Source organism: Podarcis tiliguerta (assembly GCF_965153285.1).
Source record: "Podarcis tiliguerta genome assembly, chromosome: 13".
Classification (NCBI taxonomy): Eukaryota; Metazoa; Chordata; class Lepidosauria; order Squamata; family Lacertidae; genus Podarcis; species Podarcis tiliguerta.
Window position 1 is genome coordinate 9,859,696 of NC_139546.1, and position 522,275 is coordinate 10,381,970.

Consider the following 522,275-nt stretch of genomic DNA (forward strand, 5'->3'; position numbering starts at 1 on the left):
CTCTGGTTCGCCAGAAGCGGCTTAGTCATGCTGGCCACATGACCTGGAAGCTGTACGCCGGCTCCCTCGGCCAGTAAAGCGAGATGAGCGCCGCAACCCCAGAGTCGGCCATGACTGGACCTAATCGTCAGGGGTCCCTTTACCTTTACCTTTAATGCGAAGGTTGGGTACCCGTGACTCTCTAGACATTGCTGGACTCCCAACTCCCATCATCCCAGCCAGCATGGCCAAGGGTCAGGGATGATGGGAGTTGTAGTAAATCAACATCTGGAGTGTTTACAGGTTCTCTGTCTCTAGGGCAGGCTTCCTCAACCTCGGCCCTCCAGATGTTTTGAGACAACAATTTCCATCATCCCTGACCACTGGTCCTGCTAGCTAGGGATCATGGGAGCTGTAGGCCAAAAAACCTGGAGGGCCAAGGTTGAGGAAGCCTGCTCTAGGGTTAAACTTAAAGCCTCCCTGTCCTAGCCGTGGTCCAGTCCACATCTCTTCCTCCACCAGCTGCTATTTACTACAATGCAATTTCTTGGGAGAAAAGCAATGACAAACCTAGACAGCATCTTAAAAAGTAGAGACATCACCTTGCCAACAAAGGTCCGTATAGTAAAAGCTATGATTTTCCCAGTAGTGATGTATGGAAGTGAGAGCTGGACCATAAAGAAGGCTGATCGCCAAAGAATTGGTGCTTTTGAATTGTGGAGCTGGAGGAGAGTCTTGAGAGTCCCATGGACTGCAAGAAGATCAAACCGATCCATTCTGAAGGAAATCAGCCCTGAGTGCTCACTGGAAGGACAGATCCTGAAGCTGAGGCTCCAGTACTTTCGCCACCTCATGAGAAGAGAAGACTCCCGGGAAAAGACCCTGGTGTTGGGAAAGATGGAGGGCACAAGGAGAAGGGGATGACAGAGGACGAGATGGTTGGACAGTGTTCTCGAAGCCACAAACATGAGTTTGACCAAACTGCGGGAGGCAGTGGAAGACAGGGGTGCCTGGTGTGCTCTGGTCCAGGGGATCACGAAGAGTCGGACACGACTAAACGACTAAACAACAACAAAGAGCCAGGAGATCTGATCATAGCTCTCCAGAATCCCGCTTAGGCCAGTCCCGATTGTGGAGGAATCTGTTGGTAGCAGAGATTTTCATACAATAGGATCATAGAATTGTAGAGTTGACAGGGATCCCCGAGGGATCTCTAGTCCAACCCCCTGCAATGCAGGGATCTCAACTAGATCATGCATGACAGGTGGCCATCCAAACTTTGCTTCGGGCTCCTCTTGATCAGGTGTGTACTCATTTGACACCTGTTGCCCTCTGTGAACGGAAAGCACTTCCTCGTCGCAACACTGCGGTGGTGACAGTAAACAAGGGGTGTCTTTCAGGGAAGTCTCTCTGCAGCTGCCGCCAGCGCTGATGTCCTTCAACAATCATCTATTCGTCAACTGGAAAAGTCTTTAATGGTTCAGGGTTCCCTAGAACAAAACGTGAAAAATGCCCGTTGGGCTCTGCCAATGTTAATGAGTTCTAAGCATGTGAGCTTTTGAAGCCCTCATCTGAAGCGTGAGCGTAGCTCGCTTTAAAGATAAATAACTAAATGTGTAGCTTCCAATGAATAGAAGCCTAGCTCCTGCAAACAGGCAGAATGTAAAGTTCAGCGGGGTGTTTTGTCCCTATTGTCATGCCCTAAGAAGCCGCAAAATCTCTGCTGGACCCATTGTCCATTGTCTTTTACAAAGCAGGCTTTCCAGAGGTATTGTCCTCACCTTTCTTTCTTTCTTTCTCCTTTTCAAAAGTGATCTCTGAGAGAAGAAAGGGCAAAAATGCTTGAGAAAGCTCCCTGCCTCAAAGCCACACTGTCTTACCTGGAGCCTCGCCTCCTAATCCAAGACACAAGGGGTGAAAGAGCACAGACATGAGTCCCACGTTGGGCAAAAACATTCCTCCATTGCAAGGGGCTGAGCTGGATGACCCTTGTGGTCCTTTCCAATTCTCTGATTCTAGGAATGAGCTGTGGTTATTTGGTAGTGCCAGACAGGGCGCTCTGCATGCACTCAGGAGATCTTCCTCCATTCTGCATATCTGTTACATAGGTAATTGGACTTGAAGTAGGCCCTGGCAGTGGTGTTGCGTGGGTTGTCAGCACCCGGGGCAAGGCAAGTAATTTGCGCCCCCCCCCCCGCTACACTGTCCCTCCCCCAGATAGTCCCTCGATCTCTCTCCGCACCACACCGCACGCCTGGCACCCTCCCCTCCACAGTGGGCGGCGACCCAGCGGCTCGGATCGGATTCGCACAGCCAGCACTGCAGTGAGAGAGAGTGAGTGAGCCAGGTAGGGGCAGAGAGTTGGGAGTGCGAGCGCCCCCCCCCCCAGATGTTGCGCCCGGTGCGGCCGGCCCCCCCTGCACCCCCCACGCTACGCCACTGGGGCCTGGAGAAATGCTCACCAACCAGTGATAAGCAGCTCATGTCCAGATCTTTATTTCAGTTTTGCCCATGCCATTTTTTTCTGCATTTGGTTTGATACCCATAATGTGAATCTATTCATTTTGGTAGTTGCTTTGAGTTTCTTTCTTTTTTTGGAATTATTATTATTACCACCCGTTTTCCTTTGTGTTCAGAGCTGGCTGCTGCCAGGACATAACAGAGCAACTGGATAGCTCAGTCTGTAGAGCATGAGGCTCTAAGGACTCAGCTACAAATAAAACGTTTTAAATGTGTATATTGTAAAGTGCAATATACACTTGTGACACTAGATGGTGAAAGTGAGCTATGCCAAATTCAACTTATTTTTCAAAACGGTTTTTTAACAAGCATTTTCACAGCGTTTTTAAAAAATATATATATGACCACCCACCAAGCTGAGCACACCCTCACCTGCTACATGTCACTGTGTGGCCTGGTATCCCATACTGGGAAACCAATATGGTTGTAAACTCAAGTACCACCAAAGATGGCGGATGGGTTGTGTTCAGTTTTGTGGTCCAAAACACATGCTTGCCCACCCTACTGTCTCAAAGCTGCACGTGACAGGCATTTTGTACATATTTCCTGAAAACAATGCTGTTGGTTTTCTTCTGTTTACTGCCGGAATACTTTCTCTCTGTTGCATATACCATTATCAAAAAATAGATACAAAATAAATGATAGTCTGCCAGGGCTGTCTCCATTAGGAGCACACATTCCCCCACCTGAGAGGGGCCTTTTCTTCCAGGAAATAAAGAGTATTTTTATTGTGAGACCTACACTGGCTCCCAGTATGTTTCCGAGCACAATTCAAAGTGCTGACCTTTAAAGCCCTAAACGGCCTCAGTCCAGTATACCTGAAGGAGCGTCTCCACCCCCATCGTTCTGCCCAGACACTTAGGTCCAGCTCCGAGGGCCTTCTGGCGGTTCCCTCACTGCGAGAAGCCAAGTTACAGGGAACCAGGCAGAGGGCCTTCTCGGTGGTGGCACCCGCCCTGTGGAACGCCCTCCCATCAGATGTCGAAGAGAACAACAACTACCAGACTTTTAGAAGACATCTGAAGGTAGCCCTGTTTAGGGAAGATTTTTATGCTTAATAGACTATTGTATTTTAATATTTTGTTGGAGCCGTGTGACCAGATCGGTGGGGTATGAAATTATTATTATTATTATTAGTTCCATTCAAAGTAAGAGAGCTTCTTTTTTGGAATATAGTCTCTGGTTTTTAAAATAATCAGTTGCTGACAGCGACAAATGTCCCCACCCCCTTCCCATCTAATTCCGCTCACTCAACATTTCCAGAGTGTTGTTTATTTTTAAAAAAGATTACTATCATCCTTATACTTCTTTTGGTTTCTGGCAGTTGGGGACCTCTTCTGAGCCGTACTAGACTGGGCATGTTTCTTAAACATGTACTTACCAGTTTATCTATAAATCTGGGGAGGTGGGGAGGGGGGTCTACTTTTTAGATAAACATGAGCCACATGGAGAAAGCAAAACCTGCCCTATTTCCCAGAAGTCATTGCTGCATTTGGCGTCTTTAATTTGCCTGCCCTGCCCAGCCAAGCTGTAGCATAGGAGATGGATTGCTAGAAAACTTAAGCCTCGTTCACCTGTATTTAAAAGCAATGCATCCATTTGAGGCAGCTTTCACGCATGCGCAGAAAAACGCACATGGGCAGACGGCAGCTTCATGGAGGTGTACAAAACTGTGCAAATGCGAGTTGAAAAGCAGTGGAGGAGGGAAATGGCCTCACTCTGCTTTGAGCCACTGCTGTGACAGACCCTCCAAGTGTCCCTATTTTCCAGGGACAACCCCAGATTTACAGAAGCCATCACAGTTTCTGATTTGATCCCGGAATGTCCCACTTTTCCTCAGGACATCCTTATTTTCATCAGAGAAATGTTGGAAGGCATGGAGTTTTGCAACCCTGTATAGGGATTTTTAAAAAATGTGTAATGTTTTATTATGTTTTTATATCTGTTGGAAGCTGCCTAGAGTAGCTGGGGCAGCCCAGTAAGGTCTGTGGGGTATAAATATTATTCATATTATTGAACAGGACATCCCTATTTTCATTGGAGAAATGTGGGAGGATATGTTGTGAACAGTGGCGTAGCGTGGGTTGTCAGCACCCGGGGCAAGGCAAGTAATTTGCACCCCCTAACCCGTGGATTTGCGCCCCCTAACCGTGGATTTGCGCCCCCTAACCCTAACCCCCAGATGTTGCGCCTGGTGCGGCCGGCCCCCCCTGCACCCCCCACGCTACGCCACTGGTTGTGAACATACCCTAAGTTAGGTCCATTATTTTCAGCAGGTCTCCTCTGAGAAAATACCACCCAAACTTTCACACACACACCTTATAGGCAAATGGGCAGCTGCATAATTGGCCTCACACTGTAACTTTAAAGCGCAAAGGTAAAAAGGTTGCTGGGAATTTTAAGACAATGAGGAGGTAATCTGCAATGACCCAGAATTCTTTGAGGGAATTAAAGTGTTTTGAATGTACTTTAAAGATATAGCATGTGCAATAACCTACGCTGGTTAAAGGGGGCAAACAGTAATGTAAAGTCTGTTTGAGGACAGCACTCAGAACAAATGAGAAAAGGCTTCTGATTATATATTTTTTAAGATGATCATATTCAAGTGAAACATATCCGATGCTCGCAATTCAGAGATTCTTAACTACACACAGGTTTGGATCAAGACTTGCCACGTCTGCTGAGAAGTCCAATTGACTTTGGTGGGGCTTGCACCCAGGTAAATGAGGTTAGGATTTCAGACCACACCATGCATAGGACAGACCCACTGAAATTATTCGAACTTTTGTCACAGTGGCTAACTTCAATCCCATTGATTCAAATGAGCCTGACTAAAAGGGCAATCCTAACCATGTCTACTCAGAAGTAAGTCCTACGGAGTTCAATGGGACTTACTCCCAAGTAAGTGGGACGAGGACCGTAGCCCTAGCCTCTGAATCCAATCGACTGACTTTTGAGCTTGGCAGAAGGGCAACAGACAATTATGGTTGGTTTATGAGGCTTCTGTATGAGGTTTATGAGGAAATTGCTGGTTTCCCCATTCCTTTTTCCAAATGCCCCACCTGGAAACTGGACAGCCGCACCTAGCAAGGGAGACAGGTACAGGTGAGAAGTTCTCTTTGCTGTTTCCCCCCACTCTTACAAGGCCTCCTTGTCTGTTTGTGTTGCAGATCTACAGCTCATAAATAGCCAGATCACCAGTATTTCTTGAAAGCTGTAGCTATGGACAAGCAATTACCGTATTTTTTGCTGTATAAGACTCACTTTTCCCCTCCTAAAAAGTAAAGGGAAATGTTTGTGCGTCTTATGGAGCGAATGCAGGCTGCGCAGCTATCCCAGAAGCCAGAACAGCAAGAGGGATTGCTGCTTTCACTGCATAGCGATCCCTCTTGCTGTTCTGGCTTCTGAGATTCAGAATATTTCTTTCCTTGTTTTCCTCCTCCAAAAACTAGGTGCGTCTTGTGGTCTGGTGCGTCTTATAGAGCAAAAAATACGGTGCTTGGAGAGGGAAATATTCTTCCTCTTCTGGTCTCCCTGGTGAGCCATAGAAAGGAAGGGAAGGAGAATCTGTGACAGAGAAAAAACAGCACTGACGGGACAGTTCATAGATCTTTAAAACACACTCCTTGGGAGTCCTAGAGGCGCCTGGTTTGGCCACTGTGAAATGTTGGCCTTTTTTCCAGACCAGGAAGGCTCTTCTTATGAAAGTATCAGAACGTCCAGTAGGTTAAAAGAGCTGAGAGCAGGAGCATGGTTGTGTATTGTGAAGCGCAGGAGCTCAACAAGAATGTCCCTTTAGCCAGGTGTCCAAGAAGAGGCCAAAAACGCAGGCAGTTGTGCGATCTTACACAAACACCCTCTCCAAAAGAGTGCCAGCACATAGCACAGCACCCAATTTACTGTGGTACCTCGGGTTACAGACTCTTCAGGTTACAGACGCTTCAGGTTACAGGCTCTGCTAACCCAGAAGTAGTACCTCGGGTTAAGAACTTTACCTCAGGACGAGAACAGAAATCTCATGGCAGCAGCGGGAGGCCCCATTAGCTAAAGTGGTACCTCAGGTTAAGAACAGTTTCAGGTTAAGAACGAATTAAGTTCTTAACCCGAGGTGCCACTGTATATGCATCCGGATAACTGCTATCTGGTGCCTCATTTCATGGAATAAAACTCCATTGAACCCAGTGTTGCTTCTTGATTTATTTTATTTCTTACACTTCTTGGTTTTTGGCATCTGTCTGTCTTGGATCGCTCTTTTGCGGGTGAAGTCAAACTGTTGCAGAATCGCAGCGCCTGCTGTGGTTGCAGAGGCCAGTACAGAAGAGATATGTTTTGTTGGTTCCCGCATTCTCCATTTTACCCTCCCAAGAACCCCGTGATGTAGTTTAGGCTGAGAGACAAAGACTGGCCCAGCGAGCTTCATGGCTGAGTTGAGATTCGAACCCTAGTCTCCTAGGTCTTGTTACGAAACACTGACTTTCCATCCCTGATTGTATAGGTTCAGCTTGGGAAAAACAGTGAGCACTTCTGCCAGCTGCAATGCAACCTTTCGTTTTCAATTAGAAGTGCAAACAATCTCGCAAAGAAGCAGCTGACGTGAAAGAGGAAACTCATAAAAGAAGAGCCCAGATTCTCTGCTCGATTCTCTCCCCGCATTCTCTGCTTTCCTTTGTGCCAGCTGCACGCAACTTAGTGCACACAAGATGTTTTGGAGTGCAACTCCTCTCATCTCTTAAGGTTGGCCATGCTGGCTGGAGCTGATGGGAGTTGTAGTCTAAACTATGTAGAGGGCACCAGGTTGCAGAGTCGATCTGTCACAAACAGACTTGAAAGACTCGTTATCACCTCATTGACTTGCCATAGCAAGGAGGATCTGTCAGTTATGGCTGAGTGTTTGTTCAAGTGACACCTAAGGGTACTGGGAACTGAAGCTCAGTGACGGATCAATCACAGTCCACAGGATTCTCATGTACATGTTTTAAATGTGCTTTAAATGTACAGTGTGCGCACAGTGTAACATACACTGAGGGCATAATCAGGGTGTTTTTTCGCTACAGCAGCTAACATGGCTGCTCTTCTGGAATTGCTGCAAGCTTCAAAGTCACACAGGACACTTCCTCAAAAGCTTGCACTGGCATTTCAAGGCTGGATGGTTCAATGAACTTAAAATGCAGAAATCCTGTTTGAGCTGAGAGCAAAGGGGCCTTTGAATATGTGTCACATATTTTTCAAATTTCAAAGGGATTCTTCTTCAAGGCTTAATTTGAGCCAGAGCACTGGTGCAGAAGCAGTTGTCAGTCTCAGGGCTCAGTCCTCAAGCATCCGAGTCAAGGCGAGTGTTCTTCTGAACATGAAAAGAGGGCACTTCCTTTTAAGCTACAAAACAGAGCCAGCCTCACATGCGTTTTGGGATTAAGGGACAGGTGAGTTGCGGACCTGAGTGCCAACACCTCTAAATTCCCTCCCCACCGCAATTAAACTCTTGTGTTACTTTGCAGCATCTTTCCTGCACGTGTGCGTCAGTGCCCAGGGGGAAATGTGAAATGAATTGCGCCTCCTGCTCGAGGAAACTTGGAGAGTCAGAAGAACAGAGCAAAGCCATCAGTCCTTCTCTCCTCTTTATCGTGGAATAGAAACAAGCTGACCTCAGGGAGAAGAAAGGGAATTATTCGCAGCCATAGCCGCCGTGTATTTTGTGTAAACAGTTCCACGGAGGAGTTTAAACAAACTGAGAAAAGCTACCCACGGTGACAAAAAAGCCTCTTGTTGCCTGTCTTCGGGCCAAAAGGGATTAGCGCCAGTCCTACGAGGTGGGCCCCTAACTTCTTTGTTTGAAACCAGCAAGGACTCGTAAGGTGCAAAGAGGGCTGGGTCAAGAACAGCACCTGCCACCTCGATGCTCTCTGGAAACCCGTGGTTGTGGTTAGACGGGGCACCTCTGTGTATTTTTGCCTTACGTGCGTCATTCCTTACCACGGCAAATGGAAATTAAAACAAGACCAGATAGCAGAGCTCGATAGAGATTGGCTTGATCTCCTGAACAGAGCACTTTCCTCTATCAGGAAAGGTCTGCAGGATTTGTGACTTTTTGTTTACATGATAGAAGTTTGTCAAAGTATGCCCGGCATGGGGAGGGTGGGTGGGGGAAAGTTTTTCCTTCCTCTCTCATAACCCTAAAACTCTGTTGGAAGATTTGGGGCGGATAAACTAGTTAAGCATGCTCTGGTTATGGGAGGAGGGGGCAGGGGGCAGGCAGGTGTGGGTGGAGGACTCCCTGGTCCTTAATGGAGTAACTGTTCCCCTGAAGGACCAGGTGCACAGCCTGGGGGTCATTTTGGACTCACAGCTGTCCGTGAAGGCATAGGTTAATCCTGTGTCCAGGGCAGCTCCATTTGGTATGGCGACTGAGACCCTACCTGTCTGAGCACTGTCTCACAAGGGTGGTACGTGCTCTGGTTATCTCTTGCTTGGACTACTGCAATGTGCTCGACATGGGGCTACCTTTGAAGGTGACTCGGAAACTACAACTAATCCAGAATACGGCTGCCAGACTAGTGACTGGGAGCGGCCGCAGGAACCATATAACACCAGCCCTAAAAGATCTACACTGGCTCCCAGTACATTTCCAAGCACAGTTCAAAGTGTTGGCGCTGACCATTATAAGCCCTAAATGGCCTTGGCCTGTATACTTGAAGGAGCGTCTCCACCCCCATTGTTCAGCCCAGACACTGGAGTAACTGTGCCACTGAAGGGCCAGGTGAACAACCTGAAGGTCATTATGGACTCACAGCTGTCCATGGAGGCACAGGTCAATTCTGTGTCCAGGGCAGCTGTCTACCAGCTCCATCTGGTACGCAGGCTGAGACCCTACCTGTCCGCAGACTGTTTCCCCAGAGTGGTGCATGCTCTGGTTATCTCCCGCTTGGACTACAGTGGTACCTTGGGTTACAGACGCTTCAGGTTACAGACTCCACTAACCCAGAAATAGTACCTCGGGTTAAGAACTTTACCTCAGGATAAGAACAGAAATCGCGTGGCCGCGGCGTGCCAGCAGCAGGAAGCCCCATTAGCTAAAGTGGTGCTTCAGGTTAAGAAAACGATAGTTTCAGGTTAAGAACGGACCTCCACAACGAATTAAGTTCTTAACCCGAGGTACCACTGTACCGCAATGCACTCTGCGTGGGGCTACCTTTGAAGTTGACTTGGAAACTACAACTAATCCAGAATGCGGCTGCCAGACTAGTAACTGGGAGCGGCCGCCGGAAGCATATAACACCGGCCCTAAAAGATCTACACTGGCTCCCAGTACATTTCCAAGCACAATTCAAAGTGTTGGCGCTGACCATTATAAGCCCTAAACGGCCTCAGCCCAGTATACCTGAAGGGGCGTCTCCACCCCCATCGTTGAGCCTGGACACTGAGGTCCAGCTCCAAGGGCTTTCTGGCAGTTCCCTCACTGTGAGAAGTGAGGTTACAGGGAACCAGGCAGAGGGCCTTCTCAGTAATAGCACATTCCCTGTGGAATGCCTTCCCATCAGATGTCAAGGAGTTTAAGAACTGCACAACATTTGGAAGACATATGAAGGCATTCCTGTATCGGGAAGATTTTAATGTTTGACCCCAAGAGTCCAGTCCTTTCACCCCTCAGTTGGTTTCTTCTAGCTTAAAGCTGGTGGCTCTAATAGATCTGCCTCTGTCGATCTCCAAAATGTGGAGGTTTCCACATTTTAAGTCTCTTGGGTCCACACTTCCAATCCCACCACCGAGACAGAAACACTGGTGTAGCATAGCAGCTAGACTAGAACCCGCGAGACCAGAGTTCAATTCTTCACTCAGCCATGAATGCGGCTCACTGGGTGACCTAGAACCAGCCACAGTCTCTCAGCATAAGCTACCTCGCAAGGATGTGGGGAGGATAAAATGGTGGGAGGGAGAAACCTTCAGAATGCCTTGAAGGTGAGATACAAACATAATAATAAATCAAATAGAGACCCCCATCAAATGTCTGTTTTTAGTATTTCTTCCTAGTGTTTCCACACAGGAAATCATCTGGCTTCTCATTTCAGAAAATATATACCGTATTTTTCGTTCTATAAGACGCACCAGACCACAAGACGCACCTAGGTTTTGGAGGAGGAAAACAAGGGAAAAAAATATTCTGAATCTCAGAAGTCAGAACAGCAATAGGGATCGCTACACAGTGAAAGCAGCAATCCCTCTTGCTGTTCTGGCTTCTGGGATAGCTGTGTAGCTTGTATTCGCTCCATAAGACGCACACACATTTTCCCTTACTTTTTAGGAAGGAAAAAGTGAGTCTTATAGAGCACAAAATACTGTATGTACAGTGGTACCTCTGGATGCGAATGGGATCCGTTCCGGAGCCCCGTTTGCATCCTTGAAATATACTCGGAGTCGAGAGTGGATTTCATGCTCTTTACTCAGCTCATAGTGGTGAGGAGGAATGGAAGTTCCCCCAGAATGTCTGCTTTATATACATTATTTACACAATGGGCCCCACGTGATTGGCTAATTCCGGGATTCTCCTGTAGGCCAATCAGGTTGCGGATTCCCTTCCACCTGGAGCTGGATTGGGTGGCTCCTGTGGACCAATCAGACTGCTGCATTCTGGATCCTATTGTTCTAGGACCAATCAGACTGCTGCATTCTGGATCCTATTGTTCTAGGACCAATCAGACTGCTCCTTTTGGATCCTATTCAACTCAGTACATAACAATCCTCTGCATGTCTGCATGTGTCACAATTAGCCGCTTCCGCGCATGACATCATTTTGAGCATCTGCGCATGCGCGAGCGGCAATACCCGGAAGTAACACACTCGGTTACTTCCAGTTCGCCGCGGAGTGCAACCCGAAAATGCTCAACCTGAAGCTACTTCAACCTGAGGTATGACTGTACAGTATACATTTCTCTCTTTCTCTGTGGCAGACATACTCTATTTTTTGCTCCTCCCTGTTCCGTTTGTGGACTTCTCCATGTCTTTGATGTTCTCCTGCCCAGCCAAATTCCTCTGCCTGCCCCTCCTGAGAGAGCAGCTCTGCAGCAGAGACCTGGCCACAGCCCAGAAGGAGGTGGACCGTTAAGCCCTCATGTCTTCTTAATGCTCCATAACTTTACCAAGGTCATTGGCTGGGTCAGGATAAGGTATCTGGATTTGACACCACCATCCACACAATTAACAATGGGCCATGGGTGGTTGTCTTGTGTGTGTGTGTGTGTGTGTGCTTGATGTAACTGGACCCAGACTGGGAGTGCTGGCAGGGAGCATTAACCCTTCGCCTCCCGCTGCAACCCCGGTCTAGATGGGAAGGTTTTTGCTTCTTTGCATTGGATGGAAAGCTCCCATTCTCACCTGGGATAGAGATTCCTTTCAAGTGTATTAAAGGACAGAATATAGTGAAAGATGGAAAGGATTTGCTGAGATAATTAATAATTAGAATACAAAAGAGGGAGGTGTGAGGAGGTCGAGGAAATAAGTTAATGAAGATAAGGCTATGGAAATATTGGATTTGTTTTTAAATTTATTCTTTTGTTCTTGTTTTTGATTTTGGTGTATTGTATGTTTGGTATTTTTTATTCTTTTTATTGTTTTGTATAGTTAATCCTGTTTTCTCGCTTTTATTTTTTATTTTTTCTTGTAACTTTAAATTTCCAATAAATATTATTTAAAAAAAAGAGAGATTCCTTTCAAATGTAGATCAAAAGCAGCCCTCCACCCCTTTCTGGATCTGGGGTGCAGAAGGTTCCCCCGAAAGGCTAAATCTCCTGCTCCCAGTGTCTCAACTCAATTAAGATGCCCTGCACCTATGATTTACTTTAAAAACAAACAAACAAACATTGTCGGTAAAGCATGAGGGTCATGTGTTCAAGCACCACTTTGGGCAAAAGGTTCCTGCATTGCAGGGGGTTGGACTAGATGACCCTTGGTGTTCCCTTCCAAATCTATAATTCTATGATTGAATTGCTGCTTGTGTGAATGGTGTCCTGTCTAGTCTGGCCTTTTAGCCCCTCCTTCCTGCTTTGTGTGAAGTTGGCATATATCTATCTATCTATCTAGATCTAGATCTAGATCTAGATCTAGATCTAGATCTAGATAGATGATAGATAGATGATAGATAGATGATAGATAGATAGATAGATAGATGATAGATATGGGACGTGGGTGGCGCTGTGGGTTAAACCACAGAGCCTAGGACTTGCCGATCAGAAGGTCGGCGGTTCGAATCTCCGTGACGGGGTGAGCTCCCGTTGCTTGGTCCCTGCTCCTGCCAACCTAGCAGTTCAAAAGCACGTCAAAGTGCAAGTAGATAAATAGGTACCGCTCCGGCGGGAAGGTAAACGGTGTTTCCGTGCACTGCTCTGGTTCGCCAGAAGCGGCTTCGTCATGCTGGCCACATGACCCGGAAGCTGTACGCCGGCTCCCTCGGCCAATAAAGCGAGATGAGCGCCGCAACCCCAGAGTTGGTCACGACTGGACCTAATGGTCAGGGGTCCCTTTACCTTTACCTTACATTCTGCATGTGCAAATGGCTTTAGATACCTATTAGGTCCATAAATTACCATATAGCATATATTCAGAAGAAAAACAGCGACAATTTGTTGTTGACAAAGGACAGCTGGACATATAAAGGGCCCCATTACCTTCAGGAGCTTAGGGTTTCATCACACCTAAATCTGGCCCTGCATTGCCCCCTAACCTCTGCCTGACAGCACTGCTTGCTCTGAAGCTATAAGGGTGCCAGAATGATCCAGAGCCCCAAGACTGGCAGCTAGACAGTGCCAGGCCCAGTCCAGAATCCAGAGAAGAGGACCTCTGCTGCAACCTCCACCCCTAATGCTGCCCCCCACCGGCCCTCAACCGTCTCTCCAATGCCTTATAAAACCAGAAATGAATGGTCATAAGAAGGAGCACACATCATTTCCCTGCAATAGGCACCTGTGGGTCTGAAGAGTCTTTGCGTGGGTTTGCTTTCCCCACAGAAAGAACCCTGAATTTTAATGGGGGGATTTTTGGTAAGCAGAGCAAGCACTTACCATACCCTCCAATATTTCTCCGGTGAAAAGAGACATCCTAAACAACAACAACAACAACGTTTTATGTGTTGGAAGCTACACAGAGTGGCGGCTTCCAACACATTATTTTATTATTTATTTTATTTTATTTATACTCCATCATCTGACTAGGTTGCCCCAGCCACTCTGGCCGGCTTCCAACACATATAAAAACATAATTAAACATTTAAAAACTTCCCCTATACAGGGCTGCCTTCAGGTGTCTTCTAAAGGCTGTCTTGTTACTTATCTCCTTGGCTCGGGGGGGGGGGGTCTCATACCTCCATGCCTGCCAACATTTCTCGAATAATAAAAATAGAGGTATCCTATGGAAAAATGGGACATTCGGGGATTTTTATTTTGGTTCCTTTTTTTGCGTGAGCGCAGCAAGCACTTTCCCTTGCCAGAAACAGCCCTCCCCCACGCGCCCGGCCCCCAAACTCGCGTGGAAACCTCGCCGCCAATTTACCGGTACTTTGTTTTTACTCTTTATTTTTGTTTATATTTGTGATCTTGTCTTTTTTCTTTTTTTCTGTTTTTCCTTTGTTGTGATATGTGTTATATCTGTAAGAAACTTAATTTAAAAAAAAATTTTTTTAAAGAAACCTCGCCGCCACTTTCCCGTCTAGGATGGGCGCGCAAAACCATCGGCGCGCCAGCTTGGAGAGGTGGCGGGTGGCGCGCGTGGGGAGTTGGACGGCGGCGCGTCCTGGGCAGCTTGGGGAGGGGCGCCGTCGGGCGAGTGTGGGGAGCTGCCTGCTGTCTACCTTGGAAGAGGGGCGGCGGTGGGCGGAGGAAGGCGCCGGAGGGCGGGCGGAGGAGAGGCGGGGAGGCGGCGGCGGCAGGACGGTGCCTGGAGGGGGCGGTGCCGCGGCTCCCGTCTCCGGAGCGCACGTAGCGGCCGCAGGGCGCACGGGCTCAGTCGGCAGGCGCTCCTTCTCCGTCCCGGGTGTTTCCGCTCGCCTCGCCGTCCGATGCTCATGCTGCGGGCTCCCGATCCCGGCTCGGGCGCCGGAGCGCTCGTGGCCCAGCCCGACGGGGCGGCGGACCCGGCCGGCTGCGGCGTGGACGACGAGGCTCTCCAAGCCGCGCGCCTTCGCGGCCGCAGGCTGTCCGGCCGCCGCGGCTCCAACTACAAGATCAGCCGCCGCAGCTCGGCCGAGCTGGCGGCGCTCAGGGGCTTCGACGGCGCCGACGCGCCCCGACGGGAGCTGCAGGCGGCGGTGGTAGCTCCGGCCGGCGCGGCGCCGCCGCCGCCGCTGCTGCCGCCGCCTCCCTCCTGCGCTCCTGCCGCGCCGGGATCCGCGGGCAGCGAGAGCCCCCGCGAGGCCGCGCCGTCGCAGCCGCCCACCGAGCGCGATCACTGGGAGCAGGAGGAGAACGAAGAGGCCGAGACGCGCGCCGTGGCCACGTCCCCCGACGGACGCTTCCTCAAGTTCGACATCGAGATCGGACGCGGCTCCTTCAAGACCGTCTACAAGGGGCTGGACACCGAGACCACCGTCGAGGTGGCCTGGTGCGAGCTGCAGGTTGGTCAACAGCCGGTGGGGGGGGTGGGGGTCCCGTTTTGCTGGGGGTCCCGCTTTGGTTTCGGCCGTCGCCTTTACCTTCGAGGCTCAGCCTCTGGGATTTGCTGGCAGCTCGGAGCAGGGGAAGAGGCTCGAAGGAAGAAGAGCGCCTCTGAGCGCGTGCAGAGTGAATTCCCGCCAGCTGCTGCCGCGACTTCGCCAGTTAGGGTTTTGTTTTTGTTTCTTAAAAAAAATTTTTATTGGTTTTCACAACATTATAAGACAAACAAACATAAATCATAGCCTTATTGAAAATAACACTTGTTAACATTGTTAAGGGACTTCCTCGCTTCCCCTGGGTTGAATTTCATTGCATGTCCTTTTAACGGTTTTCCAAATCACAGTTCTTATAAAATTTAACTTAAATATTAACATCCTTAGGGTTTTGAAGGGCTTTGAGGCTCAGGGAGTGTCTGAGACGCAGCCCCTCTCTTTTGGGGAGCTCAGGTGTGAGGTAAAGGGTAAAGGTACCCCTGACCATTAGGTCCCTTCGTGACCGACTCTGGGGTTGCGGCGCTCATCTCGCTTTATTGGCCGAGGGAGCCGGCGTACAGCTTCCGGGTCATGTGGCCAGCATGACTAAGCCGCTTCTGGCGAACCAGAGCAGCGTACAGAAACGCCGTTTACCTTCCCGCCAGAGCGGTACCTATTTATCTACTTGCACTTTCACGTGCTTTCAAACTGCTAGGTTGGCAGGAGCAGGGACCGAGCGACGGGAGCTCACCCCGTCGTGGGGATTCGAACCGCTGACCTTCTGATCGGCAGGTCCTAGGCTCTGTGGTTTAACCCACAGCAGCACCCGCGTCCCTAGCTCAGGTGTAGGGAGAGAAAATAGCGGTGCCACAAGAGCACAACCTCTGGGAACCGCAGTTTACCCTCCTCCAAGCTCCAATTCCCAGCACCCTTAACAAACGGCATTCCCCAGGATATTTTGGGGGAAAGAATGTGCTTTCAATGTGCAGTGTGAATGTGAAAGGTGTTGAATGTCAGGGTGTCTGAAGCTCTGAGACCCCTTGACCGGTGGCTTAAATTTTTCTCACTTAAATCTTCCTCGCTTTCTTAATGTCAGCTGGCACAGCTCTGTTTAGGACTTGCTCTATTGTTCCACCATTGTTTTCTTTCTTTATGCCCCTTCTCTGGAGTCTGGTACTTGTGGTTCGTCGATTTATACGGGCTTAGTTCATTCCTGTGATTTCAGAGCAGAAAATTCTGCTCAATGATGGAAAAAGAGCTCTAGCTGTTAGGTGTGAAAGTCGCCGAAATGAATCACTGCTTCAGTTGTTCATTCATTCCAGGAAACAGAATGCCAAGATTGGGTCGAAATTTTATATATAAATATATATATATACATAGAAAATGACAGGCACTGCATCCAGTAAGCGAATTTCTAAAAAGAGGAGTTCAATAAATTGGAAATTGGGGGGCGAGTGGTTGTAGGGAGAACCCTGTTAGAGACTTACATACTCTGTGGGACCAAGGTGAGAATTTCTGGCATCTTCTCATCTTGGTGGGGGTCTGGCAGTGGCGTAGCGTGGAGGGTGCAGGGGGGGCCAGCCGCACCGGGCGCAACATCGGGGGGGGGGGCTCGCACTCGCAGCTCTCTGCCCCTACCTGGCTCACTCACTCTCTCTCACTGCAGTGCTGGCTGTGCGAATCGGATCCGAGCCGCCGGGTCGCCGTGCATTGTGGAGGGGAGGGTGCCAGGCGTGCGGTGCGGTGCGGAGAGAGAGCGAGGGACTATCTGGGGGAGGGACAGTGCAGCGGGGGGGGGGGGCGCAAATTACTTGCCTTGCCCCAGGTTAGGGGGCGCAAATTACTTGCCTTGCCCCGGGTGCTGACAACCCACGCTACGCCACTGGGGGCTGGGAGAACCAGTGGAGCTCAGGTCCAGATGAGGTGATGGAGAGGAACAGGAGCACCCCCCCCCCTTGAAGAAAATCTGCCTGCTTGTCTGGTTATGAAAAAGGAGGGCAGGCGATATCGCAAAATAATAACATGTCTTCTGCACAGCAAATTGTTGTATGGGCTTCTGTTATGCATCTCAGAGGAGAATTGCAGGTTTCTTTACTGACTGCTATTGCTGGGTCACAGACCCATGGGATGTAGCTGTCTGCCTGCTTTCGTTCTCTTCGCTGCTATTCTGGAAGACGAGAAGCCAACTCTGCCCTCTCCCTCCAGATGTGATGGAGCGGGAGCGGGGGGGGTGTTGTCAGAGCCAAAGGGTCCAATATTTAGTTCTTGCCTTCTCTTCCTCCAGAGGTGTAGTTCTCAAATCTACATGATCATTGGAAATGTACTCTGCATATGCTCAGAGGCACACCTTTTTTTCAGAGCTGAGCCCAGGTTTGGACTCTGGCTTTAGAGCTGAGGCCGGATGCAAGGCGATCCCTCTTTGAGATTAAAGTTGTTGCCGTTCCGTAATGATTTTGAGTGAGGGTGTTGGCACAGCTTTCTTTGCTCAAGGACTGGCATGGGGAGACGGCAGCAGCAACCTGCGCTTTGCCACTGCATCAGGGCTGCAGGACTTGATGCTGGCATGGAGAGGAAGGCAAGGCAATGGAGCTGGCTGCCGCTTTTGTGCAAGCCGTGTTTGCCAGAGGGATTAATTTGGAAGAGTTCAATGTGACTTGCTTGGCACTGCGAAATCGATCATGTGCCATAAAGGTGTATGAGGCAGACAGAGTCTCCTGCCTCCCCCAGAGCTTTGGGAAATGTGTGTGTGTGTTTGTGTGTGTGTGTGTTTGTGTGTGGTTGGAACAGGTGCGAGGAAGGGCAGAATTTTTTATTGTGTTTCCAAAAATGGAAAAATTACACACCACCCCAGTTTCAAAAAAAAAAAAAAGTGTACAGACTGTTACGAAAGCTTTTCTCTAAGGATAGGTAGCAAACGAGACCCACTCAGAGCTAGGAAGTTGTCCAGGGACTAGAACTTTTTGCGTTGTGCCTAAGAAGTTCAAATATTTTTCTAATCCTAATTTGAAACTGCCTTCCGCTTGATTGAATTTTCTGGGAAATTCAAATGCCTATGTACCAACCTAAGTTATCTGAATAGAAGATTTTTAAAACTGTGCTCTGGCCAATATTAGCTCTACTCCCGAGTAGACCTTTTGAAATTAGAAGGCGCTGGTGCTATTTTTCTAGGAAAAAAGGCGCCAGAGCTTAGCATGAAAGCCTCCTTTGTTCTCTCCTTGTTCTCCTTGAGAGGTGGCCGGAACTGAGTTCCTGTGGGTTCTGGCTGAAAAAAATGCCCTGGAAGGCATAAATAACTTGGGAATGTTAAGTTCAACAGGTCCGCTCTTGAGTAGAACAACCCTATATATTCAGAGTTGCTCAGCTGGTAGAGCAGGGGTCAGCAAACTTTTTCAGCAGGGGGCCAGCACACTGTCCCTCAGACCTTGGGGGGGGGGGGGCGGACTATATTTGGGGGACGACGACGACGAATTCCTATGCCCCACAAATAACCCAGAGATGCATTCTAAATAAAAGCACACATTCTACTCATGTAAAAACACACTGATTCCCAGACCGTCCACGGGCTGGATTGAGAAGGCGATTGGGCCGGATCCGGGCCCCGGGCCTTAGTTTGCCTACCCATGTGGTAGAGCATGAGACTCGAGTTATGGGTTCGAGTCCCTTGTTGGGCAAAAGATTCCTGTATTGTAGGGGGCTGGACTAGATGGCTCTTGTGGTCCCTTCCAACTTTGCAGTTCTGTGATTCTGTCCTTAAGAGCCCAGTAGAACTGTCGCCCTCTGCTGAACATTGTTTCCATCCCTCGGCCTTTCAGTGAGAACAAAATGCTTTTTTAAAATGTAGGCTTTCTCTTGCATTTATTAAACAGTCTAATCAGTCCTGCAGCCAAAGATCAGGCTGGTTTGCACGAATCAGGATGTAACATGCAGCCCTCTCAGCAATTCCCCACAGTGGTGTAGCATGGGTTGTCAGCACCCGGGGCAAGGCAAGTAATTTGCGCCCCCTAACCCGTGGATTTGCGCCCCCTAACCTGTGGATTTGCGCCCCCTAACCCTAACCCCCAGATGTTGCGCCCGGTGCGGCCGGCCCCCCCTGCACCCCCCACGCTACGCCACTGATTCCCCATCCTCCCTCCTTGGTTCCCCCATTCATATTCTCCCACCCTCCAAAATTTTACCTGTCCAATTCCTGATTCCCCCCTTCAGCTCAGTATTCCCTCTTTCCTTCAGACCTCTGTCTCCGCCCATTCTTCCCCCAGGTTCCTGCTCTTCATCCTGTTTCTCCATTCTGGGCACCCTGCCCTTTTCCTCTATACCATCTAGGACTCCTTCCCACTCCACCGCTCGCCGTTCAGTCTTTCTGCCTGCTTGAGACCCTGCTCGGGTCTTGCAAAAGGGCAGAGGGTCTCCTGTTTCCAGGTTCTACGTGAGGTTTCTCCCAGCCAAAATGACTTTACCCCTTCCCTCACAGAAGCAGCAATATCTGCTTGCAGTGCTTCTACTGACACCCTTCCCTGACACCCCTATTTAATCTTTTTTTTATCTGACCTCCCATTATTTCTTCACAATGTAACCACTCATATCCCTTATTTAATATTTACTTTAATAGTGGCTGAATTTTTGAGTGCTGTCCATGTAGAAATACATTATAAAGAGATTTAAAGGTAAAGGGACCCCTAACCATTAGGTCCAGTCGTGACCGACTCTGGGGTTGCAGCACTCATCTAGCTTTACTGGCTGAGGGAGCCGGCGTTCAGCTTCCGGGTCATGTGGCCAGCATGACTAAGCCGCTTCTGGCGAACCAGAGCAGCGCACGGAAACGCCGTTTACCTTCCTGCCGGAGTGGTACCTATTTATCTACTTGCACTTTGACGTGCTTTCGAACTGCTAGGTTGGCAGGAGCAGGGACCGAGCAACGGGAGCTCACCCCGCCGCAGGGATTCGAACTGCTGACCTTCCAATCCGCAAGTCCTAGGCTCTGTGGTTAACCCACAGCGCCACCCGCTTCCCATAAAGAGATTTAGTGGTTCTTAATTGATCGGTGATGTGGTAGTGTTGTATTATATTATTTATGCAAATTGATTTTCTCTGGAGTTAAAGATCTGGTTGGAACAAACCCTGAATTGCTGAGCTCGTATTTTGCACAATTTGTGTATGTTTGATAATGTGTGGTTTGCTGTACCTAATACCTAATGCTGTGCTTAATAAAGGATATTTGATTAGAATGTTTGTGAACATTCCCTTCCAAACCAGTCCAAACCAGTAGCCAATGTGGGAAGAAGTAGGTGGGCAGTGAGCTTGGAGGTTGACAAGTGCCACATTTTAGCCTATAAAATATACAAATATGAAGGAGTTGGTTGCGTCTTACGCATGTCTTCGTTTGCTTAAGGTCATTATGAAAGGCCAAACATGATGTGTCATTCGTGCATTGAGTTAAAATAAAGGAAGGACAGCTGAGGCTGGCATTTTGGAAATTTATTAATGTTTAAGTTTCGCTCTTTTCGTTCCAAGAGTGGCTAGGGCTCGTTGCAGTTCACCGGGCCCTGACTACACTGATACGGTTCACGTGTATGTGGTAGGAGAATATGAGCTTTATTTTGCCCGAAGTTTTCTTTTCTACAGACGTTTGCATTTTGCAGCCAAAAAAAGGGAAAGAAATAGAACTTTTCTCTGCACGGTGGCAAGTTTCAGAGGTGTGGCTAGGTTGATTTATTACAAGTGCGCGCACACACACACGAACTTGCACGCTCAACTTGCGGCACCTTGAAAGGCAAACAGATTTATTGTGGCGTGCGCTTTCAGAGCCGTGCGCTAGATTGAGGGCTGGATAAATTCAATCAAACTTTCCTCGTGAATCCTCGTTCAGCCATTCCGTGCGGTCTCCCTTTGAAGAACGGCGACTTTCAGGTCAGCAAGCAGAGCACTCTGGAAGACTGGCTTCTGAATTTGATCGTTTTTTATCGATGTCCATTGATTGTTTTGCGAGGAAAAGATCAGCTTCCAGTGTTCAGCGTGCCAGCCATCACAACCTCTTGAGGCGGGTAGTTCCATAGTTTAACTACGTGTTGAATGAAGAAGGACTTTCTGAATATTCCAATGAATTCTAGACTTATGAGAGAGGGAGAAAAAAGCTTTCGATCCTGTTTCACCGTGGCATGTTGAAGCTTTCCCTCGGCAGGCAGGGGTGTTTTCCACCCCCCTGATGATGTTGGTTGCCCTTTCCCAAACCTGCAGTCTCCTTTTTGAGTCGAGGCGACCGGAACCATACATAGTATTCCGAATGCAGTCGCACCATAGATTTTTATAACAGCGTTATAATATCCGCAGTTTTATTTTCAGCTCTTTCCTCATGGTTCCCAACATGGAATTCACTCAATGCCAGTTCAGAATCCATTAGTGTATTTGTGAAATGAAGATATTTAATATTATGATGCTTGTTTTACTGAATTTGACTGCTCATCCGCTCAGTTTGGAAAGGTCTCTTTGAAGCTCCTCTTGGTCCCGTTTTTTTTATCCACCCCGAACAATTTCATATCCTCAGAAAACTTGGCTGCCTCACTGCTCACCCCGAACTCTAGGTCATGTGTGAACAAGTTTAAAAGAACAGGTTCCCAATACTGATCCTTCGAGGATTCTACTTTCTGCATTCTTCCGTCTGGAGAACTGCCAATTATTCCTGCCCCGTGTCTCTTACTGTCGCTCCGACGCCGACCTGAAAGGCACTGTTTTCCAGTGGGTGGGGGACTTCAAAGGCTGAAATAGATGAACTGGAATTTACCAGTAAATTTGATTTTATTTACTTAGGACTCAATCAGGTCCAAGGTTTTCTCTCCCGCTACAGCGTTAAGTAAGCACAGTAAAGCTAGGAAGATTGTGTTATCACCAAGTACTGTCGCCTTGAGTTGTCACTGCGCTTAACTTGTACACAGACTGTGCACCTGGCAATTTCTTCATTTTGTATAAGCGCGCACAGACACACCCAACTGAAGATGACACTCGAAGGTGCTATAGGACACTGTTGTTGTTTTTCTTTATTGTCACCGCAATGTCTCTGGGAACCTCCTAGCCCTCTAGCAGTCCAAATAAAGATGATACAGTGGTGCCTCGCAAGACGAAAAGAATCCGTTCCGCGAGTCTTTTCGTCTTGCGGTTTTTTCGTCTTGCGAAGCAAGCCCATTAGCGGATTAGCGCTGTTAGCGCTATTGACAGTTTAAGGGCTAAAAACGGCTTTTTAAGGCTTAAGGGATTAGCGGTTTTGCTGCTAAAATGCTTTTAGCAGCTTAGCGCTTCAGAAAAAGGGGTTTTGGAGCGGAAAAAAACCTCAAAAATTTTCGTCAATTTTCGTCTTGCGAATCAAGCCCATAGGGTAATTCGTCTTGCGAAGCGCCTCTGCAAACGGAAAACCCTTTCGTCTTGCGGGTTTTCCGTCTTGCGAGGCATTCGTCTTGCGGGGCACCACTGTACTTGAGGATTCTTAAGTCACTGGTGGCTGCTTAGACACGTTTCCTTCATCCTATCTGCTGTGGCTTCTTGGCCATGTCAGAAAAACCAAGAAAAAGTCACCCTCTATTCTTTTTGTCCTACTGACTGACGGGTGCGGCCACCTATCTTTTTGGCCTTTGCTCTCTGTTTATCCCCAAATTGCACAGAATAAGGTCTTGAGGCTACCTCTGGACTCATACATATGGGAAGTTTAACTCCTGAATAATCAGAATAATCCAAACAGGTGAAGGCAGCAGTCTTCAAAATTAGCCAGGCACATTTCGCACCTGGCTTTCAACCACTTGTGACCAAGTGAAGATGACTGGCCACCAGGATGTCTCCACCATCTGGAGATCATTGGATCGGGACTGTTTTCACACACTTAACACCCCACCCTATAGAATTCTATCAGTTATATTTTATCTATACAATCAGGATGAATTTCGGGAACCAAAATGCGTTTTCTGGGCAGCCTGAGCAGGAACAGTCACCACTAAGGAAAAGAGGACAGAATAGGCCTATATTTTTGTTGGCTGATCTGGATCAAGTGACTTTTCTTCTTTCAGTTCTCAAAACTCTTAAGCTAGCTCAAGTTAGTCCTCCGAACTAGCCAGACATTTAACTGAGAATCAGTCACAGTCAGTCCATTGTTTGAAAAATAAGGCTTTTGAGCCGTTTGGCTCCAAAACGGCAAGTAGACATTCTGTTTTGGCTGTTTTGGGACTACAGTTCCCATCATCCCTGACCACTGGTCCTGTTAGCTAGGGATGATGGGAGTTGTAGTCCCAAAACAGCTGGAGGGCCAAGTTTGGCCATGCCTGGTTTAAGGAGTCTTTCTGCACCCAGCTTATATATCTGAGTTTCTAACACAGGGAGGAACGCTACTTAAGGTCACCTTGAGGGGTGAGTGGTGCTAGCTTTGGATAGGTTTTTTAAAATGTTGAGGTTTGCTGTTGTAATATGGCTTCTCAGCACAGGCACCGAATTCATTTGGAATTATAACCAAAAGCCTCTGTAGACAAACGGGACTAAATTGACATAGTGGTCATTTCCACCAAGTATTTTACATTGGTTAACAAGTTAAAAGCATCATCATCAGCATGAGAAATAACCTGTTGTTCCCCCCCGAAAATGCAACGCCAAAAAGCTTTTGCCAGACTCTTGTTTTGAACAGATGGAATCAAAGGTTCAACTGGGGAGATCTGGGGGCATCCCAGTCCAAGAGGGATTATGTATCTGTGGGGCAGCAGATTTAGTGAGTAGGGTTGCCCCACTATATTCTTGAATGCCAGCTTTATTCTGATTTTAGAGAACTCTTTCCAAAGAGCAGTTCAGTATGAGGGAATGACAGAAAAAATTAACTTTATGTTACAAGGAACTGATCACAGCTTTTGCTGTATAGGCTTCCAGTCCTGGGAAAATATATTTGGAATCCATTTCAGTTCACTGCTATACAGATGCCACAGTTTCCCCTATCTGGTTTGTTTTTAACAAACACAGTGGTACCTCAGTTTACGAACTTAATCCGTTCCGGAAGCCCATTCTTAAACCAAAACTGTTCTTAAACCAGGGCGTGCTTTCCCTAATGAGGCCTTCCACCAACGGTGCCTTTCCACCATTCGGATTCCGTTCTTAGACCGAGGTAAAGTTCTCAAACCAAGACACTATTTCCATTTTTGTGGAGATTGTAAACCAAATCGTTCTTAAACCGGACTGTTCTTAAACCAAGGTACCACTGTACTACAAAACTCTGCCCGGGTATGCTTTCTGCATCGTGTCAGAAACGTGTGCCTTAAATATTCACCTTTCATCAGGTTAGTTTGTTTTGTCTTAGAATCATAGAATTGTAGAGTTGGGAGGGACCAACTAATTCAACACCCCCCCCCCCCCGTGTAAGGCAGAAATATTTTTACCCAATGTGGGCTCGAGCCTACAATCCTGAGATTAAGAGTCTGACGCTCTGCCAGCTTAAAAGGTAAAGGGTAAAGGGACCCCTGACCATTAGGTCCAGTTCTGGCTGACTCTGGGGTTGCAGCGCTCATCTCATTTTATTGGCCAAGGGAGCCGATGTACAGCTTCTGGGTCATGTGGTCAGCATGACTAAGCCGCTTCTGGCGAACCAGAGCAGCGCACGGAAACGCCGTTTACCTTCCTGCCGGAGCGGTACCTATTTATCTACTTGCACTTTGACGTGCTTTCGAACTGCTAGGTGGGCAGGAGCAGGGACCGAGCAACGGAAGCTCACCCTGTCGTGGGGATTTGAACTGCCGACCTTCTGATCAGCAAGTCCTAGGCTCTGCCAGCTTAGCTTCAGGCTAATTCAGCCAATTCTTTTCTGCTTTTGAAGACGAGAGTTGCAGCCTGGCTTTGGGGTCATACGGCCCTGAATCTTCCTGGTGGGTGTGATTTACTGCTGTCCAAAGTGCACCTCAGCCCCCCTGAGGCACGTGGTTCAACAGGGTCTCAAGTCCTTATTTGCCAGATTGAGGGCTGGAACTGAACAGTCATATGACAATTGCGGGTGGGTTGCCCTGTGCTGATGTTCTGGGGCAGCTTGCTTTCTCTTTTTAGGGATGCAGGTGGCACTGCGGTCTAAACCACTGAGCCTCTTGGGCTTGCCGATCGGAAGGTTGGCGGTTCGAATCCCCAAGACGGGGTGAGCTCCCGTTGCTCTGTCCCAGCCCCTGCCAACCTAGCAGTTTGAAAGCATGCCAGTGACAAACCTAGACAGCATTTTAAAAAGCAGAGACATCACCTTGCCAACAAAGGTCTGTATAGTTAAAGCTATGGTTTTCCCAGTAGTGATGTATGGAAGTGAGAGCTGGACCATAAAGAAGGCTGATCGCCAAAGAATTGATGCTTTTGAATTATGGTGCTGGAGGAGATTCTTGAGAGTCCCATGGACTGCAAGAAGATCAAACCTATCCATTCTTAAGGAAATCAGCCCTGAGTGCTCACGGGAAGGACAGATCCTGAAGCTGAGGCTCCATACTTTGGCCACCTCATGAGAAGAGAAGACTCCCTGGAAAAGACCCTGATGTTGGGAAAGATGGAGGGCACAAGGAGAAGGGGACGACAGAGGACGAGATGGTTGGACAGTGTTCTCGAAGCTACCAGCATGAGTTTGACCAAACTGTGGAAGGCAGGAGTGCCTGACATGCTCTGGTCCATGGGGTCACGAAGAGTCGGACACGACTAAACGACTAAACAACAAAAATGGCAGGAAAGTAAACGGCATTTCCATGCGCTCTGGTTTCTGTCACTGTGTCCCATTGCAGCAGAAGCGGTTTAGTCCTGCTGGCCGCATGACCTGGAAAGCTGTCTGTGGACAAACACCGGCTCCCTCGGCCTGAAAGTGAGATGAGCGCAACAACCCCATAGTCGCCTTTGACTGGACTTAACTGTCCAGGTGTATTTTACCTTTTTCTCTTTTTGTTGCCCTAGGCCTGTTAGCCATCACTCTGGGGCAAAGTCTGGAGTATTGAATGGAATACTGCCAATAAACTGCATTCCCATGGGGCTGGTTCAGATTTTTTGCTCACCTGGCTCCATCCATTCCTGGAGGGATAGTGCTGATCTGGGAGTGGACAGAAGCTTGGAAGACAGCATAAATGGGCTTAGTAACAGTCGGTGTTTTATTTACATATTTATTTAAAAGGTAGGTGCTGGGACCAGGCTCCGGCTAAACTCTGCACCCTATGGCCTGTGTTATAAATTTGCCAGGCACGTTTTGCTACTGGCATGGGTCCAATTGCGACTGCAAAGAGATTTCCGAGTTGGCGGCCTCAGTTTAAAAATCTCTGCCTTAATACTGTTTCTACTGTGTGTGTGTGTGTTTCTCCTTGCGTACAAATGAATTGTTGGAAGAGCAAGCTACCGTATTTTTCGCTCTATAAGACGCACCAGACCACAAGACGCACTTAGTTTTTGGAGGAGGAAAACAAGAAAAAAAATATTCTGAATCTCAGAATCCAGAACAGCAAGAGGGATCGCTGCGCAGTGAAAGCAGCAATCCCTCTTGCTGTTCTGGTTTCTGGGATAGCTGCGCAGCCTGCATTTGCTCCATAAGACACACACACATTTCCCCTTACTTTTTAGGAGGGAAAAAGTGAGTCTTATAGAGCAAAAAATACGGTACATCAAGTGACTCAGTTGAGATCATAGAATCGTAGAATTTTAGTTTTAAAAGGAACTAGTCCATTTGGCACCTAGCTTATATAGCTGAGTTTCTAACACTGCCTGTGACTTTGAAACCCTTCCTTTGTCCTCTAATCTCAGACATACAGCGAGAGGCTTTGGGGTAGATGGGAGGGGAGACACACACTCTGGATATAATGGACAATTATGACTTCCAGGGACTTAAGGCTAAGCCCCATCCAGCCACTTGTTTGTTATTAGGCAATACAGGAATATTGCAAGTAAATGAATATATAATCCTGCAGCGGCGTAGCATTTCTTCCTTCTCCAGTGACGCTCTTCGATTTGCAGATGTTTTTCAGGAGGCCAACTAAAAATAAGGACCATTTATCAAGCTTTTCCAAGTCTCTCTCTCTCTCTTTTTTTTAAGCAGTCCTTGTGCTGGGGATAAGCCTCTTTCACAAACACAGGATTTACTGTCACTTGTTCGCCTTTTAAAAAATAGCTCTGTCCTATTTTCTCTCGCAGTGGATCATTATGTTGCCTTTTAAAACATCTGCGGCCAGCAAACCACAAACCTGAGCTATTGGGACCCAGCCTCCCCATCCGAAAAGTTCTGCCCGGGTCTATTTCTGGTGTGCAGATGTAAATTTAAAGCATCGTTTTATGGCTGGCCTTCTTTTTTGGGGGGTGGGGTGGGGAACGAGGTAGAAAATACAGTCTGGAGCTGTCTAACCAATATTTGCTGAGAATGACTATTTTCTGCATGTATTAATGGGCACGGGAACCAGCGGACATTGGGTGCACCTCTGAGGGTCTCTAGAGAAAGGGGAACAGATTCGAGGCTCAGCGCTGGGGACCCGTAATCCAGAGGGCTGAACAAATATTTCAAATGCATAAATGCAAGCCTTAATACTTCCAGGTACCACTCCCTCCTCAGAAGGCCTGGAATTATTTCCAGGCACCTGCGTAAGGTGGGCAGGTCTTTTTAGGCCTCGGTGACGGGTGCTGTGGTGAGATGACAACGTCAGAGGGCGACTTGTCACCTGGCCCTGCAGCATAGGTAAAGGTAAAGGTACCCCTTCCCGTACGGGCCAGTCTTGCCAGACTCTAGGGTTGTGCGCTCATCTCACTCTATAGGCCGGGAGCCAGCGCTGTCCGCAGACACTTCCGGGTCACGTGGCCAGCGTGACAAGCTGCATCTGGCGAGCCAGTGCAGCACACGGAAACGCCGTTTACCTTCCCACCAGTAAGCTGTCCCTATTTATCTACTTGCACCCGAGGATGCTTTCGAACTGCTAGGTTGGCAGGCGCTGGGACCGAACGACGGGAGCGCACCCCGCCGCGGGGATTCGAACCGCCGACCTTTCGATCGGCAAGTCCTAGGCGCTGAGGCTTTAACCCACAACGCCACCCGCGTCCCTTACCCTGCAGCATAATTTCACCTAATTAATTTCATAATTATTTTACAGCATAATTAATTTCATAATTATTTTACAGCAGTGGTTTTCAAAGGGTGTGGCAGGAGAGTTTGGCAAACGCGACTGTGAGATTCGAGGGCAATCAATATTCTATTAAGGGAATTATTTGGGTTCATATGTAGCTACATTGTTTTAGTCTTTCTGGGTCTCCCATGATCATATTATAAAGTAGCTGCGTTCTGTGTTATAAATCAAGCACTGCCAGGAGTGGTTTCTTTTTTTTTTTGCTTTCCAATGTATTTCTTAGCAATAATAATAATAATAATAATAAAATTGGTGTGGCGCGAACCAGTTTTTGTTCTGGAAGTGTGTCCCTGAGGGAAAAGTTAGACAGCCACTGAGTTATAGGCTCTGTACCTCAGAGGCTTGGAATGGATAACAATGCTTTAATTTAAAATAAGACAGAAATAAATGCCACACTCTTCTTATATGATACCTCTCCCCTGCTACTTGAGCTCAGTCGCCAAATAGCTGCCCCGGTTGTGGGTGGCCTCCAAGGAAATGGGAATTGCTGGCAAGGGACTCTGTGTCTTAGTTTCAGGGCTGATATCGCTTCCACCGCGAGGCTCCCGGTCTCTGCAGATGGGGTGCAAGCAGTGGGGCTAAAACTAAAACTAAAAGAAGTTCCAGGCCTCAAGTTTGCTTTGAAGTTGGATCTTGGGGTCTGAAGACTCTCCTCTCCCCAATGAGTGTTTTCATGGGCTGGAAAGGGAGCGGCTGTAGGGCTCTTTCATTTCTTAAAAAAAATTAAATACAGCACATAAAAAGGGGTTTGAAAAAGAAAGAAGGAAGGAAGGAAGGAAAAAAACAAAAGGTATATATCACGAAAGCAATTGTTAACAGTTAACATTATGTCCAAAAGACTGATAACTGCTGCATTAGAAAGATAAATGTAAATGATTAGGAAATTGCATTAGAAGGGTTTCTGTAAAAGCGTTTGATCTATAACGCAGGAGGAAAAGGGTTTGAACAAAAACCCTGTGGAGATGAGGGCGGGAAGTCAGTTTGTGGAGCTATTCAATCAAATGGCGAAATTTTAGAAACGGAATTAAAAAATTATAGTACGACAACAGAGAAAGATAAATGTACAGCTCCGTTTAGCCAATGGATCGAGGACCTTACTACGCTTGCGAGTGGATTGCTCATACGTGTAGACTCTGCGTGGACAAGTGAAATGGAATTTGGAACCGGTTTATGGAAAAAGCAGTAGGTTGTAAGTTGCAGGTGTTTACTGGGCTCAAACCTAACCCACACGTGAATCCCAGTTAATCCCATTTATCTCCTCCTGAGTCTTTTTCATCCTTGTGAAAACTGCCGCGGCCTGCAAGAACCCAGCTAGGGGCAGTGTGTGTGTGTGTGTGTGTGTCTTGGGGTGTCATTGAAGGAAGGCGTCTTTCTAGGCTTGGCACTCTCCTTCTTGTCTAATCCTGATTTATCTTGCTCTCTCCCTTCCTCTTAGAGCTTCGTCTATATCACATTACCCAGGGTTGCAGCAAAGGCCTTGGAACCGCGTCAGCTAAGTGTCATTTCTCTGGGCAGCTGTTGTTTGCACCCAGTGCCCTAGCTGGACAGGGGGGGCTCTGGGTTCAAATATATAGGGGCAGGCTGTGGTCCTTAGCTCTAGAGAGGAGTATGCTTCCTGCCTTCTAGCACTCAGAAGGGCTTTTCAAGGAAGACAAGGAGAACAGGATGCTGCCTTATAGCAAGTCAGACCGGGACTCGAACCTGAGGCCTTCTGGATGCAAAACAGATGCTCTGCCCCTCCACTGTAGAGAGGCATGGAGTGAAGTGCCTGAAAAACAGAAATAACTGGATCCACTTTCTGACACAGGATATCTGTGAGAACGCTCTGCAAATTAAAAAAGTGCTGCTGTCCTCTAGGGCAGGGGTAGACAAACTAAGGCCTGGGGGCCGGTTGCGGCCCAATTGCCTTCTCAATCCGGCCCGCAGACAGTCCGAGAATCAGTGTGTTTTTACATGAGTAGAATGTGTCCTTTTATTTAAAATGCATCTCTGGGTTATTTGTGGGGCATAGGAATTCGTTCATTTTCCTCCAAAAAAGATAGTCCGGCCCACCACATGGTCTGAGGGACGGTGGACCGGCCCACGGCTGAAAAAGATTGCTGAATAATAATAATAATAATAATAATAATAATAATAATAATAATTTATTATTTATACCCCGCCCATCTGGCTGGGTTTCCCCAGCCACTCTGGGCGGCTTCCAACAAAATATTAAAATACAATAATGCCTCAAACATTAAAAACTTCCCTAAACAGGGCTGCCTTCAGATGTCGTCTATAAGTCTGGTAGTTGTTGTTCTCTTTGACCTCTGGTGGGAGGGCGTTCCACAGGGCGGGTGCCACTACCGAGAAGGCCCTCTGCCTGGTTCCCTGTAACCTCACTTCTCGTAGTGAAGGAACCGCCAGAAGGCCCTCAGAGCTGGACCTCAGTGTCTGGGCTGAACGATGGGGGTGGAGACGCTCCTTCAGATATACTGGACCGAGGCTGTTTAGGGCTTTAAAGGTCAGCACCAACACTGCTCTAGGGTGTAGGCTGGTTGTGGTCTAGTGGCCTGAATAGACCATTTTAGCCTAATGAACCCTACCTTGTCAAGGTGAGAGCTGGTGCAGTCTTACAGCTCCGTGTAAAGTCTGAACCATGGCTCAGGGCAACCCTGGTTTTGAATCTTGCATCTCCAGTAAGCGGTCTTGGGCAAGTCACTCGTATTCTCTCCCTCCGTCGGTTGGATTCAAACCTTGGCCTCTCAGGTCTTAGTCCAGCACTAACCACTGTACCACACTGTCTCCTCTTTCTCCAGGCGGGGACACTTTCAGTTTCCTCTGTCTCCCTATTGTCCCTGTAGCATTCAGCGTGGAGAAGGATGGGGACAAACTTAGACTCAGGTGTCTCTGGCGCCTGTTAGTCTCCCCAGCTTCCACCCTACTGTTCCCAATGGGCACCAGTGTACGGTCTATTTTGGGGAAGAAGAAGCAAGCTAATCCGATAGGGACAGGCGTATTATGTCAGGTTGGTTCCCTGAGCAAATAAAAGTTGGAAGGGCCTAGCTCAACCTTGTGTGAAATGAGCCTTGGCCACATTGGTTGTCACAGCAACTTTGGAGTCTAGCTGGGATTCAGATGGAACCAAGAGGCAAGCCCCCCTGTTTCGCGGCACAGAGGGTCCAATTTCAAGCAGCAGAGAGCTCAAGAGCCGAGCAAAATCCACGTCGTACTCCTGTGTGTGGCCTGGGCCACAAAACTCAGCAGGACTTGTAGAGAAGCCGTTGACGTCTTGACGGAAATACAGTGGAAATACAGAGGCACAAATACAAGATGGGTGACACCTGGCTTGAGAGCAGTACATGTGAAAAGGATCTAGGAGTCTTGGTTGACCACAAACTTGACATGAGCCAACAGTGTGACGCGGCAGCTAAAAAAGGCAATGCAATTCTGGGCTGCATCAATAGGAGTATAGCATCTCGATCAAGGGAAGTTATAGTGCCACTGTATTCTGCTCTGGTCAGACCTCACCTGGAGTACTGTGTCCAGTTCTGGGCACCACAGTTCAAGAAGGACACTGACAAACTGGAACGTGTCCAGAGGAGGGCAGCCAAAATGGTCAAAGGCCTGGAAACGATGCCTTATGAGGAACGGCTAAGGGAGCTGGGCATGTTTAGCCTGGAGAAGAGGAGGTTAAGGGGTGATATGATAGCCATGTTCAAATATATAAAAGGATGTCACATAGAGGAGGGAGAAAGGTTGTTTTCTGCTGCTCCAGAGAAGCGGACACGGAGCAATGGATCCAAACTACAAGAAAGAAGATTCCACCTAAACATTAGGAAGAACTTCCTGACAGTAAGAGCTGTTTGACAGTGGAATTTGCTGCCAAGGAGTGTGGTGGAGTCTCCTTCTTTGGAGGTCTTTAAGCAGAGGCTTGACAACCATATGTCAGGAGTGCTCTGATGGTGTTTCCTGCTTGGCAGGGGGTTGGACTCGATGGCCCTTGTGGTCTCTTCCAACTCTATGATTCTATGATTCTAGGTTACAGACTCCGCTAACCCAGAAATACTGTATTTTCTGGCGTATAAGACTACTTTTTAACCCAGGAAAATCTTCTCAAAAGTCGGGGGTCGTCTTATACACCGGCTACAGCAGCAGCCCCTGCAGCAACTCCCCACCAAAGGACAAAACGACAACAAATTAGAGGACACCAAGCTCTCTAGATGAAGCAGAAATACACTTGAAAATTGGCCCCAGAAGCCCCTGGCCACTGGGAAGTGGAGCGGATTTCCGAGCCAGACTGGAGACCGGTTTTTAAAATTTTTATTTGGTGTGCATTGGAAGAGGGGTAGTCTTATACGGCGGGTATATCCCAAACTTTGTATTTTAACTGGAAACGTTGGGGGTCGTCTTATACGCCCAGTCGTCTTATATGCCGGAAAATACTAGTACCTCGGGTTAAGAACTTTGCTTCAGGATGAGAACAGAAATTGTGCTCCGGGGGCACGGCAGCAGCGGGAGGCCCCATTAGCTAAAGTGGTACCTTGGGTTAAGAACAGTTTCAGGTTAAGAACGGACCTCCAGAATGAATTAAGTTCTTAACCCGAGGTACCACTGTATGGAGAATCTCCAGGGCAAGGCGGAGCCTTACACTGTCAGCCCCCCAGGATAGGAGCCGATCGGGAGTGAGTGTGGGGTAGGAGTCCGGACGGATCCACACCTTCCTTCCAAGGGGCAAACTGCCACTAAAAGTGGCTGTCTAGACTTGCGAACTGTAAATCCCAGGAATCTGAATGACTTCAGAAAGCAATTAAGTGTTCCCTTTTGCGAAGATGTCAGGCTCTAAACTAATAGCTTCTGGCAAGCGTGTCTGGCAGTGGGGTAGCAGCTGAAAAAGAGGAAGAAGCTTGTTCGATGCCGTGGCGATTAGGGGACGGGGCTTCCAGGGTAGAGGGTATCGCTTCTAGCATGGCTTCTGTCTTCGATGGCTTTCCTACAGCTTTTCTTTTGCTTTTTGTTTTGCATTCTTGATTATCTGTGCTCACGAAAGTGTCAGGGAGGTTCTGTGCAGATCCCGCTTTCAAAACTGCTCTTACGAATGTCTTGGGCCAGACATACTGTCTCAGTTCCATTCAGTGCATGTCCTATAACTTATGTGGGACCACATAACACCGGTCCTGAGAGATCTGCATTGGCTCCCAGTATGTTTCCGAGCACAATTCAGAGTGTTGGTGCTGATCTTTAAAGCCCTAAACAGCCTCGGTCCTGTATACCTGAAGGAGCATCTCCACTCTCATCGTCCAGCCAAGACACTGAGGTCCAGCGCCGAGGGCCTTCTGGCGGTTCCCTCATTGTGAGAAGTGGAGTTACAGGCAACCAGACAGAGGGCCTTCTCGGTAGTGGCACCCGCCCTGTGGAACGCCCTCCCCTCAGATGTGAAGGAAATAAGCAGCTATTTTATCTTTAAAAGACATCTGAAGGCAGCCCCATGGCCCAATAGCCTTCTAAATCTGGTCCACAGACGGTCTTGGAATCACCGTGTTTTTACATGAGTAGAATATGTCCTTTTATTTAAAATGCATCTCTGGGTTATTTGTGGGGCATAGGAATTCGTTCATTCCCCCCCCCCCACACACACAATATAGTCCGGCCCCCTACAAGGTCTAAGTAAGAAGTTTGCTGACCCCTGCTCTAACTAACTGAGCTATCCTATAGCTTTTTATACCATAAATGTTCCAGAGTCATTTGTTACCCTAGTTTTGTGGCACTATAGCGCAAGAGTGCCTCTCCAGAGGGCAATTGTATGGCAGCTTGGGGGAAGCATCACCAAGCCACCAATAAAAGCAAAATGGTGTGTTTACAGTCCGGTGTAAATCCACCACTAATACGCGGCCATTGCATCAATTGCATGTTGCAGAAAACACCAACAAAAACGCCAGTCTGGTGGGGACCTTGAGGTGTTCTTAATCCACATGGATTGTGTGGATGCAGATTCAAAGTTTGACATAGCAAACTCTGGCACTTTTGGAAACACATAGTTGCAAGCATTTACTTCTACCGTAAAAAGAGCCAGTTCACACATTCTGGTAGATACGGCACTGCTCTAAAGATGGAAAGGCAGTACATCCAATACTATCACTTTGATCAGAATATTGCAGCTTCTTTAAAGGTAAAGGGACCCCTGACCATTAGGTCCAGTCGTGGCCGACTCTGGGGTTGCGGCGGTCATCTCGCTCTATAGGCCAAGGGAGCCGGTGTACAGCTTCCGGGTCATCTGGCAGCAGAACTAAGCCGCTTCTGGCGAACCAGAGCAGCGCATGGGAATGCCGTCTACCTTCCCGCCGGAGCGGTACCTACTTATCTACTTGCACTTTGACGTGCTTTCAAACTGCTAGGTTGGCAGGAGCAGGGACCGAGCAACGGGAGCTCACCCCGTCGCAGGGATTTGAACCGGCGACCTTCTGATCGGCAAGTCCTAGGCTCTGTGGTTTAACCCACAGCGCCACCCGCGTCCCTTGCAGCTTCTTTAGCACATTGTAAAAGTATTTCACTCCACCTCCGTATATTCGCAGTTCGCCTTCTTATGCAGCTAGTTACTAAAATCCCATTTACCTAGCTGCTCCCGATAACGTTTCTCTATCCTTTAGTGTAGTTGTGAATTTAATCCAGTTGAGCTGCTCCTAGATTTTCCTGATCGTATCCAATTTATTTGGTTTGTGGGCATTAGCAAACTGTGGCTCTTTCTGTGGCGCACCAGGCCTAAGAGGGTCTGCTGGAGCGCATCCAGAAACCGAGGAGCTGAGGCCCCTACGGTTCATAGAGACTGTAGTCAGGCTCCCCTTTCCTATTGCACTGTTTCGCTCCTGAACAGCTACCACTCCTCATGCAAGCTGCAGGGGCTCCTCTCCCCCCTTGCTACAAATGTGCCTTCATTTATGAAGCCGTTCTGGCCCCGTGTTTCTTTCCCTTGCCTCTCCTGTGCTGCGGACAATGAAGCTTTCACAGGGGCTGATGGCACACAGCTGCATCTGTAGCAAAGCTTCATAAACACCCTGAGTGTAAAAATACGAACCGCCTCCAGCTCCACCACAGAGGCCCGGGCCAATGAGGCCGTGAGGCGGTTCCCGCCAGCACATGGCGGCAGTGCGGCCTAGCAGGTGGGCGCCGCGCCACCGGAAAGAGACGCAGCCGAATCCCTGGCAGAGCGGCCGCTTTTAAAACACGTTCCGTCTGTCGTTCCCCCCGCCGTTTCTCTTCCAACTGAGCTCCCTTGAGGCGCAGGGAAGGGGTGGACCTGGGCTGCCGTGTTTGCCTCGGCAATTTTCGCTCTTTTCGCAGCCAGCTCCTGTGAGCCAAATGGCCCCCCTCTGTTCCAGCTGCATCTGGACGGAGCGGAGAGCTTGGTGCCGGCAGCGGTTCTGGCCCTTGCCCAACTGGGGTCCGATTCTGGCTCTGCAGGAGAGAAGGCTGGATCCTTGCCAGTGCCCTTTTCTCGTTTCTGCAGCTCGTCTGCCTGTCTGCGCTGCCCCCCACTCTCAAATGTCCCCCCCACCCCCAACTTCAGGAGGAGGGCAGCCACGCCACATGAGGTAGCAATTAGAGGACATATTGTATGAGCAAAAAAGGGGGGGCTCCAGATGTTTGCCAAAAAAAAACCCTGTCCCAAACCTCACATCCTGCATGTGGACTGCCTAGCCAGAGTGGTGCATGCTCTAGTTATCTCCCGCATGGACTACTGCAGTGCGCTCTACGTGGGGCTACCTTTGAAGGTGACCCGGAAACTACAACTAATCCAGAATGAGGCAGCTAGACTGGTGACTGGGAGCGGCCGCCGAGACCATATAACACCGGTCTTGAAAGACTTACATTGGCTCCCAGTACGTTTCTGAGCACAATTCAGAGTGTTGGTTCTGACCTTTAAAGCCCTAAACGGCCTCGGCGCAGTATAACTGAAGGAGCGTCTCCACCCCCACCATTCTGCCCAGACACTGAGGTCCAGCTCCAAGGGCCTTCTGGCGGTTCCCTCATTGCAAGAAGCAAACCTACAGGGAACCAGGCAGAGGGCCTTCTCGGTAGTGGCGCCTGCCCTGTGGAACGCCCTCCCACCAGATGTCAAAGAGATAAACAACTACTTGACATTCAGAAGACATCTGAAGGCAGCCCTGTTCAGGGACGTTTTTAGTGACTGGGAGCGGCCGCCGAGACCATATCGCACCGGTCCTGAAAGACCTACATTGGCTCCCAGTACATTTCTGAGCACAATTCAAAGTGTTGGTGCTGACCGTTGAAGCCCTAAACGGCCTCGGTCCAGTATACCTGAAGGAGCGTCTCCACCCCCACCATTCAGCCCAGAATGGTTCCCTCCCTGCAAGAAGTGAAGTTACAGGGAACCAGGCAGAGGGCCTTCTCAGTGGTGGCACCCACCCTGTGGAATGCCCTCCCATCAGATTTCAAGGAAATAAACAATCATCTGACTTTTAGAAGACATCTGAAGGCAGCCCTGTTTAGGGAGGTTTTTAATGTTTGATGTTTTATCGTGTTGTTAATACAGTGGTGCCTCGCAAGATGAAAAGAATCCTTTCCGCGAGTCTCTTCGTCTTGCGGTTTTTTTGTCTTGCGAAGCAACCCTATTAGCGGATTAGCGCTATTAGCGGTTTAGCGGCTATTAAAGGCTTAAGGGATTAGCGGATTAGCTGCTAAAAGGCTATTAGTGGCTTAGTGCCTTAGAAAAAGGGGGTGGGGAGCGAAAAAAAATCGCAAGAATCGCAAGACATTTTCGTCTTGCGAAGCAAGCCCATGGAGAAATTCGTCCTGCGAAGCGCATTGAAAACTGAAAACCCTTTCGTCTAGCGGGTTTTCCGTCTTGCGAGGCATTCGTCTTGCGGGGCACCACTGTATTCTGTTGTGAGCCGCCCAGAGTGGGCACGGTATAAATAATATATTATTATTATTATTATTATTATTATTATTATTTGGCACAGCTGCTGGGGACCCCCCCTTCCGCAGCTGCAAAATGAACCCAGGAGACCTGGCCCTTGTACCTGTCTCACCCACCTTGGCCTTGGTTGTGCCATTGTAGATCAGGACGCAGAATGGCTACAGCTCAGTGGCGTAGTGTGGGGGGTGCAGGGGGGGCCGGCTGCACCGGACGCAACATCGGGGGGGCGCTCGCACTCGCAGCTCTCTGCCCCTACCTGGCTCTCTCACTCTCTCTCACGGCAGTGCTGGCTGTGCGAATCCGATCCAAGCCGCCGGGTCGCCGCCCACTGTGGAGGGGAGGGTGCCAGGCGTGCGGTGCAGTGCGGAGAGAGAGCGAGGGACTATCTGGGGGAGGGACAGTGCAGTGGGGGGGTGGGGCGCAAATTACTTGCCTTGCCCCGGGTACTGACAACCCACGCTACGCCACTGCTACAGCTCCTTTAGGAAGCTGGCTGCTTCTGGTGCCGTGTATGTTTGCAGTGGCGGTGATGGAAAGGTGGTTCTGGGAAGGACTTTTTTACGGTTCCGTTTGGCTCTCCGGCGTTGCAGAAAGGCTGCATTCATCCCGTTCGGCTGCTGACGTCCGTGGAGCAAAACGGTGATCAAAGAGATTAGGGCGATGTCTCCTTCCAGCTCCTCGGCCCAAAGCAGAAAACCTGGACGAACTGCAGCGGGGAGGGACTGAAATATCACGAGGTGATGAGATCTTCTAGACATCTCTCCCTGCTTTTTATGTTGGGAAATGCAAGTTTTCCCTCAGGGACCATCTACCTGGGACTTGCGAGAGGGACTAGTTCAAACCAGGCAGGATTGGTCTCGGCAGCGTACTTTGCAGGATTTTCTGTGTGTGTCAGACGCAGGGCTCTCTTGGACTGCTGTGAAATGAAACGAGAACAGACCCCCCCATCATTTTCTAGCTAGGCCAATATTACTCTGGGTCCACTTTTGCAGTAAAATGAGTTGGGAGAGTACCCTGCAAAAGAGAGGTACTGCTTTTGAATGCTCCCCTTCAGGAAAAAAAAATGTCCTCGCAAAAAGAAAAGTAGAGTGTCAAGGAAAAAGATTCTAACCTCTTTTGGCTGCTACTCTGGTTTATCTATTTCTTGGGAGTTTTTAACTTGAAGCCTGAAATGCTGCAATGCATTCTAGCAATTTAGCATGTTGTTGGCACCTATCAATTTGATTCCCTCCCTCTCTTTCTTTTTTCCTTTCTCCTCCTGTGGTGAGGCTGCATTTTAATGTTTTAATTGTTTTAACATTGCATTTTAATCTTGTTTTTTAAGTTGTATTTCAATCAACTTGTTTTTATTATTGGTTGTTAGCCGCCCTGAGCCCGGTCTTGGCTGGGGAGGGCGGGATATAAAGAAAATACCCCGCCCTCCCCAATTCTGCCAATTGAAGTGGTGTGTAAATATAGTGGTGGATATATGAAAACCATATACAGTGGTACCTTGGTTCTCGAACGTCATTCGTCCCGGATGGCCGTTCGACTTCTGAAACGTTCAAAAACCGAGGCGCAAAGGGTTCAATTGAGAAAACTGAAAAACACACAGCGGAAGCCATTTGACTTCTGAGGCGCATTTGAAAACGGAAGCATTTACTTTCAGGTTTTCGGCATTCAAAAACTGAAATGTTCGGCTTCTGAGACGCTCAAAAACCAAGGTACCACTGTAGATAGATTTAATTCTATCCATGCTGGTTTTGTTGTTGTTAGTGATCGTTTATGCTTTTAGCTGTTCTTATTTTATCTGTAAGCCACCCGGAGTCCCTGTCAGAGGAAAAGGTGGGGTATAAAAATTAATAACCATAATAGCATTTATCAAGAATTAAAAATGTTCCTCACTCACAGAGTGTAGGTTTAGAAAAGTGCAGTGGCGTAGCGTGGGTTGTCAGCACCCGGGGCAAGGCAAGTAATTTGCGCCCCCTAACCCGGGGCAAGGCAAGTAATTTGCGCCCCCCCCGCTGCACTGTCCCTCCCCCAGATAGTCCCTTGCTCTCTCTCCGCACCGCACCGCACGCCTGGCACCCTCCCCTCCACAGTGGGCGGCGACCCGGCGGCTCGGATCGGATTCGCACAGCCAGCACTGCAGTGAGAGAGAGTGAGTGAGCCAGGTAGGGGCAGAGAGCTGCGAGTGCGAGCGCGCCCCCCCCCCAGATGTTGCGGCCGGTGCGGCCGCCCCCCCCCCCCCCCCGCACCCCCCACGCTACGCCACTGGAAAAGTGCACAAAGGTGTATTCAGAGTGAAACTCTTCCATTCCCTGAGGGCTCCCCTCCTCTTTAGGAATTGCCACTCATTGCCTGCTTCCCTGATAAAAATCACTATTCCCAGGAGATTTAACTGAACATCCCATCTTTAAATTTCTATTCACTGGAGCCTGGTGCAGCCCCCTCTGTGAGTTAAACCACCCTCCTTTTTTAAATGAGATCCTCCTAATCGAATTAGCCGCAGTAGAAGTTGGGGGATGCCAGCATGGTACAATAAAAATCTGGCAAGCTTGTGAAGGAGCCCATGTCTGTGAGCTTACCAGCTTCTTGGCGACGAATTAAGTTGGCAGGCAAGTTGAACAGCCCAAGGCAGTCAAGAAAGTCACCTTGCCCCTTTTTTTGATCTTGCAAACCCCAACTTTTAACAGGAAGGGGTGGGAGCAGGCGGGGTTGGGGGAGTTTAGAAGACATTGGCACCTTAAATTGTATGTCACGTGTCGAAATTAAAACGAGAGTTTGAAATGCGCATGCTTACATTACAAAAACTCAGTTTGGCTTTTTTGTTTGTTTAGTTCAATTCAAAATCCTTTATTAGGCATAGCACACCGCACATTAACATACAAACATCATATATAGACTGTATAAAATACGGGCTCAGTGAACACAATTTATCCCAGTCCCAATCCCAACTCCAAAAAATAAATCAATGTACATAGATAGTATAATACAACACAGCAACAACACCTACCATTAAAAACCACTAAGTCTCTTTATCATGGGCCATTCTTTCTTCATGGACAGCACTTAAAAATTCAACCACTATTAAAGTGATTTGATCATCGCTGTCCGCCAGCAGGTCCTGAACAGTTGGTTGTGTAAAAATCTGCCTATTAAATTTTAGGGCCTCGAATAATTTGTTTGTTTAGTTTTTATTTATACTTTTCAAGTCTATACATTTCATTGATTGTACAATCAATCTAACATTTCAAAATTTGACTTCCCTCCCCCTCTTTCTGTGGTTCCTTAAATTTATTTTTTTTATATACCTTCTGCATATCCAAATTCATTTCACTTGCTCATTTAATTATCTACTGCAAATATATACAGTACTCTTGTGAAACTGCAGGTTATTACAGTAATCCTGCCAGTGCTTTCATCTGTTTACAATTTCTCTGTAAATATTCAATAAACCGTTTCCATTCTTTTATAAAAAAAGTTTGTTATCTTGATTTCTTATTATTCCAGTACATTTCACCATTTCTACATATTCCATAAGTTTTTGTATCAGTTCTTCTTTTGCTGGGACTTCTTCTTTCCATTTTGGGGCAATTAACATTCTTGCCAAGGGACGCGGGTGGCGCTGTGGGTTAAAGCCTCAGCGCCTAGGGCTTGCCGATCGAAAGGTCGGCGGTTCGAATCCCTGCGGCGGGGTGCGCTCCCGTTGTTCGGTCCCAGCGCCTGCCAACCTAGCAGTTCGAAAGCACTCCCAGGTGCAAGTAGATAAATAGGGACCACTTACTAGCGGGAAGGTAAACGGCATTTCCGTGTGCGGCTCTGGCTCGTCAGAGCAGCGATGTCATGCTGGCCACGTGACCCGGAAGTGTCTCTGGACAGCGCTGGCCCCCGGCCTCTTTGAGTGAGATGGGCGCACAACCCTAGAGTCTGTCAAGACTGGCCCGTACGGGCAGGGGTACCTTTACCTTTACCTTAACATTCTTGCCGCTGTAGTAGCATACATAAATAAATTTCTATACAAATTTTTTGTCAATACAATATTGTATTGGTTTTTTTCCATATTGCATCACAATATAAATAAACCAAAGCCATCACCATATCCTCCCCATCCCCCCATATATCCATCAATCAAACCTAACATTCTTTTCTCCCTCCCCCCGCTTCCCTCCGCCCCCACTCGATTTCCTCCACATTCCGAGATTACATTTATCTTTGCATTTTACAACCTTGCCAAATCTTCTGTATATTCTTATCTTTCCTTACTAATTTACCTTCCCTCAGATACTTTACATTTTAATCTAGGCATATTAGGATATCTTTTTTTGAGCAATATTTTACCATATATTCATCAAAACATTCCCACTCCTTTTTTAATTTTTGATTCGATTGGTTTCTTAAAATAGCCGTTAGTTTTGCCAGAGTTAAGTATTCATTCAGTTTACAAATCCATTCCTCCCTTAAGGTTAGAGTTTGTGACTTCCACTTAGCAGCAATCACTGCTGTACTTGCTTATAAGAAAATCCCCGCCCCTGTGGTATCCCTTCCCCTATCAATCCATTATTATTGTTATTTTCAACATCTTCTTTAATTTTTCATGTATTACTGTCCAAAATTTATTAATTTCCTCCTTCTTAATTTTTGTACAATTAAGGTAGTTCTGTCCCTATAATTCCCAAAAGAAAAGCTTCTGGGTTTGGGACAGGAAGAAGAGTTAAGAGCCTCGGACAGAAGATCACCAGGTTGATGGACTATATGGAACTGATAGAAAAGACTGACAGAATCCGAGACCAGGGAGAAGAGACAGTGGAAGAAGATTGGGAAAAATTTAAAAATCTATTTAGAGAAATATTGTAAAATTAAGGAATGTTAGGAAATGGTGGAATGAAATTACATGACTTTAGTAGAAATATGATAAGGATTTAAGTATAGATAAATTTTAAGATTTTGATGGTAAGATAAGGTTAAAATAAAAGTAAGACAACTAAATGATAGAAAGCAGTGAAAGACGGAAAGGATTTGCTGATTTAATTAAAAACTGGAATACAAAAATGGGAGGTGTGAGGAGGTCGAGGAAATAAGTTAATGAAAGATAAGGATAAAGTTTGGAGGTGTTTTTAATGGTTTTTGTGTTTTTTGTGTTTTGGTGTATTTGATGTATTGTGTTTTTGTTTTTGCTTTTTATTATGTAATTCTGTATTTTTCTTTTTCTTCTTCTTTTTTCTTTTCTCTTCTTTCTTCTCTTTTCTCTTTTTTGGTGTAATTTTTAAAACGTTTAATAAATATTATTTCAAAAAAAAAAAGCTTCTGGGTTTGTTTTTTTAAATAAAAGTTATTCTGAACATCCTTTTCGATTCATCGTATATCATTTCCCATTTCGTTTCCGTGACGTCGGCTGCCTCGGAGATGGCCGTGCAGCTCTTAACGCTTCTGCCTTCTCCTTTCTCAGACGCGGAAGCTGTCCAAGATGGAGCGTCAACGCTTCAGCGAGGAGGTGGAGATGCTGAAGGGGCTCCAGCACCCGAATATCGTCCGGTTCTACGACTCGTGGAAGTCTTCGGTGAAGGGGCAGGTCTGCATCGTCCTGGTCACGGAACTCATGACCTCAGGCACCCTCAAAACGTGAGCATGAAACTGGCTGGGGGGCCACCGTGGGAAGGCGGCAGTGGGGTCAATGGGGAGAGGGCCATGGGCCTCCAAGGCTGTTGTCCTGTGGTAGTGGGGACGCCCACCATTTCATTTCATGAGGCCTAGGACCCTCGTACCTACGGGACCACCTCTCCTGGTATGCCCCACGGAGGACCTTTGTTGTTGTTGTTTAGTTGTTTAGTCATGTCTAACTCTTCGTGACCCCATGGACCAGAGCACGCCAGGCACTCCTGTCTTCCTCTGCCTCCCGCAGTTTGATCAAACTCATGCTGGTAGCTTCGAGAACACTGTCCAACCATCTCATCCTCTGTCGTCCCCTTCTCCTTGTGCCCTCCATCTTTCCCAACATCAGCGTCTTTTCCAGGGAGTCTTCTCTTCTCATGAGGTGGCCAAAGTATTGGAGCCTCAACTTCAGGATCTGTCCTTCCAGTGAGCACTCAGGGCTGATTTCCTTAAGAATGGATAGGTTTGATCTTCTTGCAGTCCATGGGACTCTCAAGAGTCTCCTCCAGCACCGTAATTCAAAAGCATCAATTCTTCGGCGATCAGCCTTCTTTATGGTCCAGCTCTCACTTCCGCGGAGGACCTTACCTTAAGGTCCATAAATAGCAGAACAGTGGACGCTCGGGTTGCAAACATGATCTGTGCAGGATGCACGTTTGCAACCCACGTCTGCACATGCGCAGGTTGCAATTTGGCACTTCTGCGCATGCGCAACCGCCCAAACCCAGAAGTAACCCATTCCGGCACTTCCAGGTTTCGGCGGTCCGCAACCCGAAAAAAACACAACGTGAAGCGGCTGTAACCCAAGGTATGACTGTACTCTGGAGGTCCTGGGCACTAAGGAAGTTAGATTAGCCTCAACCAAGGCCAGGACTTTTCCAACACTGGCCCCGGCCTGGTGAAACGTTCTGTCCCATTAGACCAGGGCCCTGCGGGATCTGATTTCTTTCTGCAGGGCCTGTAAGAAAGAGCTGTTCCGCCTGGGCTTTGGCTTGGAATCAGCCTGATCCCCTCCCCCTCATTCCTTTTCCTTCTGTGATGGAACCCCTTTTTGGGGACTTCCCTGACTTTTTTCTGGCCCACGTAGGAGCAGTCTGGATAGTTTGCCTTGACTTTCCCTCCCCAAACAGATTTGACTTTCCCTCCCCAAACAGTTTTTGATCTGGGCTTCCACTGAAATGAGGCTGCGTTTTCAGTTGTATTTTAATCCTGTTTTTAAGTTGTATTTTAATCAGTTGTTTTTATACTTGACGTTAGCTGCTTTTTATAAAAGAATGGCGATGGTTTATTGAATATTTACAGATAGATTGCAAACAGATAAAAGCATTAGCAGGATTTTTGTAATAACCTGCAGTTTCACAAGAGTATATACCTGTCAGGGGTTCAGGAGAAGAGTCACAGGAGAGGCAGGAAACGGAGAGCGAGGGGGAGGAGTCGGAAGGAAATGTCAGCGACGACAGTAGTCCGAGGTCTCTGAGTCTCTCCAGTGACTCGGAGGATTCACAGAAAGGGGCCCCCATGGTCAGGGCAAGGGGGACACCTCGGGAAGAAGGGGCCAGAGGGGACTCAGAGAGTAACAGCTGGAAATCCGGACCAGCTTCCCCCCCAGAGTGCAGTAGGGGGGAGGAGTCCAAGGCATCGGGATCAGGGAGCGCGCAGGCAGAGGGAGAGCGTGAGGCAGGAGTGGCCACACCCTCGTCAGGGAGCGAGGAAACGGTCATCAGGAAAGTTAAACGCGCGCGCGCGCCAAGTTCAAATGTACAGGAGGGCGGCAAGGTGGGCAGCCCGGGTAGGGAGCCAGGTCCTAAAGCACGCCGAAGAGAGGGGGAGGAGTCAGAGGGGTCCAGCTCTGCGTCAGAAGAGTCCAGGAGGGAAGAGACCCCGGGGGGTAGTAAGACCCAGAGGAAGAGAGAGAGAAGGAGGAGGTGGAGTAAGATTAGAGTATTAAGCTGGTGCACAGGGGGCGGAGATCCAGATAGAGCTTCGCCGGTCTAAAGCTCAGACGTAGAGCTGGGACGCTGAGATTTGTAAATGGAGACTATTCTTCAATAAAGACTTTGATACTGTACTACCGGCTAGCGTTGGTCCTTGGTGAGCTGGGACCCGGAGCCAGCTCGGACAGTAAGCTCTATCTCAAATTTTAAAGTTTTGGCACCAAGAACCTCGCCACGTGAGTTGACGCAGCGAGGGCAGAGGAGGGGTGCTTCCAGAGCTCACAAAACTCAGGCAAGATGACGACGGAAGAGCAGATATCAGCCCTGCAAGAAGCTGTGACACGACTCAGCACGGAGGTAATTGCATCCAGAAAAAGAGAGGAGGAAATGAGTAGCGCCTATCGGGATCTCCAAGTAAGATTGGACGTGATTTCCAAACAGGGGCCACCTGGATCCAAAGCAGAGGGCATTGGATTGGGAAAGAGGGGAGGCAGCCTTGTATCCCATTTTGACGGGAGTTTACAGCAGTACCCCAACTTTAGAGCAGACCTGTTGTTTGCGCTGGATCTGCTTGACAAAGACTTTAGAGATGAAAGAGAGAAAGTGGGGTTTATTCTATCCCATTTGCATGGTGAAGCCAAAACGTGGCTGAGAAATTTATGGAGGGACAATGATCCGGCGCTCCAAGACGCGAAGGCTTTCATTAAAGCTATGGACTCGTGTTTTTTATCAAAGATAGACGTTGATATTGCCAGGAGAGACATACATGGACTTAAACAAGGCAAAGCCAGCGTGCGTCAGTACCATACGCGTTTCTTCGGACTGGTTCATGCACTGGGATGGGACAAAGCTTCTGCGCCAGTGAGAGATCTCTTTTGGGAGGGCTTGAATACAGAAGTAAAAGCCGAGATTGGAAGGGGGGAGAGGCCAAGGAGCACCCAGGAAGTGGTCCAGAGGGCTCTGGAGATCGGGGTGCATCTGGAGGAACGTCCTTGCAACAGAGAAGAAGGACGTTGGGGAAGGGCACCAGCCAGAGCACCTCCCTTCTATCCCAAAGAAGCAGCGCGTGCGCAGTCCACGCCCTCGCAAGGAGGGGGAGAGGAACCGATGGAGCTCGGAGGTGCCAGGGCTCAGTCAGCTACCAGAGCCCTGACGCCGGGAGCAGTCAAGACGAAGCCTCCTAGAGGGAACAGGAAGTGCTACATCTGCGACAGTGCTCAACACATGGCGAAAGAGTGTCCCCAGAGGCTCCACAAGCACACTGCAGCATCGGCAACAGTGACAGAAGCAACGCAGCAGGGAAACGACAGAGTCTGGCTGGAGGAAGAGGTACTGGGGTCCAGCCAGACAAATCAATGAAACAATCCCCAGAGATTTTGCAGCCCACAGACCCCCTCCCACCCAAACCAGTGGTGCAGCTTACAGCGTCTCTCCAACTGCCCAACGGAAGCACTCTGGAAGTGCCGATCACCATTGACTCCGGCAGCAACGCCGACTTTATAGGACTGGATTTTATTCAGCAGCACAATATACCACTGCTGCCAGCCACACTGCCCCTGAAGGTTGTCACAGTGGATGGCAGGGACTTGCTAGGGGGGCAGGTGGTGCAACAAACGCAACCAATGGTGATGCGGATTGGAAATCACCAAGAGGTCATCAGCTTCAACGTCACCAAACTGTCAGGCACGCCGGTAGTCTTGGGCATGAGTTGGCTGCACAGGCACAGTCCAGCATTGGCGTGGTACCAGCGCCAATTGACCTTCGGTTCCTCCTATTGCGCGGAACATTGCATTCTTCATAGCCAAGAAGAAGGAGGGGAAGACACGCAGCTACAATTGAGCACGCTGCAAGCAGTGCCACGCAAGTACGCAGCGTTTTTGGAGGTTTTCTGCGAGAAGGAAGCAGACAAGCTGCCTCCCCACAGGCCCTATGACTGCCAGATTGACCTCCTGCCAGGGGCGACGCTGCCAGCCGGGAAACTGTATTCCATGTCTGAAGACGAGCTGCAGGAGCTCAAGGAGTTCATAGACCTCAACTTAAAGCGCGGTTTCATCCGGGAGTCGAAAGCAGCGGGGGGCAGTCCTGTATTCTTTGTGAAGAAAAAGGACACGCCCCAAAAAAGACTTGTAGTGGATTTCAGGCTCTTAAATTCAAAGACCAAGCCCACAGCCTTTCCAATGCCCAAAATAGATGACCTGCTTGCAACGGTGAGGAAAGGACGCGTTTTTACAAAGTTGGATCTGAGAGGGGCGTACAACCTGATTCGCATACGGGAGGGGGACGAGTGGAAGACTGCCATGTTCACGCCCCTGGGCACATATGAATATAGAGTTATGCCCTTCGGTTTACAAAATGGCGCCCACTGTTTTCAAGCGTTCATGCATCACGTCCTGGCGGGTCTTCTCTACAAGAAATGCGTCTGCTTCTTAGACGACATCCTGATATTCTCAGAATCTGAGGAGACCCACGAGAGGGACGTCAAGGAGGTTCTGCAGCGACTGCAGGAGCATCGGCTATACGCAAAGCTGGAGAAGTGCCAGTTCGACAGGAAGGAGGTGGATTTCCTGGGCTACAAGCTGTCGGACAAGGGGCTCGCCATGGACAGCGCCAAGGTTCGAGCGGTGTTGGATTGGAAGAGCCCGCGCAATCGGAAGGAGGTCCAGAGGTTTGTGGGGTTTGCCAACTTTTACCGCAAGTTCATCAAGGGGTTCGCGATGCAGACAGCGGCCATTACCGACACGCTCAGCTCCAAGAAGAAGAAGTTCATCTGGACGGAGCAAGCGGAGCAGTCCTTCCAGAACCTCAAGCGTCTCTTCTCGTCCGAAGGGCAGCTACTGCATGTGAATCCCAGCAAACCGCTGAGGGTTGAGACGGACGCCTCAGACAGAGCCGTGGGCGCCGTACTGTTGCAGGAGGACCCGCATGGGGACTGGAGACCGTGTGCCTTCTACTCTAGGAAGCTCAGCAAGTCAGAGCAGAACTACACCATCTGGGACAGGGAGTTGCTGGCCATTCACGCAGCATTCAAGGCGTGGCGGCACTTCCTCATCGGGGCCAAACACACAGTGCAGGTTCGCACGGATCATAAGAACTTGGAGTACTGGCGCACGGCAAGGTTCCTGAACCAGCGGCACATCAGATGGGCGGAGTTCTTTGCGGATTTCGACTTCAGGATAGAATACATCCCAGGCGACAACAACATCATGGCAGATGCACTGTCCAGAAAGCCGCAATACCTCGAAGAAGCGGCGCCGGCAGCGGCCAAGCACATTTTCGCCCAGAAAGCGTGGGCGTGCGCTTCCGCAACCGTGGACCTGGAGGCGGTCCGTCGAGCACTGCAGGAGGACTCCTTCGCTCTAGCCAAGATGGAGGAGGTGCGCAAGGGCACGGTGAAAAACGACGAGTTCCAAATACGGGACGGATTGCTCATCCGCAGAGGAGCACTCTATGTACCGGGAGATGAGCTCCGTGCCAAAGTACTGCAGCAGTTGCACGACGCGCCAACCGCCGGGCACTTCGGCAAGGAGAAGACGGCGGAACTCGTTGCCAGAGATTTCTGGTGGCCCAAGATGAGGGGGGAAGTCGCGGAGTACGTCTCGAGGTGCGACACCTGCCAAAGGGCCAAGTCAGTGCACAAACCTCCGGCAGGACTGCTCGAACCGCTGCAGACCCCGAGCGAACCGTGGGAGAGGGTGGCACTGGACTTTGTCACGGATTTACCCAGCTCGAGGGGTAAAACGGCAGTGCTAGTGGTGGTGGACATGTTCACTAAAATGGCCCACTTCATTCCGTGCGCGAAGGTGGCCACAGCAGAACAGACCGCCAAACTGTTTATAGACCACGTCTTCAGGGTGCACGGACTGCCACGGTCTATCTTGTCCGACAGGGGGCGCCAGTTCATTTCGAGCTTCTGGCAGAAGCTGATGGGTTTCCTGAACGTCAAGATCAACCTAGCGTCGGCGAGACACCCGCAGACCAACGGACAAGCGGAGCGCGTCAACGCCATCATGCAGCAGTACCTGAGATGCTATGCAAATCAACAGCCGACGACATGGGTGGACTACCTGCCGCTCGCTGAGTTCGCTTACAACAACACGAAGCACGTGTCCACAGGGGTGACGCCGTTCTTCGCCAACAACGGGAGGCATCCCAGAACCTTCCCGGGATTAGAGAAACTGGGGGAGGGGGAGCCACAGGCAGCGGAAGTCTTGGCGGCGGAATTGCAGGAAGTTCAAGAGCAGCTTAGGAGGCAATTAGAGCTTGCAAAGCACGCATACAAACTGCAGGCTGACAAGCACAGGAGGGTTGGTGAAGACATACAGGTGGGAGACTGGGTGTGGTTAGCGGCCCACGCAGTGCCGACCAGATCCTTAGCTAAGAAGAAACTCGGACATAAGCAACTAGGACCTTACCGAGTTGAAGCACAGATCAATCCGGTGGCCTTCCGGTTGACACTTCCGGAAGGATCCAGAATGCACCCAGTATTCCATAGGTCGGTGCTCACGCCCTACAAAGCACCTCACCGATTTCAGGCGCAGGGCACGGCACCAGACCCGTATAGGGAGGCCCCCCCAAGGAGGGAGTCGCCAAGAAGGGAACCCATCAACCAGGTCACAGAGATTTTGGACTCGAGATGGGGGGAAGAGGGAGTAGAATATTTTCTCGCAAGGGAAGGTACCCCGGCCAGCGCCAACCGTTGGGTGCCGGACTATGCCCTGGACGACCCTCTCCTCAAAGAGGAGTTTCATGCCTTGTTCCCACACAGGCCCATGCCAGCCGAGTATTTCGACGACTGGCTTTTCACACCCACGCTTTCTACCAGCACGTTCCAGGGATTCACATCGGACGAAGAACCAGCATTAGAAACACGTTCACCGGAGGGCTCGCCCTCGGGGTTTGCCTCAGACCGCTCGTTTTGGTGGGACAATCGAGGAGAGGAGAGGTGGCTGAGGGGCCCTTGGCAGGCAACGGACCCAGAGGGGAACGAGGGTGAGAGGGACATGGACGTGATGGGGGAGGACGTGGGGTTCGAGCATGGCGGCACAGAGATGGAAGCAGAGGAGAACGAGGTTGGCGAAGACACGGAAGACGAGCCGGATTTATCTAACTGGATGCACGCCACGGGGGACGAACTGTATCCACCATTTACCCCCACAACGATGGAGCACCCGGCACCCCCGCCGGAGGAAGGGGAGGGGGGAAGGGGGGGCTTCGAGGGGGGGATGGATGTCAGGGGTTCAGGAGAAGAGTCACAGGAGAGGCAGGAAACGGAGAGCGAGGGGGAGGAGTCGGAAGGAAATGTCAGCGACGACAGTAGTCCGAGGTCTCTGAGTCTCTCCAGTGACTCGGAGGATTCACAGAAAGGGGCCCCCATGGTCAGGGCAAGGGGGACACCTCGGGAAGAAGGGGCCAGAGGGGACTCAGAGAGTAACAGCTGGAAATCCGGACCAGCTTCCCCCCCAGAGTGCAGTAGGGGGGAGGAGTCCAAGGCATCGGGATCAGGGAGCGCGCAGGCAGAGGGAGAGCGTGAGGCAGGAGTGGCCACACCCTCGTCAGGGAGCGAGGAAACGGTCATCAGGAAAGTTAAACGCGCGCGCGCGCCAAGTTCAAATGTACAGGAGGGCGGCAAGGTGGGCAGCCCGGGTAGGGAGCCAGGTCCTAAAGCACGCCGAAGAGAGGGGGAGGAGTCAGAGGGGTCCAGCTCTGCGTCAGAAGAGTCCAGGAGGGAAGAGACCCCGGGGGGTAGTAAGACCCAGAGGAAGAGAGAGAGAAGGAGGAGGTGGAGTAAGATTAGAGTATTAAGCTGGTGCACAGGGGGCGGAGATCCAGATAGAGCTTCGCCGGTCTAAAGCTCAGACGTAGAGCTGGGACGCTGAGATTTGTAAATGGAGACTATTCTTCAATAAAGACTTTGATACTGTACTACCGGCTAGCGTTGGTCCTTGGTGAGCTGGGACCCGGAGCCAGCTCTGACAATACCGTATTTTTCGTCCCATAGGACGCACCGGCCCATAGGATGCACCTAGTTTTTTGGGGGGGAAATAAAGGAAATTTTTTTCCCTTTATTTCCCCCCCCAAACCAGGTTGGGGAATCCAAACCAGGTCGGGGAACAGCGGGATGGCGGCGCTCTGCCTCCCCGCTGTCCCCTGAGCTTGTGGGGCTGGCGCTGGGGAGAAGCGCGCCCCGCGCTCCGTGCAGCAGGCTGCTTTCCGCAGCCTAGGGAGCCCTGCGGGAACTCCCACGGGCTTGCAAGACTTGCTGATAGCTTCCTGAAGCCTGGAGAGCGACAGGGATCGGTGCGCACCGACCCCTCTCGCTCTCCAAGCTTCAGCGAAAGCCTGCATTCGCCCCATAGGACACACACAGATTTCCCCTTCATTTTTGGAGGGGGAAAAGTGAGTCCTATAGGGCGAAAAATATGGTATTTAAAGTACATAAACAAGTGAGCAAATTAAGTGAATTTGGATACACGCACGCACGCACGCGCGCACACACACACACACACACATATATATACAGTGGTGCCTCGCAAGACAAAATTAATTCGTTCTGTGAGTCTCTTCATCTAGCGGTTTTTTCGTCTTGCGAAGCAACCCTCTTAGCGGATTAGCGGATTAGCGCTATTAGCGGTTTAGCGGCTATTAGGGGCTATTAAAGGCTTAAGGAATTAGCGGCTTAGCTGCTAAAAAGCTATTAGCGGTTTAGCGGCTTAGAAAAAGGGGGTGGGGAGCGAAAAAAAATCTCAAGACTCGCAAGACATTTTCGTCTTGCGAAGCAAGCCCATAGGGAAATTCGTCCTGCGAAGCGCATCGAAAAACGGAAAACCCTTTCGTCTAGTGGGTTTTCCGTCTTGTGAGGCATTCGTCTTGCGGGGCACCACTGTATATATTTCAGGAACTGCAGAAAGAGGGGGAAGGAAGTCAAGTTTTGAAATGTTAAAATGATAGCAAAATTATGGAAATCCATAAAACTGAAAAGTATAAATAAAATAAAATTTAAAAAAGATTGCAAGGTTTTGCTCAGACGGTCCAGTCTTACACTGTTCCTAAAAGGTGGAGTCCACAGCTGGTTCTTTACGCGAGGTGGCTCGGAGTCTAATGGAGCTTCCTTTTTGTAGGTATCTGAAGCGCTTCAAGGAGATGAAGCTGAAAGTCCTCCAGCGCTGGAGCAGACAGATCCTGCGGGGTCTCCATTTCCTCCACACTCGGTCGCCTCCGATCATCCACCGCGACCTGAAGTGCGACAACGTCTTCATCACGGGGCCCACGGGCTCCGTCAAAATCGGGGACCTTGGTCTGGCCACACTCAAGCGGGCGTCATTTGCCAAGAGTGTCATAGGTACCTGAATGTGTCTGTCTCTGGGGGCCAGGTTTGGATAACAGGTATTAGAGCAGGCATGTATACCGGTAAAGAGATCAAAGACTGAATGGGGGGAAAAGTTGGATGAACCAGCCAAAGACCATAAAGGTAGTGGCCGACTCTGGGTTTGCGGCGCTAATCTCACTTTGTTGGCCGAGGGAGCCGGCGTACAGCTTCTGGGTCATGTGGCCAGCATGACTAAGCCGCTTCCGGCGAACCAGAGCAGCGCACGGAAACACCGTTTACCTTCCTGCTGGAGCGATACCTATTTATCTACTTGCACTTTGATGTGCTTTTGAACTGCTAGGTTGGCAGGAGCAGGGACCAAGCAATGGGAGCGCACCCCGTCGCAGGGATTCGAACCACCGACCTTCTGATCGGCAAACCCTAGGCTCAGTGGTTTAACCCACAGCAGGGTCTCGAACACACAACCCTGAGATTGAGAGTCTCATGCTCTACCGACTGAGCTAGTGGCTGAAGGGAGCTGAGCCTCAGATAAAACCCCTTCCTTCCTCTTCTCCCAGGAACCCCAGAATTCATGGCACCAGAGATGTACGAGGAGAAATACGACGAAGCCGTGGATGTTTATGCCTTTGGCATGTGCATGCTGGAGATGGCCACCTCAGAATACCCCTACTCGGAGTGCCAGAATGCGGCTCAGATCTATCGCAAGGTCACCTCGGTGAGAGCGTAGCCTCTTGTTTGCTCGGGAAGCTAGGGCCGACCTCTCTCCCTTATGGGCTACACCCCTTGCTAGGTCCCCAGCCGTCTCCTCCCAGGGAGACACATCCAAGGAACCTGGAAAGTGTTTGATGCAACTTTGGGATTTAAGGAGGGAAGGTTGGGAATGGGTGGGCTTTTATGGCCAGGGAAAAGTGATCATAACGGAAGGCGGATCTCGTTTATGTTCTTAGCACAGAATCCTACCCACGTACAGCAGTTGGGACAGAGCAGCCCAGGTCAAATGTTTTCTCCACGTTTGCAAACTTTTCTGCAACTCCAGAAAACTGGGTCCTCCACCAACCCCTGTTCTGCTTTCCCCCCCCCTTTTCCTGGTATGTCCCACGGAGGACCTTACGGTCTTCAAACAAAAACATCTTGGAGGTCCCGGGCCACAGGGAGGTTAGGCTGGCCTCAACCAGAGCCAGGGCTTTTTTGGCTGTGGCTCTGATCTTGTGGAACGCTCTGTCACAAGAGACTAGGGCCCTGTGGGACTTGACATCTTTCCGCAGGGCCTGCAAGACAGAGCTGTTCCACCAGGCCTTTGGCCAGGGCACAGCCTGACCCCCTCCTTTGGTAATCCTCACAGAGCTCTAGCCCAATGGTTGCCACTAATTTGATTCTGAATTAATTTTAGAATGAATTGATTTTAGAATGCTGTGTTACTTTTATTGTTGTTAGCCGCTCTGAGCCCAGCTTCGGATGGGGAGGGCAGGATATAAATAAAAAATATATATTATTATTATTCCTTTTCATAAAATGTTGGAACATTTGATATGCCAAATGTTATGGTGGTCCAGTATGGGATAACAAGCGTCATTTTTGAAAACCTGTTTGGGGGCTTCTTGTGTTCTGGCTTTTCGACTCTCCGTAATTCATAAAAAAGGGAAGTTCTGGGAGAATCAAGCTTAACTAGAAGCCATGCCAACTGGATTGTCTTAACTGTAGTAGAAATCTGAAGGCTTGGGAAAAGCCCAGAAAAATTGGGCGAGGAATCCAGGCTCCCCTGCTGTCCTGGTCCCGTGGGTTAACCGTGAGGCAAGATCCGAGTCCAGTCTGAGGTCGAGGGTGAAGTATGAAGGCTGTCCGTCAAAGCTGAAGCGGGGTCCAAGGCAGGGAGTCGGGTGAGGTCAGGAGATCCGGCAGGACAGGCTGCAGGCAGGAACAGGCTACCAACAATGTTGCTCCTGCAACCTGGGACTGGGGCTGGTCGGCTTTTATCTGCCTTGAGGCATATGGCGGCCCCGGTCCACAGATGACTCGCCTCTCCTGGCCTGGAGGCGAGCACTCCTCCTGTGGGAACTTAGTTCCCTCCGCCTCTCTGCCCTGAGCCTCTGCAGCTCAGGAGAGGCTGGAGGGTTACTGGACCCAGAGGCAACCTCAGCTTCCTCTAACGGGGCTGAGAGTGGAGCACCTGCAGGCAACGGGTCCTCCATCACCTCAGGAGCCAGAGCAGACTCAGCTGATGCCTGCACCTGAGGATCCAGCACAGGTGAGGACCCTTCAGGCTCAAGCCCCAGCCCCGGCTCAGCTGGTTCTGGAGGCAGGGAATCCTGTGCAGACTGGGATTCCTCAGGTTCTGCCTCCGAGTCCGAATCCCAGGCCATTACACCCACCCATTTGTTTCTGAAAAATTGGGGTGGGGGGTGTCAGGGAACTGCCATCAGCTCAGACGCGAGAGGTGGAAGGGCAGTTGTGTTATAGGGAACCTCCGAAAGTCTTGCGAAGCAGTTCCTCCTCCGGCGAGGAGGAAAGCCCCACCTCCAGTGGGTGGGACCAGGGGATGCTAGGGAGAGCCTCAGCACCGACCCTGAGCAAGCCGGAGAAGAGGGAAGTACCCCTTTGCCAGCGCCCACTCTGAGCGGTAGGTTTCGGCGCAGGGAGAGAAGGAAAGGTGGGGGGTCAAGCTGGGGGAGGTACAAAGGCAGACCACTCCCAGATTCTGCTAGCGACTGAGCCAGACATGAACTTGCGACACTCTTCACTGTAAATACCGTATTTTTCGCTCTATAAGACGCACCAGACCACAAGACGCGCCTAGTTTTTGGAGGAGGAAAACAAGAAAAAAAATGTTCTGAATCTCAGAAGCCAGAACTGCAAGAGGGATTGCAGCGCAGTGAAAGCAGCAATCCCTCTTACTGTTCTGGCTTCTAAGAGAGCTGCACAGCCTGCATTCGCTCCATAAGACGCACACACATTTCCCCTTAGTTTTTAGGAGGGAAAAAGTGAGTCTTATGGAGCAAAAAATACAGTAGTTTGCACTAAGAATAAAGCCTGGAAAAGACTGGTCGGAGTCTTGCCTGTTTGCTCTCGAGGAACCAAACCAGCATCTGACGAGGGGAGGGGGGAGGCTGGTAAAATTGAGTGGGGGACTGATGTCCCACCCCTCGTCTTCTGGTTTCTTCCCCTCCCAGGTTTTCATATCCCTAACTTGCAAGCAAAATCTTTCTCCCACGGGAGAAGGGGCTTGGAAGCCTCATTAAGCCCTTACTTCTGTCCACTCACTAACCTCCCCCAAAACCTCTGGACTCCCTGGCCCCATCTGAACTGCCCTCCCTCCCTTTTATCACAGGGCATCAAGCCCAGCAGTTTTTACAACGTGAAGGTGCCTGAACTGAAGGAGATCATCGAGGGCTGCATCCGGATGAACAAGTATGAAAGGTAGGGGAGATCTCCGCCACTGGCCTGACTTCTGCTACCCTTGGTGGGTAAATGGAAATAGGGTCAGGGAAACTTGTTGCTTTCTGGGTTTGGTTGGGCTGCCTATCATCCCTGCCCAATGGTCAGGCTGGCCGAGGCTGATGGGAGTTGGAACCCAGCAACTATTCCCCGCCCCTGATACAGGTTACAACCCAAATAATGATTTTTCTTTAAAGAAGTGCCGTATTTTTCGCCCTATAGGATGCACTTTTTCCCCTCCAAAAATGAAGGGGAAATGTGTGTGCGTCCTATGGGGCGAATGCAGGCTTTCGCTGAAGCCTGGAGAACGAGAGGGGTCAGTGCGCACCGACCCCTCTTGCTCTCCAGGCTTCAGGAATCTCTGCGCAGCCCTCGGGAGCCCGGCGCGAAGTCGCGCCGGGCTCCCGACGGCTGCGCGGAGCTGCCTGCAGCCCCGGGCTTCGTGCAGCTCCGCGCAGCCATCCGGAGCCCGGCGCGAAGTACTGCCGGGCTCCCGACGGCTGCGCGGAGCTGCCTGCATTCCGAAGCCTGGGACGCGCTGAAGAGCACACCCGGGGTTCGCGCACCTCTCCGCAAGCCTGGGGAGACCAGCACGACTTCGCGCCGGGCTCCCTAGGCTTGCGGATAGCAGGCTGTTCTGGGGGCTGGGGTCAGGGAAGCTCGGGCTTCCCCCGCGCCAGCCCCACGCCTGGGGGGAGGATTTTTTTTTCTTTATTTCCCCCCCAAAAAACCTAGGTGCGTCCTATGGGGCGGTGCGCCCTATGGGGCGAAAAATACAGTAGTAGTAGTAGTAGTAGTAGTAGTAGTAGTAATAATTATTATTATTATTATTATTATTATTATTATTATTATTATTATTTATTTATACCCCACCCATCTGGCTGGGTTTCCCCAGCCACTCTGGTCAGCTCCCAACAGAACACTAAAATACAATAACCTATTAAACATTAAAAGCTTCCCTAAACAGGGCTGCCTTCAGATGTCTTCTAAAAGTCAGGTGGTTGTTTATTTCCTTGACATCTGATGGGAGGGCGTTCCACAGGGCGGGTGCCACCACTGAGAAGGCCTTCTGCCTGGTTCCATGTAACTTGGCTTCTTGTAGCGAGGGAACCACCAGAAGGCCCTCGGCACTGGATCTCAGTGTCTGGGCTGAACGATGGGGGTGGAGACGCTCCTTCAGGTATACAGGACTGAGGCTGTTTAGGGCTTTAAAGGTCAGCACCAACACTTTGAACTGTGCTCGGAAACGTGCTGTACAGGGCTCTTTGTTTGCGAAAACACCAGGACATTTGGGCAAAGAACAATGGTCCGGGTTGTTGTGGGGTAGAAACTTGGAGACACATGTGGAAATGCAGAACATGTTGGAAGCCTCATCTCCGAGTCAACCTGCAGAAAAGGGTGTGACACATATTTAAACATGTCACCTGTTATTTTAAACCTGCACATAAGAATGGCAGAAGTCTCTTGCTGGCTTGGACGAGTCTGTGGGTCATGTAAGCAGTGCTCTTTTTCCGAGGGGAAAATAAAGCTGCCTGTACCACTCAGCCGCAAGTGGGCCAAGGGCGGGTACTCTGCACGTGCTCAGAGGCATGCTACTCTTGCCCATCGTTGCTTAGGCGCCGACGGACAGGCCAACCGTAAGTGACCCGCAGGTTTTGGGAGCGACTTTGCAAAGAATGCTGATTACAGGAGGGCTGGAGGCTCTCATTCGTACGAGGGCCTGCCGTTTTTGTTCTCATCCAGCCTTTCATAGAATCATAGAATCATAGAGTTGGAAGAGACCACAAGGGCCATCGAGTCCAACCCCCTGCCAAGCAGGAAACACCATCAGAGCACTCCTGACATATGGTTGTCAAGCCTCTGCTTAAAGACCTCCAAAGAAGGAGACTCCACCACACTCCTTGGCAGCAAATTCCACTGTCGAACAGCTCTTACTGTCAGGAAGCTCTTCCTAATGTTTAGCTGGAATCTTCTTTCTTGTAGTTTGGATCCACTGCTCCGTGTCCGCTTCTCTGGAGCAGCAGAAAACAACCTTTCTCCCTCCTCTATGTGACATCCTTTTATATATTTGAACATGGCTATCATATCACCCCTTAACCTCCTCTTCTCCAGGCTAAACATGCCCAGCTCCCTTAGCCGTTCCTTCTAAGGCATCGTTTCCAGGCCTTTGACCATTTTGGTTGCCCTCCTCTGGACACGTTCCAGTTTGTCAGTGTCCTTCCTGAACTTTGGTTGGCCTCTGCTCACAGAGCAGCGTTTTCTGCTGCCTGCCTGCCCCTTCTCTGAGCGACATTTGCCGCTATGCTCTCCAGCGGGAAAAGGGGAGCCACTTTCACTTCCTTCTTGTTAGACAGCAACGTGAAGCACGTCCGGAAAAGCAGAGCGCTGAACGGCTCCTCTGGAGCGTGCTTGCTCTGCCCTTCGGCCATGCTCAGCAGCAGTGATTTATTTTTTAAATACAGTGGTACCTTGGTACTTGAACAGCTCGGCTCCCGAACAAATCGACTCTTGAACACTGCAAACCCAGAAGTGTTCCAGTTTGCGAAGGTTTTTTGGAAGCCGAAAGTCCAACGCGACTTCCGCTTGAGTGCTGGAAGCTCCTGCAGCCAATCGGAAGCTGTGCCTTTGTTTTCCAACGGTTTCGAGAGTCGAACAGACTCCCGGAACAGAATAAGTTCGACAACCAAGGTACCACTGTACCGCAGTATCACTGGAAATTCCATATATCAAATGCTAATGAGAACTTCAACATGCTGCTCAAGTCTTCAGAAGACTTGATAATTTTTTAAAGAACAAACACATAAAATGGGAACTGTGCTCATGGACTAATCTTGAGGTCCAGCTCCGAGGGCCTTCTGGCGGTTCCCTCCCTGCGAAAAGTGAGGTTACAGGGAACCAGGCAGAGGGCCTTCTCTGTAGTGGCGCCCACCCTGTGGAATGCCCTCCCATCAGATGTCAAGGAAATAAACAACTATCTGACTTCTAGAAGACATCTGAAGGCAGCCCTGTTTAGGGAAGCTTTTAATGTTTGATGTTGTATTGTGTTTTTAATATTCTGTTGGGAGCTGACCAGAGTGGCTGAAGAAACCCAGCCAGATGGGCAGGGTTTAAATATACAGTGGTGCCTCGCAAGACGAAAAGAATCCGTTCCGCAAGTCTCTTCGTCTTGCGGTTTTTTTCATCTTGCGAAGCAAGCCCATTAGCGGATTAGCACTATTAGCGGTTTAGCGGCTATTAGCGGCTATTAAAGGCTTAAGGGATTCGCAGATTAGCTGCTAAAAGGCTATTAGCGGCTTAGATCAGCTGATAAGCGGCTTAGATCAGCTGTTCAGCGGCTTAGCGAACAGCTGTTAAGCGGCTTAGGGGCTTGGGAAAAAGGCTGGGAGGGGGGAAAAAACCCCAGGAATCGCAATACATTTTCGTCTTGCGAAGCAAGCCCATAGCAAATTTTTTTTGCGAAGCACCTCCAAAACGGAAAACCCTTTCGTCTAGCGGGTTTTCCGTCTTGCGAGGCATTCGTCTTGCGGGGCACCACTGTAAATAAATTATTATGGGCCACCCAACCCTTCAGCCTCTGTAGGGCATACCTTTTCCCCTCGCACTCTCTAAGCGTTCCCTTTGCCACCACCCTAATTCTGCGCCCTGCTTTAAATCCGCCTCGCCTCCCTCCCTCTCTTGCAGATACACTATCAAATATCTCCTGGACCACTCCTTCTTCCAAGAGGACACGGGAGTCCACGTGGAGCTGGCTGAAGAGGACGATGGCGTGAAGTCCAACCTGAAGCTGTGGCTGAGGATGGATGACACAAAGAAGCTCCACGGGAAGTACAAGGACAACAACGCCCTGGAATTCCGATTTGAGCTCTACAAGGATGTGGCTGAGGAAGTGGCCCAAGAGATGGTACAAGTCGCTGTTCTTCTCAGGGGTCGGGGAGGCTGGTCTGGGGAGTCCAGGAGTTAGAAGGGGCTCATGGGCAGGGAAGACGGGAGAGGACTGGAAGCATTGGGCGGGTTGCAAAAAGGAGAGGTGCCCTGGCTTCGGCCTACCCAGAAGTCACTGGGAACCGTCTCCTCAGTCGCATTTTCTTCAGGATTCTACAGAGTTTGCCTCTCGGGCAATGGCTCCGTAGTTACCTTGTATAGTGGTACCTCGGGTTACATACGCTTCAGGTTACATACGCTTCAGGTTACATATGCCTCAGGTTACAGACTCCGCTAACCCAGAAATAGTACCTCGGGTTAAGAACGTTGCTTCAGGATGAGAACAGAAATCGTGTTCCGGCAGCGCGGCAGCAGAGGGAGGCCCCATTAGCTAAAGTGGTGCTTCAGGTTAAGAACAGTTTCAGGTTAAGAACAGACCTCCGGAACGAATTAAGTACTTATCCCGAGGTACCACTGTATAAGCGCACAACATCATTATGGAATCTTTCATTAGAGGAAAGTGAGTTCATACGCCATGGAGGTACAGTGGTACCTCGGTTTTTGAACGTAATCCATTCCGGAAGACTGTTTGACTTCTGAAACATTTAAAAACAGAAGCATGCATTTCTGGAAGCAGTTACGTCCGGAAAACTCAATACGGAACCTGCTTGGCATGTTCGGCTTCCGAAAAGCGTTCGAAAACCAAAGCAGTTACTTCTGGGCTTTTGACGTTCGAAAGCCGAAACGTTCTACTTCCGAGACGTTCGAAAACCGAGGTACCACTGTAAGTGTATTCCTGGGGCTCTAGGTTGATTAGGACAATGAAATATTAATACTGTGCAGTGGACACTCGGGTTGCGAACGTGATCCGTGTAGGATGCACGTTCGCAACCCGCAGCGGCGTGTCTGCATACTCGCGGGTTGCGATTCAGCGCTTCTGCGCAAAGCCTGATTTAGCGCTTCTGCGCATGCGCGACCGCTGAAACCCAGAAGTAACCCGTTCCGGTAGTTCCGGGTTTCGGCAGTCCGTAACCTGAAAAAATGCAACCCGAAGCATCTGTAACCCAAGGTATGATTGTATAGCATTACAGTGGTGCCCCGCAAGACGAATGCCTCGGAAGACGAAAAACTCGCAAGACGAAAGAGTTTTTCGTTTTCTGAGTTGCTTCGCAAGACGGATTTCCCTATGGGCTTGCTTCGCAAGACGAAAAAACTCGCAGAACGAATTAATTTCGTCTTGCGGGGCACCACTGTACTTAGTACTGCAGTTGTACTCGGGTTAAGTACTTAATTCATTCCGGAGGTCCGTACTTAACCTGAAACTGTTCTTAACCTGAAGCACCACTTTAGCTAATGGGGCCTCCTGCTGCTGTTGTGCCGCTGGAGCACGATTTCTGTTCTCATCCTGAAGCAAAGTTCTTAACCCGAAGCACTGTTTCTGGGTTAGCGGAGTCTGTAACCCGAAGTGTATGTAACCTGAAGCGTATATAACCCGAGGCACCACTGTACTAATAATTTAATATGGCTCTTCTTTAGGGAGTGGGAAGCACAGTTGTCTCACAGCTAGGGCATTAGAAAACGGAATCAAATGAGCTCCCAGATACATTGCATAAGTTCCTTTTGCAAGGGCCGTGGTCATTCTCCCACCGTAACTTTAAAACATATTCATACCACCTTGAACAGTCATGGCTTCGCCCACAAAGAATCCTGGAAACGGTCGTACATTGGGGAGGCAGAGATTTGTTCAGAGCAACAATCCCTAGCCCCTTCGCACAAATGACAGTTCCCAGAATTCTTTGGGGAAAGTGCGTTTGTGCCAGAATTCGAACTCTTGTTTCCTCCAGCTCCTTCACTTCTGTCCCTGCCTGCTCCCACTCCCCGCTCCCGCAGGTGGTCTTGGGCTTTGTGTGCGAGGCCGACTACAAGCTGGTGGCCAAAGCGGTGCGCGAGCGAGTCCTGGCCATCAAGCGCCAGCGCGAGAAGGCCAAGCGGGCCCAGGAGGAGCAGAGGCGGCACGAACAGGCACCTGACATCCTCCACCTGCTGGACCTAGACTCTCCGCCCCCTCTCAGCCCTGCCCAGCCCTCGGCACCCACCACGCCCGGATCCGGGGATTCTGCACTCGGCCCAACTTTCCCCCCTGAGCCGGAAGAACCAGAGGTTGACCAGCACCAGACTTTCCGATATCAGCATGGCTATTCCTCAGCCACATGTAAGCTCCCTCGCTCCGTCAGCCAAGGGACTCTGTAGGCGACTATTACATACGAGAGCATACACGGCGGGTGGCGCTGTGGTCTAAAGCACTGAGCCATTTGGGCTTGCTGATCGGAAGGTCGGTGGTTCGAATCCCTGTGATGGAATAATAATAATAATAATAATAATAATAATAATAATAATAATAATAATAATTTATTATTTATACCTCGCCCATCTGGCTGAGTTTCCCCAGCCACTCTGGGTGGCTTCCAACACAACATTAAGGTAAAGGTAAAGGGACCCCTGACCATTAGGTCCAGTCGTGACCGACTCTGGGGTTGCGGCGCTCATCTCGCTTTACTGGCCAAGGGAGCTGGTGTACAGCTTCCGGGTCATGTGGCCAGCAGGACTAAGCCGCTTCTGGCGAACCAGAGCAGTGCACGAAAACGGCGTTTACCTTCCCGCCAGAGCAGTACCTATTTATCTACTTGCACTTTGACGTGCTTTCGAACTGCTAGGTGGGCAGGAGCAGGGACTGAGCAACGGGAGCTCACTCCGTCGCGGGGATTTGAACCGCCGACCGTGTGATCGGCAAGTCCTAGGCTTTAAGAGGTTGGACAGGCAGCGGGGAAGAGAGAGAATTAGACCATCACAGATGTAACGATGGGAAGTCGCCAGCACAAATAAATAGATTTTGATGTAAATTGTGTGGTATATGATCTGAATGTAAATCAATGTAAAATATTAAACATATCTGGGACAAAGTTCCCAGTGAACTTGTAAGGCTCCCGAGTTAGAAGCCAGGCCTGGTCTTTCGTTTCGCAGTCACCCTTTGTCTTTCTGATTTCCACCCCCCCAGCTGATTGTGAGACAGACGGATACCTGAGCTCCTCTGGATTTGTGGATTTGTCCGACTTGCCACAGAGCTGCTCCAGCCCCCCAGTCGCCCCTCAGCATTCCTTCGCTTCGGTGAGTGGCAGTGCTGACCCCTGGCATGGGCGGCCATGGTGCCCCTGTGCGCTACGAACTAGGGAGGTGTCGAATTGTCACGGCAACCTGCCTTCAACGGTGGTTTTTATATCCCCAGACTATTGCTGTGAGCGTGAATTCCATCAGCGACTTCCCTTCCCCTGGGGACAGGTAAGGACATTCTGTGGGGAGATAATTTGCTGCAGGGTTTAGGTTGCTGGGAACGTGAGGAGATGCAGTGGTACCTCTGGTTATGAACTTAATAATAATAATAAGAAGAAGAATTTAATATTTATACCCCGCCCATCTGGCTGAGTTTCCCCAGCCACTCTGGGCGGCTTCCAATCGAGTGTTAAAAACAATACAGCATTAAATATTAAAAACTTCCCTAAACAAGGCTGCCTTCAGATGTCTTTTAAAGATAAGATAGCTACTTATTTCCTTCACATCTGAAGGGAGGGTGTTCCACAGGGCAGGTGCCACCACCAAGAAGGCCCTCTGCCTGGTTCCCTGTAACCTCACTTCTCGCAATGAGGGAACTGCCAGGAGGCCCTCGGCGCTGGACCTCAGTGTCCGGGCTGAACGATGGGGGTGGAGACGCTCCTTCAGGTATACAGGGCTAAGGCCATTTAGGGCTTTAAAGGTCAGCACCAACACTTTGAATTGTGCTCGGAAACGTACTGGGAGCCAATGCAGATCTCTCAGGACCGGTGTTATGTGGTCCCGGCGGCCACTCCCAGTAACCAGTCTAGCTGACACGTTCCGGATTGGTTGTAGTCTCCGGGTCACCTTCAAAGGTAGCCCCACGTAGAGCGCATTGCAGTAGTCCAAGTGGGAGATAACTGAACCTGAAACCGTTCTTAACCTGAAACCGTTCTTAACCCGAGGTACCACTTTAGCTAATAGGGCCTGCCGCTGCACCGCCAGCACACGATTTCTGTCCTCATCCTGAGGTACAGTTCTTAACCCGAGGTTCTCCTTCCAGGTTAGCGGAGTCTGTAACCCGAAGTGTTTGTAACCCGAGGTGTTTGTAACCCGAGGTGTTTGTAACCCAAGGTACCACTGTACCTGCTTCTCTCACATTCCTCATCCCAAGCCGTGCTGTTAAGCTTGTGGGGCTGTGTCAGAGGCATAGCATGGGGCGGGCAGAGGGGCCATGGGCCCGGGCACACGATTTTGAGGGAGTTGAATCTAGGTGGCTCCATCTCCGAGGCCACAGCCGCAGGGAAGCGAGCTGCGTCTGGACGCGCCTCCTTCTCATGACTGGTGAAGGATGCCCACAGGTGCCCTTGCCACAGATTCAGCCGTCCTGGCACAGCGAGATAAAAAGAGCAGAGAGGGATTCAGAGGGGCAGTGAGCCGAGGCGCATTTTGTCATGTGTGCCCAGATCAGTCACAATTGCTCACGTTTCACTTCTTGTTTTGGTCGCCCGCGACGCAGCTACACGTCCGACGTGGCGTCTGGCTTGAGCGATGGTTATGAGGGTATCTCTGCGAGCGAGCGCCGAGCGAAGCCCCTGGCCAAGAAGGGGTCTGGAAGACTGCTGCGCCGCCGTGCCCGATCTCGCCTACGCATCACAAACGTGAGCGCTGCCCGCATTGCGACAGGCTTGAGTGCTATGTGTCCTGATCGGTGGGATATTTGTGTGTGGTTTATGAACTCCCATCTCCATTGTGCTAATATATATCCTGTGGTTCTCAGCTGGTTAGGTTTCCCGACTGACTGACAGTGGGCTGGATCCAGACTTAGCTGTGCTTTGAGTAGACCCGCTGGAATTCAAGCCCCATGGATTGCAGTGGGCCTGCTCTTGACATGACTAAGCATGGATTCAACCCCGTATTTTCCCCCCCAGAGTGAGACAGCCGGAGCTCACATGAATTACTGGTGTTCGAAGGAAAGGCTACCATTAATGTTTTCATTTTGCAGAAAAAAGGAACCCTTTGAAAACCATATGAAAACACAAAGCGCCTTGTCCTCCCCTTTCCTTTCCGGCCGTTGTGAGGGAACCCCGCCAGATGGGCGGGGTATAAATAATAATAAATTATTATTATTATTATTATTATTATTATTATTATTTCCAAGCTTCAGAATTCAAATACCTTCCAAGAGCCAAACCCAGTCATTTCGGCAGCTGATTGATTGCAGCCCATTATCATATATCATAGAATCATAGAGTTGGAAGAGACCACAAGGGCCATCGAGTCCAACCCCCTGCCAAGCAGGAAACACCATCAGAGCACTCCTGACATATGGTTGTCCAGCCTCTGCTTAAAGACCTCCAAAGAAGGAGACTCCACCACACTCCTTGGCAGCAAATTCCACTGTCGAACAGCTCTTACTGTCAGGAAGTTTAGGTGGAATCTTCTTTCTTGTAGTTTGGATCCATTGCTCCGTGTCCGCTTCTCTGGAGCAGCAGAAAACAACCTTTTTCCCTCCTCTATATGACATCCTTTTATATATTTGAACATGGCTATCATATCACCCCTTAACCTCCTCTTCTCCAGGCTAAACATGCCCAGCTCCCTTAGCCGTTCTTCATATCATTTCAGGAGTGCCTCCTGATTAATGCCAATATTCCAAATTAATGAGGAACCAGTCACCAATCATGCCAGAGACAGAGGCCTGTCCATGGCAGAGACACATTCCCAGGTCGCACCCGCTCTTGTCTTTCAAGTTGGCAGACACGAGCTTAAGCGGCACAGCGGGATGCAGTGAGCTCCCCAGAACCCCCTGAGGAGCAATTGCCAGGAATTTTACCTCATAAATCCTGACTTTCCCCTGCCTAAACCTCCCCACTGCCCCAGAGGGCAGCGGAGAGCTACCGCCATTAATCGTGACGTCAGGAGGAAACCCTGTTCACCTTAATTTTAAACGAGCTGTGTCACTTGTGTGTGATTCTAATCGTTCAGTGAGTGCTGCGGTATCTTCAAGCCGAAAGGCAAATTATTGGGCTAGCTTTGAGTACAAACTGCTGTGTGGGCACCAGTTCATTGCTCTTCCAGTTTCCCAGCCAGGGGCGAACGAAGGCGTTGTGACACCCGGGGCGGGGTGTCGCTACATAGGGCGCATGTGTGGCGTTGCTATGTACGACGCATTTGCTGTATGACGTCGCACATGAGCTGTATATAGCGGTTTGCCGGCGCTCTAGCGCCATACGTACGGTGCCGGGATCCTCTGCTTGTGGCTGCAGCCGCGAACAGATGATCCTCTACATGCGGCTGTAGCCGCGACGGAGGGATTCCACTGCTGTTTGTACGATGCTCGAGTGGCTCCAGCGGCAAACCGCTATGTACAGCGCATGTGCGGCGGCATTACATACAGCGCATGTGTGTGACACCGCACATGCGCTGTACATAGTGGTTTGCCGCCGGCGCCCAGATCCTCTGCTCGCTGCTGCAGCCGCAAACGTAGGATTCTCCACATGCGGCTGCAGCAGCGCAATGGCGGCTTGCGCCGCCACTGTGGGGCGAGCCCCCACAGGACGCCTTCTTGTCACCCCCCCCCCAGACATGGCATAAACTTACATCATGCAAGAGAGTGTATTCAGAAAAGACTCATTCAGGTGTACTACATGCCAGGGAACGAAATTCCTGCAGATCTGTTGTCTAAGGTTGTAAACAGAGAACAACTTACGGTTTATGTACAGAGGTTGCAGTTGGGTTGAACCACAGGTACGACAGGTTACACGGAAAGTGGGAGGATGTTAGGATATAGTTCCGTTCCACCTTAAAAGGGAACAGGCATGGCTGTTGTGCGTCACATGCCTGTTTGCTTCCAGCACTTGCTGGGAACGTCCGTTTGTATATTGCTTTTGCATTGCTGCTGTTTTGCTGGACACGAAGGGAAGCAGACATGTGTCCTTTATTCCTGAACTATGCTGAATACAGTGGTGTCCCGCAAGACGAATGCCTCGCAAGACGGAAAACCCACTAGACGAAAGGGTTTTCCGTTTTTCAATGCGCTTCGCAGGACGAATTTCTATAGGGGCTTGCTTCGCAAGACGAAAATGTCTTGCGATTCTTGCGAATTTTTTTTGCTCCCCACCTCCTTTTTCTAAGCCGCTAAACCGCTAATAGCCTTTTAGCAGCTAATCCGCTAATCCCTTAAGCCTTTAATAGCCGCTAATAGCGCTAATCCGCTAATAGGGTTGCTTCGCAAGACGAAAAAACCGCTAGACGAAGAGACTCGCGGAACGGATTCTTTTTGTCTTGCGAGGCACCACTGTAGTTCTGTTCCACCTTAAAAGGGAACAGGCATGACTGTTGTGTGTCACATGCCTGTTTACTTCCAGCACTTGCTGGGAGCGTCCGTTTGTATATTGCTTTTGCATTGCTGCTGTTTTGCTGGACACGAAGGGAAGCAGACATGCTTCCTTTGTTCCTGAACTATGCTGAATAAATGCCTGTAATTAATGCTTACATCTGCCTCTGTCCGCCACTTCTGCTGTGAGAAGATTTATTCACTCTGCTGACAGAGCGTGCACGGGTCTCTAAACGTATCCGAGGCTCGTGTCACGGATTGATGCTGTTCCAAGGGAGACCCCCGTCTCCCCGGCAGTATCCCAACAGGCACTGGGGCGCACTGCCCCTCCCCCCCGTTGTGATGCCACTGTTTCCAGCGCCACCACTGTGGGAACAGGAAGCTGAATTAAATGGGCTATTGGCTGATCCAAGAAGACTTTTCTTACGTGGTTTCTTCAAATCAAGTGTATTTGTTTTTAGACTCTTAAAATCAAGTGGCAGTTCAGACAACTGTTTTCCTTCCTACATAAGGAGAGCCTGCTGGATCAGGCAAATGGCCCAACCAATTTGCATCCTGTACTCACAGTGGCCACCCAGAGGCTCATGGGAAAACCCTTACGCAGGACCTCAGCACAAGAGCACACGCCTTTCCTGTGGTTTTCAGCTACTGGGCTCCGGAAGTATTTGCTGCCTCCGAAACATAGCTGGCCACCCGGCAGGCATAATTCATCTGCAAACAGAAGCCAGAACTGGTCGGAAACGTTGTATTTCAGTCTGTTCATCCAGTGGACTTGGGTAAAGGGGCACACACCGTTTCGTCCTTTTCCCTGCAAGGTTCTAGGTCAGGGGTCCCCAAACTAAGGCCCACGGGCTGGATAAGGCCCAAGGGACTCGTTTATCTGGCCCACGGCGACGCCTGCCGCCTGCTGCTGCCGCCCGCTCTTACCGACGCTGCGCGGCTACCCACTTCCGGGTTGGAGGAGCACCGGAAATACCTTGTGTGCAAACATAAGCATTATTTGCGCATGCGCAGGCGTTATTTCCGGTGCACATCCAGGTTGGAGGAGGCCTGTCCACATGCACACGAGCTATTTCCGGTGCTCCTCCAACCCGGAAGTGTGCCGGAAATAGCCTGTGCACACACGTATGGGCACGCGCTCCCCTCCCTCTGGCCCGCCGCGCGATCGACGCTGGAGATACCGGCCCGAGGTGTGCTAAGTTTGCTGACCCCTGTTCTAGTTGCTTGCATAGTCTCAAGAGTTTCCATGTTGTTGTTTAATTTGCAACCTTCCATGTGTGCAGATGCCAGTCCAGAATGACCGGGTGGTTGAGTGCCAGCTGCAAACGTACAACAACAAGATGGTGACCTTCAAATTTGACTTGGATGGAGACAGCCCAGAGGAGATTGCAGCTGTCATGGTGAGGACGCAGGGTTTTCACGCTGCGGTAAGATTTTGACGTTCTCAATCCTGACTCTGACTCCTCTCTTCCTTTGTGTCTCCGTCTTCTTCAGGTTGCCAAGGAATTCATCCTGAAATCTGAGCAGGAGGGATTCATCCGGAGAATCCGTGATATTATCCAGCGTGTGGGGACCCTCCTGAGCAAAGACCTGGGGGCTCTGGGCAGCCCTGAAACAGGGAGCCTGTCCCCAATTTTGGCTGCTGATGGACTCTCGGTGAGTGCCAGACCTATGGAAGTCGGGGGAATTTAGGTAGCCTCCTGGATGTTTCAGCCCTGATCTCCCCCTCTGGTTTCATGAAGCCAGAATGAGGTCCAGCAAACCGTTTAGACGCACAGATGTGCTTTGTGAGTTGTTTAAAATGGACTTACAGGTGTCTTTCCCACTTCCCCATTTTGAAGTTTATTGTTATTCATGTTTTTATACTGTATTTTATGCTGCTTTTATAATTAAGTGCTTTAAATTTGTTGTTAGCCGCCCTGAGCCCGGTTTTTGAACCGGGAAGGGCAGGGTATAAATAAAAATTTATTATTATTATTTATTAGGTAAAGGTAAAGGGACCCCTGACCATTAGGTCCAGTCGTGGCCGACTCTGGGGTTGTGGCGCTCATCTTGCTTTATTGGCCGAGGGAGCCGGCGTACAGCTTCCGGGTCATGTGGCCAGCATGACTAAGCCGCTTCTGGCGAACCAGAGCAGCGCACGGAAATGCTGTTTACCTTCCCGCTGGAGCAGTACCTATTTATCTACTTGCACTTTGACGTGCTTTCGAACTGCTAGGTTGGCAGGAGCAGGGACCGAGCAACGGGAGCTCACCCCGTCACGTGGATTCGAACCGCTGACCTTCCGATCGGCAAGTCCTAGGCTCTGTGGTTTTAACCCACAGCGCCACCCGCGTCCCCCTATTATTATTATTTATTATTCCCTGTCAAATTGAATAAAGATCCCTTCCGACATCATCAACCTTCCCACAGCTTCTGGCGGCTTTTTCCTTGTTTCCTCCTCTCTCAGAATGTGAGGGCCTATTTTCCCAAGGTGGCTCTTTCCGCAGAGACAGGGCGGGTTGGACGAGGGTCCAAGCCCTCCTGAATGCCACACCCTGAGCAGAAATAGAGGAGGGAGAAAGGTTGTTTTCTGCTGCTCCAGAGAAGCGGACACGGAGCAATGGATCCAAACTACAAGAAAGAAGATTCCACCTAAACATTAGGAAGAACTTCCTGACAGTAAGAGCTGTTCGACAGTGGAATTTGCTGCCAAGGAGTGTGGTGGAGTCTCCTTCTTTGGAGGTCTTTAAGCAGAGGCTTGACAACCATATGTCAGGAGTGCTCTGATGGTGTTTCCTGCTTGGCAGGGGGTTGGACTCAATGGCCCTTGTGGTCTCTTCCACCTCTATGATTCTATGAATACCTTCCATTTAATCCCAAGTTTACGGTGGTTGGTTTGTGAAAAGGTGAAGGTGCTCTGCACATGATCCGAAATATGCTTGTTTTATTACTTTACACATTTCAGGCCTAATTTCAGAGTAATCCCTGCCGGCAAACTAGCCCTATGTGCCTTTTCTTTCATCCATATGATGTTTTGGATTTCTCCTGGGCCCAACGGAAACGTTTTATTTTTTAATTCTGTGTCGTTGTAGGGTGAGCTGCCTCCGCAAGGCCTCTCGCGCTCCATCTCTTCATCCTCATCTCTTAGCGGTATGTAACTCAATGCCTTCTGCACCCCAGATTAGCACACCTGTGCCCTTTTCTTAACCAGGGCTGATCTCTCAGGTTAACCATCAAAATGAATGGGAGAAAGAGAGAAAGGCAAGGGGTCCACACATTGATCTGGAACTGTAATCCAAGAGAATATTTCTCAAGGGAAGGCCTGTAGGGGTGCTGCCCCAAAGGATTCCACCGCCAGAGGCAGCTGCTTCAGTCTGCCTCATGCATGGGCCAGCCCTGATATTACTCCAATTGGTTCTTTGTGAGTTGTGAGAGCCAGTGTGGTGTAGTGGTTAAGAGCGGTAGTCTCGTAATCTGGGGAACCAGGTTCGGGTCTCCGCTCCTCCACATGCAGCTGCTGGGTGACCTTGGGCCAGTCACACTTCCTTGAAGTCTCTCAGTCCCACTCACCTCACAGAGTGTTTGTTGTGGGGGAGGAAGGGAAAGGAGAATGTTAGCCGCTTTGAGACTCCTTAAAGGGAGTGAAAGGCGGGATATCAAATCCAAACTCTTCTTCTTCTTCTTCTTCTTCTTCTGCTTCTTCTTCTGCTGCTTCTTCTTCTGCCATACGCACACTTGGAATAATAATAAGAATAAGAATAAGAATAATTTATTATTTGTACCCCGCCCATCTGGCTGGGTTTCCCCAGCCACTCTGGGCGGCTTCCAGCAAAGATGAAAAATACACTAAAATGTCACATATTAAAAACTTCCCGAACAGGGCTGCCTTCAGATGTCTTCTGAATGTCAGGTAGTTGTTTATCGCTTTGATATCTGATGGGAGGGCGTTCCACAGGGCAGGTGCCACTACCGAGAAGGCCCTCTGCCTGGTTCCCTGTAACTTGGCCTCTCACAGTGAGGGAACCGCCAGAAGGCCCTCAGAGCTGGACCTCAGTGTCCGGGCAGAACGATGGGGGTTACTATTTCAGGGGTTCTCATCTCTGCTCTATCTGATTTAAGTGTCACAATCTCTCCTGGGACCTTTGTCATTTAAGAAAACAGGTGTGCATGAGTACAGGGGATGGGTGGGGTGTCGCAGGACTGTATGCCCCTTTCCACAGCAACTAGTGAGTCAGAAAGAGAGCTAGGCTAAAAGCAGGGAGAGATAACAACAATAACTTATTTATATGCTGTCCATCTGACTGGTTCCTCAGCCACTCTGGGCAGCTGCCAACAAATTGAAGTCATTAAGCACAGTAAAATAATGAACATTGAAAACTTCCCTATACAGGGCTGCCTTGAGAAGCCTTCTAAAAGTCAAAGAAACTGTTTATTGACATTTGATGGGAGGGCGTTCCACAACTACTGAAAATGCCTTCTGTCTGGTTCCCAGTAACCTCACCTCGCAGTGAGGGAACTGCCAGAAGGCCCTCGGAGCTGGACCTCAGTGTCCGGGCTGAACGATGGGGGTGGAGACGCTCCTTCAGGTATACTGGGCTGAAGCATTTGAGGGCCTTAAAGGTCTGCGCCAGCACTTTGAGTTGTGCTCGGAAATGTACTGGGAGCCAGTGAAGATCTTTCAGGAACAGTGTGGGGAGTACATTAAGGAGAAAGGAAGCTGTAGGTGTGGTTATCAGACTGACCTTTGACCTTGTTTCAGATTTTGCATATCATTTTAAATTAAATTTTCTGCTTCATAATGTAAAGTACTCATTTTTACATCCTTACGGCATCAGTGACTTCTCTTCTTCTCTTTCCACGGTTCATTTTACATATCATAAATCCCTGCATATTTTACAAAAACTATACCATTCAGTATTCCATTATTACACCCCTCATAACTTATTTATACTGTTGAATTTATCTTAATGCTGCCAGCTTTTTCAGCTGTACGCAGTTATTTCCCATATATTCAATAAATGTTTTCCAATCTTCTCTAAACGTATGTTCTTCTTGTTCTCTTATTCTATATATTAAGTCTGCAAGCTGTGCATATTCTGTCTACTTGAGTTGCTATTCTTCTTTGGTTGGGACCTCGCTGGTTTTCAATTTTTGAGCTAACAAAACTCTGGCTGCAGTGGTAGCATACAAAAATAACCTTTTTTGACACCTGGGGATTTCAGTCTGAATTATCCCCAACCACTTTCAAACATTTTTTTAAAGCACTTTCAAACATTTTTAAAAAATTCATTATAGATCATTTCCCAATAGAGTGGTACCTCGGGTTACAGACGCTTCACGTTACAGACTCTGCTAACCCAGAAATAGTACCTCGGGTTAAGAACTTTGCTTCAGGATGAGAACAGAAATGGCGCAGAGGCAGCAGGAGGCCCCATTAGCTAAAGTGGTGCTTCAGGTTAAGAACCTCCAGAACGAATTAAGTTCTTAACCCGAGGTACCACTGTACCCTTTTATGAGTCCACCACATATGAAAGAACGTTCCCTCAACCTCTTTGCTCCTTGTTTCAGATTTTGGTTGCTCCAGCCCTGGGCAGTCGGTCACGTCCGCCGTCCAAGCTTCTCTGGTAGACCAGGTCTCTGAGAACGAGTCCTTCAGCTCCAGGGTTCCCCCTCCAAGTACCCAGAACTTTGGGATGCCTTTGCTTTCAACAGTACCCACAGGTAAAACCAATCTGTTTCCAGCTCCCTGCATTTGTAGAAATGCCCAGGCAAGTGTCAGCCTGGGAGCCTTATCGCTCCTGCTTTCCCATGGGACCAGTGGCGTAGCGTGGGGGGTGCAGGGGGGGCTGGCCGCACCGGGCGCAACATCTGGGGGGGGGGCGCTCGCACTCGCAGCTCTCTGCCCCTACCTGGCTCACTCACTCTCTCTCACTGCAGTGCTGGCTGTGCAAATCCGATCCGAGCCGCCGGGTCGCCGCCCACTGTGGAGGGGAGGGTGCCAGGCGTGTGGTGCAGTGTGGAGAGAGAATGAGGGACTATCTGGGGGAAGGACAGTGCAGCGGGGGGGGGGGCGCAAATTACTTGCCTTGCCCCGGGTTAGGGGGCGCAAATTACTTGCCTTGCCCCGGGTGCTGACAACCCACGCTACGCCACTGCATGGGACGTCAGTCCAGTTCCTTTGAACTGCGGAACACGGGTTGGATATCTAAGTATTTAGCAAGGAAATGGGATTGCCCGTTGCAGACAGAAGGTTTGGAGGCTAGATGGGTGTGGGTGCGAATCCTGAACAAATACACTTAATCGGGCACGCTTTCATATAGGAGTGCGTGGGTTTTTAAAAAGGTTTTCTGGGTTTGGAGAAACGTGTAGGCCGAATCTGGCGAAATATCCAATCTTCTGTAGGAGACAGCTGTATATCATCCATAATTTTATTAAGAGAATTTTAATAATTAAGCAGTCCATCCATCTCCTTTCTGTATATAGTTTTAGTTCCATTACTGTTTTAACTACAGTCGTACCTTGGAAGTCAAATGGAATCCGTTCCGGAAGTCCGTTCAACTCCCAAAATATTCGGAAACCAAAGCATGGCTTCTGATTGGCTGCAGGAAGCTCTTGCAGCCAATCAGAAGCTGTGGAAGCCTCGACGGACATTTGGCTACAGAAAATAGTTTGAAAGCTGGAACACTCACTTCCGGGTTTCGGTCATTCGGGAGCCGATTTTTTACGGGAGCCAAGGTGTTTGAGATCCAAGGTACGACTGTATTTCTTAATTATTGTTCTCCCCCCCCCCCCCATGCGTTTTTAGCTATTCTTGCTTTTATCCGTAAGCTGCCTTGAGTCCCACCGTCAGGGAAAAGGCGGGGTAGAAAGAAACATAATGGTGATGATTATTTATGAATACAGTGGTACCTCAGGTTACATATGCTTCAGGTTATATACACTTCAGCTTACAGACTCCGCTAACCCAGAAATAGTAACTCGGGTTAAGAACTTTGCTTCAGGATGAGAACAGAAATCGTGCTCTGGCGGCGCAGCGGCAGCAGGAGTCCCCATTAGCTAAAGTGGTGCTTCAGGTTAAGAACAGTTTCAGGTTAAGAACGGACCTCCAGAACGAATTAAGTTCTTAACCCAAGGTAAAGGGACCCCTGACCAATTAGGTCCAGTCGTGACCGACTCTGGGGTTGCGGCGCTCATCTCGCTTTATTGGCCGAGGGAGCCGGCGTACAGCTTCCGGGTCATGTGGCCAGCATGACTAAGCCGCTTCTGGCAAACCAGAGCAGCGCACGGAAACGCCGTTTACCTTCCCACCAGAGCAGTACCTATTTATCTACTTGCACTTTGATGTGCTTTCGAACTGCTAGGTTGGCAGGAAGTGGGACCGAACAACGGGAGCTCACCCCATCATGGGGATTCGAACCGCCGACATTCTGATTGGCAAATCCTCGGCTCTGTGATTTAACCCACAGCACCACCCGCGACCCTATAACCCGAGGTACCACTGTAACAAGCAATGTGTTCTGCAACAAGCAATGTGTTCTGCAATGATGCTCTTTCCTTGCATTTCCTGCTCACCTGCCAAATCTGCCTTCCTCCTTACAGGTGTCCCCTGTGTGCCGGCACAGACTTGGCCGCCGTACCACATGCTGCCGACAGCTCCTGCCACGCCTCCGTACCTCTTCCCTGTCCCCCAGCCCATCACCCCGCTGAGCCCACTCCTCCCCACGCTGTCCCTCCCCCCGCCGCCCGCTCCGCCAGTCGTTCCCGCCGTACAGCCTCCCGCCGCCCTGCTCTGGACCCCCTCCACGTCCCCGCTGCTCTCTCTCGCCAACGTCTTCTCCCTGGCGGTGATGAGCGTGGCTCAGTCCCTTTTTCCTGCCGTGACCGCGGCTTCCGCCCAGGCGGGACCTCTCTACACCTCGCCGGTCTCGCAGTCTCCGGTGCTATGCCCGCCTAGCCCAGCTCCCGCGCGATTCGTCTACCCTGAGGTCATGGTTCCTCCTGCCAAGCCGGCCCAGCTAGTCAATGGCGCATTGGGGATGCCAGCACCTCCAGGCTCTCTGCCGTCCCTGAGTACGCCAACCACCAGCAGGCCTGACGATGGCATGGTGAGTGTGCAGATGTGCGTGCATCCTCCCGCCCCCCACACTTGCGCATGACCGCGTGCGCATGCAGTGTTGGGAAATAAAGAAATGGAACTATCTCAGGAAGCAGCATGGTTTACAACACTGTAATATATCCCCCAGGGATGCGGGTGGCGCTGTGGGTTAAACCACAGAGACTTGGACTTGCCGATCAGAAGGTCGGTGGTTCGAATCCCCACGACGGGGTGAGCTCCCGTTGCTCGTCCCTGCTCTTGCCAACCTAGCAGTTTGAAAGCACGTCAAAGTGCAAGTAGATAAATAGGTACCACTCTGGCAGGAAGGTAAACGGCATTTCCGTGCGCTGCTCTGGTTCGCCAGAAGCGGCTTAGTCATGCTGGCCACATGACCCAGAAGCTGTACGCCGGCTCCCTCGGCCAATAAAGTGAGATGAGTGCCGCAACCCCAGAGTCGTTCACGACTGGACCTAATGGTCAGGGGTACCTTTAATGTAGCCCTCAGGCAGAAGATATAGAAGCATGATTAGTTGCACCAACAGGGTAAAGAACAGCTTCTATCTGTGGGCTGTTAGGCTGCTGAATGAAAAGATAACAACAGGGCAACTGACTTTCGGGTTGGGTGGGTGTGCGTCAGTAAATGAGGGGAATTAAGACTAAGAGAGCTGAGTGGGGGTGCTCGTGTAATCTCACTGTTTACAGGTTGTACAAGTGACAATAAAGTACTGTATTTTTTGCTCTATAAGACTCACTTTTTCCCTCCTAAAAAGTAAGGGGAAATGTGTGTGCGTCTTATGGAGCGAATGCAGGCTGTGCAGCTATCCCAGAAGCCAGAACAGCAAGAGGGATCGCTGCTTTCACTGCACAGCGATCCCTCTTGCTGTTCTGGCTTCTGAGATTCAGAATATATTTTTTCTTGTTTTCCTCCTCCAAAAACTAGGTGCGTCTTATGGTCTGGTGCGTCTTATGGAGCGAAAAATACAGTATTTCAAATATCAAATGTTCCGCCAGCTGAACATCGCAATACAGTGGTACCTTGGTTCTCAAACTTAATCCGTTCCAGAAGTCCGTTCCAAAACCAAAGCGTTCTAAAACCAAGGCACGCTTTCCCTTAGAAAGTAATGCAAAACGGGTTCATCCATTCTTGACCATTAACAGCAACCCCTCAAACAGCCATTTAACATGAATTTTACTATCTAACGAAACCACTGATCCATAAAATGAAAGCAATAAACAATGTACTGCAGTCACACAATCAATCAGTAGCTGAAGTGGGTTCCACACAGTCACAAAAAAGAGCCGCAAAAACGCAAAATAAGTAGCAAAATCGGACAGACCTCACCATAACACCCAAATCGGAAGTGTGGCGCTCAAAACGGAAGCGTAACACTCAAAACGGAGCACATTCGGCTTCTGAAAAAAGTTCACAAACTGGAACACGATGCCGGGGAAACTGTGAAGCCAGCTCTGCTGACATAGTTCCATTGTTATTTCAAACGTCGTGATATAGCAGTATATCACAATATTTAGCTGGTGATATATAGCTGGGTTGTGGGTGGCGCTGTGGGTTAAACCACAATGCCTTGGACTTGCCGATTAGAAGTTTGGCGGTTCGAATCCCCGCAACAGGGTGAGCTCCCGTTGCTCGGTCCCTGCTCCTGCCAATCTAGCAGTTCGAAAGCACGTCAAAGTGCAAGTAGATAAATAGGTACCGCTCTGGCGGGAAGGTAAACGGCGTTTCTGTGCACTGCTCTGCTTAGTCATGCTGGCCACATGACCCAGAAGCTGTATGCCGGCTCCCTTGGCCAGTAAAGCGAGATGAGTGCCGCAACCCCAGAGTCGGTCACGACTGGACCTAATGGTCAGGGGTCCCTTTACCTTTTAGTATATCATGAAATTGAAAACCAGCCATCACCCAGCTCCTTTATGTAGTTCCACTGTTATTTCAAACATTGTGATATAGCGGTATATCGCAATATTTAGCTGGCGATATATTGTGAAGTTGAAAACCAGCCATCACCCAGCCCTACTGTTCCCCTTTACATAGTACCATTGTTTTTTCAAACGTCGTGATATATCGATATATCACAATATTTAGCTGGCAATATATCGTGAAGTTGAAAACCAGGTATTACCCCAAGCAGATTAGGTGTCCCAGGGTGTGGGTGTTAAATGTGAGTGTCCAGGAGGCAGGGAACTATCATTAGGTCCAGCGAATGGGGTGGAAATGGGGAAGTCCGGTACTGACCCCTCACACACACAAAACTTTCTCTCTCTCTCTCTCAACAGGTGCCTCCTGCCTCCTCCTGGTCTGGGTCACTGCTCAGTGCGCCAGATTCTTCCACCTCCAAGCTGCCGCCACCTCGGCTCTCGCCCATCAATGAAGGTGTGGAGCGTTTTGGGGCCAGAGATAAATCTTTGCGGCTGTGGCAATAGGGTGCGCAACTGTTTGGGGCAGCGGCGGGGATTGAGAAAGCAGCTGCCTTCAGCGCAGAGTTCCACCTCCAGTCCTGGAAACGTATTCTCTGTGCTCAAGAATGGAATGGAGAGACCTCTCGCTGTGGGAGCCTTTTCACCTTTGCAAAGCTAAGCAGGGTCCGCCATGGTTTCAAACGGGATGGGGGACGGCGTGTTAGATCCCTGCATTGCAGGAGGGTTGGGCTGGATGACAAACAAAGTAAAATCAAGAAATAAAAGCACAAAATACATAATAAAAATAAAAACAACAAACCCAATAGTCACCCTCCCCCCCAAAACAACACATTTTAAAGGGCATAGGATGTCAAGCAGATCAACCAAAGGCCTGGTTAAAAAGGAATGTTTTTGCCTGGCGCCTAAAGGTGTATAATGAAGGTGCCAGGCGAACATCCTTGGGGAGTGCATTCCCCAGACAGGGAGCCACTGCAGAGAAGGCCCCGTTCTCGTGTTGCCGCCCTCTGCACCTCTCGAGGAGGAGACACAGAATTAGTACCAACATTATTAAAGAATTTAAGCACTGGTGGTTCTTTTTCGAAGAACCCCTTTATATTGGAGGACGCCTGAGGCTTCTCCCCATCCTCATTGTTAACCTAAGGTAAAGGTAAAGGGACCCCTGACCATTAGGCCCAGTCGTGGCCGATTCTGGGGTTGCGGCGCTCATCTCGCTTTATTGGCCAAGGGAGCCGGCGTACAACTTCCAGGTCATGTGGCCAGCATGACTACGCCGCTTCTGGCAAACCAGAGCAGCGCACAGAAACGCCGTTTACCTTCCCGCCAGAGTGGTACCTATTTATCTACTTGCACTTTGATGTGCTTTCAAAATGCAAGGTTGGCAGGAGCAGGGACCGAGCAACGGGAGCTCACCCTGTCGCGGGGATTCGAACTGCCGACCTTCTGATCGGCAGGTCCTAGGCTCTGTGGTTTAACCCACAGCGCCACCCACGTCCCTGAGCGGTACCCGCCGGAGTGGTACCTATTTATCTACTTGCACTTTCGAACTGCTAGATGGGCAGGAGCTGGGACCGAGCTAAGTCCTAAGCTCTGTGGTTTAACCCACAGCGCCACCCACGTCCCTTATTGTTATTGTTAACATGCCCGCCCACTTTTCCCCCGCCGACAGAGCCCAAGCCCCAGATCCTGGGCCGTTTCCAAGTGACCCCCACCCGGGATGTGCTCCCCGAGAACCCCCCAAGGGGCGACAGCACCAGCTCTTCCAGCACCACGGAGTCGGACAGCGGGTCTCCGGGCGGGACGCCGGTGCAGGACGCTGAGGAAGGCACCACCCCTGTGGCGGAAGCGGAAGGGGAAGGGGAGGCTCAGCCCAGCACCCCCGTCTGGATGAGCTGCTCTCACAGCCTCTCGTACCCGAGCAGCGACGACTCGGACAGCCCTGAGGACGACGAGGTCTGGGACGAGCTGCAGGCCTTGCGCCAGAAGTGAGTGTGGGGTTCGTTGGGGGGTGGAGGTCCCTTTCTCCCCGCCACCCCACCTCCCTGACCCAACGCTCGCTCTTTCCTTCTCAGGCACCTCTCTGAGGTCGAAGTTCTCCAGGCCCGGCAGAAGAAGGAGATTGAGGCGCTGTACGCACGCCTGGGCAAGCTGCCGCCCGCCGGGATCGTGTCCCCTGCCGACATGCTCTCCAGCCGCCAGCGCCGCTTCTCCAAGGGAAACCCCTTCGCACGCCGCAGCAGCCTGCAGCGGGTGGACTTGGCGCAACCTCAGGGTAAGCCGTGCCTCCGAAAGTGCCAAGTGGAGTAGGCGGCTATTTGGCTGTCGGTTCTGAAGCTGGTGTGTGCATTCATATAATAATAATAATAATAATAATAATAATAATACAGTGGTGCCTTGCAAGACGAAAAGAATCCGTTCCGCGAGTCTCTTCGTCTTGCGAAGCAAGCCCATTAGCGGATTAGCGCTATTAGCGCTATTAGCAGTTTAAGGGCTATTAACGGCTATTAAAGGCTTAAGGGATTAGCGGATTAGCTGCTAAAAGGCTATTAGCAGCTTAGCGCTTTAGAAAAAGGGGTTGGGGAGCGGAAAAAACCCTCAAGAATCGCAAGACATTTTCGTCTTGCGAAGCAAGCCCATAGAGAAATTCGTCCTGCGAAGCACCTCTGAAAACGGAAAACCCTTTCGTCCTGCGGGTTTTCCGTCTTGCAAGGCATTCGTCTTGCGGGGCACCACTGTAATTTATTTGTACCCCACCCATCTGGCTGGGTTTCCCCAGCCACTCTGGGCGGCTTCCACAAAGACCAAAAATACACTAAGATGTCACACATTAAAAACTTCCCTGAACAGGGCTGCCTTAAGATGTCTTCTGAATGTCAGGTAGTTGTTTATCTCTTTGACATCTGGTGGGAGGGCGTTCCACAGGGCAGGCGCCACTACAGAGAAGGCCCTCTGCCTGGTTCCCTGTAGGTTTGCTTCTTGCAATGAGGGAACCACCAGAAGGCCCTTGGAGCTGGACCTCAGTGTCTGGGCAAAACGGTGGGGGTGGAGACGCTCCTTCAGGTATACTGGATCAAGGCCGTTTAGGGCTTTAAAGGTCAGCACCAACACTCTGAATTGTGCTCAGAAACGTACTGGGAGCCAATGTAGGTCTTTCAAGACCGGTGTTATATGGTCTCGGCGGCCGCTCCCAGTCACCAGTCTAGCTGCTGCATTCTGGATTAGTTGTAGTTTCCGGGTCACCTTCAAAGGTAGCCCCACGTAGAGCACACTGCAGTAGTCTATGTGGGAGATAACTAGAGCATGCGCCACTCTGGCGAGACAGTCTGCGGGCAGGGAGGGTCTGAGACTGCGTACCAGGTGGAGCTGGTACACAGCTGCCCTGGATACAGAATTGACCTGCGCCTCCATGGACAGCTGTCAGTCCAAAATGACTCCCAGGCTGCGCACCTGGTCCTTCAGGGGCACAGTTACCCCATTCAGGACCAGGGAGTCCCTCACACCCAGTTTTCTTTGATTCATTAGTCCAGACTATTTTATTAAGGCAGCTTTCAGGGCCGGCCCAGCCAAGAGGCAATGTGAGGCAACCACCTCAGGCAACAGGATCCGCTAGGCAGCAAATCCGGCCTCTGAGGAACGCATTGCTCGCTTCCTCTGCTAGGTGCCTCTTAATAGCTGTCAACCTTCCCTTTTTTTGCGGGAAAATCCCTTATTCCAGCGCCGTTTCCCGCTGCTATCCCGGATTGTTAGATATCCTGTAGACTGTCCCTGGAACAGGTGAGGCTGCTGATCCCTTAGTTTCGAGGCTGCTGATCCCTTATTTTCAAATATGAAAGTTGACAGCTATGTGCCTCTTGAAGGCCAGATCTGCTGCCTCCGCAACAGCCTCTCAGCAAATAGGAGGCATTGCTGGTCTCCTCCCATTCCTGGGGAGGAAATGGCTGGGAAATGCCCTCTGGGGTCCCCTGGGCTCTGCACACAATTTGGCGCGATTCAGAGCAGGCCCCTTTCCCCCGCAACGGCCTTTGACGCCCATTTCAACCATCGGGTTAAGGATGATTCGGTACCCCACTTGTTCCCGGTGTAGATCTTCACCCACTGTCAGGGACTGGCTGGATTAGAAGACTGGTGCGAACCACACACCCAAGAGCCTCCACAGGAAGGGCACAGAAGACGATGACTTCGATCTCAGATCCCGGTGGTGGGACACTGAAGAGCAGTCAGGAGAAGGGACGAGCTGGGAGGTGCTAGAAACAAGGGGTTTGAGCAATCAAGGGGGGGTCGGGAGAAGCAGAGTTTTCCAGGACTAGGATTAGAGCAATTTCTTTCAGCAGGGGGCTGGTCCACTGTCCCTCAGACCTTGTGGGGGCCCTAACTATATTTTGGGGGGAAAATATGAACGAATTCCTATGCCCCACAAATAAGCCAGAGATGCATTTTAAATAAAAGGACACATTCTACTCATGTAAAAACACCAGGCGGGACCCACAAATAACCCAGAGATGCATTTTAAATAAAAGGACACATTCTACTCATGTAAAAACACCAGGCGGGACCCACAAATAACCCAGAGATGCATTTTAAATAAAAGGACACATTCTACTCATGTAAAAACACCAGGCAGGCCCCACAAATAACCCAGAGATGCATTTTAAATAAAAGGACACATTCTACTCATGTAAAAACACGCTGATTCCTGGACTGTCTGTGGGCCGGATTGAGAAGACCATTGGGCCGAATCCGGCCCCCAGGCCTTAGTTTGCCTACCCATGGGTTAGAGGCTGAGAGTCACAGTGGGAGCTCAGAAGAGTCTGAGGTTGGCCCTGCTACACAGCAGCAGACAGTCCCAGCCGCCTCTATGCTTGGTAGAAAGGCGTTTTGGCAATGCTGGTAATTGTGAACAATCTCTTGACAAGGGGGCTGAAATGTATGCCATTATTTATCAGTTCTTGCTTCCTACCTTTCCTCTCCACCGAACTGGGGGATTTGTCACTGGGCTTTTCACCACACTCCCCTGCGTTGTAACTTTGCTGAAATACAAGTAATTTAATTTCCCCCCCCTGCTTTTTACCCTATCCTCAGTTGTACCCGTGTTGAGAATGTAGGCTTCTTGGGGCAGGGACCTGCCAATCCCCTTCTCCACCAAGAACCATGTGCATAGATAGCCATTATAAATGTCGTTCGTGTTTAGCTCTGCGTTTTCCTTATCGCCCGTGCCCTCCCATACTAATGGTATCATGAATGAGCTCAAAACTCTTTGTGATAGTCCCTTTCCATCGCTCTTGTTGCCTCTGTAGGGATCATGAGGAGGAATTCTGTAAGCGGTGGGAGCACCAACACTGCCCAGGAGCAGCGACAGAGCAAAGGTGTGACCTTCGCCAGTGATATTGGATGCATGGTGAGTCGTGACCCTGGGGTGGAGGGTGAGAGAGTACTGGACCTTGGCCCATGCTCCAGAGGATTTAGTTAGACAGACAGGCACATGGGCGTGCACACACATCTTTAAATATTTATTCAAAAGTGAAGAGGGTTAAACAAACCCTCTGGAGGGAACAAGTCCCACATCAAGGGATGTTCTATGGCAAAGTTTCATTTTCTTCCTGTCTTAAGGCAGAAACCCCAAATGTGTGTGGTGGTGGTATCTCGGCACGAAATGAGATTCGAGCTTTATATAGTCTGAATGCCCATTGTTCAAGGACTTAAAAACTGTTGCTGTGTGTTTGTGCTCCTTTGTAACAGCAGCTTGGGGGCCGTATCTGTGTTCAGTTCCTAAACCTTGAAGTTAGAAGGATTATACACAGCAATGAAGGGACGCGGGTGGCGCTGTGGGTTAAACCACAGAGCCTAGGACTTGCCGATCAGAAGGTCGGCGGTTCAAATCCCTGCGACAGGGTGAGCTCCAGTTGCTCGGTCCCTGCTCCTGCCCACCTAGCAGTTCGAAAGTCAAAGTGCAAGTAGATAAATAGGTACCACTCCGGCGGGAAGGTAAACGGCGTTTCCGTGCGCTGCTCTGGTTCGCCAGATGCGGCTTAGTCATGCTGGCCACATGACCCGGAAGCTGTACGCCGGCTCCCTCGGCCAATAAAGCAAGATGAGCGCTGCAACCCCAGAGTCGGCCACGACTGCACCTAAAGGTCAAGGGTCCCTTTACCTTTACTAGGGAATGAAGCCAAGGCCTTGTACATTCCAAGGACATGTTTATCACTGAACTACACCTGTCTCTTTTTCACCTATTTCCTTTTGTTCCTACAGTAGCAGCCGTGGACACTTTCTGGACTACCTCAGCCTGCTGCCCACCATCGAAAGGACGGGAGCAGGCGGCGAAGGGTCCTACGCAGCCTTTGCCTTACACTCCAACGTCAAGGGCAGCAGCCATCGACGTAGGAAAGTTCCCCGGGCGGAACGAACAGACGAGCTGCCTCTGAGCAACGTATAGATGCCAAGTGAGCAGCCCAACACTACAGACTTTTCCTCCGCACAAGACTTTGTGTCTGCAGAGAGAAGCCAAGCCCCGGTTGTTTGGGGACGTGTTTTTGTGGGGAAGCCTGAGCTGGCATGCCTTTCCCGCTGCTTCTGCCTCGCAAAGGAGCGTCACTGTAAATGGAATCAGGATGTCGCCTGTTCCGTATGTGCTGTGGGATGGGGTCTGCACACATGGACGGTGTAGGGTGTGTGCGCCCAAGGCCGGGTCTAACTTAAGCAAGCGTCGGGTTTGATCCTCTGTGCCTTGCATGGCTCGATTCATAAAGCCACCCCAAGGCCAAAGCGCTTAGAAAACTTTAAGGAGCTGCCTTAGGAGAGGAAACTTGCAGAATTTGTGCCTCAGTGTTAAAGGGATTGGGGGGGGCGCCTCTCTTTCTTGCTTCCCTTAGCCTTAGCCCCCCGCTCAGCTCCTGCCTCCAACAGCAGTGGCACTACGTGTGGCCTCCTCTTTGCACTTTTTTACACACAAAAACCCAAACCAAAACCCTGACCACGATTGGGGCAATTAACTGCTTGGGCTCATCCTTTTACTTGCATGAGAACCTGCACTTTGGAATGAAACACTGATGCTTTCTGTTTTGTGTATGATTTTTTTTGTTATTACACACACACACACTTTCATTTTGGAAGCGAAACAGATAATGCATCTGCGTTTTTCGGGGATTAATAAATAAAAACAACTTCAAACTCCCACCAAGCAACACCCGGGACGTGAGGAAATTTTGCCTGTTATACTCAGCACTCAGGACCGCTCTCCCCTTGAAGGACAGACAACACACACCCTGCCAGGAAAGTAAACTCAAGTAGAACCAAAGTCACTAAGCCAATATGCCTGCAGCTGGGAGGTGTCCAAATTCCCTGATCCTTCCCACCCCCAATCACACTCGGAGCACACAATTGTGTTGTCAATACTGTACCGTCCTTCTAACTGAGAGGGGCATATTCTACAGATGTCATGCACCACCCCACAAATCAAAAATGAGTTCTGGAGACATCACATTCGGAATACATGAGGGGTGGCGGAGGTGGGAATGAGCTCCTGCAAACAAACCTCTCACAATCTGGGGTACAGAAAAATGTTAACAGATTCAGAACGGCAGAGATCACCATACTAGGCTGGTGGTCGACCTGCTAATTTCAACAGGTGTTCTCTGGGCGGCACATAAGTTGAACACTGCCCATAGCTGCCCCAGCAGGTTTTGCTGCTCTGGTGGTTGTGCACAAGTCTTTGGCTGCACACGGCGTACAGGGAATTGTAAAACTGTAGAGTTGGAAAGGACCACGACTGTCATCTAGGCCACCCCTGTGCAATGCAGGAATCTTTTGCCCAACAAAGAGCTTGAACCCATTACCCTGGGACTAAGAGTTGCATGCTCTACTGACTTGCGGGGGATGGGGACTGAAAGGGTGCTAATATAATGAGAAATTTAGTAGTCATCCTCAGCCTCACCGGACCCACAAATGCAAAATCTGTGGTGGGTTGGAACTCCCATCCAAGAAAACAAGGCATATACTGGAGATGTAAGGCTGTTGGCTGCTTTTTTTAAAGGAGCCACAGTAAGGGTTAATTCTCCAAGCTAAATGTTTTATATACAGTGGTGCCTCGCAAGACGAAATTAATTCGTTCTGCGAGTTTTTTCGTCTTGTGAATTTTTCGTCTTGTGAAGCACGGTTTCCCATAGGAAATGCATTGACGGTTTCCCATAGGAATGCATTGACGGTTTTAAGAAAAAGGCGCAAGACGTTTTCGTCTTGCGAAGCAAGCCCATAGGGAAATTCGTCTTGCGAAGCAACTCAAAAAACTCTTTCTTCTTGCGAGTTTTTCGTCTTGCGAGGCATTCGTCTTGCGAGGCATTCGTCTTGCGAGGTACCACTGTAATGGACACCGAGAAGAATGAGACATTTGTGTGGTTGAATACAAATCCCTCCACTTAAAATACAGATGGATTCTCTTTAAACATCTGCTTAACTCCACTGGAAGAAAAAGTAGGCATGTGAATCTGCAGTATTAATCCCATAAGCATGTAGGGTAGCTGCAACTTACGTTTACCCAAGACTTTTGGAATGAAGCTCGCAATTTTTCTTGGAAACATCTTTTGTTTTTTTGGCAGGTGGGGTTAGTTATTCATGCAAGTAAGCTTCAGCCATTAGGCAAGTTCAAAATGAGCCCAAGTTTAAATGGAGATTAGCTCAGTTTATGCTCTTAAAACAAAACACAGGTGTACCTTGAAGGACAGGTAATAAAGATCGCAAGAAAGAATTCTGCATCACCTCCAAAATAGAACCTTGGTACAGTGGTGCCTCGCAAGACGAAATTAATTCGTTCTGCGAGTTTTTTCGTCTTGTGAATTTTTTCGTCTTGCGAAGCACCACTGTGCACTGATGGTTTCCCATAGGAATGCATTGACGGTTTTAAGAAAAAGGCGCAAGACGTTTTCGTCTTGCAAAGCAAGCCCATAGGGAACTTCGTCTTGCGAAGCAACTCAAAAAACGAAAAACTCTTTCGTCTTGCGAGTTTTTCGTCTTGCGAGGCATTCGTCTTGCGAGGTACCACTGTATATCTTCATATCTCTACCAGACATCAACTGCAGAGCTGCTATCTTCAAGAATGCCTCGGGGTTTTTTTTGCAAAATCTCCAGAAAACAAGTAGTTTTAACCTATTTCTTAGGGAAATTGCCAAAAAAAACCCCATCACTTCCAATACGGGCTGCCCTATGCCCATGTTTCCCCGGACATTTCAGCCACTTTCAGAAAATTCTGCCCAAATACCATTTCAAAGGACATCCCGGCTATGACATACGGCAGCCCCGTGAACGGCCCCAAATTATTCAGGGTGGCGAAAAACGAAATGGATTGCAAGACACTCCAAAAGAAAATCTTCAAACTGAGTGAATGGGCAACAAATTGACAAACGAAGTCCAATATAAACTGCTGCACACCGCAGCAAAAAATAATTATCATATCATGATGTTTCTGCTGACAATGACTGACCAGGAAAGGAATCCTGGGGTCAGGGAGGTTAGCTCAATGAAAACAAAACCAGGGTGCAGCAGCTGTGAAAAAGGCAAATTCCATAGTGTGGATCACTAGGCAAAGACTCGAAAGCCAAAACTGTTAATTCCTTTATACAAACACAAGGTGCAGCCACATTTGCAATACCGTGTACCTTTCTGGTTGCCAGTGCAGAAAAGTGCAACCAAAATTACCAGGGAGCTGGAACACCTCTGCAAGGGAAGGTGACAAAATTCGAGTTTTAGTTCAGGAAATAAAGGCAGGTAAGGAGTCACAGTAGTTCATAAAATTATACGACTGGGAGAAAATGCAGAGGTTTCTCATAATCAAGGGTCAGCACACTTTTTTAGCAGGGGGCCAGTCCACTGTCCCTCAGACCTTGTGGGGGGCCGGACTATATTTTGAAAGAGCAACAAATTCCTATGCCCCACAAATAACCCAGAGATGCATTTTAAATAAAAGGGCACATTCTACTCATGTAAAAGCACGCTGATTCCCAGACTGTCCATGGGCCAGATTTAGAAGGCAATTGGGCCGAATCCGGCCCCCAGGCCTTAGTTTGCCTACCCATGCTCATAATGCTAAAACTGGTGGTCATCTGAAGAGCTGAATGGCGAGACATTAAGGACAGGCAAAAGGAAGGAATTCACATAGCACTGGTTTTTCTAATTTGCTGCCGCAAGTGGTGACGGACACTGGGCAGCTTAATTGACAACTTGGATGAAGGTATCAAGGGGATTACTTCTGAGTAGCCATGTATACCATTCTTCTGGGCAGAACATGCTTACAGCTTACATTTAAAGTTAAGGCAGGTGGCTTAATTTGCAGATGCCAGATTTGTTGGTGCACGGGTGAACTTTTAATTGCGCTGTTCTCTTAAACAAGGAATTTCTGATCCCTGAATTCCATTATGTGCATTTAATTGCATATCCCTGAATTCAATTATCTGTACAGTGGTACCTCGGGTTACATACGCTTCAGGTTACAGACTCCGCTAACCCAGAAATAGTACCTCAGGTTAAGAACTTTGCTTCAGGATGAGAACAGAAATCGTGCTCCAGCGGCACAGCAGCAGCAGGAGGCCCCATTAGCTAAAGTGGTGCTTCAGGTTAAGTACAGTTTCAGGTTAAGAACAGACCTCCGGAACGAATTAGGTACTTAACCCGAGGTACCACTGTATTTAAAAAAGAAGAAACCAAGAAATTAATGGAACTAGATGAGCTCCCTCCAAAGAGCAGTGGGAGAAATAAGCACTTAATTTCATGGCCACATTTTATTAATATTGTAGAGGCTTCCATTAACAAAACCAACAAGTGATAGGGAGAACAGACAGATTGAGCAGAGGTTAGTGGTGGGGGAACGAAGGTTTGGCACTTCATAAATGCACCCAGAAGACTGATACTCATTTTGTATCAATGAGTTCAGTTGTCTTGGGAAGCTAATATTCATAAGTTAACATAACAATGTTAGTAGGTTAAGATACCTTTGCTCTATCCTGTTCTATACTGTTCCAGTGCTGAAATTACTGTTGCATCTTTTGAGGGAGCAAGGCTCTTAAATCTTGCGTTGTGGAAGCCTGGACTGCAGACAATACAGTCCAGCTTCAGCTAAATGGAAAATTCCCTTCCCTCCCTTAAGCCTCTTAAAGAGAATTGTGCATCTGACAATTGCCTTGTCTGGCTCCAAGCCAGCCACTGCTTTAATGATTTACTAGCCCCAAATACTACTTAGGAGAGACAATAACAGCAACAACACAGCTGTGAAAGCAGCACACACAGAATACGATGCCCTGGAACAGAGCTGGTCAGAGTTCATAACAGTTGTTCTTGGTTGACAGGACAAGCCAAGCTGATTATTCTATTGGAAAACAAACTCTCAGCATACCTGCTGGAGGAGGTACAGAGATCTTTCCTGAGGACCATACTTTTTTAAATTTCATAAGCAGGAAAGGTTCACTTAACATCCATAAAATGCACCACTCTGTCAAGGTCACTTTTCCAAGTCTCTGGAACCCACCCCTGCAACCATGCTTTGAATAAGAGCCTGCAGGTCCTATTAAGACCTGAACCATTTTCACTTCTGAATGTCAGTGGCATTGCTATGGACCTACAAAACCAGCTGAAACCGACATGTGACCAGCACAATACAGTGGTACCTTGGGTTACATACACTTCAGGTTACATACACTTCAGGTTACAGACTCCGCTAACCCAGAAATAGAACCTCGGGTTAAGAACTTTGCTTCAGGATGAGAACAGAAATCGTGCTCTGGCGGACTGGCGGTAGCAGGAGGCCCCATTAGCTAAAGTGGTGCTTCAGGTTAAGAACAGTTTCAGGTTAAGAACGGACCTCCAGAACGGATTAAGTACTTAACCCAAGGTACCACTGTACTCACCTATCAAATCTTTTAAACTGCGTATTTCATCCTATGTAACAGTACATAGTCCTGTCTGTGCTACCCTGAAAAAAAGAAACAAGCAGCTGCTTATAAGCATAATCCACATAACAGATTTATTGTTCTTTCACATTAAATACAGTATCTGAAATTGTTAGGCTTTGACATATTACGCATGGCAAAGAGTTTATCAACAGATGAGGAAGCCAGTTCTCTATGAGCAGCAGGGGGGCTTCGATGCCCCAGCTCACTGTGCCAACGCATCCTCAGCTGGCGGCACAGATGGCATCCTGTCCCTGTGCTTCTTAAAGTGGAAGTACTCCGTCATCCTCATTCCGCTGAAGCCTTTGCTCTCCGGGCCTGCATGACCTCGGCATCCCGTTCTAGCTCATCCAAGAAGCGTTCCTGGGAGATGGAATGAATGGTGTAGGCATCTGTGCGCAGACAGCTCAGGAAAACAATTTACAAATACTGTTTGTGACAGCCCAGTAAGTCGCTGCGCACTGCCACCCTGCTCTTGGGAGGTCCCTTCCAGCCCTGAACCCGATACCAAGGGCGAGGAAGGAGAAACGGCATTTGCCTTTCAACTGAGCCAAACCTTAAAAGTCAGAAGACGTGCTTTCACAGCAGAGGGCGGCGCTGGTCTCAATGAGGCAAGAACGGATCCAAAATGGATGCAGCGAGTCACTTCCACTAGCACTAAAACTAGCCTCCTTCATACAAACATGCTGGCAGGGAAAATGGGTTTTTTGGGGGGGTCCCCCAAGATATTGAGGAAGAGAGGAGTTTTGCAATATGCAGCAAAATCTGCTTCTGCTACCAAGGTTGCCGGTGCATAAGGCAGCCTCGGCTGGCAGGAAAGCATCAAATCAATCTTTATTATGGTCCAGAGACCCAACAAATCGTTACAAAGCAATGCACAATTCATACAGCCTACCTCCAGGTTAAACAAGCATTTTGTTCAAAAGATAGGGATCATTGGTTCTTGCAACCACCGATAAAAACTTTGCCACTGCTAATGTTCTAGCGTTTGTCCAGTCTTCCAATAGGAATCTGACATAGTGAGCCTCTGATTTTCCCGGAAAGGTACCAGCAAGGGTAGTATCAGTTCAGCCCTGGCTTGCTCATATTTTGCACAGTGCAACAAAATATGTTCTATGGAATTGATGTCTTGAGCACGCCAGCAAAGTCTGTCGTGGTAGGGAACTACTCTCAACCTGCCAGAAGGAAAGCAAGCAACCTACACCTTGCTTGGGGGAGGTGGGAATTGGCCTACTAGGAGGAGGCATGGCCTTTCCAAAGTGCTCAGTCTCTTCCGCATCGGAAGCAATTGTGGAGGTTTGCACCAGGTTGGAAATTGGTGTCAGAAGTCAAGCCGCACACATGCACACCCCACACCGGAGGGTTCTCCAGGGCCAAATCATCCCGCCTTCCAAATTAGGCCCAAACACAGCCCCCTCAGATCTCAACCCTTCTCTACCCCAAATGGATGGGGCAGGGTGGTGAGAGCCACCCATATTTTGAGGAAAGACCCTCACCTGGACCCCAGGGCCAAATGTCTCTACCATGCCCTGTGTTCTCCTTTCCCCTCACTGCACTTTCTTCAAAGGTATGATTATTATCATTACTCCTTTGTGTGAGTTCTGCATTGAGCCCTGGGCGTACTGGTTTGTTTTATAGAATCACAGAATTTTAGAGTCAGAAGGAACTCTTCCTTGCTTTTATTTTGTATTTTTATCCCGTGAATCACCCCGACCTCTTCGGATGAAGGGCGATATACAAATTCAATACATAAATAGAGTAACTTGTGTGTTTTTTGTCTAAAAAGCCTTTTTAGGACATTTGCATGGCTAAGCAGGGTCCCGTATGGTTCCAAATTGGATAGGGGGTGGCTTGTTGAGATTCCTGCATCGCAGGGGCTTCGACTAAATGACCCTGGGGGGGGGGTCCCATTCCAACTTTTCATTTTTATGATTCTATAAAGCAAACTGATACACCCCCTATCAGGGACGTGGGTTAAACCACAGAGCCTAGGACCTGCCGATCAGAAGGTCGGCTGTTCGAATCCCCGCGACGGAGTGAGCTCCCGTTGCTCGGTCCCTGCTCCTGCCAACCTAGCATTTCGAAAGCACATCAAAGTGCAAGTAGATAAATAGGTACCACTCTGGCGGGGAAGGTAAACGGCGTTTCCGTGCACTGCTCTGGTTCGCCAGAAGCGGCTTAGTCATGCTGGCCACAGGACCCAGAAGCTGTACGCCGGCTCCCTCGGCCAATAAAGCGAGATGAGCACAGCTACCCCAGAGTCAGCCACAACTGGACCTAATGGTCAGGGGTCCCTTTACCTTTACCTTACACCCCCTATCATCACCCAAGGCTCAACGCAGAACCCACGCAAACTAACAGCAACTTCTCCTTCAGGTTTGGCTGGGATGCTCCAAGCCAGGGGTCAGCAATTTTTTCCAGCACGGGGCCAGTCCACTGTCCCTCAGACCTTGTGGGGGACCGGACTATATTTTGAAAAAAAGAACAAATTCCTATGCCCCACAAATAACTTCTGCTAACGCAACAATGGATTGATTTCTGGTGGCTCATAGTTGGGGATATACTCTAGTAACTACCAATAGAGCAGTAGATTGTGACATTCTGTGTCACTCAGCTGCTGAAGGCGATGAGAGACAGGGCTCTCCAAGTGGGTATTATTAAATGCTATTAAATGCAGAGCTGCAATTATTAAATGCAGAGCTGTATTATTAAATGCAGAGCTGCAAATGGAGAAGTCATGGGTTCCGGGGAAAAAAAATGTTTAGGGGTGTGCGCCCCCCCCCTAAAAAATGGACTGGCAATAAACACCCCCTTTCACAGACTTCATCTAAAAGATGCAATGAAGGCGCCAGGCGAGCGACTCCCCTTTTCTCTCTCTCCACAGGAACCCGTATCCAGACGGGCGGGATGAAAAGAGCGCACCTGAGCATGTGCAGAGTTGCTCCCTCCCGCCCACCCTCCCGCTCCCCTTCCGTCCAGAGAGGGATACAAATTCCTACGACCACCGCGCCGATGCCGAGCGCCGTGAGGGCGTTGCGGGCCCTCAGCCCGCGCCGGGCCGCGTCCACCGCGGGGCTCGAGGCCAACCCGCCAGGGGCCCCGGCGCGGTGCAACTCCCACTGCCGCCGGACGCTCGAGGTTGGGCCGCGCGGGGGTCCCGCTCCTCCAGGCCCCGACGGAGACGGCGACGACGACGACGACATCTTCCCCGCCAGCTCCGGATCAATGGGAAGGGCCTGCTGGGCGCGCCCTCACGGGGACGGCTGAGGCGGGGCGGCCATCTTTGTTGAGGGCCCACGGCGCGCTACGAGGAAAGCGGCGGCCATCTTAAGCGGGGAACTGAGCGGCGGTCCCGCTCCCGCCATCTTTGACGAGGGCGGGCGCGGGCTCTGGGCGGCTTTGGACACGCGTGTGCGCGCGCGTGTGTATTAGTGTGCGTGTCTGGGGACGGTTAATTTCGGAGGAGCAACTGTGTGGTGTTGCGGGGGGGGGGAAACCTATTCCTGAGAAACGAAATAGGAGAGATTATGTATATAATTACATTAGTACAGTACTATATTATTATGATTATTATGATTATGATTATTATTGCTATTATTTATTATTGCATTTATATGCCACCTTTATCTTCCTAGGAAGCTCAAGGTGGCGTACATGGTTTTCCTCCTCCCCGTTTCATCCTCACAACAACCTTGAGGAGGAGGAGAAAAGGGGGATTATTGGCTTTTTTTAAAAAAATATTCCTATATATAGTTAGTGTGTGTCTCTGTGTGTATGTGTATATATATGCATAGTGAATTTTATGTTGCAAACCACTCTGAGACTTCCGGGTATGGGGCAGTATACAAATTTAAGGAACAATAACATAATATTTATGTTATTTAATTTATTTATTTAATTTAAATTTAAGGAATAATAACATAATAGATTAGGGTAAGAGACGGTGACATGGGCATAGCCAGGGTTTTTGTTAGGGGTGGGGCATGCTTTTCTTGTGGGCCAGGCTTTTGTTAGAGGGGGCAGAACCTCAGGTTTTTATTGATTGGGGGCGACAGCTGCCCCTCTGTCCCCCCTGGTTACACCCATGAATGGTGACTGGCTCAAGGTCACCCAGCGAGTGTGGATTCGAACCCTTGTCTCCCAGGCCATAGTCCAACACTAACGCCTACGCCACATTGGGTCTCTGGAGATGGCAGCTGGGCGGCGCGTGGCGGCAACCCCAACCCGCCCCCCAGTCCTATATCTAGTCGTGTTCATCTGGAAGGGAGTCCCGGCCGGCCGGCCTTTGGGGTGGTGGCTCAGTTTACTTGTGTCAGTAGGATTAAAACAGATCCTCTAGAATTGGCGTTTTTTTTACATAAGCCACCTCTCTCGCCCTCACACACCATCCAATTCATTCATTGATTTTGTTAGTCGCTTTGTCTTGCCTGAGGCAACCCAAAGCCTGTTTTGCAAACAGACAAAAAAACAAAACAAAACCCTGCACGTAGATACATTAAAACCAAGAGGAAAACAAAATACATTACAAATGTCCCAATGTATTTTGTGGCTACAAATAGTTAAAGGCCTGGTTATAGAGGAATGTTTTCGCTTAATGCCTAAATGCAGTGCTTTTTTGGGGGGGGGATGCATACCCCTAAACATTTTGTGAATCTTTGTACTTTTGTCCATTTGCTGTATTTATTTTTCCCAATATGAACTATAAAATGGTGATTTTCTTGAGTCAAAATGAGAGTACCCCTAAACTTTTTTTTAAAGAAAAAAATCACTGCCTAAAAGTACCGTATTTTTCGCTCTATAAGACGCACCAGACCACAAGACGCACCTAGTTTTTGGAGGAGGAAAACAAGAAAAAAAATATTCTGAATCTCAGAAGCCAGAACAGCAAGAGGGATTGCTGCGCAGTGAAAGCAGCAATCCCTCTTGCTGTTCTGGCTTCTGTGATAGCTGCGCAGCCTGCATTCGCTCCATAATACGCACACACATTTCCCCTTACTTTTTAGGAGGGAAATAGTCTTATAGAGCAAAAAATATGGTATATAATACCTGAAGAGTATTCCACAAATTGGGGAGCCACCGCAAAAAGGCCCCGTTCTCATGCTGCCACCCTCCGGATCTTGTGCGGAGGGGTGGGCCATTAACCTGTTCAAGCAGGATATTCCTATGTTTGTGTCTTGGACCATGAGAGTGCTAGAAAGCAGTTTTTTATGGTTCAGTCAACAGAAACATGTATTTTATGGCTAGGTGGTGGTGAAACTCCCAGATCGTTCCCTTTCACCTCTTAGTTGCTTCACTTTCTGCTCTGCTACTCGGGTGCAGATCTGAGCACTGAAAACACATAGAGGAAGTGGGGAAAAGGCACTTCTCTTCCAACTTCTTCCTTCAACTTTCCAGAGGAGAAATGGTACCCACCAAAGTCAGCACCTGATGAAGGGAAACTGGGATGGGTGGGTCACAGGTTTTGTGGGCATCAGAGGGAAGGCCTTCTGGGTGCCATTGTGCCCATAAGCACCACATTGGCAAACTTCAGCCAACATGCGTATAGCATTGGGTCCCACTGAACAGTGGGCCGTAATATCTGAGTAAATATGCATAGGATTGTGTTTTTAGTGTGGAAGACAATTCAAGATTTCCTCTCCTGGTTTCATAGCAAAATGTAGCTGCTTGCCCTATATTGTTTTCAGTCCTAAGTATTTAACTAGTAGATTGCAACATGAAGTTCCAGAACCCTTCATTTCGAGAGAGGCAATAAAAAGGCATGGGAGAGGGGAAATACAACAATTCTAGAGAAAGTAAGGAAATTATACAAATTAAAATGGTGAGTGTTGAACTGCTCTTTCCTCCTTGACAGAACTCTTCCGATGGGCTCACCCACAAAGGTGGCATCCAGGTACCATTCTTCGGAGCCTGTCTTTGGAGCAGTGGCCGGCGGAGTTATCCAAGATGCTTTGCTCCACATGGCCAGGGAGAATGAGCGGTACCTGAGCGAGCTGTGCGAAGAGGCAGGTTGCTTTAAAGAGACACAGATCGTGGGTGAGAACTGAGCTTGGCAAATTCAGTAGGCTGACATGTCAAAAGACCCTGCAGCTATGATTCTGAGGATTCCCCACCTCTCACCCTTTATTTATTTATTTTTTTGACAGAATTTGTGTTTCTTCTATCCGAAAAATGGAGCCTGACTGAATCGGCAAGATACCAAGCCATAGAAATATTTGAAAGGTAGTGATTTGTTCTGCCCACCTTGAAAGAAGAGAACATTTTACATATTCTTCACCTTTGAGGTGTAGCTTTAGGACTACCATGTTATCATCTCCGAGTGATAACTTGACCTTTACATGCTCCCCTTATATTTTTTTTAAAAAAATGGCTACCACAGGTATTAATTTAGAGCAGGAGTGAGGAGCCTCAAGCCCAGGGACCAAATACTCCCCCTTTTTTCTCAGGACTCTGCCCAAGGCTTTACACCCCTGCCCAGCCACACTCCTTTTGCCCAGGCTCTGTCTTGCAGCACAACAAGGCCAAGCAGGCTGTACAGACTCTGCTTGCAAATACAGTGGTGCCTCGCAAGACGAAAAGAATCCGTTCCGCGAGTCTCTTCGTCTTGCGGTTTTTTTCGTCTTGCGAAGCAAGCCCATTAGCGGATTAGCGCTATTAGCGGTTTAGCAGCTATTAGCAGCTATTAAAGGCTTAAGGGATTAGCGGATTAGCTGCTAAAAGGCTATTAGCGGCTTAGATCAGCTGATAAGCGGCTTAGCGAACAGCTGATAAGCGGCTTAGCGAACAGCTGTTAAGCGGCTTAGATCAGCTGTTAAGCGGCTTAGGGGCTTGGGAAAAAGGCTGGGAGGGGGGGAAAAACCCAGGAATCGCAAGGCATTTTCGTCTTGCGAAGCAAGCCCATAGCTAATTCGTCCTGCGAAGCACCTCCAAAACGGAAAACCCTTTCGTCTAGCGGGTTTTCCGTCTTGCGAGGCATTCGTCTTGCGGGGCCACCACTGTAATAATGTAAGAAACACCTTCCATTAGTCATAAATGCAAGAGTTTAAGGGGAAGGCAATTGCAATATGTCACAACCTCCTTCCTCGGTGTGCTGCTGGCTAGTCACATCAGGCCCACCAAGCCTCTGCAGTGTTTTTTTCTGCTCGTAGTGACTGCCAAGGGGCCCATCCTGGCGGGCAAACACTTTCTGGATGTGTTTGTGGGGCAATTCACCGCTCCTGGGACAGTAGAGCAGTACCTCTGGTTATGTACTTAATTCATTCTGGAGGTCCGTTCTTAACCTGAAACTGTTCTTAACTTGAAGCACCACTTTAGCTAATGGGGCTTCTCACTGCCGCCGCGCCGCCTGAGCACGATTTCTGTTCTCATCCTGAAGCAAAGTTCTTAACCCAAGGTACTATTTCTGGGTTAGCGGAGTCTGTAACCTGAAGCGTATGTAACCCAAGGTACCACTGTAGATGGTTTTTCACGCTGTTTCACACATAGTCCATCACTGCCAGGTATCTGCGTCAAGCAAGCACATTGCAATCTCCCTTTCAGGACTCCTCAAGCTGCTTTAACTCTGTGACAGATCTAAGCAAGCACTTTTGATTCTAGGGTGTTGTAGAGAGCAAGGTTTACAGGTACTGCCAGCCTTGCTTCATCTTTGTATAACCATATTTTTTATCCTTGTACTTTCTTAGGTTCATGCTTACACTCATTAAAGAGGCTTCTCATCTCACGAGAGAGAAGGAGGAAGACAGCAAGTGGGTCTCAGTGAAACAGCAGATTGAGAGCACATATGTGCTGCGTCTGGTCTCTTGCATCCAGCTTGCCAGCAAGCTCTCCTTCCATTATAGTGTAAGAAGATTCAGGAAGTGCCCTTACATATTTTGACATAATCTTTGCTCTCTTTATGCACCATCCCAGAGCCATTATCTGTGGGAGGGAATGTTAAGACCAGTATTTTTTTTGTATTTTTTTTTTTGAGCAACGTTACAGTAATGTCTGCCCAATAAATGAAAATGGGAGCTATTGCTTGCAAAGCCAGATGTACTCTGCAAGTAAAGGTAAAGGTGGAGGGACCCTTGACCATTAGGTCCAGTCGTGACCGACTCTGGGGTTGCAGCGCTCATCTCACTTTATTGGCCGAGGGAGCCGGAGTACAGCTTCCAGGTCATGTGGCCAGCATGACTAAGCCGCTTCTGGCAAACCAGAGCAGCACGCGGAAACACCGTTTACCTTCCCGCCGGAGCGGTACCTATTTATCTACTTGCACTTTGACGTGCTTTCGAACTGCTAGGTGGGCAGGAGCAGGGACCGAGCAACTGGAGCTCACCCCGTCGTGGGGATTCGAACCGCCGACCTTCTGATTGGCAAGTCCTAGGCTTTGTGGTTTAACCCACAGCACCACCCGCGTCTGCAAGTAGCTATATTAAAAATGGCTAATAGCTATATAGCATTATGAGGCTTTCACAATTATCAACTTGTAGCTGAAGTGGGCGGGACACCTTTTTATATTATTGGGGAAAAACAATATGAACAGAGTTTGGGGAAGGTTTTCTTTACATGTTTATAGAGAGTTGCATGTATTTTTAAAACATGGGGTCTTGTTTTAAGAACTGCAACCAAAGTTCTGCTCATAGAACAAGCTCTCCTGCCTCCCCCGCCCCTCTGCAGCTTCCTTTGCAGCCCCCATAGCTTGAAATGTCAATTTAATGCAAAGTGTGTGTTGCAATAAATAGACAACAGAACTCCTTTAGCACCCGATCGTGGAAGACAGAAGCAAAACAAAGCTGGCATTTTGAGAGTAACTGTCACATTTCTGTCTTCATACAGATAGTGAATAACAACGTGGTTCTGAGGTTTCTGAAGTCTTTGGGCTTCTCCTATACCACAGAAGAACTACTGGAATCTGAACTGGCCATTTTGAAGGCTCTGCATTTCCAAATCAATTTTCCAGCCCCTTTTGCTTATGTTGAAATGCTGCTGGAGGTTTTAGGTAAGGGTCAAGAACAAGACATAACATTGGGCAAGCTTTAGCTAAGGAGGTAAAAATAAGTCACAGCCCCCACTCGTCTTCTTTGAGCAGCAAGCAGCTCTGGGGAACCCTTAACAGGGTATTTTTTTCCTGGTGTGCAGAGCAGTGGAAGAATAAGGGTATGTCTCAAAATCTATTCGCTTTAGCTTCTTCTGGCATATTGGGCTCCTTGTTTCAGGGAAACACTTGGATCAACTTGCCGTGTTCCCATTCTGCAGCAAGTCCCATTCTGAACATCTCTGCTTTAAAGGAGATGCTGTTAATCAGGAGGAGGGGAAAAGACAACTTTTTTGCTGCAACAGAATAACTGTACCTTGTGAATTTGTTGCTAGATCTAGCCTGAACACACATTCAGTTTGTTCCGCTTGCTCCTTTCTCTTGTAAGCTGTTCCAGAGAGCTTTTTGGCTTTAGGTTTTTGGGGAAAGTCTACAAAAATTAAGGCGCTGAAACCGAGGCAACAAATCCTACAATAGTTTGGCCACATAAGGAAGAAGGGTGTGGTGAACTACTAGAAGGCATCTCCCGTAGGTCCACGCATCTACCGTATTTTTCGCCCTATAAGACGCACCAGACCACAAGACGCACCTGATTTTTAGAGGAGGAAAACAAGAAAAAAAATATTCTGAATCTCAGAAGCCAGAACAACAAGAGGGATCGCTGTGCAGCGAAAGCAGCAATCCCTCTTGCTGTTCTGGCTTCTGGGATAGCTGTGCAGCCTGCATTTGCTCCATAAGACGCACACACATTTCCCCTTACTTTTCAGGAGGGAAAAAGTGAGTCTTATAGAGCAAAAAATACGGTACCCTAAATTGTCCAAAGGGGTAGTCAAGACATAGGTTTGTAGATTCTGGTTCCAGACAGAAACCTAACTGCGGCTTCTGCTGCCTTCTGTTATTCCTCATGATTAGGGTACAATGGCTACATGCTGCCCACAAAACAGCTGCTTGAAATGTGCAGACATTTGCTGGCTTTAACGTACCTCTTGCGGAGCAGCGTTTATGACACCTTGCTGAAGACTTCGATTAAAAACTCCTCTCCGAATGAGCTCCAGCTGTAAGTTCTGGGAAGTGACAAGTGAATTCATTCTGGTAAGGGGGGAGCTTTTGTGGGGGAGTGGGGCAGAACCTCAGATTTTTATTGATGGGGGGGGGGACAGCTGACCCCCTTGGCTACACCAGTGGCTGGCGACTGGCCCAAGGCACTTCCAGACTCCACTGTGTCTGTTGAAGCAGCACAAAGAGCAGAGAGCGCTTTAGAGACCAAGAAAGTCTGAGTCACTTTTCCAGGCAGCACACCTTAACAGAGGCCAGTTTGTAACCAATGCACATGGGATGGAGCCTGACTTCACAAAATTTGGCAACAGCACAGCATGCACAGCTCTCGATGTCTATTGTAAGGTATCCTTTAAATACAGTGTGGGAATTAGCAGGGATGGGAAGGCTGGTATTTTCTAACCCAGGCTAAAAATGTCCTATTTGGATACGTTGCTGAAAGGAGACATAGTTCAGCTGTAGACAGCGGATGAGCAATGTTCTATTCTTACAGCTCCAGAAGTAGAAAAAAGCCTTGTGAAAGTGCCACACACACGCACAAAGGTTAAAGGGAAACACAGAACACCACTCGGTACAGCTGTGGCTTAAAAAACAGGGGGGGTTCTGCATCACCATTAAGGGGGGCTTGCACAATAAAAAGTATCGACGTGGTTGAAATGGACCATCAGGCAATAGCCGCTAGAGCCCCAGCATTACACAAGTCCCTTAGAATGACCAGAGAATTGTATCATATTTTTTCACAGAAACCTTTCAAAAGAGTTATTCCAGAGCGAGTTTTAAACTACTTCATACAAGTAATTAGTCTGAAAACGGCATGTGATGGTCCTCTGTTGCAAGATGTACTCTGGATCTTTTATTGCCTCCCTTTATATAACAAAGATGCGTTTTTAGGGCCTTTTCTACATAATTGCTTCTAAAAATGTCTCATTGGATATAAGTGTTTTTCCTCCACAGAAACACTTTTGTTGCAAGGATAATGCATTTTCATAGCACCTGTAACACATTACATTGCGGCCGAGAAAATACACCCACTCTGCTGGTGTGGTTTATGGGATGTGGCTGCATAAGTGTTGTGGGCATCTACTGAATATTGCCTAGGACAGTGGTTTTCAATCTTTTTGAATCCACAGCTCCCTTGGCCAACTACATTCTTTCTGCGGCACCCCTGTGGGGCTCAGGAGCCCAGTTATGTCACTCCTTGCCTGCAGAGCTGCCACCCTCTCACCCTTTTTCGAACACCCTCCCTTGTGGAGTGTTCCCTTAGCCTCCTCTCCTCGGGAGTCCTCTGGGCAGACCCTGGGCTGCCACCCATGGTCTCTGAGCTGCCCCAAAGGGAGGTGCCTCCTCACACTGCCCCACAGGGGCCTGGGACTTCTCTGTCCATTCCCAATAGCAAGGGCTGGCAGACTCGCTGGCTGGGCTCCCTCACCCATTTGCTTGCTTACTCCGAGGCTGCCTCAGCTCCTGGCACCCAGCACCCCTTGACCAGCCCCAGAGGCACCATTCACCTGTGGATCTTGTAGCCAGGGTTGCTGCAAGAAACAACTGTGCAAGCCTTTTGGAAGCAGAGATGTGAGAGGGCATCAGAGGAGGGAGGGAAGGAAATGAGGACAGAGGCCAGTGTTGCCCGTGGCACCCTTGACCATCGTTCAAGGCACCCCAGGGTGCCACAGTGAAAACCACTGACCTAGGACATAAACGCTACATCCTTGTATACCGTTCCGTGACCTTTTGAAAAACTCCGTTTTAGACTTCTATAAGCACATCCCTGCTATACTACTCAAGCAAAAGACAGCTCATGTACTCAGTTAACAAAAAAATGTATGAAAAGCAATAGAAATTTGCCCTTTCTCTTCCCCCGGCCCTGCAGCATTGCCTACCATGTCCTGATCTATTTGCTTCTTAAAATCTAAAAAGAGATTCTCTCCTGCCCCCTCCAACACTGGTGCACTTATCTCCAGTGGCAGAGTGTCTGTGAATTTTTATATTTTTTTAGGAAGGAATGAAAACACCAGAGGTTTACTGTTCTCGCATTATGTGCAGACAGGATGTGGTAATATTGCCACTGGCTCAGTCACATGCATGGATACCATAAAGCGACTTCTTTGTGTGTGTTTTTAGCTTGTGGATAGACACACATTCTCCTTTTTAGATGGCGGTAGCTCCCCCCCAAGGGACATGGGTGGCGCTGTGGGCTAAACCACAGAGCCTAGGACTTGCCGATCAGAAGGTTAGCAGTTCGAATCCCCACAACGGGGTGAGCTCCCGTTGCTCGGTCCCTGCTCCTGCCAACCTAGCAGTTCAAAAGCACGTCAAAGTGCAAGTAGATAAATAGGTACCGCTCTGGCGGGAAGGTAAATGGCATTTCCGTGCGCTGCTCTGGTTTGCCAGAAGCGGGTTAGTCATGCTGGCCACATGACCCGGAAGCTGTACGCTGGCTCCCTTGGCCAATAAAGCGAGATGAGCGCTGCAACCCCAGAGTCGTCCGCAACTGGACCAAATGGTCAGGGGTCACTTTACTAGCTCCCCCCCCCCCACCTAAAAAAAAATATTCTGGTGCCATCTTTCTTTGTAAGGAAATAATTCCTCCTTTTGGACTTTGGTGTGGAATTCTGACATTCCCAATAACCTAGAACAGGGTGGTCTAACTTTTCATACCAAGTGGGCCACAAGAGTGCTTTGACAGGGAACCCATGTGCTACACACTGCCTTGTCACACAGGGTAGGAGAGTGAGGCCAAAATGTTATGCCCCTCACCAGCCCTCACGCTGCCTTCCCAAAGCCAGGCGAGATGCTGGGTTTGGGGAAGGAAGCAGGAGGACTCTAGGACTCTTGTCAAGAGCCCTCACACCTCCTTCCCAAAGCCCAGTGCCTCTGCGGGGAGGGACGTCAAATGTTGCCGAGGGCAGCCCCCAAAAATGTCTCAGGGCTGGGGCTGGTGGAGTGGCAGTACAACGCAGCTTCTCCAGCCCGACGAGTCTTGCTGCTATCAGTGGCGCGCAATGCCACACCTTGTCTTACCTTCTTGCTTCAACTGGATAGGGCGAAGTTTCTGCCAGTGAAAGAAGATCTCATGCTATTGGCTGTCGGAGTCATTGGGGCAAGCACTTTCCTCCTGAATCCCGAGGGCTTGAATCAGGTACTTGCACTTTTGTGGCTTAGCCACAAAACAACCACTGGGCTACAAGGTGTGGGAACCCAGGGGTGATGGAGCGGATTCTACTCTTTTCCATACACCCCCGACGCTTGCCAACTTCCTTGCCAGGTGTCAGGGAACTGCCATCGGCTCAGGGGGGAGGGGGGAGAGAGGAAACGCCGGATGGATTACAGAGAGCCCCCAAAGATCGTGGGAAGCAGCACTTCCTCAGCGGAGGAAGGAAGCCACGCCTCTAGTGAAGAGGAGGCGCAGGGCTCGGAGGAGGCGACGCGGTGCCAGGACACCTTGCCTGGGCAAAGCGGGGAGGAGAGGTCCCCCGTTACCCACGCCCTCCTTGCGCAGTAGGCCTCCGCACAGAGAGGGGAGGCGCAGACTGGGCGTCAAGAAACTACTCTGCTGGGGAAGGTTTAAGGACCGCCCACTCAGATTCTGCCAGTGAATGAGCCAGACACGGAATAGAGGCGCTCTGCATTCTAAAGGTTTTTATCACCGATAAGAAAGTTTTAAAACAGACTATTGAAGCATATGGGGACGCGGGTGGCGCTGTGGGTTAAAGCCTCAGCGCCTAGGGCTTGCCGATCGTAAGGTCGGCGGTTCGAATCCCCGCGGCGGGGTGCGCTCCCGCTGTTCGGTCCCAGCGCCTGCCAACCTAGCAGTTCCAAAGCACTCTCGGGTGCAAGTAGATAAATAGGGACCGCTTACTAGCGGGAAGGTAAACGGCGTTTCCGTGTGCGGCTCTGGCTCGCCAGAGCAGCGATGTCACACTGACCACGTGACCCAGAAGTGTCTTCGGACAGCGCTGGCCCCCGGCCTCTTTGAGTGAGATGGGCGCACAACCCTAGAGTCTGTCAAGACTGGCCCGTACGGGCAGGGGTACCTTTACCTTTACTGAAGCATATTGCCTGTTTGCTCTTGAGCAACCATCCGATACCTCTAACACCAGGTATCCATGCACTGTCTTAACCTCGCCCTATTTCTTTTGACAGGTTGCGGAATACCTCAGCGACACCACAGGCATCGGCCGGCAAGACATTATTGAGGCAGTCTACGCAATTCTGAAGCACAGCGTGGGCGACGACTAGTTTCTTCCACCTTCATGCCCTGCCCTCCAAACAGCATGCCTGCCACACTTCATTTGGGGCTCTCAAAGAGATGGTTGTGCTCCAAAGAAACAAGGCAACCAGTTATATTTAAATGTTAATGCTTACCTCACAGGCTTTTGTCCTGTTACCGTAACCTTTTGAGAAGGCCTGGGGCGGGCACTTAAAGAGGACACTTAAAAGGGGCCTCAGGCCTACAACCATTGATGCCTTGCACAGTTACAACACTGGTGAAGATGCATGACTCCTGAGGGCAGACACGGAGATGTGTGTGCTGCCGCAACAGGAGAAGAATGTTTCTTCTTCCAGGCCTCCCTGGAAGGCAGAAGTCTCAGTGTAAGTGGATGAACTCATTCACAAGAGAAGAAGAAACATTAAATGCGTCTATGGCAGCTCATGATAAATAAGGATGCTGTGTTCTTCCGGAATACAAACGGGTTTTATTTATTCTTGCATTTCCTAGGGCATCTTAGTGTAGCAACCAAACTGCAATTCTAATAATGTTTTAGCTTAGTACTCCTCCAGTCTGAAAGCTGTCAAGAGCTCTTCAAGCAGGTCTCTTTTTACTGCCGTACGTGGGTCCCCCCTAACTATCCAGGACCCGGTTCGCTTCTTTCCCCAAAAGCAGCAGCAGGCTGTGCCGCGACAGAAACCCAACCATGCTGTCGAGCCGTTTGGCTTCATATTACCCGACAATGACATTTTAAGACAAAAGTGCTTTGCAGTTTTTTGGTCTTGTAAGGTGATGATGTACTGATATCACAGGCCAAGTCCTGATTTTGGGTAGCTTTGAAACAAACTATCGACACATTACGGGATGGAGTCCTCCTCTTACAAGAGTCATTTGTTGTAGAACTGGGAAGAGACCCAGGCTAGACCCCACTTCAGGTTTGTCAGCATGAACTTGAGTGCTTTTGTCCACTGCTCCTCCGAGTTAAACTGAGTCTTTATGGAGTAGGACCCGCCGCTTCCACCGGTGTCTTCAATCTTGCCCTTCTCCACATCCATTCTGCAGTGGAGAAACACAGATTCTTGTCAGGCTCCAAAATTGAAACTCCTGGCAGCTGGCACCATCGCAAACCTCGAGTTTGTCAAGAGAGCAAGCCCCGCGCTTTTCTGCAATACAGTGGTGCCTCGCAAGACGAAAAGAATCCGTTCCGCGAGTCTCTTCGTCTTGCGGTTTTTTTTGTCTTGCGAAGCAAGCCCATTAGCGGATTAGCGCTATTAGCGGTTTAGCGGCTATTAGCGGCTATTAAAGCCTTAAGGAATTAGCGGATTAGCTGCTAAAAGGCTATTAGCGGCTTAGATCAGCTGATAAGCGGCTTAGATCAGCTGTTAATCGGCTTAGCAAACAGCTGTTAAGCGGCTTAGGGGCTTGGGGGAAAGGGGGGGAGGGGGGAAAAACCCCCAGGAATCGCAAGACATTTTCGTCTTGCGAAGCAAGCCCATAGCAAATTCGTTTTGCGAAGCACCTCCAAAACGGAAAACCCTTTCGTCTAGCGGGTTTTCCGTCTTGCGAGGCATTCATCTTGCGGGGCACCACTGTACTGTTAATTTACTAATTGTAAAATGCACGGGTGATGTCAAGGCTCCTGCTGAGACAACAGCCCTGTCCTCCCCTTTTTGACCACAGCACTTAAAACCTTCCTTTTTATTTCAAATAAAGGTCTTCCAAGGAGGCTTGGCTAGAATGAAAAAAGTGGGCGACGCAGCAGGATACCTGCCCTTGTCAATCTAAACAGAGCTGCATTTGGTTTTAGAGGATTCCCACAGCCTGGTAGACAATACTCTAAGGATGTTGCAGGTGGTGAAAGTGGCTATGAGAACAAAGAGGGGAGCTCTGAAGCAGGCTTAAGTAGGCAGAGTGGAGTATGGTTGCAGCATACAACAATGGTTAGAAGACATTGCCCCCGCCATAACGCCTCTTTTTAACAACACAGGAACCCAGCTTCACAGCTTGGAGGGGCCTTCATAAATGAACAGTCATTGCAAGTTGATGAGACAAGGCAAAAATGTTTTACTACTTCTATATTGCAAGTTGCTGCAGTCATAAATTGAGGCTGTGCAAAATTACTGGCCTGGCAAGACCCAGAAAGGTTGTGAACAAAACTAGCAGAAGCCAAACCTAATAGAGCAAAAAAATGCTGCTGCTAGACTTTGCCCAAATTGCCTTGCAAAATATAGAGTCAGCATCCTTTTAAGACCAAACAAATGATCACACTAGAGGACACTAAAGGACCATCTGCTCCAGCGCTGTTTCTAGCAATGGCTACATTGAATACTCAAGGCCCTGCATATATTTGTCGGACTACATTTCCCAGAATTCCTGACCATTGCCCATTACTGGCTGTGGAGCTGATGGGAGTTGGGAGCCCAGCAACACTGGGAGGTTCTCCATCCGCAAGCTAGAGCAACTCACAGCTCTGATGCCTCTAAACATGGTGGCTCTGTTGTCCACCAACACAATTGTTGCCACATTCCATTTTTAATGCCCTATGCCAAATGCTAATCACTAAACAGCCTGTGTCAGTGAAATCCTTAAGTTAATTGTGCTAGCATGAATGCATACATACATTCATTTTGTCCCAGATCTCTCACTAGTCAGTTTCAGTAGATAACTATTGTCAGAGAAACCCGTGTCTTTCTATCCATTTTTCTGATGCAGTGATTTTTTTTATTACCTGTAAGGCAAACAGAAGCGGGTCTCGCCCTTTTCCACTTCCTCTTTGAACTGTTGCACACAATCCAGGAATGCCACCATGGCATGGTCAAACTTGTTGTCCCAGAAAAACCGCAATCCTCCTGAACAGTAAAGGGGCAGCTCCTTGAAGACACAAAAGCTTGCACCAGAAACAAAGGGAATTACTCTGCAGCTGCCCCAAGACCTTTAGGGGGTGGCTTTGTTTTTCCAGGAAATTAGGGGCACACCATCCTTGGTTCAATTGCACCATATACCCCATGGGAGAGGGACGTGGGTGGCGCTGTGAGTTAAACCACAGAGCCTTGGACTTGCCGATCAGAAGGCCAGTGATTCGAATCCCCACGACGGGGTGAGCTCCCGTTGCTCGGTCCCTGCTCCTGCCAACCTAGCAGTTCGAAAGCACGTCAAAGTGCAAGTAGATAAATAGGTACCACTCTGGCGGGAAGGTAAATGGTGTTTCCGTGCGCTGCTCTGGTTCACCAGAAGCGGCTTAGTCATGCTGGCCACATGACCCGGAAGCTGTACGCCGGCTCCCTCAGCCAATAAAGCGAGATGAGCATCGCAACCCCAGAGTCGGTCACGACTGGACCTAATGGTCAGGGGTCCCTTTACCTTTACAAACACAATAAACCAAACTATTCAGTTACCTTTCCTCAAGCCCATTGAATCTTCTCCATGTGATTTTTTTTTAAAAAAAATAGAAAACAAACTGCACTCGGAAAACCTATCAACCAAGTAATTTTGTGTGAAAATAGAATTTTGGCCCAATTTTCAACATCCACCTCATTGCCACACGACCGCCGGCTAAACCATGGGATATAAAATTCGGAAACCTTGGTTTTCAAACTCAGCACCATTTCCCCCTGTTAACACCTCGTTTCCACCAATGCTCCCTGAATTGCTTTCGCTGGATTTCTAGAGGCCTCTGGGTTTCTGACCGGTGTATCCTTAGCCTTAACTGACGGGACACCCTAGAAGACCAAAACACTAATGTCTTTTAAGACTGAGATTGTATGGAGCCCAACCTCTTACCTTGGATTTGTCTGTGAGAGACTCTAAATAAGAGTGATTCCCATATGGGATGAGGCGGTACCTGCAAGGAAAAAGGGAAAGTTGCATTGAGAATCCTTTTGATTCCTTTTGATCTAAGTAATAGGTTTATTAGACTTATTGCTCCTATAGGCTCAATGGCCAAGAAGAGTTGGGGGACAGGGACGGGGAGGATGCCAGAATTTCTGCTCCCACCTTTGAAAGGTCAGGCCCATCTTGTTGGCAAGGGCATGGAGAAGCAGCACAGTCTGCCCCCAGGCTGCGTTGATCTCGTTCCACTCCACGGGGACACTCGGAAGCCGGCCGAGGCGGAAGTTATTTATGGTGCCAAACTGTCCACTGTGCCTACAGGCAAGAGGGAGAGTTCATCAGTCAACAAGCCCTTGGAGGGCCAAGAAAAGGCTTAGTGCAGTGAGGGCCAAACTTGGCCCTCCAGCTGTTTTGGGACTACAGTTCCCATCAACCCTGACCACTGGTCCTGTTAGCTAGGGATGATGGGAGTTGTAGTCCCAAAACAGCTTAGTGTGAGTGCTGTTATTTCCCAGGCAGCTTTTTAGGAGCACCCAGTTATCTAGGAACCCAGCAGAACCTGACGCCCCCCCCCCCCAAACCAGGACCCTTAACCTTTGTGGAACAGTCTATTCCACCTGCAGAAAACCATTTTTTTCGCACTACAAGACACATTTTCCCCCTCCTGAAAAGTACAGTGGTACCTTGGGTTACATACGCTTCAGGTTACATACACTTCAGGTTACAGACTCCGCTAACCCAGAAATAGTGCTTTAGGTTAAGAACTTTGCTTCAGGGTGAGAACAGAAATCGTGCTCTGGCGGCACAGCAGCAGCAGGAGGCCCCATTAGCTAAAGCGGTGCTTCAGGTTAAGAGCATTTTCAGGTTAAGAACAGACCTCCAGAACGAATTAAGTACTTAACCCGAGGTACCACTGTAAGGGGAAATATGTGTGCGTCTTACGGAGCGAATGCAGGCCGTGCAGCTATTCCAGAAGCCAGAAAAGCAAGAGGGATCGTTGCTTTCGCTGCGCAGCAATCCCTCTTGCTGTTCTGGCTTCTGGGATAGCTGTGCGAAGCCTCCTCAGGGCAGCTGGAGGAGGAACATTCCCCCCTACCTTGAAGAAGCTTTGCGTTGGATCGGCGATTGATAGCTATTGATATCGGCCAGCAGCAGCTACTCAGAAAGCAAAAAAACCCACCAAAACAGACAGCCTGGTTAACTGCGACCATGGATGGAAGCATATGGCCCGGCATCTGCAAGGAGTTTTATGACCTGTCGCTCTCTCTCTCTCTCTCTAACGCTAACCAGAAAACCTTCTGGATCCTGCATGGCGGCCAAATAAGGCCTTCTCTCCCCGCCCCAATTCTGCTACGGCTGCTCCATCGCATTCCCCCAGTCTAACCAGCCTCCTGGCCTTACCAGATATGGAAGGTGGCATTAAAGACATTGGTTTTCTTCAGCTTGTCCAACTGCATCTGGGCATAGCGCATTTGATTATCCACACTTTTCAGTTCGTCATCCAGCTCCAGCTGTTGACGCTTGAATTCGCTGTACTCTTTCTGGTACCTGCGGCGGGGGGGGGGGGGCATTAGGGAGACAAGGTTACACACACCTGTGAACCAGGACACAACGCCCCTCCCCTAAATAGGGTGCGGAATGAAATTGGACCAGCGGCATGCAGGAAAACAAGATCTCTGTTCTCAGGAGGGAGGGGAGAATAAGGTTTAATCGGAATGAGATGAGGTTAAAATAAGGTTACCAGATTTTTCCAAAGAATCCGGGGACACTTTTTTTTTTTTTTGAAATGAGAAAAAATATATATTTTAAAAAGTTTTTATTTTGTTTTTTAAAAAAAAGAAGTGCCATATTTTTCGCCCCATAAGACGCACCTAGTTTTTAGAGGGGGAATGCAAGGAAAAAAATATTCTTTAAAGGGAGCGCTGAGCAGAGCCTGTATGCATCCCTGGCTCTGCTCAGCGCTCCCTTTCACGAGCCGCGTGGAGCGTGTGTGCGGCGCTTGCAGGCTTTTCCCCGAGGAGGAAGAAGGGCAGCTGATCACTGACCAGGTGCTCTTCTCCCTCCTGTTTTTTTTTAAAAAAATAATATTTATTTCATTTTCCACAAACACAAAAAAAATTGAAAAAGACAAAATACAATGGAATAAGAGAGAAAAAAAGAAAAATTAAAATTAAAAAGACTACATAGAAAACCTCCCCCCCACCCCACCAACAAGAAAAAAAGCAAAAAAAACATTTAAAAAAGAAAACACTTCCATTTTTCAAAATTCCATCCTTCTGTAACTTATTTCCTCGACCTCCTCCCACCTCCCTTTTTGTATTCCAATTATTAATTAAATCAGCAAATTCTTTCCATCTTTCACTGTTTGCTCACTTATTTATCTTAATCCATGCTCTTCTCCCTCCTGGGGAAAATACCCCCAAGAGCTCCACACGTCTCTTTAAAGGGAGCGCGGCTCTTCGGGGCTTTTTCGGGAGGTGGAGGGACTGACGGGCTGCCCTCTGTCCCTTCCCCCACCTCCTGGAAAAGCCAGCAAGAGCCACGCTCCCTTTAAAGAGCCACACGGAAAGCCTCTTGGGGGCTTTTCCCCGAGGGAGAAGGGACTGATGGGCTGCCCTTCTCTCTCCTTGGGGAAAAGCCCCCAAGAGGCTCCACACGGATCTTTAAAGGGAGCGCTAAGCAGAGCCTCCCGTCTGCATCCGCTCCATAAAACACACACACACACCTTTCTCCTTACTTTTTAGGAGGGAAAAAGTGTGTCTTATGGAGCGAAAAAATACGGTAATATCTTCTCTTCTGTGGGCAGTTGGCCGGGTGGCTGGGCGCTCTTATTCCCAGCTCGATTTGGGTTGCGCGGGGTGTGTGTGTGTGTGTGTCAGCGGTTCCCCCAGTTGACGTGCCAGGTGCCCGCAGTTCCCCCTTGGCAGTGGGAGCCTCAGCAGCCCGGAGCCAGCCTGGTAGCGCAGTTGGCTCTGGCTGGCTTCAGGAGCTGCTTGCTGCCTGTGGCGCCCGCCATTTTGCCTCGCCGGAAGTCCCCATATGATGCGTCTTGTGCTGTTGAACCAATCACACAACATTCATTCCCTACTCATAAATCTACAAAACTTAAAATATAAATCCGGGGGCATTAAATTAAATCTGGGGACATTCCGGGGACGGATTTTGTCTGGGGACAGAGTTGTAAATCCGGGGACTGTCCCCGGGAAACAGGGACATCTGGTAACCATAGGTTAAAAGGCAGGGATCACATGTGGCTGGAGGGAGGGGATTTCTGGTCCAGTGCATTGCCAAACTCCTGCCCCCCCACCCCCCAAAAAACAACAAAGATTTTTGACAAACTGTTACAGTCAAATGAAAAGGTGGGCAGGGTTCGAATTATGAGCAGCAGAATGAAAAGAAGGATAAGTGAAGTAGTGCAGAATTGTGCTTCACGTTGAAAGAAAATCATGTGAAAATGATGTATTGACGGCAGGGTGAGCTCCCGTTGCTCGGTCCCTGCTCCTGCCCACCTAGCAGTTCAAAATCACATCAAAGTGCAAGTAATCTACTTCTGGAGAAACCAGAGCAGCGCACGGAAACACTGTTTACCTTCCCACTGGAGAGGTACCTATTTATCTACTTGCACTTTGACGTGCTTTCGAACTGCTAGGTTGGCAGGAGCAGGGACAGAGCAACGGGAGCTCACCCCGTCGGGGGGATTCAAACCGCCAACCTTCTGATCGGCAAGCCCAAGAGGCTCAGCGCTTTAGACCACAGCGCCACCCGCGACCCGAACCTTAGTATAGCAAAGCCTCAAAATGGAGTCGCCTGATGGGTAAGAGGCTAAAACTCATATGGAATGCAATAGAGCCAACATAAGGCCTGAAGTAAAGAGATAAGGAAGGGGGGAAAGAGGGAGTTTAGCAGAGATGCAGAGAAAGGGCTCCCACAAAAGATATTCAAGAAGAGGGGAGATACTTCTCGCATACGTGGTCTGGACGGAAGTGGGGATGGGAAGCCATGGAAAGAGGTGGACATAGATGTGGGGCTCAACAACCGGTTTAGCCAGGAAGAGGCAAGCCTTAACGGTTGCAAGAGCTGAATACTCACTCAGCTTCCTCGTGATCCAGCCTCTCCGCCTCAGCCCTGACCTTCTCAAAGTCTTCAGCCATTGTTTTCCGCTTTTGCTCCACCCCTTCCAGCTCCTCTATCAGCCTCTCCTCCTCAAGAGCAAACTCCTTCAGCTCCAGCTGCAACTTCTCCTTATCGTCTTCGTTCATCTGCTCCAGGATTTCCAGGCATCTCCTGCAGACAACCCCAAGGCAGAAGCGATTTAGGGGGAGGCAAGTAGAGACATCACCTTGCCAACAAAGGTCCGTATAGTAAAAGCTATGGTTTTCCCAGTAGTGATGTACGGAAGTGAAAGCTGGACCATAAAGAAGGCTGATCGCCAAAGAATTGATGCTTTTGAATTATGGTGCTGGAGGAGACTCTTGAGAGTCCCATGGACTGCAAGAAGATCAAACCTATCCATTCTTAAGGAAATCAGCCCTGAGTGCTCTCTGGAAGGACAGATCGTGAAGCTGAGGCTCCAATACTTTGGCCACTTCATGAGAAGAGAAGACTCCCTGGAAAAGACCCTGAAGTTGGGAAAGATGGAGGGCACAAGGAGAAGGGGACGACAGAGGACGAGATGGTTGGATAGTGTTCTCAAGGCTACCAGCATGAGTTTGAGCAGACTGCGGGAGGCAGTGGAAGACAGAAGTGCCTGGCGTGCTCTGGTCCATGGGGTCACGAAGAGTCGGACACGACTAAATGACTAAACAACAACAACAACAACAAGGAACTAGGCAAAGAACTGCAGCGGGGAGTTGAAGAAGGAAGTGGGAGGATAAGTCTGTGGGTTGGTCGAGTTGTGTGGTGAGAGAGTGAGAGGAATTGTTAGGTGGAGTCAGATAGAGAGTTGGAATAATCAGTTTAAAGTTGTTAGGAACGTATAGGACAGTTAAGGAACTAAGATTAAGAAACTGCCAAGAAAAATTAACTGAAACCATAAGCTTGTTCATGCTTATAAATAAACTTGATTATTTGTTAATGTTAACAACTGTCTGGGCTCCGTGTGTGCCCAAGGGAAACGGGTTGGTGGCAGCGAAGAAAGCAATCACAGTGGTGGCACAGGGTCAATAGACCGTCAAACGTCCGGGGACCCTGTGTGATCGCCACACTTTTGCGGACGTTTGATGGTCTATTGACCCTGTGCCGCCACTGTGATTGCTTTCTTCACTGCCACCAACCCGTTTCTCACGAGTCCACATGGAGTCCAGACAGTTGTTAACAGTAACAAATAATCAAATTTATTTTATAGGCATGTACAAGCTTATTTTCTTAGCAGTTTTATAGGCATGTACAAGCTAATTTTTCTTAGCAGTTTCTTAATCTTAGTTCCTTAACTGTCCTGTGCGTTCCTAACAACTCCAAACTGATTATTCCAACTATCTATCTGACTCCACCTAACAATTCCTCTCACTCCCTCACCCACAGACTTATCCTAAACTTATCCACCTAAACATTAGGAAGAACTTCCTGACAGTAAGAGCTGTTTGACAGTGGAATTTGCTGCCAAGGAGTGTGGTGGAGTCTCCTTCTTTGGAGGTCTTTAAGCAGAGGCTTGACAACCATATGTCAGGAGTGCTCTGATGGTGTTTCCTGCTTGGCAGGGGGTTGGACTCGATGGCCCTTGTGGCCTCTTCCAACTATATGATTCTATGATTCTATGATTATCCTCCCTCTTCCTTCTTCAACTCCCTTCTTCAACTCCCACAAAACCAAGGCAGAACCAGTTCCGTGTCGTTATCTCCACAGTCATCATGGATGTTTATCTGATTCCTTTTAAAAGGGAAGCCAAGACCCGCAAGACAGGGCTGTGAAATGCACATAGTGGTACCTTGGTTCTTGAACATCATCATCATCATCATCATCATAATTTATTTATACCCCACCCATCTGGCTGAGTTTCCCCAGCCACTCTGGGCAGCTCCCAATCGAGTGTTAAAAACAATACAGCATTAAATATTAAAAACTTCCCTAAACAGGGCTGCCTTCAGATATCTTTTAAAAATAGGATAGCTGCTTATTTCCTTGACATCTGATGGGAGGGCGTTCCACAGGGCGGGCGCCACTACCGAGAAGGCCCTCTGTCTGGTTCCCTGTGACCTCACTTCTCGCAATGAGGGAACCACCAGAAGGCCCTCAGCGCTGGATCTCAGTGTCCAGGCTGAACGATGGGGGTGGAGACGCTCCTTCAGGTCCGTTCTACTCCCAAAACGGTTCCAAAACCAAGGCACGGCTTCTGACTGGCTGTAGGAGCTTCCTGCACTCAATCGGAAGCCGCGTTGGACGTTCGGCTTCCAAAAAACGTTCGCAAACAAGAACGCTCAATTCCAGGTTTGTGGCGTTCAGGAGCCAAGCCGCTCAGGAACCAAGCTACCACTGTACTGTCTCCTTCAGTGGAAATGACTTGGGGGAACAGAAGCAAAGTTCCTCCGCTGCAAGGAACATTGTATAGAGTGGCTGTCTTGCAGCACCCCTGAACTTTCATTCTCACTCACTTGTAGTTCTGACATTCATTCTCTGTGATGTTGAGCTGCGTGTCCAACTGGTCCAGAAGGGTGTCAGTGCATTCTTCACAAAGAGGGTGATCCACATCTGTCTGACCAGACATGATGTCAAACAGGTCCCCTGTAACCTAGAAAAGAGGAGATCACTTTTAACAAGAAAATGTGGGAGGGAAACCCATCGAGCAAAGCTGGTATGTTGTGTTATATATACACACGAGGGCGGTTCATAAAAAACATTTTTTTAAAAAAGACATGCCTGCTCCAAAGGTCTTATTTTAATACACTAGGGATTATATAGCTATATCTGAAATTTCATGCATATCAGTTAATATCTTGACCCCGCTCCACTGAATTGAATTTCAGCTTCACAACATACAAAAACGGCCAAGTAAGCAGCTGTTTTTGTGGAGGAGGGTCAGACACACAAGTATTTGGGCTACATTTGATTACATTTAGACTATGGCATTATTGAGAGACAGAGAGAGAGAGAGAGAGAGAGAGAGAGAGAGAGAGAGAAGCTGGTCACAAGACCAGGAGTAATATAACCTGGAGAGACCTAAAGCTAGAAATTGATGAAAAGCCATTTTATACTTTTTGACAAAAGAAGACGGTTGGGTCATGTACTAAAAAATGGCATCTCAGTTGAAAGCAATTTGAAAGAGATGAGTCTTTGAAGCCCATCTGGAAGCCAGGACCAATGTGGAGAAGCCATATACAGTGGTACCTCAGTTTAAGAACAGCCCGGTTTAAGAACGATTTGGTTTACAAACTCTGCAAAACCGGAAATAGTGCCTTGGTTTGAGAACTTTGCCTCGGTTTAAGAACGGAATCTGAACGGTGGAAGGGCACCGGTGGCGGGAGGCCTCATTAGGGAAAGCGCGCCTCGGTTTAAGAACGGTTTTGGTTTAAGAACGGACTTCCGGAATGGATTAAGTTCGTAAACCGAGGTACCACAGTATCTCTTGGGAGGAAGATTCGCAGATGAGGATCCACCACAGCTTGGGCTTGGTAAAGAGAGCTGAATTAGCGGTAGCCGAATTATGTACTTCAATATGCCCAAATATCTCCAAGGTTTTCCTAAAGATGTATAGCACACACAAGGGTAATGGACAACTTGCCTTGAGCCTTCTGCTGAGGTTTTCCATTGTGCCTCCGTCAGAGGCCTCCCCAATGAGAGTGAAGCTGTTGGCACTTTCTGTTGACATCATCCTGGAAGAAACAGGGTGGTTTCGCTACGACGTGCATTCCCACAGATGTTTACCCAAAACCCAAGAGATGCTTAGTTACTGTAATTCACCCTTGAGCCCATGTTCCTCTGTAATTTTTAAACAAACAGGTCTTGCTTCTCTATTCAATGAGTGAGTGAATGCAGAGGAACTGTTTGCTCAACGTTTAAGCACATAACAATCTTTAGTTTGGGGCCTCAAGCTATTAGAGGGAAGACTGTCCAATATATATTTTATCCCCCACCTCTCAACCCTGCAAGTCTTTGGGTCTGCCCAACCCCCAGGAATGCCTTGGGATCAGTGTTTGAAACTCCCATTGTTCTGGACGCATTTTGCGACAGGAAATTTCATTAGCACGAGCAGTTTCTGAGCTCAGGGCGCAGTACCATGCTTAAGATTTCAGATTAAAACTGCAGAGTGGAAGGAAAGGAGGACCTTTTTCTGCCTCCCCACTTCCAGCTACTCTCTGAAGACTGGAGAAGGGACCCTCTTAAGATTATTAGGGGGGTGGGCAGGGGAAGGACTAGCCCATGTGGAAAATGAACATAATATTTTAGCTGCAGTTCATTCATTTTCAGCTTTGTATTCTTGTTATTAAAAAAGCATGCCTAGACATTCTGTTGTTGCGCCCATAATCTAGGTTTAAGCTGCTATTTTGCTCCTAGCTTTCATATCTCAGTTTCTAACACTGCTTGGGATCATCTTGAGGGAACTGCAGATTTCTGCCCCAAATCTGTCCATTAGGAGACTAGATTCAGGTAGGTAGCTGTGTTGGTCTGATGCAGTCAAAATAAATTAAAAAATTTTAAAAAAATGGTCCAGTAGCACCTTAGAGACCAACTAAGATTGTTCTTAAAAGGCAGAGACATCACCTTGCCAACAAAGGTCTGTATAGTTAAAGCCATGGTTTCCCCAGTAGCGATGTATGGAAGTGAAAGCTGGACCATCAAGAAGGCTGATCACCAAAGAATTGATGCTTTTGAATTCTGGGGCTGGAGGAGACTCTTGAGAGTCCCATGGACTGCAAGAAGATCAAACGCATCCATTCTGGAGGAAATCAGCCCCGAGTGCTCACTGGAAGGACAGATCCTGAAGCTGAGGCTCCAATACTTTGGCCACCTCATGAGAAGAGAAGACTCCCTGGAAAAGACCCTGATGTTGGGAAAGATGGAGGGCACAAGGAGAAGGGGACGACAGAGGACAAGATGGTGGGACAGTGTTCTCGAAGCTACCAGCATGAGTTTGACCAAACTGCGGGAGGCAGTAGAACCAGGAGGGCCTGGCGTGCTCTGGTCCATGGGGTCACGAAGAGTCGGACACGACTAAATGACTAAACAACAAGATTGTTCTAAGTATAAGCTTTCGTGTGCATGCCCACGTCTTCAGATGCATACTTCTTGCATGCACACGAAAGCTTATACCCAAAACAATCTTAGTTGGTCTCTAAGGTGCTACTGGACAATTTTTAAATTTATTTATTTCATAAGGAGACTGTTTTCCTTCTCTGTCAGTGTGCAGCTTGACCATTTTACACAAGCCCGGAGTAAATGCTTTGTAAGCAAGTTTGGCAGTGTACTTGCTCTCATCTTGTGGAAATCCACGGTCAGAACTTCATCCTTGGAAGGAGTTGATAGTAGGATGGAACTGGCTCACGGTATAAGCAGAGGGGGAAGCAACCAGAGGTCAACTTGCTCTTTGAATCCTTCCAACCATATAAGCTCAACTCAAGTTCCAGAGTTCCGTCTCAGCTTATAACAGGGCAATTTGAAGCTGGTAAAAGTATTGGAGCATATACAGAGATACAACTGAAAATGACGGCCAGGAAAGTGGGCCCTCTGGAAATGAATTTAATTTATTCTGGGGGTCTGTGCGCACCCTGAAAAATTTGTACCCGGAGACGCCCTTCTGCGCACGTGCACGGTGCGATTGAGCGCTTCTGCGCATGTGCGCACGGCGAAACCCGGAAGTATACACTTCCATGTTTGCCCTGTTCGCAACACAAGGTAATCGGAGGGTCCACTGTATTTAAGTGCAGGAGGGTAGCAGGGGCTGAAAAGCACTTTCAAGAAGTGTTCAAAATTCACCAGGCACATTTTGCACCTGGCTATCGGCCACTGTGGTGTGGAGCCAGTGTGGTGTAGTGGTTAAGAGTGGTAGTCTCATAATCTGGGGAACCGGGTTCGCCTCCCCGCTCCTCCACATGCAGCTGCTGGGTGACCTTGGGCCAGTCACACTTCTTTGAAATCTCTCAGCCCCACTCACCTCACAGAGTGTTTGTTGTGGGGGAGGAAGGGAAAGGAGAATGTTAGTGGCTTTGAGACTCCTTAAAGGGAGTGAAAGGCGGGATATCAAATCCAAACTCTTCTTCTTCATGACCAAGTGAAGATGCCTGAGCAGCAGGATGGTGCCTGAAATCTCCACCATCTGGGGATCATTAGATCTGGACTGTTTTCACACACTAATACCCCACCCTGCATAATTCTATCGGTTGTATTTTATCTGCACAATCAGAATGAATTTCTGGAACCAAAATGCGTTTTCTGTGCAGCCTGAGCAGGAGCAGTCACCATTAAGGAAAAGAGGTCAGAATAGGATCCACTGTCCCTGGATCAAGTGATTTTTCTTCTTTAAGTTCTCAAAGCTCTTAACCTAGCTCACGGTTGTCATCTGGACTAGCTGGGTGTTTAACTGAGGATCAATCAGAGTCAGTCCATCCCTTGAAAAATAAAGACTTTACCCCAAAATGGCAACTAGACATTTTTTTGGCGACTGCAAACCTTGGTTGAAGAAGCCATTTGGTGCCTAGCTTATATATCTGAGTTTCTAACCCTGCTTTTAAAGCCTACAAGCAGGGCACGGAATCCTGGGCCCTGCGGGACTTGACATCTTTCCGCAAGGGCCTGAAAGACAGAGCTGTTCCGCCTGGCCTTTGGTTTGGACTCAGTCTGACCCTTATGTTTCCCTCCCCTTATGGTTTTGATCTATAGGCTACTTTAAAAATGAGGCTGCATTTTAAATTGCATTTTAACCTGTATTTTAAATTGGTTCCCCCCCGCCCCATTATGTTTTTATTGTAATTTTACTGGTGTTAGCCACCCTGAGCCCGGCTCTGGTTGGGGAGGGCGGGGTATAATTAAATTTATTTTTATTTTTATTATCCTGCTTCAGAGCTGTATGTGTACACACCGTATTTTTCGCTCTATAAGACACACCAGACCACAAGACGCACCTAGTTTTTGGAGGAGGAAAACAAGAAAAAAAATATTCTCAATCTCAGAAGCCAGAACAGCAAGAGGGATTGCTGCTTTCACTGCGCAGCGATCCCTCTTGCTGTTCTGGCTTCTGGGATAGCTGCACAGCCTGCATTCGCTCCATAAGACGCACACACATTTCCCCTTACTTTTTAGGAGGGGAAAAGTGAGTCTTATAGAGCAAAAAATACGGTATACATATACACATGAGGACCCCAGAAGGTATGAAAATGCAGTAGTCCCAACAAGGCTAGGGTGCTGGGGCATTTGCAACCTCTGAAAGTGGGCATTTTCAGGGCGCGAACAGAACTCCTAGTCAATACCTGGCTGGGGGGATGAATCTTCGGGACACGCCATCCTGGCGGTTTTCGACAAATTCCTGAGAAAGAAAGCCAGCGTCAGTCCACACCCAACAGAGAGCATCATCCACACCCAAATGTGCCCACTAGAAAGCTAGTCAATATGCCCATGGCACAGTCTTCCAGCCACGGCCAGAAGCGCTGCAAGATGCCTGCATGAATCGCAGCAGCCCATCAACCATTTTACTGGCCTACCCACTTACATGATGTGGCTGCATCACAAGGCAAGCTAAGAAGCAGGTCTGATAAATAAACATTTGCAACTTTATTCACAGAGTTCCAGTCAGAATTTGCAACAAGTGTTTTCCCCTATTTTTCCTAACATAATGTCACAATGTATGGTTGCATAAATTTTGTTTAAACTAAAGCAAAAGCTCTGGAGAACTGATTTAAATGACTTGATATGTTCCCTAGTTCACCTTGCTTTCTTAATCTTGCAAAAAAAAAAACCCCCACAACCCTCCCGTGCAATCTTTCCCTTTAACTGCTGCACAGGTGTATTGAAGCTACTGCATGGAACTGTACTAAAAGCTGGTACCGTATTTTTCGCACCATAGGACGCACCGGACAATAGGACGCACCTTGTTTTAGAGGGGGGAGAACAAGAAAAAAAATTCTCCCCCTCTCTGCCCAGCGCCCCTTCAGCGAAGCGGCAGGAGGCGCTGCGCAGAGAGAGGGAGAATTTTCCCCTTCTTGTTTTCCCGCTCTAAAACAAGGTGCCGTTTAAGGTGCATTCAGGCGGCTACCTTGGAAGCCTGGAGAGCGAGAGCGGTTGGTGCACACCAACTCCTCTTGCTCTCCAGGCTTCAGGTTCCTTTCAACCTGGCGGGGGGAAGCCCACCACCAGCCCCAAAGAGCAGGTCAGGGAGCAGCGGAAAGGCGCAGCGGAGAGGCTGCTGCCATAGCCGCGCGTCACCTCTCCAGCCGGGAGAAGGTCGCGGGGCTAAGGCTTCTTCGCTCCATAGGACGCACACACATTTTCCCTTCATTTTTGAAGGGGAAAAAGTGCATCCTATAGAGCGAAAAATACGGTAGTCTTTTTAAATTAATAAAAATTGTGCTCTAATCATTGCAATGTGACTTTTGTGGTTATGTCAAATAAAGTTTGCCATGCCTGGTAAAACAAAAACAAAAACTTTATTTACAGGGAACAAGATATAATTAGCGATAACAGAACACTGTGTATAAACAGCAGAATGTAACATTTGGTGTAATAAACCAGAAATGGAAGCTGGGGGAAGTCAACAGGGAGGGGGAAGCTAGAAAACGGATGTTAAATGATGATATTGAATATTTGTTATGAGAAAAGAAAATCAATAAAAATTATTTTTTTTTAAAAAAAAAAGAAGCAGGTCTGATAAGGGATGTTTCCTTCTTGGCAGATAATTTATTAGGAGCTGGTGGCAAACTGCATAGCTGCCTTAGCTTCCTTATAAGGGAGTCAGACCCAAATTCCTTACCTCTGTAAGCGTAGTCTCTTCCTCCTGGGTGTCTCCAAGTTTCGCTGGCGCAGTAGTAAGTAGAGGAGCTAGACGGAAGACAAATGAAATAATAGCCAAGGGTAAACCTTTCCTAATGTGTGGGGCTCCTGTGTATGTGAGGTGTAATGAACCTCTGGCCCCCCCCCCAGATGTTACTAAACTACAACTCCCCTCATTCCTGGCCACTGACCAAACTTGCTTGGACTGATGGGAGTTGTAGTTCAGTAACACCTGGAGGGACAAAGGTTCCCCACGCCAGGTATATGGGAACAAGCTGTAAGGGTTTAGAAGCAACAGAAGCGTACACTATACTAGAGGCGGGGGGTGGGGTGGGGAAATGGGTTTTTTCCCATTTCCCCCCAAAGCCTTTTTTTCTGGAAAAATTGAAGAAAAAAAAGGTGTGTGGAATATTCAAACTATATCAAACTGTTTTTTTCCAATTTTTCCGGGGAAAACAGCTTTGGGGAGAAACGGGGGGTGGTGTCCCCCCCCCCAATTTTCAGGGCTTTTTCCAGGCCTTCCCATCTCTACACTACACATGCAGTTACTTCCAAATTCTTGACAATGATAACAATAATATATATTTATATTCCACTCTTCTACTAAAAATACCCAGAACAGCAAACAAACAGTCATAAGATGTGGAATAATAAATAAAAGTGCAGGTATTATATATATATATATATATATATATATATATATATATATATCCCAATAGCAGACAACCTTTAGAAGAAACAAACCACAAAGCTAGCAACAGCAAGAGTAAAAAAATGTTCTGAATTAAAATGAGGAGGAATAAACCTAGATACTATGTAAAAAGGTAAAGGTACCCCTGCCCGTACGGGCCAGTCTTGCCAGACTCTAGGGTTGTGCGCTCATCTCACTCTAAAGGCCGGGAGCCAGCGCTGTCCGCAGACACTTCCGGGTCACGTGGCCAGCGTGACAAGCTGCATCTGGCGAGCCAGAGCCGCACACGGAAACGCCGTTTACCTTCCCACTAGTAAGCGGTCCCCATTTATCTACTTGCACCCGAGGGTGCTTTCGAACTGCTAGGTTGGCAGGCTCTGGGATCGAACGACGGGAGCGCACCCCGCCGCGGGGATATGTAGTAGAAGCCTAATGAAACCAAAGCTTCTTCCATTTCTGGCAAAAGATTCACAAAGAGAAAGCCTGATGGACGCCAACTGGAAGGGTGATCCAGTAGTTGCAAGCCCCGAGTCCTGCATTCACCTGCCAAATCACCCAAGACAGAACTAATGATGACAGGTTCTGCAGTCAGTGATGGGGATTTTCCAGGGGGAAATCTTATGCAAAATAGCATTTGAAAAATCAGTTTGCATTAAAAAATTTTTTTGATGCCCTACAGAGTGATTCAGTTCAGCAGGTTTATTTTACTTGCGTTTAGTAAGCCTGCACTAAGCTCGCCTTATACTGTGGTGTCCGAAACAGAAAAATTTATGCAGACAAATAAAGCACTGGGATATCTTGCGTTCCACATCAGTGCCTGCAGCTCAGGCACAGAAAGCATGCCTTAAAACAGGGGTCAGCAAACTTTTTCAGCAGGGGGGTTGGTCCACTGTCCCTCAGACCTTGGTGGGGGGCCGGACTATATTTTGAAAAGAAAAAAAAATGAACGCATTCCTATGCCCCACAAATAACCCAGAGATGCCTTTTAAATAAAAGGACACATTCTACTCATGTTAAAACACGCTGATTCCTGGACCGTCCAGGGCCGGATTGAGAAGGCAAATGGGCCAGATCCGGCCACTGGGCCTTAGTTTGCCCACCCATGAACTAGAGCCAGGGGTCAGCAATTTTTTTCAGCAGGGGGCCGGTCCACTGTCCCTCAAACCTTGTGGGGGGCCAGACTATATTTTGGAGGGGGGGGGGAATGAACGAATTCCTAAGCCCCACACACAACCCAGAGATGCATTTTAAATAAAAGCACACATTCTACTCATGTAAAAACACGCTGATTCCCAGACCGTCCGCGGGCTGGATTGAGAAGGCAATTGGGCCGGATCCGGCCCCCGGGCCTTAGTTTGCCGACCCATGCCTTGAAATAAAGCTCAGCCTGGTTGGCATCTGTGGCCTGTACTCCCCGCTGTCTTTCCGCCCCATTTCTTTTCTTACCTGTCAGTTCTTGGATGGTGACTTTATCAAGGACCTTGAAAGACGTGTCCAGTTTAAGGGGCTGGCTGCAGCGCTGGCAAACAAAGCTGACCTGTGTGGTGCAGGCAGGTGACTTTGACGCATCCATTCCTGTGAGGAGAACAATGATCTCAGATTGTGCTTCCAGCACTGCCTAGGTGGGCACGCATTTATAAACGAATACCTTATAGTTCAGGTGAGACATTTCAGGTGTAACCAGCTGAGGCACCAGTTAGGACTCTGAATAAGGTAGAGGCTCCAATATTAATCACTTTAAGCAGGGCTGGATTTAGGTCTGATAAGGCCCTAAGCTACTGAAGGTAAAGGTAAAGGTAAAGGGACCCCTGATTGTTAAGTCCAGTCGCGGGCGACTCTGGGGTTGCGGAGCTCATCTCTTTTTATTGGCCGAGGGAGCCGGCGTACAGCTTCCGGGTCATGTGGCCAGCATGACTAAGCCGCTTCTGGCGAACCAGAGCAGCACACGGAAACACCATTTACCCTCCCACCAGACTGGTACCTATTCATCTACTTGCACGTCGACATGCTTTCGAACTGCTAGGTTGGCAGGAGCTGGGAGCGAGCAACGGGAGCTCACTCCGTCGCAGGGATTTGAACCGCCGACCTTCTGATCGGCAAGTCCTAGGCTCAGTGGTTTAGACCACAGCGCCACCTGTCTACTGAAGGTAATGGGGCCCTTTATATGTCCAGATTGTTGTTTTTGTCCATGGAATTTTCTTGGCAGGGATACTGGAGTGGCTTGCTCCCATGGACTGCAAGAAGATCAAACCTATCCATTCTTAAGGAAATCAGCCCTGAGTGCTCACTGGAAGGACAGATCATGAAGCTGAGGCTCCAATACTTTGGCCACCTCATGAGAAGAGAAGACTCCCTGGAAAAGACCTTGATGTTGGGAAAGATGGGAGGGCACAAGGAGAAGAGGACGCCAGAGGGCAAGATGGTTGGACAGTGTTCTCGAAGCTACCAACATGAGTTTGACCAAACTGTGGGAGGCAGTTGAAGACAGGAGTGCCTGGCGTGCTCTGGTCCATGGGGTCATAAAGAGTCGGACTCGACTAAACAACAACAACATGTCCAGCTGTCCTTTGTCAACAACAAATTGTCGCTGTTTTTTGTGTTGAATATATGCTATATGGTAATTTATGGACCTAACAGGTATCTAAAGCCATTTGCACATAACAAAATATGCATTTTATCAAAGTAATTGTTGAACTGAAATACAATTAAGAAGTAGTATCCAGGGGTTTTTTTCCCTTTAAATTTTTGGGGAGCCTCCAAGAGAGTGGGGCCCTAAGCTATAACTTGTTTAGCTTATACGTAAATCCGGCACTGACTTTAAGGAAACTAGAGTTGTCACCATTTTTGCAGTTAAAAACAAACTATGCCAGACCAGTAAAACTCCACTATTTACAGCCCAAAATGACAGGTTTACTACGCACTCCTAAACATATTTACTACTTATAAGTTCCACTCAGTTCAGGGGAATCTACTCCCTGAACTAATATGCAGAGGAACAGAGCAGCAGTAAGTTGTGTTTACTATTCTCTCACAGACCAGGTGTTGCTTAAGAGTGAAATATAGTGGAGTGGATAGGCTGTGGCCACAGTTCACAGAATCATAGAATTGTAAAGCTGAAAGGGACCCGAGGGTCATCTAGCCCAACCCCCTGCAATGCAGTTACTCAGGAGATAAGCCCTGTTGAATTCAATGGAGCGGTGCTGCCCTTATAATGCTACCAGCGGATCAGGAATTAATGCCCAGCCAGTTCCTAAATACCTGTGCTGGAATTAGGGCACTGAAGGCGATTCACCTGCATGGGGCGCTGAGCCAAATGGGGGCAAAATATAACAACAACAACAAAACAATACTAATACCTTCTATATTTACACAGGTACCTAATGAGATCCGGGAAATTCTGGATGTATGGCACTCCTATCGCTTGGGTTTGTTATAATTGATTTCAGTGCTTTTGTGCTGTTTTCGTAGGTCACTTTTGGTTGCCTTCGTGAGGAAAGCAACATAATAAATAATAAATATAATAATAATAATAATAATAATAATAATAATGTGCCTCCTATATTTACACAGGTACCTAATGAGATCCATTAAAAAAGCAACTGTGTCGAAAGGAATTATGTACTGTGAAACTGTGGGAACAATTTCAGGTGCCCCTCAAGCGTGTTTCATAGGATTTCCAAGGCGCACTTAATTGTATTTCATTTTAAGGCATTTTTACTTATTTTTTGCATTTCATTTTAAAGGAGCTCCCTTCCCCGGGCAGCCGGTTGGCGAGCGATACTCACTTCCCTCGAGCAACGAGAATTGCTGGACCAGCCCCGCTTTCCTTGGACCTGGAGTCCCTTCTTTCTTTCTTTCTTTCTTCCCTTCCCTCCTTCTTTCTTTCCTTCCTTCTTTTCTGGCGGGGCTCGTCTTCCCACCCGAATCCCTTCGGATCAGGTCTTTGCAAAAAGCTTTCTCTTCCGGGGAAGGCGGAGGCCCCGGACCGACGTCACGGGGCGGATTGCAGGGTCAAAAATAAATATATATATATATATAAACCAGTAATTAAAAACCGCAAGCGCCGCCCCCCCCCCCTGCGTCGTCTCCACGGCAACCCCGGGCTCCTCGTGCGCGCGCCTGCTGCGCTTGCAGCCCGGGATGCATTGCAGGAGGCCTTTGCGCGCGCCATGCGTCCCTCGCGCGCAATTTGAATTGCGCGTGGAGTTTGGTCCAAAAGGCCAAACGCGGCCCGCTAGTTATTACCCGCTTCCACCCCACGCATATTTATGTTGTGAACCGGCCTGTGTGGATTTAGGATGGGAAGGGCGGTATACAAATTTAATAGGGAATAATAATAATAATTGCAAATTGTGGGGGTGGGGGAAGAGAGCTGTGTTGCTGAGAAAGAATGGTGTCTTGCCACAACCCTTCACTGTGGGACAGTGTTGCTCTTCCCATGTTTTAAGGCTGTGAAGCAATAGCGAATAATGCAAATGATAATATAATAATAATTTATTATTTAAACCCCGCCCATCTGGCTGGGTTTCCCCAGCCACTCTGGGCGCCTCCCAACCAAACATTAAAAACACAGTACAGCATTAAACATTAAAAACTTCCCTAAACAGGGCTGCCATCAGATAATAATGTGATAATGATAATAATAATCTGATAATCTTAATAATCTTAATAATAATCTTATGGTAAAATAGAAGGCTCTGGGACCTAACTGACCAACCATGATGGGCAGATTTCAAAAAACTGGCTAGAGATGTCCACTTTTGAAGCTGCATTTAAGGAAGAGGGGTTCAGTCTTCCTCTAGCTGTCATTAAAAATATTTACCTGTTCTGGTTCATAGCAAACATGATCGGCACTTTTATGAACTTCATAGCTGTAGGAGGTGGTGCCTGTGTTATGTATTTTGTTTTTATACTGTAAACTACCCTGTGATCTTCAGATAACAGGTGGAATGTAAATTTAATTAATAATAATTTTGTGATCATTAGATATCATGGGAGGTTGAGCTACCTTATACTATAATGGGGCTTACTTCCAAGTAAACAAGCACAGGATTGAACTGTGAGACTGGCAAATCACTCTTTAATAAAGGCCACAAGTGTCATATTTTTAGTCTTTATTGGGGAAATACAGCATCAAATTCACATAAAAAATGCTCCAAGTAAATAAGTAAACAGCCCATTTCTCTCTTTTTCTAATGATTTCATCCTGGCAGAGTGTGTGTGTGTGTGTCCCCTTCGGGGTTTATGTGGGATTTTGCAGTCAAATTTGTGATTTTGCCCGCAACCCCTTATTCATACGCTTTTAACTTTTGTATGTTTTAAAGCAGGGCAGTAAATTTTTCTCCATTTTGCTGTTTTTATCTTTTTATAAACCAGTTTGAGGATTATTATTTTTTATTTTTACAATCAAGTGGTGTGCAATTTTTATGAAATAAATAAAATAGATTGTATGCCTTTGCATTACGATTCCTACCTAATGTCCCAACTCTGGGCAAATATATTTTAAGATCACTCAATGCAAGCTGTGGTTACATTTAGCAACCAGGGTAGCTGATCACATATCAATACAAAACACTGCGGTAGAAATTAACCACCCACACACTTTTTGCCGGTGGCCATTTGGGTTTCCTAACCAAGCCAGTACAAGTGCACAGGAGAACATGTGCAGAGCGCAACCAAGATGATCAAGGGTCTGGAAACCCAGCCTTAGGAGGAACAATTGAAGGAGGTGGGTATGTTTATCCTTAATAAGAGGAGACTGAGAGGAGATGGGATTTGTTGTCATTTAGTCGTGTCCGACTCTTCGTGACCCCATGGATCAGAGCACACCAGGCCCTCCTGTCTTCCACTGCCACCCGCAGTTTGGTCAAACTCATGCTGGTAGCTTCGAGAACACTGTCCAACCATCTTGTCCTCTGTCGTCCCCTTCTCCTTGTGCCCTCCATCTTTCCCAACATCAGGGTCTTTTCCAGGGAGTCTTCTCTTCTCATGAAGTGGCCAAAGCATTGGAGCCTCAGCTTCATGATCTGTCCTTCCAGTGAGCACTCAGGGCTGATTTCCTTCAGAATGGATAGGTTTGGTCTTCTTGCAGTCCATGGGACTCTCAAGAATCTCCTCCAGGACCATAATTCAAAGGGATATGGAGTAGCCCTCTCCAAATATCTCAAGGGCTGTCCCATGGAGGATGCAGAAAGCATGTTTTCTCCTCCTCTGGAGGGCAGGACTCGAATCAAGGGCTTCAAGCTCCAAGAAAGAAGATTCCGACTAAACATGAGGAAGAACTTTCTGGCAGTAAGAGAAGTTAAACAGTGGAAGACTCCCACAAGAGAAGGTGGACTCTCTTTCATTGGAGGTTTTTAAGCAGAGGTTAGGCGGCCATCTGTCATGGATGCTTTAGCTGAATTCCTGCATTGGGGAGCTGGACTAGATGGCCCTTCCAACTCTGCATTTCTAGGATTCTAAGCTGCCTAAAAATCAAGTGGGCGCATTTTTTTACTGCATTCATTACAGGGAACCAGGCAGAGGACCTTCTTGGTAGTGGCACCCGCCCTGTGGAACGCCCTCCCACCAGATGTCAAGGAAATAATCTGACTTTTAGAAGCCATCTGAAGGGAGCCATGTTTAGGGAAGGTTTTAATGTTTGAAGTTTTATTCTGTTTTCAGTGTTCTGTTGAAAGCCCCCCAGAGTGGCTGGAGAAACCCAGCAAGGGTAGGGTATAAATAATAAATTATTATTATTAAAATAAATAATTTATCACGTTGCAGTGGAGGGAGCAGTGACAGCCCTCCATCAGGCGACAGGTGCCAAAGCAGGCTAGGGAGTGTTCACACAAAGCTCTCCTGGTTCCAAGTACTCAGTACTACACCAGTGTGGTGTAGTGGTTGAGAGCAGTAGTCTTGTAATCTGGGGAACCGGGTTCGATTCCCCGCTCCTCCACATGCAGCTGCTGGGTGACCTTGGGCCAGTCACATTTCTCTGAAGTCTCTCAGCCCCACTCACCTCACAGAGTGTTTGTTGTGGGGGAGGAAGGGAAAGGAGAATGTGAGCCACTTTGAGACTCCTGAAGGGGAGTGAAAGGCGGGATATCAAATCCAAACTCCTCTTCTTCTTCTTCATGTTCAGCGGTGCTATTGGAGCAGGACTTCTGGGGCAGAAATCCAGGGTCCCCAAAGGACCATCCAACGATGATTATTATTATATTTTAATATTTTAATTTATTATGATGATTATAATATACGGATATATTACTATATTATTATTATTATTATTATTATTATTATTATTATTATTATTATTTACTGATATATTACTATATTATATTATTATTATTATTATTATTATTATTATTATTATTATTACAGTATTAGCTTTTAATCACGCCGGCACCATTTATCACGGGATCAGTTTCCCCGCGCGCTCATTCCCGTTTCTTCGTAACTCCTGTCAGGCTCCGCCCACGCCGCCCGGAAGCTGCTTGTCCAGCTCGTGCGTCAATTGCCCCGGATGAGGCGGGAGAGCGGAAGACAAAAGACACGAGCGGCGTGTTGGGGGGGGGGGAATCACGTGGGAAGCAGGAGGCGCGCGCGGCGGTTGGCTAAGCGGCGTCGGCGAGGCGTTATGCCGTCATTTCCGGCCGCGGCCAAGAAGCCGGTGGTGGTTTGCTCGGGTGGCGGCGGCGGCGGCGCGTTCGCGGAACGAAAACGAGACGGACCCGGCTAGAGGGATAGCGGTTCCCCCGCCCTGCCATGGCCTCCCTGCTCAAGGTGGATCCGGAAGTTAAGATCAAGGTACTGAGGGAAGCGGGGCCTGAGAGGGGCGGGAAGGAGACGAGAGCGGCTAAGTTGCTTCGCGGGGCGGGCGTGCCCCGGAGCATGTGCAGAGCGCCGGCCTCCGGAAGGAGGCGGGAGAGGTTTCCCCCGCGGCGCTTCAGCCGCGGCTCCTCTCCGCTGACGGGGCGAGCGGGCCGGTTGCCATGGAGGGCTGAGGCCCTGCTGGCCCAGCGCCCCGGGGGAGGGGGGGGGGCTTCTGCCCCGGGCCCGTCACACCCCGCTTAGCCAAGACACAACGGGCCTGGCTTACCACCTTGCCACTTAAAGAGGGAGGCGGTAGGAACCCTTAACCGCGTGCCTTAAGATTTCCGGATTGTATCCCTGCCTCTTGAGAAGTTGGCATGATCACACGGAGTCCTATTGCAAGGGACCCCGGGGGGGACGCGGGTGGCGCTGTGGGTCAAACCACAGAGCCTAGGACTTGCTGATCAGAAGGTTGGCGGTTCGAATCCCTGCAACAGGGTGAGCTCCCGTTGCTCAGTCCCAGCTCCTGCCAACCTAGCAGTTTGAAAGCACACCAGTGCAAGTAGATAAATAGGTACCACTCCGGCGGGAAGGTAAACGGCGTTTCTGTGTGCTGCTCTGGTTCGCCAGAAGCGGCTTAGTCCTGCTGGCCACATGACCCGGAAGCTGTACGCCGGCTCCCTCGGCCAATAAAGCGAGATGAACGCCGCAACCCCAGAGTTGGTCACGACTGGACCTAATGGTCAGGGGTCCCTTTACCTTTAAGGGACCTGGGGGGGTCATCTAGGCCAGCCCCCCTGCAATGCAGGGATATTTCGCCCAACGTGGCCCTCGAACCCACAACCTTGGGATTAAGAGTGGCTGGGGAAATCCTGACAGATGGACGGGTATAAATAAATTATTACTTGTTGGGTCTCTGGACCGTAATAAAGATTGATGATGAGATCAAATTATTATTACAGTGGTACCTCGGGTTAAGTAACCTGAAACTGTTCTGAACCTGAAGCACCACTTTAGCTAATGGGGCCTCCCGTTGCTGCGGTGCCGCCGGAGCACGATTTCTGTTCTCATCCTGAAGCAAGGTTCTTAACCCGAGGTACTACTTCTGGGTTAGCGGAGTCTGTAACCTGAAGCGTCTGTAACCCGAGGTACCACTGTATTATTATTAGAGTCGTGTTCTACCGATGGTGCATCTTTTCTGCCCAAGCTGCTGATCATTGGAACTGCACTGCCTCTGGCCACAGGGGATGCTCTCTGCTTGACTCTGACAGGCCAAGGGCACCTGCCGTTGCTGCATCCTGCAATGGTGGCTTCTTTAAGCTGCTTGGATGTTACTGTTTTTTTACCTGCCCTGCAGAGGGTGGGTTTATTCAGATCAAAGTGATTTGAGGAAAAAGTCTCCATTTAAGTCAAACTTCCAAGTTTATAGTAGCTCGTATATTTCCCAAACAAGCAATGCATTCTGGCTGGTAAAGCACACCTGTTTGCATCTAAATTTATTATATCGTCCAGGAACGTGCTATACACCTCAGATCATTCACCCAATATGACTTTTGCCCTGGCTAGATTTTATCAGCCTAGAATTGCCAAATTAAGGATTTCTGTGTGAAGTTAAGGAATGATAAGCAAGGCTATGTTTTGGAAGCTCAGTACTGTACTCAGAACTGTGAGTTGGCATGTAGCAGCTGGTCAGAATAGGTAGAAATTAGATGGCCGTGCCACTTGACAGCATGCTTATTCAACATTTGAACAATAATATATACAAATATATATATACAGTGCATGACCTATTGTGTAATATTTATAATGTTTGACTTAAGAGGTCACATAGTGTTCCTCAGGATTCATTTTTCATGTATAATAATAAAAAATCAGGCTTTAGCTCAAATCAGTTTGATAGAGCGTACTAGATCCAGTTTCATGGGTATTTTTAATGGTTATGTTCCACTTAGATTTCATTTGAACCCCAGCTATTTTAAACAGTTTTTTAAAAGAAAATATATTTTTTAAAAAAATTAAGAGCCATTTCTTGTCCTGAATTGAGAGCCTATCAGTTTTCTCTATTTTTTTTCTCTTTTACCCAGCCTTAAAGTTAAGTTTCAGACTGGTAGCATGTAGGAAATAGTTCAGGCTCCGTTGTATTACTATTCATCTGTCAATTTTCTGTTGCGGTAATGGGCCTTTTTTGCACAAACTTTCTTGTAGTTTAAAGTGCAGACTTTCTTATAATCGGTCTAGATAGAAGTCTTGCGTGGTCCTTTTTTGCTTCTTTGTGTTTGGGAGAGCTTCCCATTTTAAAAATTAGTTTGCCCATTCACCTATTTTTAGGTAGCTGTTAAATTGTCTACTGCTTATTTTATTTCATGTATTTATACCTTGGTCTTCAGCTGACAATAAATCTTTCAGAGTGACTTGCAAAGATCAGGGAGGGAAAACAGGCCTTGCCTGCAGGCTTTCAACTTAAACACAACACAAGATTGGGAGGGGTGAAGGTAAAGAAGCAAACTCATGGACTAGTTCTTAATTATAAAGCTCAACAGCTTTTAATTCAACAGGTCTTGGAGCTGGGTCTAAACATAATGCAGAAACTGCTGCTTCCTTCCCCTCTGACATCAGTAACAGAGGTTGGTAGTTAGAGCAGGATGGTGCTGAGGCAAAGCTGCTGCCAAGCATAATTTTTTTGGGGGGAGGGGAGGTATCAAGAGTGATGCCCCCTCTTCTTCTGGTGGCCTCAAGGATGGCAGCTGGCTATTCCAGGAAGAGGGCACCTGTACTGAGTATTTGGAGGTGTGTCTGTTTTGCTTTCTGATCCTGCAAGTGATCATCATGCTCTGATCTCCTACATTGGATTGTAATAAAAAGCCATCCACGCGAGGGGGCAGGGATGGGAAATCTGTCTTTCCCTGGACCCTCTTGAGTCCCTTTGCCCCCTCCCCCCCCCGTACACTCTTAATATTTGAAATCAAGATAGTGTTGTGTATTATTTTTTTAAAGCAGGAGATGAAACAGAAGAAAATGGAGAAGCAAAACTGTTTCTCCCCTACTCTTCACTTGATCTCTGTTATTACTAACAGATCATGGGCAAAAAAGAGTGTGGTAGAGTAGGAACATTTCTGCTAGACCCTATATTCTTGCACAAAAGTAGTTGGGGGATTTCTGCGGGCCGCCGCTACCATCCCAGCCTACCTGAGCCAAGGGTGGCACACTTCCCTCTGCTGCCAGGGAATATTTGCATCAGCAGAGGAAAGTGTGGTTGTCACATCCCTTGAGCTGTTTCAGAGGAAGGAGCCTCAAATCCTTTTCCTAAAGAGGATGAAGAGTGACAAGTATGAGGGGAAGAGTTGTCCTGCTTAAGCAGACTCCTGGGAAGTCATTAGTACAGTGGTACCTCGGGTTACATACGCTTCAGGTTACATACCCTTCAGGTTACAGGCTTCGCTAACCCAGAAATAGTGCTTCAGGTTAAGAACTTTGCTTTAGGATGAGAACAGAAATTGTGCTCCGGCGGCGCGGCAGCAGCAGGAGGCCCCATTAGCTAAAGTGGTGCTTCAGGTTAAGAACAGTTTCAGGTTAAGAATGGACCTCCGGAACAAATTAAGTACTTAACTCGAGGTACCACTGTAGGAGGGTTTTAGAATTGTGAGGAGGGAGAAAGGGGGAGCAACTCTTGCCCCATTTATCTCCTTCTAGCAAATAATCTGTCAGTTTCACAGATTTTTTAAATTTCTCTTTATCATGAAAACCCAAAGCTCTTCAACTACAGAACGGCAAAACATTAAAGCAATCGTGAAACTAGCAAGAGTCAGCAGTAAAATATTAAATAGTACAGTGTTAAAACAGGCCGGATGCCTAACTTGCCCCAAAGCCGCCTTGAGTAAAAACACGTTCTTAACTTGTCCACTGAAAGAACAGTGAGTGCCGCAAAATTGGTGGCTCCAAGTAATCCCGAGAGCGAGGGCTGCTTTCTGTCTAAGTAACAGACCGTGTGGAAATATGATGCAAGCCTTGCTATGCAAATATATGACTTTGCAACCCACATGTAGGAGGCAAAGTATTGCTTTTCGTGACGCTTTATGTGCTCTTCTTAAGTAAAGGGGATTTATATTCTTTGGAGAAAAAACAAAACTGTGCTACAGCCTTGAGGCTGAATCTATCCATTTCTGATAACATCCAGTGGGCAGAGGGACCACTTCTACTTTGAGGCAGTGGTGGTTGTTGTTTTTAATGCATATTTGCCGTAGGTGAGGCCTAGATCCAGGGGAAGCATGTGTGTGGAGGAAAAATAACATTGGCTGACCCATATGATAGCATGAAGAAGTAGAGTAGACTGCTATAATTTGGAGGCTGTTTTGAAGGGAACATAGGAGATGGCTCACCTCACCTGCTGTACCTTCTTATACTGACACATCAGCAGATCTTCTTGTTGATCAGAAGGAGGGCTGAGCATTTGACTGGTTTTCAGCATCGTGATATATCACCAGCTAAACATCACAATACGGTGGTACCTCAGTTCTCAGACGTCTCTGTTGATGAACATTTCAGAACTTGGAATGCCTAAAACCCAGAAGTAAATGCTTCCATTTTCGAACACGCCTCGGAAGCATAGCTGTCAACTTTTCCCTTTTCTTGCGAGGAATCCTATTCGGAATAAGGGAATTTCCCTTTAAAAAAGGGGAAAGTTGACAGCTATGCTCGGCTTCCACTGCGTGTTTCTCAATTTTCTCAATGAAATTTGCAGCCCGCCCGTTGCACCTCAGTTTTCGAATGTTTCGGAACTGTCTTCCGGAACAGATTACGTTCAAGAACCGAGGTACCACTGTGTACCGATATATCACAATGTCTGAAATAAGGATAGAACAATGTAGGGTAATGTCCTGGCAACTGCCACAATTAGGGTTGCAGAACTGACACATTTTTACTTGATTTTAACATATTGTTACACCTGTACAGAGCAACAGGGGTGGCAGGAAACATGAGAGAAGAAAACCTCACAGTTTTCCCCATGTCACAATTTTTTACATAGCTCACGGACCAAACGTGATATATCGCAGTGTCAGATGTTAAGAAACCATTCCCGCAATGTGGGCTTCAAACCGATTTTGGACGATTTATCGGCATCAGAGGGATATGTGTAGAAGAGAGCTCCAGTACTGGCATAGCTTAATGGAGCCATCTTTGCAAGAATTAGCTATGTCAGTTGCTCAGCTTTTCGGCTATATGGGACAATCCATTTGCTACAGGCTTGGACTTCCATACTGCTGCTCCCCAGGCATGAGACATATTCCATAGGCACTGTGTATGTACAACTCAGATAAAAACAAGGAATGATGGAGAAGGCAGGTACAGTGGTACCCCACAAGACGAATGCCTCAGAAGACGAAAAACTCGCTAGACGAAAGGGCTTTTCGTTTTCTGAGGTGCTTCGCAAGACGGATTTTCCAAAGGGCTTGCTTCACTAGACGAAACAGCCCTGACTCTCGTGTCATGGCGACGGTCACTGCACGCACGCACGCTTTCCCGCTCCTCCGGCTTCCTCCCACCTTCCGGCTGCCAACTCCTCCGGCTCCCTCCCACCTTCCGGCTGATGGCTGACCTTCCGGCTGCCTCGCGCCGCTGCCCACCGCCCTCGCGCGCTCCTCTGAGAGAGCCGTTGCAGCCAGAGTCGCGCTCCTGAGCCCCGCCGCCCTCCAGCAGCCGCATCGCGCGGTGGCCACAAGGCGCGGGTGAGTCCGAGGTACCGGCTGCGGCAGCTGCCCTGCTTCTCCCCGCCCCTCCCCGCCGTTGTTAGTGTTTAACTGCAGTGGTGCTTCGCAAGACGAAAAAACTCACTCAACAAAAAAACTCGCGGAACGAATTAATTTCGTCTTGCGAGGCACCACTGTAATTTTAGCCACTGGCTGGAGAGATGGCAAGGCTACATTCTCTTGTGGATAGTCTTGTGGGGGCTGCATGCCAAGCAGGGCGTGCTGAAAGAGGGGAGGACCGAAGGCATTAGGCATGTCCCGTTCAAACAAATCCAGGCACGCCATCTAGCTGTGACAAGGACCAATGATCTGACTTAGTATGGTCATTTTCATCTGTTTATATGCACATGGGCCAAAAACACTCACTCTGGGAACTTGTCGCTCTGGCCTTATGCGGTGACTGTTGGCAACAATACTGCGCTGAGTTTGAAAAAGGAGCTAAAGAATGGGTTGGCGCAGGATAGGAAAAGAGATTGTGGATTCTCTAGTCGCAGCACCAAACTTCTAGATGGCCAGGAAGTAAAGATTTTTCCAACCCCATAATCCCTCAACGGTTGTTAGCCAGAATCAGTGGGGTCTGTAAAAAAACTTGGAACACGGCTAAATAATTTCAGAAAGATGCTTTCAGGTGGTACATAACTTTTTGTGCCCTGGGTTGTTGATTCTAAGCAAATTGTGGAGTCCTGAGGCCCACAGTGGGTTTGATCCCCATAGGGCCCCCTGCATAATCCTGCATTGCAAGGGTTTGGACTAAATGATCCTCGGACATCATTTCCAACTCTACTGTTCTTTGATTCTATGAGAATATTGTGCTGCTGTACAGAACACAGCTCTGTGTATGTTTGGGTCACTCTGTTTGACCCAGTTTGGACTCTGTTCTAAACTGCTTCTCTTCTCTCCTGCAGGTAGACTCTTTCAGGGAGCGGATCACAGGTGAAGTAAGTGTCGTGATTCCTTCTCACCGCCTGCCCTTAATGCTTCAGGGTCTGGATGTTTCTGTTGCTGGAACATCTTGCTGGAGACCCTTTGATGACGCTTAAGAGAACTTCAGCTAGTCAGTTAGAGAGCTTGTCTGTAGCTCTGTTCTGGCCCCTGCAGTACCCAAGGCTCATGGCTTTTGCCTCTGGAAGTGGTTCTACTTTTTCATACAGAGGGTTAATTTGGGGTTACCGTATTTTTCGCTCTATAGGACCCACTTTTTCCCCTTCAAAAATGAAGGGGAAATGTGTGTGCGTCCTATGGAGCGAAGACGCTATAGCCCCGCGACCCTCTCCCGGCTGGAGAGGTGACACACGGCTATGGCAGGAGCCTCTGTAGCCGCGCATCACCTCTCCAGCCGGGAGAGCGTGCGCGGGGCTAAAGAAGCCATAGCCCCGCAACCCTCTTCCAGCTGGAGAAGTGACGCGCGACTATGGAAGGAGCCTCTCCGCTGCTCCCTGACCTGCTCTTTGGGGCTGGTGGTGGGCTTCCCCCCGCCAGCCCCAAAGAGCAGGTTGAAAGGAACCTGAAGCACCGACCCCTCTCGCTCTCCAGGCTTCCAAGGTAGCCGCCTGAACGCACCTTAAACGGCACCTTGTTTTAGAGCGGAAAAACAAGAGGGGGGAAATTCTCCCTCTCTCTGCGCAGCGCCTCCTGCCGCTTCGCTGAAGGGGCGCTGGGCAGAGAGGAGGAGAATATTTTTTTCTTGTTCTCCCCCCCTCTAAAACAAGGTGCGTCCTATTGTCCGGTGCCTCCTATGGTGCGAAAAATATGGTAATTTCTGATCTGTCCATTTGCAGATAATCTCAGTATTAATTCATGCATCACAGCTGGCTGTTCTTTGTCCTTCAGGCTGAGGATCTGGTGGCAAGTTTTTTCCCAAAGAAGCTTTTAGAACTCGATGCGTTCCTTAAGGTAAGAGTTGCAAGCCCAGTGCCGCTCACCTGGTTTTTCTTGTCCGGTGAGTGGCTTTTGACTATAGCAGACTGAATTATTATTATTATTATTATTATTATTATTATTATTATTATTATTATTATTATAATATACCGCCCTATACCTGGGGGGGTCTCAGGGCGGTTCACAGAATATGGGTTTGGTGTTGGATCCAAGTTTGGTTGGTTCTGTTTGGGAATGTGTTAAGCAATTTAACCTTATGCTTCGGCTGTTCTCCTTTCCTAGGATCCCATTCTGAACATTCACGATCTCACCCAAATCCACTCAGATATGAACCTTCCTGTTCCAGACCCAATCCTGCTCACAAACAGTCATGATGGACTGGATGGGGTAAGGTGGTTCACTTTACCTGGGTGTAATATTTGAGATGTTGATCGAAACTGCATAATGCTCACATTTGCTGACAAGGTCTGGACAGAGAGATAGTTGCTTGTGCCAGGACCCATATCTTCCTCTCCATATTCTGTGTATGCAGAATAGAATTTCCTACCCTTATGGCATGAGTTACCGTATTTTTCATCCCATAGGACGCACCTACTTTTTTGGGGGGGAAATAAAGGAAATTTCCCCCCCTTTATTTCCCCCCCAAAACCAGGTCGGGGAACAGTGGGATGGCGGCGCTGCGCCTCCCCGCTGTTCCCCGAGCTTGTGGGGCTGGCCGATGTCTGCCCTGCGCAAGGGGCGCTCTGCTTCAGGCTTCACGCCGGGCGCGCAAGGCTTGCGGACACCTGCATGAAGCACGAGGCGTCCTCCAGAGGGCGTCCCGTGCTCTGCGCTGCAGGCTGCCACCCGCAAGCCTTGCACTCCCGGGGGGAGTTCCCCCCGGTGTGCAAGGCTTGCCGACACCTGCGTGAAGCACAGGGCGTCCTCCGGAGGGCGCCCTGTGCTCCACGCTGCAGGCTGCCACCCGCAAGCCTTGCGCTCACAGGGGGAGTTCCCCCCGGTGCGTAAGGCTTGCTGACACCTGCGCGAAGCACAGAGCGTCCTCCGGAGGGCGCCCCGTGCTCCACGCTGCAGGCTGCCGCCAGCAAGCCTTGCGCGCCCGGTGGAACTCCCCCCGGGTGCGCAAGGCTTGCGGATAGCTTCCTGGAGAGCAAGAGGGGTCGGTGCGCACCAACGCCTCTCGCTCTCCAGGCTTCAGCGAAAGCCTGCATTCGCCCCATAGGACGCACACACATTTCCCCTTCATTTTTGGAGGGGGAAAAGTGCGTCCTGTAGGGCGAAAAATATGGTAATCTCCTATAGAAGAATCAAAGAAAGTCATGCAGCTGGCAAATTTCTCAAAAGTTGAAGTTTTATTTATAAATCATTGGGATTTCAAGGCAATGTAGGGACTTGTGTTTCATTTTCGCTTGTTTGACTGAGATGGCAAGTCAGGAACGTGATTCTTATACGTTCAATTAAACTCATATTTAATTAGTTAAGGATGCAAATGGTATATACTTACACCAAATAAACCTATTATTTTCTCTTCCTCTTTGCCTTCTTTGGGTCCTTTCTTTTTTCATACCCTCCTTTTGTAATTTCCTTTACCTATTTCTCTTTTTCTCCTACAGTTTTAGTTATTTGGATAAACACGCTTCTTTAGATTTTATGATTTGATAAAATACATTCCCCCCCCCCCCCCCGTAAATAATTTTGTACATATTTTGTTTCTTTCTGTAAAAAATAATCATGTCCTCTTTGTTTTTTCAGCCCAATATGAAGAAGAGAAAGCTGGAAGACTGTGATGAGACCTTCCAGGGTGAGTTCCTAAACTTCTGCAGTGGTACCTCGGGTTACATACACTTCAGGTTACATACACTTCAGGTTACAGACTCCGCTAACCCAGAAATAGTGCTTCAGGTTAAGAACTTTGCTTCAGAATAAGAACAGAAATCATGCTACGGCGGCAGCAGGAGGCCCCATTAGCTAAAGTGGTGCTTCAGGTTAAGAACAGTTTCAGGTTAAGAACGGACCTCTGGAACGAATTAAGTACTTAACCCGAGGTACCACTGTTCTGCTAAATTCATGGCATCTGATTGCTGTCAATGCTGGTTTGGGAGCTTGTGTTTGTCTTATGAAACTTGTCCGATTGAGTGAACGCTCTGAGCATACGGGGTTGGGAAAATCCAGAAACCTTAAACTTTTATATTGGTGCCAAGGAATTAAAGTATTAATTCACTGATGTAATTGTGGCCTGCACCTTGACCATAAATTTGTCCCTGATGCAGCTGCTTCGTACGCAATCGACTCCTAGGAATTTGAAATGATCCCTTGAAATACTCCAGCTTTTCACTACTTTACTGCAGGATGGCTGGATCCTTATGTGGTTTCAATATTACAGTGGTACCTTTGGTTCTCAAAATTAATCCGTTCCGGAAGTCCATTCCAAAACCAAAGTATTCCAAAACCGAAGTACACTTTCCCATAGAAAGTAATGCAAAACGCATTAATCGTTTCCAGACTTTAAAAAACAACCCCTAAAACAGCAATTTAACATGAATTTTACTATCTAATGAAACAATTGATCCATAAAATGAAAGGAGTAATCAATGTGCTGTACTATAAAATAAATAAGACAGTATTGTAGATGATAAAAATTAGAATTATTATTTTTTCTTACCTGCACTGATGATAGTCATTGCTTTTATCCATTTCCACAGTCAATCAGTCAATCAATCAATCAATCAATCAATCAGTAGCTGAACTGGGTTCCACACAGTCACAAAAACAAATTAACCGAAAAAGCCTCAAAAACAAAAACGCTAAATAAATAGCAAAAACAAAAATGCCAGACTTAATCTGTTTGACTTCTGAAATGCTTGAAATCCCAGGCGCAGCTTCTGATTGTTGCAGGTGCCCCAGAATTTTCAGCTTCTGAAAAACGTTCGAAAACTGGAACACTTACTTACAGGTTTTTGGCGTTTGAGAACCATGACATTTGAGAACCAAGGTACCACTGTACTGCCAAGATGTTGTGCATAGTGTTCCCTGTATGGTTGAAATTCATTTGCAGTTAATTGGGAAAGCCAAAATTGCATTATTTGTGGCCTGGCTTACGCTGTCAGTCTTCTAATTCACAACGTGAAGTTTCAAAGAACAGAAACGGAGCGTAGGGATCCCAGGTTTGAGAGCCCAAAGCCACTATTTTTGAAATTATCTAAAAAGAGAGTGTCCCCCCACCCCAAATAAATCAATTCCTGTGTCATTAAATGGTCGAAATCAATAATATCTATGCACCAGCTAATTTTAATAGCTTTGCGGAAGAGGACATTTGAGCAGGTGTAACTTTTCAGATACTGCAGTTCTGTGATGATAAATTCCGCCTGCTGAAATTCCCTACTGCACAACCTTTTAAAGATATATGGCTCCTGCAAAGGTTGTTACCTCCTATATTAATGTGTTGGTGGTGGTGTGTTTTGGGGGGTTTTTTTGAAATCATTTTTATTTGATTTTACAAATATAAATTTATAACATTCCAAATGCGTATCCGTATATAGAGATTACTCTGACTCTCGAGACTTCCCCCCCATGGGTCCTATTGTCAACATTTACAACTGCATATTATTCCATATTCTATATTTTAAATCAATCCATATTATCCATAGTATTTGTTACATTACAAGTGGATTTCAAATTCTGCCAATATTTCCATCTGCTTGCAGTGGTCCCTTAGATAAATTACAATTTCCCCCCATTCTTTTAAAAAGTTATTGTCCTCTTGGTTCCTGAGTTAATGTACCGTATTTTTCGCTCTGCGCACTGACCCCTCTTGCTCTCCTGGCTTCAGGGATAGCCGCCCAAAGCCTCCGGTGCACAGTGGGAGCGTTCCCACTTCGCTCTGGAGGCTTCGCATTGCTATCGCTGAAGCCAAGGAGCCTGCATTCACTCCATAAGACGCACACACATTTCCCCTTACTTTTTAGGAGGGGAAAAGTGCGTCTTATAGAGCGAAAAATACGGTATTTAAAACGGTTGCTTAGAAGTAGGAATAGACTGATCCAGAGTGGGTAAACACTCTGCCTGCTTAAAACCCCACGGGTATCCCAGAACATAGGAAGCTGCCTTACGCTGAGCCAGACCAATATTCCCTACACTGACTGGCAGCAGCTCTCCAGGGTTTCAGCCAGGCATCTCTCCCAGCCCTACCTGGAGATGCCAGGGGTTCAACCTGCAAAGGTGTTGCTCTGCCACCAAGCTTATGGCCCTTCCTGACCTGCTGAGTGGTAAGCACATTCACGCGCACCCATGCTCACACTCCTCCTCCATAGACTAAGTGGCAAATCTTTTCTCGTGGCACCAGGTACCAAAGTCTTTGTCATGCCTAATGGGATGCTGAAGAGCAACCAGCAGCTGGTGGACATCATTGAGAAGGTGAAACCCGAGATCCGGCTGCTAATTGAGAAATGCAACACGGTGAGTGCTGGGCTGCCTTTTCCTTCCTCTTTGGGCTCGGACGCTTTTCAGATCTGTTTCCAGTGGTGGTGCTCCGAACAGCAGGGATAAAATCAAACGTGCTTTTTTTTCAGTTAGCTCCTCAGAGAGAACGAGGTGGCTAATCATGCATATCAGCAAGGATGTGGGGTCGCAGATCTGGCCTCTGCTTGCATGTTACTGTGGCAAACCTGGTATGAAGTTTGCTTAGTCTTGCTGAGGTGCCTAGACTTCAGATGACAAAGTGGTGCCTTGTGTGACTGAATCCTTCTCTGAATCCCAGCATGGTGTGGTTAAGAGCGGTGGACTCGTAATCTGGTGAACCGGGTTCGATTCCCCACTCCTCCACATGCAGCTGCTGGGTGACCTTGGGCCAGTCACACTTCTCTGAAGTCTCTCAGCCTCACTCACCTCACAGAGTGTTTGTTGTGGGGTAGGAAGGGAAAGGAGATTGTTAGCCACTTTGAGACTCCTTAAGGCAGCGGTTCTCAACCTGTGGGTCCCCAGATGTTGTTGGACTACAACTCCCATCATCCCTGAACTCTGCCCTTTCTAGCTAGGGGTGGTGGGAGTTGTAGTTCAACAACATCTTGGGACCCACAGGTTGAGAAAGGCTGCCGTAAAGGAAGTGAAAGGCGGGATATCAAGTCCAAACTCTTCTTCTTCTTCATACCAGCATATATTTTTATTTTATGATTTAAAAGCATTTCATAGACCACTTTTTTCTTTCTTTAAAAAAAAACACCTAAATAGTATACAAAAACACTGTAAAAACAATGAACAGCATTATAACAAATGAAAAGCAGAAATAACAGGGTAAGATCTTATGGATCAAGGAAAGGCCAGGCAGAAAGATATATCTTTGCGTGGCCTGGATAGCTCAGTTGGTTAGAGATTGGGGCTGATAACGCCAAGGTTGCAGGTTCAGTCCTCATATGGCACAGCCTTGCTGGGGGTTCGAGTAGATGATCCTCAGGATCCCTTCCAACTCTACAGTTTTATGATTCTAAGACGTCTGAATCAATTCATAGACCATGCTTTACATATGCTAAAAGGAAGTGCATTCCACCGTGCAGGGGAAATGGCAGAAAATGCCCTTTTTCAGGTTGCTGTCCTGAGATAGTCTGCAGAATGTGATGCCACTTCAAATTCCCCCCAGAGCTAGGTGATCTAACAGGTCTATACAGGGGCAGGCGGTCTTTCCGGTAACCTGGTCCTAAGTTGTTTAGCGGTTCTATATGTTGGTAACAAGATTTTGGACATGGTCTGGTAGCCAACTGGAGCCAGTGCAGTTCCATCAGCCCAGGTGTAATATGTACACATGGAGGTGTTCCACTCAGCAACTTAGCCACAGCCTTCTTGGCCATGGAAATCTAGCAAGTTAGCTTAGAATTCTCTCTGTCTCTGGTTTTCTGTGCATGGGAATGTTTTGTTTGTATGGAGGAGCGTTCAGTCATGTGACAACACCCCCTTCTGTAGTCTGAAGAGGTGCCCCCTATGAGGCGTTCTCAAAGTAAAGGAAGGATTGAACTCTGATTAATAAGAATACACACAGAGGCTTGAACCAGCAAGACTCTGGGAAGGGTGCGTATAATAATCTCTGCCCGTCTCTCCACCCCTCGGCCCAGGTCGTTTTATTCACAAAAAAACTTTTACAGAGTGTTTGTAAGAACCAATCAGATTTCTTCTGAGCATTTCAACAAACCCCATGTGGGGACAAAGTTAAACTACAAACACTAGTTAAGCATGCATATTTTTGGTAAGCAATCAATACACATGATAAGAAGGATGGCCAGGAGGACAGCGAACATTATCACCTTATGAGAGACCTGTTTCCTAGTCCTGAGATTAACATATCAGAAAAGCTACATCAAAGAAACTTGCCCACTATCTTTATGGCCCAGGATGCATGCCTGGCAAAGCAACGGGGCTGTGTACGTGACTGGTCAAGAAAGAGAAATGGAACAGGGATGCAGAGGTGTGGATTGATCAAGAATCATTTCAAAATAGTTTAAACCCAGTCAACACAATGCTTTCATTGCTAACACAGATGGCTTACTCTATATTTGTTCTAATTCCTCATAGCAATCCCACCTGATCACTACACCCTAGGTTTGGGTGTACCATCTCAGTGAAAACTTGGACCAGTGTTGCCTTTGAATGCAGGAGACTAGATTTCAAATCCTTGTTTGGTTTTGGAGTTTTAATTGTTCTGCAGCAAGTCTCTCTGTCTCAGCCTGAACTGCCTGGCTCAGATACTGCATGTGGAACCGTAGAATCATAGAATCATAGAGTTGGAAGAGACCACAAGGGCCATCGAGTCCAACCCCCTGCCAAGCAGGAAACACCACCAGAGCACTCCTGACATATGGTTGTCAAGCCTCTGCTTAAAGACCTCCAAAGAAGGAGACTCCACCACACTCCTTGGCAGCAAATTCCACTGTCAAACAGCTCTTACTGTCAGGAAGGTCTTCCTAATGTTTAGGTGGAATCTTCTTTCTTGTAGTTGGGATCCATTGCTCCGTGTCCGCTTCTCTGGAGCCGCAGAAAACAACCTTTCTCTCTCCTCTATGTGACATCCTTTTATATATTTGAACATGGCTATCATATCCCCCCTTAACCTCCTCTTCTCCAGGCTAAACATGCCCAGCTCCCTTAGCCGTTCCTCATAAGGCATCGTTTCCATCGTCTGCCAGCTGTTTTCAAAGCAGTGGCACCTATTTAATATGACATATTCTGCCCTGCAGGTCAAAATGTGGGTGCAGCTGCTGATTCCCAGGATAGAGGACGGCAACAACTTTGGCGTTTCTATTCAGGTAGGTCAGCAGTTGGGGGGGCAGAATCCTGAGGAACTGTCCCTTTCTGGGGTGGTGAGAACAATCAGAATTTCAGGAACCAAAGTGCTTTTTCTGAGCAGGAGCAGTCACCATTAAGAAAAAGCGGTAGGAAAAGGGGAATATATATCTGGACTGCCTCTGGGTCAAGTCACTTTTCTTCTTTAAGTTCTCAGCATCCTTAACCTAGCTCAAGCTTGTCATCTGAACTAGCCATACGTTTAGCAGTCACAGTCAGTCCATCATTTGAAAAATAAGACTTTAGAGCCATCTTACCCAACTAGACCATGGGCAGGCAAACTAAGGCCTGGGGCCCGGATCTGGCCCAATCACCTTCTAAATCTGGCCTGCGGACGGTCCAGAAATCAGCGTGTTTTTACATGAGTAGAATGTGTCCTTTTATTTAAAATGCATCTGGGTTATTTGTGGGGCATAGGAATTCGTTCATTATTTTTTTCCTTTTCAAAATATAGTCCGGCCCCCCACAAGGTCCGCTGCTGGAAAGGTTTGCTGACCCCTGAACTAGACAATTCCATTTTGGTGGCTGTAACCTTGGTTTAAGGAGCCCTTTGGCACCTAGCTTATATAAATGAGTTTCTAACACTGCATTTTGGCCAAGGCTGATTGGGTGGCTTTTTCTGCCTTGCTGGGGCTCAGGCCTCCAGTTCATGGCAGAGACTCATCAGCGTGACCTGTTAAGATATAGGTTGGATACGTCCAGGTATAAGTGCACCTGAAAATTCTCTCAAATGTTTCTTTGCTGGCTCCTTCTTTTGCAGGAAGAGACTGTGGCAGAGCTCCGAACTGTGGAGAGTGAAGCAGCTTCATATTTGGACCAGATCTCTAGGTGGGTGCCTTTTCACGGCTTGGCGCATGGTGCCTTCAAAGGCTGGCTTTTGTTCCAGAGGGGTCTGTCCCTCTGTAGTGTATGCTGTTTGGGCACCCCCTTGCCAACCGTTGAACAACCTCTCTTGCTTCCATTTCAGATACTACATCACACGGGCAAAGCTGGTTTCTAAAATAGCTAAATATCCCCATGTGGTAAGTGCAGGTATTAAGGCGATAGCTGAGTTTCGCCTTACGAACTTTGAATAATAGCATTAGAGAAGTGGCTAAAAGGCTTCCTGACTGAAGCCTTGGGGAATATTGTTGTCATGAGGGTCTGCTTCGAATTAAATTCTGGAGCACGTCGGTCTCGGCTTCTGTTTCTGTGGGTTTTGCATAGGCCTGTTGTCTCTTCCGACCAGTTCTTGATTGTCAACATCCTTTTGGGTTGGGGTTGGAGTCTAGGTATACTGATGGTAGTGACTGAGAAGACCCCGAGACAATGGCAGCTTTGCAGGTGACTCTCGGCTGGGAGATGGAATGAGACAGCAAGTCCACTTAGTGCAAAGCAATTCTGGCTAAATAACTGTCTCTGTAGGAGGATTACCGTCGCACGGTGACTGAGATGGACGAAAAGGAATACATCAGCCTGCGGCTCATCATTTCGGAGCTCAGAAATCAATATGTAAGTCCAGCCTTGAAGACGATTCATAACACCTTCCTGTGCGCCCTAGTAAGGTGCTTGAGGGTGGGGGACAGGGGCCCGTAACAGTTGAGCCAGTTTTGCAGAGGGCTGGTCTCTCAACCAGTTCTTAATTGCTGAGGCCTCTTAGGGTAGATGGGACGCGGGTGGCGCTGTGGGTTAAACCACAGAGCCTAGGACTTGCCGATCAGAAGGTCGGCGGTTCAAATCCCCGCGACGGGGTGAGCTCCCATTGCTGGGTCCCTGCTCCTGCCAACCTAGCAGTTCGAAAGCACGTCAAAGTGCAAGTAGATAAATACCATACAGTGGTGCCTCGCAAGACGAAATTAATTCGTTCTGCGAGTTTTTTCGTCTTGTGAATTTTTTCGTCTTGCGAAGCACCGCTGTGTATTGACGGTTTCCCATAGGAATGCATTGGCGGTTTTTTAAAAAAAGGCGCAAGACGTTTTCGTCTTGCGAAGCAAGCCCATAGGGAAATCCGTCTTGCGAAGCAACTCAGAAAACGAAAAACTCTTTCGTCTTGCGAGTTTTTCGTCTTGAGAGGCATTCGTCTTGCGAGGTACCACTGTATTTTTCGCTCTATAGGATGAACCCGACCATAGGACACACCTAGTTTTTAGAGGAGGAAAACAAAAAAATATTTTGAGTCAAATGTTGTGTAAACTACTGTATTTAATAAACAACCGGTATATCAGAATCATATTACAACCATGTAAAGTGAACAGCAGTCAACAATGGCATTAAGAACCATCATCACTGTCAGTAACAAATGAAGAGAGACTTTAAGGTTTGAGTACTCTTCTAGTCTTCTGTGAACCCCAAGAACTCATCACTGCTAGAGTCAGAATTTATGAAGCTCAGTTGCTCACAATCACTGACATCACTTTCTTCGCTGTCTTCATGTAAAATACCATCTTCGTTGCCCGCTGCTCGCAAACATTCCCTTTACTTGAATTACAGTCAAGAAGCAGCTGAGCAGAGTCTCTCTATCTTTAAAGAGCCGCACTGAGCGAGCGTGTCTGTTGCTGGCTTTTCTTGTTTTCCTCCTCTAAAAACTAGGTGCGTCTTATGGTCGGGTGCGTCTTATAGAGCATTGCCGAGGCCTCTTAGGGTAGATGGGCCCCTTCTTCCTGGAGTATATGGTATGGTATCACTTGTCTAGGTAATAGCGAGCTCTGCCTTTTTTGCCTGGGGGGGGGGTGCAAAAAATTTGTTTGCAAGCCGGATCCTCCCTGAGCCAAGAAGAAACCAACCCCTGTCTCCTCTCCCGCCAGGTGACTCTCCACGACATGATCCTAAAGAATATTGAGAAGATCAAGCGACCCCGGAGCAGCAACGCCGAGACCCTTTACTGAGCTGTCGACAATCTGAACTCATGAACTGTTCAGTAGGCTCAAGGCAGCCCTTTTGCCTCAGTTTATGTGACTATCAAGATGGGGAATCTGGCTGGAAACAGTCCTCACCACACTTTTAGTTAAAAAAAAAAATCTCTCCTAGCTCTTTCTGGTTGGTTTTTATTTGGGTCTCGGGATTTGCCCCCCACCCACCCCCATCTCTTGACATCTCTTCCCGCGTGGGTGGGAACAGGATTAGCGGCCAACTTGCTCCAGGCAACCATCCCTGTGCCAGCAGTCCTGAATGACCCTGTTCTGTAGCAGCAGGGAGGAACTCTTCCCTTCTAGGTAGCGTATCTTTGAACTGGTCGAGAGCAGCCTCAAGTTCTGCTGGACCAGTTCAGTCTTCCCATAGAAAAATGCATTTGGGGGAATCGAGTGCCCTTTTCATCTCACATGGCTGTCCATGCCCACTGTCCAATCATGCAGATTCTGATGCCACTGTGTTAAGTTTTTTCCTTCCTCCCCCCCCCCCCCCGTTGATTCATTGTTCTGAATCTACACTAATCTATTCCAGATTACGTTCTGCACTTAAGCAGCTCTCCTCTCGACACAGCACTCCTTTTGCCTGGCAGGTAAACCCAGTGGAACCCTTGAGTGCAGTGGGTGTTCTCTGGATTTCGGGCTGGGGCAGCGCCGCATAGACAGACAGTCGGCCCTGCAGAATCGGCTTGCCTAATACTGGCACGGCCGAGCGAGTGCTGAAGGACTGGAGAATTTCCCCGTCTTCGTTCTTCTCTCCCACCCGAATATAACAAGCCTAGCGGTTGTTCCTGGAGGAGCCCTTTCTGACCTTCAAGAAACCCCAGGAAAGCGTGTCTAGGTTTAGGCCCTTTGCTGCGTGAACGGATCCCGCTGGGATTCTTTGGTTTTGCTCTTTTCTAGTCTTCAAGCGAGCAGGTAGGGGGCACCAACTAATAGGAGTGCTTCAGTTTCCCTTGAGATCTACTCTTAGTCTTTATATTCCTCTTGTGCCGTAGTATTGTGAGTGGTGTTAGATATGTAAAAACAGTGGCAGCGTGAATGCCGTTTATCGGCTCCTCTCCCTTCCCTTGGTTGCTGTTTTTATTTTTAAAGAAATCTCTGCCAGCCTCCTAAGAGCACAGGAAGCTCATCTTCCCTGTGCCCTTTGCAGATGCCTTTGTTATTGTCATTTGTAGCTGGGCAAACCTTAGTCTTCCCTGGAGGGCAGACTCTTGCGACAGCTGCCGTTGTGGCTGCGTCCCGAGAGTAGTCCTCTCCTGCGTTTCTTTGTATCGGCTGCTTTGTTGGATTGTTCATATTTCCTTGCCACATTGAACGTATGTACAACTTTTACTATGTTGACAAATTAAAAGTAATAGGTACTTTGAATTCATCCTCGGCAGTCACCGTGTGTACGAGCAACCAGGGTCTCTGCGTGATGCTCAGTTGGTCTTGCGCCCCATCTGGCCTCCGCCTGTTTGGACTTTGTTCGGTAGCAGCAATCTGTCATGATGTTGAGTTGAAACTGAATATTCACTCTCACGTTCTCCTCTAGAAATATGGGGAATTGGTGGCCTAAGGAGCCTTAAGGGGCATTGGTTAAGGCCCCAGCTTCTGCTCCTGTCAGTATTAATACTTAGTACTACATCACCAAGTTTATCTTTGTTGCTCTTGGCGCTGAAATCTGCTCATTGTGACGTTCTGCTTAGGGCACCTATTGTAGCACCAAGCCGTGGTCCAACGGGCTTCAAGGCTGAACTAACATTAACTAGCTCATTAACTAGCAAGACGAAAAAACCGCAAGACGAAAAGACTCGCGGAACGGATTCTTTTCGTCTTGCGAGGCACCACTGTATTCACCCCGATGTAACAACACAGCTTGCTAACTCTTAACCTTGTGGGAGAAATCGGGCTGAGTTCTTATTATGAAAGTTTTCCTTTGTGCTGAGAATTCTGCAGTACTTCTTACTCTGTATTAGCCCTCTGCCCAGACAAGCAAGAGAGTTTAGATAGAAGGTGTTTGCGCCTTGTGTGTGTCACGTAGACTGCCCTAGTGGATTCACTATTTTTGTGCAGTGTTGCAAATGTGTGTGCCTCCAAAACCCATTGGAAGTGCACCCTTCAGTGTATTTACTGCACTGTGAACTCTGGAGTTTGCATAACTAACTCTCTCTTTTTTAAAAACAAAATCACCACCTTATCTTGTGTCCACAGTTAACCATCTTCTTAGACCTCCCTGATCAATAAGACACCTGGCACAACATGACAAAATGAGTACCACGGCACATATTGCCATGAGATCCACATTCCATTGCGGCTACCCAAGGTTCCAGCTGGGATGAGGTGGTTTGAGTAAAGGGTAAGGATTGGTCAGGGGACTGTGTCAGTCCTGGCCCTCGGCTGCACAGGAACAATCTCAGTACAGTGGTACCTTGGGTTAAGAATTTAATTCGTTCCGGAGCTCCGATCTTAACCTGAAACTGTTCTTAACCTGAAGCGCCACTTTAGCTAATGGGGCCTCCCGCACCGCCGGAGCACGATTTCTGTTCTCATCCTGAAGCAAAGTTCTTAACCCGAGGTACTATTTCTAGGATAGCGGAGTCTGTAACCTGAAGCGTATGTAACCTGAAGTGTATGTAGCCCAAGGTACCACTGTACCTGTGCTTGAAGCTGCTGTTGTGTAACAGGAACATAACCTTGTGCTGCCCTGGAAGTGAAACTAATACCCAACTCACCCCTGAGAGTGCCTTCTACTTGTCAATGGACTTGCTGATGATGGTGATGATCGTTCCGCTATGTACGAGAGCGTGAAGCCCAAATTTTCCAGATCTATAAGAAGAGAGGTGGTCTGGATGGGGGGGGGGGCTCGTTAAACAAGTCAATATACTTGAAATAAAAAGGTAAAGGTACCCCTGCCCGTACGGGCCAGTCTTGACAGACTCTGGGGTTGTGCGCCCATCTCACTCAAAGAGGCCAAGGGCCAGCGCTGTCCGGAGACACTTCCGGGTCACGTGGCCAGCGTGACATCGCTGCTCTGGCGAGCCAGAGCCACACACGGAAACGCCGTTTACCTTCCCACTAGTAAGCGGTCCCTATTTATCTACTTGCACCCGAGAGTGCTTTCGAACTGCTAGGTTGGCAGGCGCTGGGACCGAACAACGGGAGCACACCCCGCCGCGGGGATTCGAACCGCCGACCTTTCGATCGGCAAGCCCTAGGCACTGAGGCTTTAACCCACAGCGCCACCTGCGTCCTATACTTGAAATAATGCCATATAAAAAAGCAAGCATAGTGGTGTCAGCAGCAATAACAAAATCTGCCTGAATCTGCTGCTGTGTGAAAACCACTCAGTACAAACATTCAGCTTTTCCATGGCCCTTTTGTCTTGGTCGGCCTCCGTTGCTTTTGAAAGGAGGATTCGCTGAAACTGAGAAGCATCATTCCGGCTTTGTTTCTTTGAACGCAATGAAGGGGAAGGGGAAGTAACAAAGAGTACTGGAGGCTGGGGTCTTGTCATGGAGGTGTGTTTAGTGAATGGCGCTCTCAACCAGGGATGGGAACCTCTGGTCTTCAGATGATGCTCGGTTCAGATTCCCCTCAGCCCCAGCCAGCATCGCCAGTGGTCAGAGATGGTGGGATCTGTAGTCCCCAGCAGCATGTGAAAAGTCACATGTTCCTTATCCCTGCTGCAAACCTTTCCTGGACCTAAGGAAGCTGGAGAGCTCTTTAACACTGACCTAGGTTTATCGTTCTAGGTAACTGGACTGATTGCGTGTGAGAGCAAAAACCAGTTTGGCTTTACTGATGACACCCAAAGTGATTGTGGCCAGTTTGCAGGTGGAAGAACGGCAGGTCATCAAAGACAACGAGGCCTTGTTCTAGACCATGGCAGCTTATGCTACAATGGATCTGTTAATCTTCAAGGTGCCGCAAAGTTCTGTTTTGCTGCAAGAGACTTAACACAGCTACAGATATACATATATGCTCATCCGTGATACATCAGCCGCCTTTGGTAAGAAAGTAACTTGCTTTCCTCTGTAAGCAAGTGTAAGGCATGGTTAATGTTCGCACTGATGGTTGCGATGGATGGAAACTCAAAACCTGGGCTTGAATTTGGATGGCTGCAAAACTAATGAGTGCATAATTCAGATTACCAACCCCTTGTTCCTTCAGATGGGGCCATCAAGTTGCATTTAGTTGACCTGTACAATGGCATTGGTTGTATTCTCCAAATCAGTGTTTTTACATTTGAGCCAGGGGCGAATCGAAACGTTCGGGTCTGCTGCGTAGAATCTTTGCTGAAAAACCACAGCGTTAAGTCCCTTTGTAACTTTTTGTTCGAAATTCCTGCCTGCAGTTCTCCTGGAATTCTTAGAACTGTAAAGTTGGTTTTCCAACTTTTTTGCTTTATTGTCAAAGGATCTACCAACAAGCTGCTGGTGAGATTACACATTAACAGGCACACAATGTGGTGACAGGCCTTTTCTCAGTACCATATCAAAAGGCAGGTTGAATTCCATCCTGGCACTTTTGCAGCAGAAAATAGTGCGGTTTGGCTTGGCTTTTTCAAGTATGTATTTCACAAACCAAGTGTTTTATTTTTAACATGGCCAACATTAAAGTCTGTTCGATTTAGGGTTAACCTAAGTTCGCGATCAATGCTCAGATAACTTGGGTACTGCTACCATAGTTTCCCAGTAATGTCCCGAAAAAAGAATTACAAGCAAGTAAACAATGCAATGCACTGTGGGTTAAACCACAGAGCCTAGGACTTGCTGATCAGAAGGTTGGTGGTTCAAATCCCCGCGATGGGGTGAGCTCCCGTTGCTTGGTCCCTGCTCCTGCCAACCTAGCAGTTCGAAAGCACATCAAAGTGCAAGTAGATAAATAGGTACCGCTCCGGCGGGAAGGTAAACGACGTTTCCGTGCGCTGCTCTGGTTCGCCAGAAGTGGCTTAGTCATGCTGGCCACATGACCAGGAAGCTGTACGCCGGCTCCCTCGGCCAATAAAGCGAGATGAGCGCCGCAACCCCAGAGTCGGCCACGACTGGACCTAATAGTCAGGGGTCCCTTTACCTTTACCTAAAACAATGCATTAATAAATCTTAGCTATCCTTGCTTGCTACTCCCTATTTCTCACCTAGTCTTCACTTCCTGAGAGCTTCTTTTCCTTAACATGCCAGGCTCTTCCTAAAGCTTTGCCTAGGTTACTATCTACTCCCTCTCTAACAAATTCATATTCTGCATAGCAGAAACTCAGTATTTTTACAGATGTCTGGTTTCACATAAACCTGGCACACAACAATGTCTCCAGTCCATTGATGGCATTCCTCCCTGGTGGGATGTTGTTATCTGTTTTGTTTTGCCTTCCCTGCCCATCTTCCCTGTCATTTGCTATATACGTAGTAATCTTCATTCTCCTTACCAAGAAATTCCTTGATGACCTTTTTGATATCAGGATTTGTGTTTAAAATTATAATAATAATAATTTATTATTTGTACCCCGCCCATCTGGCTGGGTTTCCCCAGCCACTCTGGGCGGCTTCCATAGAAACAAAAAATACAGTAAAATATCACAGATTAAAAACTTCCCTGAACAGCCTTAAGATGTCTTCTAAATGTCAGGTAGTTATTTATCGCTTTGACATCTGGTGGGAGGGCGTTCCACAGGGCGGGCGCCACTACCGAGAAGGCCCTCTGCCTGGTTCCCTATAGCTTTGCTTCTCGCAATGAGGGAACCGCCAGAAGGCCCTCAGAGCTGGACCTCAGCGTCTGGGCAGAACGATGGGGGTGGAGATGCTCCTTCAGGTATACTGGTCCGAGGCCGTTTAGGGCTTTAAAGGTCAACACCAGCACTTTGAATTGTGCTCAGAAACGTACTGGGAGCCAATGTAGGTCTTTCAAGACCGGTGTTATGTGGTCTCGGCAGCCGCCCCCAGTCACCAGTCTAGCTGCCGCATTCTGGATTAGTTGTAGTTTCCGGGTCACCTTCAAAGGTAGCCCCACGTAGAGCGCATTGCAGTAGTCCAAGCAGGAGATAACCAGAGCATGCACCGCTCTGGCGAGACAGTCCGCAGGCAGGTAGGGTCTCAGCCTGCATACCAGGTGGAGCTGGTAGACAGCCGCCCTGGACACAGAATTGATGGTTGACTGCTTGGGATCGGAGGACTTTGACCCGTAGGATTTAAATTACCTTGTTCACGAGCCGCCTTTTGGCAGACCTTTGTCGGCTTTGGAAAGAGGATTAGATGAGTTTGTGGAAGATCAGGCTATCAGTGACTTGGAGACAGAATGGCTGTGTTCTACCTTCACTACTGGAGGCAAGGCTGCCTTGGGGTAGTGGTTGCAGGGGAGCTTGAGTGCACTTGGGCCCTTTGGTCTGATCCATTGGGTCTGATCCATTGTCACCAGTTGGGCCCTTTGGTCTGATGCACCGGGAAAAGCAGTAGGCTGCTGCCATGGGGGAGCTGAGCCACCTTCAGCTGAGCCACCGCTGCACATGGCAACAGGAGAAGGGATGGAGGCAACGTAGGAGGGCTCTTGTTGTAAACAAAAATCGCCCTTTTCCCTTATGGTGTATCCAAGAGCCCATATAGAGTCCTTACATAGGTTCCCTATTGGTAGGAGAGAATAACAGAGGCCAACCAGAGAATATTGAGAAGCAAAGCAGCTAGTAAGCTTGATCTTTATTGATCTGTTGCAACAGCTCGGGGGACAGCGGGGAGGCGGAGCGCCGCCATACCGCTGTTCCCCGACCTGGTTTGGTTTCCCTGACCAGGTTTTGGGGGGGAAATAAAGGAAAAAAATTTTTCCTTTATTTCCCCCCCCAAAAAACTAGGTACGTCCTATGGGACGGAGCGTCCTATGGGACGAAAAATACGGTAATTTCCACAAAATTATAAACGAACAAAACACACAAGCAAACATAAATCATAACCTTATTAAAATTTCTTCAATTTTTAAAATTAATTCCCACAAAATTATAAACGAACAAAACACACAAACAAACATAAATCTTAACCTTATTAAAATTTCTTCAATTTTTTTTATTAATTTCCACAAAATTTTAAACGAACAAAACACACAAACATAAATCATAACCTTATTAAAATTACACTTATTAACATTGTTGTGACTTCCTTGCTTCCCCTTGGTTGAATTTCCATGCATATCCTTATAACTTTCCAAATCCTAATTCTTATATACTTAGTCCATTAACATCCTTATATCTTTTCAATTCAAAATGGTACATGTTAAACATCACTTAACTTATAAAAATTCCTAAGCCAATCCGTTACCTGCAAGCTGTTTCCAACTAGGTTAGCTAACAAATTTAGCTAAATAATCGTTGAATTTTGTCCATTCTTCCTGATACTCCTCCTCCTTCTGGTCACGGACTCTTCCGGTTAGATCAGCCAGTTCCAAAAAATCCATCATCTTCATCTGCCATTCTTCCAGTGTTGGTAATTCTTGGGGTTTCCACTTTTTAGCTAATAAAATTCAAGCAGCAGTTGTAGCATACAAAATTAATTTAACATCTTTCTTGGGCAATTCCAAACCTCTGGTTTCTTTATAAATTTATAAATGTATATTTCAACATTTTTTTCAGTTCATTATAAATCTTTCCCCAGAAGTTTTTCACCTTGGGGCAGGCCCACCACATGTGATAAGAAGTTCCTTCCTTTTCGTTACATCATTTTAGCTATTTCTTAACCAGTTTTCCCAGCATGTATGAGCCAGCGAATAAAGCTCACCAGACAAATTCCCCGTGCCAAATTTCAGACAGTTGGGGAGAATCATTTCTGATTTTCAAAAGAACATAATGTTCAAGATTTATAATAGGGCTCTTTTTACATACTCTACCTTAAGTATAGAGGCGTTCCCATGCCTGTATAATTTTAATTTGAAGAACCTAAGCCCTTAAGGCACTTACACTTTAAAGAAATTCAATCCATGGAAATACATGCAAAACTTTGAAATTTGTGTGCCTTATTTTTGATGTATAGGGCTTAGCATAGCTCGGTACATTTTGTATAATTCAAAGTGTTGGTGCTGACCTTTGAAGCCCTAATCGGCCTCGGCCCAGTATATCTGAAGGAGCGTCTCCACCCCCATCGTTCAGCCCAGACACAGAGGTGCAGCTCCGAGGGCCTTCTGGCGATTCCCTCGCTGCGAGAGGCCAAGTTACAGGGAACCAGGCAGAGGGCCTTCTCAGTAGTGGCACCTGGCCTGTGGAACGCCCTCCCATCAGATGTCAAGGAAATAAACAACTCCCTGACTTTTAGAAGACATCTGAAGGCAGCCCTGTTTAGGGAAGTTTTCAATGTTTGATGTTTTATCGTGTTTTTAATATTCTGTTGGGAGCTGCCCAGAGTGGCTGGGGAAACCCAGCCAGGTGGGCAGGGTACAAATAATAAATTATTATTATTATTAAAATAAATAATTTAGCATGTTGTAGTGGAGGGAGCAGTGACGGCCCTCCATCAGGCGACAGATGCCAAAGCAGGCTAGGGAGTGGTCACACAAAAGACTTCTGGGGCAGAAATCCCGGGTCCCCAAAGGACCATTCAAAGAGCACCTCCACTGCAGTAATATAAATTCTTAAGTCGTGAGTCTGCCGGATGAGTCTGAACAGGTGTGATTATATCGTAGGATTTGGCTGCAGAGAATGAATGTTCACGGTGTGTTCTGAGTAGAGGCTGGAAGCGTGTAAAATATGTCTAACAGCTGGTTTTCTATATAAGGTGGTGCTTATATGACCATTATGGAGTTGCATAGCAGTTTTCAGGGAAGTCTTTAAACTGTAATACCCACCCAGTGATGTGGGCAGAGAATATTGGTGGTATTGAGAATCTACTAGAGGTCAAAATCAGAAGACACAAAGATACGAAACAATCTGTTACTGCTTACTGTTCCTAGAGGAAACAGGGACACAGATGGCGCTGTGGTCTAAACCAATGAGCGTCTTGGGCTTGCCGATCGGAAGTTCGGCAGTTCGAATCCACACAATGGTGTGAGCTCCCATTGCTGTGTCCCAGCTTCTGCCAACCTAGCGGTTCGTAAGCACACCAGTGCAAGTAGATAAATAGGTACTGCTGTGGCAGGAAGGTAAACGGGGTTTCTGTGCGCTCTGGTTTCGGTCATGGTGTCCCATTGCATTAGAGGTGGTTTAGTCCTGCCGGCCACATGACCCGGAAACCTGTCTGTGGACAAACGCTGGCTCCCTGGGCCTGAAAGCAAAATGAGCTCCGCAACCCCACGGTTGCCTTTGACTGGACCTAACCATCCAGGGGTCCTTTACCTTTACCCTAGAAGAAACAGTTCAGATGTTTCATAAATGGATTTTACAACCCCTCTTAGGCAATGACACTCCTCTCTCAGAGATCTTAGGTAGTTGGCGTGCATTTGCTTGCAAACAGTCCCTCAACCTAAATTAGTTACTCACCAGCATCAACAGGCTATATAACCAGAGGTAATGGGCATTGGGACCGCATCAGCGGTTCATTCAGCTGCTCACAACTTCCAACATGATCAATACCTTCTGCCAGCAGTGCCCTCCTGCATTCTACATAGGGTAAACAGGCCAGTCTCTTTACAAGAGAGTAAAGGTAAAGGGACCCCTGACCACTAGGTCCAGTCGTGGCCAACTCTGGGGTTGCGGCGCTCATCTCGCTTTATTGGCCGAGGCAGCCAGCGTACAGCTTCCGGGTCATGTGGCCGGCATGACTAAGCCTCTTCTGGCGAACCAGAGCAGCGCACGGAAATGCTGTTTACCTTCCCGCCGGAGCGGTACCTATTTATCTACTTGCACTTGGTGCTTTTGAACTGCTAGGTTGGCAGGAGCTGGGACTGAGCAACGGGAGCTCACCCCGTCGCGGGGATTTGAACCACCAACCTTCTGATTGGCAAGCCCTAGGCTCTGTGGTTTAACTCACAGCGCCACCCACGTCCCTTTACAAGAGAGTAAATGGGCACAAATTGGACAGAAATTGTAATACAGTTATACCCTGTGTTAGACGCTTCAGGTTGTGTTTTTTTGGGTTGCGGACCGCCAAAACCCGGAAGTACCGGAACGGGTTACTTCCGGGTTTCTGCGGTCGCGCATGCGCTAAATCGCGCATTGCGCATGTGCAGACGCACCGAATTGCAACCTGCATGTGCACAGATGCGCTGCTGCAGGTTGTGGACACTGCAGGTTGCGAATGTGCATCCCACACGGATCATGCCCGCAACCCGAGTTTCCACTGTATTGGGCAGGCAGTGGGCGAACATTTAAACCTTCAAGGACACTTTGTATGTGATCTCAAGAGTGGCTGTCCCTGGAGCAAAGGATCTTCAGAGCGAGAGTGAAATATGAAACTGGTGAATGAAAAGGGTTCAATGCTAGCACCTTTGGATTGAATTAAGACAAGGATCCTGGCCAGGATGCCAGGATCCAAATTTAAAAATGGAAAGCGTAATGCCGGTTGTCAAGAAAAGAGGTTTAAAGACTCTCTCAAGGCAAATCGTAAAAAATGTAGTATAAACACCAACAACTGGGAAACACTGGCCTGCGAGCGCCCCAATTGGAGAACAGCCTTTGCCAAAGGTGTCATGGGGTTTGAAGACACTCAAACTTGAGATGAAAGGGAGAAACGTGCTAAGAGGAAGGCACATTTGGCAAACTCTCACCGTGATCAACCCGCCCAGAGATCTATGTCCCCACTGTGGAAGGATGTGTGGATCCAGAATTGGCCTCCACAGTCACTTACGGGACAGTGTTCATGAGTTAATCAAAAACTGTTTTATGAACCGCCACTGTTAATTATGTACAGTGGTACATCTGGTTAAGAACTTAATTCGTTCCGGAGGTCCGTTCTTAACCTGAAACTGTTCTTAACCTGAAGCACCTCTTTAGCTAATGGGGCCTCCTGCTGCCACTGCGCCACCGGAGCACAATTTCTGTTCTTATCCTGAAGCAAAGTTCTTAACTCAAGGTACTATTTCTGGGTTAGCGGAGTCTGTAACCTGAAGCGTATGTAACCTGAAGTGTATGTAACACAAGGTGCCACTGTAATTATCACAGTCTCCTTTCTGACCTCACTGTTTATAGCAACCACCATGCGTCACTCAGAATAACGCTTCATGTCTCTGTGATGAAGTGGGCAGTGGTCCCCAAACTCTTACGCCATCCTCAATGGGCTAGTCTTTCAGGTGCCACACGACTCCTGCTTGTTACAATTGCCTGACTGCACCACTTAACAGAATTTACTGGGAAGAGGAGTGGCAGCGGTCAAGGATGGAACAGGGGCACATGGGGCCATCTGGGGCGGATGACGGTCAGCCTTTGGAAGGAGACAGAAAGGGCACATTCACGGCAGGAGCAAGGCTTCAGGAAACCAACATTGGGAACAGGCTGGAAGCGGGCATGGAAATTCCCACAGAGCTTCTCCTGGCTGGCTGTGTTTATGTTTTCCTTTCCTCAGCCAGGCCAGGCACAGAGAGAGGCGCAAGCTGTTTGAAGCCTCTTCGCTGCTGCAGCTTCAAATTCCAGTTTAGGGGCACTTAGGGTTCCCTCTTTTTTTCCTAGAAATGCCGGTAAAAGAAGTGGGATGCTCCACACATGGGGAAAATTCTACCAAACAAAAGCCACTCCGATTCCTGTGGCTTTCATCCTGAGGAAAAGGGTGAAGCCCTGTGAAATATACTCGGAGTCGAGAGTGGATTTCATGCTCTTTATTCAGCTCATAGTGGTGAGGAGGAATGGAAGTTCCCCCAGAATGTCTGCTTTTTATACATTATTAACACAATGGGCCCCCCGTGATTGGCTAATTCTAGGATTCACCTGTAGGCTAATCAGGTTGCGGATTCCCTTCCACCTGGAGCTGGATTGGGTGGCTCCTGTGGACCAATCAGACTGCTGCATTATAGACCCTATTGTTCTAGGACCAATCAGACTGCTGCATTCTGAATCCTATTGTTCTAGGACCAATCAGACTGCTGCCTTTTGGATCCTATTCAACTCAGTACATAACACTATGGGAATGCAGGTGTGTGGCTATGTGTGCACACTTAGGCCTCAAGAAGGTCGAGAGAGGTCCCTCGCCATGATGATGCTTGCTGCTCACCCTTTTCTCCTTTTGTAAAGCAGGACACACCTTCTCCTCATGATCTGATATTCCTTGTGAAATGCAGAGAGGGAGAGGGACCTTGCATTCTTCACATGAGTGTCTGCTTGGCAGAAATGTACCCTTTTTTTTAAATGGATCAAGATGCATCGCTTTTTATTCAGGCCTGGTGTTTATTATAGCATCTTGCAAGGAAAGGCCCGATCAAGGGCATGCTTTATTATTGTGTTAGTGTTTGTGACGGTGTTTCTGTTTTTTAAACCTCAGTTTTATATTTGCATTAGCGGGGTTTTTAGGCTGCTGTCCTAAACCCACTCCCTTGGGGGAGTAAGGCCTGTTAAACGTTCTGGGACTCTTTCGTAAGCTTGCGCCCAGGTCGTGCCATTACCTGCCTTGGATCTCGTAAATGAGTGAGAGGCAGGATATCAGTGTTTTGATGAGCAAACACACTTGCACTTTGAGCATTAAGAGGCTACATTGGGAAGGAAGAGGGGGCCAGCTGCTTAGTGTACAAAACATGGCGAACCTGCCAGACCTGCAAGTATCTGATGACCCTGGCTTTGCAGACTCCCCAGGAAGCTGGCTGGACTCGACGAGCAGCCAGGAGTGAGTGGCGTGTGATTTGTCTAGTGAGTCACCGTCTGCTGTAAATCCCTGGGATACCTCTACCTCTGGATGAGCATCTCTGCAAGACAAGTTGAAACCCGGGGCCCTCTGCCTCTTGCTGACCCTCTGCAAGCCCCTCCCTCTGTCTCTGCCTCACCTCTGTCTCCACGCTCTGTTAATCCAGCTGGTCAGAGTTCAAAGGAGCTGCTTGGAGCTGCGACCGCCACTGCCGGGCTCCATCAATGCTTTGCAGCTTCCACGGCTGCTGCAGAGATGAACGGCAAAGCTCTTGTCTTCATGCTCCTCCTGGCTTTGGTTGTGATTTTTGCCTTGGTTTGCGTCTTGTTGACCAGAGGCGAAAATGCCACCTGGTGCGTTTACCAGTCGCAGAGCTTCCCGGAGCATCTTCGCAGCGACTGCAGCCAAGTGTTTGCAGATCTGTCGCAGGAGGAAATGGCCCGTGTGGCGCTGTACCTGAAGTCTAACCTTGGGGCAAGCTTGGAAGATGCTTCGCAGGCAAAACCCTCTGACAACTGCATTTATTCCATTGACGTGCAGTTGCCACCCAAAGCGGAGTCCCTCGCGTTCCTGGATCACGGAGGAATCCGTCCTCCTAGGCAGGCTGTGGCTGTGGTGTATTTTGGAAACCAGCCCGTTCCAAATGTGACCGAGTATGTGGTGGGGCCTCTCCCAGATCCGACCTACCACCAGGATGTGACGGTGCAGAAATATGGAGGGCTGCTGCCTTATTATCGCAGGCCCCCGCTGGATGCCGAATACAAGCAGATGGCCCGCTTTCTGCATGGGGTGGCTTTCCCCACAGCTCCGAGTTTCATGCAGCAGGTCTTGGACTACGACGGGACCAACCTCGCCGCCATGACAACCTCTCCGCGGGGACTGAAGTCCGGAGATCGCTCAACTTGGCTCGTCCTCTTCCAGAACGTCACTGGCTACTTCTTACACCCAGTTGGGTTGGAGGTGCTTCTGGATCACAGTAGCCCTGACCTCTCCCTCTGGGCCGTGAAGAAAGTGTTTTACGGCGGCCGGTATTTCCGGGACTTGGCAGAGCTGGAGAGAGAATTTGCTGAGGGACGTCTGCAAGTGGAGAAGGTGCAGAAGGTCCCGGCTGAAGGAGGTTTTGCTTCGTTGAAGCCTAAGGCTTCCCCCGCCGGGCCGGGCCCTGTGAATTACGAGCCTCAGGGGCCACGTTACAGCGTGAGGGGCAACCAAGTCCTTTCCTCCTTCTGGAGTTTCGCCTTCAGGATGGACGTGAGCAGGGGACCACGTCTCTTTGACATCCGGTTCAAAGGCCAAAGGGTCACCTACGAGCTCAGTGTGCAGGACACCATGTCGGTCTACGGGTCCAACAGCCCTGGGGGGATGTCGATCCGCTACATGGACGGGAGCTTTGGCATTGGGAGGCTCACCTTCCCCTTGGTTCGAGGTGTCGACTGTCCTTATTCTGCGACCTACCTTGACGTCCGCTCCCTAGCTCAAGCGGAAAAGCCCCTGGTCACCCGCGACGCCCTGTGTGTGTTTGAGCAGGACCTGGGCGCTCCGCTCCGGCGCCATTACTCCCACCTCCGTTCCGTCTTCTATGGGGGGCTGCCTGCCACCGCGCTGGTCTTCCGCTCGGTTTCGAGCATAGGCAACTATGACTACATCTGGGATTTCGTCTTCCACACCAACGGGGCCATTGAAAGCAAAGTCCGAGCCTCCGGTTATATCAGCTCATCTTTCCTCTACGGCGACGGGCTGGATTATGGGAACCGGGTTGGGGACCACACTCTGGGGAACATCCACACCCACTTTGTCGGCTACAAGGTGGACCTGGACGTTGGTGGTAAGTGTGTGCATTTTTTCACCTTCACACTCCTGGAGCAGTCTCTGTGTCTTGCTGCAATGTCCCGTTCTTGCTGTGGGGTAGTTCTTGGTCTATGATGGAGGCTCGAATGCATCACCCTGGGATAGCTCAGCCGGTAGAGCATCAGACTCTTAATCTCAGAGTCGTGGGTTCAAAGCCCACATCGGGCAAAAGATCCCTGCATTGAGGGGGTTGGACTAGATGTCCCTTGGGGTCCCTTCCAACTCCTACTGCCGTTTGCACCTAGTAGGAGAAGACCAAGACTGCTACTCAAAAGGAGAGCACTGACCAAGCAAGTCAGCCTTCCTCTCTTAATTTTAGTCTTAATACAGTGGTACCTCGGGTTACATACACTTCAGGTAACATACACTTCAGGTTACAGACTCCACTAACCTAGAAATAGTACCTCCGGTTAAAAACTTTGCTTCAGGATGAGAACAGAAATCGTGCTCCGGCGGCGCGGCAGCAGCAGGAGGCCCCATTAGCTAAAGTGGTGCTTCAGGTTAAGAACAGACCTCTGAAACGAATTAAGTACATAACCAGAGGTACCACTGTATTAGTTTTCCTTGTGCTTGCCTGTCAGCGGACTCTCTGTCCTTTCCGACAAATGCATCAATGGGTCCTCTGAACCACGGAGAACTCAATAATGTCTCTGTCCCTTGCACTGAATCTGCCAGGAGTGGGGATGCAGGGTGGAGGGGAGAGTCATTGGTATATTTTCCTGTTCTGCCAAGATACTGGCTCATGTATATACTAGAAAGATTGTCCAAAGTCCTCGCCCCACCCCAACTCTCAACTTCCAGAGGTGGCCTCTTGGTGTTTATTTTGCGAGGCTAAGATAATAGACCCGGTGGCCTGTGCTGTTGAACTATCAGCTGTGCTGCAGATCAGTTGCCCAGGGGCGCAGCCCTCCCATCTTCTGAAGCAGGCTTCCTTATCATCTCCTCCTTATGGATGAAGGATGGGAACACTGCAGCTTTTGTTGCTTTGTAGGCAGTGCCACCTAGTGGCTAGTGAGCAAGGCTTCCTGTTGCAGATTTACAAATGAATGGATTCCTTTTGAGGCAGGAGATACCCTTCCGAGTGGCCTTGCTGACCTGCTTCGGCCTCCTCAGAAGTAAGCCCTATTGAATGCAAAGGGATTGGGTCCCATACAAATGGGGTCCTCCCTGCCTGTGCCCCTTGCTCACTTGCCCCAAGGCCAGGCGCGGGCCTGGGGAGAGTCAGTGCTTAGAAATCCCTGGTAGTGATGGGGCAGGGAAAGGCCTCAGCCGAAAACCAGAAGGCAGGAATAGGATGGCAGTGGTGTTCTTCCGTGGTGGCTGCTTGCTGCTGTCTGGAGCGCCCTCTTTTCAGCTGCCCAGTTCCTTGCCCTGCTGGGCCACTGTCCTCGGCACCTCTGGGAATGAAGAGCACTGGGCTCTGGGCCATAAGCGCCACCAATGAGTGAGCTGGGGCTGGAAGTGGGCAACAGCAGAAAGAGGTTGAGGTGGAGAGGGATGGGGTTTGTGTTACGGGTACCTCTGAGGAGCTGGGGCATGAAAAGCAGAGAGGATCCAAGACAAATGAATAAATGTTTTATGCCAAACACACCTTACAGCGGAAAGCATCGTGGTATTGTATCAGAAAACCTTTTCGCGTTACTTCCGGTTAGGAGAAAAGCGATTTTTGCTCCGGGATATCTTATGTGATGGGACGCAGGTGGCGCTGTGGGTTAAACCACAGAGCCTAGGACTTGCCGATCAGAAGGTTGGCGGTTCAAATCCCAGCGACAGAGTGAGCGCCCGTTGCTCGGTCCCTGCTCCTGCCAACCTAGCAGTTCAAAAGCACCTCAAAGTGCAAGTAGATAAATAGGTACCGCTCCGGCGGGAAGGTAAACGGCGTTTCCGTGCGCTGCTCTGGTTTGCCAGAAGCGGCTTAGTCATGCTGGCCACATGACCCGGAAGCTGTATGCCCGCTCTTTTGGCCAATAAAGCGAGATGAGCACCGCAACCCCAGAGTCGGCCACGACTGAACATAATGGTCAGGGTCCCTTTACCTATCTTATATGAACACTGCAGCAGAGATGTCGATGTGGTTTGTACCTGGAAAAGGCAGGACAAAAGCTGATTTTTGAGGCGGTGAGGATAGGTCCTAGGTTTCCCTGGCAGCGTGTCTGCAAAGCAAAAGGCATGGGGACTTTGTGAAAAGTCAAGCAGAGCTCAGATGAAGGGTAAAGGTTTGTGGGGAACATGCAGTGATCGTTCCAAATGAATTCAGAATGAGCTATAGACTTGAGATAAAGACAGATCAGTATGGAGTCCAATGATGCTGTGAGCAGGACACCCTGTACTTAAAGGATAAACAGATTCCTTTCCAGCTTTGCCTGGGAAATTTCCAGCAATGGACATTCAACCATCTCCACAATCAACTTGTTTTCGGTGCAGAAGCGTTCGTAAGAATGAAGGTGAAATATACTCAGAGTTGCAAAATGATTTCATGCTCTTTATTCAGCTCATAGTGGTGAGGAGGAATGAATGAAAGTCCCCTCAAAGTATCTGCTTTATATACATTATTTACACAATGGGCTGCACATGATTGGCTAATTCTGGAATTCTACTGTAAGCCAATCAGGTTGTGGATTCACTTCTATCTGGAGCATGATTGGGTGGTTCCTGCCAACCAATCATACTGCTGCATTGTTCTAGGACCAATCAGACTGCTGCGGTTTGGATCCTATTCAACTCAGTACATAACAGAAGGTGTCCCCCCCCCCCCAAGTGTTCAACTTAAGCCTAATTTTCAATACTTCGTAACATTATATTTTAACTTGTCCATATAGTAGAAGGCAGATCAGTGGATCTGGTCCCCCTCCTTGCCCCCATTTTTCCTGTGATACTTTTGCAGAATGTGTGTGAAGCAGCCAGGATTTGCACTACAGTGATACCTCGGGTTAAGTACTTAATTCGTTTTGGAGGTCCGTTCTTAACCTGAAACTGTTCTTAACCTGAAGCACCACTTTAGCTAATGGGGCCTCCCGCTGCCCCCGCGCCGCCAGAGCCCGATTTCTGTTCTCATCCTGAAGCAAAGTTCTTAACCCCAGGTACTGTTTCTGGGTTGGCGGAGTCTGCAACCTGAAGCGTATGTAACCCGAGGTACCACTGTACTTGAAGCCTCTCTGCAAAGGTATCTAAGGATTTGGAATTTAGTCGTGCCAGTCAGATGTCGCCCAGCTCCATTTATCATTTCCATCCCAGTTAGGTGAGGCTCTGGAAGCGCAGAACCAGTATCTGGAATCAGTAATGGGCTGCTGGTCAAGGAACAAACGCAATCCTGATAGGTGCTGTAATTAGATACAGGCTCAGAGATAATAGTTTTCAGCCTGTTCTAGATGTGGTTGCCATCGCCCTCGAGCTGAGATCATACCCTCCAACATTTCTCTGATGAAAACAGGGCATTCTTTTCAGTGGCGTAGCGTGGGGGGTGCAGGGGGTGCCGGCCGCACCGGGCGCAACATCTGGGGGGGGCGCGCTCGCACTCGCAGCTCTCTGCCCCTACCTGGCTCACTCACTCTCTCTCACTGCAGTGCTGGCTGTGCGAATCTGATCCGGGTCGCCGCCCACTGTGGAGGGGAGGGTGCCAGGCGTGCGGTGCGGTGCGGAGAGAGAGCGAGGGACTATCTGGGGGAGGGACAGTGCAGCGGGGGGGGGGGGTGCAAATTACTTGCCTTGCCCCGGGTGCTGACAACCCACGCTACGCCACTGATTCTGTTCTACGTCAGGAAGCATCTCCCGCCTTTGATCCTGGTGCACACATGTGCGTCATATGCACACCTACATTGGTCGCTTTGAGCCTGTTACAACTTCTCCACCGAGCCTATCTCACAGGGTTGTTGTGAAGGAAAAAAAATGTGTGAGGGAAGGGAATATGTGCAGCACCTTCCACAGATGATTGGAATGGGGGAAAAGTTAACTGTACAATGCCTTGAGTTCCTGTCAGGGAAAAAGGCAGGAATAATAATAATAATTAAAAAAACAACTGGGAATGATCAGGAACATACCAGAGAGTAAATCCTATTGAACTTAGTGGGACTTAAAAGGTAAAGGTACCCCTGAGCATTAAGTCCAGACGCGGACAACTCTGGGGTTGCGCGTTCATCTTGCTCTACAGGCCAAGGGAGCCGGCGTTTGTCCGCAGACAGCTTCCGGGTCATGTGGCCAGCATGACCAAGCCACTTCTGGTGAACCAGAGCAGCGCACGGAAACACCATTTACCTTCCCGCCGGAGCGGTACCTATTTATCTACTTGCACTGGTGTGCTTTCGAACTGCTAGGTTAGCAGGAGCAGGGACCGAGAAATGGGAGCTCACTCCGTCGTGGGGATTCGAACCGCCGACCTTCTGATCGCCAAACCCTAGGCTCTGTGGTTTAGATCACAGCGCCACCTGCATCCCATTAGTTGGACTTAGTTCTGAGTAAAAATAATTAGGATTGCAGTGTAAGGCTGTAGTTTACACCTTACCTGGGAGTAAGCTCCACAGAATACAGTGAGGCTTACTCCTGAGCAGACAGTGTAGGGCTCCTTCTATAATAATGGAATAAAGACTCGCTGTGTTTCCCAAGAAATGACTGGCTGCTGAAACATTCCAATTGAAGAATTCAAAGTGGCTTGTTGATCTTTTCCTTCAGAATTATAGGAAGAATTATTAGCCTGGAGAAGAGGAGGTTAAGGGGTGATATGATAGCCATGTTCAAATATATAAAAGGATGTCACATAGAGGAGGGAGAAAGGTTGTTTTCTGCTGCTCCAGAGAAGCGGACACGGAGCAATGGATCCAAACTACAAGAAAGAAGATTCCACCTAAACATTAGGAAGAAATTCCTGACAGTAAGAGCTGTTCGACAGTGGAATTTGCTGCCAAGGAGTGTGGTGGAGTCTCCTTCTTTGGAGGTCTTTAAGCAGAGGCTTGACAACCGTATGTCAGAAGTGCTCTGATGGTGTTTCCTGCTTGGCAGGGGGTTGGACTCGATGGCCCTTGTGGTCTCTTCCAACTCTGTGATTCTACGATTTCGTATGTCACAGTTTCCTTCATTTGGGGCAGGGATTTTATTTTCAGTGCGAAGAGGATTTGCATTTTGCACCACTTTAAATTGCTCTCTGAAGGAAAAAAGGAAAACTAGGACATTCCGGGATCAAATAAAAAACCAGGGCGGCTTCTGTAATTCCGGGGCTGTCCCTGGAAAATCGGGGCGCTTGGAGGGTCTGCATTGGTGACCCCATATATGTGGTTCATGGATGAACATCGTTCAGCCACTAATATCTTGCACCACCAATATTTTCCAACCCGCAATTGCTGGAAATTGCAGATCAATGGGTAGGTCCACTCATAGACCTCAACCAGCTTGGGACAGGAGACTGTTTTTTACAATGTTTGAGTTCAAAAAAGGCCTCGCATTGCAGCTGGGAGCATCATGAGGCTCTTTGACTGCAGTCTCCCAGCCAGCCGCCCCTCCTCAAAGGCGACATGTTGACATCTAGGCCCCACCAAGTTGGGGGGGCTAGACTCTGGAGGATATATTGTTTTGTTCTTGTCCAGGGCAGGGGCGATTGGGAGGGGGGGGGGGACCTTGTACCATTGCTCTAGGAATGAGGTAAGGTTCCCAAATTGCAGCCTTCCTGCTGGTTGTTTCCTGGAAAGCTGCCCTAGGACAAAAGGCCCCGAGAGGTGCTAAGGGCCCCTTGCTCAGGAAATAACAGGATACGTCAGTTCTAAGGAGAAGCCTTTGAGCTTTCATTGGCTGAGTACACCCACACCAAACGCACGCCTGACGCATCCAGGAAACCAGGGCCGGCTCAGTCATTAGGCGGTGTGAGGAAACCGCCTCAGGTGGCAGAAGTCCCTGAGGCGGCTTCCTTGCATGCGCTGGAATCGGTGCTGATTTAGGGCGAGATCTCCCAAAAATCGGCTCCCGTGACGGCACCCTTTATCCAGTGGCGTAGCGTGGGTTGTCAGCACCCGGGGCAAGGCAAGTAATTTGCACCCCCTAACCTGTGGATTTGCGCCCCCTAACCCTAACCCACAGATGTTGCGCCCGGTGCGGCCGGCCCCCCCTGCACCCCCCACGCTACGCCACTGCCTTTATCCTTGTGCTGGCCTGGTGTTTTTCTAACTTTTCACCCTTTAAATAGTTGACCTCCGCTCAACCCACCAACGGCACGTTACAAACTCCTTTGAAATCTCCCTTTCCCAGTGTGAGGTGGGCCTGCTGGGCTTTGAGAAAAGGAAAGCCAAGAACCTCTTCAAAAAAAAACAAAGAAAAAACTAGTCCTGCAGTCTGTTGGATGCGTGCCTTAATTGTATTTCCATGTTTTGCAGTTCATTCCGCTTTTTCATCTAGAGCTGGCTTTAACTATGATCACAGATCTCTGAATCGTTTCCAGTTTTGTTCGCCGGCTCCTTACATTGTGGTGCCTCAAATCTGAACACAATAGCTATTGCTCAGCTGACGTGTTCAGAAACCGTGGGTAGCTTGTACCTCCCCATCCTCAAATTCCCAGTTTCTAACTGTCTTTTTTGTGTGTATGTATTTTTTTAAAAAAATATATATTAACTAATTTCCCCCCAGAGGTTCCTTTCTTGGACCCATTGTTAGACTTTGATGTATTTTGCTGTCTTGAACTGAATGAGGCCTGTCTTCTGTCTCAGGGCTGACAGCCAAATGTGGTTCTCAGGACCTCTTTATTCAGCGCTTACATACCCTCCAACATTTAAGGAAGGACTCCTGCTTTTTCCATTCAAACTGTTTCCTGCATCAACTTTAATTTATGCCTTGATCCAAGCTGCAAATCTAGGCCCCTGGACATGTTTTTAACTACAGTGGTGCCCCGCAAAACGAATGCCTCGCAAGACGGAAAACCCGCTAGACGAAAGGGTTTTCCGTTTTGGAGGTGCTTCGCAGGACGAATTTCTCTATGGGCTTGCTTCGCAAGACGAAAATGCCTTGCGATTCCTGGGGGGGTTTTTTTCCGCTCCCCACCCCCTTTTTCTAAGGCACTAAGCTGCTAATAGCATTTTAGCAGCTAATCCGCTAATCCCTTAAGCCTTTAATAGCCGCTAATAGCCGCTAAACCGCTAATAGCGCTAATCCGCTAATCCGCTAATGGGTTTGCTTCGCAAGACGAAAAAACCGCTAGACGAAGAGACTCACGGAACGGATTCTTTTCGTCTTGCAAGGCACCACTGTAATGATATGTTTAGACACTGAAGACCAGCATGGCTGACTCACTTAAACCAGCTGCCAGTAATTCAGGTTATCTCCTGGTCTGTGCACAGGTCCAGCTTTAACTCCTGCAGGTTTTCTTCCACTGGTCCCCAGAGTGTGAACAAGCCGAAAACGAACACCTCTACCTCTGAGTCTGGACTTCCAAAATAGACTGTGCTTTCCCAAGCTCCAACTGCTGCTGTGAATTCGCCTCCTGCCCAGTGGCATAATGTGGGTTGCCAGGGCTGCGGGAGGGAAACAGACAGAGTACACATGCTCATTCAACCGCCTAACAGCGTCCATGTTCACCCAGGAGAGATTGTAGCTGCAGAGATAAGAAAATAAGAGTCATTCCGTTGTCTGGAGAGATAGCTTCCTTCTTTTTTTGTTGGGACTTCTTGTGATTTCCAGTTCTTAGCTGACAAAATTTTTGCCGCAGTTGTGGCATACAAAAACAATTTAACATCTTTCTTGGGCAGTTCCAAACCTATTATTCCAAGAAGAAAGGCCTCTGGTTTCTTAATAAATGTATATTTCAACATTTTTTTTCAATTCATTATAAATCTTCTCCCAGAAGTCTTTCACCTTGGGTCATGCCCACCACATATGATAGAAAGTACCCTCCTTTTCTTTACATTTCCAACATAAATGATCACTGTTATGGTAAATCTTTGCTAATTTTACAGGAGTCAAATACCATCTATACATCATCTTCATAGTATTTTCTTTTAACACCGTACATGCAGTGAACTTGACCCTTTGGAGTGTTCACTTCCTGGCTCGCATGGAGAAAGCATTTTCAACAGAGGCAGCACCAGGTGTTGCGCCAATTTTGCACCCCTAACAATTTTGCACCCGGGGCAACTACCCCTATGCCCCACCACCACCACGCTACGTCACTGCCCCTGCCCCTTAACCTTTCCCATTTCATACTGCTGCCCCACACACCTAGACACATAAAGCATCACGACTCTGCAAGTAACTGCAAAATTCCTAGTGCTCCATTCAGGGCAGGGCCAGATTCCAACTCAACAGAATGAGCTTGGCTTACCACATTCTGAAGCCGTATGTATTACCATCTCAAGAGGAGGGTTCCATTGCATCCAGAACCTAAAATTGCCTGACTGCAACGCCAGAAACTTCCCAGTCCCAGCCTAAAAGCTGTTCATCCACCTTGTTGACCTCCCTAGGCACTTTGCAACTTGACTCCTGGGTTTACTTCTTCAACCCATAGCAGTTGCTGACCAGCACATCTGTCATCTACATCTCCCCCCAGGCTTATCTCAAGCTTTTCCGCAAAGGGCAGCTGCAGTTTGGTTGAACTTTCTTGGTGTTCTGCACGGCATGGCTTCCTGTCACCTGGAAATGTGTTGTTCTGATTTTGTTAGGAGGGCTACTGCTATTTTCGGGGGCTCTGTTCAGTCACATCAGCAAATCCATTTCACCCAAAGGGGAACAAAACTGGCAAGTTGTTCAAAGGAAGAAGAAGAAGAATTTGGATTTGATATCCCACTTTATCACTACCCTAAGTCTCAATAGGGATGCGGGTGGCGCTGTAGGTTAAACCACAGAGTCTAGGACTTGCCGATTAGAAGGTCAGCGGTTTGAATCCCCGTGACGGGGTGAGCTCCCGTTGCTCAGTCCCTGCTCCTGCCAACCTAGCAGTTCGAAAGCATGTCAAAGTGCAAGTAGATAAATAGGTACCACTCTGGCGGGAAGGTAAACGGCGTTTCTGTGTGCTGCTCTGGTTTGCCAGAAGCGGCTTAGTCATGCTGGCCACATGACCTGGAAGCTGTACGCTGGCTCCCTCGGCCAATAAAGTGAGATGAGCGCCGCAACCCCAGAGTCAGCCACGACTGGACCTAATGGTCTGGGGTCCCTTTACCTTTATCTTTACATTAACTTTACCCATTCCGTTGTCCATGTTCCTGCCATTCTCATTTCCCCCTCTTTATGAGCTACTTACGTTATGACACCATGCCAACATATTTTCATTTGTGTACTTTTGTTAACCCGCATGCTCATTTGCAGACAGACACCCCCCTCAGGAATAGCAGTATACAGCACCAACAGGAAATGTTGGGTTTGTAAAAAGGGACAAGCTTCTCCCCCTTCTTTTCCCCTAAGTGTAAGTTAGTTGTAAAGGACCCCTGTACAGTTCAGTCAAAGGCGACTATGGGGTTGCGGCGCTCATCTCGCTTTCAGGCCGAGGGAGCTGGCATTTGTCCACAGACAGCTTTCTGGGTCATTTGGCCAGCATGACTAAACCGCTTCTGGCGCAACGGAACACCATGATGGAAGCCAGAGCGCACTGAAATGCCGTTTACCTTCCCACCACAGTGGTACCTATTTATCTACTTGCACTGGCGTGCTTTCGACCTGCTAGGTTGGCAGGAGCTGGGACAGAGCAACCGGAGCTCACCCCGTCGTGGGATTCGAACTGCCGACCTTCTGATCGGCAAGCCCAAGAGGCTCAGTGGTTTAGACCACAATGCCACCCGCATCCTAGTTGTGTTGTGACACAATACCGCTATATTTTCATTTTTACACATATGTAAGTTTTGATGTTCAGGCTGAGATTGCTGGGCTAATCTATCCCTTATGTCCACACAAAACCCCACAGGAATGGCAGGGTCTTGACACCAGCAGGAAGAATGTGGAGGACACATTTCAGCGCATTGCCAAGGTGCTCTTGCACTAACCACCCCAAATTTTTAGCGGGCACAAATCATATTAAAAGTGCAATCATGTTTAACTGCCCCCAATAGCATCGGGCATGCAATTCATGACATCTGGAAGGAGCCTCGGGTTCAAATTCCAGGTGGGATTTCATTCTTCGCTGCTCTCCTCTCCTTTTTAATAACTGAACGAGACACACAAACACACATACACACCCTCCCTGCTGCTGAAGCGAAGGCTGGTTTCCAAGAGTATGAAAATCAAGCCCATTTATATGTCTGGGCGGGAAGAAATAAGGACCTCTGAACTAGAATAACCAACATAACAGTCAGTTCTGGGACCTTCCGATAATGGGAGTGACGAGGTGATCGGCCATGCTCTCTATGAAGGCACCCTCAGGCCAGTGGACCAGTGGCAGACTCACTGCCACAGAGAGTCCCCAGATGTCTCACTCTCTGGTGTTCACATCTCCGACTGCGTAATAGATCTACTCTGTGATGAACCAGCTGTTCTGATAGGGTGGTCCTTGTTTTGTTTGTTACTCACGTACTTCAGGCCTCTTCCTTTTGGCCTCTACCTAATCATCTAGCATTTCCTGGATTGAGTCATTTTCCCAGCTGCGTTGGCCCAGCAGCCAAATGAGCGGTCACTGGGACGGACTTGGTGAGAGCAACCGGACGGGGCTTTGAAGCATTCCTTTGCCGCGATGAGCCCGAAAGCCCTGCTCGTTCTCCTGCTGCTCGCTCTGGTTACCATTTTTGCCTTGGTGTGCGTGTTGCTGACCAGGAGGGAGACCCTTGTTCGCTGTCCTACAGGGTCTCAGGATTCCCTGAACGGAAAGCACGATGACCAGAGCCTGGTATTTGCTGACCTGTCCACAGAAGAGATGGCAGTGGTGCTGAAATACCTGCAGTCTCACCTGGGGCTACCCTTGGTGGATGCTTATCACGCCAACTCTTCTGATAATTGTGTTTACTACTTGGATGTGGAGGTGCCCAGAAAGGAGCAAGTGCTGAAATTCCTTGATCATGGAGGGCCGAAGCCTATTCGCCAGGCCCTGGCTGTGGTGTACTTTGGAAACCAGGCAGAACCAAACATCACAGAGTACGTGGTGGGCCCGCTCCCGGCGCCAATGTATCATCGGGATGTGACGGCGGAGAAATATAGAGCCAAGTTATCTTACCACGGGCGAACTGCGATGGGGAACGAATACGAACAAATTAGGGAATTTCTACTGGGAGGGAAGCTGCTCGAAGCTGCCACTTTCTTCGAACAGGTGTTTGGTCACAACGGGAGCGACTTTGCGGCCCTCACCTCAGCCCCCCGGGGGTTCCAGTCCGGAGATCGCGCCACCTGGTTTACCCTGTTTCAGAACATCAAGGGCTTCTTCCTGCACCCGGTGGGATTTGAGCTGTTGCTAAACCACAGCAGCCTCAACATCTCTCACTGGAGCGTGCCAAAAGTCTTTTATAACGGTCAGTATTATGATGGTTTGCAGGAGCTGGAAAAGGAATTCAAAGCGAATCGTGTGAAAGTGGCCAAAGTCGAGAGAGTCTCCTCCGACGGGGGGTTTGCTTCGATAGGCCGAAGGGTCCCCTCTCTGGGATTTGGTCCTTTGCACTATGAGCCCTGCGGACCACGCTATAGTGTAAGGAACAACCAGGTCATTTCCCTATCCTGGAGTTTTGCTTTCAGGATGGACGTGAACAGAGGACCCAGTCTCTATGACGTCCGATTTAAGGGCCAAAGGATTGTCTATCAACTCAGTGTGCAGGACGCCATGTCTGTCTACGGTTCCAACTGCCCCGGTGGGATGTCCACCCGATATATGGATGTCAATTTTGCCATGGGGAGGTATTCTTATTCCCTCGTCCGCGGTGTTGATTGCCCTTACTCTGCCACTTACCTTGACGCCGCTTATTTAATTGAGAGCGTGACTCCAGAGGTGCAGAAGAACTCCATCTGCGTTTTTGAGCAGAATGTGGAGGCCCCCTTCCGGCGACACTACTCCAACCTCCAGTCTCTCTATTACGGGGGGTTGCCTGCCTCTGCGCTGGTCTTTCGTTCTGTATCTACTATGGGGAACTATGACTACATCTGGGACTTCATTTTCCATCCAAACGGTGCTATTGAAAGCAAAGTCAGAGCCAGTGGGTATATCACATCATCTTTCCTCTATGGTGATGGGCTGGACTATGGCAACAGAGTGGCAGAGCACACACTCGGAACGATCCACACTCATTTCATCAACTACAAAGTGGACTTGGATGTGGGAGGTAAGGTCGACTTTGATCACGGCACTTTTGCTCTGTCTTCTGCCCTTGTTGGCAGCCCTGCTTCTTGCCCCTGGGTGCTTTCTCACTCTTCCCACCCCCCAACCTAGGGATGCCAGGGGGGCTGCAATTTCCACCCTGTGTCGGGTTTGTTGCAACAAGCACCGTTTCCCTTCTGCTACAGTTCAGCTTCCGCTGAAACCTTAGCTATTCATCTGGCTATCTGCTATGGCCAAAACACATGCAGTTAATTAAGTAATTAATTGCACAGTTAATCTCAATGCATTGAGGGAAATGTCAAAGCCATGCAGGAAATAACCACTTGTGTAATATTTGCAGGCTGGGAAAAATAAATGCCACTTGTATTTGCTTGCACGGTTTCTACACTGAGAGCCAGTGTGGTGTAGTGGTTAAGAGCGGTAGACTCCTAATCTGGGGAACCGGGTTCGTATCTCCGCTCCTCCACATGCAGCTGCTGGGAGACCTTGGGCCAGTCACACTTCTTTGAAGTCTCTCAGCCCCACTCACCCCACAGAGTGTTTGTTGTAGGGGAGGAAGGGAAAGGAGAATGTTAGCCGCTTTGAGACTCCTTAAAGCGAGTGAAAGGCGGGATATCAAATCCAAACTCTTCTTCTTCTTCTTCTTCTTCTTCTTCTTCTTCTTCTACTACTACTACTGACCTCGGAAAAGTACGCAAATTGGGTGACTTTCTGTTCCCCTTTCTTGATGGAATTTGCTGACATTGCTACTAGATCTCTGTGAACTGAGTGGCAAAGTTTCTGCCAGGAGAGGGCACCATTGGAGCAACCACATCTGTATACTGCTTCATTGCCCTTTGTGATAAGAACAACCTGTGTCTGGATTTCCAGAATCCATCTAAAATATTGTTTTTGACTGTGTTTCCATGGGACTCCTGGGTTTGATTGGCACCTTGCAGGGGTTTGATGGCATTTTACAAGCTGCCACTCATGCTCTCTTGTTCCAGTCACTCACCCTCCCTCACTGTAAAGCTTAGATTTTAAGTCTGCAGTTATTCTAGTTAATTTTTTTCCTCTTGCTGAGCTTGTAATCCATACATGATGATAAATCCAACACATTAGGCTTGTCTCTCCACTGTTTCTGCATGCCTATAATAAACAATGATTTTATTATTTAAACCCTTCCCATCTGGCTGGGCAGCGTCCAGCACATATTTTTTTAAAAAAGATATCAAACATTAAAATCTTCCCAAGACAGGGCTGCCTTCAGATGTCTGCTAAAAGTTGTGTGGTTCTTTACCTTCTTGACATCTGATGAGAGGGCATTCCACAGGGAGGGTGCCACTACCGAGAAGGCCCTCTGCCTAGTTCCCTGTAGCTTCATGTCTCGCAGTGAGGGAACCTCCAGAAGGCCCTCAGAGCTGGATCTCAACTATAAGCGTGGGAATACTCCTTCAGGTATACAGGGCCAAACCTGTTTAGAGCTTTAAAGGTGAGCACCAACACTTTGAATTGTCCTTTGAAATGTACTGGGAGCCAGTGATCCTTTAGGATCGGTGTTATATGGTCCTGGCAGTTGCTCTCGGTCGCCAGTCTAGCTGCTATATTCTGTATTAGTTGTAGTTTCCGAGTCACCTTCAAAGGTAGCCCCACGTAGAGCGCATTGCAGTAGTCCAAGCGGGAGATAACCAGAGCATGCACCACTCTGGACAGACAGTCTGCGGGCAGGTAGGGTCTCAGCCGAATGGCTCCACCAGTATTGACATATACAAAGGATCTTGAGAATATAATTTTTCACTACCGTTCTACCCTCGCCACCCCTCTTTCTAGGTGTTCAGAATTCCTTGGTAGCCAACGACATGACTTTTGAAAAAGTCAAGGTCCCTTGGAGCCCGGAACACGAGATCAACCGGATGAAACTGGTGAAGAAAGTCTTAGATACGGAAGACAAGGCTGCCTTTCGCTTACACGACGACATGCCAAGATACATCTATTTTGCATCAGAAAGCAAGAACAAATGGGGCCATAATCGTGGCTATCGGATCCAGCCCATCAGCTTTTTTGGGGACCACCTTCCAGAGACGGATCCAATGGAGAGAGCTATCAGCTGGGGCAGGTAGTGTGATTGCGTCTTATGTGACATCACAGGCCCATCATCCAGGAATTCTCTTCCTGTCTTTTCCCCATGGTTCCTCCATCTTTTCTCAAACCACAGAAAGTCCAACTTTTTCTGGAATGGCATCACAATCTCCACAAATGTAGATGCCTTTAGCACTATTCTTTTGTTGTTTTAGGGACGCGGGTGGCGCTGTGGGTTAAACCACAGAGCCTAGGACTTGCCAATCAGAAGGTCGCCAGTTCGAATCCCCGCGACGGGGTGAGCTCCAGTTGCTCGGTCCCTGCTCCTGCCAACCTAGCAGTTTGAAAGCACGTCAAAGTGCAAGTAGATAAATAGGTACCACTCTGGCGGGAAGGTAAACGGCGTTTCCGTGCGCTGCTCTGGTTTGCCAGAAGCGGCTTAGTCATGCTGGCCACACGACCCGGAAGCTGTACGCCGGCTCCCTCGGCCAATAAAGCGAGATGAGTGCCGCAACCCCAGAGTCGGTCACGACTGGATCTAATGGTCAGGGGTCCCTTTACCTTTACTTTTGTTGTTTTAGGGCTTTGACATGGGCAATGACATAACTCGGAAAATAAACCTATCATAGCTCAGCACACATTTTTTATTCCCTTTGCAACTTGCAACTTGCAACAGTGACATTTTCTTGTCACTGTCATCAACCATGTTGCTAAAAGGATGCTGACCAGAAATATATTTTAGATAGACAGGCAGACTTTATAACACCATTAAGGCATTGTAGAAGTATCTGCAGTGGCAACTCAGTTTTCGAATGTAATCTGTTCTGGAAGACCATTCGAGTTCCGAAACGTTCAAAAACCAAAAACTCAGTACGGAAGCCTCAAAACGGAAAACTCAATGCGGAGTTTCATGTTCAACTTCCAAGGCACATTCAGAAACCAAAGTTCCAGGTTTACGGCATTTGAAAACCAAAATGTTTGTCACCGGAGATGTTTGAAAACTCAGGTACCACTGTATATATTTCATTTAAAAAACGTATTTGCTGGGGAAGTGTTTAGCAGTAATTAAAATTCTGATTTATTTATTTTTAAAAAAATTAGGATCATAAATTGGCACCCAGCCACACAAAGGCTGTAGTGGTTGCAAGTTTCAAATGGCCCACTCGAAGCACACAAAACCCCTGATAGTGTGGGAAATCAATTGCATTTCTGCTTTGGAAGAGCAGTAAGGAGCCACCTCACCTGTCGGCAAGCATCCCATGTCCCAATTTCAGGAGAGCTTCCATTATCTTGTCAGTTGTGGTCAGCCACGAGCAAAGACAAAGCGCCATAGCATGATGCTGGGCCTCATCTGTAGGAAAATGGGGATACCGTTCAGCTTCAGCGATGCTTCATTTTGTTTTCTGTTGTTGTTGCTGCTGCTGCTGCTGCTTTTTTCTTTGCTACTCTGCTTTTCAGGTATAAGCTGGCTGTCACCAAGCGCAAGGAAGAGGAACCGTATAGCACCAGCATCTATAACCAGAATGACCCCTGGACTCCTTCAGTTGCCTTTGCGGACTTCATAGACAATGAGACGATTGTCAATGAGGTGAGTTGACACTCTCTGCCGAAGCTTCTGGTAATCTGTACAACTTCCGTGGAATTGGGCAGGATGTGGACTCAAACCAGAAACTAGACGCTCGACAAATCTATTACACACCTGTTTCTCTTATCATGTGACCCTTGGTTGCTATTGGCTTCTCAAGCAGGATATAAAGGGGAATAGGTTTCAATGCATCTTTCACACGTCTTCGAAGTGGAAACACACATTTGAAGCAAATCGGGGGGTTTCTGAACCTGGGTTTGCTAGTTCACATAGACGGAGGGATCGGAGGCAGCATTTGCAAGAGAGAATCAGCAGCTGGTATGCTTGAACCTATCCTACTATGAACCACTGAGCCTCTTGGTTTTGCCGATCAGAAGGTCAGCAGTTCGAATTCCACGACAGGGTGAGCTCCCGTTGCTCTGTCCCAGCTCCTGCCAACCTAGCAGGTCGAAAGCATGCCAGTGCAAGTAGATAAATAGGTACCATTGTAGCGGGAAGGTAAATGGCATTTCCATGCGCTTTGGCTTCCCGTTGTGCCACAAGCAGTTTAGCCGTGCTGGCCACATGACCCAGAAAGCTGTCTGTGGACAAACGCTGGCTCCCTTGGCCTGAAAGCAAGATGAGCACCACAACCCCAGAGTCGCTTTTGACTGGACTTAACTGTCCAGGGGTCCTTTACCTTTTTACCTTTACAACTAACTTACACTAAGGGGGAAAGAAGGGGGAGAAGCTTGTCCCTTTTTACAGACCCCACATTTCCTGTTGGTGCTGTATACTGCTATTCCTGAAGAGGGATGTCTGCAAATGAGCTTGAGTGTTAACAAAAGTACACAAATGAAAATATGTTGGCATGGCGTCACAGCATTAGTAGCTTATAAAGAGGGGGAAATGTGAATGGCAGGAACATGGACAACGGAATGGGTAAAGTTAATGTAAAGGTAAAGGGACCCCTGACCATTAGGTCCAGTCGTGGCTGACTCTGGGGTTGCAGCGCTCATCTCGCTTTATTGGCCGAGGGAGCCGGCGTACAGCTTCCGGGTCATGTGGCCAGCATCACTAAGCCGCTTCTGGTGAACCAGAGCAGCGCACGGAAACGCCATTTACCTTCCCACCAGAGCGGTACCTATTTATCTACTTGCACTTCATGCTTTCAAACTGCTAGGTTGGCAGGAGCTGGGACTGAGCAACGGGAGCTCACCCCATTGTGGGGATTCGAACTGCCGACCTTCTGATCTCCAGAGTCGCCTTTGACTGCACTTAACTGTCCAGGGGTCCTTTACCTTTTTACCTTTACCTTACTGCCAGTACCTCCCAATATATTAGCTGGATTTTCTCTCTTTTCTGATTCCAAGACTGGGTAAAATAATTGACTGGCGGAGAACTGGTGTTCTCAGAAGAGTTAATGACTCCCCAGGCTGCCTGCTAATGAATACCTCATTGCTTCCTCATTAAAACTGCATCAGCAAATGCAGGATTAGAAACCGCCATAAGGCTTTTTGTCTTGTGTGGAATGCAAAAAATTGTGAGTCGGAGCAATGTTTTCCATGTGTCGCACACATCCTCCTAAGCACAGTTGCCATCTCTTAGGAAAGAAATGATTAATGTGCGGCTAATAATAATGTTTTTGGTGTGTCGTCTTGATGTTAATGTTCATTGAACTCTCACATAAATGGAAGAACAGGCCGCTTGACCGTTCTCTGTGGGATTTGAGGCATAAGCCCAGCCAAATCAACCCAACAGCTGAATGTTCTAGAATTCTTGGCCTGGAATTCTCGGTTGCATTTCTGTCAAAGGAAATGACTGTAAACAGCAAGCGCTTTCCCTCCTGTGGTTGTTCTTGCATTTTGAAAGCTGCCCGGAAAGGCGGGAGAACGGATTTGCTGGCTGTGTGGCCCAAATCCATTTAACTCACCAAATTTCTTGGCGCTGGTAAGTGCGTACCCTCCAACATTTATCCGATGAAAATAGAGACATCCTATTCAAGAACAAGGGACACGGTTGGCGCTGTGGGTTAAACCACAGAGCCTAGGACTTGCTGATCAGAAGGTCGGCGGTTCGAATCCCCGCGACGGGGTGAGCTCCCGTTGCTCGATCCCTGCTCCTGCCAACCTAGCAGTTCAAAAGCACATCAAAGTGCAAGTAGATAAATAGGTACCACTCCAGTGGGAAGGTAAACGGTGTTTCTATGTGCTGCTCTGGTTCGCCAGAAGCGGCTTAGTCATGCTGGCCACATGACCCAGAAGTTGTACGCCAGCTCCGTCTGCCAATAAAGCGAGATGAGCGCCGCAATCCCAGAGTCGGCCACGACTGGACCTAATGGTCAGGGGCCCCTTTACCTTTTACCTTACCATCCACAACAAATTTTAACAACAACAACAACAGAGGCAGAATCTGGACCCTCATGGGCTCCGTCTCCTGAAGCCTCTGACTGCCCATCAGGGCAGGGAGCACACCAGGAGGCAGGCTATGGGTTAAAGGGTAACTGTGTGTCTTCAGGTCAGAGACCTTTAAGGCTCTGGGAATTTGTATGCAAGAGATCAAGGAAGTGAGCCAAGAGGAAGCTGACTGGCTCATGCCTCAGTTTAAATGGGGCCCGGCCACGCCCCCCCAGCCTCCGGATTGGCTGGCAGACGAATGACACAGCTGGGAACCTCCGGGCGACGCGGGACTTTGTCCCCCGCCCCCGGAGGGGAGTGGGTGGCCATGTGGTCCGCCGCAACTCCTCCCCACTGGGAAGTGGAGCGGACTTCGCACTGCGGTTTCTGTGTTTTGAGATCTTCCCAATAGGCATCTTGTGACATTTCCTTCCGGATTTTGTCCATCTCTCAGCAATCTCATCCCATCTTTGGCTTCCTGAGTTGAAAGTGTTTGGCCCTGCAAGCTTAACTTGGTCAGTTTGGGTTGTGCCTTGAGCCTTCAATTAAATTATGGCGTGAACAGACCAACGCCTGCAATGGGACTTTCATACCACACATGCCCCAAATCATCCCTGAATCTCTTCCAGACAGTTGGGAGAACAGATTTTGGAGCAAGCACAGGGGAGATAATGTCCTGTTGCCCATGGAAAAATCATTGTGCTGGTGAAATGCAAAAATGTTTGCAATGGATCCAAACTACAAGAAAGAAGATTCCACCTAAACATTAGGAAGAACCTCCTGACAGTAAGAGCTGTTCGACAGTGGAATTTGCTGCCAGGGAGTGTGGTGGAGTCTCCTTCTTTGGAGGTCTTTAAGCAGAGGCTTGACAACCATATGTCAGGAGTGCTCTGATGGTGTTTCCTGCTTGGCAGGGGGTTGGACTCGATGGCCCTTGTGGTCTCTTCCAACTCTATGATTCTATGATCTTAGGCTCTGCATCGAATTCCTCCCTTTTGTGTTTATTTACAAACCTACACGTTGAGCAGATTATTGTGGGAGTACAAGCAGGCAAGCAGCCACCACAAAATCCCAGTTCATCCCTCACGAAATAGAAGCCATTTGTCAAAAGCTGCTTTCACAAATTGGCTCCAGACATAGAGTCTACCCCACTCCCAGGTTACGGGTGCACGTCAGACAGTTGGAGCAAAGAATTTTCCAGCTTTTGCTAATAATTGCTCATTGATCCACATCAGCTATTTTCCATCCACCACCAGTCTGCCCCCAAACTTCAGAGATCTGTCTTTGAACCCATGAACGCATGTTGAAAAATGTCTTCTTTTGAGTTTCAGCATAGACTGAGTTCACATGTTTAAAACACTCTTTATAGCACTTTAACAGCCAGAGCTTGCCCCACCAAAGAATCCTAGGAACTGTAGTTTGCTAAGGATTCTGGGAACTGTAGTTCTGTGAGGGGCAAGCTACAGTTCCCAGCATTCTTTGGGGGAAGCCATTGCAGCGGAAGTGGCGTAAATGTGCCCTCAGCTGTATCAACATTTTGGAGGTCCCAGGTCGCAAGGTGGTTAGATTGGTCTCAACTAGGGCCAGGGCCTTTTCAGTACTGGCCCTGACTTGGTGGAACGCTTTGTCACAAGACACTAGGGCCCTGCGGGACTTGACATCTTTCCGCAGGGCCTGCAAGACAGAGCTGTTCCGCCTGGCCTTTGGTTTGGACTCAGTCTGACCCTTATGTTTCCCTCCCCTTATGGTTTTGCTCTATGGGCTACTTTTAAAACGAGGCTGCATTTTAAATTGCATTTTAACCTGTACTTTAAATTGCCCCCCCCCCCATTATGTTTTTACTGTAATTTTACTGGTGTTAGCCGCCCTGAGCCCGGCTCTGGCCAGGGAGGGTTGGGTATAAATAAAATTTATTATGATTTATTACAGTGGTACCTTGGGTTAAGTACTTAATTCATTCTGGAGGTCCGTTCTTAACCTGAAACGGTTCTTAACCTGAAGCACCACTTTAGCTAATGGATCCTCCTGCTACCGCCGCGCCACCGGAGCACGATTTCTGTTCTCATCCTGAAGCAAAGTTCTTAACTCGAGGTACTATTTCTGGGTTAGAGGAGTCTGTAACCTGAAGCGTATGTAACCCGAGGTAAAGGTAAAGGTAAAGGGACCCCTGACCATTGGGTCCATTCGTGGCTGACTCTGGGGTTGTGGCGCACATCTCACTTTACTGGCTGAGGGAGCCGGTGTACAGCTTCCGGGTCATGTGGCCAGCATGATTAAGCCGCTTCTGGCAAACCAGAGCAGCACACAGAAACACCGTTTACCTTCCCGCAGGAGTGGTACCTATTTATCTACTTGCACTTTGACGTACTTTTGAACTGCTAGGTTGGCAAGAGCAAGGACCCAGCAACGGAAGCTCACCCCGTCGCGGGGATTCGAACCGCCGACCTTCTGATCGGCAAGCCCTAGGCTCTGTGCTTTAACCCACAGCGCCGCCCGAGGTACCACTGTATTATTATCATGTATGTGTGACTGCCCTGCATCACTGCTGCCCCCTTTCCTCTTAGCAGATGTCATGAGCCAATGTTTTCTCCCTCCCCAGGACCTTGTTGCCTGGATTACTACGGGCTTCTTGCACATACCACACGCGGAGGACGTCCCCAACACAGTGACGCTTGGGAATGCAGTTGGCTTCCTCCTGAGGCCCTACAACTATTTTGATGACGATCCCTCCATCTACTCCCCGGATGGCGTTTTCTTCACCAGCGAACAGGACCCGACTTCCTGTGACGTCAACCACCTTGCATGCCTGCCGAAAACAGCGGCATGCTTACCCAACCTCCCGCCTTTCACTTACGAGGGCTTCCAAAACCTGACCAGGCTCTGAGAAGCTCTTGACTTTGGGTGGGTGCTTGGCAGAGGGATCCGTGTGGACAGATCAGTGTGAAATTAGCATTGTAACCAGGGCAGTTCCTCCTAAGCAATTATCTCCCTGTCTATTATCTTTCAACCCAAATCTTAAGCCTTGCTTGCGTGTATTGGACAAGTTTGGACAAATTATATTTGCACTCCCAGACACGTTGCTCAACTGAAATTTACCCTTTTCACCAGTCACCTAAACGCTCGTATATCTTTTTCCTTCCGGAGATCTCAATAAGCGTAATTACCTCCCGGACTGCCTGACTTTTAACAGCAATTCTTTCTCCAAAAGGAACTCCGTAGGCTGCAATTCTGGAAATTGGATTGGCGATTTTTAACAAAGAAGTCTTAGCACCTTCAGCAAACTGAAATTCCTGTAGTTACACTGATGTAAATCAGGGGTGGGTTTGCAGTGAAGATCTGCTTATTTGCTTTCTTAATAGCAATCTGGGATTCCCATGAATCGAAAGGTAGTCAAAGACCCAGTATTCTGGGAGAAATTGGCATGTCTCCTTTAACCATGATATGAGCCTGACTTCATGTCATTACAGTGGTGCCTCGCAAGACGAAATTAATCCGTTCAGTGAGTCTCTTCGTCTTGCAGCTTTTTTGTCTTGCGAAGCACGGCTATTAGCGGCTTAGCGGCTATTAATGGCTTAGCAGCTTAGCGGCTTTAAGAAAAAGGAAACAAACTCGCAAGAACTCGCAAGACGAAACGTCTTGCGAAGCAAGCCCATAGGGAAATTTGTCTTGCGGAACGACTCAAAAAACGGAAAACTCTTTCGTCTAGCGAGTTTTTCGTCTTGCGAGGCATTCGTCTTGCGGGGCACCACTGTACTTTACAGATTGCTTTACAGTATTCTTGCACAGTTGCTATTCTCTCCCATCCAGCCCAGTGGATTTAGGTGAGATGCCCATCTTTAAGATAAAATAAAAGAATTAAGAGCACAAGTCTTCTGTAATTTCAGTAATATTTTCCTTTGTTAAAAAAAAATGAAATTGAGAGACGGTGTGTGTGGAAGTGGTTATTTATTTAAAAAATATATTGTTTCAGTGGGATGGGTAATCAGCACTATCGACAGCCAGCTTTTGCTATAACTTGCAAAAACTCTGTTATTAGCTCAACCCTAGAGGGAGAGAAAACCATGTCTTTACCTGCAAGAGATGAGAGCGCTTCGAAACTGGTACCACTAACCCTCCAAATCATCAGGACACAAGTGGGGGAGGGAGAAGGCATAACCTCAAAATAATGTTGCCATGCGCAGGAAACTTTAATGCAAGGTGTAAAATATCCAGTGTGTTTCAGCCAGAGTCATGTTGCTGCTGCTGTTGCAATGCTCCAAAAAAAAATGCCTCATTTTCCCCTGAAGGTGTAACCTGAAACACAACAAGCGTTTTAAACCTTGCGTTAAAGTTTCCTATTCACCGTTTTGAGGTTCTACCTCCTTTTTTGATCACTTGCAGTCAGTGCTATTTTTTCTAGAAAAAGAGGTAGCAGAACTCGCCATGAATGGCTCCCCCTCTTTCTCTTAGAACGGCAATGGCACCCACCATAGAGTCCCAGCTGAAAAAAAGCCCTGCTTGCAGTTACGAATTCCTTAAGTGGAACCATAGCTCTGCCCTCATGGTAAAATGGCTTCCTGAGGGTGAGGGGTGTTTCTGTGTTCATGTTTTTGCTTGATTTGATGAAGCCCAGCCACTGGTATGTTTTGACACCTCAGCAGGGTAAGATGAAGGTTCTTGGCAGACACTGTGAACTAGAAAAAAAACTAAACTGTACATCTCTCTGAGCAAATTAGCAAATAAATAAACAACGAGCCGCACTCTTAAGCCTCCTTTGTCCAAAGTGCTGTCTTGGGGGCGCGGGGGGGGGTGAACATGTCTCCAAGTCTTGGGGAGCTCAAGGTTGTTATTTATTTAATCGTTTGTTCATTCGTTCAGAAGATGCATACCGCTTAACATTTTTGGCAATGTCATGAAATCCCCAAGTGGTTTGCAGAAGTTATAAAAGCAAAACACAGATAGGTCAGAATACAATAAATACATTTCAAGTCCAGAATTTAAAACAAGCCCACAACTGAATTTCAGCAGCTAAAGTTTAGCTGGTCCTCAAGAGGATCTGTAGGGGTGAACAGGCCTAAGAAAGTCTTGTCCCTTCAGGTTTGGCTTTTCCAAATTTCAGAATCGTGTGCCTTATTTTTTGGTGCTGTTTGCTTTCTGCAAGTGACCAGAGATGTATCATGTTTTAGGCAGGCAAGTATCCAAGGCTGTGTGAATTAGACCTATGGTGGCAGCTGGAAAAGTACACTGGGTGTGTTACAGATTCCAGGTTTGCAATGTCCCAAATCATCAGCACACATTTGGAACAGTTCCTAAGAAGCCGTTTCATTTCCCACTGAGTAACAGGAAAGTGCTCTCAGGTACATTATATTACCCTGTTTCCTTCATTGCAGCCCCGTTTTGAAGTGTGTTGCTCTTGCTCAGAAACCCAGTGTGGGGTTTTTTAAATCAAGGAACTGAGAGTTACATAGACAACCCACCACGATGGCACAGCTGGCTCAACAGTAAACTGAACACATATTCTTACGGGGTGAGGGCCAAGCTAAATCTGTGCTTCTGGGGCTGGACCAGGGCAGTGGGGGACAGGCAATGTGAACATGGTGGAAAGGAGCTTTTGAGCGGTCTGAGAAAAGGGCAGAAAAGGGTTTCTGCCGTGAGCAGGCATCATTACTTTCTCGGCTTGGGAGGGATCGGGTTACAGCATTTGGACAGAAATGCCCTCCAAGCTCATTCTCTCTGAGGGTCTCCGCTAAATCTGGGTGTTTTGCCTCTCTGGGGCCTTGCCTAGCGCCTGGTGTTCTCTCCAAAGACCTCTTAGTCCACCATCCTGGGCCAAGAGCAGCTTGGGCTTATGGTGGATACATAGCTGGGCAGAGAGAGCGCAAGCCTGCCTTTTATAGTCGCTGATGAGCCTCCATGCATTCCTAACTCTGAACCCTCCTCTAATTCTGAACAGAGAGGCAGCTTTCCTCCCTCCCTACCTCCCTCCCTCCTTCCCTCCCAAACCGTTTCCTGCAAGGAAATAGCAGCTGGGGTTGCTGAGCGTGTCGCGACCACTGCTGCCTTTCGCAGACACCGGCATGAACATGAAAGCCGTGGTTGTTCTCCTGGTATTGGCTCTGGCTACCATTTTTGCTTTAGTTTGTGTCTTGATGACCAGAAAGGAAAAAGTCGTTAGGTGTGGCGTCTCAGGGCTCCAGAATTCTCCCGAAGGCACCAACAGAGTTCCGAGCGAGATCTTTGCTGACCTGTCAGCCGCTGAGATGGTCCAAGTGGTGAAATACCTCAAGGAGAATCTTGGCGCCCACCTGGAAGATGCATCTCGGGCAAAGCCCTCCGATAACTGCATTTACTACCTAGATACGTACTTCCCCTCTAAAGAAGTGGCTCTGGGCTTCCTGGACCATGGAAGGGCTCAGCCCCACCGGGAGGCCTTGGCTGTCGTGTACTTTGGGAACCAGCCAGATCCAAATGTCACGGAATTCGTAGTAGGCCCTCTTCCGAACCCAACGGGCCACCGTGACATCACGCTAAAGAAATTTGGCAGGAAGGTGCCGTATCACAGCAGGCCGGTGACGGTGAAGGAGTACAAAGATATTGACACCTTCATTTTCCAGGAGCTCGAGGCGGCCAACAACTTCCTCAGAGAATGTTGTGAGTATAATAGGAATAACCTGGCTACTCTGACCACAGCTCCCCGAGGGTTTGAATCTGGCGACCGAGCCACCTGGTTTGTCCTGTTCCACAATGTCAATGGCAGCGGGTACTACATCCACCCCATTGGCTTAGAGGTGTTGGTGGACCACCGGAGTCTGAACATCTCCGAGTGGAAGGTGAAGAAAGTGTTCTACAACGGCCAGTATTATGAGAATATGGCCCACCTGGAGAAGGAGTTTAGAGACGGGCGTGTGAAGGAGGTCCGAGTGAAGGCAGCCCACCTGAAGAACGATTTTACTTCCAGGAAGCCTTCAGAATCTTCTCCTCATCCAGGCCCTTTGCAATTTGAGCCCCTCGGGATGCGCTACACCGTAGCCGGCAGCCATGTTGTCTACCGGTCTTGGAGCTTTGCCTTTGGGATGAACGTGAACACAGGGCCACGCCTCTTCAACATCAGATTTGGCGAGGAAAGGATTGTCTACGAGCTGAGTCTGCAAGAAGCTCTTGCTACTTATGGCTCCAACTGCCCTGGGGGAATGGTGACTAGATACATGGACGGCACCCTTGGCATTGGGAAATTTTCTTACGAATTGGTTCGGGGAGTGGACTGCCCCTATACGGCCACCTACGTGGACCGCCACTACCTGATAGACTCTGACACCCCGAGACTGAACAAGAACTCCTTCTGCATCTTTGAGCATGACATGGGCGTGCCTCTCCGGCGACATTTTTCTGACATGGGCTCCTTCTATTACGGGGGGTTGAACAACTACGCTTTGGTCTTGAGGGCCATCTCCACTCTCATCAACTACGACTACGTCTGGGATTTTGTGTTCTACCAAAACGGTGCTATAGAAGTCAAGGTCCATGCCACTGGATACATCAGCACATCGTTCCTCACGGAAGGTGGCACTGCCTTTGGGAACAGGGTCGGGGAGCACACGCTTGGGACCATGCACAACCATCTCATGAACTACAAAGTCGACTTGGACGTTGGAGGTAGGTGCCCCAGACTTCCCAAAACGTTATGTTCCCCCACCCTAACTGTGGAAACCGTAGCTGAATACTGAGAGGCAGTGGCGTAGCGTGGGGGGTGCAGGGGGGGCCGGCCGCACCAGGCGCAACATCTGGGGGGGGCGCGCTCGCACTCGCAGCTCTCTGCCCCTACCTGGCTCACTCACTCTCTCTCACTGCAGTGCTGGCTGTGCGAATCCGATCCGAGCCGCCGGGTCGCCGCCCACTGTGGAGGGGAGGGTGCCAGGCGTGCGGTGCGGTGTGGAGAGAGAGCGAGGGACTATCTGGGGGAGGGACAGTGCAGCGGGGGGGGGGGGCGCAAATTACTTGCCTTGCCCCGGGTGCTGACAACCCACGCTACGCCACTGCTGAGAGGGGTTGCAGTTGGGGGTCCCCTGCCACCGGGCGTCCCACAACAAATCTAACTTCCCTCCAGGAATCTCACATTCTGCATTTCAAGTAATGTAAGGATTTGTGTGACTGTTTAGAAATTCCTTTTCCTATTCAGTCTATTTATAGGGTTTGACGTACCAGACCTAGACTAGTGGGTTATAAAAGGGACACTGTGTGAACCTTCCCTTATTTAGCACTCATAAAACTAAACATTTTATTTTTTTGCCAGAACTTGGAAAATGGCATGTTGTTTTTTCTAACAATTTCCTAACAATTAGGCATGTTTGCTTCTTCTTTTTTTTTGCCACAACAGATGGGTAAGAGTCTTGTGAGACATTTGTGATGTATTTGTATTTTGTTTATTCTGGCTTAAATTATGAGTCAGGGAGGCTCCTTTAGGACCCTTGGTGATGTCACTGGAAGTATGATGAGGTCTGATTGGGGCAGGGATTGGAAGAAGGTGAGTGGGTGGGATCAGGGGGGTAGGAAGGGGGGCAGTGGGGGTGGACCGCCCTGGGTGCCCTCACTGAGGGGGTGACATTTGGTGCACCGTCTGCCTGTGACTCCCAAGCTTACCCCAAGCCGTCGGGGTAAGAGGGGAGCTGTGCTGCTTTGCCAGCAACATTCTCCCCTTTCCCTTTTGTTTTGACAGCTTGGGGTAGGCTTGGGAGTCGCGGGTGGGCAGCACACCAAATCTCCACCATGGGCAGCTTGCTCTGCCCCTGGCTGCAGGGTGCATGCGCCGCTCTGGGCACCCGAGCAGCTATCTTGCGCCTGGGAGGGCATCCTCCGCACCACGCTCCCCCCTTGGGAGCGCACCTGCCCTGGGCAGTGTGGACATATGCTCCACTGCTGGGTGGGACCAAGGGAAAGACAGGCAAAGGTTAAAATCTAAGCCAGAGAATAACTTTTGGGGCTGCAATGCCCACCTTGTACAGTAAGCAGTGCAAATCTCCAAGCTTTGTGATGCTAAGCCAAGGATTGTGAAACTTGGATCTCTCACAAGGTGAGGGAGAGAGAATAAAGGATCAGCACCCTTGGGAAGGTCAGCCACAATTTCTGGCATAATGCTGTTCCCAAACTTGAATGTGCTGTTTAGGGTCCCCTTATTGGATACTTTGGAGCTGTGATGTCTGACATAAGGAGATAATTATGATATTAACAGAAGTGTGCCATCTGGGACGCGGGTGGCGCTGTGGGTTAAACCACAGAGCCTAGGACTTGCTGATCAGAAGGCCAGCGATTTGAATCCCTGTGACAGGGTGAGCTCCCATTGCTTGGTTCCTGCTCCTGCCCACCTAGCAGTTCGAAAGCATGTCAAAGTGCAAGTAGATAAATAGGTACCACTCTGGCGGGAAGGTAAACGGCGTTTCCATGCGCTGCTCTGGTTCGCCAGAAGCGGCTTAGTCATGCTGACCACATGACCCAGAAGCTGTACGCCAGCTCCCTTGGCCAATAAAGCGAGATGAGCGCCACAACCCCAGAGTCGGCCGCGACTGGACCTAATGGTCAGGGGTCCCTTTACCTTTTACAATCTGAAACAACAAATAGTCAATAAAATGCAATCCATCACCTCGAGGCAGATTAAGAGAATTGATGGCATGTGTTTCGGGAACACTGGTAACATTCGGCTGACACACTGTTCCTTGTCTGGTTTTGTTCCCGTTTCCACCACTGCTCTCCCTGATTGCCTCAGTGTGCCATAAGCAGAGATCAGGAGCCAGAAAAATGCAGTCCAGAATGGTGCCGGTAGGGCAGAAGCTCAACACGGCTTGAGCGAGGGAGCACATGTTGCAGGGAAAGTAACGGGACTCAGAGAAATGAAATAACGGAACATCTGATAGTACTAGCGAAGAGCAGAAGCGAACCAGAAACTTGGGCCAAGGGGAAGTAGCAGCTTGTAAATTATATGAGCAAGAGATGCTCCTGTTTCATAAAACAGCGTTTAGGGCTTTAGAAGAAGAAGAAGAGTTTGGATTTGATATCCCGCCTTTCACTCCCTTTAAGGAGTCTCAAAGCGACTAGCAATCTCCTTTCCCTTCCTCCCCCACAACAAACACTCTGTGAGGTGAGTGGGGCTGAGAGACTTCACAGAAGTGTGACTGGCCCAAGGTCACCCAGCAGCTGCATGTGGAGGAACGGAGACGCGAACCCAGTTCCCCAGATTACGAGACTACCGCTCTTAACCACTACACCACACATTACAGATGCATCGCAGAGAAAGAGATGAAGCAGAGTTCTTTAAATGGTTATGTTGGAACGGATAAACTTTTCACATTCCCTCAGGGGCAAACTTCCAGAAGCTGCCACGTTAGGAGTGGGCGGTGCAATAAGCAAAAGTGGGTGGGACCATGAATGCGTACGGTAAGACTGAAGTCCAGCCACAAAGGAGTCAGAGGTTTCCACATCCCACTCACCCCCATCTCCTCCTCTCTTCTCCATCAGGATAAGCAAGAGGCACATTCCTGCCACAGAAAAGCGCCTGGGGGATAGTGTGAGAGCAGAGCCAGTGAGAGGAGTGGCCTAGAGAGAGGGGGGGTGGCCTTGATGGTGGGTGTGGCCTGGGAAGAATATTGAGGGTCCAATAGAGAAGCCCTGCCCCTCTGGGTTGTATGATCGGGATTAACTTCCACAGCAGCAGGAAACTATTGGCAAGGTTGGGAACAGCTTCCCGCTCGCTTGTAATCTCACCCATTCCTCTGCATGTGGAAATGGGGAGATGCCGTTGTTCGGAGTCTTCATTTGCTCAAACTCTGGTCCAATAAGGAATGTGGGGACAGGGTGTAGCTCAGCGGAAGATCACGGGCTTTGTGTACACAGAGCTCCGTTTTGGGCTCCTCCAAGTCAGGCTGGGAAAGATTTTTGTTGGAGTTCCCCAGAGAGCTGCCTGCCAGACAACAATCCTGAACAAGACACTGTGGGATGTAATCCGCTGGGAGCAGTCAAATACAACATTCCTTGTTTTGCTAGAGTGGACATGCAAGGGAATGTTTGGTCCAACCAGTGTGGTGTAGTGGTTAAGAGCGGCAGACTCGTAATCTGGTGAACCGGGTTCGCGTCTCCGCTCCTCCACATGCAGCTGCTGGGTGACCTTGGGCCAGTCACACTTCTCTGAAGTCTCTCAGCCCCACTCACCTCACAGAGTGTTTGTCGTGGGGGAGGAAGGGAAAAGGAGAATGTTAGCAGCTTTGAGACTCCTTTGGGTAGCAATAAAGCGGGATATCAAATCCAAACTCTTCTTCTTCTTCTGTTTCTCCTGGCCTGGAGCATCCTTCCTTGCATGTGACTAAAATGTGGGCTTGACCTTACCTGACCTAACAAAAGGTCCAGTCCTCTCTCTTTTCGACCTTCCTGCATCACCTGGACTGGACTGCTGCCTGCCATGTCGTCTCCCATATGGGGTAAACCTGTCTTTACGTGCTTGTAACTTTAAGCCTAAAGCCTGCCTTCAGAGATCACACTGTGCTTTGCCTGATTGTAAGTAAAACTACTTTTTGTTCCTTATGAATAAACCTGTGGTGTCTTTATCCTTTTAGGAGGGATGCAAAGGAGACCTTACCAGGAACACACAATTCAATCTGAGCTAGATTGAATTGTATAAGAGTAAAAGGCTCAGACAAGTCAGGAACTTGTTTTCCTGCTGTGTAAGAAGGGGAATGCGCTCTGCTAAGAGAAGAAACTTGCTGGCACAAGTTAGGAAGGATATTATTAAATGATACATCCTCTCCTGCCACCCTCAACATTCCCACAGAGGAGTGTCCTCTGTTACTCCACCCTTGGGTAAATGGCAAGGAGACAGTCTTGTAATGCCACCTGAAAAGGCAGTGATGCCATTGCAATATAGTCGCTGTATATAAAGGGCAGAGTGATTGCTCACTTTCTCCTGGAAGAAGAAGAAGAAGAAGAAGAAGAAGAAGAAGAAGAAGAAGAAGAAGAGGAGTTTGGATTTGATATCCCACCTTTCACTCCCTTTAAGGAGTCTCAAAGGGGCTAACATTCTCCTTTCCCTTCCTCCCCCACAACAAACACTCTGTGAGGTGAGTGAGGCTGAGAGACTTCAAAGAAGTGTGACTGGCCCAAGGTCACCCAGCAGCTGCATGTGGAGGAGCGGAGACGCGAACCCGGTTCCCCAGATTACGAGACTACCGCTCTTAACCACTACACCACACGGGCTCTCTGGAAGAGAGGGAAAGCTATGGTGAACCACTGAAAAATGCTCAGATCTGGAAAATATGGTCTCTTGTTGTCAAGCCTCCTGTTGGCTCATTGTGCAATTTAGGCCAACTCAGGGCTTATCCACACTCACCCTTTGACCTGCTCTTTCCTGTTCTGATTAAGCTTTAAAGAGTGGGTTTCCATGGGGAAAGCTCTGGAGCAAAAAAAAAGGGGGGGCATTCAGATATGATACTGTAAAGCTCTGACCGTGCATTGAAAGTGTAGAAGAAAGTGTGGATAAGTCCCCCGTCTCCTCTTTTTCTGTCCCTCTGTCTCTCTCAAACCCTTAGTTCTCCATCTGTACACAAGGAATAAGACCTACTCTGCTGATAAAATATGTACTGATTCATCATTTCATGCGGTGGCTGTAAGGCAACCAAATTAGGAAATCCACAAAGAAATGCAAGCAAACGATAAGAACAGTTCCCACAATGGAAGTTAGGGAGGAGGGAGTTTCATAGCTGTTGATCAGCCCGGGGAAGCTCCCTTCCCGTTAGAATTTGCCAAGAAGAAGAAGAGTTTGGATTTGATATCCCTCTTTATCACTACCCGAAGGAGTCTCAAAGCGGCTAACATTCTCCTTTCCCTTCCTCCCCCACAACAAACACTCTGTGAGGTGAGTGGGGCTGAGAGACTTCAGAGAAGTGTGACTAGCCCAAGGTCACCCAGCAGCTGCATGTGGAGGAGCAGGGAAGCGAACCCGGTTCACCAGATTACGAGACCACCGCTCTTAACCACTACACCACACTGGCTCTCAAGGTGCCAAGCTGTTCTTGGCTGGTCTTAAAAGTTTGCAATGAAACATAAGCCAGATTGCCTCTGAGACGACCCTGTTAGTAGACCACCATTATCCCCATCGGACAGGCGAATAACTGATGCTGAGAGAGATGGGGACTTGTGTAATCCTACACGATGGGAGATAATTTGAGCCCACGCCTCCGAAATACAAGGTGAAAGTTTCCTCCACAGGCCCAAGCTGGTGTTCGGAGGTGCAGTCTTGCGCCCAAGATTGTGAGGGGCTGGCATGCATTTCACGCGTGTGAGATTGCATCGTCAGGAGGAGGTCAAGTGCCCAGCCCAGCAAGGCTACCTCTTTCTCATGCTCAGGAGGAGCCAGCCATTGAACTGCACCACATTTGCCCTTCTCCACCCCTTCAGCATTGAGGGGGCCCAGTCCCCTGCCAGCTAATATTGAGGGGGCCAAAGACCCCTCCACCCCTAGGAGTTGGTGCGCCTGTTATCCCAGTGACTGCAAGAATCACGGAATTGTAGAATCGGAAGGGATTGTGAGGGTAATCTAGTCCAACCCCCTGCAATGCAGGAATCTTTTGCCCAAAGTGGTGCTTGAAGTTATGGCGCTGAGGTTAACTCTCTCTCTCTTTCTCTCTGCTTTTCAAGTTTAAACATTTCACTAATTTTACAATCATTTTGACTTGCCTTCCTTCCCCCTCTTTCTGCAGTTCCTTAAATTTATCTTTAATATCTTCCGCCTATCCAAATTAACTTAATTTCCTCATTTGTTCATCTTCTTTCAATATAAACTCTTATGAAACTGCAGGTTATTACAAGAATCCTTCCACTGTTCTTATCTGTTTACAATTTGTCTGTAAATAATCAATAAACCATTTCCATTCTTTCACTATCTTGATTTCTTATTCTCCAGGTAAGTTTTGCCATTTCTGCATATTCCATAATTTTTTGTATCCATTCTTCCTTTGCTGAGACTTCTTCTTCTTTCCATTTTGGGGTGAGTAACATTCTTGCCGCTGCAGTCGCTTCCATGAATAAGTTTCTGTACAGTTCGGGTGGTTCTGTCCCTATAATTCCCAGACGAGATGAACAGTCTCGTGCTCTACCAACAATCTTGCTTTGTTGAGGGTTTGTCTCTAGGGACCGAAATGGGAAATCCTTCTCTCTTATTCTCTGCTTTCGTCAGGGATCAAGAACTCCCTGGTGGCTCTTGATATGGCCTTTGAGTCCGTGGCGGCCCCTTGGAGCCCAGAGCACCAGATCCAACGGCCCGTTCTCACAACCCGAACCCTGGACAAGGAAGAAGACGCTGCCTTTCCGCTGGACGGCAAAGTCCCCCGGTACCTGCACTTTGCCACCAGCCGGGAGAACCAGTGGAATCATCAGCGAAGCTACCGAATCCAGATCACCAGCTTTGCTGGAGAGCACTTGCCTGAAGCTAGCACCATGGAGAGGTCCATTAGCTGGGGCAGGTAGGCAACAAGAACCATGATCTTTCTCTTTTTTTCTTAATTTTCTTTATACTTTTCAGGTACAGTGGTACCTCCGGTTGTTCCGGAGACCTGGCTGGATCCCGAGGTTTTCCCAACCGGAGAGACCGCTTCTGCACGCGTGCGGGGCGGTAGAGCGCTTCTGCACATGTGCAAAAGTGGTCCATCTCTTCAACGCATGCGCGCACAGCAAAAAAACGGAAATATACTTCCAGGTTAGCCGCTTACGTATTCCAAAGTAACTGGAGGGATATGTAAGCTTATCATTCAGCCCAAAAAAGGCTTTGGGTTTTGTCAGGGAACTGCCATCAGTGCCGGAGGGAGAGAAAATCCAGAGGGATTCCGGAGAGCGTCCTGGGATTGGGAGAGGCAGCCCATCTTCTGGGGAAGAGAATCAGTGTAGCACCAGTGGAGAAGGGGGGGCAGATGGGGGAAGCGGGGAGAGTAGGGGTCCTCTGCTGCCTATGCCCTCCTTGCGCAGAAGGCTTTTGGGCAGAGAGAGTAGGAGGAGACTAGGCGTCAAAGAGCTTCTTTGCTGGAAGAAGTTTAAGAAACGCCCACTGACAGATTCTGCCAGCGATTGAGACAGCCACGGGTGAGTGGCTGTCCGGACAGAAAAGGTTCACTCAGGCAATCCAGCCAGGTGTTTGCACCGGCTTACGCACGAGCAACCCCTAGAACCATTACAGGTTTTTTGGGGGGGGTCACTAATTTAAACATCTTTTTGAATTCACAGCAGGCGCTGTGATTCTCTAGCAGTTTGACTTCAACCCTGGAAGTGCACCCCTGGAGGGCTGTATCTCAGTGATAGATAGATATACTTTATTCGCATTAGCCAACGGCCATAGCAACATAAAACAAGCAATATATACAATTGAAAAGACAACAATGGGTAAAAAGGAGAGTCAAATGACCAAGATTATCGTTCAGATAGTGGCCCTTAATCTCATTGCACCCTCGATAAACCTAGCAACCTTTGCTGTTGTCTGATCATTTTGATCTGATAAAAGAAAGAACAATGTGGCCGCAGATGGGGTGGTAAGTAAGAGTGGGGTGATGATCTCATTCCTCAGGTCTTTGTAAAGGGGACCGCTTCTATCTGCGGTTTTTAGAGATGCCCTGGAAGGGCTCTGGTGGGCCATGGATGGCTGTAGCTCAGTGGTGGAGCACCTGCTTTGGGTGCAGAATGCTCTCTAGGGCTGGGAATGTCCCCTGTCTGAAACCTTTGAGCACTGAGTGCAGACCATACTGATCTAGACAGGCCAGTGGTGTGACTCACTATACGGCAGTTGGGATGGGTGGTAGCCATCTTGCCACGGACTATCATATTCTAAGTAGAAGACGGCACTGCTAGGAATAAAGACAAAGAACTTGCCTCTTGCCTCTGCTTTCATCCTCTCAACCATTTCCCCCGTTATCCGTATCCTTCAGGTACAAGCTGGCTGTTACCAAGCGGAAAGAGGAGGAGCTGATCAGCACATGCATTTATAATCAGAATGATCCTTGGGATCCACTGGTGGTCTTTGCTGATTTCATAGACAACGAGACCATCGTCAACGAGGTGAGTGCTGCGATCCTAGAATTGCACAAGGGACCGTGAGAATCATCTAATCCAGTGTTTCCTCAAACTTGGGCCCCCCAACTGTTGTTGTACTACAACTCCCATCATCCCTAACTTGCAAGAGCGGGGGGGTCAGGGACGATGGGAATTGTAGTCCAACAACAGCTGGGGACCCAAGTTTGAGGAAACACTGATCTGGCCCAACTCCCTGCAGTGGAGGAATCTTTCACCCAACATGACCCTAAGATCAAGAGTCTCATGGTCTACCGACTAAGCTATCCTGAATTATTGCTTCCTGTGGAAGAGGGGCAGAGGTGCGTTAGAGATGGAGAAAGCCTTAAAGGAGGAAGGGTAAAGGAGATGTACCAGTAATAATGATAATGGTCTAAATGTTGTGAGTCTGGCATACCCAAAGAACATATGGCCTTAGATCTAGGTGATGCTCGGCCTAGGATACCATTACCGTATTTTTCGCTCTATAAGACGTACCGGACCACAAGACACACCTAGTTTTTGGAGGAGGAAAACAAGAAAAAATATATTTTGAATCTCAGAAGCCAGAACAGCAGGAGGGATCGCTGTGCAGCGAAAGCAGCAATCCCTCTTGCTGTTCTGGCTTCAGCGATAGCTGTGCAGCCTGCATTCGCTCCATAAGACGCACACACATTTCCCCTTGCTTTTTAGGAGGGAAAAAGTGAGTCATAGAGCAAAAAATACGGTATGTTGCAGGGTTATTTACAAGGAGCTAAGCCTCTTTGGTGGGGACTTCATTCCTGTGGAACTTCTTGCCTAAGGGGGCTTTCAGACAGTACAGGAGAGGCATGAAGAGGGCAGAGCAAAAGTAGCCACGCCGGCATAGTCTCAGATTGGTTGGGGAAAACTCTGGCGAGGAGGAGACTTAGGCAGCTATGGGAAGGCAGGGACCTTCAGACTCTGCAAGGCCTTCTTGAAGAAGAGTTGCTGTGCTCATTAGGCCTGGCACTTGTGAGCCAATTCTGTTTCCTCTACGAGTTAGGCTCACTTACCCTGTGTGATTTATTGCTGGCTTGCTCCTGACCGCTGAGGTCAGTTGTGCATCTGATAGATAAAGGGCCCACAATCTGGCCACAGACCATCTAGGATGGTTGAGCATCATCTACATCAGGGATGGCAAATCCAGATATTGCACAACTCCAGCTCCTATCATTCACGACCTCTGGCCATACTACCTGGGGCTGATAGGAGCTTGAACCCAGCAACATCTGCAGGGCCACCGAGTCTCCGTCTCTGATCTACATGCAGCCTGTTCTCAACTGGCCCACCAACTACAGGGGATACAAATCCTGTTTCAACACACTGAGAACTGGGAAAATTGAAATTGAAAAGATTGAAATACTTTATTGTCACTTGTACAACTTGTATACAGTGAGATTACATGAGCACCCCCACTCAGCTCTCTTAGTCTTAATTCCCCTCGTTTACTGACGCACACCCACAGAACCCAAAAGTCAGTTGCCCTGTTGTTATCTTTTCATTCAGCAGCCTAACAGCACACGGATAGAAGCTGTTCTTTACCCTGTTGGTGCGACTAATCCTGCTTCTATATCTTCTGCCCGAGGGCAGGAGATCAAGAAAGTGCCGGCCAGGGTGTGAATCATCCCTGAGAATTTTCCTCACTCTCCTGAGGCAACGTTCTTCCGCTATTTCATCCAGCGGATTCACGGGACAGCCCATAATATCTTGTGCTGTATTCACCACCCTCTGTAGGCACTTCCTATCAGTTGATGTCAAACCAGTATACCACACCGTGATGCAGTATGAAAGGACACTTTCCATTGTTGACCTGTAGAAGGAGATCATCAAATGTTGATTGATTCTTTCGCAATATTCTGAGGAGATGGAGTCTCTGTTGGGCTTTCTTAACCACCTGGGTTGTATTGATTTTCCAAGTAAGGTCTTCACTGAGATAAACTCCTAGTAATTTAAAGGAAGAGACTCTCTCCACACAGCCCTCCCCAATGTACAGTGGAGCTAGTTCTCCTCTCTTCCTCCGAAAGTCCAACACAATCTCCTTTGTCTTGCTGATATTAAGGTGCAAGTTCTTCCCTAGGCACCATGTAGATATTTTTTGGACTTCCCCTCTATACGCTGATTCGTCTCCACCTGTTATTAAACCCATTATGGTGGTGTCATCTGCAAACTTAATAATTGCCGTGGACTGGTCAGATGATACACAATCGTATGAATACAGGGAGGGACTTAGCACACATCCCTGTGGTGTGCCAGTGCTGATTTTTAAGGAATTAGATGTTACATGAAAAGAATTGAAGTTCTCTTCCATGACCAATTTAGTGAGGAAAACATCTTTCGCTTGTGACAAAAAGGCCTGTTGTTGTGTTTCCTGTTGCTTCCCCCCCCCAGGACCTTGTGGCTTGGATCTCCACTGGCTTCTTTCATGTGCCGCACGCTGAGGATATCCCCAACACCGTGACGATCGGCAACGGAGTGGGCTTCATCCTTCGGCCTTACAACTTCTTCAACGATGATCCCTCCAGCAGGTCCCCGGACGGCGTCTACTTCACATTGGACCAAGATGCTAGCCAATGCGACGTCAACCCAGTCGCTTGCTTGCAGGAGACAGCTTCGTGTTCCCCCAACCTACCTCCGTTCACCTTCAGTGGCTTCCAGAACTTGACAAGTCCTTGACAATAAGAAAGACTCTGCATTCCCCTCCCTGCCCCATCTCAGTTTGCCCAAACATGCCTGTTTCAGCTGAATAACGACACTGTGGAGCCCCAGCAACGTCTGGCTTGAATACTGCCTGCTGTCCATATTCCTTCCGTCTACTCCTTCGCTTGTTGCTGCCTTGCCAGTGTGATCAGTTTGGTGTTGGGGAGGATTTTTCCTCTTAGGCCACGGGTGGAGAACCTGGTTTCCTCCAGGCGCTGCTAGACTACAACTCCCATCATCTACGCTCACAGGGGCTGATGGGAATCGGAGTCCAGCAACCTGGCAGCTGAGAGACGAGACAGGCTGCAGGATCACTCTGCTGGCGCAGGTGTGCTGCTTCCTCTTTTTCATCTTTTTTTTACCCCCACGGGTTGTTAGGCGAACGTGTCACTTGGGTTTGCTTATTTCCTCCTCCCTCCCGATCGGTTTTCCTCTTATGTTGTGCCATTTTAGATTGTAAGCCCGAAGGCTGGCCCACGACATTTTGGGACCTGAGGCGGACCCCAAAATGGCCCCTCTCCCTGCCAGGGAATAAGAGGGTTCCGGGAAGATCTACATCAGGGATAAGGGGTTAGGGAGAAAGATTGACATCGGGATCTGCTGCTGCGGGTGGACCTTGGGGGCAGGAATTGACTCCCTCTTTTTTGTAGTGATTTGCAATATGCTTTGGGAGGCATATTTGGTTTAAGAACGGGATAAATCTTTAAATTTGGGATGGCTAATATTTTTTTGACCCAAGGGGTACATTCACCCTTGGCCAGTCCTTGACACTGGGTGCATGCCAGTGGCAGGTGTGGTCAAAATTGGGGGTGGCTCCCCATAGTCTCTCACGCTTACATGTAAACACAGAGGACACAAACATACAGCTACTGTTGGCCTCATGCTTCTCACCTGACTCACTTTGGTGAATGGGAGTTATTGCCCTTTTCCATTCATCCAGTGATGGACCTGATGACTGAGGTGAAGATGATCTGCATCCTCATCAGGCAGGGATGGAGAAAAAATTTGGTAAGAGTCTGCGCTGAAAACGAAATCGAGCAAAAGTGCCCTTTCCAAAACAATACAGTGGTGCCTCGCAAGACGAAAAGAATCCGTTCCGCGAGTCTCTTCGTCTCGCGGTTTTTTCGTCTTGCGAAGAAACCCTATTAGTGGATTAGCGCTATTAGCGGTTTAGCGGCTATTAGCGGCTATTAAAGGTTTAAGGGATTAGCGGATTAGCTGCTAAAAGGCTATTAGCAGCTCAGTGCCTTAGAAAAAGGGGGTAGGGAGAGAAAAAAAATCGCAAGAATCGCAAGACATTTTCGTCTTGCGAAGCAAGCCCATAGAGAAATTCGTCCTGCGAAGCGCATCGAAAAACAGAAAACCCTTTCGTCTAGCGGGTTTTCCGTCTTGCAAGGCATTCGTCTTGCGGGGCACCACTGTATTCCAGCTGAAACAGAGTTATCTTTCAAAATTCAAACTTTCCTGAATTTTGTGAAGCCATTCCCCAAGGAAACAATGTGGGGTTTTTTTTATTTTAAAAATGCATGTATTAGAGGAAAGGGTGCGTAAAAATGAAGTTTGTTACAGTAACACACTGAAATGCATTATATTAGGGGAAACGGCTCGCAAAAATGTGTGCATTACTCAAAACTGAGCTTATTAGGAGAAATTTGCACTAAAACGCCGGCGATGTTTTGCAAACTGCTTCAAAAGGTGGAGAGCTACGATAAGATAATCTTCATTGTCATTGTCCCATACAGAACAACGAAATTGAAAAAATCTACATAAGACATTCAAAAACCAACAAGCCTGCTATCCCAACCTGGTTAGCCCCCTAAAAACTCTGATACCCCATTTTTAAATACAATATACTCCCATAGAGACTCCTTACACTGCATTTAAAACCAAAATCACATTTGGATAGAAACTGTTTCTCAGGCGGCTAGTCCTGTACCTTCTTCCAGAAGGCAGAAGCTGAAAGAGAAAGTTAAAGAGAAAGCTGAAGTTAAAGTTAGAAAAATTAGAAATGGAGGGAATCCCAGAATTGAATAATCCTTCCATCAGACCACACTGGGCCCCACCCAACCCAACGATATGCATACTACGTCTACTTTCATTTTCCTTCATTTTTTGCCACTGCTGCCAAAATTGATGACATCCAGGGGAAGCAGAAACATTGGTTTGTGGGCTATATCAGCCCCTGAATGGGGGGTGGCAGGGGTGACTTAACCCTGCTTCAAATAAATAAATGCCATCTGGAGGAACACAGGTTTCTCCAACCCTCTCTTAGGCTGGCTGAGTGGAGAATTTCTGGGTTTACCAGATGGTCAATGAGACGCTTCACACAACCGTTTTCCCTGTGATGGCTTATATAGGAAAGCAACTATGCGCTGGTTTTCTTAGGATGTAGAGCAGTCGTGTCACCTCCCTTAGAGACAGAGGACGCAGACACCATCATACACGAGCTCAGAATGGAAACAGAGATCATAATCTGGCCACAAAATGCCTTGCTGTACGACTACTCCACTTGCGACAGGAATTTCTGCAGCATCCGCCACCCTGGTACAAGCTTGTAAATTTCCCTTTGCCGTGAGCAGATGGTTCGCGGCTTGTTTCAGCGTTAAGTGAAATAAATGGGTTTGTGTGTTTTCAGGAGGGCATTGGGTGTGTACGTTTATTGTGCAATTGCTTGAGATGCGTGCCTGAGTTGCGCCTAATAATTTGTCCCCTGCACGCCAAGTCCGGCAGAGTGAGCAGGCGAGACCAGTAGCAGTTAAGAAAGCGTTTCTGCAAGTGCTGTAGAACGAAGTGAGCGGCAGGTGAGGCTTGTCCACCTGGGAAAGTAGCCCATTTAGGAGAAGGAAAACTCGGATCCTAAACCTCGGTGGCTCATTTTGGACCTAGAAGAGGACAGAAAGGGGCTGGGCTGGGTTTGGTGGGATCTGGCGACTGGAAGCACCCTGGGGTTCCCTGCAAAGAGACACTTCAAATGGCCCTTTGGAAGAATACTTTTCTACAGAGTACACACCATACATTTAAAGTTGTTGTTGTTTAGTCATTTAGTCGTGTCCGACTCTTCGTGACCCCATGGGCCAGAACACGCCAGGCCCTCCTGTCTTCCACTGCCTCCCACAGTTTGGTCAAACTCATGCTGGTAGCTTTGAGAACACTGTCCAACCATCTCATCCTCTGTCGTCCCCTTCTTCTTGTGCCCTCCATCTTTCCCAACATCAGGGTCTTTTCCAGGGAGTCTTCTCTTCTCATGAGGTGGCCAAAGTATTGGAGCCTCAGCTTCAGGATCTGTCCTTCCAGTGAGCACTCAGGGCTGATTTCCATAAGAATGGATAGGTTTGATCTTCTTGCAGTCCATGGGATTCTCAAGAGAGCACCATAATTCTCTCCAGCACCATAATTCAAAAGCATCAATTCTTTGACGATCAGCCTTCTTTATGGTCCAGCTCTCACTTCCATACATCACTACTGGGGAAACCATAGCTTTAACTATACAGACCTTTGTCGGCAAGGTGTTGTCTCTGCTTTTTAAGATGCTGTCTAGGTTTGCCATCGCCTTTCTCCCAAGGAGCAGGCGTCTTTTAATTTCGTGACTGCTGTCACCATCTGCAGTGATCATGGAGCCCAAGAAAGTACAATCTCTCACTGCCTCCATTTCTTCCCCTTCTATTTGCCAGGAGGTGATGGGACCAGTGGCCATGATCTTCGTTTTTTTGATGTTGAGCTTCAGACCATATTTTGCGCTCTCCTCTTTCACCCTCATTAAAAGGTTCTTTAATTCCTCCTCACTCTCTGCCATCAAGGTTGTGTCATCTGCATATCTGAGGTTGTTGATATTTCTTCCGGCAATCTTAATTCCGGCTAGGGATTCATCCAGCCCAGCCTTTCGCATGATGAATTCTGCATATAAGTTAAATAAGCAGGGAGACAATATACAGCCTTGTCGTACTCCTTTCCCAATTTTGCCGTACTCCTTTTCCAACATTTAAAGTACCTCCCACCAAGAATCCTGGGAACTGTAGTTAGTTAAGAGTGCTGGGGATTTGAACTCTGTGGGTATGAGCTACAGTTCCCAGGATTCTTTGAGGAGGGGAGATGTGATTTAAATGTATGGTGTGTACACAGCCTGAATCAACCAATCACTCTTGGTTTAAATCATTTCCGAAGGGCTATGTGTTCCTATGGTCATTTGGAAGAAAGCATGCATTTCTGCTGTAATGCTAATAACCTCCACTCCTGTCCCCACAGACTTGTGCCAGCCTTTTACGTTCTTTCTCTTTCGTTTGCTTTCAATGAGTTTGCACAAACTCTCTCACTCGACACGCCCCATGTTTTTTAGGAACTGTACCTGACTAGCTGTGGCTCACTGATAAATGACAGCTCTCTCCCCTGGGGTGCTTGTAGTACAGAACAACTAACTTTTGCTCTCCAGGGAAGATATCACTGGGGCAGAGTGCCACTCTCAAGGCTAAGGGACTCTGGGCTTCCTCACATACACAATGCAGGAGAATCTGGGATAAGCACTACTTTCCCCCCTTTTTATTTATTATTGTGAATGGAATCTGCTTCCTTACAAACTGTTGCATGCCTCCCCAATCTCAGAGCAGTGCAAGGTTTCAGGGGTCCCTGGCACTTAGCTAGGATTTGTGTTTCCTGTGGAATGAGGGGCAGTGGAAACTGCGGTCTTTATGTGGTTTACTTACACAGCGGGTGGCGCTGTGGTCTAAACCACAGAGCTTAGGGCTTGCCGATCGGAAGGTCGGTGGTTCGAATCCCCGCGACGGGGTGAGCTCCCGTTGCTCGGTCGCTGCTCCTGCCTACCAACAGTTCAAAAGCACACCAGTGCAAGTAGATAAATAGGTACCGCTCCAGCGGGAAGGTAAACGGCATTTCCATGCGCTGCTCTGGTTTGCCAGAAGTGGCTTAATCATGCTGGCCATATGAGCCGGAAGCTGTTCGCCGGCTTCCTCGGCCATAAAGATGAGCGCCGCAACCCCAGAGTCAGCCACAACTGGACCTAATGGTCAGGGGTCCCTTTACCTTTACCTTTAGAAGGCCATAACCTCACCAGGAAGCTAGCCTGGTTATTCCAGGAATCAAATCTGTATTGGTTCCAGGAATTAGAAGGGACTCAGGCATATAGCCTGCCCAGCCCCTACCCCCAATTTATAACAGTGCTGAATAAGTTAGGTATCTTATTAGATGTTGCCTTGGGCACATTTTTATGGACAGATGGGGATTTGAACAAATGCTGCCATTTCGTAGGTTTTTTGTAAACCAAATTGACACGCTTGGTTTTCATTTGCCCTAAAACTGACAAACGAAAAACAAAAAAAGCACGAACGGTGCTATTTTCAAAAGTGTTATCTGCCAGTTCCCATCTTGCAATGTGGAGCACGCCATGGACAGGAGACTCCATTATTATTATTATTATTATTATTATTATTATTATTATTATTATTACCGTATTTTTTGCTCTATAAGACCCACCAGACCACAAGACGCACCTAGTTTTTGGAGGAGGAAAACAAGGAAAAAATTATTCTGAATCTCAGAAGCCAGAACAGCAAGAGGGATTGCTGCGCAGTGAAAGCAGTGATCCCTCTTGCTGTTCTGGCTTCTGGGATAGCTGCACAGCCTGCATTCGCTCCATAAGATGCACACACATTTCCCCTTACTTTTTAGGAGGGAAAAAGTGAGTCTTATAGACAGTGGCGTAGCGTGGGTTGTCAGCACCCGGGGCAAGGCAAGTAATTTGTGCCCCCCCCCCGCTGCACTGTCCCTCCCCCAGATAGTCCCTCGCTTTCTCTCCGCACCGCACGCCTGGCACCCTCCCCTCCACAGTGGGCGGCGACCCGGCGGCTCGGATCGGAATCGCACAGCCAGCATTGCAGTGAGAGTGAGTGAGTGAGCCATGTAGGGGCAGAGAGCTGCGAGTGCGAGCGCGCACCCCCCCAGATGTTGCACCCGGTGCGGCCGCCCCCCCTGCACCCCCCACGCTACGCCACTGCTTATAGAGCAAAAAATACGGTATTTAGGTCAAACAGTTATCTGCAAGAGGAGGGGATTTAGAAAGAGTCAGGTCAGTTGGTGATGAAAAGGGGACCTCCAGGAAAGAGGCGTTCGGATGAGGGGTGACCTTATATTGAATGGCATGTGAAGTGGGGTGTTGTGTGTTTTAAATGCTATATTGCTGTTCCTTTAAGCAAACAAAAAAGCACCTTCCTCCCTGAACAGAAAGCAAGCAACAAATGGCCTTTGGGGGCAGTGAGTGCCTGAGGATGAGAGACGCCACGTGCACTGGGATTTTTCCTGCAAATGTTCAGTGAACTCAGACCTCCGAAAGAAAGACATTGCCAAGTGAAAAGAGCAGAGTTAATGTGTAACAGCTGGTTTGAATTACGGGCGTTGAGGTGAGGGAGGGAGGCTGCATTGATTGTCCTTGGCTTCAGGAACCCCTTGTCTCGTCACTAGGCCTCCCTGGCACAGGTCTGGCTCATGATCAGTGGTCAACAATACCCCTTCTGTACATGAGCATCCGTGAGGCAGGCGTCAGGAAATCTTTTCAGCAGGGGGCCGGTCCACTGTCCCTCAGACCTTGTGGAGGGCCAGACTATATTTTGAAAAAAAATATAAATGAATGAATTCCTATGCCCCACAAATAACCCAGAGATGCATTTTAAATAAAAGGACACATTCTCATTGGCGTAGCGTGGGTTGTCAGCACCCGGGGCAAGGCAAGTAATTTGCGCTCCCCCCCGCTGCACTGTCCCTCCCCCAGATAGTCCCTCGCTCTCTCTCCGCACCGCACCGCACGCCTGGCACCCTCCCCTCCACAGTGGACGGCGACCCGGCGGCTCGGATCGGATTCGCACAGCCAGCACTGCAGTGAGAGAGAGTGAGTGAGCCAGGTAGGGGCAGAGAGCTGCGAGTGCGAGCGCCCCCCCCCCAGATGTTGCGCCCGGTGCGGCCGGCCCCCCTGCACCCCCCACGCTACGCCACTGCACATTCTACTCATGTAAAAACACCAGGCGGACCCCACAAATAACCCAGAGATGCGTTTTAAATAAAAGGACACATTCTACTCATGTAAAAACACCAGGCAGGCCCCACAAATAATCCAGAGATGCATTTTAAATAAAAGGGCACATTCTGCTCATGTAAAAACACCAGGCAGGCCCCACAAATAATCCAGAGATGCATTTTAAATAAAAGGACACATTCTACTCATGTAAAAACACCAGGCAGGCCCCACAAAAAACCTAGAGATGCATTTTAAATAAAAGGGCACATTCTGCTCATGTAAAAACATGCTGATTTCCGGAAGCAGAAGGCGATTGGGCCAGATCCAGCCCCCGGGCCTCAGTTTGCCCACCCATGTGTTAAGGTGCTGTTGTTTTTAATTTATTTATTTGTTTTTTTCTGATTAAAGTTTTGCAATCATATATCCCACATACAACATAAAAACAAGATTCCAAAGAATCTCCTGGACTTCCCTCCTCCTCCTCTTTGTGGGTTCCTATTGTTAATCCTTTCCTCCTGCGTCTTTTATGATAATCCAGATCTTTTATGTCACCATTATGTCCGAAATTCACCATTAAGGTACAAGCGTTATTCCAACCCTACTGATGATTTTAGCTGTTTACAGTGGTTTTTAAGATAAATTATAAATCTTCCCCATTCTCTGTGGTTTAACCCACAGAGCCACCCGTGTACCTTGGTACAGTGGTACCTCGGGTTAAGTACTTAATTCATTCCGGAGGTCCGTTCTTAACCTGAAACTGTTCTTAACCTGAGGTACCACTTTAGCTAATGGGGCCTCCCATTGCTGCCGCACAATTTCTGTTCTCATCCTGAAGCAAAGTTCTTAACCCGAGGTACTATTTCTGGGTTAGCGGAGTCTGTAACCTGAAGCGTATGTAACCAGAAGTGTATGTAACCCGAGGTACCACTGTATTATTTATTATTATTATTATTATTATTATTATTACACCCAACAATGGGTGGGAAAGGTGTTGTGTGTGGTTCCCCTCCCAAAAAGTGTCCCCCGCAGGAAATTGCACCGCAAATATGGCATCCCAGATTTTGCCTTCCAAGTGTTGGCAGGCATGCTCTTTGGTGAGAAATGAGTTTCTTGAACTCTCAGGGCCAAGCTATGTGTCACTTGGAAGCGTGTCAGGGATGTGACATTTCCATAGGCTCGTGGGTGGGGAGAGAAGGGTTAAGCCTCCCTGGCCTGTGGCACAATCCAAATCTCCCCTTGCCCTGCCTGCGCTTACTATCAAGTAAAAACAAACAACCCCTGACGTGTTTTCGGAGATGCGTTCAGTCCATGTGCTGTTTGACCCTCAGGGTCTCCTCCGCTCATGTGCAAAGCCATGTGGGCTGAGCAGGGGAAGTAGGCCTTGTGGCTCCTGCAATCTCTCTCTCTCTCTCTCTCCTGTTCCTTCGTCCACCTCCCCACCCCCCACCTTGTCCGTCCGTCCCTTTCAGATTAATTATTTGAGTAACTGTGTGGGGATGAAGTCAGGATGTGGTGTCAGATGATAAGCAGAGAGGCCCTGGGAAAGAAACAGGGAACATGCTCTCCTGCGATGCTGCAATCTGGCCGGGCGCGTTAGTGGGACAAAGGTTGGCCAAAGACAAAGGGGGAGCGTGGTGGGGCCTGCAGGTTTCTTGCATGCCCGTTTCCTAGTGTAGCAGGAACCCCCCCCCCTCATTCAGTTTGTACAGACTTCACACACACTCACACACTACATACGCTACACTTCTGTTATAAATTCATAGAAAATCAACCATACATCAGATTTGCACTGCTCCACTTTTATTTTACTCCATGAAGGAAGGACTACAAAATGGGGAAGGTTTGATACAGGCCACCATAATCCCTTGAGCATAGCAGCACATCCACAGGAGCCCTGCCCAGTTGCTATGCCAACCCTGATGGTCCCAGACAGAAGACAATCAAAAATCACAAAGAACTTGCATATGGTAGTGGATTCAGCATGATCAGATTTCCCTCAGGGGGCAGGAAACTGCGACTACCTTTTGTCTTCAGGAAATGACTCATGGGGAGGGGTAGAAGCGAACCAGCCAGGTGACAGGACACTCAGGTTACCACCACAACTCCTCCCTCAACCCCTCCTTTCTGTAATGTATGCATGATGTTTCTGGGGGTGGGCTTGACCTAGAGGAGGGGAATTTCAAAAGTTTTTATAAGGTCTTGCACACCATTTTCTGTGTCTTTCCTCTCTCCTGCAAGTGAGGGGAACACCCTGCTGCAACAGTACAATAAAGGCCAAGCCTACAGGCTGCTGATTTGCTCCAATTTACTCTGGTTGGTGTCTTTACTTTTTGTCCAAGGGAGCCCTCGGATTTTTCCGGTAACACTAGGAAAGGTGCTGTATAAGTAGTCCAAGGATGCCATTTTACCAGCTCCTCTCAACAACACAGAGGATTCCTTCTCGGCCCATTTCTCTCCACGCCGCAGCCTCGTGGCACCCGCCACCAAGTTAGGGGGGCAGCGGAAGGAATGGCGCCGGGGAGGGAAAGAAGAGCTACCCATTTGGGCGCAGTTTTTGAAGCTGCAGCGCAGGGCACAGCAAAACAAAATGCCTCTTTTTGCATGCTAGCACACCTGCCAAGGTACTTCAATCCACAGGAAAACAAAACAGAAGGAAACCTGTCAAAGGCACTGGGAAAGATGGTGGTTTGAAATTTGTTTAGAAATTTAACCAGTGCAATTGGGGGGGAGGATCAGGAAGCTATAAAACCTCCTCCAAACTGTAATGGCATAAAGGTCCTATCCGTATATACAGTGGTATCTCGGGTTACATACACTTCAGGTTACATATGCTTCAGGTTACATACGCTTCAAGTTACAGACTCTGCTAACCCAGAAATATTACCTCGGGTTAAGTACTTTGCTTCAGGATGAGAACAGAATTCGTGCTCCGGTGGCAGCAGAAGGCCCCATTATCTAAAGTGGTGCTTCAGGTTAAGAACAGTTTCCCTATACACGGCTGCCTTCAGATAACTCCATACTCTCCAGCATTTCTCTGATGAAAATAGGGACCTCCTACCATACCCTCCCACATTTCTCCAGAGAAAATAGGGACATCCTAAGGAAAAGCGAGACATTCTGGGATCAAATCAGAAACCGGGGTGGCTTCTGTAAATATGGGATAGTCCCTGGGAAATTGGGATGTGTATTGCAAACTGATGCGGAAATGTGGAAAACTGAATTTAGGCTTGGAAAAGTAAAAAAACAGAGAGAAACTGAAATAGTCTCTCACACACACACAAACTGAAATATACTCGGAGTTGAGTGTGAATTTCATGTTCTTTATTCAGTTTGTAGAAGCAATGAATGAAACTTTCCTCAAAACGTCTCGCTATACATACATTATTTACACAATGCGCCCTGCGTGATTGGCTAATTCCGGGATACTCCTGCTGGCCAATCAGGTTGTAGATTCACTTCCTCCAGAAGTCTGATTGGCTGCTCTTGCAGGTCACTGATTCACTTCCACCTGGTGCTGGATTGGGTGGCTCCTGCCAACCAATCAGACTGCTGCATTCTGGATCCTATTGTTCTAGGATTCAGCTCAGTACATAACACAAACGCTTCAGTCAATACCTTTTTTGGGGAGGGAGATTTGACACTGTACCTGTTTTAAAAAATGAGAAGCTATAGGAATTATCTCCCCACTGTGACAGTTTATTTTCCCCCTGTAGATATTAAATTGCTGACCACAATAATGCCGTACCCCAATGAACACCAAAGCATGCAATCATCTTTTATCCCAGCAGCCGTTGTGAATTTCCGAAAATTCAAAAGGCAACTCACAGCTTTCTAGGGAAAACAAAATGGCAGCCGCTCCAATTCCCTCTGTGCACCAAGGAATTTCATGCTACCCCTGAAATATTGCTGAAACAAAACAGCCGGTTTTGATGCGGGTGACGCTGTTGGAAAATGACCTTTTATGCATGGCCTTGTCATTTTCCCAGGGCTTGAACAGATATTCCCAGTGGAGTATGCCAAAAATACACTAAATTAAAGAGGGATTAAGAGCCAGACTAGATGAGGCATGGGGCAGGCGGGGAACGCAAAGAAAAGTAACTTCCGCTGTGATTAGAGTCTCCCACAGTTTTTATTTTGTTAATTAACAGCTAAATGGGGCTGGTATGGAAAATTGAGGATGTGGTGATTTGGAAGACGGGTTTAATCTTTTCTTTCCATGCCCTTTGCCTGAGGTAAAGCACCCCCATACTCTCAAAGCTGCTATTTGCATGTTTTTAAATACTTGTGTGTGCCCCCCCCATGTTTCCAGCAATTCTTACTTTATCTGTAAGCCACTTTGAGCCCCGTCAGGGTGTAGCAGGACCCCCCCCCCCATCATTCAGTTTGTACAAACTTCACACACACTCACACTCACACTCACACACTACATACGCTACACTTCGGTTATAAATTCATAGAAAATCAACCATACATCGGATTTGCACTGCTCCACTTTTATTTTACTCCATGAAGGAAAGACTACAAAATGGGGAAGGTTTGATACAGGGCGCCATAATCTCTTCACCATACCAGCACATCCACAGGAGCCCTGCCCAGTTGCTATGCCAACCCTGATGGTCATAGAAAGAAGACCATCAAGGTCACAAAGAACTTGCATATAGGAGTGGATTCAGCACGGACTGGAACAAAGGACAATAATCAGCTCTTCCCTCAGGGGGCAGGAAACTGTGACTACCTTTTGTCTTCAGAAAATGACTCTTGGGGAGGGGTAGAAGGGAACCAGCCAGGTGACAGGACACTCAGGTTACCACAACTCCTCCCTCAACCCCTCCTTTCTGTAATGTATGCATGATGTTTCTGGGGGTGGGCTTGACCTACAGGATGGGAATTTCAAAAGTTTTTATAAGGTCTTGCACGCCATTTTCTGTGTCTTTCCTCTCTCCTGCGAGTGAGGGGAACGCCCTGCTGCAACAGTTCAATAAAGGCCAAGCCTACAGGCTGCTGATTTGCTCCAATTTACTCTGGTTGGTGTCTTTACTTTTTAAGGGACGCGGGTGGCGCTGTGGGTAAAAGCCTCAGCGCCTAGGGCTTGCCGATCGAAAGGTCGGCGGTTCAAATCCCCGCGGCGGGGTGCGCTCCCGTTGTTCGGTCCCAGCGCCTGCCAACCTAGCAGTTCAAAAGCATGTCAAAGTGCAAGTAGATAAATAGGGAACGCTTACTAGCGGGAAGGTAAACGGTGTTTCCGTGTGCGGCTCTGGCTCGCCAGAGCAGCGATGTCACGCTGGCCACGTGACCCGGAAGTGTCTCCGGACAGCGCTGGCCCCCTGCCTCTTGAGTGAGATGGGTGCACAACCCTAGAGTCTGTCAAGACTGGCCCGTACGGGCAGGGGTACCTTTACCTTTACCTTTTACTCTGGTTGGTGTCTTTACTTTTTGTCCAAGGGAGCCCTCGGATTTTTCCAGTAACAAGGGGAAAAGGTGGGGTTTAAATAAATAAATAAAATCTAATTAGCAATGTTTTTCTTACAGTTGTAAATCATTGTTCTTTTGCTGTGTGTTTTTCCCCCCATCGAATAAACCACTGTAACCCTCATGTGCCATTGTGAGGTTTTTTAATAATAATTTTCATTAAGTTCTCAATTTTGCATTTCAAAATAAACCTTTTACAAACTTAAAAATATCCAGTGACTTCCCTTCTTCCCCTTCCATGATTCGTTTTACATATCATACATTCCTGCATATTTTAACTGTAAGCATTGAGATCAGTTTCCCACTTTTACATTGATCAAATGTTATTGACACTGCTGAATTTATATTTTTTATTATTATTTTAAACGAATTTTATTAGTATTTTCCACACAACAACAGCACGAAAAATATCAAAAGATAACAATACACAACACACAAATATCAACATTTGAAAACTAAAAAAGACAAAACAAAACAAAAAAACAAAAAAGCAAACAAATCCATATCTTACAAGTTAATATTATAAACACTAAAACAACAACAAGACATTGACTTCCACTAATCCCACAGCACCTCCTTTATCTCTCATTCTGTCTTTCTGTTTTCCTGTTTTCTTTATCATCTCTATCCTAACATCTAGATATAAATCCTTCTTTCATATCCTTTCACTTCACAAGGTTATTCCAGACTCAGCCAGATTTCTGTCCTCGAACCTTGGCTTTTGAGGTGTTCATTTAGGCACTCTCATTCTTTTTTTACTTCACTTTTTGGTTTTTGTCTTATTATATCTGTCAATTTGGCTAATTCTAAGTATTCTGAGAGCTTACATAGCCACTCTCCCCTAGTGGGTAACTGATTCCCTTTCCAGTACTTAGCCACCAGGATTCTTGCTGCAGACGTTGCGTATAAGAAAAAAATAGTTTTGTCTTTTGGAATATTGTCATTTAAAATTCCTAAATCGAATGCCTCTTATCTTAATGCTGCCAGCGTTTTCAGCTGTGCAGTTATTTTCCATACGTTCAATAAATGTTTCCCACTCTCCTTTAAATATATGTCCTTCTTGCTCTCTCGTTCTATGTGTTAAATGTGCAAATTCTGCGTATTCTGTCAACTTAAGTTGTCAATCCTCTTTTAGTTGTGTCCCATTATAATGGATTTCTTTGAAGTCATTTCTGCACCAGGTGAAGTAATTTTTAACCCCCCAATTCCCACCCACCCTGACGTGTCCCATATTTTGCCTGACCACAGGTGACAACCCCAGCCCAACAAGAGAAAGACTTTGCCAGATTTTTGTCTCCCTAACTGGGGGCAGGGGTCATTTCAGGGAAAGAGCGTCAAAAGATTAGGACATATTGCAACATGTTTGTTTGTGGCCCCAGTATCTTTATTTTTTTAATCTTTATTGCAAAACATACAACACAAACAGACAGAAAGAATACCACAATGACAACTAAACTTTAATTGACTACACATCATCTAACATCACATATATTTTTGACTTCCGAATCACCTCATTGTGTCTTCTAAATATTCTTAACCTATACGCACTTCCTGTTACTGTATATCTATTACATATCAAGAATTTTTTTTACGTTTATAATTTTCTTTAATATTCAAGATTCAATCTATACCTGTCAGGAGATTTGCATTTTCACAATATTGTTCTTTTTTTTAAATACTTTTCAGATTTATACATTTCACTGATTTTACAATCATTTTGACATTTCAAAACTTCCTCCCCCCCTCTTTCTGCGGTTCCTTAAATTTATTTTTAATATCTTTTGAATATCCTAATTAACTTAATTTGCTCATTTACTCATCTTCTTTAAATATATACTCATATGTAATAACTGCAGGTTATTGCAATAATCCTGTCAATGTTTTTATCTGTTTATTTTTTTTAATAAATATTCTTTATTGATGAAAAATTTGCATGTCTATACAAATATTATGTACTATCTCTTAACAGGTAGAAAAAAGGAAATTATATAAAATAGAAAATTTATAAAGAAATAAAAAATAAAGAAGTAGCAAAAATAAGAAAAAAACAAAAGAAGAAATGTTTTTATCTGTTTAACGTTTATCAGTTACTATTCCATAAACCATTTCCATTCTTTTATGAAAAGTTTGATATCTTGATTTCTTATTCTCCCGGTAAGTTTCGCCATTTCTGCATATGCCATAAGTTTTTGTATCCGTTCTTCCTTTTCTGGGACTTCTGCTTCTTTCCATTTCTATACAGTTTGGGTAGTTCTGTCCCTATAATTCCCAACCGAAAAGCTTCTAGTTTCTTTGTTTTACAAACGTTATTTTAAACATCCTTTTCATTTCATTATATGTCATAAATGGGAAATGTGGCCCCAATACCTGGCCTGGTTAAAGTTTGCTACCATTTCTTTCCATGGGTTATAGAGACATCTATAACCTGTCGCATGTTGTGCAGGAACATGCACAGGGACGTCTTACCCATAGGTGCTAGGGGTGCGGGGCACCCAGGTGCCGGGCTCTCAAGGGTGCCAGGCCGAGAGTCCGGGGTCCGAGAGTTGAGTCCGGGGAAGAGCCCACCCATTGGTTGGAGCGCCACGGCGGGCTCTTCTGCTGCAGGCGGCTCTGTGCTGCGAGTTCGGGAGCAACCGAGCCAGCAAGACGCTGAGGCAGGCGCAGTGGCGTAGCGTGGGTTGTCAGCACCTGGGCCAAGGCAAGTAATTTGCGCCCCCTAACCTGGGGCAAGGCAAGTAATTTGCACCCCCCCCCCGCTGCACTGTCCCTCCCCCAGATAGTCCCTCGCTCTCTCTGCGCACCGCACGCCTGGCACCCCCCCTCCACAGTGGGCGGCGACCCGGCGACTCGGATCGGATTCGCACAGCCAGCACTGCAGTGAGAGAGAGTGAGCCAGGTAGGGGCAGAGAGCTGCGAGTGCGAGCGCCCCCCCCCCAGATGTTGCACCCGGTGCGGCCGGCCCCCCTGCACCCCCCACGCTACGCCACTGGGCAGGCGCCCATTTCCACCCTCCTGTGTGCCTGGGACTGGGCAACTTGGGGGGGGTAGGGTGCTGGGCGTTTGTACCCTGGCGTCACATATGCTTTCCCCCCCCAAAAAATTTTTTTATTGGTTTTCCACATTTCTAACAGATATAACATATAAAATACACAAAAGAAAACACACTACAATGCTAAAAAAATATATAAACATTTGTTACTTCTAAAACACTTTCATTGTTAACTGACTTCCTCAAATCTCCCCTAACTGAATTTCTTTATATCACCTTGTAACAGTTCTCCAAAATCTTCTTTCTAATAAAATTAACTCCTTCAATTTACTATCGTCTTCTCTTTTCTTAGTAATCAAAATCCATAATGCTTTACAATTCATTCTTATTTTAATCCTAAGCCTACTTTCAAGTGACTTCTAATTATCTTATGTTACAATATTTGGCTAAATAATCTTTGAATTTCTTCCAATCTTCTTTCTGATCGTGGATTCTTCCAGTCAGGTCGGCCAGCTCCAAAAAGTCCAACAACTACATCTGCCATTCTTCTACTGTTGGTATTTCTTGAGATTTCCAGTTTTTAGCTCATAGCAGTCAAAAACAATCTAACATCTTTTTTGGGCAAGGCGCCGCACATGCTTAAGACAGCCCTGAACATGCAAGTCAGGGCATAGCTGATTTTGGACTCTCCTGAAATTCTAGTTCCACGTCTCCACTGGCCTGCCCTCCAGGCCCATGGCCACTGCCTGCGCAGATTGTTGCGGGTCAAGGGCCCTGAGCCTGGACTTTCGTTGGCGAGTGGAGATAAAGGAGACATTTTCACTGGCCGGCCAGCAATCATTAACCCTGCTCTTCCTGATGGCCCCGAGTGTGGACATCATCGTGTTTTGGAGGAGAGCTTGCTTTGTGCTTAGCATTTCCAGGAACACAAGAAGAACAAACTGCACTGCTGGTAAACAGGAAAACGTGTCTGATTTCCCCCAGTTGGGGAGATGAAAGACATGGCATGTCTTCTGCCTATAGAAGTTAACCTAAGGTTTGTCGGCAGGGCGGGCGGGAATAATTTTCCTTTTCAACTCTTGGCTCCCAAGTTTCTATTCTACAGATTTATATCCCACCCTTCAATACAGATATATAGAACAATAGAAGCAATTAAAAAAAAAAAAAACAGATGAGAAGAACTTGCAGATGCTAACATACACACACATCCTGCTCTGGGCTTGTTCCATAATTCCCCCCAGATGATTTCCTGTCCCTTCATATGACATTTTCTTGCTCTGCTATTGCTGGCAACTAAAGGCTAAACTACACGTGCGTTTACAAAATGCATGCTTAAAGAAGTGACTTTCATTTTAATGAAAAAGCAGCAATTATTTAGGGTGGCCATATTCCTAGAAGTGAAAATCTGGACCACGTTTGTTGTTTGGGGACTTTTATAGAGTTTTTTAAAGCATTTTTTTATAAAAAATCTGACCTACTTGCCATATGTCCAGGTATTCACAGACATTTTGCCCATTCAGCAAAAATCCGCCATTTTGCAGGCCAATTCCCGAGAAAACCCAGGCATATGGCAGCCCTAAATTATTGCCCCAATCAGGTAAGGCCTTTCCCATCGAAGGCTGCAATCCTAGACTCACTTTCAAGGGAATGAAATGCTAAATGTTAATTCTATTATCATCTGATGGTAGAAAAGCAATGCTAAACTCCCCTGACTTCAGTATGGGGCGGACCTAAATCTCGAGACTTTTGCAGAGCTGTGCTCATAACCTCCTGCGCTCCTGCCTAATCGGCGATGACAAAAAATGCATTTTCAAAATCGGCACTTCACGTACGCAAAAGAAATAGAAAAGCAAAACATGCTTAGTTAAGTGTTAGAATGTGTGCGGCGTGTTCGTTTGTTGGCGTGAGTACAGTGCCCAGCTCTTAAATAGCTTTTATTGAGTGGTTCAGCAGATCATACCAGCTGAGAGCGTCCGAATCTGGCACTTTGCATCGGGAACACAGCGTGACGGTCAAAGTGTCAGGCATTTGAACTGGCTTGTGTCAGCATTCCCTCTTTGCTGTTCACTGCTGCCTAAGATGAACTGCACGAGAGCCTGACAAGGTGGAGAAAGGCAAAGCCCAGCTGAAGAAACAGGAACCAGAAGAGGCCTCATGCCCAAAATATTTATTGTCTATTTAGTTTATTTAGTGCATCTGCATGCACCGCTCTTCAGCCAGAATGACTCCTGGAGTGGCTTACAGACAAGATAGTCCCTATCTGTAGCCTTGCAATCTGGGGGGAAACCAAACAAATCACAACACACAAGGGAAAAGGGATAGAGAGGGAATAAATGGCTGGCTGTGGAAGCATTGCAGTTAAATAATTTAAAATGGATTAGTGACATTTTCCTTCAAAATTATAGGATGGGCTTTGTACATTAGCTTCACCCTTTCCTTCACGCAGTGCAGTTATTTTATGTTCAGTATAAACAGGGCTTTTTTTACACCTACACACACCACTTTTAATTGTTCTCCAATACATGGAGGGGAGGAAAAGGGGAAACGGACATTCCAGGAAATAATAATAATAATAATAATAATAATAATAATAATAATTATTATTATTATTATTATTATTTATACCCTGCCCATCTGGCTGGGTTTCCCCAGCCACTCTGGGCAGCTTCCAACAAAACACTAAAATACAATAACCTATTAAACATTACAAGCTTCCCTAAGCAGGGCTGCCTTCAGATGTCTTCTAAAAGTCTGTTTTTCTCTTTGACATCTGGTGGGAGGGCGGGTGCCACTACTGAGAAGGCCCTCAGGATGGCTTCTGTAATTCTGGGGCTGTCCCTGGAAAATCAGGGCACTTGGAGGGTATGCATTAAGTCTCAGCTTTGCTTCTAAATAAACATGCATAGGATCCGGCCTGCGTATAACCTGAAACACTTACTGGTTTTCTACTTATGCTTATTGCATTATTAGCCATCACCATTGTAAGCGCTAAAGGGGTGGTTCAAAGGTGTTGTGCAGTAGCTTGTGTGCATTAAATGATCTTGAGCACGTATCCTGAGATTACAGATTTAGGGAGGACTTTGGAGCTGTGATAGGGACGGTCAAAGAAACTTGTAGAATGACTACTGCACAGTTTGTGTGCTGCAGTTGGAGAACAGAAGAGGCAAGGATTCCGATGACTGCGCTGTGTGGCTGCCCCATAACAAGTGAGCAAGCAAAACATAGCAATTCCACACTAAATGCCTAGTGTGGAAGAACCCTGTGTCTATCTGGTCTCTCTTAAATTCCATTAGTTTTTAAAGGCAGTTTAAACTGAGTTGCTGCAGTTGCCTATTATTGGGGTTTTTTATGCAGAGGGAGGAGTGGGATAATATAAAATGACCTGCCGGGAACCCCCCTGTGAGCAGTACTAAAGCCTTGAAAATTTCAACCCAGGGATTCATGCACATAGCAAATTTCCTCCATCAGCCCTGAGCTAGGATGCAGAAGTTGTGCACCAACCAGAGAAGCTTCCTTTTACCCAGGGACGGGATGAAGATTTAATGTGGCCCTGGAAAGAGTTAACGCTTTTGCGGCGAAGGCAACAGGCTGTTTTGGAGGGCTTGTTTGTTCCTCTTACATAAGTTTCTCTAAACTTGTTTGTCCCAAGCAAGGGGGGGAAGCACCTTTGATCGGGAAGGTGTTTTTGTACCAAAGTGATTTTAAGTCCAAAGCTCAATCTGCCGCACACGGGAGAAGATAAAAGGCGATGAGAGCCGTCCAAGGGTGTAGTGCAGCTTCAGCGCGGACCGAAATAGCTGGTCGCTCAGCTATCGACAGAATGGAAGCGGGCATGGACTTTCTCCATCACTCAGGCATCCAAGCCACACACTACCTCCAAACAAGCTACCCGGCAGCCCAGGATTGGTTCCTCTTTGTTTCTTTCGCTGCCGACCTCCGAAACACGTTCTTTGTCTTCTTCCCCATCTGGTTCCACCTCTGCGAAGCGGTGGGGATCAAACTCATCTGGGTGGCTGTGATTGGCGACTGGCTGAACCTCGTCTTCAAGTGGTAAGTGTCTTGCCTGCTCTAAGGTGGTCGCTTGAACTCAGGCTTTCTTCATCTGGGCATGTAATGTTGTTAAGCAAAGGTAAAGGGACCCCTGACCGTTAGGTCCAGTTATGGCCGACTCTGGGGTTGCAGCGTTCATCTCGCTTTATTGGCCGAGGGAGCCGGCGTACAGCTTCCGGGTCATGTGGCCAGCAGGACTAAGCCGCTTCTGGCGAACCAGAACAGCGCACAGAAACGCCGTTTACCTTCCCACCGGAGTGGTACCTATTTATCTACTTGCACTTTGTGCTTTCAAACTGCTAGGTTGGCAGGAGCAGGGACCGAGCAACGGGAGCTCACCCTGTCGCAGGGATTTGAACCGCCGACCTTCTGATCGGCAAGCCCTAGGCTCTGTGGTTTAGCCTACAGCGCCACCCACGTACTTGTTAAGTAGGCACCAAGAATAGCCACAGCTAGCTTCCATAAATTTGGAATGGGAAGACTTCCTGGCTAGTCCGAACCCCGGTAACAAACCATTCTACCCATTCCAGCTGCTCTCTGCTATTCTGTGAAACCAGCTGTTAGGATGGCCTCAATAGAACAAGTCCTTTCCATTTCCCTTCCACTCTTTCCTTCCCTTTCACGAGCTCCTCTCTGCAAGTTCCATGCCAGTCTGTCAAGTTATTTTTTCTGGACTTGTGGAATGGGAGGAAAGTCTTTGGTTCCCCCTGGTTGACTTTAACGAGTTTTGTGCACGGCCTATTACTGCCTTTGGTGTTAGCATCTAGGATAAATATCTATTTAGCCCCCAGATCTGTTTTTTTCCAGCACCAGACTCCAAAATACTCCACGAAAACATGGGAGCCTTCTGGTCTGCTTGCATTGTGATCCTTAACACTCAGGAATTTGTGTGGGTGTCGCAACTCTCTTTCCTTTCGGCCCTAGCTGGTTCTGTTGTCAGCAATCCCTTCCTACAGCAGAGACTCACAGTGCCTCTCATGTTCCTTTTCTCTACAGGATCCTGTTTGGGCAGAGACCTTACTGGTGGGTACGTGAGGCCAGTTTCTACCACAACACCTCGGCCCCTGCAATCCAGCAGTTCCCTGCTACGTGTGAAACTGGCCCAGGTGAGATGCCGAAGGAAAGGGTGGCCATGTAACCAGAGGCAGGGCAGGAAGGAAAAAAGGGAATGCATTAACACCAAAAAATATAATCATAAAGACAGTTATTCTGTGAACTGCCCTGAGATCTTATGGTGATATAAATCTAATAAATAAAATAATAATACAGTAGTACCTCGGGTTAAGTACTTACTTTGTTCCGGAGGTCCGTACTTAACCTGAAACTGTTCTTAACCTGAAGCACCACTTTAGCTAATGGGGCCTCCTGCTGCGCCGCCAGAGCACAATTTCTTTTCTCGTCCTGAAGCAAAGTTATTAACCTGAAGCACTATTTCTGGGTTAGTGGAGTCTGTAACCTGAAGCGTATGTAACCTGAAGCGTATGTAACCCGAGGTACCACTGTAAACAGGTTTGATAAATCTAGGCCGTGTCTTGAGTTAATCACAATTCCATATGTTTGGTGAGCGCCTGCATTTTCCGTACTTTCCTGTACTGGAGCACAATATAGCCTTGCAAGATTTAATTTCCTCACCCATGTCTGAAGCTCAGTGAAAGATACATTTTAAGAGCCAAATGGGTTAAGTTAAATGCTAAAAATGAAGTCAATGGTCAATGAAGCTCTGCCTTAAACTCCCACCACCAAAACACGGTTCAGTCTCAGATCAAAATCTAGGCGCTCTCTGAATCTGTGTTTTCCCTGGAAAACAGAAAGCGACGCCAACCACAAGACTTGCTCAGCTGTTGCAGAATATGTTGCTTGGGCTCTGACTGGTGAGCCTTGAAGGGGGTGGGAAATCAATACATAAAGAGTAGTATTTGGGTACATGTTGGGTTGAAATAAACGACAGACGAGTAGTGGGTGTCATCTGGGAGGCATCTCCTCGAGCATGTCTCGGAGAGTCCCTTTTATTGAATATTACAGCATTGCCTCGTATGTGCTTGCTGCTGATTGGTTGAACACGAATGCGTATGCAAGGGTTACGTATAAGACATTAATCATCAATAGGTAAAAGGAACACAGAGTTAGACCAGGCATGGAGACTTCCTTAGTAAACAATCTATAGTGATTGATATAGTGAGACTCAGAGAACGTACAGAGTGCACTTAACATTCCAGGGTGATAAGGAGAGGATGTATACAGATAGATAGGACATGATGACACACTTAACATTCCGGGCTGGCTGGTGCCAGGGTGGTTGAGAAAGGAATGTACAGAAAGACAAACGACTCAGCAGGTACATAAGGCCTGCATCTGATTTTGGATTTTATTTCCCCTCTGGAAAGTTATATAGACAGCTTGAAAGGGTCTTGCTGTAGTAATATCTTTCAGGCAAGGCTGAGGGTGATACGGAGGTTTTGGAGCCAAGGTGTCTGACTTTCCTTTTCACTTTAGGGAGTCCCTCTGGACACGCGATGGGTTCAGCCGGCGTGTACTATGTGATGGTTACAGCCATCCTCTCCATTGCATTGAAAAAGAAGCAGCCATCTTGGAAACACCGGTAAGCAACGCCAGCAATATTAACAAAAGGCACTCTCCCTGAGCAAGGGAGAGTGCTGGGAAGTATTTTCTGCTTCAAGGAGAATTAATATTACGACGTGCAACAAGGCTTCCGTTGTGGAAGGGAAAATTGGAGGTCCTGCATTTTATCTCTTTGGCAGTAACCTTTTACAAAAGGTACAAAAATATACCAGGAGAGAACAATAATGTCCCTGTGCATATCTTAGGGATGGATGGATCTGTTGATTTCAGTGCTCTAAGTTTCCCATTTCTCCAAACTTAGCATTCTCAGTTCTCCACATTTCTGCATTTTTTTTTTTAAAAAATCCTGACGAAAAGTTGACAGCATTTTAATGCAAATTTCTCCAAATAAGCACATTTTGATATGGCTCTCTGGCTAATCATTCATATTTTGGCAAGCAATTTCCCCAAGTATTATGCATGTTAATACTATTTCCATGAATGTGTGTGGTTCTGTTCACATTCCCCCTCTGCTATATTGCATGGGGAACTGCATTGCGCAATTCAGAGGATGACAAATTTTGCAGGATAGCTGTGTTCACACAGTGTTCGCACGTTGGTTCGAGAAGTGCAAGTTAGTTAGTTTCTCACTGAATTGCAATGAAGATCAAATTGCCCCTCCACCCCTAGTAGATGTTGTCATTAAAATTGCCTGTAGCAACTGGAAAAGTGAATTATTCTCATTGGGAACCGGGAGAAGGCATATAGAATAGAATCATAGAATCATAGAATCATAGAGTTGGAAGAGACCACAAGGGCCATCGAGTCCAACCCCCTGCCAAGCAGGAAACACCATCAGAGCACTCCTGACATATGGTTGTCAATATGCAATGTTTCAAAGTGCAGCAGGGCTATGCTGGAAACTCCTTCACTGTGATCAGTACAAGGGTGCCTCTCTCGGATCATGCTTTGGAAAATACCGTATTTTTCGCTCTATAAGACGCACCAGACCACAAGACGCACCTAGTTTTTGGAAGAGGAAAACAAGAAAAAATATATTCTGAATCTCAGAAGCCAGGAAAGCAAGAGGGATCGCTGCGCAGTGAAAGCAGCAATTCCTCTTGTTGTTCTGGCTTCTGGGATAGCTGCACAGCCTGCATTCGCTCCATAAGACGCACATACATTTCCCCTTACTTTTTAGGAGAGAAAAAGTGAGTCTTATAGAGCAAAAAATACGGTACATTCCTACATGTCTGAACCAGAAGCCAGATGGTTGTGCGGATTGACTGCCCCAAGCTGTTGCCAAGAGATTTCTCAATCATCAGACAATGACAGCCTGCCTGAAGTCTGTAGGAAGGGACAACATTTGGCAGCTGAGCAGGATTTTGATTGGCTTGTTTGCTCGTCTGTCGTTTCAGTTGTGAAGCCAGAGGAAAGTCAGGCTCACACTGCAATCTAACAACCTGTTGTGACCTCTGCTTTCATATTACACTGCTCTTCCCCTGGTGACAGAGGCTGGCCAATGCAAAAACTGCACAGGAACCCAAAGTCTTTGTTATGTACTGAAGTTCTCACCCTGGGCCAGCAGGGGGATACTGTAGATAGTTATGCAAATGAAGGATGGAAAGTGATGTTCAGTGATTGGATAGTTTTAGAAAGTTGTTACAGTAACATGGTACTGGAGCTCTATATAAGCAGGCTGACTGAGCCCTTCAGTTCAGTTCTGTTCTGGCCTCTGAATAACCAAGAGCTGTTTGAAGAATCACTGTGTCGTCTGATATGTTCACCCACAACTTAACAGTCTTAATTCTCCGGAGCTCTTACATTTTTCCTGACAGTGGGTGGGAAAGGATCTGTATAGCTTGCAAGTGAGCTCAGGAGATGCCCCAGAAAAGTCTGGCTTGCCAGTGTTCACCTCTGTTCTCTTCTCATCTCTTGTCTCCTTTTGCAGTTTCTTGCAGGCAGTGCTCTGGGCGGCTTTTGCTGTTGTCCAAGTCTGCGTCTGTCTCTCCCGTGTCTTCATCGCTGCCCATTTCCCCCACCAAGTTGTCGCCGGTGTCTTCTCAGGTCAGTGCAGGTTAATCACCGCCTGGTATGATATATTGAGATGTACGGCAAGGCTGCAGCTATGGAATACAGTAGAATTTGTTGCCGTGGACTCAGCTGCAGATTCTAATACGCAGACTCCACAGAACAAAATCAGCGTGCTCCCCGAAATGAGGTCTAAAAAAAAAAATACCGTATTTTTTGCTCTATAAGACTCACTTTTCCCCTCCTAAAAAGTAAGGGGAAATGTGTGTGCGTCTTATGGAGCGAATGCAGGCTGCACAGCTATCCCAGAAGCCAGAACAGCAAGAGGGATTGCGGCTTTCACTGCGCAGCGATCCCTCTTGCTGTTCTGGCCTCTGAGATTCAGAATATTTTTTTTCTTGTTTTCCTCCTCCAAAAACTAGGTGCGTCTTGTGGTCTGGTGCGTCTAATACGGTAATTTTATTAAAGGTTTTCATCCTAATATAGCATAAAATTCAAAATAAAATAATAAAACAGAAGAGAAAAAGAAAGAAAGATACATTAATAATATTTCTCATATAATCCTCATAAAAAACAAAATTATAAATATATGTGTGTCATAGCTGTCAACCTTCCCTTTTTTTGCGGGAAAATCCCTTATTCCAGCGCCGTTTCCCACTGCTTCCTGCTCCTATCCTGGATTCTTAGATAACCTGTAGACTATCCCCGGGACAGGTGAGGCTGCTGATCCCTTATTTTCAAATCTGAAAGTTGACAGCTATGAATTCTGTGTAACTTTTGGCCACCAATTTATCTTAACCTTCATACATACAGAGAGCTGAATTTCCCACCTCCCACCTGGGAGCCCTTCCCCTTCCAGCCTGAGAAAAATCACTCTGACCTGCCCAAATGAGGTCTTGATGAGGCTGTGAGATACCCATAAAACAGAATACAGTGGTGCCTCGCAAGACGAAAAGAATCCGTTCCGCAAGTCTCTTCGTCTTGCGGTTTTTTTCGTCTTGTGAAGCAAGCCCATTAGCGGCTTAGCGGCTTAGCGCTATTAGCGGTTTAGCGGCTATTCACGGCTATTAAAGGCTTAAGGGATTAGCGGATTAGCTGCTAAAAGGCTATTAGCGGCTTAGCGGGCTTAGTGGATCAGCTGATAAGCGGCTTAGCGATCAGCTGATAAGCGGCTTAGCGATCAGCTGTTAAGCGGCTTAGCGATCAGCTGTTAAGCGGCTTAGCGATCAGCTGTTAAGCGGCTTAGCGGCTTGGGGAAAAGGGGGGGAGGGGAAAAACCCCCGCAGGAACTCGCAAGACATTTTCGTCTTGCGAAGCAAGCCCATAGCAAATTCGTTTTGCGAAGCACCTCCAAAACGGAAAACCCTTTCGTCTAGCGGGTTTTCCGTCTTGCGAGGCATTCGTCTTGCGGGGCACCACTGTACTTTGTCTTTGAGGGTGTGATGGCAACCCAGGTGTCCCACCTTGTTTAGTTTTCTAAAGACCTGAGCCGTTTTGCCAAGCATACCACAAAAGACGTCACTGCGTAGCCTTAAGATTGCTTCCAAAAGTTTGGAGGTGTGTGTGTCCCCTGACCGGCAATGTCTTCTCTCCCCCCAAACCAGGCATGGTGGTTGCCGAATCTTTCCAGCACATACGCTCCATCTACAACCCCAGCCTGCGGAAGTATGTGGGCACCACCCTGTTCCTCTTCTCTTTCGCCCTGGGTTTCTACCTGCTGCTCAAGGTGCTGGGCGTGGACCTCCTGTGGACCTTGGAAAAGGCCAAGCGGTGGTGTGAAAACCCAGATTGGGTCCACCTGGACACCACGCCCTTTGCCGGCCTCCTGCGCAACCTGGGCGTCCTCTTTGGGCTGGGACTGGCCCTCAACTCCCCAATGTATGTGGAAAGCTGCAAGGGGAAACAAGGGCAACAGCTGGCCTTCCGGCTGGCCTCCATCGGCGCCTCGCTCCTCATCCTGCACCTCTTTGACTCTTTCAAGCCCCCTGCTAAAGTGGAGATGCTCTTCTACATCCTGTCTTTCTGCAAGAGTGCCGCCGTGCCCCTGGCAGCGGTTGCCCTCATCCCGTATTGCGTCTCCCAGATCCTTACCCAACAAGACAAGAAAACTGTGTAGTCGCCATGCCGGTTTTGTTTTCTATGAACTTGAGCAGGTGAAGAGCTACGACGCAAGGCCTCAGGGGCGAGAAGGGACAGCGTTCTTGGCGGTCCTCTTAACTAAGTGTGTTCTGGGCTCCCGCTGGAGCCAGGATATGGCTGATCCATCTGCCTCCCTAAAATACCAGCCGGGGTCTCCATCCAGTGCTGTCCATAGATCTTAATTCCAGTGGCGCAGTTTTTAGATTGTGGACATTATGGTTCAAAGGTAACGTGTGCTGTTTCGCTTATTTCAAAATGTTGCTGATATGCCAGCCCTCCTGCATCTGGGGCCCCTCCAGACCCTAAAGTCTTGGCCCTGGATGGCGTTGCTACGTGAGTCTTCCAGCGCAAGACATTTCTCCAGAAAAGTATTACCTGCCATTTTGTCCGCCACCAGCAAATACAGTTACCTGCTCAATGCCCTCAGCTGAGATGACAGGGAAAAACTGGTATCAGCGAGGCGGGGAACAGGGAGCAAGCAGGGGGATTCATTTGGCATTGTTGGGGCAGAATAGAATATATATTTCCACCATTGCCTGTCTTGTGGCAGGAGAGACAAAGGAGGAAGCAGAGAAGGGAAGTTATCTGTCCATCCATGACACCCGCCAGCATTGTTCACACTTCAAGGGAGACGCTCCCTACTGAGCCTGGCTGGTGTTATGAGGTCAAGCGATGAACCCCTGTGTGTGTTACGGGGGGATTTCACCTCACTGAAGGATTGACGGTCACTTTTGGGATGGGGAGGGAGAAAAGATGGCGAACCCACCCGCGGCCTACCGCAGCCTAGAGATGGCTTTTGTAGATGTCTGCACGCCATATTTCTATATTTGTACCTACGCCTTTTTGTTATGAATAAAGCGTGTTTTGTTAGCAAACTAATGGTCAGCTTTCTTTTGGGGAAATATTTGAAAATTGAAGTATTAAATGTTGTTTTAAAGCTCCCCGTATCACTTCCCTCTGCCAGTTAACTATAAATGAACTCCTAGTCTTGATTTAGTGACGCAGGTTACAGTACTCCGACAGTGTTGTGCCAGATCGCTAAACTTCGAGATGAAAAAAAATAATAATCTGCAATGATTCTCTAAAGATCCTCTCTGGTCTCTGCCAGCCCACTTTTTCACCTCTTTTAACTGCTGAAGAATTATTATCCAATGTTTACGCAGTGGGTGGGCTACTCTGTGCAAAAAATGATATCCTGAGACTCTGGTGATGGTTTCTTCACCTGTTGACAGGTAGCAGAAGTAATACTTGCTGTGCTGGGGATCTAGCCTGCTTGAGAGTACTGGCACTTCAGACCTGAAATCACTTGCTCCTAATTGGGAGGGGTGGCTAACACCTCTTTATCAACGACTTGGATGATGGACTCAAGGGCATCCTGATCAAATTTGCAGATGACACCAAACTGGGAGGGGTGGCTAACACCCCAGAGGACAGGATCACACTTCAAAACGACCTTGACAGATTAGAGAACTGGGCCAAAACAAACAAGATGAATTTTAACAGGGAGAAATGTAAAGTATTGCACTTGGGCAAAAAAAATGAGAGGCACAAATACAAGATGGGTGACACCTGTCTTGAGAGCAGTACATGTGAAAAGGATCTAGGAGTCTTGGTTGACCACAAACTTGACATGAGCCAACAGTGTGACGCGGCAGCTAAAAAAGCCAATGCAATTCTGGGCTGCATCAATAGGAGTATAGCATCTAGATCAAGGGAAGTAATAGTGCCACTGTATTCTGCTCTGGTCAGACCTCACCTGGAGTACTGTGTCCAGTTCTGGGCACCACAGTTCAAGAAGGACACTGATAAACTGGAACATGTCCAGAGGAGGGCAACCAAAATGGTCAACGGCCTGGAAACGATGCCTTATGAGGAACGGCTAAGGGAGCTGGGCATGTTTAGCCTGCAGAAGAGGAGGTTAAGGGGTGATATGATAGCCATGTTCAAATATATAAAAGGATGTCACATAGAGGAGGGAGAAAGGTTGTTTTCTGCTGCTCCAGAGAAGCGGACACGGAGCAATGGATCCAAACTACAAGAAAGAAGATTCCACCTAAACATTAGGAAGAACTTCCTGACAGTAAGAGCTGTTCGACAGTGGAATTTGCTGCCAAGGAGTGTGGTGGAGTCTCCTTCTTTGGAGGTCTTTAAGCAGAGGCTTGACAACCATATGTCAGGAGTGGTCTGATGGTGTTTCCTGCTTGGCAGGGGGTTGGACTCGATGGCCCTTGTGGTCTCTTCCAACTCTATGATTCTATGATTCTATAATCAAAGCAGGCTACATTACTCATTGTTGAAAGAAAGGCACTCTGCACATGCTCAGAGGCACTGTCTTCTCTTATTCACATATTTTAGAACTGAGTCTTGATTTGTTCCAGAACTGATCCTTGGGGCAAGCTAAACCCTGTTTGCTTCCCTGTCATGCTAAAAGACTATGTCAACAGTTCATCAGCTGCCAACTCTTAACTCCCGATTCCTAGGATTAAACAGAGACTGCAAGGGAAAAGCTGGAGGAAAGGTTAGTGGGTGGGACACATTGACTGAGCCACACAGTGCCAGTATATGAAGTAACTTAGAGTCCATCTCCATTTATTTTTGTTTGCTGTGTAAACCAACAACAAATGGTGATTATTGCAGACCCTCCAGGTGTCCCTATTTTCTGGGGACATCCCTGATTTAGAGAAACCATCCCAGTTTCTGATTTGATCCCAGAAAGTCCAATTTTTCCTTAGGATGTCCCTATTTTCATCGGAGAAATGTTGGAGGGTATGGAATTATCCAACCTCTGAGCTGTCAGAAGGCACGTTTTTTTAAATGTTTTTTTTTAAAAAAAAAAAATATGTTGGACGCTGCCCAGAGTGGCTGGGGCAACCCAATAAGATGTGCGGTGTGTAAATATTAAAATTATCATTATGGAATGGAACGTCCCTATTTTCATCGGGAAAATGTTGGAGGGTATGGTAGGCTGTAGGACCACATGGCTTGCATTTTTTTTTAAAAAAAGGTTTCAAGTTTATATTCCCCATTACAGATAGCAAGGCTGAGGGAATGACCCGCCAAGGGGGGGGGGGGGATCTACTGCCTGACACAGGCCACAGTCACAGTGGACAGATGTATTAACAAGTTGGCTCGTGCTAAAATTAGACGTATTTCCCGGTGGTGCATTTCGGGGGCTCAAAATGGCGGGCATTGGGAGACGTGGTACCGCCATAGGCAGGGGGTAAAGAAACGAGTAACGTACAAAGGAAGCCATTGACACGACAGTAAGCTTTACACACTCAATCAACAAAATCCTACCACCAGTAGAAATCCAGAATTTAGAATATCTGTGATTGGCCACAGCAATCCACCCACAATGAGCAAAGAATGACCGGTAGCAGAAGTTTGCCCTCTTTCTAACTTGGGTCGTATTTTATATGGAAAATGTGATTTATCTCAAATTTGTAAACATGGGGGGAAATTGCTTATATTGCAATAGCAGAGGGTGGGGTCATTCAGGTAGCCCTGCAATAGAATAATCTCTTGCAAATACTTTATGTTGGGGGTGTGAAATATACTCAGAGTCGCAAAGTGATTTCATGCTCTTTATTCAGCTCATAGTGGTGAGGAGGAATGAATGAAAGTCCCCTCAAAGTATCTGCTTTATATACATTATTTACACAATGGGCTGCACGTGATTGGCTAATTCCGGAATTCTACTGTAAGCCAATCAGGTTGTGGATTCACTTCTATCTGGAGCATGATTGGGTGGTTCCTGCCAACCAATCATACTGCTGCATTGTTCTAGGACCAATCAGACTGCTGCATTCTGAATCCTATTGTTCTAGGCCAATCAGACTGCTGCAGTTTGGATCCTATTGCACTCAGTACATAACAGGGTGGGTGGGTTCAGACTGACTTGTTTTCTTTTCCGGGCGAACGTTCCCCGTGAGCTGGCAGTAAAGGTCCGTCTGCTAAAAGCTGCCACATTAGACTCAAGTCCCAGGTCTCCCCGAATTGAACCCGGCGTCTGAGTTGCATGTGAAAGCCTTGTAAGCAGAGATGTAGCAAATAATAAAAAAAAAAACTGCCCCCCCCCAATCCCCCGTCTAAAGTAAGGCTTGAGTTAGAGTATGTAGGCCGGCCTTTGCAGCTGCTCCTTTTGTGGTGTGCATGTCTGTAAGATCACTGCGAAATCCAGCTAAAATCCCAGAATTCTCCACATTTTTTTTTTTCTGTGGCAAGCTATCACATCCATCCCAGGGGAGATGTGAAAAATGGAGGAGGCGGCAGAGCAAATACCACAATAAGCAAGGACACGGAGTTCCCAGGAAGGAGGGAGGCAATGCCACAGAGAGGATTTTCAAGACCCAGACGAGGACGTATGTGAGGAAAAATGCATTGCGCCGAGTCTCCGTTCCGTAGCCGGGGAAATGCCTTAAAAAGCAGTTGCCGTTGGTACACAAATATAAATCTACTAACTTCCCCCCTTGATAGCCAGAAACATAAAAGGCTTATAAAATGATCAAGATGAAGGTCAGAAAGCCTCATAACTTTCCAAATATACAATGTATTCTTGACCATGTAGGACCATGTAAGTGATGTAGGAGTATGAGCAGGGGCTATAATTGAAGGCGCTACCCCCCACCCCAGTTGATGAGCATTGCCATTCAAGAAGAGGAGGTTAAGGGGTGATATGATAGCCATGTTCAAATATATAAAAGGATGTCATATAGAGGAGGGAGAAAGGTTGTTTTCTGCTGCTCCAGAGAAGCGGACACGGAGCAATGGATCCAAACTACAAGAAAGAAGACACCACCTAAACATTAGGAAGAACTTCCTGACAGTAAGAGCTGTTCGACAGTGGGATTTGCTGCCAAGGAGTGTGGTGGAGTCTCCTTCTTTGGAGGTCTTTAAGCAGAGGCTTGACAACCATATGTCAGGAGTGCTCTGATGGTGTTTCCTGCTTGGCAGGGGGTTGGAGTCGATGGCCCTTGTGGTCTCTTCCAACTCTTCTATGATTCTATGATTCTAAATGGTGTGTGTGTCTCGCACCATGTGATTGATTATGTGGGGCAGGGCCTACCTGCCCCCCTCCCAATGTTTTATTCAAGTTGGCACCCCGTTTCAAAATCTGAACCGGGCAGCGTTCCCTCACAGGGAATATGTCAGAAAATGCATGCTGGTGGTAGGTATGGCCGAAGCCAGGGGTGAGTTGCAGGGTCCAGCCCTACCATGAGGCAGAGTGAGGCAGCTGCCTCGGGTGGCAAATATTCAAGGGCAACAAGCAGAGTGTGGTTCAGTGTGTGCTATGCAAACTGCCCGGCACCCTCAGGATGCAGTGAAGGATGAGGAAATAAAATTCAATGTGTCTGTTGAACTGTTTGCACCTGGAACGGGACTAGGAGGAAGCGACTTCTCGCTTTTTGCTTCAGGCGGCAAAATGCCTTGGCCCAGCCATAGGTAGGTGGGCCTACGCAAATTGGATGAGGTACCCTTTACCTCTCCCTCTTCTTAAAGCGCAACAGTTGAAGGGTACGAACTCCTTTCCGCCATGTTTCACTTGCATCCAAATCATAGAGTTGGAAGAGACCACAAGGGCCATCGAGTCCAACCCCCTGCCAAGCAGGAAACACCATCAGAGCACTCCTGACATATGGTTGTCAAGCCTCTGCTTAAAGACCTCCAAAGAAGGAGACTCCACCACACTCCTTGGCAGCAAATTCCACTGTCAAACAGCTCTTACTGTCAGGAAGTTCTTCCTAATGTTTAGGTGGAATCTTCTTTCTTGTAGTTTGGATCCATTGCTCCGTGTCCGCTTCTCTGGAGCAGCAGAAAACAACCTTTCTCCCTCCTCTATGTGACATCCTTTTATATATTTGAACATGGCTATCATATCACCCCTTAATCTCCTCTTCTTCAGGCTAAACATGCCCAGCTCCCTTAGCCATTCCAAATAAGGCACCGTTTCCAGGCCTTTGACCATTTTGGTTGCCCTCCTCTGGACACGTTCCAGTTTGTCAGTGTCCTTCTTGAACTGTGGTGCCCAGAACTGGACACAGTACTCCAGGTGAGGTCTGACCAGAGCATTCATGCATCTACCTTTGCACACCAAAGGCCACTGTTGCGCCTTAGCAACTGAAAATCACTGGGCTGGGCCTTTACCAGCACTTTGCAAGAAAACTCTACTAGGAAATCGATTAAATTTCCAGGTCCAAGGGCTGTAAAAACTTCAGATACCATAAGCGCTGACACAGGTGTCACCTCAGGTCTCCTCAGGCAGAGGTGGGCAGATGTCAGGGTTGCGAAGATATATTTCGTTTGTGACTGGAAGCCCGACACCCAAATGCAAAAGTAAAGATTTCCGAGTCTCGGAATTTGAATTAAAGACTTCCGAGTCTAGGAATTTGAGTGCCAGAAATGAATGGAGGTCCTCAACCCTCCTGGCGTTGCGGAGCAAAGGAAATTAGAAGCAAAACCTCCTCGTTTGCTGAATTCTGACTTCATGTTCCTTAACTGCATTCCTCACAAAAGTCCTAAGGACACACATGTTAGATTTTGGCTTGGTTCTCCATTACAGAAAAAGGTCAGGGAGTACTGCAGGTTAATGGTTATTGTCTTCAACATTTATCTTTTTGCCGGCTACTGAATCAGCTTCAACCACTCCCATTAACTGATGTGTCCTATCGTTACACAATGAAAATATTGCTGACTTGCATTTATTTACGCAGCACTCGATTTTTCCCTCCTTGGTGCTGCCATGTGGTGTGTATCATTCCCGTTTCAGGCAAGGAGGGGCCATGTTATGTAACTCAGGGCTGCCTACAGCAGTAATTTTGACGGTTTCAGCCTTGCAGTGATCCCAGCGTGATGCAGTGACTAGGGCACTTCCACTTATTTTGGGTGTTATGATTCATTTCCACACAGGCAAATTCAGGTCTGACAATTAAAGAGCGTACACTCCAACATTTCTCCGATGAAAATAGGGGCGTCCCGTTCCATAAGGATAATTTTTACTATTTATACCCCACACATCTTTCTGGGTTGCCCCAGCCACTCTAGGCAGCGTCCAACATATATAAAAACATAATAAAACATTGAACTTTTTTTTAAAAAAAAACTTTCCTATACAGGATTGCCTTCAGAAGGCTCAGGGGTCGGATAACTCCATACCCTCCAACATTTCTCTGATGGAAATAGGGACGTCCTAAGGAAAAGCGGGACATTCTGAGATCAGATCAGAAACATCTGTAAATCTGGGACTGTCCCTGGAAAATAGGGGCTCTTGGAGGGTCTGGAATAGTCAACAAACCACCCTCATGTAACCTCCCTGAAAACTGCACAGATGAATCAGGATGTTTCAATGAACAGGCAAGGACTAGGAGGACTGAGGAGAACAATATCCCTATAAGGGAAAGATATCTATCATCTATCTATCTATCTATCTATCTATCTATCTATCTACATTGCCTTTTAGGCCTTAATCAGGCCCCCAAAGCAGCATACAAAATTATGGAATACAAATGCAATAGGAGCATTTTAAAATGGAGCCATTAAGCATTTAGAACGGAACACTTATTTTAAAAATCCCCATAAAACAAAATCAGAAGGGCCTCAAGATAAACCAAATGTCTGGCAAAAAAATGAATCACAGAGTTGTAGAGTTGGAAGGGACCTCAAGAGTCATTTAGTCCAACCCCCTGCAATGTAGGAATCTCAGCTAAAGCATCCATGACTCTTTATTTAGTGGCAGGGAACCAAATCTCTGTAAGGCAGGCATGTCCAAAGTCCGTTTTGGGGGCCTAATCTGGCCTGCCCCTGTGGCAGTATATGTCCTGAGGTGAAATCCTTTACTTTGGGGTAAAATTGTAAAAACTCAACAAGTTCAGTCCTAAAAAAAGCCCAACAACTCTGGCCGGCCCTCACACATGTTCACTTCAGCAAATCTGGCCCTCTTTGAAAAAAGTTTGGGCACCCCTGTAAGGAAATTGTTTCACAGTCTGGGTGCCACAACCACAAAGGCTCTGTTTGTCCTTCTCTCCCTGTAATTTTTTTATCAACGGCTACTGGCAGATGGTGCAAATGCTCTTTCAATCGAGGGTGGGAAGGCATTGGAAGCATAGCTGTCAACGTTTCCCCTTTTTAAAGGGAAATTCCCTTATTCCGAATAGGATTCCTCACAAGAAAAGGGAAAAGTTGACAGCTATGATTGGAATCCTCCATCAATTTATCTAGCGCTTTTTAAAACTGTTCAAACTGGTGACCATCTTTTGGTAGCAAACAAATGCTAGCAGCATAGTCAAGGTGCTGTCTGACTATAACTGCTTTTTAAAGGCATGCTTTTAACTCTTTTGGGGGAAGAAAGAAGCCGCTGGGTCTCTGATCTAGCTTCGTACTCCTGGTCCAGCTCAGGCCTTTTTCTGTTGAAAATTCCCACCGCAACCACGAACCGAGGGTTTGCCTGGGAGCTATGGGACGCAGGTGGCGCTGTGGGTTAAAGCCTCAACGCCTAGGGCTTGCCGATCGTAAGGTCGGCGGTTCAAATCCCCGTGGCGGGGTGCGCTCCCGCTGTTCGGTCCCAGCACCTGCCAACCTAGCAGTTCGAAAGCACTCTCGGGTGCAAGTAGATAAATAGGGACCGCTTACTAGCGGGAAGGTAAACGGCGTTTCCGTGTGCGGCTCTGGCTTGCCAGAGCAGCGATGTCACGCTGGCCACGTGACCCGGAAGTGTCTTCGGACAGCGCTGGCCCTTGGCCTCTTTGAGTGAGATGGGCGCACAACCCTAGAGTTTGGCAAGACTGGCCCATACGGGCAGGGGTACCTTTACCTTTACCTTTACCTCCTATTTAATCTTCAGGTGGAGGGACCTGTCAGATGAGGGAGATCTTGCTCACACAAGCTTCCCCGCGAGAGGTCACTGCCCTTTTGCAAAGCAGAACACTCTGTTCTCTGTCCGGAAGAACATAGGTGAGCGTACAGGCAGGGGTGAGCTCAAACTCTGACCCCTCTTATTTATCTGCCTTCTCTTCCTGCCTGCCACCTTCCACCTTTCCCAGGAGTTCCATCCTTGACCCCAGCATGCCTATCTGCCAGCTATTGAGCTGTTTTCCCACCACGTGGGATTTCTGGGATGCCCGCATTCTCAAATCCTACCCCCTTGCTTCTTCCAGGACACTTTGGGCTGCCTGTAACAAACCTCCTGCCCCTTCCTTCCTCTTGTGCCTTGCCCTCTGTGGCTGATTTCTTTCTCCATGTGGGCCCATTAATACAGTTGTTTGCTTTCTTTTATCACATAATTTGGGAGGCTGCACTTTGGATCTCGTTCACTCGGAAGCCGCGTGCCTTTCTGCTGTGTGTTCCTCAAACTCCATGTATGCAAGATCATGCCCTTTGAGTCCTGATTAATTAATTAATTGCCCTGGAAAGATTACTTATCAGCCCTTACTCTTCAGTTTCTGAGCCAGGACAAAAATATATGTATGCTGCGGTGCCTTAGAGATATTGCTGCCATTTGATATGGGGGAAAGACAGTCAGTGAAGATTTGTCCAATGGATCCAACTCTTATCCAATGGATCCAGTAATCTGATCCAGCTTCTTTTGTTGCTATGTACTTGGGGGACGCGGATGGCGCTGTGGGTTAAACCACAGAGCCTAGGACTTGCTGATCAGAAGGTCGGCGGTTCGAATCCCTGCGAAAGGGTGGGCTCCCGTTGCTCGGTCCCTGCTCCTGCCAACCTAGCAGTTCGAAAGCACGTCAAAGTGCAAGTAGATAAATAGGTACCACTTTGGCGGGAAGGTAAACGGCATTTCTGTGTGCTGCTCTGGTTCGCCAGAAGCGGCTTAGTCATGCTGGCCACATGACCTTGAAGAACTGTCTGCAGACAAATGTTGGCTCCCTGGGTCAGTAAAGCGAGATGAGCGCCGCAACCCCAGAGTCATTCGCGACTGGACTTAACTGCCAGGGGTCCTTTAAAGGTAAAGGGACTCGAACATTAGGTCCAGTCGTGACCGACTCTGGGGTTGCGGCGCTCATCTCGCTTTATTGGCCGAGGGAGCCAGAGTACAGCTTCCGGGTCATGTGGCCAGCAGGACTAAGCCGCTTCTGGTGAACTAGAGCAGCGCACGGAAACGCCGTTTACCTTCCCGCCAGAGCGGTACCTATTTATCTACTTGCACTTTGATGTGTTTTTGAACTGCTAGGTTGGCAGGAGCTGGGACAGAGCAACGGGAGCTCACCCTGTCGCGGGGATTCAAACCGCCGACCTTCTGATCGGCAAGCCCTAGGCTCTGTGGTTTAACCCACAGCGCCACCCGCGTCCCAGGGGTCCTTTACCTTTATTATGCTTCCTCTAGAGATGGTGCGGTTCAGGGCACACTAGGCAGGAGACTGAAGCCTTGGTCAATACAAACAATGCCCCCACACACCACGGGCTTCTGGGATCTCACCTTGTATCCCCACATGCTTCCAAGCTGGCCCTGTGCAAATCTTTAATGGCTCAACACTTACTTTTTCATAAAATGAAAGCAGTGTATCCTCCCAAGCGTCTACAGGAAAATTGGGACACGCCTCATATCACTCTTCCCTGACAAGGCTTCCTGCTTCATCCCATCATAACATTGCGGAAAGGTCTGCCCTTCCTCCTGGTAGTCCCATTTCTTTCTTTCTCCATCTATAAGTAAAGAAAGAGACCTGGGTAAACAGATGAAGCGGACTCCCTGCTTGAAAAAGGGGGCTCACTTTTTTTGCAGTTTGGAAGGGGAGAGAGCTGTGAACAACAGCAAAATTCTGCCCATCTTATGAGTGACCACTATGGTGGAGGAGGTGGGATCTATAGGTGGAGAAGTAACTTTATTGTTTGGATGCTGGCCAGCTGCTGCAATAGGGCTCCTTCCTCCTTCCTTGCTCTTGTGCTCAACATAGATTCAGGGCAAGCACCACCCCACTCCATCCATTGCCCATCCAAAAGGAGGGAAGTATGATAGAGAAAGCATCGCCCTCACTTTGAATCATCTTTATTTACTCTCACTCTGAATGAACTTTATTCATCCTCACTCTGAACTAGCTTTGCCCCAGTGTCAAATCTTGGTCTTGTAACATTGTCAATGTGAGCAGCCGGGATAATGTTGTGATGAAAAGCCACCGTTGGAAAACAACAATCGCACAGAAGCAGCTAAACAGGCACAAACAGTAAGCTCTCAAGTGTCTTCCGAGGAAAATTTCAACCCTTGCAAAGCCCACCTTTGTGCCAAAAATGTCCACCCACAAAGCCCTTTTATGGACTCAACAAAGAGCAGAGACCTTCAGGCCAAGCTGCATTACAAACTTAGACTGGTTTTTAATTTATTATTCTTATCATCATCTCCTGTAGGTAGCTGATGGTTTAGACCAGTGATGGCCAAACTCGGCCCTCCAGCTGTTTTGGGACTACGGTTCCCATCATCTCTGACCACCGGTCCTGTTAGCTAAGGATGGTAAAGGTAAAGGGACCCCTGACCATTAGGTCCAGTCGTGGCCGACTCTGGGGTTGCAGCGCTCATCTCGCTTTATTGGCCAAGGGAGCTTCCGGGTCATGTGACCAGCATGACTAAGCCGCTTCTGGTGAATCAGAGCAGCGCAAAGAAACGCCATTTACCTTCCCGCCGGAGCGGTACCTATTTACCTTCTTGCACTTTGATGTGCTTTTGAACTGCTAGGTTGGCAGGAGCAGGGACCGAGCAACAGGAGCTCACCCCATCGCGGGGATTCGAACTGCCAACCTTCTGATCGGCAAGTCCTAGGCTCTGTGGTTTAACCCACAGCGCCACCTGCGTCCCTAGGGATGATGGTAGTTGTAGTCAAAAATACAGCTAGAGGGCTGAGTTTGGCCATCACGGCTTTCCCCCAAAAGTCCTGTGAATTGTAATTCAGTGAGTACGCTGAGAATACTGGGTACTATAAAATAAAACTTGGGTTCCATAGGAAATGACATTTAAGTAGTTCTGAGTGGTGCAGCAATGCCCTCTAAAACAGGAGCACTGACTCGTGCAAACACACACTTTGCTTCATGTTGCAGCCTCTGTCAATATTTTTTTGGAGAGGGGAGGCAGTTCAGGATCAAAGATCAGGAGTTTCGGATACAATAAAGGCTCAGTGGCTAGGGAAACGAGCAAGAGCTAAGGTGGGAGAAGACAATCCCTGCTGAAGTTCCACCATGGACCTTCTGCACAGCGCAGGGGTCCAGGCCACCAGCTACCTCCAGGAGAACTTCATGGGCTACCAGGACTGGTTTGTCTTCATCTCCACAGTCGCTGACCTCAAAACTACTTTCTTTGTCTTCTTCCCCATCTGGTTCCAGCTGAAGGAGGAAGTGGGGATCCGGCTCATCTGGGTGGCTGTGATCGGCGACTGGTTGAACCTTGTTTTCAAGTGGTGAGCGTGGAGTCTAAGAATCCTGATCACCCCATTTGGGGGGTCAGGAACAAATTCTCCTCTCGGTCATATTGCCCAGAGACCACAGTGGCTCCCCTCCCCATTCCCTGTAATCCCAGTTCTTAACCTAAGCCAGGACTCTGTCCTGGACACTGTTTTCCAGGACTATGCAAAGTAGCAATTTAGGTTTGGTCTGAACATAATGTCAAAGCTTGGCTTGATATTATAAAAAGAACCCCGTCGTCCAGATTTTGATGCTGTTTTTCAGGCCCAGAGCAAACCATAGTTTACTGGTTCAGATGTGATGGCAAACTATGGTTTGACCCAAACTAAGAAGGAGCTAATGAAGCCGAGCTTGTGTGGAGAGGGAAGGGGGAGGAGCAAGCAGGCAGGTCTCTTTCCGGGCCCATTCTTGTAGTGCTAAATCACAGCTTTGCATTTCATATGAATCCTCCCCCAGAGAATGCCTTTGAGTGCTTCCAGAATGAATTCCCTGCATTGCTGGCCACCCACAGCCATCCCCTGGGGTGTGAGGAGTCATGAAGGAGATAGTCGAATCCTGAAGAGGATTGGGAGGAGCTTGGGGAGTTGGAGCTGGACAACCCCGGGTGCAGGAGGTAGATTTGGGATCCCAAAAAGTGTCCGAGGCTGAGGAGCAGGCTAGCAGTCATGTGTGGAGAGCTAGATCCAGAGGAACTGGAGTCAAGGAGGTTGGCAAAGGAGTGTTCTGCCCTTGTGGCATCTCACACCTCTGTTGCCTCCTCTTGTTAGTAAGGAGCTTCTGGGGAGCAAACTGAGGGTAAATTGGGTGCTCGGTTGCTTCTGACAAAACCTCCGTCTCCAAGGACACAGAGACGCTGGCATGGGTGTGAACAGACCTCGCAAACTCAACCCATTCCGTGCCCATTTGCTTGCCCATTCCTAGGACTCCGACTGCTTGTTTCACCAATGCTGTGCTCATCCTGCTACCCAAAAGGAAGATGCAGGGGGCATCTCGCTTGTTGGCTCAACATGTCAACATATTAGCTTGGGTTTAGCCGTCTATCTAGAGCAGGGGTAGGCAACCTAAGGCCCGTGGGCCGGATGCGGCCCAATCGCCTTCTCAATCCGGCCCGCAGATGGTCCGGGAATCCGCGTGTTTTTACATGAGTAGAATGTGTCCTTTTATTTAGGATGCATCTCTGGGTTATTTGTGGTGTTTTTACATGAGTAGGGTGTGTGCTTTAATTTAAAATGCATCTCTGGGCTAGTTGTGGGGCATAGGAATTTGTTCATTTCCCCCCAAAAAATATAGTCCGCCCCCCCCCCCCAAGGTCTGAGGGACGGTGGACCGGCCCACATCTGAAAAAGGTTGCTGGCCCCTGATCGAGAGCTCTTATGTACCTGCTGCACCTTATAAGCGGCGCCTTGCCTAGTTACCGATCTGTTTTATGTTTTAAAACCTTTGTCGGAAACTGGACTGGGAGTTTGACTTCTCCGTCTGGCAGCAAGGGCCAGGCCAGTTGTGGGGCAACCAAGCTTTCTTTTTCCTTTTTCTTTTTGGAAAGAAAAGCACTCCTTGGTTCAGTTGCTTGAGTAATATGGAATAATTTATTTGTTCTGTAGGTGCTTTTCCATGGCATGGTCTGGACATTGTAAAGGGCTCTGGGGAGAAGTTTTGCCTTTGTGTCAGGAAGGAGACTGAATTATCTTTGGTACTTTCAAATACGGCGATTCTATGAATCCTCCATTTCCAGAATTTGCCCTAAAAAAGCAAATCATGGATTGTGATTAACTTAAGAAGTAGCCAAATGTACATAATTTTATTTGATTTTCCTCCTTTTCCCCTCTCCCTCCCTCCCTTTTTCTTCCGTTTGCAAAATGTAGTTTTATTTTGTAGAATTAAATGAAAATTGCTTCATCATAGATTGGCGATTCAGATTTCTGATATTTGTTTGATGGTTTTTAAACATGGATAGGCTACCTTTCTATTAAAATACTATTCAAAGGGCTTTCAAAGAATTTAAAAAACCATCTAAGAACAACAAAGAGACGCACAGGCAACTCATAATAAGGGTATTTTTTAAAATTTAAAAGATCTCAATAAATAAAATCAGGAATTAAAAACTGTAGCAAGGAATTAGAAATGAAAGCAATATTAATTAAATGTGAATGGTTATAAGAGGAAGAGGGAGAAAGAGGAAATGTGGCTGGGAACTAGAAGTCTTGAGTACAAAATAATCACACCAGTCTTTTCCAGTTCCTGAAGCCTTTAACAGTAGGATTCCCTGCAAGTTTGTTATTACTCTGAAAACATGGAAGGCCAGGTTTTTCTTTTTCTTCTGAGATGGATTTACTGAGGCAACTGGAATAGGCAGTGGCTATTACTTGCCTCCAAGAGACGCGGGTGGCGCTGTGGGTAAAACCTCAGCGCCTAGGACTTGCCAATCGCATGGTCAGTGGTTCGAATCCCCGCGGCGGGGTGAGCTCCCGTCGTTTGGTCCCAGCTCCTGCCCACCTAGCAGTTCGAAAGCACCCTTAAGTGCAAGTAGATAAATAGGTGCTGCTTTATAGCGGGAAGGTAAAGGGCGTTTCCGTGTGCTGCGCTGGTGCCGGCTCGCCGGAGCAGCTTCGTCACGCTGGCCACGTGACCCGGAAGTGTCTGCGGACAGCGCTGGCTCCCGGCCTCCAGAGTGAGATGAGCGCACAACCCTAGAGTCTGTCAAGACTGGCCCGTACGGGCAGGGGTACCTTTACCTTTTATTACTTGCCTCCTAGCCTCTCTTACATTTTCCGGTTTCTGGGGGCCCAACCACCACTCCTTACTCTTCCCTCCTTACAGGATCCTGTTTGGACAGAGACCCTACTGGTGGGTACACGAGACTGATTACTATGGCACCGCAACACCCCCTGTGATCCAGCAGTTTCCAATCACCTGCGAAACTGGCCCAGGTGAGGTTGAAGCTGCCCCCTTTTCTCCCTGTCTTTAAGTCGCTGTAAGACCTTCCCCTTTCATTTACACTTGTGTCTCTCCCCTCCAGGCAGCCCCTCTGGTCACGCCATGGGGTCTTCTGGGGTCTACTATGTCATGGTGACAGCCCTGCTGTCGCAACTCTTGCCGTTGCAGAAAGAGACCTTGGCTGCCAGGTGAGGCCCCTGCTCTCAACCTGCACCATCACCACCGGTATTAACAAAATAAAAATAAAAATTCCTTCCAGTAGCACCTTAGAGACCAACGAAGTTAGTTCTTGGTATCAGCTTTCGTGTGCATGCACACTTCTTCAGATACACTGAAACAGAAGTCACCAGACCCTTATATATAGTGAGAGGGTGGGGAGGGGTATTACTCAGAAGGGTGGTGGGAATGGGTGATTGGCTGATAGGTGTGGGAAACCTGTCAACGACTGCAATTGGTCTTACAGGGAAAAACAAGGGTTGAGATGGCTCAAAATAGCTTTATCATGTATAATGAGATAAGAATCCAACGTCTCTATTCAGGCCATGTCTCTCCATGGTTTTAAGTTTGGTAATAAGTTGCAACTCAGCAACTTCTCTTTCCAGTCTATTTCTGATTTTAGTTTAGTTTAGTTTACCGTATTTTTTGCTCTATAAGACGCACCAGACCACAAGACGCACCCAGTTTTTGGAGGAGGAAAACAAGAAAAAAATATTCTGAATCTCAGAAGCCAGAACAAGAGGGATCGCTGCACAGTGAAAGCAGTAATCCCTCTTGCTGTTCTGGCTTCTGGGATAGCTGTGCAGCCTGCATTCGCTCCATAAGACGCACACACATTTCCCCTTACTTTTTAGGAGGGAAAAAGTGAGTCTTATAGAGCAAAAAATACGGTAGTTTAGTTTTTAGTTTAGTTTAGTTTTTAGTTTAGTTTAGTTTAGTTTTTAGTTTAGTTTAGTTTAGTTTAGTTTAGATTAGAGTTGAGTTTAGTTTAGTTTAGTTTTTAGTTTAGTTTAGTTTAGTTTAGTTTTGACTACGGCAGACCAACACGGCTGTACAGACCAACCTGTAACTAGAACCATCCGTATTAGTATACCACCCTATACATGCAGGTCTCAGATGTTCAGAACAGCTGGGACCTTACTTTTAGGAAGACAAAGTGATGCTATCTCAACAGGAGAGCATCTCAGGACAACTTTGCTCCTCCATACTTCCAAGGAGACAAGAACTGCTGCCCCCGGGGTGTGATGACAATCTAGTGCAAATACTGTTAATGGGTGATTCCCTAGATCAGATGAATGTGAGGCTGCCTGCTCTTGATGGGGTTACGTTCCCTCTGGAGGAGTGGGTACACAGTTTGGGGGCATTTCTGGAGCTTTTGCTGTTACTTGAGGCTCAGGTGGCCTTAATGGCTTGGAGTTCCTTCCATCAGCTTCGGCTGGTGGCCCAGCTATGCCCCACCCGGACAGGGATAATGTAACTTCTGTGGTCTATGCTCTCGTAACGTCAAGGTTAGATTACTGCAACACGTTATATGTAAGGCTGCCTCTGAAGACGTTTCAGAAACTTTAGCTGGTGCAGAATTCAGCGGCCAGGTTGCTCACAGTTTGAGCATATTACACTGATCCTGGCCTGACTGTACCGGATGCCAATTAGTTTCAATTCAAAGTGCTGGTTTTGACCTATAAAGCCTTAAACGGTTCAGGACCACAATACCTCAAGGACTGCCTCTCTCCATATGAACCTACCCAGACCCTGAGATCATAATCTTAGGCCTTTGTACATGTGCCTCCTCCATGAGAGATCTAGAGAGTGGCAATACGAGAGCAGGGCCTTTTTGGTGGTAGCTCCCCATTCACAGAATGCTCTCCCCTGGGAGGCTCACCTGGCACCTTCACTGCATATCTTTAGGAACCAGGCAAAAACATCCCTTTATCCCCAATTTAGCAATCTGTGGCATTTTAAATGTTTTTATGGGAGGGGGGAGGGCAAAGGGGGGGGTTGTTGGTTTGTTATTGTTTATATTATGTGTTTTATATTGTATTTTTATGCTGTGAACTGCCCTGAGATCTGCGGATTAAGGGTGATATACAAATTTAATCAATAACAATGTTAACAGCAATACAATATAGAAAAATGGAAAGATATGAAGGCTGTCAGTGTGCCACAGGGTGAATTGGTCAGAGCCCTGATAAGTTAGCATTTAAGATAATTGCAATTATAATTGCAAAGAGGGGGATGTTTATTTTTTAAAAGCCTCTACATTGCCTTTCTATGCAACATCTCGCTTCAACGTGTCTTTGAATTTCAGCTTACTGAAATTCTGTCCAGTTTTGGAATATTGGGAATATTTATGAGCAGGAAGAGTGAGTCTCGAGACATCTTGCTGTACCCCTCCTCCCACAGCCAGCATGGGCAATGGTGAGGGAATGCTGTAGTCCAGCAAAATAGAGAGGAATAAGGTCCCCTACACCTGCGATATGAAGGGTCTGTTGAGTAGATCATCTTGAAACCATCCCATGGTAAATTCGTACAAATTGTGGGATGCAGCCTTTGACCGCAGTGGTTGTGGGAGACAAGTTCGCTGTCAGGGGCTGGACTGAGGAGGAATGGTGAGGGCCCTCCCTTTCTCCTGAACCTGAGAACAGGAGGACAGTATAGATTTAGACCAGTGGTTTGCAGAAGGGCACAGTTCAGAGGCTGCAGAGGGGAGAAGATAGGAAATATTGGGGGAGCAGCAGGTAGAAGAATCAGCACCAGGGGAGAGACAGCTGACAGACTCAGTGTCTTTGGAAAGCATTCCTGACCCCCCTCTCCCAGGACCAGACGAGCATTGAGGGTAGTAGAACAAAAAGCTCAGAGGCGGAAAGCTCAGATTAGCCGACACAGGGTGACGTAGAATAGGAGAGACGTAGGGGGTGGGACTTTCTTGGAGCAACGCCATTATCTAGGGGAGACCCCATTCCTTCGTCTCTCTCTGTGACTACTGAATATATTACTTGGTAAGAACTCCTGTTTTCTCTGCTTCTTGGCTGCCACTGGGAGAGGGACAGAACTCCCTGAAGCCTGACATTCGCTGACTCTTCCCAATGGGCTGTGGCTACAGAACTGGCTTTCTCAAGCAAGGCAATCTTTTCCGCAGCGAGAGAGAGAGGGAGGAATCGTGGCTCTAGATCTCAAAGATTTAGATCAGCCTTTCTCAACCTGTGGGTCCCCAGATGTTGTTGAACTACAATTCCCATCATCCCTAGCTAGCAAGGCCAGAGCTCAGGGATGATGGGAGTTGTAGTCCAACAACAACTGGGGACCCACAGGTTCAGAACCGCTGATTTAGATGGTGGCGTGGTAAGATAATTCCTGCTTTTGCTCTGGTCTGAACAAGTCCCCCTTACTCCCAGGTGTCTGCGTGGTCTCCTCTGGGCGGGATTCTGGACTGTGCAAGTCTGCGTCTGCTTATCTAGAGTCTTCCTCGCTGCACACTTCCCACACCAAGTGATCTCAGGTGTGATTTCAGGTGAGTTTTTCCTAGGCTTTTAGCTGCACAACGAAATTTCTGTGCACCAGTGAAAAGGCCTTTATTCACTAGAACAGAAGACAGTTAGGTGGTGTGTGTGTACTGGCCTCAGTCCAGTATACCTGAAGGAGCATCTCCACCATCATTCTACCCGGACACTGAGCTCAAGTGCCGAGGACCTTCAGGCAGTTCCCTCACTGTGAGAAGCCAAGTTACAGGGAACCAGGCAGAGGGCCTTTTCAGTAATGGCGCCCGCTCTATGGAATGCCCTCCCTTCAGATGTGAAGGCAGCCCTGTTTGGGGAAGCTTTTAATGTTTAATAGACTATTGTATTTTAACATTCTGTTGGAAGCCACCCAGAGTGGCTGGGGAAACCCAGCCAGATGGGCGGGGTATACAGTGGTACCCCGCAAGACGAATGCCTCGGAAGACGAAAAACTCGCTAGACGAAAGGGTTTTCCGTTTTCTGAGGTGCTTCGCAAGACGGATTTTCCTAAGGGCTTGCTTCGCTAGACGAAACGGCCCTGCCTCTCGTGTCATGGCGACGGTCACTGCACGCACGCACGCTCGCTTCCCCGCTCCTCCGGCTCCCTCCCACCTTCCGGCTGACAGCCGACCTTCCTGCTGCTTTGCGCCGCTGCCCACCCCCCTCGCGCGCTCCCCTCAGAGAGCCATTGCTGCCAGCAGCCAGCGTTGCAGCCAGAGTCGCGCTCCTGAGCCCCGCCGCCCTCCAGCAGCCGCGTCGTGCGGTGGCCACAACGCGCGGGTGAGTCCGAGGTACCGGCTGCGGCAGCTGTCCTGCTTCTCCCCCCCCCCCCCGCCGTTGTTAGTGTTTAAATGCAGTGGTGCTTCGCAAGACGAAAAAACTTGCACAACGAAAAAACTCGCGGAACGAATTAATTTCGTCTTGCGAGGCACCACTGTAAATAACAACGACAACAACAACTATTATTATTATTATTATTATTATTATTATTATTATTATTATTTTATTATAGAGTCAAACAATATGCATGTTGCTCACATTTGTCTTGGGGTGGTGGTGGTAGAGGCAGCCTAGATTGCCAGCTGTGGCTCACAGAATCATAGGGTTGGGAGGGACCCAAAGGAGTCAAACGCCCAGCAATGCACAAATATGCAGTTGTCCCATACAGAGATTGAACCAGCAACCTTGGATCCTGGTTGATCTTTGACTGGAGTCAGGAGGCAATAATTTTGCCCCAGGCCAAATTGAATATTGTTGTTGGTGACTTGTAACCTTGCTCTCTGCTGGGATATGTGTGGCATGCTTTGCTTGTAGGAATCATCTGGAACCACTGCTGTATAATGCTCTCCCCAGGGACACCTGCCTGGCACCATTCCTTTGGCACCACACAAATGATTTTTGTTTTCCTGGGAATTTGGGCACTGCCAATTATATCATAGGGACATGGGTGGCGAATGGGTTAAACCACAGAGCCTAGGACTTGCTGATCAGAAGGTCGGCGGTTCAAATCCCCGCAATGGGGTGAGCTCCCGTTGCTCGGTCCCTGCTCCTGCCCACCTAGCAGTTCGAAAGCACGTCAAAGTGCAAGTAGATAAATAGGTACCGCTCCGGCAGGAAGGTAAACGGCGTTTCCGTGCGCTGCTCCGGTTCGCCAGAAGCGGCTTAGTCATGCTGGCCACATGAACCGGAAGCTGTACGCCGGCTCCCTTGGCCAGTAAAGCGAGATGAGCGCTGCAACCCCAGAGTCGGTCACAATTGGACCTAATGGTCAGGGGTCCCTTTACCTTTTTAGGACCCTTGTGGGCACCCCATGTCCAGGTTCAAGGAGACACAGATGGGCCGCGCATAGGGTTTGATAACCAGTGCTTTGATGCACTAAATGGCCAAGTCCTTATTCTCTAAAGTTCAACTCCCAAACCCTCTCACTCAGCCCTGTGTCCACAACTCTGAAGGGAGAGGCGTTGCGTGTATGCGTTTGTGGATATTCCGGCTAAACAGAACCGTCTCCCCCCTCCTCAGGGATGCTGGTGGCAGTGTTCTTTGAGCACGTCCGCTCCATCTACAACGCCAGCCTGAGGAGATACGTGGGCACCACTTTTTTCCTCTTTGGCTTTGCCCTGGGCTTCTACCTGCTGCTCAAGATGCTGGGGGTGGACCTCCTGTGGACGCTGGAGAAGGCCCACAGGTGGTGCGAGCAGCCAGAGTGGGTCCATATCGACACAACGCCCTTTGCCAGCCTGCTTTGCAACCTGGGCATCCTGCTGGGCCTGGGGCTGGGCCTCAACTCTCCAATGTACGCGCAGAGCTGCAAAGGGAAGCAAAGGCAGCTGCTGGCCTTCCGCCTCAGCTGCATCCTTTGCTCCCTGTCCATCCTGCACCTGTTTGATTCCTTCGAGCTGCCCACCGACAGGGAGATCCTCTTCTACATCCTCTCCTTCTGCCGGAACACCTGCGCTCACATCTGTGCTGTGGCGCTGATCCCCTACTGCATCTCTTGGCTCTTCCGGCAGACAGAGAAAGACTCATAGGGGGCAGAAACAGTGGCGTAGCGTGGGTTGTCAGCACCCGGGGCAAGGCAAGTAATTTGCGCCCCCTAACCCGTGGAGCCAGGTAGGGGCAGAGAGCTGCGAATGCAAACGCGCGCGCCCCCCCCCCAGATGTTGCGCCCGGTGCGGCCGGCCCCCCCTGCACCCCCCACGCTACGCCACTGGGCAGAAAGTTTGGAACACAGCCTTCTTGGACGTGGCTCTCCTGTTCCAGCTCTTGCAAGGGCCCTCGGGACTCGGGGCTAAAGCTTTACAAAACTTAGGAACGTTGCCGACTCTTTTGTGGGAGATGGAACCGAGCTCCTCTACAGATCGATGAGTACGAGCTTCCCCCAGGTTAGCATCAAGAGCATTCTGACATCCAGGCAGGAACAGCACCAAGGACAGATACAGTGGTACCTCGGGTTACATACGCTTCAGGTTACATACGCTTCAGGTTACAGACTCCGCTAACCCAGAAATAGTACCTCGGGTTAAGAACTTTGCTTCAGGATGAGAACAGAAATCGTGCTCCGGCAGCAGCAGGAGGCCCCATTAGCTAAAGTGGTGCTTCAGGTTAAGAACAGTTTCAGGTTAAGAACGGACCTCCGGAACGAATTAAGTACTTAACCCAAGGTACCACTGTACCAAGGTACACGGGTGGCTCTGTGGGTTAAACCACAGAGAATGGGGAAGATTTATAATTTATCTTAAAAACTGTACATAGAAAGCTGCCTTACATCAAACCATACTGTTGGTCCATCTAGACTGGCAGCGGATCTCCAGTATTACAGGCAAGGTTCTCCCTCAGCCCCACGGTGACAGGTGTAAATGTGTGTTGTGGAAAAAAAATCTTCAGGGTCCAAACTTGAACAGAAAGATAGATGGAGTTCCTTTCCGTTTTAAAGCGAGCTGGGGGGTATCTTGGGCATTCAATAGTAATTTTTGCTGCAACCGGTTGTTATTTCTGCTCTCCGTTCTGGTGCCTTCTGCTGGTTTGTTCCTGTCTCTCACTTTGAATGTATACATGCTTCTCCTTATTTCTCCCTGTTCCTCTACCAGCCACAAGTCTCAGCCTTTCCTCTTTGTCATCTCACTTCAGTCTTGGATATCTGCATTTTGCCCTCTGTTCCAATTTAGTCTTGTGGGTTTTGTGGATGATTACAGTGGTGCCCCGCAAGACGAATGCCTCGCAAGACGGAAAACCCGCTAGACGAAAGAGTTTTCCGTTTTGGAGGTGCTTCGCAAAACGAATTTGCTATGGGCTTGCTTCGCAAGACGAAAATGTCTTGCAATTCCTGGGGGTTTTTTTCGCTCCCTACCTCCTTTTTCTAAGGCACTAAGCTGCTAATAGCCTTTTAGCAGCTAATCCGCTAATTCTTTAAGCCTTTAATAGCCGCTAATAGCCGCTAAACCGCTAATCTGCTAATAGGGTTGCTTCGCAAGACGAAAAAACCGCTAGACGAAGAGACTCGCGGAACGGATTCTTTTCGTCTTGCAAGGCACCACTGTATTCCTAACATGCCTTCCATTGGCACAAGACCCAAGTCTCTCTGGTAATGGTGGGTGTGTGGCTTTCTTATGTTAAAGGATGTCTTTTACTAGCAATACAACCCTAAGCAAACTTTCCAGGAAATGAATCAATGCACTGTCATATTGCTCAAGAAACAAAGTCACGTACAGTGGTACCTCGGGTTACATACACTTCTGGTTACATACGTTTCAGGTTACAGACTCCGCTAACCCAGAAATAGTACCTTGGGTTAAAAACTTTGCTTCAGGATGAGAATAGAAATTGCGCAGCGGTGGCGGGAGGCCCCATTAGCTAAAGTGGTACCTCAGGTTCAGAACAGTTTCAGGTTAAGAACGGACCTCCGGAACGAATTAAGTACTTAACCCGAGGTACCACTGTATTCAACAACTTCTAGGTTAGCAAGAAAACTCTGGCGGACAGTAGTAAAGGTAAAGGGACCCCTGACCATTACGTCCAGTCGTGCCCGACTCTGGGGTTGCGGCGCTCATCTCGCTTTATTGGCCGAGGGAGCCAGCATACAGCTTCCGGGTCATGTGGCCAGCATGACTAAGCCGCTTCTGGCAAACCAGAGCAGCACACGGAAACACCGTTTACCTTCCCACCGGAGTGGTACCTATTTATCTACTTGCACTTTGATGTGCTTTCAAACTGCTAGGTTGGCAGGAGCAGGGACCGAGCTGTGCTTAATGCCCAAACATATCTGACTCCCTCCTGACAGTGGGGCAGTCCGTGGTGAGGCTTACTTCTCCATAAGCACATTTTAAGATACAAACATCTAGCACTGTCTGCCTTTGGGGCACCTCGACTGTAGCGGGGAGCCTCCAGAGGCCCAGCTGAAGTGCTCAAAAAGAGAGAGAAAAGAAGTAGCAAACACCTGCGGGGCTTGATTTGGGATCGAGACCGATCTGGGGACGTGCAAAAATCAGTGCAAGGGCTCAGAGGGGCTCTCTGTGTCATAGAATCATAGAGTTGGAATAGACCACAAGGGCCATCGAGTCCAACCCCCTGCCAAGCAGGAAACACCATCAGAGCACTCCTGACATACGGTTGTCAAGCCTCTGCTTAAAGACCTCCAAAGAAGGAGACTCCACCACACTCCTTGGCAGCAAATTCCACTGTCAAACAGCTCTTACTGTCAGGAAGTTCTTCCTAATGTTTAGGTGGAATCTTCTTTCTTGTGGTTTGGATCCATTGCTCCGTGTCCGCTTCTCTGGAGCAGCAGAAAACAACCTTTCTCCCTCATCTATGTGACATCCTTTTATATATTTGAACATGGCTATCATATCACCCCTTAACCTCCTCTTCTCCAGGCTAAACATGCCCAGCTCCCTTAGCCGTTCCTCATAAGGCATCGTTTCCAGGCCTTTGACCATTTTGCTTGCCCTCCTCTGGACACGTTCCAGTTTGTCAGTGTCCTTCTTGAACTGTGGTGCCCAGAACTGGACACAGTACTCCAGGTGAGGTCTGACCAGAGCAGAATGCAGTGGCACTATTACTTCCCTTGATCTAGATGCTATACTCCTATTGATGCAGCCCAGAATTGCATTGGCTTTTTTAGCTGCCGCGTCACACCGTTGGCTCATGTCAAGTTTGTGGTCAACCAAGACTCCTAGATCCTTTTCACATGTCTTTCTCCAGCATTAACAGGTGGGAAGTTCCTTCTAGAGAAGACAGCATTGGCTTCCAGAAATGCTTTCCCTATCCATCCCTCACTTTTACCACCTCCCCTTGAAATCTCTCACTGCTGTTGCCAAATCAGACCACCAATCTCCTTTGTTGACACTGCCACACTGAAAGCAAGAACCCAAAGGGGGAGGAATCCTTAGTTTATTACTTTACAGTCCTTAAGAACAGTGGCTCAGTTGTCATATTCACAGTGCGCCATTTACTCCCGTTGTCCATCCCATCACTGCTCTGTGCTCCGTTCGCTGACAAATGTCCGCAGGAGGGCTTCCACCTCCGGCCGCCGGCTCATCCGTGTGGCTTTGCCCTGGTAGCGGCCCCGCTTCCCAGCCCCTTTTCCTTCCAGCAGTTCAGCCACCCTTGGAGGAAGAACAGCAACAGCGTCAGATTAGCTTCTCCTTGCCCCACATTTGCTTGGTTGGTCAATGGGCTCTCATAGAGTACAGTGGTACCTCGGGTTACAGACGCTTCAGGTTACAGACACTTCTGGTTACAGACTCTGCTAACCCAGAAATAGTGCTTCAGGTTAAGAACTTTGCTTCAGGATGAGAACAGAAATCATGCAGCAGCAGCATGGCGGCAGTGGGAGGCCCCATTGGCTAAAGTGGTGCTTCAGGTTAAGAACAGTTTCAGGTTAAGAACGGACCTCCAGAACGAATTAAGTTCTTAACCCGAGGTACCACTGTACAGTCGTACCTTGGCTGCCAAACGCCTTGGTACTCGTGCGTTTTGGCTCCTGAACGCCGCAAACCCGGAAGTGAGTGTTTCCGGTTTGTGAACGTTCTTTGGAATCTGAACATCCGACGCGGCTTCCGATTGAGTGCAGGAAGCTACTGCAGCCAATCGGAAGCCGCACCTTGGTTTTCGAACGTTTTTGGAAGTCAAACGAACTTCTGGAATATATTCCAAGAGCCACGCCTAGGGCTGGGCGATCTCTGGTTTTCAACATTGCGCTATATCACAAGCTCCACATTGCGATATACCAAAAGAGCACAATGTTTGAAATAGGGATGGAACTATATAGAGCAGGCATAGGCAAACTCGGCCCTCCAGATGTTTTGGGACTACAGCGCCCATCATCCCTAGCTAACAGGACCAGTGGTAAGGAATGATGGCAATTGTAGTCTCGAAACATCTGGAGGGCCGAGTTTGCCTATGCCTGATGTGGAGGCATTGGCTGGCTTCATGATTTTTCCCACACTGTGAATTTTGCATAGCAAACACACACACACACACACACACACACGTCAGATATATTGCCAGGTCAACAATGATGAAGCCAATATGGTGATATGGACTTCAAATCGGTTTTGGATGATATACTGCTATATCGCCCAGCCCTAGCCATGGCCTATCCCGCCTGATTTGTTTCAGCCCTGCAACCGCTACGTGAATTTGCTTGTCTCTCTCTTTCAAAGACTCCCAGAAAACTGTGATTCTTTTCTTCCTGACCGACCAAAATGAACATCCATGCTCCCTCCCCAACACACACACCAATCCAGGCCTGAATTTATCCAGCTGGCTTGAGTGACTCACGTGGGGCCCAGTTTCTCCACAGCTTCTGGGGGTCCCGCGAGCAGAAAAAGCCCAGCTGCTTTTTCATCTCCCACAGATAGGAAAAGGAGGCTTTCCTGCTGGAAGAAGGTTGTTTACAACAACAAAATATTCAATGAAGAACACACACACTTTATAATAATCTGATGCAGAGAGTCAAAATAAAACATAACATATGGAGGTCCACAGGTAAACAGACCGTGCCATAAATGGAAATGTCACCAAGCTAATGAATAAAGCTTTTAATCTTTCGGGGTGTAAGCAGTAGTCATGGATGCAAGAACCAAACCAAATTCAGCTTATCTGGGGCAGTCAGAATCCTGGGAACTGTAGGTCTGCGGAAGGTACACTATTTGTTCTCAGGATTCTTGGTGACATCAGCTCTAAATGTATGGTGTGGATGTGACTTTAAATCCAGTAATATTTTATAATTTTTGCTATGATCTCTTTATTCTTAATTGGTATTTGGTAGCGTCACATTAAATAGCAGTATTTTAACCACAGAACAAAATTGTTCCTATTTTCTAATAGCAGGTGCTCACTGAATCAATTCTATCTCCACCTCCTTTATATCACATTAGATTTTATAGCTACTCTGCACGCTGTGAGCTGCTACTTCTGTAACCAGCTGTCTTAATTTAAATTTCACTTTTGATGTGTCAGCCGCATGATCTGAAACAACAATTAAGTTTTTAAAGGCCTGATTGGATCTGATTTGTGTTGATACGCTGGAGGTGGGAACCTTTCCAGCTCAAAGTAGGGAGCCTTCAGCAGTGGCGTAGCGTGGGTTGTCAGCACCCGGGGCAAGGCAAGTAATTTGCGCCCCCTAACCCGGGGCAAAGCAAGTAATTTGCGCCCCTCCCCGCTGCACTGTCCCTCCCCCAGATAGTCCCTCGCTCTCTCTCCGCACCGCACCGCATGCCTGGCGCACCCCCCTCCACAGTGGGCAGCGACCCGGCGGCTCGGATCGGATTTGCACAGCCAGCACTGCAGTAAGAGAGAGAGAGTGAGCCAGGTAGGGGCAGAGAGCTGCGAGTGCTAGCACCCCCCCCCCTCAGATGTTACGCCCGGTACGGCCGGCCCCCCCTGCACCCCCCACGCTACGCCACTGGCCTTCAGCACCTCTCAAAACACCACTATATCTGGTGCCAAAGCTCAGAGAAACAAGAGAGAGAGAGACTCACCCCAGCACCAATCTCATTCGCAATGATGTTCATGAACTCAGAATCACCGTCTTTCCTGCAAGAGAGGGAAAATGCGAACGATCCAGATTGAGGAAGCGAGCCAAGAGGAAGCCCACCAGCTCACGCCTTTGTTTAAATGGGTCCCAGCCATGCCCCCACCAGCCAACTTCGCCCCCCACCCCCGGAGGAGAGTGGGTGGCCACGGGGTCCACCGCAACTCCTCCCCACGGTGAAGTGGAGTGGACTTCCCTATCCCAAGACTTCAGAAAGCAGGATGCAAAATGCTACCTCTGCCACACCTTTCCCCACAATAGGTCCACCAGCCCCGCGAGAAAGAAACCAGTAATGACTAGACTGGCTTAAGCAAAAAAAAGTATTAATACAGTGGTGCCTCGCAAGACGAAAAGAATCTGTTCCGCGAGTCTCTTCGTCTAGCGGTTTTTTTTGTCTTGCGAAGCAACCCTATTAGCGGATTAGCGCTATTAGCGGTTTAGCGGCTATTAAAGGCTTAAGGGATTAGCGGATTAGCTGCTAAAAGGCTATTAGCAGCTTAGTGCCTTAGAAAAAGGGGGTGGGGAGCGAAAAAAAATCGCAGGAACTCGCAATACATTTTCGTCTTGCAAAGCAAGCCCATAGGAAATTTGTTTTGCGAAGCACCTCCAAAACGGAAAACCCTTTCGTCTAGCGGGTTTTCCGTCTTGCGAGGCATTCGTCTTGCGGGGCACCACTGTAATTCATTTGGGTTGCATTGATCCACAGTGCGTGTGTGGTTTTTTTAATTAAAAAATATATATAACACACAATTTTGCTTTGACGGGCCTCAAAAACCTGTACAGTGGTACCTCGGGTTACATACACTTCAGGTTGCAGGCGCTTCAGGTTACAGACGCCGCTAACCCAGAAACAGTACCTCGGGTTAAGAACTTTGCTTCAGGATGAGAACAGAAATTGTGTGGTGGCAGCAGGAGGCCCCATTAGCTAAAGTGGTGCTTCAGGTTAAGAACAGTTTCAGGTTAAGAATGGACCTCCGGAACGAATTAAGTACTTAACCCGAGGTACCATTGTGCAGGTGAGGTGAGTGGGAACAGCAGTTTCTAAATGGTGGTTAAAAAATCAGCAGTACCTTTCAAGGGGCAAAGTAGAAAGCATCCAGAATTTTCCTCTTTTTTCTAGGTATTTAAAGCAGTGACCTCGTGCAAACCCAACACAACCTCTAAACTCACCTGTGCAACACAAGAACAGGTTCCTGATCCAGGTTGTTTTTTAAGCTCTGAGCTGTGAGGACGGCTAAATCCCTCAGCAGGTTCAAGTTGCTCTGAAAGAGAAGTAGACGTCAGAAAGCGGCACAACAGTGGAGCATGTTTTCATGGAGCCAGGGCAGGGAGGGAGCCCGTGTGTGCTGGGGCGCGGGGGTGAAGAGAGCCTGCCCCATGCCAGCCCGGCCCTCGCCGCTGGCAAAACCGGAGCGACAGCAGCCCTGAGCTATTTTGCGAGGTGGGATCTGTTCAGATCCCAGCCTCACAAGAAGAAGAAGAGTTTGGATTTGATATCCCGCCTTTCACTCCCCTTCAGGAGTCTCAAAGCGGCTAACATTCTCCTTTCCCTTCCTCCCCCACAACAAACACTCTTGTGAGGTGAGTGGGGCTGAGAGACTTCAAAGAAGTGTGACTGGCCCAAGGTCACCCAGCAGCTGCATGTGGAGGAGCGGAGACGCGAAGCCGGTTCCCCAGATTACGAGACTACCGCTCTTAACCACTACACCACACTGGCTCTCGAAGCGGGACAGGGCTGACTTGAGGAGGTGGGGTGCCCCCCGGGAAAATGTGCCTGGGGCAATCACCCAGGCAGCCCACCACCCCTCTGTTCCAATACTCAACCAAGAGTGATGGGATGGAGCAGGCAGGGAATTTCTGGCAAAGTCTTCCTGAACCCTGGTTCTGGTTGCTGTCTTACTTCCTTGCTTGCCTTTCTACAGGCTGCTTACTGGAGTCTGATTTCAGCTGCTACCTGCATGACCCACAGATGTTGTTGTCAGTGGCGTAGCGTGGGTTGTCAGCACCCGGGGCAAGGCAAGTAATTTGTGCCCCCTAACTCGTAGATTTGCGCCCCCTAACCCGTGGATTTGCGCCCCCTAACCCCCAGATGTTGCGCCCGGTGCGGCCGGCCGCCCCTGCTCCCCCACGCTATGCCACTGGTTGTTGTTGTTGTTATCATTACAGTGGTACCTCTGGTTGCCTATCCTTTGGGTTACACATGCGGCAAACCCGGAAGTATTTTTCCGGGTTTCGCCCCGCGCGCATGCGCAAAGCGCTCTACCACGTGCATGCGCAGAACAGGCACCTCCAGCTGAGAATTCCTCGGGATCTGACCGGAGCTCTGGAACAGATCCCGTGTGCAACTGGAGGTAAGGGTAAAGGGGACCCCTGACCATTAGGTCCAGTCGTGGCCGACTCTGGGGTTGCAGCGCTCATCTCGCTTTATTGGCCAGCATGACTAAGCCGTTTCTGGTGAACCAGAGCAGCGCACAGAAACGCTGTTTACCTTCCCGCCGGAGTGGTACCTATTTATCTACTTGACTTTGACGTGCTTTCGAACTGCTAGGTTGGCAGGAGCTGGGACCAAGCAATGGGAGCTCACCCCATCGCGGGGATTCGAACTACCGACCTTCTGATCGGCAAGCCCTAGGCTCTGTAGTTTAACCTACCGAGGGAGCCGGCGTACAGCTTCCAGGTTCTGTGGCCAGCATGACTAAACCACTTCTGGTGAACCAGAGCAGTGCACGGAAACACCATTTACCTTCCCGCCAGAGTGGTACCTATTTATCTACTTGCACTTTGATGTGCCTATGAACTGCTAGGTTGGCAGGAACAGGGACCAAGCAATGGGAGCTCACCCCATCGCGGGGATTCGAACCACCGACCTTCTGATCGGCAAGCCCTAGGCTCTGTGGTTTAACCTACAGCGCCACCCGCATCTCATGCAAGTGGAGGTACCACTGTATTATTATTATTATTATTAGCAGTAGGAATAGTAGTAGTAGTATACTGCCCTTCATCCGTAGATCTCAGGGCAGTTCCCAACATAAAAACACCAGAGATGGAAAGAAGATAAAGTCCCTGCCAGAGAAGAATGGTAGATCAAGTTGATGGACTATGTCAAAATGACCAGAAGAATCAGAAATCAGGAAGACCAAAATTTTAATAATGGGGAAAATTTATAACTTGTCTTAAAGATCACTGTCAACAGTTTAAATCATTAGTAGGGTTGGAATATTGCTTGTAGTTTAATGGTGAATTTTGGATACAACGGAGAGATAAAAGATTTGGATTATCATAAAAGATGCAGGAGGAAAGGATTAACAATAGGAACCCACAAAGGGGAGGAGGGAAGTCCATGAGATTCCTTGGAATCTTGTTATTATGTTGTTTGTTGGACATGTGACTGTAAGATTTTAATCTGAAAAGCCAAATAAATATATTTATATATATATTAAAAAAAACACAGTATAAAAAACAGAAAACACATAATAAAAATAATGAGCAATCTCCTGTTAAAAGCTTGCTGGTGGCTCTCTCTGCTCCCAATGGAATAGGGAACCTTTTTTTTCTAACCAATGTCTGTCAATGTCCCCATGGCCAACCTCCCGGGAGCCACATACCAATGCTGAGCCTGGACAGAGGCAAAATTGGGCAGGGCAACAGCTGTGGCTACACAGGCAGGCTGCATTTCAACTGCACGGAAGTCAAGACGTTTTTTGACATATGCCCACCCATGTCTCCCCACTCCAAGCCAGCAAGAGGCTTTCTCACAGTTCGAGGGCACATTCCAGCCAGGCAGAAACTGTCTGAAGGAGAGGGCAGAGAAGGGCCATAGCTTGGGGATACTGGCAGGGTTAGAAGCCGAGAATAAAGTTTAAGATATTGACTGATGCGAAAGAAAGAGGAGGCTTCGCCCTGCCGGACCTGAAATTATATTATGAAGCATCCTGCCTCTGCTGGTTGAAGGAATGGATAAAATTGGGAAATACTGATTTACTGGATTTAGAAGGTTTTGACAACAGATTTGGGTGGCATGCTTATTTATGGTATGACAAAAAGCGAGTACATAAAGGGTTTGGAAACCACACCATAAGAGGCTCATTGATAGAAGTCTGGGAAAAGTATAAAAACCTGTTGGAGGCAAAGATCCCGATTGGTCTTTCAAAGGCTTTATTATTGGTGCATAAACATTTACAGTGCAGAACGCCTCAATTCCATGTCTTGCTCAGCCACTAGCAGAATCTGAGAGCGGGCGGTCCTTAAACTTTCCCCGGCAGAGTAGTCTCTTGACCCCCATCCGACGCCTCCCCTCTCTGCACGTAAACCTACTGCACAGAGAGGGCGTGGGCAAAGGGGGACCTGCCTCCCCCCTGCTTTGTCCATGCTCAGTGCTGTGGCTTTCCCTTGCATCCTCTAAGCCCTGCACCCCTTCCCCACTGGAGGCGTGGCTTCCCTCCTCCCCTGAGGAAGTGCTGCTTCCCACGATCTTTGGAGCAGTGGCGTAGCGTGGGTTGTCAGCACCCGGGGCAAGGCAAGTAATTTGCACACCCTAACCCGTGGATTTGCGCCCCCCAACCTGTGGATTTGTGCCCCCTAACCCTAACCCCCAGATGTTGCGCCCGGTGCGCCCGGCCCCCCCTGCACCCCCCCACTACGCCACTGCTTTGGAGGCTCCCTGCAATCCAGCTGCCCTTCCACCTCTCGCCTCTGAGCTGATGGCAGTTCCCTGACACCGCCTTTGGCCTTTAGGGACCTGGGATTCCCCGCCAGGGCTCCAGAAACGTTCAAGGAGGAAGGTGGCCATGGCTCAACTGTACCTTCTGAAGCAGCTTCAGAGAGGTCTGTAGCCTCTTTACAGCTTCCACGTGCTCTTCGGGGCCAGTCCTAAAACGGCAAGGGTGACAAGAGGCCTTCAGGGAGGGTTGGTACATCATCTAATAAGAGTACAAGCTTGGTGATGAGGGAGGAAAAGGTGGGAGGAAGCGAAACAGCTTGTGTTCAGTGGAGATGCACAACTGGAGGGCCAATACCAACAGCTGTATTGTTTAGAATAGGTAAAGGTAAAGGCAGCCCTGACCATTAGGTCCAGTCGTGACCGACTCTGGGGTTGCAGCGCTCATCTCGCTTTATTGGCCGAGGGAGCCGGCGTACAGCTTCCGGGTCATGTGGCCAGCATGGCTAAGCCGCTTCTGGCGAACCAGAGCAGCGCACAGAAACGCCATTTACCTTCCCGCCAGAGCGGTACCTATTTATCTACTTTGATGTGCTTATGAACTGCTAGGTGGGCAGGAGCAGGGACCGAGGAACGGGAGCTCACCCCGTTGCGGGGATTCGAACTGCCGACCTTCTGATCGGCAAGTCCTAGGCTCTGTGGTTTAACCCACAGCGCCACCCACGTCCCTATAATTGTTTACAATAGGCATCCCCAAACTCAGCCCTCCAGATGTTTTGGGACTACAGTTCCCACCATCCCTGACCACTGTGTCAGGAGCTTGTCCTACACTCGAGTAGGACACTGGTAGAGACACATGGCCAACTGGCATGTTCTCTTCCTCCTGATCGATCGTTCGGGAGCTTCAAAAGCTTTCTTCAGCCCGAACGTCACAGCAACCAATGCCAACAGACATCGGCACACTTAGGGATCCGCAGAGTGTCACAGTTTGCGTGACAGACCTCCTCAGTAACTCAGCATTTTGGCTATTTTATTTACATATAAACACACACGGAGCACTACAACATGGCTCCCTCCCTCTCTCTCTAGCATCAGACAGCAAAGAGAAAGAACAAAGGACTTCACAGTCCCACTTCACGGAACACAGTCACACAAACGTCCTGTTTCCGTCGCTTCCCACTCTGTGGAGTCAAAACATACACCGCCATGTGATAAACAACAATCTTACGACTGCAATCATGGAGCAGGAATTCTAACACACCAGTCCTGTTAGCTAGGGATGATGGGAGTTGTAGTCCCGAAACATCTGGAGGGCCGAGTTTGGGGATGCCTGGTTTAGAACGTAAGAAAGGCCTGCTGGATCAAGCTAATGGCCTATCTAGTCCAACATCCTCACAGCGGCCACTCAGATGCCTGTGGGAAGCTCTCAAGCAGTATGTTTCTGAACACAAATCAAAGTCTTGGGGCTGACCTTTAAAGCCCTAAACAGCCTTAAGGACCCAGTGTACCTGAAGGAGTGTTTCCAGCCCCATCATTCAGCCCGGACACTGAGGTCCAGCTCTGAGGGCCTTTTGGCGGTTCCCTCACTGCGGGACATGAAGCTACAGAGAATGAGGCAGTGACCTTCTATTATTACTATTATTATTATTACAGTGGAACTTCGGTTGTCAAACGCCTTGGAAGCCGAATGTTTCAGCTTTCAAATGCTGACACAACCCGGAAGCAAATGCTTCGATTTTAGAACACGCCCCTGAGGTTGAACGGTGTGTTTCTCCATTTTTCCAATGGATTTTGCTGACCGGCCACTGCGCCTCGGTTGTCAAACGCTCCATTAGTTGAACGGTCTTCCGGAACGGATTACGTTCGACAACCAAGGTTCCACTGTATTATTATTATTATTTGTATATTGCCCTTCATCCGAAGATCTCAGGGCAGTTGCCAACATAAGAACACAATATAAAAAACAGAAAATGCATAATAAAAATACTGAATGGTCTCCTGCTCTGTGGAACGTCCTCCCATCAGATGTCAAGGACATAAAAAACTATCCGACTTTTAGAAGACACCTGAAGGCAGCCCTGTATAGAGAAGTTTTTAATGTTTTAAAACATTTAATGTTTTAATGCTTTATGTGTTCTAATAGAAGCAGCCCAGGATGGCTGGGGCAACCCCATCAGGTGGGTAGCATATAAATTACTGTTATTGTTGTTGTTGTTGTTGTTGTTGTTGTTGTTGTTGTTATTACCCAAGCATAAGAACATTTTCTCCTCTTGTGGTTTCCAGCAACTGGTATTCAGACACAGTGCTGGCTTCAGAGTGTACAGGCAGAGCACAGCTGTTGTGGCTTGTAGGCACTGAAAAACTTATCTTCCATGAACTTGTCCCATCCCCTTTTAAAACCATTGTTTGGGAACAGTTATCTTTAAATCCATTTATGGTGTGGCTGTTGAAACCCTTCCGCTACTCATCCCGAGCCCTAAGATCAGACCAGAAATAACTGGCCCAACTTCTATAAACAATCAATTTGCCTATACAACTCGCTATTTCTTGCCTTGAGGGAAAATCCCCACCTTTGTGTGCTTTTCCTTTTGAGAGTTCAAATGAAATTTGAAGGCCACTGGGTTTCCAATCACCCTTCTGGGACTTTTGTTTCATTCCCTGGGACAGGAGAATACAAATACTTGCTTAAGCAGTGATGTGAAGGACTTCTCGGTCGCATGGCTTCGCTCCAAAGTTTTCAGCACTCGGTTCCCAGCGAGGAAAACTAAGTTGGTCTTGTTCTTCTTCCCTTTTTCGGTGCCCAAGAGCTTAACCATCTTCAGAAGACAAACACATTCGTCTGAGTGGTAAAATATTACATCTGCACGCATCTATCCTGTCCCTTATATTGAAAGTGGGAAAAGGTCCAAGCTCAATGGTAGAACATCTGCCTTGCAAGTGTTGGGATCTCCGCTGCAACCGAGCTGATAAAGCTCATTTTCCTCCGGAATCGCCCCCCCCCAACGAATAATTAACGACCTGAGCCTTTGATGAGGCCTCAGACACATTCCCGTTCAGCAGAGTTTCCAAAGCAGCAGAAGTGATGAGATTTATGGCTACATGCTATGCTTTATTACTAAGCTACACAGAGAGCAAAGAAAAATACACCCTCTCCTTGTGAGAGCAGAGAGCAACTGCACAACAAAGGAACAAAGGAACAGGAAAACCACTAACGTCACATCCCGTCTCCCGTGAGACTTCCAACAGCCTGGACTGTCTCTGGAATGTAAACAGAGCCTTGTGACTCTAAGCAGCTGCTCAGTGGCAAAACAGAAACTAACAGTAAGGTCCCAGATCCATACCCTGGTATTTATCTCCAGGTGAAGATTTCCGCCAGAAACCCTGCAGAGCCTGGGCTGGGCAGTGAAAATAACCCACTGTTTACACATTGGTCTGATTTAGAGGAGGAAACTTCCTATAGTTCTACGCGTCCAGGCATTCGTTAGAAAAGCATAGGCAGGTAATTTAAAATAAGGATGGTTCCCCCAATTACTTCACTATCTGAAGGAAGGAATCACTTGTAAAATTTCTGGCTGACTACTGACAAGCAGCAGAGAAGCCTTGTTAGGAAAAAAGGCGTCCAAATTGATTTACAATCCCTGGTATCTTTGGGTAGGGCCGGGAGAAAGATCCCTGCCTGAAATCCTGGACACTGAGCTAGCTAGACCAATAGTATAGATCACATAGATAGAGAGAATCTTTATTTGCATCAGCCACTAGCCATAGCAATAAAATAGAATGTACTAAAGATAGAGGTAAAAACATAACTATACAAAATACATTTTGAGGGGTTTACATCAATAATCAAATAAAAGATCTTATTCTAATTGCCCCCGGTAAAAACCTTGCAGTTTTTGCTGTTACCTGATCATCTTGAACTACTAAAAGGACTCTGTAGCAATGTTTGAGCAACCCGGCATGGACAGTATTGGAGGGGTAATAACCTCACTCCTCAAATCTTTATAAAGAGTGCAAGCCAGAAGCACATGAGCCGCTGACTCAGTACTGTCATCTCCACAGGGAGATAGCCATTTTTCCAGTGGAATGTTTTGAAGTCAACCCTCAAGTACAGCCAAAGGCAGTATATTCAATCTTGCAAAAGTGAAGGTGCGCTTGCATTTTGGAATTGCTAAATTTTGCAAATAGGGTGCCTAAAAGTGTCAAAACGATTAGGTGGGAAAGAATCATACCATGGACAAAATTTCCTTACTGTGGCCAGACTATCCTGTTGCTCAATATCATATAGTAAAGGGGCCCCTGACCATTAGGTCCAGTCGTGACCAACTCTGGGGTTGCGGTGCTCATCTCGCTTTATTGGCCAAGAGAGCCGGCGTACAGCTTCCGGGTCATGTGGCCAGCATGACTAAGCCGCTTCTGGCGAACCAGAGCATCGCACGGAAACGCCGTTTACCTTCCCGCCGGAGCGGTCCCTATTTATCTACTTGCACTTTGAGGTGCTTTCGAACTGCTAGGTTGGCAGGAGCAGGGACCAAACAACGGGAGCTCACCCCATCACGGAGATTCGAACCACCGACCTTCTGATCGGCAAGTCCTAGGCTCTGTGGTTTAACCCACAGAGCCACCCGCGTACCCAATATCATATAAGGCGCTGTCTAATTAAATTATTGGGGACGCGGGTGGCACTGTGGGTTAAAGCCTCAGTGCCTAGGGCTTGCCGATCGAAAGGTTGGCGGTTCGAATCCCCGCGGCGGGGTGCGCTCCCGCTGTTCGGTCCCAGCGCCTGCCAACCTAGCAGTTCGAAAGCACCTCAAAGTGCAAGTAGATAAATAGGGACCGCTCCGGCGGGAAGGTAAACGGCGTTTCCGTGCGATGCTCTGGTTCGCCAGAAGCGGCTTAGTCATGCTGGCCACATGACCCGGAAGCTGTACGCCGGCTCTCTTGGCCAATAAAGCGAGATGAGCACCGCAACCCCAGAGTTGGTCACGACTGGACCTAATGGTCAGGGGCCCCTTTACTATATGATATTGAGCAACAGGATAGTCTGGCCACAGTAAGGAAATTTTGTCCATGGTATGATTCTTTCCCACCTAATCGTTTTGACACTTTTAGGCACCCTATTTGCAAAATTTAGCAATTCCAAAATGCAAGCGCACCTTCACTTTTGCAAGATTGAATATACTGCCTTTGGCTGTACTTGAGGGTTGACTTCAAAACATTCCACTGGAAAAATGGCTATCTCCCTGTGGAGATGACAGTACTGAGTCAGCGGCTCATGTGCTTCTGGCTTGCACTCTTTATAAAGATTTGAGGAGTGAGGTTATTACCCCTCCAATACTGTCCATGCCGGGTTGCTCAAACATTGCTACAGAGTCCTTTTAGTAGTTCAAGATGATCAGGTAACAGCAAAAACTGCAAGGTTTTTACCGGGGGCAATTAGAATAAGATCTTTTATTTGATTATTGATGTAAACCCCTCAAAATGTATTTTGTATAGTTATGTTTTTACCTCTATCTTTAGTACATTCTATTTTATTGCTATGGCTAGTGGCTGATGCAAATAAAGATTCTCTCTATCTATGTGATCTATACTATTGGTCTAGCTAGCTCCTGCCAACCTAGCAGTTCGAAAGCACTCCCGGGTGCAAGTAGATAAATAGGGACCGCTTACTAGCGGGAAGGTAAACAGCGTTTCCGTGTGCGGCTCTGGCTCGCCAGAGCAGCGATGTCACGCTGGCCACGTGACCCGGAAGTGTCTCCGGACAGCGCTGGCCCCCGGCCTCTTGAGTGAGATGGGCGCACAACCCTAGAGTCTGTCAAGACTGGCCCGTACGGGCAGGGGTACCTTTACCTTTACCAACCTGGCAAAGACCTTGATCCTGGTGCTGCAAGCTACACCCCGCCCCCATGACTCTCACCTGCAGGTCACTGAGGTTGGAGATGTGGGTGCCGCAACACATATTGGCATCAACACCCTCGATGCTTATAATCCGCACGGGCCCCGTGTGGTCGTCCGGCAAGCCACGGCTCCTCACCTGCAATGCAGTGCAAGGTTAAGAGAACCAAACGTAGCAAACCTCACTCCCTCCTCTTGCCTTATCCCGCACGCTCTTGCTTACAAGCTCAACCTCAGGGTCGCCAGCTGCCAGCTCTCGCACCACCACCGGGATCCTGGCTCGGATTCTGTCATTCACGCTCTGCTCAAGGGCTGCCACCTGATCTGCTGTCATCGAGGGGGTGTCCAGCTCTATAGTGCTTCGTTGGCGACCTAGCTCCCTGCCGAGGGTGGGAGAGAGCAGATAGCATGTTCCCCAAGTCACACGGGAGATAGCGCTGGGTGCACAAGAGAGCCCTCCAGCATCGTCCTCTGAGGAAGGGTTACTGCACAGAAACTAGGCTAAGCCTGCCATCCTCTGTGTGTTTTCCCTGGGAACAAAGCCCTATTCAAGATTAATAATAATAATAATAATAATAATAATAAATTTTATTTATACCCCGCCCTCCCCAGCCAAGGCTGGGCTCAGGGCGGCTAACAAGCAATAATAAAAACAAGCTGAATGATTACAACTTAAAAACAAAAGTAAAATACAACATTAAAATATTGAAACATTAAAATGCAGCCTCATCACAGGAGGAGAAAGGAAAAAAGAAAGGGGGGGAGGGAATCAAATTGGCTCCAAGCCAAAGGCCAGGTGGAGCAACTCTGTCTTACAGGCCCTGCAGAAAGAAATCAGATCCTGCAGGGCCCTGGTCTCATGAGGCAGAGCGTTCCACCAGGCCGGAGCCAGTGTTGAAAAGGCCCTGGCTCTGGTTGAAGCTAATCTAACTTCCTTAGGGCCCGGGACCACTAGGGTGTTGTTATTTATGGACCTTGAGGCTCTCCATGGGGCATACCAGGAGAGGCGGTCCTGTAGGTACGAGGGTTCTAGGCTGTATAGGGCATTAAAGGTCAAAAGCAGCACCTTAAATCTGACCCTGTACTCCACCGGGAGCCAGTGCAGCTTGAAAAGCACTGGGTGAATATGCTCCCATGGCAGAGACCCCGTGAGGAGCCTCGCTGCAGCATTCTGCACCCGCTGGAGTTTCTGGGACAGCTTCCCAGATGACACATCTTCATGACTACACAATGATTTCATTTTAACCTTTGCTTCCGGGTTAAAGCGACAACAACATATTCCTTGTAAATTAACAATACAGCGGTACCTCTGGTTGCAAACCAGAGTCCCGTTCGCAACATGAAAGGAACGCAACCCGCGTCTGAAGGAGATTTGCTGGTGTAGGAAATTGTGGATGTGACTTCTGAATAGGGCTCTGTGGGGAAAGGAACAACTTATAATAATATAATAGTAATAATTTATTGGACCATAGTTGGACCATAAAGAAGGCTGATCGCCGAAGAATTGATGCTTTTGAATTATGGTGCTGGAGGAGACTCTTGAGAGTCCCATGGACTGCAAGGAGATCAAACCTCTCCATTCTGAAGGAAATCAGCCCTGAGTGCTCACTGGAAGGACAGATCCTGAAGCTGAGGCTCCAATCCTTTGGCCACCTCATGAGAAGAGAAGACTCCCTGGAAAAGACCCTGATGTGGGGAAAGATGGAGGGCACAAGGAGAAGGGGATGACAGAGGATGAGATGGTTGGACAGTGTTCTTGAAGCTATGAACATGAGTTTGACCAAACTGCGGGAGGCAGTGAAAGACAGGAGGGCCTGGCGTGCTCTGGTCCATGGGGTCACGAAGAGTCGGACACGACTAAACGCCTAAACAACAACAACAATTTATTATTTATACCCCTCCCATCTGGCTGAGTTTCCCCAGCCACTCTGGGTGGCTTCCAATCAAGTGTTAAAAACAATACAGCATTAAATATTAAAAACTTTCCTTCACATCTGAAGGGAGGGCGTTCCACAGGGCGGGCGCCACTACCGAGAAGGCCCTCTGTCTGGTTCCCTGTAACCTCACTTCTCACAGTGAGGGAACCGCCAGAAGGCCCTCAGAGCTGGACCTCAGTGTCTGGGCAGAACGATGGGGGTGGAGACGCTCCTTCAGGTATCTCTCCATGCAACCTACAAACTCCACCCAGGAAAGCTACAGAAACATGCATGGTGCCCATTCATATTCCAATGGCTACTGCTATTGCTGTGTGGAGTACTGGTGATTCGTCTCTATCAGTTTCATTACCGATTAATAACCTAGATATTGTTGTAGGCATCCGCCTGTCTCGACAATGGAGTGCGTCTCTGGAGGGTGAAGTCAAACTGCTACATTAGCAGGCAGATGAAGCTGATGGACTACATGGAAATGGCGGCAATGACCGGCAGAATCCGAGACCAGGGAGAAGAGTCGATGGAGGAAGATTGGAAAAAATGTAAACTATATTTACAGAAATATTGCAAAATTAATGAATGTTAGAAGAATACTGGAATGAAGTTATATGGTTTTAGCAGAAATGTTATTAAGGATTATGTAAAAACTGATTGTTAATGGGCAAAAGTGGAAAATCGAATGCAAGACTGTGTTAAGATAAATTATAGATCAAAAAACTGAGAAAGAGGGAAAGGATTTGCTGAACCAGTTAATTTGAATTAGAATACAAAAAAGGGAGGTGTGAGGAAGTTGAGGAAACAAGCAAATGAAAGATAAAGATATGAAATTTGGATGTGCTTTTAAATGTTTTTGTTTTTTCTTGTTATTTTGTTGTATTGTTTTTTTCCCTATTTTTGATGTATTGTTTGTTGAATTTTTGTATTGTTCTTCTTTACCTTTTTTCTTTTTGTAACTATAAAACATCTAATAAATATTACTTTAAAAAAAGCAAAAAACTGCTACATTAGCAGCACCCAAGTGACCACCCTAGGCGGTGTGTAGGCAGGTCCTTGGCTGCCCAAACGACAAGACCCCGCTCTCGGCCTTGCTGATGTGGTCCAAACGAAAGCAGAGCAAGACATTTGGCACCAGTTTGGTTGCTGGAGTTGCCAGGAGGCAGCAAACATGGCGCCTTCCAACTGTCTTAGGAAGTTCACTCTGGATTGGAGTAGGGTTTACTCCTTAGCCCTTTCCTCTCGCCAAGACTTCCCGCAAGGCAGTGGAAGTTAAGGATCAGCTTTCCTTCTCCTAGATGGCCAGGTTGACAAGCCCCATCTGTCAGCATCGCCCTTGAGCCAGTGCCACTAACTGGACTCATCCACTCCAGCCCCGACTGGGCTAGGCAAGCTGGGTAGCACTTCCAGAGACCACCTTCTCACAGGAACAGGTCAAAGTGCTGTGGACTCACAGCTTAGAGTTGTGAGCACCGGATTCACTTCCACAAGTAGACAGTCGTCGCACAGCAGAGTCTAGCAGAGTATATAAACAACTCGGAGAGCAGCTCTGTAGAATATCTTATTTATTCTATAACTACAACTATTATACAACTATATACAGAGCTAAATGAGCCTAAGCATAAATGAATGCTAAACCGCACTGAGTGTCTGCAGCTGCTCTTAGCAGCAACCTTATCTAAACACACAATCTCTAACACTCAGTCTCTCTCTCCCCACACACTGACTTACTGACTGACTGACTCACTCACTGACCGACTCTCTGATGTGGTGCTGGAGCACAATAAGTAGAGAGCAGAACACGCCTCCTCCTCTCTGCAGAATCAGCAGACTCCTCAGGAGATTCTTGGATATGGGAGGGGTGAAATCTCCTCACCATCTGCCCCTCACTTCCCTCTGCAGCATGTACAGAAACCGCCTTCTTGACCGTTGGACTCACTACTGGCCTTGTCAGTCCACCAGAGCCTGTCCTCACATGCAGGGGGAATCCCTAACTCACCCAGTTAATTCTCGTATTAAGTATTAGCAAATACGGAAAGAACTCTGGTCCAAGGTTGTTACACAAATCTGTCCTCCTTCCAAGCAGTTCATGAAGTTATTACTACCATATTTTTCTGTATACAGTGGTACCCCGCAAGACGAATGCCTCGGAAGACGAAAAACTCGCTAGACGAAAGGGTTTTTCGTTTTCTGAGGTGCTTCGCAAGACGGATTTTCCAAAGGGCTTGCTTCGCTAGACGAAACGGCCCTGCCTCTCCTGTCATGGCGACGGTCGCACGCTCGCTTCCCTGCTCCTCCGGCTCCCTCTCACCTTCCTACTGACGGCTCCTCCGGCTCCCTCCCACCTTCCGGCCGACCTTCCGACCTTCCGGCTGCCTCGCGCCGCTGCCCACCGCCCTCGCGCGCTCCCCTCAGGAGCCGTTGCCGCCAGCAGCCAGCGTTGCAGCCGGAGTCGCGCTCCTGAGCCCCGCCGCCCTCCAGCAGCCGCGTCGCGCGGTGTCCACAAGGCGCGGGTGAGTCCAAGGACCGGCTGCGGCAGCTGCCCTGCTTCTCCCCACCCCTCCCCGCCGTGGTGCTTCGCAAGACGAAAAAATTCGCTCTACGAAAAAACTCGCGGAACGAATTAATTTCGTCTTGCGAGGCACCACTGTATAAGATGCCCTCATGTATAAGACACCCCCTATTTTTAAATAGTGTATAAGATGACCCACAGTTTTCCACATACAGTGGTACCTCAGGTTAAGTACTTCATTTGTTCCGGAGGTCCGTTCTTAACCTGAAACTGTTCTTAACCTGAAGCACCACTTTAGCTAATGGGGCCTCCTGCTGCTGCCACGCCGCCGGAGCACGATTTCTGTTCTCATCCTGAAGCAAAGTTCTTAACCTGAAGCACTATTTCTGGGTTAGCAGAGTCTGTAACCTGAAGCATATGTAACCTGAGGTACCACTGTAAAAAAACCTAGTCTTATACATGGAAAAGTATGGTAAATACTCCAATGGTGATCTATGAAGATTCTTGCCACTCTGGGTGCCCCAATTTCTCTCAAGGTTTTGCAGCTCCGCTCTCTCAGACTCATACAAATGCTCAGAACACACACAAGCAGGGAGGAAAGCAATTAGGCAGAGGTGTGCCTTGCTCACCATGATGTCGTCTTGAATCCAAACATCAGATCCGCAATAGCTGTGATGAGATGCTGCCCTAAAAGAAACGATTATAAGCGAGAGTTTCTCCTTCTCCTTCTCACTAGGACATTTAAATATATACCGTATTTTTCGCTCTATAAGACGCACCAGACCACAAGACGCACCTAGTTTTTGGAGGAGGAAAACAAGAAAAAAAATATTCTGAATCTCAGAAGCCAGAACAGCAAGAGGGATCGCTGCACAGTGAAAGCAGCAATCCCTCTTGCTGTTCTGGCTTCTGTGATAGCTGCGCAGCCTGCATTCGCTCCATAAGACGCACACACATTTCCCCTTACTTTTGAGGAGGGAAATAGTGAGTCTTATAGAGCAAAAAATACGGTATATATTAAAAATGTGTCTTTTTTGATGATCAGTCTGAATGTGTGGGTATCTCATTCCATCGGTTTCTTACCTGAATGCTGCTGCATGTGGTCAAAGCGCCGGTCCCAATCCAGCACCAGCTGCACCTCGCTCCCTGGCTCAAGGGGTGTCTGGACGAAGTGTAGAGCATCTGGACCTTGTCGGGTGACCCTTAATACTGGGATGTCATTAATGAGCCCCCGGTCATCGGGCTGGAAGAAAGAAATTAAAGTCACCAGCCCAGCTTTGGGGGAATATTCTCCTGCTGTAGCAGACGAAAGCATGTGTAAAATGGCAATGGTTGTGGGTTGTGAAGCTGAGCAAATGCTATACAGTGGTGCCTCGCAAGACGAAAAGAATCCGTTCCGCGAGTCTCTTCGTCTTGCGGTTTTTTTCGTCTTGCGAAGCAAGCCCATTAGCGGCTTAGCGGCTTAGCGCTATTAGCGGTTTAGCGGCTATTAGCGGCTATTAAAGGCTTAAGGGATTAGCGGATTAGCTGCTAAAAGGCTATTAGCGGCTTAGCGGGCTTAGTGGATCAGCTGTTAAGCGGCTTAGCGATCAGCTGTTAAGCGGCTTAGCGATCAGCTGTTAAGCGGCTTAGCGGATCAGCTATTAAGCGGCTTAGCGGCTTGGGAAAAAGGGGGGGAGGGAAAAAAACCCCACAGGAACTCGCAAGACATTTTCGTCTTGCGAAGCAAGCCCATAGCAAATTCGTTTTGCGAAGCACCTCCAAAACGGAAAACCCTTTCGTCTAGCGGGTTTTCCGTCTTGCGAGGCATTCGTCTTGCGGGGCACCACTGTACCACCCTCTTTAAAAAACCACAAATTTGATTAATGAAGCAATTGCTGTGCAGAGGTTCTCTGAATTATCTTCACAATATTAATTAGCCGAAGTAAAAGTTTTGATTGTTATTATACATATTTTTGTGTTTTAAATTGCCTTATTAAAATCGTATAGAAAAAACAAGAAAATAAGAAAACAACATGTAACGAAATTATACATAATAAAGAAGAAGAAAAAAAATACTTATTACATTGTATCACATTCTTCTCAAAGGTCTGATGACTTCACGTCAACCCCTCATGTTACTCGTTATGTTCATATATGTTCTCTTCCCTGATACTCATTGGTACATTAATTGTTATTATAGAGATTATAGATATACGGTAATAATCACACACTGAATAAACCCATTGCAATCAATGCACTTCAGTTACCCAACTCCACTGATTTCAACTACTCTGAACTTTGACTGAAATAAAAGCCCTGGTAATAAGATTTTATTTGGAAGTAAACTGGCGTTTATTCCCCAGTGTGTTTAGGATTGCAGGCTTAAACATATAAAAGAAGCACAGACAAGATTTGGATTTAAGAGCAAACAGGAGATCACACATTTCTAGTAATTCTGTGGAACAATTCAAGTCTTAGTTTCAAGAAAGAGGCCAACAGTAAACCCCTTGTAGCATATTAAGATGTATACAATATGTTAGAACCCCCCAAAAAAGGTTCCACTTTCTGACCAAGAACCACCATTGCTACCTGCCCTCCGCCCTCTGGGAAAAGAATAGTGTCTTCCAAGATGACATGAAATCCCTGAAGTGTCTCCTTCTTTCCACCATTTTCTGTGGACAGTTTTGCAGGGCAGCAGGAGACCACCTGCGTGGTGAACTGGGGAGGAAAAAGAAAGGGGGAAATATGCGTGACTATAGCTTCACTAAAGATCTGGAGGTCTTTAGGTTCAGAGGTAATGAAAGGTATGCACTAAACTTAAAGAGATGGAATCTAAAGATGCTGACCAGATGCTTCAGCATGTCTAAAGCCAACGATTTCTAGCAAGAGTTTTCTTCAGGGCAAATTCCCTTATGTACTGTGAAGCAGAGCATCGTTTACTATCTTCTAACTGGCTTTTTGCATGAATTTTGTCACAACAATAGGTGATAACCAAAGTTGGTCACATTCAGAACAGACTCACTGAAATTAGTGGATATGACTAACTTAGGTCCACTAATTTCAAGTAGAACATACGACGAGTATTTTCAGTATCTTTAGATTATCTCTTTATTGTATTTATTGTTTCTATCTCACCTTATAACATAAATGCTTCCAACTCAACTTAAGCAAAATGATGTAATTCTTCGCTTTTAATACATATTATAAAACATTTTACTAAAGCAATTCAAAAGCAAAACAACTGTAGAAGCATACTTTCAATTCAGTCCCCAAATGCCTCACAGAATACTTTCACTTATCTTCAAAATTAGAGAAAGGAACAAGAGACAGACCCTTAAAGGCCTCTGCTGTAGATGCCAGAGTCACAACTACAAGGCTGTGTTCTTAGCAGAAGGGGTTTTCTTGCAATTCATAATCCCCCTTTGCTGTAGCTTCGTTCCTCTCCTGTTGATTTAAGATATGTTGTACCTGTTTATTTGTATGATGACTTTATTGCACTCTGCAAAAAGCTTTGAGCATCCATTGTACTGTATTAGATTCTGTGAAGCAACATTGAATGACAGCAACTGCCTGGTCCACTGATGTGCTATGCACTAGGCAAAACACAGAAATGCAGCCATTCCAGCCCCAGGCAGCATGCACCTAGCCTTAAAACTGCAAAATCATAGGGTTGGAAGAAACAACCACCACAAAAGGTCATCAACTCATGGCTGATGCAGAAAAACCCAGTGCTTCACCATCTCTTACTGGCAGACATGCAGCCTCATAAGTGTTTTGTTTATAATAATAAAAAATAACAATGCTAGGACCTGTAAATAGGACTACAGAGGAGGAGCGAGAAAGAATCAATTTGATTTGGGCTGGAGGAAAGCACCTTATATGAAGCAAATTTTCTCTTATTATTATTATTATTAGCAGTAGTAGTATTATGGGACACGGATGGTGCTGTGGGTTAAACCACAGAGCCTAGGACTTGCTGATCAGAAGGTCGGCGGTTCGAATCCCCGCAATGGGGTGAGTTCCCCACTCCTGCCAACCTAGCAGTTCGAAAGCACGTCAAAGTGCAAGTAGATAAATAGGTACTGCTCTGGCAAGAAGGTAAACGGTGTTTCTGTGCGCTGCTCTGGTTCGCCAGAAGCGGCTTAGTCCTGCTGGCCACATGATCTGCAAGCTGTACGCCGGCTCCCTCAGCCAGTAAAGCGAGATGAGCGCCGCAACACCAGAGTCAGCCACTACTGGACCTAATGGTCAGGGGTCCCTTTACCTAGTACAGTGGTACCTCTGGTTACATACTTAATTCGTTCTGGAGGTCCGTTCTTAACCTGAAACTGTTCTTAACCTGAAGCACCACTTTAGCTAATGGGGCCTCCCGCTGCTGCTGCACCGCCGCTGTGCAATTTCTGTTCTCATCCTGAAGCAAAGCTCTTAACCCGAGGTACTATTTCTGGGTTAGCGGAGTTTGTAACCTGAAGCGTATGTAACCTGAAGTGTATGTAACCCGAGGTACCACTGTAGTATTATAGATCTCGGGGCGATTCACATCATAAACATACAATATAAAAAACACAAAATAAAAATACTGATTGATCTCCCATTAAAAGCTTGTTGGTGGTTTTCTCTGCTGCCAAAGGAGTAAAGAACCATTTTTTCAACCAATGTCTGCACGTCTTCATGGGAACCTTAGAGGAACCAACGATGCGAATTTGCTCTCATCCACAATGATGCAAATTGGCACGAACTGTAACGGTATATATGCAATTAACGGAAACGAGCGCCACCCCGCATCCCAAATTCCCTCGGTTCCTTTCACACCTGCCGGACCCAGCTGTCCCGCTGGCACATGAACGCCATGGAGCCACCAGCAGCGTCGGACCCCAGCGACCCCGGAACACGTTGGTCGGCACCTTTAGGCTTCAGGCGCAGCGAAAGAGCAGCCGTAACGGGTCACTTCCGCCCGGCCTAAGGCGAGCGGCGAAGGACATAACTAGCCCCGAGTTTCCCTTGCGCTTAGCTGACGAAAGGAAAGGGGCGGGGCCTCGGTCTCCTCGGCCTGCCTTTTGCGCTCTTCTGTGAGGGAAAGCGGACCTCGGGGCGGGGCCTTTGCTGGTGCAGCAGAAAAAGACGCCCCCCCTACATTGGTTCAAATGGGATTGGTTTATATTTCTGGTTTATATTGGTGTCAAACGAATCCCAAAGCGCCTTACTGGACAATAAAATAAACAATAGACATACCAAGAGTACATACAGCATAAATCCTGCCACCACAAGCAAAAGCCATTCTTTGTTTATTTCTCAAAATTTAGACACCACTTGCTCACAGCTGTCAACTTTTCCCTTTTTTAAAGGGAAATTCCCTTATTCCGAATAGGATTCCTTGCAAGAAAATGGAAAAGTTGACAGCTACGCATTTGCTTCCTAAAAAAAGAAAAGAACCCTCAAAGCGGTTTATAAAAATATAAAACACAGTAAAATTCACAAACCCTACTCTACAAAACATGCAAAAGTTTAAAACCCCCAAAAAGTGGGATAAAATGACCTCAGCTTTCTAAGCATTTGGGCAGGCTGCTTGTCCAAACAATAATGTTTTATGATCTATAAAAACTATTAGCAAAACAGCAACTGTCGGGTTTTTGGCAGCCATAGAATAACAGAAAATGTGGGTTTTTTCCAGGCCAGTGTAGGAGAGTGTTTGGTAGTTGTTAAAATGTTCCATATGGAGGTACAGAGCAGGTGAGGCCCTTACATGTTTGTGAAAAAGGATTTTCCTCAGCTATTGCTATTCAAGATGTTCAGACCTTTTCTCATGGAGCCAGCCCACCCATGAGGGAAGATGAGGCAATTGCCTCAGGCATCAGGGTCCACAGAGGCAGCAGATCCCAGTGCAGGATCTTTATTTCCCTTCCCCACTATTCCTGATGTGGATCTTCATCCACCCCTATTTCCCTGGCTGGGAGGAGGGGGCGCCATTTTGTTGTTGTTCGCCTCAAGTGCCAAAATATCTTGGGCCAGCCCTGCTTTCTCGCCATCACCACACAATACACACACAAACACATCCCATGGGCAAACCTTTGATCGAGTGGGGAGGGGGGCATTATTACAGTTGCCGCCGCTCCTTGCAATGGGAAGGCGTGGGGAGGGGACGCGCCGGTACTAATTTGCACAGGCTAATTAACAGTGTGACTAAAATTGCTGTTCTTTGGGAAGGAAGCAGGTCTGGAAAAAAGGGGTAATGTGCTGTACAAAGCAGTGTGATCTGAAACTGGTCAGCTGCTGCTGCGAATGAGTGGAGGGATTTGGTGCATAATAATAATAATAATAATAATAATAATAATTTATTAGTACCCCGCCCATCTGGCTGGGTTTCCCCAGCCACTCTGGGCGGCTTCCAACAAAGATGAAAAATACACTAAAATGTCACATATTAAAAACTTCCCTGAACAGGGCTGCCTTCAGATGTCTTCTGAATGTCAGGTAGTTGTTTATCGCTTTGACATCTGATGGGAGGGCGTTCCACAGGGCGGGGGCCACCACCGAGAAGGCCCTCTGCCTGGTTCCCTGTAACTTGGCCTCTCGCAGTGAGGGAACCGCCAGAAGGCCCTCGGCGCTGGACCTCAGTGTCTGGGCAGAACGATGGAGGTGGAGACGCTCCTTCAGATATACTGGACCGAGGCAGTTTAGGGCTTTAAAGATCAGCACCAACACTTTGAATTGTGCTCGGAAATGTACTGGGAGCCAATGTAGGTCTTTAAAGACTGGTGTTATATGGTCTCGGCGGCCGCTCCCAGTCACCAGTCTGGCTGCTGCATTCTGGATTAGTTGTAGTTTCCGGGTCACCTTCAAAGGTAGCCCCACGTAGAGCGCATTGCAGTAGTCCAAGCGGGAGATAACCAGAGCATGCACCACTCTGGCGAGACAGTCTGCAGGCAGATAGGGTCTCAGCCTACGTACCAGATGGAGCTGGTAAACAGCTGCCCTGGACAAGGACTGCAAAGCGTTTTGTAAGGTGAAAACTAAAAGCAGCAGGGAAAAAACCCCATATTTGGGCAGTTCTTTTATCAGGCCAATCAAATTAGCGTGCAAGCATGCAAGCCATCAGGCTGCAATGGTAAACAAAGCAAGGGAGCGGAAGTGGGTTGGAAGAGAGAGAGAGAGAGAGAGAGAGTATTTGGCTGATAGTAAAGCCATTTAGGTCTACATCTGGCAGGAGTTTGAAGCTGGTTTGGAAGGGAAGTTAGAAGATGTTCAAAGGAGGCTCTGCAGGTTTCAGGTTGCACCAGGGCTTACTGGGGAGTTAGAAGCCGGTTGGGAAGAAGAAACATAATGCATTTGTAACAGCTGGTTTTTGTACATTCATTGCTAGGCGTTGCATGTTTCTTCTTCCCGATAAGCCTTGGCTTTGTTGTTGTTGTTTAGTCGTTTAGTCGTGTCCGACTCTTCGTGACCCCATGGACCAGAGCACGCCAGGCACTTCTGTCTTCCAATGCCTCCCGCAGTTTGGTCAGACTCATGTTTGTAGCTTCGAAGACACTCTCCAACCATCTCGTCCTCTGTCGTCCTCTTCTCCTTGTGCCCTCCATCTTTCCCAACATCAGGGTCTTTTCCAGGGAGTCTTCTCTTCTCATGAGGTGGCCAAAGTCTTGGAGCCTCAGCTTCACGATCTGTCCTTCCAGTGAGCACTCAGGGCTGATTTCCTTCAGAATGGATAGGTTTGATCTTCTTGCAGTCCATGGGACTCTCAAGAGTCTCCTCCAGCACCATAATTCAAAAGCATCAATTCTTCGGCGATCAGCCTTCTTTATGGTCCAGCTCTCACTTCCATACATCACTACTGGGAAAACCATAGCTTTTACTATACGGACCTTTGTTGGCAAGGTGATGTCTCTACTTTTTAAGATGATGCCTTGGCTTTAGCACTAGCCAAATATTATTTTTCTGTCCCTCCCCCTTGCTTTTATTTTCAGCCTCTAGCCTGATGAAGAGAACTCAAAAGCTCTGTGCACTATTTTGTAATATTTTGGTGAGCCTAATCAAGATATTGTCCCAATACAGATTTTGGAGATTTGGTAATATGGAAGATGCCTTAACAATAATATTTCTGTTCGTGATGAAAAACATGATTTTCCTAATGTGTAGCTATTGTTTAAATGAAAGGGAGGGCAGCAGGGTAGATAGACTTGATTCTTCCAAACCCATCCCAGGACAGCATACTGCCGATCTGTTGAGGCATAGCCCACCTGGCAAGCTCTCTCTCTCTCTCTCTTTGTTCTTGATCTGCGTGATCACATTTAGAAACCCCTTTTGAATCAAAAGACTCACCTTAAGATGACGATCAACTATTCAGTTCAGTGACCAAACTGTTGCTTTGGAGACTCATGGTTCCCTCAAGGAATAAATATTACAATCTAGCAGGAAGGATACCTAGTGTTGGTAAGCTACAGTGGCTTCAGGTTTCTAAAGCTTTGGGTTAACCACACAATGGGCCTCCTATGAAATTCTGGACAGAATGTAAGGTACTTCTTTGATCAATCTCGTAGTTAAAAATATGGAACTCGTTTCTGCAGGAGACAATGATGGCCCCCAACTCAAGCAACTTTAAAAGAGGATAAGAAGTTTGTCCATGGCTTCTACCAATGGTGGAAGCTATATTCTGCCTTCATGGTCAGAGCAGTCAGGCTTCTGAACGCCAGTTGCTGGACACTACTTGAGGGGAGACTGCTGTTGAGCTCAGCTCCTACTGACTGGTTTCCCAAAGGCACCTGGCTGTGGTTGGCCAGTGTGAGAAAAGGATGGTGAACTAGATGAGCCATTGGCCTGGTTCTTGCCTTCTCAGAAGAGGTGTTCCATTTTTGCCAGCTTCAGGGTGGCTATGACTCTTACTGAAGCAGATACCAACATATGAAGCAAAAAGCCCACCCTGACTGTTGACCTTCTATCTGCAATTTGGCTCATGGTGGTCTTTTGAAGCAGATTGCCAGTGCAATCCTGCATAGAACTACAGTGGTACCTCGGGTTACAGACGCTTCAGGTTACAGACTCTGCTAACCCAGAAAGAGTACCTCGGGTTAAAAACTTTGCTTCAGGATGAGAACAGAAATCGCGTGGCGGCGGGGCAGCGGCAGGCCCCATTAGCTAAAGTGGTACCTCAGCTTAAGAACAGTTTCAGGTTAAGAACGAACCTCTGGAACAAATTAAGTTCTTAACCTGAGGTACCGCTGTACTTACAATTAAGCCCCATTATAGTTCGAATGGGACTTACCTCCAGGTCAGTGGGCATATACACACACACCTTGTTAAGTTATTAGCCGCTTCATTTCCCCAAGGCCATGTTTAGTGAACTCTTGCAAACTTTGGGCGTGTCATGCTAACTGCATACCTCATTAACTTTCAAATATTACAGTCCTTGCATTTAATAAACGGGTACTTTTGAGCTAGACGGTGTCATTCTCCCTGATTAGGCACCTGATCCCTCCTTTTTAGACTGTATAGTATATTTTATTATTGTTTTTCATAGTGGATCATGCTTTGCTTCTCGGTACTTACAGAACAGCATACTTCCATCTTTCATATGGTGCATAAGAAGTAACCTGGTGGGAGGGGCAAGAGCATGGGCAGAAAATCTGACCTGAAACCCAATTCTTCCCTAGTGAATTTGCAGTCCTAACCCCATTCAAGCCCTAAGTGAATTCAATTAGGTTTACTTCTGAGTAAACATGGTTAGGCTTGTGTTGTAGGTTCCAAGCTTTTCGTATGTATGCCTACCCCATTTTGCCCACATTTACCAAACTGACAACATGAAATAAGCCTTGGAAATTTGTAAGCATGACAGGAATGCTTTCTTTACCTCCCTCTCTTGGCCTTTCGCTGAAGACTGTCAGCTTGGTAGACCTACGGTGAGTTTAGCAGTGCTTGGTTTATGCTTGTTTCTGGTGGCTGAGATTGTAGCTGGAAAGATCTAGGCTCAAATGTTGGGAGACTTTGGTCCTCCAGGCATCCTTGGACTCCAAAACCCATCACCCCTGTCCTCTGGCCATATTTGCTGGGGTTGACGGGAGTTGTAGTTCAGCAACATCTGGCAGGCCAAAGGTTCCCCACATTCCATCTAACATATTTTTAATCCTTATCTGCAGTCAGGAATTCTGCAGCCACAGTAACCTAGATTTACAGGGGGGAAGAACAAATCAAAAGTAGCCTTTCCTATCTGAGGGTGCCAGTGCAGCAATTGGCATCTTTTGAGCTTCTTTGCTGGTGTCCCTAGTCAAGCATGTTGGATCTCTCCTTCGCAGCCCGGCAACACTCAAGACTAAACAAAAACCATTCTCTCCGCTGCAGCAATGGGTGACGGCCAACAAAAAGCTCAGAACTGTTACCAGTGTTTATTGGCAGAGATTTGAATAGCTTCGAACCTTTATATACAACATCCTTAAGGAACAAAAAACTCTACAGAGAGAAGCTGAGGACATGAGAAAGGGATGGAGGGAGCTGTAGGTCAGAGAGGCTGGAGAGAAAAGAAGAAACAAGGAGGAGGTGTGGTATTGCCCATCTATTAATGAGAGACTTGGAGGAGAGAGTCCCAGTCTATGGTTCGCAGCTGTCATGCAATCTCTTGGAGCAAAAGTGAAAAGAATGAAAATCCGGGGGAATGAGAGTCCATCAGTGCAGAGTTGCTCCACAACATTGTCTCTTGTTCAATCCCAGCACTGCTTTTGTACCTGGTGGTGGTGGGGAGAATAATCACAGAATTCACAACGTCTCACAAATGGGATGAAGGCAAAGAAGGGATGAGGAACTGTGCATCACAGCAACCAGCAGGCTCTTCAGAGCCACCTCCACTTCCAGATGTTCAGGGCTCAAGGCCAGTGTGTCAAGGGCTGGCACATTCTTGGGCACCTGCCCAGGCCCACTGCCTGCCTGCAGCTGTGTTCCTCTTCCTCCCTGACCTGTCAGCATGCTCCCTTGCCCTCCCCCAAGGCATAGCTTGAGAAAGGAGCAGTAAGCTATACTTGTCTTGTTCTCTCCTTCTGGGCTGTGGAGTGAGGACAGTGACAGGTAGAAGAAGGTCCACTCAGGGTGGAGGCCCACCAAAGGTTTTTAGGTCAAGGGCTCCATAAAGCTTGGGAACAGATACTATCAGAGCTGGGTGGAGATTCTTTTGACTGCAAAATGGCAAAGGTAAGGTAAAGGTAAGGGACCCCTGGACAGTTAAGTCCAGTCAAAGGCGACTATGGGGTTGCGGCGCTCATCCGCTTTCAGGTTGAGGGAGCCAGCGTTTGTCTACAGCTTTCTGGGTCATGTGGCCAGCAGGACTAAACCGCTTCTGGCGCAACGGAACACCGTGACAGAAACCAGAGTGCACGGAAAACCGTTTACCTTCCCACCGCAGCGGTACCTATTTATCTACTTGCACTGGCGTGCTTTCGAACTGCTAGGTTGGCAGGAACTGGGACAGAGCAACGGGAGCTCACCCGATCAAGGGGATTCCCACGGCAGAGCAAAGGATTCTTTGTTAGGATTCTGGCTTAAGATTTCGAATCTAGTATACATTTAAAGCAGTATCATACCGCTTTTAATAGTCACGGCTTCCACCAAAGAATCATGGGAAGTGTAGTTGGTTAGGGCCGCTGAGAGTTGTTAGGAGACCCCTGTTCACCTCACAGAGTGACAATTCCCAGAGTTCCCTGGGAAGAGGGTTGTAACCACTCTTGAGAATTGCAACCCTGCGAGAATCAAGGTCTCCTAGTAACTCCCAACACCCTTTAAAGATAAAAAGGTAAAGGACCCCTGACAGTTAAGTCCAGTTGCAGACGACTCTGGGGTTGCGGCGCTCATCTCACTTTACTGGCCGAGGGAGCTGGCGTTTGTCCGCAGACAGCTTCTGGGTCATGTGGCCAGCATGACTAAGCGAACCAGAGCAGCGCACAGAAACATCGTTTACCTTCCCGCCGGAGCAGTACCTATTTATCTACTTGCACTTTGACGTGCTTTCAAACTGCTAGGTTGGCAGGAGCAGGGACCGAGCAACGGGAGCTCACCCCGTCACGGGGATTCAAACTGCCAACCTTCGATCGGCAAGCCCTAGGCGCTGAGGCTTTACCCCACAGCGCCACCTGTGTAATTGTAGTTACAAAACTACAATTCCCAGCATTCTTTGGGGGAAGCTGTATGATACTGATTTAAATTATAGTGCAGATGGGGCCTGCCACTGAGACGCTGCCCTGACAGTTTAAGATTGGCCTGGAAGCTCAAAGAAAACTGCAGTAGTCTGACATTCTTTTGTGATAGCTATTTCAGAGTTTCCCAGGCTAGTTCGCTTGTCTGCTTCCATGCCCCAACCCCTTAGGCAATACCCCCCTCTCCCCTTTTTAGGTCCCGCCAGGTGCTTGTCTGCCCACCCCTTCAGACATGAAGAGGGATGCCTTGATGCTTACCTTCGAGTCTTGCGCTTTTCAGATGTCATCCTAGGAAAGATCAGGACAGACAGGGAAAGATCAGTATCTTTGGCGCCCAAAGCATATGCCCTCCCAAGCTTGTAGAGGTGGCACAGTCTGGTAACGAGAACCAGTCTGGCGTGGACCTGACAGAGCTGAAAGGGGTTATAGAGATGAGATCTGAACCACATGGCTCTCACTTGCCTGTCATTCGCCCCTAAATACCGGTACTTACATCAAGGTCATCCATGGCAGGAGGAGGGCCTTTTTTGGTGACCTTCTGCATGAGCTGGATGGAGAGAGGAAAGGAAACGTGAGGACTTCGGCACTGATTTCTGAGAACAAGAAGATTTGGATCTTCTTCTCCTTCCTCCACAGTGATGTACCTCAGCCGCCCTGAGCCCGGTCTCGGTCGGGGAGGGCAGGATACAAATAAAAGTTTGTTATTTTTTATTATTTATTTTTAAATTTCTATACAGTGGTACCTCGGGTTAAGTACTTAATTCGTTCTGGTGGTCTGGAGGTCCGTTCTTAACCTGAAACAGTTCTTAACCTGAGGTACCACTTTAGCTAATGGGGCCTCCTGCTGCCGCTGTGCCGCCGCCGTGCAATTTCTGTTCTCATCCTGAAATAAAGTTCTTAACCCGAGGTACTATTTCTGGGTTAGCGGAGTCTGTAACCTGAAGCGTCTGTAACCTGAGTTACCACAGTACTGCTTTATATTTTTAATAACACTCTCAAAGTGGTTTACAGCATATTCAGTCAATAAATCAATAAAACAATAGCCGGGCAATGTTCCTCCGTCATTAGGAGGAGCCTCTTTTGTAGGGCTGGGTGAGTGTGGGCCCAGCCCCCTAGGCCAGGTGGTAAGGGCCTTGTGGAGAGCAGCCTCCATGCCTCACAGCTGGGCAATGTTCCTCCGGCCTCATGAGGAGTCTCTTCAGTAGAGCTGTTGAGCAATGGGGAATGGCTTGGTTTTGTGCTCTGGGCTTATTCACCTCTCTGTTGGCATGTTGTATTGAAATATACCTGGAGTTGAGTGTGGATTTCATGCTCTTTATTCAGCTCATAGGAGTGAGGAATGAAAGTTTCCCCAAAATATCTGCTTTATATACATTATTTACACAATGGGTCGCATGTGATTGGCTAATTCTGGGATTCTCCTGTAGGCCAATCAGCTGCGGATTCACTTCCACCTGGAGCTGGACTGGGTGGCTCCTGCGGACCAATCATACTGCTGCATTGTTCTAGGACCAATCAGACTGCTGCTTTTTGGATCCTATTCAACTCAGTACATAACATGTATTATCATCATCATCATCAGTATGTTTTAACCATTGAAGAGGCAAAATGAAAGCTTGAAAGTACTTGCCCAATGGCTGATTACATCTTGGAAACCAAGAGTCGGTGGGTATGGTTTCTGCTGGTTTGAAAGTGAAGCTTAAGGGCATAAGAAAAGCCTTGCCAAAGGTCCATCAATGGACAACTAGGTGTCTGTGGAAAGCCCACAAGCATAGTTCAATGCCTTTAATAGCTCCTTGCCTCTTTCTGTAACAGATAATGTCCGCAGACCATCAAACTGTATGTACATGATAAGCCAGGTGATAGAAAACATTTTGTGCCATGGAATTTTTTTAATGCAACTTATCCAGCATTTGTGCCCCTCCCTCAGCCTGCCTCTTAGCAATTAATGTGAGGACAAATAAGCATTGCGAAACATTTCATTCCCTGAGAAGGAACGGCTATATGTGATGCCTAATAATAATAATACTTTATTATTTATACGCCACCCATCTGGCTGGGTTTCCTCAGCCACTCTGGGCGGCTTCCAACAAAATATTAAAATACAATAGTCTGTTAAACATTAAAAGCATCCCTAAACAGGTCTGCCTTCAGATGTCTTCTAAAAGCCTACGTAATTGTAGCATGATTGTAATGGCAGGAGGTGCATTGGCTATAAAATTGCCAGCCACATTAACTGCGCTTTGCAGTCCACATCACGGGCTGCCGGGGTGAAAGGGTTTTGCTGTTCCTGCTTTCGTTGCTGGTCAAGGAATCCAAACTTGCCACTGCCCTGCTGCTTGCCCCCTGGGGGAACCCAATCTTTACCACTAAATCGGACAAACCAGGTTTTCTCTGGATTGACATTTGCCCTGCATTGCAGGGGGTTGGACTAGATGACCCTGGGGTCCCTTCCAACTCTACAGTTCTATGAATCTAATTTTATCACGAAAGATCACGTTTTCCTGGGGAAAGCAGTGGGGCAAGGACAAAACTGCTCAGACCCGTGCTTTTGAGGCATGTGACAAAAGTGGAAGTGTGAGAGAGCCCTAAAATCATGGGGAACACAGCCAGCCACTATTGTCTCCTCGGGGTATAGGACGGTATATAAAATCAATAAACAACAATAATAATCCTATAAGCCGCACCACTGCTGATCTGATTTGAAGACAGATCAAGACTCTGCCTTGGTCCATAGCTGGACAGACTCACCTCCGCATAGTGCTCAACCATGGCCGCCTCCACTTCCTCGTCCCCTTCCCAGTCGCGCCAGTTATCGAAGTCCACTGAGAGCCATGCTGGCTGCAAGTAAGATGAAGATTCACAGATTAACCCAGACTCCCTGCTTCTGCTTTTTCGCCTGGCTGGAGGAGAAGCTTTGGGGTAACAGCTGGACACTGAGCCAATCTGACTTCTGGATTTTATCCCTTTTCAACAATAAGACAGAATTGGCCTCTGCCAGAGTCTATTTTGTCCCCAGCTATTTCTTTTTCCAGGGACGCGGGTGGCGCTGTGGGTTAAACCACAGAACCTAGGACTTGCCGATCAGAAGTTCGGTGGTTCGAATCCCTGCGACGGGGTGAGCTCCCATTGTTCGGTCCCTGCTCCTGCCAACCTAGCAGTTCCAAAGCACGTCAAAGTGCAAGTAGATAAATAGGTACCGCTCCGGGGGGGGAGGTAAACGGCGTTTCCGTGCGCTGCTCTGGTTCACCAGAAGCAGCTTAGTCCTGCTGGCCACATGACCTGGAACCTGTCTGCAGACAAACGCCGGCTCCCTTGGCCAATAAAGCGAGATGAGCGCCGCAACCCCAGAGTCGGTCACGACTGGACCTAACAAGTTGGAGAGGTTGGAGAGGTTTAGGAGGCAATTTCCACAAATCGGCACTTCTGCTACTGTTTACTCCAGCTTAGAACAAAAGATAAGCCGCCGTTAAGCAAGCACCCCCTACCATACACCCATATATACCCATATACCCACTATACCCACTATGGTCCTCACCAGGAAAAAATACAAGGACCAAGGAATTTTGCCTGGGTCACCACAGAGCCCGTTGGAGCGACGAAGGAGACAAAGTAAAATTACCAGCTACTTTCCTCAAAAAGACTCGAGCAAGAGAACTCAGAATGAGAGTATCCTAGATGTAGCTATGCCTTTGCCACTCACAGTGTTGGATTGGTCAACACAGCTAAAGGACTTGCAAACAAACAACAAGAGGACAAACCATCCAACAAATCTGGCCCAAGAACTTGCCATAGCAGAGAACGCTACAAAGGCTAACACAGCCAACACACCTGATGTCAATCCTCATTTGTCACCGCTGGAACTTGGAGGTAATCTTTCAACCCATTGGTTGAAAGCCAATGACTGCGGAACAGAAATGTGGGGTGATTATCTTCAGGAGCAGATATACCAGATTTCTAAGGATCTCCTTAACGTTAAAAAATTTTTAGCGATAACAAACGGGCTGCTCCTGACCCTAGTGGATAATTTCAAACAACATGTGAGCGCTTCAGACCAGAATACAAATCCCCTAGCCAGCCCGGACCCACCACTCCCCAGCAAACCCCGGAGAAAAAAAGCTGAGCCTAAGATGAAGAAAAGCAAAAACATGAGAAATCTAAGGCGGCTCAAGACAACTCACCGTACCTGTAAAAAATATTGGCAGAAGCTCTTTAACCTTCTTCCATCCCTTTCTACAAGTGGAACAAACAAATCCAACTCGAGTGCCATCAAAGAGACACGTAAAGTAGATACACCCATAAAAGAATCTAAATCAAGTTTTGAAGAATCAACACCGAGCTGGGACAAAGGAACTAATCCATCTGCAGTTATACCGCCCCAGAGTCCTCTTATGGCCAGCACAGAATCTGTAGACAGAGGTGAGCAGGCGACCCAAACTATTGAGGGGAACCACTCTTCCCAAGTTCGACAGATGTTGTGTCCCAAAAGAGAATGGAGTTTAGTCCTAATCCCACAAAAGCTTGTCTTTGCTAATTACCCTAAACCGCCTAGATTTTATGCAGGGTTGGACCGTATAGACCACTTTTTGTCCATTATAAGTGGCATTTTACCGGGGGTAGTAAAAGCAACTGATATAGCCGCTATAGAGTATCTACATCAAGATGATTGCTCGGTACGAGCATTGATTACTTTTTTAGATCATAATCTGGCTAGTTTCATTTTTAGAGCTAAAAACCTATTCAAAAAAGAAAGAATAGTCCTATTAAGAATATTTGAAAATAGAGCACCTGCAACCTCTCTGATGGGGCCCAAGAGCATAGGAATGGAAGTTCACAATAGGGAAAAAACCAACCACCAAAACCATCGAAATAGAAAGCATAAGTTCCAGCAGGATCATCCCCACCAAACAGCACCAAATGAAAAAAAGGAAGCCTCACATCCAACTGGCGTCGGGCCTCTCACGTGGGATAGTGAGGACTCCGCTTGGGAGGAAGAACTCTCGCTGATAAAGCGATTCTGGTCATTGCATTCTCCAGCTCAAACTGAGATCCTGAAAAGACTGGATTTACTTCGAAGCAGACTAGAAAATAAGGATGATCAAGGTGAGACAATGAAGGACCCTTATGTGCAGCCCATATCTCCCAAATGTCTGGTGGATAAGAAGACAGTGGGAGGCACCTTTAAATGTGTAGACGTGGAATTACAATCTGAGCCCCCTGTGATGTACAATAAAGTAAGACCAAATCAAGGTGTGAAACCTCAAAGCTCCTGGCACAGCTATCTTAAATTGTCTCCGAATGAATTAGCTTCCCCCCCAACTCCAAAATCTAGCCCCAAATCACCAAGAAAAGAGGATCACTACACTCTCTCCAAGCAGTCAGCCTCGAAAAGAGCCAACGGGTGTGTTTTTTTAGACACCAAAGAATTGCTGGACATGGTGGTAACATAGATCCAGCTCCCCGAAGGGCCCGGGGCCTAAAAGTGCTGTCCTGGAATATCGCGGGTTGGCACGCCAAGAAAAATAATCAACAATTTTTGTGTTACCTTAAGCAATTTGACATCATCTTCTTTCAGGAGACATGGCAGAATGACCCTATACTTCTTAATGGGTATAACTGCCACTACCTGCCTGCCTCTCCATCTCTAAGGGGCGGCAGATCTAGTGGTGGCCTAGCTTGCTTCATTTCCACGGAGCTGGCGCATTCTTTAACAGCCCTACCCAGCTGCAATTCTTTAGCAACAGCCGCTCTACTTAGCTTCAAGAGAACTACTCTCTTGCTGGTCAATGTCTATATTCCCCCAGGTCAAAAAAACCCCGTTGTCAAGGCTACATGGGCTGAGCTAGAGGCGTTTTTAGAGCCTCTCGAATCTACTTACCCGTCTGCCCTGACTATTGTGTGTGGAGACTTTAACGCTCGTATAGGAACAGATGACAACAGCCTATACACTCATTTCAACCAATTTATGGACCCTGAAGAACAGACGGATATTGGCGCGACACGACTGTCCAAAGATAGTAGAAGTAATTTCCCAGGTCTCTGCTTAGTGCAGGCTGCCAGACGGAGGGAACTGCTGATACTAAACGGCAATATAGAGGGGGACCGCCCCGGGGAATATACCCATTTCTCCAAGGCTGGGGGAAGCGTTATAGATTATATCCTAATCTCAAGATTTGCTCACAGCTTTGTAAGGAAGTTCCAAGTGGGCCACAATACTCTGAGTGATCACCTACCTCTAATTTTAGAGCTTGCAGGTCGGCCTTTTGACTATTCTATTGCCGAGCCACAATATATACCTTCTGTAAATTTGGATATACCTGCCCCCAAAAGACTCAAATGGTCCCCAATACTGAATGAAAATCTAACCCTCCTTCTTCAGTCAGTGGAGTTAAAGCTTATTCGCTCCGCTATTGTATCAGGCAATTCAGTAGCTGTGATTATGGAACGCTTTAAATTACTTTTGGAAAGATTGAAACCCCATTTAACAACAGTGATACATAGCTCCGCTACAAAGAGGGCAAAGGACGGAGCTAGCTGGTTTGACCTGGAGTGCAGGCAAACAAGGAGACAAACGAGAACAGCCTACCGGAGATACAGGAAATCAGGGACTGCCCTCCTACTTAATGCTTATATTTATCTGAGACGGTCTTACAAACAATTACTAAGGAGAAAGAAACTGGAAGCTGAAAGAGCCGCATGGCACAGTTTGGTTAAGGCATCGCACGAGAAAGATACTACTTGCTTTTGGCGAACCATATCTGGTCTACTGGACCAGGAGCGTACTAATCCCATCTGTACAGTGGAACCAATGGAGTGGTTGCGCCATTTTCAATCTTTGTTCTATGACCAGGAAGCCCAACATTACAAACTATGCATTCAATTGGAGGACCTACCCCATTGGCCACCAGTAACTGCGAAGGAAGTTGAGAATTTAATCGCACAATTAAAGAACAACAAGGCCCCAGGGAATGATTATATCCCTGCCGAACTTCTGAAGTCCAACATTGGCTGGTGGGCCCCCCTGCTGGCGTCTTTATTTTCTTGGATCGACTCAACGGGTTTACTCCCAGATGGTTGGACTGAGGCAATAATTATCCCAATCTATAAAAAAGGACCCATGACAGACCCGGCGAGTTATAGACCAATCAGCCTTCTGCCTATACCCAGCAAACTATATGCCAAACATCTTTATACCAAGCTAACTAGCTGGCTGGAAACTGAAGCTATTCTAGCGGAAGAGCAAGCGGGTTTCAGGCAAGGCAGATCCACCATAGACCATTGCTTCACCCTAGCCTATTTAATTGACAAATATGCCAAAAAATCCCGTGGGGTGTTATATGCAGCCTTTATCGATCTAAAGGCTGCTTTCGATTCAATTCCACGTGTAAGACTCTGGGATAAATTGAGCACATCAAGTATAGACAAAAGACTATTATTTCTGATCAGCTGCTTATATAAAGACACGGTGCTGCATGTAAGAACCTCGTTAAATGGCCATCTTATAGGACCAGTTCCTGTCAGTAAGGGGGTCAAGCAAGGTTGCATCCTGGCCCCAGTTCTATTCAACATCTACATCAATGATATGGTTAACTGTTTGTCATCTCCGGACTTCCACGCCCCCAAACTGGCTGACAAAGCAATATCAGTGCTTTTGTACGCTGACGATGCGATACTCCTATCTCGAACAAGAATAGGCTTAAATAGGCTCATAGGTGAATTCTCAGCATACTGTAGGAGAGAGCAACTTGCAATAAACTATCAGAAAACCAAAATTATGGTTTTTGCAAGGAAACACAGACAGTACAGCTGGAGGATGGATAACCAGACAATTCAACAAGTCAAAGCCTTCAAATATCTGGGTATCGTTTTCCAGTCGACCGGGTCCTGGGATGTCCATCAAAAATGTGCCAAAGAAAAAGCAGCTCAAAGTACCAAGATGCTGTCCCGCTTCTTCTACACGAAGGGGGGCAGATACATCCCAGCAGCCCTTGAAGTTTTTCAAGCAAAACCTCTGGCGCAGTTACTGTACGGGGCGCAAATCTGGACGGGGAACCACTGCTCCAGTCTTGAAACTGTCCAGTCTAAATTTCTAAGGCAGATATTCGGCGTCCCCTCCTGTGTTCCAAACGCAGCATTACGACTTGAGGCCTGCCTTCCATCTGTGGAAACTCGGACCTGGCAGAGAACATTCAACTTTTGGCTTCGTCTTAATCTGAATCCACCTGGTCTACTGCCTCTAGTAATGCAAGACCCTTACAAAAGCAAGTGGTTCAAAACTGTGCATCAAAAACTCCTTACATGCGGTCTGCATCCACAGTCCCTACTATCAATGGGCCTCATTAAAGCAAAGAGTCTAATAGGCCAGCGCCTGAAAGACATTGAACGACAAAACAACCTGACTATCCTAAAGAAACTGTGCCCATGGTATACCTACTTCCCCCCTTCTCATTTTGACTCTCCAGCCTCATATTTGTCTAAACTAACCATCCCAAAATACAGACGTGCCTTTACATTGGCTAGATGGGATGTTCTTCCCTCTGCTGTACTCGAAGGTCGTTACCAAAAGACTCCATTTGAAAAACGACTCTGCCCATGTGGAGATGGTAACACGGAAACAGTGTCCCACGTCCTTCTTTCTTGCCCCCTTTACAAAGACCTAAGGAATGAGATTATTACTCCACTCATTCTCTCCAACCCCGGCCGTTCACCAGACATTACACTGTATTTTCTATTATCTGATACGGATAGTCAGATAACAGAGAAGGTCGCGAGGTACATTGAGAGAGCTGCGAAATTGAGGACCACCATCTGAGTGACAGACTTGTTCATCAGACGGACCTCCTTTTGCCTGTTCTTTTCTTCCTTTTATCCCTATTTTCACTTTTACCTCTTGTACAGCTGTGGTCTGTTGGCTTTGCTAATAAAGTTTTGATTTTGATTTTTTGATTTGACCTAATGGTCAGGGGTACCTTTACCTTTACCTATTTCTTTTTCCAGGGACGCGGGTGGTGCTGTGGGTTAAACCACAGAGCCTAGGGCTTGCCGATCAGAAGGCTTGCCGATTTTGTATGTACATTTCCAAAATAAAAGATAAAAAACAAATAAAATAAAACCTACATACAGCAACAGTGTTTTGTGTTGTGTAGGCTCCTACGATGTAAGTAATGGGCCCTGCCTGCTAGCCTGCTCCCTAAAATATCACTGGTTTTCTCATTTCTATATATAGGGTAGGGATGCGGTTGGCACTGTGGGTTAAACCACAGAGCCTAGGACTTGCCGATCAGAAGGTCGGCGGTTCGAATCCCTGCAACAGGGTGAGCTTCCGTTGCTCGGTCCCTGCTCCTGCCAACCTAGCAGTTCATAGGCACATCAAAGTGCAAGTAGCTAAATAGGTACCACTCTGGCGGGAAGGTAAATGGTGTTTCCGTGCGCTGCTCTGGTTCACCAGAAGTGCTTTAGTCATGCTGGCCACATGACCTGGAAGCTGTACGCCGGCTCCCTCGGCCAATAAAGCGAGATGAGTGGTGCAACTCCAGAGTCGGCCACGACTGGACCTAATGGTCAGGGGGCCCTTTACCTTTATTTCTTTTTCCAATGTTTAGATAGCATAATAGGGCCAGATACTACCCACAGCGGAGAATTCTGGTTTTTCTGACCCCTTTCCAGCAACTCAGTATCTAAGAACTGCTTGGGGGTGGCTGTTATGGGAATCCCTATTAACCAAAAGCTCACTCGTGTGTGTGTGTGTGTGTGTGTGTGTGTTTCCACAAACCCTTTTCAGCATGTGGCAAATGCAACTCAGCCTTATTGAGTTCCCTTCTTGAGCTCAGAGAATAGATAGCACTGCACCAAAGATTTCACTCAAAAAAAGACGCCCCAAGTGAGTCCTTTCAAAGGGTTGGACTGGATGATCCTTGTGGCCCCTTCCAACTCTACAGTTTTATGATCTATGACCTCAGCTCTGTATGGAAAAGAGAACAAGCCACGAGCCTTACCTTAAAGTCCTCCTTCGTGAGACGTGGCCAAGCCACTTTTTCCTTCCACTTGCGTGCAAAGAGGGTGATAGACCTGCCCGACCGCTTGTTCTGGGAATCCTGAAAGCGATCATGTTGGGAGAGAAATATCAGGCGGCCAAAGAGGCTAATCTGAACCAGAACCAAGCTTGGGAGAATGTTCTGTACGTTTTATGAAGCCATGAGGGCTGAGCCCAGGTGCACTGGTCTGCAGCAATGACTAGATTATGGGTTTTGGAAACACATACAGTGGTGCCTCGCAAGACGAAATTAATCCGTTCCGTGAGTCTCTTCGTCTAGCGGTTTTTTCGTCTTGCGAAGCAACCCTATTAGCGGATTAGCGCTATTAGCGCTATTAGCGGTTTAGCGGCAATTAGCGGCTATTAAAGGCTTAAGGGATTAGCGGATTAGCTGCTAAAAGGCTATTAGCAGCTTAGCGCCTTAGAAAAAGGGGGTGGGGAGCGAAAAACCCCCTCAAGAATCGCAAGACATTCTCGTCTTGCGAAGCAAGCCCATAGAGAAATTCGTCCTGCGAAGCACCTCTGAAAATGGAAAACCCTTTCGTCTAGCGGGTTTTCCGTCTTGCGAGGCATTCGTCTTGCGGGGCACCACTGTATTCCATTTTTTCATGTAATTCCAGGTCAACCAGCAACCAAAATAAGCAGGTAATTAGAACTGATTGCCTTAATCAATTATCTTCATACCAGCCAGATCCCTCCAAGCCAGAATAACTAACACTCAGAACCTACGGTGGGGCTACTCAATAACATGTTCAGTCCTCTGTGGTTGTGGTCATTTGCAACCTGCAAATTTTCCCAGCAGCCACCTTGCCACCACTGACTTAATCATGGACACCAATAAAGAATTATTAATAATTGGACAAACAGATCAAAAATTAATTGAAGAATGGGATTGTGTAAAGGAGTACATGAAAAAACATTGTTCCGGGACAAATATATCGATATGCAATGAATAAAGTTCACAGGGTAGAAATATTGAGGAAACGGATGGAAGTGGAACAAAAACAATGTAATATTAATAACACAACGAATAAAATAAGTTTAAGGGAAGGAGGTCAAACATGGGTGGAGGGAAGTCTATGTTTTTATGTATTTTTTGGTGTGTTCTTTTTATTTTTTTCTTTTGTGTAATTTGTTTTTTTCCTTTTGATATTGTTTCATTTTTGTTACTGCAATTCAATAAAGTTAAATATATTTTTTTTGAAAAATTAATAACCCTTGGGGATACAAAGTGCGGCTATTCCACAATAACTGCCCCAGTGCGGAAGCATCCCAATTTGTTGCCACCGCAAATACGCTACAAATAGGCAGGCACAGAATGAATGAAGTTGATAGGTACGCAAGGTCTGTGAAATGTAAGGAACAAGCCATGTGCCAACCTGTCTGTTGCCTCCACTTGCTGGAAGCCTCTAAAATTCAGAAGATGGAGTGAGGAGAAGGTCTTGCACAGCTTTTTGGACCTTGCCTTTGATAAGAGCTAAAGCAGTGGCAGCAGAAACTGCTCCCTGAACAACTCAGTCCTTGGTCATTTTTCAAAAGCGTGCACCATTTAGTCTCTGTGCAGAAGCAGCCGCTTTTAATTGATGGCAGAAGTGCCAACGGCAACCATCCAAGGGCTCTATATCTACCAGCTGGATGAGACAAAACTTTGCATTATTGTTCATTCTGCTAGTGAAGAGTTCCGTGGCAAGGAGTAAAGGTTGAGGGCAGTTTTGCCCCTGGCAGTTCCAGGACACTCCTTCCAAAATGGCATACCTTTGTTTTGCTGCTCACCTTAGAATTAACCCGGGCATAAAAGGTAATCTCATTGTACAACTCCACGCCATCTGCGTTCTTGCAACTGTGGAAAGACAAAAAGATTACGGTGGGGTTCCTGAGGAGCTACGGAAAACAACTTCTGAATAACGTCCTGTGTGGTTTCATCAGCGAGGAAGCTGCAACCATGATTAATCAGCACTGCGGTTGGCCCAAAAAGAAGTCAAAGGCCAGGCCTTGCTTGCGATCTTCGCAGCAATTGATTGTACAAAATTTGCTCACAGCTAGACGTTTGAAATTATGAAACACGTTTTACCTAAAATGCTCTCCTCACCACAGCAGCTGACCAAGAGATTTCAAAATAATTGGCCCGTCTGTTGGATCTTCATATTGTTTAGGGCAGCGATGGGAACCTTGTGGCTTTCTAGATGTTGCAGGACCAAAACTCCCATCATCTCTGAACAATGGCTTTGCAGGTTGGGATGAATGGGATTAAAATCCAACAGCATCTGGAGGGCCACAGGTTTCTCGATTCCCCCACTCTTCACCAAATGGCCCAGGGTGAGTTACCGTATTTTTTGCTCTATAAGACTCACTTTTTCCCTCCTAAAAAGTAAGGGGAAATGTGTGTGCGTCTTATGGAGCGAATGCAGGCTGCGCAGCTATCCCAGAAGCCAGAACAGCAATAGGGATTGCTGCTTTCACTGCACAGCGATCCCTCTTGCTGTTCTGACTTCTGACATTCAGAATATTTTTTTCCTTGTTTTCCTCCTCTAAAAACTAGGTGCGTCTTGTGGTCTGGTGTGTCTTATAGAGCGAAAAATACGGTATATAAGATTAAAATAACAACAACCAGCGGCAAAGTAACAAAACAGCAGGACAGAGCAGCCGTGCTAGAAAGGCAACCCCTTACCTGAACACAACTTTGTAATCGTCAAGATCTACTTTCACGTCTGTGCTGTCCTCCACACAGAACTCCAGGAATATCCATCGTGGGCGGTCGTACCACAGAGTTTTGGCTGGTTGCCTTAGGGAACATGCAGAAGATATTAGGATGGCGAAGATGCAAGTGCCATTGCCAGTGGAATGAAGGGGGCAGGAGGGATCTCAGCCTACAGTGAGGACCCATTAGCAGCACTACAAATTTTAAACAGGGTTGACACTTTAAATGGTTGTGGCTTCTTACCCATAATTAGAACAGCATACATTCATCTTCCCTCTCCTTCAGTGCAGGTTTATGTGTGGAGGGCTTGCTTGTCTGCACTTAGGACCTTGGCATGGTAAACCATAACTCTGCGATTAGTAGTGAACCCGCTTTAAAGCAGTGTGATCTCACATACGTGGTTTCGGAGACAGAGCGACATTTTGGGTAAGGTAAAGGTAAAGGTACCCCTGCCCGTACGGGCCAGTCTTGACAGACTCTAGGGTTGTGTGCCCATCTCACTCAAAGAGGCCAAGGGCCAGCTTTGTCCGAAGACACTTCCAGGTCACGTGGCCAGCGTGACATCGCTGCTCTGGCGAGCCAGAGCCGCACACGGAAACGCCGTTTACCTTCCCACTAGTAAGCGGTCCCTATTTATCAACTTGCACCCAGGGGTGCTTTCGAAGTGCTAGGTTGGCAGGCGCTGGGACCGAACAGCGGGAGCGCACCCCGCCGCGGGGATTCGAACCGCCGACCTTTCGATCAGCAAGCCCTAGGCACTGAGGCTTTAACCCACAGCGCCACCCGCGTCCTACATTTTGGGTAGCCAGATGCAAAAGAAGACAGGCTCCCAAACTTCCTTTTTTTGGTATATAATTTTTATAATGTTTTCTGTTTTACAGTTTAAAATACTCATTTTAAATCCTCAAGATATCAATGACTTCCTTCCTTCTCTTTCCATGGTTCATTTTACATATCATAAATCCCTGAATATTTTACAGAAACTATACCATTCAGTATTCTGTTATCACATCCATCACAACTTATTTACACTGTTGAATTTATCTTAATGCCGCCAGCGTTTTCAGCGGTACACAATTATTCCCCATATATTCAATAAATGTTTTCCAATCTTCTTTAAATGTATGTTCTTCTCGTTCTCTTATTGTAGATCTTAAGTCTGCGAGTTGTACGTATTCCGTCAGTTTAAGTTGCCATTCTTCTTTGGTTGGGACCTTGCTCATTTTCCATTTTGGGGCTAACAAAACACAGGCTGCAGTGGTAGCATACATAAATAACCTTTTTTGACACCTGGGAATTTCAGTCTGGGTTATCCCCAACAGAAAGGACACTAGTTTTTTGGGGGGAAAGTACTTTTGAACATTTTTTTCAATTCATTATGAATCATATCCCAATACTCTTTTACCCTTTTACAAGTCCACCACATATGAAAGAACATTCTCAGGCTCCCAAACTATTAATAGTTGGGTGGAAGCAACACAAACCTACGCTGGGCGAATTTTCCTCTTGTGCACAATTGATTAGAGTTCCCCAGGACCCTGTTTGCTTTTCCATCTGGCTTTCCAATCAAAAGTGGCCCTGCTTGGTGTTTGTGCAGCGCTAGACCAAGACATTTTGCTGCCTGTGGAAAGGGTCACAGGAGAAAGCTGCCTTCTGCCGAGTCCAGCCATTGGTCCATTTAGTCAGTGGTGTAGCGTGGGGGGTGCAGGGGGGGCCGGCTGCACCGGGCGCAACATCTGGGGGATAGGGTTAGGGGGCGCAAATTACTTGCCTTGCCCCGGGTGCTGACAACCCACGCTACGCCACTGCATTTAGTGCAGCATCATCTAAACTGACTGGCATCAACTCTCGAGGGTTTCAGACAGTCCCTGAAGGTGATGAACCTGGTGCTGCACTGCTGAGCTATGACCCTTCCCTTTCCCTGACCCATGTACAGAATCTGGCAGGTCTGCCAGTTGACTCTCTTCACATGGGATGAGATAGCATCATCTGCTGCAACTTGAGGCCAGCAGGCTAGTTTAGAGGGTCCAGCATAGGGATGTAGTTGCATAGCTCCCTCTGACCTCCCAGGAGAGAGTAAAGGAATGGCTCCGAGCCTTATAAGCAGCAACCTGGGAGCAGCGGCGGAGCCATCACTGCCCCCCAGTACCTGCTGCTTGGGATGGTCACCTCCTTTGCCTAAGGATAGGGCTGGCCCTAAGCACAGGCACCCTCGCTTTGCCTAAAGACTGCACTCCAATGGGCGCACTGTACATCTCTCTCATTGGACAACCTTTCTAAGATCAGCTGTATTTCTGAGACCCCACAGTCGCCTTTGACTGGACTTAAACATCCAGGGATCCTTTACCATTAGCTATTTCTGAGAGTTTTCCTGTGTTGAGCAAGGATTCCCCATATTTAAGGAGAAGTAAGGACTGTGCTAGGGACGCGGGTGGCGCTGTGGGTTAAACCACAGAGCCTAGGACTTGCCGATCAGAAGGTCAGCGGTTCGAATCTCCGCGATGGGGTGAGCTCCCGTTGCTCGGTCCCTGGTCCTGCCAACCTAGCAGTTCAAAAGCACGTCAAAGGGCAAGTAGATAAATAGGTACTGCTCCTGCGGGAAGGTAAACAGCATTTCCGTGCGCTGCTCTGGTTTGCCAGAAGCGGCTTAGTCCTGCTGGCCACATGACCCAGAAGCTGTACACCGGCTCCCTTGGCCAATAAAGCGAGATGAGTGCCGCAACCCCAGAGTCGGCCATGACTGGACCTAATGCTCAGGGGTCCCTTTACCTTTATTTACCTTTAAGGACTGTGCTTCCTTCCTGAAAAGGGGGGGGGGGGGAATGTTGCTGTATTTCTAGACCAATCTGGAAGCCACCATCCTTCAAACGGGTGGGGTGGGGCAGGGAGAGACTGCCCCTAATCCCAATTTTAGGAGAGCTATTTGTGGCTGTTCATATGCAGTCACACTACATTAAAACGGATGAGTTCTTCGAGCTCTGAGCCTGACACAGAGCATGGCTTCTTTCTAAGGGGGGGGGGCGACCTCTGGCCAGGAAGGGATATTCTTGTTCTATTTCCAGGGAAGCCCAGGAATCAAATGATCGTTAGCAGTTGGAGAGGGACACCCACCTTGCCATGGCTCTCTTCCTGATTGCGTCTCAATCCCCGCAGCGTCCAGCCGGGCAGCCTTATTTTGAGTCCCCCTCCGGCCAGGCGGAGCCAAACCCCGAGCCGCCCCCTGCCCAGCTGCCGCTGTCCATCACTGTTCACCTCTTCCCTCAAGGGACTGGAAACCAGAACTTTCCCGGTGCGCATTCCCAGGAAAGTCTCTGCAAAAGGTAATCAGATAAAAATTCTGGAACAAACCCGATTTCGCTGGTGAGCCACTTTGAACGTTACTACCACATTTGCAAAAAAGAGATTTTATTAGGCCTCCTGCGGGGTTTTAAAAGTCTGCTTGCTTTGTGGGAAGTACGTTAAGTCTAACCATTGATCTAATTGATTATTAGACCACAATTAGCTAAATGCACACTGTTGTCCTAAAAACACTCGCCAGGGGGTTAAGGCTCACCGAGCACCGTGACTTTACTTCCGAGTAAACCTGCTTTAACTCCAACTTCTCTTTTAAGTTACACGGTATTTCTTGCCTGTTAATTTACCGTCGATCTGGCTGTTGCTTTTCAGATTCTCCTATATTGATCTTACTATGTGTTCTTCTTCTAGATCGACCTCCTAGGGATTTGGACAAGGGATGATAATTGTGAAGTGGTGCAGTCTAGCAAGGGACTTTAAGGTCCGGACGGTTGTGTTCAGACGACCCACCGGACGCTTGGATCTTAACGCTTGTTCAAGTGTGTTGCAATATGGGCACATATCCCCCCCACCCCTTCCCTATTTCTGCCGCGCGTTAGAGGGATGTCGAGTTCTTTGGAGCAAACGCATTAAATGCTGCCATTCGATGCTTTTCTTTTCTGCATTGTCAAAATCTCAAATTAGATTTTCTAGTGGCATAGCCACGCCCCTTCCCCTTCCACACCCGCCCTATGGATTTATTAAAAAGGTTATGCATAACACGACATCGCCCAGCTTCCGGGTTGTCTCTTGAGATTTTCGTTCACTGCTTACTGAGGGCAAGAGCGTTAACTTCACACCTTTAAACGGCTTGCATTGCAAATGGCAGGAGCCCAGCAAGGATTTCCCGCATGCAACCCGGCGCCGATTCCTTCCGTTCGCTGCCTGCAGCAGCTCACTCGCAGTAAATCATAGCATCGCAGAAGGGTAGACTAGGAGGAATAGCTGTCAACGTTTTCCTTTTTTTAAGGGAAATTCCCTTATTCCGAATAGGATTCCTCGCAAGAAAAGGGAAAAGTTGACAGCTATGCTAGGAAGGGACCTGGAGGGTCATCTAGTCCAACCCCGTGCAATACAGGAATTTGATTCCCAAGTGCAACCAAATCAGGAAAGTTCCCAGCGTCCAGCATAACTGCAAGCGGAGCAATTCGAGAAAGCACCTGCTACCTAATATTCCGGGCTGGAGGCGGAGCTGCAGGAGTAGAACGTTCCATAGCTCTGCAACTATTGGCTGCCTGGAGGGGGCGGGGGCAGCCTGCTTAATTAGCATACGCGACGTCGCACCGCCGCCGTGCCGGAAGTGACGCGCGACCCTTGCCGGCACGGCTGCTCCTGACAGGAGCTTCCGGTGTGGCTTTGTCCCCGTTTTTGACCGTTGGCGGCGGCGGCGGCGGCCTCTCGCTGCTGGGATGGAGGCGACGGCGGCGGGGCCCGGCGAGCGCTGGGCGCCGGTGGGAGCGGTGGCCGAGGCCCAGGCCGGGGAGGAGGAGCCTGCGGAGGGGGAAGAAGACGCGGCGGCGGAGGCCGAGCCGGGGTCTCCGCGGTCGCTGAGGGCGGAGCGGCGGCGCCTCCACTCGGCGCTCTTGGCGCTGGCCTCGCACTTCGCCCAGGTCCAGTTCCGGCTCCGGCAGGTGGCCCGCGCCGGCCCGGGCCAGCAGCAGCGCCTCCTCCGCGAGCTCGAGGAGTTCGCCTTCCGAGGCTGCCCGGGCTTCGGCTTCGCGGCGGCGGACGGGGTCGGCGGCGACGCCAAGGTGAGCAGGAGCCGCTTCCTTCCTTCTCGCTTGCGCCTACGTGGCTCAGGTGCCGGTGGCCAGGCTGAGCTGCGGACCGGCAAGTCTTGACCCGTGAGGCGGGCGACCCCGAAGCCCCTTCTCTTTCGTCCACAATGCGCGGCGCGGGGGACAACGCCAGACCTGTTCTCAAGCACCGTTGCTATTATTATTATTATTTATTTTATTCATTATTATTATTTATTTTATTATTTTATTATTGCAATCGTTCGCTTGTTTGCAGATAGGTCTTATATATTATTATTAGTATTATTTATTGAATTTATATACCGCCCTATACCCGGAAGTCTCGAGACGTTTCATAGAAAAGATCAACATATAAACCACAATATATTATATATACCTTGATTCTCAAATGCCTTGGTACTCAAACAACTTGGAACCAAAACACTGCAAACCCGGAAGTAAGTGTTCCAGGTTATGAACTTTTATCGGAAGCCAAAGGTGCTCAGTTTTGAGCGCCACACTTCCGTTTTGAGTGTTAAGCTGTTTTTGCGGCTCTTTTTTGTGTGTGACACTGTGGAACCCAGTTCAGCTACTGATTGACTGATTGTGTGACTGTAGTACATTGTTTATTGCTTTCATTATGTGGATCAATGGTCTCGTTAGATAGCAAAATTCATGTTAAATTGCTGTTTTAGGGGTTGTTTTTAAAAGTCTGGAACGGATTAATCCGTTCTGCATTACTTTCTATGGGAAAGCGTGCCTTGGTTTTGGAACGGACTTCCAGAATGGATTAAATTTGAGAACCAAGGTACCACTGTTACAAACCCGCCCCTCAAAAGAGCCACATTTTAAAAGGGCATAGGATGTCAAACAGATCAACCAAAGGCCTGGTTAAAAAGGAACATTTTTGCCTGGTGCCTAAAGATGTATAATGAACATGCTAGGTGAACTTCCCACTGTGGAGAGCATTCCACAAACAGGGAGCCGCTGCAGAGAAGGTCCTGTTCTCATGTTGCCGCCTTCTGGACCTCTCCAGGAGGAGGCACACAAAGAAGGGTTTCAGATGATCTCAGGGTCCGGGTAGGTTCATTTGGAAAGAGGCAATCCTTGAGGTATTGCGGTCCTAAGCCATATTACATTACATTATTTATGTACTGAATTTGTATGTGGCCCTTCATCCACAGGGGTGCCAACTTGAATAAAATATTGGGGGGGGGGTGTGCAGGTAAGTCCCACCCCGCATAATTGATCACATGACATGGCGCGCACACACCATTTGAATGGCAATGCTGATCAACTTTTTTGAGGGGGCCCAACCCCCTCAAATACTTTGTCGGGCCCTTCTGCTCCTAAGAGCTGGTTCCTATCCAAAGATCACAGGGCTGTTTTCAACAGAAAAATACAAAATGCAAAATACACATGCGCAGAAGCAAAACAAACATATAATCTCTCTCCCCCCCCCCATTTTAAAAGGCAATAGAATGTGAATTAGCCAGGCACCTGGTTGATGAGAAACGTTTTCGCTTGACGCCTAAAAATAGGTTGTGTATGCAGTCGTATGCTTAATTGATTTTTTAAAAAATGATTGAATGATTAAAAAATGATTGTTTCACCCCAGTGCTTTTGGTGATCATTGTTTTTTTCCCCCTGTAAGACTTCCTGCAAACGAAAAATATGGGGTATAAATAAGTATATAATAATAATGCATGTGAAGCAGATTTGACTACTTTAAACTGCTACACAAAATGCTCCTAGCTTTTGAAACTGTCAAAGGCCAGGTGAGAGGGCTGGGGATGAAGTAAATCCAGAGAAGCTATTTTGAAATACACAATTTTTGGATGGCTTTATACTTGCATTTAATAAAAGACTCAATCTTTTCAACGGAGATCTTTTTAGAATAATGTATGATAATTAGAAAGGTGGGGTCTCAGATGTGTGGGTGCTCCCAGTGAGTACCTTTGTACCCCTGGATGCCATTGATAAGGATTATATTGTGGCATGTAATCAGTCTTTTTAAGTGCTTTGATCAGATGGTGTTCCTGTGAATTACCAGGGCAAACTGTTTTTTGCCCAGTGTCAAATAGCACCCATGTCCAGCTCCATGTTCAAAATGTTGCTATCAACCTTGATTGCATGAAAACAATATTTGAATACACCCAATTGGTTGGTTGTAGATTGTTATCCCATGCACAGTTATCCAGGGGTAAACATAATTTTGGCAAGTGAGACTTCTGGGGTCCACATGAGTTGAATTAGGCTATGTGAGATGTAAACATTCCCAAGAATGTCAAAGTAATATCAGCCGGACTTACCCTGTATTTTGAGGTACGGTATTTTAAATGATCTGAGTGGCTTCCACTTGTGGTTTGCTTTCAGAGAAATCATGAGTGCTGCACTTAATGCAAAGCAAGCCTTTGGTTTGTTTCCTTCCCAGTGTGGCAACAGCAGGCGTGGAGGATGAAAAAAATTGGGTTTGGCTTTTTTTGCATTATGCACTAGTATGGCGCTTGCTCACATTAAGCAGTAGTTTTATTTTTAACCATAGTTTAATCTGCTATTCAAACCCTACCACTGTGGCTGTCCTTTTATCCCTTTGGGTTACAAAGCATACACAAGCTGAATGAGTTTGCGCACCTGAGCAATACCTCCATATCTGTCATGCATACCTATGCACACCCTTACTTCAGCGATTAGAGCCTGCTGTACAAGAGAGGCTTGTATTTTTAAACTGATAAGCAGGATACGATATGGCTGTTATGAGATATGTGGTTCTGAGGAATGTTTCAAAATTTGTGTGTGAGTGAGTACAGTATATGTATGGCTCATTTATTTGATTTCTTTCCTGTCCTTCATAAGGTCCCAGTGTAGCTTACAATAAAAGAATATATGTTTATAAAAACAGCTTAAACCATGACAAAAAACACACAAAACTGTTCCACATTTCTTTTCTGCAGCAACTGGATACTTGCTGTCTGTGGGGTGAAAATGACATTTCTCTTTGAGGCCTTGCTCTCTTTTCCAAAGGGGTGCAAGGTAAGATATTATCTCCTTCTTTCAGAGTGAGCACGAGAAGCAGGAGCAGCTAGAGGCACGGAAGGAGAAGCAGCGGGAACTCATCCTGCAACTCAAGGCCCAACTGGATGACTTGGAAACTTTTGCCTACCAGGAGGGAAGCTATGATGCACTTCCACAGTCCATGGTTGTGGAGAGACAACGGGTGAGGCCTAGCTTCCCTGTAGAGGGACTCTTTGAGCTGAACCAGCTGGGGTTTAGCCCTTTGGAGTGATCTTCAGAGAGGGAGGGGGAAACACCTCTCAACTTCCTTCCTGTGTGGTTTTACAGGTGATTATTGAGGAGCTGATCAAGAAGCTGGACATGAACTTGAGTGAGGACATTGCCTCACTGTCCCCAGAGGAGTTGCGTCAGCAGGTGGATGCTGCTGTGGCACAAATTGTCAATCCGGCACGTGTGAAGGAGCAGCTGGTAGAGCAGCTGAAAACCCAGATCCGAGACCTCGAGATGTTTATCAATTTCATTCAAGGTTAGTAGGCACATATCTTGCATAATTTGGGCAGTACATGGAGCCACTTGACCTTGGGTATTCAGGGGTCCAAGGTACATGCGAAATGTGTGCAGATAACTTGAGCGTAGAGGCATGGGGTAGCTTGTGGCAGACCATGATGCTAAATTCACATTAGCGTTAATTCACTTTGACAAGTTAAGACATCTTATGTCGTGTGATTGGGATTTGAGTAAAAGGAAGGAGTAAGCAATAGGAGGATATTCACTAACAAGTTCTAGAGGGATAGTCTTGTTGCTCTAAGTGCCACAAAAATGAGTCTAGCAGCACCTTTTAATACATTTATTATGGCTTAAGCCTTCCTAGATCATGTTCACTGAATACCGTACATTAAGCGTCATCCCAAGTTGACAGTTAGATCCTGTAATAGTGTTGTTTGAAAAGATTGACATCTGTTTTTGTTGCAGGGTCCGATCCCTGTGTTTGTGTCTTTTTATGCAGCTTGTCGCTGGCAAGTAGATGTCTTAGGTTAGGGGGCCGTTTGTAAACTGGCCTATTACATAAGATTTGGCTTTAGATCAATCCTGATATACTGGATTGATTTTAGCTGTGAGGTGTCACAAGACCTAACAGTGTTATTTTCTCTGGTTTCATTGTTTGCTTTCCCCCCCTACATCCCATATGTATATATACTTGCTAAGTGAAGATAATGCTTCATGCATCTCTAAAAAACACTTGCACATCCCTAATGAAGTGGACTCTGATCTGTAAGAGCGTATGTCATAGTGAATTTAATGATTCATAAATTGCCACATTTTTGTTTCCCCGTACTCTTTTCTTTAACGAGGGCACTCCTGGACTGGTTGTTCATATAACCATTATTATAGTACCTCTCTTCAGGGTGCCTGTTGTCTAAAGAATGGCTTCTCTGAATCTGAATTTGGTTTGGTGTGAGAGGGTAGCACAGAAACAAAGTATGTCTGTACCTTGGAAATATTTGTCTTCAAATGAAAATGAAGCTGAGGAGGAAGAGTCATTGCTGGGATAGAGCTGGGGTATAGAGCATATTGTACATGGATATGAATCAAGGTTGTTCTAGGTTTTACAATACTTAGTAAAATATACTTTCCTGGCTTTACAGAAGAAGTCAGCAGCCCAGGTAATGCAGAGAAGGGGCATTGTGACTGTTCAGGTGGAAAAGCTGGAAGTGGCAACTGCAAACCAAACACCCGGCAGCCTCATGGAAGACACCGAGGTGGGTACCTGGAGAGCCTTCACTGCGCATGGTCAACAGATGGCTTTTTAATTTCATTTTGTTTCATTGTTTTATTTAAGTTATATGCCATCATTTACCAATAATTTATTCCAGAGCAGTTCACAATATTACAAAAACTACATCCCCATTAACACTATAAAATACAGATTAAAGCTTACAGAAGCACCGCAGCATAAAATGTTTATTGCTTGGCACCTCTAAAACTATGGGGAGATCTGTGTGTGTTGCAAAGACACTCTGAGTAGTGAATTGGGTCTCTGCCACCTTTTAATTCTTTTCTCCCTGCCAGCCCCATAGAGTAGCTTCCTTCACTAATATTGACCATCCCCTGGTGTCTGTACCAATGCCAGCCATTCTCTTGATGAGGCCAAAGTGGGGCCTACTCCATCATTGCAACATTCACTTTTTGTTGCCACTTGCCTGCCCCTGTCCCAGATAATCTGACTGAAACTGGTCTCCCATAAGACGACCCAAGGATACTTAGACCTGCAGTACAAACTCTGCCCCCTCCCACACAGCTTGGCAGGGTTTAATGTGTGGGGCCCACACCTGCAGCTGTGCTACCCATAGCAGGAGATGGGCAGGTGGAGTGAGCTTTGTGTGACTGCCAGTCAAAACCACAACAGGGGTTTGCTTTAACAGAGCAGAAACCACTGCAGTCCGCCTGCTCCTCTAATGAATGTTTCCTTTCCTCTCCCTGATTTTGTAGTGAATCCTGAAGATGCACAGAGGATGCGAGAGACGGGATTACATCTCATGCGCCGAATGCTCGCGGTGCTGCAGATCTTCGCGGTGAGCCAGTTTGGCTGTACAACTGGACAAATACCACACCATCTATGGCAGAAGGACCAGTCTGACAGGGACTATTCGCCCTTGGTGAAGAAGTTAGAGGTGGCTGTGGCCCATGTGAGGCAGCTGGCTCAAAAGTACCAGCTGACAGAGCCTGAACATGTCATCAGCTGCTCGGGCTTCCAGGATGCCTCTTTGGGCGGGCGGGATGAGCTGACGCTGGCTGTGCGTAAGGAGCTGACAATAGCTGTGCGGGACTTGCTGGCCCACGGTCTCTACACCCCATCACCAAGCATGAGCTTGGTTCTAGCCCCCATTGCCTGCTTGCTGCCGGTACTGAGCTCCTCTCCTCGGGCCATGCACCCGTGGGAGCTCTTTGTGAAGTATTACAACTCTAAGAACGGCCGTGCCTTTGTGGAATCGCCAGCACGCAAACTTTCCGAGTCTTTTGCCCTCCCGGTGATGGGGGGAGTGCCTGCCACCCCGAAGCAGAGCCTGCTGTCGGCCATCCACACTGTGCTGTCGGAGCATGACCCATTCAAGCGCAGTGCAGACTCGGAGCTGAAGGCGCTGGTGTGCCTGGCCCTCAACGAGCAGCGCCTGGTTTCCTGGCTCAACCTAATCTGCAAATCAGGGGCCCTGATCCAAGCCCACTACCAGCCCTGGAGTTACATGGCCCAGACAGGCTTTGAGGGGGCCCTCAATCTCCTTAGCCGCCTTAGTAACCTTCGATTCAGCCTCCCTGTGGACCTGGCAGTGCGGCAGCTGAAGAACATCAAGGATGCCTTTTGAGTGGCTGAGGAGTCTGGAGTCCGGCCTCAGCCACTTTGAGGAAACACTTCTGGCACAGCCCAGCAGGCCACTTCTGTGTGTTCACAAGGGGGGAAATTGCTGCTAGTTGGTGATGGTCTTGCGTTGCTGAGTTGCTACTGGCTGCCTCCATTGCATGCACCAGACCGCATGGAGCTCCTGTTAATTTGCAGGGTCTTTATTGCGGTAGCCTCCTTGGTGCTTTGCAGAAAATGTCAGTGTGCACAGTTCTTAGCTATTAAGGATAGGCTGTAGTGGAACCAGTCGGTAGGCTTGGCAGGAGGGCATCTCTCCTACCAGAGGGAATTTCTACAGGGCCAATAGGAAGTTATTTATATCCTGAGTCCCATGGAGTCAGGGCTAATCCAGAACAGTATAGACAATATTTTGGCTACATCACAGAAGACTCCTTTCTTTCCCAAGGAGGTGTATGTGCCAGGCACACCATTCCAGACCTATAGTTTTATATTATCATATATAAAATGCACTGGCTGAATTACCAAATCTGAGCAGGGTCCTTCCCTGTGTTTGATGGCCTTAAGCTATTTGACCCTCATGCTGCAAGGGACCAGTCACTTGCAGGGAGCTTTTCCTCCCAGTCAGATTATTATGTGTTGGAAATGGATCCCTCATGTTCTTATTTGTCAGCAGATGGTCACAACATGCACCCAGTATTTACAACTGGCTCACTGGCAAGGTATTGTGATGGACAGGTGAACTCTTTACAACTTTCCCCTACTAAGTATTCAGGTGGTATGGGAGGTGATTTCAAGGGAAGTCAGGGAAGAGAAGTGAAGAAAGACAATGCCTTGATCACAGAGAGAGGGTTTGGTCTGGGATCAAGCATCTTGGAGACTGGGCAGATGTACCTATTTTTATCTAGTGGGAAAGGTGTTGAGCTTACCTGTTCAAATAGCAGTTGCCGCAACTCCCACTTGAAGGAGCAAGCCATCAGTTATGTGTTCTTTACTGGCACACAAAGTCACCTCTAATTTGTTTTTGGATGGCCAACCCTCAGCTGTTCTTTTGCGAATTAGAACTGCATGACCTTGAACCTTTGGGTTCCCATGTCTGATCTGTGGCAGTAGTAAGGCTAGGTAGAATCCTCATGTGCTGTTCTTCAGTGGAGCAGAATGGTGGTGGAAGGGGCATCTGGAGATATTGAGACCAGGAGTAACTCTTCAGCTTGTGGCTCACCCCTTTGGACTTGGGGCACTGTCCTGAGTGTTCAGAAAGGCTGGGTGCGCATGGTTTGTGAACAATTCCTAGACCCAGATTTGCAACATCTATAGCTCTTACCTGGCGTCTTGTAGACTTCCTGCATTTGTGACATCTGAAGATGATTAAGGCAAACTGCGCTGTCTTCAAAGCCAAATCTGACATCCTCAGAGAGGGCAAAGGAGGTTCAGTGGCAAACAGCACTCTTTTGTGTTAGGTGAAGTCTGTGTATTTTTTGCAAGTAAGTTGGCTTGTGACGTGTGTATGCTAAATTGTCCTGCTGAAACTCCTCCGTTTAATGTAGGAGCTCTTCTATTTTTACTTGTTGATTTATGTGTTGATGCACTTAAGAAAATTCTGTCCTTGGTTCCCGGGTATATCTATTTAATGCTGTGTGTTTTTGTTTTGACTACACTTCAGTGCAAAAGGAAGAATGTATTTATGCAGAATTGTGTCTGTTGTTAATAAATTCAGTCTGTCATCTTTCTTATTTTTGTTTTCTGTGTTTCTTATTTTCCCTGCCGTTTTTGACAGTTGTGGGGTCTTCCTTCTTGTACCACATGTGTTTCCAGTATGTGCAGAAGCAACTTGGCTCTCTGTGAAATTTCTCTTTAGGACAGAATGAAATTAACTTATGGCACATCTTAGCTTCTCAAATATTTAGTAAGCAAAAATGTTACAGTCCTGTGTGGAGGATAGTTATTTCGGGGCATACCTATAGTTATCATGAGAAAGCTTCATACTTGACCCAGTATATCTGAAGGAGCGTCTCCACCCCCATCATCCAGCCCAGACACTTGAGGTCCTCCTCCGAGGGTATTCTTGCTGGTTCCTTCACCTCGAGAAGCGAAATTACAGGGAACCAGGCAGAGGGCCTTCTCGTAGTGGTGCCCTCCCTTCAGATATCAAGGAAATAAACAACTATTTGACTTTCAGAAGACATCTGAAGGCAGCCCTGTTTAGGGAAGTTTTTAAGGATTGGTGTTTTTATCTAAAAACATAATACATCAACCCTTAAAATGTTGTAAGCTGCCCAGAGTGGCTGGGGTAACCCAGCCAGATGGGCGGGGTATAAATAATAAAATTATTCTTATTATTATACAAATAATGTATGCAGCCCTGTATATATTGATGAGATGAGGATCACTTCCAGTTTTGCAGTGCGAAGAGTTTAGGAGAGACTGACTGGTTGTACGGGCAGAAATACGTGGTCTTCCTCTCAGTTTACTTTCTCTCCTAGGGTGGCGCTGTCTGTGGTCTAAACCACTGAGCCTCTTGGGCTTGCCGATTGGAAGGTCGGCAGTTTGAATCCACTGTCCCAGCTTCTGCCAGCCTAGCAATTCGAAAGCATGCCAGTGCAAATAGATAAATAGGTACCACTGCAGCAGGAAGGTAAATGGCATTTCCGTGCACTCTGGCTTCCATCACGGTGTTCCGTTGTGCCAGAAGCGGTTTAGTCATGCTGACCATGACCCGGAAAGCTGTCTGTGGACAAACGCCAGCTCCCTCGCACTGCATCCTACTGCCACCCAGGGTGTGGTGCTCAGTTCATGTTCACCTTTGACCAGTCTCCGTTGGGCCACTAAGGCTGGGGATATCCTCTTCCCAGGCCCCTGTGGGACAGTGTGAGGAGGCACCTCTCTTTGGGGTGGGCGTGGGGCAGCTCAGAGACCAGGGGTGGCGGCAGCAGCTGCCCGGAGGACTTCCCAAGGAGAGGAGGCTGAGGAAACACTCCACAAGGGAGGGTGTTTGAAAAAGGGTGAGAGGATCCCACCCAGCTCTGCTGGCAAGGGGTGACATAACTGGGCTCCTGAGCCCAACAAGGTGAGCAGCAGAAAGAATGCAAGGGAGGCGTGGACTCAAATAGGTTGAAAAACCTCTGTGATAGACCATTTGGGACATTTGTAACTTGCAGTCTGTCTTCAAAAATCACACAGAGGACCCTAGATACACTTGCATCTTTTTCGAGGGCAAACCACTTCTCTACCACTGCGTTGTCGACAAATTGGAATTACAGTGGAACCTCGGCTGTCAAACATTTTAGAAGTCGAACGTTTCAGGTTTTGAAAGCTGGCAAGCCGGAAGTGGATGCTTCTGTTTTCGAACGTGCCTCGGAAGTCGAATGGCTTCCGAGGCACATTTCTCCATTTTTTCAATGGATTTTGCGCCACAATTGTTGAACGTTTCAGAAGTTGAACAAATGGATTACGTTTGACAACAGAGGTTCCACTGTGGTACAAAAAGGCAAGGCAGTCTTCTCAGCCTTTAACAAGCAGCAGTGGAAGTCTCTCTGCTGGCATCTTGTGGAGAAAGTAGCTGTTGCAAGCCTTGTTTACAGACCCTTTGTGGTTTTATTTCCATCTGTTGGGGAAATTGTGGAAGACAAACACCCAATAAGGCTGAAACAATCCTTTTGTAAAATAATAAAGTAGTCTCTGCAGCTTGGCTGCCAGCCCCATCATATATTTATCTAAATCTAGATATGAGCTACAAATGGACCTCCGGAACGAATTAAGTACTTAACGTGAGGTACCACTGTATAAGCTAAACAAGCTATAGCTTAGGGCCCCACTCTCTTGGGGGGCCCCAAAAAAATTAAAGGGGGAAAAAAACAACTGGGTGTACATTTCCAAAATATAAGATAAAAAACAAATAAAGCCTACATACAGCAACCGTGTTTTGTGTTGTGTAGACTCCTATGATGTAAGTAATGGGCCCTGCCTGCTAGTCTGCTCCCTAAAATATCACTGGTTTGCTCATTTCTGTATATAGTGGTAACTTGGGTTAAGAACTTAATTCGTTCCGGAGGTCTGTTCTTAACCTGAAGCACCACTTTAGCTAATGGGGCCTCCTGCTGCTGCCATGCCGCCGCTGCATGATTTCTGTTCTCATCCTGAAGCAAAGTTCTTAACCTGAGGTACTGTTTCTGGGTTAGCGGAGTCTGTAACCTGAAGCATATGTAACCCGAGGTACCACTGTATAGGGTGCCTATATTCTGCATGGACTGGTTACATTCAACACAAAAAACTGCGACAAATTGTTGTTGACAAAGGGCAGCTGGACATATAAAGGGCCCCATTACCTTCAGTAGCTTAGGGCCTCATCAAACCTAAATCCGGCTCTGGTTACATCAAATGCAATTTGACTGAAGTTGCCCGGTCTGGGTCCCAGCTACACGCAGAAGCCTTATGATCCGTCCATTAACTGTGGTGTGCTTTGAAATGTTAAAAAACACCCTGTGATCTTCGGATGAAAGGCGGAATATAAATGTAATCTAATTAATAATTATTATTAATGATAAATAATAATACAATATATTTATTATTATTATTATTATTATTATTATTATTATTATTATTATTATTTATTTATTTATTAATTATTATTAATAATTATTATTAATAGAGTTGGAAGCAATGCGTTTGTTGCTGCTATCGGTACCCCACAATCATAAACCCCAGATTTCTTCATTGTTTTCCGCCTGCAGCTCTCACTCTCGAGCTGCGGGAGATAAGGAGGGGGGGAAAAATCCCAATTTAAGAACTCGGCGTGTGCTTGTCTTTCCCTCGCGTAGCTCTGTTTTTTCCGGCAATGCGCATGCGCAGCCCAAGCCGCCGGGGCAGCGTGAAAGGCTGGCGGAAGCGAGCTCTCTTTCCTCTTCCGGTGTGGGTGCCATCGCTGCCGCAGCTCCAGTAAGTTGAGGGGAAGCGGGGTCTTCTGCGCAATCCGTCGCCATCCTCTCGGGCCGGTTGGGAAGCCGCAGTGCCGAGGTGGTCGGGGGGCTGGGGTGACTCTGCCCTACCGGGATGGTCTCTGGGGTGGCTCTGGGGGTCGCGCAGGGCTCAGCCTCGTCGGTGCTCGTCTTTCTCGGATGGGAAGAATATACTTTAATGCGGGTCTCTGGGGATGGAAGGCCTTGGCTTCTCCCTCCCTCTCTGCCACCCCTTTTTTTAAACCTATACTATATCTTGTAGCGGGGGCAGTTTGGGGGATTTCCCCCCATACAATCAAGCGTCATATAAGGTTTTATGAAACAAAACGCAGGTCTCTTTTCAAATAAATCCCCCCTACTACTGCTGTTCTGCGTGCATTTCGTATAAATGTTATTTATTGAATTTGTACACCGCCCTTCAGCCGGTTCAGAACATTAAAAACAAAAAAATGCATAATAAAAAAGAACAACCCCCCCAAAAAATAAAGCTGCTTCCAATTAACACATTTAAAGGGGTAAATATTAAATCTAAACACACACAGAACGTCCTGCGTAGCTTTCTCTCCTTACTCCGATTTCGTTGAGTGGGATTGGGGTATTTTAAGACACCCGGGTGATGTGGTGGTTAAGGGTGTGTTGGACTTACTACCTTGGGGATCTGGGTTCAAAATCCACCCCCTTCCATAGCTATGAATTTCACTGGGTGGCTTTGGGCCCAGTTCTTGTGTTTCAGCTTGATCCGCCTGGCAGGGGGATAAAAGTAAGGGAGAAGGAGAATCACGTGTGCCAGCCTGACCTCCTTGGGGAAAAGTTGGGCTAAAAGTATTATATAAATATAATTAACAAGACCATAGGGCCTATGCATACACATGTATATAGGACTATAGGGAATAGGAGAGGAAACCTTGTCACTTGGTAGGTTAGAAAAAGATTGGTTAGGTCGATGGAAGAAGATTGGAAGAAAGTATATTTACAGAAATATTGCAAAATTAATGAATGTTAGAAGAATATTGGAATGAACTTATACGGTTTTAGTAGAAATGTTGTAAAGAATCAAGCAAAAACTGATTGTCAATGGGCTAAAGCGGAAAATTTAAAGTTAGATTGTGTTAAGATAAATCATAGAACAAAAATTGGGAAAGAGGGAAAAGATTTGCTGAATTAGGTAATTTGAACTAGAATACAGAAAAGGGGGGTGTGAGGAAGTCGAGGAAATAAGTGAATGAAAGATAAAGATGGAATTTGGATGTGTTTTTAAAAGTTTTTATTTTTTCTTGTTGTTTTGATGTACTGTTTTTTCTTTCTATTTTTGATGTATTGTTTGTTAAAAATTTTTTGCTGTTTTTTTATTTTCTCTCATACTTTCTTTTTGTAACTATAAAACTTTTAATAAATATTATTTTTTTAAAAAGAAAAAGATTGGTTAGTCCTTTTAAGTCGTTGGCTGCCGCCACCCCAGAGGAAATCCTGCATATTCATTCATTAATTTTTAAAATTTTTATACCGTCTTTCTATCTTACAATACTCAAGGCGGTTTACAAGCTGGAGAAACAAAAAATGTACATCTTACAACAATCCAATGCAATGCAAAAATGTGGTAATAAAACAACTTTAAAATAGGCACCCTACATCAAAAAAGCAACATCCAACAATCATTAGAATAGTACTAAATAATAATAATAACATATAAAACAGAAATCCACTCAACTGTTAAAATAAAAAACTTCCAAACTATAATCAATAAAACAATGGCAAGCCACAGTACATAAAATAATACAATACAAATTGAGAAGCAGAGACTAGAGACTAGGCAGGTGGAAGGAGGTCTTGCCGGACGAAGTCTCTCGCCTCACATTTCTTCCTCCAGGCACAGCTTCCTTACGAGGAATATACTATTCTGTGCATACATATAGTACCCCTGTGTGTGAATTTTGGGGGAATGTTAGATTTTCAAATACTGATGTGGGGGATACATCACGAGTGTGTTTGTTTACATTGTTCTTCCTCTCCTTTTCAGAGATGGGCAAGTTTATGAAACCAGGGAAAGTTGTCCTTGTCCTTGCTGGGCGTTACTCCGGACGCAAAGCTGTTATTGTTAAGGTGAGAAAGTTGGACCTTGAGGAAAATGTATTTTTAGGAGCAGGAACAGAAACTTCTGGCAGATGGAGGAATAAGGTCTAATCTCTCTAGGCCGCTGCGATTGCTGATGTGATAGTACAGTGGTACCTCTAGATATGAACAGGATCCGTTCCAGAGCCCCGTTCGCATCTAGAGGTAAACGTAATTAGTGACAGCACGTCTGTGCATGCGTGTGACGTCATTTTGAGTGTCTGCACATGCGCAAGCAGCGAAACCCGGAAGTAACGCGCTCCGTTACTTCCGGGTTGCCGTGGAGCGCAACTCGAACGCGCTCAACTCGAAGCGTATTCAACCCGAGGTATGACTGTAAATTGCTCTGTATCCCTGGGTCCAAAACAGTGGAGAATATTTGGTGTTACCTTTTTAGCCACACAGCTAGAGCTCTTGCAGTGGCTTACAAAATTGTACAAAAGAGGCTCCTCTTGCAGTGGCTTACAAAATTGTACAAAAGAGGCTGCTATCAATTAATAAAGTAAGGTCATAAGCCACAAAACCACAGAAGGCTGTGTAAAAATTGCATCATAACATTTGGTTGCCGGTCCCCCTTACAGCAATGAAGTTGCTTTTGCCTGTTAATGTGCCCCTGAATCTTTGTTGAAGGTAGTTGGTTGCATGCTAACTCTACTGTGCCTGATCCTTCTAACGAACCTCTTTCATACAGAATATTGATGATGGCACCTCTGACCGCCCCTACAGCCACGCTCTGGTGGCTGGCATCGATCGCTACCCACGCAAAGTGACAGCAAGCATGGGCAAGAAGAAGATTGCCAAGCGTTCCAAGATCAAGTCCTTTGTGAAGGTCTACAATTACAACCACTTGATGCCTACCAGGTGAGTGAGGAGCTTGATAAAGATATGCAAGAGGAAAGGGAAATGGGAGACTCTCCTCTGTCCTTCCAGTACAGTCAGCTTGACGTTTCTGGGTCTCTGCCTTCCCTGCCTTTGGGCATTTAGGGGAGCCCAGGTGACAGGGCAGAACTGCCTCCAGACCTATAAACCAGTGTTCCCCAACCTTGGGCCTCCAGCTGTTTTTGGACTACAACTCCCATCATCCCTCGCTAGCAAGACCAGTGGTCAAGGATGATGGGAATTGTAGTCCAAAACCTGTTATGGAAAAATCTAGGTGCGAGGCTGCTCAGTCACCCAGTTCGTCGGGCAGAGCCCACGGGTCCCTGCGGAATAAAGGAAGAATTCCAGCCAACCTGAGCAAATAGATGTAGACCAAAGTTTATTGCGCAATAGGTTCAAAGAGCAAATTTGAACCCCGGGGATGGGGTGACAAAGACTTTTAAAACTTTCCCACCATATCCCAGAATACAGTTCGTACAGCATCATTGCTACATCACTTGACATGTCACAAAAGAGGAGGGGTTAACCTTGGCAAACATGTCCAGACAAGTCCTTGGTACAAGATTAGCATAAGCAGACATGGCAGGGCAAGACTCAGGTATAAGATTAGCATAGACAAATATGTCTTAAGTACACACCACCCAAAAGTACAGTAGAAGTTCCTTTGCATGTCTGGAGCCTGAGGCGAGTCAGGTGATGAGATTTGGCTTCCTTAGGCTAACAATGAGCCCAGCAATTGTCACCTCTGGGAACTTCCTGGAGTCCTTTTTCAAGGGGAAAATAGCTCTGGAATGGATGAAACTGGGAAAGGAGATGATTTTATATTATTTTCAAAGCTAGGTAACTTCCCTGAGCTGTCAAGTTGAAAGGATACATTCAGGCATAATATTTGTAATATTTAACTTTAAAGATGTGTTACCGGAAAAATCCGAGGGCTCCCTTGGACAAAAGTAAAGACACCAACCAGAGTATCTTGGAGCAAATCAGCAGCCTGTAGGCTTGGCCTTTATTGTACTGTTGCAGCAGGGTGTTCCTCTCACTCGCAGGAGAGAGGAAAGACCCAGAACAATGGTGTGCAAGACCTTATAAAAACTTTCGAAATTCCCCTCCTCTAGGTCAAGCCCACCCCCCAGAAACATCATGCATACATTACAGAAAGGAGGGGTTGAGGGAGGAGTTGTGGTAGTAACCTGAGTGTCCTGTCACCTGGCTGGTTCCTCCTTTCTCCCCCTCCCATGAACCAGTTGTGAATAACAAAGAAAAGGTGCAGTTTCCTTCCCCCTGAGGGGAATCCGGCCATGGTCCTTTTGTTGCTGTCTGCCCTGAATATACAACCATATGCAGTCCATTGTGTTCATGAAGGCGGTGAGTCTGAGCCCATCAGGATGCTTATCTAGCTTGTCATGCCCCTCCAGGTGCAGTACAGGGGATTATGGCTGACCGTCACCAGGTCACCCCCCTTAGCTAGTCCTTGAGATATGGAGTAGAATAAAAGTGGAACAGTGCAAATCTGATGTATGGTTGATTTTCTATGAATTTATAACAGAAGTGTAGCGTATGTAGTGTGTGAGTGTGTGTGAAGTCTGTACAAACTGAATGATTGGGGGGGGGGGTTTCCTGCTACAATGTCCCCCTCCCCCCCCCGGTAATTTCCGTAACAACCCCATTGTGTCTTTTGCCTAGGTACTCCGTTGATATTCCCCTTGACAAGACAGTTGTCAACAAGGATGTCTTTAGGGACCCTGCGCTGAAACGTAAAGCCCGGCGGGAGGCCAAAGTGAAATTCGAGGAGAGGTGAGTCTTCAGGAAAACGCGTCCACTTCGGGGGTGTCGTGAGTTGTGGCCAGATACTTTTTATTACCTGTGTATCCAGGTGAGCTAAGGGACGCGGGTGGCGCTGTGGGTAAAAGCCTCAGCGCCTAGGGCTTGCCGATCGAAAGGTCGGCGGTTCGAATCCCCGCGGCGGGGTGCGCTCCCGTTGTTCGGTCCCAGCGCCTGCCAACCTAGCAGTTCGAAAGCACTCCTGGGTGCAAGTAGATAAATAGGGACCGCTTACTAGCGGGAAGGTAAACGGCGTTTCCGTGTGCAGCTCTGGCTCGCCAGAGCAGCGATGTCACACTGGCCATGTGACCCGGAAGTGTCTCCGGACAGCGCTGGCCCCCGGCCTCTTGAGTGAGATGGGCACACAACCCTAGAGTCTGTCAAGACTGGCCCGTACGGGCAGGGGTACCTTTACCTTTTTATCCAGGTGAGCATAGAGAGATGTGCTTTACCTGTAAAGAGCAGCAGACTCTGGGCCTTCATCCCTGGGTTTCCCACATCCTAAGCCTTGTCACCTAGTCCAGTGTTCCTCAGACAGTGGTCTGGGACCTGCCACCAGGCCCTGAGCTGCTCTAGGTTCACTTGTCTGCTCTCCCCGCTAGGCATGTCATTGCCTTTTTGCTGAACCAGTGCTAGCATTAGCCACACCTTGCATGCTGAGCAAAGGTGTCTAGAAGACAATGGGGGGGGTAGGTAGGTAGGTAGGTCTCCCTCCTCTGATAGGAGCGAGCCAGAGGAGGTATTTAACAACATTAGAAAGTGAGACAGTGGAGGCTGGTACATTAGGGCAACAGAAGCACTGCCCCACCAACCTCAGCTAGCCTCTGCCTTGCCTCCTTTGTTCAGGGGGTGGCACCCCCTCTCCCTCATCTGCTTTCTCCTCCATAGTCCTGGTGTTGCCCATTGCAGAATTCAACAGGAAGGAGGGTGGGCACAAAAGTTGGCTCTGGCAGTGTGGAGCTTCCCTTTCCAATCCCAGTGGGTATCAGCCACTGCTTCCTTTTTGAGCCTCCTCTCTGGATACTCATGTTGATGGAAAGCTGCCTAAACTGGAGCTGAGTTGCCTTAGCTTAAGGGAAACTGAACTGTGGAACTCCTTGCCACAAGGAAAACACTGGCATTTAGCAATTTCCAGAGGTGGAACGAGATGTCAGTCATTGCCAGTTGATCCTGCAAAAATGCTCCCGTTTTGTGACCGTAGGGCCTCAGTAATTTTTAGTCTTCACAAGTGGGCCCTTGTGGAAGAAAGTTTGAAACCTAGTCCATTGCACACATCAACCGGCAGGGGCCTTGTGGTTTAGGATATGACATCCTTGTACGCTGGGCAGTTTGTATCTCGTTTGATGCTGGGCTGCTGTTCACATAATGATACTAACAGGAGATCTTTCTTCATTCTCTTTCAGATACAAGACGGGCAAGAACAAGTGGTTTTTCCAGAAGCTCAGATTCTGAGTGGCATGCATTTGCACCAATAAATATTTTTGAAAAGCCCATTTTTCCTCATTTTTTATTGTCAACACCCTCTCTCTTGTGGATTAATTGGGGGAACGGAGGGAAGAGGAGTCAAACACCATGGGGCTTTGAAAATCTTGTGGCATCGTAAGAATTGCCGCAGGATCAGACTGCTGGCCCATCCTGTTCGGCATTCTGTTCTTGCAGTGGTCAACCAGATGCATGTGAGAAGCCTTCTTTTTGGTAGGCTTTTAAGCAGAAGTTGGATGGCCATGGATGCTTTAGCTGAGATGCCTGCATCGCAGGGGTTGGGCTAGATGATCCCTGGGGAACTCTATAGTTCTGTGATAAGCCCAGAAGCGGGACATTAGTAGAATAGCAGTTATGTAGACGGCACTGCTCAGGAGAAGGCTTTTTAAGGCAACTGCATGAAATAATAAGGTATTATTACTCCCCACATAGGAACTTTTTACTTAGAGTGGTGGTTTAATTGTAGGAACAGTTTCCAGGGTCCCACAATGTGGAAAAAGTATACAATATAGGTGTTGATCTCCATACATAACCCACAAAACAGGTTTTGTGTACTTGGCATTGCTTTTCCTTTGCAACCAGCTTGAACCAGGGTCTCTGCCTATCTAGGTTTAAGGAAGTGTGAGAGCCATGTAAATCTCTTTGGGTTTTGAAGTGTTTGGGTTCTGGGGAGCTCACTGCGGTGGATGCATTGTAGCTGGCATGATGGAAAAAGAGAAGGGGGCTTCCCTGTGTATTGGGGTCTTCATGTGCTTTCTCCTATTACCCTCTCTGCAACTTCCCCATCTGCTACCTTTAGATTTGAGGGTCTGTGTTAGGTGAGGGGTACTCCCTCTGGTGGGACGCGGGTGGCGCTGTGGGTAAAAGCCTCAGCGCCTAGGGCTTGCCGATCGAAAGGTCGGCGGTTCGAATCCCCGCAGCGGGGTGCGCTCCCGTCGTTCGGTCCCAGCGCCTGCCAACCTAGCAGTTCGAAAGCACCCCCGGGTGCAAGTAGATAAATAGGGACCGCTTACTGGTGGGAAGGTAAACGGCGTTTCCGTGTGCTGCGCTGGCTTGCCAGATGCAGCTTGTCACGCTGGCCACGTGACCCGGAAGTGTCTCCGGACAGCGCTGGCCCCTGGCCTCTTGAGTGAGATGGGCGCACAACCCTAGAGTCTCTCAAGACTGGCCCGTACGGGCAGGGGTACCTTTGCCTTTACTCCCTCTGGTGTGGGATACGTCGTGTTCATCCTGGGGCAGTTTGTCCACCTTTGGTCCCCATCCTGCACTCCTCTCTCACCTATGGCTCCTAGAAGCTGTCAGCTTGCGACCGCAGCTGCATTCCAGAAACTGCTTCAACTGGCAGACTAAACCAGGGTAGGGTAGTTGATGGGTCTCAAACCCTGGATGAGTTAGGGATTTCCCCTGCATGCGCAATCAGGCTCTGGAGGACTGAGTTAAGGCGGTTTCTGCCCATGCTGCAGAGGGAAGTGAGGGCAGGCGGGGTTTGGCAAACCTTGGAAAGTAGGAAGGAAAACTGATCCTAAACCTCTGTTGCCTTACGGGATATCCTCGGAGGAAGAAAAGGCTTAAGGAGTGGAGTCCCTAAGACTGTTGGCCTCCTTCCGGTAACTGCAACCTAGGTAAAGGGTAAAGGGACCCCTGGCCATTAGGTCCAGTCGTGGCCAACTCGGGGGTTGTGGTGCTCATCTCGCTTTATTGGCTGAGGGAGCCGGCGTACAGCTTCCGGGTCGTGGCCAGCATGACTAAGCCACTTCTTGCGAACCAGAGCAGCGCATGGAAACGCCGTTTACCTTCCCGCTGGAGTGGTACCTATTTATCTACTTGCACTTTGAGGTGTTTTCAAACTGCTAGGTTGGCAGGAGCAGGGACCGAGCAATGGGAGCTCACCCCGTCATGGGAATTCGAACCGCCGACCTTCTGATCGGCAAGTCCTAGGCTCTGTGGTTTAACCCACAGCGCCACCTGCGTCCCCTAGTTGGTTCCAAACGTACTGCTCTGCTTGTTGGTCTTGTTGTCTGGGCAGCCTAGGACCTCCAGGCACACTGCCCAGGCTAGTGCCCCAGGGAGGTTACTTCAGTGCTGCTAGTGCAGCCAAAACGACGTGGTTGGCAGCAGTTACCGGTTATGGGTCTCTGCGGTCACAGTAGGTACTGTGATTCTTCAGCGATTCCCGGAAGAGCACTCCATTGTCTCTCAAGACAGATGAATGCCAATAATAATAATAATTTATTATTTATACCCTGCCCATCTGGCTGGGTTTCCTGAGCCACTCTGGGCGGCTTCCAAAAGAACACTAAAATACAGTGGTGCCCCGCACGACGAATGCCTCGCAAGACGGAAAACCCGCTAGACGAAAGGGTTTTCCGTTTTTCGATGCGCTTCGCAGGACGAATTTCCCTATGGGCTTGCTTTGCAAGACGAAAATGTCTTGCGAGTCTTGAGATTTTTTTTCGCTCCCCACCCCCTTTTTCTAAGCTGCTAAACTGCTAATAGCGCTAATCCGCTAATAGGGTTGCATCGCAAGACGAAGAAACCGCTAGACGAAGAGACTCGCGGAACGAATTAATTTCGTCTTGCAAGGCACCACTGTACACTTAAACCTTTTAAACATTAAAAACTTCCCTAAGCAGGGTTGCCTTCAGCTGTCTTCTAAAAGTTTGGTAGTTATTTTTCTCTTTGACATCTAGTGGGAGGGTGTTCCACAGGGCAGGTGCCACTACCCAGAAGGCCCTCTGCCTGGTTCCCTGTAACTTGGCTTCTCGCAGGGAGGGAACCGACAGAAGGCCCTCGGTGCTGAACTTCCGTATCTGGGGTGAACGATGAGGGTGGAGACACTCCTTCAGGTATACTGGACCGAGGCCGTTTAGGGCTTTAAAGGTCAGCACCAACACTTTGAATTGTGCTCAGAAATGTACTGGGAGCCAGTGTAGGTCTTTCAAGACCGGTGTTATATGGTCTCGGCGGCTGCTCCCAGTCACCAGTCTAGCTGCCGCATTCTGGATTAACTGCAGTTTCCGGCTCACCTTCAAAGGTAGCCCCACATAGAGCGCATTGCAGTAGTCCAAGCGAGAGATAACCAGAGCATGCACCACTCTGGCGAGACAGTCGGGCAGGTAGGGTCTCAGCCTGCGTACCAGATGGAGCTGATAAACAGCTGCCCTGGACACAGAATTGACCTGCGCCTCCATGGACAGCTGTGAGTCCAGAATGACTCCCAGGCTGCGTACCTGGCCCTTCAGGGGCAACAGTTTCCCCATTCAGGACCAGGGACTCCCCCACACCTGACCACCCCCTGTCCCCCCCAAAACAGTACTTCTGTCTTGTCTGGATTCAACCTCAATCTGTTAGCCGCCATCCATCCTCCAACCGCCTTCAGACATGGTTGGCATGGAAGTGCAGAACAAATGGGAGCACTTTAACAAAACACTGTTCTCCAGTGCTTTTTTCTTGTCGAGCTGCCCTTCCGAAATGCTGACAGTGCACCTCTGAGCATGAGCAGAGTACGGCTCTACTCTGGAGTGAAGAAAGCTTGTCAATAGCCCATGAAAACAATAATATGCGCGTGCACACACAGACACCGCTAGTAAATACACAATTGCTTAGCTGTGGGTGCTGATTTATTTTGTGGTAGGGGCACTTTGCACATGTTCATTGCAATTTAAACACTTCTATGCTGAACTCCGATATTAGACATGCAATCTTAAGTCGCTCGGGCTATATAGCAGGGATAAGGGGAAAAGTTTAAAGACAAGGCTGTCCTTTATTCCAAAACAATCTCTCCATTGAGATATCGGAAACTGGAAGGTCGCTCCTCGGAAATCCCAGATTAAACACACAAACTCGGGGAACCAAATAGATCCCTTCTTCTTACCCCACAATTTTATGCTGAAATTCTTGCATGGCAAAGGCGGGCGGGGTTGGACTAGATGACCCGGGGTCCCTTCTTCCAACGCCACAAAGACAAAGTCTTGGAAGCCGACTTCACGCTTCGGGGCGGGGCTTGGTTGGGGGGAGGAGGCTTTTAACAGCTGGAAATCGAAAGTGGAAGCGGCGCAAGGAGGCCGGCAGCTGCTGGGAAAGGTAAGGTCGCTAGTTTGGGGAGGGTCTTGTAGGCCTGATCCGCTTCTGTCCCCAAACCGCAGCACCCAAACGATCCGCTTTGCGCTTGGATAGAGGTGTCCGTGCGCGCCCTCTGCGCGCCGCCTGCCTCTCGACGCCAGACTGTAGGGCGAGGTCAGGATGAGTCCTCCGTAGGGGCGGCGGGTCGGGGCGGGTTAGCAACCATTGCATTTGAAGCCTGGGGTTCGGGACCGGGCACTGTGAGTGCAGCAAGCAGGGCGGGTTTCATGGGAGTAGCCAAGAGGGGCGGGGAGTGGCAGCTGCCCTCCCAAATCAATACATGGCAAACTGAGGTTCTGCCCCACAACAAAAATCCTAGCTGCTCCCATGGCGGGTCTCGACTTTTCCGGCGTCAAGTTTCTAGTCCGTATGGCCGAGGAAGAGAGGCATGGCAGCGTGCAGGGAAACGGAGGCGAGGAAACAAGGAATTTCTGGATAAAGACGGGAGTTTTAGGGATCTAAGCTCTTTGTGCTGCTCTAGGGTATGTGAAGCAGAATAAAGTATGCAAAGCAGATGCATATTTGGATAATAAAACCGAATTACATTCTCTCCCCCCCCCTGCCCTGGGTGGTATTTGGGTTACCTCTGTTTTCAGTGGCGTAGCGTGGGTTGTCAGCACCCGGGGCAAGGCAAGTAATTTGCGCCCCCTAACCCGTGGATTTGCGCCCCCTAACCCGTGGATTGAAGACAGGAGTGGATTGAAGACACAGGAGTGGATTGAAGACACAGGAGTGCCTGGCATGCTCTGGTCCATGGGGTCACGAAGAGTCGGACACGACTGAACGACTAAACAACAACAACAACAACCCGTGGATTTGCGCCCCCTAACCCTAACCCCCAGATGTTGCGCCCGGTGCGGCCGGCCGCCTCTGCACCCCCCACGCTACGCCACTGTCTGTTTTGTATTAAAGTGCGCTGCTAACTCGGCCCTTCTGTTTTCTTCCAGGTGTGTCAACAGAATGGATTCAGATGAGGTGAGTAAGTAACTGATAAGCAACTAAGAATCTGCCTCTGTGTGGCACCCAGATGGATGGATGAGCAGTACATATTTAAAGCACTTTCACACCACTTTAAATAATCTTGGCTCACTCCAAAGAATCTTGGGAATTGTAGTTTGCTAAGGGTGCTGCTGGGAGTTGTTTGGCACCCCTTATTCCTCTCACAGAACTGCAGTTCCCAGAATGATTTAACAATCAATCCCTCTTCCAAGGGAATTCTGGATCTCAAAGCTTTGTAATAGAGGGGTCTGATAACGGCTCTCAGCACCCTGAACAAACTATTGTTCCCAGGATTCTTTGGAGGAAGCCATGAAGGTTTAAAGTGGTATTTTTTTATTTATTTCGTAAAATATATAGGCCATTTGATTGTAAAAATAAAAATAAATCTCAAAGTGGTTTTGAAGAAGATAAAAACAAGGGAATCAAGGAAAAAACACAATCAAAAAATTAAAATAGTAAAACAGATTAAAACTTACACCAGCATTCCTTAGCATTTGGGTCAGTTTGCTACTTTAAATGTAGCGCAAAGAGCCCAAGATCTGCTGGGAAACCTCTGAGCTATTTGCAGTAAGACATCAAGTATTTCTGACGCAGTTGTTTTAAGAACAGCAGCAACAAAATGACCTCCTTAAATTATCCTGCTGAAATTATGAACGCTAAATGTAATCAGGACTGCGTTTTCATGTGGATAGACTTCACCAGCCCTTCCTCAAGCCCCCTAAACCAGTGGCATTTCCACCTTTGGTGGTGGCACATGGACATGAATTAATTTTATGTTGCGTGAAGAAGAAAATACCCACCCTCTGCTTACTGACCATTGATTTCCTTGGATTCCTTGCAAGGCTGTGTGTTATCTTAATTAGTGCCGCTGGTTCCCTTGCTATGGTGCAAAAGTCGCATCCATATTTAACTTGCCCGTCCGGGGCTAGCAGCAGCTATCCAGTCCTTCCGAACCCCTTGGACTGGCAGCTGAGAGCCTCCCAATTAACCTTAAAAATGTAAAGGTAAAGGAGCCCTGACAGTTAAGTCGCAGACAACTCTGGGGTTGCAGCACTCATCTCGCTTTACTGGCCGAGGGAGTCTGCACACAGTTTTTCCGGGTCATGTGGCCAGCATGACTAAGCCACTTCTGGCACCGTTTACCTTCCTGCCGGAGCGGTACCTATTTACTTGCACTTTGATGTGCTTTCGAATGTGCTAGGTGGGCAGGAGCTGGGACCAAGCAACGGGAGCTCACCCTGTTGCAGGGATTCAAACCGCCGACCTTCCGATCGGCAACCTCTAGGCTCAGTGGTTTAGACCACAGCACCACCCGCATCCCAAGTTAACCTTAAAGGTAAAGGTAAAGGGACTCCTGACCATTAGGTCCAGTCATGACAGACTCTGGAGTTGCGGTGCTCAGCTTGCTTTACTGGCCGAGGGACCCGGCGTACAGCTTCCGGGTCATGTGGCCAGCATGACTAAGCCACTTCTGGCAAACCAGAGCAGCGCACGGAAACGCCATTTACCTTCCCGCTGGAGCGGTACCTATTTATCTACTTGCACTTTGAGGTGCTTTCGAACTGCCAGGTTGGCAGGAGCAGGGACCGAGCAACGGGAGCTCACCCCGTCACGGGGATTCAAACCGCCGACCTTCTGATCGGCAAGCCTAGGTTCAGTGGTTTGGGCCACCCGCGTCCCCAGTTAACCTTACTTTAGTACTAATAGGGGGTGACACAGTTTTGTCTTTGGATGAATCCCACGAGGGAATCCTGTGACTCCCTTGGCTTGTTTTGCTCGCCTCTATGCATTCCTGTAATCTACTACTCCACGGTTAAGCCGCTGTTGCTGTGTGCTCTTTAGAGAATAGATCCTTTTCCATATCAACACCATATGCCTCTCTGCTAAACATGTTTGTTGCGTCTTCCTTCAGAGTGATATGAGAAACCTTGTTTCAAGAGTGCCTCTTTCAAGTACAGTGGTACCTTGGGTTACATACACTTCAGGTTACATATGCTTCAGGTTACAGACTCCGCTAACCCAGAAATATTACCTCGGGTTAAGAACTTTGCTTCAGGATGAGAACAGAAATTGCGCTCCGGTGGTGCGGCAGCAGCGGGAGGCCCCATTAGCTAAAGTGGTGCTTCAGGTTAAGAACAGTTTCAGGTTAAGAACAGACCTCCAGTACGAATTAAGTTCTTAACCCGAGGTACCACTGTACAGTCATACCTCTGGTTATGAACGTGATCCGTGCGGGAGGCATGTTCGCAGCCTGAAGCGCTGCGTCTGCGCATGAGCATGACGCAATTTGTTGCTTCTCCACATATGTGTGACGTTATTTTGTGGTTCTGCCCATTCCGGTACTTCCGGGTTCGGCGCGGTCCGCAACCTGAAAACGTGCAACTCGCAGTGTTCGCAACCCGAGGTATGACTATGCATGTCGCCGCCTCACATGGCAGTTCAGGCCGCTCTGTGCGTTTAATAAGTTGATATATTTACCAAGTGGTCAATAGTTAGTCCCCTTCTCAAATTTTCCAAGACATATAAAAAGAACTCAAACGTTTGCTGGAGATGCAAAAAAGGGGTAGGTACCTTCCTGCACATGTGGTGAGACTGCATGAAGATACGAGAATTCTGGGACATAATATATAACAAACTCAAAAAGATACTTAAATTCTCCTTCAAACCCCCCCCCCGAAGCTTTTCTGTTAGGCATTATGTTTACCGAAATACAAAAAAATCTTCAGCAACCATGGCAACCAGAATTTTAATAGCAAAAAATTGGAAAGGTGACTCAACCCCCCCAAAAATTGACTGGCAGGCGAAGATGATAGAATATTTAGAACTTGCGAAAATGACAGGGAGATTAAGAGGAAACTCAAACCAGAAAGTGAGTAAAGATTGGACAATATTCAGAGAATATCTAAAAAAAGTATTGTGATAATGCAGATCTCCTGACAGGTCTGGATTGAATCTTGAATAATGAGGAAATTATAAAAGCAAAAATCTCCTTTTGATATGCAACACTTAAAAAATTAAGGAAGCGTGAATAGACCAATAATGTGTAAAAAGTACAGTGAGGTGAATCAGAAGTCAAAAGTGTGTGTGATGCCAAATGATACGTTGTTCGTTAGTGTTTAGTTGTTATGAGGGTATGGTGTTGGTTGGTTTGTGTTGTTTTTTATGTAGTGTGTAAATTTTTCTGCAATAAAGCTTTAATAAAAATAATGAAAAATACCGTATTTTTTGCTCTATAAGACTCACTTTTTCCCTCCTAAAAAGTAAGGGGAAATGTGTGTGCGTCTTATGGAGCGAATGCAGGCTGCGCAGCTATCCCAGAAGCCAGAACAGCAAGAGGGAGTGCTACTTTCACTGCGCAGCGATCCCTCTTGCTGTTCTGGCTTCTGAGATTCAGAATATTTTTTTCTTGTTTTCCTCCTCCAAAAACCAGGTGCCTCTTATGGTCTGGTGCGTCTTATAGAGCGAAAAATACGGTAGTTAGTCCCCTTCTCCCTGTCCCCACCATGTCCCATAAGATTTTGAACTCGCCTCTGCGCTCCTGTTGCGTGGAGGCAGGAGGTCCTGGGCTGTGAATGAGCATCCTTTTGTTCTGCTCTTCAGGACTCCTTCATCTGCCTGCCCAGTCCAGGAATTTCAGCAAGTGAGACACTGGCGGCAGAACAAACCTTGAAATGGCAGGTACTCTTCTTTGGAAACAGCAGTTGTCTCTCATGTCGAAAGTGAGATGTGTTGGTGTGCAGAGGCTGTCCTCAAAGCTCTTTCCTTTATTTTTATTTTATTTTTAATTGCTTTTTATTGAGTTTTACACAGGATGGGTAAAAACCAATGATTTAAAAAAAAAATGGATTTTTTTAATTGAAATCGGGGGTTTTTAAGTTGAAATCGGATTTTTAAAATAAAATGCTTTTGGAGGAAAAAACTTTCTAAAGATAGTTTTCTATTTAAGTTACATTCTACTCCAAAGGCTATTCATCAGGAAATAAGGGTTTGTTTTAAGTTGTTCATGTGTTGCTGAAACTCAAATCTAAGTTTTTCTTTTTTAAAAAAATAAAATTGTTTAACCAAATCAGAAAAGTTGTCCAAATGTAAACAGTTAACTTATTAAACCTCACTATAATTTCATAATTATCTGTCTATGTATTTCTAATAGAATAACCAAATCAGTAATTTTTGATATAACTGTAAACAACTACTCTGAAAATTTATTATTCCAAAAATGAAAACTTCCTCTGGTTGTAAATATGCAAGAATGAGTCCTTCTGTAAAAAATTTGATTTAAATCAAGTCTTACTGACTCGTGATTTAAATCGATTTGATTTAAATCAAATCCACCCTGGTTTTAAATTTATTCTCTGCATGTTTACTCAGAAGCAAAATCCACTCTGTTTAGTGGGGATCACCCCGAGGTTAGCATGCCTAGGACTGTGCCCCCCAAAGTATAAATGCATTACTTTTGTGCTAGCAAAACTGTAAATATATTTAGATATTAGAGAGGGAGCTCCACCTTATGCTTCTTAAAAATTTGTGTTTGCCACCTGAAGAGATGAAAGAAACAAAAGATAACACAAACTTCGTAGTAAACAAAAGGAAACGTATTATGTGGATTGGATATTCCTGATTGGATATTCTCAATTTCCCATTTTGCCTACTGGAAAGTTTAAGAAAAATTCATCGGGATAAAAAAAGACACACATTTTCTTCAGATTTCCCCTTTCCTGATTTTATCCTTTCTGACCGTCACATGTCTGCTTGTCACCTTCAGGATATGTGCAAAGCATTGGAGGTTGACCGATTTTCCTTGGAGGCTGGCAGAAAAGAGAGCGAACGAGAGGCATCAAAACTCGAGAGAGAAACTGAGCTTCTGCGTAAAAGACTCCAGGAGCTTGAAGAAGAGTCTCAGCCCCAGAAAGCAGGTTTTCAGGTTGTTGTTGTTGTTTAGTCGTTTAGTCGTGTCCGACTCTTCGTGACCCCATGGACCAGAGCATGCCAGGCACTCCTATCTTCCACTGCCTCCCTTGTGCCCTCCATCTTTCCCATCTTTCCCTTCTCCTTGTGCCCTCCATCTTTCCCCACATCAGGGTCTTTTCCAGGGAGTCTTCTTTTCTCATGAGGTGGCCAAAGTATTGGAGCCTCAGCTTCAGGATCTGTCCTTCCAGTGAGCACTCAGGGCTAATTTCCTTCAGAATGGAGAGGTTTGATCTTCTTGCAGTCCATGGGACTCTCAAAAGTCTCCTCCAGTACCATAATTCAAAAGCATCAATTCTTCGGCGATCAGCCTTCTTTATGGTCCAGCTCTCACTTCCATACATCACGACTGGGAAAACCATAGTACAGATCTCTTATGACCAGGGTTGAGTCTATTCTTCTTTTAAAGCAAGGAATGGGAAACATGTTTGTTGTTGAACTCTCCAGCAACAACTGCAGGGCTACAGATTCCTCTGCCCTGCTTTAAAGAAAAGCAAATCATTCATCAACATCCCCACAGTCCTGCACTGAGAGATGTTCAGTTATGCATTCGTCCTGGTGAAACACCCATTTTCTTATTTTGCATCCTTTTATTTTGTTTCTGCAAGTCATTGGGAAAGGTCAGGAGGGGGACCACAGCAAATTGTCCTCCGTGTTTTCCTCCATTTTTCTGATATTTCCCCAGGTGCTGCTGACTTATGTTCAGGCTTTTCTTGCCACCATGTAGGCCAAACACATGCTTCAAGGAAAGTTAGAGAGCTGAGATTCTCAGAAAATTGGACTCTGGCACCCTACCCCCAGATTAACACATGCACATAATAATAAGTTATGCAAACTGTGTAACTTATGTGATAAGGCTGTTGTTACTTGTTTGTCAAGGACGCAGGTGGTGCTGTGGTCTAAACCACGGAACCTCTTGGGCTTGCCGATCAGAAGGTGGGCAGTTTGAATCCACGTGACTCTGTCCCAGCTCCTGCCAGCCTAGCAGTTCGAAAGCATGCCAGTGCAAGTAGATAAATAGGTACCACTGCAGCGGGAAGGTAAACAGCGTTTCCATGCCCTCTGGTTTCCATCACAGTGTCCTGTTGTGCCAGAAGCTGTTTAGTCCTGCTGGCCACATGACCTGGAAAGCTATCTGTGAACAAACACCGGCTCCCTTGGCCTGAAAGCGAGATGAGCGCCGCAACTCCATAGTCGCCTTTGACTGGACTTAATCGTCCAGGAGTCCTTTACCTTATTACCTATTTATTTGTTTGCAGTCGTTGCATGCCTCCCCCAAACTATGTTCTCTGGGCAGCTTATGGTAAAATATTGAAATGCAATAGGTAAAGGTAAAGTCGTGACCGACTCTGGGGTTGCGGCGCTCATCTTGCTTTATTGGCCAAGGGAGCCGGCGTACAGCTTCCGGGTCATGTGGCCAGCATGACTAAGCCGCTTCTGGCGAACAAGAGCGGCGCACGGAAACACTGTTTACCTTCCCGCCAGAGCGGTACCTATTTATAAACTTGCACTTTGACGTGCTTTCAAACTGCTAGGTTGGCAGGAGCAGGGACCGAGCAACAGGAACTCACCCCGTCGCGGGGATTCGAACCGCCAACCTTCTGATCGGCAAGTCCTAGGCTCTGTGGTTTAGGCCACAGCGCCACCCGCGTCCCAATAATGTGCCTATGTAGTAAACTCTTGGTTTGACTGCACTTTAAATATCCCACAGATGGGAGATGGAGTCCAAACACATCTTGGGTTTACAGGTTGTCTGCACTGGCAGACATCCCTTGTGTTTCCTGTTTAATAGATCACCATCTTTTCCCTGCAGAGAGAGATTCAGTTGGCGCTGACGGAAAAACGCCAATTGCTACAAGAGAAACTGGCTCTGGAAAACGAACTGGAGCAGCTGGAAAGGTTTCAGGTGGCCCAAGAAGAGCTCCACAAGGTACTGGGTGTGGGGAAGCCTGAGAAATAGGCTAGTTTAATCACGTAGGCAAGCTTGTGTCTTTCCCGGAAGGAGCCATTGAATCCCAGACAGAATTCCTCTTGAGAGCCCATCTGGTATGCAAGCTGAGACCCTATCTGCCCGCGGACTGTCTCACCAGAGTGGTGCATGCTCTGGTTATCTCCCACTTGGACTACTGCAATACACTCTATGTGGGGCTACCTTTGAAGGTGACCCAGAAACTACAACTAATCTAGCAGCTAGACTGGCGACTGGGAGCAGCTGCCGAGACCATATAACACAGGTCTTGAAAGAGCTACATTGGCTCCAGGTACATTTCCGAGCACAATTCAATGTGTTGGTGCTGACCTTTAAAGCTCTAAATGGCTTTAGCCCAATATACTTGAAGGAGCGTCTCCACCCCCATCGTTCACCCCGGACACTGAGGTCCAGCTCTGACGGCCTTCTGGCGGTTCGCTCATTGCAAGAAGTGAAGTTACAGGGAACCAGGCAGAGGGCCTTCTTGGTAGTGGCGTCCGCCCTGTGGAATGCCCTCCCATCAGATGTCAAGGAAATAAACAACTATCTGACTTTTAGAAGACATCTGAAGGCAGCCCTGTTTAGGGAATATTCTGTAATATTCTGTTGGGAGCTACCCAGAGTGGCTGGGGAAACCCAGCCTGATGGGTAGGGTATGAATGTATGTATGCACCGTATTTTTCGCTCTATAAGACGCACCTAGTTTTTAGAGGAGGAAAACAAGAAAAAAAATATTCTGAATCAAATGTTGAAGAGAAAGGAAGAAGAAGAAGAGTTTGGATTTGATATCCCGCCTTTCACTCCCTTTAAGGAGTCTCAAAGCGGCTAACAATCTCCTTTCCCTTCCTCCCCCACAACAAACACTCTGTGAGGTGAGTGGGGCTGAGAGACTTCAAAGAAGTGTGACTGGCCCAAGGTCACCCAGCAGCAGCATGTGGAGGAGCGGAGACGTGAACCCGGTTCTCCAGATTACGAGACTACCGCTCTCAACCACTACACCACACTGGCTCTCAAGAGGGAGGCTCAGGCTAAGGCATCACAACAAGAGGCGCTGCGCAGCAATCCCTCTTGCTGTTCTGGCTTCAGCGATAGCTGCGCAGCCTGCATTCGCTCCATAAGACTCACACACATTTCCCCTTACTTTTCAGGAGTGAAAAAGTGCATCTTATAGAGCAAAAAATACGGTATACAGTGGTACCTTGGGTTACATACGCTTCAGGTTACATACACTTCAGGTTACAGACTCCGCTAACCCAAAAATAGTGCTTCAGGTTAAGAACTTTGCTTCAGAATGAGAATAGAAATCACACGGTGGCAGCAGGAGGCCCCATTAGCTAAAGTGGTGCTTCATGTTAAAAACAGTTTCAGGTTAAGTACGGACCTCCAGAATGAATTAAGTTCTTAACCCGATGTACCACTGTATAAATAAATAAATAAATAAAATTATAATAATTCCTATTATTATTCCTCTTTTCTGCCCTACAAACCAACTGAGACTGGTGGCATTTGTTCAGTGGCAAGGCAAAATCTCTGCCTATGCGCAGAACTGCTCTGTCCTTTCCTTAACATTTCCCTTAAACTGTCTGCTAGCTGAGTTCTACAATTACTTATCAATTTAAAAGTTTTAATCAGAAGAGGCAACGTGAAATACAAAACAAGAAGCGTACATGTGCAAGATACATCCAGTTGAAACTCTGACTCAAAGTAGAGTTTGTTGTAGAGTGCGAAACCTAGCAGAAAAAAACCCCCATTCTCATATCAACCTTCTCTCTCCTGCCCCCCCCCCCCCCACTCTCCAGGTGCCAACCAACTTACCTGAAAGGGCGATGGTGTTTAAAGGCCACGTGGAAGAGGCAAAGGAGGAGACATTGCCTAACCGTTTGACAGCCCGGCCACAGATTCGATACCCTGTGCCTGGGGGATCGGCTCTCATCACTTTTGAAAGCCATGAGGGTAGGAGCAGCTTTTCGGATCGAAATTCTGACAATGCCTTATGAGGAACGGCTAAGGGAGCTGGGCATGTTTAGCCTGGAGAAGAGGAGGTTAAGGGGTGATACGATAGCCATGTTCAAATACATAAAAGGATGTCACATAGAGGAGGGAGAAAGGTTGTTTTCTGCTGCTCCAGAGAAGCGGACACAGAGCAATGGATCCAAACTACAAGAAAGAAGATTCCACCTAAACATTAGGAAGAACTTCCTGACAGTAAGAGCCGTTCGACAGTGGAATTTGCTGCCAAGGAGTGTGGTGGAGTCTCCTTCTTTGGAGGTCTTTAAGCAGAGGCTTGACAACCATATGTCAGGAGTGGTCTGATGGTGTTTCCTGCTTGGCAGGGGGTTGGACTCGATGGCCCTTGTGGTCTCTTCCAACTCTTCTATGATTCTATGATTCTATGAGCCTGTCTTTGAATACAAGGGAAGTCCCTAAGTCACCAAGGGTTTGAGACCCATTGACTACCCTTGACTCGTTTAACCAGCTAGTCAAAGCCATTCCTGGGGTGCAGAGTAGGGACCAAGGTACCCCAGAAGGAGCATGATGCGCCTTGTCTCTCCCCTAACACTCCACACACCCCTCAGCGCACTCACACATAGACAAAAAAAGCATCTTGTTTCCATCTTAAAGGAGGAGGGGAACTAATTCTGGGTTGCTGAACTGACAGATAGGAAAGCATATGGATGGAAGGAGATAGTTGGGGTTGACTTGACCTCTTTTTCCACTCCTCCCTGTCAGTTGCCTCCAGGATCATTGAAATGGAGCAGCACCAGGTTCAACTGGATGAATTCAGCTATGTGCACGTGAAGGCTGAAGCGATGGTGCTACTCTTACCCTCATCCTTGGAGGTAAAATTGGACCCACAATACACACCTGGTGCATCCAAACTTTGGGGTGAATGGGGGTAATTGTAATTGGGAACATTTGAAACAGAAAATGGGCTGGAACGGGAAAGTTCGGATTCTTTATCGAATCTTAACTCTGTAACTAGAAACCTGTTCTTGGTTTTATTAGTACGGTGGTACCTCGGGTTACAGACGCTTCAGGTTACAGACTCCGCTAACCCAGAAATAGTACCTCGGGTTAAGAACTTTACCTCAGGATGAGAACAGAAATCGCACGGCGGTGGTGTGGCGGCAGCAGCGGGAGGCCCCATTAGCTAAAGTGGTACCTCAGGTTAAGAACAGTTGCAGGTTAAGAACAGACCTCCAGAACAAATAAAGTTCTTAACCCGAGGTAGTTAAGGTAAAGTGACCCCTGACCATTAGGTCCAGTCATGGATGACTCTGGGGTTGCGGCGCTCATCACACTTTATTGGCCAAGGGAGCCGGCGTACAGCTTCCGGGTCATGTGGCCAACATGACTAAGCCGCTTCTGGCGAACCAGAGCAGCGCACGGAAACGCCGTTTACCTTCCCGCCGGAGCGGTACCTATTTATCTACTTGCACTTTGACGTGCTTTCGAACTGCTAGGTTGGCAGGAGCAGGGACCGAGCAACGGGAGCTCACCCCGTCGCGGGGATTCGAACCGCCGACCTTCTGATTGGCAAGCCCTAGGCTCTGTGGTTTAATCCACAGCGCCACCCGTGTCCCTAACCTGAGGTACCACTGTATTATTTTAAAAAATTAAAGCTAACATTCCCAGGAAGTTGAATACTGCACTTAGCACCACACTCAGCACATTTTCTGCACCTCTGCAGGCTACAATCCATGTAACTGCGATAGCACTCTGTCAGGGCCGGAGTCAAGCGCAGGTCAGCAGCAAAAACAATAAATCACCCGAGGCCGGTGCAGTTGTTATTGGCCTTCAGTTGGCATAAGTGTAAACAAGAAAACCATACAAAGTCATCCAAATACATTAATAATCCAAACACATACGATATATAAAAGACTAGATAGCCACCACTGAGTCAATTAGGCAGCTTTAGATTTAGCTTTAAATATTCCAGAAAACAGCCGACAGCTCAGGCCTAATGGTCTCAGCAACTCTTTCTAGGAGGCCTTGCCCCAATGAAGCAGTTAGGAGGACTGAAGGTCCCCGTCTTCCTGGTATCCACTAAGACTCCTCCTCTCCAGGGTCTTTCCAATAATAATAATTAATAATAATAATAATAATTAGAAAATTTATTATTTATATCGCACCCATCTGGCTGGGTTTCTCCAGCCACTCTGGGCGGCTCCCAACAGAATATTGAAAACATGATAAAACATCAAACATTAAAAACTTCCCTAAACAGGGCTGCCTTCAGATGTCTTCTAAAAATCAGGTAGTTGTTTATTTCCTTCTCATCTGATGGGCGTTCCACAGGGCGGGCACCACCATCAAGAAGGCCCTCTGCCTGGTTCCCTGTAACTTGGCTTCTCACAGTGAGGGAACTGCCAGAAGTACCACAGCTCTGAACCTCAGTGTCCAGGCAGAACAATGGGGGTGGAGACGCTCCTTCAGGTATACTGGACCGAGGCCATTTAGGGTTTTAAAGGTCAGCGCCAACCCTTTGAATTGTGCTTGGAAGTGTACTGGGAGCCAATGTAGGTCTTTCAGGACTGGTGGTATATGCTGTGTCAGACTGTGTTTTGTTTCTCTGTGAGTTCTAGGAGACCAGGGGAGTAGAGGGACTGGCCGCAGCAGGAAGGGGAGATGCCCTGGATTCTTCAGCTGCCTGCCTCTAGGCCAGCCTCCTCTCCAGCCTCCGCTTCTGCCTCCAAGTTAGAACTGCTCTCTGGCACAGCTTCTTCTAGCTCACTAAACCCTGTCACCTCTCCTGCTGCTGACGCCGGTTCACTTCCTCTCCTGCGTGGAGGGAGGTGGCCTGCACCCAACCCCACATTTTCTTCTTTCCCCGATGGACTTCTTTCCTCAGCTGCGCCATGATGCGGCCGTTCTGGTTTCCTAAGACCTCTTCCCCATCCCGCACAGATCTCCCTGGAAAAGAGTCCGCGACGGGTCCTGCTGTCTGGCATCGTGGCCTCCTCTCTGCCTGAGGACCGGCTGCTTGAGAAGCTGGAGTTGTTTTTCAGCAAGCGGCAGAACATGGGAGGCGAGGTGTTCAGCGTGGAGCGGCTGAGCGACACTGGCCACGTGGTGCTGACGTTTATGGATGATGGAGGTACGAGGAGATAGATGAAGAGGCAGTGGGAAGGGGCAGGTGGCCTGCTTACCTCAAAAATCAGTGAATTATTTTTGTCGCAAGGCAGGTGATCATCCTGATTTCCCTCTCTTGGACCACCTCCAGCTCATCTATGAATGCTTAAGATTTATTTTAAACCAAAACTGCCATATTTTTGTTTGAGCTGCCGTTCCTTTTACAGCCAGGGTGTAAGTGAGCACGTCATTTAATTTCTCTGTGAATGGGCTTGTTTTCTCCCACTCCACAGATCAGATCAGATACTTTATTCGGCTATAAGCCCACAAGGTAAAACCAATCAATAAATAAAATAGCATTTTACATTCTAAAATATCAACTAAAATATTTCAACGCATAATCTCCTTCACGTTACGTACCATCTCTAGATATACCATATTGTGGCCTTGAGTATAAGGATGGTGGAAAAATTTATTAGATTTTTAATAGTCATGCAGCATTCCATGAAGTCTTTTATATGAAAGAACTGAATTCAGGAATCTGGCAACCTGTAATGTTCTATAAGAGTCAATGTCCTGGAGTAGATAGGCAAGATGTAATTCGGGTGGTTTAACAACAGTTTCCAAAATTATTGAACTCAGAATCCTTGATCGGGGAACAAAATATAAAGGACAATTAAACAAGATATGATAAAGGGATTCTATTGATTTGTTGTCACATGCGCATAAAACAGAGGTTTTACCGTTAGAAAATCTATTGCTCAGCACGTTTGAGGGGAACACATTAAATCTGGCTCTAACAAAAGCGAATCTGTGCGACGCAACCGATAAGGTAGACAGATATCGAGGTATCTGGGACATAAATGTAATGCCCTGATTTATTGGGGAACATGTACCTCCACCTGTAGTAAGATTTTGTTGCAAATCAACCTCCTCTGTGAATGGGCTTGTTTTCTTCCACCCCACAATACATGATAATCTTCATTCGGAAGAAACTTTGTGCTAGGTGCTGTACAGAATACAAGAGTCCCTTCTGCCAAATGCCAACTACAGTAGAACCTTGGTTCTCAAACGGCTTTGTTGACGAACAAATCGGAACCTGAATACTGCAAACCCAGAAGTCAGTGTTCCGGTTTGCGAACCTTTTTCGGAAGCCAAACGTCCGGTGCTGCTGTCGGCTATTGTTTCTGGGGCGCCTGCGCCAATCGGAAGCCGCGCCTTGGTTTTCGAACGTTTCAGAAGTCGAATGGACTTCCAGAATGGATTACGTTCAAGAACCAAGGTACCACTGTATTACGCTTTGGGTAGTTAGAGCTGCACTGTTTTTTAAAAGTATTGAGATGGAAAGTCGTGCGCAGTATTGGAAGACACAAGATCTACCCACTCTGGAAGAATGGCAGATGAAGGTGATGGACTACATGGAATTGGTAGAAATGACTGGCAGAATCAGAGACCAGGGAGAAGAGACGGTGGAAGAAGATTGGAAGAAATTTAAAGACTATCTACAGAAATATTATAAGATCAATGAATGTTAGACTGACATCAGATGGAGCGTAAAAGGTTATTAGTGACAAAGTGGTGAAGGAGTATAGAAAACTCGAAGGTTAAAAGGTGTAAAACCAAAAGGCTTAACATATTAAGATATTAAGAAAAGACCAAGATATAGTAAGATATTAAGATTAAGATAAATATTAAGTTAAGATAGAGGGAAGGGATTTGCTGATTAAATATATGAACTGGAATACAGTGAGGGGAGGTGTGGGGAAGTCTGGGAAATAAGTAAACGCAAGGAATATTATGAAAATGGAACTGTTTTTATTTGGTTTTTTTTGTGTTGTTGTTTTTGTCGTTTTGTATTTTTGTATTTTTCTGTTGTTTCTTCCTTTTATGTAAAAATTTTAATAAACATATTATAAAAAAAAGAGAGATGGAAAGTCGCAATGTTGTCCTTTTCTTTGCCTCTCCCCCTTCTCCAGTGGCCAAGCGGCTTATTGAAAAAGGCCGGCACCAAGTGCCCATCGGACAAGAGATTCACACAGTCAAGCTGTCACACTATGTCGGCGGGGAAATCGCAGAACTGCAGGTGAGCTATTTTAAAATGAGGCTGCATTTTAAATTGCATTTTAAACCTAAATTGGGGTGTTTTTTCTTTCTCCCCCCCTTTCCCCCCTATTATGTTTTTACAGTGATTTTGTTGGTGTTAGCTGCCCTGAGTCTGGCTCTGGCCGGGAAGGGTGGGGTATAAATAAATTATTATTATTGTTGTTGTTGTTGTTGTTGTTGTTGTTATTATGCCATGTGCATTGCTTCAGAATGTGGTAAGCTGGGTCAGGGCCTGCCTGCTCTCCCATGATGAAGAAGAAGAAGAAGAAGAAGAAGAAGAAGAGTTTGGATTTAATATCCCGCCTTTCACTCCCTTTAAGGAGTCTCAAAGCGGCTCACATTCTCCTTTCCCTTCCTCCCCCACAACAAACACTCTGTGAGGTGAGTGGGGCTGAGAGACTTCAGAGAAGTGTGACTGGCCCAAGGTCACCCAGCAGCTGCATGTGGAGGAGCGGGGAAGCGAACCCGGTTCCCCAGATTACGAGACTATCGCTCTTAACCACTACACCACACTGGCTCTCATGAGGTGGACGGAGGCGGCTGCTTCGGGCATCAGGATCCCAGGGGGCAGTGCCTACACCATGAGAGAAGCAGCTGCGGCTTCTCGCTTCTCCCTGCTGCCGGAACCAAGAATCTGCAACCACACAACCTCAGTTAAACAAGGCTTCAGGGGGAGGGTGTGGCACCTTCCCGTTTCTCCTCAGATGGCGAAATGGGATGGGCAGTCCCTAAGGGTCCCTCGTGCTCAATGGGGTCCTGGTCAACTGCCCCAAGGCTCTACCACAACAGCACCGCGGACCTCAGGAAACCAAATCATGCAGCAGCACCGCTGTCCAAAATCAGATGCATGTTGTGTTCCTGGATCTTCATGTTTCTCGTTGCTGCTGCTGGTGGCAATGTTTGCATTTAGCAAAAGCAACCAGGACTCTGCAGCTCTGGCATCAACATTCATTGAATCATAGAATCATAGAGTTGGAAGAGACCACAAGGGCCATCGAGTCCAACCCCCTGCCAAGCAGGAAACACCATCAGAGCACTCCTGACATATGGTTGTCAAGCCTCTGCTTAAAGACCTCCAAAGAAGGAGACTCCACCACACTCCTTGGCAGCAAATCCCACTGTCGAACATTGCTCCGTGTCCGCTTCTCTGGAGCAGCAGAAAACAACCTTTCTCCCTCCTCTGTGTGACATCCTTTTATATATTTGAACATGGCTATCATATCACCCCTTAACCTCCTCTTCTCCAGGCTAAACATGCCCAGCTCCCTTAGCCGTTCCTCATAAGGCATCGTTTCCAGGCCTTTGACCATTTTGGTTGCCCTCCTCTGGACACGTTCCAGTTTGTCAGTGTCTTTCTTGAACTGTGGTGCCCAGAACTGGACACAGTACTCCAGGTGAGGTCTGACCAGAGCAGAATACAGTGGCACTATTACTTCCCTTGATCTAGATGCTATACTCCTATTGATGCAGCCCAGAATTGCATTGGCTTTTTTAGCTGCCGCGTCACACTGTTGGCTCATGTCAAGTTTGTGGTCAACCAAGACTCCTAGATCCTTTTCACATGTACTGCGCTAGGGATTTCCCCTGCGTGCGAAGACAGGCTCCAGCAGACTGAGCAGATGATACAAATAGTCTGGGATTTCGTCTGGGATTTAACCAGCACAGTCTGCTACATCGGCAGAATTCTGAATTTCACTTCTAACCCAAAATAGTGGGTCCAATGATTAAAAATATGGTTTCAGCACATGATATGTTAGAATTCCTGATCCATGACTGCAGTCATGGGATTTTTGTCTATCACACAACGGTGTATGTTTTGACTCCACAGAGTGGGAAGTGACGGAAACAGGATGTTTGTGTTCCGTGAAGTGGGACTCTTGTCCTTTGTTCTTTTTCTCTTTGCTTTCTGATGCTAGAGAGGGTAGGAGCCATGTTGCAGTGCTCCGTGTGTGTTTATATGTAAATAAAGCAGATTAGCCAAAATGCTGAGTTCTGTCACGCGCATGATGCGCAAACTCCGTGAATCCCTAAGTGTGCCGGTGTCGGTTGGCATCGGTCGCTGTGATGTTCGGGCTGAAGAAAGCTTTTGAGGCTCCCGAACGGAAGACCGGGAGGGAGAGAACATGCAAGTCGGGCATGTGTCTCTACCAGGGTCCTACCGAGTGTAGGCTGAACTCCTGACATGACGTACCTGGGAAGGTAGCCCATCTCAGAGAAAGCTCTGATCCTCAATCTCCAGTGCCTTGCAGGATACAGTGGTGCCTCGCAAGACGAAAAGAATCCGTTCCGCGAGTCTTTTCGTCTTGCGGTTTTTTCGTCTTGCGAAGCAAGCCCATTAGCGGATTAGCGCTATTAGCAGTTTAAGGGCTAAAAACGGCTTTTTAAGGCTTAAGGGATTAGCGGTTTTGCTGCTAAAAGGCTTTTAGCAGCTTAGCGCTTCAGAAAAAGGGGTTTTGGAGCGGGGGAAAAAAACTCAAAAATTTTCGTCAATTTTCGTCTTGCGAAGCAAGCCCATAGGGAAATTCGTCTTGCGAAGTGCCTCTGAAAACGGAAAACCCTTTCGTCTTGTGGGTTTTCCGTCTTGCGAGGCATTCGTCTTGCGGGGCACCACTGTATCTTTGGGAGAAGTAAAAGGCCAAGGAGTGGAGTCCCTAAGGCAATTGGATGGCATCTTGTACGCCTCCTTCCAACAACTCCCGCGGCCAAGCTGGTGCCAGACGTATTGCTCTGCTTTCCTTTGGACCCCATCAATGAGGCCGAGAGAGGGGAGGTCTTGTCATGCCCAGGACCTCCGTCCACACTGCCCAGGCTTGCACCCAGGGAGGTCACGTCAGTGCTGCTAACGCAGCGGTTCGACTTCACCCCCAGAGACATGCTTCTTTGTCTCCCAAGGCAGACGGACGGCGACAACAAAATCCTCTCTTTTCTAATTTAGAGAAAGTCAGACTTTGAGGATTGGAGCCTCGCCTGAACTGGAGAAGGAAAGTTGGATAGAACCCTTCATGCAGGGACCTGGGACCTGGACTTGGGTCAGGAGAAGACTGGAGTTGTGGGGACCGCCAGACTTGGAGGAACTTTGAAATACAACTGGAAATATCTTTTGAATTTTAGTTTCAACTATGGAGATTTGGCTGACTTGTCGAGAAGGAATAAAATCATTGCTGGGTGGGAATCTCCCCGAGATCTACTTTTCAGCATCAAGGGAAGGAAAATAAAAACAAGATCAGGAGAAGACAAAGTAAAGTGCATGTATAAATATGAAGAAGACTTGCAGAAGGGACTTGGAAAAGAGTTAAGAGCCTCGGACGTAAGATCACCAGGTTGATGGACTATATGGAATTGACGGAAAAGACTGGCAGAATCCGAGACCAGGAGAAGAGACGGTGGAAGAACATTGGAAAAAGTTTAAGATCTATATATGGAAATAATGTAAAATCAATGAGTGTTAGAAAAATGTTGGAAGGGAATTATATGGCTTTAGTAGAAATGTTTTAAGGAATTAAGTATAAATAAGTATTATAGTATTAATGGAGAATAAGGCTAAAATATGTTAAGACAATCATAGGACAGAAAATAGAGAAAGATGGAAAGGATTTGCTGAAATAATTAATAGAAATGGAATACAAAAAGGGAGGTGAGAGGAGGTCGATGAAACAAGGGAATGAAAGAGAGGATATTGAGATGGTATGATGTGTGTTTTTTGAACTGTTTTTGCTTTTGTTTTGTTTAATGTGTTAATGTTGTGTTGTGTATTGTTTATATATGGTACTGTATTGTTTTTTCTTTTGCTTTTTCTTCTTTTTTCTCTCTTCTTTTTTCCCCCCTCTCCTTTTTATAAGGTTTAAAAGTAATAAATATTATTATTTTTTAAAAAAACCAAAATCCTCTCTTTTCTTTCTCCCCGTTCCAGTTCCGTCCTTCGGTCTGCGCTCGGACTGTCCTGCTGTCGGGGATTCCAGACGTCCTGGATGAGGAATTGATGCGCGAAGCCCTGGAGATTCATTTCCAGAAGCCCAGCAAGGGTGGGGGAGAAGTGGATGTGGTTGCTTACGTCCCGATTGGACAGTGTGCGGTAGCTGTCTTTGAAGCGGAGGAGGAGGAGGAGGAGGAAGACTGAGCGTGACCCTGCCTTCCAGGCAGAGAAAGCTTTCTTAAATTGATTTCAGCGCAGGTGGCTGCTCAACTCCCATCAAGGAAAGATCCCGCCAGGAAGGATGCAAAGCTCTGAACATTTTGGGGGAGGGGGAAGTTTTGATAGTCCGAATTATGAATCGCTGCAAGGATGTGGAGACTCTCGGATAAATCTCACTCAGGTATAAAAATGGAACGGATATCCTTGCGAGCGTAATTCTGTATTGTGAAGAACCAGAGGATGGAGTTCTTGCTGTTTGGATTAAAAAAAGAGGCAGCCCTTGGCACACAGTGACACCCCCTTTTCTCTGATGTGTGGACTTTTATCTGCATTATTTGGTTTGTGGTTTTTCCTGCTGCCTTGTCCCTGTTCAGTAATTCTGTCTCAAACGCTTGCAATTCTTTTAAATATTTTTATTAATTTTCCAATATAAAAAAAAACATACAAAACAAACATCTTATTTATCACCAACATCCTCTTTTTTGACTTCCCTCAGCCCTTCTGATGATTCTTCGTTCTGTTTACTTCTTCCACATTTCTTACTTAATATTGCACTACTTTAATGTCTTATTTATCCCTTATTTTTTAACAATATTTCTACCTTGCGTTTTCACAGAACTTCCTGAAAACCTACAAACATTATTTGATCATCACATAGTGTTTGCATATACTCTGTAAATTTAGTCCAGTCTTCAGTGAATCTCTGGTCGCGTCGGTTCCGGATCCTTCCTGTTAATTTATCAAGTTCCGTGTAGTCTGTCAACTTCATTCTCCATTCCTCAATCGTAGGCAATTCCTCTTGTTTCCATTTTTGGGCCAAACGCTTGCAATACACCCAGAGTGAAGGAGAGACTCTCAGAAAAGCAGAATAAAGAGAAAAGCAGACTCTCCCTCCTGCTGTTTGCGAATAATTAAATCGTTTTGTGCAGTCGTTACTAAGAGAGCGTATTTTGAGGAGCATCACTCCAGGCTTTAAAAGTATTCTGAAAGGTGGCTTAGCAAACACACATTATTAATGGAAGGAGGCTCTAAGGTTTGCAGGGAAGGAAAAGGCTTGTGTGTGTTTGTCTTTCTGCAAACGTCATCTGCAGCTACTCACAAACCAGTCCACAGAATTTATTTCATTTATGTCCTGCTTTTCCCCAAGCATCTCCAGGGGGTCTTTCCCCTCACCCAATTTTATCTTCATGACACCCCTGTGAGGTAGGTCAGGCTGAGACGCAAGTAAGTTTTTTTTATATATATAATTAATTTTTATTGTTTCCAATATACATTCCATCCATATTTAACATTCGCCTTTTACATATACATCTTTTGGACTTCCCTCAGGCTATATGACAATTCTCCATATTATCACTACTACTCATATTTCTTAAATTTATATTGCACTTTACCAATCGTAATCTTGTCATATCACTCAAGCAACATTTCAATCAATCTTTTTCACAAAGCTTCTTGAAAGCCAACAAGCGTTAGTTGCTCCTCACATACATTTGTATGTAAATTTATTCCAGTCCTTGGTAAATCTCTGATCGCGTTGGTTCCGGATTTTTCCGGTCAATTTGTCCACCTCTGCATATTCCATCAGCTTCGTTCTCCATTCTTCCCTAGTCGGCATTTCTTCCTGTTTCCATTTCTGGGCCATCAAAATTCTTGCTGCTGTCAGAGACGCAAGTAAGTTTTGTGGCTAGGTTGGGTTTTGAAGCAGTCTTTTCCCATGCCTAATTAGTAATAATTCTATGCCACCCTCCACCCAAAGATGACAGGATGCTTTACAATATAAAAACACAAAAATACATACCATAGTAACAAACAATCCCCCCACAGTTTAAAAAGCCATAGATTGTTTAATTAGCCAAAGGCCTGGGAGAAATGTTTTTGCCTGGCAGCTAAAGATGTATGACGATGGCCCCTGGCAAGTCTCCTTGGGGAGAGCATTTTGCAAGCAAGGAGCCACCACAGAAAAGGCCCTGCTCTTGTGTTGCTGCTCTCCGGGTCCCTCGTCTAGGAAGCTCACAAAGAATTAGTTCAGCGGGGCTGAAGTGCATGCTGGATTTTTAAGCTGCCCTTGCACCCGTACCTCCAGGAGTGCTGCCAAGTCTCTTCCTTTCAGCCAGTTGAATCATGACAAGAGAAGGTCCCAGGGTTGTTTCGAAGATAAAATGGAGCGGGAGAAAACCACATGCTCCACCTTGGGATTGTCAGAGGAAAGGCGGTATGTAAATATATTTGTGATTCCACAACGGCTACCGGCAGACTGCAGGATCTCTGAGCATGAACAAAGTGCTGCGTGAACAATGCTAGCTAGCCTCATGCCTCTGAAAGGGCTTCTAGGGCATAAGTCGGCTTTGAGCGCCAGGAGCTTCTCAGACGTGGGACGCAGGTGGCACTGTGATCACTCTAAACCACTGAGCCTTGGGCTTGCCGATCAGAAGGTTGGCAGTTCGAATCCCTGCGACGGGGTGAGCTCCCGTTGTTCGGTCCCTGCTCCTGCCAACCTAGCAGTTTGAAAGCACGTCAAAGTACAAGTAGATAAATAGGTACTGCTCTGGCGGGAAGGTAAACGGAGTTTCCGTGCGCTGCTCTGGTTTCACCAGAAGCGGCTTAGTCATGCTGGTCACGTGACCCGGAAGCTGTACGCCGGCTCCCTCAGCCAATAAAGTGAAATGAGCGCCGCAACCCCAGAATCTTTTGTGAATGGACTTAACAGTCAGGGGCCCTTTACCTTTAGCTTTGGCTGTGAACCAGGCTGCATCGGTTAGTACTGAGGGTGTAAAACAGGCGTCAGCAAACCTTTTCCATCAGGTAGCCGGTCCACTGTCCCTTAGACCTTATGGGGGGCCAGACTATATTTTTTTTTGGGGGGGGGGAACGAATTCCTATGCCCCACAAATAACCCAGAGATGGGTAAATAAAAGCACACATTCTACTCATGTAAAAACACACTGATTCCTGGACTGTCCGTGGGCTGGATTTAGAAGGCAATTGGGCCGGATCCGGCCCCCTGGCCTTAGTTTGCCTACTCATGTTGTAAAATCTTTGCAAGATTGGACCAAAGAGGTGCCCTGGGAATTTCCCAAGGAGGGCATGACCTCACACCCCTACACACACATAATAACTAGGAGGTAAGTGACCTCTGTGCATGGGGTTACATTGACTGACTGATCCTCCTTGGGTTCTTGTGCTTCAATGCCATCATGGAGTTGGGTGGGATCCCCAGCGGTCATCTAGCCCAACCCCCTGAGATGCAGGAATCTCAACTAATGCATCCATGAAAGCTGGCCATTCAACCTCTGTCCAGCAGCTCTTAACTGCTGGAACTGGTTGAGGCAGGAAATGGTGATGGAACTGGTAAGGCTGTTGCAACTTGGATAAAATATGGGGGGGGGGGTAAGTCCCGTCCCACATAGTCAATCACATGACACAGCACATGCACACTATTTGAATGCCAATGCCCATTAGCTTTGGGGTCAGCCCCTCAAATATAAGAGAGCCAGTGTGGTGTAGTGGTTAAGAGCGATAATCTGGGGAACCGGGTTCGCTTCCCCGCTCCTCCACATGCAGCTGCTGGGTGACCTTGGGCCAGTCACACTTCTCTGAAGTCTCTCAGCCCCACTCACCCCACAGAGTGTTTGTTGTGGGGGAGGAAGGGAAAGGAGAATGTTAGCCGCTTTGAGACTATATGATACTTGGAAGCCTAGCCTGTTTTGTTTTAGATTCAAACTTTACAAAGTGGCTTGGGTACAATGAAGTCTCATTAGAGTTAAGAAGAATATTTCAGGGATCCTCAATTTTGTTGTTGTTGTTTGCTTTTGTTTTTATGAATTTAAAAAATTATTAAAAAAAACAAAAAGAGACTTCTTCTCGTCCCCTGGGATTTGCCTCCTATGCGCTGCTGCGTTTCCGTGCGCTCTAGCAACCCAGAGTACGCTTTGGTGTGCATGCAAATCGTGCGCGTGTGGGGCGACATTGCACACACATACCCCCCCCCCCACACACACAACTTGCCCGCCTCCCCGCCCACCCCTCCTCTCCTTCCGGCCTTTCCTTTCGCAAAGTGGGCGGTCTCTGGGACGCGACTTTCGCTTTCGTTTCCCTTTCGTTGCTGTTGTGGATGTTGCCCCGGCCACCCTCCTTCGAAGGTAGGTGCCTTTGCGCGCCCGTCGCCCCATCTTCCCCCCTGCTTCTGCGGCTGCCCCTCCGTCTGAACACCCCCCACACCCAGGATTTCTTGCAGAGCACCCCCAGGATAGAGGCGATCGGACTGTTTTCGCCCCTTTCTCGGTCCCTCTGGCTTCCTGCGAATCCGGCGCGCCATCGGGTCGACAAAAGCGCTTTCTCCCGCTTCCGTGGCTGCCTTTTAGTCTCGCCTCCCCCCCTCGCCTCCCGGCCACTAGACGCCCAGCCAGCCCCCTTTCCTCGGGGCAGATGGGAATGCAAGGGAGCGGAAGGTTTGCAAGCTTTCCGCACTTTTAAAAACCGGGCCCCACATGTTGGTGTGGGGTCTGCTCGGAGCCATCGCTGACCCATTGATGGAGCAGCTGTGCGCCCTTAGGCCGAAGAGCAAGTTTCTGCAACCCGGGCGCTTTCGATCCCCGATCCCTTTTGCTTCCCAAATTCAGATAGTCGCCAGCCAGACCCCCAGCGTTACTGCACGCCGAAATTTGTGGATGAAATCCCGCAAGCTTCACATGCAAGGCTTGCCCACCCTTCTGCTCTAGATCAGCCTCGCCCAACCTGGTGCTCTCCACAGTTTTTGCGCTACAATTCCCATCTGCCCCAAACATCTGGTTGTGCGATCTCCCATCAACTTGGAGGCTGTGCAGTGCTTTGCTACAGAATCCGGAAGTACTGTACAGTAGTCTGAATCGTTGCTTCTGGCTTGAGTTCACTAAAGTGTCTCCCCATCTGCACTACAGGATTTTTTGCAAAGCTTGCCCCGGCTGTGTATGTGATCGAGCGCCTCCAAAGTGCTACTACAAGCAATGAATTAATTAGCAACAATTCTGCTTTAATGACTTATCATCTGGCTTCGTAGACATTCATTTATGTGAGTTTAAAAAAACCAACAACACTTGTGCGCTTTGCATGCAACTTTAAAACCTTTCTGGAAAGTTTACACTGAACAGCCAAGTATACAACTTTTTCAGTAAAACCACATTTTTCAAAGAAACTGCAACCTTTTCACAAATGGTTAAAAGCTCTGATAAAGCACAATGGAGCTTCCCCTTTCCTGATATGCCCCCATCCCCCCCCCCAGATTGTTCTGGGGATTTACGCAAGCCCCCAGAGCAGATTGTGGGGAATAGGGAGAGGTGAGAGAGATTATACCCTATTGTGCAGGTATAAGACTTTGTACCAACAGATCAACTTACTTGGATACAACTCACAGTTTTGTGGTTTGCGTTAAGCTTGCTGGAATCAAATGGCTTTCCTCAGCTTCTTGAAGGTCATAAATGTAAGGCTGGTTGCATCTCCTTGGATGGGTGCCACGACTGGAAAGGCCCTGCTTTTTGTGCCAGGCAGACTAACAAAACAGTGCTTTCCCGTGAGTATGTTTCCGGGCACAATTCAAAGTGTTGATGCTCACCTTTAAAGCCCTAAATAGCCTCGGCCTAGTGTACCTGAAGGGGCGTCTCCACCCCCATTGTTCTGCCCGGACACTGAGGTCCAGCTCCGAGGGCCTTCTGGCGATTCCCTCACTGTGTGAAGTGAAGTTACAGGGAACCAGGCATAGGGCCTTCTTGGTAGTGGCACCCTCCCTGTGGAACGTCCTCCCACCAGATGTCAAAGAAATAAACAACTATGACTTTTACTGGGAGCCAATGTAGGTCTTGGTGCCTCGCTCCCAGTCACCAGTCTAGCTGCCACATTCTGGATTAGTTGTAGTTTCCAGGTCACCTTCAAAGGTAGTGCCACGTAGAGCGCATTGCAGTAGTCCAAGCGAGAGATAACTACAGCATTCACCACTCTGGGAAGACAGTCCGCAGGCAGGTAGGGTCTCAGCCTGTGTACCAGATGGAGCTGGTAGACAACTGCCCTGGATACAGAATTGACCTGCGCCTCCATGGACAGCTGTGAGTCCAAAATGACTCCCAGGCTGTGCACCTGGTCCTTCAGGGGCACAGTTACCCCATTAAGGACCAGGGAGTCCTCCACACCTGCCTGCCTCCTGTCCCCCAAAAACAGTACTTCTGTCTTGTCAGGATTCAACCTCAATCTATTAGCCACCATCCATCCTCCAACTGCCTCCAGACACTCACACAGGACCTTCACCGCCTTCACTGGTTCTGATTTGAAAGAGAGGTAGAGCTGAGTATCATCTGCATACTGATGAACACCCAGCCCAAACCTCCTGATCATCTCTCCCAGCGGCTGCATGTAGATGTTGAAAAGCATGAAATTATTTTGTGGTTTAATAAGTTAACTGTTTATATTTAGACAACTTTTTTGCTGTACTCTATTGGAAGGAGAAAAATAATCATGAGTAACAATTTAAACAATTTAATCAACTAAAACAATAACATTATAGCATATGTATCCATGTTTGTTAACTGATGTGGTTAAACAATTTTTTTTTATTAAAAAAACTGTAGACTGAGTTTTAGTACACATGAAAAACTTAAAACAAGCCCTTATTTCCTGATGAATAGCCTTTGGACTATAATGTAACTAAAATAGAAAACTATCATTAGAAAGATTTTTCCTCCAAAAGCATTTTATTTTAAAAATCTGATTTAAATAAAAAATAAATCCGATTTAAATTTTTAAAAAAACCCAATTTAAATTTTAAAAAAACTGTTTGAAATTCTGGCCCAGTCATCCTCTGCCAAGGAGGTGCTGTGGAATAGTCGGGGTCAAGGTAACCATTGACAGGGGATTTGAAGAACAAAATGAAAGGTGACCTGGTCCTTCTTATTGTTCTGGAAAAACTCTGGCTTTTTTTGCACTTATAATCCCTTAATGCTGTACAAACATGACCCTGCTTTCTTGACCTTCCTTTTGGGAGGTGCAGGGGGACTCAGGTTCGCAGTCCCTGTCACTGTATTCCATTTCGGCTTAATGAGGTTTTTGTTTCTTAAATAATAATAAAAAAAGAATATTTGAAAGCCCTGAGGCACCATGAATATTTATAGCAGGCGCAGACACCCCCGTTGCATGTTAATGGGCTCTCTGGTGAATAATGCAAGAGCCGAGAGTCAGGCTTGGCACCTGCGCCGGGGCAAGAAGGCCTTTGAGGGAGTGACAAAATGGCTCCTCGCCCGCAAGATGCGAGGCAAGGCCTTCTCTCGCTGCATTATTCATGCCACCGTCAGCTTTGCAGACAGGCCTGGCTGGGTCAGCTAACAGAGTCCCGTTTGTTTGCCGCCGTGGCGAGCCGACGAAATGTGGCGGACGTCTGGCCGGGGGATAAATTGGGCAGGGGGAGGGGAGTATGCATTTGCCCCTGACAAGCTGGTGAGGCAAAATTTTAAATTTCCTTTCTTTTAAAAAAACCCACACACAACATGTATTAAACAAGGCTGAGAAGTATTCTCTCGCACAACAACCGACATCTGAAGATAATTCACCTCACAGCTGCACATCTTTTCGCAGGTTGGCAGCCGTGGGGCAAGGCAAAAGCGATATTATCTCTGCATTTATGTTTGAGGCTGAAGGGGGAGCAGCTATTGGGTTGGTGTTTTTATTTTGACTACAGTGGTAACTTGGTTCTCAAACTGAATCTGTTCCAGAAGTCCATTCCAAAACCAAGGTGTGCTTTCCCATAGAAAGTACCATATTTTTTGTCCCATAGGACGCACCTAGTTTTTTTGGGGGGGAAATAAGGGGGGGGGAAATCCCTTTATTTCCCCCCAAAAACCAGGTCAGGGAACAGCGGGATGGCGGCGCTGCGCCTCAGTGCTGTCCCCCGAGCTTGTGGGGCTGGCGGATATCTGCCCGAAGCGCGGGGCGCTCTGCTTCAGCGCGCTGTGTGCAGCAGGCTGCTATCCGCAGCCTAGGGAGCCCTGCGGGAACTCCCGCGGGGCTCCCCAGGCTGCGGATATCTGCCTGGCACATGGGGCGCTCTGTTTCCACGCTGTTTCCACGCTGTGGATGTCTACCCCAGGGCGCTCCGCGCGCCCGGCGGCAGGCTGCTATCCGCAGCGTGGGGAGCCCTGTGGGAACACCCGCGGGCTCCCCAGGCTTGCTGATAGCTTCCTGAAGCCTGGAGAGTGAGAGGGGTCGGTGCGCAGGCTTCAGCGAAAGCCTGCATTCGCCCCATAGGACGCACACAGATTTCCCCTTCATTTTTGGAGGGGAAAATGCGTCCTATAGGGCGAAAAATACGGTAATTCAAAATGGATTAATCCGTTCCAGACTTTTAAAAACAACCCCTAAAACCTCAATTTAACATGAGTTTTACTATCTAATGAGATCATTGATCCATAAAATGAAAGCAGTAAACTATATGTACTGCAGTCACTCAATCAGTCAGTCAGTCAGTAGCTGAACAGGGTTCCACATAGTCACAAAAAAGCCGCAAAAACAAAAATGCAAAATAAATAGCAAAAACAGACCTCAGCGAAACACTCAAATCGGAAGCGTAACACTCAAAACGGAGCATGTTTGGCTTCCGAAAAAAGTTTGGAAACCGGAACACTTACTACCAGGTTTGCAGTGTTTTGGTTTCAAGTTGTTTGAGTACCAAGGCGTTTGAGAACCAAGGTGCCACTGTAGATATATTGTGGTTTTTATGTTGATCTTTTCTGTGAACCGCCCTGAGACCTCTGGGTATAGGGCAGTATATAAATAATAATAATAATAATAATAATAATAATAATAATAATAATAATAAATATTGAGCTTTTGGGTGTGCCAAGAAAAGATGGCAAATGCTTCTGTTTTCCCCAAATCCTGTGCTTCTTTTCCAACAGGAAAAGGTTGAGGGGAAGAGTATTTCCCACCTCCCTGCCTCATCCTCTGTTCAAAACATTTGTGGAGGTTGAGTTTTGCAGCTCAGCTGCCTAGAAATGTCTCTGGAGATTTTATATCTCTTGAACGGGGTGTGAGTTATTTCCACCCCAAGGACGGTCTTCCTCTAGATATCTGTCTTGAAGCTGCCACTGCCCAGCAGAGATAATGGAGGGGTCATAGTTCTGTGCTGGCGCATCAGCCTTGAACACAGAAGATTTCATTCCCAGCACCTCCTAGGATAGCTAGCAATGTCCGCTGTCTGAAACCATGGAGAGCTGGTTGCTAGTCAGACAAGGCTGAGCTAGGTGGATCAATGGTTTGAGTTGTGTAAGGCAGTGTCTTGTGTTCCTAGCACCCATGTAGAAAAGACTTGGTTGTTCACAAATGCTGATGATTTTTGTTTTGTTTTGTTTTGTTTTGTTTTGTTTTGTTTATTTTATTTTATTTTATTTTATTTTATTTTATTTTATTTTATTTTATTTTATTTTATTTTATTTTATTTTATTTTATTTTATTTTATTTTACCAAGTAATAGCCATAAATAAATAAGAATAAAAATGTGCACCCCGCCATCATAACTATCCAATTTCCCAAAATTTCAACACCTCTTGCGATGGTTTGACCCCTTCCCGTTTTAACAGTACAGATTCTACAAACACCCCCCATAACTCCTCAAAATCATTTCTCCTGCCTATTCCACATCTTACCATAACAGCACATTTTAATTTATCATTAATAGCTATATCCCACACCTCTTTGGATCGTTCTTCCATTTTATATTCTGCTTGCCCCTTCCACTTCCTGGCTATCATAATTCGTGCAGCTGTCAATAAATTTGTGAGCAAGCCCTTCATAGCCTGCGAACTTTCCACCTTAAATTGATAATAATGCAACCTCTGGACTTGCGGTCAGCTTGAACCCAGCGATTTCTGTTATCTCCTCAAACACCTTTTGCCCCCCCACCAAAGGGTACATATTTACACCCCCACCACATGTGAGCATAATTCCCTGTTTCCTGACGTCCTCTCCAACATAGCACCGAATAATGCTGCTGATTTCTTTTAAAAAATTTAACAATTTCAACATAACAAAATATCACATATTTATTATTTTTCCCCTTTCCCCCACCTCCCCATCAAACCCTCCCTCCCCCCCGAAACTTCCCTCACCTTCTCTCTCTGATTTCTCAACTCGTATTGTCCACTGCATACTGTAAAAGTATATAAATCCTTATATTATCTGTCTACTATGTTAACAATCAATACATTTGTATATGTTTATTGAAAACCTGCCAAGGAGTCCAATTCGTTTTGTTGTCTTTTCAAGTAGTTTGTAAAAAGTCCCCATTCTTCTTTGAAGTCACAGTTGTCCTTATCTCACAATCTGTATGTCAGTTTAGCCAGTCCTCCATAGTTCATCAATTTTTCCTGCCACTGTTCTTTTGTCGGGGTTTCCTCATTCTTCCATCCTTGTGCTATTAAGACTCTTGCCGCTGTTGTAGCATACATAAATAAGATCTTTATTTTCCTTGGCAGGCCTTGTCCTACAATCCCTAACAAAAATGCTTCTGGGTTTTTTTACAACATTTTCTTCAATTCATTATATATCATTTCCCCAAAATTTCCAGAATAATGCTGATGGTTTCTGAGCCTCCTGCAAACATGGTTAGACTATTGGTTGACGCTTAGGTTTCCTCTACAGGTTTGGCAGCATGTCTACCTGCCGTACCGTTTGTGTCCGAGGCTACCCTGCCGACTTACCGCTGGAACGTGTGTCCGACAAGCTGATGATCCATTTTCTGCGAGCACGCAATGGAGGTGGAGAAATTGCCAGCATTGAATTTCCACCCGAATCCCCAGGCTGTGCTATGGTTACCTTTGAGGATGAAACAGGTCACTAGAGCAAAATTGTTTGGAATACTGGTGGGGCGGGGAGTGGGTAGCTTATGTTCATATATAAGGCTGAACGTACGAGTGCAATGGTACCATTAGGAAACTCAGGGCCACCTTCACACCATACACTGAAAGAACCATGACACCACTTCAAATGGTGATAGCTTCCCCCACAGAATCCTGGGAACGATAGTTTGCTAAAGGTGCTGGACCTAGACAGCATCTTAAAAAGTAGAGACATCACCTTGCCAACAAAGGTCTGTGTAGTAAAAGCTATGGGTTTCCCAGTAGTGATGTATGGAAGTGAAAGCTGGACCATAAAGAAGGCTGATCGCCGAAGAACTGATGCTTTTGAATTGTGGTGCTGGAGGAGACTCTTGAGAGTCCCATGGATTGCAAGAAGATCAAACCTCTCCATTCTGAAGGAAATCAGCCCTGAGTGCTCACTGGAAGGATAGATCGTGGAACTGAGGCTCCAATACTTTGGCCACCTCATGAGAAGAGAAGACTCCCTGGAAAAGACCCTGATGTTGGGAAAGATGGAGGACACAAGGAGAAGGGGACAACAGAGGACGAGATGGTTGGACAGTGTTCTCGAAGCTACCAGCATGAGTTTGACCAAACTGCGGGAGGCAGTGGAAGACAGGAGGGCCTGGTGTGCTCTGGTCCATGGGGTCACGAAGAGTCGGACACGACTAAACGACTAAACAACAACAACAACAACAAGGGTGCTGGGAGCTGTTATGAGACCCCCATTCCCCTCCCAGAGTTACAATTCCCACAGCGATCTAACAATAATGCCTCTTTACAGAGATTTCTTGAGGATTGTAACTCTGTTAGAAGGAAAGGCTTATCCAAAGAACGAATAGCAGAACTATAGACGTAACACGTAGGCTAATAACTGTTAAATCATATGTAATAGAATAATGATATCATTCAAAAGGTAGAAATAAATCTATTGGAGTTCATATATACAGTGTAGCAGACTAGTGGCGCAGAACATCAAGGCATGTGTCCAAGATAGTGTCAAAGGTCAGTCTCACAATGGTTATTCAAAGGTTCGACAAAAGACGACTCCAAAGTCTAAAAAGTAAGGTTTTCTTAAATGTTTTTCAAAAGTTCCAACAGAAGACGTCCCAAACAGAAGATGTCAAGGGCAGTGTTTCCAGAATGATACTACAGTGGTGCCTCGCAAGACGAAATTAATTCGTTCCACGAGTTTTTTCGTCTTGTGAATTTTTCGTCTTGCGAAGCACGGTTTCCCATAGGAATGCATTGACGGTTTTAAGAAAAAGGCGCAAGACATTTTCGTTTTGCGAAGCAAGCCCATAGGGAAATTCGTCTTGCGAAGCCACTCAAAAAACAAAAAACTCTTTCGTCTTGCGAGTTTTTCGTCTTACGAGGCATTCGTCTTGCGAGATACCACTGTACTGTTTCATGATAGTCTTCCATCACCTGAAAATACAATACAAAGCATACAACCAATGAATGATAACAGAATTGAGCTACCCGCATACACGTTATATATTAAAACAGAATATACAAAACAAAGTGTATAAAGAAAGGTATGTGCCCAATATTTTCCACAAAAATATGTAAGTAAGAGTCATAAGAACTGTCAGCACCCTTAACAAACTACATCTCCCATTCTTTGGGAGGAAGCCGTGGTTGTTTAAAGTGGGGTCATCGTGCTTTGAATATATGGTGTGAGTGTGGCCTGTATATGTCATTTCCCCTTGCACATAGAGATGGTTAAATTTTACATCATGTCTGCAAACCAGTTGAACAGCTCCCAATTTTTGCAATGTTAATTTCCAGGCACGAATTCCACATTGCAGAATTTGTAAGATGTTTCCCCCTTAAACGTTGCAATATTCTTGCTGGAATATTAGTGGAGGTTTGAGAAATACACACCCCAAATCTTACATGGCTTCCCTTTTCTCAACAACATAAAAAACGGGTTTGAAAGATGACAGTGATCCAGAGATTATCTGGTGTTGGACTGCAGGGAAAATGGATAACTTGGTTTTGAGTCGATTTGAGGGGCTTGAAATGCAAATCTTTCTGGGCAAGCAAAAGCATTGTGCTAACTTTCTCCTTCTTACCAATAGTGCACCCACAAGCTAAAATCATAGAAGGGGCCACAAGGGTCATCTAGTCTGCTAGATTTTGTTTGTTGTTGTGAGGGTGTGAGTTGTTACTAGCTTCTGTTGACTGCTGGTTTTTTTCCTCATTCAGTGACTCAGCAGGTACTGAAGGTCAAAAAGCATGTCTTGACTGTCAACGGGAACAACTACCCTTTGGAAGTGACGGCGAGCGCTGCTGAATTGAACCCCAACGAGGTAATACAGAGGTTGAGAGAACCTGTTGTCAGAATGAGGGACCCCTGACCATTAGGTCCAGTCGTGGCCGACTCTGGGGTTGCGGCACTCTTCTCGCTTTATTGGCCGAGGAAGCCGGCGTACAGCTTCCGGGTCATGTGGCCAGCATGACTAAGCCGCTTCTGGTGAACCAGAGCAGCGCACAGAAACACAGTTTACCTTCCCGCTGGAGCGGTACCTATTTATCTACTTGCACTTTGACGTGCTTTTGAACTGCTAGGTGGGCAGGAGCAGGGACCGAACAACGGGAGCTCACCCCATTGCGGGGATTCGAACCGCCGACCTTCTGATCGGCAAGTCCTAGGCTCTGTGATTTAACCCACAGCGCCACCCATGTCCCTTGCAGATGCATAGACTGGCACAAAAGAAAAGGCTCATCGTGGAAACCCCAGTTCTGCAATCTGATCAGATCACACAGATTAAAAAGCTTGCATAACGATGTTTTGCTAGCCTTGTGACATAGAAAGCAACAGCGATGGGCACCACTTAGCCCACACATATGCTCTTCTTAACACATGCCCACTCACCATAAGGGCAAGACACTTGTTTTCGTTCCATTTTTAATGTGAACACTGTTCACATTAACACAGGTTTCCTGCGTTCTAAACCTTTTAGTTTCTGAGTCATTAGTCTTCATTGCCACACATTTTTATTAGTTTTTTAACATATCATTTCCAGCGATCATTTAACATAACTTCTTATCTTATACAATATTTTAGACTTCTGTCAACAACCTCTGATGATTTTCCTTTCTTTATCACTTATTCTGCATTTCTTAATTTCTCTATTACTCTTAATTACCATTAACTAATAATTCTCCTCGTAGTCTTTCTTGCAATATTTCAAATAGTCCTCATTACAAAACTTCTTGCAATCCTGCTAGCGTGATCTGTTCATTACAATTGCTTTTCAAATAATTCATATATTTACTCCAATCTTCTAAGAATCTGGTCCCGCAGGTTTCGAATGCTTCCTGTTAATTTATCTAATTCTGCGTGGTCCATTAATTTCATCCGCCATTCTTCTTTTGTCGGTAATTCCTCTTCCTTCCATTTTTGTGCCAGCCCCACTTTGAAATGTTATCTCTACTGCCGCCATCTCCCCTCTTTTCTGCATGGAAGGCAGGATTTTTGCTTCGTGGCACATATTTGGGTGCCCCAAGCACTTTGCTTGAATCGAGGGTTTTTCTGCCCCAGAGAGCTGAATGCTGTATTCCCATAAATACTATGTGCTGAAGTGGTTATCTAAAAAAGGCATAGTTCATAGAAGTAGGATACACAATACCTGGTTTCCCTCTTGCAGTGAGGAGGACACTGTTAAGTGTAACTTGTGGATTCAGTCGTTGGGCAGGACTTGTGTTTCCGTTGTACCAAGAGTGGAAAAGTACATGGCCGTGGGGCGAAGAGGAGCTGCATCCCATGCACCTAGGCACTGTTTATCTGCAGCTGGGAGGAGCGGGTGGCGCTGTGGTCTAAACCACTGAGCCTCTTGGGCTTGCTGATTGGAAGGTTGGCGGTTCGAATCCCCGCGATTGGGTGAGCTCCCGTTACTCGGTCCCTGCTCCTGCCAACCTAGCAGTTCAAAAGCACACCAGTGCAAGTAGATAAATAGGTACCGCTGTGGCAGGAAGGTAAACGGTGTTTCCGTGCACTGCTCTGGTTCGCCAGAAGCGACTTAGTCATGCTGGCCACATGACCCAGAAGCTGTACGCCAGCTCCCTCGGCCTGAAAGCGAGATGAGCTGAAGTTCTTGCAGTGTTTTGAATGAACACAGAACAGCCTTCATAAGCTCATAGAGCTAACATCTTTTGGAGGTGAGTGGGAAGAACTTGTAGCATTTTCTAACTTGATGCTGAAACAGCCATGAGCTTCTCTCCAGATGGTTGCATGCATGCAGGGTTATGGTTAGTGTGTGCTAGAAAGCAGGAAAACAACCCCCCCCCCCTTTTTGTTTTTGGTAAGTGAATGCACTTACTGGCAGTGTAAGTTTCATGTCTGCATTACAGGCATGGGATACGCAAAACGTGCTTTCTAAAAGTTCCAGCAGTCAGACTGACCACAGTTAGAGAGCCAGCGAAGAGCTGGGTGTGGATTACGGAGATCTGCTCAGTTTTGCTGGGTTGAACTGCTGTTGTTTTCCCCCCTCTCAAAAGTCAGTTCATCTCAAAACCCGGTTCCAATCTATGAAACTGCAACAGGTTAACCTCCTGTAATCAGCCCCTGAGGAAGAGCAGGGACGCAAAGGAGCATCTGAATTCATCTTTAGAAATTTAGTAGTTGGGAAAGTTGCTGTGAGCAGCTCTGTCCACAGAGTGGCAACAAAGGACAAGTTTTAAAAGAATATTATCTTCGTTACAGGGTGGTTGGGTTGTGGGTCGGAACCCATCATTTGTAATACATTTAAGCACAGACAGAGGGCATTTCTAAGCCTACTGAGTAACTACAAGTTGATTTTACACATCTGGGATTATGGAGCCCGTAAATGCTGTTTAGAGCAGGGGTCTGCAACCTTTAAGACAAAAAGAGCCACTTGGACCCGTTTCCGAAGAAAAAAAAACTAGGAGCCACAAAACCATTGCGACATTTAAAACAAATATATCTCCGGAGCCGCGATCTGACAGCGGGCGGAAAGGTGACGTCGGGGCGGTGCGTGACTAATGCACGCACCGTCCCCATGTGACGTCACAGCCAGTACAGCGCCCGCCACAGTGGGGAGTGTTGGGGCGCACAATGCGCCTCCTCCCCTCGCTAGTATCCGCCCCGGAGCTGCGGCAAAGGTGTAAAAGAGCCACATGCGGCTCCGGAGCCACAGGTTGCTGACCCCTGGTTTAGAGGGAAGGTTCCCTGCTCACATTTTCTGCCAGCTGAATTGTTTGGTGTTGATTGATTGGAGTCACTGGACTTTGGAGCGACTGTTTACTCAGTAGAGTTGGAAGTGCACTTTGAACATGCACACACACTATGCAATGGGGTTTTTTGATTTTGCGCCATGAGCATTATTGAATCATAGAATCATAGACTTGTGGAGTTGGAAGGGACCCCGAGTGGCATCTAGTCCAGCCCTCCTGCAATGCAGGAATCTCAACTAAAGCATCCATGACAGATGGCCACCCAACTTCTGTTTAAAAACCTCCAAGGAAGGAGAGTCCACAACCTCCTGAGAGAGACCGTTCCACTGTCAAACAGCTCTCACTGTCAGAAAGTTCTTCCCAGTACGTTTCAGAGCACAATTCAAAGGATTGGCGCTGACCTTTAAAGCCCTAAACGGCCTCGGTCCAATATACCTGAAGGAGCATCTCCATCCCCATCGTTCTGTCTGGACACTGAGGTCCAGCTCCAAGGGCCTGCTGGAGGTTCCCTCATTGCGAGAAGTGAGGTTGCAGGGAACCAGGCAGAGGGCCTTTTCGGTAGTGGCGCCCGCCCTGTGGCACGCCCTCCCAGCAGATGTCAAGGCAATAAGCAACTATTTTACTTTTAAAAGACAACTGAAGGCGGCCCTGTTTAGGGAAGTTTTTAATGTCCAATACTGTATTGTTTTTAATATTTGGTTGGAAGCCACTCAGAGTGCCTGGGGAAACCCAGCCAGATGGGCGGCGTATAAATAATAAATGATTATGATTATGATTGTGATTATTATCATCATCATCATTATCATCATCATCATCATCATCATTATTATTATTTCCAGACTCTTTTCTTGTAACTTGAAGCCATTGGTTTGGGTCCTAGTCATGCTTAAACTTGTCACTTTTAAATTTGAAAAAATGCAGGCATAGGCCTCTGGATCTGGAAAGCACTCCTGATGTGGAATTGGGCTTCACCCAGTTTCCTGCCAGATACCTCCCCTCTTGGCCCTGCTACGCGCCCCATAGCTGTCAAGTGTCCCTTATTTGAAGGGCCAGTCCCTTATTCCAGCGCCATGTCCCGCTGCTGTCCCTTATTGATGGATGTCCCTTAAATGTCCCTTAAATGATGTCCCTTAAATTTCAAAGGAAGCAGCTCCTCTCCCTCCTTCCCTGCCGGCCAGGGAGGAGGGAGGCTCCAACTGTGTTGCTTGGCTGTGTTGCTCACCCAATAAGAAGTCTAAGAATGACTGGGGGGTGGAGCTTGCATGCCTTGTGTGTGGCTAGTTAATACAAGCTGAGGAGGGTTTTGAATGCTGGACGCCATTTTGTTGCATGTGCTGCTGCAAACTTTGCAGTGCAAAGCCAGGCCGGGGAGCCATCTTAAGTTGAGGCTGCATAGGCCTTGTGGTGCATGTGATTCAGATTCTATTCAGTTGAACCTCTGGTTACAAAGTTGTTTGGGCAGTGTTCTCGAAGCTACCAGCATGGGTTTGACCAGACTGCAGGAGGACAGGAAGACAGGAGTGCCTAGAACAGGTGAGGCTGCAGGTCCCTTATTGTGGCTGCTGGTCCCTTATTTTCAAATCTGTAAGTTGACAGCTATGACGTGCCCTTGAAGGTGCTCTTTCCTGCAAACGGCACCTGTGGAGGCAAATAGCAGGCAGGGAAGGGGCGATTTTGTGCCCTAGCCTGGTTCAGGAACAGGGCCTGCAGCTGCTTTTCTTCCAAATAAAAGTGACCAGTTTTAAGCATCCTTTTTCAAAGTGCAAACAATGTCATTTTACCCTCAAATAAGAAAATGTGGATTCTCAGGCCTGGAATGCATTCCAGTGAACTTCGTGGTTTGAGTTTTAAGCCGGAAATGTGTTCATTGTGAAGGAAAATAAATTCCCTTAAGGACAAGAAGTTTCTGGGTGAGCCCATTTGATGTGGGCAGAGGGGCAAGCTCCTGACTTCTTTACATCCTGAATACTTTTGCTGTGGGGATGGTCTTGGGAGTCATTTTAACTTCTGACTTTCTTTGTGGCAGCTCCATGATTGCATGGGTAACTGCTCACCCCCCCCCCCCCGAAAAAAAAGGTGGTCCTGAGTTCTGAACCTGGCAAGGGATTTCCTTTCCCTCTACCTTGTTTGTAAACTCTCCTTTTTGGCAGCTTCTGAGCTGCTTTCCTGGTGACTCTCAAGGCCCTAAGTGGGAAACAAAAGAGAGAAATTAAAACACCCCGGAGTCCACATTGCTGCCTTGGAGCCATGCTTCTTTTCACTGCCTTGGCTTCTCCTACAGAGAACATGCCCACATTTCGTTGGATGCCAGGAACGGACAGCCACCCTTATCTTCTAAACAGAGGAAAGATGAAAAAGAGCTTATCTCTGTGAACGAATGAGTTAGTGGTTGACAAAGGCTCCTTTCCCCCATTCCTGCACCATTTTATGGTCCTCGTTTTCTGGTTAACCATGTAAACCCTTTTGTGTTATGCCACACCTCACAGCAGTGACTGATGCCCCCTTGCTATTTCTCAGAATTACAGCCCCCAAAGGTTGGCAGCCCCTGCTTTAATAATAAATATTAATAAATAATAAATTTTTATTGATACCCCGCCCTTCCTGGTTCAGAAAACCGGGCTCAGGGGCAGGTAACAAGAAATTTAAAACACTTAATTGATGCACCAAAAAACAGCATTAAATACAGTATAAAACGTGAATAACAATAAATTCAGAATTCAAAATCAATTTAGGGGGGAAATCCATCCAATAAACATTAGATGATCACCAGGGCTAGCTGGCTAAATTAGTCCTATTTGGGCCAGCGAGGAGACCAGGGGAGAATTAGCTGTGGGATCCCAGAGCGGGTAATCTTCATTAAAAGGGGAGGGGAAGGAAGGGGAATAAAAGATCAGGCTAAGTTCAAATTGAAAGCCAGGCGAAATAGCTCTGTCTTACAGGCCCGGCTTACCTATGTGGCCATTCTGTTTATTTTTGTTCTTTCCTGGGCTGGTGTGGACCACCAGCAGCTGAGTTCCTAAAAGAACCAGGTGTTTTGATTCCCCATGGCTTGGCTTCCTATCCACATCTTGTTTTGGAAACCCTGATGAGAAAGAGATTTCTAGCCTATGCTGAAGAAAACTGGGTTTACATAGTTTGTCATTTCTTTTTGTAAACCTGACGTGAAGTCGGACCTTTGACAAAGGTTTTCTTTAAATAAGCCTTCCAAACAACAGTAAATCCTTTTCCACCAAGCCTGGCTGTGCTACGAGAATTGGAATCGGGGCAGGAAAAATGAGTCTTGAGGCAACAAGACTGCAGGGGGGGGGGCATGTTCAATGTAGAAGAGAGGCTGACTCCTTTTGATGTAAAAGGCGCACCAACACCCCCTTTTTTAATGTGTGGATGGAACAGACAGGTGACTGCCCTCATCATCCCATTTATTTTGGCCGCCAAACATTTTATTACAGGTGTTTTAACAGGTGGCACTTAAAAGTTAACTGTCCAGCAACATAATGTCAGTTTGCATTTCTTGATCTGAGGTGTAGAGATATTCTGATTAATTCAAGAGGGTTCTGGAAGCTTCTGTGTGTGAAAGGAACAAGCAGAAGGTTCATGATGTTTGGGTTATACCTTCAGAGAAGCTGAGTTCAGCTGGCTTAAACTGGGTCTGTTACCTCTTTCTGTCAAGGTCATGCTGACTATAAAAGCAGGGACAGAAGGAGCCTGGGTTTCACTTTTCCTTTTCCTTCTGGTGTGGTGTTCTTTAAAGGTAATGGTAAAGGGACCCCTGACCATTAGGTCCAGTCATGACCGACTCTGGGGTTGTGGCGCTCATCTCGCTTTACTGGCCGAGGGAGCCGGCGTACAGCTTCCGGGTCATGTGGCCAGCATGACTAAGCCGCTTCTGGTGACCCAGAGCGGCACATAGAAATGCCGTTTACCTTCCCACCGGAGCTGTACCTATTCATCTACTTGCACTTTGACGTGCTTTCGAACTTCTAGGTTGGCAGGAGCAAGGACTGAGCAATGGGAGCTCACCCCGTTGCAGGGATTTGAACCGCCGACCTTCTGATCGGCAAGTCCTATGCTCTGTGGTTTAACCCACAGCACCACCCGTGTCCCATGGTGTTCTTTACCTAGTATGTTAATAGTGTTAAGGTTTAGACTTACAGTCATACCTCGGGTTACAGACCCTTCAGGTTGCGTTTTTTCAGGTTACAGACACGGCGAAACCCGGAAGTACCGGAACAGGTTACTTCCGGGTTTCAGCGGTGGCGCATGTGCAGAAGCGCTAAATCACACTTTGTACATGCGCAGAAGTGCCGAATCGCAACCCACGCATGCACAGACGCGGCACTGCGGGTTGCGAACTTGCCTCCTGCAAGGATCACATTTGCAACCCGAGTGTCCACTGTACTATAAGTTATTGTAAGTTTAAGTTAAGTCTTTGGCAACTGGATTTCTTACGGACAGTGCCAATCCTTAGTGTATTGGATTGGTGACCATTATGCTCATTTGCCTTCAGTAGCAGTAAAGCTCTGCGGGATGAAATATAATTGCCTCTGGTCTATTTTTTCGGGAATCCTGCAACATGTTTTAAGTTTTCACTATGCTAACTATACGTTGGACTTCTGCTCTGGGTCAGCATTGAGTAGAATTCCATGACACATAATTCCATCCCTGACATGCCACCTAAGCAGCTCTTGCTTTCCTCCTCAGATCTTTGTACGTGTCTGCATGAAGGTGGATTATGGCCGCTTCCCCGATGGAAAAGAGACCCTGGACAGTCTGTGCCAGCGGTATGAGGGCATCCACGTCAACTTCAACACTCAGGAGATGACCTGCACTGTCAAAGGCTCCTTTGTGGAATTGCAGGCCTTCAGCTGTGAGCTGCTGAGGTACCTCAATAGCAAGCAAAGGGCTGGCGTTCCCTTTGCGAACGGAGGCAGATCTGCCGAGAAGGCTGCGGGAGATGGCCTCTCGCACCAGGAGGAGACTCGGGCAGAGAAGAAGAGGAAGAAGAAGAGGGACGAGGAGGAGAAGGCTGCAGCAGGCCCATTACAAGTCCAGGAGTCGGCAGAGAGCCTCATAGAGCCCCTGGAGGACTTCTCCTTAGCGATAGACTCAGACATCTACCTCTACATGCAGAAGTTCTGCAGTGAGGAATTGGGCAACATTTTCCACAAGCAGCAGGTGGGTGTTGTGGACGTCCACAGCGACGGCATCACCACCCTCTACCTGCGAGCAGCATCCAGTGGGGCTGGGGGGGTTAGCGCCCTAGTTTCGGCTCACCTAGCGCTCTCCCAGCTTTCTCAGCAACTGGAGGGCACCCTGCGGAAAGAGAAGGTCAACAAGCGAGATTTGGGGATCGGCGGCGGCGGGAGTTTTCTAGCAGAGCTGCAGAGCCTCTATCCTCTGCTGCTGATTCAGGAGGAGGAGGAGGATTTCTGCCTCATTGGGAATTTGGCGGAGGTTTCCCAAGCCAAGCGGCACATCCAGGAACTGATTGCCACAAGGAGGGCAGCGCAGGATCACCCGAGACCCAGCGTTCCCCAGGCAGCGTACCTCCAGGGTCCTAGCTCTCTGCTAGCTCAGCTAGAGTCTCCAGCAGAGTCTGTGCCTAGGAAGCTGAGCTCGCCAAAGCCCAACAGCAAAGCCGAGCCCAAGCTGGCTGCCAACTTTTCAGGTCGGGGTAGCCTACCGGCATGGCTGCCAGCTGCCAGCTTGTTTCCAGCCACAGAACGCCTGGCTCCAGAGAGCGAGCGTTCCCTGCCGTTTTTGTCCGCGGCTACTGAACCAAAGAGCCAGATCAGGCAAACTCTGGAATTCCGGAAAGCACCGCAAGGGATGAAAGCAGATCACTCATCGTCCTCACCTGCAGGCGCTGTGTCGAGTTCCGAGGGCTGGGCGAGCCTCGGTCTCACAGAGCCTCCGTCCCTCCCTGCGGTCACGAGCGCCTTCAGATCCTTGAACCTGTTTGACACCACGGGGGCTGCCGACTTCAGAGTTTCCGAACCGAAGCCCCACCTCAGAAGGTCCAACAGCCTCTCGCTGCAGAAGTCTCTGAGCGGCAATGAGTCCAAGCCTGAGCCCTGGCTTGTAGCTCACATCAACGCAGCCCATCTGAAGCAGGAGTCTCCGGAATATCCCCACCGTACTTTGCAGAAGGGGATCAGAAAGGATGGGCTGACACAGGTGGAGTACAGCCAGGAAATGGAGTCTCCGATTACCAAACAAAGGCACTCTCTGCACGCTGTCCAAAGCGATAACGGGAGTCCTTCAGGCATGCAAAAAGCAGAGGCCCCCGCAGAGTCTTGTGCTTACATTTACGACAGCTTCACCTACACTGAGCTGGCCATGGATGGGCCAGAGGATGAGGCCCTGGGTGAATTGTGTAGGTACCTGAAAAATTTCGACGACCGCATTGTCGTCAGCCGGGACAGGTACAAGCTGGGCCTTATGTATCCCCGCGAGGAGAAGTTGAAAGTCCTGGAAGTGTTCCGCTTGTTCTCTGCCCGCAGGATGGCTGCCCTATCCAAGCAGACTCCCTTCCGTGATGGGAAAATTCAGGGCGAGACATCGGCTGCAGGGAGCTCTCAGCAGCCGAATGAGAGCAAGAGAGCCAGCCTGCTAGAGAGCTCCCTTGGCCCTGACAGCCTTGCCGGAGACACATCGCCCTCCCAGGCTCAGAGACAGGGCAGCGGTTTCCAGCCTGCGCCGGTGCAGAATTTCCCAAGTGACCACAGAGCATGGCAGAGTGAGGCCCTCGACCAAACCCCGGGTGCCAGCAAGCAAGGCCGCTCCAGGAGACTGTTGGCCGAGAGCAGGCAGGGCTTGCCGGACAAGTTCCATTTTGCGAGAGACGGCAATAAGGAGGGGAGCAGCCAGGAAACAGAGAGGACCCCGCTGGGCTCCTTGCCTGCCCTGCCGCTGCATGCTTCTCCCCCAGCTGGAGAGGGGGTTGCCTCAGATTTGGGCCTGAGAACCGCCAGCCTAGGAAGCGAGTCGGCGGCTGAAGAGTGTGTGCTGTGCCAAAACAGCTGCCCTGCCCTGTCCCATGCCCCCTGCCCCCACAAGCCTTGCAGGGCGCGAATCCCAGGAGAGAGCGCTTCGCTAACTCACCCTGGCGCCTCCGCTGCCATTCCCGGAACCTTTGGAGCGTCCACCATATCGCAGAGCCTCCCTGGGTATATCCGAGATCCGACACTCAAAATAACATACAACGTTCCTGACGGCGTGCAACAAGTAAGTACCCAGCTGCCTGCTCCCCCCGTTCCGTCCCATCCCATTTTCGATCATTGTCAAGCTGTATTTGAACTCTGCAATATATGCTCCCTATTGCATTTTGCAAAGGTTATGGGTCCCTCCAGCAGGAGGGAAAGTCAGGGGGTCTCATCCTAAACTGGCACCAGCTTACCTACTTAACATCTTGCAGGCTCTGTATTTAACCTTCCGTTTGTGTTGCGTTAACAGATTATATGTGGGATAATGTGAATTGAATTGGGGAGTGGGTGGCGCTGTGGTCTAAGCCACAGAGCCTCTTGGGCTTGCTGATTGGAAGGTCGGCGGTTCGAATCCACACAACAGGATGAGCTCCCGTTGCTCGGTCCCAGTTCCTGTCAACCTAGCAGTTCAAAAGCACACCAGTACAAGTAGATATATAGGTACCGCTGCGGCAGGAAGGTAAACAGCATTTCCGGCGCTATGGTTTCCGTCACGGTGTCCCGTTGTGCCAGAATTGGTTTAGTCATGCTGGCCACATGACCTGGAAAGCTGTCGGTGGACAAATGCCAGCTCCCTTGGCCTGAAAAGCGAGATGGGTGCCGCAACCCCATAATCTCCTTTGACTGGACTTAACCATCCAGGGGTCCTTTAGCTTTTAGACTCAGTATTTAACCTTTCATTTGTGTTGTGTTAACAGATTATATATGAGATAATGTGAACTGAATAGCCATTAGGAATAATGTCAGTTGAACAGCACATGTGCATAACAACCAACAATTGTGCACATTCTCCAGTCAGTGTGCAAAAATCTCCAGCTGGCCTTAAGGAATGTGTTTTATCAGGACAGGGTTTTGTATATTCTTTAGATAATATGCATAATCCCTATGACTCATCAGAGAATCCGCGCATGTTGGCAAAATCGCTTATACCGCCCAGTCAATATACACGGTCTCCAAGATACAACAGCCTTGGTTTCTGTTGCTCATTAATGTAGTCTTTTCAAGGTTTCACAACTGGGTGTGGGCCAATCAGAAATCTTTCAGCTTGAAAGAGATTGTATGCATAGTCTCGGAAGTGATGTTAAAGAATGAGGTATTGTAAATATGTACAGTGACTGGTTGTTTTGTGCATTAGCTGCTCAGTTCATCTTGCACCATATATATATATATATATATATATATGTGTGTGTGTGTGTGTGTGTGTGTGTGTGTGTGTGTGTGTGTCAGTTTTAGGGCGGTTCCTGTGCACTGAGCTGAGAGGGTACAAAATTGAGAAGTTCCATAGTTGAGAAGATCCATTTGGGGCTACCACATTTTGGCCTCACACAGGGTGCCATATTACCCAAGTCGGTCCTTGATTACAGCAAGCTCCAGAATGCCTTTTTCAAAATAAAAGTGTTAAAGTTTATATCCCAGCTTCCCTTAAAGAAGTTCAAGGCTTTCCCACTTGTGAGGTCGGTTAGGCTCAATACTAATACAGTGGAAATTCATGACTAAGTGGAGATTTGAACCTGTTTCTTCCCAGCCCTCTGCAAAGAGCCATATTTTGACGCCCTGTGTGTCTCATATACCGTATTTTTCGCTCCATAAGACGCACCAGACCACAAGACGCACCTAGTTTTTGGAGGAGGAAAACAAGAAAAAAAATATTCTGAATCTCAGAAGCCAGAACAGCAAGAGGGATCGCTGCGCAGTGAAAGCAGCAATTCCTCTTGCTGTTCTGGCTTCTGGGATAGCTGCGCAGCCGGCATTCGCTCCATAAGACGCACACACATTTCCCCTTACTTTTTAGGAGGGAAAAAGTGAGTCTTATAGAGCAAAAAATACAGTAATCTGCACGTGGCTACCTTCTTCTTGAGTTAGAATTCCCTGCCGGTAATTCTAATTGCTGGCTGAATCTCCCACAGTCTGATCCTCTGCTCTGAATGAGCAGCATGGTTCCAGTTCCTTTGCCAGCAACTTCAAGGTGGTGGCGAAACAACAATAGCAGTGCTTCTTTTGTACGGAAGACTTTATAGATGCTGCCCTAGATGAAATTTAGATGTTGCAGCCGGGCATAGAAGGATTCCATAGCATCAGTAAATTGAACGGTAGCTTGTTTTCACATAAATTTGTTTTGCTAGCTATGAGGAAGGCGTGTTGGAATGTTCAGCACCTGTATTCTGCGTTTGGTGATATTGCAGAGGGTGGATGGAGGCAGACATTAAAGGTAAAGGGACCCCTGACCATTAGGTCCAGTCACGGACGACTCTGGGGTTGCGGCGCTCATCTCGCTTTATTGGCCGAGGGAGCCGGCGTACAGCTTCCGGGTCATGTGGCCAGCATGACTAAGCCGCTTCTGGCGAACCAGAGCAGCGCACGGAAACGCCGTTTACCTTCCCGCCGGAGCGGTACCTATTTATCTACTTGCACGTTGACATGCTTTCGAACTGCTAGGTGGGCAGGAGCAGGGACCGAGCAACAGGAGCTCACCCCGTCACGGGGATTCGAACCGCCGACCTTCTGATCGGCAAGTCCTAGGCTCTGTGGTTTAACCCACAGCGCCACCCGTGTCCCATTACTCCTTGCCTATGTTCACTTCACACCTTTTAGGATTTTTTTGGGGGGGGCAGGCTTTTTTTGGGGGGGGGGTAAGTTTTATATTGATTTGTACTGGTTTTTGCTTATTTGGGAGGCAACTGCCCCCTCTAGACTACGCCCATGGGAGGAGCAGAGGAAGGAAGGAAGGTGGGAAGGGGGCCACGGTCGGAAAAGGGCTGTGAAACACTGGTCTATCATACCCTTTCTCCGTCCTCTTTCTATTCTTACCATGCTCCATCCTGCACCAGTTCAAAATTATCTCTTCTTTGAAAACCGAATGCAGTGGTGCCTCGCAAGACGAAAAGAATCCATTCCGTGAGTCTTTTCGTCTTGCGTTTTTTTCGTCTTGCGAAGCAAGCCCATTAGCGGATTAGTGCTATTAGCGGTTTAGCGGCTATTAGCGGCTATTAAAGGCTTAAGGGATTAGCGGATTAGCTGCTAAAAGGCTATTAGCGGCTTAGATCACCTGATAAGCGGCTTAGCGAACAGCTGTTAAGCGGCTTAGGGGCTTGGGGAAAAGGGGGGGGGGGACCCCAGGAATCGCAAGGCATTTTTGTCTTGCGAAGCAAGCCCATAGCAAATTCGTTTTGCGAAGCACCTCCAAAATGGAAAACCCTTTCGTCTAGCGGGTTTTCCGTCTTGCGAGGCATTCGTCTTGCGGGGCACCACTGTACAGTGGTACCTTGGGTTACATACGCTTCAGGTGACAGACGTCGCTAACCCAAAAATATTACCTCGGGTTAAGAACTTTGCTTCAGGATGAGAACAGAAATCAATGGAAATGGCGGTAATGACTGGCAGAATCCGAGACCAGGGAGAAGAGTTGATGGAAGAAGATTGGAAAAAATTTAAAATATATTTACAGAAATACTGCAAAATGAATGAATGTTAGAAAAATATTGGAATGAAGTTATATGGTTTTAGCAGAAATGCTATAAAGAATTAAGCAAAAATTGATTGTTAATGGATCAAAGTGGAAAACTTAAAATCAGATTGTGTTAAGATTCATTATAGAACAAAAAGTTGAGAAAGAGGGAAAGGATTGGCTGAATTAGCTAATTTGAACTAGAATACAAAAAAGGGAGGTGTGAGGAAGTCGAGGAAACAAGTAAATGAAAGATAAAGATATGGAAATTGGATGTGTTTTTAAATGTTTTTGTTGTCTTGTCTTGTTTTTTCTTTTTATTTTTGATGTAATTTTTTATTGTCTTTTTTTCCTCTTTTATACTTTTTCTTTTTTTCTGTAACTATAAAATCTTTAATAAATATTATTTAAAAAAAAAGAGAGAACAGAAATCGTGCAGCGGCAATGCAGTGGCAGCAGGAGGCCCCATTAGCTAAAGTGGTGCTTCAGGTTAAGAACAGTTTCAGGTGAAGAAGAGACCTCCGGAACGAATGAAGTACTTAACCCGAGGTACCACTGTATTTGCAGAGATAAGGCAGAGCAATGGCATTCCAGCCTCTTATAATATGAATGCCCTGGGATTAAGCTCAGCTTTTGGGGAGTTCGTTTCCACTACACACAGAGAGAAGAGACAGAGACAAGAGACTTGCAGGTGACGTTGTCATCTTTCTGTTCAAGGTTTTTTGTGTTGTTGTTTTTTTAACCCCTCTTCTTCCCAAAGGCTGGAGACCCTTTCCCAGGACATCTGTACCGAGGGGGGCACTTCGAGGCCTTTCTCCCAGACAACGCAGAGGGCCGGCGGTTGATGGTGCTACTGCACAAAGCATTTGAGCGCGGTCTGACGTTCCGTATCAGATCCTGTGGTTTGGAGGAGAGGGTGACTTGGGGACCCATCCCCCACAAGACCTCCATGGAGGGAGGCAAGGCCAGGTACCGTATTTTCGCTCCGTAAGACGCACCTAACCATAAGACGCACCTAGTTTTTAGAGGAGGAAAACAAAAAAAAATTATACAGTGGTGCCTCGCAAGACGAAAAGAATCTGTTCCGCGAGTCTCTTCCTCTTGCAGTTTTTTCCGTCTTACGAAGCAAGCCCATTAGCGCTATTAGCGGCTATTAAAGGCTATTAAAGGTTTAAGGGATTAGCGGATTAGCTGCTAAAAGGCTATTAGTGGCTATTAAAGGCTTAAGGGATTAGCGGATTAGCTGCTAAAAGGCTATTAGTGGCTATTAAAGGCTTAAGGGATTAGCGGATTAGCTGCTAAAAGGCTATTAGCGGCTTAGATCAGCTGATAAGCGGCTTAGAGCAGCTGTTAAGCGGCTTAGCGAACAGCTGTTAAGCGGCTTAGGGGCTTGGGAAAAAGGGGGGGAGGGAAAAAGAAACCCAGGAATCGCAAGGCATTTTCGTCTTGCGAAGCAAGCCCATAGCAAATTCGTTTTGCGAAGCACCTCCAAAACGGAAAACCCTTTCGTCTAGCGGGTTTTCCGTCTTGCGAGGCATTCGTCTTGCGGGGCACCACTGTATTCTGAATGAAACAGTGGATGTATGATTTTTGTGGTTCATGCTGTGGCCACAGACACGTGATTTGACCGTGAGTTTGGGGTAGCCAAATGCAAAAATCTTGAGAATCCGTGTGAATCCGTGCTTTGTAACCACGTTTTTGCGCCATTGCGGCCCCATGAAAAACAGTGGGTGCGTGATTTTTTGGGTGCAGGCTGTAGCCATGGACATGCTATGTGATCCGATGGTGAATTTGGGGTGACCCAATGCAAAAATCCTGAGGATCCATGGGCTTTTACCTCCCCCTTCCCAGACAGCCTCCTTTATTGCTAGCCTCCCTTATCTCTCTCCCCAATCGCTTACTGATCAACTGCTTCCTTTCAACAGTCCCTTCCCTCTTGTTTGCCTTAGTGTCTTTTCCTTAGCTGGAGCAGTTTTTTGCTCCTCCTTTTCTTCTAATTTCTCTTCTCAATGCTTTAGTCTTCCTGTCTCCTCTCCTTGCAAGTTCACTGTCTTTACCTCCCCACCTCCCAGGCAGCCTCCTTTATTGCTAGCGTCCTTTATCTCTCTCCCCGATCGCTTGCCATCAGTGGCTTTGTTTCAACAGCCACTTCCCTCTTTCAAAATAAAAAGGATGATCTGCTTTTTGCACCTGGGCAATTCAGCTCCAGGGACCACGCATTCGCTCCATAAGACACACAGACAATTCCCCTTACTTTTTAGGAAGAAAAAAGTGTGTCTTATGGAGCAAAAAATACGGTAGGTGTTCTATGGGTGGCCAGGGTAGTGATGTTCAGCAACGTCCCACAAGGCCTCAGGGGTGGCCTTGTGAGGTCGACAGGAAAGGGACGACAAAGGAACTCTGGAATTTGAAGAATGGGATTGCCAGGACAGGAAAGGAGTCAGAGGCGGGGGCGTCCGAGGAGGAAGGGTGTTGAGGGGAGAGGATGATCATAAGGTAAAGGTAAAGGTACCCCTTCCCGTACGGGCCAGTCTTGACAGACTCTAGGGTTGTGCGCCCATCTCACTCAAGAGGCCGGGGGCCAGCGCTGTCCGCAGACACTTCCGGGTCACGTGGCCAGCGTGACATCGCTGCTCTGGCGAGCCAGAGCCGCACACGGAACGCCGTTTACCTTCCCGCTAGTAAGCGGTCCCTATTTATCTACTTGCACTGGCGTGCTTTCAGACTGCTAGGTTGGCAGGCGCTGGGACCGAGCAATGGGAGCGCACCCCGCCGTGGGGATTCGAACCGCCGACCTTTCGATCGGCAAGCCCTAGGCGCTGAGGCTTTTACCCACAGTGCCACCCGCGTCCCACAAGGATGATCATAGAAAGCCTTAAACCAAGGATGGCCAGTGGAAGAACCTCTCTCCCTGGCTGGTGTTTCCAGCAACTGCTGTTCAGAAGAAGCTTTACTGCCTCTAATGATGGAGGCACAGGAGAGCCAAATATTGATGTGAAAGGAATGCAAAGATCGGCCTTTGTAGTGGGAAAAGGCTTCTAGACGTTATGGTAGGTGCAAAGATATACTTGGCAGCATATAGGCAGTTCCTGCTAAAATCCCCAAAACCAGGGAGGTTGCAGAACAATTCCCCCCCCCCGTTGAGGGATGGGGAGCTTCGGGTTCTGTCTTTTCCTTCCCCTAGCATGAATTATGCAGATTCCCTTAATTTACATAATGCATTACAGGCCAGGGAAAAGGGATCGGGCCTCTTGTGCACCATTTCATTTTATTCTTTAGCAGGAAGCAAACACACAAATTCTTAGTGTTTTTAAGTGCCGTCTGTTTCCAAATTTTCCATCTCGTGGGGCAGGCATTGTAAATCTTTAGACTGCGGCACTGTGATCCCATGCTGTACCTTGTGCGGAGCTCAGCCACTTTTCTACAGCTGCTAAGCCCTTCGTTTCATGGCAGAGAGACACTGGGCAATCTTCGCTTGTCATCTCCCTGTTTTCTAGGAATTTCAGCTGGGAATTTCAGCTCTGCATGGGGCCCCTGTGGTTAAACCATTCCATCCCCTGTTTAGTGTCTTCCATGAGATCCTTCACAGCAGTGTTCCCCAACCTTGGGCCTCCAGCTCTTTTTGGACTACAACTCCCATCATCCCTCGCTAGCAAGACCAGCGGTCAAGGATGATGGGAGTTGTAGTCCAAAAACAGCTGGAGGCCCAAGGTTGGGGAACACTGCTCCAACCCAGTTGGAGCGGTGGAATATATATGCCACGGTTCCAGGAAAAGGGTTGCACTGAATGGCTTCATCCCACAGCCCACACCCGGTTTGCTTCTTTGCTTGCAGAAATGGCTACCCAGACAGCCAGTACCTCCAGCAGCTGAGTCTGAAGCTGAAAGAGCTGAACATCGAATGAAGGCCAACCCTCCTCCAAGCACCTTGGGGTGCTCAGCAGCTTCCCCATCTTCCAAAGCCCATGCTTGGCATCTTGAGGAATTTGCCAAAAGAGACACTCAATCAGGATCTTTCCACCATTAACGTCTCCCAGCACTTCTGCCTTTGGTCTTCCGGGCTTCTTTCTGCATTCAGAGCACCTGAAGGCCTTTCCACGCAAAGGGATCTTGACACGAGGACTTGCCGTTTCGTTGTTCTTCTGTTGTAAGAGAATGTCAGGAGTGCATGCAGGAGCCGGGCCCTGTGACCGGTAGGGCTTCGCAGGACTGGGGCCTTCTTAAGTTTGCTCTGGAGAGGCAAGGCACGGCCACACAGGTGAGGCCACTTGGTAACTCACTGCACCTGGTGGCTAGAGCCGGAAGGTCACCTTTCCCTTTGGCTCTTTACCACAGCAACATGGTTGCCTCCTTGCTGCATTTGGCTTCGTGACTCCTTGCCTCTTGATCCTCGGACCCCTGACTCCTTGCTCTCTGACACTTGGACTCTTGGCTTCCTGACTCCTGGACTCCCGTTCCTGCTCCCACCCCGCCATCTTGCCCCCAGTCCCGACGTCCCCAGCCGGGCCTTCGATCGCCCGTGAACCGGACTGTGACAGAGCAGCTCTTTGACATGAGGGCTGTTCACATGCCTTCTGAAGGGGTACAAGTCACATGAGAGGACTGCTGCGCTTGCTTTGGTGGTGTACTCAACCAAGCAGTCATAAGATGCCATGACATTACTAGTAGGTCATGCCACAGAGTCTGAGGGAGCTCCCTGTCCTGGATCCTGCCGCAAAACACGCAAGCAGAGTCTCTTACTTGGAAGTAAGAAATAGATTTGTATACGGGCCCAGCAGCCGTGGTTCAGGAGCAGGGCAAGTAGTTCAGAACTGGATTTAAGTGGCACAGATGTCCCAACAAGTTTCCAGGCCCTGCACTCCAAGCTTCTAAAGACTAGAGGCTGATGTAAGTGGTCACTTGGAAGGACTCACCATGTGGAAATGTCAGAATTGCAAACACATGCTCTGTTGGGGTGGGTGGATCTGCTCCTATCCGCAAAGGCAGCAACTGGTTGTAAGGTGACAGGGCTGCCCAGCCATTCCCAATCTTTGCAGAGGCTCTCTGATCTGCAGGAAGGTCAGGCTGGGGGTGGGAAGAGCCAGAATCCCTCCTTCCCCTTGGGGAAAAAGAAGAGATCCCCACCACTGGCTTTTTCCTTCTCCTGTAACAGCAATTCTCACACAAAAGGGAAGGGGGCAAGGAAGTGGGATGAAGGCCTCCCTTGCTCAGGTCCCCTTGCAAGCATTGAAAGCAGTAAGTTATTTGTGCATGTGATTCGGTGCCAGGCCTAAAGCTACACTATTACTGGGAGAAGAGGACAGATGAATGTGGGGAGGCTCTCCCAGGCCTTCAGATCTCGGCGTTGTGATCTCGCTCCTAGCCTTGCAGGGAGAATTGTCCTCAGGCAGGGAGGGGTTAAAAAGCAAGCACATACAGTAGACCTGCCACTTACTGGTGCGCATTCAGTTTGACACGCCTGGCAGGTTGCGGTTCTACTGTAAATAAAAGCTCTTGTCCTGTGTCTCCACTTGTGCCTTGTAGCTTGAGTGTTTTGAGAAACTTGCAAATAAAGCTATATTAATTCTCCAGTCTTGCTTCCTTCTCCATGATGGCCAGGTTGCCCAGTCTGCTGTACATTGCAAGGTTTGCTTATCTTTAAATGTGGCTGTAACCGTAATGGACCCTGTGTTGCACCGATAGACCTTAGAACAGCACTTCCCAAATGTTTTTCCATGTACCACTCGAAAAATAGCTGATGGCAGACAACTGGTCTGCCTATTATAGCAATCGTAACACCCTGTGCTGGGTGCTGTATGAATTTGATTGCATTTCCGGTTTTATGTGTTATCGCATTACAATTGCATTCCATAGAATTCAAATTGTAATACAATATGCGAAGAATAAAAGCAGCAATAAGATTACAAATAAAAACCAGTATGAATATGTAACACAGACATGTTGTGGGCCGTATGAACGAAGTTTTCTGCCTTAGAAAGTTGAACTCCAGAATCTATTCCAGGCTTCCTCAACCTCGGCCCTCCAGATGTTTTGAGACTACGGTTCCCATCATCCCTGACCACTGGTCCTGCTAGCTAGGGATCGTGGGAGTTGTAGGCCAAAACCATCTGGAGGGCTGAGGTTGAGGAAGCCTGATATTCTGAATGCAAGGACACAGCACCTAGAAATTGTGAAGTTATAATAAAGAGACGTTTTATTTTTATCCTGCCTGCCCAGAGTTTTATAACTCTTCCTTTGGATTGTCTTTTTTTCTGAACCCAAAATGTGCCAAGTCTTTCTTCACATGTAGAGTACCATTATATTATTATTCCCCCCCCCCCAGTTGGCAGATGTGGTAAGTTACACCTCTCCCTGCCAGCTGTGGATCTGGAAACTTCCTGAAACTTCCCAGAAAACACAAATAACAAAGGATTCTCATCCTTGGCTGCAAAGCTCAGAGCCAGCAAACACCAAACTGCTTTTGAATGAAGGGAAGAGCCGAGGATCACAGGACAACGCTAGTCTTTCTTTTTCGTTATGCTTTTAATGAACACCCAGAAAACACATAAGGCATATGGTAACATTAGGCAGACTAGCATTTCATGTCTGAAATCTGTGTAAACAGCATTGGCACATTTGCGTGGTCGACGCACACGCACACACACACATACACATACGTGCGCAAGCAGAAAAGAGCGAGCTTCTTTCGAAACAACATACGAGACTTTTGAAGAAGCGCCTTGAACCAGAAGAAAACACACAAGCTGCTCATCACGAACCATCAAAAGAGGAACGAATGGGACATTGTGCCACAGCCTGCAGTGACAGGGACTGCGGCCATGTGCCCTGGCTGCTAACAGCCCTTCGCTCAGCAGAGGCGCCCCAGGCCTTAAAGGTATTTGGCAACGTTAGTGGTGGCTCCCCAGGTGATTTGAGCTACATTAGGCATACCTGCCGATGACCGTAAGGCCTGGAGGCTCCTCACTTGTCACTCAAGACGACACCACACAAAAACACAAACATGCAAATAAAATGTATTTCCTTGCATCTTCCTCCCCTCCCTCGACCACCTCAACTCTCGTTTTCCCTCCCACCATCTCTCACGCAATGTTCCTTGTTAACGTTTTCGCAAGCCAAGCTCAACCCAATCCAAAACTTGGAGAACATTTTTTGGGGGGGAAGAGCGGCACAGATGAAACTCTTCAAATTCTGAAGGGCGTTTACGCCAAGTCTGGTGTGTCCTGCCAATCTGCCTGAGGATCAATGTTCTTTTATCGCAGAGTTGAAAAATCGAGTGCTTTTAACCCACCCCCAACTCCCTCCACCACCAAAAGAGTTACAGACGACACTATGGATAGGAACTTCGTAAAAATGTGGATTAGGCAACTGTGATTTTGATATTTTGCAAGGAGGCCCACCGTCGAGAGGAATTTCTGGATAAAATCCGTGCTGAGTTGAGTTTTACCTCAGGCACCAACACAGGTGCTAGCTTTGGCACATGATGGTTTTGTTTTATTTTTAAATCACTCTGAGGCAACTTTGCCTCTCACATCTATGTTGTGTGAATGGTTCCTTACATGGTGGGAACTGGCACTGTCCATGCCACACCAAAATGCATCGAACTGTAGCTCACATGGGGGCCAGTAGCTTAGGAAGGCAGTGAAACTGAGATAGCCTCAGTGCCTTCAGTAATAGCTTGGGTGTGGTGTTGTGCTTAAGGTCCATTGAGCTGGAGGGGAGAGGGGGTGAGAAGGCACATTTGCAGTTGAATTGTTCAGACTTTGGCCCTCCATTATAGCCCACCATATCCTAAACAGCAGCCTTCATCTGCCTCGCTTTAGCTCAAAACGCCATTTCATCTTATTTCGAAACAGTGCAACAAAAATCCATACAGAAAACAAGAGCGTTCTTATTGTGACGAGTTTTGCCCTTTGGAGTCAAGAAAACTCAGGTGACAGCTTATCTTTCCCCCCACCCCCACTTTGGTCCTTGAAGTTAAGTACATGCAGTTTTAACAAATTATTATTTTTTTAAGAGGGCCAGGGGCCTTTAATACCTGTGACCCATTAAAACAAAAAAACAAAAAACAGTTGTCTTAAACACACACTCAACACTCATACTCCCACACAATTAAGTCACAAAATAAGGGGGCGTTACTATAAAATTCAAGATTACAGTGTTAATCAGCAAGGCAACAAAGAGCAAAGTTATAGTGCTTTAAGATTGGATGTCTCCTGTATTTATCTTTTTTTAAAAAAAACTTTAGGTACTGAGCACTAAGACAAGTCTGTGTTAAATGTCTAGCACAAAGGGGGAGATATTTTACTGTTCAGGAGGAGTGTTTCTGAACTGTCAGGTGTGGGGGGAGCTGCAAAAAAAAAACACACAAACAGGAAGGGAATAGGATCATCACTTGCTGTTGCTACGGGTTCATGTTTTCTGGTTTTTCTAAGTGTTTTTGCACATGGGACGAATGCCTTTTCATCTCTCTCTTCCCAAGAGCAGCGGGATAACCATTTTTTAAAAAAAGCTACTGAGCCAAATTCATGCTCCTTGTAGCTTCCTAGAGCACATTAATATTCAGAAGTGGTGCTCTGGAAGATTTAAGGCTGCAACCCTAAGATATATTTTACCTGGGAGAAAGTCTAATTGAGCATCATAACAGGTCTTCCTTTTGAGGTGTGTGTAAGATTGCACAGAAGAAAGACTTTCTCAGCACATCTCTGAAAATGTCCAGTGGCCCCCAGCAATTTGGGATCTCGGGAGAGCTCAGCTCAAGTTCTCAGAGAGCACCACGGGTTCATGCGCTCGCGCAGAGGCACACTGAAATGTGCCAGCCTCGTCGCTGCTTGTGTAAAATACAAGCCGTAAATATTTGTGTGTTCACACAAGTTCCCGGCGAGAAGGAGGAGAAATCTTCTAAACAACTCAGATTTGGGCAAAGGCTTCTGGGGTTAGATAGACCTTACTCAATGTCTGAACAAGGCACTGGCGACAGGGTGGAGTAACAACGCAGCATAGAAGTTCTTACCAGGGCAAGGCTGGTCCCTTGCAGTATTAAACAGGATGAGGTTACAAGAGTTTTGGAATGCCATCCGGAATAAGGCACCAGGCAGCAGCAAGGAGGAAGGCAAGACAGAAAGGAGGATATATATATTTTTTAAAAAGCACGGAATAGTGAATTTTTGCACCATTTCCCCTCTCTCTGTGGGAGATGGAAGCTCCATGTGTTATCTTTTTTTCACTTAGCACACGGCAGAGTTGGGAGTCCCGCCGGCAAATGTTGCAATCCTATGCAAACTTACCTTGGAGTAAGTCCTACTGAACTCAGGGGGCTTACTACTGGGTGAACACACAAGTGACCCGGACTTAGAGGAGAAGAAAGGACTATGTTGGGAGGTTCGCAGCCTCAGCAAGTCAGCTGGCAATGTTTGTTCTTCAGTATAGCCGCTCTCCACTGACAGCCCATCTTGGCCTGGGTTACATTTGACTGATCTGTGAGACGGTGGCTAGCCAGCCAGCCTTGCCTTATGAATATACGTTAAGCTGGCTTGTGCCAAGTCAGAATATCGAGCGCCAGTGGCCAGGAGTTCGCAGCTGGGAGTCTTTTGTGCCATCAGTCTTTCCCGACATCTTTCAACAACAGCCAGCAAGGACTGAACTTGCGACCACCTGCCTGCAGATCATGTGCTCCACTTTTGGCCAATCAGAACCCTAGGGCCCTGTAAGAATTAATCTGATATTTGCAATACCCTTTGCTAAGCGTGGCATGGTAGGACGAAGAATGCTTGACCCATGCTAAATGGCCTTAAATCCAAGTTGCTTGAGAAGATGGGACACATACCCCCTAATATATATATATATTCCAGCACTTTATGTGGAGGGAATGACAATACACCCTGGGACAAAAATAAAAGAGGCACAGCAAGGAAAAAGAAAATAGTTCCCAGAATCGGCTCTTTGCAACTTTTGGTTAGAATAATCCTCCTGACTTTCGGTTGTTAAAATCAAATTACCTTCCGTGCTGATGGCGTAAGAAACCTCCTTGCCTAGCTCACTCGCAGAAATTGCTAATGGACCTGTTTGTTGCGTGTGTGGGTAGCTAAAGGGGACGCCTTGAAAAACGTCGGCATCAGCAACTGCTTTAGCAGCCAAATGCTTGGATGGACTGGGAAAGGCTCTTTTTGGCACTCTCACACGCTGAAGGTGCAAGATTCAAAATGTTGGTGCTGACCTTTAACGCCCTAAACGGCCTCGGTCCTATATACCTGAAGGAGCGTCTCCACCTCCATCGTTCAGTCCAGAAACTGAGATCCAGCGCCGAGGGCCTTCTGGCAGTTCCCTCATTGCGAGAAGTGAGGGAAGCAGTTTGAGGGCCTTCTCGGTAGTGGCCCTGTGAAACACCCTCCCATCAGATGTCAAGGAAATAAGCAGCTATCTTATTTTTAAAAGACATCTGCTGGCAGCCCTGTTTAGGGAAGTTTTTAATATTTAGTGCTGTATTGTTTTTAACAGTCGATTGGGAGCCGTCCAGAGTGGCTGGGGAGACTCAGCCAGATGGGTGGGAGTATAAATAACAAATTACTATTATTATTATTATAAGGTGTGAAGTCTCTGTGCCTCCCGCAACAGGGCCTAAAAGGCAGGGGTGAAAAACTCGCATCCCTCTGTATGTTGCTTGGTGACTGGCCATGCTGGCTGTGACTGCTGGGAGCTCTCAGGTTGTCTGTCCCTTCTTACCATAAGGTAAGGTGGAAACATTCCTGCAGGCAATTCCTGGCACCAAGGGTTCATCGTGAGCCAAAACACAGCCCACGCTTGCCTTCCACTCTCACTATGGGGCTGGGAAGAGGGGGAAAGGGAACCAGGGGGAGGAAATGCCCAGGTTTTACTGTTGCGATTCCCTGTACTCTTTATCGTTTCTTTACGCCAAGCAGAGGCAGAATGCTACCCTCGGAGGTTTGCTGCCTTCGCCAGGTATGAACATCAAGGAAGGGGAGTGGGGAAGTGAGTTGGATCCCTTTGGTTGGACCTAGGGCAGCTTCCTGGAAGGTGGGCCAGAGCTTACCCCTAGGCAGATACAGCAATGCTTGGAGGGAAAACTCAAAACTGGCACAATTTTTAAGGGTGGTATCTACTCCATGTGTCAAGCTACAGAGAGATGCTTTGTGGCCTGAGGATGTAAAAAGGTCGAGAGGTTTGCTGAAATGGGAAGAGAGGGGGGAAAGAAGGTTTGGAGGTTTCAAAGAAGAGATTAGAGCCGGCAGAAGCGGCAGATGAACCTGGATATAAACACAACACAGCTTAAGGCAGCACAGCGACTCATTTTCCACACAGACCACTAACCAAAAGTGACAGGACCGGAAGCAGAAACTCTCTGCTCGTTGCAGACAACTGCTAAATTTCGCTGCCTGTTCTCCCACAGCCTGACAGGAAATGCAAACGTAAAGGGAACATTTAGCCAGCGTGTAATTCTGCTAGCTGTGTTCTGGAAGGCAACCGGCCTGTGCCACGCACCTGAAGGTGCTCTTGCTCTCAAAGAAAAACAACGACCAAGAGTTGCAGCAGGGAAGGGTTTCAGCGTCCCTCCCTCCAGCCAGATTGCGTATAGATTGTTTTCCCCATTCAAACATCCAACCACCAAGTCATGTGCCATTTACATGACCAGGACAGCTGATTCTGCAAGCGATAGCGCGGTTTTTGAGATTGCCGACAAGTCAGCTGATTGCAGACTAGTCAGCTGCTTGGCACCGTTGTGTATGTGTCTACACAACCCAATTAGAGTGGGAAAAAACCCCAAGGTGTCTCTCAAAAGAAACATAGGTGCTCTCTGTTGCCTCCTTCACATAACCATTGCAATTGCCAGGGCAGGTTTTTTTTTATTTAAAAAATGGTTTAGATACGCTAAGGTTGCCAGCGTAGCAAATGGACATTTGCGTACTGGAGGAGGTGACAGAATCAAGGGCATGTCTGTATCAAGATAACGCAGAGGCACAATTCTCTGCCTCTCCTCCATTCTTCTTGTCACAGCAGAGCTGAAAAAGTTGGATGCATCCTGCTTATTAAATTTGCCCATCGGAAGCGGCAGGTTTGAAGCTCCGTTTCCATGGAGACTTTCGATGGCTGCTGTAATAATGATGTGAGTTTTACGTGCTCTAAAGTTATTAGTCACCAGAGGCAGGGAAGGGACTGGGTGGGAGAGAACTGAGCTCAGGAGGTGAATTTGGCATGGATTTTGTGGGTAGGTTACAAATAAAGGTAAAAGAAGGACCCGGAAATCAAGAGGAAATTTCAGTGGGTGTGTACTTGACTCAGGCACCTGCAAGTTCAACATTGGGCCTTGTTATTCCTTTAATGAAGAGTTAATGCTACAAGAGCAGAGATGTAGGATCAATGAAATTCCTCTCTGTGATTACTTTCTATTTATTTACTTTTGAAAGGAGGCCGGCCAATGCTTTAGAGATGGTGCAAAGCGTTCTTTGAAACCCAGAAGCCTGCATCCGCCTCCAGAGGCCACCAACCGACGACAATACATGTGTCTTTTCGGTCCTTACACCACTTAATTCCATGAACAGCAGTGAGAGATCTATATGCCCATTCCTACTTCCATCAAAGGGTCAGACATGGGGAGGGGGGACAGGTTTAAAAAATAAAAAAAAAAATAACACAACCCAAAATACAACAACATGAGGACCTGAGGTCAGACAATCCACCCACGCCTTTCACTTTAGTTCTCTGCTGCTTTGCTTTCGTCCTTCGGTGGGGCTTCGGGAACCAGCACAACTTTCCCAACGTTCTTCTTCTCTTGCATCTGCTTCATGGCATCTACCACCTGCAGGGGGAGAAGGATGAGCGGCTTAATTTTCTTCCTTAAGGGTCTTTCAGCTGGCACTAGTCCTGTCCCCCACCCACCCAATACACACACATCAATCCTATTAGGGGGCAAAGACAATTGTGGGATCTCTCGGAACTGGTCCCCTTGGAAGAAGGTCAAAAATCCATCTGCAATGTTGATCAGCCAGATACAACACCCAAAGGGAGATTCCCCCCCCCCCCCCCGCAGCCTCTGAGAAACAGAAATACTCAGCCGCTCATTTTCAGCCTTGGATTGACGAACGCTTCATGAATTTGTGCAGTCCTTGAATGCTATTCAGGTAGCTGCGGCTTTTGCAACATCCACTGCCAACAAACTCAGCCAGTTCGCAATTCAATGTGTGTGAGCGTTTCCTTTTTACCATTGCAGAATTACTGCTAATAAAAAGGTAAAGGACTCCTGGACGGTTAAGTCCAGTCAAAGGCGACTATGGGGTTTGTGGCGCTCATCTCGCTTTCAGGCCGAGGGAGCTGGCATTTGTCCACAGACAGCTTTCCGGGTCATGTGGCCAGCTTTTGGCGCAACAGGACACAGTGAAGGAAACCAGAGCGCATGGAAATGCCATTTGCCTTCCCACCGCAGCAGTAACTATTTATCTACTTGCACTGGTGTGCTTTTGAACTGCTAGGTTGGCAGGAGCAGGGACAGAGCAACGGGAGCTCACCCCGTTGCGGGGATTCGAACCGCCGACCTTCCAATCGGCAAGTCCAAGATGCTCAGTGGTTTAGACCACAACACCACCCACAGCCCTTACCAACTGCTAATGAACCATCCTTACAGCAGAAAGCAATGTTGCATTCAGCAGCTATCAAATCTCTCCTAGACAAGGCATGTCCAAAGTCCATTTTGGGGCCCTAATCTGGCCCGCCAGTCAGTTTATGGCAATTTATTTCCTGGGGTAAAATCCTAAAAAACCTCAACAACTTCAATCCTAAAAGAAGCTCAACAAGGTTAACAACTTTGGCCGGCCCTCAAGGCCCTTCACTTCATCAAATCTTGTTTCGGATGTTTGTATGTGATGCCAATAAAAAGTTTGATGATGATCAAATCTGGCCCTCTTTGAAAAAAATTTGGACACCACTGTCTAGACTCTTTTGGTTCTGCAATTCCTCAACCCTTTTATAGAAACCGATTTCAAGGAACAGGAGCTTTTTACAGCTCAGATGCAGCAAAGGAGGGGTGGTTTTTCCCCCCTTTCCACTCCACATGTTTTCAGCTTAATTAAAAGTGGCCGGAATCCACTTGTTACTGTGTGTATCAGAATGCACAGCCAGGAGGCAACAGAAGGAGATAATCTCAGGAGAACCCCCCCCCCCAATCCTTGCCCCCTTTCTGGTTCACCAGCCTCTCTTCTTCCCCCCAACCCCAATAAGAGATTCCCAAGCAGGGATCATAAGCAACCTGGCCAAATCTCCAAAACAGTTCGAAAGCACACCAGTGCGAGTAGATAAATAGGTTCCGCTGTGGTGGGAAGGTAAACGGCATTTCCGTGCGCTCTGGTTTCCGTCACTGTGTCCCGTTCATTTCCCAAGCCAGTTTTCAGTGTCAGGTCTTGGAACACGTAAGGCAACAAGGCCAGGAGATCTCTGAACCAAGGATTCAGCGCCTGGGAGCCTCTTTTAAAAGGCTCAGCCCTGCAAGAGGCAAACGCCAAGACTGGGAAGAGTGGTTGTGACAGAGAATCAGACCATTGGGTCTATCCAACTCAGTGCAGAGTATCCAACTAGGGGTTCTCTTGCAGTCCTGCCTGCAAATGCAAAAGACTGAACCTTTTGTGAAAATAAAAACCACACAATGAACTTACTCACTAAAGCCCAGCACTAGATTTGCTGGGGTTGGGTTTGTCCCTCGTTCCTCCTGTCTCTTAATGAGAAGCAAATACACATGTGATCTAATGACTCAACTTATTTCTTCACTCGCTCCCCACAGCACCCCGCCTCATGACTAAACACAAAGTCATGCAGTGAAAGGCTTTGTTCGAAATCACCCTGCTCACCGCACTAGGGCTGAGCGATAACTGGTTATCAGTATCGCACATAGATGTCAACTTTCAGATTTGAAAATAAGGGATCAGCAGCCTCACCTGTCCCGGGGACAGTCTAAGGGATATCTAACAATCCGGGATAGGAGCGGGAAGCAGCGGGAAACGGCGCTGGAATAAGGGACTTTCCCGCAAAAAAAAGGGAAGGTTGGCAGCTATGGTATCGCAACGTATCAACAGCAGGACATCGCGATATATCAATATCTGACGATATCTGAAATAAGGAAGGAACTATACAGAGGCAAACAGGACAATGTCCTGACGACTACTAGTACTTAGGGGTCCAAAATGGTTAAATGACAACATTCTCAATCGACACATACTCCGAAATGCATCCCAACAGGACTTTGGGTTTTGGACTTGGCTACCAAATGGTGATATTCAGGGGAATTCAAAGGAAGGTGATGAGTCATAGTGAATACAAATAATCTGGGACTGTCAGGCTGCCAGCAGGCCTGCTAGGAGGCAGAAGCAGTGGCAGCCTGGCAGCAGGGGCACAATAATCAGCAGCCTGCGAAGCATTGCCATGTCAGTGGGTGGCAGGGGCAGCCTGCAAGGCCTTGGCATGGTGGTGGCAGTAGTGGCAGCCTGTGAGGCCTTGCAGTGGCGGCAGGAGACCACGGCAGAAGCTGAGGCCTCGCTGAGGCAGGCCGCCACAGCTTCTGCCACCGCCTCCCACTACCGCCAGGGGGACTTGCAGGCAGCTGCCGCTTCTGCTGTCAAATCCTGTTGCCACTGCAAGGCCTCTCAGGCCAGTGCCGTTACTGCTACCACTTCCCATCGCCACCGCAAGGCCTCGCAGTCCGCTGCCGCCACTTCCCGCCACTGCTGCGAGTCCTCACAGGCCACCGCCGCTACTGCTGCCACTCTCTATCACCGCCGCAAGGCCTCGCAGGCTGCCACTGTTTGTGCCGCTGCTGCGAGGCCTTGCAGGCTGCCACCGCTACTGCCGCCATCTCCCGTCACCGCCGTGAAGCCTCACAGGCCACCACCTGTGCATAGCTGTCAAGTGTCCCTTATTTGGCGGGAAACTCCCTTATCCCAGCACCGTGTCCTGCTGCTGTCCCTTAAATTTCACAGGTTTCAAAGGAAGCAGCTCCTCTCCCTCCCTCCCTGCCCGCCAGAGAGGAGGGAGGCTCCAACTGTGTTGCTTGGCTGCATTGCTCACCCAATAAGGAATCTAAGAACGACTGGGGGGGGTGGAGCTTGCATGCCTTGTGCCGATCAAATTGGCCGCGTTGCCTAGGGACTCGGCCTTTGCTCAGCGCTTCCCAGCGGAGAGGTGACAGTGGTTTTCCCTGCTGCATCCCCTTTGCCGGGTTGCTGCGCTGTGGGAACCACCGCTTGAGGCTTTATTTGGCTGCTGGCTGGGCTTTCTGCCTTTGGCTCGGAGGGGCTCAGAAGTTGAACATAACTGTGCCTGGAAAATCCCTTATTTTGGCTGCTGGTCCCTTATTTTCATATCTGTAAGCTGACAGCTATGCACTTGTGCCTGCCTGAAGCTAATTCCTCATCCTCTCTCTCCATGCCTCTCCTGGTTCTAAGAAACCAGGGAGGAGGGGAGCTGGTCGCAGCAACAGACTCTTCCCAGTTTGCTTCATCTCTGACTCCCCCCCCCCCCCAGCTTCAGCCTCTACTTCTTATTCTGGACTTCTCTCTGCCCCAGAGTCTCCCAGCTCACTAAACCCTGTTGCCTCTTCAGCTTCCAACACCTCCTCGCCCCACTCTGCTCCATCTTCTCCCTCTGTCCCACCACCCATCCCCGGGCTCTGAGTCTTCTTCCCTCGGGGGCTGGTTCCTCCCACCATTCCCCTGCGTTCAACCAGTCCGTAACAGTAAGATACAATCCCCATAATTCCTGGAGGGAACCAGCGTGTGTTGAAATGCTGCATGGTGTGGATGGGACCCTAGTCTACGCCACCTCCTGAAGAAGAACGCTAAAATGCTCCTCCCTTGACTTTCTCATCTCCAGTCTGCACACCCCCCTGCTATTACAACTCTTTCCTCACAAGGCTCGGTTTCCAGCTTCCTCAACATTGTGGTCACCCTCCTCTGGAAACACAACGCAGTTTAGCAACGTCTTTTTGTTATATGTGGCACACCCAGATCCACAACACAACCTAAACAGAGCAGAACCATTGTTCCCTGCGTGATCTGGAGACTGTGCACCTGTTAGCACAGCCTAAGATTGTGTTAGCCTTTTTAGCTGCTGCATCTCGCTGCTGGCTCCTGTTCCGCTTGTGCTCACACCTAAAGCCCCTAAATCTCTTTGCACGTGTACAAGCCAGGTCACCCCCGCCCCCAGTCCTATAGGTCTGCCTTTGATTTCCTGCTCCTAAATGGAGGGCTTCCCCTTTATCTCCCATGAACGGCCAAAGCCCTGAAATCACACCTAGAAACCGATCGCGTTAAGCACGAGAAGAGCCCGTTGTGCTGCCGCCCACACTCACCTGATCAAAGGGCCAAACGGAGTCCACCTTGGGCTTGATTTTGCCTTGGTTGTAGAGGGCAACCAGCTTGTTCACCACACTGCTCAAGAGCTCTATCTCCTCATCTAGGTAACCCAGGTGGTAGCCGCAGACGGCCTTGTTGAGATGCAGGAGCTGCAAGGCATTGATGCTGAACTGGTTCCACCAGGTCTTAGCCATGGCCATCAGGTTCTTCCTCTGCCCTGTTACCAAGTTGGCTACACCTGCCAAGCAGAAAGATGCATCATTTAGCAACTGCCTGGGTGCTGCTGTGCAGCAGCCAGGATGTCTTGTTTTATATATATACAGTGGTGCCTCGCAAGACGAAAAGAATCCGTTCCGCGAGTCTCTTCGTCTAGCGGTTTTTTCGTCTTGCGAAGCAAGCCCATTAGCGGATTAGCGCTATTAGCGGTTTAGCGGCTATTAGCGGCTATTAAAGGCTTAAGGGATTAGCGGATTAGCTGCTAAAAGGCTATTAGCAGCTTAGTGCCTTAGAAAAAGGGGGTGGGGAGCGGAAAAAAATTGCAAGAATCGCAAGACATTTTCGTCTTGCGAAGCAAGCCCATAGAGAAATTCGTCCTGCGAAGCGCATTGAAAAATGGAAAACCCTTTCGTCTAGCGGGTTTTCCGTCTTGCGAGGCATTCGTCTTGCGGGGCACCACTGTATATGTAAATTTTTATTAAATTTTATGTTCTACAATTTAGAATACTCATTTAAACAGCCTTAAAATATCAATGACTTCTCTTCTTCTCTTTCCATGGTTCATTTTGCAAATCTTAAATCCCTGCATATTTTACATAAACTAAACCATTCAGTATTCCATTATTACATCCATCAAAATTTATTTACACTGTTGAATTTATCTTAATGCCGCCAACATTTTCAAGTGTACACAATTTCCCCCCATATATTCAATAAACATTTCCCAATCTTCTCTAAACGTATGTTCTTCTTGTTCTTTTATTTAGGTCTGAAAGCGGCACATATTCCATCAGCTTCAGTTGCCATTCTTCTTTAGTTGGGACTTCGCTCGTTGTACATTTTTGGGCTAACAAAACATGGGCCGCAGTACAGTGGTACCTTGGGTTAAGAACTTAATTTGTTCTGGAGGTCCGTTCTTAACCGGAAACTGTTCTTAACCTGAAGCACCACTTTAGCTAATGGGGCCTCCCGCTGCCGCCACACAATTTCTGTTCTCATCCTGAAGCAAAGTTCTTAACCCAAGGTACTATTTCTGGATTAGCAGAATCTGTAACCTGAAGCGTCTGTAACCCGAGGTACCACTGTAGCACATACAGCGGCCAGGATGTCTTGGAAGGTTAAACTCTATTCTCCTACACAGGCAACCTCAGTCAAGTCTAGCTGAGCAATTAGCCTCTCCCAGGCCATGACTTTAAAAACAGGAAAAGCAGACGGGAAGGGAGGATTTTTTTTTTTTAAAAAAAACCCCACGATTTTATAAATTGTGCATCATTGTTTCTCAATTTGTTCCTTTTTCATGATTCTGCATGTATTGTGGTATTTTATGCCTTGTGGCTTGCAGTTATCTTCGTTGGTCATCGTTTAGTAATTACCCCTGTAATTGTTCCGAGTGAATTTCTGCTTAATTTGCTGGTGTTTCAAGAGTTAATTTTGTTGGGTGCTATTGCACAAGAGTTGCTTAGGGGCAACTGACAAAGCGTTCTGCATGTGCTCAAAGCCGCTGTCTCACACTTGGATCATTCTCTTAGGCAGAGGCTGAAATCTTCAACTAGGAAAAACTAAACCCGTGCTTGGAAGAGCATGTGAATGTAAATCCTTTGCATGTAATCTTCCTTAGCTATATGGCCTGCTAGTAAAGGCCTTGGAATATTTTAACAAGTGCTTGGATATTGCCTTAATTTCAAGAAAAGCCTCAGTGTTGCACATGATTTGGCTTCCTAGGCAGTGGCGTAGCATGGGTTGTCAGCACCCGGGGCAAGGCAAGTAATTTGCGCCCCCTAACCCGGGGCAAGGCGAGTAATTTGCGCCCCCCCCCTGCTGCACTGTCCCTCCCCCAGATAGTCCCTCGTTCTCTCTCCACACCGCACCGCATGCCTGGCACACCCCGCCCCCCTCGACAGTGGGCAGTGACCCGGCGGCTCGGATCGGATTTGCACAGCCAGCACTGCAGTGAGAGAGAGTGAGTGAGCCAGGTAGGGGCAGAGAGCTGCGAGTGCGAGCGGCCCCCCCCAGATGTTGCACCCGGTGCGGCCGGGCCCCCCTGCACCCCCCACGCTACGCCACTGTTCCTAGGTGCAATTCAGCTACTCTGCCCAAAGTGGAGGCAGATGACCTCTGCAGCACCCAGGTCCCCAGCCCCACAGGGCTTCAAAGGCCAAGGACCTACACTTCCCCCCTCCAGAACAATGGGGCCCTGAGCTATACCGTATCTCTCCTCTTTTGCAACTGAGCTTCAGATTATCGCCCTTATCTAGTTCGTTACTGATAGCCAATTCAAGGCTTCCTGTGCCTCGCCAGAATTAGATGTCAAGGAGAGATGGAGCGAGGTGAGCTGGAGTTTTGAAGGGGGCCGTCATCTACCTGCCGACACTCCAGAACCCCAGGTGATCTCACCGGGTGCTTTCATGTGACTGAAAGGCAGCACAAGGAATAAACCACAAGGCACAAATGCCAGGAGAAAAGGTAACAGGAGGCTTCTAGTAACACTTCCTGAAAGCAGCCATCCAGGAAGACAGAGCTACTGGAACTCGGTGGCCCTGAACCACAGAAGGATAACATGGCCAATGATGCCCATAGCCACTGAGAGACTTAGCAGTACCAGCTGTGAGGGCCTTGTAGTGTTTCCCTCACTGCAAGAAGTGAAGTTACTGGGAACTGGGCAGAGGGCCTTCTCGGTAGTGGCACCCTGCCTGTGGAATGCCCTCTTGTCAGATGTCAAGGAAATAAATGACTGCAGTCGTACCCTGGAGGTCGAACGGAATCCGTTCCGGAAGTCCGTTCGACTTCCAAAACGTTCGGAAACCAAAATGTCCGAGTTCCAGGGCGTTTGACAACCAAGGTACAACTGCATTTGGCTTTTAGAAAACATCTGAAGGCAGCCCTGTTCGGCAAAGTGGTATTGTGTTTTTAATATTCTTTTGGGAGCAGCCCAGGGTGGCTGGGGCAACCCAGTCAGCATATAAATATTATTATTGTTGTTGTTGTTGTTGGGGCAACCCAGTCAGCATATAAATATTATTATTGTTGTTGTTGGGGTAACCCAGTCAGCATATAAATATTGTTATTGTTGTTGTTGTTGCTGCTGCTGCTGTTGTTGTTGTTGTTGTTGTTGTTGTTGTTGTTATTATTATCCTCCACCCTCCTTCTCCCAATGTAGGCCATCTATGTCAAAACCAGGTTCAAACTCGGGCTGAAACAAATTTAGGTTTCGTAATGAATTCATAACCATAAACGGCAGCCTGGTATGTGGGGTCTTTACACTGCAGAACTGGAAATGACAGTGACCTTTTTTGGAACACCATGTTGGCGTCTGCAAAGGCCTGCAAGTTTCAACTCTGAAACTTCTAGATGGCCACCCCGGGGTTGCAAGATTCTGATCTCCGCTGCCAGTTCGACTGTGTAAAGGCTTTGTCTGTGAGCACAGAATTACAGTGTGCTCGCTGCCGGAAGCAGGGGGAGAGAAGCATTCAACAGCTTTGGCGTTTGACTCCCACATGCCACAAAGCTTCTGTCACAGCTGCAGGGTGCTCAGTTGACTCAGATAAAGGGTGTGTGTGCTTCAAAGGGTCTCTTGGAGATAGAAAGATGGGAGGTTTTGGTCTGACCCCAGGAAGCCAGTACTTGTACATTTCCATTTCTCAGGCTCCAGAGGCTGAGCCTTGAGCATTGCAAACTGGTTCCCGCGCAGAGCTGAGCTCCACATCTAAAGCGCAGCATTCTGCACATGCGCAGAAGCATTTTCTTATCCGAAGATTCGAATTTTGCGCTTTGGGATTCAAAAGATTCCAGGGCTGGATGGAGCCTCAATTCAGTTACCCAACAAATTTTCTTTACTCACCATAGGTGACTAGTTTCCCCATTGGCTTCAGGAGATTAAAGCCTTTTGTGGTATCTGAACCCCCCAGAGGGTCTAAGACGACATCTACACCTAACAAGACAAAGAGAGAAAGTTGCCGTTACAAAAGATTTAGAAGGACCTTCCAGTATTCAGGAACAAATGTCCAGTTCCACGTCTGAAATATCTGTTTCTGGACAGTTGTAAACACATTTCCCTTAGGGGAACATTCCCAAAAATGCAGAAGGGAAAGCCCTGATCTTTTTTAATATTAAAAAGACTATAATGTGATGTGTTCCCTTGGCCAAATTTAAACAGCACTCTAGCCTAATGAAAGGAAAGAGTGCTTTTCTCTCCAGGCCTCTTGTTTTTATCAGCAGAATTAATTGCTTAATTTAAATTACTCCGATTAATTATTGAAGAGCCCCTTAACAGCTTTACAAATCAGGATAATAATAAAAAAACTTTGCAACAGATTAGAACAATTCGGCTGAAAACCACGTCGCAAGCAGAAACCCAGAGATGGAGATAATGATAATGATTGTTATTTTATTGTTGTTATTATTTATTGAATATGTCGGTTGCTTTATCTTGCCTAGGGTAACCCCAAAGCAACGTTCAACCAATCCAACAGGCAGGCAGGCAGACAATAAACCCCACATAGGTACGTTAAAACCAGGAGGAAGATAATTTTTTTAAGAACAACCCATACACTTCTAAAAGGCCACAGATAGTTAAGGGGCAAAGGTCTAATTATATGGAGGAAAGTTTTTGCCTGCTGCACCCTGGTTCCAGAGCTCTCTGCCTCTGCTCTGTTACTGACCTTTGGGGGAGATTTTCCGTACTTCTGCCACATAATCAGCTGTCCGGTAGTCAATTGGGTGGGTGACTCCATTCTCCTTGAGGATTTCATGTTTGGAGGCAGAAGCTGTACCAAAAACAGTGACGTTCTCCACAGTTTTGCAGAGCTGGACGGCTGCAGTCCCCACGCCGCCTGGAAGGAGGAAACACAGGCAAGTGAAACCGCGCATTGTGGCACCACTGGCAGCCAAGGGGCCTCATTCAACTCTATCCCAACGCGGGATATATTCTCTCCACTCGCTGCCAAATCCAGTAGACAGTAGCTGCTCCCTTGGCCCATACAGAAGACGACGCGGATTGGCTTATGAAGAGCCAAGGAAAAGTTGGCTTCACAGGAATGTATCAGCGTTCATCGCTTCCCGAGCCTAAACTAGCCTAAGTTAAGATCCATCAGAGATGTTCTCTCCGGTAATATCAAATCAAAAAAGCTTCAAGGGAATATGTATGCCAGGAACCGGGTCCTCACAGGGCCCCCACTGCTGAAATTTGGATCAAAAGAAGCATCTCCTACAGATACCATATTTTTCACCCCATAAGACGCACCTGACCATAAGACGCACCTCGTTTTTAGATGGGGAATGCAAGAAAAAAAATTTTTTTAAAGGGAGCACTGAGCAGAGCCTGTATGCATCGTCTTATAGAGCAAAAAATACAGTACTTCTTTTAGAAAAGCCTCAAGAGCAGTGTTCCCCAACCTTGGGCCTCCAGCTGTTTTTGGACTACAACTCCCATCATCCCTCACTAGCAAGACCAGTGGTCAAGGATGATGGGAATTGTAGTCCAAAAACAGCTGGAGGCCCAAGGTTGGGGAACACTGCTCAAGAGAATATATAAGCCAGGAACCTGGCACCCACAGGGCCCCCATCCCTGAAATTAGGATCGAAGGAAGCATATTTTAGCCAATAGAATAAGTTGCGGGTTGCAGTTGTGCTGCTCACAACCATTTCTCCAGTTTGCAAGCATTCCCACAGGCCCCCAAAGATTGGCGGCCTCTGATCTATGCTATTAAGCTACTTTGAGAACCACGGCAATTAAACACTTTGGCAAAGACTAGGAGGTCCCGTTCTACTGCGCAATGGCTGCGCTCACACGTCAACAAGACACATGAGCAGAATGCTGGTGCGCATAGCCTGTTTTCACTCCTCCTATGGCGCTACCAGGTCAAGAAGACAGAATCAGTGCGATGTCTGAACCTGGAATTGTGGTTTCTTTCTCCGTAACAAGCCAGGATTTCACAAGTCTATAGCAGCTAAGCCTGGGTCGTGATCCCGGCTTGTTAGGGAGAAACAAACCATGACCCCAGCTTTGACCAAGTTGCCTTGTGACACATGGGGCAAGGGTGGGGGGTAAGAAGAGAACCTCGCGCACTATCTTGGAGAGAAGGAAAGCTACAAATGTAATAGATACAGTGGTGCCCCGCAAGACGAATGCCTCGCAAGACGGAAAACCCGCTAGACGAAAGGGTTTTCCGTTTTGGAGGTGCTTCGCAAAACGAATTTGCTATGGGCTTGCTTCGCAAGACGAAAATGTCTTGCGATTCCTGGGGTTTTTTTCCCCTCCCCCCCCCTTTTTCCCAAGCCCCTAAGCCGCTTAACAGCTGTTCGCTAAGCCGCTTAACAGCTGATCTAAGCCACTTATCAGCTGATCTAAGCCGCTAATAGCCTTTTAGCAGCTAATCCGCTAATCCATTAAGCCTTTAATAGCCGCTAATAGCCTTTTAGCAGCTAATCCGTTAATCCCTTAAGCCTTTAATAGCCGCTAATAGCCGCTAAACCGCTAATAGCGCTAATAGCGCTAATCCGCTAATGGGCTTGCTTCGCAAGACGAAAAAAACCGCAAGACGAAGAGACTCGCGGAACGGATTCTTTTCGTCTTGCGAGGCACCACTGTACATTAGTAGTGCAGGGAAGTCAAGGACCACTCTGGGAGTTCCTCTTTCATTGATCTATAGCTTCCTACTGCTGAGGGGGAAATCCTTGGTTACCTGCTGCCATGTGGACCAGGACGCTCTGGTTGGGTCGCAGGTTGCCGAAGTCAAAGAGGACCATATAGGCGGTGATGTAGTTGACCAAAAAAGCAGCTGCTTCCTCGAAACTCATCCCTTCCGGCATGGGGAATGTCTGGTTGGCTGGGACGGTCACAATTTCCTGCCAGAGCCCCGACCTGGCCATCACCATCACCTTCTCACCTACCTGGTACAGGAGAGAGAAGAGGACAATCAGGGCTGGTGGACTCAAGCCCAAATGGAAGACCATCACAGGCTAGTACTGGGATGCGGAATCTTCATCTCTCTGGGTGTTGATGGGCCGGACATTAACCCTGACTACTGGCCATGATGGGACGTGGGTGGCGCTGTGGGTTAAACCACAGAGCCTAGGGCTTGCCGATCAGAAGGTCGGCGGTTCGAATCCCCACGACAGGGTGAGCTCCCGTTCTTCAGTCCCTGCTCCTGCCAACCTAGCAGTTCGAAAGCACAAAGTGCAAGTAGATAAATAGGTACCACTCCGGCGGGAAGGTAAACGCCGTTTCTGTGCGCTGCTCTGGTTCACCAGGAGCGGCTTAGTCATGCTGGCCACATGACCCGGAAGCTGTACGCCAGCTCCCTCGGCCAATAAAGCGAGATGAGCGCCGCAACCCCAGAGTCGGCCACGACTGGACCTAATGGTCACGGGTCCCTTTACCTTTTATTGGCCATGCCGGCTGTGGTGGATAACCTTTTACAGTCCAGAGGGCCTCCCTGGCAATCTCCCAGAGGTGTGTGCTGGTGGTGGGCGGGGCCAGGGGAAAACTGGGCGGAGCAATGGGTGTGACTTCCCTTTGCATGGTAAAAGTCAGAGGTTTCCAGTACAAGCCCCAGACCTCTCTCTCTGCTTCACCCAGGCAAGCAAGAGGCATCATCACAACACAAGTGCACAAAGCCTGGCCAGCCAGGCAAACACATTTGCAGAGAGTAGCTAAGAAAGTCTCAAAGGCCAGACAGAGAGCCCTTGAGGGGCACACGCTGAACCTGAGCCCCACCGCTGACCTAAGATTACCAGATGTCCCCGTTTCCCGGGACAGTCCCCGGATTTACAAATCAGTCCCCGTACAAAATCCATTGAAGTTGAAAAGTGTCCCCGGATTCATTGAAAAAAATATGGTAAAGGTAAAGGGGACCCCTGACCATTAGGTCCAGTCATGACCGACTCTGGGGTTGTGGCGTTCATCTCGCTTTATTGGCTGAGGGAGACGGCGTACAGTTTCCAGGTCATGTGGCCAGCATGACTAAGCCGCTTCTGGAGAACCAGAGCAGCACACGGAAACGCCGTTTACCTTTCCGCTGGAGCGGTACCTATTTATCTACTTGCACTTTGACGTGCTTTCGAACTGCTAGGTTGGCAGGAGCAGGGACCGAGCAACAGGATATCACCCCGTTGCGGGGATTCGAACCGCCGACCTTCTGATCGGCAAGTCCTAGGCTCTGTGGTTTAACCCACAGTGCCACCCGCGTCCCTATGGTAACCTTACGCTGACCTGAAAAAAGGTTTGAAAGCAAAGAAGGCAGCACAGTGCTCCCCACTCCCTCTGAAGGCCCCTCCACCCATCTGGGCAGTCACAGATGAAAAATACACAATCCAGGAACAGGTTTTTTCCAGCCCGTTCTCATTGGTTGCTCTTAGCAGGCTTGCAAAGAACTGACCACAAGCTCAAACCTGGAAGGAGGAAGACTGGCTTGCATGGCAGTTGGTGGGCGGAAAGGACCCCCCACCTCCTTGTTTTCTGCCTCGAGGCGTTGACTTTTGGGGAAGTAGCCATTGCCCTTTTTAACTCTGCACCACCCAAGGGGGTTGGGAGTTGCAACTTGCATCTAGCCTTTACTGGCATAAGTTAAAACAGTAAAACAGTAAAAACAGTAAAAGGGACGCGGTTGGCGCTCGCTGTGGGTAAAAGCCTCAGTGCCTAGGGTTTGCCGATCGAAAGGTCGGCGGTTCAAATCCCCACGGCGGGGTGCGCTCCCGTTGCTCGGTCCCAGCGCCTGCCAACCTAGCAGTTCGAAAGCACCCCTGGGTGCAAGTAGATAAATAGGGACCGCTTACTAGCGGGAAGGTAAACGGCGTTTCCGTGTGCTGTGCTGGCTCGCCAGATGCAGCTTTGTCACGCTGGCCACGTAACCCGGAAGTGTCTCCGGACAGCGCTGGCCCCCGGCCTCTTGAGTGAGATGGGCGCACAACCCTAGAGTCTGTCAAGACTGGCCCGTACGGGCAGGGGTACCTTTACCTTTTTAAAACAGTAAAAGCAGACAAAGCCACCCAAATACATTGATAATCCAAACACATGCAATATACAAAAGACTAGATAACCACCACTGAATAAACCAGGAAACTTTACATTTAGCTTTAAAGATCTCGGCTAAGTACGCCGAAACAATCTTGGTAGTTTCAGGAGTATTATCCCTCAACAAATATTGGATTACAGACTCTCTGCAAATCATTATTTTGATATTTAAGGGAGTCACTAGGAGATCTCTGTTGTTATGTACTAAAGTTCTCACCCTGGGCCAGCAGGGGGATACTGTAGATAGTTTTCACTCAGGTCCACATCAGTTATCTTAGGCGGGAAACCCTGGGTTGTTGTTCCTACAATGTTGACAGCCGGCTGCCTATAAAAGCAGGCCGGCTGAGCTGTTTGCTGTTCAGTTCTGTTCCAGCTTACAAAATAAAGAGCTGCTTTGGAGAAATCGCTGTGTCGTCTGCCATGTCTACCCACTATTCTACATCTGTGATGGGTGTCGAGAAGAGGGTGAGCCAAAATTATGTGATATATTGTACAGTCTAACCTCGGTTCCCAAACACCTCTGTTATCGTACGTTTTGGCTTCCAAATGCCGAAAACCCAGAAGTAAATGCTCCGGTTTTTGAACGTTTTTCGGAAGTCAACATCCGACGTGGCTTCCGCTTGAGTGCAGGAAACTCCTGCAACCAATCAGAGGCTGCGTCTTGGTTGTCGAACGTTTCGGACGTCAAACAGTCTTCTGGAACGGATTATGTTTGACAACCAAGGTTTGACCGTATCTGGTGTTTTCTTATTACAGGAACAGAATCTACCCTGGAAGCGGATTTTTTTGAAACCTTCCAAACAATAAAGATGAGGGGAATGCATTTAGACGAGCTAGCATAAAACCTCTGTGTTGCGCTTGAGTTTCTAAATTGTAAAAGTAATTAGGCGTGACTCCATGGTGAGGCTGCAATCCTAAGTAAGCAGATGAACATACAAGAAGCTGAGAGGGATAGAGCTTTTGGATTTCATGATCTAGCAGTCTCTGCTTGATGAGAGAGAAGATTTGTGAGTCTTCGAACAGAAGAAGGGACTCTATTGCAATCCCCATTTGCCTGAGTTTGAGGGTAATAGCAGAAAACCATGGAGAATTATGTGTATCTCAGCGTTGAGAGTTGTCAGGAGACCTCTATTTGCACCACCGTGAGCTACGATTGCCAGAGTAGTTTCACAGTCAATCCCTCTTCCCAGAGAACTCTGAGAATTAGGGTAAACTCACGTCACAGTTAACAAACTACAGTTCCCAGGATTTTTATTTTTTTTTGGGGGGGGGGAGGCCTTGGCTGTTTGAAGCAATATGAAACTACTTTAAATGTATAGTACAAATGGGTCTCGCCTTACAAGTGAGGGTGGAAACAGAAGCTCATGTTCAGTATAAGTTCTACAACTTATTAAAAGGTATCCTGGCCCTTTGGGTTAGTGGAGGGAGCGGGTGAGAGATAAACATGGGCCCAAGCACAAAAGCACATGGCAAGGCACGGAGCCAAAACAGTTCGTATTTGTGTGGGTTTGGCAATAAATGCTTGAACACACACACACACACACACACTTTTGTCACAGCCAAAGGGGCTCAGCTGGGAGCTGCTCAATACAGTGGCACCTCGGGTTACATACGCTTCAGGTTACAGACTCCACTAACCCAGAAATATTACCTCGGGTTAAGAACTTTGCTTCAGGATGAGAACAGAAATTGTGCAGTGGCGGCGCAGCACCAGCAACAGGAGGCCCCATTAGCTAAAGTGCTGCTTCAGGTTAAGAACAGTTTCAGGTTAAGAACAGACCTCCAGAACGAATTAAGTACTTAACCCGAGGTACCACTGTACACAAGGATTGTCCCTACATTACATTTCCTTACATGCTTCAGAAATATATGAAGCCTGCATCATTCTGAAGGGAAGGGGAAATTCTTCATAACACATAACCGTTGTTTGGAATGCAGCACCACAGAGCTCTGGGTGATATTTTCTGGATTAGAGGGCTAGATTGAAAAGTGGAAAATTAAGTCCAGAGAGCCAAGTGCATCGTCTCCACCCACTAGAAACTGTAGGCCAACACTCGAAGTTGAGCACAGTTGCCCATTATGGTAATTTCAGGTACAGTGGTACCCCGCAAGACGAATGCCTCGGAAGACGAAAAACCCGCTAGACGAAAGGGTTTTTCGTTTTCTGTGGTGCTTCGCAAGACAGATTTTTCTAAGGGCTTGCTTCGCTAGACGAAACGGCCCTGCCTCTCCTGTCATGGCGACGGTCGCACGCTCGCTTCCCCGCTCCTCCGGCTCCCTCCCACCTTCCGGCCGACCTTCTGACCTTCCGGCTGTCTCGCGCTGCTGCCCACCGCCCTCGCGCACTCCCCTCAGGAGCCATTGCAGCCGGAGTCGCGCTCCTGAGCCCCGCCGCCCTCCAGCAGCCGCGTCGCGCGGTGGCCACAAGGCGCGGGTGAGTCCAAGGACCGGCTGCGGCAGCTGCCCTGCTTCTCCCCACCCCTCCCCGCCGTGGTGCTTCGCAAGACGAAAAAACTCGCTCAACGAAAAAACTCGCGGAACGAATTAATTTCGTCTTGCGAGGCACCACTGTATTCTTGTGTTTCTCGATCTGAAACCCAAGATTCCTAGAAACACCTCAAAGCCAAGGCCCAGAAACAGCGCATGAACTTCCTTTGTGGGTAGGAGGCCAGGAGAGGGAAGAAACAGATTCTTTCCCTTCTTCAGCAATGCGCAGCAGGAGGAGAAGACTGGGTTGAGCTCTCAAGAACCCTCTCAGTTTTCACAGTGTGGTGGGGAGGTCGCCATGCAAAGCCCATTTTAACCCTACGTTCTGTCCCACATACACTAGGGCTCCCAAAGACCCTACAAAGACCCCCTGGACGTCCAAAGACCAGTTGCCTCTCCAGGGGAAAGCTGCAGATTCCCAGGCTTGTTTGCTTTTAAGTAACTTTCTAGCATTTTTGCAGAAATCAAGATAGGAGGCAAACTCCCCCTGCAATAAACTAGCCTGCTCCCACCTGTAGTCGAGGAACGAAGTCACAGAAATGGGAAAGCAGATCTTGGACAAAGAGAAAGCTACAGTGAGACATCCATTGTCGAGGCTCAAAAGGCAGGAATTATTGGTTCATTTTTAAAGCTTTTTTTCTATGCTGGCCTTCCCTGGTGGAGGCTGCCCCACAGAAAACAGCTCAGATATACAGAATTATAGACTCATGGAGCTGGAAGAGACCTGGAAGGGTCATGAAGCCCAACTCCCTGCAATGCAAGAATGAGAAAGAGCAGAGCAGGCTGCGTCGAACTCACAACTGCTCAACCACAGCCATTTTTAGCATCCTTTTGCGAAGCAATACGTCCATTGCTATCTTCTGTTTTCAAGTCCAGACAGGTGATCATAACATTTCGCACTCGGGTCATATTCCAGGCCCACACTTGTGAGTTTGCACACATTTAAAAATTACTCTGCTTATGCCAATGCAGAGAAAGCCCATCACTGGCACTTTCGTCGTCGTCTTCTTCTTCCTCCTCCTCCTCCTCCTTCTCCTCCTCCTCCTCTTCTTCTTCTTCTTCTTCTTCTTCTTCTTCTGTGATCACTCGTAGCTGAATAAGATTGTCTTCCATTAATACAGTCTTAACAGTGAGTCAGTAAGTGACTATGGAGGCCAATTCTGGATCCACACGTCCTGAGTTTGAGTGTCTTCAAAGCCCATGACACCTTTGGCAAAGGCTGTTCTCCAACTGGAGCGCTCGCAGGCCAGTGTTTCCCAGTTGTTGGTGTTTATACTACATTTTTTTAGATTTGACTTGAGAGAGTCTTTAAACCTCTTGTGTTGACCACCAGCATTACACTTTCCATTTTTAAGTTCGGAATAGAGTAGTTGCTTTGGAAGACGATCATCAGGCATCTGAACAACATGGCCAGTCCAACAAAGCTGATGTTGAAGAATCATTGCTTTGACACTGGTGATCTTTGCTTCTTCCAGGACACTGGCATTAGTTCGTCTGTCAGGTTACTGACAAGTGACCTATGGCTACACTCCTTTTGCTGGGGGGGTCGGGGAGGCAAGAGTGTTGGACACCCATAAAGCATAGTCCAGGGCTGATGTGCCGGTGTTGTCAAGATTTTATTTATATTTTAGAGACATGCAATGGAGGTGGGGTCTGTGAAGTGGACTGCAAAAGACTGGAGATTATGGAAACAATGGAAGGGTAGACTTGGGACACAAGTGTCTCAGAGGCTGGGTCTAACTATGGTTCTGTTCCCAGCTCCACCAGAAATGATACAGACTTGGTATATTTATTCCCTCCAGCAAAAAACCCCCAAATTTTCAGAAGCTTGATCTAGCACGGCAATGTTTGCATTAAATCGACTAACAATATTGCTTCTTGTACCCAGACTATCTTTTATGGCGACTGGGCTCCCGGAGGGCCCATGGAAACAATGCAACTCTCTGGCGCCATTTCCAGATTTCCCCCGGCCCCGTATCTCTCCTGCTGAAAGAAAACACAACCATTTCCTTTGCAGAGGGGGAAATCCTGTGTTTATTTGGCTCCGCTCTCAGGAAAGGAGCATAACTGTGGCCCAGCATCCTTCACCTTCGGCGTGAACCTCCCTCTGCAGCAGTCATAAATACTTTGCATGCGTGTGGAAAGCCAAACAGATGAAGCTTCTTGGCCCAAAGGAGCAGAAGGAGCAGAGCTGGTTTCCACAGCAACACAGGACAAGACAAACCCAGAGCAGTGAGGCAGTTCAATCTCGGGGTGGCCAGGTTCAAACTGCATCGCAACCACAGCTATATACTGGAAGGCAAGTTCCCCAGACACACACTCAACTCGCAATGCCAATTTGGACAGACGAGCCGCTCAAATCTCAGAGGGCCATAGTCAGGGCAAACGATTCTGACCAAGTAAGAAATCCAATCCTTATGTGACCACGAATACACGATGTTACTGGCCCAGAGATGGGCAGAAGATAAAGTTCCTACCAGAGAAGCATGGCAGATAGAAGTTGATGGACTATGCCAAAATGGCTAAAATGACCGGAAGAGTCAGAAATCAGAAAGACCAACATTTTAATAAGGAATGGGGAAAATTTATGACTTATCTAAAAGAGCATTGAAAACAGTTAAAATCGTTAGAAGGATTAGAATATCGCTTGTAGTTCAAGGCTGAATTCTGGATACAATGGAGATGTAAAAGATTTGGAGCATCATAAAAGATGCGGGAGGAAATGATTAATAATAGGACCCACCAAGTCCAGGAGATTCCTTGGAATCTTGTTTCTATGATTTATGCTTGATAGATCTTTGTGAAATTTCAATTTGAAAAACCAAATGAATTAATCTATATAAATGAAAAAGAAATCCAATCTGAACACACCATGAATAAGCAGTCTGTGCTCTCCTACGTTTCATTCCTTCTGCGCTCATCGTTTCCATCACCGGGAGCACATGCCCATATTACATGCCTGGAACTGAGGGGGACATTTCATGCGCCTGAAGAAGTGGACTGAGGTCCTTGAAAGCAGAACTGGCCCAAGACATTTGGGAACGTGGGGTGGATGTCAAGATGGCACCCACCCCGCCCGCCAGGGAAGAAACAGGGAGAGATGATCTACACCAGGAACAAAATGAGGAAATAATAATAATAATTTATTTATACCCCGCCCATCTGGCTGGGTTTCCCCAGCCACTCTGGGCGGCTTCCAACAAAAGTTTGAAATACAATAGTGCTTCAAACATTAAAAGCTTCCCTAAACAGGACTGCCTTCAAATGTCTTCCAAAAGTCTGGTAGCTGTTTTTCTCTTTGACATCTGGTGGGAGGGCGTTCCACAGGGCGGGTGCCACTACCGAGAAGGCCCTCTGCCTGGTTCCCTGTAACCTCACTTCTCGCAATGAGGGAACCGCCAGAAGGCTCTCAGAGCTGGACCTCAGTGTCCGGGCTGAACAATGGGGGTGGAGACGCTCCTTCAGGTATACTGGACCGAGGCTGTTTAGGGCTTTAAAGGTCAGCACCAACACTCTGAATTGTGCTCGGAAACGTACTGGGAGCCAATGTAGGTCTTTCAAGACCGGTGTTATATGGTCTCGGCGGCCGCTCCCAGTCATCAGTTTAGCTGCTGCATTCTGGATTAGTTGTAGCTTCTGGGTCATATTCAAAGGTAGCCCCACAAAGATCGGCTGCCCCGGTGGATGCTGCTGCCTGAGGCGATCGCCTCAACTCGCCTCATGGATGGGGCGGCCTTGCTGGAAAGCTTATGCCACAATCAATGTGTTCACCCAGGCATCCCCAAACTCGGCCCTCCAGCTGGTTTGAGACTACAATTCCCATCACCCCTCACTAACAGGACCGGTGGTCAGGGATGATGGGAATCGTGGTCCCAAAACAGCTGGAGGGCCGAGTTTGAGGGTGCCTGTTAAAAATGCCACAGGAGTCTCTTAATGTTGGTTTAGTAAGGAGCAAGTCTCGTTGCAGAACTTCTGAGTAGATACAAATGGGTTGCCCTCTTGTGAAAGCTGACTAAGAGTAAAGCAATGGCAGGTCATGTTGCAATCACTGACGTCACACTGAGTACATTGGGCAAAACATTCCCACACTCAAGGGAGTTGGACTAGTAGACTCTTCCATGATTCTATAGTACTTTTTATTTTATTTTTTCAAAAATATACATTTATACAACACTCTCTGTTTTGGTTTGTAACAAAAAAGAAAATGATAGCAACTTAAGCAAAGATACTTTGTATACCTTGCAATAAACATGACACTACAATTTATGAAAAAATAAAAAATAAAATAAAGAAGAAGAAAAAGTAGTTGAGGTTTTAAAAAGACTTCCAAACATTCTCATTGTACGTTATCTGTTAAATACACTTTTACCACACAGTTACTTATTTCTTCTATTTTTTTATTGTATTTCTATGTAAATTGTCAATTACCTTTACATACTACAAGTCTAAGTCTGCCAGGAGATTACTCTTTATACCATGGTTCTTCAACTATTCTTTAAATATTCTCCATTCCTTGTGGACTTTTTGTTTTGTTTGGCCTCTAACTCTTCCTGTCACCTCTGCTAGCTGCAAGTATTCTACCATGTTTCCCAGTTTGCTATACAGTGGTGCCTTGCAAGACGAAATTAATTCGTTCTGCGAGTTTTTTCGTCTTGTGAATTTTTCGTCTTGCGAAGCACGGTTTCCCATAGGAAATGCATTGACGGTTTCCCATAGGAATGCATTGACGGTTCTAAGAAAAAGGCGCAAGACGTTTTCGTCTTGCGAAGCAAGCCCATAGGGAAATTCGTCTTGCGAAGCAACTCAAAAAACAAAAAAACTCTTTCGTCTTGCGAGTTTTTCGTCTTGCGAGGCACCACTGTATTAGGTGTTTTAGTATTTTTCCAATTTCTTGCCACTAAAATTCCCGTGATTCTACATTACTGTTGGGTACAAGAGACCTATTCCTCACAGGCTTTTAGTAATGAAACTCTTTGTATCTGCCTTCTGCCTTCCCGGGTGTTCCCACAGTTGCTGAAGACAAGATGCATGCAAATGCTAAAAAATGCAAATGCGCGTTATCTAATCCCGGTGTGCAATTTAGTTGCTGAAATGCGGCGGCTGGTTCAGAATACAGAGAACTTCACCTTTCACTGCCGGAGCAGAGCTAATAGCCAGCCCCCTCCCCTTAGCGCATTCACATACTGCTAACAAAATTAGCATGGTTCGTTCAGATTCCTAATTCCAGGACCTTAGTGCAAAAATACAAGGCCCCCGTGTGCAGGTGGGTGGAGAAGCTGGAAAGCTTTTCCCAAACACTGGATGAGTTCTTTTGTGATATTACACAAGGACAAATGTTTTTATCTACTCTGGAAGACGACTGGTTGTAACAAGCCTTGCAGCTGAATCACACATGTTCGTTGAAAGTTACCAACCCAATCTTTGGCTGCCGAGGCTGAATATACTGGTTTTGCCCTGTTCCCAAAGCCGTATAATGCCCATGAGAAGCAGATATTGGGAAACAGGGATGTGGGAAAAAGGGATGCAAGAGCTATGAAAGTATGCAGCCACAACTGAACTAGGCCCCTTACTGTGTACACTGACTGCCCATGTGGTAAACCAGGCTTCCTCAGCCCCGGCCCTCCAGATGTTTTGGGCCTACAACTCCCATGATCCCTAGCTAGCAGGACCAGTGGTCAGGGATGATGGGAATTGTAGTCTCAAAACATCTGGAGGGCTGAGGTTGAGGAAGCCTGTGCTTCCCCTTTCTTTTTCTTTTCAATTATATTATATTAAGTTTCAGCATTTTAAACATAATCAAAACACAATTCTGTCTTTTCTCTCATTTTTGTCGACTCCCCCCCCACCCCCATTTTTCACGGAGTTGTTGTTTCTCCCATCTGTTAAATCACAATCACAACATTATAGTCTAATTACTTCCGTTGCTCATAGCTCAAACCCAGCTCACCACACTGCAATACTTCTTTGAGTAATCCGAAAGAGACACCCGTTCCTCCATAAAACACTGGTCATGCTGCCTTCTTAAATTCAAGGAAGAAATACAGATTAGAGGCAGCCACATGCAAGTGGTGTCTCCCCCCCCCCCCTTATTTAAGTTGTTGTTGTTGTTGTTGTTGTCCATACGCACACACACCCATGCTGCATTTCCATTCTACATCCCCGCTCCCCCAAAACTGCTTTTCTTCTTTTTTTAAGGAAAGCGCCAGGGTGTTCTTACACATGGTCGCTTCTCACGCGCAAGCACCTTACAATCAATAATTAAAATCCTCGTAAAACTACCGCCAGATGGGACACAGTCTGCACGCTCCTTTTGAAATATGCGAAGCAGCACACATTGCGCATTCAGGGAGGAAAGATGAAAGGCACCCCGGGGTTATTAAGGCGTTCAAGAAAGAGACAGTGCGTTTGCAACGCCAACTCTGGGTGGGTTTGCTTGGTTATGTTTCTAGTTAAAGAATGCGAAGGCCAAGGGAGGCCAAATTCAACTTCCGTGTTGGGAGAAAATGCACAAAGCGCGTCTGCTTGTTTAGGCTTCCAATAACAACTACTACTACTACTACTACTATTATTATTATTATTATTAAAAAATGTATACTGCCCTATACCGACAGCTTTCTGGCACTTTACAACATAAAATCACAATATAAAAATACATAATAAACCAAAAAACAACCCAATAACACGCGCGCCCCTGGCAACACATTTTAAAAGGGCATTGCATGTAACTCAGCTAAAAAGGTAAAGGTAAAGGTACCCCTGCCCGTACGGGCCAGTCCTGTCCGACTCTAGGGTTGCGCGCCCATCTCGCTTAAAAGGCCGGGGGCCAGCGCTGTCTGAAGACACTTCCGGGTCACGTGGCCAGCGTGACAAGCTGCATCTGGTAAGCCAGCGCAGCACACGGAAACGCCGTTTACCTTCCCGCTAGTAAGCGGTCCCTATTTATCTACTTGCACCCGAGGGTGCTTTCAAACTGCTAGGTTGGCAGGCGCTGGGACCGAGCAGCGGGAGCGCACCCCGCTGCGGGGATTCGAACCGCCGACCTGACAATCGGCAAGTCCTAGGCGCTGAGGTTTTACCCACAGCGCCACCCGCGTCCCTCCCAACTCAGCTAAAGGCCTGGTTATATAGGAACATTTTGCTTGACTCCTAAAGGAGTACAGAGGTTCTTCCAGTTGCGGACGGGATCCATTCCAGAGGTCCGGCCGGATCCCGAGGCTTTCGCAACCAGAGGACGGCTTCTGCGCATGCGGCAAAACCCGGTAAAATACTTCAGGGTTTGCCGCCTATGTAACCCAAAGTTTACGTAACCAGAGGGTTACGTAAGCGGAGGTACTACCGTATAATGAACTTCCCTTATAGCAGCCTATAGCAGCACAGTCCAGAACTACAACTCCCATCAGCCCCAGCCAGTTCTGGAAGGTTGTCTTGCAGATTTTGATAGGCAACGAAGCATCAGCAAACAACACATGCTTTCAACTGCTGCAACAAAGCTGATGTGGACATTTCGGCAGCTCGTTGGCCTCTGCAATGGGCCGCTCACAAGCAGCCTCTTTGCAGGAACAGTGTGACTTCCGAAGCAGCCACACACAGAGCATCACTGCGCACAGAAGGCTGCAGCAGCTACTTCCATAACTGTGTGTGGTTTCCTCCCCAGCCCCCATTTACTGATTAAAAATACACGCTGCCTTTGAAAACTACCTCTAGACACACGTTCCACTTTGCCTCCAAGTTACCAGCGTGAAAGAGTATAAACTTTGTGGGGGGGGGGGAACCCTAATGAAGTCTTTTTTTAAAAAAAATATTTTTTTTATTGTTAAAATAATTCAACATTAATACACATACAAACATACATTTCATACAACATACCTACATACCTACAACATACCTACACTTAATCCCACAGATAATTCCCATCACCATCCACCACCCCTCACCCTTTGTGTTAGACTTCCAATCTACTCAATTGCAATTTCTTTCCACTTCTATTACTTTCTTTCACACACCTTTAACCTAATTTCATATTTCTTTTTCTATTACACATTGTTATCCATCTTATTTAGTATTCCAATATTTGAAACGAAACTTGTTTATTATAATAGGAGTTCTGATTTTTCGATATAGTTTTGCAAGTATCTTTTAAACACCTTCCAGTCCCTGTCTGCCTTCTCTTTTGAGATCCTTCCAATTTCTCCCATTGTTTTGGATATATTGTAGTACTCTTGGATATATTGTAGTACTCTTGAACTCTTTTTTTTCATACTGGTCCAAGAAAAACAGTTAAAAGGATTTAATATTCAGCATCAAACAAGTGCTTAAGTAGCTTCAAAGAGGCAACTTTGAAGAAAACAATTTGGAAAGGCCTCAAAGGTCACCCGCAAATCCTAGATGTATTATTAGGTTTTGTGAACCACCTGGAGATCTAGGTATGAAGGGCAGCATGCTAATTTAATAATAATAAGAAAAGGAATAATTCACTCCCTCCACATCACTATCTCTGAGGTCCTCCAGAACTTGGAGGGTAAAAGCAAAAAATTTCCCTTCTCCACACAATTTAGGATCCCAATTAAGGGACGCAGGAAGCTGCCGCAGGCAGAATCAGACCACCAGTCCATCAAGCTCACTACTGTCTAGTCCAGTGTTTCCCAATCCTGGGTCTCCAGTTGTTTTCGGACTACAGTTCCCACAATCCTTGACCATGGCTAGCAAGGGATGATGGGAGTTGTAGTCCAACAACAGCTGGAGACCCAAGATTGGGAAACACTGATGGCTCTCCGGGGTTTCACGCAGAGGACATTCCCAGCTGCTCTATCTCGAACCTTCTGTAAATCCTCTACCACTAAACTATGGCCGCTCCCAGTTTTGCAGGGTTCTGTCTCATGCCAGAAATACAGAAGAGATTGCCCAATTCAGACTTCAATCTCCAACTACTCAAAGGGAATAGTGAGGCAGGGCTGAGCTTATTGTAGGATCTACATCAGTCATGTCCAAAGTCCGTTTCAGGGGCCTAATCCGGCCCGCCAGTCAGTTGAATCCAGCCCCTGTGGCAGTTTATTTCCTGGGGTAAAATCCTAAAGAAAACCTTAACAACTTCAATCCTAAAAGAAGCTCAACAACTCCAACCCTAAAAAAAGCTCAAAAACTTGGGTCGGCCCTTCACTTCATCAAATCTGGCCCTCTTTGAAAAAAGTTTGGACACCACTGAAATTCTACATGCAAGCAGGATGCCTGAACGTGCCTCCAATGGAGCCATGGAGTCATTAGACCAGTCGTGGTTCAATGACGGACTGCTTGGGCTAGCTTCCAACCTAGCAGGAGCATCTCAGCGCAAATCATAAGGCCCACTGCAAAGGCCTCCAGGGCACCCTCTCCTTTTACATTAGAAGGAACGCCTGCCTCAGCCAGGGCCCTGGACCCGCTCAGCCAAGTTTCTCTTGGTGACAATGACCTCATCTCTACAGTTTTCCAATAACCAAAGTCAGAAATCAGGAAGACGGGCTTCACGTAAGAAAGCACGGCGGCTTTTCTGAGTGAAAGTTCTTTCTAGGAGAATTCAAGGACGGCGTCTGCCAAAGCTGCGTCTCTAATAAAAAGCAGAAAAACAAAAATGGCCGCCCCAAAGGAGGATATCAAGTATTACCTCATGGCTTTGTGCTTAATTTAATTTAATTTATGCTTATTTTATTTAATGCTGTATTGTTTTTAACACTCAATTGGGAGCCGCCCAGAGTGGCTGGGGAAACTCAGCCAGATGGGCGGGGTATGAATAATAAGTTATTATTTATTATTATAATTATTATTATTGAAATGTAATACGTAGCACGCACTTCTTCTGACATTAACTGGAATGCATTGACCTAATTCCCTGCTCTTCCTCAGGTCCAGCTATCGCCTTGTGTATTAAAGGTAAAGGGACCCCTGACCATTAGGTCCAGTCGTGACCGACTCTGGGGTTGCGGCACTCATCTCGCTTTACTGGCCGAGGGAGCCGGCGTACAGCTTTCGGGTCATGTGGCCAGCATGACTAAGCCACTTCTGGCGAACCAGAGCAGCGCACGGAAACGCCGTTTACCTTCCCACCAGAGCGGTACCTATTTATCTACTTGCACTTTGACATGCTTTCGAACTGCTAGGTTGGCAGGAGCAGGGACCGAGCAACCGTCGCAGGGATTCAAACCGCCGACCTTCTGATCAGCAAGTCCTAGACTCTGTGGTTTAATACACCACCCGCATCCCTGCCTTGTGTATTAGTGTATTGTGTATTGTGTAATTTAAAATAGCCAAGGGAAGCGGGTGGGTTTTGGGGTGGGGGTGGGAGAGATGGCTAGCAGCTGCCAAATGCTATAAAGGGATTTCTCTTGCTGCAGCCAGGAAGGAAGATCAGTGCTCGAATAAACAAGATATTTGGGGAGGAGCAGCATAAGATAGGTGCATGATGAGAATCCCAAAGGACAACAAGCCATTGTGATGGATGTTACATTCCTCATCCACAGAGCAGTGCCAAAATCAACACAGACTGGATGCACTTCATGACCACAGACGGAGCCATCCCCAAGTTGACAGGTATCAGTTACAGGGCTATTGTCCAAGAACCAACTCATCAGCCTGGCCTCTTTGAGAGGGGCAGGATTTACAAGATCCAGACTTTATTTGTATCCATGTGTTTTTAAGCTTTTGTTGCTTGTGGGGTTTTTTGCCATTGGTTTTACCAGACGTCTGTTTCCCGGGGACAGTCCCCGGATTTACAAATCGATCCCCATACAAAATCCATCAAATTTGAAGTGTCCCCCCGGATTCATTGAAACAAATTTGGTAACCTTATTTTAGCTCCCATACCATTTCTTTTTCTTTCTTTCTTTTATTAATCTTGTATAGAATGTCCTGGGAGATTGAAGTGTTCTCCTAATGGTTTCTCTGTCTTGTGATTCCTGGCATCGCAAGATCTCACAGTAGATGTCATATTACAAAAGAATTTCAGAAATAGATTGGAAAGGGAAGTTGCTGAATTGCAACTTATTACCAAACTTAGTAATTATTACCAAACTTATTACCAAACTTTGATGCTTTTGAATTATGGTGCTGGAGGAGACTCTTGAGGGTCCCATGGACTGCAAGAAGATCAAACTTATCCATTCTTAATGAAATCAGCCCTGAGTGCTCACTGGAAGGACAGATCGTGAAGATGAGGCTCCAATACTTTGGCTACCTCATGAGAAGAGAAGACTCCCTGGAAAAGACCCTGATGTTGGGAAAGATGGAGGGCACAAGGAGAAGGGGACGACAGAGGATGAGATGGTTGGATGGTGTTCTTGAAGCTACCAGCATGAGTTTGATCAAACTGCGGGAGGCAGTGGAGGACAGAAGTGCCTGGCGTGCTCTGGTCCATGGGGTCACGAAGAGTCGGACACGACTAAATGACTAAACAACAACACCAAACTGAGAACCATGGAGAGACCTGGTCTGAACAGAGACATTGGATTCTTATCTCATTATACATGATAAAGCTATTTTTAGGCCTCTCACCCCTTGCTTTTTCCTGTAAGACCAATTGCAGTCGTTAACAGTCGTCAACAGGTTTCCCACACCTCTCAGCCAATCACCCATTCCCACCACCCTTCTGAGTAATACCCCTCCCCACCCTTTCACTATATATAAATGTCTGGTGACTTCTGTTTCAGTGTATCTGAAAAAGTGTGCATGCACACGAAAGCTCACACCAAGAACTAACTTAGTTGGTCTCTAAGGTACAACTGGAAGGATTTTTTAAAAAATTTAATTTTATTTATTTTGTTTTGTTTCGACTACGACAGACCAACACGGCTACCTACCTGTAGTCTGAAACAGAGGCTGAAACTACAGGCAATGTAAAGAAAGAACACACATAAAAACATGGCGAGGCCTCTAACTCAAGGGGAAAGGAAACCGTCAATCTTTCCTTGATTACGCAAGGTTCTCAGGTAATCCAACCTGGCGGTCCACACTTACTCTCGACCATTCTGAAAGCGACAGATGAACATGTCCTGTCTCCTGAGGGTGTGCACCAAAAGCAAAATGCCAGGGCCTACAACAGCAACAGTTGCACATACGCTTGGATGAAGCCTATTATCTTGACTTATTCCAATTAGGGTTCAGGCAAGGATATGGGACTGAATCCGACCTTGGCCGCCCTGAGAGGGGAGTCAAGGGGAGTGTGACCCTGTGGCTTTTACCTGATCTCTCAGTGGCTTTTGATACCATTGATGATGGCCTCCCATGAACCAGTTCTATGAGTTGGGCATTGAAGGCACTGGTTCCAGTCCTATCTTCCAGGATCAATTTCAGAGAACAGCACTGAGTGATGATCTCCCAGCCCCCTGGTAGTTGTGATATCAGGTGCCTCCCCATCGGGAGCAACCTCTTAAGAGATTTGGGGGCAACATTTTACCAGCACAGGACTATTTCTCTGGAACATCTGAATCAGGCGAGGCCACGCAAGCCCTGGAAGGGTGAACTATGACTGCTTAGAGTGCCTTATTTGTTTTCTGCTTTGTAAGGGTTTGAGGCTGCATGAGCTGGCTCAGAGATCAGTAAAGGCCTAGGAGGATTATTTCATTATCTCGCAATTTTATTCTTCCTGTTTTATGACTGTATTTGAATACAGATAGGGTGAACCTACAGAATCAGCAGCTAGTGGCAATCAGCCCTTTGGCATTTCCTTCTCTGTTACAGCTGCTTACTTGTAAGAAAAAGGGCTGGTGCTGCAAAGTTTGTATTACAGTGGTACCTCGGGTTACATACGCTTCAGGTTACACACTCTGCTAACCCAGAAACAGTACCTCGGGTTAAGAACTTTGCTTCAGGATGAGAACAGAAATCACGCTCTGGCGGTGCGGCAGCAACAGGAGGCCCCACTAGCTAAAGTGGTGCTTCAGGTTAAGAACAGTTTCAGGTTAAGTACAGACCTCTGGAACGAATTAAGTACTTAACCCAAGGTACCACTGTATATATTTTAATTCTACTAACGCTGAAAATTATTTCTTTTTTTACTCTTTTTTTTTAAAGACTTGCAGTTGAAGGTTTAGAAGTCTTGCAAGGAACAGGGAGGGCAGAGACAGCTGTGCCCAACACCCCCCCCCCCGAATCTTCCCCTCCTCCTTAAGGATAATGGAGATGCTCTATTCCCCTCGCACCCAACTCACAGGTAAAGAGGCAGAAATAATTAGAGAACACCAGGGGACGTTGTCTAGGAGCTGCTGCCTGTCTGCCTTTTCCCAGCACGAGGCCCATTTAGATAGCAAAAAAGCCAGCTGTTGTCTCTTGTGGGAACGGTGGCGGCAAGATTCCCCAGTGCCCATAACAGCCCATCTCTGGCAAACACACACACAAAACCACAACACCCCCACTAAGCCTTATTAGGCAGCTGGAACATCGAATCTGCATCCCATTACAGGAGCAGACAGGTGCAGTAGACTGACAAACTGTGCGTTGCTTCCTGAGTATCTGGCAACAAGCGTAACTCCCATCAGAAATTGGACACAGGGTGGGGGGCAGTTGGGGAACCCCCCCCCCTGAAAAACTGATAGACTCAAAGCCCTTCTGGAAGCCTCGGGTACTTGAGCAAAACTTTTCCCCTAATTTGCTACCTCTTCCACGAGTGACACAATGCACACAGAACACGGCTTGAACTGAGCGGCACCAGAGTTTTTTGACCCGGCAGTATACAGTGGTACCTTGATTTAAGAACAGCTTAGTTTATGAACAACCTGGATTAAGAACGCTGCAAACCCGGAAGTAGGTGTTTTGGTTTGTGAACTTTGCCTTGGAAGAAGAACAAGTTTCATTTCCTGTTGAGTCTGTTCCATTTGTAAATTGAGCCCCCCGCTGCTATGGGAAAGCATGCCTTGGTTTAAGAACGGACTTCCGGAACGGATTAAGTTCATAAACCAAGGTACCACTGTATCGATTTTCCTTCTCAGAGATGGGCTACCTTCACAGGTTAATGAGCCCCAGCTGCCCCTCACTTCCCTCTACGGCAGGTGCAGAAACCTCCTTCTTGACCATTGGACCCACAATTGGTCTCGGCCGTTCAATCCTCCAGAGCCTGTCTTCGCATGCAGGGGAACTCCCTAACTCACCCAGGGCTTGAAACCTTTGAAGCCATTGCCAGGGTGTGGCCGCTGTCACATGCTGACAGCTTCTAAGAGCCACAGTTGGGAGCCAAGTGCAGGATGAGGACTGTTAAGTTGTGGGTGAACATATCAGACGACACAGCAATTCTTCAAACAGCTCTTCTTTATTCACAGTCCCAGAACAGAACTGAACTGAAGGGTTCAGCCAGCCTGCTTATATAGAGCTCCACTACAACGCAACAGTAACAACTTTCTGTAACTATCCAATCACTGAACGTCACTTTCAATTCTGTATTTGAATATGTGGACCTGAGTGAAAACTATCTACAGTATCCCCCTGCTGGCCCAGGGAGAGAACTTCAGTACATAACAGGGACCAAAGGCGGACAATCTACTCCAAGGGGTATGATTACCCTTCCCCTAACACCCATTCACTCCAGTACCCACCTGGGTATCCTGGGGGTTGTCCCAGGGACCTTCCGCTCTGCCCGTGGGGTACAGTTCTTCCCCATTAACTCAGCAATCCCATAAGCCACTCTATGAATCATCACTGGTCAGAAGAGAAGCTAGCTGGATCAGGCCGGGAAGGAGGCACAGCACAATGAGACTGCAGGACATTCTCTCCATACACCCCTCCCCCAAGCTCATTGGCCACTTCTTCTAGTCCAAAGATGCAGCCTGTGGAACTGTCGCCAGGTAGCTAGATCACCTGGTCTCCTCCAAAGATGGTTTCTAGGGCTGCCTCTAAAGACATAGTTGACCAAACAAAGGAGCTTGAGGGGCGGTGGCTCACAGAGGGCCAAAAAGGAAGCAGGTTGGTGGCTGAATTACCCATAATCAGTTTGAAGTAACCAGCCAACTTTCTGCTTGCAAGATAGGCGCCCAGCCAATGAACGTGGTTGCCAAGGTGACTTTCAAGTAGGCTGGCCGCCTTAACTGGTCCAACTGGTGTTTCAATGTTCTGGTCCAATTTATTTTGAACCTTTGGGGCCTTTCAGTAAGGACAAAGCCTGCCTAGAAATCCATGGGCTAGGACTTCTATATATTATTGCAACTATTCAAATTTCAGGCCAGAGTATGCCATAATGGTAAAGGGTAAAGGGACCCCTGACCATTAGGTCCAGTCGTGGCCGACTCTGGGGTTGCAGCGCTCATCTCGCTTTATTGGCCGAGGGAGCCGGCGTACAGCTTCCAGGTCATGTGGCCAGCATGACTAAGCCACTTCTGGAGAACCAGAGCAGCGCATGGAAACGCCGTTTACCTTCCTGCCAGAGCGGTACCTATTTATCTACTTGCACTCTGATGTGCTTTTGAACTGCTAGGTTGGCAGGAGCTGGGACCGAACGGGAGCTCACCCCGTCATGGGGATTCGAACCGCCAACCTTCTGATCGGCAAGTCCTAGGCTCTGTGGTTTAACCCACAGCGCCACCCGCGTCCCTTGTGGGTATGCCATAGTTCTATTCAAATTCCAGGTCAGAGTATGCCATAGTTCTTCAACCGGAATAAAACCAGAACATAGGGCCAAATTTACGAAGGCTTGCATGGAACTGACTCCGGAAAGCTCTGGTTGCAAAACTGGAGGTTTTCGAGGCATATATCCAATGCTATAGGAATTATACTTTACAAATCTATATATATATATATATGCAGGTCTTGCTGAACCAGAAGGATGGAAATCTCATATCCCATGCTGAATTCACCACTGCCTCTGGAATTGTGGTGCTGAGTTGGTCATCTTGCGTGGGAAGATACCTCATGCCAAAGTTAGACCCTTGGCCCATATTCTAGGTTGTTGTGTTTGTTTTGCAGGTGTATTCTGCATAATGTCATTCATGCAACAGTGGCGGAGTTATACACATCCACTTCATTATTCCCACTTTATTATTTGTCCCACAATGTGTTATTGCATTATTGCTTTGCACTACAGCACAATGCCTGTGGGACGCACACTTGCGGCATGAAAAGATACCACATTTCAGGAAATGAAAAAACTAGAGATGTCTACCGCAAATCCTTCGCAGGTGAAGACAGTATCGAGAGTGGGATCGTGTATAACCATCACGAGGGCAAATCATTATGAACGCAGCATAAAAAGGATGTCTGCAGAGGCTGTCGCTCAGTATTGCCGCTAAAGTGACTGGCAAGAACTCTCTCCAGGCAGAGCTCTTGCCTGGCCTGACCTGGAGATGGCAGGGATTGAACCAGAAATCTTCTGCATCCCAACCTTATGCGCTATGGCCCTTCCCACCTGACCTCTTCTTAGCCTCTTCAAAGAACAACAGAATACCGAAGGTCTTATTTCTGGGGTTCTATTGGAACACAGCTAGTAAAACAGGTTCAGAACTGGCTTTTTGTAGTGAAAACCCAGGGACCAAACCCTGTACTTTTCAAGACAGGAAGCAGAAACCAGCATGGCTTTTCATCGCAAGATTAGCTAATTTGAAGAACCAGACTGAAGACACCCGAGTCTTAATTACCACTTATCAAGTGGCAATGATGAAAACGGTTGCACATCAAGTTTATTCAGGAAATCCATGGCAATCCAGCCATTAAAAGCAATCTCTCTGAATTTGCAAAGGAGTCCTATTCTTCTCAAGCAACGGCGTGCAAAAAAAAGCGAGCCTGCCTGATCCTTGCAAAAATAAACCTTGAAGGAAGCTGCAACGTGCTTTGCCTCTAGCTTGAAAGCAATCGATACCAGAAAATATTTGAAATGGCTATGTTTTTATGATTACGCCCACGCCCTCGGAGAGTCTGGCTACAGAAGCTAACGGAATTTGCAGGTAAGCCACTGCTCACCGCACACCAAAGGGATGTCCATATCAACAGCCATGACAAGGGGGAGGGAGAGTGAAGTCACAACCAGAGGCCACGCCCCACAACAACGGATGCTCGGCAAGGTGGAGAACGGTCTCCTCCATGCAGTGGGAGAACCTGGGCCACTTATAATCTTCCCTAGGGTGCAGAACTCCACATAGGTCCATCCAGATGTATGCCTGTGTGGTGCAGTGGTTAGCGTGTTGGCCTAGGACCTGGGAGACCTGGGTTCTAATCCCCACAGACCCACAAAACTCATTGGGTAATCCTGGGACCTCCCAAGGTTGTGGTGAGGATTGAATGGGATGGGGGGGGGGCGAGAACCACTTACGCCACCTTGAGGTCGGGGGTGGCGGTGGCACGGAAGCAGGATAGGAACAAAAATTAATTTAAAAATGTGCATAGGGCCCCTTTTCATAGCTCCAGGGTTCTTTTAAAGTATTAACAGGGTTCACCCTGAATTCTCCCTCAAGTCTCCGGGAATGCCTTTGAGGTGAAGCAGAAGTTGCGGATAAGGCCTCTGCCCTCCTACATGCCCCCCCCCCAAAAAAACCCATATGAGTTAAGATTTGCTTTATTTTCTCTGTTGCACTCACAGCCTCAAGCCTGCTTTTAAGTCACGTGATTAATGAACTGGTTGAGATAACCGGTACACTTAAAATACACACCGCACCTTATAACTGTGTGCCATATGAACACACAGAAAAGAGGTACAGTGGTACCTCTGGTTACGTACTTAATTCGTTCCGGAGGTCCGTTCTTAACCTGAAACTGTTCTTAACCTGAAGCAGCACTTTAGCTAATGGGGCCTCCTGCCGCTGTTGCGTGCGATTTCTGTTCTCATCCTGAAGCAAAGGTCTTAACCCAAGGTACTATTTCTGGGTTAGTGGAGTCTGTAACTTGAAGCGTATGTAACCTGAAGCGTATGTAACCCGAGGTACCACTGTATTGCTATATTTCTCGAATGAGCCTTATTAGTGTTACAAAGCTTACTGCCAAAATAGTGGCTGTGGGGAAAACTGAGGTGACAGGGTGGGATAAATTAACCCCTCAGGTGCAGGGTGGTGGCAGCGACTGTTATTTAGAAAATAAATAAATACTTAATCTCTTGGAAGAAGCCTCTGTGGAGACCCTGGAGAAGGAAGGGATTGTAAACAGCAGCCACCCAAAGAAACTCTGCAGCTCCCAGGACAACACACAGGGGGTGTGTGGGGGTCCATAACCCCAGTCACCAGGGTGCGGTTGTCCCCCTCCGAAGAATGTGACAAACTCCAGCCTCCTTCCCAACCTGCTGAGCGTATGCTGTGCTCCAGGCATGTGCAGAGTGCAGCACAGCAGCTGGGACCACCCTCTGCCGCTTGCTGCGCCACCCCCAAATCCCAAGGCTGTGGGGAGAAGGTGGGGCCGCGTCATTTCCACATTGCATTTCCGGACATCTAGGGCAGATGCGAAGGAATGATGACCCCACCCCACAAGCCCGAGGCAAAGCATGAGATCAGGAACAAAGCCCCGTGCCTCTTGCATAAGCGGGAGGGAGGCGTGATCATGCCCCCCCCAAAAAAAACCGAAAGCATTTCGGTCGTCTCCCCAAGCCAGCCAAGACTGCCCCAGGCAGTCTTCCTGCCCGCACCTCCCCAAACTGTCCCCTTATGGGTGGGTCCCGCATCACACCCTCTCGTGGGGGTGGGGGGCTCCTGAGTCCCTTCCCCCTGGTGCGCCCATTTCAGCTGAAGGTGGAGAGGGGGCGTCCCCTCCCACGCACCCCCACCCCACCCTTCCATTGTCTCAGCTCCACGCCCACTTTCCAGACAGGTAGAACCCCTGGGGCGGGGGGGGGGGATCGCGCCCATCTCTCGACCCCCCCACCCCCCCCACACCCCTTGGAGGGGAGGATCCTTCGCCTCGCCACGTTCCTTTCTCCTTCCAGCCCCTCCCGTTTGCTCTCTAAGGTTAGGCACCTTCTCCAGCGCCACCCTCGAACCTTCGGGTTCCCCACGGGTGAGGGAGGCTGCGTAGTGGCGTAGCGTGGGTTGTCAGCACCCGGGGCAAGGCAAGTAATTTGCGCCCCCTAACCCTAACCCCCAGATGTTGCGCCCGGTGCGGCCGGCCCCCCCTGCACCCCGCACTACGCCACTGGGGCTGCGCGCCCACGTACCCCCCCCCCCCGTCCACGCATCCAGATGGGGGGGCTGCTGCTCCTCCGCTCCCCCTGCCCCGCCACGCCCACCGTTCCCTGCACTGCGGGGGAAAGGAAGCCGAGTCGGCGCCCAGCCGCCGTCGAACCGGAGACGCCCCCCCCCCGCGACACCCACCTTGGGGCTGGAGACGCCCTCGCCCACGGCCAAGACGGTGCCGGCCGCCTCCATGCCCGGGCTGAAGGGCAGCGGCGGCAGCCTGTCGTACACTCCCTGTCGGGCCAGCAGATCCGCGAAGTTGAGCCCGCAGGCCCGCACCTCGACGCTGACTTGGCCCGCGGCCGGGCTGGGCTCGGCGGCGGGCAGCTGCCGCGTCTGCACCTTCACTTTCTCGTAGCCGCCGAAGCCGCCCAGCACCAGCGCCCGGTACTGGCGCCCGGGAGCAGCGGCAGCAGCCGCCTCCGACGGGGCCCCCGCAGCCTTGCCCTCCTCGGCGGGCTGCGCTGCCGGAGTGGCTTCTTGCTGCTGCTCGGGTGGCGTCGCGGTGGCGCTTTGCGGGGCGCCCGCGTCGCCCCCGGCTGCTTCTTCCCCGGACATGGCAGCTTCGGAGCTGGCAGAGAGCCGTCGGGCGCGCAGATGCTGCTGCTGCTGCTGCGAGGGCGAGAGAGAGAAGGCGAGGAGGGCGCGGCTGGCCAGATGCGTAAAACAGCTGGAGAGGGGAGGCGGCGCGCAAGAGCCGGAGCTGGAAGCGAGCGCGGAGCGGCGGCGGCGGGAAGGAAAACCCGGAGCGCGAAGCACGGAGCGGAGCCGGGGACTGCCTCCCTCCCTCCTTCCGTCACTCCTGGACGCCCACTCGGCTTGGCTTCCAGGAAGCGAGGCGGAGACTGGAAGGAGGAGGCTGGGTGTGCCTTTCTGACGCAAAATGCAGCCAGCTTCTCCTCCCATGGCGTTTACTCCCAAGTAAGTGCGTGCTGATGCGCGTTTACCTAGGAGTAAGCCTTGCTGCACTGAAAGGGCCTTGCTCCGATGTGAGCATATACGTAGAATTACCATGCAACCACCTGGTCTCCTTGCGAGTAAGCCTCCCTGAGTTCAAATGGTCTTAATCCTAAATGCTCTTCCGTTTCGCGTCTGTCTTAGCCCCCTTCTATGCTTAGCACCCTATTACGCTATTTCTATTTTTCTAAATCCCCTTATCAACGTGTAAACTATAGTCACATTCCTCTCAATCTATTGTGCTGGTCATAATTTGTCTTCCTTGCATAGATTGGCCTTCTGTTCTGATCACACCTAATTCTACTAATTTGATCCTTTCTCTCTCCCCCCCCCCGCCCCAAATTCTTGTAACTTGCACCTAGAGTTGTGCTGTTCAACCTGCTTTTTATACTTGGATTGGACCCAAAAATTGATCAGTGAGTCCAGTTTGAATCCCATGACTCACTAGGGAGTGGACCACTATTCTGTCAACCCCCCCCCCCAAAAAAAAACCCCTCATTCCATCCCTCCCATTCATCCTCATCCTCATCATAACCTAGCTCATCTGACTGGGTTGTCACTCAGGGCAGCTTACAAAAACATAATAAAACATTAAAAACTTCCCTGTACAGGGCTGCCTTCAGGTGTCTTCTAATGGTTGTATAGTTACTTTGTGTGGCCGAATGTTCAGTAGTTTAAATAGTCTGGTGATTTAAAAAGGATTCATAAATTATCCTGATTTATGGGTTAGCACTGAGGTGTCCTAGGTTTGCGCTAAATTGAGCTCCATCTGCGCTATACCTTAAAGCAGTATACCACTTTAAACAGTTGTGGCGTCCCTCAAAGAACCCTGGGAATTGTAGTCCATCAAGGGTGCTGATCATTATTAGGAGACCCCCCAATTCCACACACAGAGCGACAGGTCTTGGGGTGGTTTAACAGTCAGTCCCTTTTCCCAAGGAACTCTGGACACTGTAGCTCTGTGACGGGAATAGGGGCCTTCCCAGGAACTCTCAGCACCCTTCCCAAACTACATTTCCCAGGATTCATTGGGAAGAAGCCGTGACTTTTTAACAGTGGTAAGGTAAAGGGACCCCTGACCATTAGGTACAGTCGTGGCCCACTCTGGAGTTGCGGCGCTCATCTCGCTTTATTGGCCGAGGGAGCCGGCGTACAGCTTCCGGGTCATGTGGCCAGCATGACTAAGCCGCTTCTGGCGAACCAGAGCAGCGCACGGAAACGCCGTTTACCTTCCCGCCGGAGCGGTACCTATTTATCTACCTGCACTTTGACGTGCTTTCAAACTGCTAGGTTGGCAGGAGAAGGGACCGAGCAACAGGAGCTCACCCCGTTGCAGGGATTCGAACCGCTGACCTGATCGGCAAGTCCTAGGCTCTGTGGTTTAACCCACAGCGCCACCCACATCCCTCTTTTAACAGTGGTATGATACTGCTTATGGTTTTCCCAGTAGTGATGTATGGAAGTGAGAGCTGGACCATAAAGAAGGCTGATCGCCGAAGAATTGACGCTTTTGAATTATGGTGCTGGAGGAGACTCTTGAGAGTCCCATGGACTGCAAGAAGATCAAACGCATCCATTCTTAAGGAAATCAGCCCTGAGTGCTCACTGGAAGGACAGATCCTGAAGCTGAGGCTCCAATACTTTGGCCACCTCATGAGAAGAGAAGACTCCCTGGAAAAGACCCTGATGCTGGGAAAGATGGAGGGCACAAGGAGAAGGGGACGACAGAGGACGAGATGGTTGGACAGTGTTCTCAAAGCTACAAACATGAGTCTGACCAAACTGCGGGAGGCAGTGGAAGACAGGAGTGCCTGGCGTGCTCTGGTCCAGGGGGTCACGAAGAGTCGGACACGACTGAACGACTAAACAACAACAACATGATACTGCTTAAAATGCATTGCGCAGATGGGGCCTGAATTATTTGTGGTGAAAACCCAAGTAGATTGCAAAGAGCTCCGAAAGGATCTCTCCAAACAAAAAGCAGCAAGAAAATGGCAAATGTGGTCCATTGCAAAGAAATGCAAACCAGAGATGAAGACCTGTGGCAGATATCCTAGATACCGTCAGCGTGGCCAACCATCAGAGGCGATGATAGCTGTAGCCCAAAGCAGTTGAAGAGCCATTTTAGCTGCATTTTTTAAAAAAACTTTCTATATAGTATGATGAGTCTGAACTGGCAGTGACTAATCAGGACAGAGATCTTGAGCTCAGTTGAGATGCTGACATAATGTGCAGCTGTTGTGAAAAGGGCAAATTCCTTGCCATGATTATTAGGAAATGAAACTTTGGACAGTAATAACATTGGAACGGGAGGTGGTGGACTCATTCCTGGGATGTTTTTAAGTGGAGGTTGTGGGTGGTCAGGGGACACCAGGGGCACTGTGGTCTAAACCACTGAGCCTAGGTCAGGTACCTAGATCAGAAGGTCAGCGGTTTGAATCCCCGCGATGGGGTGAGCTCCCGTTGCTCGGTCCCTGCTCCTGCCAACCTAGCAGTTCGAAAGCACGTCCAAGTGCAAGTAGATAAATAGGTACCACTCCGGCGGGAAGGTAAACAGCGTTTCTGTGCGCTGCTCTGGCTCGCCAGAAGTGGCTTAGTCATGTTGGCCACATGACCCGGAAGCTGTATGCCAGCTCTGTCGGCCAATAAAGCGAGATGAGCGCCGCAACCCCAGAGTCGCCCGCGACTGGACCTAACGGTCAGGGGTCCCTTTACCTTTACTGTGGGTGGTCATCTGTCAGGGATGCTTTAGTTGAGATTCCTGCATTTGCAGTGGGCTGGACTGGATGACCCTCGGGGTCCCTTCCATCTCGACAATTCCACGATTCCATAGAAACTGCCAGGGCCATGGGATCCTTGTATAAAGCTGTGGTGGGAGCAGTGGCGTAGCGTGGGGGGTGCCGGCCGCACCGGGCGCAACATCTGGGGGGGGGGCGCGCTCGCACTCGCAGCTCTCTGCCCCTACCTGGCTCACTCACTCTCTCTCACTGCAGTGCTGGCTGTGCGAATCCAATCCGAGCTGCCGGGTCGCCGCCCACTGTGGAGGGGAGGGTGCCAGGCGTGCGGTGCGGTGCGGAGAGAGAGCGAGGGACTATCTGGGGGAGGGACAGTGCAGCGGGGGGGGGAGGCAAATTACTTGCCTTGCCCCGGGTGCTGACAACCCACGCTACGCCACTGGGTGGAACCACGTTTGGAACTGTGTGTAGGTCTGGTTGCCCTGATGTCTCAAAGTAGGGCCGGCCTTGTAACAGTGAAACACTGAGGCATGTAAATCACACACAAGATGGAACTGTTGCAGGAACTGTTCCCTATCTGCGGGATCTTCTGTGGATCGACACTGTGGACACTCAGTGTCCCAAGCAGCGTTTATGCCACTATCCTGCAACTCTGTTGACATAGGAAACGCCAGCAGGAACTGCGCGACACTAGCAGTTAGGTCCGCACCTCTTCACCTCTCAGCCTGAAATCTCCCTCTGCTCTTTTTTTATCATTTTTTTTAAAATAATTTTTATTACATTTTCAATTTTTGTAATCACAATATCCATCAATAAACTCAAACCTCGCTCTTACCAGAGCATCAACCTCCCCCCGCCCCTGACTTCCATATATATTTACTTTAATTTCTGGTTATAGCATTTCCATAACCACTTTTTTACTTTCTCTCTTATTTTTATATTTTCCCTTGTTAAATGTAAATCAGTTCCTTTATATTGTCATTACAAAACATTTCAACTCAAAGCTACAAACGTTTCCAGGTGTTTACAATATTCTTTCATATATAATATAAATTTGCTCCAGTCCTTTTGAAACAGTTTATCACGCTGATTCCGGATCTTCCCCGTCAGCTTTGCTAACTCTACATATTCCACCATCTTTCCGCCATTCTTCCACTTTTGGAATCTCCTGTGATTTCCATTTCTGAGCCAGAAGTATCCTTGCGGCCGTTGTGGCATACATAAAAAGATTCACATCTTTTTTTAAAAAAAAAATTCATCTCCAATTAGACTTAGCAAAAATAACTCTGGTTTTTTACAGAAATTATATTTAAAGATCTTTTTTAAGTCTTTGTAAATTATGTCCCAATACGTTTTCACCCTAGTACGCGTCCACCACATATGGAGGAAATTCCCCTCCTTCTCCGTACATTTCCAACAATTTTTATATTGGAAATCTCCCTCTGCTCTAAGAAAGGCAAAGCAGCTTATTGAAGAGAATGCCGCTTGGCTTGTTCAAATGCTAATTCCGATGAGCAGAAACCTCGCCGAAATCTTATAAGATCTGCGCACCCCGTATAAATGCGGTGAAAATAAACTAAAGTGAACATTCCGAAGCCTGAGCTACGGTTTGGCCTCCGTGTTCCCTTCATGGTAATGGGCTCATCACTCAGTTTTGCCTCTCTCTGGGTTTCAGGGCCTAAGTCAAGGGTTTCCTCACCTCTGCGCTTGGTGCTTGAGCGCTGTCAGTAAGGGAAATAAAGGCTGGGCATGCATGGAATAAATGAAACAGATTCAGGGTAAGATTCTCCCTAGTCCACTCCAGGTCTTCCATTCTCGGCATCCTGGTTAATTCTACCCACTGCCACAAGCTGTCCATCCTCCTGTCTCAGGTTAAGCGCTATCCTGCTATATTATAAAACTGCTTTTCAAATCCTGTGGGTTGCAGGAGCGTGAGGAGACGGCACCTTTCCACCATCATTCCTCAAACGCGCCAAGTTGGCTTTTGCTCAGGCAGCTCTGCTGAAACAGAGGGACGTCGCAGGCTCACAGAGAGATTTGTTTGCAAACCTCCTGTGCTGCAGCCATGTGGAGCTTTGCAGAGTTTGTGGGTTCATTTACTAAATACCTCCCCCAGGCTGCAGATGGAGACATCTGCGCTGATCAAAGCAGGCTTGCAAAACACAAGGGCACAATCCTCAGGGAATTAGGAGCTGGATCAGGCCGGGGCCTCAAGAGTTGATGTTTGCAGGGCTGTCGTCCCTGGCTGGCCACCTGATGCCTGTGAACCCCCCCCCCCCAAGCATATTCTGTTTCCCGGGGAACCATCATGTGACCAGACCTTATGACGGCAGTTGGATGCTGTCCAGGGTCACTAGAAACAAAACAAATCTCTCTCTCTCTCTCTCTTTCTCGCGTTCATTATTAGTAAACAGTACCTGCATTTTCTAAGGTTCACAGGCAGCAAACTGAATGGGTGCAGGGGAGGCGAACCCAATATCCAAGGCAGTTTATTTCTTGTGCTCCCAGACTGTTACCGGAAAAATCCGAGGGCTCCCTTGGACAAAAACAAAGACACCAACCAGGATAACTTGGAGCAAAACAGCAGCCTGTAGGCTTGGCCTTTATTGAACTGTTGCAACAGGGCGCTCCCCTCACTTGCAGGAGAGAGGAGGGACCCAGAAAAATGGTGTGCAAGACCTTATAAAAACTTTTGAAATTCCCATCCTCTAGGTCAAGCCCACCCCCAGAAACATCATGCATACATTACAGAAAGGAGGGGTTGAGGGAGGAGTTGTGGTGGTAACCTGAGTGTCCTGTCACCTGGCTGGTTCCCCCTTTCCCCCTCCCCATGAGTACTTTCCAGGTGACAGAGGGGAGTTTGCAGTTTCCTGCCCCCTGAGGGAAGATCTGATCATTGTCCTTTGTTCCAGTCCTATGCTGAATCCACTCCCATATGCAAGTTCTTTGTGACCTTGATGGTCTTCAGTCTAGGACCATCAGGGTTGGCATAGCAACTGGGCAGGGCTCCTGTGGATGTGCTGGGATGGCGAAGGGATTATGGCGCCCTGTATCAAACCTTCCCCATTTTGTAGTCTTTCCTTCATGGAGTAAAATAAAAATGGAACAGTGCAAATCCGATGTATGGTTGATTTTCTATGAATTTATAACAGAAGCGTAGCGTATGTAGTGTGTGAGTGTGAGTGTGTGTGAAGTTTGTACAAACTGAATGATGGGGGGGGGGGTTTCCTGCTACAAGACTAATTTTGCACCTGGCGAAAGTCCAGTTTAGAAGTTTCCCCAAGGTGGTTTAACATGGACCAGAAACCTACATGCAAAAAACAACAACCCAGAAAGCATATGGGCTGCATACACACCCTACATTTAAAACAACCTCCCCATCACACACAGGGACACGGGTGGCGCTGTGGGTTAAAGCCTCAGTGCCTAGAGCTTGCCGATTGAAAGGTCGGCGGTTCGAATCCCCGCGGCGGGGTGCGCTCCCGCTGTTTGGTCCCAGCGCCTGCCAACCTAGCAGTTCGAAAGCACCCCTGGGTGCAAGTAGATAAATAGGGACCGCTTACTAGCGGGAAGGTAAACGGCGTTTCTGTGTGCGGCTCTGGCTCGCCAGAGCAGCGATGTCACGCTGGCCACGTGACCCGGAAGTGTCTTCGGACAGCGCTGGCCCCCGGCCTCTTTGAGTGAGATGGGCGCACAACCCTAGAGTCTGTCAAGACTGGCCCATACGGGCAGGGGTACCTTTACCTTTACCTTTTACCATCACACACACAAAATCCTGGGAGCTGTAGTTTGCCGCCCCCCCCCGCAGCGCTACAGTTCACAGCACCCTTAACAAACTATAATTCCCAGGATTCTTTGCCACATGCAGTGCTTTGAAGATACGGAGGCTGAGAGCCACGGCCTTTAAGTTGTGCTCCACATCTTTGACACTATTCACAGATGGAGATGCCACAGGTAAAATGGGAGAGTATTGTACACTGCAGATGAAACTGCTATAGTGTCTTATTGCAGTGCTTTTGAGTCACAGGGATGTGGGTGGCGCTGTGGTCTAAAGCATTGAGCCCATTGGGCTTGCTGGTCAGAAGGTTGGCGGTTCGAATCCCCGCAACAGGGTGAGCTCCCGTTGCTCTGTCCCAGCTCCTGCCAACCTAGCAGTTCGAAAGCATGCCAGCGCAAGTAGATAAATAGGTACTGCTGCAGCGGGAAGGTAAATGGTGTTTCCGTGCGCTCTGGTTTCCGTCATGGTGTCCCATTGCATCAGAAGCGGTTTAGTCCTGCTGGCCACATGACCCGGAAAGCTGTCTGCGGACAAACGCTGGCTCCCTCATCCTGAAAGCGAGATGAGCGCCGCAACTCCATAGTCGCCTTGGACAGGACTTAACCATCCAGGGGTCCTTTACCATTTTACCTTTTGAGCCTCAGGCCCTCTGATGCTGGTTATATTGCACAGGAGCACAGTGGTGGCAAGAAATGGTGTGAAGAGCTTTTCCTAGGCAGCATAATATATTTTCCAGCTTTTTCCATAGGTGCTTCATGGTGGAGGGAGAGAGCTCTGCGCACAGATTGTGTGCCTTTAAAGCATATTTGAAGCATATTTCCCTCCTCAGAGAATTCTGGGCACTGCAATTCCTGAAGGGTTTGCTGTAGCCTCCAACATTTCTCTGATGAAAATAGGGACATCCTATTCAACAACAATTTTATTATATATAAATGTTGTGTTACTTTTATTGATGTTAGCTGCTCTGAGCCCGGCTTCAGCTGGGGAGGGTCGGATATAAATAAATTTATTATTATTATTATTATTATTATTATTATTATTATTATTATTCCCACCCATCTGACTAGGTCAGCCCAGCCACTCTGGGCAGCTTTCAACTTATATAAAAGCATAATAAAACATTAAGCATTAAAAAAAAACTTCCCTATATAGGGCTCCTCCAGATGTCTTCTAAAGGTTGTCTAATTACCGTATTTTTTGCTGTATAAGACTCACTTTTTCCCTCCTAAAAAGTAAGGGGAAATGTGTGTGCATCTTATGGAGTGAATGCAGGCTGCACAGCTATCACAGAAGCCAGAACAGCAAGAGGGTTCGCTGCTTTCACTGCGCAGCGATCCCTCTTGATGTTCTGGCTTCTGAGATTCAGAATATTTTTTTTCTTGTTTTCCCCTTCCAAAAACTAGATGCGTCTTATGGTCTGGTGTGTCTTATAGAACGAAAAATACGGTACTTATCTCCTTGGCTCGGGGGTCGCATAACTCCATAAACTCCAACATTTCTCTGATGAAAATAGGGACGTCCTAAGGAAAAGCGGGACATTCTGGGATCAAATCAGAAACCGGGACGGTTTCTGTAGTTGCAGGACTGTCCCTGGAAAATGGAGAGTCTGGGCTGGGAATCCTAACTCTGCAAAGTGTAAACTATACAGTGCCCAGAATTCTTTGAGGGGAGAGGAAATGTGCTTTCAATGTTCGTTTCAGAGTTCATTTCTGTGCGCTCTTGCAGCTTGCGACGTGGGTAGTGTGGGCCGGCCTGGCCTGGACTTCCTCCCTGAAGCTTCCTTTCTGCATGTCGGAGAAAGGAATTTACTGGCTGAACTTTCATCCCTGAAGGTGGGATACTGTAGAGCCCAGTGACTAAGGGGAAGTGCAAGACATTAAAAATAAACAAGCGCTTTCCTTTACCACCGCCATTCCCTCACCTTTTTCTCCTCCTTTCATGCCACCCTCTTTTCTACAAAAATGGTCCAAACGATGGTTGAGCATGGCTCTTCTCGTGCCATGACCAGTCGCCCCAAGTGAAGAAGGAGAAGGAGAAGGAGAAGGAGAAGGAGAAGGAGAAGGAGAAGAAGAAGAAGAAGAAGAAGAAGAAGAAGAAGAAGAAGAAGAAGAACAACAACAACAACAACAACAACAACAACAACAACCCAGGCAACTGGAGCTTTTCCATTTATTTTACCTCTTGCCAGGAAAAGCCTCATCAGCTGTTCTGCATGTCAGACTGTTTTTAAAGGGAAAAGCATAGATGATGTTAGTATGAAGTCAACGACCCTATCAGCAATTTTGACCATTGCAAATAGTTGCTGTTCTTACCATGTGTAGAAGAGACACTGGTGGCGCTGTGGGTTAAACCACAGAGCCTAGGACTTGCCGATCAGAAGGTCGGCGGTTCGAATCCCCGTGACGGGGTGAGCTCCTGTTGCTCGGTCCCTGCTCCTGCCAACCTAGCAGTTCGAAAGCACAAAGTGCAAGTAGATAAATAGGTACCGCTCCGGTGGGTTAAAGGGCAGATTTTTATTGTTTACAACACTTCCAACTCTACAATTCTATGATTTTGTGGTCTGTTATTCTCTGTACTGATACGCCTGCTCCGATAACACCTTGTGCATCTGACAAGTGTTGTAAACAAAAATTGCCCTTCTTCCCTTATGGGGTATCCAAGAGCCCGTATAGAGTCCTTACATAGGTTCCCTATTGGTAGGAGAGAATAACAGAGGCCAACCAGAGAATATTGAGAAGCAAAGCAGCTAGTAAGCCTGATCCTTATTGATCTGTTGCAACAGGGTGCTCCCCTCACCCGCAAGAGAGAGGAGGAACCCAGAAAAATGGCGCGCAAGGCCTTATAAAGACTTTTGAAATTGCCACCCTGTAGATCAAGACCACCCCCAGAAAACATCATACATACATCACAGAAGGGATGTAACCTAAGACCACCCCTCAGATACATCATACCTACATCACAAAAAGGCGGTCTAAAACAGAAATTTGAATATTGTTTTTCTACTGTCTGGCAGGTTACTTGATTGGATTGCCTGGGGAGCCTGGCCATTCTTTTGTAGTGATAAATACTTAGTCCCTGGGCCATGTCACAGGCTCACACCCTATTCATATCTTAAATGTGCCCTTAAGACAGGATTTGTGAGGAAAGAGACAATGGGGAGGTTTCCCACTTTGAGCTTGCAGAGAAAACATTTGGTCAGTTTAGGAATCAAAATGGTTCCAGGTTGGTCTTCCTGTGCTGATCTATGTATGTGCTTGGTTGGTACACTTATGAACATTACCATATATCTAAGTAGTAGTGATACATCCAGTAGTGATGTATGGAAATGTATGGAAGTGAGAGTTGGGCCATAAAGAAGGCTGATCGCCAAAGAATTGATGCTTTTGAATTATGGTGCTGGAGGAGACTCTTGAGAGTCCCATGGACTGCAAGAAGATCAAACGTATCCATTCTGAAGGAAATCAGCCCTGAGTGCTCACTGGAAGGACAGATCCTGAAGCTGAGGCTCCAAGACTTTGGCCACCTCATGAGAAGAGAAGACTCCCTGGAAAAGACCCTGATGTTGGGAAAGATGGAGGGCACAAGGAGAAGGGGACGACAGAGGACAAGATGGTTGGACAGTGTTCTCAAAGCTACCAGCATGAGTTTGACCAAACTGCGGGAGGCAGTGGAAGACAGGAGTGCCTGGCGTGCTCTGGTCCATGGGGTCATGAAGAGTCGGACACGACTAAACGACTAAACAACAACATATATCTTAAGACCATAAAATTCCTATCGCACAAGTAGTTTCCAGGCTGCAACAGTTCATGCTGGCAATAAAAGTCAGATCGGCTTGTTTGCCAAAGGCTGTTGTTTTCACTGTCGCAAAGATACCCCTCTGCCATTTTACGCTGCTGTTTACCACTCTTGTGTGTCGCTCTGGGGAAGATAAAAGCCTTCATTGCAAGGGGCAAAGTTGGGGACAGGAACTCTCGACTTGGCAACCTGCCCATTGAGCAGAGGAAATGCCTGACTTTTAAGTCATCTTTCCAACACGGCGAAACCTGATCTCTGAATGGCCAGCTTCCTTCTCATCAGTTTCAGCTTCTCAAGTCAGCTTTGCTCCTGCAAACAGATTCTGCAAGCCTTGCGAATCCTAAGCTGCAGTTCCTCCTTTTTCCCCTGTATACTCAGGCTGCCTACACACTCCCTTTGCAACCAGAGCCCACCACAACCTTGGCCACGATCCATATCTATCCTGTATCTTTCCTATCGCGTCTTATGAAATACTGCATTTTGATGCATGCTCCCCTTCCAGATCTTTGAACCAACTTGAGAAAAAGAATGACCAACACAAAACATACGTAAGGAGGCATGTTGGTGCATAAGGAAAAAGAAAAAAATCCAGAATCTGAGCAATGCTTGTGTTAGGCCAACCAGAATGTCACAAAACACTGTACAAGCTTTCAGATTCTTCAAAACACATACAGTGGTGCCTCGCAAGACGAAATTAATTCGTTCCGCGAGTCTCTTCGTCTAGCGATTTTTCGTCTTGCGAAGCAACCCTATTAGCGGCTTAGCGGATTAGCGCTATTAGCGGTTTAGCGGCTATTAGCGGCTATTAGCGGCTATTAAAGGCTTAAGGGATTAGCAGATTAGCTGCTAAAAGGCTATTAGCAGTTTAGCGGCTTAGAAAAAGGGGGTGGGGAGCGAAAAAAATCTCAAGAATCGCAAGACATTTTCGTCTTGCGAAGCAAGCCCATAGGGAAATTCGTCCTGCGAAGCGCATCGGAAAACGGAAAACCCTTTCGTCTAGCGGGTTTTCCATCTTGCGAGGCATTCGTCTTGCGGGGTACCACTGTAATCAGCACTGGGGTACCCTTTTTCGGGAATATATTTTTGTATTTAAAAAATTCAAACATTTTCACAATAATCTTCCTATCAAATAATAACATTGTTTCATAAGTTGACTTCTCACCCCCCCACACTCCCGCAGTGGTTTTGCTCAAACTGCATTATGTTTTTTTATTTATTACACAAAGCTTCTCTGTTACATTTAGCGTTTTTCTTCTGTTGCTTTTATCTCAAATCCTGCCCTCGATTTCATTCAACTGTAGTATTTTTTTTTTTTTTTAAATTACTTTTTTATTGGCTTTTCATAAAAGTTACACACCATAAACATAATATTTTCACACATTAAGAAAAGGGTTCTTTCGAACTTTGAGATCTCCTTCCTTCCCTCCATGGATTCCAATTCTAAATTTTATTCCTGCACCTTTTACTGTAATCTATCAGTTACATAATCATAGTATCCAAAATCCATGTTACAAGTGTCATTGTATTCCTGCCTATGGTTCCATCTTTTTACAGTGATCTCTCTCTCAGATGTGTTAGAAAGTTATTCCAGTCTTTTAAAAATACTTGGTCTTCCTGATTTCTGATCTATCCCGTCAGTCTTGCCATTTCTGCAAATTCCATCAGCTTGATCTGCCACTCTTTGTGGATTTGTAAATGTAACTGGCTGACTGACCGGACCCAAAGGGTGCTCATCAATGGTTCCTCTTCATCCTGGCGAAGAGTGACTAGTGGGGTGCCACAGGGTTCTGTCTTGGGCCCGGTCTTATTCAACTTTATCTTTATCAACGACTTGGATGATGGACTCAAGGGCATCCTGATCAAATTTGCAGATGACACCAAACTGGGAGGGGTGGCTAACACTCCAGAGGACAGGATCACACTTCAAAACGACCTTGACAGATTCGAGAACTGGGCCAAAACAAACAAGATGAATTTTAACAGGGAGAAATGTAAAGTATTGCACTTGGGCAAAAAAAATGAGAGGCACAAATACAAGATGGGTGACACCTGGCTTGAGAACAGTACATGTGAAAAGGATCTAGGAGTCTTGGTTGACCACAAACTTGACATGAGCCAACAGTGTGACGCGGCAGCTAAAAAAGCCAATGCAATTCTGGGCTGCATCAATAGGAGTATAGCATCTCGATCAAGGGAAGTAATAGTGGCACTGTATTCTGCTCTGGTCAGACCTCACCTGGAGTACTGTGTCCAGTTCTGGGCACCACAGTTCAAGAAGGACACTGACAAACTGGAACGTGTCCAGAGGAGGGCAACCAAAATGGTCAAAGGCCTGGAAACGATGCCTTATGAGGAACGGCTAAGGGAGCTGGGCATGTTTAGCCTGGAGAAGAGGAGGTTAAGGGGTGATATGATAGCCATGTTCAAATATATAAAAGGATGTCACATAGAGGAGGGAGAAAGGTTGTTTTCTGCTGCTCCAGAGAAGCGGACACGGAGCAATGGATCCAAACTACAAGAAAGAAGATTCCACCTAAACATTAGGAAGAACTTCCTGACAGTAAGAGCTGTTCGACAGTGGAATTTGCTGCCAAGGAGTGTGGTGGAGTCTCCTTCTTTGGAGGTCTTTAAGCAGAGGCTTGACAACCATATGTCAGGAGTGCTCTGATGGTGTTTCCTGCTTGGCAGGGGGTTGGACTCGATGGCCCTTGTGGTCTCTTCCAACTCTATGATACTATGATTCTATGATTCTCTTCTCTGGTCCGTACTATTTCTTCTTCCCATCTCCGTATTTTAAAATAGTCCTGGAAAAGCCTGCATTCTCCTACGAAAGGTTCATCATTTTGACCTCTTAATTTCAGCGGGGTGTGTTTGTGTGTCAAGGGCCCCATTTCTTCCTTGACAATTTTCCGGGAACCTCATGCCGAGGGTGGGGGCGGGGCAAAGGCAAAAGTGGGCGGGGCAATGAAGTGATTACTCATACAGTAGGCTATAGTCCAGCAAGGCAAAAGCCAGGTGTTCCTTTGATGGAGCTTGTAGTAAGGTTAAGGCTTACTGGGAAATGATATGCAATGCAATGAAAAGGATGTTTAAAATAATGTTTGTTAAAAACAACAACCAGAAGCCTTTCTCTTGGGAATTATAGGGACAGAACTACCTAAATTGTATAGAAACTTATTCCTGTATGCGACTATAGTGGCAAGAATGTTACTCGCCCCAAAATGGAAAGAAGCAGAAGTCCCAGCAAAGGAAGAACGGATACAAAAACTTACAGAATATCCAGAAATGGCGAAACTTAAGAAATCAAGACAACAAACTTTTTACAAAAGAATGGAAATGGTTTGTTGAATATTTACAGATAAATTGCAAACAGATGGCAACACTGGCTGGATTATAGTAACCTGCAGTTGCATAAGAGTCTATATTTAAAGAAGTTTAAAAAATGAGTAAGTTAAATTAATTTGGGTATGCAGAAGATATTGAAAGTAGATTTAAGGAACCACAGAAAGAGGGGGAAGGAAGCTGAGTTTTAAAAGGTCAAAATGATTGTAAAATTAATGAAATGTATGTATTTGAAAAGTATAAATAAAATTTTAAAACGCCAGCTGTTTTGGAATTTGACTTCATTTCGTGGCTAATGGGTTGATTTTTGCAGACTCATTTGTGTGCTGTGGGAAGAGGACCAAGGTTATGTACACATTTAGCGGCCTCAAACGCAGAGAGGTCATCCCCGGCCCATGGCTATGCTTCAAGAGTGTGTGTTGGGGTTTTTTTACGTACACACCAGCAAGAGCTGCCTCTAGCGTACCAACCTCAGCTTCACCGTGGCATCCCTTCCCTAATCTGATGGAAGATGGCTCAAGACAGGGGTCAGCAAACTTTTTCAGCAGGGGGCTGGTCCACTCTCCCTCAGACCTGGTGGGGGGCCGGACTATATTTTGAAGGGAAAAAATGAACAAATTCCTATGCCCCACAAATAACCCAGTGATGCATTTTAAATAGAAGGACACATTCTACTCATGTAAAAACATGCTGATTCCCGGACCGTCCGTGGGCCGGATTTAGAAGGTGATTGGGCCAGATCCAGGCCCCGGGCCTTAGTTTGCCCACCCATGGCTTAAGGGAATCACAGAAGCATAGAATTGGAAGGAGCCGCGAGGGTCATCTTCTAATCCAACGCCCTGCAAGGCAGGAATCTTTTGCCCAACGTAGGATTCGAACCCACGGCCCTGGGAAAACACATCGAACTGGAGTGTGGCCCGAGAAGCTACGGCGTCTCTATGAATTGCAGTGCACGAATCCGCTGCACAAATTTTAATAGCCAAAAAGTGGAAAACACAAGAACTACCAACTTTGGAAGAATGGCAGACGAAGATGATTGACTTTATGGAGCTGGCTGATCACACTGGGAGAATCCATGACCAGAAAGAAGAGGGATATCAAGAAGACTGGAAGAAATTTAAAGAATATTTGGATAAATATTGTAATATTAAAGATTAGTAGTTACTTGAAGGTACTAAATAGGCCTAGGATTAAATTAGGGTTAAATAAATAAATGAGACATAGATGTTAAGAAAAGTTAAGGAATTTGATTATAATTGGAATATTGTATTTTCGAATAATGATATTGGAAAACCGCTACATTCAGTTACAAGAAAATTCAGATGGAAGAGATTAGAGGAAGTCAAGTAGTATGTTTAAGAAGTTGGATGTTTAATTAATTAACCTTTATTGTTTATGTGTTTGTGGTTGTATTTTTGGTTATCATTTGCTATATTTGTTTTATTTCTTTTTTCTTTTTCTTTTATTCTTGTTTCATTGATTTTATAGTATGTGTTGCATTTGTATGAAACTTAATAAATATTATTTATTTATTTTAAAGAATATTTATTAGTGGTTTGGAAATTACAGAAAGAAAAAAAAGGAAGAAAAGGAAACAATATAAAGTTAACAAAACATACAATACAATTGCAATAAAAAAAAACACTACAACAATACAAAAAAAAAACATTAAACACACACATCCAATATTCCATATCTTTACCTTTCATTAACTTGATTCATCAACCTCCTCACACCTCCCTTTTTTGTATTCTATTTCAATTAACTATTTCAGCAAATTCTTTCCATCTTACTCAATTTTTGTTCTATAATTTATCTTAACAGTCTAACCTTAAATTTTCCATTTTATCCCGTTATCAATCCATTTTTACTTAAGTCTTAATTACATTTCTGCTAAACCATATAACTTCATTCCAGCATCCTTCTAACATTCATTAATTTTACAATGTTTTTGTAGATAGGCTTTAAATTTTCCCCAGTCTTCTTCCACTGACTCTTCTCCCTGGTCTCGGAGTCTGCCAGTCATCTCCGCCAGTTCCATATAATCCATCAACTTCATCTGCCATTCTTCCCGGGTGGGTAAATCTTGTGTCTTCCAATACTTTGCGATAAGTATTCTTGCTGCTGTTGTGGCAAAACTTAATAAATATTATGGGGGGGGGACACCCAGTGTCCTCAGCATCAAACACCAGCAGTGGGAACGCACTGGAGCCCGAGGAAGCAGTAATGTGTATACAACCCAACCAGGCTGCACTCGGGATGCCCTTGCCCAGATTATCCAGAGCTTTGGGCTGGGCTGTCACCAATATGCTGATGGCACTCAGCTCTATCTGTTGATGGATGGCCACACCGACTCGGCCCCGAACACACTGACCAGATGCTTGGAAGCTGTGGCTGGATGGTTTCGTGGGAGCCGATTGAAACTAAATCCTTCGAAGACAGAGGTCCTGTGGCTGGGACGGGATGGCATGGGGATGAGGGACAACTCCCTTCTCTTGCGGGGGCCCAGTTAGTGCCATTGCCTTCCGTTAAGAGTTTGGGTGCAATCCTTGACGCCTCCCTTTCCATGGAGGCGCAAGTTACAGCAACAGCCAAGGCAACATTTTTCCACCTTCGCCGCATCAAGCAGTTGGTCCCTTACCTTTCCCGCCCCGACCTGGCCACAGTGATCCACACGACGGTCATCTCCAGGCTTGACTACTGTAATTCGCTCTACGTGGGGCTGCCCTTGAAGCTGTCCCAGAAACTCCAGCGGGTACAGAATGCTGCAGCGAGGCTCCTCACGGGGTCTCTGCCATGGGAGCATATTCACCCAGTGCTTTTCCAGCTGCACTGGCTCCCGGTGGAGTACAGGGTCAGATTTAAGGTGCTGGTTTTGACCTTTAAAGCCCTTCACGGCCTAGGACCCTCGTACCTACGGCACCGCCTCTCCTGGTATGCCCCACGGAGAGCCTCAAGGTCCATAAATAGCAACACCCTAGTGGTCCCAGGCCCTAAGGAAGTTAGATTAGCTTCAACCAGATCCAGGGCCTTTTCAACTCTGGCTCCGGTCTGGTGGAAACGCTTTATCTCACGAGACCAGGGCCCTGCAGGATCTGATTTCTTTCCGCAGGGCCTGTAAGACAGAGTTGTTCCGCCTGGCCTTTGGCTTGCAGCCAATTTGATTCCCTCCCTCCCTCTCTTTCTTTTTTCTTTTCCTTCTCCTCCTGCGATGAGGCTACATTTTAATATTTTAATGTTCCATTATTTTAATGTTGTATTTTACTTTTGTTTTTAAGTTGTAATCATTCATCTTGTTTTTATTATTGCTTGTAAGCCGCTCTGAGCCCGGCTTACAAGCAATAATAAGGGCGGGGTATAAATAAAAAATTATTATTATTATTATTATTATTAGTCAGGGCCCTTCAGTGAGGTTTAAGCAAACTCCCTCCAAGCAGAATTGCAAGCCCAAACTTTGTGTCTGCACCCAGGAAAGGAAGACCTTCTACTGTTCTGGTCGGGAGACTTGCAGAACTAGCACCTTAACATGTTGATAGGTTGCCTGCAGAGTGGATAAAAATCAATGATTTTTGAAAATAACAATAATAAAAACCAGATTTTTTTGATAAAATGCTTTTGGAGGAAAAATCTTTCTAAAGATAGTTTTCTATTTAAGTTACATCATACAGTGGTACCTCGGGTTAAGTACTTAATTCGTTCCGGAGGTCCGTTCTTAACCTGAAACTGTTCTTAACCTGAAACACCACTTTAGCTAATGGGGTTTCCTGCTGCTGCCGCGCCGCCGGAGCACGATTTCTGTTCTCATCCTGAAGCAAAGTTCTTAACCCGATGTACTATTTCTGGGTTAGCGGAGTCTGTAACCTGAAACGTATGTAACCTGAAACGTATGTAACCTGAAGCATATGGAACCCGCGGTACCACTGTAGTTCAAAGGCTATTCATCAGGAAATAAGGATTTGTGTTAAGTTTTTCATGTGTGCTAAGTCTAAGGTTTTTTTAAAAAATTGTTTAACTACATCACTTAACAAACATGGATACATATGCTATAATGTTACTGTTTTAGTTAAATAAATTGTTTAAATTGTTATTAAGGAAATGATTATTTTTCTCCTTCCAATAAAGCACAGCAGAAAAGTTGTCCAAATATAAACGATCATTTCAAAATTACCTCTCTTTGGATTTCTAATAGTATAACCAAATCAGTAATTTGTGATATAACTGTAAAAACTACTCTCAAAATTTATTATTCCAAAAAATGAAACCTTCATCTGGTTGTAAATATTAAGATTATACCAGCAAGAATGAGTCTTTCTGTAAAAAAAAGTCTTACTGACTAGTGATTTAAATCGTGATTTAAATTGATTTGATTTAAATCAAATCCACCCTGGTTGCCTGCATAATCAATGGCACATTTTTCTCCTTGCCATGGAGAACGACAGCATTGCCTTTTCATCAGTGGCGTAGCGTGGGGGGTGCAGGGGGGCCGGCCGCACCGGGCGCAACATCTGGGGGGGGGGCGCGCTCGCACTCGCAGCTCTCTGCCCCTACCTGGCTCACTCACTCTCTCGCACTGCAGTGCTGGCTGTGCGAATCCGATCCGAGCCGCCGGGTCGCCGCCCACTGTGGAGGGGAGGGTGCCAGGCATGCGGTGCGGTGCAGAGAGAGAGCGAGGGACTATCTGGGGGAGGGACAGTGCAGCGGGGGGAAAGCCAATTACTTGCCTTGCCCCGGGTTAGGGGGCGCAAATTACTTGCCTTGCCCCGGGTGCTGACAACCCACGCTACGCCACTGCTTTTCATTTCTCCTGCACAGGGCGAGTTCCAGTTCTGCGCCTTATCTGGAGGAGCGATAGAAGCAAAGTGTCTTGCTGGAACTCAGAGGCTGCTGGAAAAAAATCCAAGATTTTGGCTGCTTGCCGGAGGAGGGCCTCAGCGCTGCTGCTGCTGCTGTTTCAGAGGCGTTTCCTCGTGAGCTTAGAGGCCTGGGGATCCGCATGACTGTGGAAGAAGGGGAACACACAGCCAAAGGGTGGGGTTGCCCTGGAAAAGAACCAATCTGCTGACCATCCGGTTTAGCCTTAAAGCCAAGAATGTGCGGTCGCAAGGAGTTTTGCAGCAGGGAGGGAGCGGTGGTATTCTGTCTGGAGAACAAGGCTGCAAGCCTAACCCAGCTTACCTAGGAGTAAGCCCCATTGAATTCAATAGGGCTTACTTCTCTGAGTAGACACGGGTCAGGATTGCACTGTAAGTAAACCAAGAAGTGGAACTTCTGCAAGAAAAGGTGCCAGGACTCAAAACTGCTTGCAAACAGCGGCATCTAACCCAAAAGCCCTTCTTTCCAACCCCAGACATGTGAGGACGGATGCTAGTTCTTGCTCTTTGGCAGTTAAGGGGAGGCGAGGGGGGGCGGCGATGGTCCGCAAGTGTCTTGCTTTGCTGCTGTTCTTTGGTCACAGAAACGTCTGCCATTCTCACAGCTGTCCCAGGGAACGCCATACCCTCCAACATTTCTCTGATGATAATAGGGACATCCTATAGGGAAGTTGTGGGACGCGGGTGGCGCTGTGGGTTAAACCACAGAGCCTAGGGCTTGCCGATCAGAAGGTCGGCGGTTTGCATCCCTGTGACGGGGTGAGCTCCCGTTGCTCAGTCCCTGCTCCTGCCAACCTAGCAGTTCGAAAGCACGCCAGTGCAAGTAGATAAAGAGGTACCACTCCAGCGGGAAGGTAAACGGCGTTTCCATGTGCTGCTCTGGTTTGCCAGAAGCGGCTTAGTCATGCTGGCCACATGACCCGGAAGCTGTACGCCGGCTCCCTCGGCCAGTAAAGCGAGATGAGCACCGCAACCCCAGAGTCGTTCGCGACTGGACCTAATGGTCAGGGGTCCCTTTACCTTTACCTTTATACGGAAGTAGTAGTAGTAATAATAATCATCATCATCATAATAGTAATAATAATATTTGTACCCTGCTCATCTGACTGGGTTGCCGCAGCCACTCTGGGTGGCTTCTAACATATATAAAAACATAAGAAGACATTAAATATTTTTTTAAAAAACTTCCCTACCTTCAGGTATATATACAGTCAAACCTTGGCTCCCAAATAACTCTGTTTTTGAACATTTTGGCTCCTGAATGCCGAAAACCCGGAAGTAAATGCTCCGGTTTTCAAACGTTTTTCGGAAGCCAAACGCCTGACGCGGCTTCCACTTGAACACAGGAAGCTATTGCAACCAATTGGAAGCCGTGCCTTGGTTTTGGAACGGTTTTGGGAGTCGAACAGACTTCCTGAGCAAATTACGTTTGACAATCGAGGGTGTTCCACAGGGCGGGCGCCAATACCAAGAAGGCCCTCTGCCTGGTTCCCTGTAGGTTTGCTTCTTGCAATGAGGGAACCACCAGAAGGCCCTCGGTGCTGGACCTCAGTGTCCGGGCAGAACGATGGAGGTGGAGACGCTCCTTCAGGTATACTGGACCAAGGCCGTTTAGGGCTTTAAAGGTCAGCACCAACACTTTGAATTGTGCTCAGAAACGTACTGGGAGCCAATGGAGGTCTTTCAGGACCGGTGTTATATGGTTTCGGCGGCCGCCCCCAGTCACCAGTCTAGCTGGTGCAATGTTTTCTCACCAAAATATTGAGTTCTGTGTTAATCCTAAAAAGAAAAGGCAACACTTGGGTTACAAGACTGGTGTATAACAGCAGCAGAGTTGGCTGAGGAAGTGACTAATCAGCTGAGGAAATCCAGAAAGTCAGTGCTTGCAGATTATTTTTATACACCGTGAAATTGTCTGATTGCATATGTAAACAGCCGCTCAGATACAGACTCCTCTAGCTACTCGTGGTTCTATATGGGTGAACCTATTAGGAAAATTGGCGTTGTGTATACGACTAGCAAACTGATCCGTATCGCAAAGCTCAGGAGTCTTTAAGTACAGAGATTGCCTAGCATTTAAGTCTGTACTTAGGAGGTTAGACTTGGTTCTAAATTATAGGTCAACGTACGACTGGACTAAACTTTTTGCTATTGTTGTTGTCTTTTAAAATAAACGTGGGTTGGTTTCGTCCAAATGAAGGGCTGTGATTTAGTGCAGATCAGCTATTGAGAAATTTAAAATCCGAATTAAGTATCCCATCCAAAGTAAATGTAACTTTTTCTACAAACAGTATTTTTTTTAAAAAGAATATTAAGCCTGCAGAAAGAGAGAGAGAGAGAGAGAGAGAGACGCATCTAGAATATAGACACATATAAAAAACACTGAAAAATGTTTTTTTTAAAAATGTTTTGGAAAATATATTGAATTTGTTAAAGGAGTGGAATGTGAATGGACAAAGGACGATGGCAATAAATTATGTCTACACACCAGGTCTGGGAACAGAGTCATGGAAGGGTTGCATACGTGAAATGGATATTTGTTGGGAAACAACAAAGGTGCTGATTGCAAGGAAACAAGAAAGGCCAGCTATGAAAATGGACTAAGATTAATAGAAGGATGAGAAGGTGATTAAAGAAGAAGAATGAAGTAGCAACATGAGGAAGCACGTATGTTTGTAGCAGGAGCGGGAAACCTAATTATCTTTTTAAAATATTGTATTAAATTTAAATAATTTGGATTGATTTGTTAAAGTTTGGAAAACGAATAAAAATTAATATATATATAAAAAGAAAAATACCGTATTTTTTGCTCTATAAGACTCACTTTTTCCCTCCTAAAAAGTAAGGGGAAATGTGTGTGCGTCTTATGGAGCGAATGCAGGCTGCGCAGCTATCGCTGAAGCCAGAACAGCAAGAGGGATTGCTGCTTTCACTGCGCAGCGATCCCTCTTGCTGTTCTGGCTTCTGAGATTCAGAATATTTTTTTTCTTGTTTTCCTCCTCCAAAAACTAGGTGCGTCTTGTGGTCTGGTGCGTCTTATAGAGCGAAAAATACGGTATATTGAATTTGCCATAAGCTCACCATTGCCATCTAGTGTCACATTTGTATATCACACTTAAAACGTTATATTTGCAGCTGTGTAGCTGAGTCCCCACTGAGAGGGAAAAGATCTTGCAAGAACAGCACTCTATTTTGAATGTTACGCTTCCGATTTGAGTGCCACACTTCCGTTTTGAGTGTTACACTGTTTTTGCTATTTATTTTTTGTTTTTTGCAGCTCTTTTTGTTTTGTTTTTGTGACTGTGTGGAACCCAGTTCAGCTACTGATCGATGGTGTGACTGCAGTACATTGTTTATTGCTTTCATTTTATGGATCAATGGTCTCATTAGATTGTAAAATTCATGTTAAATTGCTCTTTTAGGGGTGCTTTCAACTGAACTCACTCATCCCTGCAAATCCACACTAAACATTGAAAGAAAGCCCATTTGATAAACATTTAAAGTAGCCACCAAGATTCCTGGAAACTATAGTTTACATCTCACTGAAGTATAATACCCAGTTAACATACTACAGTTCCCAGGATTCTATGGTGCTGGGGAAAGATCTTTAAAGGTGCTTTAAAGGTATTTACAGAGCCTACAGTTGTGTTGACAATAAAGCTTAAAGGTGTTTCCTTTGCCTTGAAGAATTCTGGGCACTCAAAGAGTTAAGAATTCCCAGCAATCCTTAAACTACAAGGGCCAGAATTCTTTTTCCTTTTTAAAATAATTTTATTTGCAATATACATGTTGTTGTCGTTTAGTCGTGTCCAACTCTTTGTGACCCCGTGGACCAGAGCACGCCAGGCACTCCTGTCTTCCACTGCCTCCCACAGTTTGGTCAGTCTCATGCTGGTAGCTTCGAGAACACTGTCCAACCATCTCGTCCTCTGTCGTCCCCTTCTCCTTGTGCCCTCCATCTTTCCCAACATCAGGGTCTTTTCCAGGGAGTCTTCTCTTCTCATGAGGTGGCCAAAGTATTGGAGCCTCAGCTTCAGGATCTGTCCTTCCAGTGAGCACTCAGGGCTGATTTCCTTCAGAATGGATAGGTTTGATCTTCTTGCAGTCCATGGGACTCTCAAGAGTCTCCTCCAGCACCACAATTCAAAAGCATCAATTCTTTGGCGATCAGCCTTCTTTATGGTCCAGCTCTCACTTCCATACATCACTACTGGGAAAAGCATAGCTTTAACTATACAGACCTTTGTTGGCAAGGTGATGTCTCTGCTTTTTAAGATGCTGTCTAGGTTTGTCATTGCTTTTTCCCCCAAGAAGCAGGCGTCCTTTAATTTCTTTAATTTTTCTTTTCCTTTCTCAATTGTGCAATCTTATATCTCAATATCTATCTATGGCGCTATGTTATGAATCGCAGTTATTCCCCAACCGGTAATTAAAAACAACACACTATATAATCTGCATGACGGAAGAAGCAGCTCTTGGCTCAAACTCGGATCTGGAGAAAACCGCAGCTTCGCCCTCTTGTGGCTGCAGCTGCTAACTGTTTTCTCCCTGCTTCTGGGATGGCCTGCCCTCTTCTGGTGAAACAGGGAACTTTGCGAAATGACTCGAAGAAAGTGGTTATTAAATTCAGCCTTGACAAGGAAGTGACCAAACATTGCCAGCCTGCAAAACAAATACTGCAGATAAAAAGGACTGGCTGTTGGGGCCTCGTGTGTCTCCTGAAGCAGCCCACTGGATTTCTTTGCTGCTGAACACAGAGAGCTTCTTAACCTACTCAATTACAGCTAGCTCACGCTAGGGATGGCCGATATATTCATATATCATCCAAAACTGGTTTGAAGTTCACATGATGATAATTGTTTCATAATATTTGAGCTGGCAATGTATCACGAATCACAATGTGTGTAAGCAGTGCCGGATTTACAGTGGCGTAGCGTGGGTTGTCAGCACCCGGGGCAAGGCAAGTAATTTGCACCCCCTAACCCGTGGATTTGCGCCCCCTAACCCTAACCCCCAGATGTTGCGCCCGGTGTGGCCGGCCCCCCCTGCACCCCCCACGCTACGCCACTGCGGATTTACGTATAAGCTAAACAAGCTATAGCTTAGGGCCCACTCTCTTGGGGGGCCCTCAAAAAAATTAAAGGGAAAAAACCTGGATGTACATTTCCAAAATATAAGATAAGTTCAACAATTACGTTGATGTAATACATATTTTGTTATGTGCAAATGGCTTTAGATACCCATTAGGTCCATAAATTGCCATATAGCATATATTCAACACAAAAAACAGTGACAATTTGTTGTTGACAAAGGACAGCTGGACATGTAAAGGGCCCCATTACCTTCAGTAGCTTAGGGGACCCCTGACCATTAGGTCCAGTTGTGACCGACTCTGGGGTTGCGGTGCTCATCTCACTTTATTGGCTGAGGGAGCTGAAGGGGACGTGGGTGGCGCTGTGGGTTAAACCACAGAGCCTAGGACTTGCTGATCAGAAGGTCAGCGGTTCAAATCCCTGCGACGGGGTGAGCTCCCGTTGCTCGGTCCCTGCTCCTGCCAACCTAGCAGTTCGAAAGCACATCAAAGTGCAAGTAGATAAATAGGTACCGCTCAAGCGGGAAGGTAAACGGCGTTTCTGTGCGCTGCTCTGGTCCGCCAGAAGCGGCTTAGTCATGCTGGCCACGTGACTCGGAAGCTGTACGCTGGCTCCCTCGGCCAGTAAAGCCAGATGAGCGCCACAACCCCAGAGTCGTCCACAACTGGACCTAATGGTCAGGGGTCCCTTTACCTTTACCTTTTACCTAACAGTGGTATTCAGGGGAATCCAAAGTACGGTGATGAGTCATTGTGAATACAAATAATCTGGGATTGCCAGGCTGCCAGCACGAATGATGGCGGCAGAAGCAGCAGTGGCAGAAACAGCTTGCCATGTCCACGGTACAGTCATACCTCATGTTACGTTTGCTTCATGATATGTTTTTTCAGGTTGCTTCCCGCGGCGACCTGGAAGTACCGGAAAGGGTTACTTCCGGGTTTCGCCACTTGTGCATGCGAAGACGCGCAAAATGACGTCATGCGCAGAAGCGGCGTATCGCAATCTGCGTGTGCGCAGACGTGCAGCTGCGGGTTGCATTCTATTCATGTTGCGAACAGGCCTCTGGAACGGATCCTGTTCACAACGAGAGGTACCACTGTATGTGTCGGCAGTAGGGGCAACAACCACGACAACCTGCAACGACTTGCGGTGGTGGCTCAATCAGCAGTAGCCTGCGAGTCTTTTTGGCGGGAGGGTGCAGCAGCAGCCTGCTAGGCGTCATGGCGGCAGAAAAATCAGTGGCAGCTTGCAAAGTCTCACAGTGGCGACAGGAGCTGGCGGCAGTAGCGGTGGCAGCCTGCGAGGCCTTGTGGCAGTGATAGAGAGTGATGGCAGTATCAGCAGCGACCTGTCACTCACAGCAGTGACGGGAGGTGGCGGCAGTAGCAGTGGTGGCCTGCGAGGCAACGAGAGGTGGTGGCAGTAATGGCGGCAGCCTGCAAGGTCTCACAGCAGTGAGTAACTGTGGCAGTGGCAGCGTGCGTGGCTTTGCAGCAGCGACGGGAGGTGGCGGCAGTAGCGGTGGGGCCTTGTGAGGCCTCATGGCAGCGGTGTAAATGACGCCAATAATGGTGGCAGCCTGCAAGGCGGTGACAGTGTGACAGCAGTGGCGGTGGGCTGCGAGGCCTCACAGCCGTGACAGGGAGTAAATGTTAAGTTGTGGGTGATGACACAGCAATTCTTCAAACAGCTCTTGTTTATTCACAGGCCCAGAACAGAACTGAACTGAAGGGTTCAGCCAGCCTTCTTATATAGAGCTCCACTACAACGCAACAGTAACCACTTTCTGTAGCTATCCAATCACTGAACATCGCTTTCAATTCCTTATTTGCATATGTGGACCTGAGTGAAAACTATCTACAGTATCCCCCTGCTGGCCCAGGGTGAGAACTTCAGTACTTCACGGCGGTGCCATCAGTATGGCGGCAGTCTGCAAGGCCTTGCTGCGATGACAAAACAGTGGTGGCCTGCGAGGCCTTGCAGCGGTGATAAAGAGTGATGGCAGTAGCGGCGGTTGACTGTAAGGACTCACAGCAGTGACGGGAGCTGGCGGCAGTAGCGGTGGCGGCTGCGAGACCTCATGGTGGTGACGGAAAGTGGTGGCAGTAATGGCAGTGGTCTGTGAGGCCTTGTGGTCCAACCCCCTGAACATAGTTATCAACTCACAGATTTGAAAATAAGGGACCAGCAGCCTCGAAAATAAGGGATCAGCAACCAAAATAAGGGATTTTCCAAGCACAGGTATGTTCGACTTCTGAGCCCTTCCGAGGCAAAGGCAGAAAGCCCAGCCAGCAGCCAAATGAAGCCTCAAGCGGTGGTTCCCACAGCGCAGCAACCCGGCAAAGGGGATGCAGCAGGAAAAACCACCGTCACCTCTCTGCTGAGAAGCGCTGAGCAAAGGAGAGTCCCCAGGCAACGCGGCCGATTTGATCGGCACAAGGCATGCAAGCTCCACCCCCCCCCGTCGTTCTTGGACTCCTTATTGGGTGAGCAACGCAGCCAAGCAACACAGTTGGAGCCTCCCTGGCCAGCAGGGAGGGAGGGAGAGGAGCTGCTCCTTTGAAACCCGGGAAATTTAAGGGACATCATCAATAAGGGACAGCAGCGGGACACGGCACTGGGATAAGGGACTTTCCCGCCAAATAAGGGACGGTTGACAGCTATGCCCCTGAAATGCAGACATCTTTTGCCAAACATGGGGTTCTAACCCATGAACCTGAGATTAAGAACTGCATGTTCTAATGACTGAGTTATGCAACATGCCCGCGTTTAGACACATACACATGATTAGAGGCACTCTAGCTAAAGCTACAAAGACACCTAGAATATTTCTGTGGATGGTGACAATCATCTGTCCTCATGTATATGTGCTATAACCTGCAATTTGGATTTTTTCTATCTGGGGCACAGCTGTAGTTTCATTGAGCAAAACTGCACATCTTTATCTCACTTTGCACTGGTGATAAATTTTGCAGGGGCGGTTCGCATGGGGACCAATGCCAGGAGATGTCTCTGCTTCCAGTTGGGAAAATGCTAACATTTATTCATGAAAGATGAACCTGCTTGGAGAAATAAGAAACTAGACCCAACTGCTCATCCATTAATAAATGTCTCAGTGACGCTGCCAACAACATTTTAATCTCCACTGCGTCTCTCTCTCTCTCTCTCTCTCTCTCTCTTATATTTTGTCCCATTCTTGACAAATTAAAATTCCCCATTACAGTAAATCTTTGGAGTTCTCTTGTCTTGAGCTCCATGACTCAGGCTGCCGGATATTAGCTGAGAGCTCTGTTCCAATAAATAAATAAATAACTCGGCTAATTGAAATGGCGAGGTGTCACAGATAGACATTTTTAGGACATTAGAGTGGCAGGGCTGACACAATGCATCCCTCTTGACATGGAGCGGCAGAAACTGAGATCTGTCTTTAAGTGGGAATGTGTCTAAGGTTGACACAGGTGTCTCTATCCTGACTGCAGTTCTGCGCAGGTTGTGAGGACCTCTGACTCCGAGGAGTAGAGATGCATTAGCCTACGCTCATCGCTCGAGTTCCCAAGGCTTGCCATTGCATCTGAGCTATGAACCCAGCCCCTCTCATCTTGTAAATTGGCTGTGCCTTTTTCAGAGCAGGTAGTCTGCCTTTCTGGGTCGCGGGTGGTGCTGTGGTGTAAACCACAGAGCCTAGGGCTTGCTGATCAGAAGGTCGGCAGTTCGAATCCCTGCGACGGGGTGAGTCCCAGCTCCTGCACACCTAGCTGTTCGAAAGCACGTCAAAGTGCAAGTAGATAAATAGGTACCACTCCGGCGGGAAGGTAAACAATGTTTCTGTGTGCTGCTCTGGTTCGGCAGAAGTGGCTTGGTCATGCCAGCCACATGACCCGGAAAAACTGTTTGCGGACAAACCCTGGCTCCCTCAGCCTATAGAGTGAGATGAGCATGTAACTCCAGAGTCATGTGCGACTGGACCTAATGGTCAGGCGTACCTTTACCTTTTTAGTCTGCCTTCCTAGCTGCAGAGGTGAAGGGCTGTGGGGAGGAATCTTCAGAAAATACTCAAAAACACATTTGCTTATAATGGCTACCGCCCAGAGGCAAAGGCCCATAATTTAATAAATTATAATAAAATATATCTGTGGCCTGTTATACCAAGTTGGGCGGGTTTCGGTTTGTTATTATGACATGTATTTTGTGTTTTCATATTGTAAACCACCCTGTGATCTTTGGTTGGATATGCATACTCTCCGACATTTCTCAGATGAAAAGCGACGTCCTATTCCATAATAATAATAATACAGTGGTACCTCGGGTTAAGAACTTAATTTGTTCTGGAGGTCCATTCTTAACCTGAAACTGTTCTTAACCTGAGGTACCACTTTAGCTAATGGGGCCTCCCGCTGCCGCCGCACGATTTCTGTTCTCATCCTGAAGCAAAGTACTTAACCTGAGGTACTATTTCTGGGTTAGCGGAGTCTGTAACCTGAAGCGTATGTAACCCGAGGTACCACTGTAATAATAATTTATACCCCGCCCATCTGACTGGGTTGCTACAGCCACCCTGGGCAGCTTCCAACCTATATAAAAACATAACAAAACATCAAACATTTAATAACTTCCCTGGACAGGGCTGCCTTCAGATTTCTTCTAAAGGTTGCATAATTATTTATCTCCTTGGGTCGCATAACTGCACACCCTCCAACATTTCTCTGATGGAAACAGTGATGTCCTAAGGAAAAGCAGGACATTCCGGGATCAAACCAGAAACCGGGACGGCTTCTGTAAATCTGGGACTTTCCCTGGAATATAGGGACCTTGACCTGTTTTCCAGGCTGCGAAATGGCAATAAACAGCAGCATCCCAGCACAAGGCTGTTGGAAGGCTGAAAACAACAGAGGGCGAGAGATAGGAGCAAATCAGTGGTAAATGACACCAAGCAAGTTGGAGTTAACCCTTTATTAGCAAAAACAGGATCTGCACAGGTGTGGCAGGCCAAATGAGCACAGCAACTCATCTATGGCAGGTCTGGCCCCCATGAAGGCGTTGCGGAGGCTGAATTCCTGCTCCATGATTGCAGTCGTGGGATTTTTGTCTATCACACAACGGTGTATGTTTTGACTCCACAGAGTGGGAAGTGACGGAGACAGGATGTTTGTGTTACTGTGTTCCATGAAGTGGGACTATTGTCCTTTGTTCTTTTTCTCTTTGCTGTCTGATGCTGGAGAAAGAGGGAGCCATGTTGCAGTGCTCCGTGTGTGTTTATATGTAAATAAAGTAGATTAGCCAAAGTGCCGAGTTGCTGAGGTCTGCCACGCAAGCTGCGAAGACTCTGCGGATCCCTAAGTGTGCCGATGTCTGTTGGCATTGGTCGCTGTGACGTTCGGGCTGAAGAAAGCTCTTGAAGCTCCCAAACGATCGACCAGGAGGGAGAGAACATGCCAGTCGGGCATGTGTCTCTGCCAGGGTCCTACTTGAGTGTAGGACGAGCTCCTGACAGGTCCCTGCCTCCCCATAGCTGCCGAGGTTCCAGGGTTTATCCCAAGCAATCGGAGACTGTGCCTGCATGGAGCCAACATCTCCTCTGCCCTTTTTATGCCTCTTCTGGTCCTGGAGACCAGGGCGAAGGGGAGCTTGTCACAGCAGAAGGGGGAGACACCCTGGCTTCTTCACCAGCCTGACTTCTGTATGCCTCTCGGCCTCCCTCCTCTCCTCCTTCCGCTTCTGCCTCTGATTCTCAACTGCTCTCTGCCATGGATTCTCCCAGCTCACTTAGCCCTGTTACCCCCTTCCACTTCCGACACCGCTTCTCCCTCGGATCACAACTCCCCAGGATCTGAGCCTTCTTTCTCTGGGAGTCCCCCAGCTGTTCCTCCCACCGTTCCTCTGCGTCCAACCGGTGCGTAGCAGCGAGGCATGCTGGGAATTTAAAAGTGTTAGGAAAACAAAACTCTATGCATGGCGACAGGAACACCCCTACCATCCCCCCCTCCTTCTCCACGTATCCCAGTAGGAATAGCTCTTTGGCACTAGATATATTTTTTTTAAGCAGTTATTTGCGACCATAATGCATCCGGCTGCACTTAGAGTGCTTTTAAAGAGGGTGATTAGCAGCAAACGCTGCACTTCCTTAATGATCACCATTACAAAGCACTGAAAGGAAGCCAGTTCTAGCAGACATCTAGGCTTCACTCTGCCCAGACATGGCCCCTTTTGGACTTCTATGGGGCAGGTTAAGTTGAGAAGTCAAAGCTGTTCCCAGGGTGTGGCCGCTGTCACATGCTGACAGCTTCCAGGAGCTGCAGCTGAGACCTGACTACAGGGCTGGGACCAAAGGTGGACAAAGTATATCTGAAGGAGCGTCTCCACCCCCATCGTTCTGCCCAGACACTGAGGTCCAGCTCCGAGGGCCTTCTGGCAGTTCCCTCACTGCGAGAGGCCAAGTTACATGGAACCAGGCAGAGGGCCTTCTTGGTGGTGGCACCTGCCCTGTGGAACGCCCTCCCACCAGATGTCAAAGAGAAAAACAACTACCAGACTTTTAGAAGACATCTGAAGGCAGCCATGTTTAGGGAAGCTTTTAATGTTTTATGCATTACGGGATTTTAATATTTTGTTGGAAGCTGCCCAGAGTGGCTGGGGAAGCCCAGCCAGATGTAAAGGTAAAGGTAAAGGGACCCCTGACCATTAGGTCCAGTCGTGTCCGACTCGGGGGTTGTGGCGCTCATCTCGCTTTATTGGCCAAGGGAGCCGGCGTACAGCTTCCGGGTCATGTGGCCAGCATGACTAAGCCACTTCTGGCGAACCAGAGCAGTGCACGGAAACGCCATTTACCTTCCCGCCAGAGAGGTACCTATTTATCTACTTGCACTTTGACGAGCTTTCGAACTGCTAGGTTGGCAGGAGCAGGGACTGAGCAACAGGAGCTCACCCCGTCGCAGGGATTCGAACCGCTGACCTTCTGATTGGCAAGTCCTAGGCTCTGTGGTTAAACCCACAGTGCCACCCGTGTCCCAGCCAGATGGGCAAGGTAGAAATAAATAATAATAATAATAATAATAATAATAATAATTTTATTATATAAAGCACCCCAGAAGGAGCAGCACTAGCCCTCCCCTAGCACCCCACCCCAGGAACCTGAGTACTACCAAGATATCAGTAGCCATTTTTAAAGATCTCTCCTCCTGCTAGCTGTTTCCCCCACCTTTCTGACAGCCGAGGCAGACTCCCCAACCCAACCAATGCTAGAACAGTTACTCATTCAGAGAGGCACCGGGCAGTTTCTTTTGAGGGCTGGCGATTCTGCACTGTGTTCTTTGACCATGCCCAGTGTCACGAGTGATGCAATAAAACTACCACCTCCACCTGGCAGGAGAGGAAGAGGCACAACCAGAGCAGCAACTCATGCAGAGACACAGCGGGCAGCCTCCTTTGAGGTACAGATCCCCTCGGCAGCCTACCATACCCATTTGAAGCAGAGCGATTGGGAGCAGAGCACCATCATGTTTCCTATACCTATTGTTGTTGTTTAGTCATTTAGTCGTGTCCGACTCTTCGTGACCCCATGGACCAGAGCACGCCAGGCACTCCTGTCTTCCACTGCCTCCCGCAGTTTGGTCAGACTCATGTTTGTAGCTTCGAGAACACTGTCCAACCATCTCGTCCTCTGTCGTCCCCTTCTCCTTGTGCCCTCCATCTTTCCCAACATCAGGGTCTTTTCCAGGGAGTCTTCTCTTCTCATGAGGTGGCCAAAGTCTTGGAGCCTCAGCTTCAGGATCTGTCCTTCCAGTGAGCACTCAGGGCTGATTTCCTTCAGAATGGATAGGTTTGATCTTCTTGCAGTCCATGGGACTCTCAAGAGTCTCCTCCAGCACCAGAATTCAAAAGCATCAATTCTTCAGCGATCAGCCTTCTTTATGGTCCAGCTCTGACTTCCATACATCACTACTGGGAAAACCATAGCTTGAACTACACGGATCTTTGTTGGCAAGGTGATGTCTCTGCTTTTTAAGATGCTGTCTAGGTAATGTCTTGTTTTTCTCACCAACAGCAGTCTTGAGTGCTAATGGCAGCAAAAGGGGTTGTGAATTTTCTGATAATGCTCTAAATTAATCCCAATCAGAAAAGAAGGGCAACATTTTCTGCGGGGGCCGAGGGCCTGCAGAGCGAGCACAATATATAGGATAATTAAATATTTTTAGGCTCGCCCAGCTCTCATGATTAGTTGCGTTAATTAGAACCATTTCCTCCCCCTCCTCCTCCGCTCAACGCTTGAGGGAAGAACGGCGCCCCCCGGTGGCCAAAGAAGGAAACAAACGATGACGCCGCCGACCGGGAGCCAAGCGCGTGTGCTGCTCTTTTATTTCTGCAAATGTTTTGAGAATTTCTCTCTCTCTCTCTCTCTCTCTCTCTCTCTCTCTCTCTCTGCATCACTACGGCATCTCTGTCTTGGGAGTGGCATCTCCCCCTTCCTTTTTTTTTTCTTTAAACACACCACCCAAATTCGGTGCTAGGGAAAAAGAAAAAAAAAATCTACTTTGCATCTTAATTTCTCATTTCAGGGGGGGAAAGGAAGCACGTCGAGAGAGAGAACACTTATTGGGGGGGGGGGCGGTAAAACAACAGGTTTTATTTTTTTTAAAGTGGGATTTAGCAATAAATCCCCACAAATGCTGGGGAGCAATAAACTGATCTGCGTTTGCCCGTCCAAGCAATTGCATTTTTTCTTTTCCCCACGTGGTGGCCTCGAACAGGGAGATACCGGGGGCAAAAAGAAGGAAAAGACCTTGCAAGTTCCCCCCCCCCTTCTTCTTTCCATGATCAAGCGGGGGGACTTTTTTTTTTAAAAGAGGGGGGCATGGCGATTTTTTTTTTGCGGGGGGGGGTGTCGCGGTTCTGCACCATGGACGGAAGCCTCTGCGGGATAATTCCTAAAGGGGGGCTGTTATCCGAGATGCATCGAGGCAGATGGAGTTTGGGGGGGGGGGCGCGGAGAGATAGGAGCAACTCATCAGCGCCCCCCCCCATAAAATATTTGAGGGTCCGCCTCCCCCCCCCCAATTGATGGACATTGCCATTCAAAACAGTGCGTTTTGTGATCAATTGCTTGGGGTCCGCCACCCCCAATATTTTATTCCAATAATAAAATATTGGAATACAATATTGGCATCCCCGGGGGGGGGAGCTAAACCCGCTCCCCCGGTTGCGCATCAGCAAAAGGGACCCTCCGGACGCGCCGGCGAGGCTGGTCTGGGGGACGCCTGCTCCAGGGCGCCGCCTGCCGGCGACGGGAGGGTAGGAGCGCCGCGAGGGGGCCGGCGGCGAGACGGGGGCTCGGGAGGGCGGAGCAGGGGGTGCGGCATCGGGAGCCGGGGAGCCGCGGCAGGAGCCTGTCTGCCAGCGCGGAGAGGCGGGCGGAGGCGGCGGCGATGTTGCTCCTGCTCTTTTCCCGGCGCGGGGACTGAGTGGCGGCCCGCGCCGTCTTGCCTGCCTGCCTGCGAAGGCGCCATGGAGAGCCAGCTGGCCCGCTGCAAGATCGTGGTGGTGGGCGACAGCCAGTGCGGCAAGACGGCGCTGCTCCACGTCTTCGCCAAGGACACCTACCCCGAGGTACGGGGCGCGCGGGGGGGGCAGCCTCCCGCAGAGGGAGCCACATCCGACGGGGCGGGGATGCCGGAGGGGACGGAAGGGACCCCCGACGGTCGCGGTGGGTGGGTATTGGTGGGTTCGGGAGATGCAGCCGGAGAGGGGCGTCCAGGCAAGGCGAGCAGGGCTGCCGGTTGGCCAGCGGGGTCTCCGGTTCCTCCGAGGGGGCGGCCGGCCGGTCTCAGGACTTCGAAGAACCGCAGCTCGGTGGGGTTAGCGCCCGCTTTGCGCTTCGGGGAGGTCCCAGGTCTTGGATCCCCGACGGCAGCGTCGTCCCTAGAGGGCGGAGAGCCCGTGTTTTTAGACGGTGCCCACTAAGGAGGGTGTTCCCTCGGATGTGGCCGGAGACTGCGGGATTTGGGGGGGTCTTAGGAAGGGATACGGCTTGTGTCACCTGTTGGGAGAGCCAGGGGCGAGATGGGAGCAAGAAGAGGCAAACACACAGAACTGAAATACTCTGGAAGTGGAGGGGCAAAATGCAAGGGGTTGTGTGTGTCATGTGGGGTGTAAAATAGTTTTTTGGGGGGGCTGAAGGGACCTGGAAGGGATTCTCGGCACAGGGGGCTGTTCAAGGCGCTTCCCCGCTTCTGCCATAATCGATCCCTTCATCTTCCAAGGTGCCACAAAAATCCTCTTTTTCGGTTAGACTGACTAACCGAAGGTTAGGTTAGAAAGAGAGTTTGGGTCAGTGGCGTAGCGTGGGTTGTCAGCACCCAGGGCAAGGCAAGTAATTTGCGCCCCCTAACCCGTGGATTTGCGCCCCCTAACCCCCAGATGTTGCGCCCGGTGCGGCCGGCCCCCCCTGCACCCCCCACGCTACGCCACTGGTTTGGGTGTCTGGGTGGGGGACAATTTTGAGAGGGGTGAAGGAGATGGAGGAGGTTCAAGTGAGGAGTCGGGTTCAGGCAAAGCTGGGAGGGAGATTTAGGGTTCTGTAGGGAAACTATGGAACTGAGGAACCGCTGGAACATCAGGCGGAATGTCAGAAACCCGGAACAACCTGCCTGCCTGCCTCCCTTTGTGGGGCGGCTGGATTTAGGGCAGAGCATCTGGTTCCCTCTAGCTGAGGGCCATAATAATAATAATAATAATAATAATAATAATAATAATAATATACAGGTAGCTACTAAGTAGCTACGTAAGAAAGCAACTCTACCAAAAGGAATTATTGTGAAAATAAGAAATATTCTTCTTTGCGGGGGGCACCAAATTTTGTCCTTGCATAAAACCGGCCTCTGTTGGGACTGAGGGTTGCAGAACTCAGTAAAAGATCTAGAGCTTCTTCTCAGTGCCTTGGCTGAGTCCTGAGACAGAACTTCCTCTAAGCAACCAGGGAGAACCTCTTTTTTGCTTTTACTGGAACATGGCCAGGATCCCACACGAACCACAAATTAGGACGAAAAGTCTTCCAGAGGCAGAGGCGTGCACCGTAAATGTTTGCTTTCAGAAACGGAGCGTTGCTCTTGGGGTTGTGGGGTTGTCCGGCCACGAGTGTGTCAGGGACCCAGGCGTGCGAAATCTGGGTTGGGGGTGCTTGCAGGGGGTGGGGGATGATTCTCCCAGTCGGCGGCATGGCATGAAATTCTGTGGTTTCATGCGTTCTGTTGTCTCTGCTGCCCCCCCTTGCAGAATTATGTCCCCACGGTGTTTGAGAACTACACGGCCAGTTTTGAGATCGAAAAGCAGCGCATCGAACTCAACATGTGGGACACTTCAGGTGAGTGTGGAGCAGGGAAAGTCTGGGTTGGAAACTTGGGTTGGGGGCAGGGAGTGCTCTGGAACTGGTAATTTGGGTGAATTTTGCCTGTCCCAGTTGAGGGGTTTTGCGACATATTCCTGTTTACCCAAATGAATGTGCCCTCTGAGTGATTCCAGGGGTTTTAGCACCACTGCCGTACAAGGGACAGTTTATTTGTTTGTTTCCTTGTTTTCCTTGACCATTCCTAACCTTGCTTGGAAGCAGTGGTGTAGCGTGGGTTGTCAGCACCCGGGGCAAGGCAAGTAATTTGCGCCCCCTAACCTGTGGATTTGCGCCCCCTAACCTGTGGATTTGCACCCCCTAACCCGTGGATTTGCGCCCCCTAACCCGTGGATTTGCGCACCCTAACCCGTGGATTTGCGCACCCTAACCCCCAGATGTTGCGCCCAGTGCGGCCGGCCCCCCCCCTGCACCCCCCACGCTACGCCACTGCTTGGAAGATCTTTCTCTCCTGGCTGCAGCTGCCTGGTTTGGAATTTTTGTGCTTCGCATGTGTTTGGGTGGATACTTTCCTCCCTTATAGTTTTAACTTGTAGCATTAGTTTAACCAGTGTTTCCCAAACTTGCTATCGAGGGATGATGGGAGTTGTAGTCCGAAAACAGCTGGACACCCGAGTTTGGGAAACACTCGGAGTTAAACCACCATCAGGCTTTAAATTTCTCCCACTGACTTCCACAAAGGGTTATCAGGTTCCCTTTTTCTCTTGGCTCCAGAAATTGCCGTCAACACTTGTGCAGTGTTTTCCAGCATTCTCCTTCCATGCGTTCTTGGGATTATTATAATTTTACCCCAAGGCTCAAGCCTGTGCTGTTCTCTGGAAAACCCTTTCCCTTAATCTCAAATGCGGTAAGGGGGAAATCTCTCTTTCGTATGGCTTCATATGTTTCGGCTAAGCACTGGTACTTGGATCCTGGTCCTACTAAAACCTAGTTACACACCAAGCCCTTTGTGGTGGGGAGCAGTTGTGATGAACTGGTGGTGAGAGAAAGACTCTTTGTATATGCTCAGAGTTTGCTTCTCCCAGAGCTGGGCATCAGCATTACAAGGTGGTTCTGCTGCTGAGACCTGCTTCATATCCCATCTCTGATATCCCTTATATAAAATTTCCCCCCTCAACTATAACACCGCTCATAACCCTCTCTGGATTATGTGGGGCTGGCCTGCTTTACCTACTTTTTTGAAAAGGTTATAGGGGGATAACATGATCTGGCTAAAATTGGGTGGGGGTGGAAATCATGATGCTGGAGCTTTCCAATTTCATTTAAGGACCCCTCCCTGCCTCTTCCACCCCCCCCCCCCCGCCCCCACCTGCAGTAATTAAAGTACTGCCTTCCTATCCACTCTGTGGCCTCTTTCTTTTTGGTGTCCTGTTTCCTGGTAGCACCTGCCTAGGAGTACCTGTGAGAAGGTACAGAATGAATTCTGAGATTCAGGGTGAGGCCAAGAATGAATGAGGCACGGAAAGCTCCGGATCCGCGGGCAGACCTCGCCCCAGGAAGGAATGTAAGGGGAGAAGGGCCCGTTTTCGTACTTTCTTTGCCTGCAAAGAGGGAACATTGAGTTCTTGCCAGCATTTTAGAAGCAGCTGGATCCTGGAAGCAATTCTGGGGGTTGTCTGGCTCAGCCTGGCTGCCTTTTATGCCTTTTGCCTTTTATTTGTAACCCCTCCCCCCCAAAAAAACCCCCCATTTCTTTGTGGTTTTCCATATGCGAGAGAAGGGGCGATGTTGTGCTTCAGGCTTGATGCTACAGAGGAGGAACAGAAGAAGATGCAATGCTTTGGCGGATAAATGTCCCCATTTTTGTTTTGTTTTGAGAGGGATGGAGAGAACGATCACCCAAACTACCGGGGCTTCTTCTTTCCTCTGCCTCGACTCCGGCTTTTGCATTTATTAACTTCGCAGCCTCGCGATTGGCACGGCCAGAGCCTTGCCTTGGCACGGCACCTCTCGCCTGCTTTTGTCGAGTTGCGTAAAGGGCTCTCCTGTGTGCAGTGCAGCTGTGGCAAAATTGCCGGTGGCTCCTCGGGAGGCTGCAGAAAGGCTCTTCTGTCTGGGTAGAGAAAAGAGCGTCTCTTCCTTGGGCTGTGGGAGGAGGAAGCGAGCAAACAATCCTCCTGCTGTGGGAGGCTGGAGCGCGGTGCACAAAACGATCACAAAGCTAACGGCGCAGAGACGCGAGCGTTGTTTGGAGCCGGCAAATATTCCGTGGCTAACAGGCGAGCAAGCTGCAGCCACAGACTCTGCAGTCTGGCCAAGGGAGGAGAGTCGCAGAAATGCTTCGTAACGGATCAGCTAGGCTCATGGCAAATTGGCAGAGGGTTGGTCTATAGGTGTCTTACTAAGCCGTGTGTGCTAATGACCGAAAACTGCACTTGGAGATGAGAGGCTTTTAGGGATGGTGTGGGCTACCTGTGGCACACCGGACATCGATAGATTTCCACTTCCTAGCCGGTAGGCTGGGATGTTGCTCCTAGCAACATGTGGCTGGCCCCAGGTTCCCCATCCCTCAGATATGAGCCAGGATAGAAAGGGCTTCTTAATGTCACAGGAGGGGTGGCGATGTGGTCCAAAACACTGAGCCTCTTGGACTTGCTGACCAGAAGGTCAGCAGTTTGAATCCCTGCAGCAGAGTGAGCTCCTGTTGCTCTGTCCCAGCTTCTGCCAACCTAGCAGTTCGAAAGGACACCGGTGTAAGTAGATAAATAGGTGCCACTGTGGCGGGAAGGTAAACAGCGTTTCCGTGCACTCTGGTTTCCATCACTGTGTCCCGTTGTGCCAGAAGTGGTTTAGTCATGCTGGCCACATGACCTGGATAGCTGTCTGTGGACAAACGCCAGCTCCCTCGGCCTGAAAGTGAGATGAGCGCCACAACCCCACAGCTGCCTTTGACTGGACTTAACTGTCCAGGGGTCCTTTACCTTACTTCTGTAGAGGGATTTTTGCCTCTGAACACTGACTGACACCTCAGAACCTCCAAGTGTCCCTATTTTCCAGGGACAGTCCCGGATTTACAGAAGCTGTCCCAGTTTTTGATTTGATCCCAGAATGTCCCACTTTTCCTTAGGATGTCCCTATTTTCATTGGAGAAATGTAGGAGGGTATGGAGTGAGGCGACCCCTGAGCCAAGGAGATATGGAACTATACAACCTTTAGAAGCCATCTGAAGGCAGCCCTGTATAAGGAAGTTTTTCAATGCTTAATGATGTTTTTAATAGATGTTGGAAGCTGCCCAGAGTGGCTAGGACAGCCCGGTCAGATGGGTGGGATATAATAATAAAATTGTTGTTGTTGTTGTTATGATTATTATAATCATGGAATAAAGGGACCCTTGACCATTAGGTCCAGTCGTGACCGACTCTGGGGTTGCGGCACTCATCTCGCTTTACTGGCTGAGGGAGCCGGCGTACAGCTTCCGGGTCATGTGGCCAGCATGACTAAGCCGCTTCTGGTAAAAGCAGAGCAGCGCACGGAAACACCGTTTACCTTCCCGCTGGAGCGGTACCTATTTATCTACTTGCACTTAGGGGTGCTTTCGAACTGCTAGGTTGGCAGATGCAGGGACCGAGCAATGGGAGCTCACCCCATTACGGGGATTCAAACCGCCGAGCTTCTGATCGGCAAGCCCTAGGCTCTGTGGTTTAGACCACAGAGCCACCCGCGTCCCAATCATGGAATAGGACGCCCCTATTTTCATCAGAGAAATGTTGTGGGTATGACACCCACGCTTGCCACATCCCAAAGGACTTTTGAAATTAGCCGTCCTGTTTCATATGCGCTTTGCCATGCAGCAAGGAAGGGGTTATGCTACTGGTGGGATAAATGAAGCCTCTCCTTCCACCCAGGGCTCAGACATTCGTTCTACAGTCCCTGCAATCCTGCTCCAGAATGGGTGGCTTTTCAGTCTGGTCCGGCAAAGCGGCTTTGAATGCTCTTGGAAGGATGTGCCTGCCCTTGGCTGGCTTGGAGCAGAAACCCTCCGAGATTTGAGCACTTGGGTGGTGGTGCTCACATGCCCAAAGTAATTGATTAGGAACATTTCTGAGCACAGAAACTGTCTGCAAGGGAGAATAGGAGTTACAGCTGCTTAATTTATTGCTTTGCAAGGGCTGCAAGTCTGGAGGCAGGGTAGCGAGAATGTAAAGGAACATTAAGCCTTCCTGATAGGAACATCAGTGGGTGTTCTAATTCATGGGTGGGCAAACTAAGGCCCGGGGCCCGGATCCGGCCCAATCCAGCCTTCTAAATCCGGCCCATGGACAGTCTGGGAATCACCGTGTTTTTACATGAGTAGAATGTGTTCTTTTATTTAAAATGCATCTCTGAGTTATTTGTGGGGCATAGGAATTCGTTCATTCCCCCCCCCCAAAAAAAATATAGTGCGGCCGCCCCAAGGTCTGAGGGACAGTGGACCGGCCCCCTGCTGAAAAAGTTTGCTGACCCCTGTTCTAATTCTCTGCCGCTGCCTCTTGTTAGCTTTTTTAAAAAAGCAGGGTTCTCAGTTACATCGCTGCTTTTATCCTGAAACAATTTTAAAGCTAAAAGCCAGGAGGAAACAAGTGTCACCATTTAAATCCTGCACCTCTTGGTGTTAGTTTTTCAACTCTTCATTCCCAAATGCTTCCTTTGGGAAATGTGGTGTGTTTTTATTTCGAAGCGAGAAGCTCCGGTCTGTTTGGAAGTTGCGGCGAATCCATAATCCCCAATAACGCAGGGGTCAATTGCTGCTGCCTAGAGGCTTTCTCGGGACGCGGGTGGCGCTGTGGGTAAAACCTCAGCGCCTAGCACTTGCCGATCGTATGGTCGGCAGTTCGAATCCCCGCGGCGGGGTGCGCTCCCGTCGTTCGGTCCCAGCGCCTGCCAACCTAGCAGTTCGAAAGCACCCCCGGGGGCAAGTAGATAAATAGGGACCGCTTACTAGCGGGAAGGTAAACGGCGTTCCGTGTGCTGCGCTGGCTCGCCAGATGCAGCTTCGTCGTGCTGGCCACGTGACCCGGAAGTGTCTGCGGACAGCGCTGGCTCCCGGCCTCTAGAGTGAGATGAGCGCACAACCCTAGAGTCTGTCAAGACTGGCCCGTACGGGCAGGGGTACCTTTACCTTTACCTTTAGAGGCTTTCTCTTTTGTTAATGCTTAGGTTATTTCCGTGTTGAGTCCTGGCAAATGCAGTCAAGTTTCATGGCTGACCTCAAGCCTCCCTATTCGTTCCTTCTGAAAATCTTGTTCCAGAGAAAAAGCTGAGGACCTGGAATAGCCTACCTCCAGTGAAGCCCTTCTGTGTTTGGGTCTCCACAAAAGCCCTCTCCCAGCCTTTATAAACAACACCACCACAACAACTCTCGCTATTTCCATAAGGAAACTTTGATTGCCTTCTTCCTTCCCTGGCAATATGTCATTTGACATCCTTTATGTGTTTGTTTGTGTGTGTGTGTTATCTCACTGCATTACAGATAGGGATGAGGGCGGATTTTGTTTGGTCTGCATTTTTAAGCAAGCCCACCTAATTCGTGTCTCCCAGGCTAAAATCCACTGATCGGAACATAATTATTCTCCCACTTCTGCGCTTCTCTGAATTTTATTTCTTCATTGGCCCCTTTTTTCAGCCGAGAAGTGTATTTTAGGATAAAATGCATTTAGAAATGTGTGCTTTGAGATAAAAGGTGAATTTAAATACGGTGGGGTTTTCTTGGCACCGGTTTTAAAATGTTAACATTAAAGTGGAAACAGGATGGAACAGGCACCCAGGATGAACTCGTGCAAACTAGACCGACACACCTGTCCGTAATTGCAGGTGGTGGAAGCCATTGGTCACTTCCTAATTAAAATCCCCCCAACTCCTGGTGGTGTGTTATCTCTCCCAAGGCTTGGTCTTCTGGGAAGTGGCTTGCAGAGGTTTTCTCCCCCACCCAAATCCCTGACCATATAAAGAACTGATGAGTAGCTTTGAATAGGTACCCATGGTACCCATATATAAAAGGTACCCGTATATATAGGTTATATATAGGTACCCGTGTATATATAGGTATATACCCGTATATATATAGGTACCCGTATATATAGGTACCCGTATATAAAAGGATGTCACATAGAGGAGGGAGAAAGGTTGTTTTCTGCTGCTCCAGAAAAGTGGACACGGAGCGATGGATCCAAACTACAAGAAAGAAGATTCCACCTAAACATTAGGAAGAACTTCCTGACAGTAAGAGCTGTTCGACAGTGGAATTTGCTGCCAAGGAGTGTGGTGGAGTCTCCTTCTTTGGAGGTCTTTAAGCAGAGGCTTGACAACCATATGTCAGGAGTGCTCTGATGGTGTTTCCTGCTTGGCAGGGGGTTGGACTCGATGGCCCTTTTGGTCTCTTCCAACTCTATGGATTCTATGATTCTATGTGGTTTTTCCTTCCTCGCAAAGGAGGAATGCCATCTGTACTGTTGCTCTGTTCCATTTGTTCTCTTCCTCCTTTACAGCCATCCTTCTCTAGAGACTCTGGTGAGCAGTAGTCCTTTGGGGGAGGCGGGAATGGCAGCGCTGCTGGGACGGTTTCAGAGTCTTAAGTGGGTTGTCTTGTACCAGTGGTACCACTCTTGCACCTCTTTCGGTCTAGCTTGGGTCTCGTGAGCTGCTGTATGTGAGGCGAAGGTTGGTTCCTGGTTCCTGGTTCAGCACACCAGCCTGAATAAGGGACTGATGTTCGCATGCCCCTGTACCCCCAAATAAGCTTAAGACCACCCCATATCATGCACCCTCCACGACTGGGAATCAGAACCCTTTGATACGCACACACTAGGGCTGGGCGATATCTGGTTTTCAGCATCGTAATATATCTTTTTTTTTTAATAAATATTTTTTATTAGATTTTCCATTAAAAAAAAACATTTTTACAAAATTATACATCCATTTTTAACTTAAACCCTTTTTTCCAGAACTTCCCTCAGCTTGTCTGATAATTTTCCGTTTATTTTTTATCTTCGTCTCACATTTCCCAATATTATATTGCACTCAAATACTCTTAATCACATCATATTTTTTAAACAATATTTCTAACAGTAATTTCACAGAGCTTCTTGAAAGCCAACGAACGTTATTTGCTCATCACAGAAATTTTTGATATACTCTGTAAATTTCTTCCAGTCCTCGGAGAATTTCTGGTCACGTTGGTTCCTAATTCTCCCCGTCAATCTGTCCATTTCTGCGTATTCCATCAGTTTCATCCTCCATTCTTCTTTCGTGGGCATCTCTTCCTGTTTCCATTTCTGTGCCAGCAAAATTCTGGCTGCTGTTACTGCATACAAAACAAATTTCACATCTTTTTTACTAATTTCATTATCCAGTATTCCCAAAAAGAGAGCTTCTGGTTTTTTTAACAAAAGTATATTTCAGCATTTTCTTTAACTCATTATAGATCATCTCCCAGAAGCTTTTTACCTTCTTACATTCCCACCACATATGGTAAAATGTTCCTTCAGTCTCCTTACACTTCCAACATTTATTACACACTTTATACATTTTACCCAGTTTTACTGGTGTTATATACCATCTACATAACATCTTCATAACATTTTCCTTAATCGTTGTACAAGCTGTAAACTTTAACCCATCCTTCCATAATTTAGTCCATTTCTCAAATTCAATATTGTCAGAGCTGGCTCCTGGTCCCAGCTCACAAAGGACCAACGCTAGCCGGTAGTAAAGTATCAAAGTCTTTATTGAAGAATAGTTTCCATTTCCAAGCCTCAGCGTCCCAGCTCTACGTCTGGAGTTTAGACCGGCGAAGCTCCGTCTGAGTCTCCGCCTCCTGTACACCAGTTTAAGACTCTAATCTTACTCCACCTCTTCCTTCTCTCTCTCTTCCTCTGGGTCCTACTACCCCCCGGGGTCTCCTCCCTCCTGGACTCCTCCGACGCAGACGTTGACCCCTCTGACTCCTCCCACTCTCTTCGGCGGGCTTTAGGACCTTGCTCCCTACCCGGGCTGCCCACCGTGCCGCCCTCCTGTACATTTGAACTTGGCGCGCGCGCGCGTTTAACTTTCCTGATGACCGTTTCCTCGCTCCCTGACGGGGGTGTGGTCCCTCCTGCCTCATGTTCTCCCGCTGCCCGCGCGCCACCTGATCCCGATGCCTGGGACTCCTCCCCCCTACTGCGCTCTGGGGGGGACGCTGGTCCTGATTTCCAGCTGCTGCTCTCTGAGTCCCCTCTGGCCCCTTCTTCCCGAGGTGTCCCCCTGGGCACTCCTCTTGCCCTGACTATGGGGGCCCCTTTCTGTGAATCCTCCGAGTCACTGGAGAGACTCAGAGACCTCGGATTGCTGTCATCGCTGACATTTCCTTCGGACTCCTCCCCCTCGCTCTCCATTTCCTCCCTCTCCTGTGCCTCTGCTCCTGAACCCCTGACAAATATTATATCCGAAATCTCTAGCCCAACTAATCATAACAGATTTAACCTCTTCGTCAGCATCGTAATATATCACCAGCTAAAAAATGCAATGTACTGCTATATCACAGTGTCTGAAATAAGGATGGAGCTATGTAGACAGGCATCGGCTGGCTTCACAGTTTTCCCCGCATCGTGATTTTTGCCGGTGCCTGCTCTTGTGATTCGCTGCAGAGTTAACAAGGGCTGCAGGAATCGAGAGAAGCACTGGCTTACTTCACGGTTTCCCCCACATTGTGATTTTTGCATAGCGCACATATTCGCGATATATTGCCAGGTCAAAAATTATGAAACACATTATCACGATATGAACCAGTTTTGGATGATATATCGCCCAGCCCTAACATGCACCGTGATTCGCAATATATTGCCCGGTCAAAAATTACGAAACTGATATCACGATATGAACTTCAAACTGGTTTTGGACGATATATTGATATATCAACCAGCCCTAGCACGTGTGTGTGTGTGTGTGTGTGTGTGTGTTTGTGCGCGCGCGCATGCACACACACACACACACACTGTCCTAAAGGACTGCATTGAAGCATGTTTCTCAAATGCATCATGCCCCTAGGCCACACTGAGGAATAAGGGAATGTTTGCACCTTGAAAACTTGGCCCACCCAAAATTAGACATCCCTCCCTCCAAAATACAGTGGTACGGCTGGATGCGAACAGGATCCATTCCGGAGTCCCGTTCGCATCCTGAGTAGAATGCAATCTGCTTCTGCACATGCGCGGGTCGTGATTCGCCGCTTCTGCACATGCGCGTGACATCATTTTGAGCATCTGCGCATGCGAAACCCGGAAGTAACGTGTTCTGTTACCTCTGGGTCTCTGCGGAGCATAACCTGAAAATGGTCAACCTGAAGCATATTTAACCTGAGGTATGACTGTACTACTTCCCACAAGGCTACCCAGCATCACGTCCAGACCAGTGCTTTGGTTTTGCCCTGGTTCCTGCCAGCTATGCTGCTCATGTGCTGACAGTTCCCAGTGTGCCTATAAACGAATAAAGGATCGGTGTCTCCCCCCCCCCCTCCAAACAGGCTTTGGGCTGTCCTGAATCATTCAGGCTTCTCCCAGATGCCTTGGCATCATGTCTGGCCCAGAGCTTCATTTTGTGCAAGTCACTTGCGATGTCCCCTGCCATTTATTTCTTCTCCCCGCAAGCGCGCTGACAAATGCCTCCCTCCAGAAACGAGGCTCTCCTCCAGCTGCCGCCGCTGCCTCTGGCAGCAGCCTCCGTTTAAGCAGTGAAAGGCAGGGCTTCTGATGTCACAGCAGGCAGCCGTTTTAAAATCCAAAAGAGAAAGGGGGTGGGAGGAAGCCATTGTGATGAGCATTCCCACCCACCCCCAAAAAGGAGCCAAAACCAATCCGTCAGCTACAAATGGGGTGGAGATTGGGGGTGTGGGCATTTTCCTATACAGTGGTACCCCGCAAGACGAATGCCTCGGAAGATGAAAAACTCGCTAGACGAAATGGTTTTTCGTTTTCTGAGGTGCTTCGCAAGACGGATTTTCCAAAGGGCTTGCTTCGCTAGACGAAACAGCCCTGCCTCTCCTGTCATGGCGACGGTCGCACGCTCGCTTCCCCGCTCCTCCGGCTCCCTCCGACCTTCCGGCTGCCTTGCGCCGCTGCCCACCGCCCTCGCGCGCTCCTCTGAGAGCCGCTGCCGCCAGCAGCCAGCGTTGCAGCCGGAGTTTCGCTCCTGAGCCCCGCCGCCCTCCAGCAGCCGCGTCGCGCGGTGGCCACAAGGCGCGGGTGAGTCCAAGCTACCGGCTGCGGCAGCTGCCCTGCTACTCCCCCCCCCGCCATTGTTAGTGTTTAACTTCAGTGGTGCTTCGCAAGACGAAAAAACTCGCTCAACAAAAGAACTCGCGGGACGAATTAATTTCGTCTTGCGAGGCACCACTGTACAGTGGTACCTCGCGTTACATACCATCCCCCTTGCGAATGCTGCGGGTTATGAGCTCCGCTAACCCGGAAATAGATGCTCTGGGTTGTGAACTTTGCCCCAGGATGCGAGCGGAAGTTGAATGGCGGCAGCATGGCAGCAGCGGGAGGCGCCATTAGTGAAAGCGCGCCTCATGTTATGAGTGGTTTCAGGTTGAGAACGGACCTCCGGAACGAATTAAGTTCGTAACCGGAGGTACCACTGTATGTCTAGAACAAGATTCCCCAAACTTGGGTCTCCAACTACAGTTCCCATCATCCCTGACCACTTGTCCTGCTGGCTAGAGAAGATGGGAGTTGTAGTCCAAAAACAGCGGGAGACTCAAGTTTGGGAAACCCTGGTCTAGAATGTAAAAGCCTATTTCATTTGTTGTGGTGGTGGTTTTTAACCAAAACCCAATTCCACTATAAGAGACCCACTTAAAGAGTTGAGTTGCTACAGGTTTTCCGTGTGATGAGTGTTTCTGTTCCATCAATAGGAGTATAGCATCTAGATCAAGGGAAGTAATAGTGCCACTGTATTCTGCTCTGGTCAGACCTCACCTGGAGTACTGTGTCCAGTTCTGGGCACCACAGTTCAAGAAGGACACTGACAAACTGGAACGTGTCCAGAGGAGGGCAACCAAAATGGTCAAAGGCCTGGAAACGATGCCTTATGAGGAACGGCTAAGGGAGCTGGGCATGTTTAGCCTGGAGAAGAGGAGGTTAAGGAGTGATATGATAGCCATGTTCAAATATATAAAAGGATGTCACATAGAGGAGGGAGAAAGGTTGTTTTCTGCTGCTCCAGAGAAGCGGACACGGAGCAATGGATCCAAACTACAAGAAAGAAGATTCCACCTAAACATTAGGAAGAACTTCCTGACAGTAAGAGCTGTTCGACAGTGGAATTTGCTGCCAAGGAGTGTGGTGGAGTCTCCTTCTTTGGAGGTCTTTAAGCAGAGGCTTGACAACCATATGTCAGGAGTGCTCTGATGGTGTTTCCTGCTTGGCAGGGGCTTGGAGTCGATGGCCCTTGTGGTCTCTTCCAACTCTATGATTCTGTGATTCTATGATTCATAGCTGGATTTCACGGGAACGATGGGAAAGTGTGTTTCAGTTTGTCATTGCTGTTTATTTGCCTCCATCTCACTATGCGATGCTTTATAGCAGGAGTGGGAAACCTGAGGCCCTCCAGACCAGGTCGGACTCCCCCTCCCATCAGCCCCATACATAATGATCAGGACCCCAGGTTCTCCACCCACCCCACTTACAAAACGATAATACGATACGATAATCTTTATTGTCATTGTCCCATGCAGAACAACGAAATTGGAAAAAATCTACATCAGACATTCAAAAACCAACAAGCCTGCTATCCCAACTATCCTAGCCTGGTTGACCCCCTAAAAACTCTGATAACCCATAATTAAATACAATATACTCCCATAGAGACTGTGTTTAAAACCAAAATCGCATTTGGATAGAAACTCAGGCAGCTAGTCCTAGTCCTAGTCTTTATAACCCTGTACCTTCTTCCAGAAGGCAGAAGCTGAAAGAGATCACAAACTTCACGAATGGAGATGATTAATAATAATAATAATAATAATAATAATAATAATAATAATAATTTATTATTTATACCCCGCCCATCTGGCTGGGTCCCCCCAGCCACTCTGGGCGGCTTCCAATAAAACACTAAAATACAATAACCTATTAAACATTAAAAGCTTCCCTAAACAGGGCTGCCTTTAGATGTCTTCTAAAAGTTTGGTAGTTATTTTTCTCTTTGACATCTGGTGGGAGGGCGCCACTACTGAGAAGGCCCTCTGCCTGGTTCCCTGTAACTTGGCTTCTCACAGCGAGGGAGCCGCCAGAAGGCCCTCGGCGCTGGACCTCAGTGTCCGGGCAGAACGACAGATGTTGTAGCTGCACCACTGTTGGGTTTGGTCAGGGATTGTTTTGGGGAGCTAAGGGTTTAAGCGAAAAGCACATTGTGTTTGAGTTTCCGGGGGGATGTGGAGGATGACAGAGGACCAAACTGGGTGAGATCTTGAAGGCAGCCAGGTGGTTTCACTTCACTGTCTCCAGTGTTGTTTTCCCCACAGAATAACAGCCACAGGGGGGAAGTTGGGAAATGTGGGGTGTGGGGAGGGGTTTTCCCATCCTGCCCCTCTAAGCTGCCACTTGTCTCTAGAGCAGTGGCGTAGCATGGGGGGTGCGGGGGGGGCCCGGCCGCACCGGGCGCAACATCTGGGGGGCGCGCGCTTGCACTCGCAGCTCTCTGCCCCTACCTGGCTCACTCACTCTCTCTCACTGCAGTGCTGGCTGTGCGAATCCGATCCGAGCCGCCGGGTCTCCGCCCACTGTGGAGGGGGGGGTGCCAGGCGTGCGGTGCGGTGCGGAGAGAGAGCAAGGGACTATCTGGGGGAGGGACAGTGCAGCGGGGGGGGGGCACAAATTACTTGCCTTGCCCCGGGTGCTGACAACCCACGCTACGCCACTGCTCTAGAGGGAAGTTTCCGAAGGAAGCGGAACCCTTGCCCGACTCCATTGCACTCCAGTGTACCTATCAATATCCTCTTATTTTCTCAACAGCTTAAATTTAGAAGGGGGTGGGAACTGGGCATATTAAACGCTCACACCTTTAGCTTGTCTAGTCTGGCCCTCTGTGTGTGTGTTTTATCGTCATTTGCCCCAAAGCACTGGAAATACAATACAAAGCGGGTAAAAGATGCTTTTTACTGGAACAACATAGCTTGGTATACGATAATGCAAGCTTTCAAGTTATATAAAAAAACCACTTCCTCGGGCATGAATTGATACGGTAATTCTACTTCCATGGTTCTGGTTTCCTTCCCTAGTTTGTGGAAAGTGCTGGAGGAAAAGTAAAGCTAACCTTTGCATCTTTTCCTGGGCTGCTGCTTCTGCGCTCTGTTTTGCAGAGTCAACGAACACCCGTTCCCTTTGACCCCGGCAGATTTGACCCCAAATTTCTATTTTCTTTTCTTTCTTTTTTTTAAAAAAGCATTGTGCGAGCTGCCGGCTCGGCGAGAGATAAAGCACTTGCTGGTCTCTGTTTTCTTTGGTGCTCTTCAGAGATTGGTGAAGAACCCGAAGCGAGGGAAACGGCTTATCGATTTTTCTCTTCCTCTTTCCCCAGAGAATGTGCGCGGCTGCTGAAATTGCTTGGATAAGGTCTGTGCTGATGGATGGATGCAAATCTTGGTGTGTGGAGAGCAGAGGGGAAGGGGAGGGGTGCCGTTCGTCTTGGGCGATGCAGTGATCCTGAAAACGACTTTCACAGGGACAGGACTGGTGAGGGAAGCGTCACAAGAAGATAGCAAATTTCTCAGTGTGCCCCTGTTTTGAATCTGAGGCTGTGAATTTGTGAAATACCCTGAGGGTTATCTAGTCCAACCCTCTGCAATGCAGGATTCTGAGCTAAAGCATCCATGACAGATGGCCACCCAACCTCTGCCGAAAAACCTCCAAGGAAGGAGAGTCCACAACATTCTGAGGGAATGTTGTCAAACAGCTCTTCCCGCCAGAAAGTTCTTCCTGGTGTTTAGTTGGAATCTCATTTTTCTTGTAACCTGAATCCATTGGTTCGGTTCCGGCCCTCCAGAGCAAGAAAAAACAAGCTTACTCCATCTCCCATCTTTAGAATTTGAAGCTAACATTTGAAGATCATAGAGGAGAACGTCTCTGAGGATGTGCAGAGTGCCAACCTCTAAGTACCAGAGACCAACAGCTAGCTCCCAAGGGCAATTAATAATAATAATAAGAAGAAGAATAATAAATTTTATTTATACCTCACCCTCCCCAGCCAAAGCTGGGCTCAGGGCGGCTAACACCAATAAAATCACAGTAATAACATAATGGGGGGGAAAGAGAAAAACACACACATTTAAAATACAGGTTAAAATGCAATTTAATATGCAGCCTCATTTTAAAATAGCCGATAAATCAAGACCATAAGGGGAGGGAAACATAAGGGTCAGACTGAGTCCAAACCAAAGGCCAGGAGGAACAGCTCTGTCTTGCAGGCCCTGTGGAAAGATGTCAAGTCCCGCAGGGCCCTAGTCTCTTGAGACAGAGCGTTCCACCAAGTCGGGGCCAGTACTGAAAAGGCCCTGGCCCTAGTGGAGACCAATCTAACCACCTTGCCACCTGGGACCTCCGAAATGTTGTCATTTGTGGACCTTAAGGTCCTCCGTGGGGCATACCAGGAGAGGCAGTCCTGTAGGTACGAGGGTCCTAGGCCACATAGGGCTTTAAAGGTCAAAACCAGCCCCTTAAACCTGACCCTGTACTCCGCCGGGAGCCAATGCAGTTGGTAAAGCACTGGATTAATGTTAGCCTTACGTAACACTTCATAACTTTTCAGAAATCAGTTGCTGGCCCAGTGGGGTAATGAAATAAAATTGTCTAGAGAAAGGAACCTAATGCCTTTTGGAGAGTTATGGGTTAAATGAAATGAAAGCTTGCATGAGCTGAGTGAGCCATAAAAGGCTTCCTGGGCTACTTAGCAGTGAGCAAAAAAACACTTGGCACATGGTCCTTTGTGCTCAATCATTACTTAGAATCATAGAGTTGGAAGGGACCCTGAGGGTCATCTAGTCCAAACCCCTGCAATGTTTTTGCCCAGCGTAGGACTTGAACCCATGACCCCGTGATTAAGAGTTTCTACTGAATGAGTTATAGTGGGTTCAGTTCGTTCATTATTTTATTTATTACAATTTTTTCTCCAGCGCTTCCTCAGTGGTGCTGAGGCTTGCGCACTGAGTTTACCTACTCGTGAGGTTGGTTGTGCACAGAAAGTGTGACTGGCGCAAGGTGAGAGCAGTGCCTTGAACCTGGGTCTCTCTGGCCATAGTGCAATCTGTAAGCCAGGATGCCACCCTGGCTCTCTGTGGAGCTGAGTGCTGGCGCTCAAAACATGCCTGACTGAGGATGCTAAAATTTTGCCTTTGCCTAAGAACACACAGCAGTTAGTGGGTGTATACAGTGGTACCTTAGGTTAAGAACTTAATTCGTTCCAGAGGTCCATTCTTTCTTTTCCCCCCAAAATTTTTTACTCATTTTATAACACAAATAAAATACACAAACAGAAAAGACAAACAATACAAACGAATTCTTGTCATATCCTTATTTTTCTAAACATTGTTAAGTGGGCTTCCCCAAGTCCCACCTATCTGATTTTCATTTTACTTCATCTTTAGCAGTTTACATATATCATAATTTCTAACCATCTTCCCCCCCCCCACTTACTTTAACCATAAAAAACATTTTAGCAGAGGTCCATTCTTAACCTGAAACTGTTCTTAACCTGAGGTACCACTTTAGCTAATGGGGCTTCCCGCTGCCACTGTGTAACCTCTGTAACCTGAGGTACCACTGTACAGTGGTACCTCGGGTTACATACGCTTCAGGTTACAGACGGTTCCGGTTACAGACTCCGCTAACCCAGAAATAGTACCTCGGGTTAAGAACTTTGCTTCAGGATGAGAACAGAAATCGCGCGGCTTCAGCAGGAGGCCCCATTAGCTAAAGTGGTACCTCAGGTTAAGAACAGTTTCAGATTAATAACAGACCTCCGGAACGAATTAAGTACGTAACCTGAGGTACCACTGTATTTCAGTTTTGGAAGCTTTCATTTGGATCAAGACGGGGCTTGTTTAGTTTGAGCCGGGCTTCCCTTCGCCCGGGACTCTGGTGTGTTTGTGCGTGAGATGTGACACTTTGGTGTTGGAATATAGGAAGTAGCAAGAAGACTGTGCTCTTCCCTTACCAAACATCTCATGAGCGATTGGGTGATGGCAGGTCAAAATCCTGGTTCCCAGGCAGGCTTGAACCCCAGCAGCTTTCTCAAGGAAACTGAGCGCTGCCTAGAGCATCTTTATTTAGAAAGGCATCTTGCATCCTTTTTTGAAAAACTCCAAACATGGAGTTTGGCTGTGGAATTCTCCTGTGCAGCCGGGCCCTCCCACCATCCATCCAGCGAGCATTTAGCTCAGAGAGGAGTGTGGGAACCTGCGGCTCCTGATAAAGATCCCCCGCTTTGCGGAAGGGGGGACATAAAGAATGTGGAGGAATGTTGATGAGATTAAGGAGACAAATAGGCAGCTGGAGAGTTGGGAAGGGCGGTGGGGGGCGGGAGAGAAGGAGGGTACCCCTCTGTGTTGTTGATCCCTCCTCACTTCACAGCTAAGGACCAGAGAGTGGGGTGTCAGGAGTACGGGCCAGTCTTGCCAGACTCTAGGGTTGTGCGCCCATCTCACTCAAAGAGGCCGAGGGCCAGCGCTGTCCGGAGACACTTCCGGGTCACGTGGCCAGCGTGACATTGCTGCTCTGGCGAGCCAGCGCAGCACACGGAACGCCGTTTACCTTCCCGCTAGTAAGCGGTCCCTATTTATCTACTTGCACCCGGGAGTGCTTTCGAACTGCTAGGTTGGCAGGCGCTGGGACCGAACAACGGGAGCACACCCCGCCGCGGGGATTCAAACCGCTGACCTTTCGATCGGCAAGCCCTAGGCGCTGAGGCTTTAACCCACAGCGCCACCCACGTCCCTATACCCATATACCCATCACAGTTGTTTATTTTCTGGGGGGAAAGTTGCCTTTCTCTCTCTCCATTCTCCAGTACGTGGCGGGGGAACACACCACGAAGTTTGTTTGTTTATTGTGGGCCCAGTCACAGTGCCAGACATGGGCAGCGGTTAAATGTAAAAAGGTAAAGGGACCCCTGACCATTAGGTCAGTCATGGCCGACTCTGGGGTTGCGGCGCTCATCTCACTTTATTGGCCAAGGGAGCCGGCGTACAGCTTCCGGGTCATGTGACCAGCATGACTGAGCTGCTTCTGGCGAACCAGAGCAGTGCACGGAAACGCCGTTTACCTTCCCGCCGGAGCGGTACCTATTTATCTACTTGCACTTTGACGTGCTTTTGAACTGCTAGGTTGGCAGGAGCAGGGACTGAGCAACTTGAGCTCACCCCGTCGCGGGGATTCGAACCACCGACCTTCTGATCAGCAAGTCCTAGGCTCTGTGGTTTTAACCCACAGTGCCACCCGCGTCCCCTGGTTAAATGTAAGATGTGATTAATAAACTCGAGCAGACAATCATCTGGATGAGAGATGGCCACAATTTTATCGATTACAGATCTAGGTGGATTTTGGGGCTTCCCCAAACAAGGTTCCCCCGAGTTTCTGCTAAAGAACTAACAACCTGCGTATACCTCTTCTGTTCTCAAAATAGGCATTGCAGGGGATTCGACAAGATGGACCTTGGGGCGCCTTCCAGTTCTGTGATGATCACGAATTCACAGCCTCAGATTCAAAACAGGGACGGTTAAATTTGAACTCTGCGCTTTGGGAAATGGCACCAAACTACATTTGCTGTCTTATTATGATGAAGAATAAGCATTGAATGGTATGATGCTAACACGCCAGGGGCTGCAAAGAAACATAAAGTTGGCTGCACTCTGCTTGGAGAGTGGGCCATATTTCAAATTCTGGACCTTCCATTCCTACCATTTGCAGACTAATGGAAGGAACCAGGTGTTCGCATACATGTCCCAAGGATTCACTGAGTTCTTGTTTACTTGCATTGCTTTTTCATTTCTCTCCCTCCTCCGATGAGTGGAAACTGGGGTGTCCAATCTGCTGTGGCTTTGCACGGTCAGTGACGTTCCTTGCTGGTTGGCACAAGAAGGAGACACTCTTTTGCGAAGCGTCTCGAGGCGTGCGATAAAAACCTGACAAGGGCGGGAAGACAATGCGGCCTTTTGCAGCAGGGTATTTTTCCCCCCTTCTCGGGGCCCATTTCTGCGAGGATGCTGGTGCCATGGCGGAGGGCAAACTGGGCTCCAGAATGTCAGTTGGCGGTTGCAGAGTTTGTCCGTGTCTCAGCGGGGGCTGCTCTTGGTTGCCTGCTCAGAAGATAAATGGAAGTCTTCGCTCCCCACCCCCAGCAATTTGAAATTTGCATGTGGCGTTGCCATGACATCACATGGGGAATCCTGAAATGGCTGCTGGAGCACAACCAAGTGAATGGTAGCTTGTGGGAAAGCGATCGACTCTGCCACAATGATTCCTCTGTGGAGCGTACTGGGGCTCAAAGTACATCCCCAGTTCCCATTCTGTTTGGCAGGGTGGGGGAGAGTCTGGAAGGATTCTCAACTCCCCCCCCGCCCCCCGCCCCGGTCAGGGCCTGAACAACTGTATGACAGGCAGAAACCCAACCGGTGAAGTTTCACTCCACTCCACCCCACTGTGCTTCCATGCTAGGGAAATCTTGCCTTCCGATTTCTGCCCTGTTAAGCAGCTGTCGGAGGCTCCTGATCTGTTTCTGCACTTATTTATTGTTTAATAGTCATCTTTAGGAAAACCTTGCTGCTTAAATGCCCCCTATCCTTCTGGCTCTTCATTCCCCTTTTGAGGGCACCTGGCAATGTAGTAGCTAAGTAGCTGCTCAGTCAAGCCTGATTCTGCAAAAGGTTTCTCTCTCCTGCCCTTTGCTGACAGCCAGATCTCAAGGATCTCGCTTTATAAGGGAACATTCAGCACCCTAGGAATGCAGCGCCTTGCATTTTTTGAGTATTCTAAATTACTAGCCCTTATGGCTGCATGGTGGGGGGCATCTGGGCAAAGTCTTGTGAAAATGCTTCAAGGTGGGAGGGAAGCAATGGAAATGGCTCCAACTGGTCTTTGGAGCAGGGGCAGAAGAAGAATAAATTATGGAAGAAATGTACTTGATTTGATTAACTTATTTAGGTTGTAGAATAGTGTTGTCATGGTGCAGAATTTAGATACTTTTTCACTTATTATGACTAGGTAAAGGTACCCCTAATCGTTAGGTCCAGTCTCGGACGACTCTGGGGTTGCACGCTCATCTCGCTCTATAGGCCAAGGGAGCCGGCATTTGTACGCAGACAGCTTCCGGGTCATGTGGCCAGCATGACTAAGCTGCTTCTGGTGAACCAGAGCAGCGCATGGAAACACCGTTTACCTTCCCACTGGAGTGGTACCTATTTATCTACTTGCACTTTGTGCTTTGAAACTGCTAGGTTGGCAGGAGCAGGGAGCGATCAACGGGAGCTCACCCCGTCGTGGGGATTCAAACCTCTGACCTTCTGATCAGCAAGCCCTAGACTCTGTGGTTTAACCCACAGCTCCACCTGCGTTAGTTACTAGGGTGCTTATTGCCTGATCAAGTGAAATTTCCATGGCAAGGTGAAAAAATATTCTAAACTCTGTACCTTAAGCGTTTGAGAGAATCTCCCTGCTAGGGTGTCTCTGAAGAGGCAGCCTATCCTTAATGTGGATTTGAGGTACCCCACATTTTATGTTGTGGCGCACAGCCCTTGTTCCTTATGGGGACGGTATAACTGATTGTGATTTTTGCACACACAAAAAAGAAAGAAAAGAAAAAGAATAAAATGAGGTATTGGGCCAGGCATGAAAAGGTGTGTTGCAGGGAGCAGGTGTGCCATTTTGGGTCGCCCAGAGCGCATTTGACCAGCACCAAGAGAAATCATTGGAAACCAATTCCAGCCTTGTGGAAGGAATTGGAGAGGAATCGTTGGGAGTTGATGAGCTGTTCATTTCGCGGCTTTAGTCTCCCAGGAGTAGGTGTTTCTGTCGGTCTGATTTTATACTTCCCATGCGTGGCAGGGGACTTGGTGAAAACAGAGGGGAGCAAGTTGGTCCAGTGGGGGAAAACTATCTGAATATATTCATGGAGGACTTTGCTTCTGCTGAAATGATGAGCAATTCCAGATCATTAGGGAACTGATACTGCGGGTTTTGTGGCTGCTCTGTAATGAAGCAGCTCCAAAAGCTCTTGTGAAAACAGCATCTGTCGGGAGAGAGGGATGAGTGGATTTTTTTATTATTATTTTAAAAGCGGGGGGAGGCCTTAGCACAAGTGCAGATTGCCTCCTTTGCATGCAAAAGTTCCCAGGTTCAGTCCCCCAGAATCTCTGGGTGGGGCTGGGAGAGAGTCCCTAACTTAAAGCACAGGGGAGCTGTAGAAGACATTACTGAGCTCGACAGAAGCAGTGGTCCATTTTGTTTTCTTTCTGGGTGGGTGAATGGACCTCTGTCTGTTGAGAAGCAAAAGGAGAAAATCCCCAAATCATAGACACTTGGGATTTGCGTGAAATTCCATTTTAGTGCACGCTCCCTTCCACGACATTTGCATGCGCAGCCTGATGCGGTTTTTGCACATTCCTCGCTTCTTGCACAAAGAAGAGCCTTGGAGGCATTCTGAACCTTTTGAGCTAGGAAGATTCACCTGGCACTGACTCTGTTGCAAGCTCCCAAGCAGACTCCCGTGGAGCGATCGTGCCATTTACTTATTGGGTCTCCTTTCTGTAAGTTTTTGGCTTGGTTGCATGCTGATTCATAGCCCGCTGGCAGACGTGCAGCTTTTGCAGACAAACCCTAATCCGAAACAAGCGCTGGCTGGCCGCAGGAGTCATGGTTTGCTCCATTCGGTTCTATGGGATGCAACTGTGTTGTGGCTTCACTTGCAGCCGCAGTTAAAAGCCGGTTTGAATGCTGCTGCTGTTAGTGACTGAGCAGAAATCTTGCTGAGTGGATCAGGTTAGTCTGGGTAAGTGACGCCTGCAAACAAGGGGTGTGCGGAAATCTCACTCTGTGTTCCTGATCATTCCCCCTTTGCTTGCCTTTCTGCCCCAGATTTTCTCCACCCCTGAGAACTATGATCAGACTAGGATGGTGGAACACTTGATGAATGTCTGTGTCTGTAAGGTAAAGGTACCCCTGCCCGTACGGGCCAGTCTTGACAGACTCTAGGGTTGTGCGCCCATCTCACTCAAAGAGGCCGGGGGCCAGCGCTGTCCGCAGACACTTCCAGGTCACGTGGCCAGCGTGACATCGCTGCTCTGGCGAGCCAGAGCCGCACCCGGAAACGCCGTTTACCTTCCCGCCAGTAAGCGGTCCCTATTTATCTACTTGCACCCGGGAGTGCTTTCAAACTGCTAGGTTGGCAGGCGCTGGGACCGAACAACGGGAGCGCACCCCACCGCAGGGATTCGAACCGCCGACCTTTCGATTGGCAAGCCCTAGGCACTGAGGCTTTTACCCACAGCACCACCCACGTCCCGTCTGTGTCTGTACCAGCCTCTTAAACCGTCATGTTCTGGGGTCTGGTCATTGCTGTTTGCACATCCGTGGTCATTTTTTTGTTTTCGAAACACTGCACTTAGAAAACATTCACAATTGCTTCCTCTCCCCTTTCCACCCGAAGCTGGATCACAGGGGCTATGCAGGAGGGCTCAAATTAGTGCCCTAACCACATGTTGCTTATTAGTATACAGACTGAGTAATCCAGGCTAAAAGAGAGTGATTTGGAAGAGAGATGCTTTCATTCTGCAGTGCTCTCGCTCTCTCTCTGGCAAGGTTTTAGCTGCTCCTCCTTAGTGAACCGGCCAGACCTTCACAGCGATTTTAATTGGCTTTTGGAGTTGTTCGCACTCCAGGCCACTTCTGGTAAATCCAGGCTGACTGCATTTCTTAGATAATGGGGTGGTGGATTTCTCCGGCTTGAGCCTGGGGAGCAGTCTAGATTCTATTGACCCAAAGCCTGCTGGTTCTGCTTTTTCTTTGGCAGGCCCTGGCATGGGGACAATTGATCGGCTATTTCTCGTGCAGTTTTGTTGGGGATGGAGGGTAAACTTGGTACAACCCTTTCCGCTGGGTGGTGGGGTGTTCAAGGCTGGGGAAGGGGATGTGGACCGAAAAATTGTTTGGGTGGTGGTGTTTAGTCGTGTCCGACTCTTCGTGACCCCCTGGACCAGAGCACACCAGGCACTCCTGTCTTCCACTGCCTCCCGCAGTTTGGTCAAACTCATGCTGGTAGCTTCGAGAACACTGTCCAACCATCTCATCCTCTGTCATCCCCTTCTCCTTGTGCCCTCCATCTTTCCCAACATCAGGGTCTTTTCCAGGGAGTCTTCTCTTCTCATGAGGTGGCCAAAGTATGGAGCCTCAGCTTCAGGATCTGTCCTTCCCGTGAGCACTCAGGGCTGATTTCCTTAAGAATGGATAGGTTTGATCTTCTTGCAGTTCATGGGACTCTCAAGAGTCTCCTCCAGCACCATAATTCAAAAGCATCAATTTTTCGGCGATCAGCCTTTTTTATGGTCTAGCGCTCACTTCCATACATCACTACTGGGAAAAGAAACTGCACAATGGTTCTTCAGTTGCACTGGATTTTTAAAGGGACATCGGGTTCAGTACATTGCTTTCCCTTGGCCTCATACGAAGTAGACTCTCTCCCCCCGCCCCCAATATGGAATGGAGGGTAGTGTTCAAAATTAGCCAGGCTTATTTTGCACCTGCCTATCAGCCACTCGCGACCAAGTGAAGATACCTGGGCCCCAGGATAGTGCCTGACATCTCCATCATCTGGGGATCATTGGATCGGGACTGTTTTCACACACTTAATATCCCACCCTGCATAATTCTATCGGTTGTATTTTATCTGCACAATCAATTTCTGGAACCAAAATGCTTTTTCTGAGCAGGAGCAGTCATCATTAAGAAAAAGAGGTCAGAATAGACCGATATACCATATTTTTTTGCTCTATAAGACTCACTTTTTCCATCCTAAAAAGTAAGTGTGTGTGCGTCTTATGGAGTGAATGCAGGCTGCGCAGCTATCCCAGAAGCCAGAACAGCAAGAGGGATTGCTGCTTTCGCTGCGCAGCGATCCCTCTTGCTGTTCTGGCTTCTGAGATTCAGAATATTTTTTTTTCTTGTTTTCCTCCTCCAAAAACTAGGTGTGTCTTGTGGTCTGGTGCGTCTTATAGAGCGAAAAAATACGGTATATGTGGATTGTCCCTGGATCAAGTGACTTTTCTTCCTTAAGTTCTCAAAGTTCCTAACCCAGCTCAAGGTTGACATTTGAACCAATCACAGTCAGTCCATCATTTGAAAAATAAGGCTTTAGAGCTGTCTTGCCCCCAAACGGCAACTGGACATTTCGTTTTGGCGACTGTAAGCTTGGTTTAAGGAGCCATTTGGCCCTAGCTTACATATTTGAGTTTCTAACAGGGGGGAAAGAGCTTCAGAGGCAGAGACTGAGCAAAGTTTTGAAGCAGGCGTGAGCCACCACAGTTCCTCTTTCCCCCCTAGGACATTAATTGACGCCTGGGCTCAGATCCCAAGCCACTTGCGTAGCTCAGGCAGAGCGGCTGTGAGCGAGTCGTTCTGCCTGGCGATCTCGCAGTGGAGGCAGAATGAGAAAACTGTTCAGTAGCTAAAATGTGCGGTTGAAATGAGAGCGATTGCTGGTAATGGACATAAAGGCCGGAGGAAAAGAATCCAATTCTTCAGAGGCAGCAACGTATTTTCAGTGCCCAGGTGCTTGAGGTTTGATCAGCACAGTGTCACCTTGGTTTTGACAGATTATACGGCTTTCATCTGGAGGAACCAATTCCTCACATTATTAGAGCAGCTTTTGAAAATGCACCTTTGGGCGCCATCCAAGCCCTCTTATTCCTCCTGGACTATTCTGTGATGGATAGAGTTGCGCCAGTGCAAGGAGGCAGGCTGCTTGGCTTTTCTCTAATTTGCAACAGCTTTTCTTTACTTGCAAAGTACTTTGCTGGTAAATATTTTTATACCACGAAATGCTTTTAAAGATATCGAGACCATGAGCAGCGCAAAAATCGCCAGTAAATTTACATCAGTTAAAAAAACCACACTTGTTTAGTCGTGTCCGACTCTTCATAACCCCATTGACCAGAGCATGCCAGGCACTCCTGTCTTCCACTGCCTCCCGCAGTTTGGTCAAGCTCATGCTGGTAGCTTCAAGAACACTGTCCAACCATCTCGTCCTCTGTCGTCCCCTTCTCCTTGTGCCCTCCATCTTTCCCAACATCAGGATCTTTTCCAGGGAGTCTTCTCATGAGGTGGCCAAAGTATTGGAGCCTCAGCTTCAGGATCTGTCCTTCCAGTGAGCGCTCAGGCCTGATTTCCTCCACAATGGATAGGTTTGATCTTCTTGCAGTCCATGGGACTCTCAAGAGTCTCCTCCAGCATCATAATTCAAAAGCATCCATTCTTCGGCGATCAGCCTTCTTTATGGTCCAGCTCTCTCTTCCATACATCACTACTGGGAAAACCATAGCTTTGACTATATGGACCTTTGTCGGCAAGGTGATGTCTCTGCTTTTTAAGAATAACAACACAGAGAATAACAAATCAACAAATCAAATAAACTTTACCGGATCACCTGTTGGAGTAAGGCTAGCTGAACAAACCTGTTTTAAGCAGGTGCTTAAATTCCAGTGGTGTTGACGCCTGCCTGATAATTAACCGGGAGAACATTCCAAAGGGCAGGTGCCACAACACTAAAAGCCCTGGGGAGTTTTCTTTGTAGATGCAAGGAGCTTGTGACACCGCTAGCAGTGCCTATTTCAAGGAATGCAGCGACCAGGCAGGGGTATGTAAGGTTAGGTGATCCTGAAGATAATCAGATCCCAAGTTGCTCAGGGCTTTGTCTGCTGAAAGCAGGATCTTAAACTTGTTCTGATAGCATATTAGCAGCCTGTGCAGTTCTTTCAGCAATGGTGTTGCATGTTAGCAAAAGGAAACCCTGCTGTCAGCAACCTTGCTGCAGCATTCCTTATCAGTTGCAGCTTCTGGACCAGCCTTAAGGGAAAGCACTATGTTTTCTTTGCACCAGGAAAACCAAGACGTCAGCTATACATAGGGAGAAAATATGAAGATGCTGCTCCCTTCCAGAGGGATTGGGGCCTTTGGGAGGCCTTTTGGAACCAGAGAACCACAGCCTTTTCACAGCTCCGCTGTTTGAGCTTCCATGCCAACATTTTCAGCAGCTTTCCAGTTCAACTTTCGCCAGGAGAAGCTGCAGTTCCACCTTGCAGTGTTAGAAATTAGCCAGGCGCCAGGCACGTTTTGTCACTGGTACAGGTCCAGTTGCGACGGTGCGGAGATCTCTGCATGCCAGACTGGGGGAAGCAAAATGTCACTGAACAGAAGGATCTAAAATGTTTCCCTTGAAGCTTGAATTTTGGGGTTTTTTCCTGGATTGTTTTATTTGATGTTTTAATGTGTTGTAAACCTTGAGATTTGTTCCTTGGAATATAAAGAGGTATATAAATGGAATCACCCTCATCCCAAAAAAGTGCCAAGACATTCCATGGGGGTGGGAGGGATTCCCTGGTCCTGAATGGGGTAACTGTGTCCCTGAAGGACCAGGTGCGCAGCCTGGGAGTCATTTTGGACTGACAGCTGTCCATGGAGGCGCAGGTCAATTCTGTGTCCAGGGCAGCTGTCTACCAGCTCCATCTGGTACGCAGGCTGAGACCCTACCTGCCTGCAGACTGTCTTGCCAGAGTGGTACATGCTCTGGTTATCTCTCGCTTGGACTACTGCAATGTGCCTTACGTGGAGCTACCTTTGAAGATGACTCGGAAACTACAACTAATCCAGAATGCGGCAGCTAGACTGGTGACTGGGACTGGCCGCCAGGACCACATAACACCAGTCCTGAGAGATCTGCATTGGCTCCCAGTTTCCGAGCACAATTCAAAGTGTTGGTGCTGACCTTTAAAGCCCTAAACGGCCTCGGCCCAGTATACCTGAAGGATATACTCCACCCACATCGTTCAGCCCGGACACTGAGATCCAGCGCCAAGGGCCTTCTGGCGGTTCACTCATTGCGAGAAGTGAGGTTACAGGGAACCAGACAGAGGGCCTTCTCGGTAGTGGTGCGCACCCTGTGGAACACCCTCCCTTCAGATGTGAAGGAAATAAGCAGCTATCCCTTCAGATGTGAAGGAAATAAGCAGAAATATGAGCCAGTGTGGTGTAGTGGTTAAGAGCGGTAGACTCGTAATCTGGGGAACCGGGTTCGCGTCCCCGCTCCTCCACATGCAGCTGCTGGGTGACCTTGGGCCAGTCACACTTCTCTGAAGTCTCTCAGCCCCACTCACCTCACAGAGTGTTTGTTGTGGGGGAGGAAGGGAAAGGAGAATGTTAGCCGCTTTGAGACTCCTTAAAGGGAGTGAAAGGCGGGATATCAAATCCAAACTCTTCTTCTTCTTCTTCTATCCTATCTTTAAAAGACATCTGAAGGCAGCCCTGTTTAGGGAAGTTTTTAATATTTAATGCTGTACTGTTTTTAACATTTGATTGGGAGCCGCTCAGGATGGCTGGGGAAACTCAGCCAGATGGGTGGGATATAAATTATTATTATTATTATTATTATTATTATTATTATTATTATTATTGTGACCTAGGCCATTTGGTGATTAGAATATATATTTGAGTTTCTGACACTGCTTGTGGGTCTGATACCACTTGTTGGTCTCCTTAAGACGCGGGAGACATATGGTGCTGTGTGAAGAATATTGCTTGTTGTTAATGCTCCTGTCATTGTGTGCTGTGCTTCAGAGGTGACTCATTGCAAAAGCAATTAGGGCTCCCTCTTTGTGTCAGACTGGCACTGTGCGTCTAGATCTCTTCTCTGCAGCGTTGCCCTGTTTGCTTGGAAGACGCAGCAGAATCTTTCCTTTGCACCTGTTCCCCTTTCCCCAGCCTTGGGCTTTTCCCAGACTTGGATTTGAACATTAGGTAAAGGGACCCCTGACCATTAGGTCCAGTTGTGGCCAACTCTGGGGTTGCGGCACTCATCTCGCTTTATTGGCCGAGGGAGCCGGCGTACAGCTTCCGGGTCATGTGGCCAGCATGACTAAGCCGCTTCTGGCGAACCAGAGCAGCTCACAGAAATGCCGTTTACCTTCCTGCTGGAGTGGTACCTATTTATCTACTTGCACTTTGACGTGCTTTCGAACTGCTAGGTTGGCAGGAGCAGGGACCAAGCAATGGGAGCTCACCCCGTCACAAGGATTCAAACCGCCGACCTTCTGATTGGCGAGCCGTAGGCTCTGTGGTTTAACGCACAGCACCGTCTTTTAAAAGCAGCTACAGCGAACGGGGCTGTGCCTTTGGGAGCATGTGTGCAGAGTGCCCAGCCTTCCTGATAGTGGCACGTTGAGCTCTGGGTAGATATGTCCCGGGCTAGTCCTATCATGCAGCAGGGGAATCGGGAGAGATGAGCTCCTGTGTCCCACCCACCTTTGCAATGCTTGGATTTTGTCGATTTGGCTCAACGTGCGCAGTGGCCCGCAGTCAAACTCTCTCTCTGATATTCTGGCACTTTGGCTGCCGTGATCAGGTCCTGGCACAGCGTAGAGCTACAAGATGCCAAGAGCAAAAGTGGGCATCGCTGCTTCTGAACCGGAGCGGCCCACCGTCCCTGTTCAACGAATGTCACTCTCTCCCAGAGCAGATGATGGATTGGCTCCGTTCTGGGTGCAGAGTGCAGCTGTTCGTTGCAGTCCTTGGCCTGGCAAGAGAGTAGCAACTTGGATGAGTTGGGACTTCGCAGGCAGCTCTGCCTGGCTTGTGTAACCGGCTCCCCGGGTGAGGGCGGAACTAGACATTACGAGATGCACTCGCAGCTGCTCCCCAAAACAGCCACCGCCTTTTGACGTCTCCCCTTTCCCTGCCTGTGGCATGAAGTACAGCTGTGCCCCATTCCTTAGTGCCACACCATTCCACATTAACCCCACCTCACCCCTCTCAGTGGTCGCTGGCTGAGATCTGCAAAAACCCAGGTGGTCATGGAAGTTGTACTAGACGTTAGAGCAGGGGTAGTCAACCTGGTCCCTACCGCCCACTAGTGGGCGTTTCAGGATTCCAGGTGGGCGGAAGGGGGTTCTACGCCACATGTTACTGCAGCACTGGTGGGTGGTAAGGAGATTTCACCATCAAGAACAATGCATTACTGGGCAGTAGGTATAAAACGGTTGACTACCCCTGGGTTAGAGAATGTCAGGAGCGAGCCAGCAAGAAATCACATGGAGTAAGTGGCGTTAACTCTTTATTAGCAGAAACAAGGCCAGCTCAGGAGTGCCAGGCCTAAGGAGCACAACAACTCTTCTTGGTAGGTCTTTCCCCCATGAGGCAGTTGTGGAGATAGCCTTCCCATAGCTGTCTAAGACTCCTTCCCAAGCAATATGAGACTCCGCCAGCACACCTGTCTCTGTTCCTCTCACTTCACACCTCTCCTGGTCCTGGGTGACCAGGGCGAAGGGGAGCTTGTCACAGCAGAAGAGGGAGACGCCCTGGCTTCTTCACCAGCCTGACTCATCTCTGCCTCTTGGCCTCCCTCCTCTTCTGCTTCAGCTTCTGTCTCTGATTTTGGACTGCTCTCTGCCACAACCTCTTCCTGCTCACTAAACCCTGTTACCTCTTCAGCTTCCCAGGCTCTGAGCCTTCTTCCCGGGAGGGCCTCCCCCCATCCACTTGCATCCAGCCGGTCCATGACATCGAAGGGGAGATGAGAGCTAGGCGCGTAGCTGCTGGTTTCTTGGCGGCAGCCACACGCATCTCATGACACCTTGCTTCACCCTGCACACTTTGTTCTGGTGTGGGAAGAAGGGCTCGGTGCTCCAGCCCTGGAAATAGTAATAGAGTGCATCTGAGTGTTTGGAGCATGCCTCTCCCTCGCCACCGAGTCAGCACAGTCGTTGGCGATTTAATTGAGATTGCAGGTCAGAGATCACATCCAGCTAGCTCATCCCCTGCCTTGGAAATGAAGGACTGGTCATTTCTTGCAGGTAGTAGTAGCTGCTATCTAGGAGGGGCAGTTCCTCAGCTTTGAAGTAGCAAGTGCTCCCGTCCCTAAGGACTAATCCAGAAGAGGACATTTCTTGCTAACATAAGGGGAGGTTCAGAACGGGTCCAGTCTGGGCAGTGAGATATTGCCCTTTGGTTTCTCGGTTCCTCCTTTTGTCCATTATAAGCAAGCACCTGTTCCTTCTTCCCACCCAAGAAGCTGGACTCTGCTCACGCAGCTGAACCGAAACTTCCAAAAATGTTGTGCCACAGATCCATTGCTATCCCCCGAGGCATTGGCAATTTGTGCCTCAAATCAAAACATTTGCTCCCATTTGCGTTTGGGGGTGGGGCATGTGCTGTTGTGGATTCGGCTTTGGCAGAATATATAATTGCAGCCTGCTAATTTATGGCCTGGGATGTGGGTGGGACTGTGGTCTAAACCACAGAGCCTAGGGCAGGGGTAGGCAGCCTAAGGCCCGGGGGCCGGATGCGGCCCAATCGCCATCTCAATCAGGCCCAGATGGTCTGGGAATCAGTGTGTTTTTACATGAGTAGAATGTGTCTTTTTAATTAAAATGCATCTCTGGGTTATTTGTGGGGCCTGCCTGGTGTTTTTACATGAGTAGAGTGTGTGCTTTTATTTAAAATGCATCTCTGGGTTATTTGTGGGGCATAGGAATTCGTTCATTCCCCCCCCCCCAAAAAAAATATAGTCTTGCCCACCACATGGTCTGAGGGACGGTGGACCAGCCCATGGCTAAAAAAAGTTGCTGACCCCTGGCTCATCTCGTTTTATTGGCTGAGGGAGCCGGCGTACAGCTTCCGGGTCATGTGGCCAGCATGACTAAGCCGCTTCTGGCAAACCAGAGCAGCGCACGGAAACGCCGTTTACCATCCCTCCGGAGTGGTACTTATTTATCTACTTGCACTTTGACGTGCTTTCGAACTGCTAGGTTGGCAGGAGCAGGGACCGAGCAACGGGAGCTCACCCCGTCACGGGGATTCGAACCTCCAACCTTCTGATCGGCAAGTCCTAGGCTCTGTGGTTTAACCCACAGCGCCACCCGCATCCCTTGGTAGCAGCCAATAGCCAGGTGTAAAATGTGCCTAGCATCTGGCTAATTTTGAACACTGCTCACAACCTTCTAAGACCAGTTGTTTCCATTTTACAGATGGGAACTGGGAAGCTATAATTTGCCTGTGGACACCTATTTGGAAACGATTACGGAATTGGGACTTGGAAATAGATATTCAGGAAAGCCAACTGTCTATCAGGAGACTCTTAGACAGGGAGAGGAATAATTTTGTTGTGTGGCTGTAGTGACGTGGGGTTTGTGATTTCAGCTCTCTTGACATAATCTGCTGGAGACAGTTCTCTAGTAACACTTCTTTATTACAGCAAACAAGACTGAAGACTGAGGAGGGGAAAGCTACATTTATAGGGACAGGGGACTAGCTAGAAAGGATACATTTTGGAGGGAACAATATCAGGCAATCACAGTCCTGCCTTTTGGAGGAAACCAATAAGACAGAGGATCCAAATACAGCAGTTTAAATGAACCAATAGTAGCTGTACCCCCTGAAACCAAAAGGCAGTTACTTTACCCTAATGCAAATATAGACAATAATAATACAGATATAAAATCCTTTGACTCAATACACAACACCCCTTCCCCCCTAGTGAGCACAGCAGACGTAATCTCTCAGGTACTGTGGGGTCCTACAACTTCTACTTGATCTCCTGACAACAGGCGTTGCCGGTTCTGGATTGGGTGTTACCTGTGGTAGAGGGGCTGCTATAGGGGTTTCCTCAGGAACAGATGGAGTCCCAGACATCTCAGGGTTCCCTACCTGTACCTCGTCATCATGAGGACTAGCAGACCCTGGTTCATTTGCTGAAGCCCCTGGTGACTGCACCTCTGGGCCATTTTCACTCTGGTCTTGCAGCTCTGCGTCGTTAGCCAGGGATGAATTATCTGACTCCTCCCTGCTGAGCGCCCGGCGCCTCAGCTGATCTATATGTCTCTTCCAAACTTGCCCATTTTCCAAGGTTACATAATAGGACACAGGTCCACTAGCCCGGGTGACCACACCAGCCACCCACCGCGAACCTCGTGAATAGTTCCTCACCCAGACCAGATCTTCAGGGGCGAGATACCTTGTTGTGTCAGTCTCAGCCTGGGGGGTTGCTCTTGAATTATGGTTTGGCATTTTATCCGGGTGGACATAATCCAGCACCGTTACCAGTCTTCTACCCAAGAGCAGCTCAGCTGGCGACTTGCCCGTCGCAGTACACGGCGTCGCATGCTGCAAAAATAACATTCGCGCGATGCGAGCTGACCAGTTACCCTCCATTAAGCGCGCAATGGATTCTTTGGCTGTTCTTACCATGCGCTCAGCCTGCCCATTGGAGGATGGGTGAAAGGGCGCGGATGTGACCCCTCTTATGAAGTTATCAGCCAAGAATGCCCTGAATTCTTGGGATACAAAAGCTGCCCCATTATCTGATACAATGGTCTCAGGTAACCCGTGGGTTGCAAACAGCTGCCTCAACACCTTGATTACGGCAGCTGATGCCATGCTAGGGACCATCGCCACTTCTAACCATTTGGAATATGCATCGACGACAACCAAAAAGACCTTCCCCTGGAATGGCCCAGCAAAATCTAAGTGCAGCCGGCTCCAGGGAGATCTGGACTGCTCCCACCAGTGAACTGGTGCTCTGGCCACTTCTGGCCGCACCTCTTGGCATGCCTTACATGTTCGTACCCATTGTTCTATGTTCTGGTCCATTCCAGGCCACCACACATAACATCGGGCTAGCGACTTCATCCTGACCATTCCCGGGTGTCCCATGTGAAGCGTCTCAAGCACCCTGTTTCTCAGTGGTGCTGGGATGATCACCCTATCTCCCCACAGGAGACAACCCTTATGCATGGACAACTCGTGCTGCCTTGTCGCATAAGGCCTGAATTTGTCTTCATGCGGACCACCTGGCCACCCCCTCCCCACCCAAGTGAGCACACGGGAGAGAACAGCATCTTTCCTCGTTTTCTCAGCTATATCAGTAGCCGTTACAGGAGCCCCCGGAAGTGTTTCCAGCATCATTATGTGCTCCGCTGGAGCGGGATCCTCATTGCTCCCGCCAGGAAGGGGCAATCGACTCAGCGCATCAGCGTGGCACAACCGTTTCCCCGGCACATGGGTCAAGGTGTACTGGAACCCGTTCAGGAATATAGACCAACGCAACATTCTGGGGGAGAGAATTTGTGGCGTTTGTTTGTTCGGGTTGAACAACCCTAACAGTGGTTTGTGGTCCGTTTCAATGGAGAAATGGCGACCGTACACATAATCATGGAACTTTTTGATTCCTGCCACAATTGCAAGCGCCTCTTTGTCAATTTGAGCATAGTTGCGCTCCGTGGGCGACAACGTACGGGAATAGAAAGAGATGGGCTTTTCCGACCCATCCAGTTCCCTATGACTCAGCACCGCCCCCAGGCCGTATTGAGAGGCATCACATGCCAGGACCAGCGGCTTTGACTCATCATAATGAGCAAGGACGCTCCCGCTACTCAGCATTCTTCGCAAGGAGTCAAAAGCCTTCTGCTGCCCCTGCCCCCATCGCCACACATTCTTTTTCTGCAACAGTCTATGTAATGGTTCAGCTACCGAAGCTTTATGGGGTAAGAACGAATGATAAAAGTTAATAAGTCCCAGGAATGACTGCAACTCCGTCTTGTTCTGTGGTCGTGGTGCCTCGATGATGGCCTTAATCTTAGCATCTGTGGGGTGGATGCCTGATGCATCAATTTTAAACCCCAAGAAATCCACAGCTGGCACCCCAAAACTGCATTTTTCCTTTTTCAGTTGCAACCCCACCTCCTTGAACTTGAGCAACACTGCACGGACACGCGCAACCAGTTCCTGTGGGTCTTTTCCAGCAATCAAAACGTCATCAAAAAATGGCAAGACCCCCGGCAGACCTCTTAACAGGCGTTCCATGAGCCCTTGAAAAATCCCTGGGGCCACACAAACTCCAAATTGTAATCTGTTAACTCTGAACGCCCCTTTATGTGTGACAATAGTCTGTGCTTCCGCTGATTGTGGGGTTACTGGCAGCTGTTGGTAGGCTTGTGCCAGGTCAATTTTGGCAAACACCTTGCCCCCAGCCAGTTTAGCCAACAGATGTGATACGACTGGAATGGGGTATGAGTTTCCCCTGAGTGCCTTATTGATAGTACATTTGTAATCTGCACAGATCCTGACTTCCCCATTTGCTTTAAGGGGCGTGACGATTGGAGTCTCCCACTTAGCAGAGTCCACGGGTGAGAGAACTCCCTGCTTGACCAATTTATCCAGCTCTGCTTCGATCTTGGGTTGCAGTGCAAATGGCACTCGCCTTGGTTTGAGTCGGATTGGGGCCACCCCAGGGTCCAACTCGAAGTCAACTGGGGGCCCTTTATAACAACCCAGTTTTCCATTAAAGAGACCAGCAAACTCTTTGCATAATGCCTCGCTCATCTCAGGGCAGGTTTGGATTGAATTAAGCCCTGATATACTCAGTCCCAGGGCGGGGAACCAGTCAGTGCCCAGGAGACTGGGGCGACTGCCCTTCGCAATCACCAGTTTGAGTACAGCCTGTTTGTCCCGGAACTGAACTCTCACGGCACACATTCCCATAACATGGATGCGGCCCGCTGAGTATGACTGCAAGGTTGCCGGGAAGGGCTCCAGAGGGGGCAACTTACCCCTGGGGAAGAATGTCCTCGCGGTCTGGTCCGACACGATAGTGAATCCAGATCCGGAGTCCACCTCCATGTCGCACTGCTGACCCTCAATCTTCACCTTGACGTGTGCCTTGCCTTGCGCTGGGAACTGCACGACCCTCCCGTTGATCTCCGTTACATAGTGGCAGTCCTTTAGAAAATGGGTTGCTGTGGGCGGTCTGCGATGCTCCAGTCTAGGTGTTCCTGTCGCTCCCAACGCCGCCGATCTACAGACCCTGGCGATGTGACCTGTCTTCCCGCACGTCCGGCACATAGCATCCCGGAAACGACAACTCTTCCGCTCATGGTTTCCGCCACAACCTGGACACCTGCCTCGGTGATCTTTGTGCACTGTGCAGGCCTGACGCACTGACTCGACCCCACGGACTGGGCTCTGGCTCGGAGTAGCCTCTAGCTCGTCCATGGCATGCGCAACTTCTATCTGTGGCTTAGGGGCCTTGCGACTGGCATCAAGCTCCTCTCTTTCATAATTCTCCGTGGCGGTGGCCTCCTTCAAGGCTGAAGCAAGGGTAACCTCTTCTTTAGCCACGATGCGTCTTCTGGCTTTCTTGCTGCTCAGACCACCGATAAACCGATCCAGGAGAGTCTCTTCCAGATTTTGGAAGTCACAGTGCTGAGCGAGCTTCCGCAGTTCAGCTAGAAATGCAGATACAGACTCCCCAGCACGCTGCTGCCTCTCATGAAACTCCATCCGCCGGACCATCTTGGTCTCAGTAGGCGCCAAATGGCTTGTTAGGCAGGCAAGAATATCTTTGAGAGATGTCTCACTTAGCTTCGCTGGAGCAAGCAATGCCTTGGCCAGCTTGAAGGTCTCAGGCCCACAGTAGCTCAGGAATGTGGCCCTTCTTTTGCTGGCATCGGTGATCCCTTGAGCCACTGCGAAGAACTCGAAGCGTTCGACGTAGTCTTCCCACGTGTGGGGCTCTGATGGCTGGAAGGGCTCCAATACCCTTGGACTCTCCATTGTCCTGTGGCAGGGTCGTCTTCTCAGCTGGCCAGTGAGTCTTGTTCTTAGCTGCAATCCGGACTCTGAGGCAGGGCTGCGTTTAACCGCTCCTCAGCATTCCGGATCCCACCTTCGTCGCCAGTTGTAGTGACGTGGGGTTTGTGATTTCAGCTCTCTTGACATAATCTGCTGGAGACAGTTCTCTAGTAACACTTCTTTATTACAGCAAACAAGACTGAAGACTGAGGAGGGGAAAGCTACATTTATAGGGACAGGGGACTAGCTAGAAAGGATACATTTTGGAGGGAACAATATCAGGCAATCACAGTCCTGCCTTTTGGAGGAAACCAATAAGACAGAGGATCCAAATACAGCAGTTTAAATGAACCAATAGTAGCTGTACCCCCTGAAACCAAAAGGCAGTTACTTTACCCTAATGCAAATATAGACAATAATAATACAGATATAAAATCCTTTGACTCAATACACAACAGTGGCGATCCTTACCTTATTACCCTAGGTCTGCTTTGGTGGTCAAATGCCAGTTGTTAGACCCTCAATCTTTTCTTAAGTGCTGGGTCAATTCTTTTTTATTCCTGGTCTCCTGGATTCCTCCTCTTCTGGGCTCTGAAACTTAAAGCAATTCTAGCTGGAGGGAAAGCAACCTTTGGAAAACACTTTGGCAAGAAAAGAGGTTAAGCCAGGTCCTGCACTTGCATTACTTCTGCAAACTGGGGTTTTTAGAAACTGTGTGTATTTCTAGCTTTTTTAAAAAAACAGGTGTTGCCTCATTTTGCAGGTTGAGAACCTTCTGGGCCTCCAAACTGGATAGATTGTGTTTCGTATCTTGTATTTTTTTTATGTTGGGAACCTCCCTGAAATCTACGAATGAAAGGTGGTATACAAATTAATTAAATTAATCTAAATTAGAAGGGCATTCAGGTGTGCACCACAGGACCACAGTTGAAATGAACTGGGCAGGGTAATGCTTGACCAAACCGCATGCAAAAGAACTTAAATGCACATGTTTCCCAAATCTGATAGACACTCTTTTAAACAGTTTCTTAATTATGAGTTGAGGAGCTTTAAAACTACCACAATGTAAAACCAGGGTGTGAGCATGGATCACTTACTATCTAATGGAAACCATTTATCATTCAGTCCTGCAAATTCAAAATTTCCAGATTTTAATTTAGAAAAACATGTCGGCTCTGTGTGGAATTCTGTTTCAGCTGTTAGGGGATAAGCCGTCTGAGTTTAAAGGCTAAATGCCATGTATAATCTCAATAAAAGGTAAAGGTACCCCTGCCCGTACGGGCCAGTCTTGACAGACTCTAGGGTTGTGCGCTCATCTCGCTTAAGAGGCCGGGAGCCAGCGCTGTCCGCAGACACTTCCGGGTCACGTGGCCAGCGTGACGAAGCTGCTCTGGTGAGCCAGAGCCGCACACAGAAACGCCGTTTACCTTCCCGCTATAACTCAAATCTCAATACAAACTCAATATAATCTCAATACAAACAAGCTAATGTTATGTGTGTTTCTCACACAGGCTCGACATACTATGACAATGTGCGCCCCCTTGCCTATCCTGACTCGGATGCTGTTCTCATCTGCTTTGACATTAGCCGCCCAGAGACTTTGGACAGTGTCCTTAAAAAGGTGAGCCAGCTAGAATATACTGGGGAGTTTGGGATGGGGCAGGGGATGATCTTTCAGTTTGGGGAGAGCTGAGATCTTGGAAGATACAGCGGGACTCCAGAATCACAGTTGTGCTACAGGCTCTAAGCTGGCTTTGAAGACACTTGAACTCAGGACGCACGGGAGAAACGTGCTAAGAGGAAGGCATGCTTGGCAAATCCACACCGTGATCAACTCCCGCCCGGAAACCAATGTCCCCACTGTGGAAGGACGTGTGGATCCAGAATTGGCCTCCACAGTCACTTACGGACTCGTTGTGAAAACATTGTTTATGGAAGACAATCTTACTCAGCTAAGAGGGATCGCCAAAGAAAAAGAAGAAGAACAACAACAACAGGCTCTAAGCTTTGGTTTCTGACATAGTTTCCCTTCTGAAGCTTTCGTTCTGGGAATTTGGGGATGGGACTCCAGGGGAAAGACTCTAGTCCTCATACTTAGAATATCTCTGACAACTTGCCGGCAAATGCTGCTATCTGGGGAGCGCTGTCCACGTGCGAAAACAGGAGACTGCAAATGGAACAGCGATGCTGTTCTTGCATGCTGTTCTTCTCACATCTATTTGCGGAATATTCTGTGCCAGCTGTGGATTATGGCCAGCATAACCGAAAGCCCCCAATGTGCCTGGCAACATTGCATATTTAGCTTCTTCGTTCTTTAAATCAGAACGGCTGGAGCCAAGAGCTGTTTCTGTTACGTGACACTGTGGGTGAGGCTTTAACTTTATATTATTTTAGTTAAAAGTTCCCAGAAGTCGATGCCTCACGGCTTGGAACCCACCTAGTCCCAACTGCATGCTCAGTGACTTCTGGGTGGGGGGAAAACTAAGAGGGTTTTGAAATAGGCTATCTCTGCGCATTCTGGCAACTTGTTCCTGTTCCCATCTATACCCTGCACTGCTCACCTTCGGTTTGTCTCTGCAGCAACCCTCCCGGAGGCTTTGAGGGGAACGTGTGGAGGGTTTTTTGAAGCTTAAAACAAATGGGTGTCCCATAGGACTTCTTTTCCGAACAGCTTTCTGCTTCCCTCCAGTGAACACTGCACAGGCTTGTGTGGCAGAAATTGCTCCTCAGGTGCTGCGAAGCAGAAATCAGGGGGTGTAGCTTTTTGATACTGATATAAATAATGGGAGGTTTTGAAAGCGGAGTGTTGTGCCCCCAGGCTGAAATGTGAATGTGTCGGGGAGGGGTGGGGAGCCCTCGTAATTGCTGCCCGTTGGGTGCAAAACTGGAGTTGGCTGCAAAATAGGAACCGGCTTTTGATTTCCCACTGAGCTTTGGCTCCACACAGCTTGTAAGGCCAGAGGGGAAGGGAAGCCATTTGACGCTCTTTGAATAAACAACTTTGTAGAGACTTGATTTCTACTGAGCTGAGGCTCGGTGGAGCCACCAAGGTGACCCAAATTCTGTGCCAGAAATCTGTATGAACAATGCAAATAATCCTGAATTTTCCCATTTGTGCTTCTGACATTTGCTGGTAGGAAAAAAACCCCTCCAAAGATTTATTCAAGGCTGTGTAGCAGTCCCCATCACCGACGGAACCCTTCTCAGCCCAGCCCCATAACACTGGAGACTTTCCCATACTTTGAAGTGTTTTCAGCCTCACGGGCTAGAAACTTGCTTTTATAGCTGATGTTTGAAGCAGAGATTCTTGGAATACTGAAGTATGTTGGCCAATACCAATTTCTGTTCCTGGGATGGTGCGAGAATAAAGTCATGGAACGGGCACAGCAGCGAAAAGAAAAGGAAGCCTTGGAGTATATGCAGAGAGCAGAGCCATCATCACTGAGCAAAATAAGACAGACTCTACCAATATATTATTTAGATGCCCAAGCAGCCCTGGCATTGTGCAAAAACTGTTGAAAGAGAACATGTCGCAGCCTGAAAGCTTTACAATAGAAATCTTCAGCTTGTAATCTAAATTTTGCAAAGGGGTAGTGTATCATTTTTATGTGCTGAATATCGGCAAGCAACGCCCTTTCCTGTCCTGGAATGCTGCTTTTCTGTATTGTTGCTGATTTATGGAATGTGGCATCGCATGAAAAAACATTACCGGCTGTATTTTGCTGCTCGTCTAAATAGCAACAAGTGTTGCGGCAGAGAGCGCTTTTAAAAAATGGAAAATGGCAAAAGAAGCATAATGGAGGTGAGAGGTGTTGGGGACTGGCTGGACCGAAGAGGAGTAGTGGGAGCCCCAAGGGAAACCCCAGAGGAGGAAGGATCAGAGCCTGGGGATTGGTGGTGGGTCACTGAGGAGAGGTCAGAGGGAGAACTGGATGCTGAAGGGGCAACAGGGTTTAGTGAGCAGGAAGAGCCGGTGACAGGGAGCAGTTCAGACTCAGAGGATGAAGCAGAGGAGGGGGGTTCAAAGGCTGCTGAAGAATCCAGGGAGTCTCCCTCTTCAGCTGAGACAAGCTCCCCTCCCTGCTGGTCTCTAAGATAATGAGAGCAAAACAGAGGGCAGAGGTGCGCAGACACAGTTTGAGACTGCTTGTGAAATGTCCAGGAGAGGAGGAGCCTTAGACGGGGTGGAAGGCAGGGGCTTTCAGTTCTGGCAACTGCTCCATAGGGGCAAGACCTGCTGAGAAGTGTTGCTGAGTTGTATGCCGTTTCCTTGAATAGAGAGTTAACTTCATTGACAACGGAGCCTTGCATCTCTCGTGCTGACCTGAGTCTGACTCCAGCCCTGACAGCAGGTGATTGAGCCAGTTTTTCTAACCCCACTGTTCTTTATTTCCCGATTTTGTTCCCTCGCAGTGGCAGGGGGAGACGCAGGAGTTCTGCCCCAGCGCCAAGGTGGTTCTGGTGGGCTGCAAACTGGACATGCGCACCGACCTGAACACTTTACGGGAACTTTCCAAACAGCGCCTTATCCCCGTCACACATGAGCAGGTATGTTGTTGTTGTCGTCATTGTTGTTTTCCTTAGAGCCTGGGCTCACCATGCGTAACTCAGTGTTAGGCCTCAGTTTCAAGATATGCTAATAAAAACAGAGACTGGCTCTGAGCAGGCGAAAGGTGCATTTCAAGTAAGTGAGATAGGAAGTCCTTGGTGCCAGAAGATGTGGATATGAGGCAGGCTTAAGCTTGCCCACCCCCTGAAGCACCTCTGCTTTTAAAAACTGATCATTGGCCTTGAGATGATGATGATGATGATGATGATAATAATAATAATAATAATAATAATAATAATAATAATAATAATAATAATAATTTATTTATACCCCGCCCTCCACAGCCAAGACTGGGCTCAGGGCGGCTAACAACCAATAATAAAAACAAGTTGATTGAAATACAATTTAAAAGATTAAGATATAACATTAAAACATTAGGATGCAGCCTCTTCACAGGAGGAGAAAAGAAAAAGAGGGAGAGGGAATCAAACTGATTCTAAACCAAAGGCCAGGCGGAAGAACTCTGTCTTACAGGCCCTGCAGAAATAAATCAGATCCCGCAGGGCCCTGGTCTCATGAGACAGAGCGTTCCACCAGGCCGGAGCCAGTGTTGAAAAGGCCCTGGCTCTGGTTGAAGCTAATCTAACTTCCTTAGGGCCCGGGACCACTAGGGTGTTGCTATTTATGGACCTTAAGGTCCTCCGTGGGGCAGACCAGGAGAGGCGGTCCCGTAAGTACGAGGGTCCTAGGCCGTGAAGGGCTTTAAAGGTGAAAAGCAGCACCTTAAATCTGACCCTGTACTCCACCGGGAGCCAGTGCAGCTTGAAAAGCACTGGGTGAATATGCTCCCATGGCAGAGACCCTGTGAGGAGCCTCGCTGCAGCATTTAGCACCCGCTGGAGTTTCTGGGACAGCTTCAAGGGGAGCCCTGCATAGAGCGAATTACAGTAGTCAAGCCTGGAGGTGACCGTCCCATGGATCACATTAAAAACTTAGGGTTCAGAAGTCTGAAGGATGCATAGATTCTTGCACCTGACATGTGCAGGATCCAAACGCATGTATTGCCCCAGTTGACTACAAGCACCCAGTGCATGTTAGCTACGTTTATCTTCTCTGGTTTATGCACGTGTGTGTGTGTGTGTGTGTGTGTGTGAACTCCCTACCTCCAGAAGTGTTTTCTGGCAGGAAATGAGTGGAAGGCAGCAAAAAAAAAAAAAGGACCGCAGGGCAGGTAATTGCAGGTGATGCGAGCTAACGAGCCAGCCCATGTTCTCAGGGCTGCTAATTAATCTGCAAAGTGGGGGGGGGGGGATTTCTTTCCCAACCCATATATGGTCACATTTGTAAAGAATTCCTCTCTATCCTTTCTGTGCCGCAGCCCACCCTGTGGCCAATGAAACGAGCAGGATAGAAACCAAGGTGAATAAAACCCAAACCCCGTATGTTCAGAGGCAAGTACCAGGCAGGAAGGGACAAAGTGCCAGAGGCAGCGCACTCTGCGATGCTCCTTTTGCGCATTCCCCCTGGGGGGGGGCAGGGGGCAGAGGGGAGCCGAATGGCAACTGAGAGCGTTAGTCTCCGCATGCGCCTTTCGTGCCAACCCAGCAAAGCGGGTGCTTAACATTGCTTTGCACTCCGGCACTCACAAACCCCAGCCTTTTTCTCACCCCTCCCTACTTTTACACACCAGCCCTTCCTCCCTTGCTCGTTTTGTTATATATATATATATTTTAAAAGAAGCACTTTGCTCTCTTTCTACCTTCTAGGGAAAAAAACTAAAATTAACTGCTAGCTGTCATGTTAAAGAAACACATGGAGTTAGCAGCGTCTAGGGAAGGTGGTGAGCCGAGAGCATCTGGTGGGGGCTCCGTATTAGTGCTAGGAGTAGGAATACTGTGGGGGGGGGGTTAGAGGACGGAAGGGAGCAGGCCTTGGCAAAATCAAGGGGGAGGCTTATGAAACCAAGGTGAGAGAGAAAGGGAAAAAGCAGAAGGATAAATACGGGGGCCAAATTCTGGCATAATGTTTTGGTGCTTTTCTCCCCACCCGCTCCACCCCCTTCCCCCCCGCACAGGGCAGCATTTTGGCCAGGCAGCTGGGTGCCGTGGCGTATGTGGAATGCTCTTCCAAGGTTTCGGAGAACAGCGTGAGGGACGTTTTCCACGTCACCACCCTGGCGTCCGTCAACCGCATCCACAAGCACCTCAAGCGCAGCAACTCAAAGCGAGGGCTGAAGCGGGCGGCGCAGTTGCCCGCTCGGACGGACTTGTTGACTGACCCCGAGATCCGCAAAGACCGGGCCAAGAGCTGCTCGGTGATGTGAGAGGAGACGGAGGAGACCCCCTGAGGGGCCGAAGCAGAGCACTGCCTGTCTTGTTCATATCTCTTTGTACAGTATTTGGTCAGGGGGAGGTCTCTGCGCCGTTCCCCGGGATGTAGGCCCGAGGGAAAACAGGCAGCCTTTCCCCAGAAAAAAACGTTTCTGCCTGAAGCCGCGAAATGCTATGCATACATTGACAACGTCTGGATGTGGGGCTAGTATTGCACAGGACACAGAAAATGCTCAGGTAGCGGATGACCTCCAAGGAAAAGGAGAGCATCACTGCGTGAGGCACAGATATCGGGGTGGGGGGTGGGGGGGCAGAAATCTTATTCTCTTCAGAGCAATTATTTTGGAGCTAGCGTACGATGTGTAGGTTGCCCGGGCCACTGGCCTCTTTGTACAGCCATGGCGTGGGGCAGTCAAGCCATGCCTTTAGCATGTGTACATGTGTGTGCGTGCGTGTTTGTGAATTGTACGCGCAAGGCGAAGTGCAGAGCTAGCGCTCCCGCACAGGTCCGGTCGCGGAATAAAGAGCTGCGGATGGGTTGGCAGAAAAAAAGGTGGTCATTTGAGAAGACAAAATGGCGGCGGGTGTGGGTAGGGTGCGCGTCGGTTTGGGAAAGGCGGGAGAAAGATGGTAGCGGAGGCTGGGGGGGGGGCTGAAACGCTTTGTAGGGGAATGGTAAACAGAAGTGCATTTAAGGCCTTGGACCATGGGGTAGCTTCACTACTGAACAGGTGAGGCACGGCCAGGTAGGTGGCTGGCAGGACAGTTGGAGAGGTCATGAGCTGTGTCGCCAGGAGCCATCTTTCCTCACAGCATCCTCTCAGTCACACCCTCTAGTGCCTTCAGTTGCAGGACATCCGTGCCTCTCTCATTTGCTTCGTATGATTCAAGAAATGGGATAGAAACAAATGAACCTCTCAGAGCCACTCCAGCGTCACGGGAGGAGCCCATTTCGCCCCCTGTTGCCGTGCCTTCACACTCTCTTGTTGCTTGAAATGCTTTTGACCACTGCATTGAGGTTGATGCCAAAGCAGAGTTTGGGTGGGAGTTTTTTCGTCATATCTTTTCCCTGGGGAAAAAGGGGGGGGAGAGAGAAGGAAGGACAGCTCTGTGCCACAGGTAGTAAATTAACCAGGACATTGTTTTGGCAATTTATTGCTGCTGTTGGCTTCCAGTTCCGCGGCGCTGCATGGTTTTGGTTTGCGCCAAAGAGAAGTCATTCTTTCGTTTCCCCTCAAAGCGCATTTTTTGTCTGAAGTCTCTCCTTCCCACGTTGTATCTGGACGATGCTGCTTTGGGGCAGCGGGAACCCAGGCACGTTTATCGGGAGGAATGGAAATGCCGCCATGCAAATTCCCTCTTGAGAGGATTTGGAGAAATGGGCTTGATAGACAGGAGCGCAGCGTACGTGTGTGTCAAGAGGCCAGGAAGTATTTTCGCATTAGCATTCATTAAGGGCCCTGGCAGAGAGTGAGGTCGAGCCACGGATTGTTGCCAATGGACAAATCTGCAATGATTGGAGGAGGAGGAGGAGAGGGAGAAAGCTGCTGACTTTTGGCCCTGGACCAGAGAAGGGAACAGAGGTGGCTGTGTGTGTCAAGCAACTTCTTCTTGCAAATCAAAAGAATAACTCCACGCTCCCTAATATATCTGGGAATCCAGCATTGGGGTTGGGTACCGTTTTAGGTTCTTGATGGGTGTAAAGCTTTTTCTTCCTAAAACACAAACCAATTTAATTTTCACCGCCACCATTAACTTTTTCCACCCTCTGGTGCCATCGAAGGACTTTTCTCCGGATCAAATGCATGCAAAACTCTAAGGGGATGTGGTGGCTCTGGGGTCCAAGCCAAGCTAAGGGAGCTGGGCATGTTTAGCCTGGAGAAGAGGAGGTTAAGGGGTGATATGATAGCCATGTTCAAATCTATAAAAGGATGTCACATAGAGGAGGGAGAAAGGTTGTTTTCTGCTGCTCCAGAGAAGTGGACACGGAGCAATGGATCCAAACTACAAGAAAGAAGATTCCACCTAAACCTTAGGAAGAACTTCCTGACAGTAAGAGCTGTTCGACAGTGGAATTTGCTGCCAGGGAGTGTGGTGGAGTCTCCTTCTTTGGAGGTCTTTAAGCAGAGGCTTGACAACCATATGTCAGGAGTGCTCTGATGGTGTTTCCTGCTTGGCAGGGGGTTGGACTCAATGGCCCTTGTGGTCTCTTCCAACTCTATGATTCTATGCCTGCAAAGTGTGATTTGGTTGTGTGGGAAACCACTTCTGCATATGGTCAGGTGTTCTAGGACTAAGAAAAAATAAAACAAAATCTGGAGCGGTCATGTGCTTCTAACTAAGGGGAGCAAAGGGATTTTGGGGACAGAGCCCCCCCGAGTTGAGCAAATGTCTTGTAGGCTGATCTCATACTCTCCAACATTTCTCTGATGAAATTAGGGGAAACACTGAACATTCTTTAAAAAAACTTCTCTATACAGGGCTGCCTTCAGATGTCTTCTAAAGTTTGCCTAGTTACTTATCTCCTTGGCTTTGGGGTCGCATAACTCCATACCCTCCAACATTTCTCCGGCGAAAACGAGGATGTTCTAAAGAAAAGTGGGACATTCTGGGATCAAATCAGAAACCGGGACAGCTTCTGTAAATCCCTGGAAAATGGGGGCATTTAGAGGGTCTGTGATCTACCATGGCAGCACCCACCGAGATCAGGGTGTGGCTAATCTATAACCTTCCAGATTTTTTGGGCACCTGGCAGAATTCAGGCCACAAACTTGCCAACCCTGCTTATAGGTCTTGGTTTGAGCTAGGCCTGGGACCAGGGTGGCGCTGTGGGTAAAACCTCAGCGCCTAGGACTTGCTGATCGCATGGTCGGCGGTTCGAATCCCCACGGCGGGGTGTGCTCCCGTCGTTTGGTCCCAGCGCCTGCCAACCTAGCAGTTTGAAAGCACCCTCGGGTGCAAGTAGATAAATAGGGACCGCTTACCAGCGGGAAGGTAAACAGCGTTCCGTGTGCTGCGCTGGCTCGCCAGATGCAGCTTGTCACGCTGGCCACGTGACCCGGAAGTGTCTGCGGACAGCGCTGGCTCCCGGCCTATAGAGTGAGATGAGCGCACAACCCTAGAGTCTGGCAAGACTGGCCCATACGGGCAGGGGTACCTTTACCTTTACCTTTACCTTGAGCTAGGCTTCGGGTGTATCTCTGCATATGACGAAGAAGGGGGGGGGGTCTCCATTTTCTACCTCTCCTCTGAGCAGCCAGTCCTTGTCCACACACACACATCAGGGCTTCAGGACTCTTGAGATTGCAGCGGCTGCTTTCTATGCTTGGTAGCCAACCCTTCTCGGTGGCTTCTCCCTTTCGAGTTAGCGGGCTGTGTGCCGCAGTTGCTCTGGCACCGAGGGATCTATTCACAGGCAGGATTAGCCGAGGCTGCCTGTTCATCCTCTCTGCCAAAATGAAATAAAAAAGGCACAATTGTTAACTGCGCTGGGTTTGAGGACAGCGGCTCCATTGTCCTGGCTGGGCAGCAGCTGGTGTTCCGGGATCTCCCTTCCAGCCTCTGCTTGGTCTGGGATTTCGACATGGGGTTATCTCAGGCCACGGTCGCCCATCAGGCCCAAACCCCACACATCCAGGCCTTCATTGGTAAAAAGTGCATGCGTCTGTATGCGCAAGAGAGGGGAGGGTATCCGGATGGAAGATATGGAACCTTTTATCCCCATATATTTTGCCAGAATCGAGAATCTACAGAAGGAAGGAAACCACAACGATCACCGAAAGGTTTTGAATTTGATAGAAAAATAATAATAATAATAATAAATTTTCGGGCTGAGGTGTTTAATTCCGTTTCTCTTCCTCCTCCCTGACCCCCCCGCTCACTCCTGCATCCCCAAATGCAAAATGTTTCAGCTAATTTGGCAGTTAGCAAGTTTTGTTTTGCGTGAGGGACAAAAGTCGGTCAGTCGCTTAGCATGACCTGCCCGCTAAGCCAAATAATTCCTTGGAGCTTAGGTATTTTGCCGTCAGCGTAGGATTATTATTAGGCTTCTAATACATAAATTGCCTCCCCTGATGAGATGAAAACCTTATTAAGAGAACAATTCTTCCTCACAGAGTTGTGTTTTTCCTCCTCTCCCTCCTCAGTAGCTCCTTTTGCTGCTCCATATTCGGTCTGCACTGGGAAGCATGGATGCTGAAGGAGACATTTGCCAAATATTCGGGGTTGATGTTGTTTTTCGTCACTAGATTACTGGATGCCATTCCTTTGTCCGGTGTGTTCAGCTGTGTTTTGTAATGCAAGGCCTTGGCACAAGGGCCCTTTAAGAAGCTGGAGTGCCTCTGAGCATGGGCAAATGTACCTATGATTGTGTGCTAGGGGTTCTGGAAGGTTCCTGTCCTGAATAAAATAATAATGGCTGCTTTTCTTCTCCTTGCCCATGGCTGATAATGAACTATTAAGTGATGGGCACCTTGGAAGTTAAGAGTAATACATTGCTGCAGTGATTTTTCCTGTCAGGAATGGGAGCCTTCATAATTTATTAATCCTATTTTTAGCATAATAGTTCTGACCATAAATGAACCTCACTAAAGCAAATTTTCGAGGTCTTTATTAATCATTAAATAGCATCCTCTCAGTAAGCTGCTTGAATAAAAGCTTCATAAACGCCCAAATTAACCAGCAGTGGGGCCCTGGGCATGGGTTGAAATTCAAAGGCTCCTTTTTGCAAACAAAAAACCCCAACTTCTCAGTGCCAAGTTTGTGAAAGCTGGGAAAACAGGCAAGGCATTTGTAGTCACTGAAAGGAGATTCAGCCATCTTTGATGGTAATCTACCACAGGGATTATCCTGAAATGTGTTTGAACAGTATAGGTAACCTATGGCTCTGCAAATGTTCCTGGACTACAACTCCCATAATCCCTGGCTGTTGGCTTGTTGGGGCTTTAATTCAGCAACACCTGGAGGGCCAAAGTCTGGGGCCACCTTCCTCAGAATAGTCTACCCTGGACTCTGCTTCTATGTTTACCTCACTTCCACCTGGTTTGTAAAGCCAGCGAGAGTCAATGGAGTCTGATGGGTGGGGAGGAAGAGCTTGTCTTCATCTCTGAAGTGGGCATGTTTTTAATTCCTGAAGATGTTCCTGGAACGTGTCCAAAATGATCAAGGGCCTGGAAACCAAGCCTTATGAGGAACGGTTGAAGGAGCTGGGTATGCTTAGCCTGGAAAAGAGGAGGCTGAGAGGAGATGTGATGGCCTGGGAGTCTGATTCAGAGGCTGAACCGGAGGAACCCCAGCCTGCACAGGAGTCCCCACCTCCAGGGCCGGCTGAGCTGGGGCAGGGCCTTGGATCTGAAGCGCCTGCACCTGTGCCGAATCCTCAGGAGCAGGCACCAGGTGAATCCACTCTGGCTCCGGAGGTGATTGAGGACACAGTGCCTTACAGGTGCTCCTCTCTCAGCCCTGTCAGGGGAAGGTGAGTCTCCCCCTGGGTCCAGTAACCCTCCAGCCTCTCCTGAGCTGCAGAGGCTCAGGGCAGAGAGGCGGAGGGAACTGGTTTCTCCCAGGAGGAGTGCTCGCCTTAAGGCCAGGAGAGGTGGGTCTCCTGGGGGCCGGGGCCGCCCCTGGCCTCAGAGAAGATAAAGGCCAGTCAGCCCGGTCCCAGGTTGCAGGAGCAACGTCATTGAAGAGCGGTTTCGGCCAGCACCCAGACCTGCACCTTCAGAGTTCCTCTCCTTGCCCAGTTCCTCGCTTTGGACCCCGCTCCACCCTTGGAGGCCAATCTACAGACCCTCGACCCAGGACCCTGACCTCGCCTCTCGGTAACCTTTCCCCCGGGACCAGCACAGGAGATATGATAGCCATCTTCAAATATCTCAAGGGCTGTTCCATGGGAGAGGGAACAAGCTTGTTTTCTCCTGCTCTGGAGGGTAGGACTCGAACCAAGGGCTTCAAGTTACAAGAATGGAGATTCCGATTAAACATCAGGAAGAACTTTCTGACAGGAAGAGCAGTGAGACAGTGGAACTGTCTCCCTCCGGAGGTCGTGGACTCTCCTTCCTTGGAGGTTTTTAAGCAGAAGTTAGGTGGCCATCTGTCATAGATGCTTCAGTTGAGATTCCTGCATTGCGGGGGGTTGGACTGGATGACCCTTGGGGTCCCTTCCAACTCTACAATTCTATGATTCTAAGTAGTGGTGGGCTTGAAGTCTACCTGCCATGACGCTATGGCTGCTGCCTTGGTGGCAACCCTCAAGTGTGTGGTTGTAGCTACTTGGCAGTGAAGGGAAACCCACTCAGGTTCATAGCTGTCAACTTATAGATTTGAAAATAAGGGACCAGCAGCCTCAAAAATAACGGATCAGCAGCCAAAATAAGGGATTTTCCAAGCGCAGGTAGGTTCAACTTCTGAGCCCTTCCGAGCCAAAGGCAGAAAGCCCAGCCAGCAGCCAAACAAAGCCTCAAGCGGTGGTTCCCACAGCGCAGCAACCCGGCAAATGGGATGCAGCAACGAAAACCACCGTCACCTCTCTGCTGGGAAGCGCTGAGCAAAGGCGAGTCCCCAGGCAATGCGGCCGATTTGATCGGCACAAGGCATGCAAGCTCCACCCCCCAGTCGTTCTTAGACTCCTTATTGGGTGAGCAACGCAGCCAAGCAACCCTGTTGGAGCCTCCCTGGCCGGCAGGGAGGGAGAGGAGCTGCTTCCTTTGAAACCCGGGAAATTTAAGGGGCATCATCAATAAGGGACAGCAGCGGGACACAGCGCTGGGATAAGGGACTTTCCCGCCAAATAAGGGACAGTTGCCAGCTATGCTCAGGTTCAGTGTCCTTCTCTCCAAGCAACATTGCAAGGTCCAGGCAGGAGCCCTGCTTCCAGAGTTGGAGAGTGAACAGATCTTGTTTCTGAGCTTTTGCTTTCTTGGGGTGTGTTGCTACTTGAATGATACATAACGCTCCGCTCACGAGTTTTATCTGCCTGTCGTTGCTAGGCATTGCCCCGAGGTGCAGAAGGAGTTGGCTGGAGATCAGGTGGCTTCCTTCAACCTTGCTCTATAATCCCCAACAGAGAAGTGTTGGGGGATCAGGTTTATGGAACTGGAAGGGAGACCGAAAGGCTCTCCTTTCCAGGACTTAACACCCACAAAGGCCAGTCCACGAAAGCCGAAAGCCGTGTGCTACAAGTCGAGAGTAGCGATCCTCTTCTTAAAAATCCTGATATCTCCAGCAGTTTTCTTATTCACGTGGCTTATTGCTTATCTAGACAAAAACAAGCTGTTGACATAATTCCCAAGTGGACTTTCTACCTTTGCAGCTGCAGGGAAAGCTGAGCAGGCTTTTTGCAGGTTGGGGTTAAAGCATCAGAAGGAAGGCTGTCCTCATTCGCTGCCTGTTGGCATACCTTAGAACATCTCTCCGATGAAAATAGGGACGTCCTAATCAATAATTGGTGACAGCAGGAGGAAAGCAATGACAAACCTAGACAGCATTTTAAAAAGTAGAGACATCACCTTGCCAACAAAGGTCCGTATAGTAAAAGCTATGGTTTTCCCAGTAGTGATGTATGGAAGTGAGAGCTGGACCATAAAGAAGGCTGATCGCCGAAGAATGGATGCTTTTGAATTCTGGTGCTGGAGGAGATTCTTGAGAGTCCCATGGACTACAAGAAGATCAAACCTCTCCATTCTGAAGGAAATCAGCCCTGAGTGCTCACTGGAATGACAGATCCTGAAGCTGAGGCTCCAATCCTTTGGCCACCTCATGAGAAGAGAAGACTCCCTGGAAAAGACCCTGATGTTGGGAAAGATGGAGGGCACAAGGAGAAGGGGACGACGGAGGACGAGATGGTTGGACAGTGTTCTCGAAGCTACCAGCATGAGTTTGACCAAACTGCGGCAGGCAGTGGAAGACAGGAGTGCCTGGTGTGCTCTGGCGTGCCATGGGGTCACGAAGAGTTGGACACGACTGAACGACTAAACAACAAATCAATAATTATATTTTTTTTATTTATACCCTGCCCATCTGACTGGGTTGCCCCAGCCACTCTGGGCAGCTTCCAATATATATAAAAACATAATAAAACATTAAACATTTTTTAAAAAAAACTTCCCATACAGGGCTGCTTTCAGGTGTCTTCTAAAGGTTGCCTAGTTACTTATCTTCTTAGCTTGGGAGTCACATAACTCCATACCCTCCACCTTTTCTCCAATAAAATAGGAAAAGTGGGGCATTCCGGGATCAAATCTGAAAGTGGGATGGCCCCTGTGCATCTGGGACTGTGCCTGGAAAATAGGGATACTTGGAGTGTCGGTATTGGTGGAGGTTGGACCATGCCCAACAAAATTTGCTTCTCCCTTTGCAAAAATTTACTACGCTGGTGAGTCACAGCATTAACAGCCAGCTCTTTGGAAGAGTTCGACCAAAGCAGAAACTTGTGGCTGTCACAAGCTGTGGCTGCCATTTTCTTTTGGGAACCAAAGAACCCAAAATGAAAGACTTCTAAGGAGGAGCAGTTGCCAGGACATTACCCTGTTCACTCCACGTTTCAGACATTGTGATATATATATATTGGTATACCACGATGTTTAGCTAGTGATATATCACAATGTTGAAAACCAGACACTGCTCGGCCCTGCTGTCCATCCCACTTGGGTATTAGGACCTAGGGAGAAGTTAATAATGGTTTGCTAGAGGGCATAGTGGTGAGCAGAACGACTACCTTCTGGGAGCCACAGGAAATGAGAATTTATGGTCAGAAAGTCCCCTTTCTCCTGGGCTCCTGCAGGACATTCCATAACCTTTGGGGATGTAGCAGAGCAGTACTATTCCCAACCAAACCTCTCAACAGACATGATTCACTGTCGGCAGAGCCTTCCATCAAAGGCTGTGGCTGCAGAAAAACATGCCAACTGTATATTATTTAACACACGATCTTGGCTGGACTCCCATTTCCAACCATCGCTGACTGTTGGCCATACTGGGTGGAGGTGATGGGATTTGGGAGTCCATCAATATCTGAAGGACAACCATGGTAGCTACCTGCTGGTTTAGCAGATGTATGTAGACAGGGACATATGGATACTCCATAAGGGTCTAACCACTGAGCCTCTTGGGCTTGCCGATCACAAAGTCAGCGGTTCGAATCCGCATGACAAGGTGAGCTCCCGTTGCTCAGTCCCTGCTCCTGCCAACCTAGCAGTTCAAGAGCATGCCAGTGCAAGTAGATAAATAGGTATGGCTGCGGAGGGAAGGTAAACGGTGTTTCTGTGCACTGTGGCTTCCATCACGGTGTCCCGTTGCACCAGAAGTGGTTTAGTCATGCTGGCCACATGACCCGGAAAGCTGTCTGAGGACAAAGACCGGCTCCCTCAGCCTGAAAGTGAGATGAGTGCCAGAATCCCATAGTTGCCTTTGACTGGACTTAACCGTCCAGGGGTCCTTTACCTTTTTACCTTGTGTTAAGTTGTGGGTGAACATATCAGACAACACAGCGATTCTTCAAACAGCTCTTGTTTATTCACAGGCCAGAACAGAACTGAACTGAAGGGTTCAGCCAGCCTGCTTATATAGAGCTCCACTAGAATGCAACAGTAACAACTTTCTGTAACTATCCAATCACTGAACGTCACTTTCAATTCCTTATTTGCATATGTGGACTTGTATTCTATGGGTGCGCATCCACTCCTGGCAGACATAACGAAGACAGAGTGTGATGTCCAAAGCAAAGCATCTTTCTTAAGATGCTCAAACCACGCATTGTCCCAGCCAGCATGAAATAGAAGCTGCAGACACCCTTTTCCCTCCCTCCCCACCCCAAATGCTTTGTGCTGTGAAAGGAAACAAACAGGGCCTGTGTGTTCCCGACTGAAGCAGTTTTATCTAAATAAAAGCAGAGAGCCCCACATGTTTCTCAGGCTTGCGCCAGCCTTTTTCCAAGGGATGCTCTGGAATCATGGCCTATGAAAGACTGAGCTCCCTTTGGGGATAAAAGCCAGATTGGTCCAAAGTGCCACCTGGTGTCAAAAGCAGTGCTTGTGTGCTTTGGATAGTAGCAACTCCAACCAAAACGTATCATTTTAAGACTGAAAGGTTTTAAGAGAACATTTGGCCAACAACTCAAATGGGGCACCTAATTTAGGTCTGTGAGCAGTGGGGGAGGGGATTAAAGAGAGGCCCCCCTGCCCAAAAGCCTACAATGCATTTTCCTTCTTGATCTACTAAAACACCTACAAAATACCATAGTAGGACAAAAGGACTTCGAGGTTGAGGGTCAGGTGGGGTCTTTTTAAGAAAGCGGGGAGGAAAGCAGAGGCGAGCCCTTGCCAGCATATCTGAAAACAGGAGCAGGGATGGAGTAAGAATGGAAAGTAGCAGCTGTGGATGCCATCTGTATGTTTTATAAACTGCCTCTGGAATTTGCCCAGGCAGTTAATCCGTCGCATGGAGGCAACAGTAAATGCTCCTTGCTGAGGAAGCCTGGTGCAGTTTTGCAAGAAGTTGTCGTCCCCCACTCCCAATTTAGTAAATCCTCAAGACCTCAGTCACGGTGGTTTTGGACGGAACAATGGCGCCCTCATTACTTAAGGTTACTAAAACAGATTAAGAAACAAAACTAGGGTCCAATTTGCACTCAAAATGCAGGTTTGCAAGTTTCTGAGGCGCAGACGGACACGAAAACAGGGAGGAATATTTGTAGACCGGCCTTCGCTGCAGGTGTTTCTCAGCTAAGCAAGCAAGGTTATGCAGAGCAGGGAGGGCAGGCGTCCTTTTTTAAGAAAAGCATAATGATGGGAGTTGTGTTTCAGCAACATCTGGAGGACCACGTGTTCCCCACCTCTGTCAGAAAGTGGTGTCATGTTTCAGGAGACAATGGAGATCAGCTTTCAGGTGCAGTAGGCAAGGCTGAAAAAGATGGACTAAGTCTGCCTGAGGACAAGGCAGCTTAATGTGTTCAGTATAGAAAAAGGTGGGGGTGACCTGGCAAATGGAAAGGGGGAGCAGGAAGCAAAAGGGGGGGGGGAGGAAAAATTTAATTTCCTGTGTGTTTTGCACCACTCAAGCCCTGCATCTACAAAAAAATTACAAATTGCAAATATTTTTGTAATTACAACATTTTGACAACAAATCCCCCAAACTCTGCAAACACTGTGTTTCTCGATCACAGCAGATTTTTTAATCTGATTTTTAAAAGTATGTATTTCTCATAATAGTTTTTAAACTTTTAAAGTTGTATATTGAACTCCCCCCCCACCTCTTTGCTTCCAAGCTTAATACGGTCACCTTAACGAACTATATAAAAAGTTCTACCTGAATTGTAGCTAATTCCACAACACTTAGCTATCAATAAGATTTCCATTCCAAGCACAAGAGCTGAAATTAAAGATGATCTCTTTCTAGTTTGTGATGACTCATCAGAGCAGGTTGTCTGGCCAGTTGACAAGACTTGTACTGAAAGTGCCTGCCATTTACTGTAGCTTAACCACCCCTTACAGGGACGCGGGTGGCGCTGTGGGTTAAACCACAGAGCCTAGGACTTGCTGATCAGAAGGTTGGCGGTTTGAATCCCCGTGACGGGGTGAGCTCCCATTGCTCGGTCCCTGCTCCTGCCAACCTAGCAGTTCGAAAGCACGAAGTGCAAGTAGATAAATAGGTACCACACCAGTGGGAAGGTAAACAGCATTTCCGTGCGCTGCTCTGGTTCGCCAGAAGTGGCTTAGTCATGCTGGCCGCATGACCCCAAAGCTGTACGCCGGCTCCCTCGGCCAGTAAAGTGAGATGAGCGCCGCAACCCCAGAGTCGTCCGTGACTGCACCTTTACCTTTAAAGGATCCCTTTACCTTTACGTATACCACCCCCTTGGTGCAAGGCTCCTCGCTGCTCAGCAGCTGCACGACAGCACAAAGTTCAACAGGTGCAGCTGTCTCGCATCGCAGCACTTCTGTGGTCTTGCCATGAATAAAAGCCATTGATTTATGATGAGGCTACCGAGAGATGAGCTCTCTCACAAACACAGACGCAAGGACGGAACAAGAGGTAAAAGCGAGTGACAGATTTGTTTGGCTGGCGTAATGACACGGGCGAAACAAAATTCATGCAACCCACCCCATCTATCCTGCCGTTGTTGGGCCCCAAATCCTCACACAGCCTTGCCACCCAGACACTCAGCCGGTTTCTGCTGCCGTATAAAGGGTGACGTAATGTGGAACAAGTGCAGCTAACCAGGCCCTGCATCTGACGGCCGCCTGCATTGCACCGTTTTCCTAACCTTCACTGCTGCAAGCCCAACATTTCCCAGGGAGGGTGCGCACGAGAGCATTTATTTAGTGCACGGAGTTCATTAGCAGCTGTGGCTGAGAGAGCAGGAACAGCACAGCGGCTGCAGCAACAGCTGCTTAAGACACACTGAACTATTTCCATGCAATGTATTGCTTCTGTCTCCGTCGCCCGTTGTAGAATACTCTGCTTAGCCATTTCTGAGTGCAAGCTGCTGCAAGGTGTTCCATCTAACCTCTTTACCATTATGACAATTGCCTCGGTGCTTGTTTAACAGACCAAGACTTCCCGGGGCTCGAGCCTTCCTGGGTTCCCTGCCTAGTCCAGTGTTTGATCCTCAGCGTGGCTTTCCTGCTACGTACTGGCAGGAGGATCCCCTACAAAATATGCCTTCTGCAAAATATGCATATGAAGAAGGCATTCTTTTCAGATCCTCAGAAGCGCAGGCTGGGAATGGCTTTGGGTGCAAAATGCTGTGCAGAGCACCAGCAAGGACGCATGGGTAGGCTGGAACTCTTGAGAAATATAAAAATAAACTCCAAACAATTCTAATTCAGGGAGCCTATGGATTTATTTGCTTGCTTGCTGTGTTTTCATCTTGCTTTCCAGACCATGATTGGCTCCCAGAGCATATCACATCAATTGAGGGAGGCAGAGACACGTCCTTGCAAACCAAAAAAACAAGAGAGACACAAGGAGTGGGGAAGAGGCAGAGGAGAGCAACCAGGACAAAGTGGAGAGCTACAAGGATGGCTATCCAGTTCAGGCTGGGCTGATCACCTACCTTTGCTAATGTTCTTGCTTGAACCAGCACTCACTAACTGATAGATAGGGCTGGAGTGTCCTTTCTTCGTCTTGGTCCTGCAGACCTGGAAGAACAGGCATCTGGAACAGAGTGTACTTTCTGGCAAGGAGCGGAAGGGGAAAGCATCTCTGGCTGTGGTCTCCTACTGGCTGTAGTGGTCTTCCTGGGAGGCAGTGGGTGCAGTCATCCCTCTGCCCCTGGTTCCCTGACTTGATGTTAGCTTTCGTGTCATCACTGTATTTTAAAGGGAAGCTTGCAAGCAGTCTTCAAAGGCAGACCCATGTCATTGAATCAAGGTGTTACCAGACTACCTGTCCAGGAGGGATGGGATTTAAGACACCAGCCTCACCTGGTGAAATATATTGTTGCATGTCACCCCGATCTCTGAGCAGTGCGAGATTGCAGAGGGTTCTTTTTTCCCTTTTGAAAACAAGGCACAATGGAGACTGTGGTGTCTTTATGATACATGGTTTATTTACACAAATATCTAACCTGAACCTGCGATGGAGGGGTTCACAGCATCAACATCCCAAGTGGGTTTTGTTTCTCCCATAGCTGCAGCCTTGGATTCAAACAGAAATCAACCATCGTGCTCTGACCCTCTCTCCAGATTGCAGCCTTTAACAGCCTACCACCATTCCCCCCCCCACCCCCCCCATTTCACATCGCTCCTGGTCTAAAACTCTCCTTCAAACTCTGCCTTTGTTTTCTAAGTAACTCTGGGTTAAGGGAGGGCCCCTTGATTAGCACAGAGCCCCTTCTCTTTTGTTCTCCTAATGGCCCATTACCCAGGCAATTTCCTCCTCTGGAAACTGGCCTAGCTTAAATTGTAACTTAAGGGGTTCAGTGTCTGGCACCCAGAAACTCATAATAAAGGGGAGTCTGGTACCTGCTAACCCATATCAATACTTAATGCCACAGAAGCCACTGGGCGCCCAGAGAAAGGACCAGATCTAAGAGGATGCCACTGCCCCAGACAGTGAACTTGGATGGACCACTCATCAACTGCCGTGTCTGAACTGAGCTTCAGTCTCAGGGCCCTCATCCAATCATCTCCTGCCCTGATCACAGATAAGCATTCAACATTCCACCTAAATGTGAAGAAAAGGAGTTGAACTAGATGCCATCAGCATATTGATTACACATCATCTCATCTCCTTGAATTACCTCCCTCTGCAGTTTCATGCATATGTTGAATAGCATGGGTGACAAAACAGAGCCCTGCGACCCACCTTAGTATAGCCATGAGTTTCTATACTATGGAACTTTCCATACTATACTGAACCATAGTTTCACCATATGGGTGAAAACAGCCACACAGCCCATCTAGCTACAGTGGTACCTCAGGTTACATACGCTTCAGGTTACAGACTCCGCTAACCCAGAAATAGTACCTCGGGTTAAGAACTTGGCTTCAGGATGACAACAGAAATCATGCTCTGGCGGCGCGGCGGCAGCGGGAGGCCCCATTAGCTAAAGCCCCATTAGCTAAAGCCCCATTAGCTAAAGTGGTGCTTCAGGTTAAGAACAGTTTCAGGTTAAGAACGGACCTCCGGGACGAATTAAGTACTTAATCTTGTTGGGATACTGCCAGGGAGACAAAGTCCATTGATCTCCCGTAGACACGCAGTATCAGCAATTAGCGACAGGAGCTCCAGAAATAGCTTCCCACACTCTAGAGCTGATGCACGCTCTTATCAGCAGATATGCACACAGCGAAAGATGCAGTCAGGAGAGCATTTAATAGAAGTTTATTCAGCGTTGGTCAGAACAAAGAAAACCATGACTGCCTGCTTGAGAGAGTTCCGGCAGAGAGAGAGAAAACGAAAGCAAAGACACAACATAAACATCCTGTGAGACACAGGAAATACGCAGACTCTGTGACTCAAAGCCTGCTCCCTTTTAAGGTGGAACGGAAATATCCTAACAAATCTGAGGTACCACTGTACTTAGGTTGATAGCATCCAAAACTGTAAAGAAGCTTAGGAGAATGAACAGCACCACACTCTCCACGTTCTCCTCTTATCTCACGGATAATCCATCTAGCCGGCCCAAATGGTCTTGGTGCCAAACCATTGCCCGGACCTCTCTGGCAATGGGTCCAGATAATCAGTCTTATTCAAGAGTGACTGGAGTTGACAGGCCACAGCCCACTCAAGCACACTGCCCAAGCAGGGCATAGCTTATGACACACAGGACACAACTTACATGCAGAAGGTGCCAATCCTTGGCATCTCTGGCTAGAAGGAGAAGCAGGGGCAGACCCTTCAAAACACGAGGCCCCGGAGAGCCAACTTCAATTGGGTTAGAGAAGGGATGGAAAATCTGTGGGACTCCAGGTACTGTTGATTTATATCAGGGATAGCCAACATGGCGCTGTCCGGATGTTGTTAGACTACATCTCAATTCCCATCATATCTGACACACTGAACATGTGGGCTGGGGGGCCTGTGCCTACCTACTCTTGATACTGGACTCCAATAAGGGTAAGTGGGACGCGGGTGGAGCTGTGGGTTAAACCACAGAGCCTAGGACTTGCTGATCAGAAGGTCGGCAGTTTGAATCCCTGTGACGGGGTGAGCTCCCGTTGCTCGGTCCCTGCTCCTGCCAACCTAGCAGTTCGAAAGCACGTCAAAGTGCAAGTAGATAAGTAGGTACCACTCTGGCGGGAATGTAAACGGCGTTTCTGTGAGTGCTCTGGTTCGCCAGAAGTGGCTTAGTCATGCTGGACACATGACCCGGAAGCTGTACGCCGGCTCCCTCGACCAGTAAAGCGAGATGAGCGCCACAAACCCAGAGTCGGTCACAACTGGACCTAATGGTCAGGGGTCCCTTCACCTTTACTTAAGGGTAAGTAGCTCTAATGGTCACTTGCCCTTATTTTTAAGGGCTGCATCTCTGTGCTTTGAACAGCAGTAGCACAGACAGGTGTCAGCAGGTGAACATCCCTCCTCCCCCTTGCTCCCAGGCATTGAGATATCGCGGTGGGAAAGGCTTCGGTTGTTGATTTCTTCCTGTTGTGCAAGGAAGTTCTTCCATGAAAAAGCAACGAGCAGCCGAGTTGCTAGGAAGCATCTCTTTTTAACATGCCACCGGGCTTATACACCAGTTGCTTACTACCTCACCCAGGTTCAGCTGCTCCCTAGCTTGCTTAACACAGCACTGTGATGGGCTGCTCTGCCAAATGCCAGAGGGCCCAAAACAGAGGCGGTTTTAATGGGCAGACTCACCCTAGGAGGGGAAATGTGCTAGTTCCGTGGCACAGCAACCGTCCGTTAGAGATTACATGCTTCTGGCACATACCGGCTCTCAGGAGCGGAGAGTCAAAAACATTGGCCAACTCAGCCACGGGTCAGGTGAGGACCTGGGGCGGCAGGGATGTGTGCCTCTGTTCTTAAGAAGAAAAAATAATGCTACTACAGTGGTACCTCAGGTTAAGTACTTAATTCGTTCCGGAGGTCCGTTCTTAACCTGAAACTGTTCTTAACCTGAAGCACCACTTTAGCTAATGGGGCCTCCTGCTGCTGCTGCTGCGCCACTGGAGCACAATTTCTGTTCTCATCCTGAAGCAAAGTTATTAACCTGAAGTACTGTTTCTTGGTTAGCGGAGTCTGCAACCTGAAGCATATGTAACCTGAAGCGTATGTAACCCGAGGTACCACTGTACTTAAGTCTCCTCCAATGTATATATACAATTTCACAGTACTTGCATGGATGGGTCCATTCACGGACAGCTCCATGTGTACGTAGCAAAGCCCAGGTGAGTTGTGGAGTTCGGAACAGCCTTTCTAGAACCTTACCATAAAGGTAAAGGTAAAGGGACCCCTGACCATTAGGTCCAGTCGTGGCCGACTCTGGGGTTGCGGCGCTCATCTCGCTTTATTGACCGAGGGAGCCGGCGTACAGCTTCTGGGTCATGTGGCCAGCATGACTAAGCTGCTTCTGGCGAACCAGAGCAGCGCACGGAAACGCCGTTTACCTTCCCGCTGGAGCGGTACCTACTTATCTACTTGCACTTTGACGTGCTTTCGAACTGCTAGGTTGGCAGGAGCTGGGACCGAACAACGGGAGCTCACCCCGTCGCGGGGATTTGAACCGCCGACCTTCTGTCCGGCAAGTCCTAGGCTCTGTGGTTTAGACCACAGCGCCACCCGCATCCCAGAACCTTACCATACTCAGAGTCAAAGGCAGAAGTTTGGGCAGATTCTGAGTGGAACTTGACAGTTCTGCCCATATGATCTCCAACGGGTATTGTAGTAGTTGCTTGTTGCAGTTTGGCTGGGGAGGCCTGAATTCCTACCCTCGTTAAAACGCTCAGACCCAGCTTGCAAAACACATTGAGCTTCAGCCATTGAGCTTCAACAAAAACACCTTCAACCAGCTAAAATGCAACCTTTAAACTTTTGATTAGAAATGCAAACAACCTTGCCATCAAAACGTTACCGTCTGAGTCATGTGGTCAGCATGACTAAACCGCTTCTGGTGCAACAGGACACCGTGACAGAAACCAGAGCGCATGGAAACGCTGTTTACCTTCCCACCACATTGATCTACTTTTGAACTGCTAGGTTGGCAGGAGCTGGGACAGAGCAACGGGAGCTCACCCCGTCATGGGGATTCAAACAGCCGACCTTCTAATCGGCAAGCCCAAGAGGCTCAGTGGTTTAGACCACGTCCCCAGTAACAGCCATACCTATTACAGTGATACCTCGGGTTACTTATGCTTCAGGTTACATATGCTTCAGGTTACAGACTCCGCTAACCCAGAAATAGTACCTAAGATTAAGAACTTTGCTTCAGGATGAAAACAGAAATCGTGCGGCAGCACAGCAGCAGCAGCGGGAGGCCCCATTAGCTAAAGTGGTACCTCAGGTTAAGAACAGTTTCAGGTTAAGAACGGACCTCCGGGACGAATTAAGTACTTAACCAGAGGTACCACTGTACTGGACCAAAGTGACAGGCAATGCAAAGGAGTCTTGTTAACAGACCAGCTTAAGGAGCATGCCATCAGGTTTCACAGAACTCTGCACAATAAAGAGCTCTTTAAAACTCAAAAGCTTCCACCCTTAGATAAATGTAAGTTGGTCCAACAAAACATGTTGACAGGTTGGCAAAAAAAGGGGGGTAATCAAGGAGAGTTGCTGAAGGGCAGACACACCCTCCCTCCCCAGTTCTCGAGGCTTTCTGCCCCACCTCTGCTGGCTGGAAGCCTGGTACATCTGTACCCCCTTGAGCACTTCTGCCCACACACTCCCTATTCGTGGCACATGCTGCCGGGGCAGGATGCCCAGGTGGCTGTCACTCACGGAGAGATGGGACTGTTTCATTACTTGCTGCTAGTCTGGCACACGCACATGAGTCACACTCTGGCTGGTGCTGAGTGCCCAGAGGCTGGGTGGGCCGCCAAAGCCAGCCCCAATGTGACAGAATGCAGCTTACCGTATTTTTCGCTCCATAAGACGCACCAGAACATAAGGCGCACCTAGTTTTGGGAGGAGGAAAACAAGAAAAAATTATTCTGAATCCCAGAAGCCAGAACAGCAAGAGGGATTTGGCTTCTGGGATACCGTGCAGCTGTTCTGACTTCTGGGATAACCGTGCCAAGCCTCTTCAGGGCAGCGGGATGAAGGCTTCCCCTGCCCGAAGAGGCCGCACACGGCTAAGGCAGAAGCCAGGAGAGGCGCTTTGCTGAAGGGGCGCTGCGCAGTTCTCCTTCTCTGCGCAGCACCTCTCCTTTGCAGGAAAGGCGCTGTGCAGAGAGGGAGAACTGCGCAGCGCCCCTTCAAGCAAAGCTGGAGAAGGAACAGAAGGAGACCCTGCTGTTGCTCCTCCAGCTTTGCAGGACAGGCACATCGCTGAAGGGGCGTTGCGCAGCTCTCCCTCTCTGCGCAGCGCCATTCGCTCCGTAAGACGCACTCACATTGCCCCTTACCTTTTAGGAGGAAAAAAGTGCATCTTATGGAGCAAAAAATACAGTACCTATCCATGTGTTGGGGGTGGAGAGGAAATCTAGAAGCTGTTTTGTAGAGTTTTTTTTTACACCCTTCTGCCACTCCTGGCAAATGACTTTTGAGGATAAGGCAGGAGTTGGTTAAAGGTAAAGGGACCCCTGACTGTTAGGTCCATTCACAGACAACTCTGGGGTTGTGGCGCTCATCTCGCTTTACTGGCCAAGGCAGCCGGCGTACAGCTTCCGGGTCATGTGGCCAGCATGACTAAGCTGCTTCTGGCGAACCAGAGCAGCACACGGAAACACCGTTTACCTTCCTGCCAAAGTGGTACCTATTTATCTACTTGCACTTCGCGCTTTCAAACTGCTAGGTTGGCTGGAGCCGGGACCGAACAACCGGAGCTCACCCCGTTGCGGGGATTTGAACCGCCAACATTCTGATCAGCAAGCCGTAGGCTCTGTGGTTTAACCCACATTGCCACCCGCGTCCCCAGGAGTTGGTTACTCATCTTTTATTCCTAGTTCCTAGATGTGGGTGGCACTGTGACCTAAACCACTGAGCTTCTTGGGATTGCTGATCAGAAGGTTGGCAGTTCAAATCCCCGCGACAGGGTGAGCTCCCATTGCTCTGTCCCAGCTCCTGACAGCCTAGCAGTTCGAAGGCACACCATTGCAAGTATATAAATAGGTACTACTGTGGCGGGGAGGTAAACGCCGTTTCTGTGCTCTGTCCTTCCATCACAGTGTCCCGTTGCGCCAGAAGCGGTTTAGTCCTGCTGGCCACATGACCTGGAAAGCTGTCTGTGGACAAATGCCAGCTCCCTCGGCCTGAAAGTGAGATGAGTGCTGGAATCCCATAGTTGCCTTTGACTGGACTTAACCGTCCAGGGGTCCTTTACCTTTTATTAACTTTAGTTTATTTGTAGTTGTGTGTGTGTGTTTTTAACCTTCCTAGTTCCTTGTTGTGTATAGCTTGAATGTATGGGAAACCATGTATGTAAGGAGCTGCATAGACTCCATTTTCTTATCCAGACTAGTAGTTAAATCTTATTTCAACATGGATGATGAGGCAGTATCCTCCACAGCACCTGAGATTAGCTTAGGGGGCAGAAATTACTGCTCTGTGCCCCTCAATGTCTACTGCCTGAGGTGCCCATCTCACAGCTGGAACCCCTGGAATGTTGCCCCACTCAGAGACTGAGGTGGTAAAGGTAAAGGACCCCTGGGTGGTTAAGTCCAGTCAAAGGCAACTATGGGGTTGCGGTGCTCATCTCGCTTTCAGGGCCGAGGGAGCTGGCGTTTGTCCACAGACAGCTTTCTGGATCTTGTGGCCAGCATGACTAAACCGCTTCTGGAACAATGGGACACCGTGATGGAAGCCAGAACACATGGAAACACCGTTTACCTTTCCGCCACAGTGGTACCTATTTATCTACTTGCACTGGCGTACTTTTGAACTGCTAGGTTGGCAGGAGCTGGGATGGAGCGACGGGAGCTCACTCCGTTGTGGGGATTCGAACTGCCAACCTTCCGATTGGTAGGCCCAAGAACCTCAGTGGTTTAGACCACAGCGCATGCAACAATATCCATTGCGGCTAGTAGCCTGACAGTAGCTATCAGGAACAACACCCACAGCCATGCCCCCAAGGAGAGTCGACAAACACACACAGCAGCGATATACAGCATAATACCCAATTTATTAGGATCAGCCTGATTGCAACCCGCTAAATGGTTTCCTGGGAGCAAGCACCATTGAATCCTGTTCTGCTGACTTCCGACTAAAAGGGTTCAACTTGTGAAACGCGGAGAAGTTTTAACAAATGAATCTACGGCAGCCTGAAATGCATCCTTTAACTTTTAATTGGAAATGCTAACCATCTTGCAAAGATGTGTTACTATTCACACCATCAAGAATTAGAAGCCCCATCAAAGTAAAGGAAAAGAGACTTTGCTCAGACGATGTTCCACATTCTCCGCCTTCCTCTGTTCTAATCTGTCACAAACAAATTTGAAAGCTTCATTAGCATCACTTCATTGACTTGCCAGAGCAGGGAGGTTCTGTCAATTACCCCCTGCTCTTAAAAAAAAGAGAGAGAGAAAGTCCTGGAGCTCCGTTCCTCCTCCACTAAAGCTTTGCAAATTAACAGATTCAAAACTGTAATGCTAGAAAAATGAATTGGAAGAACCCAGAGGCCATTTAATTTACCAGCTGAATTGCACAACCACTTTATCCCCCAGCTACCTGACCGTAACATTTACGGGTAGGCTTTTACTGAGGCTTCCGAGCATTCCCGGGTAAGCAAACACAATCCTGTGCTTTCAGCTTTTAATTCGTTTACTGTTTTATATTGCATTTTAATTGATGCGTTTGTTTTGTGAGCCGCCCACAGAGCTTATGCTGTGGGGTGGCTACATAAATTCAGTTAATAAAATAAAAATAATGAATAATACATTCTTCCCAGAAGAATGAGCAGCGAGGGCTCCATCTGGGAACTCTGCTTTCCTTAGAATGTGGTCCTGGTTTGTGAGACAATTCATACACTCAGTAGAGACAGTCCCTGCTTCCCAGGGCTTCATGTCTAAGAAGAACTGTGCTGAGACTCGAGTCTGCCTGCCAGGCATATTGCCTAGGGCTGAAATCTCTGCCCTTCAGCTCAAATATTTGAAAACAGCGTTGCCAAGCGGAAAAGCAGCTGGGAGATGACACTGACTGCACAAACATCACACATGTAAATCACATTTTCCACCCAAAGAATATTGGGAATTGTAGTTTGTTAAGGGTGCTGCGAACTGTAGCTCTGTGAGGGGGTAAACTATAGATCTCATGATTTTTTTTGGGGGGGGGTTGTCTACACCGTCCAAGTGCATAGTCAGAAGCTGTCTTTGTTATCATTGCTTCACATTTGTCAGAAATGGTTCCTGGCACTGGTTTTTTAGGGTGAGGGGGGCCAGCGCTGATGGACCTGTGATAGGAATTTTATGGTCTTAGATATATGGCAATGTTCATAACCGCACGTACATAGATCAGCACAGGAAGACCGACCTGAAGCCATTTTTATTCCTAAACTGAGCAAATATTTTCTCTGCAAGGTCAAAATGGAAATGCCTCCCCATTGCCTTTTCCTTCACAAATCCTGTCTTAAGGGTATGTCTGTGTTTGAATAAGGTGTGAGCCTGTGACCTGGCCCAGGAACTAAGTATTTATCACTACAAAAGAATGGCCAGGCTCCCCAGGCAATCCAATCAAGTAACCTGCCAGACAGGAGATAAACAACAAACAACATTCAAATGTTCTGTTTTAGACCGCCTTTTCTGTGATGTAGGTGTGATGTATCTGAGGGGTGGTCTTGACCTACAGGGTGGCAATTTCAAAAGTCTTTATAAGGCCTTGCACGCCATTTTTCTGGGTCCTCCTCCTTTCCTGCGTGTGGGGGGAGTACCCTGTTGCAACAAATCAATAAAAGATCAAGCTTACTAGCTGCTTTGCTTCTCAATATTCTCTGGTTGGCCTCTGTTATTTTCTCCTACCAATAGGGAACCTATGTAAGGACTCTATATGGGATCTTGGATAGCCCATAAGGGAAAAGGGCAACCTAAGGCCTGTGGGCCGGATGCGGCCCAATCGCCTTCTAAATCTGGCCCACTGACGGTTCGGGAATCAGCGTGTTTTTACATGAGTGGAATATGTCCTTTTATTTAAAATGCATCTCTGGGTTATTTGTGGGGCATAGGAATTTGTTCATCTCCCCCCCCCCCAAAAAAATATATATAGTCTGGCCCACCACATGGTGTGAGGGACGATGGACCAGTCCAAGGCTGAAAAAGGTTGCTGACCCCTGCATTAGACCTTAAAAAGCTTCCGTATACAGGACTGCCTTCAGATGTCTCCTCAAAGTTCGTTTCTCATCTCCTTGACATCTGATGGGAGGGCGTTCCACAGGGAGGGCGCCACTACCGAGAAGGCCCTCTGCTTGGTTCCCTGTAGCTTCACATCTAGCTCAGGATCTGCATCAAGATACCCCACCATCCCTAACGGTACCCATGCTTCTCGTTGCCTTTCATAGAATCATAGAGTTGGAAGAGACCACAAGGGCCATCGAGTCCAACCCCCTGCCAAGCAGGAAACACCATCAGAGCACTCCTGACATATGGTTGTCAAGCCTCTGCTTAAAGACCTCCAAAGAAGGAGACTCCACCACACTCCTTGGCAGCAAATTCCACTGTCAAACAGCTCTTACTGTCAGGAAGTTCTTCCTAATGTTTAGGTGGAATCTTCTTTCTTGTAGTTTGGATCCATTGCTCCGTGTCCGCTTCTCTGGAGCAGCAGAAAACAACCTTTCTCCCTCCTCTATGTGACATCCTTTTATATATTTGAACATGGCTATCATATCACCCCTTAACCTCCTCTTCTCCAGGCTAAACATGCCCAGCTCCCTTAGCCGTTCTTCATAAGGCATCGTTTCCAGGCCTTTGACCATTTTGGTTGCCCTCCTCTGGACACGTTCCAGTTTGTCAGTGTCCTTCTTGAACTGTGATGCCCAGAACTGGACACAGTACTCCAGGTGAGGTCTGACCAGAGCAGAATACAGTGGCACTATTACTTCCCTTGATCTAGATGCTATACTCCTATTGATGCAGCCCAGAATTGCATTGGCTTTTTCAAGGCAATTCCTTAACTTTCCCCAACCCAGCATGAAGCTAGGTGTTCTCCCAAGCCAAGTAGCCAAGGCTATGCTATTTAGTACCTCTAACTTGCCACCGGTAAGATAATGGGTCGGCAAACTAAGGTCCGCGGGGTGGATCAGGCCCAATTGCCTTCTAGATCCGGCCCGCGAACGGTCCAGGAATCGCCGTGTGGATCGCCAGCGCGCATGCTCTTTCCTTCTCCCTCACACGGCGGCACTTTTCTCCTCAGGGATGGAGCAATCTTGTCCCACAGCAGGTGCCATCGACGCCGGGAGTCAGCTCGCCCGCCTACCCACCTTCCTCCCATGGCGTTCAGGCAGCTTGTTGTGGTGGCTTGCAGGTTGGCAGGGGGCTCTGTCTTCTGCAACGTGGATTAGCACGCAAGCCCTGCTACAGGAATCAGTCACTTTGACTCCTTGATTTAACTCTCTTACTCCTTAGGGCTGCCAGAAATCCCTAATCTAAGGTTTAAAACTGTAGCCATCAAAGCTTTCCCTGGAGGGGTGGGGGTGAGGAAGCAGAGAGGCTCTATTGGAGACACCCCACCGGCCTCTCTGGGCTCTCAGATTCGGAGCAACTTTCTAAGGGATGCATGCCAGCGGTGGGTGGAGCCAGCAGGAAAGTGGGTGGAGCAATAAATGCAAATTTTGCATTTATGCTGTAGGCTAGTTTCTACACACATTCCCTTCCAGGGGTGCCAACTTGAATAAAATATGGGGGGCAGATAAGCCCCGCCCCGCTCAATCAATCACATGACACGGCACAAACATACGAACTGAATGGCAATGCCCATTAACTTTTTTGGGAGGGGTGTTGGGCCCTTCAAATATTTTATGCTTGAAGTATCGGCCCCTAGGAGTTGGGTGCTATGTTCCCTTCTCTTTTATATATATATAATTTCTATTAAATTTTCTGTTTTACAATTTATAGTACTCATTTTTTCACATCCTTAACATATAGAATAACTTCTCTTCTTCTTTTCATGGTTCATTTTGCATATCATAAATCCCTGCACATTTTACAAAAACTATACCATTCAGTATTCCATCATTACATCCTTCAAAACTTATTTACACTGTTGAATTTATCTTAATGCTGCCGGCGTTTTCAGTTGTACACAGTTATTTCCCATATATTCAACAAACGTTTTCCAGTCTTCTCTAAACTTATGTTCTTCTTGGTCTCTTATTCTATATGTTAAGTACGCAAGCTGTGCATATTCTGTCAACTTAAGTTGCCATTCTTCTATGGTTGGGACCTCACTCGTTTCCCATTTTTGGGTTAACAAAACATGAGCCACAGTAGTGGCATACATAAATAACCTTTTTTGACACCTGGAAATTTCAGTCTGGATTATCCCCAACAGAAAGGACTCACAGTTTTTGTGTTTTTTTTTTGGGGGGGGGGAGTACTTTTGAACATTTTTCTGATTCATAGAATCATAGAGTTGGAAGAGTTGGAAGAAATTCAGGAGAGATTTGAGGTGAACACATTGAACATTACTCAAGTGTTTTACTTTATTTTTGAAATCATAGAATCATAGAATCATAGAGTTGGAAGAGACCACAAGGGCCATCGAGTCCAACCCCCTGCCAAGCAGGAAACACCACCAGAGCACTCTTGACATATGGTTGTCAAGCCTCTGCTTAAAGACCTCCAAAGAAGGAGACTCCACCACACTCCTTGGCAGCAAATTCCACTGTCAAACAGCTCTTACTGTCAGGAAGTTCTTCCTAATGTTTAGGTGGAATCTTCTTTCTTGTAGTTTGGATCCATTGCTCCATGTCCGCTTCTCTGGAGCAGCAGAAAACAACCTTTCTCCCTCCTCTATGTGACATCCTTTTATATATTTGAACATGGCTATCATATCACCCCTTAACCTCCTCTTCTCCAGGCTAAACATGCCCAGCTCCCTTAGCCGTTCCTCATAAGGCATCGTTTCCAGGCCTTTGACCATTTTGGTTGCCCTCCTCTGGACACGTTCCAGTTTGTCAGTGTCCTTCTTGAACTGTGGTGCCCAGAACTGGACACAGTACTCCAGGTGAGGTCTGACCAGAGCAGAATACAGTGGCACTATTACTTCCCTTGATCTAGATGCTATACTCCTATTGATGCAGCCCAGAATTGCATTGGCTTTTTTAGCTGCCGCGTCACACTGTTGGCTCATGTCAAGTTTGTGGTCAACCAAGACTCCTAGATCCTTTTCACATGTACTGCTCTCAAGCCAGGTGTCACCCATCTTGTATTTGTGCCTCTCATTTTTTTTGCCCAAGTGCAATACTTTACATTTCTCCCTGTTAAAATTCATCTTGTTTGTTTTGGCCCAGTTCTCTAATCTGTCAAGGTCGTTTTGAAGTGTGATCCTGTCCTCTGGGGTGTTAGCCACCCCTCCCAGATTCATTATGTATCATTTCCCAATACTCTTTCCCCCGTTTTACAAGACCACCACATATGAAAGAATGTGCCCTCAACCTCTTTGCATTTCCAGCACCTATGTTCCCTTCTCTATCCTCCAGTCAGACAAGCATGGAGCGGAAAATTACTGTCCCACATTCTCCCTTCCGAACCTATTTTTAAAGACCCAAACTTGTCTCAGGGACTGGTGACCAGCATAAACAGTAAGAAGACCCTTTCACACTGAAAACATGGGTTGTTGTTTTTTTGGTTTGTTTTCCTCTCTGCCAAGGTTTACCACAGGTTCTCTCACAATAGTAGGCAACAGTGGCAAAACCGTGGAGAAAATATAAGGTAAAGGTAAAGGTACCCCAGCCCGTACGGGCCAGTCTTGACAGACTCTAGGGTTGTCCGCCCATCCCACTCAAGAGGCCGGGGGCCAGCGCTGTCAGGAGACACTTCCAGGTCACGTGGCCAGTGTGACATCGCTGCTCTGGTGAGCCAGAGCCGTACACGGAAACACTGTTTACCTTCCCGCTAGTAAGCGGTCCCTATTTATCTACTTCACGGCCTAGGACCCTCGTACCTACGGGACCGCCTCTCCCGGTATGCCCCACGGAGAGCCTCAAGGTCCATAAATAACAGCACTTTGGAGGTCCCGAGCCTCAAGGAGGTTGGATTGGTCTCAACCAGGGCCAGGGCCTTTTCAGCACTGGCCCCGACTTGGTGGAACGCTCTGTCACAAGAGACCAGGGCCCTGCGGGATTTGACATCTTTCCGCAGGGCCTGCAAGATGGAGCTGTTCTGTCTGGCCTTCAGCTTAGATTCACTCTGACCCCTTATATGGGATTTGGTATATAAATTTTCCCTTGGCTTTTTTGCTGGCCCATGTAGGACCAGCATGGATAGCTGGCTCAGGTGAATATCTGATGCTTCCTTCCTTTATGGTGTTGATTTATGGGCTACTAGTAAGATGAGGCTGCATTTTAAGTTGTATTTTAAGCCATCTTTTAATTAACTGTGTGTTTTTTTCAATTACGTTTTAATGTAATGTTGTATTTGGTGTTAGCCGCCCTGAGCCCAGCCCTGGCCGGGGAGGGCGGGGTATAAATAAAATTATTTGATGATGATGATGATGATGATGAAGTGCCATGCAATGATCTTTTTTTGTTCCCCTTCACAGCCTTGGCTGCAACTACCTTTCCAAAGGCATTGCATCTCTGCTCACCTCTCCAGAGAGATAATTTCACAGTGCCTCCTATGGGGGCATGTTGGCAGCTTCCTCATGTTACCTGGGTAACATTTCCCAGATAGCTATAATCTCCTGGAAGGCAGATAAGGGAAGCCAATGTGGACTTTGAAGATAAGCAAGCTGTCAGTCAGAAGGTGAGGTTGACTTGACAGTTAAAAATGTTGTTGCAGCTCTTGGCAGTGGATGGGGACAATCTTGATGCAATCGGGCTACGGATTCTGCTGCTTGCTAATGAGTTCTTGTGAGGCCGTATCTGCCTTCATTATGCGGGCGTCAACACGCAATGATGCATCTGCTTCTCGTTCCAAAGGAACCAATGGCAGACAAATCCATCACCCCAAGTGCCATTTTACATCTACGAAATGGCCACTTCACATCTCTTTTTCCTTCCACAGGAAGCATTGGAGAACAGTTGCACTTGCAACCTGAAGCGTAACGGAACAGTCTAGGGCAGCGCGGCCCAATCTTTCATACCAAAAGGGCTGGAGTACTTTGGCATGGCACCCGGGAGCCGCACATTGCCTTTCCATGCCCTAAGAGAGATGTCTGGCTTTGGGAAGTAGGTGGAAGGACTCTAGGACTCTGTCAGAGCCTTCAGACTGTGGGAATGTTCAGGGGTGCAGGAGAGGATATATTGTGAGATTATATCCTAATCCAACTTGTGCTAACAAGTTCCCAAAATATCAGCAGAGTTTATAGACATTCCCCTTTAAGTTCGCAACGGTAACGTCTGCACAGGTTCGCTAGAACCTCTATAATAATTACTCTGGTAATTTCCCCTTTGTTCCCTCTTAAAATACAAGACACGACACAGTCTTCATAAAAGTATAAAAGAGTTTACTCACGTTCTGTTCACAGTATGATCCCAGAAGGCAGACAGCTTAAATAAGGTTACATACACTTAGAATCTATCTTGTAGCAAAATAGTCCTTATCTCCTCTCTTGGCTGAGAGCCAAGAGGGCATCCTTAGATGTTTCCTCATCGAAGGAAGATGGCAGAGAGAGAGGCAAGAGAGAGAATGGCTGCCTGCCCTGTGCTTTTATCATTACCTGCACAGGTGAGGCCACACCCACCTCTGGTCACATGTGGAGGAAGTCCGTCCCCAGGAAGTTTACCTGCTTGCTGGACAGACATCCCTCCCCATGTTCTAACATATACACTCTAGGAATGTTGTCATTGACTGCTCCTGTGTTTACATCCCACACAGACAGACAGCCTTCCTCTATCCCAAAGCCCAGCGCCTCGCTTACCTGGCTTTGGGAAGGCAGTGTGAGGGCGTCAAATGTTGCCAAGGGCCACCCAAAAAGGCACTGAGGGCCGCATGCAACCCTCAGCCACACATTTAATAATAATAATAATAATAATAATAATAATAATAATAATAATATTTATACCCCGCCCATCTGGCTGGGTTTCCCCAGCCACTCTGGGTGGCTTCCAACAGAACACTAAAATACAATAACCTATTAAACATTAAAAGCTTCCCTAAAGAGGGCTGCCTTCAGATGTCTTCTAAAAGTCTGGTAGTAGTTTTTCTCTTTGACATCTGGTGGGAGGATGTTCCACAGGGCAGGTGCCACTACCAAGAAGGCCCTCTGCCTGGTTCCCTGTAACTTGGCTTCTCGCAGTGAGGGAACCGCCAGAAGGCCCTCAGAGCTGGACCTCAGTGTCCGGGCAGAACGATGGAGGTGGAGACGCTCCTTCTGGTATACTGGACCGAGGCTGTTTAGGGCTTTAAAGGTCAGCACCAACACTTTGAATTGTGCTCAGAAACGTACTGGGAGCCAGCGTAGGTCTTTCAAGACTGGTGTTATGTGGTCTTGGTGGCCGCTCCCAGTCACCAGTCTAGCTGCCACATTCTGGACCAACCTGATCTAGGGGCAGGATACATGACTGTGGCTTTGGTGAGGGGGGTGACTTTCATTTCTTTTAAATAAGAGGTGGGAAAACAGGGGTTCTCTAGGAAGAGTGGTATACCCCATCTTCCCTGAGTTGGCTGGAGTTGATGGGAGTCCCATATCTGAAGGGCTACAGGCGAGGAACCTGCTTAAAGGTTTGTGGTTCAAATCAATGGTGGTGCAATGGCTAAAGGAGGAAAGCAATAAACAGAGAAAAATAAATCAATGAGCTTTTGCAAAGTAATTGTGTACTATTTTCCAATCACTGTAAGCCCCACTACATATGGCATGTTAAGGCCATCATCTAGTTAAGCAAATCTGTTGTCTTCAATGGCACCTAACTCCCAAGAAAGTGCCCACAGAGCAGCCATCTTAGTTGATCAATTAATGCTGTATTTATGTGTGTTAACGGAAAAATCCGAGGGCTCCCTTGGACAAAAACAAAGACACCAACCAGGATAACTTGGAGCAAAACAGCAGCCTGTAGGCTTGGCCTTTATTGATCTGTTGCAACAGGGTGTTCCCCTCACTTGCAGGAGAGGAAGGACCCAGAAAAATGGTGTGCAAAAGACTTTTGAAATTGCCACCCTGTAGATAAAGACCACCCCCAGAAACATCATACATACATCACAGAAGGGGTGTAACCTAAGACCATCCCTCAGATACATCACACCTACATCACAGAAAGGAGGGGTTGAGGGAGGAGTTGCAGTGGTAACCTGAGTGTCCTGTCACCTGGCTGGTTCCCCCTTTCCCCCTCCCCATGAGTACTTTCCAGGTGACAGAGGGGAGTTTGCAGTTTCCTGCCCCCAGAGGGAAGAGCTGATTATTGTCCTTTGTTCCAGTCCATGCTGAATCCACTCCCATATGCAAGTTCTTTGTGACCTTGATGGTCTTCTGTCTAGGACCATCAGGGTTGGCATAGCAACTGGGCAGGGCTCCTGTGGATATGCTGGTATGCTCAAGGGATTATGGCTGCCCTGTATCAAACCTTCCCCATTTTGTAGTCCTTCCTTCATGGAGTAAAATACAAGTGGAACAGTGCAAATCCGATGTATGGTTGATTTTCTATGAATTTAGAACAGAAGCGTAGTGTATGTAGTGTGTGTGAAGTTTGTACAAACTGAATGATGGGGGGGGGGGGAGGTTCTGCGACATGTGCGTATGGGTAAACATAATGCTCCTGAAGCAAGAAGTGTACATAAGCAGTAACAGGCGTAATATTTTTAAGACAGGAATAGGAAACCTGCAGTTCTCCAGGTATCCGACTCCCATCAGTCCCAAGCAACATGGCCAGCAGTCAAGGCGATATAGTCCAACAGCATCTCCAGGACCACAGGTTCCCCATCCCTGAGAGAAGAGAGCTTCCACAATGCCTGCTTACCTGTACAGGGAAAGCACAAGGCAGGAACTAGGAGAGAAGCCAATAAGGGGATATGCTCCAGGCTCTAGGCCTGTCCCTTTAAGGACTGCCAGACCTCATCCATGAAGGTTAGAGCATGAGAAGGATAGTCAGAGCCGATGTGGAGCCATCTGGAATTAAGGCTCCTTTTGTGTTCCAATAATAATAATAATAATAATAATAATTTATTATTTATACCCCGCCCATCTGGCTGAGTTTTCCTAACCACTCTGGGCGGCTCCCCCAGACAAACAGTACAGCATTAAATATTAAAAACTTCCCTGAACAGGGCTGCCTTCAGGTGTCTTTTAAAGATAGGATAGCTGCTTATTTCCTTCACATCTGAAGGGAGGGTGTTCCACAGGGTGGGAACCACTACTGAGAAGGCCCTTTGTCTGGTTCCCTGTAACCTTACTTCTCGCAATGAGGGAACCGCCAGAAGGCCCTTGGCGGTGGATCTGTGTCTGGGCTGAATGATGGGGGTGGAGACGCTCCTTCAGGTATACTGGGCTGATCCCGTTTACGGCTTTAAAGGTCAGCACCAACACTTTGAATTGTGCTCGGAAACGTACCGGGAGCCAATGCAGATCTCTCAGAACCGGTGTTATGTGGTCCTGGCGGCCACTCCCAGTCACCAGTCTAGCTGCTGCATTCTGGATTAATTGCAGTTTCCGGGTCACCTTCAAAGGTAGCCCCACGTAGAGCGCGTTGTAGTAGTCTAAGCAGGAGATAACTAGATCATCCACCACTCTGGCGAGACAGTCCGCGGGAAGGTAGGGTCTTAGCCTGCGTACCAGGTGGAGCTGGTAGACAGCTGCCCTGGACACAGAATTAACCTGCGCATCCATGGACAGCTGTGAGTCCAAAATGACCCTTTACAGTGATCTGTCTACAATGAGCACTCTCTGCTTTCAGTTATCATACTGGGCATGACCTCACTGATCCCAGATGGCTAGCTGCACCTTCCACCTCCCAGGCCTGGGTGGACTCTGCCACCTCAGAAAAAAAGTGCTTGCCATGTGACTTTTTAAAAATATAAACACACGCATTAAAAATTACATTAAAAAAACCATCTGCCTAATTAAAACATGCACCATTTTAGCCAATCCACCAAACTTGTTTATCAATTAAATACCACACCCCTACTCTGTAGCCTGTGTCTATGCACATAGAGATCTATTTAAAAAAGATGCTTGGGCCTAAGTGATTGATCCTGAAATTGTACAGTGCAGGCAGATTCATTGTGTTTTAGTAAGGTTGCCCCAAGGCTCTTTTGCTATAGGAGGCGTAAACGTTGTGTGGCTTCTTCAGGCTTGGATGTGGAGGGAGCAGCAACCCCAAGCATGCTTCCATGCTGGCAGAATGCAAGCTTCCTTTGCTCACATTATTTGAAAACATAAAACCGCTGGATCCAGAGCCTCAGGGTAGCTGGCAAACTTAGCAAAAACAGAATGCCAATAAAAAGCTACCATGAAATATTTAAAATATTAAAACAAACAACACGCTGTAAAATATGCTTCTGAGCGAGCCCATTCTCATCCGTGGAAGAAACGAGAGTCAGCTAGCAAGGTGAGGACCCAGCTAGCAAGTCTTTCTTCCATCATCACTGTCCTGTCCCCTTCTAGGGAGGAGGAGGGAAGGCAGGGCTCTCATTCTGCTTGGCACCTGAGCAAGTGGGAATTGTCTTTTCTGTAGATGACTTCTCCTGCTGCACAGGGTGGGCAGGGCAAATGTTTGGATCTCATGGCAGTGCCTTTACCTTTAAGAATCCCGTCCTCCTCTCAAGAAGGGGACCTGCTCTACACAGATCTTACATGCCAGATAAAACCTGTGCAGGAACGGAGTGGTGACTTTTCATTAAAAAAAAATCCTGCTACTTTCTTCCACCGGAACCATTTTTATTTCTTGCTGTGGTCTGTTT

The 522,275-nt window shown here is 48.0% G+C and overlaps 16 protein-coding genes and 2 long non-coding RNA genes across 35 annotated transcripts; 13 read left to right on the plus strand and 5 right to left on the minus strand.

The window, feature by feature from the left end:
- The first annotated feature begins 14,490 nt into the window (after window positions 1-14,490).
- Window positions 14,491-84,002, plus strand: WNK4 (WNK lysine deficient protein kinase 4). Its single transcript, XM_083407503.1, has 20 exons — window positions 14,491-15,094; window positions 42,573-42,745; window positions 51,828-52,048; window positions 52,594-52,751; window positions 55,362-55,450; window positions 59,150-59,369; window positions 61,280-61,601; window positions 62,445-62,554; window positions 62,673-62,725; window positions 63,996-64,137; window positions 68,099-68,215; window positions 68,310-68,471; window positions 69,890-69,947; window positions 72,366-72,518; window positions 74,397-74,902; window positions 77,182-77,278; window positions 78,491-78,806; window positions 78,894-79,093; window positions 82,116-82,216; window positions 83,071-84,002. The coding sequence occupies exons 1-20, from the start codon at window positions 14,540-14,542 to the stop codon at window positions 83,071-83,073; spliced, it is 3,756 nt and encodes a 1,251-aa protein (XP_083263629.1). The 5' UTR covers window positions 14,491-14,539; the 3' UTR covers window positions 83,074-84,002.
- A 4,797-nt stretch (window positions 84,003-88,799) lies between these two features.
- On the minus strand, window positions 88,800-92,061 carry COA3 (cytochrome c oxidase assembly factor 3). The gene is made up of 2 exons (XM_083408071.1): window positions 91,741-92,061; window positions 88,800-89,143 (listed from the first exon to the last, which is right to left on the minus strand). The coding sequence occupies exons 1-2, from the start codon at window positions 91,952-91,954 to the stop codon at window positions 89,040-89,042; spliced, it is 318 nt and encodes a 105-aa protein (XP_083264197.1). The 5' UTR covers window positions 91,955-92,061; the 3' UTR covers window positions 88,800-89,039.
- Window positions 92,062-92,084: 23 nt separating this feature from the next.
- On the plus strand, window positions 92,085-103,484 carry CNTD1 (cyclin N-terminal domain containing 1). Of its 4 annotated transcripts, none has more exons than XM_083407974.1 (8): window positions 92,085-92,184; window positions 94,603-94,784; window positions 94,895-94,970; window positions 96,431-96,587; window positions 97,566-97,728; window positions 98,677-98,821; window positions 101,863-101,959; window positions 102,964-103,484. In XM_083407974.1, the coding sequence occupies exons 2-8, from the start codon at window positions 94,613-94,615 to the stop codon at window positions 103,057-103,059; spliced, it is 906 nt and encodes a 301-aa protein (XP_083264100.1). In that variant the 5' UTR covers window positions 92,085-92,184; window positions 94,603-94,612; the 3' UTR covers window positions 103,060-103,484. The 4 variants fall into 4 exon arrangements, with proteins under 4 accessions (XP_083264100.1, XP_083264102.1, XP_083264099.1 ...); XM_083407976.1 differs by having other exon boundaries at window positions 92,130-92,174; XM_083407973.1 differs by having other exon boundaries at window positions 92,156-92,280.
- Window positions 103,485-103,494: 10 nt separating this feature from the next.
- On the minus strand, window positions 103,495-124,507 carry BECN1 (beclin 1). Of its 3 annotated transcripts, none has more exons than XM_083407864.1 (12): window positions 124,247-124,506; window positions 121,908-122,036; window positions 119,751-119,818; window positions 118,255-118,310; window positions 114,573-114,663; window positions 113,446-113,582; window positions 110,948-111,142; window positions 108,260-108,406; window positions 107,024-107,173; window positions 106,811-106,871; window positions 105,759-105,879; window positions 103,495-104,086 (listed from the first exon to the last, which is right to left on the minus strand). In XM_083407864.1, the coding sequence occupies exons 2-12, from the start codon at window positions 122,032-122,034 to the stop codon at window positions 104,025-104,027; spliced, it is 1,215 nt and encodes a 404-aa protein (XP_083263990.1). In that variant the 5' UTR covers window positions 122,035-122,036; window positions 124,247-124,506; the 3' UTR covers window positions 103,495-104,024. The 3 variants fall into 3 exon arrangements, 2 of the variants coding, with proteins under 2 accessions (XP_083263990.1, XP_083263989.1); XM_083407863.1 differs by having other exon boundaries at window positions 105,759-105,901; window positions 124,247-124,505; XR_014503989.1 differs by having other exon boundaries at window positions 103,949-104,086; window positions 105,759-105,917; window positions 124,247-124,507.
- A 1,561-nt stretch (window positions 124,508-126,068) lies between these two features.
- Window positions 126,069-147,463, plus strand: PSME3 (proteasome activator subunit 3). Its single transcript, XM_083408003.1, has 12 exons — window positions 126,069-126,193; window positions 127,910-128,249; window positions 134,905-134,937; window positions 135,830-135,892; window positions 136,160-136,264; window positions 137,630-137,678; window positions 140,220-140,332; window positions 143,098-143,166; window positions 143,964-144,031; window positions 144,171-144,225; window positions 144,608-144,694; window positions 145,987-147,463. The coding sequence occupies exons 2-12, from the start codon at window positions 128,208-128,210 to the stop codon at window positions 146,065-146,067; spliced, it is 765 nt and encodes a 254-aa protein (XP_083264129.1). The 5' UTR covers window positions 126,069-126,193; window positions 127,910-128,207; the 3' UTR covers window positions 146,068-147,463.
- A 10,986-nt stretch (window positions 147,464-158,449) lies between these two features.
- LOC310661475 (amine oxidase [copper-containing] 2-like) lies at window positions 158,450-183,596 on the plus strand. Of its 2 annotated transcripts, none has more exons than XM_083407644.1 (5): window positions 158,450-160,626; window positions 174,649-174,934; window positions 176,356-176,485; window positions 181,457-182,163; window positions 182,894-183,596. In XM_083407644.1, exons 1-4 carry the CDS (start codon window positions 158,853-158,855, stop codon window positions 181,739-181,741), a joined length of 2,475 nt encoding a protein of 824 aa, XP_083263770.1. In that variant the 5' UTR covers window positions 158,450-158,852; the 3' UTR covers window positions 181,742-182,163; window positions 182,894-183,596. The 2 variants fall into 2 exon arrangements, with proteins under 2 accessions (XP_083263770.1, XP_083263771.1); XM_083407645.1 differs by lacking the exon at window positions 158,450-160,626 and adding an exon at window positions 170,649-172,843.
- Window positions 183,597-184,423: 827 nt separating this feature from the next.
- On the plus strand, window positions 184,424-200,256 carry AOC3 (amine oxidase copper containing 3). Its single transcript, XM_083407689.1, has 5 exons — window positions 184,424-186,489; window positions 193,049-193,334; window positions 194,784-194,913; window positions 197,314-198,687; window positions 199,052-200,256. Exons 1-4 carry the CDS (start codon window positions 184,914-184,916, stop codon window positions 197,596-197,598), a joined length of 2,277 nt encoding a protein of 758 aa, XP_083263815.1. The 5' UTR covers window positions 184,424-184,913; the 3' UTR covers window positions 197,599-198,687; window positions 199,052-200,256.
- Window positions 200,257-216,665: 16,409 nt separating this feature from the next.
- Window positions 216,666-224,752, plus strand: LOC310661577 (glucose-6-phosphatase catalytic subunit 1-like). Its single transcript, XM_083407935.1, has 5 exons — window positions 216,666-217,148; window positions 218,145-218,254; window positions 219,642-219,747; window positions 221,659-221,774; window positions 223,343-224,752. The coding sequence occupies exons 1-5, from the start codon at window positions 216,847-216,849 to the stop codon at window positions 223,852-223,854; spliced, it is 1,146 nt and encodes a 381-aa protein (XP_083264061.1). The 5' UTR covers window positions 216,666-216,846; the 3' UTR covers window positions 223,855-224,752.
- Window positions 224,753-225,132: 380 nt separating this feature from the next.
- LOC310661684 lies at window positions 225,133-226,795 on the plus strand. Its single transcript, XR_014504060.1, has 2 exons — window positions 225,133-225,202; window positions 226,155-226,795. It is a non-coding gene; the product is annotated as an uncharacterized lncRNA (long non-coding RNA).
- Window positions 226,796-235,967: 9,172 nt separating this feature from the next.
- On the plus strand, window positions 235,968-245,238 carry LOC310661578 (glucose-6-phosphatase catalytic subunit 1-like). Its single transcript, XM_083407936.1, has 5 exons — window positions 235,968-236,266; window positions 239,088-239,197; window positions 239,287-239,392; window positions 242,597-242,712; window positions 244,718-245,238. The coding sequence occupies exons 1-5, from the start codon at window positions 236,049-236,051 to the stop codon at window positions 245,224-245,226; spliced, it is 1,059 nt and encodes a 352-aa protein (XP_083264062.1). The 5' UTR covers window positions 235,968-236,048; the 3' UTR covers window positions 245,227-245,238.
- Window positions 245,239-248,566: 3,328 nt separating this feature from the next.
- LOC310661554 (putative protein PTGES3L) lies at window positions 248,567-295,594 on the minus strand. 4 transcript variants are annotated; one of them, XM_083407888.1, is made up of 17 exons: window positions 291,341-291,412; window positions 291,068-291,181; window positions 290,173-290,239; window positions 288,362-288,460; window positions 281,118-281,207; window positions 278,860-278,913; window positions 268,789-268,917; window positions 267,301-267,460; window positions 266,847-266,904; window positions 262,004-262,160; window positions 261,803-261,919; window positions 258,574-258,704; window positions 256,034-256,100; window positions 252,402-252,493; window positions 251,179-251,233; window positions 249,977-250,071; window positions 248,567-248,799 (listed from the first exon to the last, which is right to left on the minus strand). In XM_083407888.1, the coding sequence occupies exons 1-17, from the start codon at window positions 291,364-291,366 to the stop codon at window positions 248,664-248,666; spliced, it is 1,647 nt and encodes a 548-aa protein (XP_083264014.1). In that variant the 5' UTR covers window positions 291,367-291,412; the 3' UTR covers window positions 248,567-248,663. The 4 variants fall into 4 exon arrangements, with proteins under 4 accessions (XP_083264014.1, XP_083264011.1, XP_083264013.1 ...); XM_083407885.1 differs by lacking the exons at window positions 278,860-278,913; window positions 281,118-281,207; window positions 288,362-288,460; ... (1 more) ...; window positions 291,068-291,181; window positions 291,341-291,412 and adding an exon at window positions 271,012-271,172; XM_083407887.1 differs by lacking the exons at window positions 248,567-248,799; window positions 249,977-250,071; window positions 251,179-251,233; ... (7 more) ...; window positions 268,789-268,917; window positions 291,341-291,412 and adding exons at window positions 276,554-276,908; window positions 278,625-278,654; window positions 294,209-294,408; window positions 295,231-295,594.
- Window positions 295,595-295,757: 163 nt separating this feature from the next.
- Window positions 295,758-304,269, plus strand: RUNDC1 (RUN domain containing 1). Its single transcript, XM_083407762.1, has 5 exons — window positions 295,758-296,181; window positions 299,225-299,383; window positions 299,509-299,707; window positions 300,828-300,941; window positions 301,672-304,269. Exons 1-5 carry the CDS (start codon window positions 295,840-295,842, stop codon window positions 302,541-302,543), a joined length of 1,686 nt encoding a protein of 561 aa, XP_083263888.1. The 5' UTR covers window positions 295,758-295,839; the 3' UTR covers window positions 302,544-304,269.
- Window positions 304,270-307,385: 3,116 nt separating this feature from the next.
- Window positions 307,386-313,793, plus strand: RPL27 (ribosomal protein L27). 4 transcript variants are annotated; one of them, XR_014504006.1, is made up of 6 exons: window positions 307,404-307,471; window positions 309,509-309,591; window positions 310,292-310,461; window positions 312,163-312,352; window positions 312,728-313,039; window positions 313,074-313,793. XR_014504006.1 is itself a non-coding variant. In XM_083408061.1 (5 exons), the coding sequence occupies exons 2-5, from the start codon at window positions 309,511-309,513 to the stop codon at window positions 313,750-313,752; spliced, it is 411 nt and encodes a 136-aa protein (XP_083264187.1). In that variant the 5' UTR covers window positions 307,386-307,471; window positions 309,509-309,510; the 3' UTR covers window positions 313,753-313,793. The 4 variants fall into 4 exon arrangements, 2 of the variants coding, with proteins under 2 accessions (XP_083264187.1, XP_083264188.1); XM_083408061.1 differs by lacking the exon at window positions 312,728-313,039 and having other exon boundaries at window positions 307,386-307,471; window positions 312,163-312,273; window positions 313,704-313,793; XR_014504005.1 differs by having other exon boundaries at window positions 312,728-313,793.
- A 3,965-nt stretch (window positions 313,794-317,758) lies between these two features.
- Window positions 317,759-337,540, plus strand: IFI35 (interferon induced protein 35). 3 transcript variants are annotated; one of them, XM_083407917.1, is made up of 10 exons: window positions 317,759-317,865; window positions 318,852-318,879; window positions 322,504-322,581; window positions 323,666-323,824; window positions 325,682-325,798; window positions 327,637-327,790; window positions 328,568-328,677; window positions 330,746-330,935; window positions 332,887-332,993; window positions 336,924-337,540. In XM_083407917.1, the coding sequence occupies exons 2-10, from the start codon at window positions 318,865-318,867 to the stop codon at window positions 337,128-337,130; spliced, it is 1,137 nt and encodes a 378-aa protein (XP_083264043.1). In that variant the 5' UTR covers window positions 317,759-317,865; window positions 318,852-318,864; the 3' UTR covers window positions 337,131-337,540. The 3 variants fall into 3 exon arrangements, with proteins under 3 accessions (XP_083264043.1, XP_083264044.1, XP_083264045.1); XM_083407918.1 differs by lacking the exon at window positions 317,759-317,865 and adding an exon at window positions 317,888-318,018; XM_083407919.1 differs by lacking the exons at window positions 317,759-317,865; window positions 322,504-322,581 and adding an exon at window positions 317,901-318,386.
- Window positions 337,541-341,195: 3,655 nt separating this feature from the next.
- LOC310661448 (uncharacterized protein) lies at window positions 341,196-373,700 on the plus strand. The gene is made up of 6 exons (XM_083407517.1): window positions 341,196-341,287; window positions 347,802-347,992; window positions 350,231-350,334; window positions 357,923-360,448; window positions 364,632-364,840; window positions 367,706-373,700. Exons 2-6 carry the CDS (start codon window positions 347,812-347,814, stop codon window positions 367,773-367,775), a joined length of 3,090 nt encoding a protein of 1,029 aa, XP_083263643.1. The 5' UTR covers window positions 341,196-341,287; window positions 347,802-347,811; the 3' UTR covers window positions 367,776-373,700.
- On the minus strand, window positions 370,374-412,949 carry VAT1 (vesicle amine transport 1). Of its 4 annotated transcripts, XR_014503977.1 has the most exons (8): window positions 412,167-412,949; window positions 388,115-388,322; window positions 386,093-386,263; window positions 385,273-385,362; window positions 381,215-381,456; window positions 374,940-376,681; window positions 374,485-374,894; window positions 370,374-374,180 (listed from the first exon to the last, which is right to left on the minus strand). XR_014503977.1 is itself a non-coding variant. In XM_083407760.1 (6 exons), exons 1-6 carry the CDS (start codon window positions 412,932-412,934, stop codon window positions 376,577-376,579), a joined length of 1,584 nt encoding a protein of 527 aa, XP_083263886.1. In that variant the 5' UTR covers window positions 412,935-412,949; the 3' UTR covers window positions 370,374-376,576. The 4 variants fall into 4 exon arrangements, 1 of the variants encoding a protein (XP_083263886.1); XR_014503978.1 differs by having other exon boundaries at window positions 370,374-374,894; XR_014503979.1 differs by having other exon boundaries at window positions 374,485-376,681.
- On the minus strand, window positions 389,290-391,674 carry LOC310661716. Its single transcript, XR_014504096.1, has 3 exons — window positions 390,885-391,674; window positions 390,382-390,633; window positions 389,290-389,987 (listed from the first exon to the last, which is right to left on the minus strand). It is a non-coding gene; the product is annotated as an uncharacterized lncRNA (long non-coding RNA).
- Window positions 412,950-445,951: 33,002 nt separating the features above from the next.
- Window positions 445,952-490,251, plus strand: RND2 (Rho family GTPase 2). Its single transcript, XM_083408018.1, has 5 exons — window positions 445,952-446,199; window positions 447,865-447,952; window positions 484,332-484,441; window positions 487,234-487,368; window positions 489,444-490,251. Exons 1-5 carry the CDS (start codon window positions 446,098-446,100, stop codon window positions 489,690-489,692), a joined length of 684 nt encoding a protein of 227 aa, XP_083264144.1. The 5' UTR covers window positions 445,952-446,097; the 3' UTR covers window positions 489,693-490,251.
- The last annotated feature ends 32,024 nt before the right edge of the window (window positions 490,252-522,275 follow it).

Excerpts from the sequence above, each read along its gene's own strand:
- LOC310661577 (XM_083407935.1), top strand. The coding sequence starts at position 216,847 with ATGAGAGCCGTCCAAGGGTGTAGTGCAGCTTCAGCGCGGACCGAAATA. Across the intron at positions 217,149-218,144 it reads CTGAACCTCGTCTTCAAGTG|GATCCTGTTTGGGCAGAGAC; the intron begins GTAAGTGTCTTG and ends TTTTCTCTACAG. Across the intron at positions 218,255-219,641 it reads TACGTGTGAAACTGGCCCAG|GGAGTCCCTCTGGACACGCG; the intron begins GTGAGATGCCGA and ends TTTTCACTTTAG.
- RND2 (XM_083408018.1), top strand. The coding sequence starts at position 446,098 with ATGGAGAGCCAGCTGGCCCGCTGCAAGATCGTGGTGGTGGGCGACAGC. Across the intron at positions 446,200-447,864 it reads CCAAGGACACCTACCCCGAG|AATTATGTCCCCACGGTGTT; the intron begins GTACGGGGCGCG and ends CCCCCCTTGCAG. Across the intron at positions 484,442-487,233 it reads TGGACAGTGTCCTTAAAAAG|TGGCAGGGGGAGACGCAGGA; the intron begins GTGAGCCAGCTA and ends GTTCCCTCGCAG.
- LOC310661475 (XM_083407644.1), top strand. The coding sequence starts at position 158,853 with ATGAGCATCTCTGCAAGACAAGTTGAAACCCGGGGCCCTCTGCCTCTT. Across the intron at positions 160,627-174,648 it reads GGTGGACCTGGACGTTGGTG|GTGTTCAGAATTCCTTGGTA; the intron begins GTAAGTGTGTGC and ends CCCTCTTTCTAG. Across the intron at positions 174,935-176,355 it reads AGAGCTATCAGCTGGGGCAG|GTATAAGCTGGCTGTCACCA; the intron begins GTAGTGTGATTG and ends TCTGCTTTTCAG.
- COA3 (XM_083408071.1), bottom strand. The coding sequence starts at position 91,954 with ATGTCGTCGTCGTCGTCGCCGTCTCCGTCGGGGCCTGGAGGAGCGGGA. Across the intron at positions 89,144-91,740 it reads CGCGGTGGTCGTAGGAATTT|ATGCCTACACCATTCATTCC; the intron begins GTATCCCTCTCT and ends GTCTGCGCACAG.
- CNTD1 (XM_083407974.1), top strand. The coding sequence starts at position 94,613 with ATGGGCTCACCCACAAAGGTGGCATCCAGGTACCATTCTTCGGAGCCT. Across the intron at positions 98,822-101,862 it reads TCTCCGAATGAGCTCCAGCT|GGCGAAGTTTCTGCCAGTGA; the intron begins GTAAGTTCTGGG and ends TCAACTGGATAG. Across the intron at positions 101,960-102,963 it reads ATCCCGAGGGCTTGAATCAG|GTTGCGGAATACCTCAGCGA; the intron begins GTACTTGCACTT and ends TTCTTTTGACAG.
- LOC310661554 (XM_083407888.1), bottom strand. The coding sequence starts at position 291,366 with ATGAATGTATGCTGTTCTAATTATGG. Across the intron at positions 281,208-288,361 it reads TCACGAAGGAGGACTTTAAG|CCAGCATGGCTCTCAGTGGA; the intron begins GTAAGGCTCGTG and ends TCTTACTTGCAG. Across the intron at positions 267,461-268,788 it reads TCCCAGAGGGCGGAGGGCAG|CCCGATGACCGGGGGCTCAT; the intron begins GTAGCAATGGTG and ends TCTTTCTTCCAG.
- RUNDC1 (XM_083407762.1), top strand. The coding sequence starts at position 295,840 with ATGGAGGCGACGGCGGCGGGGCCCGGCGAGCGCTGGGCGCCGGTGGGA. Across the intron at positions 296,182-299,224 it reads GGGTCGGCGGCGACGCCAAG|AGTGAGCACGAGAAGCAGGA; the intron begins GTGAGCAGGAGC and ends TCCTTCTTTCAG. Across the intron at positions 299,708-300,827 it reads GTTTATCAATTTCATTCAAG|AAGAAGTCAGCAGCCCAGGT; the intron begins GTTAGTAGGCAC and ends CTGGCTTTACAG.
- AOC3 (XM_083407689.1), top strand. The coding sequence starts at position 184,914 with ATGAACATGAAAGCCGTGGTTGTTCTCCTGGTATTGGCTCTGGCTACC. Across the intron at positions 193,335-194,783 it reads AGGTCCATTAGCTGGGGCAG|GTACAAGCTGGCTGTTACCA; the intron begins GTAGGCAACAAG and ends CGTATCCTTCAG. Across the intron at positions 194,914-197,313 it reads ACGAGACCATCGTCAACGAG|GACCTTGTGGCTTGGATCTC; the intron begins GTGAGTGCTGCG and ends TCCCCCCCCCAG.
- IFI35 (XM_083407917.1), top strand. Across the intron at positions 330,936-332,886 it reads GACGTTTATGGATGATGGAG|TGGCCAAGCGGCTTATTGAA; the intron begins GTACGAGGAGAT and ends CCCCTTCTCCAG. Across the intron at positions 332,994-336,923 it reads GGGAAATCGCAGAACTGCAG|TTCCGTCCTTCGGTCTGCGC; the intron begins GTGAGCTATTTT and ends TCCCCGTTCCAG.
- LOC310661448 (XM_083407517.1), top strand. The coding sequence starts at position 347,812 with ATGTCTACCTGCCGTACCGTTTGTGTCCGAGGCTACCCTGCCGACTTA. Across the intron at positions 347,993-350,230 it reads TACCTTTGAGGATGAAACAG|TGACTCAGCAGGTACTGAAG; the intron begins GTCACTAGAGCA and ends TTCCTCATTCAG. Across the intron at positions 360,449-364,631 it reads TTCCTGACGGCGTGCAACAA|GCTGGAGACCCTTTCCCAGG; the intron begins GTAAGTACCCAG and ends TTCTTCCCAAAG.
- VAT1 (XM_083407760.1), bottom strand. The coding sequence starts at position 412,934 with ATGGGAGGAGAAGCTGGCTGCATTTTGCGTCAGAAAGGCACACCCAGC. Across the intron at positions 385,363-386,092 it reads ACGGAAAATCTCCCCCAAAG|GTGTAGATGTCGTCTTAGAC; the intron begins GTCAGTAACAGA and ends TTGTCTTGTTAG. Across the intron at positions 376,682-381,214 it reads CCGTTTGGCCCTTTGATCAG|GTGGTAGATGCCATGAAGCA; the intron begins GTGAGTGTGGGC and ends CTCCCCCTGCAG.
- WNK4 (XM_083407503.1), top strand. The coding sequence starts at position 14,540 with ATGCTCATGCTGCGGGCTCCCGATCCCGGCTCGGGCGCCGGAGCGCTC. Across the intron at positions 62,726-63,995 it reads TTCCCTTCCCCTGGGGACAG|CTACACGTCCGACGTGGCGT; the intron begins GTAAGGACATTC and ends CCCGCGACGCAG. Across the intron at positions 77,279-78,490 it reads GCTCTCGCCCATCAATGAAG|AGCCCAAGCCCCAGATCCTG; the intron begins GTGTGGAGCGTT and ends CCCCGCCGACAG.
- LOC310661578 (XM_083407936.1), top strand. The coding sequence starts at position 236,049 with ATGGACCTTCTGCACAGCGCAGGGGTCCAGGCCACCAGCTACCTCCAG. Across the intron at positions 239,198-239,286 it reads CACCTGCGAAACTGGCCCAG|GCAGCCCCTCTGGTCACGCC; the intron begins GTGAGGTTGAAG and ends TCTCCCCTCCAG. Across the intron at positions 239,393-242,596 it reads AAAGAGACCTTGGCTGCCAG|GTGTCTGCGTGGTCTCCTCT; the intron begins GTGAGGCCCCTG and ends CCTTACTCCCAG.
- RPL27 (XM_083408061.1), top strand. The coding sequence starts at position 309,511 with ATGGGCAAGTTTATGAAACCAGGGAAAGTTGTCCTTGTCCTTGCTGGG. Across the intron at positions 310,462-312,162 it reads AACCACTTGATGCCTACCAG|GTACTCCGTTGATATTCCCC; the intron begins GTGAGTGAGGAG and ends TCTTTTGCCTAG. Across the intron at positions 312,274-313,703 it reads AAAGTGAAATTCGAGGAGAG|ATACAAGACGGGCAAGAACA; the intron begins GTGAGTCTTCAG and ends ATTCTCTTTCAG.
- BECN1 (XM_083407863.1), bottom strand. The coding sequence starts at position 122,034 with ATGGATGCGTCAAAGTCACCTGCCTGCACCACACAGGTCAGCTTTGTT. Across the intron at positions 119,819-121,907 it reads CACCATCCAAGAACTGACAG|CTCCTCTACTTACTACTGCG; the intron begins GTAAGAAAAGAA and ends TCTTCCGTCTAG. Across the intron at positions 118,311-119,750 it reads AAGAGACTACGCTTACAGAG|GAATTTGTCGAAAACCGCCA; the intron begins GTAAGGAATTTG and ends TTTCTTTCTCAG.
- PSME3 (XM_083408003.1), top strand. The coding sequence starts at position 128,208 with ATGGCCTCCCTGCTCAAGGTGGATCCGGAAGTTAAGATCAAG. Across the intron at positions 140,333-143,097 it reads TAATTGAGAAATGCAACACG|GTCAAAATGTGGGTGCAGCT; the intron begins GTGAGTGCTGGG and ends TCTGCCCTGCAG. Across the intron at positions 143,167-143,963 it reads ACTTTGGCGTTTCTATTCAG|GAAGAGACTGTGGCAGAGCT; the intron begins GTAGGTCAGCAG and ends CTTCTTTTGCAG.